General features: G+C 37.1%; 1 protein-coding gene and 1 long non-coding RNA gene across 4 annotated transcripts; one reads left to right on the top strand and one right to left on the bottom strand.

Moving 5' to 3' along the window:
* Positions 1–116,336: 116,336 nt before the first annotated feature.
* On the bottom strand, positions 116,337–497,766 carry EDIL3 (EGF like repeats and discoidin domains 3). 2 transcript variants are annotated; one of them, XM_008539038.2, is made up of 11 exons: positions 497,355–497,766; positions 377,422–377,550; positions 353,964–353,996; positions 319,704–319,832; positions 280,599–280,712; positions 247,118–247,299; positions 217,628–217,783; positions 216,145–216,289; positions 211,729–211,913; positions 138,809–138,964; positions 116,337–119,336 (listed from the first exon to the last, which is right to left on the bottom strand). In XM_008539038.2, the coding sequence occupies exons 1-11, from the start codon at positions 497,419–497,421 to the stop codon at positions 119,187–119,189; spliced, it is 1,446 nt and encodes a 481-aa protein (XP_008537260.1). In that variant the 5' UTR covers positions 497,422–497,766; the 3' UTR covers positions 116,337–119,186. The 2 variants fall into 2 exon arrangements, with proteins under 2 accessions (XP_008537260.1, XP_008537264.1); XM_008539042.2 differs by lacking the exon at positions 353,964–353,996 and having other exon boundaries at positions 497,355–497,523.
* Positions 497,520–501,581, top strand: LOC139075166 (uncharacterized). 2 transcript variants are annotated; one of them, XR_011525301.1, is made up of 3 exons: positions 497,520–497,648; positions 498,892–499,141; positions 500,540–501,581. It is a non-coding gene; the product is annotated as an uncharacterized lncRNA (long non-coding RNA). The 2 variants fall into 2 exon arrangements; XR_011525300.1 differs by lacking the exon at positions 497,520–497,648 and adding an exon at positions 498,599–498,771.
* Positions 501,582–576,716: the final 75,135 nt, after the last annotated feature.

Here is a 576,716-nt window from a genome sequence, read left to right as displayed (position 1 = left end):
AGACTTGGAACCAACCTAAATGCCCAGAAACTGATGACTGGATAAAGAAGATATGGTATATATACACAATGGAACACTACTCAGCCGTAAAAAAGGACCAAATTGTTCCTTTCGCATCAACATGGATGGACCTGGAGGGTATTATGTTAAGCGAAATAAGCCAGACAGAGAAAGACGAACTCTATATGACTCCGCTTATAGGTGGAAGTTAACATATAGACAAGGAGAACTGATCGGTGGTTACCAGGGAAAAGGGGGTGGGGGGGGAGGGCACAAAGGGTGAAGTGGTGTAACCACAGCATTACTAACAATAATGTACAACTGAAATCTCACAAGGTTGTAATCTATCATAATCTTAATTAAAAAAAAAAAAAGGATGCCTTAGAATTTTTCACCCTCCTCTTCCCTTCATCACTGGGATTAGAAGCCGACTGGTCCAGATGTCCTCATATCTGTATGCACACTTTCCTTTTGTCCTTTTTCAGTCTCCTCTACTGGTTCTCACAGTGTCCTCTGTATAAGAATGTCCGTACAGTGTATGCAATATACATGAATGTTTCTTATAGCTTAAGGGCAAGTAAATGGGTTTTCAAAGGAAATTTTTAACAACTTTATTGAGGTAAAAGGAACATGTAATAAACTGCACAGATTTAAAATGCACAATTTGAATAGTTTTGATATATGCATATACCCATGAAACCATCACCACAATCAGGACAGAGAACATATCTATCACATCCAGAAGTTTCCTTGTGGCCTTTGGCAATCTCACCCCGTGTTCATCCTCATTGGCCCTTCCACCCCTAGATGACCACTGACTTGCTTTCTGTACCATAAATTAGTTTGCTTTTTCTAGTGCTTTATATAAATGGAATCATACAGTGTGTGCTCTTTGTTTGGCTTCTTTCATTCAGTATAATTATTTTGAGACGAACATTCGGGTTGTTCCGAGTTTGGGGCTATAGCAAATAAAGCTTCTTTGAACATTCATGTACATGTCTTTGTGTAGACATATGTTTTTATTTATCTTGGGTAAATACCTAGGAGTGGAACGGCTAGATCATATTATACGTTTATATTTAACTTTTTAAGAATCTGCCAAACTGTTTTCCAAAGTGGTTGACCATTATGCATTCCACCAGCAGTGTATGAGAGGGCCAGTTCTTCTGCGTCCTTGTCAACACGTGGTATGGTCAGTCTTTGTAAGTATAGCCATTCTCTGAGATATGTTTCTCATCGTAGTTTTAATTTGCATTTCTCTAATAACTCGCAATGTTTAGCGTCTTTTCATATGCATGTTTGTTATCTATATGTTTTCTTTGGAGAAGTGTGTGTTCAAATATTTTTTTCCATTTTTTAATTGTGTTATTTCTTACCTTACAATTGCATTTTGAGAGTTCTTTATATTTTTTCAATACAAGTCTTTTATCAGAAATACACTTTGCAAATATTTTTCCCCAGTGGCTTGTCTTTTCATACTCTTAGAAAGTCATTTGGATTGCAAAAGTTTTTGATTTTGATAAAGTCTACTTTATCAACTTTTTTCTTTATGGATATACTTTTGGTTTCTAAGAAATTGTTGCCTAACCCGAGGTCATACGGATTTTCTCTTAAATTGTCTTCTAAAAGTTCTGTAGGTTTAGGCTTTATATTTAGTTCTATGATCCATCTTGAGTTAATTTTTATTACAGTGTGAATTAGGGATCAAAGTTCATGCTTTTACATATGCGTATTCAATTGTTTCTGCTACTATTTGTTGAAAACTCTATCCTTTCTCCACCATTGTAACTTTGTTGAAAGTCAATTGTCTCTTCCTTGGCTATTGTAGATAATGCTGCAATAAACATGGGAGTGCAGATATCTCTTTGAGATAATGATTTCGTTTCCTTTGGGTATATGCCCAGGAGTGAGATTGCTGGATCATATGCTAGCTCTGTTTGTAATTTCTTGAGGAGCCTCCATACTGTTTTCCACAGTGGCTGTATCAGTTTATATTCCTAACAAAAGTGAACAGGGTTTCTTTTCCTGCACATTCTTGCCAGCATTTGTTATCTCTTATCTTTTTGATAATAGACATCCTAATAGGTGTAAGGTGATATTTCATTATAGCTTTGGTTTGCATTTTCCTGATAATTCATGATGTTGAGCATATTTTCACGTACCCATTGGCCTTTTGTATTTCTTCTTTGGAAAAATGTCTATTCAAGTCCTTTGCCCATTTTTAATTGGGTTAGCCGTTTTTCTGCTATAGAGTTGTATGAGTTCCTTGTATATTTTGCATATTAACCCCTTATCAGATATATGGCTGGCAAATATTTTCTCACATTAAAATTTGCCTTTTAATTTTGATGATGATTTTCTTTGCTGTGCAGATGCTTTTTAGTTTGATGTTGTCCCACTTGTTTATTTTTGCTCTTGTTGCCTTTGCTTTTGGTCATTGCCAAGACCCATGTCAAGGAGCTTACTCCTTATAAAGAAAATGTGGCATATATAAAGAATAGAATATTTTTCAGCCTTATAAAAAAAGGAGATCCTGCCATTTGGGACAACATGGATGAACCTGGAGGGCATTATATGAAGTGAAATAAGCCAGAGAAAGACAAATACTGCATGGTATCACTTATATGTGTTACATATATACACAGAAATAGAGAGTAGAAAAGTCATTGTCAGGGATTAGGGTGACTATATTTGGTAACCCTGTATTGTATAGTTGAAATTTGCTAAGAAAGTGGAACTTAAATGTTCTCACCAAAAACAAACAAAACAAAACACAAAGGTAAATATGTGAGACAGTGGATGTGTTAATTAACTCCATGGGGGAAATCCTTTCACAATGTACGTGTATATCAAATCATCACATCATATACTCTATATAATCTTACAATTCTATTTGCCAATTATACCTCAAAAAAGCTGAAAAAAAAAGGGGGGGAAATCTGTTGTCCATATATGTGGGTCTATTTCTGGGCTATCTACCCTGTTCCATTGATCTATCTGTGTGCTAAACCATACTGTATTGATCACTGTAGCTTTATAATAACCTTGAAAATAGATAAAGTTAGTCCTCCAACTTTGTTCTCTTTCTCAACATTGTTTGGTTATTCTAAGTCCTTAGCATTTCCATATGAATTTTAGAATCAGGCTGTAAATTTTACAAAAACACCTGCTTGGATTTTGACTAGGATTGACTTCCATCATGGATCAGTTTGGGGAGAATAACATCTTAATAATATTGAGTATTTTTCCACCCCTTGAATGAGATATATCTCTCTCATTTAGGCATCCTCTATCTTCTCTCAGCAATGTTTTGCAGTTTTCAGTGTTTAAACCATTCACATTTTTTGCTATTTTAAATGGTATTATTTTTTAAAATTTCAATATCCAATGTCAACATACAGAAACAAAATTGGTTCTAGAATATCAATCTTACGTCTTGCCACCTGGCTAATCTCATTTATTAATTCTAGTAGCTTTGGGGTAGATTTCATTATATTTTATACATAGAGGGTCATGTTGTCTATGAATAAACAGAGTTAATTCTTTGCTTTGCAATCTGGATGACTTTTATTTATTTTTCTGCCTCATGGCAATGGTTAGAACATATGATACAGTGTTAAACACAGGCGATGAAGGTGAAATTCCTTGCCTTGGCTCTGCTCTTAGGAGGAAAACATTCAGTTTTTCACCATTAAGTGTGATGTTAGTTATAGTTATTTCATAGATACTTTTTATCAGGTTGAGGAAATTCCCTCTATTCTTATGTTGCTGAGAGTTTTTAATCAGGAATGGATGTTTGATTTTGTCAAATGCTTTTTCTGCATTAATTTGGATGTCACATGATTTTTATTATTTAGTATATGAACAATTATGGTGAACTACATTGATAGATTTTTGACTGTTAAATCAACCTTACATTCATAGGATAACTCTACTTTGTCAAGATGTATTTTCATTTTTTTAATGTATTGTTGGATTTGATTTCCTAAGGTTTTGTTTAAATGTTTGCATCTATATTCAAGAGGGATATGCAGCTCTGGTTTTGTTTGTTTGTTTTTGTTTGAGTTTTTATAATATCTTCCGTTTTGGTTTCAGAGTATTGCAATCCTCATAGACTGATTTAAGAAGTGGTGCATTCTCTTCAGTTTTCTCAAAGAGTTAATGTAAAATTGGGACTATTTCTTTCTTACATGTCTGGTAGAATTCACTGGAGAAGATATCTGGGCCTGGAGTTTTCTTTGTACCGAGGTTTTTAACTACAAATTCAGTTTCTTAAATATGATATGGGGTTATTCCCATTATCTGTTTCTTTTCCTCTTGAGTGAGCCTAGGTAGTTTGTATCTCTCAGGGAATTTGTTCATTTCATCTAAGTTGTCATGTTTATTTGCATGAAATTATTGATAATACTGCTTTATTAATTTTTAAATATATGTAAAATCTTTAGCGATAGTCTCTCTTTAACTTCTGATATTGATAATTTTGTCTTTTTTTTTTTTCCCTAGTCAGACTGACGAGAGGTTTATTGATTTTATTGATCCTTTCAAAGAACCAGTGATAGTTTCATTGAAATCTAGTCTGGCTGGTGGGAACAGGCACTATTCCCTGTCTTGTCTGAGTTTCAGGAAGCTCAGAGATCGTTCTGTCCGTGGCTTTCAGTAGTTGCCTTACGGGCATGCACTGATCTAAACTCTCTCAGATATTCAGGAGGGACCTTCTGCAGATCTCCAGTGTTCTTTTCCGTGCAGCTCACTTCTCTCCTGTACTCTGTCTCGAGAACTACACATTCTTGGTTTCTTTAGACTCTCAGCTCCATCTCTTCACCTTGGGGAATCCACCAAGCTCCACCTGGGTTCCCCCTCCCTGTAACGCCATCTGGAAACTCTCGAGACAGTAAGCTAGGCAATCTTAAGGATCACTTCATTGCTTCCCATCCTCAGGGATCACTGTATTTCTTTGCCTGATGTCCAGTTCCTAAAATTCATTGTTTCAAATATGTTGTCTGGTTGTGGAGTTGTCTCAGGCGGGAGAGTAAATCTGATCCCTGTGTCTCCATCTTGGAAGTCCCTCTTCCAAGATGGCAGAAGTCCCTCAAAACTAATTTTGATTACATGACTTTTTACCTCATTAAATTAAATCTGAGAAAGTTAATTGATTTGACTAAGATTGTGCTGCTAGTAAATAAAAACTAGTTGGGACCATCTAGGCCTAGAGCTCTTAACCCAGTCTTTATTCCACGTAACCATCAATCTCCAACAAACTTTAGTTTATATAATTTGCATATGTGTGTTTGGGCACATATGCACAACTATAGCAATTTCTGATACCTGACAACTTAATTTCAAGTAATTCACACATATTCCAGTAAAAAATAGTGAGTGCAAAAATATGATTTTTGCAAGGAAGATCTATTCCTGTCTGCACTCCTACTGTTACTTTAGTGTAAATTTACCATTACCTAGTGTGTTATGGAGCTAACAGATCTAATTTTACAGAGTTTTTCTAACACTAGTCATACAAAGTGGTCAGCTGTCAGCTGTGAGCTATATGTTTATTTTTGCATCAAGTGTATCCTAGAAGGTGAAACCTTATACCCATATACTATGACTTTTAGACAGAGATAATGCTTAAATTAACACATAGGGAGATTTAATTTCATTTACATATTTTAACATTATGGGAAGTTGTATCTGCCAGATTTGTTCACGAAAACTATGTTGCAGATTGATTATTCTAAAAGTAGAATTGGCTTATTTTTGTCTGTTATTGGCAAATACATAATATTAATTGCTTCCATCTGGGAAAAGCCCTTAGTGCTGAATGAAATGGGTCATAGGAGAGTTTCTAACAAGTGCTATATATACTCAAAAAATATTTATTGAATGCATGAGTGAATACTTACATGCTTCTTCAAGTCCCTGACCATACTTTTTATTCTTTCATTTTGCAAATATTCTCTAAGTCCTTCTTAAGTACCAGGCACTGCAGAAGACACAAAGATGAGCAAATTTCAGTTGCTACGCTTAAGCAGCTGATGGTCTAGCATACAGCATATCCAGGAGGCACATCCTGTAGAGTACACGGTGGTGTGTGTAGGGTTAATGCCATAAAAGACTGCAAATAAAGTTCTATAGGGACTGGTCACCTCAAAATGAGAGAGTAGTCACCTCCCCGTGGGAGGAATTGGGAAAATAGACAAAGCATTTGAGATGGATTTGGAAATATGGGTAATGTTTTGATAGGTAGAAATAGGCATCAAGGAAATTCCAAGCAGGGGAATAACATGTACAAAGACACATGGGTCATCAAAATGTTCCGTTTATGGGGTGAGCAGAGAAACTGCAGAAAGAATTGAGGGATAAAGCTGGAGTGTCAGGGGTGGATAGAGTGGCAGTTATATTCTTAGTAGCCATGAAAGCGATCAGGATGAGTTTGTATTTAATGTCGGTTTAGACGGTTGGAAGCCATTCACATATTTTAGTAGGGATTTAGTGTTTCATTGGAGCTGTGTGTATGAATATGAATTGACACTCGAATGTGGGAAAGAAGTGGGTGGTAATAAGAGGTGTAGAAGCCCAGTTAGGGTACAAACAAAGTAATTCTGGGAATAAATGTTTGAAGTACGAGACAAGGAAGATTGTAACGATATTTCAGAGGTAAAAATCTTAATAATTTGGCAACTGGTTAAATATGGGTTATTAAAGTAAAAGAAAAGGAAGGGATTTTGCTGCAGAGAAAGATTTTTGAAAAAGGACTCAATTTGGTTTCAGCTAACGTTTCCAAAGAAGAAAACACAGAATACTGAGCATGAAGATGACGTGTGTGTGGGTACACGGTAATCTGAAGGTAAGCTGTGCCCTGAAGATCTGTACACAGAAATGGAGGCCAGATAAATTAAGCCAACACAACTGGGTACATAAAGTTTTGAAAATACTCCCTTTAGTTTTTCCTTTTCCTTTTTATTTTTTTACACTAATGATTTAGAAGTTCTGAGCTGACATGGCTGATGGAGTAGGCATACTATTAATGGAATCTGGGGATCTAGGCAGTAGGCTAATAAACTAACTACCTGCAATCATATCCTTTGACTCTGAATGCACTTGGACCACCAAAACAAAACGAACAAAAAAACAATATCTTTCTTCTTTTTCTTCTCCAAGGATAAAATTGCATTCAAACTGGCAGGTCAAAGACATGCGAGGGAGTTGCAGATGTTTATAGCAAAACAAGTATAAAAGAGTTTAAAGAATAGGTTATGTGTCCAAAGGCTGCATTTAAGTCTATTCATTGCTAGGTCCAAAGAAAACTATACAAACGCCTAGACCTTTCCTGAATTAACATTGAACTAACAGACTTCTGCTACTGACGCTCAAATACATTTTAATTCCAATAATCACTTTTACTCATCTTTGAAGATTGCATAGGCACAATCCTGTTCTCATGCTTTCTCTGAACCTTCTGTCTTTTAGAAGTGTTCCTGATTTCGATTGCTTCATCCTCTACCCAACCATCATCATTTTCCACCACTTCCAATTATTTTATTACCTTTACTTTTATTTTCAAGAAAATATGGATCTCTTCTTACCAGCACCGTTAATATCCCCACTGAATTTTCATATATCAGAAATGATAGGATTTCTGTTCATGAAGCATGAGAACAGCAAACACACCGTAGACTAGCAAGTACCGTGACAGATAACACTGGGCTGATTGCACACGACTGCTAAAGTCTCTGCTGTCTGTGTGTAGAAATGAAGCAACTTTTACTCTGCCTATAAAAGTCAGTGGGCTGGGAAGTTGGTGAGCACAGTGGATTAGTATATTCTGTGCCTTCAGGCCTCCATCTCCTGAGTGCGTGTTGAAAGGGAGTCTTTCTTTTCCTGCTGGTCAGCCATGACAGTGTCAACCTAAGGAATTCTAACCTTTTCTTTCTCTGCTGAGAGAAGAGGTAGGCTCAATATGATGCCTACTTCATTAATATTGAGCAATATCCGAATTCCTCTATATGAGAACACCACAAGAAACATTCATGGGAGGATTCTGATGAGGGAACTTGTCAGTGAGAAAAATGCACACAGCTCACAGCTCACCAGCCTCTCTTGTGGACTTTTATTTGAGGAGATCTCGGGATGTGGGACTTTTGCCAGGCTCGGGTAGGTGCCATGTGAGGGTAGGGTGGGGACTTTCTTCTCATCTCACCAAGTCTGTGCTGGGACAAACTCCTGCTGTCACAACACTCTTTCTACCCAGGGAAAGAAGCAGGTATCTTAATATTCTCCTTGATTTATATTCCTCTTTGTAAATTCCTTTTATTCTTTCCCCCCACTATTTAAGCTTTACTTTTCTTTAAATTGCACTGGTTTCTGATATGCAAAGGAAGGGAGAGTGTAGAGGGAACTTCTGGGTCTTAAAAGGCATCAATTAGAAATTTAGAAATTAAATGACAACAAAAACAGGCAAATTGTGAGGCTGGAAGTTGAACTCAAAATATATAGGTGAACAGTTTGCATGCAATATAGTATTAATTAATTGTCCTTTGTTCTAGAAAGCAAAATTTTAGCAAGTTACTTTTTGTATTTGGAAAAACGGAAGTTGTGTTTTCCAAACCCAGTATTATTGATGGTTTCAGAGAGTTGGGGGAGACTCAATATTTAACCAGATTTTATATTCCCTATAAATTTAAGTGAAAACTGAAATAATGTCTTTTTTCTAAAAGCTCAGATTTGTTAATATAGAAAATGATGGGGGAGAGAGCCATAGGGAAACCTATGTAAAAATAAAAATCTAGAAATACATGACTCTGTTTCCTAAATCATATATATTGGGTAAATTTTAGGCAATAGATTGCCTATTGAAAATGGCTAACATCTTCAAGCCAAAGAGTTATACGTGGTTGTGGCATTGTTTTATGTGAATGCTTCTATTTTTTTAAAAAAATATTAGTGCTAAGTGACTAGTTAAGTGATTTTGTGGAACTGTCTTGATGTAAAGCTGAGATTCTCAACTGTGGGCAATTTTGACCTCTCCTGCCTCCTGAAGGGGAAAATGTCTAGAAACATTTTTAGTTATAATTTTGGAGTGGGGAGGTTGCTACTGGTATCTTGTGGGTAGAGGCAAGAGAAGCTGGTAAATGTACTACAATGCACAGGACAGCCCCTGACAAAGAATTATCCCACCCTAAATGTTAGTAATACTCTGGTTGAGAAACCCTGATTTAAAATATTCTATCCCATTGCCCTTCTTCATACTCATCAGCTCATGTATTCTGGTATTCTTAATTTGTAGTTCAATAAGTATTATTCAATAATTTTGTTCTACAGTGAGCTCTGTTTAGATCAGATTTTGCAGCAAAAGTACTTTAAAAAAATTTATCCATGCGTGTAAAATTATTGCCTAATACAACACATAAATGTACTTTTTGTTTTATTTCAACTCTACGTTAACAGTTTAATACAGTTTGTGAAAGCTTATCATGCCAGTTATCCATTGAGAACATTCTAAATTGACAACAGAATGCTTCCGCAAACATAGGTTGGAATATCAAGTTAATAATTTTCCTTGCAAGCAAATCTCAAAAATTTACATAAAAAATTCCAAGCTCTGAAACATAACTTTCTTTCAACAACATTTCATCTGCTCTGGCTTTCACAACTGTATAGAATAGGTACTAACATTCTTAAACTTGGACGGAAGGTGAACTTTTTACCCAGTGGTTGCAGAATGACTGCACACACTGTTCCTCCTTTCCAGGCCCTCCTGTTTTACAAAGAGGCCGTTTTGGGTGTATGCGTACCTGGTGGTAGGAGTGCAGCTGGGACCTATGAGTGGATGTGAATAATCTTTCTGTGGGTTGAGTTGCACCCAAGAACAAAGTAAGACCTGAGCCTCAGAATACAGCCTCTGTACTCTTTTTCAAAGGGTTTTATTTATCTTTAGGTTAAATAACATTCTAGAATATGTAAGCAAACTTCCCCGAGGTACATGGTGTAGTAGTCAGAACAGATTGCACAAAAGCAAAGCTTGTATTAGGCATGTCGTGTGCCTGGTGTTCTATGGACGTTCCAGTATCATACGCATTTTGAAAAATTTTACGAGTTCTAGCAATACGCTAATTTTTTGAGGGGCCATAAATGTCATGCATCTGGAGTATAAATGTAAATTCATATCAAACATAGCTGGTCTGTTAAAAGGTCAACAGAATTGCTCCCCACCCCGCCACCTCCTTGGCCTTATGATCAAAGCTCACTGTGTATTGACATTTAAAAAATGAATGTGACAAAAATTTATTTCTTTACTCTCCTCCTGAGTTTCTATTCTACATGGGAAGCTAGTTGTCTGGGAATGCTATCTTTTGATTCATGATACAGCATTCACATTGCAATTGTGTGTTCGTTTTTTTCTATTCAGTCAATAAGGAGATTGAAATATATAACCTCAGAAATATCAGATTCACTATAAAATGCACTCAATCAAGGCTAAACTATTTCATTGTTATTTGTGGAGAAATAAGGCACATACTATCAAATTTCAAAATATCTTTATAAAATTGAAAATATAATGCAGATATTGCTTTTCAGTTCTAGGTCATAGTATTTTTGTAAATCATTTAAGTTATTTTAAGAGCTTTAACAAAATCAAGCCTGATATATTTGCCCAAATAAGCATAGATTAAGTCCCATAGATGATGAGTTTTCTTATTGGCTTCCTTAAAAACAGTAGTTTTAAAATCAAGCTCATTGTCTTTATGGGGTGAGAGAAGAATTGGAGAGAGAAGAAGGTACTGAGGAGATAAGGAGTTATGATAGCAGCAGAAAGTCCATGGTTCCTGTGGTCCAATATTTGTCCTTTTCTTAATGTCAATACGGTTCACGGATCGTCTCCCTTTTTCTTTTGTCCTCTATTGAGTTTAAAACTTTCTGGTTTGACAAAATAACAAACACATATCTGAAATAAACTTTTCTTTATTTATTCCTTCCCTACTTCATTGCAAGTATTTAAATATTCACTGCAAGACACTGTATGAGGCATTGTTGGGGTGGAAGTATCCCCATGGTACTGTGAGCCATGGTACTTTCCAAAGAGAATTGCACACATCTGTAAAACTGGCTCACTATTAGAGAGATGCCAAAAGACACATCTCCCTTAAACTCCCACCTTCACCTGCCCAACTGACGTCCCTTTCTAGCTGGACTTCAAATGTCCATCTTGAGAATCACTATTATTCAGGGTTGCAAGTTAACCTGAGTCAATTTAGCTGTTTAGCAAATGTCAGAAGTTTTTAGAAAGTGTCAGAGAGTTAGTGGTAGGTACTGATTTTCTGCCACCATCTCTATGAACTAATGACCAGATGGTTAGTTATGGTGAAAACAAATCTGAGAGCAAAGACTGCCAACGGTATCTGCATTTATTAGAGCCATCACTAAAACCATCAGAGACTCTGTTCCTGTAGCTTGTGGAAGCAACATCTATATCCTTAAACTCTCTGACTAGTACCATGCATGAAAAGTTCACTTTGAGGAGGATGCAATGTTATTCTTTCTTATTTTTTTAATTATTATTAAGACATAATTAAAATACAATCATAAGTATTAGTTTGTTGAGTTTTGATAATTTTATATACCCGTGTAACTGCTGTTCCAAATAAGATGTAGAACCTTTTCCTTCCTTGCTCCCCCCAAATAATGCGATGGTCCTTTCCAATCAATTCCCCTCCCCAACTACTGTCTGGTTTCTATCCCCATAACTTAGTTTGCCTGCCTTTAGGTTTCCTACGTGCAACAGTGTACTAAAGCCAGTTTGTGGTTGAATCAGGACAGAATCCCTGTGAAGTAAAGAGATGTACTGCTGGATGGGCTAGATCTTTACTCTCCCATCACACAGGGAAGTGTGTCTGTGAAGTCTTTCTAACCAACCACATATCTTAAATATCACTCATTTCATGAATGAAGAACTATTTCTTACACTCATTATGCTACTTAGCAAACCCTCTGGCATACCAACGTGTCAAGCTGCTCTCTTGGGGAGTATATTGAAGTTTCCACACCTCCATCCCACATTCAGAGACAAGGGTTCGATAGAGGAAAAAGTCTCCTGAAGATCTTGCTCTTGCCTTTACCTCCTTTCCTGAATAAATCCCACTCACCCTTAAATTCACAGTTCAATAGCTCCTTGTCCACCATCATAGCAGGGTTTATTGTTTCCTCTATTTCCCATGGTTCTTTGTATGAAACTTTATCACAGCACGTATAAATAGTAAATTTACCAAAGGATCAGCTCTTTCTTGGCATGTAGATTCTCTCTTCAGAGACCATATCGTGGACATCTCTATATTTTCCACATAAATCACTGTATCTTCCAGCACAGAATGCCAAATAAATATTTGTTGCAATGATATATGGATGGATGACGGATGAATAGTTAAAATATTCATATATTATCCAGGGGCTTTTTCAAAGACTAGCTTATCAAGAATTCATGACATTGTCTAGTTGTTGGGAATAGAATTTTTTCATTGGGGGGATTTCAACTACAAATGCTCCATGGATGGGTGGGCCAGAGTGATGCTACCCGATCAGAAAATACACCTCCTTAGAGCACTAAAAAGAGATAGATGGTGAGGAAGTCTATAAAAATAAATTTCTCTTTTTTTTCCTGATTTTACCTGGGGTTTGGTTGCTTCCTTGTCAAGACAATTCTCCTTCTTCCTTTAGTCTTTATATGAGGTTTATCATACTATAGGAGGATATAAAATGTTAGTCATGTCAATGAATCAGCTAGAATTCTTTGCCATCTTTGTAATATTTTATCTCAGAAAGATTGAGAAGACTGGCCTGAAAAGAAAAGATTCCTGGAAAACAGTGATTTGTATACCGTGGCCATCTTCTTCCCAGCCATGACTTTTGCTTTCTGAAATGATAGCAAAAGTCTTCATCTGAATAGGAGGGCTTACGTACTGACATATCTTACTGGGAAAAAACCTCAGTCTAAAGTTTATTCGTTTCATGATGTATCAGAAAACATTAAAAATCTCAATGTCTGTGGCAAGTTATCAATTAATTGACTCTAACTTGGCATAATCAAAATTAATTTTTTCTTAATTTCACTTGTAGGATATGTGCTACTCTGTGACTAGAGAGTAAATTTTTTGTTGCCTAATGGATTCTTAGCACTAATTAGGGTTAAGCAATTATAGTTCCGTGAGCTAAAGAAGAATGCTCCTGAGAAAATTAGCACACTAGTTAGGGTTTTAAATATGAAAAGGAGAAATGCCTTTATCCAAAGAAAACAGCTCTTTCACCTCTCCTTCCTACTCAGGCAAACACTCCATTTCAAGACACGCCCCCCTTCTCTGTATCGTCTTTCAATCTCATGACTCCCTCCTTCTGCCCTGGTCTCATTTGAGATATTTCAACCCAGAAGCCAGAATGATTCTATTAAACTGCAAATCAAATCATGTCACTCCTTTGCTGAAAATCTCCTTGTGACTTTCCATCTCACTAGCCCTGAAGTCTATCACTCTCACTATAGCAATAAAGGGATATAATGATACACAATGATATAGTGATAGCCTCTCACCGGCACTGTCACTAGATCCAAGGCTGCCAGAAACCTGACTTACTCTGGAACAAGCGACTGTATCTTCCAAGTCTCTTCACCATATAAACATCCTTGAGAAAATAGCCCAGAACAAAGGCAGTCAGCTCCCCTGATCACAAGATACAGGAAATGTGAGATGCAGGGAGAATTGTTTCTCAACAACTCTGTCTTTTGTGTGTCTTGTTTCTCATCTGTCTCCACCATCACATTTTAAACTCCGTGAAATAGGGATGTTTATCCTCCCTGTCCTCCACTTGTGTATCTCCAGGACCTGGAAGATACTTATCATATACTTAACATTCACTCGTTGACCAAATGAATGAGTGGCTAGTCCTTCTTCACTGGAAATTACAAAGAAAGCTGGCTGACAGAATTATCATCAGTTCAATGATGTGGACATAAGGCAGGCTTCTGCTCCAACTAAAGATATTTGACTACCAATTCTATCTCCCATTGCTTAGAACACCGTCAGGCTCATGGTTGGAACTTGATAATTATTTGCTAAATATTATATGATTGTATATTATATATATATTTTATATATATAAAATATTTATATATAATATATAAAACATTTATATATTTATATAATTATAAAATATTTATATACATTATATATACATTGTATATCATATGATTTACTATAAGGAATTGGCTCATGTGATTATGGAGGCTGAGAAGACCATGATCTACTGTCAGCAAGCTGGAGTCTCAGGAGAGCTGATGATGTAAGTTCTAGCGCAAGTGCAAGGGCCTAAGAACCAGGAGAGCTTGTTAGTGTGAGTTCCAGTCTGAGTCCGAATCTGACGGCAGGAGAAGACCCATGTCGCAGCTCAAAGACAGTCAGACAGAGAAAAGAATTCTTTCTTATTCAGCCTTCTATTCTATTCAAGTCTTCAATGGACTGGGTGAGGCCCAGCACACTGGGGAGGGCAATCTGTATTCAGGTTGCTTAGAGCAGAAAGTGAGGGGCAAAGGTCAGGAGATTGGGTACTTTGTAAGATCATAAGTGTGGGTAGGAAGTAATCAGGGTGAAAAGAGACTGGGCTGGGAGCAAGGAAAATGGCTTGGGTCCCCACCTGGTCTGAGAGCTATGGAGGCCTACTGTGGTGCCTATGCAAATTTCTGCATTCTTGCTTTCTGCTAACCAGGGGAGGGTCCTGAGAGGAAGGAGACTTCCTCTCTCCATTTGTTCTTAACTCTCTGTGAGGGATGTTAGATTTGAGCCCCATCTCTCCAGGGGGCTATGGCTTTCTTGGTAACATCAAGAGCCTCAAACTGGAATGGGGAAGGGGGACAAGGGTCACTCTGTCAGGTGAGGGTGGAAAACAAATCAGCCCATGGGTATAATTAGGACTCCTCTGTTAAGTACTTGGTCCTAAATATGTCACACAAAAGAACATAACTGGAAATGTAATAAAGTTTTATGCTTAGAAATTAAAACCCTGTTTGAAAAAAAAAATCTCATATAGTCCAGAAATACCCTCACAGACACACCAAGAAATGATGTTTAACCAAGTATCTGCTATGAGACCCAAAATAGACAAGTTCTGGTAAGTTAGGAGTGAAAGAAGAGAGATTGTCTCCAGAAAATTGGAGCACTGTGGAGTGTATATCCAGCTGCATCTGAAGAAAAATGGGCCAAGACAATAGAGACCACCCCAGGCCTGGGCAAGTTGACACATAAAATTAACCATAGCAATTGCTATAGTCCCCACCATACTTAACAGATAATAGTAAGTAAATCACACTGTTCTATGGATCTGGTGTGTTTAGACCATTGTGTTCAGGGTCATCTTTCCATACCCAAAAATCAGGTGATCACAGGTGACAGAGGGTTAGGCCTCCATAGTGGATCATGGCTGTTAATGGTGATATGAACAAGCTCATGCTAAACTAACTAAAAATAAAGAATTCAGAAATATATGAGAGACAAAACAATTATCTTTAAAGGGTAGGAAGGATGCCATAAAGATGATCTTGATGTGTTTGATTGCCCATGGAGTTGACATAGAGACAGAAATGGAAGCATTGTACACTGAAAAACAAAGTCTCCTTGGTTTGTTTTTATTAGCTGTCTAAAACATTGGAAAGTTTCTGAGGTAATGGGATGCAAAACAGGAAAGTTCTGGTAAGTTGGGAGTGAAAGAAGGGAGATTGTCCCCACAGAATTGGAGCACTGTGAAGCGTGTAGCTAACTGAGTCTGGAGAAGAATGGACAAAGATGATAGAGACCACTTGGGTGGCTCATAACACAGCTTAGGCAGAAGCCAGATGTCTTCTCTATGTATTCACGTACAAACCCATGAAATGTGCTTTCTTTCTAACCCCTGTTCTTTTTATGTAAAAGCGAAACTTTTAACTCTCCAGATATCTCAATCACGGAACTGAATCTTACTTTCCTTGGACTTATAAACATTAAATATCATGTTCAAGATTCTTTTTAAATAGTTCTTTTGAAGAAGGTGCTTTTCAATATATGATTCTTTTTTCCCCATATAATCAAGTACTACCAAAAACTAAGTCAAAGTGAATCTTTAAGTAAACAAGTTATTTGACCTGTTTGATTTTTTAAATTAAAGTGTTCGGCAGATATACTTATAGCTCCATATGTACAATGCATTTTTTTTTTAAATAACTTAATAAATTGCAATCATTATCCAGGTTTCTTCCAATAAAAAGTTTTCAAAACAGTTTGTTCTGTTGCGTTTTCATTATGAAAGAATCAGAATTTCACATGTTGAAAATTACTCAAGGTTATTTTTCTTTCGGAAAAAAATGGCTTTGACTCATCAAAATCTCACAAGACTTCAATTCATTCAAAGCTTTAGCTTCCCTTTTGGTAACATATTCATTACTTCCTGAGAGTGGCCAATCTCCTAGGTAGAAATGACTAGATTTCTAGAAATGGTACCTCAGTGAGTCATCATTTTGGCCTGAAAATCCCATTTCCAGGGGTACAAAATCATGAATAGTGGCACACCCATTGTGAGACATATGTTAGCAGAACTGAGGCACTAACATGCTAAAAAAAAAATGTTTCCAAAAGTTTTTGGATGCAAAACAGAGAAAGTAAGCTAAGTTGGGAGTCATTCAGTGGGTGTGGTCATGTACTGTTTTGTGGGAAAGGATTAAGCGACTACAAACCAGCAGCGCGTTGTGGGGTGTTTTTCTACAGAGGAATGATCTAGGCGTGGAGGTCAGGCCAGAGTTCAGGACTAGTTACTAGGGATCAGTACTGAAAATCCCCAGGGCCAAGTGGCAGGGATTAGAATTGTGAATGGGTAGTCATAACTGGAACCAGGTGAAGGAAATAAGTCAGATAGGGACTCAGGAAAAATACGACATTCTGATTAAATCTGGCTAATACAGACTTGCTGGCTAAGTTTACTTAAAAAAAGTGGCTTCATTATGGTCCTCATAAAATTCAAATAATACTTGTGTGTATACATTTGAAAATCACAGGGAAAATTGACATCTTTGCAACATTCAAGGCTTTGTATCCATGAATAGATATCCATTTATTCAAGTCTCTTTTTATGTTCTTCAACAAAGTCGTATTTCTCCAAAAGTCTTTCCATCATTTTTTTAGTTCTGTTCCTGGCTTCGTGGTGATTTTTGTTGTTGCCATTGTTTTCTATAATGGACAGGAATTTTTTTCTATTATGTTTTCCACTTGATTATTATTGGTGTGTAGGAACCTTAATAGTTTTGATGTTGACCGTATATCCTGCACCCTGTGAAATCTCCTACCAGTGAAAATTCCATGATGATCACATAGGTAGCCAATACATATAATTTTGTTTCTTCATTTCCAATGTATTGCCTTTAGCTAAGACTTATACTCCAATAGAGGAATTATCCACATTTGTCTTCTAAATTTGTTTTTTTTGAACCCTAAGTGTTGGATTTTATGAAATACTTTTTTTCTGCATCTATTGTTATGATCATGTAGTTTTCCCTGTCGTCTGTTCATTAGTGTCATACCTGTTTTCCAGTATTAGACTCTTCTTGTATTCCTAGGATAGACAGAATTAGGTCATAATGTATTACTTTATTTTTCTATTTATTTTTTTTTGAGGAAGATTAGCCCTGAGCTAACTGCTGCCAATCATCCTCTTTTTGCTGAGGAAGATTGGCCCTGAGCTAAGATCCATGCCCATCTCCCTCTACTTTATATGTGGGACACCTACCACTGCATGGCGTGCCAAGTGGTGCCATGTCCGCACCCAGGATCCAAAGTGGCGAACCCAGGGCCACCAAAGCAGAACGTGCGCACCTAACCACTGCGCCACCGGGCTGGCCCCGTGATGATGTATTACTTTATATGCAACTTTACTCATTTAAATAATATATTATTTAAAGTTTTTGGCATCTATATTTATGGCAGATTGGTTCCTAAATATGATTTGGTTTTAAAATGTGCTTATAGCTGTAAGTGTGCCTTTTTCCATTCATAATAAAGTTTGTGTTTTATTTATTATGTTGATTAGTTCTATTTCTCCTCTACTTTTTTTTTTCCAGCAAGTCAGGTTTTGATTTCATTGGCCATTCCTTTTGTTTCTTTGTTTTCTTTTACTTTTCCTAATTTCCTGGGTTAAATGCCCAATTTATTTAGCTTTTTAAAAAAACCCACTTAGTTTTCAAGTACATTCCTTTTCAAATAAATGAATTTAGATTTGTATATTTTGATTCTTAGAACACCACCAACTCAATCCTGTAAATTTTGCTCTGTGGTAGTTTCAGTGTCATTCCCTTCTAAGCCTTTCATAATTTTCATCGTAGATTCCTCGTTACCGTTTGAGCAACTTAGTAGTGAATTTTAGTGTGTTTTAGTATTTAATGGTTTAGTGTGTTTGTGTACGTGTGGGTTTTTGTACATGTTTAACTCTTTTCTATCTAATTTGCTTGCATTGTGGGTAGAAAATAAAGTCTGTATGATATTAGTTATTTGAGATATTTTGAGACATCCTCTGTTCTATAGTTTCTAGCTCTGGCTTTTGGTTTTTTGTTTTTTTTATTGAGTTCATAATAGTTTACAACATTGTGAAATTTCAGGTGTACGTTATTACTTGTCTGTCACCATATTGGTGCTCCTCGTCACTCCCTGTGCTTTTCTCCCAGCCCCCTTCCCCTGGTAACCACTGAACTGTTCTCTTTGTCTATGTGTTTATTTATCTTCCACATATGACTGAAATCATCTGGTGTTTGTCTTTCTCTGTCTGGCTTATTTTGCTTAACATAATACCCTCCATGTCCATCCATGCTGTTCTGAAGGGGACAGTTTTGTCTTTTTTTATGGCTGAGTAGTATTCCACTGTGTACGTATTCCACATCTTCTTTATCCAATCATCGGTCAATGGGCACTTGGGTTGCTTCCATGTCTTGGCTGTTGTGAATAATGCTGCAGTGAACATAGGGCTGCATAAGTCACTCTGAATTGTTGATTTCATGTTCTTTGGATAGATACCCAGTAGTGGGATAGCTGGGTCATACAGTATTTCTGTTGTTAGTTTTTGAGAAACCTCCACACTGTTTTCCATAGTGGCTGCACCTGCTTGCGTTCCCCCCAGCAGTGTATGAGAGTTCCCTCTTCTCCACAACCTCTTCTGGCTTGTAGTTTTAAGTTTGTTTCTACTTAGCGTCACAGTGCAGAAGAAGGTCTTATAATTATGGCTTAAAGCTTCTTCCCTGCGGTGATGCTGGAAGACACAGAAAATCTGGAGACTAATCCCACAGGTCTCTTGATTTAATACTCGGTCCTGGCTGTATCTGTGTTCATTGCCTTCCTGAGTCTGCTGCTCGTTGGAAACAGTAACCCTAGGAAATGGTAGGGAGTAATTTTTTGTTGTTATTTTTAGGTCTGTTTCATGAGAGGGGAACTCCTTTCCTGTCTGCAGCTTTACGCAGCGGTCCCTGACTCACCTGGACCAGCTCCCCACTCCCTGCTCAGAGGAGCTGACCTCTTGGCCACTACTGCCTGCACTTGGACACAGAGCTCAGGTGACCAATGGCTTTGAAACTCACTCAGTGTCTTGAGTTTCTTTTCTGTTTCTGATTCAAGAGAAGTTTTATTTTCCTTTTGGTCCTTTTATGCCATTTTGGTTTTTCCTTATATTTTATTCTTATGTGTCTAGATCAGAGGGAGTGAGTCAAAGCATAAACTTCTGGCACTCAATTGACAAGTGCTTTTATCTTTAAAACATTTGGATCATTTTTGTGTATGATATGTGGTGAGTATCGAACTCCTGTTTTTGTTTTCTCTCTCTTTCATCGAAATGGAATAAAAGTATCTCATTTATTCAGTGATAAATGATAGTTCAGTCCATCTTGCGGAATGTAAAATATCACAAATTGGTGGCCTCTGATTGAAATTGCTTTGGAGCTCATAGAGCTTTGTTTTTAACGTTTGGAATCGAAGGAATTTTGAAAAGGGCACAGTCTTGACAGTTGGATACAGTCCACCACCTTCCCCATTGTCCTACAAGCCGCTCCACTTATTTGTGTAACTTGCCAGGCCCTAAAAGCATCTGAGTGTTCAAATTCTTACGTAAATGCAAGTCCTGTAGTTCCAAGCTCATGGATGTCATTATTTTTGACTCATTAGTAGGAGGGCTTTTGAAAAATTTACTTCACAAAATACTTTTTCCTCCCAATTTTGCTTGCATATAGCATAACTGCCCTCAGGTTGCAAATGGAGTATCTGCAGAGGAGAGGGCTGATGGCTGGTCTGAATTCGGCAGTCAATATTCGGAGCAGTAAGTGATCTTTTAAAGATCACTCAATCTCACTTGGCCTTAACTCCGTCATCAGTTAAAATGAGAAACAATGGATGATCTGAACTTTGAGATTCATGTAGGGACACGACTGTGCCTGTATCCTAGATAGAATAAATAAAATAATATTAGTAAATGACACTTGGGAGAACCTACCATCTGTTGCGTAACTGAGTTTGATGCTATGTCTAATCCTGTTAATTTAAAATTCTTAAAAAACCGTTAGTGAGTTGGAAGACAGGGTGAAGAACATATTAATTACATGGGCAAATGATGTTATTTAAGGAGATGTGACAAATACGAGGGAGAAGAGAAATGAAAGGTGTGGTTTATTACACATGCATGGCCGAGGGAGAGTAAGGGACTTGCTGACTGATACGCACACGGTGTTTGTTGTTCTAGCAAGAATTCTTCTTAATGAGCCAGATTCGCCCATTGTTTCAATTGTTCCCTTAATTCTTCCAGGTGGCTGGAGTGCCATGCCCTGGAGCACCAAAACTGCCTTTGATGCAACCCTGATGTCCCAAATGTTATACTTCTCAAAGAGTAGTTTAGGCAGTTGAGAAGATCTGACTCAATTTCATGTTCAGTTTTAGGTATCAGGGGCTTTTGCCTGATAACTTGTTTTCTCCCTGGAGGGTAATATTAATTCCAATAGAAACACTGAAGCGGTAACACACTTAGCATTATTTATCTCTGCATTAGGTACACTAAGGACCTATTTAGCTGGTGGGAGCTTCAGAAGCATCCTTTTCACTTTCTAAAGAAATCAAGTTTTATTCTCAATCCTTTGCATTTTTAGCAAGCCTCTCTGTAGCCTTAATGAGCTATTCACCTTCTCAAAGGAACACTAAGTATTAATAACAAAATATCCATATTACCCAAAGGGACCAACGTTTTGTCTACTTCTAGCCTTCCTAATTTTTCAGATTCGCTGATGGTGGCATCATTTTGGTTACTTATTCTTTCACATTTTTTGTAGTTGTTGCTGCTACTGTTCTTGAACATCGAGGCAATTTCATAACTTGGACGTGAATACGTTTTCCAGTGCCCTGAAATGTTGATTTCAGTACATATACTCATAGTTGCCGTGGCTCAGGTTTAAGACTAATATATCATAATGTTACCAAATATTTGCCCTTCACGTTTCTTTCTTTTCTTCAGGTTTTGTTTTGTTGTGAGTTTGACTAACAAAAGCTGAAGTTACCCCTTGGGACTCTGCCTAATCTTCCTTTCCTTTTTCTTCCCCGAAAAGACAAGAAGACAGCTTCTTTTCATTTTGAAGTTTTTACAGCTACTCACTGTATAGGGGAACCGAGAGGAAACATCAAGGATAACAAATTAAAGCAATTTAAATAGATTTTCACACATTTTATCTGGATTCTTCTCTTCCAGCATAGAAGAGAGCAGATCTTTTGCATTTCTCCTTTCTTACTTTTATTCTTGAGAGTGGCTATCACATAACATCTTTTTTTCCATTTTCATACATTCAACCAATATTTAGTTTACACACCAGTTCTGCTCTTTTATCTATCTTATTCTTCAGAATACAAGTAAAGCATACTCATTGTATATACTGTACATATTCCTGAATTATATATCCTGGAAGTACAAAAAAAAGATTCAAATCAAAAACAATAAAATCTCACCCATATTTGTACTATTCTGGGGCACCTACTGCACCATTTTGAATACTTATCTACTGTCTTCGACAGATCTTTGGCATACATACAATGTTCATAATGCTTTTGATCAAATTTGCTATTACCTTTGGAGAACAGTGACAATTGTCCACTAGGGCATGTCTACTACTATGAATTTTAAACACTTGAATTTCATTTAAAAAGCAAAATGATCCATTGCACCATTATTTGCTGGGAAAGCTCAACCAAGGCCAATGTCGTCAGGATCAGGCTTCTGAGAACTCGAAGCTTTTATAGAGAAGATGCCGCCAACCGCTTTTGCCTATAGATGGGCAGTCAGGGATGACTGCATGTGGACGTTGGAATGTCCCTGCCTTTTCCAGTGAGGCAAACATCTGAGAGAAAAATAACCACTTGACGGACAATGAAAATTAATGAAATAGCAGTTCGTTTCTTTGGTGTCAAATAGTGCATTTAATGGCCATTATGAACAGCCATATAGTTTACAATTCTACAAATGATCTAACGTAATCAAGTAGTCTCTGGGAAAAATAAACTTAATTTGATTAATCTCGTGATTTCTCTCCTAAATATGTCAAGACTCAGTTGCTGGCATCCTGTTACGCCCAAAATACATTTCACTTTGCCAATATTTGGATCAAGTACAGAGTTTCATGAATTAAATTTTCTTTACCTTCTGCCTCAAATTATGTTTCATATGATTAAGAATCTTAGCTTTACTCTGTCAACAAAATGTCTACCCGAATTCTCCTGTGTGCACAGTGCTGGATGAGATCAGAGGACCAAATAGAAAACAGTGGGCCAGACCTGGCTCAGTGTTATCTTCTTCTAGGTCTGAATTAAAAAAAAAATTTAAATCAGTTGCCAACACTTAAAAATTGGTAGAGTGCATATAAAGATATGGATTCCTTGCTTTTCTTTATGAATTAAGATATCAGGCAATCCTGGGGCTGTATTCAAGGATAGCAGCAATTGGCCTGGACTGGGGCGTGCGACTCCTTTAAATGTGGGGCAGACAGCCTCACTTGCCACTATTCTCACCATTTCTGGGTCTTCCACATCCAGCTGCTTTGACCCATTGACCCCGTCTGCATTCACATCTGTGACTTCTGGCTCCCCCTTACCATTTAAGCTCTTCATATGTTGATCCTCTAACCACGTCACTCAACCAATTATTTTTCTTACACTTTTTCTACATCTAGAATATTTTCTTTTGTTGTTGCCGTTCACTTCAACAGGTCCTTTCTCTGTCTGTTTTCATAGTCACCTCTTGTCATATTTTTATATTCCAGGTAAACCATTTGCCATTTTCTGAAGTTTCACATGGTCTGACGCCTCGCAGAATTTCTTCAGCCTATGTTGTTTCCTCTCCTCAAAATGCCCTTGTTCTTCTCATCCTCCCTGGATGTCACTTAGTCATCTTCCAAGAATCAGTACCAGTGCTACATCTTCCTGACACATCGTGCCTTCTAGCAGGTAGCTAAGACTGCCATTTGTCTGCCACTGAAACCTTGGATACAGTTCTATTAAGACATGTATCCCATTTACAACCCTAGAGTGCATTTGTTGACTTGTTTATCTATAGCCCTGGAGTTTCTTCACCTCCTGACTTGTACCTGGAGGACAAGGACCGTGTGTCATGCAGACTCAATGTGTTCTCACTCAACAACATGCTCAGCACACAGATGGAGCTGAATAAACTCTGACTGAATAAATGAATAAGATGTAAAATATGTGCTTAAAGATAGAGCCCACTTTGTAGCTCTCTAATTGTTTCATTAAATTGTGCTTTATTTGACAAGTTTAAACTAACAGTTCTAACATTTGATGGCACAAGGCTTCTCCCATCCTCTTCTCTTCTCTTCCTCTTTCTTTTCTTCCCCCACCCTTACAGGCTGTATGTGCGCACACACACACACACACACACACACACACACACTCTCTGCCACCACCACTACCACTACTATAATCACATAGGAGAGTAATAATACTCAGTAAATGTCGACTAATTTGGAAAGTTCCAGTAGCACAGAAATATAGATTTAGAATTTCCGATATAAATATCAGAATTATTATATGCCACTGAGTCTTATATAATTTATTAAATTTTATTTTTTTAATTGCTCTAAAAGAAAATAATAAAAAGAAGAATAATTTCAAGTAGAGATAAAATTAAAAGCACAGGAAATTCTAAAGGCGCAAAAGACTTTCCTGCTCACTATGGATCATGTAGATGTGGCTGCTTTCAGAAAAGAGGTTAGGAACTTTTAGATAAGCTGTAAAGGAGGTGACTACAGAAAATTTCTTCATGATTACAGAATCACGTCTCCTTGCAAACACGGACCATGAATACCCTCATGTGGGTGCCTACTGCAGAGTTTGTCTTTATGGGACTTTGCACAGCTGACAGCTAATGCAGGCGTTTAAATGTAAAATCTGACACTGATGTTTTCCCCCCAATGAAACTTCGATTCATAAATTATATGAATATGGGTAGCACTATTCATTTATGAAATAATGCAGCTATCACTTAGTAATGCAATTCAAAACATTTTTCTCTTTATTTAGCCATTTCCAACCCCATTATGTGTGACTATGAAAAGAATAAAAATTGATTAGACAAGGAGTGAAAAGTGGGCAAAAGCGTTTTCCGGCATGTTGCCCGCCTCGTGGCAAAATGCTGGAACCGTAGCATTTTATTTCCTATTGAGGAGATGTTTCTTGCTTAGGTGGCCTGTTTCTGATTAAAAGCATCTTTGTAATATTGCATTCACTTCCATAAAAAGAAAAATATGCCCTGTGCCAGGAAAGAGTTTAGTACTAACTGCAAAAAAAGATGTTGCTGCGGCGAGACAGGATATTCCTGGTTCCAAAGCCCGTAGGATGGCGGGTTTTGAAATTTAGCAAATCGTGTCTCTTAGCTTCTAATTTCTCTATTTTGGGTCAATGATAAAAATGGAAATAATATGACCATTACGGGCAGTTAAGATAACAGTAATAGCTATAATTTTTTGAGCACTCTCCAAGTGCTATTTTCTTTCAATATATTATCTGTAATTGTTAAACAATCTAGAAATGTGGAATTATTGTCCTGTTTTACAGACATGGACTCCGAGACTCAGCCCGGGTACGAAAGGTGAGCAGAGAGTGCTGAAGCCCAGACGGCTGCTGTCAGCTCCTTCGTCTTGTTCTCCCACCTACAGAACCCAGGATCTGCAGTGCCTCTGTGAAAGGATGGGAGGTTCCCACTGACTTTTCCCCTTAACGTGGTTCATGGGTCTGTGTGACGGGGGCACTCTTTGCTTGCTTTCATAAGCTGTTTAGACTTCTAATAAAAGTGTTTTGCTGTTTAGGATTTTCCTTTTGAATTCTGGGTACCTGATCTGGATGCAGATCTGCTCTGTCTATTTCAGGAGGGGCAGGGAGAACGCACATCTGTCTCTCTGGTGGCACTTTTGGGAGTGTCATCCTGGCAGGTCATCCATCTCGGTGAGCTCAGGACACAGCCGCTGGTGGACTCATTCATAGATGCTGACTGAGAAGCAGCTCACGTTAGAGTCTGATGAAGAACAGCTCGTCCAAAGACGAGGGAAATATTTCACACGTACTTTACCGATATGTAGTGTTAGGTATGGGGACCTTGCATTTGGAGCAGGAGGCTGCTAGTTTCTCAGGTGATCTTATCAAGCGAGCGGGTGCAGATTGAGGAAGACATCTCAGGTGGGCTGTGGATTATACAGCCAGACGGCCTCAGCTCCCCAAGGACTGTTCCAAAGTCATATACATTCTTTAATCATTAATTTCAAATTTTGCCTAACATTTTTATAGGCATAAGGCTTTTCTGCAAGGGAGAAAAAAATCCGTATTAATGAAGAGGAAAGTGTAAATTTGGACATTATTCATTTTGCAGGAAAATATAATCTTATGCTTATGAAAAGAAAAGAGTAAATGCTAAGATAATATTTATGTTCAAAATATATTCACAAAGTGTTTTCACAGTTCATTTATTGGAACTAAGTTATATCATTATTTCCCTCTTACTAAGGTCAGATGCCCTGTTAGTGGCAGACAGAGCCCTATAGACTAACTCTATCTATCTTCTATTTTAAATATAACGTGAAGCTTATTGCACAAGACTGCTTTCCTTTTCCTCTTTTATTTCCTTCTTGAATCCTCTATGAGCTTGATTTTGTATTTTTAGTCAGCTGGACTCTTTACCAGTCTTATACAGGAAAAGGTGTTGGGTTGGAATCTCAGGCTGCAGATTCAATAGTTGGGAGGAATGGAAAGGATTCAAGAACCCATAGTCAACACCAGAAAAGCTTTATGTTAAGTATAGACAAGAAGATCATAAAATAATGGGTATAATTAGAAAACGTTTCTTTCTTTCAAAGCCCCATCCCCAGCCTGATGCTTCTAACCACAGGACAATTTTGGAAGCAACTGCTGTGGATACAATACAGAAGGGCAGAGCAAAAAGATCCACATCTCCTTGCATTCATATATAGTCATTAGATCAACGTATTCTTCCTTCTGTTTTGCATAATCTGAAAGGGGTACTTTTGAAGTTATTAACAAGCCCAGATGGTTCGCTCTGATCAGTCTGACCTCTTCACAGGCCATGACTAGACCATGTTTATTCCACCTCTGGGAGGGTCATTCTGTTGCAGTCTCTTCGTCTGTCCTCATTCCTGCCTTTCACGGTCCAGCATATGACCTCTCTCAAGAAGTTGTCTCTGGGGATCCCAGTCTTTTCTTGCCTCAGAAAAAGTGTAGCTCTTAATTACACATTGTTTAGTCCTCTGCAATATTGCTCTTTGGTGTTGTGACCCTCCACAACTAGATTGTGGGCCCCCTGAAGATAGGGAACCTGTCGTCTGCATCCCTTGGCACAAGGCAGACCTTGAGCTCTAGCGGGAACTCATTGATTGAGAGCCTGCTTTCTGCTACTTTATTTTTATTATTTAATTGAGTGAGACTCTGCAGGGCATAAACTATGCCCTTGAAACCAAGCCACCTTTGGGAGCTATATTAACTTAAGGCTCATGGGCCCTATTTATCTACTATTGCAATATACTGAGTTCGCTGTGCTATCAGTCACACAATCTGACAGTTCTTTTAAAAATACAATGCTTCTTCTGCATCTTTCAGCTTTGCTCCTTCTCTGATGACCTTTTGGAAGCAGTGGAGTGGGACTAGGGGAAGAGGAGTACTTGTCATGCTCTGTCAACTTGTAGAACCTGAAGTAAAGAACTCAAGGAGAACAAAAATTCCTTTTGTCATTTAAAAAAAAAAAAAATCGAGGGGGCTGGCCCCGTGGCTGAGTGGTTAAGTTCGTGCGCTCCGCTGCAGGCGGCCCAGTGTTTCGTTGGTTCGAATCCTGGGCGCGGACATGGCACCGCTCATCAAACCACGCTGAGGCAGCGTCCCACATGCCACAACTAGAAGGACCCACAACGAAGAATATACAACTATGTACTGGCGGGCTTTGGGGAGAAAAAGGAAAAAAATTTTAAAAATCTTAAAAAAAAAAAAATCGAGTAATACCCTTCCTACAAGTACAGAGAAGCATAGTATTTCTATTCACTCTTAGAATTATAGACATGGAATGAGAAGGGAGTGCTTCCCTTAGGGTGGCATTTGTCAAGGTAGACCTGGGATTATATTCCGGTTTTCTTTTTTCATTTAGAGGCTGTCTGGTTCCAGTGTGTCTGAGATGGCATGGATGAGTGTTTGGGGGCTAAGCCCCACGGGAGATCTCAGCCAACGTACATTTCTAATAAAGTTTTCTAAATAGAGCTCCCCTGGCTGTCAGGTGTTCTGGGAGCTCTGAGTTAGGAGGATGGATCTAATGGTGATGAGCTTGAAGTGAGAGCAGGAGGCACAAATTAATCCCAGGAGAGAACCATTGCCTAAATAGTCAACCTAAAGAGGAATAAAAATTTTAAATATATCCAGGTTAGTGTTGAAATGTCCATTGTTTGAAGGGTGTCTGAGCAGAGCAATAACATATCAAACCTCTCCTGTGTAAGGAATACAGAAAGCTGGGTCCAGCCCAGGAGAAAGAGACTGCTAGGAACTTTATTAAGAAACTAGGATAGTGGCCTCTTGGAGTGGACTAGGCCAGACCCGATCTTTGTCCTAGCAGAAATTTTGAGTAAGAACCTAAGGCTTGGGGAAAAGATTATTAGGTAGATCAGACAGACACGAAGGTGTCTGAGGTCAGATGCGCTCACAAGAACTCTGAAAGCTCAGTGTATCCTGAAGCTGTTGGGACATTTGGCAGACCGGATTCCTGACATTCCCAGTTTGGGTGCGGTGGCTCTCAAGCTGCTACCAGACCTCACTCTAACTGCCTCAGGGTCCTACACTCAGCACACCTTTATTACTGGCCTTGGAGCAGCACAAGTATTGATGCAAATTCTTATAAAGACTCCTGAGAAGTCAGGTTGGTTTTTGACTTTAACTTGAAATGGCATTAGGGTGTTGGGCCAAAGCTAGTCTTTGGGTCTGCCCTAGAGTGAACCCAAACCCTCAGTCTCTGAATTACTCTGATGGGGCTCTGGCTTTCAAGACCACAAGGGCCCTCTCTGGGCGAGAGCGGACTCCAGGATTAGCCTCAAGCAAAATGTATTTCTTTGGAATCCATCAAGCATGGAAATAGCCTTTCCCTGGTCGGCAGCCTGTGTGTGTGGTACAGCATTGCTCAACACAGCACATTCTTCTTAAGGTATGACTTCAGAGGGAAGGCGGGGCTAAGCGTGGAGGGCTGAGGGTAGAGGTTTCTCAGAAATGTCTGTTTCACAAAGCTGCTATTTTTCTCAGTTGAACAACTTTGAGCCCATTGCTTTCATTTTCCTCAAATATCTATCAGGGCTTTGTAACTTACGAGCAAACAACTGAAACAGAAAGCCATTTTTAAAGTTAATTTTATATTTGGTAAGGGATTAGAAACTGTGCTCTGCTCACACATGAGCTATAGCCTGCAGCACAGAAACCATGCTCCCTCTTCCACCACACGGCAGTGACGGTCACTTAGAAGGGGATTAAGGACAAGAAAAAGAAGGAAAGGGCAGTTTCTATTTGTAGGAAATTCTCCATGTCCCCTCTCAGAATCTCAATTATTTCTCTCTTATTTTCTTTTCCATGTGTGTCATGGCCCTCAGACTTGTTGGAAACACTGAATTCTACATCCTCATTAGCAGCCGTGGATCATGGTGCCACTCACTGACATTTTACTGCAGTGTCCTGAGCTGCCCAGTCACCTCATGCTAAATTTAGGTTGGAATAAATAGAGCATTTTAGTTGCAGTGCTACTAGAAAGCAGCCGGGAGAGGGATAAGTGGATCTATGGCTTTTGCATTGCTGTGAAGGTGAATTTTAAGAGTGATTGTTATTATTTTTTAACTAAACAAATAGAGACACTGATCTTTTCCTGAGCAATTCTGAATAAACTAAATGTATATCCAGATATAGTTTCGAAACCAAAAGTCCCAAGTTGAAACAATTGTCAGCCTCTTAGCCTCATTAGAACCCTTGACTGTTCCATTTCACACTGATGTTTTCTCTAACAATTCCTGTGAATGCATCTTGCCTCCCCAACAAACACCTTGAGGCGAAGGACAAATATTCGTCTTCCTCAGACTTTCGTAACACCCTCCACAGACTTGGGCACACAGTGAAGCCATCAAGAAATATTTGCTGAAGGGATTGCCCTTCATAAGAAATTGATGTTATAAAATCAAGACTTACTTAAAAAAATGTTTTTTGAAAATATGCACAAAATATAAAAGCTGTCCTAGAACATAAACTTAAAAGGTAAGGTTGCTCTTAGCTCTGTCTCTCACTAGTCTAGTCACTCAGTTTCCCTTCTCAGAGGCAAACGGAGGCTTCCTGTGTAACTTTCCAAAATACTACCTTCATTTGCACACACACATGTAAAGGAAGGTGTATGTATATATTGTGGGGGACTGGAATTGGCCACCCCAACATATGTCTCTTTGGCATGAAGATTATTTGGGGCTGGTTACTTTTAATAAACTGTAGACAGGAAAGCAACTCTGAAAAGTAGAATTTACCCTTTGTGAAGAGACATTTACGTTGTAAGGGAAATCTCCATCTATAAAGGTGTCGCCCTCTCTGTACCAGGAAGAAAGGGGCATGACCTTATCTCTAGAAACTCTTAATCAATGCCAAAGGCAAGGACTTAAATCTGCATCTTGTTTACTGTACTTGTGTGGTAATCTCCCATGATCGACTCCCCATCCACCCCCGACATCCTCTTTTGTCTTTAGCTGAAGACGATATTTAAGGTGGTGGCTTCAGCCATTTTGATGAGTTGCTCAGCTTGCCTGGGCCTCTCCCATGTATACATCTTATAAAGCTTTGTTTAACTTTCTCCTGTTATTCTGTCTCATGTGAATTTAATTCATTCTCCGGCCAGAAGAACCCACAGTGGGTAGAAGAAATGTCTTCCTCCCCTACAGTATCAAAGTATGTACACTGTCCTGAACTTGATTTTTTTATCTAATAATATATCCTGGAAATTTTTCTATCAACACATCAGAAGCTAATGCATTCTTTTTAAAAGCTGCAGAGGATATATTCTATGGATGTACATTTTTCAAAAGATTTTACTATTATAAATTATATAGCAAGCACATCTTTGTTTATATGTCATCTTATAAATGGGTAAGTATAGCTAAAGGGTAAATACCTAGAAATAGAATTGCTGTGTAAAGGCATTAACAAATTGCTCTCCACCAACTTTCTCTCCAACCAACTTACAATGCATATGGTGACTATTTCCTTGACATGCCCTGCGATACCCAAGTGAACAAAGTGACATTATTAATGGAGAACACTTACATAGCACTTAGTGTGCACTAGGTGCTGGTCTATGTGCTTTACATATATTATCTCCAATAAGACTCCCAACAACCTTGTGAGGGAGGGACTTCCGTCCTCTCCAATTTACAGATGAGATAAGACATTTTGCCTTGGGTCACTCACCTAATAAATAGCCGATGACGTCTGAGCCTAGGCTGTCTGGCTCCAGGTGTCAGTTCTTGCAAGCATAACCCTAAACTGTGCTAACCATGGCACCTTTTCTTAAATATTCTGTATGAGATATAAGAAGATCTTCTCAAGAAATAAATGTTCAACTGTTGAATTAGGAGGATTGCATCTTACTCAACTACTGTACCCTCCTTGTTTCAGTCATCCTCAACAGCCTGAGTCTCTCGCCCTCATTCCTTGAAAGTATTAGCTCCTGGTTCACTAGCACATTCTCTAACCTCACTCTGGTCATAATTTGGTGGACTATCAATGTTCATGTTGATGAACCTTGCATTGCCCTGGCCTATCAATTCTTCAATCTCCTCTCTCTCAAAGACTTTACCCTCCACCCTTCCTGAGCTCTCTCTTGCTATCATAACCAAGATCCAGATCATGTCCCCATCAATAACTGCTTCTCCTTTATAATGTCAGTTTCGAGTATCCTACCTTCAGACTAATAGTTCCTATTTCCCCACTCAGTCCCTCTAATACCCCACTGCAACAGCTCTTTGATCCTACTGGGGTCTACATGCCATTGATCCTATCCTTTTTCTACTATCCATCCCCATATTGGTGCTCTCACTTTTCCCTTACACAATAGCTTAGGTTTCACAGTCCATCGCTACCATCAATCTTACCTAGATTACTGCATAGCCTCCTGACAAGTCTTTTGCGCCCTTGCTGCCTTTCAATGTATTCTCAAAGCAGCGGGTGACTCTCTTAAAATGTACGTCAGATTAAGACACTTGTCAGTTTAAAACCCTCCAGTGTCTTCATATTTCACTTAGGAAAAAGGCAAAGTATTTTAAATGGTTTATGAGGCCCTATGAAACCTCTCTGACTATTCCATACCACTCTCCCTCTGCCTTAAGCCACGTGTTCACACCGTGAAGTCTTCATATTTGCCTTGTGCTTTTGCCTGGAACATTTTTCCTCCAGATAGTCTCATGGCTCCCTCCCTCGCTTCCATGATCCCAAGAAAAATAGTGTTGCAAGTATGAGAATTTCAGCCACAAAAATCAAACGTACAAATGCTAGCTTTATTCCTTTTTACTACTGAGCTCACCATAGTGTATTTCCCTTCATTAACTGAGCTTTTAATCAAACTTTAGTCATTTATCATTAAAATCCAGTGTTAAATTTGAATCTCTCACATTCTTTCTCATGCACTTCTCCTCATAAATAATATAAATTCCTTGTTTTGGAGATGGGAGGTTTATTTAAGAAATCTGACTTAGGAATGGGGATACATTTGTTCCAGAGCAGGAGGCTCTGTCGAGACTGATTTTTGCTTGAAATGTGTACTTCCTACTCAATTTTTTGCAGCTTTGTTTGTAATAACAAAGAGCTGGAAACAGCTTCAATATCCATAAATGGAAGATAGTGCTTGGCACATTTATACAATGAAATGCTACATAGCCATTAAAAAGTAATGAAATATATCTGAAAATGCTGATATGGACAGATCATCAAACTAAATGAGAAAGAAATATAAGTGAGAAAAAGATATAGAACAGTGTACACAGTGTGCTTCCTATATGTTTTCTCTACATATAGGTGAATAATAGAGTTCTAGTTAGTATGACGTAAATAAATAAAAATATTAAGTATACGTGAGAAACCACTAAAATAGTTTACTTTGGGAAAAGTGATGCTAAGGAGACTTTTAGTTTTCATCCTACTTCTTTTTTTATAGTTTCATTTTTAAAACCAAGCAGACATTTTTAATTTTTGTATTTAAATTTTGTTCTATTAAATTGTTGAAACTAGTCATCTAGCAGAAACTTATTTGTTGACCATTCAGTGAACAACAATTCACTCATTCTTAGACTCTTACTGGGAGTGTAGCATGCTGCCAGGTGCTGGGGAGGCCATAAAAGAAACAATCATTGACCCAAAGACACTTTGTTTATTTATTTATTTTTTTTTTTTAAAGATTGGACCTGAGCTAACAACTGTGGCGAATCTTCTTCTTTTCTTTTCCCTGCTATTTCTCCCCAAATCCCCCCATTGCATAGTTATATATTTTAGTTGTGGGTTCTTCTAGTTGTGGTATGTGGGATGCTGCCTCAGTGTGGCCTGATGAGCAGTGCTATGTCCATGCCCAAGATCCAAACCAGCGAAACCCTGAGCCACCTAAGCAGAGCACGAGAACTTACCCACTTGGCCAAGGGGCCAGTCCCACAATGACACTTTAAATATGACAGAGGAAATAAGATTCACAGAAACCATGAGAGAAAAGCATAAAATGCATATAATTCAGGCTAATGTCTGTGAAGAGGACGATAGATAGTATATGAATTGAGACAAGGAGAGGACAAGTTGCCAGGTATCATCAGGTAAAGAAGATATAATTGGAATTTGGTGTTGAAAAAATGTAAGGAATTGATTAGAGGAAAGAAATGGAGAAGATGATTCAGGAAATAGTAAGATGCATCAGGCAGCTTTAGGGAGGCTGCAGGTAGCAAACCAGCAAGGACAAAATGTTTTAGGAAGGTGGATTGGCATCAGTGTGAGGATTGATAGAAATGGGAAGAGACTGGGGAGGAAATAAGTTTGGAGACTAACATAGAAATCAAAGCCTGAGTACTTCGGTCTAAAGTGGAAGAATAAAATTTAGATGGAGGGAAAAGGATGAATCCAAAATGTGCTGGAAAAGAAAAAGCACTCATATAGAGCCTGAATGAATGTTAGCACTGCAAAATTATTTTCACAAAATAAATGTTTCAGAAAAAGTTTCTATTTTTCTTACTCTGGGCACATATCAATATAATAATATGTCTATTCAATTTAAGAGGTGAAGAATAGAAAAATAGTTTTATAAAAGGTCTGTCAATATTATTACTGATGGAAGATAGACACAAGTAACTATAAATCTGTTTAGTAAAATCAAATATAAATTCAAAACTCAAAAGAGCAGATAAAAATGTACTGAGAATAATCTGAATGCGAAGTTTAGATATAACAGAAAATATTGAGAAGCCAGGCAGATGGAATGGGAAAAACAAAAATACACTGCTAAGTCATCGTCTCTAGAGGGCGGGGAACGGTTTTATGGGACTCTTCATATAAGTTTCAACCTTGACTCGAAACACTGGGAAACAGTGTTGTCTTCCTGCAACTTCCCCTCGACTGACTCAACCCTTCAGGATGATGTTAACAGAAATGAATACAATCCAAGGTCTAGACTGATTAGGTTGCCCTGAACCCCTACACAGAGCACCAGAAGACTGACCATCTGCTTTTGCTCAGAGAACTTTTCTTAGTAAATAGGGGTTCCTTTTAAGCAGCAATGCGACAGTAACTAGATGAGGCAACTTTGATGTGAAACTACATAATTTATTACTTAACATCTACTCCGACCTGGGTCAGAAAGAGTAGCAATAAATAAGCAATAAGCACAAGGTCTCCCTTATACTTCTTTTTACAAGTCTCACATTCTTCCCCTTCATTGACACCCTTCTTGGTCTCCACAAAAAATCCTTTCCAAAGTTTTGCCAGATTCTCCTCCAATGTGAGACTCTCCAGGCCACACGTGGCCCCACCCCTAATTACTGTTCACTTCGTCTGCACATGATTTTTCTTATTATAACTTATTTTCATAAGATAGAATCCTATTGTCATGTCAATACAATGAAGCGTTGACCCGAACACATAATGTTTCCTGATCTGATTTCTAATATGCGCTCCCCTACTCTTCTGTCATAGGCTGAATAAGGGCCTCTCAAAAATGTCTACTCCCTAGATTAGTGTGTAATCTCTGGAATTCGTAAATATGTTATGTTACATAGCAAAGGGACTGTCCAGATGTGAAGTTTGGATCTTGAGATGGGAATATTATCCTTTTGAGCCTAATGTAACCAAATGAGCCTTTAAAAGAAGAGACTCTCTTCGAAGGAAGGGAAGGAGGAAGGAGGAAGGAAGGAAAGAAGCTAGTTGGCTGTTTTCTATTATTTAAGCGATATTTTAGAAAGATTAACTTGGACACTTCATGAAAAGTTGACTAAATTAGTGAAAGACTGGACTTAGATTGCTTAGGTGTTATTGTAATAGTGCAGAGAAAACAAGACAAAAAAATACAAGAGGAGAACCTTTCCCAGCTGGAGTCAATCAGAGAAATGCAGTGTGAGAAGGATTCAACCTACCATTACTGACCAAAGATGGAGGAAGGGGACTATGAGCCATCTAGAAGCTGACAGCTATCAAGGAAACAGAGCCTCAGTCCTACAACCATAAAGCACTGAATTCTACCAACTGTCTGAATAAGCAAGGAAGAAGATTCTTTCCCAGGGCCTCCAGAAAGGAACATAGCACTGCCATCACCTTGATTTCAGCCTTGTGAGTCTCTAAACAGAAACCGGTGCCCACTGGACTTCTGACCTACAGAAAATGGGAAATTATAGACTTTTGCTGTGTTAAGTTACTCAGTTTCTGGTAATTTTTTGTGGCAGCAGTAGAAAACTAACATACCTTCGTTCTATGGTTAAGAGGATGCAAGTTATTCCATGGGTTCTACTTTGCTCTGTTCTTATTATTTTTTCCTTTCCCCCTCAGTGTCTAGCTGATAAGCATAATTCTGCTTCATTTCATAATCTAACTCCTTCAATTGCTTCTGGCAAACTCTGATGGTTTTCCAAGTTTACTATACCACAGATTCTCTTTCTGATCAATGCGTTCCACTCAACATAGAAATTAAATAATTTTTAAATGTAAAAAACCAAACAGGAGTAGAATTTAAAATAGGATACGTATGATTTAAAACAAGAGAAAATAAATATAAAACAAACAAAAGAACCCATATGGCAGAAATGAGAAAATAAAGAAAACATCAAGACAGCATTACAAAAGAGATAGAAATCACTTAACAAGCGGAAGTAAGATGAAATATTTTCATAATAATAATAAATATAAATGGGAAATTAGACTGCAAAACAAAATCCAAAAGACATACTTAAAACAAAGAAACACAAAAGGATTAAGTATTAAGCATATATAATACATCCAAGTTATAAGAAGGCATTGGTTACAATAGTAACATCAGACATTGAATTAAAACAAAAAGCACAAAATAGGATAAAGTTTTCTTTTTATATTGTTAAGCTATATAATTTATGCGAAAGATTTAAGTGGTATGAATCATCTATTGAATAAAATTTTATTGAACTATATAAAGCAAAGAATGTAAATGTAAGGAGGAATTGAAAGAAAAAAATTTGAAGAATGTAAACTATCGTGTAGTATTTGAAAAAAAAGTAAAATATAAATAATGATGCATATGCTCTGAACTAAAGAATAAGATTTCTTTACATATGTTCAAACACAGGCCTTATAACAAAAATGCAGCTTCTTTACCAGCGCCCATTAATCAGAATGCCGATACATTTCTGAAAAGAGACACTTTATGGGTCCTATGCCCTATGCAAACTGCTTTAATTAGTATTAGAAACTTGCAACTGTAGATTAATGCTAAAAGTCTAATTGTTTAGGAATTTTAGAATAATTTCTTTAGTATTTATTGGTTCAAAGTAGAAGCAGCATTACAATATAGAATATTTAGATATCGACAGCCATAAGGAAGCTACATTGAATCTGGCCAAGGGAATACTCAGAGGAAAACTCATAGATTAATAAACGTGTAGGATTAAACAGAAGAATAGAAAATGGTAGGACTGATAAGAACCATAAAATAAGCAAATGAGAAAGATGGATAGATACGTATCCTTTTCTAGGGAAATATAAAGTACCAAAATTAATTGAAAGAAGTTATGACTAAATCACAATAAACGAAATCAATTCTTAACTGTCAAAAATTACCCTTATGAAAGGTCTCTTGACCTCTTCTAAAAAGCAGATTGTTTCTATTATTACCATAATGCCTTTCTAAAAAGAGGACAGGAGACATGTCTATTTTGGTGCAGAAGATGGTTTCCACCCATGGTTAGTTCTAGTCAGTCCTGAGCAGACTGTTCTGAGAGAAATACGTTCCCCCAAAATGCACACTATCCCACCATAGGAGAAATGTTTTCCTTTAAAAGCTCAGCCACCCCTAAAAGGTGTGAACCATTAAGGCCCTTACACTTAGATGAGTTTGTCAAGTTGCTTTGCTCCACAACAAGAGAAATGAGTCAAAACGGACCATTGATGTGGTTTTGGGAACAGGTCCTTGAAGTGGCTTTCACTCCTCCCGTGTTTCAGTTCTGCCCCTCATTCCTTCTCCTTGGATCACTTACCAAAGAATCTACCTACCCCAAAGGTTTTGTTGTAGGTGCTGCTTTCTGGAGGACCTGAGTTAAACCTGAGAGAAAGACGGTGACTTCCTAAAAGGAAAGACGAGCTTGTGTTGTACTTATGGTCTAGCTTTTTCTATGGATGCTAGAAATCACCAAAAAGTAAAAATTTAAGGAGCTAAAATTATACCATGTAGAATCCTACCTACATTGGGTGGAGTAAGTCATAGGATGGGAGGAATATTCTTCACTTATTTTACTTCTTTTGCTTTCACTGGTTACTCATTATGTATGGAGACTAACACAAGAACCCCTTTTTACATCCATAAATAAACGTTTCCCTGTGAGAAAACACTCCCCTCCAATTTTTAAAAATAAATCATGTCTGATGCTGTCAATGTGCATGAGTCGCACTAGTCTTAAAATATATATAATTTTTTGAAAGCCTTAATTTTAGAATAAAAGATTTAAAAAACAAATTTCAGGAAAGTCAGAAATACAATGGCAGAATCTTTGCATAAAACCCTTTGGCGTTCTTTCAAAAATTTTAAAATTTATCATTCAACAAGAGAAAGTCTGTGTTAACACCCTCTGTGCTTTCAGAGAAATTAACACTTCAGCAGATGTCAACAGTGCTTTTTTTTTAAGTGACGACCTTGCTCAAATTCAAGCTTTAGAGCAAATTTTCTAAATGCACATCCGTATAACATTTATGGACTCTAGTAAAGACCTATTGTTGGAAATGTTTAAATTACCCAGTTTGGGGGAAAAAAGAAAAAGCAAAAATTAAAAGCAAGGGAATGAAATTGATGAATGCCTGTGGTTGACATTATTATTCACTGTTTTTTTCACTCCTCAGAGCTTTCTTTGCTGCATGCTGTAAATGCATATTTCTATTTTATAATGCACGTGCTGTTGCACCATGGGTGACAAAAAGGAGTTTTCCTGTTGGCTGCTAACTGCCCATCTTCTTGACAGCGCTGGAAATGAACAGGAATGCAGACCTGAGACAGGTTATCAATCCTGCAGAGCGTAATCTGCTCAGAATTGAGGGTCTCCATTGCTCTGAGATTGGTCTGGATCTGCACAATTATAAGATCAATCCTGAGAGAAAAGATCCAGAAGCTGGGGGAGAAAGAATAAGCTGGAGACAAATTCAGACAGTCAGAGACAGTGGCATGCTCTGACCTTGAACGGTATTTTAAATAAGTGCTTCATTCTTCCTTCCTTTGAATGGAAATAGACATTGTAAGTGTACAGCATAAATGTTTAAGTCTCCATTTTGGCTATGGGGGAAAAGCATAAGAAGTCTAATTAGATTTTACACACAGCTCTACCCTTTTGAGTTTCCCTCCTTGAGTCAAGGGAATTATATATGAACACTAATTGTCTAGGGGTTAGAGTATCTGTTATTAATCACCAAAGAGTCCAGAAGTACAACGTATTTTAGGAACCACACTCTTAATTTTCCTTTGAGTTGGGCAAGAGCAAACCAATGGCACAAATTAAAATTCCCCACAAGGGAAACAATATCCAAGAACCAAATTATTTTCTTTGATCCCAAAAATAATCAGATCTCCAGCTGGTCAGATTCCATTATGGATTTCCCTCCTAACACAAAAGCTGTGGAGAAGGTGTTGAACATTCCCTAGGATGAAGGCAAGGTTACCTGCAGTCTGCTGCACACACAGGGCAGCACATGCATGCCGCATCTCCCCTAGATGCCAGATTGCACTCTACGGGAAGGAGCTGATGGTACTTTTTAAAACCCCTACAATCTGCAATGTATGGAACTTCTTTTTTCTTACTGTTTTATATTTACAGACCAAAAATCTAAATAGCCTGGCAGTTTTCTAATTAATCTGATTATTTTAGGCAGCCAGATTAAATAATTCAGTTCCCAGGCGGAATATGATTGACCTGAATGACCTGGTTTGGTGGTTTGCAATTATCCAGTTGACACATAATTGCCAAATCTCCGCTTCGCAGCAGTTTCACAACGTTTGGAACAACTGCTTTAAGCATCAGTCCCATGAGACAGAAGCTGGTTTTCGCTGCTAATGAGTTCAGTTACATGCGTGTGGCCTGCTCCCCACCTCCTTTACTGCCCCAAATTCGGATTCGGTTACAGAAGTAGATGAAAGACAGTGGGATTGTTAGAGAATTCGGGTTAGGTGGTATTTTGAAGGGTTATCCAAGGCCATGCCTTCATAGTGAAGGAGGAACAGGAATATCTCAGGAATTAAGGAAAACTGTTAATTTCCACTTTCTCCTCCGCCTCACTGGGGACTTGAGCTAAAGCAGCCCGCAGATGAATGTGACATCGGCAATCACTGAGAGCAAGCTCTTGGTAGGGCCCACTCCGATGGGGTCTAACGTTTCTCAGGAATTCTTTTAGAGCTGTCACTTGCAGAGTCCTGGGAGACAGCAAGGCTGCCCAAGAGCCCCACCTCCCTGGCATGTTCTAGTTGGCAGGACTGCCAACCAGAGTGGCCCTGAGCCCAGGCTGAGTGGCCAGAGCCGCCCCAGCTTGGCTGTGGAGACAGGCAGAGTCTGCAAGTCAGCAAACCCTGGTTCCAGGCATTTTTGGTCATGCAGATTCAATTTCTATTTCAAAAATATCCCTACAGCAAGCGATGAGCAGTGCATAAGAGATCTTCTGTGTAGTTTCCCCCCGCTTTCTATATTATCCACATCTAAATAGGAGGTATTTTTTTCCATAGGCTTAGTTTCAAGTAGAGCACACAACAGGGAAGCAAAGTTGTGACACAAAATTGTTGTGGAACATAATAGGAGGAATCAAGTCACAAGGTGAGCTTTGACCTCAAGAATTTTCCTTTTTGCCGCCCTTGGTCCTGCAAACCACCCAGGTACATAGCACGGAAAGAGGCATGTTTACAAAGACGAAGTTTGTCACTCTAACTTAAACATCAAAAACGAATGTCCAGTCCTAAGTAATTTGAATCTCCTACCAAGGTAAAAAACCTTTTAATATCTTTATCTAAAATATAACAGAAGATATGCCTACAAATGTATAAGTATAACATGAAAAGCAGTATGAAAAATAGTGAAACAAGACAGAAAAAAGAAATCGTCTTAAATTGCAGCCAAACAAATATGTTGCATATCAGAAACTTTCTCACTGGAATGTTTCATTGAGGAAAAACAATGCTATTTGGTTGTCAGAAGATATTTTAGGTAAGATTTTTGTCAATATTGATTTACTTTAAAATTTTCAGAATGGCTGTTTACATAGAAGCAGAGGTGAGAACGAAATGGTCTTTAGGGGCCCTTCGTAAATCTATGATTGTACAGTCTCTGTCTTGATATTCTGCGTGCCTTGTGTAGCTAGGAGACTAGAACACCAAAGGGCACACTAGTCTCTTACTATTCTTTATTCACTCTCTAATGATAAGAAAGGCCTCTTGGACCCATTCAGGAGGGCTCAGTAGAAAAGACTTCAGTTCAGAGTGATACCAAGAATCAGCAGTTATGGCCACACTGTAGTGTCCTGCTTTGGATTTCGCTATAATTATCTTTTTTCTTTCTTCCCATCCTGCCTCCCCCATCCAGTCTTATAGCAACTTCTCAACCCCATTGTAGTTAGGATAGATGTTCTTGACAGGACTTTGAATTTCAGTATCTTGAAAGGATTCTTGAATTGGTAAACACGGCTAAGAGGAATGTCATTTGGTGCAGGACAGGAGGGACTTCCAAGTAGGTGAAGGTGTCAGAAGGCCAACAGTGCCTTTAAGATGCCCATTATAAAAGCACTGAGAGAGGGAACCCTATAGTAAACAGCACTTAAATGAAAGGCTGTTGTCGAGATGACCTAAATGGTCCCAGACACAGTCCCGTTTCCGATTGGAAGAACTATCTCTTCTGTCTGGTCCCCAAATAGGCCCTATCCCTGGTGTCAGATTGCTGGTTCTCTCTGGAATGTCAAGGACTACCTAATTTTCCACTTCTTTTTACCTGTCTCTGTGTTTTCCGCACACCTCTGGAATGTGGGTCAACATGACATCAATTACACACACTTGTAGAGACTCAGCAGCCTCCTCAACTTCATTTTCGTCTTACATTTTCTTGATGATTACGGCACAAGACAAAGAAAACAAAAGTTTGGGAAAACTCGGCTTGAAGGGTGTTGAGGACAGATATGCTGGGAACTAATATTAGATACAGAACAAGACTCTATTATTTAATGTTCAATCTAAAATATGCCAGAATACTCCTCAAACCACAGGAACTCATTTTCATTGGATTGTTATTTTATCAAAATCAGACGAAATGAGACTGTCAGAAAGGCTGAATCCTCCTACTAATTGTGTGTGCCATCTGCACTGTGATCCTTAGCAATGGGCTGTTATCATTCAGCATAAGGCCATGTGAAGTGCCCAGTGTCTCCTTAGTCTATGAATATTTTTTAAAGATATGCTTTCCATTTTGGCTGCGAAATAAATAAGCAAACAAAAATTACATAAAAACATAATCGAAAACAAGCAAAAGTAGTTACAGGAGCCTCCCTGAATTGTCATAGGTCTTCGTGTTTTAAACTCTGGTGTTCCAGAAGATCCCATTTGCTATTTTAGAACCAGATGGGCTCTCACAGGTGCAGTTCCAAGTGCTGGTATGATTGCTTATATAGGTAAGTGTTCGCAGTGTGAACTGGGCCCGAGCTACAACCCTATAAGCCTACTTGCCCCTGGGGATGGAGGTGAGGTGTTTTTACCAACATTTGAATTGTGTGTAACTGTCCTCTCCAAGTTGCTCCCCAGGGCCTGCTCCAGGCAAAGATGTGGAGCAAATGCAACGTGCTTTTGGTGCTCCTAGCTTGCTCATTTTTATTCTTCCCCAATCATCAGCATTCACTCCCCTCGGCTGCTTAACCCTGTCAAAATTCACTCTCAGGAAGAGAGCTCCTTGAAATCTTTTAAGTCTTAGTATGAAATTCTATGTGTCACCTCTCCCAGGGTGATTCATGCGTTAATTTCTAATGTTAATTATAGAATGAAATGCTCTGTCCCTTCTGAGGTATCCCATGCATCATTGGGCAGGTTAGGAGATTCTGGAGGGACACCAAAGAAAGCCCTCTCAGCACTCTAGAACACACCTTGAGTTCACACACACACACACACACACACACACACACACAGACTAAGGTGAAAGATGACATTAACCTGTATCACCTCTCCAGCAGGTGTTAGGGGGCATGGTAACAATCATTTGTATGTTTCTCACTAAATTCTGTACTGCAAGTAAGTAGGACTCAAGAGAGAGGTCAAGTTTTTTCACCAAGGTCACCCAGTTATTCAATATCAGATCCAGGATAAAAAGCTTGGCCAACACCATTCTTTTTTCTCTATATGTTCTAATTATTTTTGTTGATTTGAGTCTATACTGAAAGTGTTAATGGGGTATCTTCTGGGGTCACATCCACGTAAAAATATGGGAGAAACCAAGCGGGAACACTTAAATGTAAAATCCTCTCAGAAATCCCAGAGGGAAGCCAGACTGATTTGAATGTCTGAAGTCTTCATTCATTTTTTTCCCCATTTCTGAAAAGAAGCCTCATTCATCATCTTGGTGTCATGTCTTGCTTTGGTTAACGGATGGTGTTACTTTTTGATTACTGACTGATCTCTCATAACTTCTATCCTGTGAGGCATGAAACATTTCACATCACAAAACATGGTGTTCTCACTATAGAGTAGCTAAATGTTTCCCTGGAAATGTTCCACAAGGTCTGGATGCTTTGTTTTCACATTTTCCCTTTTATTGATTTAATTATTAGTATCAACATTTTGTCATAAAACTGTTTTCTTGAAGATCATAGGCGAAACTACCCAAGTGTCCTTTCACGATGCTTCTGCCTTCTCGACTCCCTATGGAAATGAATGTCCCAAACTTGGATGGACTTACAGGCACTCAGCACAGGGAAAAAGCCCATGATGTTGATACTCCTCACTGACATTCCTTCTTCATTGACTACTCTTTAACTACCTATGTGCACGGCAACAAGGAAAGACCATAAACATAATTTCAGACCTTAATTATTACTGTATTAAGCAAGAAGTACTGTAAAATAATAGTTGACTTTCATTAGCAAGGCAAGTCATGCAATTTGAAAATTATCAGTCCTCATTTATGTAGCAAGTATTAGTGACGTCCTATTGCATATGCCAGACACTATTCTTGAGCCAGGGAAACAGGGGTAAGCAAAAGATGTGTCTCTGCTCTCCTACAGATTATTCGGGGAGACAAGTATTAGTTAGATGAGAATGCAAAAGAGTGGATGATTACATATAAAGATGTGTGCTGTAAAACAAAGGAGGGAGGGAGGGAGGAAGGAAGGAAAGAAGGAAGAAACGAAGGAAGGAAGGTAGAAAGGAAGGAAGGAAGGAAGGAGGGGAGAAGGGAGGAAGGAAGGAGGAAAGGAAGGAAGAACTTTCTGTGGGAGCTTCTAACAAAGGAACCTGGCCTAGAATGAGAATTTGAGGAAGGAAAAGCTTCCAGAGAAAGGGATCTCACTGAGATCTTAAGGATGATTAAGAGCGCTATAGACAGAATGGCAAGATCAGGGGCCTGGCATTTGGAAAAAGAATGAAGAATTTAGAAATTGAGAGAAGGCAGTGAGAGAGCAGTGATTGATGAGACTAGGGAGATAAGCTAGGACCGGGCCAGGTGGAGATTCAAGCAGTGTTGAGGACGTTGTTCTTCACTTTAAGAGCAATGGGAAGCTACTGCAGGGGTTTAAGCATGAGGTAACATGATTGATTAGCTTTGCATTTTGACAAGATTTCTTTCTGCTCCTGGCAGAGTTTGGTCTTGGTGAAAGGGAGCTCAGTTATCAATTTTGTTCTCTAATGTCCAATTATTGTTAAGATTTGATGGGAGAGAAAAATGAGGAATATGCTTTATAATGCTTTTAGGGAATTTATCTATCTCTGCTTGTTCTTTCCTTTCCTCCTTCCTTTCTTCCTTTCTTCCTTCCTTCCTTCCTTCCCTCCTTCCTTCCTTTCTTTCTCTCTCTCTCTTTCTTTCTTTCTTTCTTTCTTTCTTCTTTCTTTCTTTCTTTCAGTTGATAACTCTCAAACCTGGCTTATTCAAATAACAAAAAGCTACTTGGACAAGGCATTCACTAAAAAGATGTATAGAAAACTTTGAATTCCCAGAATGTGAAGAAAGAGTGATAAATAATAACCAGTGGCCAAATACAGATTTATAAGCTAGAAGCAAATTTCTTTCTCAAATGAATCAAATGTTGTACAGGGAAGACATGATATACTTCCTTGTTTACAGAGATATTCTAATCATCTGTGGAATTTTCTCCTAAGAAGTGCAGATGTTTTAGAGAAGCATGGGATTAAAAGGAGCCTCTTTATCCAGACAGAAGTACACCAAAACATTTTGGACAAATGTTTATAATATTTCTCTTAGAGCTAAAAAGAGGCTTATATTTGCTAGATTGATTCATTCATTTATTAAGCACATTTTCATGGATTTCAACTCTGTGTCAGGGACTGATTCTAGAGATATAGCAGAAAACTAAAGAGAAAGTTTCTGTTTTTAAGAGGCTTATCTTTTGAGTGGAGTAAATAATAAAGAGATAATCAAGGAAATATATAATATGTTAGATAGCGCAATCAAAGAGGGATAGGATTTGAAGACTTTGATTGGGGTCTTGTATATATTTATTCATAAATCATAAGTAATTTATAAATACATAATTTATAAATGAAATTCGCTTATCAAATCTCCACCAGTCAGGTTTTCTCTCAATGTACATACACGTATGTATGTATGTATACATATACATGTACGTGTGCACGTGTATATTGAGCGAAAACCTCATTGACGAGCTGGCACTTGAGCAGGTTAAAATGTTGACACCCTAAATCAGAGAAAATCCAAGAAAGCCCTTTCAAAATTTTCTCCCCACCTAGTGGGGAAAGACACACAGAGTCACTTTAATTGTTGATCTTTCTTTTTTTGAACATCGTGCTGAAACGTTGTTTTCTTGGTATTTGATATTGGGACGTGACACCAGTGCTAACTCACCTCCAACTGCCACCCTCTTCTGCTTTATTCTTAATTGCTTGTGGCTAATCCACTTCTGGCTCTGCCTGGAGCGCCTGCTATTTGATGATTATGGATGCTATGAATAGCATGTTTGGGAAAAGATGCACTTCATTTGCAACATAGTTTAATTATCAAAGAACTTTTTAAACTAATGTTTTCTTGCTAATTCCTTTCTCAAACTTGGTTTCTCTCTTTTCTTTAGCAGATGTGTTTTCATTACACACCCATTTGGCAATTTTGAGACAAGTTCACAACAGAACTCATTTTCTAAACAAATCTGCACAAATATGCAAACTGTGAACTTGACATTCAGCTTTACAGCTGCAACAACCAAAGGATAAATAGTTTTGCTAAGAATTACAATCATGAGATTGAAGATTAAAATCCATTTTCAGGGCAATATCATCAAACACTATTACCTGTCTCAATATCCAGAAACAAAATGATACCATATTTATTTGTAATAGCAGTGATTTCAAACTATTTATTTAAGAATGTACGTCTTCAATAGTATGAAAATGTCATGTCAAATCTAAGCACATTTTAAAAATTGCTTTCATGTAAATACTTTGAAGTTGCAAGTCTGTCATTGGCTATAATGTCCTATAGAATTATTTTAAAATGGATTAAATTATTCAACGTACACATATCGGTTTGTGTTACAAGGTATGCCTGCTCTGTTAATAAATGAATGTAGCGTTAAAAGTGACGTGAGTGAAATACTAGTCTGAAGTTATTCCATACAGGGTATCAGAATAAGGGAGCAAAAGTACAAAATAAGGATGTGGCAAGACACACCCTCAACTGACATTTAAGTCGTCGGACTGAATGTTCTTGAGTATAAACAAGTACTCAAGAAGCGCTGATGTCACTGGGTACCCAATTCTCCTTTCAGACTCTTAAGGTTCAGAAACACATGCACATAGATAGGCCACCTTCAGGCTTGCCTAAATTTCAATAATGTTTGATATATTAGGCAATATATTCAGGAAAATCAATAAAGTTGACATCTCACTGTGGCGGTGATGTTTATTTATCATATGAAATTAAACTCTTTCATTTTAAAAGGAGTATATAAAAGTTTTAGATTTTTACTGATTCATTTTTTGGACCAGCATAGAACTATCTAAGGGGCAGTTTGAGAACCTATATAAAATTATGGATGTGATTTAAATACTTTTTTTTGTTTTGTAGTATTCCAGGTAGCATGATATAGAAAGTTTGATTCAAAAACAGTTGTTAAACATGGTGTGATTCATGACTGAAACAAATTAAATTCCCTGAAGGATTTATGAAAGATAAATTATGAAAGATAATTCCCACATACAAAGATAATTCACACAAACAATTTTTTCCCCTGTCCTTTTATAACCTACATCAGAGTACAAGGTAAGGTCACGTTGCAAATATTATTGTTATCCAGAGATTAAGGATGTAGGAAGGAGGTATTGAATTTAGTTCCCGAGTTATATTTAAGATTAAGTAGATGTTTGACTCTTGGAAAGTCACTTTCCTTCCTCATTCATAGGGTCCATAATAATGTTATAACTTGCCCTTAAATGTCTATGGAATAGCAATTAGTGATTAATTACTAGGATTTCCAAATTTTTAAATGGTTAACTACAGGATATAGTAAATGCTAATTTAGCCCTTGGTCATGTTTTTCTTTCATATTAATTTCCATTATAGTTTAATTCTCTCTAAGCTGAAATGAATCACACACTTGGGTGTGACATCGCGTCCGAAAAAAAGGTATCAAAATAAAACAGCACACACGCACAACTAGTTAAATGTAATGGAGAAAAATCTAAAGCAGTAACAATTCAGGACACTCTTGTAAGTTAACCTGTGTCGACGTGGTCATGTACCTTTAAGTTCCTTTGGGTGGATAATATTGCTGCTCAACCAAATTCTGCCCTGCCTGTATGCATTAAACCTTAACCAACACTCATCAGCAAACTGGCACTTCAGTTCGTGCAATCTCTTCTTTAAGCTCTTGCCCTTTTGGGATTCATACAAATCACCAATTTGTATGAATTTTCACTCACGTCAAACCCAAGAGTCTAGAGGCAGAATTCTCTTACTTTCTGGTTGCTTTAGGCAACCAGAAATCATTTGAATTCAAATGGTTAGATTGGTAATGATAAGATGTGTCTAAGAAATATCTTAGCCAATTTATGAATATATTGAATACCTTTAATTAACCAATTAAAACCTATTTCTAACATTCATGGTGGCAATTGAAAAGCCACTACTTTCACCTATTAAAACCCACTTCTAACCTTTAAATATACTAATTAGCAAATACTTGGCTGCTGATGGAGAAATGGGTAACAAAAGCGCTTTGAACTGTCTCTAGAGTGGGCTTCAGGACTAGAATGCCGTGGACCAATTCGCCCTAAGATTATAACCTAGCCCAAGGAATGCACATATAACATTATACAATTTAACAACATCAAAAAATTTTAGAATCTGATGAATTAGTCTCTGTCCAACTTACTATCCATCAAGATATTACTCTCATCAACTGTATGTCCTGAGATGTACTTTAATGCAAAATAAATGAGTGCTAATTATAATGCCTTCCACTGGGAATGATTTTAGTGGCTTTTGTCTTGCCTTTTCCCATTTCTTTTGTGTCACTTTTACAGTGTGCCACATATTTATTAACATACCCACAATGGTGAACTCAGGCTTGGATATATGGATTCCTTTGGCCAATGAAATGTGAGTGGAAATGGTGTGCAGCACTTCTGAGCAGCAACTTTAAGAGGCAGTACGTAGTTGACTATTCTTTTTCTCTCTACTATAAAATTGCTTTTGCAACATCAGTGCAAATGTCAACACGATAAAAAAACAAAACAAAACATTGTAGCATTGTTAAAGAAATAGCTTTTACCTCTCAGATACTCTGAAATGGTCTTGGGGACTGAGGGTTCCACAAATCACACTTTGAGAACTACTGTTCTAGACCAATAGTTCTTACATGTTTTTTCTGTTTTTAGAGTAATGGATTCCTTTCAGAATTTGGACAAAAAACAAACTATAGTGACAATAAGAATAACTGCCATCTATTTAGAGCATCTAATGTTGCAAGTATATGCTAAGTATCTTAGACACATTATCTTATACAACCTGTACTGGAAAACAGTGAGAGATAGATTATTGTACCCACTTTATAAATGAGGAAATTGATGAACCTGAAAGGTTAAGCAGTTTTCCAAGATCACCTAACTCGTAATTTGTGGAGCTGAGGATAGAACCCTAGCGTTTCTGATATAAAAGTCTAACTACTCTTAACCACGAGGTTAATTCATTTTTCAATAGAAATACATATTTGAATATATATTCAAGGTGATTCAGGGACCCTGAAGAGTCAATTTATATAGAGAATTATTGTTCTGGAATCTAGATCGCTCATGAATATCCCAGAGAAGACTTCTGTGGATGATGTCTGTGGAGCAACCTCATTTACACTTTTTCCTATAGAAAACTCCAATTTTTGTCTTATCCATTAATTCCTATTTCTGCATCATTTTCTACTCTGAAAATTTAGTCTCCCATCCAGTAGGGGTTTTCTTTTAAAATTTTAGAGGAAAACATTGACAATATCCTTTTTTAAAGCCTGATACATTTTTGAAACTGGTGGAATTTTGGTGGTTCCATTTTATACACATGCTCACTTGAGACCCTCATATCACTCTCGATTAATCAGGCATAACTTCCTGTTGCAGAAGTCTGTTATTTGCTTTCAGATGCTAAGCCTATGGGAACAGGAACTTGTTTCATCCCTATATTGTCTCCTTCATGACATCATTGGTGCTACTCCTGATAAGCAAGACCTGGCAATGAGGGGGTGTCCCCCACCAGGGACTGATAACCTAACAAAGTCTATTCATTTCCTAGTCGAGTTGATTCTTCCCTCTCAGATAACAAGGTCTTGGAATCTGTGGGAACTCTGCTCCAAGAGTGGTAACCAGGAGTCTAGCAAATCACTGACATCTAGGCTAAGGGAGTTTGGCTGGCCACTAGACGTAGCATATGCTAGCTGTGTGAATGCTGCAGTTTCCTCAGAGCGCAGAAGGACCTGGTGGCTGGCTTTGCAGGGCTACCATTCACACCCTCTCCTGGACTTGAACTTTCAAAAGAGAAGTATATATTGCTACTGAAAACACGTCACCCAAGCCTCTTACATGTTACAAGCATTCATACTTCCATTTAACAAACGGTTCCCAGGTACTTATTGCAGGCACAGTGTTAGGAGGTGGGAAACAGCAGTAAACAGGACAGTAGGTTCCTGCCCTTGGAAAGCTTGATGTCTATGGAAGAAGTCAAATAGTAAATATATAATTATACACGTGGTTTTTGTCTACAGGCAAACATTTTAGCGGGGTTCTTCCTAGCCTTGCTTGTTTAAAGGAAAAAATTATCTCAGCAAAGAGGAAAGTCTTCCTTTTGAGTCAGAACCTATTAAAACCACCTTTCTGGTCTCATCCCAGGCCTCTGCTGTGGGCTGCCAAGCTGCAGCCACACAAGACCTCTTCCTGGACATTCCACACTCTCCTTTGCTTGGAATGACTTTGCCCCATTCTCTTCCAGGAAAACCACTCATTCTTCCAGTCCCAGTTCAGCTGTTACCTTCTTTGACTTTCCAGACAGAGGACACTATTGTGTTCCCCCGAGCACTGAGGAAGCCAGAAGGCCCAAGGCTTCCTTACCAAGGAGTTAAAATTCAGAATACTTGGGTTTGAAGGCCAGCTCTGCGACATCTAGTCTGATATTGGATTAGTTAAATAAACTCTCCAAGCTTCAATTTCCTCAACTAAATTCCAGAATAGGTTGACTGTACACATTTGTGAAATAACCTGGCACATAGTAAGTACTCAGAGTTTATTAGCTAATAATATATTCATGATTGCATTCATTCTTCAATAGCGTAATTTGTTGCGTATCTGCAAACTTGTTATATATCAGTTTTCTTAGTGAGTCGGTGAATGAACACTTAAAAAGCTAGCTTAGAGCATTTCTCACCTCTGCTTAAACGCCCAGCACAGCTTCCCTCTCACTCAGAGCAAAAATGAAAGTCATTACAACGACCTATAAAAAGGCTGTAGGTAATCTGTCTCCTTTTACCCCTCTGTCCTCGCCTCCTGCTATTTTTGCTCTGTCTTCTCTTCTCCAGCCACACAGGCTTCCATGTTGCTCTTACCCTCAGGAGCCTTCAGTCTCCTGTCTCTGGCTCTTCGCACTCTCTCCCTGTCCCTGGAATGATCCTCTCTCAGACGTCTTCCTAGATTCCTCTTTTACCTCCCTCACCATCTTTTCAGGGAAGAACAACCTGCCCTAGTCGTGTACAATGGCTCCTGACATCGCTCCTTAGCCCATTTTCTTGTTTTATTTTTCTTTATAGCACTTACTATTGCTGTGCATCTTGTTTCTTGTCTATTCCTGCTCCTAGAATATACCTTATGGGGTATTGTGTTTCTTTCATTCACGACCAAAATCCTGAGGACTTAGAACAGCCCTGGGATCTAGTAGGTGCTCAATAAATACTGATGAAAGAAAAAAGAAATGGGTTTCCTCCCTACCCCTGAGTCCCTCTATAGTTTCATTTATAGGAGAGATTTGGTAAATACTAATTTAGCTTAAGCAAACAGATTGCCGTAGGTGAACTGAAGTAACAGGTTCCCTAATCAGTTTTTAGCTTTAAAAGTGACTAGGAAAGATGATTTCCCGTGTGAACAAGTCTTTCTACTCAATAGAACTGTGGATTTTCACTGCTCATCTCAGAATCATTTCAGAAACCCTATATGAAGGTGTTTATTATTTAATGCCTTCCCTCCCATAGCACTCTGCGGCTAGAAAGTGTAGAAAAGGTTATTTATTTGACATTCAGCTGTGTTTTTTCCTGAGTCTGGAAGCCTGAAAGAAGGTAGAACTCATCTTTGCAGTTGTGAAATTTTTATTCTGGCTTCCAAATCACAAGAATTTTTCATCAAGAGATTTAGAGCGCCCATGACCAGTTTTCACTCCAAGAAGCACAGTTGTATTTACAGGGCTTAAAACAAATAATTAATTCTGGTGCAGTATCAGATTGCAGCCAGCATTTGTAGGAGATGGCTTTGCCACCACTCCACTGCTATGACCATGCAAGAATTAAACCTACAGCCAGGTTGCTGTTTCATTCTTTCTCATTTGCGCAATATTTTTAAATATAAATTAAGTAACACTACTTATAAAAATATTCAGTCTCTTAATTGTATTCTTTTGGAATATATTCTTCAGTCTTAAAAACATCAATTTGTATCTTAAATATATTACTGAACATCTTTTGCTCAGAATACTGTTGATGTGCATATACACTGTACAGAGCTCCGAAAATACAAATACACTACTAGAAAAGATGAATGAGCACAGGTGGAGTAGAAGACTTCCGTGATAGCAGGGGAAGTGGATAAGCAGAATGTTAGTGATGCTTGGAACACAGTTACTCCAGAAATACATGTTATGGGTCTCTAATAATTAACTATTAAAGTGGCCACAGAGACTAGTGGTAAGGGAACTTTTGAAGAAACCAGGTTAATTTGCTATTATATTTTGTTAGTCTTATGAATTTTCGTTTGATCACTGAAAAAGAAAACTTCAGTTACTGATTCAATAGTGTAACACCAAATGTAAAACAAATTACTAAGTATAAGGTGTAAGTGTGTAGGTGGAGAATTGCAAAATTTAAATGACTGTTATATCAAAGGAAGAGGCAAGAAGATAGAAATGAGCCTCTGTTTGGTTTCGGGAATTTGTAGATGTGAGTGTTCTGTACCCCCTCGCAAGTCTCTCTGGTGCCCTCTCCTCTCCACTGACCTTTCAGTGGCAGAAATGGCTCGTGACTTTCTGAGGAGCAGGCTCTCCAGCCAAGGTCTGACTGCTCAGCCTGAAAGTGAACCTTGGGGATGATGTATGAAGGCTGAGGTTAGTTCTGTGGGATCAGAACTAGTTTAGCATGTCAAGAAAGATTATATATGTATCTTGTGCATGACAGCTTAGTTTTGTTTATCTGGTTCATTCTGTGGTTATTGTCGTTAGTGTTACGTAATTGCACTCGAGGAATTGTATAAAGGACTTTGTTTCATATTAAAAACCAGAAAGTAGCAATTATGAACTGACATGTATATTTTATTTTTTCATCATAATTTTGTCATCACTTGGAGACAAGAAAATATATTCCAGGGAAAATGGTCATCCACTTGACTAGCATGGAACTCCGTTCCAGTTACTCTGTCTGGGTCTCAGTTTCCTCACTTGTAAATGGAAAATGTTAAGGTGATTGTGAAGACTAGAAGATTTCATGAATGTCAAACACTTAGAACTATGCCCGGCTTATAGTATGTGTTCAATGAACATTGGCCATTTTATTGTTGGAGTGATTGTGATTTTGTGTCCAATGAGCTTGCTCTACAATTCGGTGTCACAGGTAATGACACTGAGACTGGGCAAAAGCTGCAAGTGGGTGATTTTTTGGAGATGAAATAACGTCACTGTCACTGCTACTCCACCCACATCCGGTTCTCTAACTTTATCTCTGGTCACTACTGTCACATTTTAGTGAGCACATAGGATCTAGGGCACACTTCATTATTCATTGGAAGAACTTCAGATATTTCCTATAGGTAGGTGGTTCTCAGACTTCAGGATGCATCATGATCACCAAGAATACTTGTTAAACACTGATTGTTGAGCTGTATCCCCAAAGTTTCTGATTCATTGGTCTAGGGTGACATCCAAGAACCTGCCTTTCCTAACAAGTCCCCAGGAGGTGTGGATACTGTTGGTGCATGCACCGCACTTTGAGATCAAAGTAAAATGAGGCATTTGCTTAGGTGCCTTATAATTCCTTTAGCATTTCCCCTCAATCTGTGTGTTTATCTTTACTTGTTTACATCTGAGAGCTCTTGGTTTTAGGTTTCAGATGGGAAACTGGTGAAGGCCAGGTCCTAGAAGAAAAGCATTGCAAGGGAACCAATGACAGAGAGAAGACTACAAAAGACAACAGAAATTTTGGCAAAATGGCATTCTTTACACTTTTAATATTGCATTTTAGAAACCGTGTTAAATTTACTTTCCATTTTATAGCTGCTTTGAAAATCTTACGGAGATTTCCTCTTATATCTCTCTTGTGGGTTACATGGCCAGCACTTCCAGCCCTGTGGAACAGTCAAAATATTAGGAATAAAAACAATTCACTCTGAGTATTTCCTTCCAAAAAGCGTAAGGAACATTTTGCTTTATTAATCTCCTTTCTCCTGCTTTCGTAGAATTTGAGAATCCCACATTGCCTAACAAGTCAGATTTGGAATATAATGTGATATAGCATATATGAAACCCAATATGTGAATGGCAATTCTGTTTTTAATAGCTATTTTCTAAGCTACTTTGGCATATAAGAACATTATTAAGAGGAATGGCAACATCTCAGTTCTAAGAGTACATTTTTTTTTTTTTAATTTGACACTGGATGAGTACTTAGGCTGAATATTACAATCTCAAGATGAGTCATGGTGCTCTTATTTTTTGAAAATTAAAAAAACCCTCCGATTGCAGAAATGCAATAACTTTGGGCCACTTGAAATGAGCAATTGATGGGTGAAAGAAAGGTCTATTCAGTTAATCATAGGCAATATCTAGAGACTGTCTCTTCTTCCAAGTAATTTGTTATTTTGCAGTCTTTCAAGAAGTGGCCATTAACACAAACTCCAAACAAAGCCCTTTCAAGTCCTAGGATGAATTCACTCATTTAATATTATAGACCTGCCTAATAAGGTTAGGGACAGTTTCCATCACACCTGTAACTAAATTTGACCTTGTGTTGGAAATGCTTCACCTTGTTGGGTATATGCATTTAAAAAACACTCATTTTAATTTGAAATATATAATTTATTATATTTAACCCAACTTAAATACATAGTGACTCAGGAGATACTCTCCCAACTACCTCAATCAGGAGGCCATTTGTAAGACATCCAAAGACAAGTGACCACAGGCACGAAGCCTGGGAAAGGGTTTTGAAATAGCAGCCAAAGAAAACTGTATCTTGTTAAATGGGCATGTTATTTAGAAACAAAGTTGCCCTTTTGAGAAGTGTACTTTTGGAATGTCTCCAACTTTGGGGTGACATTAAGCAAAATAAGAGTTAAAATGGAGTCCTTCAACCTTGTTCTCTAGTGATTTTGGAAGTTAAGCATCAGGCTCCCCGCCGGAGGTGCCATTTTAGGACGGGGACAGGGAAGCAGCTGAAAGGAATGAAAAGCACTTTTCTAAGACAGGATGTGTCTATGTGCCTGCTCTCCACAGCTGCGTCCTCAAAGAGAATAAATGAGGGCATATTCACTGATTAATCAACCAAGAGGGATCACACACACAGAAAAGGGCTCCAATCAAGTCACTCGGATGTTTTGGTCTGTAGGCGCAATCACTCATTGCCTGGATATGTGCCTGCGATTCTTTGAGATGGCCCTGGGCCTCTCTTGTGAGTCCAGTCTGACTAGCAAGAGCCAGCTCCCCAAATCCTCTCTACAGCTAGAGCCTGAGATCTTGATATGCTCAGCTATCTCTTACTGAATTTCCCAGAAAGAAAGTGGCAACCAGATTTTAAGTGGCTGGAAATGAAGTGGTGGAATATCCCATCTCTTTCAGAAGAGTCTTAGTTACTTAGTTTGGTTTGTCTCTGGTTTTTGTTTTTATGTTGCATGTAGTTTTCGTTTCTACAGGAGATACGTTGAGGATTCCACGTGTAAGGAATGTCAGTGAGACAGTGCAAGTCAGCTTTCAGCTGGGTAGGAGCCTGAGAGAAGAGCTATTTCCAGTTTGGAGTGAGTTATAAGACGAAGCTGTGCTGTGGGATCTAGATAGCAATTCTTCACAGCCAGACTTTGTTATTTAAAGACAAACTCGGAGATGCTTTGATTTTCTATACTGGACGGGCCCTGGATTCAGTCTCTGATCTCCCTGTTTGTTTTCTCTAACAGGAAATGAATTGGGAGAGGGGCAATAACCTGCAGAGGTTACTCAGTAGTAGATGCAAGATGAGTTCCCAAGGGTTTTGGTTCTTCGGTTTGAAGTGAATTTCCAGATCATTCATATTCAAATATAAGAACCAAAACACATTCTGAAGTGAAAGATAAAGGACTTCCCTGCAGAACATTTAGTTGTTTTGTCTTATTATTAAGAATAGTCATCTTAATTATTTGCAATGTATATTTTAAAAAAGGGAGAGAGAATAACTAACACAAATGCATATCTATCCTGCAGGTTTAACAGAGAAGTAACAATACTTCAGGAAGAATTTTAAAAGAAATTTAGAATCCGTTAGCTATACTCTGAATTTTGTATCATGGTTAGGCAGGTTGCGGGAGGGTGAGTTTGGTCGGGGACTGAGAAGAGATGAGACTGTTATGAAAAGCCTCTTTCCTTTTTGCATGTATTTGCTTCCCTTAGCTCCCTATGAAACAAGCAAAGAGTTCGCCATTGATGATTAAGTAGCTAGGAACTAAAGCTTTTTTTTCCTTTTTGCAATTACTGATTATAGCTTTTAGCTGTTTAACCCACCTATTGTTAACAGAGCTGCTTAGGCAATATGCTGTCTGGCTCCCACTAGGCTCCTACAGATAACATCTCCCTGGAGCCTGGGTCACCATGGTCATGGGTATGTGAGCTGTTTTTCAGGAATTAGAACTCCTTTTCCACTTCAGGCCAGTTGAGACCAGCAACTCATCAACTGGGCCCACGCAGATGTCCGATAGGTGACCTTTTGACATCAAGAGGCTAAAAACTCCACCCTCAGATCATGCTAATACCGCCATTTTGTGAACATGGGTCCTATGAAGAGGGATGCAGTCTGACTATGCTTGCACAGATCATCGGTGACCTCACCTCTCCTCACCTCCAGTAATCTGTCTCCACAGTTTAGACCACCTTGCCCCCTATCCCATAAATATCCCTGAGTCCCTATTTTCCCGGAAGCAAATTTGAGGCTCATGCTCTCACTTCCTCACATGGCTGCCTTGTGAGTAAACTCTCTCTCTGCTGCAATCTCTTCTCAGCGTTTGGCTTTCTGGGCAGTGGGGAAAAATGAACCTGATTCTGTTACACCTAAACGTGATAAAAGAGCTCTTAAATCCTCTAAGCCATATGGGCAAGTGTGGGAGGTGGGGTTGAGTCTCTATCCTTTGGACACGCTGAGTAAGCCTCCACAGAGGCACATGCATTTTGCTGAGACTTACAGAGACCCTTCCTGGGAGAAAGCCAGCCCCCAAAATTAAATTGCAAGATGACAATAAACATAGAGATGTTAAAAAACTTTAAAAAGAGGCACTGTGTGCCTAACAGAAAAGACGGGAGAGATTCTGCCTTCACAGATTCTAATGCAGCAGGTAGCTTTTCCTAAACAGATTTTTGACACCATGGAGCAGAGTTTTAATGTTCATAAATATGGCTTGCTTTAGATGTTTCTAGAACTTTACCTTCTTGGCAATCACAATTTTTCTTCAAGAATGTAATCTTTAGAATTTGAGAAATTACTGTATATTGAACCCAGGTTTACGGTTGCCTCAAAAGAAAGCACAACAGGATGACACACAAATCAGCCCCCAGGCTATTCCTGTCAATAGAGAGGCCAAAGGGCGCTCAATAGATCAATAGAGGGCTGTAGGGGCCAAATGGTTGTCACTGGCAAGTCAGCACTGTTTCATTCCACTTCTTTACCCTCCTTCTCCTTTGCTGTCAGCCAGATTTACTTTGCAACGATAGGCTTTTTGAGACTTTTTTAGGATGGCATTGCCGGTGGTAAAGGTTGGGGCCAAGAAGTAAGAATGTTAGGTAGTTTTGGAAGGAAGCACAAACGCTCGGGCGTGGCAGAGCGGGACTATCAGGAAGAAGAGAAATGGTCAGGCTGGGCCAGGGCTGACTCTCAGAAAGCACCACTCAACTCAGCAAGTGGATATTGTGGCAAACTCTGAATTTGGGGAGAAAAGAGTGTCTTCATGAATTCTCATTTTTTATGCATCTCCATGGTCAAGACTTTAGTAGTAATAACTTCTGGCCTATTAAAAAATTAAAGTAGATATTTCTTTTGTTTAAAAATAAATATATGTTCGTGGTAAAACACTGTTACATTTTAAAGTGTTTTTTCCTGTCTGTCAGTCCCATGAACACATTTTCAGAGCTACACCTAGTGGGGAGTGATGGCAGAGGCCACACACAGTTCAGGCTACCGGGGATCCATTGTCCGTGGAGAATTGAAGAGCAATAATAAAACTTTTAGTGGACCTGCTTCTTGTTAACATCATTTGCCCACAATTCTAAACAATGTCAGCAATAAAATAGTCCTCCTCTCCAAAGATGGCCACTCCCATCGTCTTGTCCTTGGTTTGTTGTCAGTGCCCTCGAGTTGATTCTGACTCCTAGCCACCCTGTGTACAGCGGAGCAGAACCGTGCCTGATCTTATTGCACCATCCTCTCTCCTTCAGGTGCTACATCAGACAATGCTCTGCTGCTAGTCGCAGGGTTTCATAGCCAGGTCCTTTTTTCTAGTCTGTCTTACTCTGGAAGCTCTTCTGAAACCTGTCCACCATGGGTGACCCGCTGGTGTTTGAAATATGATGGTATAGCCTTCAGCATCACAGCAACAGCAGCCACTAGAGTATGACAACTGATAGATGGGTTGCGTGATTCTGATATCAAACCTGAAGTGAGTTTGCTTACTGGTTGCACAGCAAGCCAATCTCTGACACTGCGTGTAGTGGAAGGAAGTAAGAATTTTATTATTGCACAGTGCTGAGCAAGGAGAGAGGACAGCTAATGCTGAAATCCCAAACTCCCCGAAAAGTTAAAAGGAAGGGTTTTTATTTGGGGTTTTAGGTAGGGGAGGGGGAGCATATGGCCTTGCTGGTTGGAGCTTTCCCACCAGCCTGTCTTTGGCCTTGAGATGACTTGCAGAGAGGAGGGAGCTCATGACGTTGCTGGTCAGCATCTTTCCCACCAGCCTATATCTCTTTGCAGGGAGGAGATAATGAATCCAGGTGCTTGTCACTGGCAGTGTCTGTCTCCATGGATGATAGTGGATTCTGGAGCCAGGAAACCAGGTAGTAAGCAGGGAATGAGGGTTTTGGTTTTTAACCCCTTATATGCTGGGTTTAATGTAGGGAAACTGACATCAGAGTTGGTATCAGTTCCCTGCAGGGAAAAGAAACCAGGGGCCACGGCACTGAAAATGCCAATCATAACCACTAGACTACCACTTGCCCTTGGTACACTGCTCTATTTTTGCTTTGACAAAATTGGATCATTCTGTACATATCTTCTTAATGTAAATTGAATCTTGAACATTTTCTTTTATCATTAATCAATATCTTTCTATACTATAAATTTTATATTTACCTATCATGTCATCATTTATTTATACAATCCCTTGTTTTTAGTCAGTTTAGACTGTTTCTAATTTTTCTTTTATATCTAATTACTTGTATTTATTTAAAAGTGGAACCATTGAGTCAAACAGGATGGAAAAATTTTAAGACTTTTAATACTTAGAAAATTTCACACTAGACCGTTATTACTGTTGACAACCTCAGCAGCAGAACAGCCGTTCCCAACAGCCGTGCCGGCACTGGGATCCATCTTAAAGCAAAATAACACAAAACATAAAAAAATGACTTGGTCAATTTGATAGACTAGCTCTTGTATTCAATTGTTGTTGTAATTTACATTACTTTGACTAGTTGTGGGGCTGATCATTTTGGTGTGTTTGTTATTTTTAATTCTGCTTTTATAGTCAGACTCTTAATATCCCTTATTGATCTCCTCTTTTTAACTGAACTGTGTGTGTGTGTATATACATATTCATAAAAATCTTTGTATGTTAAGAGCATTACCTTCTGTTTGTTATATATGTTGCAGATATTTCTATGTAGTTTATCATTTGGCTATTGATTTTGCTTCTGAAACTTTGGGTTAGCCAGAAACTTTTAAATTTAATACTATTCTATCCTATCTTTAATATTTTCCAAAATCAACAATGGGATTATATTCACTTATTTTCTTCTAGCATTTTTCTTCTTTAAATTTAATGTTACACTCTATTAGGAATATATTTTGGAGTATAAAATAGTGAATCAGTTAAGATACTTTATTGAATAATCATTCCATCCTTTCTCTTCCAATATGAAATGACATTTTTAATATAAATATAATATATATAATTTTTATACACAATTGGATCTGAGGACTTTGTTTTATATTCTGTACTTTCTTTTAATTATTTTTCTTCAATAATATATTTCTATGTCAAGCACAGTATATTTCCCTCAATAATATTTAAAAATTTTTTTTGATTTTTTCGTCCTTTATTTTTTAAGTTATGCTGGAAAATCATGCCTACAAATTAAAAAAAAAATTCTGTTAGGATTTGTATTGGAATTATACTAGTTTCTCATTTTAGTCCATTATAATTTTGTGACACTGAATTACTTCTATTTTTTTAATTTACTGAGATTTTCTCTATAAATATTTCATGAATACTTAAAAGAATATGGTTTTCTTTTGTCGAATTGTTATTGTTAGTTCTCTTCTCCAAATTTCTGCATTTTCCTCTGTTTTCCTCACCGTTTCTTAGTTTATTATCAGCAATCACTTTCACGTTGGCTGTTTTGATCCCTATCCATCTCTTTGTGAGTTGGTACACGTTATCACATAATTTTTCTATTTTTAAAAAAGCCGGAGAGATCTATAAGAGATATATTGGCCTTCCCCATAATTGTGTTTTGTAAATTTCTTGCATTTCTGACAGTTTAAGTCCATTTATGTTGATATTTTATTAAGTGACATATAAAAGGTCAATGATTGTTGCATATTTATCGAGAACTTCTTTCTCCTTTAATATTTTCCCTGAATTCATTTCTTTTGTAAGCTATTTACTCTCACTGTTTTCTTTTCGTTTACATTTTATTGATGTCTTTGCTTGCTCTTTTATTCTGAATCTTCTACCTAATTTTATTTTAGATACATCTTACACAGATAGCATTTTTAATAATAGAGGAAAATAGTTTAATTTAAAACCTGACCAGACTGAAACAGCATCTGTCTTGAGGAACTGAGGGAGGGTGTGGGAATAGGCCATGGCTTAATTGATATTTGGGGGGAAGTAAAATCTGCAGTTCCCTTGCATTTACAAAGGCTTACAGAGGAGGGAGAGGAAAGTGGCATTTCAAAGCCCATTTTTCTGGATTGCTAAAAGGTGAGACCCAGAGTAGAAGGTTTTGAAGAGTGATATTAATAAGTCTTTGGAAAAGCAAAGGCAGGATAGAAGACTATTTGTGGTTCAAAAGCTAGATAAACTCTCTGCTTAATAGAGGGAGGGTTATTGAGGTTTTTGCAAGCACAATGGTGAGGGCTTGGAAATCGGAGAGGCCTGGAGATATGCAGGGAGTCTTGAGGACGAAAGAAGGACACACAGTAGGGTGATATGGCCCCTTTGGTCCCAAAGCTTTAGCGATGTGTGCAACCCACATCACTGTGTGTCTAGGGAGCTGGGGTTAGGGAAACCCAAGAGAGGGGCAGGAGTAAGAGCTGGAGAGGTAGGAGGTCAGATGAAGGGACATTTAGAGTTCAGAAATGAAAAGACCTGAGTCCAGTAATAACTTAGGAATACACCATCCCGGAGCATTGATGCTCCTGTACATTGTGAGATAATACAATGAGCATCTGTTTGTTTTGATCTTGTAGGAGAAAATGATCTCACCTGACATCTGGATCGCACGTTTGGAATTTCTGTTTAACCTAGCTTGGCAATCTTTGTCTTTTAACAGGAAGCATAATCTACTTATATTAATTACCATATCTGATATATTTGGGCTTATTACCATCACCTCATTTTATGTCCTTTTAATTCTTATTTGTTATTCCATCTTCTTCTTTCAGTCGTACTTATTGGATCTATTTTCTTTTTTTTTTTTCTTTTAAAGATTTTATTTTTTCCTTTTCCTCCCCAAAGCCCCCCGGGACATAGTTGTGTATTCTTCGTTGTGGGTTCTTCTAGTTGTGGCATGTGGGACGCCGCCCCAGCGTGGTCTGATGAGCAGTGCCATGTCCGCGCCCAGAATTCGAACTAACGAAACACTGGGCCGCCTGCAGCGGAGCGCGCGAACTTAACCACTCGGCCACGGGGCCAGCCCCTGGATCTATTTTCTTGAATACGAAGTGTGGTTTTCTTGCTTCCGTGATTTGGAAAGTTATCTGTGATATTTTTTTTACTAGTGGTTATACTTGAGATTTTCAAAATATTTGAATATATTATTTTTCTTTAATATTCAAATGAAAAGTGAAGCAGTAGTTAGAAATATGTTAGATGAAAACTTAGCCTTTATGTTCCATCTCCTCTCCTCTGCCACTTCTCAGTTTGTTTTTATTAACAATTACTTTCCATTCTTGCTCTGTTTTGTGCATCCCTTTGTGAGTTGGAGAACAACATCAAATCGCTTTCAGAAAGGGTATGTGGGTGGATTTTTTTTTGACCTCTTGAAAGACTGAAAACATTTTTCTATAGCTTTTTTCACAGAAGCATAATCAAGGATGGATAAATAAATCTCGGGTTAAATTTTTTGTTGGTGTTTACTTTTTAAAACCTCATAAATATTGCTTGATTGTCTTCTGGCATTAGTGTTGGGAAGGAGATCTCTAAATCTAATTTGAAGTTTGTTTTCTTGTATGTTATCTGCTTTCCTACGTGGTAGCTAAATGTCTCCCACACACTATTTTGTGAAATGTAAGAGTCATAACTAGTATATACTACAATATTGTCTCTTTTCATTATTTACATGTTATATTTGCCAAATCCCCTTGATAAAGATTTAGGTCTTTATTCAACTTAAATATTTTTAAAGAATTTTATTTGTTATTATTTTGTGATTTCATTTTTTTGTTTTTAAGATTGGCACCTGAGCTAACATCTGTTGCTAATCTTCTTTTTTTCTTTTCTGTTTCTTCTCCCTAAGGCCCCCCCAGTACATAGATGTATATTCTAGTTGCAGGTCCTTCTAGTTGTGCTGTGTTGGATGCTGCCTCAGCATGGCCTAATAAGCAGTGCCAGGTCCCCACCTAGGACGCAAAAGGGCAAAACCCTGGGCCCCCCAAGTGGAGCATGCGAACTTAACCACTTGGCCACGGGACCACCCTCCTATTTTGTGATTTCTTAAAAATGGCTTTCCTTTTTCCTGGGCTGGCTGTTATAGGTTGGATTCTCTGACTCTTTCCTCCACATCTAACATATTTCATTACATTATTTTCATCTCTTTCTACCTGAATTCTGGGTTGATTTCTAGAGTTTATCTTCTCATACACTACAATAACTACGCAGAATGCAATCTGCTGTTCACTCTCATATCAAGGCTCAGAGTGCAGGTAATTAGGAGGCGCAATATCTGTAGAGACTTTAAAAACAGTAACAAAGCCAACAAAGTAAGCTTGCTTTTTGTTATCACCAAATATGCTAACAAGTAAAATAATGCTGGCTTCGGGTACAGATCGTGTCTCCAGTCCTGGTAGGACTACATATTTCTGCATGAAAACACTGATTATAAAAATGAACAAACAGACCTGTAGTTATGCCTTGCTATGTGATCACTGGAGTTTTTATTTGTGTTTAAAGCCATGAAAAAGGGTATGAAATGCAGGTGCAATATTTTTGATTGGTAAGTGCAAATTTTAATTCATATTTTGTTGTATTTAAATACTATTTTAAAAATGAAATCTATTGTTTTTTTGTTTGTTTGTTTGTTTTCCCCAAATCCTCACAGTATATTTTCGTTGTGAGTCCTTCTATTTGTGGCATATGCGACGCCGCCTCAGCGTGGCCTGACCAGTGGTGCCATGTCCCCATCAAGGACCCGAACCAGCGAAACCCTGGGACTGCCAAGCAGAGTGCTCAAACTTAACCTTTCGGCCACAGGGCCAGGCCCTGAAATCTATTCTTTTAAATGGTAATTTTTTTAAAGCTAAAAAACAAATCGGTAAAATAGTGATTATTACTGATTACTATATGATTGTTATTTTTGTCATCTATAGGAAGATTTAAAAAGTGATCTGCTGTGATTATCAAATATGCTAGTCATGACCCTGTCAACCACCACGATAGCTTTTTGTAGCAGCTCACCCCATGAGGAAATTTCATCAATTAGGTTTCATGTTTGGGACAACAATCTGTTCTTCAAGGAAGTCCCCATTTACTGATATTTCTTCCTTCTGGCTACCTGCTCTGTGATAAAAAGCATGCTAACATTGACGTTCTGCTTGGTGCGAACTTCTGGTCTACCCTGACCTCCTTTTTCTCTTTGCACCCTAATCCCTTGCAAATGGAGCTTGTGGGATATTTTAAAGTTCTCCCACTCTTATTTCCTAGACAAACTGAATTTTTGCATGTCTCTATGCCTGTTTTAGTCCAGTCCTGTCTGTGCTCCATCTTGAAGAAATTCATCAAAGCTTCTGATTTTTGATGACACCCTTTCTAGTTTCTAGATGGATAGAAGTTTTCCTCTATTTTATTTTTTTATTTCCGTAGACATCCATGAGGGTGGTGGGGAGACATCTATGCTCATGTCATTATCTCTCCCCAAAGATTCTGTTTCTTATTGACTCAAATCCCCCAAACTCCGACTCTAATTAAATGCATTTTTGGAAGAGGTGTTAATATGCAAGAAATATGTGTATGTCTGTGTGTGTGTGCACGTGCATGTGCAAGTGTGTGCAATGATTTTCGTGTGTGTGGATTAATTTTAAAGACTTGCAGCTGTTGGAAGGAAGCTCCTGAGTAATCCTATAATTACAGTGTACTGAATAGTTTAATGAATCCATGCAGTTTTATTTTTCTTTCTTTTAAAGGAATTCATGTAAAAGTCTGAATAAGGGTACTCATGACAAATTCTTCACTTAGAATTTTTAAAGTTTGTACATGCTTGCATTCATATGAGAGGAGGCCTCGAAAAACACTTTGAGCAGTTCAGGAAATATGGCTTTTATGACCCCAAAGAGAACACCCACAGCAGCTTATGGAGGCAGTAAAATAGGTTAGGAATTATTGTTTCGAAGCTGAAAGCTCAGAATCAGTTTAGGGAACTGTAGTGTGCTTAGGACTTTAAAACTCTTCATTTCTTCTTGTATATTTCAGAGCTGATGTTTTTCTGCTCTTAGATTTATCCAGTGTAATGTGCTTTTGATAAAACTGACTCTACAGAATGTGACTGAATCCCTGGCTTATGAGGGCATGCTAGCAAGTTCATGATGTTGGCGGCAAGCACAGCAAGGATGTAAAACTCCTGGAAAACATCACAGGGATTTAAACAATTCAGTACTGAGCTGGAAACCTGGGATTAATAGGTAGAATCCTGTTACTGAGATAGTGAGATAGTATAATTTGCCAAGATTAATAGCTGATTTACTTGAAAATTAATATTTATGATGTTTAAGAGGTAAGTTCATAAAGAAGGGAGAAGGAAGGCTATTTCATAATGGCAAAGTTTTTAATGAGAATAGTAGCCAAGGGGACAGAAACAAATCATTTGTGTGGGTGGGGGAAAAGAACACATTTCAAATTCTGGCTCGCTCTGGGGTCTCTCTGGCTCACCTTCTGAGAGTAAGTCTCATTCTACCCCGCCCCCTTGTATGCATATCCTATGATCCATCTCCAGTGAAGGATGGGTCATTTCCTGAACACACTTTTCTTTTCACAGCGCTGTTCCTTTGTAGATGCTAATGCCTCTGCTTGGATGCCTTTCCCATTCTTGCTTGCCTAAAAGATCCTCCTCAAACATCAAGGCTCCGTTCACATGTCCCCTCTTCTGCAAAATTTTCTCACCAACTATAAGTCAACAGTGGAAGCTGCTACAGTCCCTGTGCCCACAACATGCCATCACCTTCACGAAGCCCAGCATTTTGTTTCCACTAGCACCCACCATGGTGTTGGTAATGTTTGTCTTCTTCCTGCCTCTCGCCACTGGACTGCAAGCTACTTGAGGACTGAACCATGTCCTATTCCTCTTTGCATTTCCAGTATCTTAATTAGTGCCGGCTCTTTAGTAGAAGCTCAAATATGTTGAATGAAGGAGTGAAGAAAACATTCCTATAATGTTAGATTTACCTCTATAACATAGACTTAAATTAACTTGTCTGAGAAAGATGCACATATAACTGCATTTATTCAACTCAGAAAGGAAGAAACTTTAAGAGTGCCACACTTCCTTCGGGAGATGGTCTTTCTAGAACACTGGAAGGTTAGAGATACTGCTATTATTCAAGGCCACCTGAGCACTTGACAATGTTGTCCCCTTGTAGGTGAGAAAGTCCCAATTTATGCTAAATTTGTATCAGGAACAAGGATATTGGTAAACAGTCCCTTCAAAAGAAGTATGTAAATCATTGGTGTAAGATTTTCTGGATCAGTGAAGAAAGACTGGGTGTGAAAGGGCACTGTCATATCACATATTTTGCTCCCTTCTTACCACTTACAAGTGCTTCATAAATTAAGAATTCATGGCAGGCGTGCATGCATGATCTTTCTCTGCCATCTGTGATCCACCTGCAATGCTGTAAATTATTTATACTGCATTGCATTGATCACTCTCATCAGCACTGTACTTATCAAAGATTGTTTATACAATGGGGAATGTCTTTGGTTTCATAGAAAAATTTGTCAGGTCCCCAGTTAAGCATTAACAGAAATGAACTTACTGTGCACTTAATGTGTATTTGTAAATAAGCATCCACTTTTAGGGTCTTCACAAACATGTCTAGGGGTTAAGATGATACTCTGAGTCAAAATAACATAGTTAACTCATGACCTAACTGATCTTACCTGCACGTGATCTCGTCCTCTTCATGCTTTTGCCCTTCCTTCTTTGTATGCTAGCTCCTATTTCTAAAATTGGTAGCAATTTAAATGGCATATTTCAGAATCTGCCTCTGCCTTGGAAAACTGTATCTATAGTAGCTGGTTCTAGAGAATTATACCAGAGCTTCTCAACCATCATGCTAAGGCACCTTTGTGTGGCTAGAATGCCAGTGTTATGCTGGGATGCTGATTTCTTCAATCCCCACCGTGGTCAGAAGAAAGCCCCAACGTGGTATCTCTGGCCACAAGCAGCCTCATACTTTTATTCCAGTCTACTGTTCAAATGTGATCATTTTTTGTATGCGTCATGAAGTGAATAAATTTGGGAAGCACTGAATTATCACAAGTTGGTATAAAAATGCCTGAGGTGTACCTGCAGGAGAACTGAGGACCCTGAGAGGGCCATAGCATAGCGGCCGAGAGCCTGGACTTGCTGTGCTGCGGCAGTGTGAATCCCTAGTCTGTTCTTTACTAGTTGTACAGCTTTAGACAAATTACTTAGCTTCTCTGTGCCTCACTTTTCTGCCCTGCAAAGTGGAGGTAATAATAGAACCAAGCCTGTAGGATTGAGAAGGTAAATTGATATGGCCAGAGTGCTTAGAAGATGCCTGATACACAGTAAAGGCAATGAAAAGTGTTTACCATGATGATTTATTTTCTCGGTGAGGAATAACTTCAATTATCACATGATTGATAAGAAAATTCGTCTCTGGCACTTAGTATGCTGTCATTAAGATGCATTCATCTCTAATACACCACAAGCAAGTATAATATGTTTATAGTTACTCAAATAAAATCTTTTGCTCTAAGGACTTCCCTTAAAAGTCTCGTTGTCTCATTGACATCACTCTGCAGTCAGATATGGCTTATTCTTGATGGGTTTTATAAAAGTTCAAATAATTTTTTCTTGGACCAGACTTAGTGACTTAACAACTAGATAAATGGTAAGGAGAAAAAAAACAAAAAACTTGGGAATTGCACTAGTCGGTTAGCCAGATAATTCAGCTCACCAGAGTGTTTCCCTAGAGAAAATCTGGGGAACAAACAGACACTGGAAACACCCTCATTCCTATAAGGGTAGTGAGGTTGTTGGACCAGGGCATCCGCTTGGGAAAAGAACATGGAAGTGGATTCGAGAGCTTCAGTACGTCTAGCAGGTGGACCTGAGAATAGACACTGCTCTACTTAAAAAGCCAGTACATGCGCCTGGCATCTGATTTTTTTTCTCATCTAACCATTCTCCAACACCAACCAACTTTTCGTAGGACTCGTCTTTGATAGATCCGTACAAGGTAGAGGTCCCACCTGGATCTGAATTTGCGATTCAGTTGGCTCAAACTATACCTAAAAATGGGTAAAACGTGATGACTGTAAGATTCTTTTTGTAACAATAGGTGGCACACGTGTAAATTTTTTTTGATTTGTGGCTAAAGCTGACAAAGATTTAATATTTCAATAGCATCTTTATTAGTCGTGTCCAAAGAATTGCTGTACATATAAGATGGTACAGTTCAGGGACCTTTCCACATATGCTATTATGTTTGAGGAATACTAACAAAGATGTTTTTCATTCCGTACTATCAACTCAATGCTTCAGTTCATTTCAATCCAACACACATCTGATAACTGTTCCCTCCCTGAAAATTAAGTCTACCCGCTAACTAACATGGCGATCAAGCCATAAATTAATCATGCAGTTTATTCACCCCGCTGCTGCCTTCATTCCCCTGTAGCAACTTGGATGCCTTGGAGAGTAAGTTGACTATGGAAGTGCACAAAATGGCATCTTAATGACCTGAGAGAGCTAATACACTTCTGTAAGTGCCTAGCTAAATATCACAGAGTGACTTGGACGCTGGGGAAAGCTGGGCTCATTATTCCACTCTGCTGAGCTAAATCATTTGGGTTCTCTTTATTTGCTGTTGGCCTTTCTCTTTTCCTTGCTCTGCTCATGCATAAAGGATATTGATTTAAATAAAAGATACTGTAAACATGCACTTTGTTAGGGAAATCTGACTATGTAAGTATAATTTCAAAGGTCAGAGTTCTAGCAATGCTTGATTTACATTAATTTGTGCTTGAGAAAAATGCCTACTTGACTAAATTAAAAAAAAAAGCAAAGAATGTGATTCACATATTGCTCTGTGCTCTTCTGTCATGTTCCTCCAGAGCTGATCAAAGAGGAAAATCATATTTACCAGAAAATCTCATACTCGAGATCATCCAATGTAGTACAATAGATTAAACCTCCGGGGAAAATATACAGCCTGAATTTAAGTCTGAAAGAATTTGGCCCTCCATCCTAAAATGTTTTGCCACAGTGAAATAAATAGTTGTTATTTTTAAAAATTATTCTACCACTGTATCTAGGACAACACATTCTTTTAAGTCCATAAAGAAATTTTAATGGTATATCCTTACTGGCATGGAAAAATTGACAATTAAAAAAACGGATGATTATATGCTCCTATGCACTGCAAAAGTGGGAAATAATTTAACTCTTTTGCCTACTCCAGTATAAAATCTGTCTTTAAATGCCCTGATTTTTGCACATAAAGTCACTTTTCAGTACTGATTTGCTTATATTAAAAAATACTTCTATTAATAATGTTAATAAATATCTTAGAGTGCTATTCCTCCTATTTATTTTCAAAATCATTTACCATTTTGTTACTTCATTCTGTAGAGTCAAAAGATAAAAATGAATTAAAACTTTTTAAATTAATGACCAAATGCAATTGACAATAGTGTCTTAAGCACAAAATCCCTTAATTATGTGGTATCATGTATTTCTTTTTAAACTTGGGCTTTTTTGCCAAACAGATTTGGTTTCCATTCCCAGATTTACCTCTTACGGTCTGAGTTGTGAAATGAAGGTAATAATTACTACTTTTTAAATTGTTGAGAAAATCCCTGGCAATAAAAGTGACTATTTTGTGATCACTTTATTGTGTTCATTCTTCCTGCAATGTGTTAAGGACCATATTGTTTCATTTCATCCTTATGACAAAACTTTATGGTAGGTAGTAAGATTGTTATATGTATAGATGAAAAATTAAAGTTAAGAGAAGTTATGTAATATTTAAGATCACATACCTATCAAATTGCAGAAACAGGATTAGAATTTTGTCAGTCTGATTCACAAAAAAAGAAGAAAAAAACAGCCTAGCCACTACATTGTATTGTTTCTAACTACAACTAATATTTTTAAAGGGCATAGAATATTGCCTAGAATTTTATAGGAGCTCAATAATTGGTTGATATAATTAAATATCATCATTACTTCGATATTAAACAAAAAACATCCAAATGATCAGAATTCAAAATTAATACTGGAATTAATGAGTTTTTACTTGTCTTGGTAGATGAAATTCTAGACCTACCATTGACTTAGTTTGTTGTTACATCAAGTATCTTTGGTGGCATGTGTTTTTCTGTGCTTGAAATCTGACTTTAAGCCCAATACTTCCCTTCCCTGTCAAATACTCTGGAATAATAAATACTTGGACAATTTATAATCTTTCAATAGTCAGATGCTAACACAGAGTACAGAACCAATTCTGTTTCTGTTTTAGGTATATGCGGGTCATTTACTGTTCTATGCCCGTAAGATGTCTTTAGGCTTCTTGTGCCTAGTTCATGAAATGTTTCATTCATTTGAATTATTCCCCAAACCCCAATTTACATCTCTACACTCTGCTGCTTCTTTTTTCATTGACTCCATATTCTTTTCCACCATAAAACTCTTATAGTATAGAACATACATAATATAATTATGTCTCTGTACATATTAGTTTACTATTTGCCTCTGTCTCCATGTGTTGCTAAAAGTCTCAATAACATTTCCCACCGGGAGGATCCTCGAGCCCAGATCATAGAAAATGTTTCTTGCATATTCTTAATTATTATTTGGGTATTTGTAGCAATTTTGTTTCAAGGCAATCATAGTCCTTTGCTGTCTCATGGTCATTTTTTCTCTATGAATGCCCAGAGTATTGCACACAGCTATAGAATCAGGAGGTTTTGTAAACTGAAGGTGTCCTTGGTGTTTTCCAGTGAATGAAGGCAATTCTGTCCTAGGGATAGTCCTGATCGTTCTTGTAAGAGTGAAATCAATAGTTGTTGCTAGTTCTGGTACTCCTTAAATTATTGTATCTTGAATGTTTTTGCAATAGAGGGCTGGGAACAAAAATCAAGACTATTTGTTTAATCTCTGTGATGATATTATTCTGTCAGTACCTACTACACACCAAAAATTCATGCGTTAAAAAACACACATGCCTAAGAATCATAACTGGATAAAAAATATATATATATGCATGTACATATATATCAATTTCCTATTATATATATGTGTATATACATACACGTACATTATTTATCTATCATGTGCATTTATATGTGTTACAATCACATAAGTTCTAGAAGAATTATAATGTATTACTATGTACATTATATATGATAGAATTTATGTTGTGTTATATATATTACATATGTATATACTTCAGTTGAATAGTTCCTTTTATTTAAAAGAAGTAGATAATTAACTATATTTCTATGGGGCTTCAATATACAGCTAATAGGTCTAGTTTTATATTTCCTCTGTGTATTTGTGTATGTGGGCATCTGTGGAGTCAATTTATTCAGTGCAACAAAACCTTGTTATAAAGAGCTTTGCTATACCATCTTTTCAATTATATCAATTCAACAGAATATATTTTGAGTGTTCATTATGATGCTAAGGAGTTCTCTCTCATTTTAAAAGCGAGAACCTGAAAAATGGATTCGTGTCCCTCAATATCACATATATTTCTTCATTACTTACATTGAGCATTTGCTTAACTTTATCATTACCTCCATTTTTCAAGTATTACAAAGGCCCAGTCAAACAGAATCACTAAACTCTAGAGTTGCAGTAAATCCAATAGGTCATTAAGTCCAGATTTTTCATTTTATATAGTTTTTTAAAATGAGTTTTGTGTGTATATATATTTTTTCATAAATAAAAGAATTAAAACGAAATGCTTGACACCAAAGTGCTGGAATTTTTTTTTTTTTTTTGGTGAGGGAGATTGGCTCTGAGCTAACATCTGTTGCCAATCTTCCTCTTTTTGCTTGAGGAAAATTGTTCCTGAGCTAACATCTGTGCCAATCTGCCTCTATTTCGTATGTGGGACACTGCCACAGCATGGCTCGATGAGCGGTGTGTAGGTTGGCGCTCGGGATCTGAACTCACAAACCCTGGGCTGCCGAAGTGGAGTGTGTGACTTCAACCACTATGCTACCGGGCTGGCCCCTGGAATTTTTTTAACTTTAAGAAGTAACATTTTAATGAGAAAGGAAAAATTATCCATTACTTGGTTTTCAATTTCCTCTTTAAAATTTTATAACAGCAGCACTTTCTGGGAAAGCATCTCCTAAAATGGCCTGAGGTAACCTCTATGGTATAATGGTTTATAAATACATTTTGCTTAGTTCAGTGGTAATTAGTGACACATGAGTGAAGAACCATATTTTAAGTTCATGGGTACTGAGCTTAGTGAATGATGTTTTGCTTTGTAAGAGTCTACTGGGGGCTATTATGAATAATAATGAGGAAAGAAAATATATTTGCTTCTATAGTGAAGGCCCCAGGGCAGCAAGGCCTTGAGAACCCTCGGAGTCTGGGTTCTACTGTCTGAGTGACATCCCAGACTCCCCTCCCCAGCGGAGCAAAGCTGCAATCAGCATGTGGCTGCAAGGATCATTACCTTTTTGACACCACTTTCATTGCTTCTTTCATCCTAAATTTCTCTGAGAATGAGTTTTATTCATTCTATACAATACATCTAGTTTTGACACTTTTTATCAGTAATTACAAAAGAATCAGTAGACTGGAATTTGGAGCAATTCAGATATTGTCTAACTCAACTGTGACTCTTGCTTTTATGGAGCTTCCCTATGAAATCCGACAAGCAGACTTTCCTGCTTTGTGCAGTAAGGACCAGAGAAGAGAACCTGCTCAAAATCCCCTCATTAGGGGCAACCTTTGGACACCCTTTCTCAACCAACACTATTCCCATCTTTTTCTATTACCTTTTTCTGCCTTATGTTCTTTCTAGCACACATCACTGCCTGACACTATAATATTTAACTATTAATCCCCTCTCTGTCTCTCCAGTGGAATGTAAGCTCTATGAGAATAGGATTCTGTCTATTTTATTCACCTTTGTATCTTTAGTACTAGAACATTGTCTGGCATGTTTTTATTGGATGAATGAAGGATAGGGTTATAAGAACTTTGAAGCTACTTATACATAGTCACCTTATGGGTTGACAGTTCCGGGGCAGTAGATTACAGCCTTTATCTCACACTAATTGAATTCTGACTATGTGCTAGGCATTAGGATATGTGAAGGTGAATAAGATAGAAGCCCTGCCCACAGAGAATTTACGAGGTCATAGAACATTATATTAATCTGATTTTCTGGGGATGCGTTTTAAGACTGCATAATTAGAAGGGTTTCCTTTACCTACAGAGTAAGAGGCTGAATTTGAATGTTATGAAAGATACCCACTGCAATCCCAGAATAGAATTGAAGCCATTGTTTGTATCATCCATTAATTAATGCAAACAGGTTAGCAGGAGGTGGTAATTTATTAATGCAACAGCACTTACAATAACCTGTTTTTGTTAAAAATATTGACTGAACCTACTATATACTAGGTCTATCTATGTCTATGTCTATCATCTATATTCACAAAGAACCCAGAAGAGGCACAGGAGGAGATCAGATTTGTGGGAGGCAGACGCTAAGGACTGAGACAAGTCTAGATGGAGCACAGGGTTTTGTCAGGAGCCCCGGTCTTACCAAAGAGGAGGACCTGCGGTAAGCAGGGGAGATCATGAGAGGCCAGGACACCTGCTAGGCAGGGATTAAAGGGAAAAGAAAATCAGACATGGAAGTGGAGGATTGCCAAAGAATAATGTTCACGATTTGGAACTTTCTGTAGAACTTTAAGGTACATTCAGATATTAGAAGTCAGCTAGGTCAATCCCTCATCTTGGAGATGAGAAAAATGAGGCCTAGAGAAATGTTTGGTGACTTGCTTATGGTCCGTTGCTGGAAGTGTTGAGTATTTGACAATTATGGTTTTATGACCATTCAACATCCATTTTTTTCTTTTGATGGTAAGCGCTGACTTTGGTTTACAGATCTGCCTTCCTCTTATCTCTGGCTCTTGTGGCATAGTGAGCACCATTCTCAGACTCCAGGGTTGGAGTCTGAGACCTCAGTCTAACTCAACCAGAAAAGCCATCTCCCTGGACACATGAGTGGTCTCAGCATGACTCAAGCTATGTGACCCAAGTGACACATTGCTATGCCTGGTCTTTTCCCAGTCCCAGGAAGACGTGTTCTCTATTTCTAGCTTGACTCAAACTTGAGAGGATGAGAGACTGAAGCTGCTTCCGCCATCTTGCTACCCCCAGTTAGAGGCTGTCAGTGACTGGAGCCAAGGCAGAGTACTTGCAGCCCAGGGGAGGGAAGACTCAGGGCCTGGTGTCATTCTTGGAACCTCTGCATCAAGCAGTACCTGGAACGCGACAGAGCCTTCGAGATTTCTCAGTTTCCTGAGTCCTTGAGCTTCTTTTTTCCCTTTCTTTCATTCTTTTCTTTTTGTTTTTGCTTATACACGCTTGGACTGAAGGTTGGGTTTGTTTGTTTTTGCAATGCAAATGTCCTAACTGATACACTGTGGATTTCCATCTCAGTTATTACCTGTTTGGTGTTTAGATGTGTTTCTTGTACCTTGACATAAGGACAGTCACATAGATGAATGTGTCTGTTTGGTACGATTTGGTAAAACTAGTTTTAAGTTCTAAGGGTAAGGCCATGAAAAGATTAGTATATTATAGAGGTTAATAGCATCAAGTTTGGAGTAGAAAACTGGAGCTCAAGTCCCCTTTCTAATTCTAGCATCTTCAGTAATTTCTTAAAGCTCTCTTCTTTCAAGCTCTTTCAGAAACAAAATGTAGATAATAGTTACACTTGTCTCGTAGGATCATCGTGAGGATTAAGTGAGATTCTATGCCTCTACCACCTACCAGAGCCCAGCACAAGGTAAACAGTCAGAGGTGTGTCATGGTGATTAATGTTATGGTGTGTTTACAGGTGCTTAGCACAGGCCCAGCATAGAATCAGCGTTAACTAAATGGTAGGTAAAAATAGATTGTTTTAATTTGGGACCAGAAACATTTGACCTATTCTTTCCTTTAAAGATTTTATTTTTAAAGGCTTATTCTGATCCTTTCTCAATTTTGTAACCTTGATTTAGGCAATGGTTTTTTTTAGGCTCTCATTTCTTTATATTGTTCTCAAAAGACCCTTTTGAGATTTTATTTCCATACTTGATTTCCTTCTGCATGGCCAAGCTATTTGATGGACAACGTGACTGCTAATAAAACATGCTCAGAGAACCTGTATCTATCCATCTATTTTTATTTTTCATTTGTTCTTATACAATCTCTAAAGATGCTTCTTATAAGCTTCATTTTCTGAGATCCCAATCATATTTTGGCCTAATAAATGCCATTTTATGTTTCTGAAATATGTGTTAGAATAGGTAGAAAAATAGATCTTTCATGTCTTTCCAATTTTATTATCTTCACAACAGTAAAACTCTTTTTCACTGATTGAACAATTCTGTATACATATATATATTTTGTATTTCAAGTTTATCCTCATTTTTGGCAATTACGCTATTCAGCAGATGGAATTTTCCGATTATATATTAACTATCTCTCATCACTTTGCGTTAGCATGTACCAGAAGCACAGTTTTAAGAATGGACCACCTGCTGAGGAAAATGGGATAACCCAGGCAGTAAGAATTTAATAAGAATAGTAACCTGGAACTCTCCTTGCATTCTCCTTACTGGGTGGTTAATGAGAATCTGTGCACATAAGGTAATTCTAAGGCAAGATTTTCCAGTTACTTTTCTTTTGTTCTATATAATGAAAATTTTTGTGTGTGGCTGGTGCTTTTGAATATTCCAACAAAACTCCAATAGTGTAGAATCATTTTGAAGAAAAAAATATTATTTATATTTCTTTGAACAGAACAGTTTCTACTGTACTTTAGGGTCTGAGCTCCTGGGACCTTAAACAAAGCCTACAACTGACTTGAAATATACGAATATTTTTTTAGAGGATGGAAAAACCAATGGACCTGGCAGTACTTCAAACAGCCAGTGTCCTCTTTGGGCCACTTAGGTAAACGTCCATTAAATGTTTTTGTCAATGCTACATAAAAATATAATATCTTAGGATAGAAAATTTCTCTAAGTCAATGTGACCCATTAGATTGAATGATAGATTTTTATGAGCTTAGTGCAATCTAGTTTGGGAATAAAGATGATGACACCCACAGTTGTATAGATTTATCCTGTAGTAAATTTCTCATTAGCATGAATCGAGTGTCTGAGAGAGGAAAGTATATTTAAATAGTCTGGTTTCTTCCCAGAGCATCGACTTATTTCTCTTGCCTTGTTTCTAGGTCCTACTATAAAATGGAGCAAGTTTATCAGTTGGGTTCTTAGCTGCAGAAGATAAAATCCATTTGAGCTGGTTTGAACTTAAGGGATTATTATGACTCCCATAGTCATTGATAGACCTGATGAAACAGACACTGGGAATTTTCAGGAGTAATTTCCCAAACTGTGCAGCAGGGCTGGACTGCAAAGGGAGCAGATGGCTCTTCAAAAACCCATTGAGTCAAGAAGCTACTGCCGCAACTGTCAACTCCAGCTTCATATAACCTCTGACCCTATCTGTACCAGAAAATCATTTGCCATACAACCTGTCCCTCTCCTCCCATGAAACTCAGCTTAGACTCAGAGTCTCATAGGATTACATCTGATTGAAAGAGTCTAGATTGACTGGAATCTTAGCTGCAAAGGAATCTGGGGAATCTAGCCGTTAGCCTTTAAGCCACTGCAGACAGGAAAACAGGCTAGAAGAGTGTTGGAATGATTGCTGAATGAGCCAGCCACAGTAGCTGTCATGTGGGATCTGAAGGGGAAGATGTTTTAATAATTTAAGAATCTGATGTATGACATCCCAAGGAGCAGACAATTCAGATTAAATTCCCGGAAAATTTGATTGTAAATATCTGATGATTTAGCAGGGGTGCATCGAGGGAACTGAGAGATGGGAAAGAGCAGGAGATTAACAGAAGTCAGGGTCCGAGACAGACAGATGTATGTTGGCGAGATCTTCTTTAGATTCTTCAGTCTCGCTACACGCCTGTCATGCTTTCTTCATGGACAGTTGCTTACATAAAACATCTCCTTGCCTTGTCTCTTTATCTTGCTCATTCAGCCTCTTAGCAGAGGACAGAAAACACTTATGTCCCTGGACAAGACAGAAAGCTTTTGTCTGTGAGTGAGGAATAAATGGTTTTCTCTGTGACCCTTTCGTTTCCTATATGACTAACATCAAAAGCACCATTCAATACACTGACATCCTCCCACCACTACCACTACCTAAGAGGAGGGTCAAGCTTGTTCCTTCCCAGAGGTGTGCACTTCAAGCACCTAGAGCTTCCCCTGCGGAGCTTTGTGCTACTGCCAGCACTGTCTGTTTGGGGAACATTCAAACACTGGTGGGACTTGGCATCCGTACAACTACCGGGACGGGAGTCTGAGACTTGAGCAAGCATCTTATGGCCCCACATCAAACTCTCAATTCCCCAGCCCTGCTGAATTAGCTGCTGCTTTTCTCTCCTCAAGTGGCAGCATCTGGACAGTCTTCAGGATGAGGAGCATCTGTTCCCATCCTTGAATTTTCAGTATCTCCCTAAAACTCAGACCTGAAACCTAGTGCTTAGGCAAGCCAATAAGCAAGCTGTACATTTGAGAGGCAAATGGGAGTGTGAGTACCCCCTTGCTGAGCGGTTTTGTAACGTCACTTCTAGTCACGATGCACGCAGGGCGCATCGTCTTGGCTCCCTAAGGTTGGCTCTCTGCAGGCAGGGCTGCATTTTGAAAGGCCTGAGTTCTTTTACAACTTCCTTTGGATGTTCTTTTGATTCTAATTATCTTCAAGTATGAGAAACCGAGATATTATGAGTGAGGGTGGAAAAGCCACCCACTTCCTTCTCTTAACACACACAATTATTGGGAGAGATTTTTTATGCTTCCTTCGAGTGTTTGGAACAAACATTTTCAAAGAATTACCTAGGGGTACTTCCAGAATGGTACTTCTGTGCGTTTTTGTTTCTCTTAAAAAGCAACAAACAGGAAACCTATGTCACTTGTTATCTCAAAAATTCTTAACTGTTCTGTGATTTTGAAATAAGATACCAGGCATTAACCAAGGTCTACAAAATTGGCTGCTCCCTCCCCCACTCAGATCCCTTTGTCCTTTCGAACAATTCAGTGCAGTTGGCTGGGTGAGTCAATCCTGTTAATGTCTGCTATTTGGTAGAAAGTAAATGGTCATTTGAGTCTAGTAAAGGACAATAGTTATCTTCTAATAGGGACTGGCGATATTAAATGTTGGATTTAATTGCTGGAAGTATCAACTGTTGGTCAATTGGATAAGTACTTTTCCAAGTGAAAAGAAATTTCAGACTGTTAGAAATGTTTTTTTTCAGACTCATAGTCCTTAAGATTAATAAAATTTGAATTCAATAAATGTATTTCCACATGAATGTAATGCTGAAACCGTTTGCTAGCACTTGACTACTATAATCTAATGGCATTTGTAACAAATATGCATTCATTAAAATGTTTTGCAACAATAATTTTTTTTGTCTATCAATGTTAAATAAATTTTCTTTGAAATAGCCTTTGTAGAGGAGGTTTGGAGGTTTCCTTTACTGAGGTAGGATGCCATCAAGGTAGGAGGAAACCTACAGATTTTGAAATTTTGAATCCTGTTCGCTTGTTATTTGGGCAAATTTGGGTAAACATTCTGCATTGTTTTCTCATAGGTAATCTGTGGATAATTATCCTGAAATTAAAAATTTATTGGGGGGCCAGCCCAGTGGTGTAGTGGTTAAGTTCACCTGTTCTGCTTTGGGGGCCCAGTGTTTGCTGGTTGAGATCCCGGGTACAGACATATGCACTGCTTGTCAAGCCATGCTGTGGCGGGCATCCCACATATAAAGTAGAGGGGGATGGGCATGGATGTTAGCTCAGGGCCACTCTTCTTCAGGAAAAAGAGGAGGATTGGTGGAAGATGTTAGCTCAGGGTTAATCTTCCTCAAAATAAATAAATAAATAAGTAAGTAAATAAATAAATAAATAAAAATTTATTAGAGGATTAAGCACAGTCATTGATTTCCTCAAAAACAATTTATTGGGCACCTACTCTGTTCCAGGCACTAAACTTCTGTTCTGAAACAAGATTCGTTACTGCCATTATGAAACTGTAATCTGGAGGATGAAAAAGCTCTTTGGAAATATGAAGGATGCTAAACAAATACCTGTAGTTACTACTAAAACATGTAAAGATGGAGTAATTATCTATTTTATCTCTGAGATAAAATATTCAATGCTCTAATCTTAGTCTTAGAAATACCTAAAGGAGAAACTTTTCAATATGTCAGTTTAGAAGTATGTTCTCTCCAAGAGAATCTCTACCTTTCAGAGACTCTCTCACAAAAAACTATAATAGCATCTTTCTAATCCCAACTCTGTCACGTGACATAAGCAAAGCCTTTATTATTTCACTAATAACTAATTCCAACAAGGCAACTCACTAGTTTTGCTATAGATAGCCTGATTCAGCTTTTGTAGTGCCTGAAACATACAATTTTGGGGGTCTCTCTAAGAAAATGAATCCAATATCAAAAATACAAAATTAGGTTTAAATGGAATATAGATTTAGAATGAAATAATAAATCAAATTACAAATATAAAAAAAGCCATTAAATACCACAAACATCACAAAATTCAAAAATGATGACTTATTAACTAATTTACTCCAAAATTAAGGGTTTTTCCTCCTACAATTTTGGCTGCCTACTCCTTGATTACCTCTCCATATGACAATAATTTTCGAGTATCACTTCCTATAGAGATGATAGAATTCAGTCTTTTGTCAAACATGGTTAATTAAAAAATGCTTTTATTAATTTAGAAATGTTTCTTGCAGTGTCATAGCTCTCTATTGATAACGTCATACATATTTCTAGGATTTCTGTTAAATTTGGGACAACATCTATCAAGTGACCTTGATGTGTGATTTACACAGTTTGGAAGAACTTCCTCTGGTCCAGTCCATTTCAAATCCCCTTTCTCTTCTACTACTGGTACCTCCCGGGCATTAGAATAAAAGTCCGTATCCTGATCCAACCTCTGACCGTGCACCTGCGTGTCACGGAGCCAGGTAAACTGGCATAACTAGGGGTAAAACTGTATCTGAAATCCATCCCTACTCTGCATAGCCAGCAATAACTTAGCCATACGTGGAAATGACAGGAACCACATGATGTATCTCATTAAACCCAAACTAAACATATCTTCAACTCAATCTCTCCTTAACTTTACCTCCTCAAATTCCCATGACCTGTCCCACAGGAAGAGAAGTGAAGCAAAGTTGGAGTAAGAGTAGAAAGAGATAAACAATTATGTATAAGTATCTTATGTTTTTAAATATTAAAAAACAACAAGTGACCATGTGGTCACACTGCTAGAACTCCTCTGAGAACTGTGGAAGGGGCCTTTGCAATTCAAAAGGGCTTGGGATTAGGCTTCATTATTTCATGGTAAAGTTGCCTTTGTGCCTAGCATAGATCTTGCCTTACAGATCAGAATAATTATTGGATGGGAGTTATCCTTGCAATACTGTCAAATGGTAATGTTTAATGTGAAAGTGTCATATGGTTCCATTTCTCTGAATAAGGCCTTTATCTAATTCAAATATTGTCTTTATCAGCTGCTAATTTGTTTTTAGCCATTGGATCTTAATTAATTCATGAAGTTAACCAGCAAATGTCGCCTATATGAGGTAGTGTGCTAAGCCCTGCAGACGATGAGAGATGTAGAGGACTGCCTCCTTCCCTTCAGGTGTTGTGAGCAGGTTTTCAATAGAAAGTACAGAAGTAGTAAACGGATATTCTTATTCCTTTCAATTCCAACTTTTATCTGATATTTTACAAAATAATGGAGAAAAATCTCTGCTTTCTCAAATGTCTCAGTATTTTTCTTTCTCAAAACCACAGCGGTACATTTCTAATATTCTCTAACACTCTCTAACATTCTCTACTTTTAAGTGGATATGCTACTTCCTTCTACCAGTGTGCAGATTCCAGAGGCTGACTCTCTCTGCTCCATGTAGCTTTATAATTAAATGTTTATGGCTATGTCCCCTGGCAGAGACTGATGAAGGACAAAAGTCTTTGAACATTGTCAATGATATTGAAATTTTGTCTCATTACTCGATACAGAGACTATCAAAGCACCTCATTTCCTGGTGATGTTTTTCTCTAGCATTCTCCCCGTGGCGAAGACATTTCCTTTCATATTCGTTTCAGATATGATGCTGATCATTCTGTGTCTCCTCACATGTGAGTTGGTGAAACAGAAGTGCAGATTGATAAAGCACTGATAATTCCTATCAAGTGTCACTATATTTCATTTCTGAGAACCCATTCCTGTGGAGGGGCTATTTTGATTTTGTTAATTTAGTGATTTGTGTGGAATGGTATCATGTTACGTGTGTGGCATAGGTTTTCTTTTTCTTAAAGAAGAGCATTTCAGTTAAGAATTACACTATTGGCCTGAGGAACTAACAGTGTAAGAACGGAAGGAATCCCTCTGCATTAAGAGAGTCAGAGGCCTTGGATGCACCTGGGAGGAACCAGAGGCATTGGGCATGATTATCCTCTAATTAATCAAGATAGATTAAAAACAGTATTTTGTGTTGTGCATCAGAACAATTTTCCTAGTTACCCATTCCAGGTTTTAGCAATGCTCACTCTCAAGCGGTTGTTTTATTTATAATAAAATGGCCCACGAGTGAGTTTTGGAAAGGAATACAGGTGGCTCATAATGAGAGCTCTCCAAAGGGTACCATGAATTAAAGCAATGGTATTGAGGCTTGGAGTTTTGAAAACCTCCAATAGCTAACAGGAGAAATGGAGTAAAGGACCCAACTTTGCAAAGGATCCCTATTAAGACCCTGGAAACTCACAAATTTGTAAACACTCATTGAGCTCCTCTAATATCAAGTGCAACTATACCTCCATTTTTAGAAATGACTTCTTCATCATTCAGATCTCTTTGCTACCCTTTGGTGAAATATTTTATTTTTTACACATTAATTTTTTTCACTCAACATACTTTTTCATTATCGCTAATAATATTCAAGATAACACAGTAAAGATCCAGAGACAAGCAAAGATCCACAGTCTGTAACTTTAAAGAACTCAGTCTAGGAGAAGATAGACATGAGACATGAGAATATGTGTAAGACTGTTGTGGTGCAATTATGCCCATGCAGAGTGAAGCATATCAAAAGGTATCACTAAATAAAGGAGAAATGCATGAGTTTGACCCACCATTACCATGCCGGACTTTCTTTTGTAGCTCAGATTGGCCCTGAGCTAACATCTGTTGCCAATCTTCCTCCTTTTTTTTCTTCTCTCCAAAGCCCCAGTACATAGTTGTAAGTCATTCTAGTTCTTCTATGTGGGATGCCTCCATAGCATGGCTTGATGAGTGGTGCGCAGGTCCACACCCAGGATCTGAACCAGCAAACCCTGGGCCACCAAACTGGAACACGTGAACTTAACCACTGGGCCACAGGGCCAGCCCCTCATGCTGGCATTTTAAAACAGCTTTTCACATTAGGAAGTGGAACACCTAACCTCCCAGGGAAGTATGTTCCATTACATTACATCTCTGAAGCCTAGAACACGCCAATCCAGTAAATGGATCCTGAACAAGAAGGCTCATGAAAATGGTTCCTTCCAGAAAAAGTTGCTTTCAAAGTCAGATTTGTTTGACTTCTACTAATTGACTTATAGGAAGTAAATTCTTGGTAGTGTTATAATGGATGGTTAATCTTTTTTTCCATTTATTAACACTTCAGAAATTTTGAGATTTAGTCTCAAAGTACTTATTTGTGCAAGCAAGAACAATTAATGATTCAAAACATAATGTTTGGAATCCATTAAAAATTGTAGTCTGGTCAGGAGGTGATGAGTGGCAGCAGAAACTTCAAGAATGTTCTGAGGCATTTTGAATGAGAGTGGACCAGACTTGAGAATTGTATATAGGGTAGTATTTCTCACTCTTTTTACATCATAAAACCCTTGAGAATTTGATGGAAGCGTAAATCCTTTCCAAAAAAAATGTATACACACACACACAGAGTTTTAGGGGTTTCATTAAACTTGTAAACGGAGCCTCCATCCGTTTTTTTGGACCCTTTCCTTATCTTGGACTTTATTGCTAGTGCTTCTTTTATCAAGAATCCACATGCCACACGATTGCTGTTGGAATACAAGGAACACTTATTGCTAACTTGCTAAATATTTCTGAGATTCCTGAAGCTTTGGGATTTAGTCTTAAAAAAAATCAACTCCTATGTTTCCAATGCCAATGTCTTCCCATGGCCTGGTCAAGGCTTGCCTTGACTATCTGAATAGCCTCTTAGCTGTTTAATCTGTCACTCTTCCTGCATCTCCCACTCCTCTGTCACACTGGCTGCCAGTGTGATTGATCTAAAACATGTGTCTTGTGATCAAAAACCTCCATTGGCTCGTCAAATCCAGATGTTCAAGCCCTGTATCATGGATTCAAATATCGTCATCATCTTGCCCCTAGACATCTTTCCAGCCTCATGTCCCCCAGTTCCATCTCTTGCATCCTTATCAGATGCTCAATTATTACACTCCTTTATGGCAGAACCTGAACACAGCATCATGGTTTATTTCCATTCTTTGCCCTTTTGCTTGGAATCTACTGCCAGCTCTTACTCTCCTTGTGAATCATTTCTCATTCTAGAAAATTCAATGCAGAGGTCAATTCCAGTGGAAAACCCTCCCAGACAGCACTAATTACTTTCCCTCTGATTTACAGTATCTTGAACAGAATTCTACTGATGCTTTTATCATAAGATATTTAAATCTTATTGTTTACTTATTCAAATCACCAACTAGATACAGGATTTCTTGTGAGTGGGAATTTTTCTGTCTTTATAGTCCAGCACCATAGCCAGCACAATATGCAAGTTAGCAAAGTCATTCTTTTGGAACTTTAAAAAAAATCCGTCTTATTTTTGGGGGCAGGCCACATGCCTTAGTGGTTGCATTCGCACGCTCTGCTTTGGTAGCCCAACGTTTTGCTGGTTGGGATCCTGGGCGCGGAACTGGAGCTGCTTGTGGGGCCATGCTGGGGTGGTGTCCCACGTGCCACAACTAGAAGGACCCACAACTAAAAATATACAACTATGTACCAGAGGGCTTTAGGGAGAAGAAGAAAAAAAATAAAATCTTAAAAAAAAAAATCCATCTTATTTTTAATAACTATTTTATCTGCAGAAAAAAGGATTATTAGTATTTTAATTAGTTGTCTATTAGGGCATTAAAGTGGTAATATAGCAGAAGTCTTTTAAAATCATTCAAAAGGCATTGATATGAGTGCTTAGAAGGGAAGATCGGGGATGGAAGTAGTGGTCCAGTCAGCCCCAAAATACGAGCTGAAAGAGTAGGAAAAGCATATAACATACAGATGAGCACCTTGGTGCAACACACTGAGAAATACTTCTAACTATCACGTGGAGGCTGGCCCCAGACTCCTAAGAGCAATTTAAAGTGCAGGAAGTTGGGGAATGAACGTGGTGAATTTTATCTCAAAGAATGGTAGACTTGACCTACTGGAGCTGGCAAATATTTCAAACTAAACTTTGACATATTTTGTAATTCAGTTCCTCTAAGTAGTAACTATCTACGTATAGAATTAGATGAGCATTATTATTCTAATTTTAAAGACTATCCTTTGTTTTATATGTATTATTTATTTATTCAGCCTGTATCATTTAGTTCGAGGTATTTGTTTTTTCTTTGAAATGTAGCAGTTACTTTAAAAAAACTTTCCACTGATAAAAATATCATTCTTGATATTACCGAATAAATCACTTTATAATGCTATAATTATATGACAGATACCATTTTCTTTTGTAGTTAATTGCACCTTTATTTTGACCTCTTCATATTTCCTTGGGATATTTTTCTTTATGCACTGGTATTTTAAGGATAACAATATACCAGCTTATTAAAATTTTTAAGTACAAATCAGAAAACAACCCAAGCAGAAGAAGAAATGTTTACTGAATTGTTAGTCAGGCACTTGTTTCTATTTTCTTTTTAACATTAATCTTGTTACTTTCTCTCAATATATATGTTAATCATTTGATTCAACAACTGCCTAAATATATCACTAAATATAGAAGTTGAATCGACACTCTCTAAAATTTGAGTTAGCTATACCTGGTGTTTTTAGTTTGGAAACAAGGTTAGTAACAACAACAAAAAATGGTTATGGGGGCCGGCCTGGGGGCGCAGCACTTACGTGCTCACGTTACGCTTCTTGGCGGCCCGGGGTTCGCTGGTTCGGATCCCGGGTGTGGACATGGCACCACTTGGGAAGCCATGCTGTGGTAGGCGTCCCACATATAAAGTAGAGGAAGATGGGCATGGATGTTAGCTCAGGGCCAGCCTTCCTCAGCAAAAAGAGAAGGATTGGCAGCAGTTAGCTCAGGGCTAATATTCCTCAAAAAAAAAAAAAACAAAACATGGTTATGGAATAAATATGGGGAAAGCGGAAGAATAAGACTTGTGGAGGTTCTATCCACTAAGAGAGCAGGTTAATCTTTGGAATCGGGCATCAAAATGCAGAGCTGAATTTCTTCACATACATGGTAGCTTGGGTGATTTAGACAAATACTAAAAGATCATGGTGCCAAAATATAACATAAACAACATTCCTGAGAAATTTAAAGTCCACATAAAAAGGGAATTTGTGTTGTTAAATTTAATTGGCTGAGAACAGAAGATTATGGATTAAAACTAGAAATATTATTCAGGAAGAATGTGGAAAGACAATGCCCGAAGTAAAAAGAAAAGAAAAATCAAGTTGGATGATAAAAGAAACACTAAACACTGTTAAGGACAGGTGAGAAACAAAAGTAAAAGTTGACAAAAGTAGGGTTAGAATCCTGAACACACTTTTTCAGCAACTTCACGTAGAGATAAAGAGAACCACTATAATGGCCAATGCAAAGAAGTGGAAGAGAACCACAGAAAGGAAGAATAGGAGGTCTCTTCCAGAAGATTCAAGAAATCAAAGGGAAAAGATAAGAAACCTGGATCAGGAATGCTGAACAATCAGGAGGTAAGCACACTATCTTATCAAAAGAAAATAAGAGAAGGTTGAAAGAGTACCCTGAAGATATCTACAGAAGAGACAAAAGGGTGACAGGTTTCTTTGAGGAGGATTCCTATGAGGAAACACCCTTAATTCTAGAAAGTGTAATGAGAGCTGCCCTGAAAGTACTGGGAATAAATAAGTCACCTGGAGTAGATGGAATATCGATAGAATGATTTCAAGCCATAAAGACCTAATCTGTCAAAATTCGAACTACACAAAACTACACAACTTTAGCATAGGTAACGAAGACATTGAATTTGTTAAAGATTTCATTTACCTTGGTTCAGTCATCAGTTTATTTATTTATTTATTTACTTTTTTGAGGAAGATTAGCCTTGAGCTAACTACTGCCAGTCCTCCTCTTTTTTGCTGAGGAAGCCTGGCCCTAAGCTAACATCATGCCCATCTTCCTCTACTTTATACGTGGGATGCCTACCACAGCATGGCGTGCCAAGCGGTGCCGTGTCCACACCCGGAATCCGAACCGGTGAACCCAGGGCCGCCGAGAAGTGGAACGTGTGAACTTAACCGCTGCACCACCTGGCCGGCCCTCGGTCATCAGTTTAAACGGAGACTGCAGCCAAGAAATCAAGAGAGACTGAGACTCAAAAGCTCAGCAATAAAGAATTAGGAAAGATCATCAAGTGTAAGGAAGTGTCATTACAGACCAAGGCCAAGATTACCCACACTCTCTTAGTCCCAATTACTATGTAGGGTGCGAAAGCTGGACAGGGAAGAAGGCCTTCAGGAAAAAAATCGGTTCATTTGAAATATAGTGTCAGAGAAGAGCTTCACAGATACCCTGGACTGCCAGACAGAGGAACAAGTGGGTCCCAGAGCAAATCAAGCTTGAACTATTGCTGGTGGCGAAAATGATAAAACTGAGGCTGTCCGACTTCGGGCACATCATGAGAAGGCAGGATTCTTTGGAAAAGACAGTAATGCTGGGGAAATGTAGGAGGCAGCAGGAAAAGAGGAAGACCAAATATACGGTGGATTGATTCCATAAAGGAAGCCATAGGCTAAGTTGACCGGAGCAGAGCAGAGCTGTTGAGGACAAGACGTTGTGGACTTAGTCATTCGTAGGGTCACCTGGAGTCAGAGCAGACTTTATGGCATGTAACAACAATGAGTATACGGATGCATGTATATAGGAATGGGTATATATATGTGTGTATGTATATGTGTGATTATATATGTAATTTTACATGTATAAATAATATTGATATATTTATAAATATATTGTTTATACATAATATATAACATACAGAATTATTTTATATAATAAATAATACATATTAATATTATCAGTCTATTACATATATTTTATATATTTTATGTGTATATAATATAAATATAACAATAAAATATATATGAATGTTTTTTATTATTTTATATATATTTATATAAAGTAAATAAATTTCCAGGAAGATAATCAGTGGAGTCATTAAACTTTATGCAAGTGGAAGTATTTTTAAAAATTTAAAGAAATCAAAGCATGCATTTATGTCTTTAAATGATGCAGTTGAACTGCAGTTATTTGGTTTATCAGTTTAAGTAATCCTTACTGAGCCCTTACTGTAAAATGAGGGCCGTCAAAGCACAAAGCTTTCTCCCACCTTCTTCCCACCACTCCACCTCCTGCTTTTTGTTAGTGATTTAAATTATTTCTGCATTCCAAAATTCGTATTGTTATGCTTTGATTTGCCCTTGGAAATATAGCCCAAATCAAAAGGTATTTTACTTCATGTGAGTGTTTTTCTCATGTTATAAAATATTTTCTTCCACAGCAGAAGAAAAAATCTATTGCGTATAGCTAGAACAAGTAATTCATGAAACAAAATAAATGCAAATAATCACTTCATAATAACAGGGCATTAAGCACAGCAACAGCTTTTTAAAAAGCCAGGTTCATAGAGGCCCCGGAAGCATCCGTTGCTGACCTATAAAGTATTTATCTACTCCGAGAATGGCAGCAGGTCCTTTGTCCTCTGAGGGTGGGTTGTCAACCATTATATCTTTGAATCGATACCATTTTGAAGGCGTCACCAAGTTAATTTGTCCTTTTAGTGCCTTCTCTATATAGATTGACAGTGAGGCTGAATGTAAGAGTGTAAATCTGTGTTTCTTAAGATGAAATAGTTTGTAGGGAATTCTAGGTTACTCTAATTACTATCATTCTAACTTAAATTTAGTGGCAGGTTACCTTTTGATTCAGAGTCTGATGGTCCAAAGGGATTTGAAAAATGAAGCAAGCTTCCAATCCAACGTTCACATCACAGAGGGTTGAACTGACAGTCACTTGGGCAGAAGCAGGGGCAAGGTTTCAGGGAAACTGACAGAAATACTACATCTTAATTTCCATTTTCCAATTATGATTGTCATGCTGATTAATCATAGGCCTTGTTGTAAGCATCTCAAGATTTAAGGACAGGTGAAAATACAATAATGCCTTTGATCAAAAATTGTGTGTTAACAGTTGTAAACGGAATTGATCCTCTTGGACTGTCCCTTGTCACACAGGAAGAAGGCTCCTGCTTGATCCTCTTAAGCCCTGTTTTGCTGGAGCATCTGCTTCCATTGGCTCTGACAGGAGCACTTTCCTAGGGGAGTCCCACTCTCCCCTCTTCCCTTCTAATTATTCAGGATGCTTCTCTCCTTCTTTTAGCTACCTGCATCAGAGCAAAGCTGTGTTCAGTGATTTCTCCAGAGATGAAGCTCAGCGAGCAGCTCACCACAGACAACACAGATGTGACAAGAAGTCATCCAAGAATTGAAACTGTAGACAAGGAAAAACATATACCCAAGCAGCTTAAGCAAAGAGGTTATCCATGTAAATATCTTTCCTGGTACTTCAAAGATCTTCCAGAAAAGACTGCTTTTATTATCTTGTTCAAGTGGGCGCTTAATCTATGATTCTTGATAATGCTAATGATGATTGTTGTAGCTGTGAGTCTTTAAAAGGAAACAAAACGTAATAATGATAGCTATCTAGCTGCTGAATTGGTGGCCTTGCTAATTTCTTAGCTGGTTCTTCGGTATTCCTTACCGTTAGCTGCACATGGAATAACCTGGGGAGGTTTAAAATATTGATGCCTGGATCCCAACATCAGAGATTTCTAATTTACATGAACTAGTGTAGATCCTGGGCCTTGGGACTTTTTAAACCTCCCAGGTGCTATGTACATGCAGCTGAGGTTGAAAATCATTGTCTAAATTGTATTAACTGGCATAGACTGAGGGCTTATTTGTTCTGGCCCTGTGCTAAATGCATTGCATAAGGCATCTTGTTTGCTCAGCAAAACAACGCTTTCAAGTTGCAATTGGTGCCTTCATTTTACAGATGAGGACACTAAACTGAGACAGGCTAAGTGAATTTCTCAGTCACGTGGCTGGGGAGTGGTAGAGAAAGGATTCGAACCAGGTCTGTCCACAATCCTACATTGTTGACCATTCTCATTGGCAGAAGTTTTGAGGTCAACGTAGAACAAATGGTTGATTACATACATGTTAAGTACGTTGTGAGGAAGTTCCCTCACTGGGCAGGAAATTGAACTGGCCCATGTTCTCCAACTTTTCTTAATGAGGAGAATTTTCTGGGGTTTCCAAGCCTCTTTCACAGAAACTGATTCAGCCGTTCTGGGTTGAGGGTCTAACAATTCTGTTGTGCTTGTTGTTGGTAGCAAATTCTTTGATTGATTCTTATTTTAGGGAAGTTGGGGAAGCACGGTGATCTATTCTCCAAATCCTTCTAAGGAAAAGCCAGAGAAATGATGGTTCTGAATCCTGATGAAAACAGGTGACAGAGATGACCTTTGCACTATATACTTCTAAGTTACAGGCTCTGCGAGTTACCCTGACGCCAGTGTTCGGAGGCTGCTCTTAGTATAACCATCCTGGCAGAGTTGGGGCTCATGCCTTCTACATGCTGCTGCTGATCAACATTTAAGCCCCTTCCACTCCTCTCAAGAGTTGACTGTGTTCATCTCTGCCCACCCCTCCTCTGCTTTCAGTAACATCACGTTGGTAGCTTGAAATTGGTGATCATGAGTTTTAAAAAATTTTTAAATAAACTTTTATTTTAGATGTACAGAAAAGTTACAAAGATAAAAGAGGGATTTCTCGTATACCCCCGGGTGGGAGTTTTTACACCACAGAAATCAACAGAGGCTGAAGTCAGGACTCTCCCCTGTTCCCCACTCCGCACCCTCCAGCCCATTTTTCAACATTTAGCAGCACACCACTGCCCAAGCACCCAAAACTGCTTACTCAGGGAGTTAACACTTCTGACTGGAAAAGACAAAATTTCACTTGAGATGTTTTTCAATGTATTGAGGACTTTTGGTAAGATTCTCACTTTAAAAAATATTCAAATTAGGAGATATGTACTCAAAGTCTGAAAGATAGAAGGCAATGCTACTTCTTCCCGATAAATTGTAAGTGATAGTGAACATAATGGAAAAAAAGGAAATGATGTCTGCGTTTTGCATCTGGCACATCTATAGAGGGGTACTAGGTAAAGTCGATCTGAAAAGTTCTATGGAAGGTCTTCCAGCTCAACTTAAGCCTCTAGGTACTAACATATTATGATGCATTTATTTTTTATGAAGTGCGTTCATGAATACAAGTTTTACTGCAACCCATGATGGAAATTTGCTACATATTTATTTTATTATAGTGTAATATTTCTAAATTTCTACCTCGGAGATTTTATGACATAATCAAATATTTTAAGGGCTTTAGAAAGGGTTTCTATTTAGAAAACAAAAATGCCTACCCATCATAAAAGCCATGGTACTTGTGAATTTACCTAAATCCAACTCCTCAGTCAAAGGCCGGGCCATTTCTCACTTACTCCGAAACAACATTTCCTTCCTACTCGAGTTAAGAATGATCCTTCCTCCTTCTAATTTATTGCTACTTCCCTTCCCAGACTATTCATCTCACACTTACAACACCAGGAGACTTGTATTTGCTAGGCTGGCTTTTAGGTTTATTAAGAGAGCTCCTGTTTTGCTATGAATCTCTTGCTTTGAGATTCATCTTATCACTTTTTTTTATTCCTCTTACACAGACTTCTTAGAATCTCGAATTCCATATTAATCTTACAGTTTGAAGCGATTTTAAATCTTCTTTCCACCACCTATTTGGTGATATCTTCTCAAAAAGCCTGCTTCTTGGACCTGTATAGTCGTTGAGTGAGAGTTGACATCGTGGATGTGTGCCCTGTGCTGCTACACAGGACTCCACGCTAAGGAGGACCTCACACTTGGTTTAATGCTCTGCTGTTGTATCTTGAAATTCTTAATAATTTTTGAACAATGGACCTGAATTTTATTTGGCAATGGGTCTGTAAAATTTCTAGCCAGTCCTGCATGCAGTTGTTGATCACTTGAGGACATGGACTGCATCTTTCCTTTCCTTCTAATAATCTATCGCCTAGCATGTAATTAGTACTCATCAAATATTTTCTGATTGTGTGGAAAAGATTCCCTGCCAATTGTTGCTGATCCCATGAAGGAAGATGAGAGTCTAGAGGTGTGCCCGGTCTCTTTGAATATGGAATGTTTTCACAGTGGTAATGGCTTTTATTGTGTAATTAAATGGTTGACGTTAGCCATAGAAAAGGAGACTTTTTGGGTAACTAGACATACTACATTATTTTACAAGATAACTAACATTAAAGACAATTTCTTATAACACTAAAAATTAATGTTTTAGGCTTGTGCATAATGTTGGTAATAATAATTTACATTAAAAATACAATAACAACATCAGGAAAAATCCAACTGAGATTTCTTGTCTCATTTTCATTTAAGCCTGAAGGTATTAAAAACACCAGTTGGCAAATGTAGGTTTTGAATAATCAATCAGCAAAGCTTGAACCGTTCCTCAATGTTTCATGAAAACTGAAAAGAAAAGAAAGGAAAAGAAAAAGATTTTTACCAGAGACTCAAACTGAGCTTGCGCTGCTCAGCGGGAAGCCTTCATCAGTGCATCATTATGCTATGTTATTTTCCTTCATTAGGTGAATGAACAACGTTGAAGAATAAAATAATGAGCAAAAGAGTGGTTTTAGGTCTGTATCTTTGAAAAATCAATGAAAGATCCATCAGCCATTTAAAAGCTAACAGACTCATAAAATTGGAGCTTTTGATCATTGTATTTTAATATTTGCATGTAGACGTGGTGAGTATGCATGATGTAAGAGAGAATTGCTCTCTGCTCTTTAAGTTTCTACCTCAAATACTGGGATATGGTCTAAGCAGTTTTACTTGTACACATATTAATAAAACATTTCATTTTTATAATTGTGAGTTGCATAATTAAATGGAAGGAAATACTTAATCATCTAGTAACATTGTTGCAACAGTGTATTGACTTCTTAATGTGAGTAATAATATTCTTTTATGTTTAGAGAATGAATAAACTAAAATCTTTGATATCTCCTGATTTAATTTAGTTTGCCCTGAAATCACGTAGTTGAAGGGAACAGCGTCGCGTTATATGTTGAAGATGGAAGCTCTCTATACAAATAGTAAACACTGTAGGGACAAATAAGGCGTTGCATTAGCAATGATTACTCTAATGTTGAAAAGTTGCCCTTTCTGACCGAGCAGATAGTTTTCTATTCAAAACCCAGGTTACCAAATAGTGGGTCAAATTCTCCCTTTGTCCATTTTTATCTATTGAAGTTCCATGCTGAGAAATATTACAGGGTAAGTCTTCAACAGTAAACAACGCAGTGATTTCTTCCCAGGTGTGTACTTTGCCTAAAAAGAAGCCATTTATTTGGCACTGAAAAATGTGAGATTTTCAAGAGTTAGATTGGATGCATTGTTCCTGTTGTTAAGTGAATTGAAAGAGGCAATACTCTGAATTTTTAAAAGTTAAGGAAAAATTATAAGCTAATTTTTGGTTTAAACACTTATCATATGGAAATGTATAAAACGTACTGAAAAATAGTAACTTTAGAAATAAGTTAGTTTAGTGCCGGCCCCGTGGCCGAGTGTTTAAGTTCGCGTGCTCCGCTACGGCGGCCCAGGGTTTCTCTGGTTCGGATCCTGGGCGCGGACATGGCACCACTCATCAGGCCATGTTGAGGCGGCATCCTTCGTGCTACAACTGGAAGGACCCACAACTGAAATATACAACTATATACTGGAGGGATTTGGGGAGAAAAAGCAGAAAGAAAAAAAAAAAAGAAGAAGATTGGCAACAGTTGTTAGCTCAGGTGCTAATCTTTAAAAAAAAAAAAAGAAAGAATTTAGTTTAAAGCTTCCCAAAGAAACGTCACATTCTGGTTTCAATAATTATGATTCGTATATACATCAATTTCTTTGGTAGGCTGTAACTCCTACTGGGCAGGAGTAACGTCTGTGCGTTTTTCTGCATGTATTTGTTAAACGTACATTTTGTGAAAGGAATTGTTAAATTATTATAGATGTGATGAAAGCTGTGATAACCTGGTGAAGTAATTGAATAGATCAGCAAAGAGAAAAATCAAAACTCTTGGCAATGTGTGAAGAAAATACGAACAGAAATATAGAAATGTTTATTTGGGCCTTCTATGGACGTATTATTATATGAAATACATTAAATGAAACTTTGTTGCATTTTGCTAAGAAATTTTCTTTTCTTTCTTGAGAATACTCAGACGAATTCTCCTGAGCTAGGAACCTGAGACACTAGCTGATTCCCCAGACCACGCCTAAGCTATATGTCAAGCACACTTCCCCATTGTCATACATCTGCAATTTAAATCCTCTGAATATTTTTTCTGGAGGTCCATAGAATGCTTAATTTCAAATTGTGTCTGTAACATCTGCATTTAATTTCCAGAAGTCACACCTAAACTTAGGCTCAGAGGTAGTAGGTTGGCTTCTTGCGTGCTGATGTGGGAATCTTGCTGAGTCTCCAGGAAAGCTGAGACATGCTGAGGAAGTGGGGGGAGGCTGCAGTCCTGGCCATGCAGGCACTGGGGCAGGCTGCTCTTTCTGGCAGGCTCAGGGGTGAGCTGCTCCACCCTGCAGAGCAAGAAAGGACGAAACCTGAAGGCCAGATTTTTGGGAATGTTATTTGAAATTTGAAAACAGACTTCTCATGAAATGTAACATTTTCTCATTAAACTAATGACTGGGGAACAGCTGTTGACTTTCGCTCAGTGAGCTTTGGGGCTTTCTCTTACTGCATTTTTCATCGTGTACAAGTCTTAGTGTAAGGATAACGTCTTGGGCTTGCGGTGAGGTGACCTGGATTCAATTCCCTTTCCTGTACTCAGAGGCTACGTGATCTCCATCGAGCATTGACCCTGTCACACTTCATTGCCACTTATGAAATAGGGAAAGTAATAAGGTGTCTTCCAGAGATTCTGTAACTTTTGTTTTAGCTAGTCTATTGAAAGGAAAGCAGATCCACCACTTTTATTAGATAATTTCTTCTCTTTTTCTTCTAATTGATTCGCTTTCTATCACAAGACGTGTACACACACACACACACACACCTTTTTGTGGCTAAATGGAAAATATTTGTGGCTAACCCTCTAGGCAAAGGTACCTCAGTGATTAAGACCATCTAAGATGGCTTTGTGTAAGTCTTCATGCAAATTTTTTTCAATCACAGTGAGTTTATTTAATTTTGCGTTCATATTCCCTACTCCGTATTTATAGGATATACCACACACTGCTCTTTGGCTAAATCTTAGTTTACGGATTATTTTTGCTCACATCAGAGGGTCCTCTAGTTTACTTTGGTTCATAAAAGTGTGCATTTAGTTTGTAGGGGATATTTTTAAAATGTGTCCCTTCAGAATTAAATTTACTCTCAGAGAAAGGTAGCGTGTCAATAGATCCTTTTCCTGTGGTTACACAATGATGTTCTTTTATGAAAAAATTAGACTATTCAATGCAAACGATTTAATGATTTTAAACTGCATGCATCCATTTCTGTTCATGATAAGACTGTGTATGAAAGAACCTGGATACTCCATAGTTTTTATTTATTTTATTTATTAAACCCAATTTGCATTCAGAATGGTGTGGTGAGTTGGAGAAACTCCTCAGAATCCGTATTTTTACAGAAGGTGGATGGAAGGTCTTTGAGCTACCTGGTTATTGGATTTGAAGTCAAGTCTCCTGACTAGACTGTGCTGTTTCTACTTAAAAGAGCTCAGTAGACTCTATTATTCCAAATGCTTGGTTTTTTCCTGTTGTGCATAACTGACCTTATTCCATGTACTTGGAACTCATAAAGTTTAGTGCAGTGTTGAGATAGTAAGTACACCTAGCAAACTATGTAACTTGCAAGTTGAGAAACAAACCTGGAGTAAAACCAAACTACCATGAAAAAATGGAATCTATTATCAAAAACCAGGATGTGGCAATGTGCCGATGCTCAGGGAGGTCACTGGTCTTACCATGTTCCCTGCCATCCTGAAGAAGCTACTTTGATAAAATGGTGAAATGAACTTTTGGAGACTCAGTTACAACCCCAGCTAGGTGGCAATACTTTGCAGGGCTGGGTAAAAGTTCTCCAGAAAGCTATATATGCTCTGAGTCAGCATCCAATATCTGGTGCTGTTTTTCCCATGGCCAGGATTTATGTGTCTGGGCATCAAGGGATGGAAATGGGAGTGGCACCCCATTTTTGCATCTTGTTCCTCTAATTTTATGCTCTGCTGGCCTATAGGTCTTAATTCCAAGGGAGGAATTCCTCCATGAGGAGACACAACAATGATTCTATTGAATTGAAATTTAAGACTGGCACCTGGTCCCCTAGGGCTCCTCGTTTCTTTGAATCAACAAAGAAAGGAGTCATTATGCTGGCTGGGGTGATTGATCCTGACCACCAAGGGGAATTTGGATTACTATTCCACAATGGAGGTAAGGAAGAATATATCTGGAATACAGGAGATCCCTCAGGGTGTCTCTTAGAGTTACTGTGCTCTGTGGTTAAAGTCAATGGAACACTAAACAACCCAATTTAAGCAGGATTACCAATGGCTCAGACCCTTCAGGAATAAAAGTTTGAGTTACCTCACCAGGTGAAGAATCACAACCAGCGAGGTGCTTGCTGAGGCAAAAGGAATACAGATTGGGCAGTGGAAGAAGTTGGTTAAATATACCAATTATGATCACATGACCAGTTACAGAAGTGAGGACTGTAATTGTCATGAGGATTTCTTCCTTATTTTCTTGTGAATAGCAAGTATGTTTTTCTTCTCTTTCTTATCTCCTTATCATGTAGCAAGATGTATTTGCTTTATATCATAGCCTTTAAGTATTGTTAACATTACATCATAGTATTTAAGTTGCGGGACATCAAAGAGAAGAGTAAGCATTACCCAAGGACTTCACCTCCTCTTCTGGGGAAATGTTAGTGTGTCTCTGGTTGTGTGCAGATAAATGTCTCATGTTAGGCGAAAGTAAGACCATGTTATTGTCTTTATTTGGAGATTAAGTGTGGTTTCAGGAAATGTGTTTAGGTGCCAAGTTGACAAGGGGTGGGCTTGTGGTGGTTAATTTTATGTGTCAACCTGGCTCGGCCATAGTACCAAGATATTTGGTCAAACATTTTTCTAGACATTTCTGTGAAGGTACTTTTTAGACAAGAATAATACTTAAGTCAGGGGATTTTGAGCAAAGCAGATTACCCTTCATAATGTGAGTGAGCCTCATTCAATCAGTTGAATGTCTTAACAGAAAAAAACTGACTTCCCTGGAAAAAGAGAGAATTCTTCCAGAAGCTTGAAGTTGAACTGCAACATCAACTCTTCCTTGGGCCTCCAGCCTAACTAACCTGCAGATTTTAGACTTGCCAAGTCCCTACAATTATATGAGCCAATTCCTTAAAATGAATCTCTCTCTCTCTTTATATATGTGTGTGTATATATATATGTACACAAATCCTGTTGGTTCTGTTTCTCTGGAGGACTCTGACTAGTATAGGCAAGCTTTTGAAACAGCTTATAGACCAATAGTAGCAATATGCTGTCCTCAGTAACATAATGGAATTCACTGGAATTAAGCTCAATGAAGGCAGGAGTCTCTTGATCACTGCTCTCTCCAGTACTTGAAACATTGCCCAGAAAGAGCAGGCAGTCAAAATACTGAATTAATGAATGAGAAGCATGCAGAGGATAACCATTTGATAAATGAAAAGCTATTACAAAATTTATGAAGAGATTAATCAAACCTGTTAAATACTCAAAGGCTGGATTTGATGACCACTGATGGTCATTGATAGAGGAATGGTCAAGGAGGAGCGGTAGAGACAGAGGCCAGTTTAACATCGATTTAAGACTCGGTTGAGAAATAAATGTAAGTGTAAATAACCCTTCAAAGAATTTGCTAGTAAAAGTTCTCTCTCTGTGTCTCTCTGTCTCTGATTCACACACACACATATACACATATGTGTACACACAGAAAATAACAGGTGGGGCATAGCAAATTTTCTTAAGGTTTCAGGGAATTCAGTAAAGAGAGAAAAGACTGAAGGGAAGAAGCAGGATTCACATTTGTTGGGAATAATATTTAATAGGAAGCGCTTTAAAAGTCAAGTTTACTCACCAGCTAGTTATTTGACCTGTGGCACATTCCTTTACCTTTCTGAGCCTCTAGCTGTTCAACCACAGAATAGATACCTCATAGGGTTGTCAGTGTCGCAATCCAATGTACACATCAGGGTAGATGCGGAGAGGGCTGATGGCCACTCTGAGTTTATTATAACCAGTGTTTCAATATATACATAGCTTACATCTGTTAAACATACACAGGTGTTCTGGACAATGTAATTAGCAAATGCCAAGAATTCTTAGTGATTTGAGAAGGGGTCCTCCCTCGGCCTCTGTTTTGATATTATCATGTTATTGCTGTGATCGTATATTTTATCTCAGAGCATGCAAGCCCTCCTAGGCAACGGCCCCTCCTGCTCCTGATATCGTGTCCCCATTTGTGCCCCTGGGCGGCTGGTGCCTGGCTTTGGTTGCTTCTCTCCGGAGGTCTTACCCGTCATTGGCTAACCGGCCTTCTCACCTCCGGGTCACAGTTTGTTGGCAAGCCTTTTCCAGTGATTATTAACCCTTCCTGCGTCAGGGGCGGCCACAAGGTTTGGAGTTGGAGTTAAAAATGTAGAGGAGTTCTCAGAATATTTTTCAGTAACTGGCATGTGTAGTAGGTTTAAAACTTGGCCATCTATTCTTTGACACTTCTTGAGATGTTCCACCCACTTGAATCTGGAGTCATTATAACCGCTTCGAGCAACAGAGTTTGTCAAAACTGATGATATGTGACTTTTGACATGAGGTCAAATAATGCCTTGCAGCTTCTGCCTTGTGCTGTGGAAACACGGAAGCAGCATGTGAGAAATCCAACTACCCCGAAGCCACCCACCAGGCTGGAGAAGGCCATGTGTAGGCACTCCAGCTAACAGCCCCGGCTGAGCCCAGCCTTCCAGCTGGTCCAGTCAAGGCCCCTGCACGCGAGTGAGGAAGCTGTCTTGGGAGGATATTCTCCAGCTCCAGCTTTTTAAATGACGTCTACATCATGAAGCAGAGACGGTTCTCACTTGCTGGCCTTTATTCAAATTACTTATCTACCAAATACATGGTTGTGATAAAATAGTTATTATTTTACAGCACTAGGTTTGGGGTAGTTACTATTATAAACCACCCCAAACCTAGTAAATAGCAATAGTAACTGGAAAGCAGGAGTGCGGGGGTTGCTAAGATGTCCAGTAGGGTAATAAGCACATTTACGCCAGCAATCACATGTTATCCTCACAACAGAACTATAACGAACGCATTGTCATCATTCCCATTAATCATATAGGGAAGTCAAGGCACAGATACGATAAGAATTCTCTTTCTGATGTCACAGAATTAATAAATGTAGACTTAGTATTGAAACCCATGTCTTTTCACTTTACAATACCAAGAAGTTTAGGAGCAGGAGAGAGGACAAATAGAGAAAAGGAGTGATAACCAGAGAGGGAGAGATTGGGAGGGGAGCGGTCTATAGATCTAGAGCAGAGGGGGAGGGGCTGGTCTTGGCCAAGAGCACTGCTGCTTCTGAGACTAAAGTGGAGGGAAGCTGTCATGACGGGGCTCAGATGGAGCTGGGAGAGGGTGGCAGGGAGCTGTAACTACCTCAATTTCCTCTGTTCTGAGGGAGGAGCCTTTGAAGGGAGCCTTTGATGCGGCTGAGGGACTGAGGAAAGTGGCAGTGGTTTAAATTTAGACTGCCACTGTGGGCCATAGGAAGGGGACCTGGCCAAGAAGAGGCCAAAAGTTTCCTGAACAGCATTGCGTTAGGAGTCCATAAGGAAAGGGAGATGAAGACCTTGTCAAGGCAGCAGTCTGCGAGGCACTGTGTCTTCCCCCTGGGGTGGCATCAATCCAGACACACGCCTTGGGATTGGTTGAAGGTTGGATATTTGCAGGATCAGTGTGCTGGAAGAATGTGCTGAAATAGAGGGAAAGCGTAATTTATTTAATCATACAGCAAATACTACTTCTACCTACCTTGTGCCAGGCACTCAATAAGTATTTGTGTGGGGAGTCAAGGATGCTGGTGAAGTAAGGTCTAGATTAGTGAAGAATGAACCCCCTCAGTCTAGGGAATGAAGGTCTGAATGAGAACAAAGGGCAATTGTAGAAGAGTGAGGAAGTGGGAAACCCTGACAAGTGGGAGACTGTGGTGAGAGAGTGGGATCTTAAAGTTTAAAATATCAAAAAATAATATATCTTGTTAGTGACAAGGTCTTGAAAATGGAGGAGCTATCTTTAATGAAATGAAGGAGATGGTAAGCCTAAGGAATTCTAGGAACAGTGAGGCTGGACATATTTGCCAATTCCTTCTGGACTTCAATTTGCCTGACATAAAGATAAGGTGACTGCTATGGTGTGAAGATTTGTGTCCCCTCAAAATTTGTATGTTGAAATCCTAACCCATAATGTGATGGCATTAGGAGGCAGGGCCTTTGGGAGGTGATTAGACCATGAGAGTGGAGCCCTCATGAACGGATTCATGCCCTTATAAGAAGAGACCCCAGGGAGCTCACTTCCCCTCTCTCTGCTCTCTGCCACATGAGGACACAATGAGAGACATCCATCTACAATGTCTGGGGAGGAAGAGACACCAGACATCACGTCTGCCAGCACCTTCAACTTGGACTTACCAGCCTCCAGAACTGTGAGAAATAAACGTTTGTTGTTTAAGGTACCCAGCCCATGGTATCTTTGTTACAGCAGCCTTAGCTGACTGAGACAGTGACTTTTCAGGTAGGCCTGTAAGGATGAGCAAGATGCTTCCAGATTAAAAAAGTGAGGAAGGGTATTATAGTCACAGTCACAGGGAACAGCTTCAATGGAGGCTCAGATATATGAAAATCCTTTGAACCAAAGTAGCCCAGTCGTTGCCTTAGAAATAGTGGCAGCAAGAACTGTTCACATGGAGATGAGAGAGGTTGAGCTCTGTCCTCGGTACAAGTCCTCTCCGAGTGACAGCTTCTCAGTATTTTTAATTAGATGTTTGAATGAGATCAATGTCTATTTAGAACATCAAGATAATTTACTTAATTATGAATGTAAGCACATTGGTTATAAAAATATCCACTGAGAGTTTGAAAAGTTGTGGGAAAGCATGTAGCACTTTTAATAAACCTATGTTCTAAATTTTCGTTTTCATGCACACATGGAGAAGGAAAGAACTCTTGACGTGTAGCCAAATAGTATTAGCAGTGACACATGAACGTACGTGCTTAATTTAGATCTGGAGAATCATCAGACAGCTGGACAAAGGTTCTGCTTTTCCCTCTGTACACTAAAGAACACGAACAAATGGCTTTATGAGTTCATAATTCACAGTGTGTTGTATCAGTCAGTCTGAAGAATAAAAATGTTGGGAACAGTTCGACTGGAATCACTCGCTCTGCAGAGGGCAGTGGCCCACAGGCGATGGCGCGTGAAGATCCTGCTGCTGCTGGCCACCTCTGTGCGACACTCTCCTCGAGACAGCAGTCCCGTGTGCTGCTTTGGGCTCAGGAGGGCACTGTGCTACTGAGCAAAGAGGGACAGCCACTGGGTTCACAGTGATGGGAAGAGCAGAAGTTAACATCGGATCACAGAAGAGGGTTGCCTGAAGAGGCTGTTCCCAGGCTGCTCCGTGGAGCACTTTAGTCAAGTAGGCAGAAGGCTCACCCTGGGCGATGCTCGCCTCAGTACTGGCTCTGTGGCTGCCGCGTCTTTCTGGGGTACAGCCTACAACAGTGGCTTCTTCTTCACTGTTTCTACAGCCATGGCTTTGATTCAGCTCCTCAGCCCATGTCTAGGCTGCTTCATACTCCTAACTTCCCTCCAGACACTCTATCTACTTTTTAAAAGTCTGTTTCTCAAACATAGCTATGATAATTTCGTTCCTTTGTAAGCTGTAGATCACTATTTAGCTGAAGAACATATTTGTCTGCTTCCCTTGTAGCTATGTGTGGCCCTGTGACTAGATTTTGTACAAAGGGATATGCAAAGACTGATGGGTGCAAGTTCTGGCTTATGGGCTTGAAAAGGAAAGAATTATGTCCTCTTCTGCCCCTTTCCCTGCTGACTGAAGTGAGATGTGACAGTAGGGGCTGGAGCAACCATTTTAGGCTACTTGTTTAAGATGGCAGAGCAACAAGATAGAGCAGGTCTGGGACTCCAACAGCATGATGCTGTCCTAGCAGCTCTGCATTGCTTATTCTCAGATCTGTATGTGAGAAAGGAATAAACTTTCATGTTGCTTAAAACACTATTATTTTGGTCTTTATGTGGCAGTAAAATCTATATTCTGAGGCACTTTGTTTAATAGTCTTCATTGGCTCCATGGTGCCTTTACATATGCTGTTCCTGCTTCTCCCCATTTAACGAAAAGTTTCCCACTCACCCTTCAAGGTCTAAGGGTCTCCCTCTAATGTCACCATCTCTGTACTGCTTTTCTGCACTTCTTGCAACAATTTTCTCCGGCATACTTAATTTCTTCTTCCTCAGGGCTTGCGGAGTACTCTGTGGGTGTATCACATTTCCTTGTAATTTCTTACCTTACAATTGGTGTTTGTCTCTTGGGATTATTCCATTTCATCTCATTGGCCAGAGGAAGACTACGCGGTGGCCCTCCACCCTTAGTCTAGCCACAGGCAAAGTGAACAGTGGACTATCAGGATGGACGCGTAACTGAGGCATCTGTTTTTCTTGAGGAGTAGAATCCTGAATGAAATTGAGGTTCTGTTAGCAAAGAGGAGTGCAATGAAGGTTTGGAGGTACTTTACGGTCTTTTCAACTAAAATGCCTTTGATGGCAGGGGGACCAGGAAATCAAGCAGCATAAGGCAGATGCCTTTGGTGACTGGATTCAAGCTGGAAAAACAGTCCCAGACAGGCTGCAGTCGTTACTGTGTATTTCTAGAACTTTGAAAGATAAGGAGGAAATCTGCAGAGCAGCCCCACAGGGATAGGAAGGAACTGGGCCATGGCAGTCGCTGTGAACAGGCATGTCTTGTCTCACTGGATGTGGGAAGCCCTCCTGCATATCTGACATCGACAGCTGCCCTTTGACACTGCTGTTCCTTGCATCTCTGACTCCACCAGGCCCACTCGCTGCTGAGCGCAAGAAGTCACAGCCCATGCATTTGGCTTAATCTGCTTTATCCCATGCACAGCCTTAAACAAAGAATTGCTTAATCTCCTCAGTCTTCAACATTTACAAATGAAGAATCTATATGTCTTAGCATTTTAAATTTCCATTGAAAAACACTCCTCTGCTCCAAGGTGTAACTCAAACATCCAAGCCATATCAGAAGGGTTTATGGATAAGACTGATGAATTCTAGTTACATGAAAGCAAGAGATACTGGGAAAACAGTGTGCATATTTAAAGTTACAAGCTGGTTTTGAAAATAAACTTTGAAGTGAAAACCAATGATACAATTTTTGATTTTTCTTTTTTTGGTGTCTTAATAAGCTTGGCAGAACACAGAAAGCAGAATATTTAAAGCATGAATGGGAGATTGATTCATCACATAAACTCACTGGTTGAGAGCATGAGTTCTGAGGTCAGAGCGCGTAGAGTGATGGCCTGGTTCCATTCTGCAATAGCAGGATGCTTAAACCCACTGTGCCTTAGTTTCCTTGTGTGTGACATGGAGATAACATTACTGTCATCTCATCGGCCGCTCATAGAATTAAATGAGATAATATACGAGATCTTCCTTTAGTGCTGGCACACCATAAGTGCAATAAATATTAGGGCTCTCCATTACTATTTTATGTAGCATTCATTTGTCAATTAACACTCCTTTTCCTTGACCTCTTACACAGCCCAAGACAATGGACCGTTTCAAAAATCGTATCATATTACCAGGATTGGTGACCTTATAAAAAGATAATGTCAAGAATTCAATATCTTCTTTTGTGGCATGCTAGGATCTGAATTAGGAGAATATAAACTGCTATCTAATGACTCTGGATTGGATTTAGAAGAAGAAAGAGGTTCTATTACGTGGGTTCTTGTGAAAGTGGGGATCGGACTGGCATGGGGTGGAATTTTGTAGGTAGATTTTGATAGGTGGCAGTGGATAAAATCCTAAATGTGGTGGAGGAGAAGGGCTCTTCAAATTAACCCACACAGCATTTTGGGCACATTTCTTTATGTTGGCCACCCCTGAGACAGTGCAAGGGTTTGAAGTGGATTTATGCCCAAATTCTTCATGGCATAATTTAAAAGATTTTAAGCAAAATATGCTGCTACAATGAACACACACTTTATGCTTTATGAATGGTCTGTTTATTGCTGTGGTTCCGCACAACTAGAGCAAACTGGTTGTAACCAGTCAAATTCATGCAGAGTCACGAGGCTGTGCTTTAAATCTATCCCTCACTTCTGAACCACTTGCAACTACATTAATGAGGAGATATTGAAATGAAATATACTGGGTTGTGCACCTTTTGAACGACTCCGTGTGTGTCACTATTTAACATGGAGCGTGAAGGAATCAATGCATTCTTCCAGCCTGGGCGGGTCTGACTGCAGGAAATAGCAGCTCAATCTTTGAAGCAAAGACTTTTCCTCTGCCTCTCAGAGTAAATAGCCCGAGAGAGAGCGTCCTCACTCCAAGGAAGTCTAGATAAGAGTGTGATAGGAAGGGAGAGGGCTGACTGTTGCATCTGCCAGAATGGCACCTGAAGGAAGCAGCTGGCTCCTGCTGAGTGATAAGGTGGAGGTTACTGAGGCAGAGATAAAAAGCTCTCATGGTCAAAATACATTACAAACCGAAAGATCCCCAACAGTTTTTAACAGTGCACCTCAAGCCTTTCTTGGAACAAAATGACAGTCTGTTCTGGTTTTTGTGAGGTGATGTAAGAAGTACCCTTCACTAAGTGGCACAAGTGTAGAACACTCACACACATACACGTGCACTCACGCACCCCCGAGGAACCGCTTTCACTAGCTGTGGGTGGCTGTCTCCTTCCCCAGTGGAACACTTTAAGAGAAGAAATCATTGCAAAGGATCAGAATGGACAAGATACAAGATTTCATTGCCGGTAACGGGAACTTTTATTGCTCCAGATGCAGGCGGTGGCGGTGCTGATGCTGGTGGTGACGCTGAACGTCAGTCAGCGAGCTCCAGGAACACACCCCTGGTTGTAAAGGGCCCTGGACAACCACACCAACTCCATACCGCGGTCAGTGCCTCTCAGGCATTTTAAACTCTTACCTGCTTTTGACACATGAGACACATGCACTTCTCAGGTACAGCTTCTTCACCTGGGGGTATTTCCCGCCCCCTCACAGTTCCCTTCACCCCACCGCAATGGGGCCTCCACAGTGAAGATTTTATGAGGCTTTATTTTCCATGGTTTCTAGTCCCTCCAAAATTAGCTTCCCCTACCCGCAAAATTCAAAATCATGTTATCACTGCGACCGAACTCTTTTCATACTGAGGAACGCTCCCTTATAGCCCACTGGTGGGGTTACCATCCTAACCCCTCTCCCCACCCCCATGTATTTTTAAAAATTTTTTAAGACTTATACACTTATTGACACAATTTGCCAAGATAAAGCACTGGAATCATGAGTGAAATGACTAGCCTTCCTAAAAGAGACTTGACAAAACCTGTGCTGTAGGAAGGGGTGTTACAGGGTGACACTCATTACTTCCATCTTTTAAAGAACAGACAGACCTTCTCTCTCTTGCTAGATTCTTTCAGATGCCATTTTAATCTCTCTATGTTTTTCCATTCTTCCAAGCAACAATCCATAGTGTAGTAAGATTTCCTGAAAAAGAGCCTGTACTTTGTTTTTCTTTTTAGTGCTGTGGAGTTGACTCCAGTCGCTTCTGACGCCTGGTGACCCTGTGTCCAGCAGGGCGTAACCCTGCCCAGCCTTTTTGCTCCATCCTCTCACCTTCCAGTGCTCTATCAGACAACGTTCCACTGCTACTCACAGGGTTTCATGGCCAATTTTTTTCAGAAATGTGTGGTCATGTCCTTCTTCCTAGGCTGCCTTAGTCTGAGAAGCTCTGCTGAAACCTGTCTACTTGGGTGACCCTGCTGGTATTTGAGATATGGTGGCAGAGTTTTCAGCATCACAGCATCAGCAATCACCACAGTATGACAACCAGCAGATGGCTGGTGTGGCTCCCTAACCAGAAACAAACCCGGGCCACTGTGGTGAGAGCGCTGAATCTTAACCACAAGATCACCAGGACAAGCGCGATTTGTTTACCCATGGCCGATTCAGATCTGTCTTAATGAGCAAGGCCATCAGGGGGAGCTCTTTGAGTGAGCTTCTGTGGGATCTAGGAGGAAGACAAGTAGAGGGCAGCAGATTGGCAGGACTAATAGTCACTGCATGCAGGGGCAGCGGTAGGCTGCTGGGTAGGCAAAGACGTGGCCCAGTACAAATAAGGAAATGGTCAAAGTTTAAAAGGAGCTAGGCATGAGGCAATGCTTGATGGATGGGGAGGTGATTTTTGAGTGCAGCATGGTGGGCACTCCTGTTATCTCCAAGGCACAGATTTTAGGAATCTAGACCTGGAAGTATGGATGAGAAGGGCCCTAGCACAAGACTATAGCAGCAGGCGTGCAGTCAACAGCAAGTGGTGGTCTACTGAAGGAGTAAGTAAGGGAGGTGAGCAAGAAACAAAGCATATTTTCTTGGGCCCCATACAGAGATTGTTGGGGCAGAGTCTTGGAGCAGCTAATGTAGATGACCAGATCATTAGTTTTCAGAATGATGGAGGAAATGGCAGATGCCACAAGATGGAATAAAAGGAAAAAAGTATAGATGAATTTTTCCACAGACCTCTTTGAGCCAGAAAGGAGGGATTTGACGAGACCAGAAGTTCCAGGGATTTTGCTCACAGTGGGTAAGTCCAATTTGCTGTTCTGACGTCATATTAAAATTCTATCATCCAAGGTGACTTGGGAAACAGTGTGTTAATGTTTTGTTTGTACACACACCTATCAAAGAGTGTCTACATGCCCCGTCACAAAGACAAGATATTTAGAACTTCAGATATGATAACTTTCCATTTCCAATATGTCCAAATCATGATTTCATCCCCACCGACACCATGTTTCTCTTGGTAAAATAACAGCTTGAAAGAGCAAGAGAGAAATACAAGGTGTAGCTTTTTTCTCCCTCAGACTCCTGGGAGAGACTTTTGCCATAAATGCCGCATTTGCCTGTAGCGGCACTGGAGCAACTCTGTCTACAGTCTCCCACAAAGACGGTTTCTGGAGAACCTTTCTGTGAGGCTAAGTGGTAGCCTTCTGCACCGCAGAGTGACTGACAGGCACGTCAGTGATGGCTCTGACCTGAAGTTCAGGTTGGCACAGCTCTGGTGCTGTGAACCTTAGGCGAATGCCACCACAGAGCACACTCCCGCAGCTCCATGAATGGCTCCTTGAAAGTGTGGCTGCTGCCCCTGGAACAAGCTGGATAAAGGAGTTCTGTGTGCAACAGGCTTTTCCAGACCTGTGGCCTGAAGTAAAAGCTGCATGCAACTTTTTTTTTGATATGTTAAACTTTAGATTTGTATTTTGACACCTTTATTGGGAACAATAGGACAGTTGGGGCCCATGAATGACTCCTTTCAAAACATGTTTTCTAAACTGAAAAACATAGTCAATTAGGAGACTTATGGTTTTAGATGAGTTAAACCTTTACAAGCATTATTTGATTTTTCAGCCTAACCAGCTATTTCTGAATTTACAAATGAAAAAATTTCAGGATCAAAAATGAGTCCAGGAGGAAGGAGAAGATGAGAAATGGAGAGAGAAACAGAGAGAGAGAGACAGAGAGATAAGCAACAGGGAAAGAAACAGCACAAGAAGAAGAAATTTATAGAAACATTTTAAAGGTCAAAGTGTTTTTTCTTCTTTTAGTTTATCTTCATTTATTTATCAATTCCCACTGCATTAAGTTGTAACTATAAAAATGACGATCATTTGTTTCAGTAGACATGAATAATTTCTCATATCTTTTTCCTGCAGAACATAATACTAAGAATTATATATATTTTGAATTACTCAATCTCACATGTAGTTACCAAAAATAGAATTACTGTCAATTTCATTTAAAATCTTCAAATAAAGAAACAAAAGTAAATACTGTGTCATAATTCACTGTGCTTTAATTTAATACAATTCCATGACTGCGAGGGCTTTGTCTGTCTGCCGGTTTCTCAGCCCTTCATCTTCCTGACGGGAAGCTGAAGCTCAGAGCGTGTAATATGCTTTTGTTTATGCGTGTGGCTAAGTGAGACATGAATTATTAAGGGATGCCCCCCTTCCCCACCGACCTTCATATCTTTGATCATGGTCTCCTCTCAGTTTTTAAATTTCAAGTTGGAGCAGAAGGGCCATAGGTTAGGTGTCACCCAGAAACATTTTGAGGAGAGCCCCTGCTGAATGAGTTACTTCCCCTCCACCTGACACGGCCGGGACTCTGAGAGCCTGGGGCGGGAAGGAGTAGAGGAGGGAAGAATGGCCTGTCTGCACTGGTGCAGAGTCTGCACAGACCCCATCTTCCTCTGGGTGGTGCAGAGGAATGCCATCAAGAGCAGATGGCACCTGCGACCCACTTGTGATCCGGGAGTTGGCGGCTCACAGCTAAGCTTACGTCGACAGTCTTGGGTGCCTAGAGTGGAGGTGGCTGAGTCAGGGTGCAGAGAGGTTCTGAGGACAGCTCCGTGTCTTCCTCCCTAAGGAGAATCTCAGGAGGCGCTGTATCCATTTGTTTGTCCATTCATTCATTCATTCATTCAAGAAAAGGCCACTGACATGGATAGCAGCAGACGCCACTGACATCTCTGGTGGATAGGATGATTCTATGTATCCCACCAGATGACGGATAAAATAGAGACGTGGGTGCCCCATCCTACCACCTCCATGGCCTTCTATGTGCCCTGAAGCTTCAAATCAACCAAGGTTGAAAACCTGGCTGGGGAAAATCAGTGAATTTGAGGAGAAATTAGTAAATTCATGAAATAACTTAGAAATCACTGAAGTAACTGGGTTTTCTTGGAAATGACTAAATTACTTTTTTTGGATGTGGGCATTAGATGAAATATAAAGATAGTAACATGTTTGTACACCCAAGTTTGTGGTCTGTGACGAGTATGCCTCCCACAGTGACAAAAACAAAAATCACCTCAAAAAACTGAAACTTACTGAGCACGTATAGTGTATCTACATGGTTCCAGGGGGAAACTTTCCAAAGGAGAGACTCCTAGTCAGCTGCCCAAAGAGGAATGGAATGTGAACTCAGGGATGTCTGGTTCCCAAACTTGAGATTTCTTTTTTAGAGAGTGGGGAACCCTAGGCTCATTAACTGATGATACTAATTATTTGTGTTAGTCACACATGGATGACTTGAGTACATCAATCTAAAGAAGGTATATCCACCAAATGGAAGAATGTGGTACTTTCTTTTGCGTCAACCTGTAGAATCCTGTAGGACGTCTGGTGCAGGCCCCAGGGACAGTGTGGGAGTCTTAGGTTTGCAAGTAGAGTTTCCAATTTTGAAACACCTAACTTAGAATATGTTAATAATATTAAAGTTTATATATTTCTGCTCTTTGAATAAGGTCTGTGTTTGAGTGTGTGAATAACTGTTTCTTTGGAAACAAAATAGGTAGCAGAGGTAAGACTATGACTCTCAAATGGATTACTATTTTTATTAAAAGTTAACTCATAATACTGAAACCTCTCCACTGGAATCAATCCATTCTAATAAATGTTCTCTAAACCAAAGTAAATTTCAGCTGAGCCGCAGTTATTGTTTCAGGGCTTGATTTTGTGATAGGGACCAATTACATTTTTATTTAGGCAGCGTTACATAAATTCTGACAACACCAAAGGATATTCCAACATAAAGAAACATGATTTATAGAGGGAAACCATTGCTTTTATTTTCGTATGATTGTGAGGAGTAAATTTACTCCAACTAGAAGCTAACTTAAGAGAAATGTGTTTTTAATATTTTAAGAATCTCTTTAGAATATAAATCAGTGACTCTCATTCCCCATTAATTTATGGGAGTGTTCTAATGAGAGTTTTGAATGAAACTTTCAATGGAATTGCTTATCAATTCAAATTTGCCAAAACACGACGCTGCTTTTCAATACATGTTCTTTTTGGTAATACGTAATATAGACCATAAACTATAAAATAAATGTATAAATATTTGGTTTTATTTACATTCTTGAATAAATTTTTGATTAAAATATTCCAATAAACATGCTTTGAAGGAAAAAGTAACTCAAATATTTTGTAGATGGCATAAAAAGGTAAATCTAGGAAGACAATATTTCACCAGCTACAAATACTTTCTTCAAGAAGAGTCAGTGATGGAGGTCTTAGGCACTTAGACAAAGATGTCAATGCCATAAAGAGCTTTTTCTTATGATGGGGGGCAAATTGCGTCGGAGCCTTTTCTTCCCTCACATCCACCACATTATTAGCAAGCCCTCTGAGTTCAGGTTGAATGTCAACTTGGTTATGTGGGTCCCCAAGTCTGAGCCACACTGAGGAGCCACTTAATAGAAACTTATTGAATGAATAGTGAAGATTCTAGAATTTCTTTTTCTTTTTCTGTCCAATGTATGACTCACCTGATACACCCTTACTATAACTAGCCTAGCCATTTTTAAAGGCAGGAATAAGAGGTGGTAAACGAAGACCTCATACTCATTTTAGGTGCAGCTTGTGATCCACAGCATAATCAGCAGAGGGGGAGGAGGAAGTCTGAAAAAACTTTTGATTTTTATGCTTCTGGTTTTCCTACGGTAGGAAATTTTCAGAATATGCTAAATGCATTGCAAAACTCTAAAAATATTGATAATAGGGCACATGTGTATGATGTCAGATGGAATTAGTCTTTGGGTAGTGAACATGATGTAGTCTATACAGAAATCGAAATATAATGATGCACACCTGAAATCTAAATAATGTTATTAACCAAAGTTACCTAAATAAATAAATAAACAAATATATATATAGATAGATAGATAGTTTCCTATACTGGAAGGTTGCCTTTAATAAAAACAGTAGACAGGCACTGGAACTAATCAAGCCTCTGTTCCCAGCACATAAGATGTTAATTAGTAAAAAAGACCTCTACTTGGAATAGGATATACACAAAGGTATTTCCTGTGGACAGAACTTTCTCAAGATTTTAGCTTGCCAAATGGAAAAGAGGCTGGATTTCAACATGTACTCAAACTCCTTGGCCTGTCTGCTTTGCCTATGCACAATCTGCTTGACCATACACAGATGCCCTGGCCATAAATTTTATCCTGGATATTTTCATGGGTCCTTTTGTTTTGCCTTTAGTGGACACTAAACAAATTTCTTAGATGAGAGAGTGCCTGCAGCAAGGTTTCAAATCGTTACTTACTGTGAAAATGGTTTCAAAAAAGGAAATAGGAATACACATATAACAATGTGCTTATGAAAGAAGAGAATTGGCCCAAACCAAGACCTAGAATAATTTAAAGAGCAGAAATACATTAGAGATAATCAGGTAGTCATATTAACTGCAGATTGAACATCCTTCAAGCTTATAGGTGCTGCTGTAAAATAAACCCACTAAAGGATAAACAAGATAAGGATCATAAATGATTTTTTCAGTACATTCAACGTGCCTTATCCAGTTTGACGCCTTACATTTTCAGGAGATTTTTAAAATATTGAGTATATTAAAAAAAATTAAAGAGGGACAAAAGTGCAAGGATATTTTCTTTTTCCTGGAAAGGACCAGAACAGAGTAATTGTAAAAAGACCATAACTGCCAGTTTTCTGATTTGAGTGAAATATATGGATTCAGCTTTAGCAAGGATATAAGTCAAATATAGGGGTAAGATTCATTGGCCATTAGAATTGTTAAAGACTTACTTAGCTTATACTATGCTTTCTTGAAAATATTTAGACATTAGATAAATACAACCTAGGGAATTAAACATTTAAACAAATGCTTCCTAGAGTTGTGGTCCCTTAATTTTAATTGTCAAAGATTTTTTCAGCTTATACTAGTTCACTGCTGAATAATTGGCAGAGGATTGACTATTTAAATCAAGTTATAGAAATTTAATTTACTGATTATGTGAGGTTGCACGGGGTTATTTGTCATTGGTTAAGCTCCTAATTCTACTAATTGAAAAGTCACCAGGGAATGAAAAAGATAATGCCATCTATTTATTGTTAAGAAGTTGGTTCCTTTAATTGTTTTAGCAACCACACTTTATTTTCTAAGACATTATTCTCTACTCAGCTTCTCTTATAGTCAAGAGTTAACTCTTAAATATTGGGAACTAGAACTCAAAAAAGGGCAATTTTGTGTGTATATATGTGTCTGTATTATTCGGAATTCTTTTTTAAAATTGGAAACTTGGTTTCTCTTATCTGTTAAGCACTATTTTCAAATTTTTCTTAAATATAACTATTTTTCAAAAAATTAATGCCATTAGATATCTCACAGTGGTCATTAGTTGTTTATCATTGTAGATCTTTTCTCCTATAGTCATGCGATAATCAAGACTTCACCCATTGATCAACTATTTCAAATATATGAAGTTAGGTAATACTGTGTATTAAATTATTTAGGGCAATCTGAGAAATTACAGAATAAACAATGACTGCTTGGCTGGAGGCAAATCTTTCCTGTTGTTAATGTACTAGTATGTCCTGAAAGACATTTTCAGTACCTTTTGACTTAAAAGAAGGAAAAGAGTATTGAGCTGGGTGCGAGATGTCCTAAAATCTGGCTACCAATCCAAGCCCTGCAAGCTGGGCGAATCTCCTAACCTCTTCCAGCTTCCCCTTCTCTTACAAAGAGGACATGTGGATGCATTCTTTCTAGGGTTGTCATGATTAGTAAACTGGATGTTTCCAGCGTCATGAATATTCAATTGGACAGTTTGGGTGTCATTTCAGATGTCCCCTCCCCCAGGATGCCTTCTCTGACCTACTTCATTTACTGGTGTAGTGCTTCTGTTAAATGTTCTCTTTGCACATTGAGTGTATTTTTATCATAGCACCAGTCATAATTCTTCGCTTTACACTTCCACCCCTAGACTGCGAGCTCCTGAAAGTCCATCTTTTTATCTCTGTATCTCTAGAACCTTGCATAGTACCTACATTTTGCTCAAATAATGATTAATCTGAATATTTTCTTAACATTAATACAGTGATTTTTACAGTGTTATTTCTAAAAGAATTTAGCTTTTATTTCTATCTCCAGTGAAAGTGAAAACATTTCAATATTTCCCAGGACCTGAATTACAGTCTAATGCTACAATTCGGAGGCATAAATATTTGTGATATTAGGTTTAGGTGGGAAAATTCTCGAGCAAGGAATTAGTAGTATGAGTTTCTGGAAGGTAGGCTTAAAAGGTTAGAATGAGGGTGTGGGAGGAATCACATTATGGATTTTTAAACCAGAAGTGACTGTAGAAAAATCCATTAAAACAAAAGCATCAAAGTTTATTCAAACGAAAAAGCAGACAAACAAAACAAAGCATGTATCTGCATTACATTTCACCCCAAATGGCAGGTTCCCCCCAGGCAGCCTCTGCTCCTGCTACAAATCTGCCTTCAGGCTGTACTTGGGGGCACCTTCCCTAGCAGAAGAAGCCATGAAATGGAATCAGGAAAAATTTATTTTATTAGACTATTTTATGGGGAGAAGAGCAAAGGGCTTTTCTTCCACATAGAAAAAATTCACACAGTTCTCTGTGTAGTATCTTTATTTGTTTTTCTAAAAAGCCTCTCGGGTCTCCTGCGCCACACCCCTTCTCTGTCCCCACCAAGCCTGTAAAAGCCTCCTATTGACAGGATCCAAGCGATTCTGGCTCTCAGTTCTCACTGACCACTCGGCAGACCAGGCAGCCAGCAGACAGCACCCTTTAGAAAGCAGTTTGGTGACCATGTTGCAGTGGTTTTCAAACTTGTATGGTTGTGTCTCAGAGTAAGAAAAATAACTTACACTGTGATGGAGAACACACATATATACACAGGAATATAAATGAGATAAAAATGCTTTATGAAAGAATTTTACAAGGACTCATTCCTTCACTCCCCTCCTCTCCTCTTCTAGTGTATTTAATAAATAATAATAATAAAAAGTACTAGTCCTAATCCACCAATTTGTCTCCACTGGAAGCTTGAAAAACGTTTTATTACTGAGGCTCTTGGAGTCTCAGTCCACATCTCAAGCAGCTTATCACTGTATTTACACCAGTAAAAACAGATTCCTTTTAGGGATGTGTCTTAGTCCATTCAGGCTGCTAGAAAAAGTTACAAACTGGGTAACTCATAAACAACAGGAATTTATTGCCCACCTTTCTGGAGGCTGAGAAATCCAAGATCAAGGTACCAGCATGGTCACCCTCTGACAAGGGCCCGTTTCTTGTTTCACAGCTAGTGCCCTCTGGCTGTGTCCTCACATGGTGGAAGGGGCTAGGGAGCTCTGTGGCGTCTCTTTTGTAAAAGCACTAATCCCCTTCATGAAGGCTCCACCCTCATGACCTAAGCACCTTTCAAAAGCCTCACCTACTACCACCATCACCTTTTGGAGGTTAGGATTTCAACATGTGAATTTCAGGGGGACACAAATATTCAGACCACAGCAGAATGCTCCTGCTGTTAAAACACACAAACACACTTCTCCATATTATTACCTAAGAAATTGAGAACTGAGTAAGGTAAACTGTTGGAGTTGATTATTTAGTGTTTCCTTCATGATGCACCATTTTTAACCTCTGTTCAATTCCTCTTTCCTAGGTCCAGGTGGAAGACGGCATTGGCATTGGCCTTGACAAGTGCTGTACTGATCATGTCTGCCAGAGCCACTGGCCTGCTATAGTTCTCTTCCTGAAAGACAAGGCCTTCTTCCAATTTTTTTTCTTCAAATTTCTGCTATATAATTACTAAAAGCCGGGAAAATTACAAAATATGTGTAAATCCACATGTAAGTTGTCATTTAAGCACTTCTTGCTGAAAACATTCTTTCTCTGTCACATGCACGCAGTCTACTCCCAGTTATGTCCCCATTCATTCTCCCTGGTGTTTTGGCTTGATGTTATAGAAGTTATCACAAAGCTGTTTCCATACCGGCTGGGGGGATGCATTGTTTGAATGCACCATAAGTCTCATTGCCACTACTTCTTTTCCAGGTGCCAGCAGGTTGAGCTTATGTTGCAATTCATCATCATTATTAATGTACTTATATGTGGGCAGATGAAGGGCACTAAGGGGATTTTACTTAAATATGGAAGAGTGTGGTTTATGCCTTTGAGGACATTAAAATAAAATTAAATCAGAGGCAGTCACCATATGCAATGCTTAATCAAGTAATGTGGTGACCATTTGTTGATGCCACTATACCATATTTCCACAGCATTAGTGTTTTCAAATGACTCAATCAACTCCTGCCAAGATATGCAAAAACAACTAAATGAGGAGCCTTTTCCAAAAATGTTTTACTATTTCTGCTACCAAATTCATCTAATAAAAATAACTCTTTGAGCAAGTGCCACTTGCCTACTGTGGAAAACACTATTTGGTGGCAATGTTGAAACATGCAATATGAATTATAGCCACTTCCTGCAACAGAATCAAGGAATTCTATTTGCTCTTTCAAAATCAATAGAAAAATTGCTACTCCCACGAGGCATTCTTTCTTTGTAAAGACAAATGACAATGCATTCTGTTTCAGGGTAGTTCAGATATTTCTCAACTGGCAAAGCAGTTTAATCCTCCATTTTGCCTGCTCAGGTAAAAGAACTCTTTTGCATTTCAAAGGACAGAGGCAATATTTTTCACAAATCAATAACACACTAACTCGATTGTGGCTATTGTTTTAAGCTAGCTTTTGGGAAGAGAGAGAGAAAACACTGCATTTCTGACAGTACAAAATTAATATTTCTTTAACAAAATCTTTACTTAAAGTTGTGTATTCAAAGCTGAAGTGCTAGATGTTGTAAAATTTTAGGTTATAGGGAGAGAATATTTTCCACTCAGAAAGTTATTCTTGATAAGTTTTTTAAAACAAATTTCAACATGGTCAGATTTTCCTCCTTAGAATTCTAAATGTTTCTATTATTTTTACATCTTGAATCAGTAATTTTAAAAGCCTCATGGTTGAAAATTTTCTGTTGAATATTTATTCTGCTATCACAATGAAGTTTTACTGTGTATAGATGCTATCATGATTCTTTATTGGTCTTATTGAAAAAATGTGTGTATAATCATTTTTATTTAATAAAAGCACATCTGTATGTTTGGGTGTGTGCAAAAGATTAGGTAAGCAATGGCACCCCATTGATTCATTCACATTAAGTGTAGGCAAATAGGAACATGTATGAATACATAAACATATGTAACAGCTTAGTACTGAGAACTATCAGAGATTCATTGAGGCTCACCTGAGGAGGCAACATTTAATATTTTAAGTTTTCTTCCTAAATTTTTGTAATCTAAGAAAACATCTAAAAAGTGGGAAGTACGCAGACTTAATATTCTACAAGTGACTACGAGAGGGTTAGAAACAGGGTGTGTGAAGAAGCCAAGTGTTACCATTTTCTTGAAGCAATAGCTGAAGTTACATGGATAAACACGTTATTAGTGTCAGTGTTATTAGTTGCTACTGACCAGATCTTTTCATTATACTCCTGAGAATCACGTACTTAGAAAACAATAGAAATCATAGCAGTAGCATCTGATTAACAATGGCCAGATCACTCCTGGAACACAAGACTTTAAATATGCATGAGGCAAAAAAGACGACTTTGGATTATTAGCATTCCAATAAAATTTCCACAGCTAAAAGGAGCAGGAGAAATGCACACATTTTAACAATTTTGGAAAGGTCCATTTAGCTGATATCAATGTATATTTGGAGGATATTGTAATTTCTACTTTTTTCTGTATTTGATTAATTGTCCCATACAAAGAAAAAGTAAACCAAGCATGTAGTGAAGAGTAGCGGACATCCATATTCAGACAATATGTGTATTCTTACAAATGTGTTTAGTTACAACCGCTTCAATAATATCCTAGATTTTCAAAAGTTTTATTTTAAGTTTGAAGACTAGACAAGGTCATACTGATTTTACAACATCCTACATGATTTAAGTATATATACAAAGAAAATAAACCCCAACATTGGAATATTACACAGCTTGAAAGTTTGCAAAGGTTATTTGTGTCTTAGTCATTTCTGTACTGACCGACTCATCAAACGCCAGCAGTGAATATTTTATTTCATAATTTGTTGACTAGCAAAGATACAATCATTAGTACCCCAAGTCTTCAAAATCCACGCCAATCCTTATGAAGCCATTCAGAAAGAGAAAGTCAACCCTAAAATTAGAATTAGTGATTGGGATAAATGCTTTTAGTAGAATATAGATAAAATGGAAATGTTTAAAATTTTAATTTCATAGATTATAAAATTATCATATGATACTTTCTCCATACAGTGAAGACAAAGTGATTATTCTGTGTATTCTGCTTATGTGATTTTAGTTGTTTTAGTGTGAATTTAAATAAAATAAATTTGCTTCACTTTGATGTCATTGATACAAGTGACACAAAAGCTACATACTACTTCACAAGAATTATTAGCATTTCCACATGTGGGAATCTCTTTATTGTCATGAATTTTGGGCATCATGGGACAAATAAATATCATGCCATGTTGGTGAAGAACATACAGAGCAGAGAGAAAATGCACAAGCAAGAGAAAGCCATTCAATGTATTTCCAGAAAGTAACAAATATAATTTTAACAAACCCCATTTGAAAATATTTGTTTAAAAAACTATCAATAGAATAAAATTCAAAATATAATAAGAAGCCATTAGTAATTTTGAGAAAGGAACTCATTACAAAGCATTACTCATAATTTTTAAAGCATACTCTGTGAAGAATGAAGAACCATGCATAATCTGCAAAGGAAAATATCCAGCAATTTGGTGGGACAGGAAATCTTTAAAAAAATGAGGGCCAATGGCTAGACAGTAAGTGTGTGTATATTTTTGGACCTAAGTGATTATTTGTAACATGACTTTAAAATTTAGTGAATTGAAAATATTTAAATTCCTAATTTTAAAGTTATCTAAAAAAGGCAATATTGAGGACACAGCAATTTTGTTTGTGAAGGTGCTGAAAAATGATCATCACTTCAGATGCTCCAAATCGACAATTTCATAATAAGAACTTGAAGTAGAAAGCAAGTAGGCATAGGACAAATATGTGGCCAGCCAGTCCTAATTTTGCTCTTTTTAAAAATGCCGTTATGATTGACTTTCTCTTTAAATTCTTCACTATGGTTGAAGCCCCCTCCATATATACATCATTGAGGAATGCTGTTAACACATGGACAGACAGGACAATAACAGTTAGGTGGTTTTCGTTATGCAGCACAAATAATAAAGGAAAAAACTTCGCAGTGTTGCACAGGACCAAACATTTCGTACACATACCATACTGTCTTTTCCAGGACCCATAATTTAAAACTCCAATAATTCTATGTCTAAGCCTTATAAACTAAATACTTGTAAAGCTCATAAATTAGATGTTGAGGACTTTTATGGAGGCAGTATGAGCTTTAATTTGAGAGCCATGTCAATGAAACCGCCATTATCAATAACAAATTGTTATGATAATTGCTTATTTTTTCAGGACCTTTGAAGCAAAAAAAATAGAAATCAATTTTCATCTTGAAAATGGTTTACTACTTTGTCATTAGTAAGTACTTTTCTTCTCACAAATAACTACACATTGTGCTTTCCTGGGAAACCACCACCAGTTTCAAATGTCAATAAAATTCCAGTTTCACAGGAAATGCAGAGATGAACAGAAAAATAATGAGTATGCTTGGCCAAGCTATGCAGTGTTATCTTAATATTTGTTTGCTAAAAATTTTTTTAAAATAGACAAAGAAAGACTTCATTATTCTATTATTTTAAAGTAAAGATAAGGCTGTGTCAATACCAACAAAATGAAGATTTAGATTTCAGTGTAAAGGGACATAACAAAATTTTGTTGTTAATTTGCAAAATGGTAGCATTGGGTTCTTTATTAAGGAAGTATTTGGAAATTACATAGTTACAGAGTCCTTCAAAATAGAATTGCAGATTAAGTCTACTGATATTAAACATGATCAACCTACTGATATTCAATCATGTTCCATATATATGAACAAGCGTGATAGTTCTTTTAGGCAAATAAAAGGAGAAAACTTAATTGGAAAAAATATGGACTGATTCAGGAAATATACACTATGAAGGCTATAGAATAGAGCCAAAAGGAAAAACAAATCACACAGTCTCTGATTAGAAATAATGAAGCTAAAAGGAGAATCATAACATCAGTTAGTACTGCATGTTACAGGTTCTTCTTCAAAATTCTGTTATAAACACTGACAGGTCTGGTAGACACGGGGAAACAACGAGGATAATGTAGAGTCATGACAGAAGGAAAAAAAACCCCTTATTGCTAACATTGCAGTATGTCTTTTATAAGAATTAGCTGAGTACTGATTATAAAGGCTCTATCAACTCGTGCTTTTATTTGATAACTATGAGATTTTTTTTATCCTTGCTAACAAAAGAACGCTGCTTTTCTTTCCCGAATACATTTCAACCAGTGTGAATAATTCAGAAAACAATGAGAAAAGTAATTCACAGTTAATGTGATGTTACTTAAGAAATTTAAACAATAAAAATCAAATTAAACGATTGTAAAGGCAGGCTTAGACCTCCTTAAAAAGACAGTGGCCTACCATAATTTGAGCACTTTTTCATGAAAAACTCTATTCAGTTTCCTACAGATTTTGCACAGTTCATTCCATGGAGATACTTTTAGGAAAATAGAGAGGAAGGTTGTGGGGCATGGGGTCTCCTCACTCCTCCTCTTTGCAGCCCAGCAGCTCCGACCGCAGCGTGATCCTCCCATACCAGGACCAGGGGAGGATTCTGATGTGCCGTGCATAGATGGGAGGGTCGATGACGTTTTTTCTGTGGGTGTCATTGTCAAAATTGCCCTGGAAAACCTAGTAAGAAAAGCAAAGAATATCAATCATATAGCCTTCTTTATCTTGGGAATTATTTTTATTATTTTCCTGTTTGGAGCATTTTCCCCAAATATGAGATTTGATAACTATTCATTTCATCTTTTTCAAAATATAGTGCAGCTTCTTTTTAATGACCATTTTAAAATTAAATTGCCAATTAATGCTTAACTTAGAGTTGAATAAGATCAAAATTGGTTGTCTAAGGCAGATCTATCATCTTTTTCTGCCTATCAGGGTTTTTTTTTTAATGCAACAGATATGTATTTTTTGCTTCTATCATAAATTGATGTTGGTTAGGCAGCTTGCTGAAGGAGTTCTCTTCCAAGGGGTGACTCAGAGATCCAGGCAACTTGCAAATTACAGCCATCCTCTCAAACATGTGGCCTCCACATTCACAAGGGGCAAGGGGAGAGAGAGCTGTTAGATTGTGCAGGATGTTCTAAAGAACAAGGTATGGAAGCAGCTTACATCATTTCTAGATACATCTCATTGACCTTAACTAATTATATGATCCCAGCCAAACTGCAAAGGAGGCTGGGAAATGGGGAGGAGCACGTGAAAGTTCGAAGAGCATGAGTCTCCACCACAGTGTCTTTTCCTCACTTCTCACACAGAGAACAAAATTAACCCCTCCCTAAGAGAGACAACCCAATCAATATTGTTTTTGAACTACAGTTTTTTTGTTTTGTTTGTTTTCAGCTTCTCTGTGTAGTAATTCTTGGATCCATACAATAGTGCTGTGATCACTGTGACTGATAATGCCCTGACATGTTGGCGTTGTATGACTGTTCTCCATTCTTCTTTTGTTTCAAAGCTTTTTTGAGTTTTCTATGGCCACGTTTATCCCAAGAGATCTTTATAATAACTTTGAGAAGGGGCTGCTTCGGAAAAATCAAAACACTGGGATCCTGATAGAAACGGCATTAAATTATATATTATTTTAGGAGAAATTCATGTATTTATAGTATTTAGTCTTGAAGATTTTATCGTTATTTAGTCTATAGATTCTGAACATTTATTATTCAAGTCATTTCTAACTTATATTTGCATTTTTGTTTTAGCTCAACTAGGATAATGAAAGTCTCTTCAAGGTTTTCCTTTTTAACTTTATGAGGCATCTTATAACCGGAAGATAATTTTCTTTCTTGCTTGAGATCAAAACATGACTATACGGCCAAAGGGAGACCTGAAAATAAAACTCCCCCCAGGGGAAAAAAAAGAAACTCTATCATCACATGACAGAATATTTAACCCACATCTTTGAACATTCTGAAATTAAAAGGAAAGTTTTAAAAATAGTCTTCCAGAATAAGTTGGTTCAGTCTCACATGACCACAAAAGGTCCCCTGGAAAGAGAAAATAATGAAGATATTCTCCTCTAAAGCATTAGACAGCATGGCACTGATTAACAGAAACAACAGACACGTTGGGATAAACATGGAAAGATTAGGTGTGGTTGAGGGCAAATGCAAAATGCCATTCCCATCTGGCGGGGAAATAATTTTCAATTTGACACAAAATATATCTCAAAGGCTATTTTTGAATAAATATTTGCTAAACAAGAGAATACTTAACTGTGTGCCAAGTCTAGAATTCATCATTCTGTCGTATCTGAATCCATGTTCGTTTAATAGGAATTTTCTCCTCAGCAATGCTCTGGCTTGCATTAACCAAGCAGGAACTAATTCTGGATTGAAATGTGTCACCAAATAAGAGTGTCTCTGTTAGCAAAAGCCCACGTGTGTAGGACATACCACGCAAACACTCACCAAAAATCTTTAGAAGATCGTCATTGCAACAACAGAAATAGAGTACATTCTATGGTTTCCTGACATTCTCTCTCACATGATGTTGGATTCAAATGCTTAACGGAGATGTGGTGTTATGATTTAATACAGAGTCTAAAGTCCAATTTCATAGCCCTGCTAGAGAACTTAATGTATATCTTTGAAATATTAGAGTTTAAATTCATTAACTTTCACCTAGATCTATAACAGTCCAAAGATCTATAATAGTGTACAATATAGCGTCATCCCACTTCTTGAGATGGAAATACAGGAAGAAACACTTTTCTTTTAGGTCGCTGGTCTTCAGCACAAATTTCCATAAGACACTATCAACCCAGGAAGCAGTAGTTGAATTATTAGTTATACTTACCTTTTTGTAATGGACATTACATTTAGAGAAACTACATCAGCTCTGAAACTGCACACAACTGTGACATTTCTGATTGAATGTGTGAAAGTCATAGATATTTGAATGCTCATAAGTTTCATAAAACAGGATAATTTAAAAAACAAAAATTTCCACAGGAAAACAACCACATCTACAGTGGAATCACCCAAACCATGATCTAAAGGCACTGAAAATACACTATTATTTTTGGAGATCTCTCAGTAATGACACAGCAGAGAACACAAAGCACACACTTGCAAATTCTAACATGGCATCTTGTACTTGCTGTGCAAACATGTGGCCCATGTGCTGTTTTCTCGTCTCCAGCACTAGGAAGACCTTGCTTAAAAATGCTATTTCAATGTTTTACCTGGCAAAGGAATGCAAACTCAATATTTTTCATTAGCTTTGCAAAGTGTGTAAAAATTCCAGAAAAGTGCTGTCACACACACACTTTAGAGACATGAGCACCTCGATTGAAATCAAAGTCTGAAGAGATTGATGAAGAACCTTCGCCTCACATAGAGGGGGAAATGTTATATATGAGAAGGAGAGTTTGCTTTGGAAGTTTTTAGAAAGAGTATGCACGTTTCAGTTTCAGGAGCGGGCTCAGCTAATTAGCTGCTGACAAGTTTGCTGATGTACTCAAACACAATAATACTTAGGGATCTCTCAGGCTTTTCCCAACATATGGGGCCTCAAGAAAAAGGCACTCAAGGAACTTTGGAGAGGCTTCCACAATTACAACCTAGGAGAAGATAAGAGAGAGAAAAATGCAGCTGCCTCAATGCGGCTGAGATCTTGGATTTTGTTTGCTAAGGTCAACTCTCCTGTGATACTAGTTAAAATTCAAATCAGATTCGACTGAGGCTTCAAGTCTCAACACAGAAAGACTATCAGATAAAATAAAGCAATTAAGTGTTGCTTCCAGCATTCTTCATTAGAGACGGTGGTCTATTCGGGCGGGAGTAGACGTCATCAATAGGAGGCTGCTAAGGATCATGGAGGAAGGCAAGACTGTCCTCCAAGACAGAGAGCTGGGGCAAATCTCAGCTTCTCCTAGCAGTCACGTACTAAGACTGCCTTTCAAAAATACCAAGAAATTCTTTAGGGATTTCTTGCACATACTATTTATTTAGCAAGTCTTCTGGTTTGTGAAGATGTATTTCTTTTTAGCTGTCCTAAACTTAACACATTAAAAGTTCTAGAGAGATTCTCATTGTTCTAACCTTTAGGAATTTATGTTCATATCATGCAAACAGCAGGCGGTTTTAAGCATTTCTATATAGCCTCCCTGAGCTCTTCAAGGCTCAAGAGTCGGTATTTTAGCAAGGTCTCAGGTGACCATCACTCCATCCCTGTGACTTTTGGTTGTCCCCTTCTAGAAGGATAAAGATAAAAATCCATCCGTCTCCTTAGGGCAGCATGTGTGTGGGGGGTGTGGGGTGCAAAAGCTAAGAATTCTTTACTGAGTGCTTATAAAGTAGTTAGGAAATTGTCTTTTTCATCTCTGTTCCCTGAGAAGCCCTGTTTTTATCTAAGTCTATCCGTACAATGGAAGAATCTGAGACTTGGAAGAAAAGACATAGATCTGTGGGCACATTCTTCCTTCTCTAACATTTCTGGCATGGAACTTTCAGCCTAATCACGACAAGCTACGATACGGTAAAGCAGGTCTGTATTTAGACACCTTGAATGTCTGCCTTATTATTAGGCTGAAATATGACTCTAACTTCCATCTATTGATCCTAATGCTTGATTCTCAACGAGCATAGAAGTCTAGAAATTGAAGGAAAAACTCTTTTTGACATATTTAACAATAACTAACATAAACCTTTCAAACTCAAACTCAGTGTTTTATTTATTTATTTATTTATTTGAGGAAGATTAGCCCTGAGCTAACTACTGCCAGTCCTGCTCTTTTTAGCCCTGAGCTAACATCCGTGCCCATCTTCCTCTACTTTATACGCAGGACGCCTACCTCAGCATGGCATGCCAAGCGGTGCCATGTCCACACCCTGGATCCCAACCTACGAACCCTGGGCCTCTGAGAAGTGGAACGTGTGAACTTAACTGCTGCGCCACAGGGCCGGCCCCTCGAATTCAGTGTTTTAGGCTAAACATTCATGGTTCCTTAAAAAATTCTTCATGTAAGATGATTTTCAAATTGATCATCTTGATTGCACTCCATTGAATATCCTCTGGTTTAGCTGTGACGCTATTAAAGTGCAGTATTTCCTTGGACATAGTTGTACTTCTATAGCTATACTTCTATTAATGCAGTTTAAGATTTAAAACTATTATATTACATTTGGGGTCATGGTTGATTGACTTATGATCAAATAAACTCAACCTTTTCATAAAATTTCTCTTAAGCCAGAATATTCCCATTTCCCTGTAAAATGGATTTATAGAGGATGTAGAAATTTACATTTATCCCAATTTCATTTCATTTTATTGAATTCATGACATTTTAAAAATTGCAATTCCTAGTTAAAATTATGATCTATTTAAAAAATAGTGGAATTTTCATGGACATTAGGATGTAAGTATCTATTTCACGAAGTTACCATTTATATATTATGTGAGTGTAAAATCCTATTTTTGTGGGTGACATAAAGGACCTATACTTACTAGTTTTTGGTTCAGCATCATAAAACTCGTTTTTATATACTTAGTATCAACATTATTTGAAGCTTTTTCAACTGTCAAAATTTCAGAGTTACAACTTGAATCAATGCTTTAAGTGATTTAAAGTCTTATGAAAATATTCACAGAATTAGTATGCACAAATGACTTTAAATATAATACTTATTCATTTGAATAGTGTTTATAAAAAAGATTTCAGTAGGGGGCCAGCCCATTTCCCAGTGGTTAGAGTTCTGCATATTCCGTTTTGGTGGCCAGGGGTTCACAGGTTCGGATCCTAGGTGCAGACTTGCTCCACTCATCAGCCATGCTGTGGAGGCGTTCCACATGCAAAGTAGAGGAAGATTGGCACAGATGTTAGCTCATGGCTAACCTTCCTCAAGCCAAAAAAGAAGAAGACTGGCAAAGGATGTTAGCTCAGGGCGAATCTTCTTCACACACACACACAAAAGACTTCAGTTGTTTCTGATTCTACGACAAGATTATCAATATGTTTTAGGTTAATCTGCAATTTAATTTGTATTTTACTTTGCCATATATTAGAGCATTCCAAAAATTAAAACTTCCCATCAAAAAAGTAAAGTAAAAATGATTGCGTTAAATGTATAGAAAATTGTTTCCTTAAAAATTTTTACTTAGTGGTATAAATCTACATCCATTAAAAAACATCTTAGTGGATGTTTTGCATGTGTGAAACTTCTGTTAGTGATTGGATATAAAAAGTTTGAAACCGAAGTGTGATTCTTTTAGCTGTCATAGACTCTAGCTGTTATTCACTGAATTCAATTTTCCAGGAAAACGTACCTGCGTCTTGAAACCATTTCATGATCGAATGACTGGCATATCATTTTTGATGGTTTTTCTCTACAATCAATTCCACTAAACCAATGAAACTCTGTAACAATATTAGTCTAAATAGAAGCACATTCTTTCAGACATAATAAGGAAACAAGAAACCAGTTTCCAAGTAAATTCCAGTATTCTAGAAAATGTTCCATGGAAAATAGTGTCTACCAAGAATCACATTCTAAGAGGTACACCCCCAAAAAACCAAAAGAAACAAAAAACCAAGGCCTTTGTTGGAGAGAGTAGATTGTGGTAACAAGAGTCTACATTGACCATCAGTCTACAGAAGAATGAATCGGGGGATGAGGACACCCCAACAAATGCTGCAGCAAAACCCTCATTGGCAGAAGGAACTGCCACAGTGTCTTCCAACCCAAAGTATCTTGAGTAGAACTACCGCCCTTCAAAGGTGCAGATGAAGTAAGGCCCTAGGCAGCCGAAACAATGAGTCAGCAGAGTCCTGTAGAGTTCAGGATGTGTCCAATTTAGTATAGTCATAGTGTTTGCAGACACATGTCATTCCAGTGAAAAGTGTACAGTTCATACAACTTTGTGTAATATGAGCATGCAGTAACAGATTAACCTTCCCTGGAGGGAGGTCTGATCTTTGCCCTTAGCTCCTGGGAAATAATACCCGTTTTTGGGAAAGTGCTGCATGATAAGAGTGTCTTTGTTTACATGGGGGCCTTGGGCCACACAGAGAGTCTATGCTAACAATGCGATTTATGTGGGGGCTTTGGGCCAGCTTGACTACTGGATGGGCTGGAGACTAAAGTCAGCCATGTAGGCGGTCAACCACGTCTGTGTGACCATGCTTCAATAAAAACTCGGAACATCAAGGCTGAGAAGAGCTTCCCTGGTTGGCAGTACTTCGTGCATACTGTCACACATCATTGCTGAGAGAGGTTAGCACTGTCCACGACTCCCTTGAGAGAGAAGCACTCAAAGCTCTTGCCTGGAACTCTCTTGGACTCCACTCCATATGCCTGTTCTCTTGGTTGATTTTTATCTGAATCCTTTCACTCTCATAAACCGTAACTGTGACTATAACAGTTTCACATGAGTTCTGAGTCCCTCCTGAGGTGGTTTCAGAAACCTCTGAACGTGCAATTGGTGTCGGAAGTAAGGGTGGATTTGGGAATCCCACCCAAACTTTGCAGCAAGTAATTGACACTGAAGAGTTATAGGCTTCACGGGGGACTTTTTGATATTTGTAAAACTGATTAGTCTGAAAAGGGACCTTAATTTTCTGAAAAGAGATTGTGTACGAAACTTCCTCAGCATCATGTGCCAGGCCTGTGACCGATATTCAGACTTCAAAATTAATTGTGAACTTATTCTTTTCGTAAATCCTGACACGACAACCTATTGAAACTTACTTATTGTGGCCCTACACTTTCTAAATCCCCGACTCTTAGGTTCTACTCTCTCTATTTTACTTACTCTTCTTATTTTTATTTTCTGGATGACATTATTTTCATAGACATAAACTTAATAAATAAATCAAACTAGTGTTATTTGTTTTGTTTCATATTTCAGTAACAAAACAATTCAACCTCTTTATTCTTCTATATTTATTTCATATCATTTCTGCAAAGGCTTACACATTCTTTGGGGAATGTTACTTTGGACATCTACTGGGGATTAATTTGAAATCCCCAGAGAAACTAGTCAGGTTTTCCAAAAGCTGTAGAGCATGAGGACATATATAAATAATTCTGCAGCATATTTCATATCAGATACCAATTTTTCTCTGTGTTCCTTTCAAAATGTTGTTTTGCTCCATAGGCCCTTTTAAAAATCTGGACCCTGGTTACTTCAGAGATTTCTCTGCTTCCCAAGCTCCCTCAATGAAATTATATGAGGCTTTCAAACTGCCTAGCCCAAGATTTTACTTCAAAGGTCCAATTATAGAACATTTTTGTTTGATGGGAGATGTGAAAAGAAAAACATGAGGACAAGTTCCGTGTCTTTCTTCCACCAGCTCACGAATCATTTTAAACCATCAAAATGAATATATGGATTCTTGAAGAAAATTATTTCCACTCCCATTGTTGCTCTCAGGAGATTTCTGTGGCTCTGAAGTTTGCTCATTTTTGTAATTATGTAGAAAAAATAGGTCTTTGGCTTCAGGGAATGCTACGTTTCACTGAACTGATTTGGCTTTGCTTCCTGCTCCTAGTATATATAAATCTCTGATTATATCCCAAGAAATTTTTTGCTAAACCACAAATTTGAGGCTCCCTTCGCATTCTTGCAGAGCTATTTGTACTTTATTGTTCTTTCTGTTACACATTATTTTTCAAAATGCACCAATGGGAGATTCTATTGATAATTGGCCAAAAAGTTGCAAATATGTTGTCTTTTTTTCCTACTCTGGCAATAAAGGGCCATTTATTGGTTTTCAAATTGTCATACATTCTCCTTCATTTTCCTATAATTGATGTGAAAGCTGGTTGGCTGATATTTAATCCTTGTTTGGGAAAGAGAGCTGTGATCTCTTTCTAAAATTCACTCTTTCTTGGTACTCTGTGGGTCAGGCGTGTTGGAAAAAAGGAGGAAATGGCACATCTTTGGGAATATTTTTAAGAACTTTTAACTTCTGGCCTCTCATAAGATGGCTCAACTGACTCAAAGAGGATGAGGTTAAGGGATCCAACTCTCCCCAGTAACATCCACCTCTCTATTCCTGGCAAGCTGGCATAGGTTCTATCTCTGATTCCCGAGTCCACTGTAAGAGAGACAAATTAAGCTGCGGAACTGCTAAGATCCAACTCAGCGAGCTGAGAGGGGAAAGAGACTGGCGTCAGAGTAGCCCTCTCTGTTCCTTCTGTGGTTTTCTTGTATAACCTCTGCACCAAGTAGCTGGAGATCTGGCAGTTTCACAGAAAGAGCCCGAAGAACCGCACTGAAAAATTCATATGACTTTTGTTATGAGGTCTTGGCCCTGGAAAAAGACCCATCGAAAAAATCAAAGCAAAATATTCTAACTCTGTCAACTATGATCTTCCTTCTCCCAAACTTGCTGACATTTAGGATGCTGAGTCTAAAACTCAGTACGTGGGACACACTATCATGTTAAACTTCTTTTATGATGAAAGTCTCTTGAAGTAACAAGAATATCCTAGGAAATATATCACACGGGGGATTGCCTATAAAGATTTATGAAACATAAAATATGCCATTCTAAACCGTGGCTATATTTTTAAACTATCTGCTTTCTAGCACTAAGATTTTGACTGCCATAAGAAATACTCCTACAGAGAAAACACAACTCGAAAATTATCTGCTTTTCAAAGATATCTCCAGGAGATATTACGAGGAGTAGTTAGAGAATAAGGCTATCTAATTTTTTCTTATTAGTCCAACATCAGAAATGTAGAAATGCCTTTCCTCTTTTCTATAAAAGTACAGAGCAGTATGCCTCTCTTTTGAAGCCCAATGCTCATTTCTCAGAATTTCCTAAATCACACCAGGCATTTTGCATTTTATCAGAACCATCGGTAGTCTGACTCTCCTCCTTCATTGCAGATATCTTAAATGATGTGGCAGCAGAGAAACTGGTATCTGATAATTCCCGCCTCACATTAGGAACCTTTTCTTCACTCCATGTCCCTTTGAAGAGTTTCACCTTGTCTTGGTCAAAAATGACCTAGTACAGAGCTCTATGTAAGAGCACAGTAGTGATTTGAGCATTCGGCCATGCATCTTCTAAGCCAGACTGGTGCTGAGGAGAAAAGAGTGTCAGGGAGTGGGAGAAGATAATCCTGGAGGGAGGTGGCACAGTGGAATCTCCAAGCTGAAACAGGGTGTGTGGGTGTGTGCGCGTGTGCGTGTTTGCTTAGGCACAGAAGGAAGGCATTCTCCTTTATTGTCTCTCCTTCTGTGTATTCCCAGGAGACCATCTGGGCCAGCTGGAAGATCTGGGAGATCTTTAATAGAGACAAGGTTGCAAGATAGAAGATTTGGGATATACTAAAAAGTTATTCACTGTTTATCTGAAATTCAAATTTAACATGGTGTCCTTCAGTTTTTATTTGCTAAATCTGGCAACCCTAAATGAAGAGCGCAGGGAATCCTGGCCCTGAGCTGAGCAGTTGTGAACTCTGCTTTGGTCTGAGCTGAACCCTGGGTCTTATGGCCTCAATGAGTTAAGGGTATACTGATCATTAAAATATATTTGATATCAAGAGGGAAAAGTCAACTTTGCTCTTACTTATAGTTATTGGTGAACTACCAAAAAGAAGGAAAGAAATGAAAGTGCAATTCTGCTATGTAAAGTAACATTATTTCCACTCACTTGTGAGGAATGCCGTTTTTTAGTTATTATTAACTATTTAACATTTCATTTATCTGTATAAAGTTAATTATGTTTCTAGCGTTATAGGAAAGCAGGAAATTACATTTCTGTGATCCATCTTCTGGGGTTTGGTCATCTGTTGACAACTTCAAAAACCCAAGAGGAATGCCCCTTCATGCAGGTATAATCAGCGGATTCATCTTTTATTTTTTAAAGCCATCTTTTAATGAGTTTTGTGTCTCAGATTACGCCAGAAGCTTTACGATGATGAGAAATGTGCTGCCTCTTTAATAAGGGCCTGAAGCGGGTTAGTGCAGATGTGCATCACAAGGGCGCTCCATACATGTTGATACCTTTCCTCTGAGACCCAACACGAGGGACTACACGATAAGCACTGTCAAATGGGGCACTGTATAGGGTGTGGCATCTTCAGAAGTCCTTTTGTAGTTTCCCATAAACAAGGAACTGGAACAGTATCTTTTATTCTTTTTCAGATTTAAACCATGCAAAAGCAGAACAAAACTGGAATATTAATTAAGTCATTTTGAAAGTATCAAAGTAGAGACTTTGAACTGCTCAACATATTGCCGCTGACGGTGTGACGGTGCATAGCAAAAATGACAAGGTACCATGGACAACTGATGTTCTTGAGGATTTTTTTACCTTCAAAATATACTATATCAAATAGTCAAAATATTAGTTGTTTGGTAATTACTTAGCAATGAAATGGGTTCGTATCTTTTGCTATATTGTAACCAATGGTCAATGCACAGTTCCAACAACCAAAACAATGACATGGTTTCTGTCATACTCAGGCTGATTAAATACCCGTTTTCAGAGGAGGAATGATAACTATTAGATTCACATTAAATAGGACTCTGTCATTTTTCTAGCAAAAATACTAAAAATTTTTTCTCAGCTGAGCTCTCTTGCTTTTATCAGGTTCATCACTGCCTTTTAATGAATAACAAGATACCTGAATTTTTAACACCCATCTCCACCATTCAATATATATATTTTTAACTTTTGTCAAAACTTTAGTAAATTCACATTTGACAGTTTGCCTCCCCCTGCAAATCAACATTTTTTATGTGTTAACATTTTTAGTTAATGCATAGGGTCATAGTTGAGCTAACACTTGAGGGCTCCTCAAGAGTAGTAACACAAGCATGATCTAAATAGGAGATTGAGTACTTGTTTTCCACGGACGAATACTGTCATTATACCATTGTGTCTAATATGGAAGCCAAACATAAACATGAGATATTCAGAATTTTCTGTGCAGAAATTTTTATTAATTTCTGATGAGTGATAATGGATTAGGAAGACAAAAATTAGGAAATTTTAAGTTTTCCAACATTTGAGCATGCAATAATAAAAACTTTTATTTTTTATTTATGAACAATTTTATTTGAATAACACTGTTATGTAACACATTCCTTGTGTTTTTCACACATCTTTTTTTCATCCATGCAGCAACATCTGTTAACCAGAAAAACTACATGGTTTTAAATTTTAAGGTAGTTTATCAAATTTTCTGAAAATACAGAAGTTCTGAGTTTTGGGGGCATAGATAATTAACACAAAGAACAAACACATATTCATTCCTTTTTATTGCATTTCTCTGCATTGTTGTCTCCTTTCTCCATAAACTTCTATCTTATTGAGAATAATGTTTCATAGCATCTGTGCTGGAATGTTACCTGTCACCAAAGAGGAGTCACAGCACAGGGATGTTTTTCATCCTCCTTGCCCCCAACCCACCCCCAAACTGGTGAGTTTTATGGATTTTGTGCCAGATGTTTACTTGTTTTTTTCTGCTACCTGATCATGTGTCCTCAGACAAGCCCTCTGCTTCTGTTTTTTGTTTCAAATGAAGAAGATTAAAAAATCCAAATGCCATCTAAGAGAGGTAAAGGCTTCATTGGCCAAAATTAACTGTATGTTTTACATTGCTAGTCTTTATCTTTAATATGGTAGCATGTGAAATATCATACAAAGAATTTTGTCTGCAACTTCAAAATCAAGAAGAAAGACAGCTAGCTTTCTATTGCCATCTCCAAATAAACCGAATGACCTTACAATTAGTGAGCCCCTTAAGATCGAGTTTCTGATTCTTCCTGTGGCTCGTCTGTCACTCTAGCTTGTCTTTCCTTTCTAGCACGTAGCTAGTTACTGGATTCTACAATTGTAATTAAGTTACTAACCCTCTCCCTGCTCACCTCCATCCCATCAGCCCCATTTCCTCTTCCTCCCTTCCTTTCCAGTTCGTAAACCCTTCTTCACCCTAGGTCCAGGAGCAAACACGGTTGGGTAGGCAGAATACCTGGAGCTCCTGTGAAACATGGAAATGGAGATACAGTCCTCCTTGTAGCTGATCCAGTCCTGCCTATTTGCCTCTGGACTAGCAACCAGTCTCTGCCTTGTTTCTGATCCCAAGCCCCCACTTCACAACTGGTTCTGACAAGTGAGTGCCATCACGTTGTTTTCCGTGCACCTTAAGAACAGCTATCACACTACTCACTGGTGACAATCTACTGTTTTCTGAATTTAAATTTGTTCAAAGTGGTTGTCCTTTCCCAATCCAGTAGGCAGATCTAGCTCTGCAAACAACTTTCACTTTGATATATCAATTCCTCTATACGGGGATATCTCCTAGAGATGTGGCCTTATTGGTCAGAGGCCTTAGGAAAATTTACAAGGGTCCCATTCTATTTTTGGCGGGATAATGAATTATAAAAGCTACACAAGGAATTATAGGATTTCCTTAAATTTTGTAGTTGGTATATATACATTATGGACAAACTGAACTTCTTTATTCATGTTTTCACTAAAGACTTTGTCTCTGCACATTACCAACCTTCATTCAGTCTTGATGAACATGTTAGCTCCTTAAACTGCACTGCTTTTTCTGTTAATCCCTTAATCCATCAGTTTTTATTGCATTAAAAGTAGAATCATGACGTTAACGATTATCTTCCTCAATCCACTCCTGGGCAGTGCTATTTAACATAATTTAAAATTAAAAAGAGTGAGTTCATCATTGAACTTTACATTCTGCCACAATAGAAACATTCTTAGGTGGTGTCCTAAGTTCGAAAATCCAGTGTCACCCACATTTATGTGAACATAGGCAATTTTGTATTCTGCACACCAACCATATTCTCGTCACGTCCCATAATATTGAATTATGACAAGGAAGAAAGCAGATAAAATTCTAAATAACAGTTGATACCAGATGGTGTTTATTTAAATAACACTGTCCTTATTTTCAGACAACGCTGAAACTACATCTTTGTCTCCTGAACTTAGTTTCAATTAAGTCACTCATCAAATACCTAAGTAAATATACTACTGTGACTACATACGACTCTCTAGTATGTAGGGGCACAACTCACTTGCTATTTTTTAATTTAAGCTTTTTGTGTAAAGTCAGTTCATCCTTGGAAATTGCTTTCAGAAAAGCAGCTTCTTTTCTTTCCCTCTCTGCTTGATTTGAAAACAGTCACAGGTCTCTGAGTGGTTGAGACTAATGGTCTCCATGCAAGATTCTGGAGAATTTGTCCTTGATCCTGCTGCTCAGAAACATGTGGCTGCTCCACCTTGAAAGCCTCCTTGACCCCCTTTGGCTTCCCCCCTGCCAGCAATCCTCCCCGCTGACTGCCACTGAGAAGTCTATTTATTTACCTTCTAAGGGATTCCTCAGGTTCTAAGTTTCTGACCCAGATCAAATTTCAAAAGAACAGCATGGCTACTCACTCCTGGACTGACGTCTCTTTTAGTCTGCTTCACTGATGAGCTGGACTTTCGAGGCTTTAAATATTCAAGTTTAATTTCAGCTACTTGAGAGTGCCAGCAACAGCAGGCAGGACAGGATGCCCTGTGGCATCTGTAATACTGTTGAAGTAGAATAGATCTTCCAGCACAGATTATGGAGGCTTTGTTGTGAGAATTGTTATGTTGCTGATTCTCTTTTTCACACTGATGTTGAGAGAACAAAAACAGGACAGAAGGACCAGAAACTCTTTTTTTCTCTTTTGGAGAGTCATGGACTTTTATAAATAGACCTAATCTGGCTGCTCCTTCTTTCCTACAGTTGTTTTATCAGATAATACACTGGGCAGGTTATATTTTGACTCTTCAAAAGAAGCTGACTGAATCACTTTTCCACTTTCCCTGAATTCCTCATCAGACTGGGAGTTTTTTGAGCCACTGTCATAGTCAGAATTTTTCTCCCATACATCTGGCACAGAATTGACAATAACGCCCTACTGAACACGTGATGGAAGGAACGTTAGCATTACATTCTTCTCCACACTTTCACACCTCATCTGTGTTCCTAACTATTTAAATCTATTATTTAAATTTAGAATTTGTTTAAAGCGAATACATGTTTACTTTCTGATGTTCATAAGAGAACTGGCAAACTTATTAAAATCTAAACTTACTTTTAGAGACTGATTCATCCTGCCTTCCACTGACAAATTAGAGGCCAACCTAATTTTTCCTAAAGAATTAAAATAAGTTCCATTCCCCCTAGAAAAACATAAAATGATGATTTGTTTCAAAAATTTTATTTTGGTTTTGGTGTCAATAAGAGTCATCTTTTCTACACTTGCTTATCATTCAAATTAGCTGGAGCCTATGTAAACATTTAGATTTCCAGCTCATCCCCAGCTGGAGGCAGGGCCCAGGAATCTGTTTTTCTTACCAAGCTCCCCTCATTGGTGTCATGTTCAGACAATTTTAGTAACTGATGAATTAGAGAGTTCACCAAGATGTTACAGGATAGTTCTTGGCAAGTAGGTGGCATGCATCCTTAAGGACCAACAAATCTTACTGGAAACAGGATTTTGGATTTTCTTTTACAGAAATCCAGAGTTAAGTTGCAATTTTTTTTCATGTATGCTTTTAAAAAACCTGGGTAATTTCAGGGAGGGAGACAAAATAGAATATTACCAGCTTATTTTTTTCCCAAAGAAGAAAGCTCCCCATGGTGTGGATTCAGGTTTATTTAAACACGACATTATGACTAGTATATTGGATGGGAAAATCCATTTTCATTTCTAATTTTTCCATATAAGTATTCTTCCTGAAATTTATTATTGTTTTACTTTGGCTTATAACCTTAAAAATTAAATACTGAGAGTGTCTGTCAAATGTTGCAATTTTCCCGTTAACTGCAGTAAAAAACAGCTCCAAGAGTATAAAACAAATGTCACTTTCATGAGAGCAAAGGAACATTTGACTTTCAAATGAAAAAAGTATCTGAATCCATGTTGTAGAGAAACATAAAAGTTAGTTACATGTTAGAAAATATTGTAGACTAGAAAGAGAAAAATAAAAATGTGGGGACTGTAATGAGACAGTATCATCACATGCTCAATTATGAAAGATTTAATGTGTAATTTTGTCAAAAACTAAAATGCTAACGTAAATTATAAGTCTTACGAGAGCTCTGGGAGGGCAGTGAGACATTGGCATCTCAGTGAAGAGAACAAGGCACCTGTTTTTCTTCAGTTGACTTTTGGTGTGCACATACACACACATGCATATCCATATACATTCATACATATATTTAGACACTCCTATGTACATATATAATTTTCCTTGGCATTGCTTTCCTGAGGCTTAGTCAGTTACGACTAATAAAAACCAGAAAGGGCATTCATACATTTTTAGAATTTCATTTACACCATTGATACCACTTACAACCCATAAAATCGTTATTATTTTGAGATTGTTTTTCTGAAGTAATCTTGTTTCCAGATCTACATCAGACTTCCACACCCACACTCCCAAAATCTACTAGAGCAAGTGGTCAATAAAAACACAAAGGCACAAGAAAAAGAATTAGAAAACCTTGTTTGTAAATATTCCCTTTTGAAATGTGTGTGTATAAAACTTTTCACAGGCATATTTTGCCCTGAAACATTCAATTCATTTATTATATGTGTTTGGATGAAAGCTTGTAGTTGAATTTGTACTTGTAAATATTGCAGAGCTTTTTCCCTTATGGAAAGCAACCATGGAAAACAAGATGCAAATAATATTAAGAATCAGTAGGAGATGGCTTATTTAACCCCAGAAAAATTAATTGCTAAGTTGTTCAGGGCCTCTCTAAAGAAGGGCACATCTATAAAGAATATTTGAAATTACAGGTAAAATATCTAATATAATAGCCACAATAACAATAAAGCACAATAATTATTTGGATATATATACACAAAAATATATATTTTGATTGGCATATATTGATATATATATATAAAAAGTCTACATTTCAAAGAACTTATGCAATGCATTTCCTCATGTATTTGATAAAATTCCCTTCTCTGTAGGATTAGCAATGTTTATGTCCTGCAGTTCCTTCTTTACATAAAGTATTTCTTTATTATCATAGTAATTGCTGCATTCTTATGTACAGTTTATTGGTATTAGTTATTTCCTTCAGTAATAAATAGTGAATTTATCTAAGGCTTTTCTTCATTACACTGAATTAGTTATAATATTATAAATAAACTGGCTAAATTTAATTTTAAAATACCAGTTTCATTATCTGAGTTTAGCCAATTGCCATGTTTATAATATTAAAATGGTTTAATTTTTCAGAAATTTTTACATTGGATAGATGACACTGTGACTTACTGCCTCATTTGAGAATTCTGGCTTTCATCCTTTCCACCGAACATGTAAATTTGCTCTCAGAATTTTCCAACTTGTCTATGGGAAGCCTATTTCTTTACGATACGGCTTACTTTGAGAACTTCAGAATCATGTGTTATAACAAACGTGGCTCCTAAGTACACGGATTTACAGCTATAATATATTTTGCTTGTCCTTATGAGGTAAGTTTTTGGGGCTTTACATCATTTGAAGGTAGTCTTGATAAGTTTAAAAGGTATATTACAAATTCTCAAGCAATCACTAAAATAATCTTAAAAAAGTTATAGCAAATAGGTCAACAAAGGAAACAAAATAGAATCATTAAAAAATTCAATTGATCCAATGGAAGGCAGAAAAACAAAAAAATGAAAGAAAAGATGTGACAAATAGGAAATAAGTAGCAAAATGATAGATTAAAACCCAGTTACATCAATACTGATACCAAATATAAATGGTCTAAATGATCCAGTTAAAAAGCAGACAAAAAAAAAAAAAAAGATGGAATAAAAAGCAGAGACAGTCAGGAGTACTCTAACCTAAAAAATAGGTTAAAACTAAAATTATGGAAAAACCATATACCAGTATAGCACTAACCAAAAGAAAGCTGGAGTACCTCTATTAATATAGCAAAGAGGATTCCAGAGCAAAAACTATTACCAGGGATAATGAAGGTCATTTTCTAATGATAAAGCAGTCATTTGATCAAGAGGACATTACACTCCTAATTGTTCACCCAGCTTTTAACAGAACTTCAAAATATATCAAGCAAACACCAATATAACTGTAAGGAGAAATAGAGAAATCCACAATCAAGTTGGAGATTTCCACATTGCTCTTTGTGATTGATAGTACAAGCCGATAGAAAATCAGTAAAGATATAGAAAACCTGAACAACACTATCAAGTAACTTGGGCAACTTGACACAAAAATTGTACATACATTTCAGACTGAGATAATGAAATAAAATGCATTAATATGCAAATATACAGTCTACTAATTAAGGGAAACAATTTTTAAAATTATTCAACTATAATCACTAAATCACATGCTTAATGTAAATGGAAACAAAGAAGTAATTCACCAGTACAATGGTTTAACCATATTTTTCTTTACACGTCTTCCCTATATTAACCTATATAAGAATTTCACTATTATAGATGTGCTTCTTAGTGAATATTATACATGGATAACAGATGAAAATACCTAGCTATCTTAAAATTAATTTTATGAGCTGTATAATTTACGAAGTTTAAAAGACATCTTATAGAACATATTTACATTAAGGTGAAAGGAGCTGAAATAGTTATTTGCAATAAATTATGGCAGATATTTGTCCACAGCTCAAAAAAATTTTAAGACAATTTAAAAAAATATCCAATATTCATTCAATCTAAGATGCCATTTATTATAAAACATGTTATTAGTTTATGTTCTTCTAGAAAATAACGTGCTGCCAATTAAATTGTGACATTTTAAGATAGACCGATTTCTAAGACGTTACAATGTAAAGTGTGTGTGTGTTCTGAGATGCTAAATGAACATATCCTGAGATGCTAAATGGGTGTATTCTGGGATGTTAAAGGTTAATGGGTATAGTTTTTATAATCTAAACCTAGAAACATGTTTCTCCTAAAATAAATTGTGTGTGAACTGAGTTCAGACTGTTGACTCCCTGAAATAGCTATTCCAGGCTTAGCATTTCTGGGAAAATTTGTAAATTCTCTGCCTTGAATACTTGAAGAAAGAAAGAGATTCCCAGCTCTCTATTGGTTAATAATACAATAACAGTAAGGGAATAAAAGGGCAACATAAAATGGAAAAAACCTTTATTAACTCAGAAATACTTAACATGTATGAAAGAGTATTATATTTTCCCCCAAATCCTTGAACTAAGAGATTTTGTTTCTACTGATGTATTCAGAAAGCTAGAGTTCTTTGCACAAAGACTCTAAGCAATGAATTAATTTCCATTTCATTAGTCCAACTCAGGTCATATTTTAACATCTCATCCAATTAGTTATTGATATTGTCCCTGAGCATTTCCATTCTCCAGGGTCCCACAGAAATTCAGAGCAGTAGAGACTATGAAAAGATGTTCAAAATGGTAAGAATTTTTAGAAAAACAATTAGAAATTATCTGGTATAGAATTGTATGGTGCATTAATATATATCTATTATTGTAATATTAAAATTGATTATCCAGGCCAAAAAAAATTAAACAAATCTATGAATTAATGCACAATCAAGGAAACTGAGCAGAGAAACAGCCCATATTTTAATTTTGACAAACTATTATAATAGTCAAAATTTTCCATTTTTAAAATTTCTAATTGTCAAAACAATCCAGGAAATATAAAATGCTCAAAAATCTTTCAGTTAACCTTTGAAATATTTTTTTCCAAAAAAACATTTTTTTCAATACTAGTCATGCATTTTAATAATAAAAACAATAGCAGCATGTGTTTAAACAATAACCGTTTACATGAACTTTATGATAAATTCTTCAAGCTTCTTTTATTAGGTTATATATTAGGTTTATAAAATATAAGCTGAACCTTACTTAGTCGGATCTTAGGTAATCGATACTATGGAAAATGTTATCTGTAATGCAATTTGTTTTTCTATAGGTTGCACTGTTACGTTGTCTGACTATAAGCTCCTTTACAGGACTAGTCTTTAAAGCTTTTTATTTAACATACATTTTCCAGTGTATGTAGCCATTATTTTCAGTACAGATGTCTAAGCAGTTCATTCAGTCAGACTTGGATACAGTTTGATCCTCCATTTCTGCGTTATAAATCACTGGATGACTTACCTTGTCTTTTCTTTGCTTTTCATCCTGGTATACAGTCCAGTGTTCTCCATCATCGCTGTAAGCGAGTTTATAGGAGCCCACAAACTGGACATGACCAAAATCTTTAGCTCCTTGTGTAATGATGCCGGTCACTTTGGTAGGGACCAGAAGATCCACCTAAAAAAAAGGGAAAGATATAATTTAAAAGCCACAATAGAGTCCATTATAAATTTACAAGTCTCTTGAATTTAGGAGATTAAGAAACATGTATGCTAAAGCCAAAAGCCTGTCGATTACCTGTATTTTGGAAGTGATGACTGAGTCTATGATTGGCTTGTAATTTTGATTGTGCCACTGGGTAAACTTAGTTTAAAAGTTGAACAAGCTTTTTGACCATGTTCTCGTAAAACAGTAGTTATTTCAGTGGACCAATCAATTTTCTATTAAACTGGTTCATCCAGCTGTGCAGTTTTGTGTAACTGAGATAGTGCAGAGCTGTCCAGGCTGACCTTCTTGAGACTGATCATTATTCTCCCAAGAGCTTGTGCTTATAATTCAATTTTCTGACTTTACTGGTTGATTCAATAAGAATAAACATGAAATTGTAGCTGTGTACACATCAAGAATAGTATTAGAACAAGAATAGTATTAGACGTTTCATAATTAAACATTAAAGAAAAAGTCAACCCTGTTTCCATGAATTTGAATCAGTTCAGTAACATGTAACTGAGTAATAGTAATCATTGTCTAGTGAAAATCCTCTTTCAGAAAACTAAAATCCTAAAAACGATGTGGAGGAAGTAAAATATTATTCAAAAGTGAAGGAGGATTAAAATATGCACCTGTGACTTGTGGGATCTGTGCTCATGATGTGTTTTTTCCTGTGAAATATATATTTAAAGAGCATAAGACCTGTGGTGATTTAGTAAGCATTCAATTCACCAAAATGTAATCGAAATGCAAAACATGGGGGATTTTCACCAAAGAATACATAACATTCAATAGTTTAGTATTCTTTCTTTTTGTTCTCTAGTTCATGCATCTTTTCTTACATCTTATGATGCTAATTTAAAAAAATTATAGGAAAATTTGTTTTCCCTGTGAACAATTCTTATAAGACTTTTACCTTTTGTTTTATTATTCCTCCTGGATCTACAGCTTCCTTCTCCTCCTACAATAGCCATCTACTTCCTCCTACTTCCTATGACTAAGTGCCCTGCTACGTCCTTGATCTTATCATCTTTAACTGTCAGGACCCCATGTATGACCTTGGTGGCTTTCAACCACTATGTTCTTTTGTTTCTATTTCAGGTTCTCCATCCTGTGAGATGTACGTAGCCACAAATAGACAGTTATAGGTCAGATACAGGCCACGAATGAGAAGCGAGAAGTAGGAAGAGTGTATTGAATGGACCACATTTAGCGACACAGATGATCATCAATAAAGATATGAAAAAAGTTTCCAATGTTTCACAGCCTAGGAATATTTCTTAAGAAATTCACACAGGCTTTTTGCCCACTCTTTGGAACATTCTTTAATTAAAGTCACTAGGCTTAAATTGGACAATGGATTAAGACAGAAAACCACCTTTAACACTTGAGTAAAACATTTTTGAAAGTTTATCAAAAACTACAAAATACTTTTGCTTTTGCTATTTTCCAAACATGTATTATATCATCTAAAGTATCTTGTGTGTCCAGCAGCAATGACGGGTGACCAAATTATGATATCCTGGCAAGGAAACAGTTGCATAGCTCACCCTATGCTAAACGCTGTCTTGCATATCCTCATTTAATCCTCTCAACAGCCTGTGTCGTAGGGTATCATCTCCACTTTAGAGTGAGGGAACAGATGCCTAACAGAACATGATGTGTGATCCAAAGAGAAATGAAGAGTAGAGAAAGGATCTCAGATGCCAATCCACGTCATTCTGATCCACAGTTCCACCACGCATATGGATTCTCACTCAATGACTTCTTCCCATTCTCTGAGACGATTTCAGAAATTTCTGAAGAATCTCAAAGGTTTTTCACCACACACATCAAACTTACAGCAACTCAAAGACTCAAACAAACAAAAACAATCCTGGCTTTACAATACTAGGAGAGCCCTGTCTTCTGACATAAATTTCCTCTCTGTTCTTCAGCTGTCTGGGCTGAAAAACATGGATTGCTGTTGTTGCTTTAAATCCAAATCTAATTGCGTAGTGACATCTAGGCATAGACGCTGGTTTTCAAAGTGTTCTTAATGTTACTAACACTCAATAAACAGAAGAAAAAAAAACTTGCAGTACTCTGAGTCACTGTGTTGCTGTAAAGGCTGTAAATGCACAGGGACTCAAACTGTCACCAAGAACATGAACACCTCCAGGGCTGGATTCTCCAGTCCCTAAATTTCTGTAAGTCCTTAGCTAAGATGATGCAATGAGGAGTCTTATAGCATCTCTTTCTTGTGCTATTTCTTAAAGTCAGTTGGGTTTCCTGCTGGGTGGAGATGTTTTCTCCTTAAATTGTGTGTCTTGGCTCTTTCTAACAGATATATTTTTCTCCCACTCTAACTGCTCCCCTTCTCCAGCTTTTTTTTTTTTTTGATCTAGAATGTTTTTCTTTTTTGTTCCAGTTAAGTCAATTTCTCGACTTAAATAGTCAGCAATCTGTTTCAAGCTGGATTTTGTCCTAAAATTTGCTACATTAATCTTAGAATACCAGGCCTAAGCAAACCTCCTTTCAGTATAAAAATAATCAGCATCCCCACACTTAGTGTGGACTTGCTGCAAGAGGGCATGTGCAGATCTCACTCTGAGACCCACACACAGACGTGCCACCCTCATGTTCAGCAGGCAAGAGCATCCCAGAGATCTCAGAGGTTCCTCTCTCTGAACCTATGCTGACTCCTGGCCTAGGACTGCTCTGCCCACTTGTAGATCTTCTGAGTTAAAGCCGTATTGCAAACATGCTGGACTGAATGCCTTCTGCTGTTTTAGACCCTCACCTCCCGAGGTTTGGCTCAAATAGAGCAGGTTATTTAGGGCACCGAGCTGGCGCATGGACAGACTTTTGGCTGACTACACTGTACTTCATGTCTGGATCTGTATTAAATGTGCCTTACTTGTAACGGTCCCTCAAAAAACATCTTGCTGGACTGAGCTGGAACTATTTCCTAAATATGTTGTATGGACAAGAACCAACACATGGCTAAGGATGCCACAATGTATCATAGCAGAAAGTGCTAGCTGCCTTTCTCTTGTTTGTCTACATGGGACAACATTACTGGTCAAGGAAATATGGCGTCACAGGGGTACCGACCAATTTTTACTGGAGAAGGCAACTAGTTAAAAATCCTCTCTGATCTTCAGGAATGCGATGGTGAGAGACAATCCCTTCAGGTGGAGCTGGATGGTTTGGGTTTCCAAACTGGCTCTGCCTTTACTAGCTGTATGCCTTGGGCAAGCTACTTTATGCCTCTATATCACAAGTTTCTCATCTGAAAACTGAGGATAATAGTCCTCGAAGGATTTTATGAGGATTAGATGAGTGTGTAAAACAATATGTAAAATATAGTAAGGGGTATATAAGACTTTGATAAGAATAAAACAATAAATAAATATGGGAGGAGAATCTAATACCAGTCTCAGAACACTTTATTAGAAGCAGAAATACAGAAATAGGAAAACAGGGTGGCAAGATTGTCCTAGAAGGAAATTGTAAGTCTCAGTATATTTTGGTCACCTTACCAGGATGTGTGCAAAGATAGCCATTTCATCTTTACTTAAAGTAGAGAAAATTTGAAGCAACTGAAATTTCCATTTATGGGTAAAATGGTTAACTAAAAATAACGTAATTAATTTTATGAAATGTTGTGCATCCCCATTTAAATATTAAGATTATATTACAATAGAGAAATGGTTCTAAAATAATATCAAAAGAGAAAATTAGATTCCAAATTATAGTGAGTGATTTATTTCCCTTTAATTATAAGAGTGAAAAAAGAGGGATATATAGAGAGAGGCTTAAATCAAATATAAGAAAAAAGTATTGCATGACGATTATGTAGGAATATAACTTTTAAAATTAATAATAAAGTAAATAATAAATAAATAATAATAAAATATCCTGTAATGTTTTAGTGAAGCAGAAATAATTTTAAAGTGTCTAACTTATAAAAATAGGGTAGAAAAGCTTAAGAGCATTTGTTTGAGACAAGTCAAGATAAACTACATTTCAGACATCTGCATAACACCCTGACAGATGGCTCTCTGGAAGGAGACAGGGCAGACTAGGAAAGTCAGCTGATTATCATGGAGATGTTCTTCAAGGGGTGAGGAAAATGGAAAGCGCTACAGATAAATAAGTGTGCAAGCAAAGTGAACAAAAAGATCAAAGAGATTCATCACAGAAATATGCCACTCAGCTGCATCTAAAATACTCTAGTTTTTGCCTTATACTGTATCAGTTATTTTGGATTACGTATTTTACAACTTCATGGAGCGTTGTAAAATTAGCTCATTAAACAGAAATAACTTTGAAGCTAACATAATATAGTACTTAAAAATTAAATTATAGGCAAAATATTTAGACAGTATTTTGGTTCCAATAAAGAATCTTTTACCTTAACATTCCATGAAACAATTGTATATAATCCTGTCTACAAAGGCACATAATTCATTGTACTTGGCATTTGAACAATATTGCTGGTTATCGGATGCTGGATATACTTTTAGTTCATATTTTCAGGGCAGCTAGTTCATGTGATCAACTTATTATGAAACGTTATCTAGCCTCTGTGTCTGATATGATCTAGTAGCTCTAGGTTATAGGTTGACAACTCTTAAAATCCTGTAGAGGCCTGATAATACGCTCTTTATTCAGCATCATTATTGCATGCCTCCCTTTACTAAAGAAGTTTTAATTTTCAATAATATTTAAAAACTTTTAATATAGTAACTGCTTCTTCAAGAACTAATTTCAAAACTATGAATACTAATACAAAAATAATACCATAAAATAACTTTTGAAAGGATAGAGGGAATTTGCTGTTTTGTTGCTGTTTTATAGTCTGCCTTTTACTTGTAAAACCAGGTATAACACGTATATGGTGCCATAAACAAGCTTTCTAAGCCCAGGTGCTCATTCCAGAGTGTGTTTTGTAGGACACCTAGCATAACATAGACATTCCAAATACCCGGGCATTATCTACCCCCGATTCAAAATTGAGATAATTCCATACTTAACAATTACCTGCAATTGTAACACAAATAATACCATATGTCACCCTGAACTGCACCCCATGATTGCTGTCAGCTCATGACTATTAACTTTTTAAAAGAGTTTATTTAGAATTGTGCAAGTAGTTCAAGCGCATATTTTATTTAATTTTTTTGGTGAGAAAGATTCTCGCTGAGCTAACATCTATGCCACTCTTCCTCTATTTTGTATGCGGGATGTCATCTCAGCACGGCTTGATGAGTGGTGCGTAGGTCTATGCCCAGGACCCAAACCTGTGAATCCTGGGCCACCAAAGCGGAGCATACGAACTTAATCACTGTGCTGCTGGGCCAGTCCCTCCACTGCACATTTTAACTGAGGATGGGAGATAGCATGGTAATGATGAACATTTTTTATTTAATATTTTTATTTCAATCATCTTTCTCATTATAAAAGTAATCCATGTTGTGAAGAAAAATTGAGAAATACAGAGAAGAAAGATGAAAAGAATAACTCTGTCTCACCATCAGATATAATCAGTCCTTTTTATCCTCCCTAAAAGTGGCTTTTTTAGACAAATTTGTTGTACTTGGCATTTGAACAATATTATTGGTTACCAAGTGTTGGTTGCACTTGTAGTCCATATTCGCAGGTCAATTAGTTTATTCTTCTTTTACTTAATATTTCACTAGTAATTCTCTATGTGAATAAACTATTTTTAAGAATTTTTGTCCTAAGAAGCCATTTTAAGGATTTACCACAATCATTTATTTACTATAAAACATATACTCCTCCCTGTACCCTAATTTTTTCTATTAAAATTAATGCTCTCACTTTGTAGTGTACACATATGTTGAATTATGATGTACATCTGAAACGTATATAATATTATACACCAATTACACTTCAATTAACAATTAATTAATTATATTAATACTGTCATAAAATCCCAGTCCTTTCATTTAGTACATATCTCATTTAGTTAGGATAAGTTCATAGAATTAAGGTTATTTGGTCAAAGGATATGGAAAATATATTTATTTTCTAAACATAAAGGTAATAAATACTCGTGAAAATTTCAGATGGTGCAAAGAGATGTAAGGAATGCAGCTAAAATAACTTATAATTCTATTATCCAGAGTTAATTCTTGTTGACCTCTTGATATTCATATTTGCAAACATTTCCTATAAGCTCACAGTATACAGGTGGTTTTGCAATTTGCATTTTTTCTATTACTGTGGATATTTTTACATATAAATTATAATAGTAATTTGTAATGGCTATGTAATATTCTCTATTATGGACACAAGAATAAACACGAAAATTATTTAATCAGTCTCCTATCAGTATTTTTAAAATTTGTTTCTAATTCTTTTGCGTCACTAAAAATCTAGAACAAACTTCCATGTATATCTATCTTTGCTCATCGGTGCCACTGCTCCTTCCAGGCATGAAGGCTCTGCTGTTTGAAATGTGATATACGTTGCTTCACTTGTCTCCAGAAAGATTATAAACTTCCATCTGCAGTGTATAATTTTTTTCTACAAACTCACCAATCCTGTTTCATAAAATTTTACATTTTTGACAATTTGAAAAATGGCATTTTCCACATTTAATCTACATAAATGGTAATAAGAGGCAATGAATTTACATTCTCCTGATTGTTCAGTCTCACTAATAATATATACATATAGACTCTTTGATATCCTTCATCTATTACCTATTGGATTAGAGATTTTCTTGTTGGTTTTTAAGAATTATTTATATTGCATCAATACCGGCTTCCGTTACATTTGTTAACGTTTTTCCTAATTTGCTATGTCATTTACTTTTATATTTGACACACAAGTTTTAAATTTTCCTATACCCAAATCTATCAATCACTGTCTTTATGATTGCATATTTTGTATGCTTAAAAGGACCTTCAGCTTAATTAGCTCAGTTAAAAACTATTTACATATTCTCCTATAATTTCCTCTGAGTTTTCCTTCTTCCTTCTTTCCTTTCTCCCTCCCTCCCTCTTTTCTTCCTTCTTCCTCATCTAAACCATCTTGGCTTTATGTGTATAGTTGATGTGACATAGGGTTCATACTTTATTTTTATAAGAATGTAATTTTCTCCACACTTTTTGTTGAATAATCCAGTTCCTTTTTTTTTCTCCCTACCTGGCTGATAATTATAAGGTTTGCTCTTTATTCTTGAAATTAATATCACTAATCATCATTGTCATCATCATCATCATCCTAGTAAGGATATGTCTCGGTGAAAGTCTCCTTTACTGTTTTTGGATAGAATAAAGTGGGTCCATTCAAGCTGTAGACTCATTTCTGGGAGAGGGAGGTGTGCTCAAAAGGTTTTCTTCTCTTATATTTAAAAATATTGCTTCCGCTTCTTTTATTGTCTCCCTTTAGAAGGTCAGTTATCGAAAGACTTGGTCTTCTGATTTTTCCTATTTATAATATTTCCTCACTTATTTCCATTTTTTATTATTCTCCTTTGCATTCTCAGAGTTTCTCCATTTTGTCCTCAATAATATGGATTTTATTTTGGTAATGTAATTTACATGCTAAATTTTTAAATTTCCTTGAAATACAACATTATTTAAGATACCTCCCTCATCATCGCAGCATTTATCTCATCCTCTCTATTATTTTTGGAGAAAATACCTTTGTATACATTCTAGTAACCTACTATTTCTGTAGAAAACTTTCCACTTTTATAATTTTTCTTCATACCTTTAGAATAATTTCTATTCTTTTGTTGTTACACATATTTAAAAATAAACCCCACGTTATTTTGTCTTCTTTTCCTTTCCTTGAACAGAGAGAGAACAGTCTTGGTGTTTGCCAGCACGCTGGCCATAGGGCTCCCCTTTAGCTAACACGCAGCCAACATGTGTTCTATTCCACTTTGCCAGGTGTGTATTACAGGACAAATGAGTGTGACGGGACTTTGAGAGGGGCAGCACTGGCCACAGCACGCAGTTTCTGGGGTAGTAAAGTGACTGTGGGCTCTCTAGTCCGCAGTCAGGCTCTGGGTCCTGGCTACTGCTGTTCTGATTCAGACGTTGGAATGCCCACACTATAGGTACCGGGGACTCTGCCCAGAGCCTGGAAAGCTCCCGACTGGCATGTACTTGTATGCATACTTCATGGATGATGGAAAGGGGATCAGAAGCTGCAGAGTCACAATTCAGAAGTCGAATGAGTCAGAGTGATGTCAGTGACTTCCTCATAAGCTCAGTAAAGGAAACTTTAAAAAAGGTCTGCTTTCTGAGGTCCAAAGGAACCCTCCAAATGTAGTTCTGGAAAACATTTGAGAAAATTCAGCCAGCCTTCATTAAAACTCCATGTGTAAAAACAGTTCTAAATCAAAGTCTATCTATCAAGATTTTCTCATTAAATATCAAAGAAGTTGGAAAGATAAAAGCAATGAAAGCTATAAACACATTCCGAGTTAATAAAACAATATAAAGACTGAATTTAGTGCCCTTGTATTGATTTGCTTCAATCACGATACATAAAGAGAAAATAACCTGATTTTCTGTTCTTTTTTAATGAGCAGATCTTTGTAATATTCTGTATGAATTTTATTTTCTCAATTTTTTTGAAAAACTACACTCAGTTATAGTTACAAGTAACTAAAATTGACATCAAGTTAACAGGTAAGCTCTTATCCAATTTCTCCAAATCCTACGTCAGAAAGAACAAAATGTATTTGAAGAAAAATATAAAACTTAGAAAATTCTTACGGAAAAGAGTCATACTTTTCTTGTTGGGTTATTCAAAGCGACTTTCTGCTGAGTTCATCAAACATAAGATCACCCTGGGAGAGTAGAATTAAATCTTTTTTATTTACCTTTCAAATCTGATTTTGATTAGGCTGAGAATTTTGAATTACTCCCTGAATAAAAGTTCAGGGCGGTGCCCATTGAATTAGTCTGTAATTGATAGGATCATTAATAATTGGTTAATAGAGACTTAACACAAGTCTTTGATCAAAGAGCATGATGCTCCAATAAACATTATTCAGATACTTTAATTACAGTAATGCTAAAGCCCAAATGAAGTAGAAAACAAAGAAAATTACCAGTAAATGATTTGCATGTAATTTAGAAAACAATAACAGAGTTTTTAAGCAGGAACTGAAATACTTTGTCATCTAGTGCTTTTTGGTAGCACAGTGACAGGAGAGCATGGGTAAAAATTGTGCCAGCATTTTTATAAAGCTAAAGATTCATTGAACAGGCCGTCAAACTTGTATGCACTTCAGTAGCCAGAATTTGGTTGATTCTTCACCTGAAAATGCTATTTGAATATATGTCTTTGACAACTACTTTACTGAAAGTAATTTTATCAATGGCATTTGTATTCTGTATAACCATTATATATTTTACACACTGACATTTACAAACACAAAACATCTCTATACAAATATGTGTCAATGTGTATATTTACATAAATCTTCTTGTTCTGTGACAAATAAATAAAAATCATGAGAGCTCTGAAAACAAAACATCCACAGAGTAAAGTATACTGCAACGGCAAGTCACATTGCATATCTTAAATATTAAGAGGCCCTTGAAAGGTAGAAAAGTTGACAGAATACACAACGTATTTTTATGCACCGTGCTTACTGGAGGAGGTATGCATTTTATGTTGATAGAAAACTTTGCCATTCCCACAACTGGTAAATCATCCGTAGAGTCCTGTACTTCTTTCTGTTTCCTCAGGCCATGTGAGCCTTAATTCTAGATTTTTCAGTCTTAATTGGATATGTGCTCATCGTATGGTGACTGAGTTTTAGGCTAAGGCAATAATGTGAAGAAACCTAAATGTAACTTCTTTCCCCTTGTCCTTACAAAAGGAAGTGGAAAGGGCCGTGGCCTCTCGGGAATCAGGCATGAGGTAAATGCTTCCAACTGCTTTGGGAAAATGTACCATCAATGTCAACAGTTGAAAAATAGCCCAGGTCAGCACGCTGCTCTGAAGCAAACAGAGGGGAAAAGAGAGGGAGATGGCTCAGCAGGAAGAGAAATGCCTTCAGATTACAGGGTTAAGCACCACTGACACAGAAAGAGGTTGCCCTAAAGGGCAACTTTTTAGAAAAAATCTTTTGTACAAAGGAGAGTATACGTATAGTATGCATAAAAAGGATACAAATTATTTCCATTCAAACGCATGGTCAGTGACACTGTCAGCATTTTATTTGTGCGAGAAGGACAAGCCTGGCTCCAGTGGGATATGGCAGGGCTATCAAGTTCATCAGGGTTCCAGTGACCACAAATCATGATTATTGTCATGGAAAGTCTCATTAAAAGCCATGTTTATAGAGTTCCTCATTGAATACCCATAACATCAACATGTTTTATTTATTTATATTAATTTATTTATGGTATAAATATTTTATCTATATTATGCCGCTGTTATGGATGCTAATTTCCATTTGTTTTGTTCCCAAGTGGAAATAAAGAGCAGCTGTTGTATACTTGAAACTCCAATCTCATCAAGCTTCTTTAGGTCCCAATATATGGTTCCCATTTATTCTCTTTAATATAGTGTCCAAGATCTCTTGAGCGTCCAAGGTCCGCTATTGAGTGGCAGAATATAAAACTTGGTGCTAGATAAAAATATCTGAATACTATCTAATGAACATATTAAGTCCCACAGAACAATATGGCCTGGATATATCTATAAGGAAGTCCCAAATAGGTATATGCCTTACGGTTACAATGTCATAGCTTGAATATAGGGCATATAACTTTCATAAAATATGTTCTTCACTGCACGTGAACCGTAAGATGCTCACAACTCTCCTTCTCTTGAGAAGTGGCACTATATTTAAGGGACTCTTGTATATATGTTTGACTCAGAACAAGGGCTCATTTCTTTGTGCAATCAGCTCCAAACAATCTCATATTTTTAAAACCACATTCTTTAACTCTAAAACTATTCATGCACAATATTTTCTATTCCTGTAAAATAGCTCATAAACCACAGTATTAAATTAGGTATAGAATTAATAAATCACTTGGAACAAACTCATTATATTAAATTTATTTACTTTTTTGCATATGTATTCAAGATTTTGAAAACTCAGCTGTAGCTCACTTCATTGTAGGTCACTTATAGTTTTAAATGAAGAATTTATTTCATGAGACACCCTCAGCGGCTGAACATCTTTGCAATAACTGTCTGATATTCCACCTGAGACTTCAGGCACTAAGCTGCTGACTTCTAAAAATAATTTGCAAAAAAAAAAAAAAAAAAAATCAGAAGTGAAATAAACAGAAAATAGAGGCATAACTCTTTTTTAGTTGATATAAGCACTTCAGAATCCTGAAATCCTAAAATACTTTAATGAAATTCAAACACTGATTTAAAGAAAAGAAGAATCATGCAGAAATTATTATATAGAATGACACTAAAAGTAAAATTTCAGAAAATTACTTACAATGGAACCAGTCAGCAAGGAAGTGTAAAAACACAAACAAAAATAAAAAAATCTGTGCATCCTTATAACCCAAGTCACAAGATCTGTCTCTTGATCTTGTGGCTTGCTGTACCTAAAGAGCTTATTTTGACAGGTCTTCGCCATCATAGAGAAATCATATATTTCAAGAAATCCTGAAGTATCTATTAGTTTAGGAATCAGAATATAAGCTTTGACATCTCTATGTTAAAAAGAATCACGATAGGCTCAACACAAATGACTTTTCACCCTCTCCCTACGGGGAGAGAGAGGGGCACTTGGGTCAGAGGCCACACATACAATTTACCTTTTTAATACTTTGTTTTCTGAAAAAATGTGGTCTTGTAAAGCATTGCCTTTGATTCTTTTGTAGGTAACATTTCGTTTAAAAAGTAACAGCAGTGGCATAAACTGTCATGGAGAAATTGTGCTTTAGGAACCAGAAATATCACTGTTGGGGATATTGAAAGATAAAACGTGAAGAATAATTTTGAAATAACATATTGTTTTTGAACACCTTCAGGTCACAACAACTAATGTGGTTGTATTTTCAAGATGGAAACAATAATTAAAAATAATCCAACAACGAAAATGCAGACATTAAAAGAACATGTTTAACATTTCCGCACTGAAAATGTTTTTCTTTTAGATTCTAAATATTTATTTAATTTTTTCATTTTTAAAAAATTTTTATTGCCGTAACGTTGGTTTATAGCACTATATAAATTTCAAGTGTGCATCATTATATTTCGATTTCTGTGTAGATGACATCATGTTTACCACACAAAGACTAATTAATATAGCTTTTTTTGTAGACATATTTTATTAGATTAAGGACTTTCTCTTCTATTATTTACTTGCTGCAGAATTTTAAAACCATGAAAATCACGAATTTGAATTTTATCAAATTTTATGTCTGTTTATACTGAGATGATCAGGCATAATGAGCAGAACAAGTGGCCACAAAACCAACACCTGACCAACCTGAGACTGTAACATTGACAATACCTATGTGCACATCTTCCACTGTCTTCTTGCTTCCCCCAATCATGGTTACCCAGTGCTACATTTTTCATTATTTTCTTGCTTAGTTTTATTACATACGAATGGACCCTAGATAATATTTAGTTTTAAGTTATTTTTAAAATTTATAAAATGTATTATATAGTAATCTTCTGGGATTTGCTTTTTTCACTCAATATTATATTACTAAGATTCATCTATATGTATGTTCATAGTTATAAAGTGTATTTATTTTGACTGCTGTGTAATATTCCATTGTGCCTGTAAGTCAAAACATTTACCCATTCTACTGTCATGAGTATTTGATTATTTCCTGTTTTTGGCTTCTAAAATCAATGCTTGAAACTTCTTGTACTTACCTCCTGGTATACATACTCAATTTTTTTTTTTGTGATTATGTACCTAGGAGTGGAATTTTTCGGTTGTAGAGTATATGAAGGTGCAATTTTACAAGATAAGGCCAATTTACCAATTTACACTCCTACCAATATGATATATACATTCTTCATCTTTAATTTCTTATCTTGGTGGTTAACATTAGTATATACACATTTTTAAGTCTGAATATTTTGTGCCTTCCTGGGATACATTCTTGCTTATTAGTAAGTCTATTTAGACGTTGATGGATTTCATTTGCTAATAGTCTATTGAAGACTCTTGCTTTTCTGTTCATAAGTGAGATTCTAAGTCATTATCTTTTCTTAGACTTTGGCCAAGTTTGGGTACCAGGCAACCATGGTTTCATAAAAGAATTTCAGAAGTACTCCCCTCTTTGCTTTCTGTGCAATACTGTAACACAGAGGGTATAGGTTTTTTAAAAGCTGTAAAATCTGACTCGAAGTCTTTAATGGTGGGAAGTCTGTTCAGGGTCAGTTTCTTTTCTCTCTCTCTCTGTTTTTTGTCTGTGATCTTTCCTGACCATACAGATTTCTATTTTTCTCTGAGTAAATACATTTTGGTAATATATCTTTTACTATAAAAATATGTAAATATATATATGATTATACATATAAACATATATATATAAAGTAAATATGGGACAATGTTAATTTTTTTAAATTTGGGTATTACATTGTTCTCCGTACATGACTAAAATATTTCATAATTTAGAAAGTGCAGTATATTTGAACCTCTGGGGAAGGACTTAAATAATCTTTGTATTTGTTTTTGTTTCTTAAGAAGTACATGGGGGTGAGGGAGATGGTAGAGTTTTTAAGATATCTGTCTAATTTTTCTAGTCATACTGATACTATGCATTTAGTTTTACAATATAATCCATAAACGCATTAAATCTTAGAATGAAAAGTAACATAATTAGGCAACTTCTGAATGTTTTTAAAGAAATTCTGCTTGCCCATAATATTATACCTCTAAGCCTAACAAAAGCTAGTGTATCTAAGTGTTTAAAATCAAAGCTTTTTATTTTATTTTTTGGCATTTCACAGACTTCTTTTTATTACTGCAGCCGTACCACTAACACTGAGCCATTCATTTTAAAGAAAGACTTTGCCATCTGTTAGTTGAATTTATTTCGTCTAACCTATTTTTATATTTCTATGTTTTTGCTGCCTTTGGCATAAAATAACTATGGTAAAATCATGTAAATATGAAATAACAATGGAATCAGCAATATTTCATAAATGATATTACAAAATTAGGTTTTCCTTAACTACAGACAGACAGGTACAGAAACTAATTAAGCTATCTTCCATAAATTTTATCATTTTCTTATTACAAATTTTACAAAAACTAAAATCTAACCCATACACTCTAAAGAAATTTTTGAAAACCATGCATAACAGTAACAAAACTCAATGAAAGTAATTAAAAAGTATTTATTGCCTTCTCAACAGGTTCTGCCATCCCCTCAGACCCTTTCTTATATTGCCTGATGCCTAGTACAGAGCTGGACACACAGCAAATTTTATTGTTTTTATTTTTTCATTACTGAACAAGAGAAAAATTAACATGCCAATTAATACATCAAAATTAACACATCTATATTTGATATTTATCCAAAACTTCCTTTCCAACTCTTATTCTGTGTTCTCTTTAGCATCTCTCTCCACCACAGTAATCACCATGTGTTTGCAGGAATCTGTTTATGTATGTCCATCCTCGGCTAGATTTTGAGCTCCTTGAGAGCTCTAACCATGGTTTAGTCACCTTTGTATCTTCCAAGTTTATCACAAGGTCTGCATATATTAGGCATCCAGGAACATGCTTGCCAGATAGTCAGACAGATTAGATGGAAAGAGATTGGGTCAGGAATGCAGGTTATGGTCTGTTTTTAAAATGCATGAGGGCCAACTCTTCTTCACTGATAAGTGGCATGGGAAAATGGCATTAAATATCTAAAGAAATGTTTGAGTGGAGAAAAAGATTTTCCTGAGCGGTTTTAAGGTGGAGTTTTAGGAATTTCGTGTTTACATACTCCATGGCTCTGTGAATTTGGCAGCATTGCGCAGTATAAACTTTGGTAGGAAAAGATGAAAGTTAGTGAGAATGCCTTTAATGCTTTGTCAGTAGTGAGGCAGAAAGAGGTAAAGATCCTCAGATTCAAAGAGCAGCAATAAGGATGGAAAGCCCAGGGAGAATCTGACAGGTGAAAGGACAGGGCTTTTCTTCTGCACACTGTTTACTCAATTTAATTGGAGCTTCAATCAAGATAAAGAACGCCGAACTAACAGCAGAGGATAGCCCTCAGGAATGAGAGTGGGTTAACACATCTTGGTCACAAATCGGTAGATAAGAAGCTGGGGACAAGTAGAGGAACCTAGCAGAATATCAAATCCAATGTCACTTTGCCAACTAAGTTTCAGAATCAGGAGACTACGGGAAGCAGCATGTCTGGACGCTCATCCTCAGGCTGGAAAGGTGGACTGTGGAAATCTAAACTCATCACTGGCTGAAGAGGAACAGCAGCCATAGGAGCAAGCAAAGAGGCTAAGTCAGGCCGGTTGGTCTTGGAAGACAGGATGTTAAGGTTGGCTCATGGCACTTCAGGGAGCCAAGAGTGACAAAAGACCTGAGAACTACTGCAGAGAGTTGCAGATATCAGAGAAGTCCAGCAAGAAATTCTATTTAGGAAGTTGAGTGAAAAAGAGAGTGTCAAATGGGGACTGCAAAGGGTTTTGGAGATGTCTGGCAGAACACAACAGGTAAAGTTCCAAGCACAGAGACACTGTATCATGGAACAGAGCCGTGGGCTTAAGGCTATGTTCCCTCGGGTTGGAGTCTCTTCTCAGGGAATATGGATGAGGCTAAATTTGGGGAGGGATGGGATATCATGCAGGGAATTGACTGGGAGACCAAAGATGCTGTGGTCCAAAGCTGCATATGGCAACAGAGAGGAACCCCAGCAGTTCTAACAAAGCCTGACCCAGAGTTCCTATGACAGGGCTTTATACGTCCACTGTCTTGGCATAAGATTAACTCCAAAGTTTGGGACTCCTGGGAATGAACCTGCAACTATGGACTAGGTGCCCCCAATTGTAGGGGCTGGCAGTCCACAGAAGTAAGAGGCCAGGGAGGTCCTTATGCTGATGAATTCCATCCAGATCACTGAAGAGCTGAGGGTCCTGAAAAGTGCTGCACTCGATGTCATCCGCTCCTCCACCTGTCCCTGGGATAAAATGCAACCATTCATAGCCAGACAGCTTCTGCCTATGACAGATTAGATACGATGATGCAAGGAGAGGTTGAAGGAGGGCTTACCTGCATAGGTAATACATTATAGCACTGAGCAAAGATCTCTCTTTCTCTCTCTCTCTCACACACACACAACAAGCATAGTATAGTTTCCACAACTTTAAAATTCCCTTGATTTGCTCCTCAAACACTCCCTTGATTGCCTCTCCTTCTACCCCAGACTAAGTAAAGGGAATAACACAGAAGAATGGAGACAGCTCTTTCCACTTGATGTCTGTAGTCTGCTTTTTGTGCTAATTGTATGCTATATTCCCTTGCATGCTGATAACTCCAGAAAAAAAATAATCATAAATAAATAAAATTAAAATCTCTCATAATCAATAGAGGGCACTATACCAGTTCTCTGTTGTGGCATAATAATTTCTATAGTTTAACCAGACTCGCCATGGCATACCTGCTAGGGAAAACTTAAGGATTTTTTTTTGGTTGAACAAAATATTCGTTAAAGATCCTCATTTTTTTCTCCACTCTCTGTTGTGAATATGAAGTGTGGGTTTTTAGTGACAGGATTTAATTGAATTTAATTGTAGTGTCTGCATGTTGGTACACTGCCCAGAAAGCTTTGGGAAATGGATGATGCTTGTATACCAAAGTAATAAATAAGAGCCATCCACCGTCTGCTCTAAAATTTCTTGCTTATTCTTGTTCCTGAAATAAATTTTTGGTTAAAAGAGGAAAAAACCCTACATTTTTAAAGCAGGTAAATCGGCCTTATTTTATGTCTGCCTCAACTCTCTCCATTGTCTTATGGATTTTACCTGTCTAGTGCTAGGTAAAATTATTTTTAAATTTATTACTTTAAAGTTCAGTAAGTTAATTCATACAGTTTCGAATCTGCTTTTCATAGCTCTATGAATAGATTTGTATTGTTATTTTAAGTACTAAGATCTGACTTGTTTTTCGTCACCTTAATGTTGGAATTGATGCATTTTTTAATTTTTAGGGTCAACTAAGGTTTACAGTGAAGCACAAAATTTCATACTAAAAAGTATAAGGTTGCAATGCAGAACCTGAAAATAAAACCTGGAAACAAGATTAATTCTTACTGAGAAACACGAAGGAGAGTCTAAGCGCTGCTTTAAAAATGAGCATGTCAGTGTTCAGCCCCACTTCTTCTGATTTAACAAATAAAAAAAGTATAATTAGCAAACCTCTTCAACAATAAAAAGTGAAACAAGGACTTGTATAAAAGAGCTCAGTCATCAAGTGCTCCCCAATACTTGCAAAAATTTTTATATTTTTAAATATTGGTAAAATTCCAAATAATCAAGACATAGTTTATGTAAAAAAGTTTCTTCCATCAGGTGCTTTATGATGCAGAACTAAAACTAGATGATGTGGATTTAAATTCTGAACCTGGTGTACATTAGCTTGGTCACCTTATGTAAGTTAATTAACCTTCCTGAACCTGGCTTGTAAAATGAGAGGTGGAGTTTAGGTTTTTGAGGTTTCTTTCCATTTAAAATCCCTGTGATTCCCTATGCTACATGTCAATCAACAGTAACCGCCCCTGTTGTTTCTTTTTCTACTCTATTTATCCAAACATCAATCCAATATTTATTGAGTGCCTGCTGCATCCTGGGCTCCCAAGTTACTAAAATCCTCTTGTGGGGCTCTCGTGTCGTGAGACAAGCAGACCTGTGCACACAGATGACAGCACAGAGGCGTGGGCGTCTTGAGGCCCAGAAGCAAAGTCCTGCAGGGTGTGGAGAAGCCAGCAGAGCCCAGGAGAGGCCGAATGTTGAAGGACTGGTAGGAGTTGGACAGTGAAGAAAGAAGCGAAGGGCATTCCAGACCAGGAGAAGAGCACCTGCAAAGGGACAGGATCTCGAAAGAGCTTTCTGTGCCTGGAGAAGGAGAATAATTTCCTTGTGGCTGAAACACAGGGCAGAACTGGAGGAGACAGATGCTGGAATGAAACTTTGAACTAACTTGCGAAGGTCTTTTCTTAGTCACTAGCCATAGTTAGTAATCGAAGAAATTTACAGTCTGACGAATTTAGATGTTAACTTAAATGTACCATTTTAAAAGTAAAGGTAACTAGGTTTTCACCCTGTATTCCACTTGAACAAATCCTTTAACCTCTCTGGATTTTAGGCTCTTTGTAAAATGCAATCATTAGACCTGCCTAGGCTTATTCTTCAATACTATGTTTCTTTTTTTCAATCTTCTTAATGTTTATCTCTAAATTTAGGCATTCCCTAGCTATCAATTTTCATATTGACCACCCAATTCGCAAATGGCTTGGTTTCTTCTTGTTTTATTCTCCAATAACATGAAATCACACACACACAGTTTGTGAGCCCAGTGGCACTTCAGTAACATTTCATGCCTTTAAAAAAAGTAGCATATATTAATACAGCATGACATAAATTTAAATCTTTTGACTTAACCAGACTACCAAATAATATTCTATCTTCAATTTCTGGTGACATTAGTATGACGACGTTTTAATGTTTACTATTTGTCAAAACATGTAGCCAATTTTTCACTGAGGGAGAAACACCTCCTTTTAGGGGTGCTAGGAAAACGCAGTAGCTAAAAATCAATTTTCCATTTCTGAAAAGTGCAGATCCTTTGTGTATCTGCAGCTTTTATTTCAAAGTGTTCGCTTCTTACGGCTTAATCTTTTCAACGGTCACTGCGGCTTTGCCTCATTATCCATCTATCTGCCCAGTCGATGCAGGCTCATCGCTGCGTCCAAACCTCTGCATTTTTGTTATAGTCTCTGAGGAGGAATAATTACAAACTCCACAAAGAACCGAAAAAGGATACTGTAACAAATTCTTTTTCATATTTCTTTGGGTTAAAAAAATTTACTTTACATCTGTGAAAATAATTTGTTTTATAGGAGTCAGCCCGGTGGCGTGGTGGTGAAGTTCACATGCTCCACTTTGGCGGCCTGGGGTTTGGGGGTTCCATCCCAGCACGGACCTATATATTGCTCATCAAGCCATGCTGTGGCGGCATCCCACATACAAAAAATAGAGGTTGATTGGCACAGATGTTAGCTCAGGGACAATCTTCCTCAAGCAAAAAGAGGAAGATTGGCCACAGATGTTAGCTCAGGGCCCATCTTCTTTACCAAAAATAAATAAATAAATTGCTTTACAGATGAGCATATAAATTCCCTGATATTTATACATCATAGGGTTTACCATATATATTTAGTAACTATATATCATATAGATATAATTTAAGAAAAATCTCAAATAACATTTGTTATAATATAAACCATTGTCTATTGGAGATCAAACTGCAACACAGCGAATGTGTCCAGAACTCTCTTAGATACGATATGGTCTACTGACTACACAAGATACACTTGTCTGCAACTTGCTTTTTCCCACTGAAAATGATCCTCCTTGTTTAGATAGTACCATTTCAAATCCACACTAAAATTGATCACAAAGGTATCTTCGTAAGTTCATTGCCTTATTTGAGGAGAAAAGTAACTTGACAGCCTGAAGGCAGCCAAAATCAACACATTTGTGTGTTGACATTTCAAGAGATTTTTGTGCTTATAGACTGCTCCATTAAATGATGCATAATTACCAAATCTACTGACACAGAAGAGAACTAATCATATTTTTCTGACTCAGGCAACTTACTTCTTTTTTAAAGGAGAATCAAATTCAGTCAGTTTTATATATATTAGATTTAAATATGTTTTCCCTTGATATTTTCAATTCAAACTGTGCTCCCACAAGAGCAAGAGGAAAACAGCCCTTCTTTAGTGTTTCCCTCTAGATCTGAGGTCTGTCCTGTTTTGTTCAGAGCTCATCTGTTCTAGCCAGGGAGTGCGTGGAAGAGCTCTCTGCACAGCTGGCAGCCTGGAGTCAGGGGGACCTCGGTCATTGTTTGCCTGTGTATCCCCGGCAAATTATGTAGCCTTTCTGAGACTGTTTCCTCTCCTAGAAAGTAGAATTCATAGCAACTGTCCTTGACCTCCTTCTGTAATTGTTCTCAGGACCAAATGAGATATGAAAACATTTTTACAAAGGTAAAATGCTATAGCAAGAAATATTTTTAAATAATTTTCTTTTATATTTAGACAAAAACGTGTCTGTTCCTAAAGAGCAATATAAGTCGCATTTCCTAGAAACAAATGACACCAATTTAAAATCCAACGTAAAGATGTAATAAAGAGCAATAGCAGCTATAAAATGGCCACCAAGGATGACAATTTTCAATTCTAGACCAAGAGCAGGCTTCACTACTTGCAGAATTGGTCAGCTTTTCGGGTTGAGCATCCTCTGAGAGGGAGTATTTTTAAGTCGTTGGAAGGTGAATGATTTTAAAGAAAAACAAAATCAAATATTAAGGCTTTTGCTCACCAATTGATTTAGGGTTACAAAGTAAACTTCAGATTGCTTACTTTCGTTTCCATGTGGTTCAGGATAATTGAACAAATCCCTAGCAGTGGAGTAATGGTTCTTCCTTAGGTACTTAAACTCTAGGAACAGAGCTTGTGGGGAAATATAATTCCTTTTATGTTTTAACAAATGCTAAGCAGAGAGAAGCAGCACCTCCTCCCCATCTGCTCTTCCAGATACAAGAAAAGATCAGTCCCATTAGGTAAAGATCTGCAATCTCACTGACTTCCTTTTTGGTCCACAACGCCCCCCTCCCCATGTGCTAGGGTTGCCTCTGTTCCCACTGTCTAAATATGAGGCCTTGCTAACAGCTCTGCAGAATGGAGATGGTTCCTAGATAAAGGAGATACACTGGCCAGAAGACTGTTGTGATTTTTTTCCCCTACTGATGCTGTCTTGAAATATCTTTGGGGAAAGGGAGATGGAGTGTCACTGATGGTTCTTTCGGGTCTTTATAGAATGTGCTTCAGGATCAGTCCTTTGAGTGCAAGGGGACAAAGGACACAGGAGGATATAGGATGGCTAAAGAGATGAACGGATTTTGTAAGAAGTATTTGACTAAAGTATGGACCTTAAGTGTGGCAGAAGGACTTTAGGTGGCCCCCAGGATTTCAGCCTATCTGATGCCCACACTGTTGTATCGTCCCCTCCACTTGTGCAGGCAGGACCTGTGATGCTTCTAATCAACGGAATACGGCAAAGATATTGGGATGTCAGTTCTTTGATCACATTTCATTATATAAGACTCTGTCTTAGTGGACTGCACCTAACCTTTCTTCTAGCTGGCTTGATAAATTCAGGGACCGTGTTGAGAAATCTACATGGCAGGAAACTGTGGGTGAACTCTAGAAGGAGAACATGGCCTCTAGCAACTAAGGGTGTTCTCTAGGACCTGAGGGCAGCTTCCAGCTGACAGTCAGCAGAACAGCTGGGCCCTCATACAGCAAGGAAATGAATTCTGACAACAATCTGAATTGGCTTGGGAGCAGATACTTCCCCAGTCAAGCTTCTAGATGAGAATACAGCCTAGCTGAGAACTCGACTGCATTCTTCTGAGACCCTGAGCAAAAGAGCACCTAAACCATACCTGGGCTCCTGACCCACAGAATCAGTGATATAATAAATATGCATTGTTTTAGTTTGCAGGAATTTATTATGCAGCAATGGAAAACGAATATACCAGATAACAAGAGGAGGTCATGAATCTAACTTGGTGAAATGATTAGAAGTCAAGTAATGGAGAAAAGGATGGTGGAAATAGGGTAAGTGAAGGGCACAGGGCAGCACGGGGAATGGATAGCATAAGAGTGTTCTGTATTATTTACAAAGAGTAAAGACCTGCATTTGTGAATGGAATGTAAAGCATTGCCATACAGCATACCTTTAGAATGCAAAGTCATTTCAACTTACCCTGTATTTTTCAGATTCTGAAGCTTTTCTTCCTATTAAACATTTATGTTGCTTGCTTTTTAGGTGTTACCCCTGCATTGCATATTTCATTTTCACGGCTTTGTGTAGGATCCCTATAGCAACCAGTCTACTCCTACTTCTTTTCCCTATCTAGTTGAACTGCAAGAAACTGTTTTTCATAAAAACATAAACAGTAAGATTTGACATTGTAAATGTCTCCTTTATTAAAGGTAAGAGTACGATGAAGTAGTTAAGTCTTTTTTTAATTAGAAAAAGCTAAATGTACTTTCTGGTAACCAATCACTCCATCTTACTGTATCTGCCTCATCGATTCACCATCTGCTTCCAAATTTCATCCAACAACATGTTTTTCTTCTTTGATCACACCTCTTATTTTCTCACTCTTATTTAAATTCACATGAACCTTATGAAAGTTAACACGTTCTTCCTCTCAACACCGCACGCATGATCATAGTCTCTAGGCCATTCATTGCTGATTAATCTTGTCCATGAGTTAGGCAGCACAGGGAAGATGGTATCTGGATAACTTGATGTTTATGGATCTAGGGGGTGAGGGGGGAAATGGGATTGGATATAACTGCACCCAGCATTATAAACAGCATCTCTTTGATTGTGTTAGGATGCTGACATACACTGTGACTCTGCCACCCTTATCACAGGCAGAATGTGGGTTTTCCTCACTGCTCTCTTTGCCCCTGCTGTCTTGGTGGAAGGCGCCTATCTCCCCAGAGTTCCCTATGTCAGAATGTGCGTGTATTTACTTCCTCTGCTTCAGCGAACCTATTTGTCATCCACATTTGGCAAGTATGTGGATTCAGATAATTTCCATTTTATGCTCTGCAATCTATTAGTCAGCCTTGGATGTTTCACACAGCTTAGCAGGTGCAACACATAGGGATTCAGTGATGCAAGAATGATGGTAGATAACAAGAGCTTTGTCACAATGCTACTTTTCTAGATGGCAATTCTCAGCATGGACGTATAAAAGCACCTAAAGGTAGACTTTGTGTAACTCAAAGCCAGTTCATAACGGCAAAGAATTGAAAGGATATGCTAACTGTTGTCAGAAGTCCACTTACGAATTATTTATATAAAAGATCCACATTTATTCCATAGACACCAGTGAAGCAAAATACTGATTTGGCCATTATCAAGTTGATTTAGACAATATGCTCCATGAACCTTCATAACTAAGACTAAATGCACTCAATTTTCAAAACTATCTTCATAATAAATGGTCTTACAGTAACCATTTCAGTGAAAGATTCTACACATTGCCATCTAGACACTGGTTTAAAAAGTAGCAAGGAAGAGATGGAAGCAAGTATATAAATAGCTGAAAAGGAAATTTTACAAGCAATGAAGACTTAAAATATGCTTATATTCAAATTAGTTAGTTAAGTTCATAGCCAGTTCCAGTTTTAAGTTACCTTATCAATGAAGACACTGTGATATATGCACAGATTTCAGTTTTTTCACTATTTAATTATTTTAAACAAAGTACATACATCATGATCAAGTGGGTTTCATTCCAGGGATGCAGGGATGGTTCAACATCTGCAAATCTATCAATGTGATATACCACATTAACAAAATGAAGAATAAAAATCACATGATCATCTCAATAGATGCAGAGAAGGCATTCGACAAGATACAGCATCCATTTATGATAAAAACTCTAAATAAAATGGGTACAGAAGGAAAATACCTCAACATAATAAAGGCCATATATGACAAACCCACAGCAAATATCATTCTCAATGGTGAAAAACTGAAAGCTATCCCTCTAAGAAGAGGAAACAGACAAGGATGCCCACTATCACCACTCTTATTTAACATAGTATTGGAAGTCCCAGCCAGAGCAATCAGGCAAGAAAAAGAAATAAAAGGGATCCACATTAGAAAATAAGAAGTGAAACTGTCACTCTTTGCAGACTACATGATTTTATATCTAGAAAACCCTAAAGAATCCACTAAAAAACTTTTAGAAACAATAAAGGAACACTGTCAAGTCACAGGATACAAAATCAATGTATAAAAATCGGTTTCATTTCTATACACCAACAACGAAGCAGCAGAAAGAGAAATTAAGAATACAATCCCATTTACAATTGCAACAAAAAGAATAAAAAACCTAGGAATAAACTTAACTAAAGAGGTGAAAGATCTGTACACTGAAAACTATAAAACATTGTTGAAAGAAATCAAAGAAGACACAAAGAAATGGAAAGATATTCCATGGTATTGGATTGGCAGAATTAACATCGTTAAAATGTCCATACTTCCTAAAGCCATCTATAGATTCAATGCAATCCCTATCACCGTTCCAACAACACTTTTCACAGAAATAGAACAAAGAATCCTAAAATTTATATGAAACAACAAAAGACCCCAAATAGCCGAAGGATTCCTGAGAAAAAAGAACAAAGCTGGAGGTATCACACTCCCTGATTTCAAAATATACTACAAAGCCATAGTAACCAAAACAGCATGGTACTGGCACAAAAACAGACATACAGATCAATGGAACAGAATCGAGAGCCCAGAAATAAACCCACACATTTATGGACAGCTAATATTCGACAAGGGAGCCAGGAGCAAACGATGGAGAAAGGAGAGTCTCTTCAAAAAATGGTGTTGGGAAAACTGGACAGCCACATGCAAAAGAATGAAAGTAGACCATTACCTTACACCATGCACAAAAATCAACTCAAAATGGATTAAAGACTTGAAGGTAAGACCCCAAGCCATGAAACTTCTAGAAGAAAACATAGGCAGTATGCTCTTTGACATGGGTCTTAGCAGCATATTTTCAAGTACCATGTCTGACTGGGCAAGGGAAACAAAAGAAAAAATGTACAAATGGGACTACATCAAACTAAAAAGCTTCTGCAAAGCAAAGGAAACCATCAACAAAACGAAAAGACAACCTAACAATTTGGAGAAGGTATTTGCAAACCATATATCAGATAAGGGGTTAATATCCAAAATATTCAAAGAACTCATAGAGCTCAACAACAAAAAAACTGACAACCCAATTAAAAATTGGGCAAAAGATCTGAATAGAGATTTCTCCAAAGAAGATATATGGATGGCCAACAGGCATATGAAAAGATGCTCAACATCATTAACTATCAGGGAAATGCAAATCAAAACTACAATGAGGTATTACCTCACTCCACTCTGGTCAGAATGGCTGTAATTAACAAGACAGGAAACAACAAATGTTGGAGAGGATGTGGAGAGAAAGGAACCCTTGTACACTGCTGGTGGGAGTGCAAACTGGTGCAGCCACTATGGAAAGCAGTATGGAGCTTCCTCAGAAAATTAAGAATAGATCTACCATATGATCCAGCTATCCCACTGCTGGGGATTTATCCAAAGATCTTGAAAATGCAAAGGCATAAAGATATATGCACCCCTATGTTCACTGCAGCATTATTCACAATAGCCAAGACTTGGAAGCAACCTAGGTGACCATCAAGGGACGAACTGATAAAGAAGATGTGGTATTTATACACAATGGAACACTACTCAGCCATAAGAAATGCTGAAATCTGGCCATTTGTGACAACATGGATGGTCCTTGAGGGTATTATGCTGAGTGAAATTAGTCAGAGGGAGAAAGTCAAATATCATATGATCTCACTCACAAGTAGAAGATAAAAACGACAACGAACAAACACATAGCATTGGAGACTGGGTTGGTGGTTACCATAAGCGAAGCAGGGGCGGGGGGGAGGGCAAAAGGGGTGATTAGGCTCACATGTGAGGGGATGGACTATAATTAGTTTTTGGGTGTCGAACATGAGGTAATCTACACAGAATTCGAAATATGTTATGATGTACATCTGAAAGCTATATAATGTTATAATCCATTGTTAGTGCAATTGAAAAATAAATAACAAAATACAGCCTGGAGAAATGAAAGATGTTTTGCATGAATCTATTCATTTTTAATGTTATAAAAATATTATTGTTGACTAATAATTATCATATACTACATTCTGAAAGTTGTGACTACAGAGGTATTTTTAAAATGAGATATTTTAGTTAATTAGTTAAAGATTATTTACATTAGTTTTCTCTTCTGGATCGGGAATGTACAAATTTGGCTCAGATTCAGCGCCTACCCAAATCAACTACTGCTGAAGAATCTGTAGAAGCACGAGGTGCTGTTTTGAAAGATTCAATTCACCTAAATAAGAGGAAATCTTAAAACAGTCACTAATATGAAATGTTAGAATGAATGGTTTCAGGGAGGAAGGACTGAAAGATCCCAAGTGGTAGTAAACTGCACTTTAAGTAAAACCTTAACTATTGTAAGGCAGTATTTCTTGACTTTATAAAAGGCATGCCTCTCTTTGTTGAACATAAAGATTTCACACCTTTCTTAACGTCATTTGAAATTTTAAATAGTTTCCATGAATCAAATTAAATCAAAGTGATGTCACAAAATGATGTTTCATTTATAAACCACACACATTCCCCTCCATCCTGCACTAAACTACGAAACCCTAGGGGGCACTACTTTTTCCCATCTGCACGCCTGCCCTTTCATTCTGTAAATGACATTCTTTAATCACCGAAAGGGATGATTGGAGAGAATCTTCAGAGAACAGCTACTGAATCTCCCAATCTAACTGCCGCAAGACCTTCTTCTTACGTTCTAAGTCAGTGGTATTCAGGCATGCCAAATTTTAAATAACTCCAACGGAAAACAAGTGTCCTCGACAAACAAAATGAGAAATGATTTCTTTGCACATAGTTTAGGTCACACCCTATTTTAACAAACATAATCTTCATAATCTTCCATGGAACCTGACTGTGTAAAACGGTGAAAGTTGGGCTACTCAGACTGACTGGGGAGGGGGCAAGGCTGCCCCTACTCATTTGCTGAGTCTTCCCCTCTGCTCTCTAGCACCCACTTTGCATCTAAGACCTCCAAGGCAATCCTGGGGTTCTGAGAAATATAATTAGAAGGCCACTAGTTTTAAATATTTCTGACACATTCTATTATTGCTCATATTATACTCGTTCTGATTCAATTCTTGGCCACTCTTCTCCCTAAAGTCATCCATAACTACGGGCAGTTCCCTTAAGGGAAATGTGGGAATAGTGTATTATAACATGGTTACTTTAAATTAGGACATAGTTGGAAACCTTGCAAATTATTTATATATCTCCATCGTTTTTGTATTTTAAATATTTTATGCTTCCTTTATGGTGCAAATAGTTCTCAGATCATCTCACAAAGCTAGAGGTTTTAAACTTAATTTATAAGATACTTTCAGATAACCATATTCTTTTTTAATAACTATATACCTGCTATCCTTATGTTATCGGTAGACTAAGTTAAATAGAAGAGATTTGGATTACTTTATCAAGTTACTTTTTGGATGAGTATTTGAAACTAAACTTACAGAAAGCCACAGAACGATTTCACAAGGCCTTTTTCCATTTCCATTTCAATTATTCTACCATTTCAGGATATTGTGTAAAGGTTTTTATTTAGCAAAAAAGTATCTTACTTAAAAAGTTCCATTTTTTTAATACTCAGGCAACAAAAGCTGCACTAAAAGCACCCATTTAATAACTTTTTTTTTGTATACTGGCTGGTGGAAAGAAAGATGTGAATAAAAGTCTTAAATTTGGAGTTTGGTAATTGTTATAGATTCTCTTTTTGGCTGGCATTTTATGAGAAAGAAACACTATTTACCAACACCATATTGCTCAGTTCTTTCCAAATTACTTCTTGCCTGGAGAAAAAATCTGGATCTACTGGATGTATTTCCACCTAAATTATGTGCAGTGAAAAACATTTCTCACTTTATTTTTCAAGGATACTTGTTTCCCATTGGAATTACTTAAAATGTGGCCAAATTAGAAAATATGATTAAGTGGAAAAGTCTTTATTCTACAATTCTTAACTCCTTACTTATGTCCTTTCTTTGTTTCCTCATACCTTATATGTATTTCTCTAGACTGTTGGTAGGTGACAGATACTGTGTCTTTCATTGCAGGAGCAATTGGTATGAAATACCCACACACACACAGTTTGGTTTGCCTTTTCTCTTTCTTTATGATAGTAGTTTTGCTTATAATACCTGTTGATTATTAATACAAGACAAAATGACAAAATGAGTGTTTAAGAATTCAGTGACACTTTTAAATGTATTTTTATTTAATTCCTAACAGCAGTACCTATATACAGGTTTTTTTTTTTATCCTGGGGACAGCACTGAGCACCCTAGTAAATGCTCCAGCCCTCCTCTCTGCTCCCCTGCTTCCTAATATGAGGGGGTTTGAAGGCCTCTGGTTAGGAATTACTACATTTGTACATAAACACACGTTTCAGGGGGAAGGGAGAAGGAGGTAAGGAAAGGCGTTTATTCCATGAATGTTACTTTCTATAATGTCCTTGTACCAGCATCCGGCATGCAACTCAGGAACCATTTATAGAAATAACCAAAGTTATTCCTACATCAGTCTAAAGAGTAGAATTATCTGGCAATAATCGCTAAAACTGCTGAGCTGTTACATGCTAAAAATGAATGTCGAATCTAGGAAGCTGAAACTTAATCCATTTTCATATACTCTTAAAATTTTTAATAAAATCCAAACTGTAAGACTTACCATATAATCACTGTAGGGATTAAAAATATCATAATCTTTCCTGATGAGTCATTTTGATGGTCAGTGAAATTTGTATGCTATCTGTGATCTTACTTAGTGGATATGTCTCAATTTCTGCTTTATTACATTCCATTACCATGTTTTATTCATCTGCCTATTTCTCTCCTGCTCAAAATTTCCAACTGAGAACCGAAAATACTTTAACTTTTATGAAGGCTCATTCTCCCTCCTACCCAGTAAGCAAGGCTATGAGTCTGATTATGTGCTCGACAGACATATTTTTATTCATAATGAGCTAAGACAATGTGTACCTTAAATTTACTTGGTTTCCATAATTGATCAGTTAGGAAGCATAAAGTATAGCCACTATGCTCATATTTCCCCTTGACCTGTTTATGAGTAATCTTAAGTTTCTTTCATTTCAGTAGTCAGATTTAATGATCCCTGGTAAATCTGACAATAATTTGAGATGAATAATCTAGATGAAAAGAGAGCAAGGTGTTTCTGATTAACTTTAGTTGTTCCTATAAGCATGTCAGCCAACATATTATGTAAGTGTCATTGGACAAGTGCGAAACCTTTCTAATAATATTGGATGCAGAATGATTAAATAGTAAAATCTCACACTACAGTATTGAACAAGAATTTTCATGGTGCCTTTATTTCTGGATAATTATAGCTGTGTTTTCCACTTTGGTATTCAAGAAGAAAGACTCTACTCTGACTAAAAAGAAATCTAAGTACCTCTCCTCTCATCTCAATGTGTGGAAGAATATAGAACATCAGAGAGAACATGGCTGCCAAAGCAGCAGAAAATGCTGATGGTGCCAGAAAGCGCACTCGCCATAGAAAATGTGAGTGTTCTCCAACTGAGAGCTGGCATTGCAGGTGGGGAAGGCTTATTTGTTCTTTGAGCAAGAAGCAGACATAGCAGCAATAATGGCAAGGAGAAATATCAGTATGGGACACATTTTAGAGGATCCAGAGTGTTCTGGTTATACTGTGATGTATGATGATGCTGTCACTCCATTGGACCAAGGCTACATTATAACAAACAGTCAATAACAACACAGATTCATGAGTGGCATGATGTAGGGAAATGCTCCACATGGTACAATAAAAGTAGCTTTACAACCTTGAAAGGTCAGGCAAGTCTTCCAAGAATGATGATCATCTGAAGTGAGTTCTAGAACCTTCCTAGTCAAAGTGTAGATCACATATCATAGCACTGGATGATCTAGAAGCAATTGTTAGAAATACAGAATCTTGTGTCCCAGCCCAGACCCACTGAAAACAAATCTGTATTTTAACCAGATCACCAAGTAATTCATATGCACATTAAAGTTTGAGAAGCACTGTTCTGGAAGTCAACTTGTAAGTAGCCAAGTGGACAGGCAGGAAGACAGCCTTGTAGGCAGAGGGAAAACCCCTGGGAAAGGGCTGGAGGTGGGGAGAACTTATCCTGTACTGGAAGCTGTAGGTACATATTGGTTAGAATGGCCAGAAGACAGCTTAAGGGGAGAGGTCACTGGAAATGAGGCAGGGGAAGTATGCAGAGGTTGGATAATGATAGATAGATAATACTATACAAAGGAGTTGAAGTTTCTACAAGGTAATGATCAAGAAGATCAGTTTTGCATTCTAACAGATCCCTCTAGCTGCTATATGGAGAAATTATTAGAGGAGAGCAAATATTGAAGCAGGGAGACCACGCAGGAGCCTACTGCAGTAGTTCCAGGGAACAAGGATGATGACTTAAACTAGACAGTGGCAATGAGGGTGGAAATAAGTGCACAAATACAAGGAATAGTAATGCGAAAGTGTGAAAAGACTTGGTGATTAATTAAATACAGGAGACTGAGAGGGTGTGGGTAAGGGAGAAGGAGAAATCACAGACGCTCCCAGATTTCTGGCTTGGGCATTTGGGTAGTTGGTAGGACAAATCCCTGAAGATAAGGATTGAATTGGATAGAAAAGGTAAGCACTTCACTGAACACGCTGAGTTTGAAATATCTGTAGGACATCAAGTGATGGCATCTAATTGTAGTCGGACATATTGGTCTAGAGCTGTAAATCTGGGAGTAGTCAACGTGGAGTTAACAAAGGATGAAGAGTGTCTTATGTTACCCAGTGAGAGCACGTAATTCGAATGGAAAAGAAAGCAGAAGAAGGAGAATTGGAAAACAGGAAGAATAGCCCGAAAGAATTAACCAAAAAATTAGAAGAAAAAGAGCATATTATTTCCACAGTAAGAAGAAACTTTCTAACAGTGTCGAATATAAAATTCTTATTGCTGATGTGACCTTGGTGAAAGTAGTTTCAAAGAAGTGATGGGGCAGAAGAGTGAGGAGGAGGTGAGATGGATGTGAAAAAAAGTGAAGATAATGAATAGTTATTTGACTATGAATGGAAGGGAAGACAGGGGATATCTTAAAGGAGTCCCACATTTAGAAGCTGTTTCAGGGTTGGTTAAATAGAGATATCTGAACTTGATGGGCCCACCCAGCCTGTTTATTTGTTTTGTTTCACTTAAAATTTTTTCCCAAAATGGGAAAAATAAAGACAGCCACTGTCTTTACAAAAGTCTGTGAAATTAGACTCATTTCTATTTGAGTTTGTTTATATTATACAAATATCCTAAGTGGGAAATTATGGAAGTGATAATCATTAACCTAATGACCATTTTGCTGTAGGACCAAGAACAGATGGAGCCAATGAGATCTGCCGACACGCTTTCCAAACTTGGAATATCCAGACTGCAATATAATGAGATGACATTTTCACTCCCTAAAACTTATTAAACCCTTGTTTTGAATAAGAAACAGCTGTAACACATGGAAGTCACCATTTATCAGTGATATGATCATCTATAGAAATAATTTGAGCATACTAACATTATTGTCAGACAATTAAGCAAAATTCCAGGTAGACTGATGTTTAATTTAAGGAGGCTAACATTTGAATTAAGAACTTGTGAGATTAATGACATTGAGAAATGTCAAGAGTAAAGAACACCGTCACGAATAGGTTGCTAAACAAACATCAAAGTGAGCCTTTGGAAAAGTGTAAGGCTTCATAAAGGAGAAATAGATGGTGAACTGGAAGGTCTCCAGGAATTGCTGAAAACTGACTGTAATCAGACAGCTGAAGTATTATGGGGTGGTGGGAAGGAAGAACTTTCCACTGACTGGGCAGGACGGTCATCAGATACCACATGCAGTCCCCTCCCTTCACCAAATTGTCCCAGCCCCTGGCCCAGAGGGCAGACCACTAGCACCAGTTGAGGCACAAGTTCTTTGCTAAGTTCTTTATTTCATAGGCAATAATTCATTAGGACAGGCACAACTACCTCTATTCAACAAAGGTGGAAACTGAGCTTAGTGAGGTTAAGCAGCTCGTGCAAGTCACACAGTAGCAGGTGGCCTTGCTGGGATTCAAAGCAGAGCCTGGCAGATGCTGAGGCTCACCCTTATAACAGCAAGGCACTCGCCTCCCAGGAACTCATTATGTACTTACTTTTCAGATTCATAGTTTTGTTTGAAATTTAACGTTTAATGTCCAAGCTTTTCGTTTCTTCTTCTCTCTTAGTACTCGAGTATGTCTTTCTAAGAAATGTTTGTAAATATTCTTAATCAGCAGTCTGGTGACTTTATAACAATCATTTTTCTACTCATATGGTCTCATTCTTTGTAACAGTTTGCTTGTACTTTCCACGCACATGCTGTCAGGTTGCGAGTTTTCCCCAGCTTTGCATTCTTTGCTGCACTACATTCCCCCTCCTTCAAAATTATTATTAATTCTTCCAGATTACCTTTTCAGTACAGGTTCTGCTGCCTCCAAATTTTTAATGTTTCGTTGTAGTTGATTTTATAAAAGTAAGGTACAGCTTCTTTTATATTCTTGTCTTTTTTCACAGGTGTTGTTTAATGTTAATAATGCTGTGAACTGTTCTATGCTTCGCAGTTTACAAAGCACAGGCATTATCTCAATTAATTCTTTTTCCTATATACGATATCCCTCATTGTACTGCCAATTCTATCATGCTTTTCATGAAGTGGATAAACCTGGGACCTGCTAGCAATGGGGGCTTTACAAATAGCTGTCTAATGGGCAGTTCACACATATGTTCCATCACATTCTCTCTGGTAGGAGGGAATTTCAGATCGGTGTGAAACCCGGGGCGGCTGAGGGGTGCTTCTGGGCAGCAGACCTGGACTTCATCCAGTCAAAAGTAAATGCATCTCAGTGAGCAGGTAGCATACAGCAAGAGTGTCCAGAACAGGGGAAGGGGCTGTATCTGTGATAGGATACAGCCAGCCCCCCCAAAATGGCTCCAAACTACATCTCCTTATGGGACGTGTCATCATACTGCAGTGAAAATTTTGGGGCCCTGGAAGAGTCAGACCTCTGACTGTAACATGCTGTGTTACCCGCTCCTTTATGTGACATATCCTTTAGTTTCATAGCCTTTGGCACTAATGGCATTTCACATCAGTTGTGTCTTTATATTTCTTCAGTCAGCTATATCACCGTCCTCTACAAACCCACAGAATCTCGAACCTGCTCTTCCCTAATCTTCCCTACCTCAGTCATCAGCCAAAAACCTAGAAATCATACTCGGCTTCTCTTGCCCTCATACCCCACATTCATTCTATCCAATGTTGTAGGTACACTTCCAAAATTTAAACTGACTCTGTCCACTTCTCCTTATCTCCATTGCTGTCATCCAGGTTCAAATCCTTTCTCATTTCTCACCTGAATATCGTCCTGTTCTCTTAGATGATCCTAACTGGTCTCAGTGCTTCTCCTCTTGCCCTTCCATAGCCAACTCTCTTCATAACTACCAATGCAATCTTTTAAAAACGTGGACAGTTCAGGTTACTTACTCCTTGTTTAAAATCTCCAATGACTTCTCATCCCACGCAAAGTGGGTAAGCTCGTATGGTCTGGCTCTGTGCCCTCTCCAACCTCAACTACAGTGCATCTCTGATGCTCACAGTGCTCTGGCCACAGTGGACTTCTTCTTTTTTCTCTAATACACCAGTTTACTCCTGCCTTAGGGTCTTGGCTTTGTCTTTCCTCCAAAGAACTTTCTTTGCATGGCTTGCTTCCTCACTTCACTTAAATATCTATTCTAACTTCAAGTCTTTAGAGAGGTGGCCCCTCTGACTATCTTATCTAAAATAGCAACCCCATTTCCATGCACATACACGTGTACACACATGCACTCACTCAGTTTTATCAATTTTGCCCTGTTTGGGGTTTACTTTATGGTACTTTTTACTACCAGGCACTACCATTAATTTAAATTATTTGTTGATTGGCTTTCTCTCCACTAGAGTATAAGTTCCTTGAGGGCAGTGATGTGGTCCTTCTTAGTCTTTCCTCTATTCCCAGTGCTTAGCATGATGCCCAGCTCATGGAATGTGCTCAGTCAATGTTGGTTGAATAAACTGTTATTCTTCATATCCATCTTTTCAGGAAAGATTTGAAAAAGGAGGGCCTGACAGGGAGGACTCCCTGAGAGTCAGCATGATCAACAGAGGAAAGAGGATGTGGTTTGGAGTTAGACAGACTTGGACTTGGACCGGCTGGAAAGCAAGTCTGCCCTTAACTAGCTAACTGTGTGGTCTTAGGCAAGTTACTGGGTCTCTAGACCTGGGTTGTTGTTTTTGCTCTTTTGGCTTGTTAATAGCAATGAAGATACCTATTTTTAATAGTTTTTGTAAAGATCAAAGATAACTTCTATAGAAATCATAGCATTCTGCCTACCACCACAATCGGTTAATTTCTACAGGACTGTCATCAGTCAGGGGGCAGTCTGAAGGTGAGGACATTGACCTCATTCTGAGTTCAAGTGACAAATATCATTTCAATAAAGCAGTCTGGATTTAAACATATGGTATTTGGAATAATGTCTGCTTAATATTCACTGTACCAAGGCTTTGTTAAACCTCACATTTAAAAAAATTACACAGATGTTAAGCAGCGTGAACCAGTTTCCCATTGGATTGAAAACATTCCATTGTAACTGCAAACACAGTTTCTCAATTTGCTATTCTCCATGGTTTAAGGCATATTTTAAAATTATAATTACTTTATCCTAAACTATTGAAAGGGCTGATAAAATAATCAAAGAAATTCCAAATCCTTCCAGATATGATTTAATCTTATTTTTTCCTGACTGAAGAAGCCAAACTTATTACCCTACAAATAGCTTTCAATCTACATAACTCTTACTGAATATATAAAATCTATTAGGTACATTTCCATTTATATGAAGATTTTACTGTGTTCAGATAAAATGTGCACTTTCAATCTTACTAGAGTTTCTTCCTAATTAAAGAACATATGGCTGGCAGATTTAGAGAATTAAAAATGTTTCAAATTGATTTACAAATATAATTTTTAAATAATAAGAAAACCTTTCCATGCTTTTGGGGAAGAATTTTTAACCTACATACTTATTTTATTTCTAGGAACAGAAACTTAAAAAGCACATTTTTCATTTTTAAATAATCTCATACACAAGTATAATATACATTAAGGGACTTCAAAATTAAATTTCAAACCTTTACTCTAGAAACAATAATGGTATTGTTCATTACGAAAGTGCCATTCTATCAGGAAACCTCAGTCAAAGTAAGAAGCATGGTTTGTGATTTAGAGCAGGGTGATTAAGAGCTGGAATGGCTGATAGTTTAGTCTTTTTAAAGAATTCTTTAATTATGAAGACTGAAACTATTTGAAATTTAGCAAAAGGCTTCAGAAATATTATGCTGCCAAGCATAGAGATTCTTTCTTTGTGGGCGGGGATTCTTAATTATATTAAATGAAGAAATGTTGAAGAATGTGAGATAAACACATCATCCACTTGTTCATTCATTCATTCTCTCATTCATTTAACTCATGGTTATTGAGTGCCAGCCATGTGGTAAGCACAGTTCTGAAGACTGGGAAACAGCAATGAAGAAAGAAGAAACCATATGTATGAGCAGATGCTCCTCCTCACCTTTAAAATGTGTTCAACCCCAAGTAGAATGATGCAAGATATACAAATACATCTCTCAGAACACAAAATATTTTGCATCTCTAACCTGTTTTCCAGGGAATAACTCTTAGGTAGAATTAACAAAATACCCAAGTGTTCAGTCAATCAATTAATTTGGTTAAAAAATTGGCCAATTCAATTATATTACATCACATAGATTGAATTGCAGATAAATTGAAAGCTTTTTTTTTTGTTTCTCTGTTTTGTTTTTAATGGGACATGGTATATCTTAGAATTAGCCGCACATACTTCTACTGTGTTTGACTCTCCAATCTTCAAAATCTGGAGCCCTAAAAATTGGACCAACTCTATTAACCTTCTATGTATGATAATATTTTATGTGGTTCAAAATAATCTTGACTCCATTATGCTCGGCCGGATTTTCAATGTGCTATTTTCACTACTCTTCCGAGAGCGAGGAACCGCCCTATCAGTTGTCTAGCGCTGTTAAGTCACTTTGAAAAAGTCTTGATCACAATTGTGACTAAAAATTACAGACTCTCTAATGCAGTGTAACGTGAAATGAGATGCTGCTTTAACAGGAATCCAGGATAAAAGAAAACGAAAGAATAACTGACTAAGGAAATTGCTTTTCTATGTCTGTGGGTCAGTGGGCTGTGGGTCCTGGCTACCTAAAGAACAGATAAGGAGCTCTGGATAACCAAATAATACCAGAAAATGATGCCTCCTGCATTTTGGCTTTAATAAGATCTGCAGCTAAAAACAGAAGGAGGTTGGACAGAGCACACAGGGATCTCCGTTTTAAAGCAGTTTTGTAGACTTGCTTCTCTTGGTGATTACAAAATACACTGTTCTTTTATAGATGAATAAACCAGGACACTTCGATGAGCTGAGCAGTGAATTTAGTATGTGGTACACTTGAGACCTAGCAGGGTTTAGCTAGTGACTCCTTCGTAAACATGGCTGTCTGAGAAGTGGAAAACACTATTTGTGAGGGAAGCAACACGGGCTCTGAAGGGCAATATCTAAGTTGAAGAAAAAGGCAGCTATATGACAATAATACAATGGCACGTTAGAGCTGGATAAATGGTACAAGTCATCTACTCTGTTGGGGGGATGAGAAAGATTATTACATAATAGGTGGCAAAGGTCTGATGCAAACGCTTGACTCTGGTTCTTAGGCCAATATTGCAGGCACAGATCCGTACCTTCATTCTAGAATTTATTCATAACTTTCTTTTCTAAGTATAGCTCTACCATTTTCTTTCAAAGACTGCAAATAAGAACTTGGTTGGTATCAACTAAATAAAGATATTTGATTCTTAAAATGGAAATTGAAAAAAAGAAAAAGAATAAGATGATTTTTATACCAAAAATACACATTTTCCCAACAAAACTCTCAGTATTGTAAGAAGAAAAAGCCAATAAGAATGTATATTATCAATTTACAGTGACAAATGTCGCAAGAGTACATGGGTAGGAACATGGCTGTCTGGTAGTGAAATAGAGTGAGGAAAATAAGGTTTTCATCAGCACTAAAAACTCACCGAATTTCAATCGAAAAATGAACGAGGCTGAGAAGCTTTAAGAAGTGAAAAGATTCATATGAATAGCAGAAGCTCTCTTGAGAAGTAAATGTTAAAATTGTGGCAATAGCCCTGAGAGTTTCCATTTAGAATTACAGCTTTTCTAAAGAACTGCATTTCTTCTATACCTTTGTCATCTCGTAAATCTGTTTATTACCATGTGTGTTACAGTTTGTAGAGCAAATCTGCTCTAAATGGTGTGTGATGAGATTTCTAGCCAAGGAGAATGTTTAAGGCAAAGTTCAGCGCAAGTTTAGCTTGTCTTCATGTATATCAAAACCCTGGTTAGCTCTAATAAAGCTCATCTCATTTCTTTCTCTTCTTCTGAAGCCTAATCTGATCCTCGCATTGTAAAATGTGTGGAAATTAATATTCTGAATTTATATTCCCTATTGTATTCCATATTGAACAGGTGCTGTAATTTATCTAGTTCAACAAATATTAATTGAGTGTAAAGGCTTTGTATTAAGAGATACAAGAGATCACAGATGATTTAAAAATCATAAGATTGTTAGAGCTGAAAACGTTTTAGATTATTTCTCCAATTTTCCTATTTAAAAAAATAAAGAAACTAAGAACCTACCTAGGATTTTTATTCTTGTTGGTAAGGCTATGATTGACCCAGAGGTCCCTTGAATTGTGATCTACTTTGCTTTATATTAGACCTCAGTAGCCCAGAATCCCTGAACTTCTCAAATTTACTATTTTGTCAGTAGGATAAATATACCTTTTATTACTTAGATTAAACAAAGGTAGAAATATAAAATGCTATGGGGGCTCAAAATATTATGCTGGGAACAAATAAAACAAAACAAATCAACAAGAAAAGCCTTGTGGACTTTATTACGGTATAGGTGTGGTGCCTGTAGTTTCTGTTATCTGGACACTTGTAATCCATTTGCTGTAAAATTATTTGTTCCACTTGGATGGCTATAGTTCTTGCTGAAGGACACCCAGGTGCTGCTAGAGAAACCAAAGTATGAGTCAAATGGGTGGTGGTTGTAGAGAGAAACACTAGGAGTCTTGATCCTATGTCAAACACTTCTCATATGTAGAAAGCAAGATTGAATCCTCTCAAGGATCCTGTTGAGGAGCTAACAGATAGCGTCTTTAAAAATTTATAAACCAACAGATGAGGAAACCTTACCTCAATGAGATTAATTTGGCTACCTAGAGTGAAAACTCTTGTGGAAGACTGTGAATTTATACCAAGACCTTTCTGTTCAAAAGTCTATATCCTTCCTCAATAAAACTGTGGGGAGAAAGTCTCTGCCCTTTCCACAATGTCATCTTGTCATTCAAGTGTGGTTAAAGCTATTCAAATACCTTCTTTACATGGAAACAAGCTGTGTGTGAGCCCTGTAGAAATTCAGCTTCCACATAGGTTGGTTATCTGCGGGCAGTGTGGGAAGGACCCAGGAAGGGCACTGGATGCGAGCCCTGCAAGACCCAGGCTTGAATCTTTCCTCTGTTACTTAGTAGCTCTGTAACCTTTGACCCGGTCCTTAACCAGCATGAGTCTCGGTTTTCTCCTGTAGAAAATGGTAAGGACGACAATATCTGCCCAGCATCTTTCACAGAGTTTTTATGAGGATCAATGCAGAAAGTGCTCAATAAATCTTCTCTCTATTGATGTTCTTACTCTCATATTTGCCCTCACACTCAACCTAGTTCTTGACACCTACTGTCAAGATTTACAGCATTCTTTTTGTAAATCTACATTGCTGTACAAATATAAGGTATTATATTATGTGCCAGGCTACTATGCAGGGCTCTGCTACTGCTGAACCTGTCTTTCCATTTTTCATTCAGTCTGGTCCATAGAAAGGTTCAGTGAGAGTTATTATTATTGTTTTTATTCGCTTTAAAGACAGTTTCACTTTATAAATGTGTAAACAACACTCTGCGACTTTATGAGGATCACGATATCCTGAGTTTTTTTTAATGAATTTGGAACCATTTTTCATAAGCAGCTATATTTATTCTTGTGAAACTGTGTGAGGATCAAGATCTTTTTTAAATTCAGGGTTTATCTTAACAGTTTAGGAATAGAAACACATTGTGGCATACCAGTGCAAATTTTAAGTTTGTAAAAAAATAAATGTGTAACACACGTGAGGTCTTCATTCATTAGACAGGAAATATATAGTGAACTCTGACTTGGAAAAAATGACAGCATGTACCCATTGGGTAATATGACATGAATTACAAATGGTACAACGTGAATTCTTATTATTGTTTTCTTGTCAATGCTCAGTTATTCTGTCATCTGTTAGTATTGATCACAAACTGTGTCACTTCCAAAAAAAGGTTCTATATAAATCCAGAGGAACAAATAACCCATTCCCAAAGCGGGCTTGTTTTATTCCACTCTGAGTCATCACAGATGTCACTTTTCTTTGACCGTCATTTGAAACATGGTCCATGGGAGGAAAAATCGTTGACTTACTAGTGCATATATTGGTCCTACTCTTCCCTGTCCAACTAAATCCTTTGTCCTCTCTGAAGTCTGGCTACTCAAGTCCATAGACATCTCTTTGTTTGGGGAGTGCTTGTGGCTTGGTTGTCTAAAGTAGGCAGGAGGCAATTAGCATATAGTAACTCACACTGTTTTGCATCTTTCTAAGTCTAAATTCTGAGTCTGCATCTAGATGTGAGACTCTTACGTCTGACAGTCTCTGCAACCTTTACCTCCACACAGTATCTGCTTTATTAGGCAGCCATACAAATCCTTGATGAGACTCATGAAAAACTGATAAGAAACCCTCCTGATACTTTAACTCTTCTTTCCCCAAGTTGACTAATTCCCTTCATGACAGGAGACATGTTTGGTTCCTCTAATCTCTCTGGGTATAACATACATGTAGGCCGGAGGGGTATGAAGAAAATGATCAATCAATCTCTCCACAGCAGTCCTGACCCTCACATTTGCTCTCCTCCTCAATCTTGTCCTACTCTCAAGAATCATAAAGTGCCATCAGCACCTGGCTCCCCTCACTCCTGGTGATGTCCTCTGTGTTCAGCTGAAGTAACTCGGATGTTCACAAATTTCCCTATTCAAAGAACTGGTGAGATCCGGGGAGGCTAGCCTTTCTCCAGCGGTGTTAGAAAGCTATTAATTCTGGAATTACAAAATATCAAATCCCCAAAAGACAAAGGAAAACCCTGACCCTAGGGCTGGTTGTAATACACATTGCAAAGACTCTCATTCCTTTCTTGAAATGTAAAAGAGGGAAATAACACAGGGAGCCTAACATACCTTTCTTGGGCTTGTAAGTAATTACACATTGAAGGATCTGTTTTCATCCTGTTTCCTAGCAGCGTAAATTTGAACGAGAAGCCCAAACTGGGCTAATCATGCTGGTTCTAGCTGAACCCTTGGTTTCTCTCCTGAGTCCTTGGAACTTGTGTTCTAATTTAATTCTTGCTTTCTGGTAAGACTGTCCTGGGAGGTCCTGGGGCTGCCCACAGAATGCTGGTCTTGCAAAAGTGCGCAGCAACCAAAGACGTCCTTGGCCAAATCAGTGTGGGGAACACTGCAATTAACGGCCTGACCTGAAGATTCGTAGTGAGTACCAGTGCCTTAAAATGTAGATATAAGTTTGTGCAAAAAAAATGCTTTCCTTTTATAATCTCATGTATTTCCTCCAATATTAGCCTTCTAAAGAGAACACTTGGCAAAAGGCTGTTTTAGTACATACAATATACCTTTTACTGTGATGCATATAGAGAGGCATTTCTTAGATGCTTAAAACAGATTTTACCCTCATGTGAGCCTTACACTCAGCTACTAACCGCTTTAATAATTTAGGGGCCTTGGATGGATTAGGAATGACTCAAATTTATATTCGCCCAAAGGAAATATGGATTAAGAAGATTGCTTTCCTCTGGGCCATTTCTCCAGAGATAGTTGCCTGAATTAAGGAATAAAATGTCAGGTCAAACTCATTTCTTATTACAATCTAGCAATCGAAATGGCAGCTCTTGAGAAAAGTCCAGAGAGGGTTACATTTACAAGGGAACAGGTTTATTGACTACTTAAAATCAATCCTTCTTCACATCTCTGCAACTTTTGGTGGAATAATTTTTACCCAGTCAAAGTGGTCATTCTCTTTTAAAGAAATTTTGGCCCTCAATATGGCTAACTTTGCAACGGGATCTAACTACTTGGTTACACACACAAACACACACAGACACACCTCCCCCCCCACCATGTAATGATATCTGTCCGAGTGATTGATCTATCTATATAACTAGCTGCTTCTCTCAGCAAGAACAGTCATATTTGATGAGAGAGGTCTAAAAATGTACATAAATCATTTTCCCCTCCAGAACACAGTTATATTAGAGAAACATCTAATTCTCCTGTTCATTTCCTTACTAAAAGAAAAGTCTACATAAGTACACCACTAAACAGCCTCACAAACACAGACATGTAAATGACAACAATTTCTATTTTTAGATAGAATAAAGAAAAAAATTACTTGCATTTTTAAAAAGAATTAAAAGTCAAGGAGAAAAAAATTTGACTAGCAAAGAAATGCATTAAGACTAAAGATAAAAATAAGAAAATAAAATAAGAGAATTTTTTAAATGAGCTTAAGAAATGACTGACAAGTTCTTTATATTCTAAGACATAGTAAATTGTGAAAATCATTTATGCTGTTTATATCATGTGGCAATGTATGGAGTAGAACATTAAGTACTTTTTGCAAATATTTAAGCTTATTTTAATCATATATGAATTTAAGAACAAATAGATACTGGACAGCACAAATTTAGTCTAAACACTGGTAACATATTATAAAATCTTGTTCTTTGGAATAGTAATTGCAAAATTGCACAAAAAAGTTTAAGTATAGCCTCTTTGCCTGCATATTGCCCCACACACGCTTAATGTAAATGCAAAAAACGTGTTTGGTTTCTTAGATTATATTCAGATTTGAAGCTGAAGAGATCTCTTCTTTACAAGAAACAGTTGGGTGTCAGGGCTCCTATTAACCTGTCTCATTAGGCCTTTCTTCTTTATTGGATACCGTGGGCCCAATTACTAAGGACAGAGCAAAATGACAAATTATCCCATTATCCACCAAAAAAAAAAACCCTAAAAACTTATTTCAATATTTAAATCACTTGCAAGATTACAGTTCAAATGACACAATAGCACTGCTCAGTTTAAACTTACATCTTTCTGTAAAGCTGAAAAGCAGATTAAATTTGAATAATTAATTTTAATGTTTTCATTTATATGTGGTGCATTAAAATTTTACTTGCTCTGAGCCATTAATGATGGACTATACCCCAATTTCCAGGATTTAGAGATTATTTCTGCACAGATTAGCCTTGGTTTTTATACCAGGCAAACCTCCTCAGAGGAAACGCAAAATTTCTAACTATACGTCACTCCTAATTGGCCTGACTCAGACGTGCTATAACTAAGCAGACTCTTCCTGGTATACTGTTTGCAAAGATATTGTAGCTATTTTACAGAAAATATCCTTTGTTAATTAATTTTCAATCACTTTTTAAGTACAATACAGTCCTTTGACATTACTCTTAATAGCCTACTTAAAATCAAACATTATTTAGCCTAGCCAAGAAAAATGGTTTAGTAAACTTTCCTTAGCATCAGTGTTTGATTTGCTTTTTCCTTCTGTCTTGTGATACCTCAAGTTTTCAATCATCTATTCATTCATTTAATGACCATGTGCCGAGCATCTACTGTATATAAGATCCTGGGCCAGGTACTTTTTATGATATAGATGTTTAAGTTCAGAACCTGGTCCCCTTGTATTTGACTCTGTTGCAAGGGTGACATGGTATCAGGCAGCATGGTAAAACCTGGAGTAGGAAGAAAAGAGCCTGAACAGGGAGTCAGAATCTCTGGGTTTTGATCATGAATCTACTGCCTTCTATTTGTGTGATACTTTGAGCTCTAAGTAGCAGAAAACCTCAATCCATAATAGCTTAAATATTTAGTAAAATTTATTATTTCACATAACATGAATTCTTAGAACAGGCTAGCTCCAGAGTTGGTTAATTAAGGGGCTCATTAGTATCCCCAAAGGCACAAGTTCTTCTCATTTTTTTTTTCACTCCGCCATCTTCAGAATACTGATTTTATTCCTTCAACTAACTTCCTTGAATATCCCAAGATGGCAGCCACAATTACATGCCACATTATATGCCAACACAACAACATTCAACATTCAGTATTCAGCATAGCCACATTTAACTAAAGAGGAGTTGTCCTTTCCTTTGTAGCTATACACAAAAGTCTGGGCTTTTGCCACCATGAGTTTATGATGTGTTCCTTGTATCCTTTGCCTCTTCACTCAAAAAGAGTTACTCAGATTTTCTCAAAGGAATTGAGACTGAGTAGTGGCTCATTAATTTTGACTAGTTGCCTGATGATGACATAAATTAGCTTACATGAGAAATCCTACTTCCTTGCTACTCAAAATGTGGTCCCTGAACCAGTAACAGTGGCATCACTTGAGAGGTGGTTAGAAATGCAGAATATCTGGCCTCATTTCAAGATGTACTGACTCAGAATCTGCATTTTTAACAAGATGCCCAAGTGATTCATACCCACACTGAATTCTGCGAGACATTACTCTTGCAGAATATAAAATTTCTGTTTTGATCCCCCAGATGTTTTGAATCCAGATATTTCATCAGAATTATGCTAACATCGATGCTGTCATAAGAAAGCATTTTCTGAGGCAAATTGCATTGAACCAATTTAATTCTTTAATCAATTTTCTTTTCAGAGAAAATCTGCTTCCTTCTTCCTTTTTTATTTTTTTCAAATTATTTTATTATGTCAATTCTTCTCTAAGTAAATTTTAAAACAAATATTCAATTCATCCATCTTTTCTTTTTCATATACAATCATAGTATTTAACCTGTGGCCACTATGCCTTTTGGGGGGCAGGGGTAGGGGAACATTTCTACTAAGTCCAATTTTCCTGGCTTACATTTATCAGTTCCAACTTTTGTCACAAACATTTGATTATTCCATTAACATTTAGTGAATACAAATTTTACTATCATTGGTTTTAACCATAGCCGAATTTATTTTTATTTGATTATTTCCAACTGTAATTGCCATTATGAATTAGAAAAATCCACTCCAAATACTTAGCTTCAAACCAATTAAACAGCTACAGCTATCCTGATGTGCTATCTATTCAGGTATTAAATGAAGAAAAAAAGGCTTTAACATATAGGTTCAAAATGGCTGATGTAACAACATCTTGCTTTAGCTGAGTATCCTTTGAGCTCAAGCTAGATCAGTTTATGTTCGTACAAGATAAAGACATTGTCAGAGAGAAGAGCAAGTGTTGGTTATTATAAGAATATCTATAAATAAAGATTCTGCTGACTATAATCTAAAAAATAAGGTCTATGCCTCATTCCTGTTTATTCTCCTGGCAGAATGTGTGGTACATCTCAAGTGTTCAAAACATTTGTTGAATTAGAGAGAGAAAGAGTAAACTTACTGATCCTCAAACACATGCTATAAGAATTTGGAGTAGGGAAACTTGCTCCTATCTGGGTAATAAGAGAAGTTTTCATGCAGTAGTTGGTATTCCTTCTGGAGGGTACAGCATAGTCCAAATATAGAGATGGAAATGCCCAGAGCTTTTTCTAGGATGCTGTCCATTTTGATTAAGTGTAAAATGCTTATGAGCTAGCACTGGAATGCAAATTTAGAAAGGTAGGAAGACTTTGAATGGGAGTCAGCATTCTGATCAGCGAGAAAACCTGGTCGTCAAGTGTATTTTAGGTAGTGGGCAGTGGGATGAGGAGAGGAAGTAGTAAAAAACTGGCAATAGTGACATTAGCGCATAGGATACTGCAGGGGTAATAGAGCCGGAACCAGGAAAACAGAAATGGGAGTGCAATAAAAGGGATAGATGCCGAAGATGCTTTGTAGCAAAGGCATCTCCCGCCCTTGATCCTCCTCTCTTTTCATGCTGTACGTTCTCCTGGAGGAGAATGCACCCTCTCTGAAGTTATTTGGTCTTAACTTTCAAATTCCAGTTTGCTGTCTCCTGAACTGCAGAATTTAATCACTCCTGGGCATTCTTCTACAATGTTTTATATGCACCTCAGTATCCCAAGAATAATCCTCCACGTTTTTCCCAAATTAAGATTTCCTTTCTTGGTGACTACATCATGAAATGTAAAAATCAGCCTTACATACTACTGGTCATGCAGGGCTACCAGTTTTATCTCTTAATTCACCCTCCATTTTTCTTCCTGCCTATTCCTACTGACTGCTGCCATCAGGGGATTATTATCTTCCATGTACCTTTACAGTGTTTTCCAACTGGTCTTCCTATTCAGTGTCTTCATCCTCCATGTCCATCCTTCACATGGTACCAAGTAATCATTCTGGTGTGCAAATGTAACTGGATCACTCCTCAACTTAAAATCTATCCATGTTTCCTAAATCTTGCCTTTGGGAAATGTAGTGAGTTATAATGGAAAGGGCAATATGATTTAGAATCAGACAAGTAGATTTGAATTTTGATTCTACTATTTATTAGTCATGTGGTCTTGAGCAAATTATTTATCTAGCCCTCAGTTTAAAAAAACCTTCCTTAAGAGACTATTCCGAAAATTAAGTTGAATTATATATATAAAGCACTTAGCACAGTACCCAATAGGCACTGAATAAATACATATTACTTAAAAGTACTACCATTGAAAGTACAATTTTATAAATATTATGGGCAAAAACAGGATTGGCTATTTCCTTAGCCTAACATGGTTAAATAAATACCATCAATATCTTAACGAGGAGGCTATGAAGTTAGTTTTAGGATCCATGTTAATTGTTTAGGAAAACATAATTCAATTTAACTGTGGAATTAACTATTTTCAATGAATCTTGGCTCATATCATAATAAAGTCATACATAAAGAAACCCTCTTCAGTATGTTGGCTTTTAGTCTCTGAACTAAGTGCAGCCAGATAATGTGTGCTGAAAACATCCTGGTGTTCCACGTAAGGACCTTAGGTTGGTTTCCTGCTTTTGGATTAGTGCCCAAATAAGTACCATTTCTTTCTGAGCATGCCACATGATAACTGATGGGGAGAGAAGCAGCAAGATAGTGTGGCCACCACTGGAAAGAGAGAGAATTAGGAGTGATGGAGAAGTTAAGAATGTGAAGGGAGTGAGATTTACCTTTTGATGGTAGGAGGAGAAGCAATATAGGATTATGATTTGAATTATTTTTTTTCTAGGAGAGACCTAGCCTTTTTGTAGACAATGAGTAGGAAGAAGTGAGAGACTCCACCTGCAGTGCTGAATCATATAACTGAAGCATCAGATGAGGTAGGAGGGCATGTAATCAGACCATTCCATGTTGGTATGTGATAAAGGACCCTTGATTAAAGAAGAATGCTTGATAAAGGTAAGACTCAATAAGGTTAAGTCTTGATAAAAAAAAGAAGAGTCCTCTTCTATTGAAATAGGAAGAAAGAAGAAGATTCTCACAACTGAGATAAATTTACTGCCATGAGTGACTTCCAACCTTGTCTGCACATTAGCGTTTATAAAATGACAAATACCAGGGCACTGTTCCGAGATTCTGATCTAACACATCTGGACAGGGATTGCAGATGGGGAGTTTTTAAAGCCCCCAGGTAATTTTAATATGTGGCTAGGGCTGAGGGTCATAGAGTTGATTTGAAGTAGAGGAAATAAAATGGAAGATAAATGACGTTAGGAGAGATCATCTTGATTTCAGTAGCTATGAAGAAAGTACAATCTTTTGCAGGATGAGGGAAGTGTTTACGGGATGGTGGCAGAGGAATTGTTGAAGGTTGTGTAAAAGGCTTCCATTTCTTATCATACTGCTTCTGTCTACATCAGGATGTGGTAAGCAATACTTAAAGACATCAAGAACATACCTTACAAGGACGTGGAGCTTCACGGAGCCGTCCATGAAGCTAAGAGATGGACAGCAACCATCTATCTGTTGCTTAATTCCCAAGGTGATGTTTAGTGGAAGCAAGGAAGAAGAGATGGCACAGGGAATATAGTGTGGCTTAATGGCATATTTTCCCGTCCACTTTACAGGAAAAAACAAAAGAAAAGAATAACTAAACAAACAAAAAACCCGGGGCACTGTAAAGAATGTATATGTATGTGGATTATACTTTTGGTATGTGTTATAAACTTATCTTTTTATTCAAAAACTTGTAATTCTGCTACATAAAACATCTAATATAAGAGAGCGAGATTAGGTAAATATGATACATGAAAATATACAAAATCAGTGGATAATTTATTGGAAAATCTTTTAACTTTAAAAAATATTTCCAAAGGTTCCCAATCCTATACACAAACATATATGTAATATTGCTTATGTATGATTTTAGATTTGAGTAACATCCACGTGTATTGAAGTTCTAAACATAGATTCATATATTTATATTTCATGAAAAATAATAGAAATAAAAGCATAGAAACAAAAAGCTACTTTAATTCTTTTACCAAAAGACAGTATTCAGCTTTCCTAAGACTGAGGTGATCTTTATCACATGAATTTCTTTGAGAACGGCTTTGATATCCTGCAGTTAGTTGGAACGGGAAAAAAAAATGTTAAAATTTTATGCTGGAGTGTACTAACGCCACGCAGTCACTTCTTCCATCTCCTTCCTGTAAGGAAGGTAACATACTCCAACAGTGTGATGATCCTGAAGGAGCAGCCATGAGCAGACATCCCCAATGCCGGGCCGCAGTGGTTGCAGTCTGTCTACAAACTCCGAGGGCAGCGGCGCCCTCATGGGGCACTCTACCCATCTCACTCCATCCTGATTAGGAGATGGATGGAGCACTGTGTTCAGTTCTGGGGACCACATTTTAAAAGAGCTATTAGAAAAAACTGTACTGAGAGAAAGACAAGTGAGTTTGCTAGAGGTGCATATTCTATTCACAATGTAAAGGTTTGAAAGTGGCTAGAAACTCAGGGAAACTTTTTTTTTTTGGAGGAAGATTGGCCCTGAGCTAACATCTGTGCCCACCTTCCTCCGTTTTATATGTGAGACGCCTGCCACAGCATGGCTTGACAAGCGGCGTGTAGGTCCGCACTCAGGATCCAAACCCTTGAACCCCAGGCCACCAAAGTAGAACATGCGAACTTAATTGCTGTGCCACTGGGTCGGCCCCAGGGAAGCTTTTTTTAAGAAAGGGCAATTTAATAATTTGACTAATCTAGCAATGGATGGAGTTTCCTGGAACTGGAATTACCTGGGTACAGACTCAATGATCATACATCTCTAATGGCTATGTTGAAAGGATTCTAACACCAGGTCTGAATCAGCACATCTGACTTTTGATCTGGATGACCTGAAGTCAATTTCTAAAGCTATAATGCAATTATTAGGAAAATAGATAAATGAAGGGGACAATAAGTTAATGGTATAAAGGTGTTAGTGTTTTTCTTTTTTGTTTGTTCAACTATTTTTTAAATCTTATGCGTGACATACTTTATAATTACACAAATATTTGCATATCTAAAAGTAAGTAATATTTTTTCAAAAATTAATTACATATCAGAAAGTTCACGAAAAGACAACTGAACAATTGGGAGAAGATATTTGCAAACCATATATCAGAAAAGGGGTTAACATCCAAAATATACAAAGAACTCATCAACAAAAAAACCAACAACCCAATTAAAAAATGGGCAAAAGATCTGAACAGAGATTTCTCCAAAGAAGATCTATGGATGGCCAACAGGCATATGAAAAGATGCTCAACATCATTAGCTATCAGGGAAATGCAAATCAAAACTACAATGAGGTATTACCTCACTCCACTCTGGTCAGAATGGCTGTAATTAACAAGACAGGAAACAACAAATGTTGGAGAGGATGTGGAGAGATGGGAATCCTTGTACACTGCTGGTGGGAGTGCAAACTGGTGCAGCTACTATGGAAAGCAGTATGGAGTATCCTCAGAAAATTAAGAATAGATCTACCACATGATCCAGCTATTCCAGTGCTGGGTATTTATCCAAAGAATTTGATAACGCAAAGGCATAAAGATAGCTGCACCCCTATGTTCATTGCAGCATTATACACAATAGCCAAGACTTGGAAGCAACCTAGGTGACCATCAAGGGACGAATGGATAAAGAAGATGTGGTATTTATACACAATGGAATACTACTCAGCCATAAGAAATGATGAAATCTGGCTATTTGTGACAACATGGATATACCTTGAGGATGTTATGCTGAGTGAAATTAGTCAGAGGGAGAAAGTCAAATACCGTATGATCTCACTCATAAGTAGAAGATAAGAACAATGACAAACAAACACATAGCAACAGAGAATGGACTGGTGGTTACCATGGGGGAAAGGGGTGGAGGGCAAAAGGGGTGATTAGGCTCACATGTGAAGGAATGGACTATAATTAGTTTTTGGGTGGTGAACATGATGCAATCTACACAGAATTCAAAATATATTATGATGTATATCCGAAAGCTATGTAATGTTATTATCCAGTTACTGCAATTAAAAAATAAATAAATTAAATAAAAAGAAAGTTCAAACCATGTATCTATAATTTTACTATTTTTTTACTTTCAATCTTGTAACTTCTACTTCATAAGCATTAAAAATGAGGTTAAATGGCTTTCCTTAAGGAACAGATGCATCAGGAGTTGTTCTAAAAATATCTACTAAGCAAAGCAATTTTCCAAGGTATAGCTGGGATATGGCAGATAGCACAAGAGCATGCATATTGAATTTTTCTTTATTCTTAGGTCTGTACTTATATATTCATATTATAGAAGGGTTTAAAGGATGTTAACTTAAACATATATCTTGAAGTCCCAGACAGATTATGTTGCGATGCTGTGGACTTTCAGATTCTGGGGTTTGGTTTCCCCAAGAACTAGGCAACATTTTCTGTCCTCTTCTGGTTATATACGTAAAGGAAAACTTGGATATTAATTCTGATTTCTGTAGTAGCAGAATCATAGGGGACCTACCCTCTGAGGTGCAGCCAGGGCCCCCCAGCCAGGGCAGCCTGCACCTCCCCATTGTGCCTTTCTTGAGTTTCTACACAAACCCAACCATGCTCCCTTTCTCCCATGTCTCGTCATTTCAATAAACTCCTGTTGCAGATTGCCTAGATGTGCTAATTGTACTAGTTTGCTAGCACTGCCATAACACGGTACCACAGACTAGCTGGCTTGAACAACAGCAATTTATTTTCTCACAGTCCTGGAATCCAGAAGTCTGAGATCAAGGTGTCAGCCGATGGCCGACTTTTCCCTGTGTCTTCACATGGTCTTCCCTCTGTGTGTGTCTGCGTCTAACTCCTCTTCTTATCACCAGTCACATTTCCTCGTATGACCTCATATATTTGCATATGACCTCATTTCACTTTAATTACCTCTTTAAAAACCCTATCTCCAAATACAGTCACATTCTAAGATACTGGAGGTTAGGACATCAACATATGAATTTTGGGAGGACACAGTTTGCCCGTAATGGTAATTTAAAAAGGTAGTAATATACTAAGATGATTTCTTTAATATGAAATACTTGTTTGACAAATTTTTCAAGATTTGATTGGATGTTTTTGTATTATGGAATTTTGCTAAATGAAAGAAGAAAATTTGGATAATATTTTTTTTTTTAATTAGACAATCTACCTTTTCTTTAAAAAGATTTTTTTTCCTTTTTCTCCCCAAAGCTCCCCAGTACATAGTTGTATATTCTAGTTGTAGGTCCTTCTAGTTGTGGCATGTAGGATGCCACCTGAGCATGGCCCGATGAGTGGTGCCACGTCCTTGCCCAGGACTCAAACCGGCGAAACCCTGGGCCACAAAAGCAGAATGTGCAAACTTAACCACTCAGCCACAGGGCCAGCCCCTTGGATAATAATTTTTACTTTAGCAAACTGCATTTTCAAGCAAATGTCTGGATACTATTTCGGAGTTGTGATTTAGCTGATAATTCCACCCATTCACTATTTACTACCAGACATACTCTAACTAAAGACGATACAAAGCCTTTTTAAGAACTTACAATATTACAGAGGAATTTCAGTTATAATTACAGATTTGCTGGTTTTATTAGCACAAAACCTCATTGAAGTTTGTTAACATGCCTCATGAACCATAATAGAGAGAAATGCAAAGTACTATTTGAAAAGCATGCTTGTTCTTTACATATGGAGAAAGCAGTTGTCTTTTTCTTATGAAAGAACTTCTCAGAAAAGAATTCATGTAAGATTGCTAAATGCCTTTCCTATTTAATTAAAAACAAAGTTTTATCTGAGATAGATTAAACACAACTGCTGTTTAATTAAACCAAAAACCTTTAAGAGGATCACTCCAATAAGATCAATTAACATTCTGCTCCATATTGAACATAATTAGAAAGGCAATTCTTGTAATCCACTGGCATAACCTTTAAAATACACTTGGCCTTTACAACATATTTATATTACATTTCCTTAAAAAGTCAAATAAACAGAAAAAATACATACTAAATTTAATGTTAGTACCCATGTTAAAAGTAAAATTCTTCATAAAATAGAACAAATAAATCTTATTTGACAACTGGTACTTCTGATTCACTTGAGAATTCTACAGGAAAATTATGTTCCATAGGTGAAAAAGGGGAATTAAACTTTAGATTAAGGAACTGGAATATTGAGCAAATGTAAGATGAGTTTGAGCCTACACATTCCTTCTTAAAAACTGAAGAGTTTGTCAGAGTTTTTGAAATATCTACTTTAAATTTCTGTCACACAGCTTAGATAGACAGCAAAATCTTATTGATGCCAATAATAATTTGAAAAGACAGTTTGTAATTTCATATCGAATGGCCAAGAAAATTTCAAGAAACAGAAAAAAGTATATTCAAGTGGCCTTTGACCACTGCTGCCTTGTGATATAGAGATGATTAATGGGATTTTTTAAAACATGCTTCACACTTTAAGAAATGTACATGATACTGATACAGTTTGGTTTCTCCCATTAAAAGTAAAATACTGTGAAATGTTCCCTAAGACAACTGGGTGAGTGGTTGAGAAGATGCTCCAGTGTAACAGTCAACCACGCTCAGGTGGGCTCATGACCCTCCAGAGGGGTCTGGCCTTGGGCACGATCACCGGTCAAAGCCAGGCCACCGGTAGGACACAGTAAAGCTTCAGGACCCTCAGGTGTGAACTGCTCCTTGGTGCAAAGGTCATGTTTTCAGGTCTTGTAGAGCATCAGCCCCAGCAGGCGTCCCCTTCAAGGAGTTGCCAGGAGTTTGCCCTCAGGCTCTTTGACATCATTTGCTTCTCTGATCCACTAGGCCAGCATAGGAGGCTTCTCTGGAGGCATGGCTCCCAACTCCTTTCTTGCATTACTATCTGCGTGTGCAACGTTTTACCCTTGCTATTTTGGTGATTAATTTCAAGTTGATGATTTCCTCACCAAAAAACAAAAATTGGATTTCAAAAACCCAATCACTTGATCAACAAGAATTAGTAACTTGTTTTTTTCATTTTTTCCCAACTTTCTCAAAAATTTTTTTCTTCTGTCTTACTTCAAAATTTAACTAAAGCAACCTATAAGATACATATAATTCAAAAACATGAAAATATTAACATGTAACACCTAAGAAAATAAGGTTTGGAAAAAATTCAAAGAATCTGGTGTGTCTGGAGTTCTGGTACACCTCCTGCGAGTGCCCAGTTAACTAAAGACAGTTGTGCTCTCTGAGAGATAGCTTGACTTACTGATCTGGACTCTGAGTTGTACTGAGAATACGTTTTAACATGCTAGTCAGACAAAAAGCGTCTGTTCTCCTAACCCCGTAGCTATCTTTCTGACAGAAGAACAAAGGCTCCCTTTCTCTCTGCTTGGTCCTATCTAGAGGGGAAGCTCTTCGGGGAGGGAAAAGGGGCATTGACTGGCTTGTAGCCACTCTCAACCCAGCAGAATGCAGGGTGAAATTCTGAACCCACTGGAAAGACCCCAGGCTGTACTGCTGGACACAAAGCTGTGTGAAGCTACCGCATATAATTAGAAGAGCAGAAATTTGCTAGATAGTTAAAAAGGCTTCAGTATTTAAATTTACTCATTTTAAAAGAGTAATTTGTTATGTATTTTCAAATAGTTTAATCAATTTTACTAAAATTAGAAGAGCTGCACATCACAGGTGCATAATTACACTTGCCATTAAATACAAACACAGATGCACGCAACAAAATTAGGTGCCATCATTTCATTGAGAAAAGAATGGCGCTTGTTTCTCATTTCTCATTTTTGATTCCAAAAAACTTAGACTAAGCTTTGATTTTTCTCAAGACAAAAGGGCATGTTGTCACAGTTTGTGAAAACTTTTCCACATTTTCATGGGAATTCGTGATCAGGTAATGGAGAGAAACTTTATCAGACCACAGCCTGGGCCTCCTTCATGGAATCATAATAACCATCACCACGTCATAATCAACTCTACATGGCAGACACTGCCAAGAGCAAATGTGCCTTCAGCCCATCTAGAATGGCCCTCGCTATAATTCTGCCTACTGTATCCATGTGGGGAAAGAGGCAAGGCTGAGCATCCATTTATTACCTCTGTGCCAGGCAGTAAGGTAACAACTTTCATGGATGGCCTCTCACGTCAGCTTCACGCTAATCCCTTGGGGTAAAGTTGGCCTCATTTGAAGACGAGGAGCCCTGGGGAGGTGAATTCACTTGCTCTGCTAACAAGGACACTAAGAAGCAGAGCTAGAATTCGAACCATGGTATTGGAATCTCTTCTGGTATTTCACCTCCTTACCAGTCAATAAATCCCCAAAACACAAAGCCTGCTCTAGCCTCAGCCAGACTGGCCACATCACTGATATCAAGCGCACCGCTGAAGTCCTGTAGGCCTAAGTAAGGGACCCTCTCAGTATTGACTTTTGGAAGACAGATGTGATGGTGATTTATTCTTTGCTTTTCTGTGACATTGATTTTTATTATAGACTTTAAGAGCATACTGATGTTTCTTAAATTGGGCTTATGAAATTAGAATGGATTTCTCAAACTAATACGACTCTAGGAATGATTAAACTGAATCCCACATCAGAATTCTCACTAATATTAGCTCTAGGTAAAACTACTTCATTTGAGCATTGAATAAGGAAAGCTTTTTATTCTAGACTTGATGCGACTTAAGGGGCAATGGGGAGCAAAGTTCACCCTTGTGTTGATATAATGACTAAACCTCAGCACAGATCCTGCTGATTCATTCAGCTTTCGAGTGCTAGGATCATAATCTCATTCCCCTTCATTCCAGCTCTCGTTATAGAAACTTTTCAGTTTTAATATTAAATTACATGTTTTAAACTTTTCTTAGCTAGAGGATTAAGAAATAAAACAGATTTTTTTAAATGATGGTGATTCCTTAAAATTTCATTTAACTCATAATAAATATTTATGCAAATATTTCTTGAAATGGGGTCATTCATTGGTACAATTATTCCATAAACATCCTAAATTTCATTTTACTATTATTCTATCATCTCATTTAAAATTATATGCAGAGAGTAAATTGGGCAATGTACCTAAAGTTTCATTCAAACTGTTAGGAACTGAACTTCTTTCAGTTTCTCAGATATGCCATGCTTTCTTCTGTCTTCAGGACTCCACATATTGTTCCTTCTGGAACATTCTTTTTACCCCATATCTTTACTCCTACTTGCAGGCACAACTAAGTCCTCCTATATTCTAGTCCTCTTCTCAAATATTGCTTTCTCAGGATGTCTTCCCTGATCCTCAGATCAGCCCAGATCCTTACTTTATGTTCTAATAAAATCTTCTATGTTCCTAGAATATTCATTTTTTTTTCTTTTATTTCTTGTTTACAGCTCTGTCTTTATGAGCTATAAACTTCTTAAGGGCAGGAACCTTATCTTTCTTCTTCACCTCTGCCTCCCCAGAGTCTGGACCCAGAATTCATTCAATAAATATCTGCTGAACCAGTGGGTGATACTGAGTAATGTTGCAAAAATATACAAATTTTGGTAAGAAATTTCATAGGACAGCATGATAAAAATTATTGAAATGGGAACCAGTGATGACTCTTTGTGCCATTCCCTCCTGAGTAACCTGAACTGAAACTTCTGGATGAAACAGTTAAGCACCCAGGAGACCTGTCTCTCCCAGGGACGGAGAGTGGGAGCCCAGCACGCGGCTCTTGGGGCAGGTGTGTGGAGATTCAGCACAGTCGAACCTGCGCTTCTCACCGGAAGGATCCCGCCAGGTTCTGTGTGGATAAGCTGGGATCTTAAGGCACAGCCACAGGCACCCTTTCCCTCTCGGGATCCCAGGTGAGTATCCATAAGAACGACAGGCATGTTTATTTCCATCTGTGTGCTGATACTCCATCTGCTTTAAAAATTAGGAAACTGGGTTCCAGAAAAGGCAGGTCATCTGCCCAGGGGCTTACTATAAGTTAGTGACACAGCCAAACAAAAACTCGACTTCTTGGTACTTTTGAACACTAACCCTTCCAGACATCTAATTTTAAGGCATTTCTTTAGAGCCCATACCTTACCGCCCAGGTCGACAAATCTTAGGCACAGAGGGATTTTTAAGGAGTCCTGCATTCCGCATTGACATGCAGTGATTCCAAAAGCCACTAAGGACTTGATGGACCCTGCTACAATGCAATTCCAAAATTCGAAAAGCGCAGTTCTGTGAGAGAAGTTTTCTGAGTTAGAGCTGCTTGAGAGCCAGCAGTTTCTTTGTTCCTTTTAAACTGCATCCTTTTCTTTCTGATACTTAGTCTCTGCTTGTTAGTAAAAGATCCATGGCTTTGACAGAGAAAGTGACAGGCTTAGCCAAACTTAGAAGACCCTGCTTTCCCCACCTCCCCTAGCTGAACCCCGTCTCATTCAAAAATAGATCACATCTGCGGGGCTGGCCTGGTGGCATAGTGATTAAGTTCATGCAGTCTGCTTCCGTGGCCTGGGGTTTGCAGGATCGGATCCCAGGCGTGGACCTACACACTGTTCATCAGGCCCTGCTGTGGCGGCATCCCACATACACAATAAAGGAAGATTTGCACAGGTGTTAGCTCAGTGACAATCTTCCTCAAGCAAAAAGAGGAAGATTGGCAATAGATGCTAGCTTAGGGCAACCTTCCTCATCAAAAAAACGAAAAAAATATAGACCAAATCCTCCTTGACAAAGGAGGTATCTATGCTGCTCCTCTTCCCATTCATTAGGTCACCTCAGGTTTGCAGTGTATCATTGGTAGGCTGTGTCCCAAATAAGAGGGCAAAACAGGGCTGAAAAGCTTCCTGGGCTCTGCTCACCAAGTGCCCTGGCATCACCACTGCGCTCAGAGGAAGGGGTACTTTTGCACACATGCATCCCGTGGGCATGCAGTGGCCCAAGCTCACTCTTGTTTTGGGGCTGTGATGCTCCCTTTTGCTTCCCACAGGGCTCCTGCTGTGTCCCCCCGTGTCAGCTCCCAGGGTCAGGCCAGCTCCGCTAAGCTTCTGTATCACTCTTGAGGCTGGAACCAGCTCTGCCTCTAGGACCACGGTCCTGCAGCTGAAGTCCTGCTTGGGAGACATCTCTCCTGATGCACATTTCTCTCTTGTTACCCAGATTACAAAATGGCCACCGACGGTGTTCTAATCACTGTGCCCATTCTTTGCTAGTAGCTGGGTTATTGTGTGTGTGTGTGTGCATATTTATCATCATTCACCATTATTTGCCTGGTCTTTAAGTTTTATCATTCTTTGCTTTCCTCTTCACCTGAACTTGCTTAGCATTTTTTCTAGAGCTGAGCAAGCCTCTGCAACAACCCCCAGTCCCCAGGACCCAGCCTCAGCTTTCAGCCACTTGGCACCTCTCTCTCTGCCCTATGTTTTGAAATAGGACAGATGACAGAAGCAAATTACAAATTAAAGAGCTTTGTTTTCTCGAAGTCAAATCTCGAGACTGGTCTAGTGCTGGGGGAATCTCTCTTCCTTGAAGTTCTTATTTTAAAATCAACTAAAATAAAAGTGTCTTTGGTCATCTTGAGCAAACTAAATGAACTCGTGGGCCTACAAGTATCAAATGACAATTTTGGATCAGAAAGGTAAGAGGGAGTGGTGGGTTGTGGTGAGTGAGAGGGTATATGACCCACTTAAGCCATTCCAATTAAAAATTGAAAAAGCACCCAGTGCCATCTTATAAAAGCTAGGCTGTTTGAATCCAGCCCACCGCTATTGGTCTGCAACTTCTGTTGGAACGTTCTTTGCAAAACTAGCTAATTTTGTGCAATCGTTATCTTTAAAACTATAAAATGTTTGCTTTCTCACTCAGTTCCTGTCAATTCCACTTCATTGACAAATATCTCCTTTTCGCAAGGTCCAGAGTAGCATTGCTATAATAATCTCCATCAGCATTCTTCTTATCACTAACTATTTAATGAGGGTTTACTATGAATAAGGTATTTTGCTGACTATTCACACCTGCATTATATAATGGAAAACTTAGCACAACCTTATAAAATGGTAAGTATTATTATTCCTATTTTGTATGTTCCCTACCCTCTGGCTTTAAGGCATTTAAAGAACTTGCTGGTTGACTTCTTTTTGGCCTCGAGAGACTGCTGTATCTGTCAGATGAATCTACATGACAGTGACATCATGTTCCTGTGCTTTGTTTTGTAATGTAAAACAGGACTCACTATCTGTTTTTTCCATTTCCAAAACCTTCCACTCAAAAGAGAAGCATCACTTTAGCTCCCATTCATTGGCCAAGGCAAGACCCATGGTAAAGATTGAAATCAGTTGGTGAGGTTTATCTACTTTCATAAAGGAAAACTGCAAGGAGTAGCATCAGTGAATCTTTTGGACAATAATATAATTCTCTACATTTGATTCTTTCAATAGGAGTTATGTGTCATATGATCATGGGTTAGATTCTATACTTGGTAGTCTAAAATTTTGTAATTAAACCCCCCTGTAAAAAACAAACTCTGTAATTTAACATATTGAGATACAGATGTGTTACATTCTTGCCTCATTAATATCATAATATCATCACAGGTATGGGGCTCTTATGACTGAAACTTGAAGGTCTTGGATAGACCTGTCTTCTAATTAGCATTAATTGGCCAGTTTAATGTTATTGCTCAATTCCCCATTTTCTTTGTGATTCTATATGTATCGGGTAAAGTGGTAGAAAAATAATAAATCTGATTTATTTGACTTTTACTAGAAAATAACTGTTCCTTCTAATTTATTTTGGACACATTAAAAGTAGGTAAACCTTTCAAAATTATAAAGGAAATAGTAAGAAGTAAGATATATTTCCCTAATATGTTTCTCATTTATTTGACCCATTAAAAAACCCACCTTGGAAATGAATATATTTATGCTTCATATAAACAGATTTTAGTATATTAAAAAAATACTGAAAGAATAAAACTCCCTAAAGAGATTCTATACTTTCTATATTTAAACCTGATTATCATTTTAACTCAAGACATTATTTATAGATAGACTTTTTCAAGTGCTGTATTTTTCAGTTGCATTTTTTTCCCAAGACCTGAATAATAAGCAGAATAATGTCATTCTATCACTGTGTTCTCATAGACCTCTAGGAACAAACAAACAAACAAAAACAACCCCCAAACAATCAGTGGACAGAGTTCTCTAAAACTTCAAGTCTTTTACACCATGAATTTTTCTTAAATATTTGGCATTCTCCAATTCCTGTTGGTTACTATGGCCCCACAGATGGTAAAAACGTTGTCCATTAATATGAATAGTGAGCTCAAGAAACAGCAGTGTGTTGGGATTCACTTCTCCACCTCATGCCCTTGGAGTAACTCTCCTCATGTGGCAGGTTGGGGTCAGCCTGTCTCCCAATTTCATACCTGAGGGCAGAGTGGTGGCTCCAAGAAGGTGGTTGGGAGTTTTCAGTTTCTCCTTCAGCTCTCCACAAAGCTTCTCTAAATAGTCACTTTGTCACAAATGATGGTGTTCTTGCTCTACAAGTGTAGCTTAAAGGAATGTCTCCTAACTCTGCTTCCACCTTCCCAGTAACAATTCCAACAAGATGCCTCCCTTAAACCCACTTTACAAGGAAGTTCTAGACTCCTCCCTGAAGAACTCAGCTGAGGTGAGGCAGTGCGTGACTATCTTGGGGTTCCCATTGCAAGTACCCAGTTAGAATGGGGTAGTTCCCCAAAGAGAGTGCTTTCCAGAAGAAGGAAAGTTGGACTGATAAAACAGTGAACAATCTCACAACGGGTGGTGGAGGTAGGGTTCTCCAGCATTTTTCAGATAGTTAAGTAGAACTATTAAGGAAAAATCCAGGACTCTAGGCAATTTTTGGAATATATGAAATAATGTCATTTGAAGCTAAGGACACAAAGCAGCCTGTGTTTCCTTGTTTACCATGTCTTTTGATTAAATACAATACAGACACAGGATTTAGGGTCAAAATTAGCTCCAGTGTCGCTAATCTCTAGAGTTTCTATTTCAGTGCTGAAGAAGATTCATGGAAGAGCTCACATGGGGCACTTACCCCATTCCAGGCACCTTGCAGAATATGTGTGATCACATTCAGTCTTCCAACAGCCCTTTGGAGTGGGCATTAATTCCATTTCCCAGATGAAGAAACTGATGCTCAGGAGGAAAATACCATTCCCAATGTCACATAGCTAGTAGGTAAGGGGATCGAGGTTTGCATACAGGTCCTAAAGACCGTGTGTCTCTTTTTATAATATGAAATCACTGAGTCAAAGAACTTTGAGGATCTTAAATGCCATCTAGTAATAATTTCTACAACTGTAGACACAATATCCCAAATGTCATTAAGAGTCACTCATGGGCATTCCTTGCAACTTCAATCAATTCCTATGATGGAAAATATTATACTGAGTTCCTGTATATTGAGAGAGACTGTCTTCCAGAGTGTATCACTTGGCTCTGTATATGGATACCAAAGAGTTCATCTTATCCTCAACAATATACTATATAAGTGGATTATTAGAATAAACAATAATAGAATAGCCAGAACAAAGAATAGCTTCTTTTTCCCAGAAAAAAAAGATTAATTTTATTGAAGTGCAGGTCAATTTAAGCATATTTGCATGGGAGTAAAAAATTGTTGACTTTCCAATATCTATTCTTCTGGAATACAGGCACATTGCAAAACAATTACAGATGAGCAATCTACTGAAATCATTATCCGTTGACTAAATTATCTCTATATCAGCAACATAACATAGTTCAATTGGAGATAGTGGGAAATAAAGTAAATGAGATGGAGAGAAAACAGGGTTGCTGGATTTAACTAAATAAAATACAGGATGCTCAGTTAAATTTGAATTTCAGAAAAATAACATTTTTTTGTGTTAAGTATGTCTCCTGCAATATTTGGGGCACCCTTATACTAAAAAGATATTTATCATTTATCTGAAATTCTTAACAAAGCATTCTGTACTTTTATCTGGCAAACATAAATGAAAGAAAATGCTGTATATAGTTTCACTGGTTACTGGGTTATTCTGATTAATAAAACAATAGTAACTAAAATTTTTATAGTAATTATTTTTTAAGCCCTCTACTAACATTAATTCATTTAGTCCTTAACACGACACTATAAGATAGATACTATTGTTTCTATTTAGAACATGAGAATATTGAGACAACAACAGATGGAGTTGCTAGTCCAAAGTGACCCAACTGGTTAGTGGCAGAGAAAGAGTTTGAACCCAGACAGTTTTGCTATAGAGTCCACGATCCTAACAGTTATGAAATACTATTTCTTATCAAGTATATAAGTTAATTTAAAATTACTCTGTAAACTGCATATACATTGACAATTTTTGAAAATATTATTCAACAGACTTTCAACACGCATCAAGCACCTACTTTAAATAAGTCCTCTTCAAGACTAAACTTAATACTCCATCTTCACTGAACATATTTACTTTTTTCAAACAGTACTTCAGAAATTGGTGGTGTCTCATGGTCATTGTTAGGAATACCTGTTATTGTGCTACACACACCAAAGGACTAATTAACAAAAATCCTTGATGATTTAAATTCCATAATTCCATATACTGCAGCTTTATGCTATATATACATAGATATCTATGGTTCACAGCCAGAGAATACTGGAGAGGCAGAACCCAATGAAGACCTTCTTTCTTGGATTTGGGATCTGGTTTCATGTGTGCATCTTTGATATAACTTATTTCCTATAGAGTTAGAAGAAACTAAAGATTGCTGTTGGACTCACTCATTTAATAAAAGTCAGATCAATACAAGCCTGAATATCTTATTCTGCATACTGGTACCAAGACATTTCTTTAACTTGAAGTAGCCTGATACTCTACTCCTAAGCTACAATTAGATTCCTACTCAGATCATTTTCAATTCCACTTAGCTAAGCAAGTCCCGTTAAAATCATTGCCTCTAACTGAATATTTTTGTCAGTCAGGCCATAAATTACCAATTCCTCTCCTCTCAAACGTCACCTTGTGTAAGAATCCCAGGATGTATATCCAAAAAATGCACATCTCTATGCCCAATGCAGACTTAATAACATCAGAATCTCTGAGGACAGGATTTGGGATCAGCATTTTCAGCCAGCCCATGTCAGCCAGTCGATCTTCATGCAAAAGGTGCCCAAACCACACTTGGAGAAAATGACCTTGACAGCAAGCAACACGCGAGAAGGTATAAGCAGCTGATGGTGTACTTTTTCCCATTGAGGGCTTTAAAGCTGCTTCATTTTTAGAAGTTTCTCTATTTCCCACTTCAGAGCTTTGAGGCAGCTGTAGAAACACATCCATACATATATAGATATATAGTTACATTCTAAAGCAGTCTTAGATCCATTATCTCATAGATACAGCTCCTCCCACATCATCAGGCATATGCCTAACAGAACAGATGGGTCCTGTGGTAGTCATGAAGAGCCATCAAATCCTATAATTTAGGGGATTAAAACTCCACAGAGCTTCTCAGGAAAGAAATAAAGGCTCAAATAGGTGGTAGGATGTCAGGAGAGGGGACAAAGGTGAGTCACAGTTGAACTGGAATGATAGTTATTCAATTACCTCTGCTTTTATTTTATTCATTTGCTTCAAGCCATCTTAATCATATTTGGTTTTGCCAATTATGTTGCATATCAAATGGTAATAATAACCATGTACAATTCCGCAACGGTAATTGATACAATTTTGAATACAATCTCTACATTTTTATTCTATTTTTTATTTGAAAAGCACAGAATAAGACATTATATAAATAGATACTAATTAATAATGACTATAGGTAAATATTTCTTGGTTTTTCTCTTTCTCCTCTTGGGTAAAATGGATGAAATACTTTTTATCCCTTTTTAGCAGCATAAAGAAAATAGCGCAAATGGGCACATGAATCTATTCCACTGAATATATATGCGCACACATACCGATGCCTCCTTTAAAGTTTTCTCTATCAAAAGTCCCTGAGCACATAGAAGAGAAAGTGTACAGGACAAGAGAAATCATATTATTCAAAGAGATTGTAGTCTGACTTCTTAAATATGTTCCCGCAAGGAACATATCTGTAAAATAATGATGCTTTCACCGTTCTGAGTTCCCGTTGCTCAAAAGCGGTAAATGCTACAAATATCTATTGCTGATGTTTAGTGTCCTATTTTACTCTAAAACAGTGAATATCCTAATATGAATTCTACATCAAAATATAATGCATGTCAGCTACAAAAGTCTCTCTCATTAGAACAAAGAGAGAGAACCCCACACTGTGAACAGACAGAACGCAAAGACAAGGTGTACAAACATTTGCAGGAGGACAGACTTCACAGTTTATATTTTTAAAGGTAAATTTCAAGGATGATCCTCTGTCATTTTAAGCAAGAGGGAAACAGATTTTAAAGAAAATTATCAAATGCACATTTCACAAATAAAAGAGAAATTTTTTACCACTTGAGTAACAAGTAAATATTTGTGTACTGTTGTAAACTTCTCTAGGTAAGCCCTTTAGCTCACAGGAACTGTTTAACAGGCAAAACTGTTCACATGTCACTTTCCTTGGTTAGGGTGGTCCATGTATAGAGCCCATTTTATTCACGACCTGGGCTGACTATTCTCCAGGTACATTTGGACCAACTTTAGCTTATGTGAAACATTCTTTTTCAAGATGAAATGGAAACAATGCTTTGAATCCATTTAGGCGATTTTAAATGCTTGGCTTGTGCAAATATGGACATAGAATTGATGAAATTGTTTGTGATATTGAGTATGTCTCTCACAAAAATGGAAGAACGCAGTGAATTGGAAAACCATATTTCCAAATACACATACTTTGCATATATTTTGCTATACTGAAAAAATCATGAAAAAAATTGATGAAAAGGTTGCTAAGGTTAGACTTCATTCTACATGATGTCAGATGTAAATAGTCATGAACAAAATGGCACTCAACGGAAACTGGATTTTTGGGTTTTCTGTCATTTAGAAGATTAAGTCATATAACCCTTGTAAATTGTTTTTTCACCTTTTGAGATGGAATACTTTATACAAATAATTATATATACCCAGATTATTAAAGGATACAGTGAAAATTATTAGAAAAGCCCTTTGAAAACAACAAAGTGCTACAGAAATGCAACTTAGGTAGTACAGATAGTACAGAATACTCTATAGCGGTTCCTGGGGATGTTAAGGAAGTTATTTGTAAAAAGTACTCTGTGATCAAATAAGTTGCAAAATCGCCAGATAAAACAAATCTCTTTTCAATAGGATTCTTAGGAATCTTATGTTAATATGCACCTGAATCAGTAAAAACAGAGAAGAGGATATAGACTTTAGTTAACATATTTTAGCACAGAATCTTTTTTTTTCTTTTTGAATCTTATGACAGCAGTGTCTTTCAGGGTACATTTTGGGAAATGCTAATAAAATTTGTCATTTGATGAGAAAGAAAACATAATTTGTTTTAGTACTGCATTTTTAGGATGAAAGAGTGATAATGTTATCCTAATATCAGTTCATAAGCAGGCTGCAGAAGAAAGGGCCTTTTGGAAACTCTGAGTCTGTATTCAGGAGAACTGAATTCTGGTCGTAGGACTATCTGAAGGAGACTCGGGAGAAACGGGAATTATGAGTGCCGGGACCAGGAACTGGAGAGCTAAGACTGAAGTCAGCTACAGCAGCAAGCTGGACCCAAGTATACTGAGAAGCCAGCAGTCAAGGGGGCGGCTGGAGGTCCTTGAGGGCCAGGGCCAGGCTGAAACCTCCACAGAGATGAAAGGGGGCTGACGATGAATAGGGAGTTACCCTTCAGAGGATGGGCTGGAGCAGGAACGCACAGCCAAAGCGTAGATAAACCAAAGGAAAAGGACCCAGGAAAGCTCAGGTGAGAAGAAGCCAGGAGAGGAGGGCAGTCAGACACATCAGGACTCCAAGGAAGAGGAGGGCAGGTCAGGGGGAGGGAGCAGCATCTGGATCTCTTGACAGACCCCAGGCAAGGAGCCTAAGTGATGAGTTAAGTCAAACTGGTTGGCCTCGACGCTGAGGCCACACCCTGCCCTAGCCAAGGAAACTGATATCTATTTTTCTCTGAAATATACATTAAGTCCAGAAGGTGATAAATTGGGAGCCATAGGCAGACATGTCCTTAGGCACATCTTAAAGGATCTCAGAGAACATTCTAACCAAAGGTGAGTACAGAAACATGCATGCTAGGTGGCCCTACATTTCCAGGAGACATGCTAGGCCAGGGACCTTCAACAGCAGCACAAAACAAAGACACCAGAGTTTTAAAAGTCACTTCACTGAGGCATGTTTTCCCCAGAAATGCTAATTTAATAGTGACAGAGAAAATGAATGCAATATTTGCTATACATTTATTTTATGTTGACATTAGCTAGCAAACAAATACTTCATAAATGAGAGAGACTCTAATCGTGAACATAAAGGAAAATCGAATGACCTACTCATCAGAGCATCACTGGCTTTGAAGAAAAATGCAAAGGTTTCCAGGATCAACCAAAGTAACTGGACCAGGTGAGCTGAACTATAACCAAGAGTGTCGGACAGAGCAGCGTCCTCTAAAACGTGATGTACGCACAACAGACATGCCATCAAGTTGTAGGAAGAAAAAATTAGTTGTCGGAAGAAAAGATCCTATTTCCCATTGGCTTTATCTTAAACCCCAAAGTAAGAATTACATTTTTCTAAACGTTTTGTGTGTGTGTGTATTCAATGTTTTGTAACACTGTGAGGGGTATACAACTTCTACAATGCGGAACCACAGATTTAAAGGGCAAGCAAATCCACAGAAGTATGAGGAGCTCTCCTTCAAGACAACGTAAGTGGCCAGAGCAATGCTGGTCAGCACTGGGCACTGAAAGGGCCTTCTAATGCAACAAACGTCGCCTGAAAAAAGGAGTCACCTCACTCACTAAATGGTCTGTAAAATATTGTGCTGAAAATCGTCACACGAGCTTCCTGGTGCCTGGTGAGGAAGTCCCCTTCCACTGTTGACTGGCCATGCAATCTTTAGCACCCCTCTCAGCCTCTCTGTGGCCTCATTAGAAAACAGACATAACTTAGACACTGAAAGGGCTGCTTTAGAGACAAAACGAGATCACCGATAAAAGTTGATTCCCATTTTACTTGAGAGCCTTTACAAATTCCCATTTATTTGAAATAGTATTCCCAAATTCTAAATCATCCTCGTTGGCATATTTTCAGCTCATATTTTTAGAGGAGAACAGTTGCCATTCTTAGAACTGTATTTTGTTAATACAAAGATAACTAATGTGTCACAAATTAAAACTCATTTGCACTCAAAGGAATCAGAAGTCATTTAATTCTCATTTTCATAAAAACATGAATGGGCCTGCTGTGCACATACAATTCTATATACATATAAAATTCACATATACGTCCTGCTGTTCAGTTTTCAATGTTTTAAATACTGCTTCTAAGCAGAAGCATCCAACTTCTTACATTTCTGTTTATTGCTTTCAGAACGCTGACGTACAATGAGGGCGTCAGTAACCATACATGCAGGCAGACACACTGCTGAATATTTCTTTCCTTGCACCTGGCATTGTGTTTTATTATAACAGGTGTCTCAAAAATATTTATCTGAAATTTAAAAATCATGAAGCCATTCAAAACAACCTCTGAAGCACAAGGTCTCCATGCAGCTTTTACGCACCAAAGAGCCTTGCCTTTCGAAAACTGCACCCTGCACTTAATCTAATCTACTTCTTCCTACAGCCACCAGCAGTGACTGCTTTGTGTATTTTTCATGATTTGGTCTATGTAAATGCTACTGTATTAGTCCTTATAATGGCTTAATATGTCTCATTGCTTTATCCTAGGGAATTCTTTTTTTAAAGCCATCTACAGAGAGACATAACACACTAACCCAAAGAAATGACTCAAACTCAGAACAGGTAGAAAGGTAGGGGCAATATTTTGGATGTTAAGCAGATTTCCTATGCATAATATACAAGTTAACTTTTTTAAAGGTTAATTTTAAGGTTAGATGGTGATATCTGTAACACTAATTACATTATGTGATGTCTTTCTGTTAACTTCACCAGAAATTAGCTGGTGGTCATGATAATTTTCTAATTGCTTTGGGTTTGGCCAGTCATCATTTAGACACTAGAATCTTAGTGGTGTGAGAGTTTTTAAAAGGGGAAGGTTGCTGGGGAGGTTATCTTTTTTGTAATATCTACATTTTAGACGAAAAAGAGAAAAAAAACCCCTGATATTGATATGATTTGTCAGTGCTCAAAAGCAGATTTTTGGACTTCAAGTTATGCACTCAGGACAAGACACTGTGCTGGCTGCACTCTCCTTCACCCTCTAAGAACTTTCTGTATAAACACCCTACTCAACTTTATTTAGCTCATTAGAAGTATTTTCTAATTAGATAGTGAGGATTCCCTTTGATATAACAAAATTATAAAAAATTTAAAGATGACCTATAGTCCAAGTAAAGCATGGACATCCTTTGATTCATTTCATACACACTAAAATATATTCAAGCTATGAAAGATGGAAGCTGTTTCACAATTATACATAAATTAGGTTTCATTGGTTGATCTGGTTTAGATCTGCCTTATAACTGTACCCTTCGCGCAGGCTCACTATTTACTATATATGAAATTTTGGAATAGTGACTTGGAAATCATAATATTCCTTCATATTGCCAAATGTTTTCCAGTGGCGTGGAGGTCCCTTGATCCTTGAAAACCTTTCCTTTAGCTCTTCTGTAAATAAACTGTCCAGAGCTCAAGAGAAGCTAATGGCTTTAAAGAAGATATGAATTTTATGGCTAGAATATTCCCTTTTAAAAGTCCAAAATGAACTAAATTAAATAGGGCTTATTTAATTTGAAAACTTGAATTCAATTGCTTTCTTACATATTTCAACAAAATTATTATTGAAATGAAGCCATGTAGGGTCAGCTGAAATTTTGACAAAGGTCAAAACTAAAATGTGCAGTCTAACAATTCTATTAATTCTATTAATTTGGTTGAAATGCTATGCAGACTACCTACCTCAAGTTAGCAAATGTCTCATGAAATAGATGGAAAGGTCATTTCCTAGGTGACACTGTGACCTTTTCCTGCCTGTTAGTCATTTATATTATGCCACCCTTTAAGAAATCTGAAAAACTTTTTAGTAGATTGAGTAATGGCTAGTGAATTATCCATATTCTATAGTTACCACCAATAAGGCAATGAATACATACATACACGGTGTATTCACTATAGGAGAATTTATAATTCTTGTTTAAAAAAAGTTTTTAATCAATCCAAGTTAATTCTTAGAGTGCTCCTTGTTTAGTTGCACTTACTATATCAAAATATTTCTTCACAATTTATAAGATTATCATAATGCTCCTACCTGCGATAGAATGTCATTAAACACCTCAATTTCAGGCTAAATTTTAATCAGTTTGTATAATTCAAGCATAAATAAAAAGGGAATTTACTCAGCCTGTTGAAAAGCCACTGAAAATGGACATAAAATCATATAACCAGTCTCTAAGAATATGATTTCCGTGGAGAACATTGCCAAATTATAGAATGTTCATTTTAAGTTATTAATAACATTATTACTACTTCCAGGTAAAAATCTGAAAAACCTGATGCTACCTAAATAAAAATTTTAAATTTTTGTTTGCCAATGTCAATTTATGTAATTTATCAACACTGCTAAAAGTTTGCAACTGATCTAATAACATACGACTTTATATTTCGTAGTTTTATTAGAAATTCCCTTTTGGAAGAAGCAAAGATGTATGCATATTTTCATTCTTGGTCATAATTGGTGGTGTCAGATTATGTGCTCCTGAGGTTACACAGGCCACCAAAAGTAGAAAGAAGAAGGGAGCTACACCTTGCTGGGTACCTACCCTGTGCCTCCTCTGTTCTGTCATTTGTTTTATTTAATCCACCAAAGTTTCTGGTTCCTTTGTTTAGAAACTAACCACAGAAGATAATAGTCTGATTCTGAGATCTCAGCGAGTCAAACATCACTTTATTTTTATAACAGGGATTAGAATCTAGTCCAACCATCTGTTAGGAACGTCCAACTATGAGTCAGGCATGATTTGGCTTATGGTCTTTCAATCTAGGTGTAGGTAAGAGTTTTTTGAAAGGCAGAAACTGAAATTTAACCTTTGGAGGCTTTTAGAAAACCCACTGGTAGGGCTTCTTGCTCAAACTTCTAGAGAACATCAAACACATCAAAGTGATGAGCAACATTGTTTCAGAGGTCTGAGAAATTCCTCTCATTTAAGATTGTCTGTGGACTTAACACCTTTTTTGCCATGTCCATATGGGAATGACATAACAATTTCAGGATGAACAGTAGCTCAAGGAATCTCATCAGTCACGTAAGATCATATCTGAAAAATAACACGAGAACATTTGCTTGGGAAGTTTCTGAGATTTTGATCTTAGAGAAGAGTCTGGAAGAAATATTAGGGTAATAATAAGAATAAAATGTTAAAGTGATACTTTAATACATAAGAATTCCTTAATAGAATACATAAGAATTCTTTAAAATACAACATAATTAGGTAAAAGGACTTTTTCTGGGTTTTATTTACAAAAATTTTATTTCTAGATATCAGGATTTCCTAATCAGGTTTTACAAAAACCTATTAAACTGAAGCAAAAGTTTCATTATTAAAGGCTTACATGTATAGTTGATATATAAAAGAAATTTCTTAAAAAATCAATTAGCAGGAGATTGCTAAGGAAGGAAGGGAATTTAAATGATAGTTTCTCTTCTGAAGAGCTATTTCTCAGAGTTGATACATTTAGTTAAAAACACAACTAAAATTTACAAATTCAGAAGCCTCAAATAAGGATAAAAGTGGACTCTATCAGCAATTCAAAAGCAAAATCACCCTATATATTACATAAAAATGTTTATCTTATTTTCAGCAAAGATACTAACTGGAATAACAATGTGCAGTTGGACAGATTATGTTCTCTTGAGGAGAAAACACTAAAAATAACCACAATTCTGGAGCATTTTCTTGCATGATGTCAAAAAGAAAAAATAGATGTAAGTAAAAATGTCAATTTACCTTGCCTTGGAGATTCTGAATATGTTTTGACACAACAAAAAATAGACATACAATGGAAGAACCGGTCCTTGAAATGACAGAAGATCTGTCACTAACAGAATGAATCAATTTCAGCATGCAAGTGACTTTAAGAAAACAGTTGAAAAGCCATCTTAAAAAAAGGGATGGGTGGAGATTTGCATTGAAATCTACACGCTGATTCATGTAAAAAAATATTTGTTTCATTTTTGTCTTTCTAAAGATATATTTGCCATTGGCAATCCCTTCATGTGGATATTTCTAGAGTCTACCAGCCTGCGTTGCTTACAGGGTGTAAAATATTTGTCTTATTCCACATGGCATCATGACTTACAAACAGTATTAGCTAAACCCAGTTCATCTGACATATGACTGGAATATTTCCAATTTAAAACATATTGTACAGCAAGAAAGAACAAGTTTAACTTTATCATTCAAGTCTAACTTTGTCCATGGTTTCTTTAAATTAAGAACTTGACAACTTCATAAAGGCTATGTATTATAAGAATTTCGTTTCTGTATTACAAAGGCCAGATCTTTAATATGAGATTTTAGATTCTTTTCCAAATATTATTTTAAAATTTGAGGATATCAGTAGTTGGCCTCTTAAATTGGGGACCAAAATTACATGCTGTATAGGCCCAAATCAATTACTTGAATTATACTTTGAACTATTTATTCATCCATTCATTCAACAACTATTGAATGCCTCCCATGTGTCAGGTGGTGTGACAGGTATTTAGTTAGGTACTGGACAACAAGTTGAGAAAGTCAGAAAGACAGGGTCTCACCCCTCCTGAAGCAAACAATCTAGCATGAAAACACAATTTCCAGTACGGTGTGAGAATGCTACCATGACAGAATTACAGACAACACAGTTGTATACAGGAGGGAACTGAAGCCAGATTTGGCATGAGATGGAGCTGACGGCAATGCCTTCACAGGGGAAAGTGCATCTAAACTGTAGCCGAAGGATTTAATCAACAGAAGACTGGGGATGCTGTGGGCAGAGGTGCTCTTTCCATTCTTTTCCTCTAGGAAGAGGACAGTTATAAAGGAATGGGAAGAGAGAGGGTGTTTGATTTGAGAAAATGAAGCAAATTTAGAAGAGTGCAGTAAAAGATGAAATGGGGCCAAATCATGACAAGACTTTCAAGCTATATTGAGGAATCTGCACTTTATTCTGAGGCTGGTAGGGAGCAACTGAAGGGTTTACAAAAGGGAGTAAAAGAATCATACTTGCATTTTAGAAAAAAAAATCACACTGGTTACAAATTTGGGACAAAGATTTTTAGAGAGTGAGGCCAGAAACAGGAGGGCCCATTAGGAGATTTCTGCAAAAGCCCACGTGAAAGATGGTGGAAGTTTGGATCATGGAAGTGGCAGTGGGATGGTGAGAAATGAAATGATTTTAGAGTAGCTGAATCTTTCTTCAGTAGTTGAAATAACCAATACTTAATTAGTTAATGTGAGTGTGTGGATTGGTGAAAGTCAGGTTGGCAGGAAGCTAACACACGGAGGAAGGGTGGCCAGAGGATGGATGAAAACAAAGAAAGTATGGTGTCATGCAAACCAAATAAAAGGAATGGTTTATGGAAGAGGTACTATCTTAAAAGCATGAATAGATTGTTGCTCGCTCATGTATCATGGCTATTTATCACACTATGTGATGCTTCATAGGTGCATCACAAATTAATGTTTGTTGAATGATTTAATTTAGTAAGTACTGCTCATACAAGACTTGAACATCAGGCTGGGTTCAGGGATGATAAGTATATTTTTTATTTATATTACTTATATATATATATAACCTACCTTCAAAAAGCTCTAAGAATAGTAAAAGGAGAAAGACATACAAATTATCCACAATGTGTGGTAGCTAATGAAACAGCCCAATAAAGCGCCAGATTAATAAAGATCCAGATAGAATTTCAGGAGAAAGTCAAGAAAAAAATGCATATTTCTATCTTCCAAAATAGGGAAAATTAAGGCCAAGTGAAGAACAAACCAAGAAGAGACTAATGGAGATTTCCGGTAACTGGTGAGAACCATTCAAGATGGGGCAACATGGTTTGATGAGGGGTGGCATTTGCCATTTCAAGTGATTTCATGATTTCCAGAAATGCAATGAGTTACCAAAGTTTTGAAAGTCTTGGCTATAGCATAAAAATCACTAAGAGTAGAACTCATCTCTTTCAAATAAAATGACCTCATTATGGAATTAAACTGTCTTACTTTTCTTTGCCACAGAAGACATTAACAAATTTGTGCCTACTTAAAAGTACTCCACAAATAAGTGCATTTTGAGAAGATTGTTGTAAAACGCACTGACTGTGACCTTTCTTCATTTGCAAATAATAAACGGACTCTGAAGTATCTATGCTTTCCTTCCATAAGCAAGCTCACATATGAGAATGTAATCAAATTGCTCCATTGCTTAGCAACCACAGATAAGGAGCTAATAAGGCAAGAGTCATGATTCTATGGGAAAAATCTGCAGGTCAGTGGCATGATTTCCAGGCTGTTTGAAGTCCAGCTGTGACACTTTCAAACCGATACTGACACGAGGCATTAGAATAGATGAGAGGTAAAATGCAAATGTCCTTATAATCGATGGAATTGACCTATACATAGTGTGATCTGGTACAATCTACTGCACAAATCTGACAGTTCCATCTATAAATCAACATCAGAGTAAAAATAGCACACGAACATAGCTTCCTATGGAATTTTTGTTTTACCAATTTAGTTAAGCCAAAGAGGAAGGCGCATTTGAATTAGCACTTAACCAACAGGAAATCTTCTAAGGAAGAGGAGCAGTGGGTGGTGAAACAGTTTTTGAAAATATTACCTGTAACCATTGTGACTGGTCATTGTGGCCGGAGGTCCAGGCATTCACTTTGCCCTGCTTGTCCAGCCGAGCTTTCCTTGGCTCCCAAGTGAACATGTCCATGTTGAGAGTTCTGAAGATGCTGGAGGCAGTAATCTGATAGTCTTGTATATGTCCTGACTTCATCCCCAGAGGCTCAGAACAGCCTGAAAGAAAATGAGAAGAGCTCCATGAGAAAAATAATTTATCACCCTGAAAGTTTTCTGTGTTCATTTTGGATAGGCAAGAGAAGATTAAGCATAATGCTATTCATTCCCCCAAAGACAGAGCGTCTAAATTCAAAAAAAGGCTATAATCAGAAATAAATCTGAAACAAAATCGAAAAACAAGATAGCCAATTCAGGCTGTTCTGTCTCAATATATTTTGGAAAAATTGAAAACAAGACAGACAATTCAAACTACTTTTCTGTGATAGATTATTTTGCAAAATGAAAACAATGCTGAAATGCTCTCTCCTGTCTCATTACTGATAGCCTCATGACTGTTCTCTGGTTTTCAACGGTTTCACTGTGTCTTTAAAAATGGAACATTTTCTCACAAAGTACATTTGTTTTTCTTTTATTTGCTTCCATAATACAGCAAATGAAAATTCTCTCAGTACAAAGTCATTTTCACAAACTGCTCCAATGGTGTATTCTAAACTGGACAGCGTTTTCTTTTCTAAGAAACGTCTGTTCATCTTTACCACTGATTCTTATAGCACCAACGTGGCTCCTTCTAGAAGGCAGGAAGCTAATAGTTACTCAATGTATACCATGTGCCAGGCATTGTGCAAGTGTGGAATTTAAACCAAAAGATGACAGAAGAAAATAATCTAATTCCAGCAAAGCCCATTACTGGACAAGTCTTTTTATAAATTTTTATATTTTGATCATACTCAATAACCTCTAGTATTAGATATTTTTGGAAGAGTCTCAGATCTGCCACATATATTTTCAGGTTTGACATGGTGTAAAATTTGGGTTTGTCTGTCATTGTAAGACCGTGTGTGTGTGTGCGTACATACAGACATGATTTTCCAATCTTGAACTGCAACTGTGACAAAATTCCATTCACAAAACTTGTAATAGGAAGCACGATTCTATTATCATATTATCCAGTGGCTGAGTTTTCCATATGTAAAATTGTTACATTTTGGCCAAGAAACACACAAGGTAAGTTTAATCATTAAGAAAGCCAAGATAAAAGAGGAGATTTCCCCAATCACTGCCAGCTCCTCATACTCTACTGGTCCCTCACTTACTGTATGACTTGTACTCATTATTTAACCAGTTTGTGCCTCAATTTTCTCATCTGTAAAATAATGATAATAATAGAAACTACCTCAAAGAATGTTCTAAGAAATTGGTTAATAAATCTAAAGTATTTAGAGACAGTGCTGACATATAGCTAGCCTTCAGTAAATGTTAGTTATTTTTCTTATTTCTGTAAAGCTCATTCCAACAGAAAACAATATTAAGTCCCCAAATCAACATATCAGTGAGTACTGAATAATACCCTATGACCGGTTGCAGTTTCTAAAACTAGGCCGTTCTAAGGCCAACCTCTAAGAGAGGTGGTTTAGAACTCTTCATTGATAAATAATTCTTAACTACTATTAATTGTTTTCTGTCCCAGTTCATCTACATTACTTCTTCCTTCTTGAGGTTCCTCCATGTCTGCTTTCACCTCCACCTTCTAGGAAATGCCTATTCTATGCAAACATGACAAAAATTGACATGGAGGGTTAGCCAATTGTGTGGCTTAGCACAAGTCTTGTTGGGTTTCAGGGGTAGGAGACTTATACCCTATGTCCCTTATACCCTATACCCTACGAAAAAAATAGCTCTAAATCTTAAATATAAATTCTGGAGGAGAAAAATCTCATGACAAATCTCAAACATTCTAGGAAGTTCTAAAGTCTTAATGGCATACCATATATCTCCAAGCTGTTCTAAGGTAACGTGCATTGCTTGCATTATAGATTTCTGACTTGTTCTTCTATTACTACCACCACCACCCCCACCACCCGACCCTGCTACTGGAGTCTTTGTAAAACTTTGCTTGGCTTGCTGAAGAGATACAAAGGAAAAGGAACGGCAGTTGTTTTTTTCCTTTTGTTCTATAGTGTAGTATTGAAGTATTGGATAGAAAAGGGATGCCTTTCCATTGCCATTTCTGCATAGTCATAGAATTCTTTCCATACCCATTCTGTTGTCTAGTATTTAGCCCAGAAGAAGTGCTGCATAATGCATTCAAAGAATGAATGAACGACTATTCCCCCTCTAATTACATTTGTGATCCATTTCATTCTAAACATTTTAAATCATATCTCTTTGAAAGAATTTAGGGGATTTTCTTTTAAAGTGTCTGGGAAAAGACTAACTGCTGATCTTCTGGGCAGGCTGTGAGATCCTGTAACAGTTTATTTAATACACTAAGGCAGCCTTGGGCTTTACAGTGTTGCACTGGATTGTGGGAAATAGTTTGGTACATTATATTACTGTTTATTTCCAAGTGTTATAGCTAACCTCTGCCAATTTGCCTCTCCACAAATTCCCCTTCTCAACCATATGATTTCATAGGTATAAATTAATTCTTTTACCAGCATGGATAGCACATGAACAAAATGAAGTATTAACAACGAAATTGTTTATTTCTATAGTGAGGTGCCCTAGCTTTTAAAAGCATCCATTGAGAGATATTATTCTCTGCATACAAGTTCAAAATCATTTTGTGGGGTTGGGAGATGGGATGCAGCTTCTTTTTGAGAACATAAAATCTGTAAAGTGTCAGGTGTAAGCTCTTGTCAAGCTTGAAAGTAAAATATATTCATACCTTAGGAGTGTAACTGTAGGAGAGGCTGACCCTCATGAATCAAAAGATTGAAAAACTGGGGAAGGTGATGTTAAGCAACTAAAAACCACAGGGCTTGCAGCAAACCTCATCATATTGTGGTTTCCTCTTGATTGCTTTATGATGAATGACTTAAGGATGACACTGGCCTGTGGTGATATAGTGACATGCAATATAAACACCCTACAGCAATAATTCTGCTGAGATTTACTGGTAGTCAATAAGCCTGTTCAAATTATCAAAATAAGGAAAACATCCCTGTTAGGATAATTAATGGCACTAAAATTGTATGCGGGTTGCTTCATAAAAGATACTCATAAATAATATGAAAATATGATTTCTAAAATAGATTCATGCATGTGGCCAAATGTATCCAATTCCTTTAAATATAATGGGTTCATTTAAAGTTTGTTTGTTTTCTGATAGTAACTTCTATTTGCTTAAAAATCATCCCCTTTCTCGGCCATGACAAATAAACCTAAGAATGGAAACAGATAGAAAGTATGCATTTTAACCTATACACAACCTCTTGCAAGAATAAAAAGCTCTCAGCTGTCTCTATGCAGGCATGAGTCCTCCTATTTTTAACTAAATGGTATTATTGTAAATTTGATAAAAGTCTTTCGTACTCGGAAGTTATGCTAAAAACTAGGGCACACATGAATTTTTAGTCTTCTTCAAAACACAGTTGTTTGAACAAAATAATTTCAGGCCACAGTGGCAACAGTAGTTTGTAACTGTTGATGCTAGAATTATAAGAACAACCACTGAAAATAAAACACAGGGAAACATCTAGACAAGATTTTCTGCTTAGTTCAGAAACTAGCTATATTGAAACGGGACCACGGTGAATTCCACACCTTAAGTCTTCATCTTTCTATCTAGGACTGATGCTCCTGGGAGACAGGAATTATTTAACTCTGAGTCCTTTGACGGATTATCTTTGAGCTGGATAGCCATTGTTTGTACAATCAGCAAACTGGTAGATAAGAATGATCCAAGAATGAATTTATAGTAGCCATCTTGGTATTGAACGAAGTATCGTCTCTTTGGGAGGAATGATAAATTTACATGTTTCATAAAAGCTAAACAAAAATCAAACCCAAAACCAAGTTCTTACTTTTCTATACCATATAGCCTAAATGGAACTGCAATTTATGAGGTCAGGCAGATTCCAGTTTTTACTGAACTTTTGTCACAAAACATAAATCACAGTTACTACCAAAAACACCGCGACATTTAAATTTGACAAAAGTTTCCAGTGAGAATGTGTTGTACTTTCTCTGACCACTTAAAGAAATATATTGCCCCTTCTATATTAATTCTATTCTGTAGCATGTTTTAGAACTGTTTTATCCCTAGACACACACACACACGCATGCACACACGCACACTGTTTCTCACTGAACCATGCCTTAGACATTTTGTAGAAGAAATGAATGTCTACAAGGCTTGGAAAATTGCAAGTTGGTAGCAGACTACATACAAATGTTCTCTTTTTTTCTTTAAAGAAAATACAGACATAGATAATATGAGACTCACCCGATAGTTCACATCCAAGAAGTTCCATTCTCAACGTGCAATGTCTTCGGCAAACTTGGGGATAGAGTCTTACATACTGAGCTTTTATGGGGGGTGTGAAAGAGTTAGCATAAGGTGTGTTGTTATCAACATTTCCATGGAACACCTGTGTAAAGAGATAATGTAGAGTTTAAGATAATTAATTGCAACAGCTTCTTTACCTATTTTCATACATTGACCCTATATCCTACCCAACATAATCTTTCAAAGATTGGATTAAATAATTTGGGGATCTGGAGCATTTAGGAAGCACCTTGCCAACAGCATGGAATAGAAAATCTATAGATAAAATCCTAAGTAAAGCTATAAACCACTGTGGCCTTTGGTATAACGTATACTCTACTATGAGGATCTTGTCAATTTTATGACCAATAATTCAGAGCTAGGGGAGTGCTTCTCTTTTTCTTTGAGAAATGGGCACCTTAAACTTTTCAATTTAAGTTAGGTTTGTCCATTTTGCTACTTAGCATCCACAAGGTTTTGTTTTTTGGGTTTTTTCCTTCAGGAACCAGTCTTCACTCATGCTTCCTGATCGCTCAGTCTCTCTCATGCTACGACCAGATTTATGATGCTTTAGGGTTGGATTCCTCAAGATTACCTCCTTACCAGTCAGTCTCAGATCAGTGCATAAGAGACTCATAATTTTTCATATATATCTCCAGTGAAAAACTATGTTTCTCTCTAAAAATTAAGTGATAAAATGTGTTATTTTTAATTCCTTCAAACTTCATTCTGATTTTACCTCATATAACCGGGCAATCAGAAAACTTTATTTAAATTCATTTAAGAAGGCAATTTAAAAAAAATATTTAATAAAATTTATTAGAGTCCAGCCTACTGATTTGGTTTTAAATGGGATGAACAAAAGTCTGATATTTTTTAAATTAAAAATATGGGGGAAAATTAATAAAAAATTGAGACTATCATATGAAAAGGCAAAGGAGATGCTGAACATTATATCCATTTCCTCTAAAATATTTTATTCTGCTAAATAACAAAATTGTCTTCCAGTATGAAGTATATAAAGATACACATTTTTTACAACATTTCATACTTTTCTTTAAAAATAATAATTTTTCCTTTAAAAATAAAAGCTTTGATCCATAATTATTTGATTAAGGAGACAGCTAATATGTTAAAGCAATAAAACGAACTTCAAAGCTGACTATTGTTAAAATAAACTTAATTGCTATGCACAGGACTATGCTAATCTTGTGACGAAGTGTTTACAGGACCATCAATTAAAATCTGAGAAAGTCTTAAATAGTGGCCATTATACATTTATAACTTGGAAAAACTCCTTACCCCCTTCACCCTATTATTCTAATTTAAAAAAATCATAAATTCATTTTCAACAACTTAAGGCTTCTGCTGTAGTCACTTGCTAATCAATGATTATTAATAGGATTTTACTTTTAAATTAAACATGTTAAGTCAGTCTTACCACATCTTTAATGGTGCTTTTCCCTTTGTACATTGCCCAGGTCTTTCCATCACTGCTGTAGGCAATTTTGTAGGATTTTATATACTCTGGGCTTCCAATCCTCTTGGCTCCTTGGGTAATCACACCAGTAACTCTCATTTTTCTTTGTAAATTTATCTGAGGAGACAAGGCATAACCAATGGTAAATTTATTGCTTTCAGGATGACAACATAGACAGCATCAATTTCAGGAATGGAACATTTTTGTTTTATTAGTATAGATTTAAAATAATACAAATAGCTGAGAATTTTCTGTACTTTTTTCAGATGAATATTAAATATATATCAAGTTTAGCTTCAAAATCTTTCTCTACTAGAATACTTATTTTTAAATAAAGCAATATTTGTGAACAAAATTTGAAAAGGACAGGGTGCCCAAACATTTAAGAATAGAAAACATTTGGTTGGCTATGATATGGAGGTATGACTTAGTAAATTGACAAATGGTAATATAACCTTGCCAAAATAACCTCAGTGATGTCACTGTTAAACCCTACCATCCACATAATTGTTAATGTGTCTCAATTGCTTTAGGCTTCAATAAATTTCCATTTAAAATGAAAATCTCCCTGAGATCTTTGAGTACTAGGAAGAACAAGAGCAAGTAAAGGCCCCAATGATGACAAATACCAAAAGCAAACACAAATATCTTCAGTTTCTGGGTCTCCATACTGTAGTCTCCGCTATGGGTCAGGGAGAGGTTTTCACCAAATAATTGCTCTTCTCTTCATGTCAGCATATGGAGACTTTCTAACTGGTATTTTCTCCTCATTCCAAATCACCCTACAATAGTTTATTCCAAGAGTAATAGTTATTTAACAAAATTTTCAATATTCTTCTCATATTTAAACAGAGAGCGCCTTTTGACCCTTAAAATACAATAATGAAATGCTACAATGTAAGAAAAACATTTTCATCATATATAGCAAACATTAATAATTGTTCCATTCACTTTAAAATGTCTTTATGATGCCTATAAAATCTTAAATTAGCAGAAAGGTATTATTTCAATGTTCTTGACAAATTGCTGTGAAGTTCCCTCTGTACCAATCACAAATCAGAAAAATTTAAATGTCTGATATCATAATATTAAGTTATAATTCAGAGACCGTTTTGCAGAGAAAACCAGAAAATCTTCCACTTCCTGTAAGTGATTAGGGTTTTTTACTCTATGCTGAGACTCTGAGAGATAGAGAACATTTGAAAAGGCGGAGGATGTGCATGAAGAAATCAGCTCCCCCATAATCAGTTTCATACATATATATTCATGTCACATACTCAAGAGTTAAAAATCCAAACGAAGAAAGCAATGCTTAAAGTTTTCCCACCCCAGACAAACACCGAGACTTATTAAAAGGTCTACAATATTTTATTTCCTTGGATTTATAGATTTTAAATGTGTTAATGTGTATGAGCAATCCTGAATCCTGCATGGAGTCAGCACCCTTTTAGCTTTTGGAAGTTTACTAATGTGGCAAGCAAGGTCGCCTTCCTTTTGATTCCTAGTTTCCCCAAGTCTCGTCCTCCCTCTTTGAAAGTCATGAGGTTCCCCCACAAATGGTTCTCACAGGCAATTCTTGATGTTACTCATGTGTAAAGAAAACCTGGAATTTTGGTGAGTTAAAGAACTGGGGTGGAGGGGCCAGCCAGTGGCATAGTGGTTAAGTTCACGGGCTTTGCTCCGGCGACCTGGGGTTCGCAGGCTTGGCTCCCTGGCACAGACTTACACACCACTCATCAAGTCATGCTGTGATGCTGTCCCACACACAACATGGAGGAAGACTGCTACAGCTGTTAGCTCAGTGACAATCTGTGAAGAGTCTAAACATTCCTAATAGATACAACATAACCAGGGGACACTTGGAATCAGGTTTCCTCCCACTTTGGAAACCAAATTCCACACTTGATACTGCAGAACATTCCTTTTTCAATGATCTTTTCCCTTGTTTCAATGATCTTGTTTACCCCTCTTGTAAGAGGTCAAATTATCTCTGCTGTAGTTTTGGCTCATGAGCTATAGACTAATTTTCCAGAGCTTAAATTGTAGAACTAACACCAAAAAATAAAAATTTGAATGTGTTTCTCTCTAAGTCATTAGAAATGATGCTTGAAAAGATTCCTATTTGCTCTAACATCTACAAGTTCAGAATGTATACCTTAGGGAGCTGGAATTCCAGACAGTAAAGCAGCACCCAGCTTGGGCTGTGTCTCCATTTAGCAGGTATTTGTAATTAAACATCAGTGCTGTTTTCATTAAATAAAAAAGAAAAACCAAAAAGTGATTTATGGGTTAAAGGTTCTGGGGTTATTAACAGTTACTAGGTATTAGACTTTTTGAGTTCTCATGTGTCTGGCACTATTAAGCTTGGATATTAAGGAATTCAACATAAAAGGGCTAAGATTTCACGTCATGGTCGCACTCAAAGTCAATACCAGGAATCTATATTGCTGTTAGAAACAAACTAAGACTTGGAAGAAGGTTACAGGATGATTTTAGAAACAGTTTCACACAAAACTTGCTGCAAATAATCCCCTTTCATCCCATTCTAACATTATTTTATGATCTCTTTGTAAAATAACATTGGCTAAAAGATGATCTGTCTTTTATTCTGTTTATTCTGCCTGTACGAACCATCCCAGACACTATGTTAAATGCATACTGGGGATTCCATCAGAAATTCCAAAATTACTCCCTGAGCTTGATGGATGTTTGGATACGCAATAAAATATTTTCACTCATTTATCTGATTTCAGAAAAATTATTGTTCCACTGAGTGGTAGGTACACTGTACAGTCTTAAAAAACGAAACTACATTGTAAGGTATTTTGAGTGAACTGTGTCCCCTGCATGAATATAAATATTCAGAAACATAGTCTGGCTGCAGAATGCCTAGAACCCAGGCTAAGGCCAAGCGGAAGGCAGACGAGGACCCACTGTGTCAGCCCTGGCTCTCGTCACTTCCCACCCATATAAGCCTCGACAATTTGTCTAAACTCTCTGAAATTTAATTCCCCTCTTTGTAAATGGGATTTTAATAGAATTATCACATGAAGATTATATGATACAGTAGATGTAAAAATTTAATAACACCTGCTGCCTAGAAAGCTCTTTAAACATTTGTGTTTTGGGTTGATTTTCAGTCCTTGTTGTTTTTAGCTAAAAGGAGCATTCCTTTTCTGTTTGCTGAACTTAACCACTTAAGCTGAGGGAATTTGGATTTGGAGAGGTGTACTGTATTTACAAGAGCTGATAATCATAATAACCAAACAAAAAGAAATTTACAAACAACTTTCAAAGCTATGTACTAATAAGACACTTAGGGCTAATATGTTTAAGTGTGTGTGTGTAAATCTAACCATTAGCTTCAACATGGGAGAAGAGGGAAAATTAATGGTTCCTGACAAGACAGCAACTACCATGGGCTATTGGACCTCTCCCCCGAATCCAGCCCTGGAGATGCTCCAGGTCAGAACGTTGCTGAGTAGGCGCTGAGGTTTATCCAACTCTAACACAAAAAACCATGGGAAACCCCCTTAGGAACAAAGGAGCTTTTGAGATGCCAGTGTGTTTGTGTGTCTGGGATGTGTGGAGGGGAACTCCAAGGGCTGATGATGGGAGACAGGCTTGGGAAGAGCTTTCTAGATATGCCATGTCTCATTCTCATTTTGCTTGTCTGGTTCCTTCCTGATTCACCCAGTCCCAGCCCACTGCCAGTGGGGGGCAGCAGTGAAATGCGGGCCAGGCTGGAAGGAGGAGCCTGCAGTCACTAACAGGCCTGAGTGTTTCCCCCTCTGCACTCTTCATCTCTCATCTGCACTAAGGAAGTAAAACAGAGGAATGGAAGTCTGCTAAATGCAGCGTCTGGGGCTGGGGAGGTCTTTTCCAGGAAAGGAAACATTAGGGTTGAGCAGAGATTATAACTCTGTCATGAGGCACCCTCTTTGCACCAACTCGATCCACCTGGAGTAGCAGAAGCTAGGATGCGGGTTTCCTCTTTCCATCCAGGGATATCACTAGCCAAGAAATTAATCACAAACTCTCTGAGAATGCAAGCACTGTAATCAAAAGAAGAAAAAACCCCACAACTAATACTAGAAAAAACTAATCTAATAGAATTGACAGGTTGAGACTTCAACATTAAAAAAAAAAAAATCCCAAAAAAGATAAAAAAGTGTTTGAAACAGAAGGCAGGAACAAATATATGAATACGAATCAATTGGAAATATCGAGGAGTGTAAAGTTAAGCTAAATAAATTTCCCCGTGGAGTGATTTCAAGCAGAGACACAGCTGAAGATAAACGAGTGAGGAAGCAAGACAAGTTATAAAACCTTTTCCAGAAGGCAACGGGATCAGATATAGAGACTGCCCATATTGGCAGATGATGTAACAATTTACTTTGAAAAATTAAGAGAAGCAACAAATAATAAAAAGCAGTTGAAAAGTTCTGCAAGTTTGCTTAATATAAGATCAACATATAATTAATCTAGTTCAGCATTTATCAATGGAAAATGTCATATAAATAATTAAAATAGCATGACACTGGCACATATAAAGGCAGACAGATCAATAAAACAGAATAGAAAATCAATAAATAGATCCCACTATGTAAGGAAATTTTGCATATGAAATAAGTGATATTTAAATCAGTGGAGAAAAGAGAGACTATTCAATAACTTGGCTGGGACAATTTGGTAGACACATCAAATAAATAAATTTAGATCAATATCTGTCATTTACCCCAGAGTAAATTCCAGGTAAATTAAACACTTAAATGAAAAAAGAAAGAAAGAAAGAAAGAAGCCACAAAAGGACCAGAGGAAAATATAGAATTAAAAATAGCCTTAGAGATGAAAATGATTACCTAATCATGGCGCTAGTTTTAAAAATGTTATCATATTGGGGCTGGCCTGGTTGTGTAATGGTTAAGTTCGCATGCTCTGCTTCAGCAGCCCGGAGTTCGCAGGTTCGGATCCTGGGTGTGGACCTACATACACACTGCTCATCAAGCCATACTGTGGTGGCATCCCATATACAAAGTAGAGGAAGATTGGCATGGATGTTAGCTCTGGGAGAGTCTTCCTCAAGCAAAAAGAGGAAGATTGGCAACAGATGTCAGCTCAGGGCCAATCTTCCTCACACACATACACACACACAAAATGTTATCATATTAAAGTAGACATTTTTTTAAGATAAAAAGCAAAATAAAGTCAAATGCAAATGAAAAATTGGGATTAATATTTTCCAAATTATATTAAAGCAAATAATTGATTAATCAAAAAAATTAGGAGATCTTATATATTAGGTAAAACCCAAACACTCCAACAGAAAAAAAAATGGGCAAAGGATTTTGTTAGTTGACATCAAAGGAAACACATGGATCTTAAATGCATGAAAAGATAGTCTATCTTACAGATGATACAAATTAAATCTACCTCAAGATACTATAGTTCACCTTTCACATCAGCAAAAAGTACAAAAATTGATTATTAGCCGAAGTGTAAAGAAATAGGCAAGCTTGTACATTCCTGATAGGAGTATAAATGACACAGTCTTTTATGAAGGAAAATTTAGTGATGTGAGACAAAACGACAAGTGCACACTTTCTTACACTCAGCAATTTCATTCTAGGAGTGTAGCCTATAAGAATAATCACACGTAGCCAATGTATGTCGGTAAAAAGTGGTTCCCTGCAGTGCCATATAGCAGAACATGATTTCAAACAATTTAAAATGTCTCTCGATAGGGGTCAAAGTCATTTCATTATGGAAAAGTCCAGAAAATGGAACACTATTCAGTTGTAAAACAAAACAAGAATGAAGGAGGGCTGAAGAAGGAGAGGGAGAGAGAGAGAAACAGAAAGGGAGGGGCCAGCCCAGTGGTGTAGTGGTTACATTCACATGCTCTGCTTCAGCAGCCTGGGGTTTGCGGGTTTGAATCCTGGGCCCAGACCTACACATTGCTCATCAAACTATGCTGTGATGGCATCCCACATACAAAAAACAGAAGAGGATTGGCACAGATCTTAACTCAAGGACAATCTTCCTCAAGCGAAAAAAAAGAGGAGAAGAGGAGGATTGGCAACAGATGTTAGCACAAGGCCAATCTTCTTTACCAAAAAAATTAAAGAATAAGAAGAAATGGAGAGAGAGATCTTAGCATAAGATTTAAGAAATTACTGCTTGTCAAGTTTTGATGTGGTATCAAAGAAGAATATCTACAATTATCTGGAAATTATGTGAAAAGAGCTCTAAGACTTCAGCAACAGAACAGTATGTATTGCATACTCCTGTTTATATTACTGTAAAGGGCAAATAATAGACACATATTTTTTCTTGTACATGATTATAATGTCTCTGAAAGCAAAATCAAAAAACTAGCTAACAGTGGCTTCTCCATCAGGAGGTAAACAGCTTGGGGAGAGAACTAAGAAGTAGAATTCTGAGAGGACAGGGCCTTATTTGGTACACTAGTTCTCAAATTTTTGGTCTCAAGACTGCTTTACTCTTAAAAATTATTGAAGGCCCCAAAGAGCAAATACACTCACCTTGTGGGTTATATCTGTACATCAATGCTTATTGTATTAGAAATTAAAACTGACAAATTTTAGAAATATTTGTTAATTGATTTTAAAATAACAATAATAAACTAATTACATTTGAACATAAACACTGTATTTTTATTAAAATAATTATATTGTCCAAAACCAAAAATTTACAGAGGAGAGGTTATTTTATATTTTTGCAAATCTCTTTAATATCTGGTTTAAGAGAAAACAAGTAGGTTCTCATATCTGCTTCTACATTCAATCCATTGAAAAACATTTTTTGACTGAAGTATATGAAAAAAACCCAGCTTCACACGGACATGTCATTGAAAAAGGAAGGAGTATTTTGTGTATGTGTGAGGAAGATTGGCCGGGAGCTAACATGTGTTGCCAATCTTCCTCTTTTTGCTTGCAGCAGATGGTCCCTGAGCTAACATTCGTGCCCATCTTCCTCTGCTTTGTATATGGGACGCTGCCACAGCATGGCTTGATGAGCAGTGTGTAGGTCCACACCTGGGATCTGAACCCACGAACCCTAGGCCACCAAAGTGGAGCCTGTGAACTTAGCCACTATGCCACCAGGCCAGCCCCTGAAAGGAGTATTTTAATAACCTTTCCAGATAAGTGCATATATTCTTCTTTCCTACCACCCCAAAACTTGACCAGCAATAACGTCTTAAATTTTAGTTGCAGCTTTGAATCTGAAATCTACCAGTAAACTTTAAATATTTGTTATGTTAAAACCCATTCATTTATCACGCACTTTGAATGGATCTTTTTTGATGCATGGTCTTGTAACATCACACACTGGTCATTTGGCAAACACAGGCTCACTGAGCTATGCAGATTCTTTAAAGAATGGTATACCTTGTTATACACTATCAAAAAGTCACATTCATTAACGTTACCACCAATTTCATTAGAAAAACCTTTGTCAGTACTGGAAGCTGTCAAGCTCACATTGGTAGTTACATTTTTGCCAAAATTCTAATTTTCACTTGAAATTTCTAATTTTATCACTAGTAAGAAACACTGTCAGCTGTTTTCCCTAATGGAGCAGTATTACTTTGTTCCTGTTCAAGAACATGTCTGCCAAATATCCAGGGATAAATAGTCGTGGTCAGTCAGTTGTTCTTTGAACTAAACACGATGCTCAGAAAAGGAGGGAGTAGGTCAGCTTGCAACTCACACAACCTCCCCTGTGCTTTTCCTTGAGATACGCCTCGTACTTCAGGACTCAGCAGGAATGCTTTACGTGTAATTGTTATTTCATCACGCAGAATACTACAGACATAGCAAGGATTGGCATTTGATAAAGTTGATGATCACCATTGCTTCATCAAAGGTATTCTTAAATGGGCTGGATTTTCTTTTCTTTTCTTTTTTTCACTTCAACATGTGCATGATGGAGATGAATACAATGAGTACTAGTACGGTTTGGTGGTACTGTCTTGATTTGTGCGAAGGCACCAGCTGTTTGACACACCATTGTTTTGTGGCTTCACTGTAAATGTTAATACAGTGAAAATGGCAAAGAAAGTCTTCGAATTACTGTGGAAACAGTGTTGACCTATGAGCCTTCTGAATGGGTCTTTGGGAGCCCTGCTTCCACAAGCGATACGTGAACTGTGCATTCAGTTGAGAACTACTGATCTGAAATATATGAAGGGTTTTCACAAACACACACACCCACATTCATACACACACCCCCCAAAGAGATGAAGAAATCAATAGAAAACGGAGCAAAGGACATTAAGAGGCAATTCAGAAAAAAGGAAATAACAATAGCTAAACTTAATAGATGCAATTAAATAGATACAAATTAAATAAAAAGATAGCAATTTACAGCCAACGGAATGGCAAAACAAAAATCTAAGATAATATCAAGGATTGGTGATACCAAGTATTCCTCTGCCGATGGTGGGGATAAAAGTTGGCATAGTTACTTCAATCTGTTAGTTGTTAGTAAAATTATGCAACCTATTTCTGGCTATTTTCCCTCCCCAAATTTTTGCATAAGCGTTCAATGATATAGGCACACATATAGTTATTGTAGAATATTTTTATGTCAGCAAAGAAGAGCAGTTTAAGTGAATATCCCTGGAGGAACAGAAGTTTAAAATATAAAATGTGTAAGTGTGTACATGCATATGCGTGTGTGCACGCTCTTGCACACACACACAGACATACTTTCTAAGAGTCAGAAGTGATGAACTGGATTTATACATGGCTATCTAGAAAATATAAGAATGTTTGAAAAAGAAAGAACCAAATGAAATATATACGATTCCACTTATGCAAATTTAAAAACACACGTATACAACATAACATCACGCACTTTCCAATAAGCCGCTTGTGTAAATCAACACAGGGAAGGTGAAATGAAAGGTTACATATCAATTCTCCTAGGTTGGGTTTCTTTAAGGAAAAAGGAATGGGAAGGAAGGTGGGGAATGAGTAACAATGTCATGAAATAAAGATGTTCATCCTCAAATCGGTGCTGGCAAATGATATCCTAAGCCGGGGAAGGGATCATTGGCTCCTCCCATTTACTCCTCTATCCTCAAGAAAAGCAACTTAAGTGTGGCCATCTGATGTATTAGAACTGTTATATACAAAAGTATTTTCTCAGACTCATTCCCTAGTAGAAAATACAGTGCATCACCATTTCAAACATATTTATTATATAATAACGTACTTAAAATTGCTTATGGTTGTAATTAGGCAAAAACCAGTGTTAAATAAGCAATTAGCTTTAAGAGTAGGATTTATGAATGGCTAATTGTTTTTCTCTACCTCAAACTTTTTACCAAAAGTTGTGATGCTTAAGTAGTGCATTCACGTGTAGGTCTGACTGCTAGCTGGTATCTCTACATGAGAATAATCCAAACATAAAATGCAAACAAACACAGTTTGCAAAAAGGAACCGCTTTGTTATTTTATTTAATTGAAAAAGAAGCATTCCGTTTTTTAAATATTGTAATACTTGGGAAGTAGAAGAGAAGGAATTCTTTTTGAAGAAACTCTAGGAAGCATTTGCCAAATAAAGATTGTTTAAAGATAAACTGATTAAAAATTTTAAGAGTTTATTTGAGCAAAAATTCATTTGAGTGGGGCAGCACCAAACCAAAGTGCTTAGGAGCAGTCCACCAACAGGAGCCAGGAGGGAGACTTTTAGAGAGAGGAGGTGGCAGCAAAGCAAGGGAGATATCTGATTGGCTGTAGGCTAAGTGGCCGCATTATTTGGGAAAGCCTAGTTCGCTGTCGGTGGTTGGTTGTGCTTAGGTTTCAATTTCCTAACCTTGATGCATTTATAGGCTTAGGTTTCTGTTTGCTGATGTCGGCTGGTAAGGCATTAAAGTCAGCTCAGTCTAATGGTCTTCTTGTTTAATTACTATAACAAGTTCAACTAGCAAAGAAAATAAATGCCTGATTCATAACTCAGTCATAGGAAAATCATGTTAAAATCAAACACTTCATGGTCATTGACTTCATGATTACTGAAGCACACACACAAGCAGTACTTCATGAGTTGCCATATAAAAAAAATGCAGATTTAAAGATTAGATAGCATATTACATTAAAGTACTATATAAATATACAGTACTTAATAATGATACTCTATAGCAATCATTTTGTGTACCAATGTTTACACAATTTGCACAAAACACAGGCAGTTTGTTTAAACTGACTACTAAGTGCTAATGTATAGAGATTTTAAAAGTGCAAATTTTTCTCTTTTAATGATGAGGGTATGGTTTATCATACAAATAATAAAAGTATCAGGTAAAAGATCAAGTAATAAAAGAATCTGCTAGACTGGATGAGACTGATGCATATTCCATCATTAGAATTGCTAAAAATGTAACATGAGGACTTTGGTATTACTGTATATTAGATATGCACATATTCACACTTTAAAAGAAAAGCATATCTCTTAAGGAAAGAACCACCAAACTGTAGTAAGCACCTTTCAATTTCAGGAAATGAGTATTTCGCGTGACTATAACAGTTGTCCTTCCATTGAATTAACAACATTATTTTTGTATGATCATTATAAAGAAAATGTGTAATTGGAGAAAATTAGAGTAAACTAAAAATTATAAATTGTCATTATTCATGACACTTTCACCTTAACAGAGATTTCATTTTATGTACTAACATTCTACTTCTGGTAGTGACGAAAAAAAAAAACATGCATTCAATTAGCTGTTTTCCCTAACATGAAGAGTCTGGAAGTATGTGAGTATAGATATTTATTTGAAATTTCCAGATAATGAGTTTGCACTGATAGTATTTAAAGTTTTAAATTTGAAAATGAGATTTTTTTTTTTTTTCTATCCACAATATTGTTCATAGCGAAGCTCATTTAAGTATGCCTTCCCAGGTCACAGTAAAGACAATCTTCCTAGGAGGGCCTTTGGTTGGGTGCTGGCAATACAGATCAGCCCCAGACAAAAATAATAGGTAATTATCCCTTTTGTGTGATATGAGAAATAACTTGAGCCTCCGGCAGTTCTAAGTATCCAGTCTGTAAAGACATCACTTGAGTTAAAAGAAGATAGGAACATTATCACCAAAAGCTTCTAGTTAAAAATTACAGGGAATTGGAACTCCCTGTTCTTTCACATTATCCTATTAATATAAAGTATTTTATGGAATGCATCTTTATCATCCTCTCTGGAGGCCTGGTGATGGGAAGCCTCATGAACGTGCCTAGGGAGGAAGGCCTTTGAGGTGTTTCAGGATGAAAGGACTAACTCAGGCCAGCAGGGCTTAGCTCATAGTTCCGGTATGACAGGTCCTTGTTGCTATGATAGAACTTGTCTTAAGCAATCTCCATAGCACCAACAACCTGATCCACTGATACTCTTCGTTCCTACTGTTAAACAGTCGCTGCTCCACACATCCCGGCGCTTTGGGCTGTTCTGTCAGGCTCACTCTCCTTGTTCTTGCCAGTTGAGCTGCACACTAACCACGAGTCTGTTGTGTTTGTTCCTCAATCTGTTTTTTCAAGCTGTGCTTGTTATTTTAATGATGTAATTTAATGAAGCATAATTGCTAAAATGTGACTGGAAAAGGAGAGGGGGTTTTTGCCTATTAAAACATGAATAAGCTTTGAAAAACTCTGAAAAGGCAAATTAGTGAAAACGATTGATAATATTGGGGAAAATAGTTAATATCTAGGATTCTATGCTTGGATAACTTCACTAGTATGTTTAAGCAAAGAAATGAAAAAATCAATAATGCTTTATGAGTTCGGTTCATCCAAGAGATATGAAACAGAATTTAAATGCTTTTTTCTTTTAATCTGTTTTTACTAACTAGCAAATGCTTAGTTCTGAAGCTCCAGATAAGAGGGCTTCTGAACTGCCCCCCACTGTTCTGAATGCTGGTCAGCCTTTAACATGTGTTCAGTTAACTTAACTGTCTTCTTTGAAAAAAGATAGGAAAAGAACACATATGAATAAACTAGAATCTCTTTATGACTCTCTGCACCTGGTAAAACTTCCAATCAAAGTGAAACACCTCATTCACTAAACAGCAGGTGACAGAAGCAATTCAGCATCCAGGGTGCAATCTGGATATTGCTCCAAGAGTCCTGGCCTGGCACAACGGTTTCGTCTGAATTTCTACCTGCTTCTGAAGAGTTTTCACTATATTATACTCATCTCCCCTCTCTCGGTACTTGCCGTGGTTTGAGTTTCTTGACATGCTCCAACATTCACAGTTTCACATTCAGGAGCAAACTGAACTGTGGCTGTTTTGTTTAAAGACTTTACCCTGTATATTCAGTTAGGTGGAATAGTATATGTTAAGGTAATCTAGAACCTTCACAAGTGAGGTTTTATGGTCTGAGGTATAGATTTTAATTCATACACTCTGAATTTTAGGTTTTTCTTATCTTTTTCCTGGTTACTTCATATGGCTAGAGCAAGAATTAAAGGAGTCATTATTTGTAAAAAGCCCAGCAATCTGAATAGATTCAATAAGAAGATGGAAGGAAGAAGGAAGGGAAGGAAGAAAGGAAAGAAGGACGAAAAGAAGGAAGGAAGGAGAAAAAGAGAGAAACCGTGAAGAACAGATAGGAGAAGAAACAAGAAGAAAAAGAGAAAACGATGTCAGTACATGAGTAGAAACACTAACCTAATAAAAATACGTTAGAAATAAGGAAAAATAAGGTCACTTTGCTAATATTTTTCAAAGAAGCCTAAGGTGCTTCCAAAACGAAAAAAAAGTCCATGATGCACAAGCACAGAGGCAGTGGGTGTGCTACAAAGGGCAGAGGGACCAGGGAGGCTGGGGGCCAGAGGCTCGGCTTTCTCAAATTCCTGTGGGTGGCCATGTCCACAAGCAATAGCTCTTACGCAGATGTGAAGTGGGCAATAGAAAGACAAAAATCAAAAGAATCATCACAAACGTGTTCTACAAAAAACAGAGAGAGAAATAAACACGGTTGAAAAGTTTTAAGGAGTTTATCAATTACAAATTCTTTTAAAGACAGCTCTTAGGAGAGGAACATTACTTCTAATAGCTGGCCCTGGCCCAGGAACGAGGAGGAGGAATTTCACTTCAGGGTCCTCATGAATGCCCTCCTCTGCTTCGACCATCTCACTGAGTGGACTTCAAAGTGGATGTGATGAGGACCGTGCTGAGTGCATCAGAAAAGAAAGATCAAAAAAGGATGTCCAATTACTTTAAGTATAGTCTTAGGTAAAATGGAGAATTCCTTGATGCTCATATCCCCTTCCAGGACAGTAAGGTGAGCAGGTAGAGAAGAACGCATCATCCCCATGTGCTCTCTAATTTTTTTTTTAATTCAGTGTGTCATTTGTAGCATGCATATAACAACAACGTAAACAGAACAGTTGCTATGAGAACATCTATACTTTTCCATTTGTGAAGATACTATTGATGGTGGCAGCAAGTGCCCTGAAATTTTAAATGCTGACATGGGATCAATTAAACATCAAGATAGAAACAAACATCACAAAATAAAAATGTAGAAGGTACTTCTGGGAAGCAGAATACTGTGATACTCTTCATTTTTATGTACTGAAAAAAAGGAAGACTGCAAAGCAAACATATGCTCTAGCGTAAAGGGTGGCAAATTTTCTAGGATATTATTTTCTAGCATTGTGCCATACGAATGAATTAACCAGAAAGAGAAATAAGAAGGCTGAATAGAAGGAGTAGAAATGTCTGCGACACAGATGCAGTAGCTATTACCAAGCAATAACTTAGCTTTCTATATTCTTTGTGTTTCTCTGACTTTATTTTAATCTAAATAAGTATGATCTTACATCTGTGTTTCAAAACTAGAAATAAATAAATATATTTTAGAACTTAAAGTGCATTGTCACATTGGAATATATCAGCGTATGCTCTGAACAATAACAAAATGATCTTATATTTCACAGCTTTTTTTGAAAACTTAATTTCATGATTCAAAAATTTTATGTAAATAGACACACTAAATAGTGCTTGGTTATTTCTCCCTATTACAAAATTGTTATTCTATACCTAAAGATAGCTGCTAGGAATATTATTAACTGGGCGAACCAGATTATCTAATTTCAGACAAACTGAAACTAGGTTTTTAATATCACTCCAAAATTGGACACACACTGGCAATATTCCATAGTCTCTTCAAAAGCCACCTGATACGAAAGATTCATTGCAATCTATAATGAAATCTCTCTAGCAGAAGCAAGTTATATCTTTTAATCCTTCCACCTGCTCATACATTTCTATACTAAGGATTAATTTGTAATTTGCATTTTAGTTCTATGGGAATTAAAGGTACTTCACTTAAGTATCTAATTATTTTTGAATAAAACATGGAAAGTAAAATGCTGTAAGCTGTTTGAACATTTTTTTTTAAGATTTTATTTTTTCCTTTTTCTCCCAAAGCCCCCCGGTACATAGTTGTGTATTTTTAGTTGTGGGTCCTTCTAGTTGTGGCATGTGGGATGCTGCCTCAGCATGGCCTGATGAGCGGCACCATGTCCAGGCCCAGGATTTGAACTGGCGAAATCCTGGGCCACCAAAGCGGAGTGCGCGAACTTAACCACTCGGCCACGGGGCCGGCCCCTGTTTTAACATTTTGAATACCTTTGTGAGCAAATAAATCCTGAAATCTGAACTCACAGTTTTGTACAACAAACCAACATCCAGGTCTGGACTTGTGGAGTTTGGGACCTCTTATTCTCAGGTGTCAGGGAGAATGGTGGTGCTACAAGAACACTGTGAAGATGAGAAAGGAAGAGAAGTAAAGCCTGGAACTGGGAGTCCTGTACTGTGTCTTTAGGGTGGGCAGACTGGCCCCTCCTTTCTAGGTGCTGCTCAGTGCTAGGGACCAAAAAGACCCCAAATCTCCTGCTTCCACCAAGAGATATCAGAAGTTCTGTTTCTTTACGGTGAGAGTAGATCACTGTACTTAATTAAGAGCAAGATGTTTGTCTTCTGAGAACCTAGGCTGGTAACCAGGTTGTGCTATGTACTTCCTACCATGGCCTTGTGCAAGTTTCTTAACTTTGCAAACCAGAATTTCTCCATCCGTACATCGATAATGAGATGCTATCGAATGCATAGGGTTGTCTGAGTATCAAAGATGATGCTGTCCCTTAGGTGCCTAGCATCTTTAAGCATTCAATGATTGTTTGCTATCTGACCATTCTTTCCAGGAAGAGGAAAATTAAATCTCTCATTTACAAATGTAGAAAAACAACATAAAGAACAAAACGCTTCTTTAATTCACAGTGATCTGGCAGGTCAGCCTCTATTTTGTTAATTAACATTTACTTTTCAAAAGGCTTTTCTACACATGATACACTATTCCATTTGTTCTTTATAGTAACCCTAAGAAATGAATTGGGCAATTCTGGTCTTCCGTATGAGCCAAGAGGGAAAGATGATGGGGGAATTTTAGTCATCTCTGCTCCCGTAGAAGTAAGGAGGAGACAAAGTGAAGAGCAAAACCAATCAGAGAAAAATTTCTACTCCTCACACAGTACTCTTGTCCAACATCAACTCCTTAATAAAGTTGAATAATATTTTTACATGTTTTCAGAGAAACACAGTTTCACCACTATCAAAAAATGCTATATAACAAAAACTTAAACTATTTGAAATTCATGAGGAAGAAAATAGAATATACCTCATTATTTAAAAATGATGATTTTGCTGAACAGATCTTGGCAATTAGGAAATCTTTAAAGAAATATACCAACTGTATCATTTGTAAAGTTTTCTTTCTACTTCCCCTAACTAAATACTATAATACAGTTTTATCTAACATTTATAAACCTTGAAGAATAAATTTTTTTTAAATGGAAGAATATCATTCCTTTATTTTTATAATTTTGTTAGAGTGCGGACCTAGATTTAGAAAACAAGCTGTTTTTAATGATCAAAAGCTACTGCATACTTATCACTGACCGGATTTATTCATACAAAAATTTACATTATAACTCCAATTTTACAGTTAATTTTATGGAAAGTGAATGAAACTATGTATATGTTTTATATATTTACATTTAAAAATTATGGACCCATAATTCTAAGATTCATATGATTTTTAAAAGTGACATAAAATTTCTGATAACAAAATACTATAATCATGTTAGTAGGACATTCAAAATTAGGCAAACTAACTTGATTTTTTTTTTTGGTAGTTTGAATTATAGATTTTCTCAATTCTTAGATCTCTTCTCTGTTTTCAAACCTTCAGTGGTTTCCACCTCCTACCAAATTAAAACATGAACATTTTCACTCTGGTATGTGCTAATTTTGACAAAGTCATCACAACTTATTTTTCCAGCTATATTTCTGTTTGTTATGTGTGCATTTATGCCTATATAATCATCAAATGAATTTAATTTGTCCAATATTTGTTGCATGTCTATAACATACAAACATGATGATGTAAAGACAGAAAAGATCTTTGTTGGAGCCGGCCCAGTGGCGCAGTGGTTAAGTTCACTCGTTCCACTTCTTGGTGGCCTAGGGTTCACCGGTTCGGATCCCGGGTGTGGACATGGCACTGCTTGGCAAAAGCCATGCTGTGGTAGGCATCCCAGTATAAAGTAGACGAAGATGGGCATGGATGTTAGCTCAGGGCCAGTCTTCCTCAGCAAAAAGAGGAGGATTGGCAGTAGTTAGCTCAGGGCCAGTCTTCCTCACAAAAATAAAAAAAGAAAAGATCTTTGCAGTTACACGTAATCTAAAGAGGAAAAGACACAAACAACTATTTGCAATACGAAGCAGAATGTTTTAAATGATAAATAAAGGGGCAAATGCCTTCTCATGGACATAAAGAGAAAATATCTCCTAATACTGACGGAAACAGGAAACCAAGGCCAAGAAAAGTCAAGTGGCCTGCCCAAGGTCACGCGCCAGGATTGAATGGTCATCCCAGACCCAGAGGAGAGCAAGAGCTATAGCCCAGGAGGGGGAGCACACGCTATGCTTGGGCATTATGCGGCTCTGGTGAAGCTGGACAAAAGGCAATTCTTCCTTTGCCTGGTCTGTCCACCAGAAAGGCCCCTTCCACCTATTGCAGCAATCTGAAAACTTATCCGCCCTTTACATCTCATTTTAAATGGCTTCCTTTGCTCTTACATGCAACACAAAAATTATTATTATGGCACTAATACATTCTGCCTTGGATCTAATACTGAACGTGCTATTTACAGACTCATATTAGGGATGATTTGGTTCAGCTGTGAGTGACAAAAAACCAAATTAACAGTGGCTTATATAAGAAAGAACTTGCTTTCTCCCTTGTGTAAATGTGTGACAAGGCAGCAGGGGTCCATATATCAGGGTTCTGGGCCCTTCTATCTTGTTGGCAGTGTATGTAACCCTGATCTCATGGTCCAAGATGGCAGCATGTGAGTTCCCGACAGCAGGATGGAGGAAAGGAAGAAGAGGGGAGAAGGGGGCATGTGGGGGCTGTCTCTTTAGGAGGGTTCCCAGAAATCACCATGTGACACTTTTCCTTATCTGCCTTTGGCATTTGTGAGTCACACCTAGTGGAATGAGAGGTTGGGATATATAGTCTAAAAGACTCTTATTTTTATATAGAATATACAGAATCTTGTACAGAAAAAGTCTATATCTGAGGTAAAACAAGCTTAACTAATAACCCTCTTGCTATGGAAACAGGTGAAAAGGATGTAGGGGCACAGTTAAAAGTCTTGGCTAGAACTCTCAATAAATACTTGTTGAATGAAGGAGAATGTACATTTATTAATCACTTGCTGTATGTGACTAAACATCCATCATATAATCCCCACAACAACCTTAAGAGCCAGTCTATTTTTGTTGCCACTTTATATGTAAAGAAGGTGGGTTTGGAGTGGTTAAGTAACTGTTCAAAGTGCTAGTGGCCAGTTGAATCGAGAAACATTGATCTCGAACACGGTATTACTTCACCATGGAATACAACTGCTTATGCAAATGTCTTGTACTCATATTAGATTTATAGGTAATGTGGCTTATTTACCTTCACACTATTAATTCATTTAATAAATATTTATTGAGCAAATAAAAAGTGTTCTAAGTCTTGAGGCTACCAAAAGAATCACGATAGCATATCTGTCTTATTTCTTAAAGGTATAGTCATTGGGACTGGTGAGAATACGAAGTGAGCCAACAGACAGTGCCTCTACCCTCATGCAGCTTACGTAATAAAATAATCTCCTATCTAGTCTTTAATCATAAGCTGTGACAAGTGCTACGCAAGAAAAGAACAAAAAGCAATAAGAACATATATTAGGAGAAGCACATCCGATCTGGGGTAAGGGCTGCAGTTAGAGAAGGCTTCCTTGAGGTGAAGAGTTCAATTGTTTGTGGAATTAAATCAAATAGCTTTTTTCCCTCTCAAATGTTCACACAATGAATTAGAAATTTCCACATAAGATAATTTAAAATGTTTTATCTACTTAAATAAGCTCCATATAGGCATGGGAAACTTGTCTGTCCCAAACAGCTCTCTGTAAGCAGTAGCTGCTCAATAAATACTAGTCCACCTATGGCAGATTTGAAAACATTAAAAAAAATATCAGATAATGTGTTCTTTCAATGTTCATGTACGTCTTTCCAAATCTGGGTTAACGCTCCTAAGAAAAGAAAAGCTAAGATTCATAGGCAATATTAAAATGCCTTATTTGTTTTTTGGTCCTGCAAGATAATCACATTTCAGTGTAAGAGCTTCTTGAAAGCTGCCATTCTGTGAAAATACTGGATTGGGGGGCTGGCCCCGTGGCCGAGTGGTTAAGTTCGCGCGCTTCGCTGCAGGCGGCCCAGTGTTTCGTTAGTTCGAATCCTGGGCGCGGACATGGCACTGCTCATCAGACCACGCTGAGGCAGCGTCCCACATGCCACAACTAGAAGAACCCACAACGAAGAATACACAACTATGTACCGGGGGGCCTTGGGGAGAAAATGGAAAAAATAAAATCTTTAAAAAAAAAAAAAAAAAAAAATACTGGATTAGGTTGGGCTCCTGCTAGGAAAACCAAGATAGAAAAATTCACATTTACTTCTGAAATTCAGCATTCTGGCTCTTAATAGCACTAATGATAGTAATAAACTAAGGAGACCTGGCTTTAACACAGTTTTTGTTTAAATCTGAGAAATGAAAATATAGCCTACGTATTATGAACTCAAAGAAAAAAATACTTCAAAGCTATTGAAGCATTGAATATATAATAGATGCAAGAAATTTGAGAGCCCATTTGTGGAAAAAAAGGAGACCATTATTACTTTTTCAAGAACCAAAATCACAACAAAATAAAACAATCTATACTAAGTACGCCAGTGTTAGGCTGAAACAGCTACTATTTTAATTAAATATATCAATTCTGAGGAAAACAGCAGCAGCCGCAGCAATAACAACATTAAAAACAAATACATGGAGAAAATATAGCCAACCTACAGTACAAAACCAAAATGTCCTGGAAAAGGAGTTAATGTAGAATGGTACACTTATTCAGAAGCTCCAAGTTCAGTTCTTTTCTTCCTAAGGGTCCTGCACAATGATGCTTTCAGGTAAGCCTGTTGTCTTATAGACTGTTTTGATGGAAATGGAAATGGAAGAAAAATTTTCACCACTATGGGAAGATATTCTGTTTTAGAGTTCCCGTTTGTCCCCTCAAATATCTATTTCAACTCTAAGTGGGCACCACCTAACATCCATTCCACTAGGTGTGGCCATGTGACTCACAAATGACAAATGGCAATAAGGAAAAGTGTCACATGGCAGTGGTGCCCACTTGATCCACTTCCACTCTCTGTACAGAGCAGCAAACTCACTCTTTCAACTTCCTGCTGGACGCTGTTATTAGGATTTTCTCCAAGGAAATCAAACATTATGACCCAAAATACGTTCATCATTTTCCAAGCAGATCAACTGCTTTTCCTGATGTCTATATTTCTGTCACTGCTACTAAAATCATGCTCAAATTCCAAACCGTGGAATTTAATTTTCCTTATTTTTTTGCTCCCTCCCCTTCCCTAACACACAATTCAATCAGTGGTCAACACTGCACCCTGAAGCCCTCTTATAAATTTATTTTTGAGGAAGATTAGCCCTGAGCTAACATCTACCGCCAATCCTCCTCTTTTTGCTGAGGAAGACTGGCCCTGAGCTAACATCCATGCTCATCTTCCTCTATTTTATATGTGGGATGCCTGCCACAGCATGGCTTGACAAGCGGTGCGTGGGTCTGCACCCGGGATCTGAACCAGGGAACCCCAGGCTGCCAAAGTGAAACATGAGAACTTCGCCACTGCACCACCGGGTTGGCCCCAAGCCCTCTTACAATTTTGTCTTTTATTTTGATTTCAACAGCAGCCTGTCAAATCCAGGTCCTCCTCTGGGCAGGTTGCTATAAAAGCCCCCTTGCTGGTGTGCCAGCTCCTCGGCTGGTCTCTGCATGAAGCACAATGTTTATTCAGTGAAACTTCACTGAATGTCTCCAAAGCTCTCAGCATGGTGTTGGGTACTCATGATGCAAACCACTGACAGGTCCTCTTCGGGAACTCTAGTTCTGAGAGTGTCAATGCCTTGCTGAAAACCCTTCAATAACCATCAACTGCCACCTTCATTTGGCACTGACGTATTTTCACATTCTGGTGTCTCCTTACCTTTGTAGATTTTTGTCCTCCTGTTCCTCCTACTTATACCCAACTTTTCACTCTCGTAAGACCAGTCCCTGATGTTCCTTGAGCTCCTCTGTCTCCTTTGTTAATTGTATCCCCTCTGTCTAGAATCACTTCCTTAATGTCATCTTCAAAAATGGTGACTATGCTAAATTCATATTTAATAATTAAAATGTAAATGGCTTTTTGATGTTTTCATCATATTCCAGAAAGTAAATATTTCTTCCTTGAAGACTCCTAAGATCCACCTGGACACTGAACCATAGAACACTGAAAAGCCTGGTCTTATGGGATGTGGATATTTTTACAATCCTTTTACTGTTTAATTATGACTTAATTATTGAAGGCCTCTTGTCACAGGAAAAAAAGCTTTGAAAACAATTAAGCGTTCCTATTTCCAGGGCTTGGAGGAATGACAGTTCCACTTAAGGCAGACACTGACACAAGCAGGTTAACAACAAAATATCACCTAAGCAGCTCAAGCAGTTAGGTCTTGGAATTGTGACGTCTTGATGTCATCCATCACTTGAAAATGTTTCACACTGATGTCTCATTTTACTGTCTCAATACACTGTTCTCTAACATCTTAACTCATTTAATTAAGTTGCTTCTAATAGTGAAAGGGGCACATCCAAGATGAAGTATGGCTCTCTCCCTCGACTGTGAGCTCCATCAGTGTAGCGATTACTAGTTTTTTCTCAGGATCACCAACATCAAAATTCACCTGAAGTGTCTGCTCATTATGTAGTCCCCTGGGTCCCAACTCTGACCTACTAATTGAGAAACCCTAAGGGTGAGGACCATATTTAAAAAGCTCTCCAGGTAATTTTTACATAGTTGAAGTCTGAGAACCACTGCCCTAGGCTAGACGTGAACTGCTTGCTTTGAGCAAATATAAATTTACAGAATATAATAGTTACTTTTTATCAATTCTTAAGAAAATCCAAACTCCTCTATACTTACCACCAGTGCCCATCCTACCTCCCAAAAGAGTAAAAGAGAACTTCCAAGAGCTGCCAAAGAAAGGATGGTACAGAGGTTACGAATGGTTTAGCGCTGGCCTCTCAAACAAGCTGCTGTGTGCAAATGCCAACTGCGAAACTCACTAGTTTAGTGCATTTGGACAACTTATCTCTCGGTGCCTCGATCTCTCTCTCTGAATAGTGGGGATAAGAACAATATCAAACACGGGGAAATATGGAGTCAATACACGTAAAGCAGTGGAAGCAGCACATGGTGCTCGCAGTTAGATAATTTTAAAGCTAGTACATAACACTAGAGATAATGAGACTCACTTGGAACCTAAGTAGAGGAGAATCTAGTAACCTTTTCTGCCCTTAAGTCTAACTACATTCAGTTAGTTTTAAACAACAAGGACAAATTCCCCCAAATTGAAATGGTCTCAAATTAATTACTGTTTTGGGAAAGTAAAGCTTTCAGAATCAGGCCAGGTGGCTTGGTATTTGGTCCCATTTTCAACACAAGGTTTTCAGTGAGGCATTGGGGCAGAAGAATTCGTTCGGTGTCTACAGTGGAAATAAGGGATTCCTTCAGCCCAGTTCAAATCGTAATCCCAGTAGTTCCCAGAAGATAAACGTGAGGAGACAATCAAACTTTTAATTCCGACGCTCACTTCTCTCCCTGCTTCTCTGTGTTTCTCACCCGGGAGACTCAGGGCAGGCTGCCAGGAGACGCTCTCTGCCCTGCAGGAGGCGCTGCTGCACTCCTGTTGGGATGAATTATTGGCTGGAGGCAGTAGCCCACTAATTCATAGGCAGCATTTCCCATAGGCGGATCTCATGGCTGGTTTAACTTCAACTTGGTTGAAACTGGAGTCACATTCATGGAGGAATACTGAGGAGTGCATTTACCAATACTGGAGAAAAGTCACAATAAGAAATTCCAGAAAACAATAGGAACCCCGAGTGCTATCTCCTTTAGTACTAAGTGTCGGAAACTGGGACATGGCCCAACTGCTGCCTAGATGGTCAGGTGAAGAGATATGAAGAGGGAACCAGAGTAAGTTTGCGATGAATGTGGTCAAGGTAGATTGTAAAACCAGAAATTCTAACGTTTGAATAGTTTATTTTTTTCTATGACAATAGTGAGTTGCTATTTTCAATCAATTCGGATGATCTCTATTTCACTCTACCAATGGCATAACCTAAAAAGCATATTCGTGAGACAGTGGGAACTAAATGAATCACAAGGCATTTAAAATCTCAATCTTTGGGGGTCGGCTGGTGGCACAGTGGTTAAGTTTGTGCACTGCGTTTCAGCGGCCCGGGGTTCCCAGGCCTGGATCCTGGGTGCAGACCTAGCACAGCTCATCAAGCCATGCTGTGGGAGGTGTCCCACATATAAAGTAGAGGAAGATGGGCTCGGATGTTAGCTCAGGGCCAATCTTCCTCAGCAAAAAGAAGAGGATTGGCAGCAGATGTTAGATCAGGGGTAATCTTCCTCAAATAAATAAATTAAATTAAATTAAATTAAATCTCAACCTTGGAAATACAGAAATTAAGCTGGAAATGTTTTCCTCACGGCCAAAATGTATAGCCAGTGTAATGACAAAGTCTTTTATATAAGGGTGGTGGTTTACTGAATTATCTACTAAGAGTTTAGCAGATACTAAAAATTGCGTTAAAGTGGTTCCCTATAACTCTTTACATTTTATATTTTATAAATAATAGTAATAAGGTGTAGTGTGTATGTTTTTGACATTTCTGTAAGGATAAAAATGACAAATTGCATAAGTTAAAGAGATACTAATATTTTAAAAATTTATTTCTAGAGTAAATTAATCTTAGAGAGAAGATATGATCACTTTAACAACAGCGCTGTCTAAGGTTTCAAACTCTGGTGGTCTGATTATGATAACAAATTTACGAAAATGGGCGAGAAGCTAAAACAAACATTTAATTTTTAATATTTCAGGAACAAAAGATAAACGGGACAAGAGAAGATGAAAATTTTGGTGTTTGGTACTTACGGTTTAATTAACAGACTTCCTGGCAATACCTTACAAATACTACCCACGCCCATCTAATCCTGCTTATAAAAGTGGTTTGCAGTGATTACGGAAGAAAGCATGGGCCACTGGGATTTAAAAGTTTGATTCTTCTACTGCTCAGATGGGTGAGGCATTCTCTGCATTGTTTATGGCACCAATGGGATCATGCTTAGATGGCATGATTCAAACATAAGCATATGACAGCTGAACATAGAGAATGGACTGAGTTGTTTGAGCATTCTCAGTACCACTCAGTGTGGTACAATTACCACTTGAAAATAAAAGTTCTTTCTCTCCCATCTATTTTGTTCAACAGTCTCTATTCTTCTATCAATCAATTAGCTGCATATACCCAGCATAGTTTTTAAATTCAATGTGCTATGGAAATAGTCTTAAGTCAGATGTAATTCCTACTCTCCAGTGGCTTTACAGTATAGGAGAAAGGTAAGCGGTAACCATACAAGTATGTTAGTTGATCTGATATAAATATAGAGTTGGCAGAGTGGGAGCAAAGGACAGTGCAGTCACTTCTTGCTTTAGAGATGAAAAGCAGGAATTCCAGGAATCACTTTATAAAAGAGGGAATAGGGGAGCTGAATCTAAAGAAGACGGTAGAAGGTCCACAGACTATGTGCCTAAGGACAGCAGCAGAAAACAGCCAGAGGCAGTTGAGGAGCAGCAAGAAATGCAGGTCAATGAGGCCCAATGAGGGGCTGAAAGTCGGAGAGGAAGCATCTTAGAGGAAAGAGAAGAGATTCCAGATGCAACTTCTATGTTAGCAAACAATTGCTCTACGGTTAATCACATATTCCATCGCATACGGAAACTGGAGTTAAGATCCAAAACACATCCTTTAAAGCTAATAAGCAAGCAATACTCACTCATATTAGTATAAATGTGGTAAATGCCCAAATAATTAGAGACTAAATACATTATTTTTCAGTACAAGTGCATCAGGTCATTGTTGCTTAATGCTAGATGCATTTTTGTTTTTTAAAATCAAAAATAGCATTTTTTAACATATACAACTAGGTATGAAAGCTCACTTCTAGTAAACAACTTAAAGGAGAACAGTAACTTTCTACCCAGGATTGCTGTTTAAAAAAATAAAAAGATCATTAGAAGTATTATATTAGTGTCCAGATGTAAATAACCTTAGAGAAGAGGCTAGTTTGGATGGCAGTATATCTGGGAAAGTAGCTTTTTTCAGGAAAAACAGGCTAAAACATTTTCTAGTTAAATGAAGAACTAGTAAAGATGGATTAGATTCTACATAATTCAGGTTCTGTAACTAGAAAACAACCAGAACATGAAATATATATATATACTTCTTGAATTCCGTGTTTATAAAAGTGATTTTTGTGTCTCAAGGAGTTCTGGGTACCTATAAGTATCAAAAAGGTTTTTACACACATTGTATATAGACTTTTGAAATGAAATAGATGATTACTCTATTTTTTGCAGGATCTTCAATCCCAGTGTTCACAAAGTTTAAAAAAAAAAAACCCATCACGTATGGAATTTGTACTCCAGAAACGTGAATTTGTAACAACTTGTGCTCACATATATCTCTTTTGGGCCCATGTTTTCTACACCAGCTATTATTTTATTTAAAAAGCAAAAGTAAGATGGTCTTGCTTTTGGGTATCTTAAATTTTCTAACAAAGAAGAATCTAATAGCCATTTAGGAACATTAACTGTTGAAATACTTAAAACTGTATGACTAACGAATAATGCTTACTTATGAATGCTGCTAAAGCTGGGATGCACCTCTGACAAGGATATGGAACAAGTTCTGCCTCCTTCCAGGTTAGAGGCTTTTTGTGGGTCACATATTTTCCACTATCCTTCCTCATTTTTCTTCCTGTTCTTTTCTCTCCTTCCACTCATGCAATGATCCAACAATAAAGTGCCCAGATCATCAAGCAAAAGTGTCTTTAAATTTTATTTTTTAATGTATCTCAGGCAGTATACATCCAGGCTTCATCAGGCAAGAAGATGTGTTTCTACAGCACAGTCTGAGGATGACCAGCCCCAGGTCTGTGGGGCATTCCAGAAGTTTCTACTTTTATGCAGTGACCCATAGGATTCCTGTGCACATTAAAGTTTGAGAAATAACTATCTCTTCCCCTCCACAAACGCTGTGGCATATAGAAAAGTAACATATTAAGATCATCTTCAGATTTTCTAAAAGGGTAATGAATTATTGAAAGAAAAAGATCAAAATCTCTTTTTCTCAGTGATAAAATACTAGTACTGAAACAATTACTGGTAAATTAACTTTCAGAGGAAAATTATGGCTCTGCCTTAGTATACCCATCAAATAGATCAGCATGTAATAATATAGCTACGTCATACACAGTGTAATGGGAATTTCTCTCCTCTCATAGTCTATAAATATTATGCTAAATTAGTTTTTGGTTTAACAAAAGTTCTACTAAAAATAGGCTATTTGAATGTAATAAAATATGATTCAAATGAAATGGTTAGCAGATGATGTAAGACCAGTCAGCACATGTTATACTGTTACATTTACCCTATTTATTTTTCTATATCCTAGATTCAGAGCATCCTGAAGGCAAGCGCTGTGTATTTTTAGCGCCTCGTAGAGTGCAGACTACAGGGCAGACATTCATTTAGTAAATGTTTGTTGAGTAGATGAATAAATGAATGACTGGAAATCCAGTGTACACGCATTCTAGAAAGAATACATATAAAGAAAATCAACTCAGAAATTTTTTAAAAAGTGAAAATTTTACTATATGTAGCTATAAAAGAAAAATAACAGAAATAGAAAAATAATTATCCTCTAAAATAAACAACAAATAATCATTCTGATGGAACTTAGTCAGTAAGCAAAGTTCCCAGAGCGTTTAAATAAGCTTTTACATTTGTATACGAAATCACCCAAGACAGATCTCCATAACTGTCAGTTGTTTTTTCTAACACAGAAGTCAGAGAGAGAAATTGATATTCCAGGATGCCAATGAACCAGTCAGTGCTTAAGGCGGTCATTATTTATTAGTTGGAAAAAAATCCAAGTGAGAAAATAAAGGTCAGAAAACCTTGAAAAAAGAAAAAAAGATTTTTGTTTAACTGTATTTACTGCACTAACCCTTTAATTCAAAGCCAATTATGGACATCATGGTGCTATCAATAATTGCATGCTGAGTGTGTAAATTTAAAATGGCAATTTCAATTTTCATTTCATCAAGACGAGGAAGAAAATGAAATTGAATACTAATTAGGGCATGTGTGTCAGACACCTGAAAGATTAGGGGAATTCTGTGCTCATTATAAGTGAGTTTAAGCAAAGTACTCAAAGTTTCATTTGAAGGACTGAATATAAATAAAAGAATTAAGCGAGAAGGGAAATTACTAATGCTCAAACAGAAAATTTGGTACATGGTTAAACTTCCCAGAGCCTCTTAGATATGAGTTTCCTTCAAGAAAGAGAGAAATATTTTCTTTTCAGAACAATAACAATGTCGTTAATGAACACAATAACATAATATATACTCTGAACACAATCATAAAATATTTATTGAATAACAGTGAGGAGTTTTCAGTCTTCCTCCCATTATACGCAAGATTTCTTCATCTAATATAAACCCTTTTTATTTTTACTGGTTTTCTTTGAGTTCATTGTCGCCTTCACAGTAAAAGCAAAATAACAATAATGATAAGAATAATAATAGTAATAGACTGTCTCTAAAAGTATAAGAAGTATTTAATTACTCTCCTCAAGTTGATAAAGTTATATTTAATCTAAATTGCTCTAAGAGTCAACCACTGAGGGTATTTCCACTTACAATCACTGGGGTCAAGAAAACTTAAAGTTCATTCATACTTGGAAAGGCAGGATGATGCACAGTGTTTAGTAGACAATAAACTGGGTCAAAGTAAAGTGAAAAATCAGGACATGAAATATTAATAAGGTGTTTCTCAGAGACAACATGGCAGAAATCTGCTATTTATAGTTTATTGAAACATGACAATCACTGAAGCTCACAGACATCATTGGCCAAACAGAGACCCTGAGGCGAACTTGTGACATCACCTCTCAATTGTTCTGCAATTTCTACTATCAGTCATAATTTCTAAAGTTTTATCACGACCTCAATCCCATAAATGCATTTCATAACAGTCGACTGAAAAATGGTGTCTGGAATGAGTTTTAGCAAATAGAAAACAAGCATTTTAAACCTTAATTGGAATGTCATTAGTCTATGATCAAAACTGTACAGATGTGCCAATTCCATTATCTGGAATTCTAATTGCACATGTGGCTATAGATTAGAAAAATCAGGTGTAATTTAAGAAGCAATTTCTGCAAATGCATACAAATATAAATTCACAAAACAAAACAGGAATATCAAGAAACCACATGGAGCCGCATAGATAAAAGAAATGTATACAGGATATGTAAAAATTCATACACAACTTGAACACAGAAAATACCTGAAGGAGATTTGGGCCCTGTTTCTAAAGTATGGAAGTCATACTACTTGACCATAAATCAATTTCCCTTCCTATTAACTGCCTGTAAAGCAGCCCCTATACACTGCACCTAATAATGTCACATCATGGATTGCTATCTTGAAAATTACCTCTGATTCAAAATATGTAGTAAGCAGATAAAACAGATCAGCTACCTAAACAAATCGACATTCTGTAAATAGCTCCCTGTTCCGATGGAATAAGGCTAAAACTTTTTAGTATGTGTGACTCCTAAGGTACACTAAACTCACGCACTAAACGTGAACACATTCCCCCAGCAACCGATACACGAGTCAAGATTTTCTATATGTTGTTTCCCAGGTTCCCACCTACATCAGATCATGCTGTTCCCTTAGCGCCTAGGCTCTATTGAAAATCATCTTCCCAGGCACATCTCAAAGGCTATCTTCCCCAGGAGGCTTTCTCATGATAATTAATTACTTCTTCCTCTGACCCACTGTATATTGGAATCCCCTCCTCTCTAGCACACATTAATGACTTGTTAGATGTTATTAACAACCCTCACCCCCCAGCAGAGGTATAATCCTTCACAGAAACCATGGTTTGATCACCTTTTCTGCCCTCCTAATATGTAGATTACTGTCTCATTTCAGCTAAGTGCTCAAAAAGTGTTGAACTGGATAAAATATAAGGTCTGGGATAACTACCATCCATCCCATTTTTGGGAAATCACTTTATATCTCAGTATGCATTGCTTTTTCCTGTTTTAAAAAATAGCTAGCTGACGATAATAAAAAAGAGGGTATGAATTGAAACACCCTCAGCTTTTGAAGGAGGGGACTGAAGACATTTGAGGCATTATCATAATCCATTGTATATTTTGTATTTGCACATGTGGAACCACCTCTGAGACAGAGAAGGAAAAGATGCAATTTTTGTTTTCTTGAAGTATCAAAATCTTGCTGCTACATGTTAACATAGTGCTAATGAACACATGGCAGATGTAAAAACCTCCCTGTTTGATATGCAGCTTAAAATAGCGATACTTATAACCCGAGAATTTTAACATTTTTAACTGTTTTAACACACTTCCCAATGGAATTGCACATTTCCCACAGTTTCAGGGTTCACAGTCAATTCGGACTCAACTAAATCCTCCTTTCCTCTGTGACCATGAAGAAAAGTCACATTGAGTTCTCACTGTCTTCTTTCTGAAATGACTCTTGTCATTACTTGGCAGTAACCTTGTCCCATCCCATCTGTTACCTGAATCCATGGCCATCTGTCATTTTCTGCAGCTGTCCAGGCGTTTATAAGCCCCTTCTTATTAAGACGTGCATAGTAGGGATACCATTTCTGGAGCCCAAAAAGAGCTCGGTGGGTGGAGGAAGCTGTGATTTGCTGATTTGATATGATTCCACCTTCAATTCCCAACGGGCCCGAGCATTCTGGGAACAAATCAGGACAAAAATGTGAATATATTAGAAGTAATCCATATCAAAATGTGGCTGTTAGATTTGGTAGCAGATATTTTTTAAATGATTTTAATTTGCACCATCAAGCCGTTTAAGCCCCATCTACTTTACAGCTTTGTTACTGGTCACTACACGAAGCAGATAATTCTTGTTCTTCATGCCACTCTCTTCTTCCTTTGCTTTGAGTCTGACCCCTGAACAGACTCTCCCTACTTACATTACGATTCTGCATTATACACTATTATCCTTTGGCTGTTGATCACGTCAACAAAAGTCTAATGCCCTTAAAAGGCTGCCTTTATATTTTATATTCCAAGAGATTAACATGCCTCATAAATCTTAAGTCCTCAATAAATATCTATGGATGCATTATTTCTTGACTAGCCTACATCTGAATTTTGCATCAAAATCATTTTCATACTGACTTAGCATTTCTCACTATTACAAATTTTTTAGCTTAAACTTTTATAACCACTGTCAGTTATGCTTCCACAAAAAGGGCAATGCATAAATTAGTCAACATTTAAAAATATTATAACAACTTGTGATACGTTGTAAGCAATAGAAAATATGTAGACAGATTATTTTTATAAAGTAAGCAGATAAACTCTCTGACATTACACACAACAATATTATACCTCTCAGGAAAGCAAGATATTAAAATATTTACATTTCTAATATTCTAAATTCAAAACTCGCAATGCTATATATAAGGATTCTGCACTTACATTTTAAGTTTCTTCTATTATTTTTCTTTAAATTTGCAACTTGGAAATTTAAGAAAAATTCCGCCCCCAAATTTTAAATACTAAGTTTAAAGCATAATATACTCAAATGATGTATTCTCAGACACTGAGTGTGTTTAGATTTTAAAATTAGAAATAAAGGTAAATCTACCTAAAAATTATATATACTTATAGTACATATAATATATATTTGAATTTATTAATTATTTCATAAGATTTCACCAGAAAGCACATTAATTTTACATTCAGTTAAAAAAATTCAGAATAATATTATGAAATAATGAAAAGTAATACCTAGTTTTCTTAATTTCATTAACATTTCATACAGTACACTCAACTTTTTGCCAGATGAGATTTGTATCATAAAGACAATCTTATTATAAAATATACTACAATAATTTACCAGAATTTCTGAAAATATGAAAGGAACACACCGACATTATTAAATGACAGTGTTTATAAGTCAATTTGATCAGTGGTTACCACCAAGCATATTTTAGATTTTAATATTTGAAGTCCAACATTTGTCAGTAATGTAACGTTTACACTCAGATTGAGGTTGAAAATAAGAAAGAATTCTGTAGCTGGATTATAATACTCTGAAATGTTACAAAGATGTTTCTCAGTGATGACCATTCTTCATTAAGCATAAACATGTTTCTTTTTTCTATTCCTTGCTCAGATAAAAAGCTCTAAACACATTATTTATTAACATTTCTCCAATGACTGTAAAATCTTCACCTACTTTTTGCTAAAGAGATGGAAATATATGGATAAGCAATCATCTTAATCAGATTTTATTAGTAAAAATGACATTAATACAGCAAAAATTGCATCTTTCTGATTGACAAATCATTCACCTGATAAGTTAAATTTAGATAGTAAGATCTTTTCCAAAACATGTAATTAGAGTTGTTTAGCACTTCATGAAGATGCACAATATCACTTTGAAGTCATTAAATTAAGAAGCCATTAATTTTTAAAAGTGCAGTATTAGGAGCCACAGACAATAATCTGATTTCCACATTCCAAAAAAATGAACATGGAAAGCTCACATGTTGAGTCTTCGGATTCTTGCTTTGCTTTGCATTTTGAACCTCAAGATCTGTACAGACTTCATGAAAGCACTAAGAAACTTTCATGATGACACTTTGATTTTAAGCAACTGCAGGAGGCTGGCTTTTTAAGAATACTGCCATCAAAAGAGTCTCAAGGATCCTTGTCCTTGATTTGTGCGGTGTTTGGATGGGAAGATGCTGCAGGCAGGGAGGCCTTTTATTGCAGGCCAGTCAGTAGAACGGCAGAGCTGGAGAGCCAGCTTTGATTAATTAAACTGCATGACAGCCTTAGAAGAAGTCTACACAATTTAGTTGTGTACTTATGCCGAATTGGACATGCTCAACAAATTTGTAACGATTTCAAAAGAGATGAGACCTCAAACCACACTATTCAGTATGTCTACTTCATCAATACTCTTAACCTACAAACGTCCCCTTTTTAGCTAACATATCAGCAAACACATTGGCTGTGAACTGCTGCATTATTGTATAAGCTAGATATCAACGAGCGATTTTTAAAATATATTTCTCTAGCCTTCCTTACTCTGCCATAATGCTCCCAATCTTTGTCATGCCCTCACTAGTCATTCGTTTGAACTTAACAGAACATAATTCAAAAATGTATCTTGACATGTGATATTTATATAGGGCTTTACAGTTTACAAAGTATTTTCTTATGAGCTATCTCATTGCTGTGATGTCAAAAGTATTAATATTTCTTTCTCAGTCCTCAATTCCACATTTTTCTAAATAAACTTTTACAAGATTCGCTTACATACCGTACACTGCCAATCAGTAAAGCCCACCAGAGGAAACATGACTGTGGTGATGGGGGGAGGAGGTTCTTGAATGAAGCGTGTCCGTGAGGTATCGATTTACTTCCTTATGGTTAGTGGTCCTCAATTTTTCTCCTTTTAAAAATTGGGGTTATGATGACAGCTAACTCAGCAGCTGTGAGGTAATAAAAAGTAAAACCACTTTGCCTTTATACCTATAAATTGTTAAAAAAATAATGCTCTTGGTTCTGTAGTCACTTGCCATGTTTCTCTTTAGAGCTGGGTGATCCTGTGTCCTTTACACTGTTGCATCCTTAGATGTTCACAGTGGCTTGTACATACGCAGAGCTCAATACATAGGTGCTAAATATTAGGATTGGAGGCTTTTTTCCCCCTAAACTGTAAACTAATAAGTAACTCCAAGTCTTAGACTTTATCTCACACTGGAAAGTTGTCACAAGAACAGCTTTTCTTCACCCATCATTTGGACCACAATCAAATGGATATCATCATAATAAAGGGTTCAAAGTACAATCTCCTTTGTCCGTGCTGTCCACTTCCCCAATGTCTCATTAAATTCAACAGTTATAAAAACTAACAAAGCCGCAATTCAGAATGCAAATGATTATACACCTAAGATTAAGTGATCTTAATCAGTAAACAATAAGATGCTGAAAAAGAAAGATAATATAAAGATACATAGTGCTATCACTATCAGTAAATGAGGGAAGGCTATGAAATAAGACTTGATGAAAAACTTAATATTAGATGAGCATTCCGAAGTTTGAAAAGTGCATCCATATATGTTTTCTCACATACTCAAAGTAATATTTCAAGGAAAAAAGATTATCATGCCTATTTCATAAATAAGGAAACTTTGAGGAGGGAAGTTGACTCATAAAAGGTAAGTCTGGAATTTAAGCCAAATGATCTGCTTCACAAACAGAAAATAATGTCAACTGATCCAGTGAAGACTTCAATAATTCTTCAAAGGCTGATTGTGGATCTTTTTCTTCTGCTGTTATTTTATATGGGACGTGTACTTACACATACTAGGGAAGAGGCTGGGAGAATTAACATGAAGGAAACATGTAGAATATCACTAGAGGCATTCCGGATACGACAGAGCTTTCACAGATCAGGACACATTAAAACAGTAGGCGACAGTCTATGGCAGTGAATCACAGAAGTAAATACTGAGGTATTATGGTGGTCTGTGTCCCTTGACAGGTGTTGAAGAATTAACCTGCTATCATTATCGGACTATATACTGTTTATCTAATACAGATGGGCTAACACGGTCCCGACTAATTTAGTGACCTCTATTATGTGCCCATCTATCCATCCTTCATTCATTTAACTCAGTTTTGAAAAACACATTTTTATTAAATACTATATATCAGGTGTTTTTCTAGGCAGTGGAGACACAGGGATGAACAAAGCAAAAAAGGTCTCTCAGCTCTCAGAGTTCGTATTCTAGTGAGAAGACAAACTATAAATAGACAATAAATAGACAAGGAAAAACCATAAAATAGTAAGTGAAGAAAAAAAGAAGGGTGAACCAGGTGAGGGTGTGTCAGGTGACTCGAGATGTCCTGAGAGGTGACACTAAATCCGATCTCTGAGTGAGAAGCAGGAGTTGGCTAGTGTGCTAGGTTTACTGTACTGGTTCCCTCAAGGAGCTTTCTGTCCAGTGGGAGAAACACACACAGAGATAAACACACTTTAATATAACATGGCAGGTGCTGTGATGGTGGATGCGCAGGATTCAATGGGAGAATGGAAGAGAGAATCGTAGCCCAGCCGGGGGTTTAGGGAAGGATTTCCTGGAAAAGAGTGGGAGCCAGCATAGTGAAGAAGGGAGGGAGGGCAGGTGCAGCGACAGGAAACAGCCTGGTATGATGGTACAAGTAGAGGCAGCTCGGTGTTACTAAACCAAGGTGGGGTGGGGGGAGGGGGAGATGGTCAAGGACGGGTGGAGAAGTAGAGAGATCCTAGATTATTTTGCTGAAGAGCTTACTGAGAGGCCTTGATTCTGCCAGCGATAGGGGGTTTTTGAAGAATTCCAACAATGGTCACATTTTCATTTAATATAGGTCATTTCTGCTATACCATGCAGGGCAGATTTAAGAGGAGACAAAACTATGGCCAAATAGCCAGCTCCTACAATTGTCTAGGTGAAAATGATGCAGGTCTAAAAGAAAGATGGAAGAGAGGAAGAGTTCAAATCATATGTAGAGGGTAAAACTGGACAAAGCAGTAATAATTAGATGTAGGGTGGAGGAGAGAAATGGAATATCTTCAAATGTGACACACAGCATAGACAGCACTGCCTTTTTTTTTTTTTAAAGATTTTTTATTTTTTTCCTTTTTCTCCCCAAAGCCCCCCCAGGAGATAGTTGTATATTTTTTGTTGTGGGTCCTTCTAGTTGTGGCATGTGGGACGCTGCCTCAGCGTGGTTTGATGAGCAGTGCCATGTCCGCGCCCAGGATTCGAACCAACGAAACACTGGGCCGCCTGCAGTGGAGTGCGCGAACTTAACCACTCGGCCACGGGGCCAGACCCCCTTTTTTTTTTTTTTTTAAAGATTTTTTATTTTTTTCCTTAGACAGCACTGCCTTTAATCGGGATTGGCCAGGTCTCACAAAGCACACCGTTGAATCTAATTCTTCCCTTAAAATTTTATCAAAAATGATTCTCGCTGCTGGACTGAACTTGGGAGGACCTGCTTTTGTCCCAGCTGCTACTGCCATGCCAAACCCAGTGGGCCACATTCACATCAACCAGGCTACAGGGGCAGGATTGAAAGCGAAAATCTGCTTCTATGGTTAAGCCATACCCAGAACTTCCCTGCCCCACAGCTCATCCATGTGTATTATGTGTGTCCATCTGTTGTCCCAGGAAACAGGGAGCCCCTTTGCAGGCAGGGAGTATATCCCTCATAGTATTGAGCAGAAGCCTCGGTCTTAGAAGACACTTAATACATTCCTGTAGAGGGAATTAAATTTTTAAAATAAATACGAAAGGTAAATAAACACTAAGACTTACAGCTAACATTTGATTTGTGTAACTCAGTTTTAAATTAAAAAATCATTTCACCTACTCTCTCGAGAGTACACAGATACAAAGGCTTGTAGAAATTGTTTATGTGCTGAGTGAAGAGAGAGAACACTTCTTTAGCAATGAAGAAAATGGACTGACAGTCAAGTGCGTTACTTCTCTTTCAACTAGTTGCCACACAGCAACCAGGCATTTCTGAAGTTGTCCCCCGTTACCCTTAGCGTGGGCCCAGTGGCAATTTGATCAATGCCTAATACGGCAGGAAAATGTGCTAGTCTGCATTTCCTGACTGTTAAATCTGTGTTTATGTATCTTTGGTATCGTGCTTGCTCTTGTCGGGTTTTACAATAACCCCAAATTAAGGAGTCCAATCAACATGGGTTACCAGAGGTTTTTAGGCATCAGTTACATAGTCATTAAAATAACTGCTTTGCCTGAATTGTTTGAGTGGCCTGGAAATGCCTTTTAATCTGAGGCCCTGCTGTTCAGACTCCTGAGCAAGTGAGTGATATCACCTGGCAGGCTGAGCAAGAGCAGCTGGGCAGCTGGGGCCAAGCCTCATGTGCCCTCCCCAGAGAGACTTCTCCGCCTTTGCCAAGTCCACACAAATAAAACAGCTTCAAGGCTAAGTCCTTCTCACTCGGCAAACTCATTCTCTGGAGTGTGGCAAAGCAGGGCATCTGCATTTTATTGATCTTGCAGCTGACAAGTAAGCAGCGCCTCAAGATGCCTCCCATCTTGTTCCTGAGTGTGCTGATTAAGCTTTTCAAATAAGTGAGATGCATGGCTGAATCTGTAACAGGAATGTACTGCTTTCATTTGCTCTATCTCCATATCCAGACATCTCCAGAATGAAAGGATTTCAAATTAAAGCCATGTAGGAAACAAATCTCCTTTAAACATCTCCGGTCCTCTCTTTCTCTGAGCATCTCATCTCTTTACAGGAGTCTGAGTCCTCTGCTGTGCTTAGCATATCACGATAATCGTGCTAAACACGAGCCCTGGCAGATGGATTACTGATCCCCTCCAACACTGCAGAAATTAATGCCGATTCAAGCATAAACTTCCCTCGGTGCCACTTGGACCGCGACCTTTCCTTTATTCTTAGCATTTGTTTTATTTTAAAGTAGTCTTGAGACCAGGCTTTAAGTTGGTAAGGGAGAGATCAAGGCCACTCTTCCTCACACTGTGGCCCAGGGGTTCAAAGGAGCCTGGAAGATTTCTTTTTCTTGTGAGTCTCACCACCTAAGCCCCCATTCATTTGCTGGTTTCTCTCAGGCTGTCATTTTTCTGACACTGGGGACTGTTGTCAGAGGAAAGAGGACAGAGATGGAATGAAGACAGAATGTGTAAGAAAGGCTGATCTCACGGACACAGTTTGGATGCCCGGGTCTGGCTGTAGGAGACGGGGAGATGGCGAGGAGCTCCCTGGACAGTGTGGGAATGTGAAGGTGGACGTGCACAGCACAGCCTCCCCTCCACTGACGCATTCACAAATTCCCACGGAGCACCCCCCAGGTGTCAGCCTCCCGTCATGGCACTGGGAGGGATCACCTTAAAAAGACCTAGAGTGAAAATCCCATTTGGTGACTGCTTCCTTGTGTCAGAGCATAAACTTCACAGATGGCCACGGTCCCCTTGCTTAGGGAAACCAGTAATTGCAAAACCACCAAAATAGGTTTCATAAATTAGGTAAACTTATTTGGATTGCACATAAAATGCATGGGTATCTTAGACAAAAGGCTATTTCTTTGTATCACATGATCTGTTTAGCCTAGATAAATACTAGATAAATTTCTTCAGAATCTTGAAGACAGATTCTGTGATATATGGCCACTAAAGAATTTTTCCCACTCTATTAGGAACTGTATTCTACTATTTTCCATATTGGAAAGCTCAGAGGCAGTGACGAGGAACAACTATTTGCGACTATTTTTTTCTCTTACATAATAAATTTCTTAAAGGTAGAAACCATGCCTTTTGCATTATTTATGTTTCCAAAGCATTTAGCACAGTGCCTTACAAATCGGCAGTTTTCAATATTGTGGGTTAAAGTAAATTAAAGCAAATCAACGCTTTTTTGGAATTACTCCTCTTGTTTTCTTTTTTTTTTTTTTTATTTATTTATTTTTTTTTTATTTTTTTTTAAAGATTTTTTTTATTTTTTCCTTTTTCTCCCCAAAGCCCCCCGGTACATAGTTGTGTATTCTTCGTTGTGAGTTCCTCTAGTTGTGGCATGTGGGACGCTGCCTCAGCGTGGTCCGACGAGCAGCGCCATGTCTGCGCCCAGGATTCGAACCGACGAAACACTGGGCCGCCTGCAGCGGAGCGCACGAACCTAACCACTCGGCCACGGGGCCAGCCCCACTCCTCTTGTTTTCTTGAAATCGAATTACTCTTCTGAATGTAGATATTATCACTCCAAGGATTCAACATGCTGGGTGAGTATTAAAATCAGAAATACTTTCTTGTTATGCTGGAATGATTGCAATACATAAGAATTAGCTCTTGGAGGTAGGTGAAATACCATGTTTGGAATGAAAATCAGCATTCATAAAGTTACAAATTTAATTATCAGCCATCTAGCTGTTTTCTTGTAAAATGTGGATAATGTGCTCTTTATGGTGTGTTATCTCAAGTCAATTATAATATATTATCAGTTTAAATTAATTTCTTTGAATTCAGGAAAAAGTTAAACGCATGAATAAGCTAAATTATAATAGGAAATTGTCCAATATTTCCCAAAGCTAACTTTTTAGTATATTGATGCAGAATGACTGTGTTATTTAAATAGTAGAGCCTATGGACTCTAGTATTCAAAGGCCAAAATTCTTATTGAGATAATTCACAAAAATCAAGAAAATCTAATAAGATTATCATTGTATCACAGTAAACGGCATTACTATAGGACAGCAGAAGAGTGCATTTTAGTTTGCTTAAGACACATTCTTTCGAAACAGAAAAGCATATGGGCTTTCAAGTGTTGAATGCACTTTTGCAGCCAGGCAAGATTTCAGTTAACTTGTACTCAGGCTTCCACTTCAACCGCACAATTCATCTTCTACCAACTATGAAGATAACAACATGATTTGATGAAACATTTGTCTGTAGAGTCAAAAGCCTGCAATTCAAAACCTGCAGATGTATACCTATTCTCTCCTTCTGACAAAACATATCTGCACAAGAAAAAGCTAAAAAGGAATATAATGCCAAGATAAATGCTAAAGGTGGGATTCAGTTGCTTCAAGAAACATGAATTGAAAAACAAAAGTAAATATTCAAACACTGCTCTGCAGAAGACGTATTTCCACACTTATAAGTTATTTACATCCTTTAAGTGTTTTTGGGTAAAGGCCTATCAGGATAAGTACCACAAGACATTGTTTCTGATGTTTTGTTATAAAGCAATATTAATGGCATGCCAAACTCTGATTTTTATTTGAGAGATAAATTATAGTCACAAATCCAATTATCAGCTTTCTAGCCAATTTTCTATTTGTGTTCAATGTGGTTATTCTTTTCTTCATACTGGATGTTATCTCAGGTCAAGTATGAAATCTCAGTGTTCCAGAGGTCAAAAGAAATACAAGAGATGAAACAGGAAGCCATTGCAGATGGCAAAGCATGGCATAATGAGCCCTCTCTAATGATAGAATATTTTAGAAAGTAGGTAGAACAAAGGATAGAGAGCAAAATGGAACTGTGTAGTAGAGTTGGAATTGTGCAGTAGAAAATCTGTTTATTTGAATTCTAGAAATGTCTACATTATGCATTCACTCCTAAAAATATAAAGAAATGTTTGTCATATAGAAAATAAATAGGTAATGCCCATGGATGAGAGAGGTATCGGGGAAGGGAAGTGAAAGTTCTTGCAAATAATTTTTGAAGTCTGCCCTGTAAGTCAGAACCTCAGCCCTGCTATTTTTCCTCCTTTCAAATTAAAAGTAAAATTCTTTTGCCAATGTCTCAAGTATAGAGTTGAGACAGAAGATGAATTCTTCATAATAATGTTTTTACTAATCAAACATTTCTAGAGAAGAAAGTATTGCAAAGGCTTTGCATATAGTATTTGCTAGGGCTTTGACAGTTCTGAAAGGGAAAATTCAACACAGAATTTTAAACAAAACAAATGTAAAGCTACTAAATAAAGGATGCTTTATATATTTTATATGAACATTCCAGGAGAATTTAATAGAATAACAATTTTATTACAAACCTCTGGAAGCTAAGCCAGCTTTTCATACATTATCACTTATTCAAGGAGATTCATACTAAATTTGTTTCATAATGTAAGGAATATGGGTCAGCCTATTAAAATAGAAAATTTAACTCTTGCTTCTTTTCAAATTTATTATATGTAATAATAAATGAAGTCCTCATAATATGTGGTATCCAGGTTAAATGTTCATTTTTGTTGGGCAATATTTGTAGAAAAACAACTTCTAAAGTTTGTATCAGTTACCTAATAATGCATACGTATATTCCAGAGAAGTAAAGGTATTTAAAAATCTTAAATCTGGTTTCAATGTTCAGCTGCTGAAATGAGTATAGAATATTAGCTATTTTCAACAAAATATCCATAATGGGATAAATTACTATTTTCTGGTATGTTTGAACAGAATACGTTATTGTTATGTAGTTCAACTTAATAATGAAATAAATAAATATGCTTCTTATAAAATTATGTTAAAAATATACTATGGAAAACAATATGGAGGTTTTTCAGAAAGCTAAAAATAGAAATATCACATGAATTGAGCTATTCCACTACTGGATATTTATCCAAAGAATATGAAATCAGCAATTCAAAAAGATTTATGCACCCCTATGTTCATCACAGTATTATTCACAATAGCCAAGACATGGAGGCAACCCAAGTGCCCATTAATTGGTGAATGGATAAAGATGTGTGTGGTATATAAGATGAAATTGTGCCATTTGCAGTAACATGGCTGGATCTTAAAGGCATTATGCTAAGCAAAAGAGATAGACAAACACCATATGATTTCACTCACATGGAAAATAAACAAACTCCAGATAAGGAGAACAGATTAGTGGTTACCAGAGGAAAAGGGGCCAGGGGGAGGGTGAAAGGGGTAAAGGGGCACATGAGTATAGTGATGGATAAAAACTAGACTATTGGTGGTGAGCATGATGCAATCTATGCAGAAACTGAAATATAATAAGGTACACATGAAATTTACACAATGTTAAAAGTCAATATGACCTCAGTAAAAAAACATATATATATATATATATATGACAACTACAAAGTTTTAAACTACAAATAATCCTAAGATTGCCCATTAGAAAGTTGTAACTTTTGAAAAAGTAGTCAAAACTAGAATTCCATGATTTCCTGAAGCTTTAACTAGAAAAGAACTTTGTGATTCTATCATATTGGAATTATGTAGAAGACTAGGTTCTCCAGAAGCTTCCATCAGACCAGCTTACTCATGTTGGATAGCTCACCACTCTAGTGGTATGTTTACAGGATTACCCAGGAATCAGGTAAGGGCCATCAAATGACAAACATAAAATAAAAGCATAGTCATTAGCCAAAATGGAGATGGAAGAACGACTATCATTTCTAAAAATCCCTGTACAAATGAGGAGGGTGGTGACTTGCCGTTCTTAGGAATCCTTCAGTCTAACCAAATACTTCAAAGAATAGTAAAATTAGGGGCTGGCCCCGTGGCCGAGTGGTTAAGTTCGCGCGCTCCGCTGCAGGCGGCCCAGTGTTTCGTTGGTTCGAATCCTGGGTGCGGACATGGCACTGCTCATCAAACCAGGCTGAGGCAGCGTCCCACACGCCACAACTAGAACGACCCACAACGAAGAATATACAACTATGTACTGGGGGCTTTGGGGAGAAAAAGGGGAAAAAAAAATAAAATCTTTAAAAAAAAAAGTAAAATTAGTTATTTTGTAACTTAGTCATTAAGGTACAGCAGGATATAGTTACTATTTTTAATATATAGGAATGATAAGTTGCACAAAAATAAATAGAGGGAAACAGGGATATAAATTTTACCTTACATTAGTAAGAAAATATTTCATTAGTCAAACATTTTTCTTCAGTTACCCAAATCTTCTTTAACTGCAGAAAAAAAAATGACTCTATGATCTACAAATTGCTCAGGCAGGGGCTTATGACAATATGTCCTTGGTGCCTTAGATTTTCAAAAGTTACCTACTCAGCTAAAACAAAATGGCAAAGATAAAAAGAAAACGGAAATACCCATTCTGTATTAATAAATTTAAAGGTCCATAATTTCATAAGATTGTACAATTTACAAATGTAGGTAATTTATTTGGGAAATAATTAAGGTAATAATTAAGAGTACAATATTGGTGACTTTTGAGTCTTAGTAAATTTTCTGTTCTGTCAGTCCATCAAAACGGTTTTCATTGCAATTTTGATTAAGGGCATGAAAGAAACACAGTTCCAAACATCTCTATTTTTTTTGGATACCAATATACAGCAAAGTATGGAAACTGTGAGTTAATCATCCATATTACAGGGAAAGTAACACACACCTTAGGTTTGTTCCCTTGGTTAGAAATAATATATGGTAAGCACATAGTAAACCATATGACAATTAATATTCCCTTAGTGAATGGTAACTTTTATGTTGTTATTGTTTTTATTGTTTTATTGCTATAAAGCAAAACGTAGAGCTAAAAGTCATGGATGGGAGAGATTGACTTCCACTGTGACCATCTGGAGACCCAAGGTTTAAACGTGTTGCCGGTTCAGCCAAGTTTCACATGCGTTCAGTTCTTATGCAGGAAGTAAAAGAGGAATAGAACCTCTACTCCCATTTCCCAGGCAAAATGCTCTTTAATAAAAATTAAAATACATACACAACCACAATTATTAATCATGAACAGTTACTGAAAAAGATTCAAAATGTCATGTCACTTGGCATCTCCTTAATACCATATTCATCATCAGATATTTGTGTCACCAAAGCATTCAAATTGTCAGATAAATCTCTGCCTGGGGGAAATACAAACTATAGCTTTTCGTAATGAAGGGAAACTAAATGATCCCCCACAGTATATTGCCAGACTCACTGGAAATAAAAATAACTAACTAAATAATCTCTTTTTAAAATAGGTCTGTGTCTGGCAGGCGCTTTCCTTCATTGTGGTAGAAAATGGGAATCTCCTATGGAAAAGTTTCATATTAACACTTTGATAAACCAGATTACAACTCTGAAAGCGCCTTGATAATCAAGTTTTTTTCCCAATTTAATATCCAAGTAATCCTATCTTTAGGTTAGATGGAGATGAAGTTTTAGCTGGCGGCAATTTTGTCACAGTAATCAAAGAAATCTCATTTCCTCAAGTCCATAACTGAGAGTGAGGTAACAAGCCATTTCCCCCCAAATTGAATAATACCCGGTCCCCGTATCTTCAGCATAACCATTTCTGTTTCATCATGACTTATTTTTCCAATCAATGTAAGAAGAATGTTAATATTCATTGTTTCAGATTTCCAAGGACATAAAGGGGATGTCTTGGAAGAAAAATCATGAAATGCCCCTTAGCACCAAGCTGACTCTTTTCCTGATCAGATTTTGAGATATAAGAAAACTGTGCACGAATACTGGTTTCTTATGAAGTGTCATATAAAGAAAGTAAAATGAAAAGACAGTTTCAGAACAAGAGAAATGTATGATAAATTCGGGAAATGTGCACCTTTGCACAAGGTTTGTCAAAAGCACAGGATAAAAAATTTCAGATAGTTCAATGAAACATTCTGGTTTATTTGTTCCATATAAAGAAGTGCAGTGACGTTTAGCTACAGGAATCAATATGGCGACAAATATGCACTTAAAATCTCTGAAGAGCTGAGTGATTATCTCTTCTTCGTTTTGAATCTCCCTTTTCATCAAGTTATCAACCTCAGTGGTGCCTAATGGTTGGCTCTCTACTGGTTCAAGAGGGGATGGAAGGAAGCTTGGTAAAACATCACTGCTTTAAATATCTCGTCTTTATTATAATGGTTGTTAATGTGACACTTGGAGTTTAGGGTTCTGTCTTTTTACTCAGATCACATAGATGTCACTGGGATGACAATCATCTAAGAAAAGATATTTTTTTCTTTGTCATTACTAATTACTTCTCCATGACTAAAAATTCCACTTTTACCAATAACTAATAACAGAAATTCTTGACTCCTCTCTATTGGTTTTGTTCTTGGATATTTCCAAATGCATCCTGACTGGGAGACAGAAATTTGTTTTAGAAAACAAAGATAATTTAACCACATGAAACAAAAGGAAAATTTCTTTACGTATGCTTTGTGCCATAAAGAAAAGTTATGAACGTGACTCTTTGAGGTTTAATTGCACTCTCTGAAAGCTGTTAAGGGTTAAATATATTAAACTCTAAGTTAAAAAATACGAAAGGATATATCAGTAGAAAAAAAAATAATAGTAAACAACTGTGCTCCCAAAAGGTCTGTAATTTCAGTAGAAAGATTGCCACTGAGTTCCCACTCAATATGTACCAACAAGTGGCAGAGAGAGCAGAGACGCGCTACTACAATCTCATGGGTAAATCAAGCTGTCTTCACAATTTAGATTGTGCTAGAATCTATAGTAGATGTTATATTAAAGAGGTAGAGTTACTCCAGTCATTACACTCTGTATATGTGCTGAGAAACCCTTATGTATCCAGGTCCACCCGTCCAACTTCCTTATTTCATTACTGTCTGTCTATATGGTTGCAGAAGTGAGAACTTAAAATATTGACATGTGTTTCAGAAGTGTCTGTCTGGGAAACACTTCAAAACAACACAGGTTAATATTTTGAAATCAAGCTGCAAATAAATGTTATTAGTTATATTAGCTATTAAATTCTGTGGCTAATTTCACTGCTTAAATCATTTCCGCATTCCTCCTTTCTTCTCTAATCCAGCCACACTGGCATAGCGCAGGATCTCATTGCCTGTCCTGCCTCCTGCTTGACTGAATCCTCCTCATTGATCTTATACACTGACTTCAGAATAAACTTTCTGAAAATCTGACCATTTCACTTTTCTGATCATATTTTCTTTCAATGGATGCACATTGCTCAAAAAATAAAGGCCATCCTCTTTGCTACTTGACATTTATCTTAGACTGAATTTTACTTGGATGGCACTGTATGAAATACTTTTGCAGCTCATGTCTCTGTCATTGTATTCCTTGTCCTACTCTTCCCTCCAGCTGAATCAACTGTGCCAATCCTGGGGTCCAAAAAGACTCTGAGAATACTTGTATCACAGATAGTACTTGGCATTTAAACATACTTTTTTGTGCATTTATGATTTATACATCTCTCTTCCACATTAGACTGGAAGTTCTTCCAGGATAAGGGCTGTATCCGGGTCCTGTCTTGTGTATTTTCTGCACCTTCCATAGTGCCTGGTAGCAACAGGTGCTCAAAAACATATTTGATTAATTCAGGAAGCTCATCAGAACTGAGAATACCCTTCCTACAGTGTTTCCCAACCTGCAATGCACACAGGTGCGGCATTCTACCCATTACTACCTCATGCTCACTTCACCTGCTTATTGCTTCTAATGTCCTCTCTCCAGCAACTATGAGAAGTGACATTTAAGCATGCTGATTCCCTCTAGGTGAACACTCCATACTTCTTCTCTGTTCCAGTTACAGAGGTATAGATCTTTCCTCTCACAGACGTTCCTGAAGAATAATAATGAAGCCTGCACATATTTATTGCAGAGAAAAATATGTCAGGCATTTCGGCCTCAAAATAACCTCATTCCCAATTTTAGCTGAGGCAACTGAGGCTCAGAGAGGTCAGGTAACGCCCCTATAGTCACAGAGCCAGGATTTTGCCCTAGGTGTATGTATTGCCAAAGAGTCATGATGAACATTGTGATAGAGTGAGGTACTTGGCCATCACGTTTATAAAGATATAGTGACACAGCTCACTTGTGGTCTTCATCGTTGTTGTATGTGCTATGGCATGTGGACTGAAGGCTCAACACAGTTATTCATTCAACATTTACAAATACTTGTTGAACTTTTTCTTGGTGCAAGGCAGACACATAGCATTTTATACTTTAGACTTTTAAGGTTTAAGATGATTATACAACTGGAGTAGCTTAGTAGAAACTGGTTAAAGTTAGCCTCACTCTATGACTGAAGATCCACAGCAAAGGGCCACAGTGAACTGTCTACCTCCACGATTTCTACAGTTTCGTTATTCTTCTCTATCTCGCTGATCATTTTCTCTCTACAATATAAGAGCTGCTTGCATATTTTCACTTATAAGAAAGCCAATTATGGCACAGGACATTCTTCTCTGTTTAACAAAATGCCTCGGGACAAATTGCGTAAGCAATTGTTTTCAATGTCAACATCTTCAAACATGAAATTAGCATCTGGGTAAGTGTCACATTAGATGAATTTAGGATACAAAGACAAAAGTTTCTGTATAATTTTCAAAAATTTGGGGCCAGCTCCATGGAGCAGTGGTTAAGTTCGCACGTTCCGCGTCAGCAGCCTGGGGTTCACTGGTTTGGACCCCGGGTGTGGACCTACGCATCCCTTATCAAGCCATGCTGTGGTAGGTGTGTCACATATAAAGTAGGGCATGGATGTTAGCTCAGGGCCAGTCTTCCTCAGTAAAAAGAGAAGGATTAGTGGCAAATGTTAGCTCAGGGCTAATCTTGCTCAAAAAGTAAAAAAATTGTATCATTACTTTATCAGGAACTTTGTGTCCTAACCCAGGATTGTTTTTGTAGTTGCTGTTAATTTTTGTTTCCAATATCTTTGCATTTTAGATGTAGAATAATCCTTAGAACAAATACGCAAACACCAATTAACCATGCCTGCGCACATAAACTTGGATTTGCCCCAAAGTATTTCTCTTTTCTAACACCTTCACTTAAATGTAGATCCAAGATTCATTATCTGTGCTAACAAGTTAAAAACTACACATGAGGAAAATAAATCAACTGACTGTATTTAATCCACACACCTTGAAATCACTTTAATTCAGTTTTAAGCCCTATTTCTCATAAGCACGACTAATTAATAACATGAATTATTAACTGAAATATGATTTTTGCAGGTTTTAACTCCTATCAATACTCTCTGATAAAGATAGAATACTTAAAAAAAATTCATTTCAACCAGTAATAAAAGCAGCCTTATAGACAATTTACCTGGCTGACCAGCTCCTGGAATTTCAAAAACTGTATGTACTATTGTATTCTTGGGACTGGAGACGCTGTGACTAGAATGTCAAACAGTCATTCCTTTTTACTTATATGCTGTTAAAAAGTGTAAGATCAACCCTATAAAATTTTCTATGTTTTTTACTTTTTTAAATTCAGTTTAAATTTGGATTAAGTGTATCTAGTGGTCTGTTCATTATGTTTAAATAAGTGATAATCTGCTTTCCATTTTTATGTTAATCAAAATAGAAGGTGGCATCTCTCTGTCTTTCCCTCAAGAATTTTTACTAAACTCAAAGAAATCCTAGCCACTCAACTGCCCAGGCTTGTCAAATGTTCAATTTACCCATACAGATATTTTAGGTGTTACAGAGATGAGACAAGGAAATACACTGAAGAAACAACGTGTATTCTTGAAAAACTTTAGATCTGAAATTGGATTTTCCAACTAGACACACAGAAGACACACTCTAGAAAGAATAAAGGAACAATAAATAAATGCTCTGAGCATAGCCTTTGGTAGCATGGTATACATGTGGTGGGTTTAAACAGACTCCATTTCAGAAGGAAAAGAAATTAAAACATTAATTTTGTGTTTTCCAAGTGTTCTTTTCCAGATATATGTTACTTTTGTAATCAGAAAAAATATTTAAGAAAACATTAAAGGGTCATTCAAAACAAGGAAAATGTCAACAGTTTTCCAGGTAGACTATTGGAGATGCTGTCTTCTGTTCATCTGTTGCTAAGCGGCATAGAGATACTCACTAGGAACTACTCCATAGATAATGTGCCCAGAAAAAGATAATTGAACTATTTTCTAATTAAGGTGTGTGTGTGTGTGTGTGTATGTATGTGAGAAAGAGAGACAGAGAGAGACGGGGAGAGAGAGAGAGAGAGAGAGAGAGAGAAATGCTGTATAATGATCTTACCAGTTGTGAATTATTCTAAACACATCTCCACATTTGGGTTGGGTAATCTGTGGGCAAAAACCCTGGCATCTACAGACGTGGCCTGACATAAATAATGGTAAAGTATTCCTGTTCACCAAGGGAAATGCAAATAGACAACCTGAATTCATGCATCATTTGCTTTAATATAAATCCATATTTTTATGCTATGGATTTAAAAATCATTACTCGGAGGGCTTAGCTTGTACATAAATGCCTTCTGGCAGTATATATTTTTTTTAATGTTCATGTTGCCTTAATTTCTGTGTTGTTGTTAATTTAATAGAATTCAGTGAGACAAAGATCTCATCATTGTGTACTATGGTGTACCATTATCTTACGTACCACTAACATACCAATGATTTTAAGATGGATCCCAATTTCAGAGTTGTTAACATGTTTAAATAAAAAAGCCTATATTTCAGAATTGAGGAACTGTATACATTTCTGTTACTTTTCTCTAAAGGGGGATCTTTTTAGTTTGTTTTTTAACAACTCCTTATTCTTATCTTCCCAGTATTACCAAATGCACCACAATTAGGCAATCCCACAATTGGTTCAGTTAAACCAGAACTACAAAATTCCTTCTTCCATGCCATTAGAAACAAAACCTGAGAGCTTATTGCAAGACTGAAAGAATGAAATATTTTTTTTTCTGTTATATTGGCTTTTTGTCTGTTATACTGTCCATTTCATTGGGTATAATTTTTTTTTTTTTTGAGGACGATTAGCCCTGAGCTAACATCTGTCACCAATCCTCCTCTTTTTGTTGAAGAAGACTGGCCCTGAGTTAACATCATTGGATACAATTTTATATATCACTTTGTAATATTTTCATGTTAGCAATGCCATTACACCCAGTACATTAAAAAATTGTTTTATTTTTCATGAAGAGAACCCAGAAGAATGCAGTTAACAGCTCTGTGGGGATTTCTGTGGCATTCTGCATAATGAATGAACTCACCTAAGCTCTATGATACAATCCACCTGACTACTCAAAAGGTTAAATGTGCATAAAAAGCTGGTATTTTGCTATGCAAGGAAGAAGGGTTGAGATACACTAAATGAATTATTTTCCTTCTCAGCTACAATTATAAGCTGATTACTCTTTTTGTGTTATAAGTAACCTTTTCATGTACGATCCATTGCACTATCTGTTATGCATTAAAAGAAGCCACTTCCAGTAAAAATATTGTTATAATTGAGGAATATTAAATAAATTGAAATTCATCATTCATGCAAAGAAGGAAAGAGTAAAACGTAGGGAAAAGCAAAAATTCTATGAGACGCAATGTGACGTGGAAACAGGAATAAAGAGAGAATGAGAAAGCTTTCGGAAGCTCAAGCAGTACACAAAACTTCTACAGTCTGGCTCACATGTAACCTTGAACACAGCCCTCTTAACGAGGGACCCTGAGTGGGTCTGTTTGTTCTGTAATCAAAAAAGCTAGAACAAAGTACACCAGCACAGGATTTCAAATGTCTTAATATCAATGACCATGTATTATACATATATGTATATATATATATTTTTTTTTGAGGAAGATTAGCCTTGAGCTAACATCTGCCACCAATCCTCCTCTTTTTGCTGAGGAAGACTGGCCCTGAGCTAACATCCGTGCCTATCTTCCCCTACTTTGTAGGTGGGACGCCTGCCACAGCATGGCTTCACAAGCAGTGCGAACATCTGCACCTGGGATCCAAATCGGCGAACCCCAGGCCACTGAAGAGGAATGTGTGAACTTAACCGCTGTGCACCAGGTTGGCCCCACACATATTATATATTTTGATAGTGTCTCAGCATCTAGCATAATGCTATTGTCACAGACATATTCCAAAAAAATTGAGGTTTTTTTAGATGACCAGTCCTTTTCTCTTCTTTATTCCAGTCTGACACTCACAGATCTGTGCAAACTTATCCTCCTTAAAGAAAGAAGGTCAAGTAAATGACATCATCATAGAAGTCTGGGAAGGTATGCTGCTTAAAATTCTATAGGTAGGGCCAGCCCTGGTGGCCTAGTGGTTAAGTTCAGCATGTTCTGCTTCGGTGGCCCAGGTTCGGTTCCTGGGCACGGACCTGCACCACTAGTTGGTGGCCATCTGTCATGGTGGCTCACAGACAAAAAGAGGAAGATTGGCAACAAATGTTAGCTCAGGGAGCTCTTCCTCAGCAAAAAAAATAAAAAGATAAAATTAATAAATAAAAGAACTATAGGTACAAGAATATTCTGACATAAGGAAAGAACTAAATTCAAAAATAGACTTAATTGTGTGTTTAGTGACAATACCTTGATGCTTTGAAACTGAGGTGAACAACAGACAGAAAATATCACTAAGTTAAGAGACTGGCAGTTTTTTTTTCCAGGTAATGAGTAATCCTTATTTGTACACGATGCTACGATTCGGGATGACTGGCACTTTTTGGTTAACTTGTACACCAGCTGCATCCTTCTACAGCAGCTGTGTATATGGCATTGGTAATCCAACGAACTAAATTGATCATAAACTTTTACATAGACAATCATTGGTTTTAAGGAAATTGAAAAGGTCTCGGCAAAAGGCAGACTGAATGTGCTCAACTTTGCGCAGCAGCTCTTTTTCCGTGTCTTTTGAAAACTGGTCGGGGTGTGTAGGGTAGTTAACTTAGACTACCTCACCTCTCTGGGGTATGAACTTTCTAAACCTGCGCTGTCGGTAAGAAGCAGGAATGGGTTTAATGAAACTCAACCCTGCCGGTAAAACCTCTGTAAACACAATGACAAACATGTGGCTTAACAGTATCATCTTTACTTATATGATTTTATACATGGAGCTAGAGAACAAAACTCAGCAGAAAGGCCAGGAATAGACATTCAATGAAAATGGCTCATTAATAGCTTTTATTTCCAAAAGCTTCACCTATATTACACAGAGGGAAAGAATACCTTCTGAAACGGATAACCCATTAACTCAGGGTTCTAAATCTTTTCTTTGCTCTGGACCCTTTGATCAGTCTGGTGAAGTCTAGAGGCCCTCTCAGAATAAGGCTTTTACTGCATAAAACAAAACACATAGAAACAACATAATTATCAAAATATTTTAAAATGTGTGATACAGTAATATATGTGCTTCTCTATTAACACATTAAATAACAGAGGTAGTGGCAGGTCTACTATGGTCTCATATTAGTGAAAAATGTAAATATTTTCAGATATGTGCAAGTATAATGTATGAAAATATCTGGGATTTCCATTAGTGACAAAATCTTTGGTACTGCCAATACTATGATTCATTGTTGCCTACATTTGTAATTGAGGGGAAATCTAAATTTCAGGTAGCCATTAGTAAAAATAAACATCTGATTTTTGTTTTCTCATGAAAGGGCATAGACCCCTGAATTCCACCCATCCATCCTTCGAGGGTCCTGTACCATAAGTTAAAAACTCTGCATGGATGCTTAAAAGGGCTGAGAATGTCCTTCCATTAATCCCTGTTGGAAGGTGCTCATGTTCCATTAAACTGAAAACGATTAGCAATGGTAGAATCTAGGAATAATTTGAATGGGAAAGAAAATGGCACTATTAAGTTACTGCCAAGCAGATATGAGGCAATATTTATATACCAAATAGTCATTTTATAGATGTTTAAAAAATTGTGTCTGCCCGAGTGTGTCAGAGAAAATATAAACTGAATTTTATTTTGAACAAACCGCCACAAATATCCTTGGATTTCTTGGAGCTAAGAGTTGCATTTTCTATTTCTTGGTGTTTCCTAGTTAGATAATAGTGCTGGGTATTTATAGGCTTCCTTATATAACTATAGTTCTATACATTTTTCTTGCCAGAATAGTTTATTTTCTGTCCCTGCTCCTGTTTTCCTTGAATTTTCGTATTGGATTTACTGACTTTGCTCTGGCTCTACCTCTTTTTATAGAACTATATTCCTCAAGTTCAATTTATTTTTTAGTTGGATACTTTATGTGTCCACTCCCTTTAGAGCTCTAAAAAGAATGTGTATTATTGACCAGATAAAGCTATTAAGGTAACTATTATGAAATTTATTTGTAGGTCCTTGGCCACCCTAATGGCTCTTTGGGGTTTAAGATAATGCTCAAAGCAGAGAGCCCTTAACCTGGGAAGAGTGGTCTGAGGCTCTTATTTCCCGCTCAGCACCAGCTCAATCCGGAATAGCCGCTACCTGGCATTCTCTTCTACCCACCACAATTATTTAAGGCCCGATCGTTGTTTGAGGCTCTGAATTAATCTTTTCTTAGGTATCTATTTCCTTGACCAGCTCCTGTTTTGGAAACATTCTTTTCCTTGCCCTCTCTAAGTCTTCATTCTCGTTCTATTTCTCCGATTAGTCTTTTATTTTATTTTTTTCTACTTTTACCTGCCTTAAATTCTATCTTTAGCAATCTTTCAATCTTATACTCTTTACTCCTTTTACTCTCTCTCAGCACTAACGTTGAATCTTACCACTTCACCATTCTCATCTGACCCTTGAATCTGAATCTTTATTACAATGTTTCCCTGAGCTACCATCTGTCTTTCAATAGCTGGCTGCACTACCTTACCAGGATGCCAATTGCACCTACAATATGCCCACACAGGAAAGAAGTCTGTTGTGCCCCTATCCTTCAGCTGAAGAAGATTGCTTTGAAGCTGAAATTCAAAACATGTAAGTGGCTCTTTGTCTTACCTGCTGCTGGAAACCATCACTTCAAAGCCTGCTGATTTGGTTGAAAACCACAACTAGGGGCATGCCAGTTGTTGGTGTCACTGCCCAACTTAGCTCCTTGGTTGCCAGTAAAATTTTATTGCAACTATTTGAAATCCTTTGGATTTCAGGAAATCATGGAAAATCGTGCACATTCGGTAAAAAGATCAGAAACCATTTATATTCTTTCTTTTCTCCTATTTGAGAAAAGCATTTATCTCTGCTGTTCAGTGGATGTGATAAAAGCAAAAACCACTGTGACTTGTGCCTGTAATTTCTCCATTAGGAAATAACCATTTCAGCCTCACTTTGATATTCAGACTCAAAATTTCACTTAAGCACTCAAAAATGCCATGTTAACATGTGTAGAGGATAATAACCTGCCCACAAATTACATTTTAACCATGTCCAACTTTCGAACCCTAGGATGACTTCTTTTCTAGAAGTTTCCTTATAGAGAGATTTGTGTTTTCCTATATTGTACATACTTTATTTGGGTTTTTCCCCCCTTTTTTTTTTTTTTTTTACAAGAGTGAGAAGTGGAGTGATGGTTGAAAAGATTGATATTTTCAATCTGAGAAAAATACAATATTTTTCAATCACACACTACAGTTCCAAATTTTATGAGGATTAAATCAAGTTATACTGTTCCCAAACTCTCCTCATCTCTGTGTATGTCATCTTTCTTTGTCTTTGAAATAGGAAATAGTAGAGTGAGTTTTAGCCTGGAGAATAAATGCAAGACTAAATTTTAAGCCCTGGGCATATTCAGTTTAGCACATAATGGGAATGTTGACCTAACGGTAAAATCATGACAGTCTTCCTGGCTGTTTCAGCGATTATTGCAATCAAATACAAAACTGTCAGGTAATGAGAATCTGATTCAATTTGTTACAGGTATTTAGCAAGTCCTAGGGGTCTATTTGAGCGTTTTGCAGATATATTTTTTTGTCTTTCCTGTATTACATCATCACTTTAAAGTACAGCAGGTGAACTTCTAAGGTGTGAGAAGTCTGTACAAAACTGTTGGGCAATATTTGGAAAAATATACCCAGAGGCATCTGATTGAAGATGGAAATTCTGCGTCAGACACAGAAAGTCCAATTCGGTTTTGTCATTGAGTCAATTTTTTGTGTTTATTGTTGCAAAGACTTCATCCTACAGTAACATTGGAATCATTTCTTTCCTTGAGGACTATTGATATACTTGCACAGCATTCTAGTTTTTTTAACTTATTGTCATGTCTTTAAAAAGAATGTGAGAAATTAGGTTAAAATAATTATTCATACTCAAGTATTTATAGTTATGGTTATTTCCACTTGTATCGCTATAAATTTAGGTGTAGTTTTGAATATTACATATTTTGGATTTAACATTATACAATTAATCCTGAATATTAAACTTTCATCAACTCACAGTAAATGTCTTTATTTTTTCTATATTCACAAAGGGGGCAGCCTGAGGTAAACTGTCCTCTTGTCCTAATGGAGTTCTGGATTAATTACTATTTTATTATGTCAAGGAAAGTAAATTAATCTTAAATTATCTTAGGCAATGGTTTCAAAGAAAAAAATCATTGCTAAACCCATTCAAATTTCTAAAACACAGCAGATATTTTTTATCTGGAATAAAATTAGGATTCTAGTTAATGATTATTTTTCTTTGCTTGTCTTTGATTTCTTGCTACATTTACAAACGTTAAAGTCTATTATAGTATTTTAAAAATCCCTTGTGGTTGCACAAAAAGATAGTTTATAAGACAGATTATTTGAGGGGCCTGCCCTGTGGTCAAGTGGTTAAGTTCGAGCTCTCCACTATGGAGGCCCAGGGTTTCTCTGGTTCGGATCCTGGGCGTGGACATGGCACCACTCATCAGGCCACGCTGAGGCGGTGTCCCACGTACTACAACTAGAAAGATCCACAACTAAAATATACAACTATATACCGGGGGGATTTGGAGAGAGACGGCAGAGAGAAAAGAAAAAGAGAAGATCCACAACAGTTGTTAGCTCAGGTGCCAATCTTTAAAAAAAAAAAAAAGACAGATTATTTGATAGCAAACAAATAAATATTGTTTGCTATCAACCGGCCTTGACCTGACATTATCAAGGCCTAACAGGTAAGTGATCATCCTAAAAACCTCATCTCATAATGATTACACAGAAATCGGAACTTAACCACTAAACATGAAGATTCTTAAGAACAAAGGTCTGCTTATCCTAGAGAATATCATCCTTCTTGTAAAATTCTCACCTCCACCACCCTCCTCCTGTTTGGTACCTACAATACATTCTTTTGGTCTCAGTTCAAATGTCACTTCCTTGAACTCTCAAAACAGAACAGGCGTCTCTGCCATGGCTCCCTCTTCTTTGCATTCATGGCGTTCATTATGTTTTATAATTACACATATAATTCTTGTTTTTCTCTCCCACTAATCTATATACTCCGTGAGAGCAGAAACTGAATTTAATTACCATTTTTGCCCCAGCTCTAGAGAGTGGCTACTGTTTGATGCAATTTTGTGAATAAATTAATTCATTCATATATGTTCTAAAAACCCTGTACACAGTTATCTTAAGAAAAATTCAATAAATATTTGTGGCTAGTTTATTTGATCACATAATTGAATACATTCACTAATTTATAATACTGGACTTATGCAATTTTCTTATCAAATTTTTGTGTGCATTAATTTTCATTTTCACTTCCCTATAAATACCTCTTATTTTTAAAAATCTCTATATTAGACTCTATTTACATTTTGCTTTTGATCTATGTCCTATCTGGATAAGGTAGAGTAGAAATTTAATGTTACATAAAACTATAATCTTTGATGATCTATATTGGGTAAGAAAATACTGGAATTATTTGTTTCACTGTTAGTTTCTATTCACCATTTACTAAAATTCTTGACCAAATAACAGTGACAGCTTACAATAATTGCAGTCATAAAAACACTGGTAAAAAAATAAAATTAGGTATCTGTGGTTCAGAAGTATGTCACGATGTCATATTTTTCAAAAAAGGCAATTCTTATCTACTATAACGGCTTTGGTTGGAGTAATAATATTTATTAAAAGTTATATTAATGCCACAGGATATCATAAACTTATGTACTTGTAAAATATTGTATACAAGACACCATAGCTGACCACTACACAAGCTGTTCTCAAGCCCATAGAGTCAGTTACTAAAGACAGGCAAATTGTTTGAGTATATAATACAATTTAAAGTTGCAGAAAACTATAACAAAAGAAAAGGTGGGATACACTGGGGTTGTCTTTTCAAATATCTCAAAGATCCTTGTGTCTATCTATTTATGCAATTATCTGATTATTTACATTTAGTGACCTAGTTTTTTTACCAGGTACTTTACATATGCTATTAATTTTAATCTTCCCATCAACATAAACCAAATGGTATTATTAATTCCATTCACAGTTGAGGAATCTGAGGCTCAGAAAGGACAACTAACTTGTTCAGACATATAGTTACAAAGAGAAAAAGCCAGAGTTGAGATCCCATTTCTGTCTGAATGAAAGCCTGTGCTCTTTCCTCTTACTCTGCCACCACTCACCCAGGCCACTCCTCCAGTGCAAGTGTAATAAACAGTGTTCCTTTCATCCGACAAGGGGCAGGATCAGTCACGCTGAGGACTGTAGGCTCTGTGGCTGCAGTGCCCAGGGTGGGTTCAGGCCAGGCTCTGCCGTTTACTAGCCATGTAAACCCACGCAAATCATTTAATTGCTCAGTAGCTCAGCTGTCTGTAAAATGGAGCTAGTGATAAATGGAACCCACTACAAAGAGCACTAAGAGGATTAAATAATATTTAAGTACTTAGGACAGGGCTTGGCACATGGTAAGTTAAAAGTCTAAATTAAAATCAACATTATCACATGACAATTAGTTGGTGACAAAATTTAAAATTAGTTGAGTGTTTGCAGTTATTTATGAACTTGTCTTTACAAAAGCAATAATTAAGTGTTGAGCAGATAAAAATACATATTGCATCATTTAGTCATCTATAAAATGTTTTAGCAATTTCACTGCATAAGATTGTAGGTATAAAAATGTACTTGGCAGCATATGCTGATGTCAAAAGAAAGAATTCATATGTACATTTATGTAGCACATATTGTATATGCTTGTGTATTTGTACATAGTAACTCATTTGTAATGAAGGCTTAAAGAGTTATAGCTGCTCAAGAAATGAAGATAAGGAAATATTAATTTAAAGTTTTTAAAATATATTCACATGTATCATTATATTTTGTTCTTACTACTTTATAGAAATCTTAAAGTATAGGGCTATAGGGCTATATGATTATCGAGATTATTTTATTAACTTTTAAAGAACTAGATCACTTTGATGTTTAGAAACGTCACTTTATCCTCACTTGAAGATTTTAGTTTCCATTTTTAATACAACCTTCTGAAATCATCCAAGTCAATACTTTTTGGCATAATAGTTTGAGGATGTTGCTTTGTAAGAGATCCCTTGGCAACTATTTTAATTTCCAGAAATAGTGTCAGTGATGGAAGCGAATTCAGTGCCGTTCCTGAAATTGAATCATGTCCCATTTAAACACCGAGGAGGGAGATGTATATGGCTACTGTGGGCCACATAATCCAATAAACGAAAACTATCCTAGTTATTTTTAGATTAGTTAACTGAAGCACGCTCATTTCCCATCGCTTCTACATTAGTTTAAACATCATATCCTGTCAAACATACATGGCAAAGCATATCTGTTCTTATGAGAATAGGTTTCTCATTTCAGTTCATCATCATTTTCCTTTCAAGCCGTGTATGAAAATGGATGAACACTTGAGCTTCTATCATTTAAAAGCAACAGGGGAACATAAATTAGGACTTTAATTACAAGAATTGCTGTAACTGTAATAAATAGTACGGGAACATGCAAATGATTTTCACATATCAATCAAATGTAATTTCAGTTAAACTTTAACATAACCAAATTCAAATCCCCTGTAATAAATAAACGGAAAATAAAACTAAAATAATAACAGATCTGCTAAACTAAATGATAAGTTGTGTGAACCATATCTGGAAATTTAAGTGAAATTGTTTAAATCAGAAGTATTATTGCTTTAACCCATATATAAATATAATTAGAAAATAATTAATGGAAAAATTGCAGGTAGAATTTTTGACAAGTATTAAAAAATTTGTTATTAACATTTGAAAAATTACACTTATTGAAAATGTTTAATAGGTGATTGATTTGCATAATAATACTTATTATCACATAATTGGGCTACATGTCATAACAGATAGGGTTAGATATAAATTCATTCCTTATAAAGTAAAAGTGCTTAATAGCTATATTAATTAAAGACATACATTATGATAAAGAATTCACATAGATTTTAAAATAATATTAAAGTAGCATCTCAACAAAAACTTCTTGCTTTTAATTGTTTAACTGCAAATGAATAAATATATTTAGTTTTTAAAAAATATACTATATCATTAATATTAAAAATATTTCATTTAGTTATACTGACAAAGGTAATCTTAAGAAATTCCTTAAAATTGGAGGTATGGTAAAAATGAGGGAAAGGCAGAGAAAGGTTAAGATCTAAGAAGAACAAATCTTTTGATGAGAAGTAGACAGATATCAAGATCTATCTAGACCACAAAAAAAGTTATCTCCAAATTTACCACTTTTATATTTTTGGGGCTCATTAGTGGTAGTAACTGGTCAGATCACAGCATTCATAGATGTCTATTTATTATTTGAAATGGATAATAAAAAAATAAGTGACCCAAAGATAAATTATCAAAATGTCCACATGCCGAAGTGGCCTAAAAAGAAACAGCGTCCCTGTTTACCTTCTTATTTTAAAACCATTTGCATAACCCCATTGCAAAACAGAGTTATAAAAGATTTTACCAAGTCAAAGGAAAGCGATTCCACTTGCAATACCATTTACTGCGTACCAACTAATATCCCAGATTACACTTTATTCTATTGGCAAAAGCAGCTTTAGAATATTGCTTAAAAATGCAAAGTCTGGTGAAAAACAGCTCGATGGTAGTTGAGGACACTGAGAAATCAAATATCATCCCTGTACTTAAGGAACTCAGAGTGCTGGGTTCATTCATTCCTTCAGCAAATATTTATTGAGCATTTACTGTTTGCTAGCCCTGTTCTGGCAAGTGTGATTATAACAGCAAAATCCCCCCCTCATGAAGGATACACTCCATTGGAAGAACAGTCAATAGACAATACATAAAAGTAAAACTATATGTTAGTGATTAATGCTAAGGAGAAAAACTATAGCAGAGAAGGGGGTGAATGTGTGTTTCAGGTGTCGAGAAAGGGAAGTAGAGAGGCCTTGTCACTGAGAAGACGCCTTTCACGCAAGGACCAGTGTGGCTGAAGCAGTGCATAAGGAAGTGGGAGTCTTGGGAGATGAAGTCGGAGAGGTGAGTAAATAGGGCAGAGGTGCAGGCAGGCCCTGTGGCCTCAGGAAATAGAAGCCACTGGAAGATTCTGAGCTGCGTGGCGACACATTCTGACTTTTGTGTTCCCAGCCTCCCTCTGGGAGTTGAGTTGAGAACAGATTGTGGAAGGAGCACATGTGGAAGGAGGGAAGGGATTTTCTTCAGTAAAACTGTCTAGTGGGAACTGTCATATCTTTGAAAAACTCATTTTGTCACCTCCCTTGCTTTATAATTATCTCCCTGTGATAAGGACAAATTCCTCCTGGAGAGTTGGGGGGGTGCAGGGGGGAGCTTCCTGGGAGCCTCCTGGTTGGCATAGAGCCTGGATGAACAGCTCTCACCCCTTCCCTTCTCTTCCTTTTTCTTTTCCGTATTCTTTAGAGGGCTTGCTGTTAGCCTCTCCTCCTCTTTAGCATTTCATCTGTTTCTGTTTATCTATAGTTCCATTTGTTTCTGCCATTCCTCTTCCAATTTGCACTTCCAAAATGAGAGCGAGCAGCGATATAAGGTGAGAGGCGGAGGCGGAGGCGGAGGCAGACGCAGGATCAGTCCAGTCATTTCCCTCACGTAAGTAGCACTCTCATTAAGTGGTCATTGGAAATATAATTATTTTTTCCAGATCATTTTTGTACTATATTCCTATCTTTATAAATTCAAAATACACAGAAGGATAAAGATGAAGACCCAACTCAACTATAATAAGATAAATATTAAACTACTTCCTTTGAGGGAAGGTTCTGTTCATGTTCTTGCTGTTGTGTTTTTTTTCTTTCTGTTGTTATGTTTAATTTTATTGACTAGAAACGTATAATAAATTAAGGATAGGAAATATTTGCCTTTCATGTTTATTGTACTTGTTTCCCTAGTTTATTGCTTGTGCTTATACTTTATTATTTCTGTTCAGTTTTTTAAAATCAATTCTATTCCTTTGCCATATCTTTTATTATTATTATTTTGGGGAGCATTGAGAATGGTTTCATTTTAAAACATACCAGAACTTAATTAACCCAGCAGTAGAAATAAGAAAGAAATGGAACTAGCAAAGCGAATATGAGTGCGAGAGACCAAGATTAGACTGAAGACGGTTTGGATTTGAACACACGGACAACAGGATTTCAGTGCGGGTGTCCCCTGACCCACCTAGCAGCTAGTCTCCATCATTTCCCTTCTCTCTCCCTCCCAAAATACCTGCCAAAACAAATGGCTTCTCTGCCATTATTGCAGGTATAAGCCGACCCAGTGGTGCCTCTGTGGGACATGATGCAAAGCTCAGAAGGAAGTATATCAACCTTACTTCAGAGTGGAAGCCAGCACATTGGGTATAATCTATGTAACGTCAGCTCCCCAAATCCTAACCTCAGTCGATTTAGAGCTGGCACCACCTGTATCCTGCAGGTGCTTCTCTGTGTCCTGGGGTGAGTGAATGCTCCAAGTTCTCAATGTGTGGTCCTAAGTCATCACTGTGGCAGAATGCACTTTCTTACTGTGGATTTTCTAAAAATTCTAAGAAGCCAAAGAAAACAGCAGAACCATGTCCCCAGAAACCTAGACAATAGGGAGAATAAAGATCCTTAATTTGTTACAAACTCTTACAAATCAATACAATAAAAACAAATACCCCAGTAGGAAAATCTTTTAGAATCTACCCTTAGTGACTCTTTCTGATCTCTTTGTCAGGGCACAGAGATGAACAGAGAAAATGGTAGAATGTCAGAAGATATGATGACTTAAGGCAGGCACCTCATTACCACATTCATGTTCAAAGAGAAGTCTGAGTTTAAATATAAACATTATACAAATATAAAACCAAGTCAAAGAAAAACAAAGAATTTCATTAAACACAATAGCAAAAACTAATTGGAAGACAGACACAAACTGGTGGCAACTAAGTTCAAAGCGTATTTCAATATGTCCTTCCAAAATCAATCAGGTTTCTCTCTTTTCAAGAGTATTTTTGGATGTGGTGCCCTCAGCAAAATCTCTGCTGAAAGGATGAACAGGCTTCAGTCATTGATTTCAACATCTAGCTCACAACCAGGTATCCTTTCATTTTCAACATGTAGGCAACCAACTGGCTGTCGGGTTGCTCCTTGATCAGCACATGGAGGCAAGGGCATATTTGTAACTCCACGCTCTAGGTCTCTTCTCCCAGGATGTCTACAACCTCAGACACCACTTCTTCTTAAGTTTATTCAGAGAGTTAAGGCTTGACCACCTCAGAGCTGACACTCAACCCTAGGCAGGGTTCTCATGACATATCCCCTATGTAGTTCTCCTTTTAGGAAAACAGAAAAGTCCCAACCACCTATTGCTCCCCCAGGTAGGCCTCCGATGGATCAAAAGTGGCCTTACCATGCCTGGACATGCTCTTATTCGGCCATTGTTTTAAGCTCTGACAAAGTTTCTGTCCTGCCTGGAAAGTCTTTTACTCTGGCACCAGATCTCTGTTTTTGCTGCATGAAAATCAAATAGTCACTGACAGTTTTTTGTTCTTCATCATATTAATCAAGTGTTCATTTATAGACACCTTGGGGATGCTTTTTAGTAGAACTTCCAGTGCTGACTAGGTAGCCATCTTCAAGTCCCATGAACCAAAGAAAAGAAGGATGTAAGAGCTGTGCCTGAGTGGGCCAAGGACCAGTTGAATCTGACTTTGAGTTAACTTAGTGGGTGCTCAGTTCAATGCTTTACAGGAAGGTGGCTAGGCTGGGTCACTGGGTGGCTATTGGTCTCTTTGGCCATATGATCAATCTTCTTACTCAGACTGTCCTTTCCTTCTACTCATCCATGCCCAAAGATTCCCTCCTCAACTCACACTCGATGCCCTTCTCCCATTATTTATTTATTTTTATATTTTTTTGTGAGGAAGATTGACCCTGAACTAACAAACGTCTGTGCCAGTCTTCCTCTATTTTATGTGGGACACCAGCACAGCATGGCCAGACGAATGGTGCTAGGTCCACACCCAGGATCGCAACCTGTGAACCCTGGGCTGCCAAAGAGGAGTGTGCAAACTTAACCACTGTGCAACTGGGCCAACCCTTCCAATTATTTTTAAGCTTGGAAAATTTTTCCCCAATCCAAGTTATTTTTTTGTTATTCAGAATTTCATTATTGTAATGAAGTTTTTCAGGATGAAGATAATGAGCATCCCTGGATCATCATTTTGTTTATATACATAACCCAAAGAAATTCTTCAATGAGTTTTCTTGTTTTATTTTATAAATTACCATTGTCAAGGGGAGGGAAGAGAGGAGAAGTGAGAAATAAAATTGTTACTCTGGGCTAAAGAGGAAGGAGTGTGTGTGGGAGTGTGTGTGTTTGTGTGCATGTGTGTATGTGTGTAAGAGAGAGAGGAGGTGTAGTGTGCTTTCATGTTTATCCTGTTGAACTCTAAATCAAGATATCTCTTTGGACAGAGGAAAATACACTGAACTGGGAATCACAAGCCCTGATTCCAGATTCCCTCTAGTCCTGCTTCTGTCACTGACTGTGAGAGTTTGGGCAAACTACACTGTCTATGTGTCTCAGTTTCTGCTTCTGAGTTCTCATCTGCATCTGCCTTCTGAATTTGCATAACGTTGTGATGCTCTAATAACGTAATACACATCAAAGCAGTAGCAGTACAAAGTTTCTGTAAGTGCCCAACAATTATTAAGCTATATCATTATTGTACTCACCAGCATGTATTGGTGCCCAATTCTGGTCTCATCCCATTCACTGTAATCCTGCTATTACCTTTTCCTTGTTTTATGTTTGTTTGTTTGGGGGAAGGAAGGGTGTTTTGTGCTTCTTTGTAAACACTTCAGGCAAGTTATTGTCCTATCGTTTGATCCATCAGCTCAAGATACTACTGTCTTGGGCTTCCAGGAAGACAAATGGTTGGTGTGTAACATTCTTACTAATTGTGCAGGCCAGCTCAACATGAATCCTCATTTTTCTCTACCTTGTATTTGTGATGGAGCCTATCTGGTTAGAGCACCCCGAATTTATTGTGTGAAGCAGAGTAACCACTCTGGTGGAAATTTAGGTCATATGCATACTCAAAAGCCAAAAGGGGATTCATAGAAGAGGCTCTTGGGCCTCTGAGGAACTGTTGTCCTCCTTTAAGACCACAAGGTGACCTCTCTATGCCTATCAAGCACTAAGTGAGACCTATCCTGCAGAATATATGCACATTAATAAAAATAAATATGAAATCCGCCATTTCAATAGATTATGAACTCTGGACTTATATTTATTTCAACCTAAATTCCACAAGAAATAGAGACTATGCAAATAAAAGTTAATTTATAAATATGAATACTTACTGTATTGACAATTTCTTCCCATGAATTCACCTGGGCACTCACAGGAATAGTTAGCAACAAGGTCTGTACATATTCCACCATTTTTGCAAGGCTCAGCTTCACATTCATTTATATCTGAGGAGAACAGAAAGATCAGAGGAAGAGAATTATTGGTGAAAAAATGATTAGTTACTGGTAGATTTTAGGCATTTCAAATAAAACAAAGTCTAACTAATCCTATTACATTGTGTGTGCGTGTGTGCGTGTGTGTGTGTATTTCTCGAGTCAACAATACAAATACCACATAAAATCTCCAATTTATTAACAATTAAATTAAATCAAGTTCAAATGGAACTAAAAATACAAATGAAAGAGCAACAGAACTAAACCACGCTCCAATCCTGAAAATAAATATGAATAGTTTGGGGAAATATTCAGTGTATCCTTAGAATTAAATCAAACAAATTAACCCTGATAGAGAGATGAATTAGTATCACTTACAAGACCTAGAAGCCTCCCCTGCAGCAACAACTATCAATTACACTGTCTCATTTCATCTTAATTCATTAACATTCTAACTGACAGAGGTGTTTTAGTTTCTAAATAGTTCGCCTTTGATGAATGCGATGAGGAGCAAATTAGAGTTAATAGCTAAAGCTCGTTACATGCAAAGTATAATAAATGTAAATGATGATCACTTCCTAATCTCATTCAAGGCCTTCTAAAGTTAGGATGACTAAAGGGACTTACCGTTGATATACCACTATTACACCTGATGCAAAATCACATGAAACAAAAAACACTCAGCAAATTATACTAATTTCCATGCTAATTTTGGACAACAGACACAATGAATACGATTTTGAATGAAAAAAGAAATAATGACTAATTCAGTGAAATATCAACCAGTGATATTTAGAGATCATTAGCTCCTAGTGTAGCCACGTGCTGGGTTCTGTGGGAGCTAGGAGAGGAGTTGGAGGACACACAGTCCCTATTGCTTTCTCTTCCCATCATCCACTCCAAATGAACTCGCTCTCTGCTCTTATTCCCACAACTCCTTCGTACAGACCTAAATCGTGTTACTTAGGAATTGTCTGTTTACATGCCTTTCACACCTTTACCTAGCCAAACTGTGAGCTTGACAAACTCAGCACCTGACCTGCACTGTTCTTTATCCCCGCACAAATGCCAAACTCTACCTGGAAGACCACTAGTGCCCACCTGTGCACTCTTGTACATTAGAAAGACCTAGTGGGGGCCAGCCCGGTGGCATACTGATTAAGTTCATATGGTCCGCTTTGACAGCCCATGGTTGGCTGGTTCGGATCTTGGGCGCGGACCTACACACTGCTCATCAAGCTATGCTGTGGACGCATCCCACACACAAAATAGAGGAAGATTGGCACAGACGTTAGCTCAGGCCCACTCTTCTTTAAGCAAAAAAGGGAAGATTGGCTACAGATGTTACTCAGGGCCAATCTTCCTCACACACACACACAAAAAGGCCTAGTAAAGCCATACATGGGAAGGACTTAAGAAATGAATAAAGGCAGGCAAGACAAAGATAGGATTTCACGCTAATAGGTACAACACATATTTTAATTCTCAGGTAAGAGGCTCCAAGCATTTGCTTTTTTAAATATTGAACTATAGCATGAGTAAAATCAAACCCAGCTCTTGCTGCATTGAAATGTGAATAGAAGGAAATTTTCATAGTCAACAATGTGAGAACAATCAAGAGTTACTGTACATATTATTAAGGATATGCAGGCACTGTTGTTCTTTGCTTCCTTATTTCTTCCAAATCTTTATACAATAAATAGTACTTAACATATGTGAATGCCAACCTAATCAAGATAAATCATCCTTTGACCCTTCCAGCTATTTGTTCATCAGGCCAGATCTACATCATCAACAAAGGAAGTTATAATTAAGGACATCTGATTCTAAAAAAACAATAGTTACACATTTACCCAGAGGTTAACATAGAATGAACTGTAATTGCACTTGCTGAAGTGAAAATGCTTTATGTCCATACTCAATTTGTGATAGAGAATGACATTTTATTGTTTGCGCATTTTTCGATTTTTTTTCAACTCAAAAAACTACCTTAAACCTAAATTCATAAAGATACAAAGGTTACGTTAAATAAGTTATGTACTTTAATATAGTAGCAAAATAAGTAAAACATTTCTGCATATGTACATATCTAGGAACATGCAGGCTCAGACCACAGATGTAAATTATACAGATGCGTGTAGATATTAATTTAATGCGGGAGGTCTTTCAGCAGAGAAGACTGTTTGCCCTGCGATTAACTCTGCAAGCAATCTAAATGGAAACAGACCTCAATTTGAATAAATCACGTTTAATTAAAGACTAGATATAAATGTTCACAGAATATAATGTAATGAAATGAAAATTAAACATCTTTGTAATAAATCAGATACTCGTCTCTGTCATAAATCAAGACATTATCATTTCCAGAAAAAAATCCTCATCTATTCCAAATATACTGGAATATCCTAGATTCTTTTATAACGAAGAAAAATTTGACATAGCAGTCCCCATATAAACTAGGAATTTCCATATTTTTTCATATTTATAGTTCACATATAATAATAGTAGCTATCGTGTTTTGAGGTTTTCACTTCTATGACTGCTTCATTAAAACTGTTTTAAAAAGATAGCCTCATTCAAAATTGAATTTCATAATCAAGACAACCAGCTGAGTCCTGAGTCTTCACTCTGAAGACATAAAACTTTGAAAACCCACCAGCTAGTCTGACTGAGGCACAGTGACAAGAGCTGAACAAGGATTTCCAGATGGAAACTCATGATACACATTTTCAGGTGTGTGAGAAAGAAGAAAAAGGCAAGATAAAGGAAAAAAGGAGAGGGAGAAATGAAAGACAGTTGGTCATAAGAGCATGCATTTCTTTGAATCAAACAAGGATTTCCAGGTCCTTGGCTCTGTTGTAACTAATTACACAGGTTCATTTATATTATATGCATAATTACATTCTTCATCTCTGCCATTTTGTTGCACTTAGCCTTTTTTTTTTTTTTTAAAGATTTTATTTTTCCCTTTTTCTCCCCAAAGCCCCCCGGTACATAGTTGTGTATTCTTCGTTGTGGGTCCTTCTAGTTGTGGCATGTGGGACGCTGCCTCAGCATGGTCTGATGAGCAGTGCCATGTCCGCGCCCAGGATTCGAACTAACGAAACACTGGGCCGTCTGCAGCGGAGCGCGCGAACTTAACCACTCGGCCGCGGGGCCAGCCCCTGCACTTAGCCTATTTTATGCAGATTTGTAAAGGTATGTTGGTAGTCTATCCTCTTTGGCTTGGGTATTTGCTAATAGAAATAATGTCAACCCATGCACACTGGAGATTTCAGTGTAAGAAGCCTTCTCCAGTAATTGACAAACACATATACTCATTAAGATCACTCTGAGGCCTCCTGATCTTATATACATCTACATGCTGAGAAGTGCTCAGTCACTCCTAGTCTTCTTTTTCTCTGGATCTTTGGCAGACCCATCATTGTATAGTCCCAAAACCCATGAAACTGACTTTGGAGTGGTAGATTGTCAAAGAGTTTTTGAAAATTGGAATTAGATTTGCTAGCTCCTTATTTGTGCCTTCAAAAAACAACAGCTTCTCTGGGCACAGTTTTTTTTTGCCACAGAAATCATATTTCTTCTTTTTAGATAATTATATTTAAATATTCAGAAGTGCCATTCTTCATTATAGAGTCCACCAGCTGGCCAGAGATGAAATGGAGATTTCTGGAGTCTAATTCCCTGGGGCCTCCCCTGGAGACTGTTAAAATTAATCAATGAACTAAATAACGAATTAATAAATTAGTTTTCAAACTGGCTCACATTTGCAATCTGCAGAGTAGGAATGACAGCAAGTTGCAATCCCGTGCCATGAGTGTCCCAATTCATCCTTGAGTTTCCCCAGAACTCAGCAGGCAGATGCCATCTTGCCCGAGTAGTTCAGCTACATTTACTTTGCCAACCTGGCTTAGAATATTTTGAATCCTGACTACCATTTAGACCAGGACATCCAATCCTTGTTGGGACAGAAATTCATTTAACTTCCTCTTGAGTGGAGACAAAAACAACTTAATTCAATCATGAAATTATCTTCTTTTCATCCCCAAGTACATCCGGGCTCCATGAGCATCAGGAAGGAACAAGTGGTTCTTAGGCTGAGGACCCTTGTTTTCGTGTATTAAAAGGACACCATGATAACGGGTTTTTTTTCTTTAAAAAGACATAATTTCTTGACTTCCTTATTCCCTTCCCTTGGGCTGTCTTTCCTCCCGCAATATTGTTATTGACTGTTAATTAGCTGGCAAGAGCTTATCTTCAAGAGCATGCTATTTTTGATCCTTAACAACCCATCTTCCCTGGGCTCCCCATTAGCTGTTAAATAGTCTCCAGACCTCCTGTGAGAGATTGCCTTTTAAAATTTGACCTTTTATTTTTTTCCTTACCTAAAGTCTATGGCTTTTTAATTTCTCTTTTAAGGCTGAATAAATTATGATGAATTTCGAGGAATTCTATCCTCTCACTCAGATACTGAATTTAATTGTGTCATAATCAGAATTATCTACAGGATTTCCCAGTCATTTCTGGGACCAGCATATTTTTAATTTTGCGTACTTGAACTCCCTTGATCTGGCCTTCTGCTATATCATTAGTAATTCATTTTAAAATAGCAAATTAAAATCAGCATTCTTCAATCAGAACATCTTATACACAAACCTTTCATAATAATTTATTTATAACCTTCATCTGTCAAGAACAATAGCATAAAAACAGAAACCCAAATTCAAGAGGTATTTATCCATCACCACTTACTAACAAAGATCCTACTCTGTCCATCTGTATCCTGGCATCCTAACGTTTATTTTGAGATCTCAATTTAGATACAGAAACCTTTGCTACTAGTATCCAGGTAGAGCCCAGTTCTCCAGGATGTTTCCATATAAAATTATTCCAATAAGGCTTTATTTGCCTTAATTAGACATTTGGGCAGTAAGATAAGATAGCTATTCCAAGGGACTTATAAAAATCAAAACCAGGGGCATAGAAGAAGCATTGGGAGGGAGGGAGTAATCAAGAGGATATTGTAACTAAAATATCTGAGGCACTGAAAAACTTCATAAGTAAAAGCTACATGAAAAACATACAGGAGAAGCCAAAAAGAATTGGTATCTTGGGGGAAAATTTTCACCAAAGAGCAAACCATCTCAAAGGACACTACCTCAGGGGCATGCAGCACTCACATAACTCGCCCTGCACTAAATATTTGTTGATTGGTAAGAAAGAACTGGGAATATTAGACACCTGGGGAGTCATCAACTGTACTCTAAGTGAGTCCCTCGACTGGGGTAGGTGTACCAGCCTACTTCTACAGGGGTTCTAGTAAGGAAAATGGAGTTAGAACAATGATCCTTTTAAAAGTTAGAATTTTTAAAACATGCCAATGCAGAGTCCCCATACCATAGATTCTGATTTACATGGATTTAGGTAGAAGGAAGGCAGTAATATTGTTTATATAGGAGTCCAGGTGAGTCTAAGGGTGACCAGGGTTGACAAACACCATAGAACCTCTGCATATGAAGTCCATCCGGCCATCCAGCCATCCACCCTTAGTTCTATCCTAGGTGCTAAGAATGCAAAGATTAATATGTCACAGTCCCTTACTTTTCTCAAGGCTACAATACAGTAGATAAACAGGGAAATAAATAGTCAGTTACTCTGCAGAGTAACAATGCTCTAATAGGAGAATGAATGCACTTTCTCAAAGAAATTTCAAATATCAATAACTAAGTCAATCTAGCAACTAGAGAATGTTGAGTTTTTGAGGAGGAGTCTAGTTGACCAGGGAAAATGCTTCTGAGTTATCCAGAGTTATGACTAATTACTCTGTAAAGTTAATTTGCCAAATTAATATGCATCTAATAATTCTACAGATCTGACTCCTCATTGTCCCATAGTTCTTTGTTCCAAATATGAAAGTCGTATATTTCCTGGTTTCCTACTTTTACTATGATATGTTATCACATACATTTTTGCATATTCATAATGCTTTATCCAAAATTAACCACCCTATTCTGTCAGCTGCATGTTAAATTTATTTCACTTGCAGCTCTCTCTAGTTTTAGTGGTCAATACTGATGATCAACTATTTTGGATTTTTTCTACAGTGATTGGGATTGACACGGGAAGCACTGTTACGATTCATATGGTCACCTTTACCCACTCATTCATTCATTAAAACTTTGATGAGCACCTTCTATGAATCAGGGTCTAAAATACATGATTGGACACATCGGGGAATAGAGATAGCTCCTGTTCTAAGAGATCTCATCTTCTATCATTCTACTCAGGGGAAAGATAATCATTATAAAATATAGTGAAATGTGTGCCATATACCATTATGTACAAAATGTACTGTGATCATAGAAGAGGCAGTGGCTTTGCCTAGAGGAGATGTGGAAGATTACTTAAAGAAAGTAACATGTGGTTGGTGCTTAAAGGATTAGCAGGAATTTTTTAGATGTGTTAAAGTGAGAAGGAACGTTAACGAACACAAAGTTTTCAGAGAGAACCGAGCACTTTTAAGCATGTGGGTATGCACAGGGACTACGTGTGTGGAACTCCTAGGGATGTTGGTTGGAACTACTAGGCAGCCCGGGACCAGATTTTTACAGCCTTGCAAATCAAGTCGAGGAGTTTGAACTTTAGTCCTTGAATACTGAGGAGTTAATAGAGAATTCAAGAAGTGTGGAAGGGGGCATGAGATTGAAAAGATCTGTGTTTAAGAGAGGTCATTCATATACTCTAGAATTTCATTAGGGGTAACATTCTGGAAAAAATAATTCAAAAAGTCAGAAGGGAAATTTATGTTGGGTCCATATTACTCAAACCACATGACATGATGACTAGAGCCATGTATCTTTAAACATTTAGCTTGGTTTGAACTGCATACAGACCTCCTAATATTTAGGTTTGCCAGATATAGCAAATAAAAATACAAGACATCCATGCAATATTTTGCTCATACTTATACCAAAAAAATAGTTCATCTAAAATTCAAATTTGCCTGGGCATCCCGTATTTTATTGGGGAATCCTACTTGAAGTTTCAACTAGAATGTAATTTCTCCCTATTTTACTTCTGTTCTTTTATATAAGCACTTTAATTTTCAGCATATGGTCATGCTTTCCACTTTACATTTTCAGCAGACCCCAAGGAAAGCTACCTACAGTAGAAAGTCATTATTGACAAGAGAGTCTTCTTCAGGCTTTTGCTCCAACAAAATTCACTGCTTGCATTCTGCAAAGTGGTTCATAATCTTTAGAGTTTACCTCTATGGAAGCTTCAGTAATACAAGCATAGACAAACAGCACTTCAGGATGACAGCTGATGGACAACAATTAGCACATCCACCCACTTGCAGATTACTTACTATGTGCCAACCACGGTTTTAAGCATTTTATATATAACATCACACCCTCTGACCTAGTTACCATTATCATAAGTGTTATACAGATGACGGAATTGAGACATTGAAAATTCAAGCAACTTGCCCAGAGTCACATAGGTGGTAAAGCTGAGATGAAAATCCAGATGACTTATCTCAAGAATCTACGCTATTCACCAGTCCACTTTACCACCACCAGGAAATGTTAGTACCCCTCTTCACCGCCACTTCATCCTCGTCTTCAAGGTACCAGTCTGTGTGCTGAGGACAGATATGGGATAATACATGGTCCTTGATCTCAAAATGTTTATAATGTCCCAGTAATATTAACATTACTGATCTAGGTCAGACTCCTGTCCCGAAATCCTAGTTTTGAATACCTTTATCTCCCAATCCTTTTACTCCTCTTAGCAATTTTTCTCAAAATCTTAAGTGGTTTGGGTATAATGGACATCTGTTCTAATTTTGTTCCTGAAATCCACAACTGCTTGTCATTTAGAAATGGATTTCTTTGAGTTTTACATTCTTTTATATGCCTTTTAACATGACATTCAGATGAAAGGAACATATTTGTTTTTCTTTCTTTCCTTGTAGAGGGCATGGATATAGTTTATAGTTGTACAATTGAAATTTTTCTATTTCAGGGCTGACCATCCACATTATTTTAAAATCTTCAATTGAAGGTTACCATACCTACAGAAAAGCACGCAAAACAGTAAGGCTAAATGAATTATTGGTAAAAGACAACCTGCGTCACAACCACCAAGGTCAAGCACAAGAACACTGCCAGCACTCCAAAAGCCTACACATGCCCCTTCCATTCACCACATCCCTTCCACCCTCACAAAGGAAGCCGATTTCCTGCTTACTATGGCAATCACAGCCTCGCTCTTTGTATGGTTTATAGTTTTGTTACTTAAATATGCATTCCTAAACATATCATCTATTCTTGCCTATATTTGAACTTTGTAGTAAGAAAAAATATGAAATCATTCAGGATATGCCCTGCAGTCTGTGGTTTCATGCACAATGTTGTCGCAGGTGCCTGCAGTGAGTTCATTTTCATTGCTTCATGGCATTTCACTGTACGGTGTACCACAAGGCATTTTCCTTTTGTGTCGGTAGTGGCTAATTTACACTGCTGCTGGAAATAAAAGCATCAATGAGCATGCTGGTACATGCCTCTTGATGCACAAGTACATTGAATTTTTTGTCGGTATACCTAGGAGGGAAATGGTTGAGTCATTTATATACCTTAGCAGATAAAGCCAAACTGGTTTGTAAAGTGGTTGCCCCAATTTGTACTCCTATCAGCAATTTAATTCATAATATTTTTGAAGATACGAACCGCAGGAAACTTGCAGAGAACCACTTACTTCACTTGATATGCAAGTTATAAGTGGAAGGGCTTAACACCAATATGTCTTTGTGAGATATATTTTTACCAAGAGATGCTTTTAAAGGAATAAATTAAAACTTTCAATTCACCGGGTTAAATTATTTTTCTCTTCAATCGCCACGACTTTTTTTTTTAACAAAACACAGGCAGTAACTTATACTAAAAATGAGGAAGCATTGAAAGCATGTAAGCAAAGCCACATTTAATAGGCACTGATACACAGTTAAATTTTGTATATACAGAAAAATAATTTCACTTAACTTTAGAATTAACTTCTTAAAAATAACTCTATAAATCAACTCTCACCTATAGAAACATATAGACTCAGATAATAAAATAAGAATAACCCTTGTTCCTACATTTCAGTATCTCTGAAATTTTTTTATAGGCATAACTAAAAACGATGTCTAAAAATGATGAATTCTATTATACTTCTAAAGCTACTGTGAGGATTAAATGAGGTAATTTATGGAAAACAAATCTTGTAAACTTTAAGGACAGTAAAAAGAATTATTCATGTTATTATAATATGGGTTATATTCAGATGTATTCATTTTATTCCATAGAATGTTTCTTGGTTGTGTCACTGATAAAAAGGCAGGTAAATTTTTAATGCGACTTTCGGTACACAGATACTTCTGCTTTTGGGGTTATCGTCAGAGTAAATAAGTGGGTAGGATTTTCATAAATATCCCACAGAAGAGAAGCCCTGCCTTGGAGAGGCATGAAAGACAGGATTTATCCCCGTATTTGCAAAGCCCATGGAAATTTTGATGCATTGAATGGGATAATTCAACAGGCACTCTTAATACATTTATTTCTAAAATGGTTACATGTACTATTTTTTTAACCTAGTACATCAGCTCTCCATTCATTTTGCCTGAGAGATCACTGAGTTCTATAGCTAACAGACATACATATGGCTGGTAAATGTAGAGACCACTCCTTTCTAAATTCTTGGGCATTTCAGTTCCCATCAAGGTGAAAGAGCTGGGTGGCTAAACTTCCCTCCATTCCAGAATCTCATCCACATAATTACAGGAGGTTTCCTGGATTCCTAGGAGAGCAGGAGGCAACAGGACATCTGCCAGACTCAAGGCCACCATGGAAGAATCTGCTTCAAGCAACCAACTCACTACCCAGTGCCAAAAATCTGCTGCCTACAGGCCATTCTTTTTATATTTTATTTCTTCTCCTATTTTTAAATATGCCAAATAGGTGTATTTTCTTCATTAAAAGTGATAACATTGGGATTCAAGAGAACTTCTGCTTCTGCCCAAGACATAGTAACAAGGACCAAATTTATCCTCCTGCCTAAAACAACCAAAAAAGTAAAACAGACAAAACACATGAGACAACAGTTTTTAAGACACCAGGCATGAGGAAAGAAAGGATAATAATAAACCAGGTGGGTTGTACAATTGCCCAGGTTTTCCCCCTTAAGAGGGATCCAGGCCATGGCGTAGAGAGGAAGAACCCTGGTGGAGCTAGGCCAACTCCCTGAATTAAAGAGACGGAGCTGAGCATCTGGAGAGCTCAGGAGGAGAGAGTTTGCAGGACAAAGTGCCTAAGAGGAGAGGGCTACACTGAGGCAGCCCACAGGGATCTGCAGAGCATGTCCTGAACACTGGAATCTCCCCTCAGGTATTCAGCAGAGCCTGGATCAGCTCACACAAGTGAGGAAACTACTGAGGAAAGAATCATCTGAATGGACTACAGGGAGCAATACTTGGTGATCACACTGGGCCAGGAAAACAGCCAGTTCCTTCCAGTTAGACTGGAAAATAAACTAATTCATGGGGCATCCAGCAGAGGACTCAGAAGGGCCTTGCCTCAATAGTGGGGAATGAATTGGTCCTGGACTCAGCACCTTATTGGTCCTGCCTAACAAATCTTAGCAGCAAGACCCAGAAGGATCAAACTATTTCCAAGTAACTTAACTGTGTAGGAGAACTAAGCTCAAGAAGATGTATAGGACTACAGAGTATCCAGCACTCAACAAGGTAAAATTCCTGTCTGGAATCCAGTTGAGATTAATAGACATGTGAAAAAGCAAGAAACAAACCAGATTTTAGAAATAGCAGACAAAGATATTAAAACAGTTATTATGACTGTATTCTATATATTGAAAATGTTAAGTAGAGACATGGAAAATATAGAAAGAGACCCAAATTGAACTTCTAGAGATGAAAATTACAACATGTGAGATGAAAAATATACAAGAAGGAAATAAAGCAAACCAGACATTGCAGAAGAAAAGATTAGTGAATCTTTAAGGTATAATAGAAATTGTACATAATAAAATACAGACAGAAGAAAAAAGTGGACATCTGGGAGTTGTGGGACACACACATAGATAGCCTAAAACAGATGTGATTGGAGTCCCCGAAAAGGAGAGGCAGGAGAAAATTTGAACAGATAACGGCCAAAAATTTTCCAAATATGATGACAACTATACCCACAGATGCAGGCAACTCACCAATCCCAAGCAGCAGAAACATGAAGAAAACTAGACAAAGGCACATCATGATTACAAAAGATGTAAAAGCAATTCTGTAGATAAATGTAGTCTTTTCAATAAATGATGCTGGAACAACTGAATATCTATAAGCAAAAAAAAAAAAAAAAAAGAACCCAGGTCCTTATGTCATACCATATAAAAAAAGTAACTTAAAATGGATTGTAGACCTTAAAGTAAAACTTAAATCTATAAAAAAAATTAATTACAGGGGAAAAGCTTTTGGGTTCAGTTTAGGCAAAGATTTTCTTAGATACAACATTAAAAGCATGATGCACTAAAATTGATAAACTGTACTTTATGGGAATTATAAACTTCTGTTCTTCAAAACCAATTCTAAGAGAATGAGAAATCAAGCCATAGATTGGGAGACTATATATGCAAAACAAATATCTGATAAAGCATTTATATCCAGAATATATAAAGAATTCTCAAAATTCAATAAGAAGAAAACAAATGACAAAAAATAATGGGCAAAAGATTTTAATAAACGCTTCAGAAAAGAATATATATATATTATATATGAATGGCAAATAAACATATTAAAAGATGCTTGACATCATTTGTCAATAGAAAAGAGGAAATTAAAACCAAAAAAATTATTACTACACAACTATTATAATGGCTAAAATTAAAAAGATGGATCACACCAAGTGTTGATGAGGATGTGGCAGAACCGAGCTCTCATACACCTTCTGGTCAGAATGTAAAATAATACAATCAGTTTGGAAAATAGTTTGACAGTTTCTCAAATACTTAAACATCGATCTACCATATGATCCAGCCATTCCGCTTCTAGGTCTTTACCCAAGAGCAATCAAAGCTTATTTCCATACAAAGATGTGTATAAATCTTCATAGCAACTTTATTTGTAATAGCCCCAAACTAGAAACAACCCAAATGTCCAAGAATAAATGAATGGCTACACAAATTATAGTATATCTATACAAGGGAGTATTACTCAGCAAGAGAAAAGAATATTGATACAAGCAACAGCGTGAAGGGATCTCAAAGTAATTATGTCAGATGAAAGAAAGCAGAAAAAAGAGTATATATTTTCTGATTCTATTTATATAAATTTCTAGCAATGCAGACAAAACTGTGAAGACAGAAGCAGACCAGCAGTTGTCTGGGATGAAGTTGGAGGGACAGATGGGAGGCATTATAACAAGATAGAAAGAAACTTCTGAGGGTGATAGAAATGTTCAGGAGCTTGATTAAGATGATGGTTTCATAGATGCATGCATATGTCCAAATGTATCACACTGTACATTTTAAATATGTGTATTTTATTGTATGGCAATTACACGTCAATGAAGACGTTGAAGAAAGTGATCAAGTCATAGTTCCTTTTATAACCCACTTATTATCAGCTGTGAACTTAGCCCTTCATACACACATACACACACACGCACATACACACATACACATCCATGCACACACAATGCATCACAATAACAGGCCCACAAAATTAATGAGGGATATCAGCTTTCTCAAATTCACATCAGAGAGGGATTTTTAGAATATACTTATGCCTCAAAGTGAGAACCATACAACCCAAATGAAATGAGCAGACCTTACTGGAAAGACTGAGTAGTTTCATAAAACATATTAATAGAAAGAGCTGTATTCACAAAAATTACAAAAATACTAATTCTTTCATGGTAGTTCACCTCCTGCTTCACAAGTTATTTTCATCACTCAGGAAAGACTTTGCAGGAAGCCTTAAATGAAGATGAATGAAAAAAAAAAGGTGATATAACTGCAAGATTTCCTATCGCTCATATATTTTTAGTTTCAGATTGGGTTTGTTTCTGATGCTGTTGACTATAAGAAATCTAAAGATTATTAAACTATAATTGGGGCTACCCATACCTTCCCTAATAGTTCTTATTTCCCAGAAATTTTTCTGAGCTCAGTTCATACGGTATATTGATGTGTATGTTTCCTGTACTCTTAGGATCTTTTCATATAGAAATCACGAAATAATTTTCTCTGGTTTTCTTGGCTCCTGTATGAGAGGTATAACTTTAAACACACACACATATACTTAAAAATAGAATTTTATTATTAATTTCTTTTAATATACACCTAGATGGAAATCTCAATTCCATTAATTACTTACCATGTAATTTCACATGGTAAAAAATTTCACATGTTTCAGGGCAACAATTTCCATCATCTCCAATGAACCTGATTAAAGTAATTGGCTATTTCCATAACAAGCACTTTAACAAATGGTCTTATTCTGTCAGGGAGGCCAGGGCCTGACTAGAAGCTGCATTGCTGTGTTACACTATTATGCGTAAATGCAGAAAAGAAGTTTAGTTCCTTTTAATAAAATCCAATGACTTGTGAATTGGACTAAACAGCAGTAAAGAGCAGTATTAGTGTAACCCCATCTACTTAATTTAGTTGTTTAATTTGGCCCTGAGTGTAATAATTGGAGTTTATGCAGCAACTTACTTCCCTACACTTAGTAAATCTCCTTGTCCCATGTTTCAGAGGATCAAGGAAGGCTTATGCAGTCTCAATTAAATGGATTGCAGAGTTGTCTTCAGAAGTGATATTCATATTTTCCCAAAGTAGAATCCATTCACAAAGTACTGCAATATTTAAAATATTTTAGTTAAGTCATGCAGACGTAGAGAATGACCAAGATCTCTTGACGAACCTATTTTACTGAATGTACAAATATATTTTTGAAATCTGTAGAGCTCTTTATAGGTACTACGACTAACCCATACTAAACTCATATGTTAAAGAAATACAGAAGTTATTATAACTGTGCATAGTTAAATACGATGGACACCTTATTTTGAATCTACCTGCCATATACATATATATATATAATGTATGTTATATGTATAATATATATATAATTTTGTGGGTGTACAATTATTTAGTCCATGGCTTTTATTTTATTCTATTCATTATCAATAGACAACTCATTATACAAATGAGAAAATGATTTCCAAAAACTCCCTCCTTTTATTATATATGCCCTTCTGAATTTTGTTAGTTATATAATTATTTTTATTCTTCTACTGATTACTTTTACAAACTTAACCAATCTATTTAAACCTACTGTTTGTTCATAAGCTTTAGATCTTAAAGCTGTACATTACCCTCAGGTCTCTTTCCAGCCTCTATAGTCTCACCATTTTTTTCACTATTAGAATTTTATTTATGTTTTTTCAACACATCCTGTTCTATTTTGGTAAGAGTGTCAGTCAATGAAAGCTAGAGTTAGTCTGAGTAACAATCACGACCCTCCATGGCACACAATACTCATGTATTTATTTCTCCAGCGTCTGAGTGCCAGTGAGGGGTGCCGGTGTCACGAGATCGCAGGTGGGCTCCACTGAGGAGCTCTGCTTTAAGCTAAAGATCCAGCTGTGCTTGGCTCCTTTCTGAGGTTTGGGCTCAAGTCTGCTCCCCGTGTGACCATTCCGGGGTCCAAGCTGAGGGTGCAGCCGCTATCTTTTGCACCTCTGCTGTGTGACAACAGGAGCTCAAAAGACAAAGTGAAACATACAAGACCTCTGAAGGCCTAGGCCCAGAAGTGGCTCGCAGTCATTGCACTTCATTCAAGTGGCCAAACCAAGTCACATCTCCAAACCCAAAGTCGAGGAGTGGGAGAAATATATTCCTCCTTTACAGGAAGATCCAAAGTCACATATGACAAAGGGTGACGATTTATAGGGGGATGAAGAATTGGGGCAATAATGCCACCTGTATATTAATTCTCTAATTGTCTTGTGTATAATTGATTGCAAAAATTGGAAAATGAACACTATTTGCAATACTACAATTATATAAATATGATTCACTGTAAAACAAAGTAGAAAAATGTTATTGTGCTTCACCAAAAGTGCGCCACACTATGGAGGCTGTTCTAACATCTGGTACATGTCATCTAACATGAACTAACGTGATTTCTGTCCACTTGTTTCTCTGTACCAGCTGTTATGTCATCTAACATGTCAATTGTTTAAAATTACGTCACATTTAGATACTTCACGTTTACAGAGGTTTTTTTTTCTCTTTCTCTCTTAATTTTTCCCATAATATTTGTTTTTCCTAGTGAGACAGGTATAAACTTACTCACCATATGATCACAACCTTTCCATATTTTGACTGAAATTTATTCCATGCTTCTGGAAGACATTTTTGTGGAGCCCTCTGATTTCTTGTTCTAGGTTGGGCTGATTGCTTTCCAGGCCCGCTGCAGGCTACATTCTGGGACTTTTTATCCTTGCTTCTCTGGGCTTATTCTATTGTTTCTTGGAGCCTCTTTCTTTTTCATAGTCTCTTTTCATCTGCCATAGAACATCCTCATGTAATTTTCATGAAAGGAGTAAGAAAAACATTATTTTGAGCCTTTGTCTTAAAAACTGTCCCCACGCTTGAATAAAATTTGGCCTGTAAGAGAAGTCTAAGTTCAAATCCATGTATCCCCAGAAATGTAAATTACATTCATTTCTTTATTGACTTCTAAAATATACAGTTCCTGTCTCAAAAGTTTGAAGCCAATATAATTTTTTGCTTCTTTGGGGTTTACATGTTATCTCTCTTGGAGGTTTTGGGATTTTTTCTATATCTAGATTTCATTAGAATTTGTCTGGATATATCTTACTTTGTGTTCATTTGTAATTACGTATTAATTTATTTCAATATGAAGACTTATTTCTTATTGCCTCCAATTTCCCTATTTTCCCTGGAACTACAAAATTTGTCCTCTGTTGAATTTCTTAAATTGATTCTCCACGTTTGCTAAACATATATCTCATGTTTTCCATTTCTTTATATTTTGATCTAAATTTTGGAAGATTTCTCTGACTTCATTCTTCCATTGCATTAAAACAATTCTTCCAATCACATTATTCACATCCATGAACTTTTTCAGCGATATATTCAAGTTTGAATATATGAATATCATATTTTCTTTAGGTTTCTAATTAAGATGTTTTAAAAAGATCACTGTGTTCCAAGAATCATACTTGCTTCCTCTTGTATCTGTTATTCTATGTGTTCATTTCGGATCTTCTGTTTTGTGTGGTTGACTTCAACTGACTAATGATCCTTGATTATCTATTTACATGGATGAAAAACTAGATTGATTAATATGCTTAACTAGCGTAGCTTCTTCAGTCTCTTTCTAAGTTTATTTTCACCAACAGTCTTTTCTCCTGTGTGGAAGAACTTCGACGACAAACTCTAAGTATGCAGAGCACAGGGAGCAGGAGGCCACCTCCATGTTGCAAAATAAGAGGGGTTTTATTCAGCAATGCCTACTTCCACATTAGGACTTAAGCTCTCCCCAAGGAAACTCTTAAAGTTCTTAGGCAGCAGTCTTTCACTTTTAGCCTTGGAAATCATGTTTTGTTTGTAGGGGACAGAGAAAGGAAGAGCTGGGCTACTGGGGTCGCTGTTCCAAAGAGAGTTCTTAATGAACTAACGTGATTTCTGTCCACTTGTTTCTCTGTACCAGCTGACTCCTAGCTCAGACTCTTTCTCTAGGAGAAGAACAGCCCTACCTCCACTTCAGACCTTTCCAGGTCGGGGATGTAGGCTTTTGGTCCCTTTCTCTAGCAACATTATTCCCTCCCATATTCTTTCATCTAGAAATGTCAAAAATCATTAGGGTGCTAATAGTCCCTTCTCACTATTTTTATACAATTGAAACCATTATTTTTTTTCTGTATTTTATTTAATCTGCACTGACACTTCAATGAAATTTAAGGATTTGAGAATAAAGGTATGGCAAGTATGTATGTTCAATTTGCCATCTTGAAAGGCTAAATTTAAACACACACACACGCACACATATATATGTATGTATATATATTTAGGTGAAATAAAATATACTAAAATATATAAAACAATATATATATATAAGTTACATGGAAGCATGGAAACAAGAACGAGATAATCCATTAGGGCATCCTCTTTCTAAACAATTTAACTAAAATGTTCACTATTTACTCCAAGGTTGTTAATGAAGAAACTTTTTAAGCACTTGGAAACTAACCTGCTACCACAGTCCCTTGACTTAAAGATGGCCGTCTGGGGAGGATGGCAGCCCCACACAAAAAATCATTTCTTCTGACTGCTCAGTAAAGTTACAGGAGAGCATACTCTCTGGGAGAGCAATAAACTCAGTCCCAGAGATTGTTTAGGAAAGCTTTAGGAGAAGTTATTCTTTTTTCAATCTAGCATCCATTAGATAAAATCTTTCTCCAACATGCATTCATTGGAGACACGAGACCAGAGTACCATCAGCTCAAGTCACTGAGATAGAAGTTAAACACCATTGGGCTTCCTCCTTCTCCAGTGTCATCCTTATTAAATTTTTTATGCCAGAAATGAATCATGATCCAGAATTTTTCCTTTACGTCTCCTTACAAGCAGAAAGAGTAGATCGTTAATAAAGCTCTAAATATATTTCTTTTACTATTCAATTCTATTACAAAACCGAAGAGCACTTGGCAAGAATCCCTATGTAACCCTTGGTTCTTTCTTTAAAATGAAGTGGAGCATTTACTCACATCATTGATTTTGAAACAGTCTTATGTATGATCCAGATGTGAAATAAGCTGCCCAGTAAATAACATTCAAACTACTGTGAAGAAAGTGGTTGGGTGTTGTGGGGGGTGAGATACCCAAACCATTTCCATTAAAAACACACACAGTTTCTGGTATTATTAACTCAAACTTAATTTCCTTGAATGTTCATAATCTGCATATTCAACGTAATATTAAAAATTACAAAGTCTGTCTCTATCTTTTCCCAGAATCAATTTCTTGGGCCCTTTCCATTCTGCCCATATAATATAACTCAATGTTTCTGACAGTGGCAGAGCTGCCAATCGATGTGATTTTTGCAAGGATGCCCATGGAGAGAATGATATAGAAGAAGGTGATGAGTATTTTTAATTCTTCTGAATTCTTGTTGGCAAATTTGCTCTTCCCTTGTAATTACTTGTTATAGAGATGTGTTATGAATAAAAAACAGTAGCATATAGAAAGCTAAATGCATGAGTTACTAAGTGCAAGAATATTTGGAAAAGGTAATTAAAACAAAACAATACTTCAGCCTTAGAATATTGCATATTTTGGTGACAAATAAAAGTGGACGTTTCTGAAATTTTCTAGACCATCATTGCTAGAATATGTTAGTGAACAAAGAAGTGTGGCTATAATGAAGCAGCATGCTGCATATAATTAAAGCATTAAAATAGTATACAGACAAAACTGTTAGGCACAACAAGCTTCATTATATCTGAAGAAAGTTAAAAAAGGACACATTTGTAAAACCAGATGTTACAGTAAGTAGAAGTAAGAATAAATTGAAATCTGATTGCTTTATATATCTATCAATTATATTGGGCAGAGTCAGGTAACATTTTGGCATTCTCACTTCTCTACTTTCATCCAGCAATTCACAAAAATTGGTAACCTTAAGGGTTTCACCAATTTATTTCTTAACTCTGAAAGTGAACACTGCTCTGATATTTTAAAGAATAGTATCTGTACTGAAGAAAATTAAAGTCAATACTGGGAAAATAATTTATCCAATTCCCACTAGCAAAACACACAAAAATTCAGCTGCATTCATACATATCTAAATATGTCAAGTTTTACTCAGAGACATGCTCTGAATTATGCTACAAAATAGAAAACCTGGGAGAGAAAAGAGCATTCAGAACATCAACATTAGAAATACATCGATTACTAAAACATAATTTTAAAGTACTTCCAGCATACACAAGATACATTTTAGTACTGCCTTATTATAAAGGAAGCTTTGCATCTATTTGCTGTTTATTCCTCAATTACATGGCAAAATTGGGTAGTTAAAAATAGAATACCAAAATATAAAAATATTTAGTTTTACGTCTTAAAACCCTTCATCCTAAAATGTGTAGAAAAACTGTTATTTTGAAACAAAAAGCATTTGTGATATTCTCCATTTCTGTAACAGAGTGTTTACCTTACTTTTTGAAACATTCAGGTGCAGGAAGTCAATTCTGTCATTCCATGCTTTTGCATTTCAATTTCATTCTCAGCATATAGAGTATTGATCTAATAATTATGCTCTACTCCCCAAATATCTTACAGCCATTTTATGTCCCCCAAACTCATTTATTACAAAACCCATAAAACTATCCCCTGTGATGCATATAACAAAGGAACAAACAGAACAATAAAGAGAAACAATGTACATTTTTATTATATTTTAATGGTATCCCCGTTGCCTGTACAGGCACAACCAAGTGGAAACATATGAGCCACAGGCATCTCCAGAGATCCACTTTCTGCCACTCTGCAGTATGAATTAATGCGTAGAAACTTCCATTAACAGAAAAAGTTAAAAGGCAACTAGTTATCCACTATAAATTTCTCCTAGGGCTGCATAAATCCTTCTAAGTGAGGTTTTATATTGTTTCAATAATCATAAGTAGGCTACAAATTTGTAGGTAGAAAATGGTGTCTTTTGGCTTAGCTAGAAGCCGAGGAAATGGGTTAACATAAACATAATAAGACGTCCATTTCTTGGTTACTCTTATAAGTCCAAGCTTACATGAGCTCATATCATGTACGTAAATTGTTTTTCTTTTAAAAAACTTAAATACTCTCTAGTCCTTTCTAACCACGGTCTCAACACTCTTGGTCATATATCTCCATCAGTAAAATTTTAACTATCATACACACTTCCAATAAATATAGTTATGTGTTTGTAAGTTACACAGAAGTATTACTAAATGAATACATTACGTGCACTATGAAAAGAACATGGGAAATATAAATTTTAAAAAGAATGAGAAAAATTGCAATAAACATTTTTAAAGCATCTTCCTAATTGTGATGGCTTCATATTACCATTAATATCTCAAAACATGGCATTCACTCTGACTGAGTTCATCAAAAATAATGGCGGAAGTAAAACTATATTAAACATCATGTTGATAATTTCAATTTGGGGAGCCGATCTCCTGTTAGGAAGGATGAGTTTGACACTGCTTTATCTCATGTTTCATGCTTAGCTCATAACAGGAGAGGAAATGTTAGCTGCCTTTTTCTTCTCTTTTTGTATTATTGGTAATTTCTCCAATCTGACGTCTCTCCGCAGATTTCTTTTTAGGTCACTTGTTGATGTGGTGGTGGTTAGTTAAATTAAAAATAGATAAGATAAGCAGCCACACTGTGCTGAACTGTGCTGCTTTGTAGAACTCTTACTCTCCCCTCAGAACCTCTGCACTGGCGTCCTTTCTGCCAGACACACTCAGTGAGGTGCCTCTGTCAATCCATGCAGCAAATACTAACACAATTAATGTATGTGATTGTTAACAACAAGTAAACATAAAAGTCAGTTCTCTTATTTTCTTCGCACCTGTCCAAGGATTGCCTCTTACGCTCTTGCAGGGAATCTATGCCTGGATGTGGAAACAGCTACACTGTAAGCAAAGGGTCTGGGAAGATGGATCTGGGACTTAAGATGTGTCCTGTTAGTTTTTAAGCATAAAACTATGCTCACATCTATGACTCCTAGAGAATAACTAATGGTTAATAGAATTAGATTTTTTAATTTCAATCCCTTCAAATCTAATGAAGTATTCCCAACTTAAGGAAGAAAAAAAATTTCTTAGGCTAGCTTCAGGACAACTGCCTTTTTAAAAACTGAGTTTGGTGTTACTAATCGTGCACTAAAGCCTATACATCTTGGACAGATGCTAAGACCACAGGGTGACTATAAGAGAATGATTCACCGACACCGAAAAATGAACACTGGGTTCTTCATTAACCGGTTTCCCAGTATATTAGATTTAAAACAAAAACATCTTTTACCTAATACTAAATATTTATTTCTACCTATTATTGAATCAAATCTTCCATAGTTTTCCTGGTTACTTTTAGGTGATAAAAAATATCCTTAGCTTACTTTCAGTTAATAAACGATTAGTCATTTATATTTTACATACTAAAATAAGTCCAGTCTTGTACCATCTAAAAATCCATAATTGTATCCAATTTGGACATTTCTTGCCCAACTAAGGCCTACCTTAGGCTGGGAAAATTGCAGTGAGGAAGGAGCAGACCCTTTCTTAACATTTGCAGGGTCTGGGCAAAAGGGTAGCTCCCTTACATGTCTAAATATTTAAAAGCTATAAATAAGGTTGATAAATTGTGAAATAAATATATATGTATATTCTCCTATGTTTCTAACAATGTGTAAGACTAGGTTTGAACTGAGATCTCCCAGAGACCTCAGAGTTCCATAAAACAAAGTGAGGACCTGGAGGCAAGGGCTTTTAATGCCCCTCTCAATGGATACCCCAGTCCAAACACCCAAGCTTTGCCTCCTATCCAGAAAATAGCTACCCCATGGCCTGTTGCTGAGCTGAGGGGTGAGCACACAAGTGACACAGTCCATCCTTGGCAAGGCAGATATGGACAAGAGGACCACATAAGTCCTGGAAGTATGTTGGGTGCCACTTGGACGGAGTATTCTGGGATCCTGAGTATCTTGAACATGATCTAGAAGGATGGATCTGTCTCCAGGTGGGCATGCTCCTTTGTGTTCACTGACTCCTTACCCCATGGAGAGGGGTGATGCCAGAGGAAGGCCAGAGCAGTATGAGAGGCACAGGGCAAGGGACCCTCCTGGCAGTGTCCAAGGAAATAACTGGGAAGAGAATTAGGGTCCTGTTCTTCTCTCTCATTCCAACTCATCCTCTATTCTCTACCTGTATTTTGACCTCTCCACTATCAGAGTAAATGAGATGAACGTCTCCTTGGATGGTCGGGTTGTAATATGGCATTGGTGACCCCTGGTTATGGCAGATATACAATTGTGGGCTCATTCTCTTATGGGGTGATTTTGTGGATTCTTTGGAGATACTCATCACTAGGAATTTCCTGCCTCTGGTGGCCTTCTCTGATGAGTCACTATGCTCCAGCCCCTGGTTCCCTGTGAACCACCACGCTGGTGGGTCAGGGAGCTTCTCCAGGTTTTCCTCTTGGGTTCCATCCCTCCTCAGACACCAAGCTGCTTGGTTTTGGGTCACATCTGATCCACAGCAAATCCACATGCATTCTTTCCCTGCCATATTCTAGAAGTGCAGCCCATTCTTCAAACAATTCCTTGTCCTTGCTCCATATCGGGTGAGGACAGTGTCAGTCACAGCCTCCTGTCTTTGGACATCCCAGGTAGGTGTTAAATTAGTTTGTATGTAATTGAATATAAGAAGTCATTACAAATAATAGCAGGAAAAGTTCAGCGTTTCATTTCTTTCTGATTTCCCAAGGTCTCTTTTTCCTTTCTCAGTAATAATGTACTTAACATCAATCATGTTTTTTAAAGGTAAATACTTTGGGGGAAAAAGATAGTCTGCTTTCAAAATCCACCAAGGCTCTTGAGTTTTGTACTTGAGAAAGCTTTCGAAATAAAAGTTGGGCTAGAAATCTGAACCTCAAAGAGAGACTATACTTTCAAATGACAAAACCAAATCATGTCCAAAGTCACTGAAAAACAGAAAATGACCAGGAGGTTCATTTTAAATACACTCTCAGAACCATTTGAGAATGGCAGGCCATAAACTACAGCAGAAAGATAGCTGGCAATAAATATTTTTCTTCAATTCAATTGCTCTGAAGAGGAAAGAAAAAAGACTATGTTCCCAGATAAAAATGTCATTTACACTCTTACAAGAGTATGCTCAAAGAGAAATGGAAATAAATTGTATTTCCTATGAATTTAAAATATCAATTAAAAAAATAGAGCCCATCAAGAGCTAAATTACCCCAAGAAAGTAAAGCAATTTCATGTCTGTTTAGTTTTTGATATATAAGACTATCAACACAAAATATACTAAACACTTTGGATAACTTTATAAATTAAAAAAGCAATTAATAGTCCAGGAACTTCTCTAAGCTGACTTAAAAGACTGACCAGGGTATTTAGAGATAACAATCAACCATCCTGAGTCAGTCCATCTATATAAGTTAGGGTAATGTTGGTAGCAATATATTAACATGGACACTGTGTCATCTTTTATAGAGAGAACAATGCACACGGCTAGTTTTATCAAAAAAAAAAAACCACACGTGTAGACTTGCAGATATACAGAAAACTTGATCCTAAATGAAGAGACGTTAAATGATTCTGAAAAATGCTAGCCATATTGTCACCAAAATACCTTATCAACTTCTAAGTGGATTCCATTGCTTACTCTACTCAAACACGGTGAATCATTTATAAAGAGCTCCTTAGGAATTTGGAGTAATTGCCCTGCGACTAAAAAGGCTGACTTGGACCTCTGGAGCTGGCCATAAGGGATTTATCTTTACTGCTGTATATGGCATGCTGTGCTGTTCTCATTATATGCACAGAGCCAATTGGGAAGAATCTGGAATAATTATTTATTTTTAATATATACCCTGCTTTTTCCACAAAGCAGTTAAAACAGCTTGCAGTAAAATCCCTACATATTAAGATAGTTAAAAATAAAAATAGATATCAAAAGCCATATAGCAGAGTGAGAGTAATAGGAACTTAGGAAAGAGTACTTACTGGATTTGAACATTAAGTTTGTTGATGCCAGCCAAGCAAAACAGCTTTTATAGTTCTTGGTATCAGATAACAGGAAGCATCTTTACACTTGCAAAAGAGAAACATGTGCTTCCCTGAATTTATATAAAATGTATAAATAATGCACTGATAATAGATCCTCACATTCATTCATTCAACAAATATTTATTGCACACCTACTATGTGACAGGCACCTTGCTAGATATAAGGGATAGATTGGTATGTAAAACAGACACAACTGTCCCAAATAAGGGCAAGTGACCCCAGCGGGTCTAGTGCAAGAAGCAAGACAATTGCAATTGTCTCCATTGCAATTCACTACGATTTTCTCTAGGTTTCTATTTGGTAGTCAAACAATAAGCAAGTGTTTCTGAGCTCTTACTAGCCATTCATTTATCAAATATATTTTGAGCACCTACTATGTGCCAGGCACAATTCTACATTATGATCCGGAATCGAGGATGACTTAAGTGGAAATTGTCTTTAAGTTACCTGGGGTGATGAGAAATACACAAATAAATACAAAACAAGGTAGAAAGAAAGAAGAAATAAGTGCCATGCAAGGCAGGAAGTAGGGGGCTTTCTTGCTTAAGGAAGGAGCGAGAATCACGGAAGTGCTCCTGGAAGGTGTGGGCCTGGTATCACATGTGAGTGATAAGGGGAAGCCCAATAGCAAAGGCAGCACAATGATCAGTCCAGGGACTGGAGGAAGAATAGCAAGTGGCCAACTTGGGCAAAGCATCTGGTATGTAAAGGGGACTATGGCAATAAAGTAGAGAAGTTAGTCAGGGCCAGATTTTGGCAAGAGATGAGGCTCAGTTTAGGAGCTGGTGCTGCTAACTGTGCCTCTCACCTTGCAAAGGCTAGCAAAGGAAACATACAGCTAAACTCTTGCCCTCAAGGACTTTTTGACCTAACACATGCATGGCAAGGCAAATGCAGGACCCTTGCATTTAATTATTCTCATGTACCTTTCTTCTACCAGATGATGTTTTGAGCTCTATAAAGAAAGTAATTATACAACTGCCACAGTTCTGGAAGGGTACCTCTTCAGAGCCATCTGATCTGTGACAGAACCACCTTCTACCTTGTTTACCTTTTACCTGTCACTACGGGCTCTCAGAACCCATTTCTCCCACAAGGGTAACTCTCATGCTGCATCCCTTTCTGACTGGTGCTGGCTCCTGCCTTACAATGCTACTCTTGAAGGTTTCACAGCTGAGGCTGCGAGAATGTAGCTCACAAAAGATTTCAGTTCAGTCTGAAGAGATGCAGCATTAAAGCACACACCACTGGGAAAAGGTCACATACAATGGACTGAGCTGGTAAGAAGGTACAAGAAGAAAAGCGACTCTGAGAAAAACAGCGTGCTGACTGTAAACCACAAATAACGGCACAGAGTCTAGGAGCAAAAGTGGCAAAGGGCTCTCTGGATAATCTGGATGGACAGCATTGCTCATCATTCTTTCATCTCTCAGACAAAGGACGTCACCACTGGCAGGGCAACATGAACACAATCACTATTTCTGGGGAGAATTGTAAGTGCTGAATCAATGCTTGTAAACAGGTGTGTGTGGGTGGACGTTCCTCCTTGTACATATTTGCATTAAAATGTGTATTTGCAAATGCAAAGGATCCCTGAATTAATCTTCAGCTCACTCCACCCTTGCCTCCTACTTATTTATCATTCATTTGACAATAACTTCCTCACCTTCCCATGTCTCTGCCTCCCTTTATTTTCCATCTGCCCTCTCTCCTTCGCCTAAGGATTAAACTCTCCATCCAAGCTTTTGACGTCACTCCCACTCCCATCTCTTCCAGACAATTGAGTTAAACAACATTAAACAAGTTCTTTAAAACTATCTAACACTCCTTTATTGATCTTATTGACAATCAATACATTGGCAATCTATTGGCAATCTCCAAAAGGAGGAAAAAATACAGCGTTGCCAAACTTATTTGGCCATAGAACTCTTGTTAGATGAAGCACTATATTTCTCCACACGAATTTCCTAAGCTATTGAAAGCATACACTGTTTCTTATAGCTTTTTTTGTCTTCCACAGGGCCCAACAACATGGAAGACAGGGCATTAGTAAATGATACATTTGTGGGTTGATGGCTCAAAAGACTAATGGTTCCGTTATTCACTTGTTTATTTAACAAATATTGATTGACTACTACTATGAATTTTTTTAGGCATAGAGAATAGAGCAAAAAGGAAACAAACCAAGTCTTTGCTCTTAGGAGGCTTACTTTTTGGAGGAGAGAAAAATAATAAAAAATAAATATATAATATGTCAAGCGGTGAAGAGTGCTAAGAATAAACAAAGGAGAGTAAGGGGGATGGAGAGTAAGGAAATGGTGGAGGAAGGTTTTACAGAATGACATTTTATTCAGGATAGTTGGAGAAAGGCACTCTGGAGAACTGCCACTTGTGCAAACATCTCATGTGAAAAAGAAAGGGAGCAAGCCTTGTGCTTATCTAGGAAAGAGAGGCCAGGTGAGTGAACACATGTGCAAGAGCCCCACACTGGAAGTGGTTTGGCATGTTTGACGCAGCAACGAGAACAGTGTGTCCAAAGCTAAATCAGCACACAGAGCGAGGCAGGGGATAAGGTCAGAGATGGGCAGAAACAGAACCCGTCATGCTCTTTCAGTCCCTCTGCTCCACGTGAACTGGGAAACCATGAAGGGTTTTTTACACAGATATAACCTAATATGAGTTGTGTTTTAAGAGGATCACCCCGGCTACTGTTTTGAAAATAGACTAGGGACAAGTGTAGAGACAGTGTGATCATTTAGGGTATGTCACAGTGGATAATGGTGCCTGAGGGAAGACGTGGAGTGGTAAGAAGTGATCAAATCTGGACACAGGTCTTACTTAAGTAACACAGAGAATACAGGAGACAGCGAGTATGGATAACTCTTCTCAGGAGTTTTATTGGAAAGCAGACAAGTGGAACAATGGCATTAATGTGTTTTTGTTCTCTATCTCTCTCTCCTCCTCTCTGCCTCCCTCTCACCCCAGCTGCTGAGAAGGTGTACATCCTCAAGTACAAGACTTTCTCTTTTAAATCAAGTTATCTAGTGTTCCCACTCTCTCTGCTGCAAAATTAGCTCAGATAAAGTCAGTATTTATTTTAGTTTTATTTTAGTTCCAATTTCTTCTATCATGATTAAAGAAAAAGCATTTTTGAAAACCAATCACAGAAATAATAATGATAGTTTATGAATGTTCAGAACTTCTCATTGTATATAACCCCTTCATGTGTATTAAATTGCTGGGCATCATCAACCTGGACCTAAAAGTAGGCAAAGGGCCCAGTTTCTTCTCCTTTACACATGAGGACACCAAGGCTTGGTATAACCATTAGTTCAAGTTGATATGACTTGTTAATAGCATAGAAAGAATTGAAGTTTGAGTCTCTTCTACATTTAAGTTCTCAACCCTCTTAATAATCATGGCTTCATTATTCAAATAAACTACACTCATTTTATTTAGTAAGAGTCAGAAGCAACTCCTTTACTTACCACTAAAAAAACCTTTTTCATATGATTCTGGAAGAATGCTCATTTAGAAATGTTCTAGTTTAAGATGTATCTCATAAAAAGATTAAAACCTCCTGAATATCCAAGGATAATTTATTTCCAAAGGACATATTGCCTTCAATTTATCTAACTTATAGGCTATGGCATGATTGCAAAATCAATTAGGAATCTTGAGAGCAAAATCAATCAAGTTACATTCTAAAGGCTGTTGTTAGTAAATATCCGCTCAATGCAACTGTGATTTCCAGATTTCCCATTAAAATGTAAATGATGCCCTCTTTTTCAAAATCATTATTGTATCTTAGTATGTGATTATATTAGTCTTGATTTACATATCACTGCTGTTATAACGTTTTCTTTAAAATATACTGTATTATACTATTGTGACTAAGCTGAAGTGAAAGATAAAGTGACACAATATGTCTAAAGGCAACCAATTTTGAGTCTTTAAAAATATCAAAATTTGAAAATTCAAAATCTTACATTCCATCATATATATTTAAGGCATTGATAATATATATATACACATACATATGTATGTATATATATTTTTTCTTTAAAATTATAGATTCCATCCTAATGCTGCTACTAAAAGCTAGAAACAAATGTCAATAATGAAGCATACTGGAAACTATACCAATATATTGTACTGCCCAAGTCTATGGCAAAAAGTTAAGCAAAAAGAATAATAATTATCGTGCTCCTGAAATTCACTAACAAAAAACAAGTATTTATGACTCCAGCATAATCCACTTAAAACGATTTTCCAAATGTGAACATTGTTCACCTCCTCCCAAGTCCTCATGACCACCTCAGTCCAAGCTACCATCATCTCCCAGCTGGCCTCAGGGGTCCACTCTTGCCCCCAACAGAGCCTATTCTTCACCAGCCGCCAGAGTCATTCTCCAAAAAGAAGTTAATGTGCTCCTCCGCTCTCTACCCTCCAAAAGTGCCCTTCCACAAGTCAGTAAAATACAAAGTTCTCTCTATAGCTTATAAAGCTCTACATGATCCATCCCTGGACTGCCACTCAGGCTTCCTCTCTGAACCCCCTCCTCATCATTCACCATGCTCCAAGCACACATCCCTCTTGCAGCTCTAGCACTGGCTACTTCCTCTGGTCTTCTGTGCTGGCCCCCTGACTTCATCCACAGTTCCGCTCAAATGTCACTTGGTGGGAGAAAACTCATCTAGCCATACTCTAAAATACCGCTCAAACATCTCTGCTCCTTAGTCCCTATCTTTATGATACATATTATAAGTTGATATTGTATACTACTACTATACTACTGTATATTATAAATTCCCATGCTATCTTTTCTTTTTTAAAGGTTGGCACCTGAGCTAACATCTGTCATCTGTTGCCAATCTTTTTTTTCCCTTCTCTTCCAAGCCCCCCAGTACATAGTAGTATATTCTAGTTGTAGGAACTTCTAGCTGTGTTATGTGGGACGCCACCTCAGCACGGCTTGATCAGCAGTGCTAGGTCCATGCCCAAGACCAGAACCAGTGAAACCAAGGGCCAACAAAATGGAGGACATGAACTTAACTACTCGGCCAAAGGGCCAGCCCCTATCTTTTAAAATTTTTTTGAGGAGGATAAGCCCTGAGCTAACATCCACCACCAATCCTCCTCTTTTTGCTGAGGAAGATTTGCCCTGAGCTAACATCTGTGCCCATCTTCTCCTATTTTATATGTGGGATGCCTCTACAGCATGGCTTGATAAGGGGCGCTTAGGTCTGCGCCAGGATCCCAACCAGTGAACCCCAGGCCACCGAAGCAGAGAGAGCAAACTTAACTGCTAGGCCACCAGGCTTGCCCCTATTTTATCTTTTTTAATTGAAATTTTTATTAAGATAATTGGAGATTTACATGTATTTGTAAAAAATAATGCAAAGAAATCCCATGTATAATTTGCGCAGTTACCCTCAATGGTTAACATTCTGCAAAACTGTAATATAAAAGCACAACTAAAATATTGACATTGCTATAATACATTAATCTTATTCAGATTTCTCCACTTTTACTTACACTCATTTATGTGTATGTAAGTAATTCTATATGATTTTATCACATCTGTAGGTTTGTGTATCTGTCATCCTGGGCAATATACTGAACAGTTCCAAGCCCACAGGATGTCTCATGTTGTCCTTTTATAACCATCCTCACCTCCCTCTGCCTCCTCCCTAATGCTTGGAAATCTGCCCTCCATTTATCAAATTTTGTCATTTCAAAAATATTATATAATTGGAATCATCCTGTACGTATCCTCCTGGCATTGGGCCTTTTTCACTCAGCTTAACTTCCTAGAGATTCATCTAAGTTGTATTTATCAACAGTTCCTTCCTTTCCATTGCTGAGCAGTAAGGTTCCGTGGAATGTATGTACCACTATTTGTTTAACCATTCACCTGTTGGAGGACATCTGGGCCAATTCTAGTTTTTGCCTCTTAGCAATAAAGTTTCTATGAACACCGACATACAGACTTTTGTGTAAACTTAAGTTTTTATTTCTCTGGGATAAACACCCGAAAGTGTAATTGCTGAGCCCTATGGTAAACGCATGCCATATTTTTCTTATCCTTTTCTCCCTTAGAATGGAAGTCTTATGACACCACGGACTTGGATATTTCGCTTCAGTGCTGTATCCCAATGTCCAGAACAGGGCTTGGCACGGAGTAGGGAGTAAACATATATCTGTTGGGTGAGTAGGCTTCAGAGCCTTGTGGAGATGCATTCCTAAATGCACAGATGCTATTGCTTTTATAACTGATTCAGGCAAAATGAGTCTGCAAAAAGGCTCCCCGGGAAGATGGTAGAGATGAGAAAAAGAGAGGTGTGGCTATGGCGCCTGTCCCCAAACCTGCCTGAAGAGTCAATATAGGCCCTGAATGAAAAGGCAGTTAAGCATGGAAACAACCTAAGTGTCCATCAATGGATGAATGGATAAAGAAAATGTGCTATACATTTACAATGGAATATTTCTCAGCCATAAGAAATAATGAAATGCTGCCTGTTAGAAAATATGTGTTGGTCTCTGACCCTGGTTCCTGGCACAGAGTTCCTGAAACACTTGTAATTTCCTAAGTGATAAGAGCACTAGGAGCACCTTTGGTCTAATATTTGGTCTTTGACCTCAGTTCCTGACACCCTTGTTATTTCCTGGGTGACAGGAGTGTCTTTTGTTCTAATGAGGCAACTCTGGGTGGCCTCCTGGATAGATCCTGGATGAGGGCTGGTCACCAGAAAGACCAAGTCATGGCTAGAAACTTGGAATTTTCAGCCCTGCCTCCCATTCTCTTGAGAAGAAAGAAGAGCTGAAAATGGAGTTAGTGATGGATCATGCCTACAGGATGAGGCCTCCATAAAAATCTCAATAGTATGGGGTTCAGAGAGTTTCCAGGTTGGTGAACACATCCACACTGGGAAGGTGATGCACCCCAATTCCATAGGAACACAAGCTCCTGCGCTCGGGATCTTCCCAGACCTCACCCTGTGTACCTCTTCGTCTGGCCGTTCATCTGTATCTTTTATCACATCCTTTAATAAACTGGTAACCATAAATGTCTCCCTGAGTTTTGTGAGTTGCTCTAGCAAAATAATGGAATCTGCAGAGGAGGTGGTGAGAATCTCCTATTTGTAACCAAATCGAACAGAAGCTGTGGGTAGCCTGGGAACCCACTACTTTTGATTGGCATCTGAGGTGGGGTGGGGGCAGTCTTGTGGGACTGAGCCCTTAACCTGTGGGAACTCACACTATCTCTAGGTAGACAGTCAGAATTGAGTTAAATTGTAGAACATCCAGCCGGTGTCTTGGAGAATTTCTTGGTGTGGGGAAAACCTCCACTCATCTGGTGACCAGAAATGTCAGAAGCGAAGTATGAGTTGTGAAGGAGACAGACAGGAGAGAAAAACTGTAGGTTTTTAAATATACTGCCATTCATGACAACATGGATGGACCTTTAGGACAGTATGCTAAGTGAAATAAGTCGGATAGAGAAAAACAAATATAATACAAACTCACTTATATATGAAATCTAAAACAACAACAACAACAAAAACAAACACAGATACAGAGAACAGTTGGTGGTTGCCAGAGGCAGGTGGTGGGAGGGAGACAAAATCGATGAACAGGGTCAAAAGGTTCAAACTTCCAGTTATAAGATAAATAAGTCCTGGGGATGTTATGTAGAGCATGGTGACTACAAATTTAATAATACTGTATTATATATTTGAAAATTGCTAAGAGAGCAGATCTTAAAGGTTCTCATCACGAGAAAAGAAAATTTATGTTGTACACCTGAAACTATATAAGGTTATATATCACTTAGATCTCAATAAATAAAAAAAATAAAGAAAGAAAGAGAAGTTGGGACAGGAAGGCTGAGTAAACTGTGTTCATAAAGGCACATGTGAGGCTCTGGGAAAAGTCACATGGCCTTCCAGCTCCAAGGAACACAGGAGGACCCAAAGTCATTAAAATGGCTCAACTTGCCCTGATAGTTGCTCAGACCATGTGCAGTTTCATTTGCCTGGGTGGCCACCAGCAGAGGAAAGCATAGCCAGCCCCTTAGCAGTAACAGGAACAAAGGAATGTTTGTTATTTAAAGTAGCAATTTTCAAATATTTTGAGTATATCTGAGTATTTCATTGCAAAAGTCACAAACTGTGTCTATATTTGACTGTGTCTCTGTGTAAATATCCATTACATATATCTGCAGGACAGTGCTCTCTCTGAGCACTAGATGCAAAGGATGAAAGCAAGAAAATAAAAATGCCTTGGAACTCTGACTACTGCAGATAGATTAAGGGATAACATATTTTAAGAATAGTAAGCTAATATCTTCCTCTGGCCTGATTCTTTCAATCAGTTAAGGGTTCTTGCTGTAAGATGATTTCCATTATATTAAGCAAAGGTTGAATGACAATATTCAATAAGGCTGCATGATTATACCTTTTGTATGGAATTATATTTGTGTATTCTAAGCTTGGTTTCTCTGAGTATTTCTTTGCTCAGTTTCTTGAAAGCATAGTGATTCCTCATAGCATGGCTCTAGATCATTGATTCCCAGCCTTGGCTGCACACTGGAATCATCTGGGGAGGTTTTATAACTCCTAATGCCTAGACCATACCCAAGACCAATTAAATCAGACTCTCTGGGGGAAAAGCCAGGCATCAGTATTTTTCATAGGTCCCCAGGTGATTCTAATGTGCAGCCAAGGCTGGGAACTAGTGTTCTAGAATCATCTGTGTCAGTTTCACTAGGGTACTTGTTGATAGTCAGACCTGGGTCCAAAATTAAATCTATTAAATTGGAATCTCTAGGGATGAGCAAGAGGAATCTGAATATTTATCTGTACTCTCAGATGATTTATATGAACACTAAGTTTGACGACCTTTGGCTTACAGTGTTAAGGTAGCTAACGTTGACCTGCAAAGTCATCAGTGAACAGGAAATTATGAAATCTCAATCCACAGTCAGAAGACCTTGCGAGGTTGCAGACAACTGTATTTTGGACATTTCTTCAAAGGTCTTTATTTAGCCAGTGTAGTTATATAGTTTGCAGGTGTCAGTAATAACTCCAGGTAAAGTTTCCATACAGTTTTGAAGTAAATACTTTATTATGACAAATTGATACTCTAGTGGGAAAGCTAAAATAAAGATGCCATCTAGCTAAAATTAGAAAGAGTTATTTAAAAAAATAATAATTACCTGTTAGAATTAAGGATGCTAAGAGAGGAACTCTTATAGAAAAGCATAAATCTCCAAATTGGGTTTCTCTCTGCCCAACCACTCAAATTTTTTGTTCTAAAAAATTATAATTAAGATGTTTTTAAAGGAAGGGAAAAATTAGAGACCAAGAGGAATCCCCATTATATTTAAAAATATTAATTCATCAGGCATATTTAATCATTTAAAATATGTAAAGTATGTTCTGAAACCTCTCATCTGATCCTAACAAATGTCCTATCTAAGGAAACAGGACAAAGCATTATTAATCCCAAATTTTACAGACCTGTTATTTCTAGCACATAACACAGTGTGAAGTTCTAAGTGTTTGTTGGATTGAATTGAACTGAATTGAATTATCAGATGAGAAAGCCGAAGCATAGAACCATTACAGGCTAACTGACCCTTCATCAGTTGAGCAAGAGAAAACTGCATCAAACACCCAGGTCTAATCCAGAATTCTTCTCCTAACAGCATGCTTCTCCAAGCATAATTTGGAAATTAAAGGTCATTCTTTACACCAGTAGTCCTCAAGCTTGGTGTGCCTAAACACCATATGAATGCTTTTAACTATATCAGGGGTGCTGACTAAAGATTCTGATTCAGTAGGACTGAGGTGGGATGAGATTCTGTATCTTTAACAAGCACCACGTACCAGAGAAAACACCTAATTGCCAATTACGTAATTTATACAATTAACAGTGATTGTCAAAACAGCAAATATCATTGGCTAACTCAGAGAAAAGTGGAATATGTAAGTTATAAAAGTAAAATGACTCAGTCCTTATCAATAAATATTTGTTGAATGTATGAATCCATTAATCAATAGCACAATAAGACTAAATTGGTTTACAATAGTTAGCATAAAGAAAGTTCTAGATTCTGTGTTTTTCTGCCCAACTTTCTCAGTGGAAGAAGGGACTAGAGAGCATATTATCTTGAGCTAACCTGATAACATGGGCCACTTTTTTAAACCAGTCCTCTTCTTTCAGGGCTTGGTGGGCACCTAGATCAGCTCTCCTTCCTCAAAGAATAGGAACCAAGACAATTTGTTCTTAAAAGCAACCAAAGGCTGTGGAGCTGTGCACAGCTAGGGAAGAATGCATAGAATGCCTTCAGTGGTAAGACGAGCAAAGAGTTCTGGGAGAGAAGAAATAGCCCTTCCCTAAGGCATTAGATTTGTTACTAGGCAACAAATAAAATACGATTACTTCTAGCTACACAAAAATGCAGCTCCCAGCAGAAAACTGCTTAAAAATGCTTTTCAAAAGTCTCACCTCTAGACAATTTTGGTGTTCAATTCATCTTATAATTTACATCTTATAATTTACACACACGCACACACATATACCCTTATGGGAATATATATATATGCGTGTGTGTATATATATTTCACATTATTGTACAGCATTTTAAGGACATGCATAATTTGGTAATTCTATACAACAACCAATACTAATCATTATTAGTCTTATAAAGTTATAACCTCATGCTATTTTCATTATGAAAGAGCATAGGTACTAGCTAAAATCGAAAACACTGCCAATATCAAGTGCTCACGAGGATATGTAACAATAGGAACTCTCATTCATGGCTGGTAAGTATGCAAAATGTTACAGCCACTGTGGGAGGGAATTTGGCAGTTTCTTACAAAACTGAACGTACTCTTGTCAAGATCCAGCAATTGCTCTCCTAGGTATTTACTCAAATAAGTTGAAAACGTATATCCACACAAAAACCTGCACATGAATGTTTATAGTAGCTTTATTCATAATAGCCAAAAATGGAGCAACCAAGAGGTTCTTCAATAGATGAATGCATAAACAAACTGTGGGAAATCCATAAAATGGAATATTACTCAACAGTTATAAAAAAAGAGCTATCAAGTTACAAAAAGATTTGGAGGAACCTTAAATGTATATTGCAAAGTAAAAGAAATTAGTCTGAAAAGTCTACATACTATATGATTCCAGCTACATACTGGAGGATTCCAACTACACGACATTCTGGAAAAGGCAAAATTATAGAGACAGTAGAAAAATCAGTGGTTGCCAGGGTTTGAGGGAGGGAGAAAGGGATAAATAGGCAGAACACAGAAGATATTTAGATCAGTGAAACTATTCGGTCTGAGGCTGTGATAGAAGCATGATATTATGCATTTTTCAAAAGCCACAGAACTTTTCAATGCAAATAGTGAACCCTAATATAAACTATGACCATTAGTTAATAATGATGTGTTAATACTGGTTCATCAATTATACAAATATACCATATTAGTGAAAGATGTTAATAATAGGGGAAACTATGCAGGAGGGGGAATATATGGGAACTCTCTGTACTCTATGCCTAATTCTTCTGTAAACCTAAAACTGTTCTACAAACTAAGATCTAGGAATTAAAAGAAGCATATTTAGGGGCTGGCTCAGTGGCTTAGTGGTTACGTTCATGTGCTTCACTTTGGCGGCCTGGGGTTCGCAGGCCGGGATCTGGGTACAGACCTAGCACCGCTCATCAAGCCATGCTGTGGCAGCATCCCACATAAAATAGAGGAAGATTGGCACAGATGTTAGCTCAGGGCCAATCTTCCTACAAAAGAAAAAGCAGAAGTAGGTAATATTTAATGCTGACACTGGAAACATTTTTTTTCTAATTCGTAACATATTCACAAACATTTAACATTTAGTTGTTAAACTAAACCTATTAACTACGTATGCCACTCTGTATCATGTAATTTAGAATTAACTATTTAGCTATATTCCAAAGGATATTTTATTCACGTTCTGTCAAATAGAACTAAATTAATAATCCCACCCATATGAATGTCTGAAGAATTTTTTTTCCATTCCTTTCCCAAGGGAAATGTTCATATTATATTGGTATATGTCTCATTTTCCTTGATTTTCAATATAGTCATGATTTGCAAAATCTATAATAAATATTCTGTCCATATTGTGTGTTGTTACATAACTGAATCCAGAAGTTGCTACCTTAATCTATGAGATGGTTACTTTTAGCTACTGAAAGCCTTGTGCAGCATTTCTCAAACTTCAATATGTGTAGGAGTCAACCGGGGATTATTCTAAAATTCAGATTCTGATTTAGCTGGTTTGAGGTGGTGCCTCATGATCTGCATTTCTAACAAGCTTCCAGGTGATGCTGCTGCATGAACACACTTAGAGTAGCAAGGTTCTAGAGCAAATTTGGGCCATAAAACTATTACCACTGGGAAAAATAAACCCAAACACCCAGCTGTTCTTACAAGGGGTTAAATAGCTGCTTGTTTGTTTCTCCTACCTGGAAAAGTTCTCAGGGCTCCCAGCACTTCTAAATCTACTTTCATGTATATAATCCTTTTCAATTTCATCTATAAAGAGGAAGGCTTGATAACCTTTGCTTACTAGCAAGCTACCCATTTAATACTCTCCTAGCTCGAATGAACCAAAGATCATCTATTTTTAATTCAATTCCTCCATTTACATGTCTTCAATCACAGAAAGGTCAAGTGACTGGCCCAAGGTCGTTTATCCAACAACTGTAAAGGTCAGGTCTCAAATCCAGGTCTCTGGTTCCAAACGCAGGCCTTTCCCCTCCATTCCCTGTTGCTTCTAATAATGATGCACTTCAGGGAATAGAGGCCAGTTTGTTCAGACCACAAAATCCCAGTTTTAAAGGGACTCTCTCAGCCTTGGGCTTCCCACTGCAATTCCTAGCACAGATTTAAGGTCTTGCGGGGGATCGGATACCAGAAAGGACAAGGTTTCTTTGCATTTCAAAATAAGCCTTGAAATTCAACACGATTATGTGGATTAAAGAGCTGATTTGAATATGGTATAAGGTATGAGAGAAAAGACTTAGATGTTTCCCTGTAAAGAATGGGAACAAAAATGATTTGTTCTATTTCTCCAAACTTGATGGTTCTCTTGAAAGAATTCACAGACAACTGTGTGTGTGGGAGTGAGAAGCAGGTGGACGCTTCCCCAGTACCACCCGTCCACAGCAACCTCACTTCTATTGGGACAAAGAAATGATGACTTGATGTCTTCAATGGGACTTCTAGGCTGTTAAAGATAACTGAAACTAAGCTTTTCTTCACAAGATGAAGGCCCAGAAATGTGAAAAGAATGTTGTGCCATTGTCCAGACATTATTAGTTAGAACTTAGATTTAGAGTTTCTCAGCCTCTGGTTTAAGGACCAGCCGCCATTTCACCCTGACATCAGCAGTTGGCTGGGTGGGAGAGTAATAAATATGAGATATTTAAGTGACATTAGGGTCTACACAAGCCTTCTAAATACTGTGCTTCTAAGGATTTCTAACAGTAAGAATCTGCATCGCACTCTTTCATCCTCTCCCTCCTGGAGCCCCACAGCATAGAAAAGATAAGGTTAGGATGACCTGACCTTGGGTGCCATCCCTGCCTCTGAACATTGGACACCATCCCATTATGAAAATTCTGTTCTCATTTCAAAGGGGGATCCCTCTGCAAATGTGTGCACTGTACGCAGGAGGCTCTTAATTGAGGGGCTCAGGTGGGGCGGCCAGACTTTCTCCCTCTGGGCACTGCTCTGACACCACATCACAAAATTTGTAAATAAGTAAGGTCAGTACTCTTCTCTTCATAGGATTAAGTTACTGTCAAGGCAGCTAAGATTCTGGGCTCCCATCTTTCTCTTTCTGGGGATGTTTTGAGGTGTTCACGGGGCAGGCTGAACTGTGATGCTACAATAAAGGAGAATCAGCCTTGTCAACTCAGGACCCAGCCTGAGAAAAATCAGTAGCCTTTCAGTGCGTTGTTGGTGATCTGAGCTCTTAGAGACAACTACAAGCAGTTTAAGTGCCTCAGGGCTATAACAGGCTTCTACAGAAATTTCACAAACTCCTGGCCATGGAAGTCTCCAGAAAGAAATGCCCCCAAAGTCTCAGAGCTAGGAGGCACCCTAAATTTTTTGCTGGTGGTTGGAAATTTGGCTCTGGGTGACACAACCAGACTTGCCTTACTCATTCCTAACACCATGGTCTTAATCATCACTCCAGCCTTCAGAGCTCATATATTCCTGACTCATCCTACAAGTGCTGTTCCCCTGTTCCCCTCCCTCTGATGAATATCTAGTCCCTCCTTCAAGACTCAGCTCTCACATGGCAGCCTCTCTAAAAGCCTTCCTTCCCTGACAGCTCATAGTCCACCTTGGCCTCCAGTCTTGCTGAACCCTATAGCAGTTAAGGGCCCACACCACCCCTTTGGCATTTATGTTGAGTCAAATCTCTAAGAAAAAATCATCACAAGTGGACATATTTTGTTTAACTTCATAGGATAAATAAGAATGGGAATAAAAGAGAGAAGTTTAGATAATACAGTTATTGAACTTTTTCACCCTAAAAATGCCAACATGTAAGAAGGAGGAAACTGACTCATAGACAGGGCAAGGCGGGCAGTTTCCTTTTCTGTTCTGGGTATCATCCCTGAACATAATCAACAGAATAATACCTGGGAAGTTTCAAGAATGTAGCTGCAGGACAAGCATGAAAGAAAGAGACAGACGTCAGTTTATCATAAAAAGCCATACTTTGGTTGATTTGGCTGAACAATCATGAAAAGTGCTAACAGAAGACGACTAGCCCCCCATGCCACTGGGAGGGTTGAAACACAGTCTGGCGGTCCTCAGTGGGGGACGTGGTGTATTCAGCGGGAGAGAAGCAGCGTTAGCCAACTGTCAGGGCTCTTTGCTGCCTGAAGATTCTATCATTCTACTACAAACAACAATGATAATGACTTGTACACTTTGCAATCAATAATAATAAAAGCACAATGTCTGTGGATAACTTACTGTGCTGACAGTGGACCCCCTTAAATCCTCGGGGACATTTACACACATAGCCTATGAATGTGTCCCCTCGGTATGCTTCACTTCTTTCACAGGTTCCTCCATTATGGCATGGATTAGGAGTGCAGGGACCTGAAAGACAGAAAAAATATTGCTGCATGATGCATATGCTTTAAAGTAGACATTAGGTCAATGTTTTGCAATTAATTTTATAGAAAAAAGTGTTCTGGGTATTAGTGGTCCAGGAAATGTAGTAGTTGTGTGGACTCTGGAGACCACTGGCCTGGCTTTGAATCCCGGTTTCACCACTTTTGGGCCATGTGGCCTTGGAGGATTTCTTTAACCTCTCTGTGCCTCAGTCTTACCTTCTCTTAAGGGTCAATACTAATAGAATCAACCTCAAAGGGTGATGATACAGATGAAAAGAACTCATAAAATATAAATATAAAATACCCAGAACAGTGTCTGCTATACACTAAGCACTCAAAAAATATTAGCGCTAAGTAAAATATTGCTATTTCGTTTGCAAATTGTAAAATATCTTTTGTATGTTTAAAAAGGAATGCTGAACAGCAATTTCTGGAGTTATAAACACTGAAGAGCTTTTGTTCCCCGCTGGTGAAAGTAGCATAAACTTGCCAATGACTATAACCACATAGGCCAAGTGAAGTGGAGAGCTGGCTGCAACACTTGTATAGACTATTTGTGAGTTTTTGGTGGGACATGTTTCTGGAGAATCACAAGGTTTGCCAATCTATGAGAAGTAGCTCACCAAAAGTTGCAAATACAAAGATGAGGGACTCATAGTCGTTTTTAAGCTTTGAGAAAGTAACTTCAGCAGAGTGACTGGGACCTGGGAGGGCCAAAAGAAGTGTGGCACTTGACCCCCTTGGAGAGAACCAGTGGCTAGCACTGATGGGGTGTAGAGCTGGGCCAGTCCTGCCTGACTCGGGATTCCTCTAATTCACATTCTTTACTATGGGGTGTCCCTTTGGTATGACTGAGACTTTCTCAAATGGCATGGCAGTCTGAGGCTTTTTCTATGCAATCTTCCTTCTTTCCTCCCTTCAGAGGTGACAGGCTTGTGCTACAGTCTGAGAGCTCACCCTACCTACTCTTGCTCCCTCTCTCCTTGTCCATCACAGACATCTCCCCAATAAATCTTCTGCACCTCTAATTCTGTCTTATAGTTGGCATCTTGGAGGATGCTAACTGATTCAGGGCAAAATCCAGACTATGGGTTGTGAAGAAGGGAAGAGACCAGTTGAAGGAAGAAAAAGCTCTCCCTGGGAGATGAAGAAAGATCAATGAAAAAATATAGTATTCTCTAATTTTGTTTGTTTTTTTTTTAAATTGGAGAGACTAGAACATATTTATAAGTGAAAGAAAAGTCACTGAAGAGATAGTTAAGATGTACATACTAGAAAAGGAACGCAAGAGTTATTAAACTAAGTATCTGACTATGTAGGAAGATGTGAATGCCAGAGTCTTGGAGGAAGATTAGCCAAGAAAAAGAGCAAGTGGTTTCAGCAAAGACTAAAGGGAAGACAAAGGCTTGGCCCCAAGAATAGTGATAACTTGAGGCAACTGGTTGGAGCTCCAACAGGCAAGGCTATTAGAAGGGTGCAATAGTGAATAGGCTGCTCAGGCATAGTCAAAGCCATATAAGGATTTATGGAAAGAAAAGGAAATTCACTATTGTCACTTTGAGCAGTGCGATAGAATGTCAACAACAGGAAGTACTTAGGGGTTGGGCAATATTGTCTTGCTTTGAAGCAAGACTTTATCATTCTATTCTTTCCTCCAGCAGCTGCCTTTGACACTCAGTTTCTTCCAGTTTAAAATTTTGTGAAATTCAACGGTTGTAGAACCTAATAAGGATATGCATGAAAAAGGAAACAATGTGGCAATTCTACAGCGTCTGGATCTTCACTTGTTGATAGGGCTGACTTTGAGGAAGGGAAAATAAATCAATGTATCTGCGATTTTTCTCCAGATAGCTCCATACCAATTAAAAACAATGCATCTATATCTTTGTGCTCTGCAGTACTCGTCAATTACACTAACCAACACCTGCCCTTGAGGTGGTACGTTGCCATTGTGTGAGACAGGAAGAAGATGAAATACCAATGATCAGTTTTGTGGCAATGTGAATCATTTCCTCCCATCACTAAGAGATGCACACCATGCTCCAGAACCTCTCTCTCTTCTCCTTTCTCAGTTTCTACTTCTTCTTTCCTCTCAAACTAATTAACATTTGATGGTGCCTTATAATTTACAAACTTTTTTCACAGAAATAATCTCATTTATTCCTCACAGCAACTGGATGAGGTAGCTGTCATTACCATTCTTGTTTAGATTTTTTAAAAACTGAAAGTCAGAAAGATTAGATAATATTTCTCAAAGGAACATTTATGAGTGATGCATTTAGGTCTCAAACTAAGAATGTGTGATTCTAAAGTCTAAACTCCACAGAGAATCAACTAATTGAGAAGGGGAGAATGAAATAAAAGTGATGTTAGAGTTTTGACTCATCAGTTCATTTCAAAATAATAAAAAACATGACAGATTTTATTAACTGATAACTGATAGCCATGTGCATAACTGCAAAGGAAAAAATAAACACAAATAAATATAGTCAAAAAACTATAAAATTTTAAACAAATAAGGAGTCTTGGAGATCACCTAATCCAGTCTTTTAATTTCACAGTTGAGGAAAGAAAGCTTAATAAGAACTCAGTGATTGCTCCAAAAAACCCACTTAATATGAGGAAAATTGAGTTTAAGGAATTGTATCTAGGAAGAAAAATTATTAAAACCAAAAATGATTAAGCTATTCCTGCCCCTTCAAGAGAGTGATGTAATTTCTATCAGAAAGCACACAAATCTTTTCCTTGTCCCCTTCCCCATATGGAGTTGGGTGAAGGAAGGATTAAAAAAAAAAAAAAAGACTGAAATAGCAAGGCATTTGCCAGGTCTCGGGAGCAGTTAAAGCCGTGATTCTGAGGAGGGTGGTCGATGGAAGTCACTTTGAAGAACGAGGGGCGGATACGAGCCTGGAATGGATGACTGTTTTCACTCAAGCCAAAGACATCTTTGGAAAAGCAGAACTTGGCTAGAAGCTGAGGATGAGTTAGTGACTCTGCATAATAAAGGAAAGAACTTAGGAATGGATGGGAGAAACCCTGACAGGAGACCCCAAAAGCAAAGCTGGAAGTAGACTTCAGGCAGAGAAGGGGGTCACGCAGTGTGCTGTGAGGCTGTAATATGTGAAGAAAGGTAGCTAGGAAGAAATTGTGATGTCTGGAATTCAGGTTGAAGTTGTTTGCACAGCTGCGATGTGAACTGTCTCTGCTGGAGGATCCAGATCTGCACTCAGGTCTGCTGGACACAGACCTGTGTGTGGTGTTTGGGGAAATCCGGGGAAAGGGCTGTGCTAATCATGAGGCTCATCCTGGCAGGAGGCAAGAAGTGTTGCAACACGTAATGCCCAAAGGATTCAAGAATCCACTGGGTACAGGAACCCGAAGACAGAGTTGACAGAAGTATTGAAAGTCCTAGACACTCTGGGTATTTCCTGAGGATGTAGGTGAAGCCTGTCCAGCTATCTTGGTGCAGCTTCTGGGATTCCCAAAAGATGTGAGTTGGAGGGTTGGAGTTCATTTTATTAACACCCCAACGGACATCATGACCTCAGCTGACATGGGGGTTTCAGAAAAAGATTACCTGTTACAGAAGCTGAGGCTGCTGTGATTTTTCCTCCTCCAAGAAACTCCTTTAAAAGGTGAGGCTGAGGTAAAGCAAATGGGGGCAGGATTTCACCTTTCTCAAGGGCCTTACATGCTAAGCAACATGAGTATACATAGTATTCTGTATAAGGCTCCGTAAGAATATGTCTGTTTTAGAGGCAAGAAAACAGGTTTGCTCAGAGAGGTCAAGTAATGTCCAACGGGAAAGGCCAAGATTTTAACACACTCTGCCTGACTACAAATCTACGCCTTTCCATTAAGCCACACTTCCTGCCATGTTGAAGATCACATTAATACGTGATTCTCAACAGATGCAAACAGAATCAACATGAATTCACTCAGCACATTCCTACAAATAATACAGGGCTCCAAAGCCTTCCTAAATGGAAATATTTCAGAGTACTTTCAGCAAATGGGGCAGGGTGTATTAGATATTATGAATGTAGACAGGCTCTGCTATGCTAACAGTACTCCATTTCAGCTATGTTTGAAATCCACTGTCAAACATGACTATTTCCTCAATATTATTGTGTAATAATATACTTTGTTTGCATATACTGTTGCTTGTACTGTGAAGATAAGAAAGAAACTGACCCCACTCAATATACAGGTTCTTGTTTTTTTTTGTCCCTAATAATTATACCATGAGACTAATGCTATATGCCTTGTACATACTCTTTGAGAGTATTCCTGACAGAGTGTTGATCAGTCACATGTCGCTTTTCCCCACTAGACCATGAGTTCTCTGTGGGAAGAGTCATGGTTAGCACACAGTAGGTGTTTGATACATTTTGAATAAACAAGGATATGGTAGTTAATGAGTGACAGCCATTACATCTTTTGCCTAAACCCCATTCAAGTTTAGGTTTATAAGACAGCAATATCTTTTGGCTTTTCACTCGGTAATTAATTAGGATACTTTCTCCAGGTTTTCTATACCTTTCAAAGTTCAAATTCTTTAAATTTATAATTAGCTTCCAATATTTTCTGTTTCTAATATGGTTTAAGCTTCAAGAGTATTACATCTTCAATGGTATTAAAACTGTCAACAACAAATCATTAGAATGTACACTTTTTGCATAACATTACATGTGCCTTAATTCTTTGGCAAATATATAATAAAAGCAGTAAGATTGTATAATCTCATTAATAGTGTTTTGGTCTCCTAATTTAACAGTTCCTGTGTAAATAAAGACATTCACTTAAAGCATTAGCAAGATAAAATAATCAGAATATAAGTTAGTACATAAAGGAAGAAAGTATAATACATGTAGCCTAAGGTCTCAACTCACAAATCTGCTTGGTAGACAAAAGTTTTTGGGTTTGATGTTAAATAGCAAAAATTAAAATATTTATCGACAGTTTCCAGGTTTCTTTCTCCAAGTGATAAGTGGGCTAATCATATGCGAATCAGAGATCCTAGGAAACTCCTGTTTGTTTTTGTGTTTTCCCTCCATCCAATAATCTTCTTTATTTTGATACCGAAAGTAAGTATTGTTTTAAGGTCTTGACACACTGATAAATAATGAGCATCACCTATAGCATATATTGTTGCTTATACTGTGAGGAAAAGAAAGACACTGACCCTGACCTTGCTGGACACAGAGGTTTTGTTTTGTTTTTTCTAATTTCAGGTTAAATAATATTTGTTCATTAGGTACCTATTACGTGCTGAGCACTTTGCTAGTAATTTGTGATAAATGCTTTGAATGGAATTAAAATTGTCAGCAGCTGGAAGAGTAAGCACACAGCACAAGAAAATACTTAGTTATCCAGTTTATGCGCCTCATTTTTTTAAGGTAATTTTAATAGGTACCCTTTTACTGCAAATATACCATGCTCAGTATTAATATACTTTTTTGTTTATGTAATGGTATCTGCAAATTTAATTCTATAAGTTCATTAACAACATCATGTTAACTAACGTTTGTAATATGACCATGTTCTTAACTTTTGCTGCCTAAACTTTGGTATATTTAGGGTATGTCACATCTTTCCTGTAACATGCAATTTACATATATATAATTTACTATGCATTTACATATATTAAAAATATATACATATAAACTAGTTTATATACATATATATAAATCTTATACATAGCTTTGAACACAATTTAATAGCACAGCAAAATTTGCAAACAATGAGTATTTCTCCACCATTTAGAGAAAAAAAGAAAAAGAAAAAGAAGACAGACAAGAGCAATCTCAGTCCCTTTCCCCTTCAAAAGTCTGCATCTTTAATATTCACAGGTATACAAAGAAGGATACAGAGTGGTGATTACTAGCTTCAGCTCTGATTAGTATTCATAAAAGTCCAAACTATCTGATTAGACAACAACACTTGATAATATCACTCTTAATATGAAAGTATAAGCAGACTTTCAAGATACAAGAGGCTTCAGGGAGTTTTAAAATTGATAATGCTGGAATACTTTTGTAGGTAATCTTTAAGTAGCTCCCAACACAATGGGGACAGCATACGATCGATATTAATGAAGAACTGAATTCACCAGCATGCTTTCCAGGCGTTTTTATGCAAGCTCATATAAGTATGTCAACAAGATTAATTGCTCACAAAAGCATTAGATTCATACGGTTTGCTACTTTTCTGCATCTGCCTCCTCACAATTCCAAGGGTAGAGTTGAAGGCATTTCTGTATGTGTAAGATGGTTAGCTTTTCACACATTTAGAGACTATGTTCCAAATCGTGAATTCCTTATACTGTCTAAGCAGATAATTAGGAAGTAAATAGGTTACCACTTTCCTGTGAAAATGTGTACATAGACTTGGTCAATTTTACAAATTATGCCCCCAAAACATTGGCAGTTAGATATTAACAGTGAGTGTACATTTTAGGTTAGGTAATAGGGAAATGCCAATAAGGCAAGTGCAAAAGCATAGTTTCACACGTTGTTCTAGCAGTACAATGAAATAGGAACAGTTATGACCCAAAAGTTCACTCCAAACTCTGGTCTGAAAAACACCTTAAAATTCTCTTAGTATAGTGTGGCTTTTACATGTAATACGGTTTGAACATTTTGGCAGTTGCCGTTTTGAGCCATTGCCACTCTATTTTAAAACTAGTTGAAAAAGAAGGAATTATTCAGGGAACGTTCACACGATTGAAGATTTCAAACCATTTTTACACTACTTGTTTCTGCTCCTCCCCTTCCTACTTATCGCTACTCTTCCTTCTCACTTTTAAACATAAAGTGCAAATTCAGCCATTTGAGGAGAAAAATTGTCTATGGGTATTTTGTACACATACGAGAGGTAAACTATAAGTAAATCTAAACCATTCCATTTTGGGGGATAATCAACAAATTAAACAAATTGTTCTTTCAAGGTATAAATATTTGAATAGATTATGAAACTTGAAATCTGGAGCTAAACAGAGATTTTTTTTTAATTCCTACTGATAAACTCTCTCCCGAAGAATTAACACGGGACTCTCTTTATATACAATTGTCTATAGGAAGGCGCTGAGATGCTTGGTGGCTAGAGAGGTGTTTTGGAGTCCCCTTATTAGTTTTCCAGGGCTGCTGTAACAAATTAACACAAACTTGGTGGCTTTGAACAACAGGAATTTATTCTCTCACGGTTCCGTAGGCTTCGACTCTGAAATCAAGGTGTTGGCAGTGCCACACTCCCTCTGAAGGCTCCAGAGAAAAATGCTTCCTTGTTTCTCCCAGCTTCTGGTGGCTCCTGGCATCCTTGGTTTGTAGCAGCATAACTCCAATGTCTGCCTCCATCCTCACATGCCTTCTTCCCTGTGTTTCTCTGAGTTCTCTCTTCTTACAAAGACAGCAGTCATTGGATTTAGGGCCCACCCTAACTCCAGGATGATTTCATCCCAAGATCCTTAACTATTTATATCCGCAAAGCCCCTGTGATGGGGTGAATTGTGTTCCCCCAAAACTCATGTTAAGGCCCTAACCTCCAGGACCTCAGAATGCAACTGTATTTGGAGATAGGGCTTTTAAAGAGGTAAGTAAGGTTGAATGAGGCCATATAGCTGGGCTCTAATCCAATATAATTTCCCTTATAAGAAGAGGAAATTTGAACACATAAAAGAGACGCCAGTGATGTGCACACAGAGAAGAAAGGCCATGTGAGGACAGCAAGAAGGTGGCCATGTACAGCCCAAGGAGAGAGGCCTCAGGAGAAGCCAAACTTGCCAACACCTAGATCTTGCTCTTCAAGCTTCCAGAACCATGAGGAAAGAAATTTCTGTTGTTTCAGTCATCCAGGCCGTGGTATTTTGTTATGGCAGCCCTAGCAAACCAATATAGATCCTATTTCCAAACAAGGTCACATTCTGAGGCTCCTGGTAGACATGAATTTTGGACAGGCATTATTCAAACCACAGTATTCCCCAAGCAGTTGTTTTCTTAGAGCAATAGAGTTGATTAAGGAAACCAGAGCCCTCATTTATTGTGAGAGTTGGCTGGTGAAGCACTCATATTAATCAACGATAAACACCCTAGTTAAAGCTAAGTTTGGCTCTCATCACAGAGAGTAGTAGACAAATTCTGAGGGTTCAAGAAAGAGATCAAGAGAGCAGTTTAAATTGGGAGCAGTGCCTAGGAGAAGTGCAGAAATGAATTCTTAGGTGGCATCAAGGAGGATCTGGCAAGATAGAAGGAAGTATCAAAGAAAGAAGGAAGATTTCTTGGGGTTGATCCTTATCCGCTTCAAATTTTGGTTTAGCATTGGGCTTGACAATGGCAATATGTTTTTCATGTAGTCAGCCAGCATTCTGAGAAAGTTTTTATATGTATTATTTCTATAAACATTCAGCCATGCTACATCTTTTGGAGCATTTAGTCCATTTATAGTTAAAGTAATTATTGTTAGGTATGTACTTATTGCCATTTTGTTACTTGTTTTCTAGATGTTGTTGTAGTTTCTTCTTCTCTTGCTCTCTTCCCTTGTGCTTTGATGGCTTTCTTTAGTGCTCTGTTTGGATTCTTTTCTTTTTATTCTTTTTGTATTTATTATCAGTTTTTGGTTTGTGGTGACCATGTGGTTCATATATAAGAACCTATGTTATATATAACAAGCTATGTCATATATAACAACTTATGTTGTTATATAGCAGTCTATATTAAGTTGATGATCCCTTAAGTTCAAACACATTCTAAAAGCCCTACATTTTTACATACCCCTCCCCACGTTTTATGTCTTTGACATCATATTTTTACCTCTTTTAATTTTGTATATCCCTTATGTAATCATTTTTGTCACAGTAGTTGATGTGTCCTCTTTTCCCAATAAATATCTCATTAAGCATTATCAACACTTTAAAAAGATAACAAAATATAGCCAAAGGAATTATCATTTTACAAAGTGATAGCTATTGCTTTAGCTACATGTTATTATGGAACACAATCTCACATTCTCTCCCCAGTCCACTCGTCTTGCACGCTGCTGCCAGAACAAGCCTCTGAACCACCACTTGCATAACAGAAATTCTCAGCTCAGAATGTTTTATTACCAAAGAGAACTCTGTCTCATTATTCTGTAGTCACCATGCATACACATTTCTTTTAATCCTCCAAAACATGCTGTCTCTTTTAGGGCATCTTTTAGCTAACCAATAATATTTGCTGACTTCTTGATTGTGTGATGTTTTTGATAACAGAACAATATGCAGTGAACTCAAGACAGAAGACAATGGTGCCCCTTGGTTTACTTTCTAAGATAAAGGAAACCAAATCTGACATTTTATGCCTGTGAACACTAAAGATAGTATATAGAGGCCTTCTCTAAATTAATGAATGCTGCACTAAATTAAGTAATTACTATTGTTGAAGTTAGCAATATAAGGTCCAAGTGCACCTTGAAATCTTGGGTCAATGGGATACGTACTCCCAAAAATCTAAGAGAAACATCAACATCAAAAGTGTAAATCACCATGATAATCAAGGTCACATTTTTATTTTTTCACGTGGCCACTAGAAAAAGAATAATGATTTCCCTGTGAAAATCCTGTGAAACCTCAGAATCCATAAATGCAATCTAAGCTAACTGATAAAACTGACATTCAATAATTTTTTGATCAACCTAAGAAAAAAAAATCTCTTTCTGTTTCTAGTAATTGTAGAAAACCAGCTCAAGTTACTTCTATGAAATTATAACAATTCCTCTCTAGTTCCTAAAAAAGCCCTCTTTAATCAGGGAGCTGTTTTCAAACAGAACTCTGCAAATGGCTTGTTTGAGAAGTGCATCTGTCAGAACTCACATCCCACGCTTTGCAAAACACAATTCAAGCTTAAGAAGATGCATCAGCATGTGGTGCAAAGTGGTAAGATATCATTCAAATTTGCCATTAGCTACCATGGTTTGTTTACTCTTCTACACGTCAATAGGACAGGGTATGGATTAAAGACCGAGCAGAGACCAATGTTCTCTACGTGTATTATTATAAGCAAAGAGCTGAGCTCAAGTTTCAGAAGCATCAGGCAATCACACTGTTTCACACAGTATCTCTAAGCAGCTACAAAGCCTCCATGTTCCTCATCAATCTCTCTCTGACAGCTCTTCACCTTTTCCAGGCTCCTCCTGAACTTGCTGCCTGTACTGCATAGTTAGCAGCTCACTGTACGCTGCTTCCTTCTCTAATTATTTCATGAGTCTCTTTTGTCTCCCTGATGAGATTATAAACTCATGTACAGGAACCCCTACTCCTTATATTTTTTGTACTCCCATAGACCCTGACAAAGTGCTAGATACTTTAACAATGCTCACTCCCTACTGTTGTGAAGCTATTAAGAAAACATAAATCTATGATGATTGACTGAAAATGTTATTAATTTTAGGAATACCAGCATACAGTCCAAATGACTAATCATAGTCTATAACAAAAAGTGAAAGTTTAAAGACTGGATGCATTTTCATCTGTAGCCGTTTCTCACCCACACTTAGCAGGTTTCAACAACCGAATTTTAAGCATAGGGCCAAGTCCAATTTTCTTTCTTGAACTCTGTGGCAATTTGTAAAATATCAGATTGTGAATAATCTTATAATTACAAATAGGTGTTAAAAATAGGTGCACTCTTTCCATGAAACTGTAGGTCTTTCTCTTGAAATCTACAATAGTGGTTTTGATTTTGAAGGCAGTGACAGAAGGTGGGGGAAAGGAGTTCTATTTTTACTTTTGGACTCTGCCCTCTGTGACTGCCATCTTGATCATGGCCACAAGCTCCCTGTAGGAGATGTTCCAGCTGCTCTCAGATGGGAAGGGTGCAGACCCAGACTTCACATCTGAGAACACTGGAAGCACAGCTGGACAGGCGAGTCACTGTTTGGATTGCCTCCTCAGGTCTTGCATGTGGCTGCTTTGTGGCAGACTTGAGAACGCATAAAACAAAGCAGGGATGGATTCTGGCCAGCTGGCCATCTGTTCCCTCACCCACTGTGATAATTTGGTCTTGTAGAATTTTGTTAAGTGAGCGTTAAGTAATGACCATGTCAAACAGAGTACATAATGAATGCTTCTTAATCACTGGATGAAAGCTTAGGGGATGCTTGCCCAAACACAGCAAAGGTCACCAACACAAACTGAGACTTAGATGCAAACAGCAATAATTAACTTCTTTTCAATTTTCATTTTCAATCGTATTGAATCTATTGTCAAATAGAAGATGGGGGTCTCATAAGGAAGCTGGGTAATATCACCAGTTTCTACTATCCCATTATGCTCGTACCAATTTATATCGGAAAACTAAGGAAGAATTTTTTTATACTTACTAAGTTAATTTATGTAAGAAGTTATCTTTTACTTTTTTGTTTGCTTGTTTGGTTGTTGTTGTTTTCTTTTGTGGTCACAGTAGCTTATAACATAGTGAGATTTCAGTTGTACATTATTGTTTGTCATACACCATATAAGTATGCCCCTTCACCCCTTGTGCCCACCCTCCACCCCCCTTCCCTCGGTAACCACTAATTTATTCTCTTTGTCCCTAAGTTTGTTTATATAAGGAAGAATTTTAAAACTAAGAAAATATGTGAGGGGCTTCACCATCTCAATCTGAATTGAAAGCACTTATGGTTATAGCCATTAATATCAAGCTTTTCCAAATAATTCTCCAGAATAACACCAAGTGGTCACTGACTGGTCAAAATACTTTGTCTTGTTTTTTTAAAGATCAGTTGAAGTGTCCTATTCTGAGAAATCAGTTTTTGCCATATAAACACTTAATAAGGGCAAAATCATAAAACATTTTAATCCCCTGAATGCATACATAATGATGTACCTGATAAACTGTACTACTGGGACAGTATCCTACATGGAATTATTAAGTCCATAAATTTGGACTAATCTTGTACAGTCAGTTACCTCTACTGTTCACAAAAATGAACCAAAATGCTTCACCTGGGTAAGTTACCATCCTGTCACCTAAAGAAGATAATTTCTCTTCCTAGAACTCAGCTCCTATGGCTTCCGAGCTCAGAAAGCCTTTATTCACCCCACTCTCTTCCAAACCTCCCTTTCCTTTTAAGACTATCCCAAGTTTAATATCCTCCATTAACTCTTCCCTATCATTTATTCTTATTCTCTTCAACAATTTTTTTATTACTCTGTTACAGTCATTGTTTCATTCATTCATTCAATTATCCATTCATTCACATAATCATTTGGTTCATCTTTAAAGTTCCTTTTGTGTTCCAGACAAAGTGCTAAGTAGTGGGGTTATAACAGTGAGCAAAACGGATACTCTTTCTGCTGTCATGTAACTTCAGTCAAGTGGAAGGACTGACACCAACCAAATAATCACATAAAAAAGTAATTATTTAATGAGTCATGAAGGAAAGATATATTGTATCCTAAGACCCTATTAATAGGAGGTTTCCTGAGGAAGTGACACATAAGCTAGGAGCTAAAACAATCTAAGAGATAAAGCCAAGAAGGAGATGAGTTTTCCAGTCCTGGGTATATGGAAGGAGAAGCAGAGCAAGAAAAGGGTCTTCAAGAAGGCCAGCATAGCAGGAGTAGACAAGCAACGACAGAGATATACAGGGACCAGATAAGACAGGCTGTCAAAGGCCATGTGCAAAAAAAAAAAAGACTTTATGGGATACATTGACACATTTAAGCAATAGGCCAATAGAACTGATATTCCAATTTTAAAGATAGTTGTATGCACTCTATGGACAATCCTTTGGAAAGGATCAGCATAGATGAAGGTAGAGTTGTCACTCTATTCCAGGTAAAGCATGATAGGAAGCCTGGATTAGAGTTGCGGGCTGTTAGATAGGGAGAGAAATAGACAGATTTGCGAGAGAAGGGTCAAGAATGCCTACTGCGTTCCTAGATTTCACATCTCAGTGGATGAATTTTGGTACCATTCCTTAAGACAGAAATACTGGAAGAAGGTGCAGATTGGAAGCGAAGATCATGAGTCAGTTTTTGGATCTGTTATTCAAGAGGAGGTACGAAGAAGGCAGAAGAGAGTGTGGCCTGGACATATAAATGCTAGTGTCCTGGGTATAGGTGGAAATTAATGGGTATGGATGTAGTCACCTATAGAAATCCCAGAGATAATATGGAGAATCCAGGACCAAGACTCAAGAAATGCCATCATTTAATGGACAGATAGGAAATGCAATGGTCCAGAGAAAGCACCAGCCAGAAAGGTAGGAAAAAAATTATCAGGAGAGTTAAATGGTTGTGGTAATTAACATATTGTTTTGCATGATTAATGAACTGTTTAACATGTATGTATTTTATCATTCTGAATAGATTTTAAGGTCCCAGAAACACAAGATTTCTGTTTTATATTTCTTTCATAACCCACTCTGTGTTTTATATACCTGCTAGCACACAACAAATACTTGCCAGATGGATGAGAAGTGTTCACAGCTTCACGGATTGAATATACTGGCAACGTATGTTAGGGAGATGTTCTCCTTTAAGTGACATTATTTTATACCAAAGGGCATTCTGGTTGGTTTTTTGGTTGTCTAGGGAGTCACATTCATATAGCTAAAGGAAAAGCCAAGTTGAAGAAACAGCCAATGCTTTTTGCTTATAAAAGAAGGCTTATTCGACCTATAGGAGTAACAAATTTTTCAGCAATCTCAATTCCTTTATAATCCAGAAAGGAAAATGAAAAACATAGAGAATGGAAAGGGTGATATGAAAATGCAAAAAAGAAAGACAGAAAAAGTACATTTTGATAAAATACACATGGCTTCAGTTTTACCTAAAGTCTTTTGGCTGACGTTGTTTTTCCAAGATCTGTCTCTCTGGTGCCGCTCTCAACGTTGTACCATCATTTCATTAACCTTAGATGTCCTTTTGTTTGACTACACACCTAAAACTGGTAAGATTATTCTACTAGAGAACTCAGTTTAAACTGCTTTCCCATCAGGAAGAGAAAACATCTACCAAGATCTGCCCATAGGGATAAGCAATGCGTGGGTGAAAAAAATGAAAAGCCATTTAAAAATAATGACATCACACTTTACATAAAGTACTTGTCTGCACGTAGGCATGAAAATGTAGCAGGCAGTTAAATATTTGAGAACTCTGGAAATCCACTTAAAAATGTGTATAACAATTTATTATCATTGCAAACCCAATTAAAAATGTTGAGCTATTAAACACAATTCACTTTCTAACTCATGAGAGAAAGTACTAAATGTATGCAGCACAGATTTGCATTACTATAAAAATCTTTATTTCTACTTTTCCAGCATTATGCATTTAAATTTGTAAATTCCATGTTACATTAATCACATGAATATAGATGGGTAATTTTTAGAGGGAGCTACGGTAATCACTGTATTCCCTGTAAAAGAAATCATTCCTGCTGACAATTTTGTGGTGAATTTTGTTGAAAACTGGCTATAGCTCATAAAACGGCAAGGATTCCTTCACAAAAGTTGTTAGACATTTAAGCCCTCTTTTGCTTGATCAAAAAAAATAAAATTAAATATTACAGTTTACTATCACTGTCTCTGGACTTTGATGCTGTACTTAATACTATATAGACTATGGTCATATAGTCATTAAATGAAGCAGCAATAATCCAGGTTTGACTGCACTGTGATTTAATATTTATAGTATTGTCATGATCCAAATAAAGTATGCTGATTAAAATGACCAAGATGTCACCATCTGGATGGACAAAAAAGCTGAGATTCACATCTTCAGTACAAAACACCCCAGGTTATCTCTGCCTGCTACCCTTTCTTATTTCCAACACAATTTCTGTTAGGTGAAATATATAGTACCGAGAAATTATACACAGCAGAGAAGGCTTTCATCACTAAATACCTTAAATAATTAATCAGAGAAGTTGTTGCCAACACGCTATTTAAATATACTAGGTCTGAAATTTAAATATAGTAGGTCATTCTTTAAGATCAGTGTATCAAGTATAAACAATTTTCAGAGTAACCAATAATTTACTAGAAGTGACAGAATGTGTGGCTGCCACTTGGTCAATATAACGCAGCTTTTAGTGTGATTTTTCCTGCAAAAAGCCTTTTAAAATAATGTATGAGCCTAATTAAAGTAGGTCACAAACAATGAAGTAAAAAGATTTATGATTGTTTATTTGGTGCTAAAATGAATCAGTTGTAAACGTATAGACTTAGCAATTTCCAAAGAAGCGGCTAAATGATGCCTTATACCATTTTATAAGACACTATGGTACTCTGATAGGCAAGATAGGTTGAATTCTAATGGAAGATTGGCAAGCAGCAAAATGTCTCTAATTTGGGTATTCAAGGATAATAACCATATTGCTGAGGATTAAATATCTTCTGGATGTGGGCTGAGCCTCACCCCCATAACTGGAGTAGGAATTTTATTATACTTGCTTTAATATTTTTCTGGATAAGATAATTTCAACCACGCTTTATGTCATAGAACTTAAGGACTCCAAATTTTCTCTGACCTATGTGCCAGAAGGGAACCTGAAATCTTGAGGAGAATCTTTTCACAGGAGGTACCTTAGTCTACCTCTGGGATAAAAAGTGATTTTTTTTTTTTTTGATTCAGACACTTGTGCTCACCAGGCCTTTTAATTTTCTTAAGAGATGTCATTTCTGCCTCTGCCTCTGCTGCTCCTTGAAGCACAGTGTATAGAAGCTTTTACCCTGCACCTGACTCATTAGGAAACAATACTACCTCCACCTTCAAAATGCTGAGTGGCTATAAAGCCGAGAAACATGTATGAATACTCACAGTAAGTGATTTATCGACATTACCTGGCAGAACAATAAAATCATTTGGGTCCAGAAGGCCCCTGTTTCTGTAATGCACATGCCGGCCAGGCTTCCACTTCAGGAAATTTGCACTGGCTGTTCCCTCTACCTAAGAAGCTCATCTGCTAACTCTCTCACCTCTATCAGGTACTGATGGATGTATTTCTTACTCAAAATTGCAAACCACACCCTCAGCCCCAATATTCCTATTTCTCCCTTACCGTGATCTGTTTTCTCAATAGCATTTACCACTTTTTAATATACCATAATAATTTATTTATGTTTTGTTTATTGTCGGGGAGACCCCGCTAGAATGTAAGCTCTGTGAGGACACGAAAATTTGTTTTGTTCACTGATACATCCCAAGTGCCTGGTGATGATGTCCTCGGTATGTCTGTGTTGAGAGACTACGACTCTGCATTTAAATGGCTAAGTTTTCCAAGTTTTGTCGAAGAACAGAACATTAAAGTTACTAAACACTGATCAAAAGCTGGATTTCCCCCTGCATCATGTCAGAACAGCAGTTATCCATGTACATGGGATCATTCTGACAAAGACACAGTGCCTTTATAGGATTATATTTTGCTGTTATCCCACTGACCTACATAAAAAGACTTTAAAAAGAACGCCCTGCTGTATTTACTGTAAGGGGTTATGTTATCCACGATTTAAGGAGCAACACCTCTGAACTTGGATAGTTTTGTTTTTCATGAGCAATAAGTTTAGTTTATTCTTGTGGACAATTTGAACTGACATCATTCAGTCTTCAGAAACTCGTTAAGCAGCTGCTATGTGCCAGCACTGGCTATAGGGAACACATATGCCAATGAAGATTAGAGACCAGTAAATTGAAAACTTTAATAATGAAATAAGTGCTAATGCATGGCAAGTACAGAGAGTTCTGGGTGAAAGTAGGAGGAATACCCAATCCAATATTGAAGACTCAGGTATGACATCCTGGAATAATTAACACCCAAAGCTGAGGTATATAGGATGAACAGAAGTTGGCTGAGCAGGCAGGCAGGTTATAGCCCTCCGGGCGGGGGGTGGGGGGGGGGCAGGGCTAGATCATGTATGAGTATTTAAAGTCAAGTAAAGCACGGCTAATTTGTAGGACTGAAGCAAATGCAATATAGTCATAAAGAGAAGTGCAAGAGAGGAACTGATAGGAGAGAAAGTCAGAAAGATTAGCAAAGCCTGATTATGACAAGCCTCACAAGCCAGATTAGGGATTTAGACTTCATCTCGAGGGTAATGAGAAGTTACTTAATTGTTTTAAGCAAAGAATGACTGATCAGATGCACATAAACTGGACGTGCAGGATTAGCTACTCAGTGGAGTTACTGAGGGAAGGTTTCTACTTCCTCTACAGAGTATATGTCTGTCTCAATAGTAGAAAGGACGATGGGAGGTAGAGCGATAGGAAAGGAAGCAGAAGCATTTTAAACAGCAACTGGTGGGCCGCAGGAGACATCTGAGGGGGCAATCAGAGGATTTGTCGGTGGTGTTGATGTTTAGGGGTTGAAGACTAGGAAACCGTAATGGCACCAGTCTGTGCACGGTGTGGTATTTCTTCTACTGTACTTAGCAGAGAAGGATGATGATACTATTAATTCAAGATTAGAAGTTTTCTACTTGTATGCAGCTGGGAAATGGCAAGGCAAAGACAATGAAAATGTGTGCAAGAGAGAGGTTTTGCTGATGGACCTTGTGGTCTTGATCGGCAAAGGGAGGGAGGTCAGGGTTCAACGAGCTGAAAGAGAAAGGTGGAGAGACACAGGTATTGCAGGTCTGAGATCAAAGAACAGGGGTAGTTTAAGAAACTGAATGAGATCTGGATATAAAAGAAAAGTAGTACTGTAGTGAAGTCATATAATAAATGCATATATACATTTTGGATACATAGTTATAAAATGTTAGAGAAAGATTAACAATATACTGAGCCATTCTTCTTGACATGATTAGAATGATCAGTAAAGTAGAGTAAAGAAGAATTAGCAAGAAAGTAACATGCTATATAACACTATGTCATTCAAGGTTACTGAAGTCTTGTTTGTCTGCACCTAAAATCATCTGATAACAACCAGTAGTAATTATCACACTTTGGGAAACATTGTGTTAACACAAAGGAAGTGTCTGGGAAGACGTTAGTATACCATGGAATTTGTGTGCCACGGAATGAGGGGTCTTCGATTTCAAGAAAAACGTGAGCAGCAGAAATTGGATCTGACCAGAGCGAGCAGCTGTATGACAGCATGGACTAAAGAAGATCACCAGCCAGAAAGGCTTCCAGTTTTACTAGTCACGAAAGATGATTTCTAAGATGGAATGAGACTGCCTGCCTATAAGATTTTCGGAATAATTAATTTTCAACAGTGTCCTGCTTGATGGGGAGACTCAGACCTCTGTAAAGAGCAAACTGCAACTTGACTTGATTCTGAAGGAATCTTCTGAAGGAGTCTTGGTAATGATGAGTTAGATGGTCCGGTGTGTTCCTCTTATCACACCTCAGCTCAGTCGAGAGCTCCATTAGCTTCAGCATATGGAGGAAAGCAGGGACCCTGGAAATTTATCCTGTGCCAACTACAAAGTGAACAAGGGCTGCTGGCTGAGCTGAGGGCAACTAAAGCACTAGCGTCTCACGGCTGAGGAAAACAAGCCTTTCCCAAATTGATAGATGGGGGGAATTCTGACAGTATACTGTAGAACGCCCCCAGAAGCCTGGAAGATTAGGGAAACCCAGGTGACTGCAATCAGGATTATATCCAGGGATCAATTTTCTTGAATGAGTTTATTTAGAATATGAATTACAAATGTTGTAGGATTTATATATGACTTTAAAGATGCCTCTGTGAAATCACTTTGAAAAAAGGCAGAGGAGTAATTAATCAATCTATCTAATAAGTTCAAACTTTCTCAGGGATTAATCATGACTCTATGTAAAGATCTTCAGCGTACATAAGCAAAAAGCATATTTGTTTTCAATAAACCAAACTGGACATAAAAATTAATTAACATTTATGAGTAATTGAAGTAAATATAACATGCTTTCTCCTCAGTTCTAAACAAAAAACCATCACAAGTTTCAAAACAGGAATCATAAGATACATAAAGAATTGCTATACCATCTTAAATTATTACATATTTTAATTGATGAAATTTGATGAGATTTCAAGTTTAGAAGTAGGAGTATATTTTTATATGACATCCCAATTATTAAACTTGTTATACAGTTTTGTGATGTGTTATCCTTGTCTTAACAAAACTGAAGTGATTAGTCATATAATTATTCTCATGGAACTGAAACTCGTTTTAGAAGAGACAAAAAATTCTTAAGTCCAAATTAGGCCAATGTTAACTGCAGACAGGCATTATGAATTGTGTAGACACTGACAGTAAGAAAACAACTCCTTTGGAAAGTATTAGCATAATAGGAAAGAAATTGGAAAGATTGTCTTATATAGAGAAAGACAAAACGATAAATCTTCAAGTTCATATGATTTCCACTAAAATTCACCCTCACAGGAAAGCCTAAGAAAATTGTTTATCAAGCAAAAGGCACTCAGGCAGGAAGCAGGGTAAAGTTGGATGTTTTATAGCATTTTAATAGGATGTATTTGTTTGGGTAATGAAAAAATTTAATTTCTTGTATCTTAAATCTCAAAGACACAATCCGGGATATGAATACTAATTCTCAAATATATACCACTTGAGTCTTGCAGAGAAAACAGTTAACAACTGGCAGTTGTTTAAACAGTTAAACAACAAAACATAAATAAGTTAAACTTTATCTACGAATGTTTTTAGCAGGATGTCTCCAGTTTAAGATTGCTCATGGTAAACAAATCTACAATCTATGGATTTATAAGGCATAGCTCCGTGGCAAATATCATATAAGCTCTACAACTACATGAAGATGGCTTATTACCTAAAGATCACCCACACACACACACACACACACAGATGTGGTAACACATGTACCATATTTAGAGACCTCATCTGTTTTTCTGGGTCAGAGAGCATGTGTCCAGTGCAGGAAAGAAGGACCTGGGGAGCTTCCCTCAATGTCCTAAAACTCTCCTTGCTTTGTCTGTGCTCTTGACTGCTTCGATCCTTGAAATCACTAGGTAGCTTTGATGTTGGGTGAGATCTCTGATTTGTGTAAGGCTGATTTGACAGTCCAATCTTTTGAATTAGCTCTCCTCTACTTAGTCAACATTTCTAAAAATGCTGTACAGACTAAAATGAGACACTTGAAATAATCCAAATGCCCACAATTTGAGGAACGATTAAGCAATCTTCAATATAACATAGCTATGAAATAGAATAGAATATTGCCAATTAAATTAAAAATATGAAAACAATTTAGTTATATGCTAAAAATCTATGCAGAATTCTATTAAATGCAAAAAGAACACAGTTTATGTTACAATTAAGTAAAATGTGGTATACATACAATGATAGTTACTGAAATAGGTAAATAGATTTTTTTAAATAGCAAGGTTATGATGGAGAAGGAAGTGGAAGGTCAATGTGTGTAAAGAAACCAGTGAACAAGTCCTTATAATTGTCAGATTATAGTCATTCAGGCTTCACAGACACTCCAGTTCTCCCCGTAGACACACGGTAGAATTGCACTTCTCCATCCCTTTTCAGGTTACTAGTGGCCATGTGAGTTTTTTTTTTGCCAATAATGTGAGAAGATGTAAAGTGCACAATTTCTGACAGTTTTAAGAACTAATGAGTGGTTCACCATGTTAACTTCACATTGTTTTGATGACTGCAGAAGCAACTGTTGAGACGTAACCTCTGTTAACCTGGGTCCCTGAGTGTCTACAACGAAGAGAGCTTCCCCTATGGACCCACACTGGACACGTGTGTTAAGCCACTGAGATCTTGAGGTGGCTTTTTCCGAGTTCATCCTGACTGACCGAGCAAGAAAAGGGTAATGGGAGCCTGATGCCTTCACTGGGTAACATTTAGTAAACTATAAAGAGCTAAGCAAAGTTTGTGCAAACACAGATTTTTTAGTCCTGCAGGATGTCGGTTGGGAGTACATAGTGGAGAATGGACTTAACAGTCTTTCAGTGTAAGAACCAAATGATTGTAGGAGGTAATGGCGAAGAAGAGTGTAGCATTAAAGGCAATTTGTGTATTTCATGCCTGAAAGAGAAACTAGTAATGCCATTGAGAGAGGGAATGCATGAGGGAATAGGGGAAAAAAGTTAAAAAATATTCATTTTTGTACATAGGCCATTAGATGTGTCTAGCTGATGTTTGAAAATGGAAATCTGCAATTCAGGAGAGAGGCCAGGGCTATAGAGAAGAGGGAGAAGAGAAAGCAGCCTCACGTGCACTATGAGCTGGTTACTCCCCGCCATCTTTTACACGCACTATTTCCAATAATAATTACAATTCCACCATTTCTCTGAGAGAACTGAGTCACTACGAGGCTTAGCTACCCAGATTTGGGAGTACTATCCACAAAGGAACTACTAGAAGCCTGGGAGAGATTACAGAAAAGAAGGAGATAGTAAAGATTTTATTCAAGAGGCAGGCAAAGGAAGCAGGACGCTAAATAGGAACAGACATTTTCAGAGCCAATCGAGAATACAGTGAGGTCAAGGGAGAAATGTCAAGAAGCATGAGAGTGTTCTTCACATTAAATGCTGCAGAGAAAACTAACTAGAGTCATCATCTTCACTCTACTGAATTTTGCCTCAAATGGTAAACCTGTGAGAGGCAAAGGTTGAAAAGTACTCAGCTTTTAATATATTAATATTCTGCAGATCATTAAGTGGAACAAATCCCAAAGATGGGGTGGTTCATGAGCATTACACCTCATGTTTGCCTAAATTAAAATCTAGGGAATTAAGTAAATACTACCACTAGGAATATTTTTTATTTCTTCCGATAAAAAATCCCTAGCAAAGATGACCCAACAGATGTTGAATAAACCCCTTAACAGACCTAAATCATATAGGTAAATTAATTCCGCAAATTGCTCTCAAAAGGAATTTGAATCTCAGGGCTGATGTTGGTGTGCCAACAGCATATGTTCCTGTGGGTCACGATGCTTAATGAGATGCATGGGAACCTCTGAATTAGATGAATATTCAGAGTGATCTTTAGGGAAATCCTGAATTAGAATGCACTCCAATAATTTAATTGAAAGGTCACATAGGTGAGAGATTATTATGAAATCTATGACACAATGGAAGCGTTGTCCTCTCACAAGTGAGCCCCGCTAAGAACTTTGCGTCAAGGGCTCACGCATTTGATTTTTTCGCATTGTTGAAGGGCCCCACAGCTTTGACTTACCTGCTTGTGCCACAGGGATTTCCACTTTCGTTGCTTTGTACTTTTATTACTTTTATTCTAAAATAGCTAGTGAAAGCAGAACATCAAAGTCAATTTTACCTTAGTGAAGAATGTTTATAGTATTTATTGGACACAGTGAACAAACCTAATAATCAATATTACAAAACTTATTTAAAATACTTCATTATAAAGTTATTAGTTGTCCAAGCAAAAACTACACATTTAAATAACGCTGTTAGTCAAATTCACTTTCATATCCCTCAGAGAGTAATGTCCATGGTATATCACTTGAAACTAACAATATGGAATGTAACCAATTGTAAAATTAAAATATTTTGAACGTTGTCTATCCTCATTATATTTGGTACATAAATTATTCCTTTATTTTCATCAAAATGCAGGTAAAAATAAAACTGAATTTTTGTAATCAAGACAACATATTTTTATAACCAAGTTCCTTTTTTTTGATGCTCAGCCCACTCTTATTAAAAAATTCTTCCCAGGGGCCAGCCCAGTGGCATAACGGTTAAGTTCACATACTCTACTTTGGTGGCCCGGGGTTTGCTGGTTTGGATTCTAGTCGCAGATCTATGCACTGTCTATCAAACCATGTTATTGCAGGCGTCCTATATATAACATATATAGAGGAGGATGAGTACAAATGTTAGCTCAGGGCCAATCTTCCTCAGCAAAAAAGAGGAGGATTAGTGGTGGATTTTAGCTCAGGGCTAATCTTCCTCAAAAAAAATAAATTCTTCCCTTTACTTCAATTCTGTTTTAAAAATTTGCATGCATGTCTATTAAATGCCTAGTTTTAGTTATTATCCAATTATTTTCTATCTCTGGGTCTACATGCAATCTGTCCTTTCCTTGTCTGCTTCAGTTCCAATTAACTTGGAAATTCAGCAGGCCCCTTATGACTGCTGAATGTCATTATCTTTCAAAGAGTCTTCTGCTCTTCTTTGAAATAACATATTAGTGATCTCAAAATAGTTCTTAAAATTCTCTCTTTTCTATTGTGACCATTTATGAGCATAAGTTAACTGGCTGAAGGCGGACTATCAAAAAATGGCTGCATGACCTAAAAGAGAAATGTTACTTTTGTATAATTTTTAAATGCAATGTGTCTTATAAGTAGCCTTGATAATTAAAATAGTAAATTTCTACATAGTCGTGTATATAGGTTGTACCTATCTGTGTCCCACTTTTTCCAGGAAGGATTTTAGATAGCCCTAAAATATGTGAAATAAGCTACAAATATTCAAATAACCAACAAAAATAAGGACAAGCAATCATCCACCAAGGGGCAAGAAAAACAGTAAAGTCTGTGTCGTTGCAAAAGACTGCATCTCTTTCACAGAGGTAATATGAAAAGTTTAACAGCCATAATATTTAAAATCTTACAAAGGAGCTGTGTCCACTTGAAGAACAGGTCTTTAATGACAGATGGTGAACAGTAAGGCTATTCTCAACTTCTATCAATCATGGGGTAGAGAAGCTGGCAGTGCTGTAACGCTCTGCAACAGAAATACACATATTTATTGAGTATCTAGTTCCCTGGTAAATAAAGTGGAAGAAATTCTGTTAAAATGTTTTCTTGACACATTTTTCACAGCAATCTACTGGCCTTTTCTGCTCTATCCCTCAAGTTACTCAACATGATGATTTCCCAGGGGTCATTTCCACATCACAGTGAGACCCTCGGCTCCTGTTACCTGAATCTGGAAAGAGCTTACACTCGTGTCTAAGTACATTCTAATTCACCCTCTATCGTCATACCTTTCAAAGCACATTTTCTAGGTGTAAAAAATATATTGGCTTACCAACAAGATTTATATGTCAAAATTATCATGAAAATAAAATTGAAAATAGTAATAGATTACAAGAAGCTGTATTCATTACAGTAAGGTTGAGCTTTGGCTCCCAAATTACTAAAATGATTTTGAACAAATGACTGTTCTCAGGTACCACAGCGAATATTTGTTTTCTATTCAAAAGAAATCACTCATATTGATCTGATTTTTTTGCCAATAAATGATAAAATTGAAATGGAAATAAGATAAGCTTTAATTTTATGTTTTCTAATTCTATATTACTCTAAGCTGACTGGATAAAATAAATTGTTTTTAGCTTTTTATAATCTGGGGCTCTGCTTTTTTCACACTTGTACAAATAAATGAATCTAGGATTAAAGTTGGAGAACCTGTAAAATATCAAGTAATTATAAAATTATATCAAAATATTTAAGATGAAATTTGTGAATATCACTTTTATTCTTTAAAATGAAAAGGAGCTATCTTATAAAGTGGTTAAAATGTGTTTGTCTCTGATTTTTCCTCTCTCCAGATGTTTATAATACATACATAAGTTTAAAATAACATATATATTATTATAGTTGCTCTTTAATTTTTACCCAAAACTCGTTTCTTAGAAGATACAGAGTTTCCGCTGAAATTGAGGTTAGCTCCATCTTTATTAAATTATATTGGCTGAGGCTTTGAAAATATTTGTAGGCTTTATGCAGGTGACCTGTGCAGCTTTATTGAGTAAACTATGTTTTCATCATTATATTTTTATGATCATTTTTTTAAACCAGGAAGAGAAAAATATCAGAGGTTCAAGAATAATATTCTACCCATTCTGGTTAATCTTTCATTATACATTAACATGTCCTTTTACTTAAAAATTCCAGGTCCAGAAAATGACAATCGAATTCATTGTATACTTATTTACCACATTTACTTTAGCTGTTGTAGTAGGTTGAGTGGTGTCCCCTCAAAAGATATGTCCACGACCAAATCTTTGGAATCTCTGATGTCACCTTATTTGAAAAAAGACTCTTTGTGGCTATAATTAAGTTAAGGATGGTGAGACGAGAGCATCCTAGATTACCCAATTGGGTCTTAAATCCAATGACATGTCCTTTTAAGAGACAGAAGGATAGAAGCCACAAACAGAAGAGGAAAAAATTATGACAATATGGAGGCAGAGATTGGCCTAGCTTGCTTATGTGAAATGTGGCCACAGCCAAGGAAGCCAAGGGATGCTGATGGCCACCATGAAGTGGAAGAGGCGAGGGAGGATTCGCCCCTAGAGCACCCTGTGGGTGCACAGCCCTCAAGATACCTTGATTTCAGACTTTTGCCCTCCAGAACTGTGAGAGAATAACAGAACTGTGTGTTTTTCTAAGACACCAAGGTAATGGTAATTTGTTATGGGAACTTTGGGAAACTAATATAGGCGTAGATAGTAAAAGTGATTGGGGGTGATATAAATCAAGAAATTTGACTGACATAACTATAATTTGCACAGATCCTAGAGGATACGGTACCTGCACACAGTAGTATAATATAGTTTACTTATTTTGTATATTTGGAAAGCACTGTGTTCATCTGATTTCTCTCTTTTTAATTTTGCTTTAGGATCCCAAGGAGTGATAATACATTCAATGATATTTACCTGTTGACCATGAAACAAGTATTGGTCCCTCACTCTGTCTTCAGCATTGCTGGAAATGCAATAAAAGGATCAGTCACGGTCAAGAGTGAGTCCCCAGTCCAGGTGGAGAAACAACTGCAGTGCACATCCAGGACATAATAAAAGAACTCAAGTCCTTTTAAGGATAGAAACTATTGCCTCCTCAACCTCTATTCTAGCTCTTCTTTCCTACTTACAGAAACATGATTTATTTGAAAGGCAGTAAGGAAGATCCTGTCATTTCACAGAGAATGGCCCCTTTCTCAGATCATGTTAATCTCAGTTACCTGCCACAGAGAACATTCCTAAAAGATACACAAGTTGGGATTTGGGAAAAGAGAAATCCACATGAGTTGATGGGAGAGATGTAGGACCTGAGATGAGTGTGAAAAGATGGATAGGTTTTGGAGACATGAAAGGGAAAGAAAAGCACGCTGTAGACAGACAAACGTGAATTAAAGCTTTGAGTTAAGAATGAGCACACCATATACGCCTTGGAACAGAGGACAGTTCTGCCTCCTAGGGAGAAGAAACATGGGTGCGGTGGGTCATAAAAACCAGGCACAGGATTCATGGGGTGAAATGAAAGAATGCCTTAAGTGATCAGTTTTTACTGATTCCCTCACTTCCAGGAGAAGAATAAAATTAGTGTGAATCAATAGTGTTGTCTCTCAACCTCCCACCACTCATCCAAGTGTCAAGGAGCACGGAGTAATTGGATGATAGAAACAAAGGAGACTGAAAAAGAATCAGTCTGAAAACTTAAGTTACTTAAAAACATGTTCATCTCCCTCTTCTATAGCGCTATGAATTCTCAGAAATCTTGAAATTGAGACAACTTGCTTGAGCATTCTGCTTGAAGAACAACAGACAAACGATTGGCAGAACCCAACATGGATCAGAATTTTCAGTGGCTTCTTCGTGATCTTATAAATAAAACTTAATGTGTTTAGATAGCTAAAATTCTGGGGAAAAAAAAAGTCTCTATCTATTCTCTTTCTAATCATTCTTATTTTAGTTTTGTTTATATTAGTAGCTTAGCACTTGCATAATTCCTCCCCACACAGTTTTAAACATTTAGTTACAGGATGAAATAGTTTCACTGGGCCTCAGTCTCAGACAGACATCATTAGTCTTTCGAAAAACATCTAAAGCCTTGGCACAAACCTTTGGCTGATATGTACAGTGGTTTTTATTTTGTTTTGATTTTTAAGAACTAGATTCTTGACTCTTTGTCAAGAGTCTCCAGTAAGCTTTCAAAACAACCAACAATTTTGTAACATATTATTTAAATTAGGTAAGAAATACTGGATATTTTCTCATTTAGATTTATGTCTAGAGAAGCAGAAAATTAGCTGCAAAATATGGAACATATCTCTAAATTTTGGTGAATTCTGGCTGTTGCGATCTGCTTTGGATAAATATCTTTTTAAAAAAAAGGTGTATCCCAAGAATATGATATCCAGGTACATTTTATTTTCTTTCTAAATGTATTACTCAAAGACTTAAAAATCTACCACCCATGCAACTTTGAAAGTAAAACCTCTTGAAAATGTGTATGTGCTTAAGGAGACATGGATTGATAACAAAGTAATAAGGAGGAAGTTATCATACAAAAAAAAAATACAAGCCCTTCCTTATTCCACTTGGAGTGCAAACTCAGGAAGCCTGGTGGCCTGCAGGCAGGCCGGAGCCCTGAGGGTAGCACTGGGCGCTGCCCCCTCCCCGTCCCCCGCCCACCCTACCCACGTCAACCTCTAGACTGTGGTGGTTGCCTGGTTTGAGCTTCTTAAAATCACTGCTGAGGTTTCCATCCAGTAATTACTAACTATGGCTAAATTATTGACACTGTTAGGACACCACACTAAAAGAATTACCAAGCAAAACATATTTGAATTTACCTCAACAAAAGCAGAAAAACAAAGATCAATGTAATGGCCTTTTTCTCTGCCAAGGGATTTAAGTAATTTTAAAGCATCCTTAAGATTCCTATCAAAGTAGTGTTATCCTTTTACATATTTATCTCTTAAACTGGGAAATACATCTACCATTAACTTTCTCTTTATATCATCATGCAAGGAAGAGCTGTGTATGTTCTTGGGTTAATGATGCTTTAAAATCAGCATAAAATCAGTATGAGTTAATTTATTCATTAATTCAATCATGCAACAAATATTTACTAAGCATCTACCATGTACCAAACACTCATTTCAGCAGCTGGGGATTCAGTAGTAAATAAAATGGACCAACAAAGTTCTAGCCCTCGGATTGTTAATATTCAGCCCAGATAGACAATAAAAAACACTATATAGAGAGAGTATGCAGACAGGTGCTAACATTAAAAAACAAAGCAGCACAGGGGACCATGACAAGGTGCAGAAGGTGTGATCTCTTTAGAGACAAAAAGAGGCCTTTCTGGGAAGGCATCTTTGGGTCAAGACATGAAGGATGTGATGGAGCAGTCATGCACATACCTGGAGGCTCTCCGTGATGGTCAAATTTTATGTGTCAACTTGGCTGGGCTGTAGAGCCCAGTGCTTGGTCAGAATACTAGTCTGGATGTTTCTGGGAAGGTATTTGGTAAGTGTGACTAACATCTACAATTAGTTGACTTTATGTAAAGCCAATTACCCTCCATAATGTGGGTGGGCCTCATCCTATCAGCTGAAGGCCTTAAGAGCAAAACTGAGGTTTCCATGAGAAGAAAGAACTTTGCCTCAGACAGTAATGTAGAAATCCTGCTTGTGTTTACAGCTGCCTGGCCCGCCCTACAAATTCTGGATTTGCTAGCCTCCACAACCTTGTAAGTCAATTCCTTAAAATAATTATCTATTTGACATATTTAAATATATACATATACTCTTTTGGTTCTGCTTTTCTGGAGAACTTTGACTTATATGCTCTTATTTTCCATTTATATATCTTTATTATTTTTTAAAAATGTTGATGCTTTTTCAGTATTTGATCTTAACATTAAGTTGGGTGTCATTTTTGGTTTTCCTCCTACCATTCTAAAGGTCACCACCACAGAATCTACACTATTAATGAAATAATATCAAGAAATTTCTACAAATATTAAATCAAAATTTTATTTACACTTCTGGAGTTATTTTTAAACATTATGAGGGAGGTGAGTTTCAAAAACTTAAATTTGTAATGTTGTAGCAACACATACAAAGATTAAGTCACTTACTTTTTCCAAGCTTAAAAATCTGACTAAATTTGTATGGCCATTTTATAAAGTTTTAAACATAAAATTATTGCATTTTGACTATAAGTTCATGATAAAACATTTTTTTCTCTAATAAGATAATAGCCTGAGGTAATTTAACTAATGACATTACTTAATGCTCTTAGGAATTTTCTGGACAATGCAATTTAACATGACTGTCACTTTTTGAAACGTGAAAGAGGACTATTACAGTCAGCAGCGCCTAAGAAACAGGGCTGAGTAAATTTAGTAATTTCTGCAGAAACAGATCATTAAAGCAAAAAGGAAAGACCAGTGCATATACACAGTTTTGACAAGCATGAAAAACATGTTAAAGCACATGAGAAAAAAATAAAGGACGTGGTGAAGCTGAGATTCCAAAAGTCATAATGTATAACACGGCAAATGCAAACATCGACTTTAGTATTACTGAGATGTGCACCATGTTTATTTTTTCCAAATCAGGTCTCTAGGAATTTGTATACAATAATATGAAGAACATACCAGAGTGTAGGAGAAAAACTAAGAAGATACTCAAAAGTGGCAAAGAGGTGTTATGAGGATCGCTTCCTGTTGGCTTTACTGATCATGGACCTCGTGTGCATTTCTCCTCTCCTCTCCCTAAGGAGTTCCTGAATTCTTGTTCATCTATCTGCCCCTCAGCCACACAGCTCATGATCTGTGAGAAAGTGAAAATCAACCTCATCACCAGGGTACAGCCTTGATTGGCTGGCTATTTTAGGGCTGGCAGAAGGGATCTAAGTCTAATTAGAGTGGGTCTCCAGACTCTGGCTTTGAAGGCAGGGGCACAAATGTTGTTTCCTTATCCTCTGGACATGGATCAAGATGCATATAACCAGAGTAGCCGTTGGCAGACATATCACCACCACAAGGGAAACCAGTTTGAAGATGAAGAAAAATTTAATACCACAGAAGACAGAGCAGAAAGATTGGGGAAAGAAAAACAAAAACCAGATTTTTAGGGACATCATTGAGCTCCTCCTTGTCAATTCTGTGAGCCAATAAAATATGTTTTTATTTAAGCAACATTAAATTGACTTTTCTGTTACAACTGAAAGAATCATGTCACAATACATAATAACTGTTTTGTAAAGGCCATGGTAACAGTATTCTTATAATCAGTTTATGAAGCATTTCCCTATGATGGCATCTAAATAAAAATTATACAAAAATTGGATCTGTGCAGCATGGGAGAAGCAGCCATTGACATAACTTTATTAGAGTACTATTTTATAAAATTTAATCTTAACATAATGTGATCACTTTTCAAAAGTTGAGAACTGATCTGATTTCAAAGTTGTAGACTGATTTGTATTTCACACACACACACTCAGATACTTTCTTAATATTTGCAAATCTTTGTTTTTGAAGGCATGTTTATTAAACCAAAGTCTGATGAATATAGTAACACAGTTCTGAGACTATAAGGGAATAATTGATGTTGCAAACTCATAAACAGATTCTGAAGGAAATTTCAAAAGAAGGTTTCCAAAAATTATTTGAGCAATAGCGACATAATTGGATTGCACATACCAATTCTAAAGGAAACTCATTTGGAGGTACAGTATCTATTATGGCCACTGGAAAAATACGAATCTCATTAGTTTGTAATTAGATCTTGGGATATAACCTAGTTTGAAGGAATCTTTTGTATAGTTCATGGATGTGTTTTTCTACTCGATGAAATAAGATGTTTAAATACCTAAACATAAGATTCAACTAAGATAAATAAAAAGAAGCTTCAGGAGTTACAGAAACAAGGTGAAACTGCCCTAGTAACTCAGACGCAACAAACCATGTCCCTTTAGGCTGAACATTCGGAGATGGAAACGATTAACAAGTGGCTGCTCCATATTTAATAAGGGGCTGTCCCCCCACGAGGAGAAATGCAGATGTGATGTGCCATGCAGCTCCTCTACTAATCTACACAAAAAGCACTTTGTAAGCACTTGCTTTTTGCACGGCAATTTAGAGGTTCAAATAAGAGAAATCAGGCATATTTGAAAAAATAACTAAAGGCAGAATACAGTGTAAAAATATTCTAAACAGAATTATATGGGAACAGAATAGAAAGATCTAATGATGGCGGTCATAATAATTCTAAATATAAGACAAATCAAATATGCTCTATTATAAAGAGAAAAGCCCATATTATTTTGTAGCATTATAACACAAGAAGAACGCTATCTAATATCTCACTAATTTTCTCAGACTTATATTGTCTATCTTCCTTATTTTTTCATACTGTATGCTATCCGAGAAAGAAAACCTATTATTTTGTTTAAAAATAGTTCTGAACAATGAGAATTTGTCTTGATTATTGAATTATAATTAATCTAATTCTGTGTACCTATGGGGTAAAAACAACTTAGATTTGTTATATAATATCCATATTTGCAAGCATGTAATAAATATTATCATTCAATACTAATATCCACTAGGAACCTATATGTTTAGATAAATCATGTACACATTTGTTTTAAAAATAATTTTTAATTCATAATTCATATATTAGCAACTACTAATCAGGAATCTGTGACTATTTGGCAGCAAAAAACACCCACATTTACTTTATTATTTCTTCCACTATTGAATAGGTGTAGAAGATGTCCTACTAGAAAAATTAAAATTATTTAACTTAAAGAAGTTAAAGTATGGATTTGAAAGAATCTCTAATTATTCTGTGAATCTGAAGGAAGAATATGAATATGATAAAGATACCATGCAGGGACATATGAAAGTTTAACAGGTACAATTTGGGTGGCAACAAGAGTTTCATTTCATTGATATAAACGCAATGGAGAAATAACAGGAAAAAAAGATAAGTTAAAGAAGGACCACAAAATGAGTCTGAGCTTAGAAAAGATCATTCTAGATAAATTCTGTTGATGGGAGGTGATGAGAGTAAAAACAGGTAATAATCATATACTAAATAAATGTATTATGATTAACAGGTTTAAATAAAAACTATATTTTAAGAAATATTAATGAAAAAGATACATAAACAGAATAATAAATATTCAATTAAGAAAAATAATTGTTGAAAAAACTGGAGGAAAGAGGTACCAAAAAGAACTAAAAAAAATCATAATCCATTTTCCACAACCAAGTCTTTACAAATCTCATATTTTGTTAAAAGTTTTGACAATCTATACAATGCACAATAATACTCTTTTTATTATAAACTTTGATAAAATTAAAAGGAAAACATTTGGCTCCCATTGGTAGTTTTTATATAAAAGGAGTGTCTGCTTTACTAAACGACAAATGTTCTCAATGTTAGTATAATCTGTACGTGAAATTATTTAGTTAAAATATTCCTTAAGAATACATTTGTTCTATTCTAAAAGTCTGTCCTAAAATCACAACAAAAACATCTGATCATATCTGCAAACAGAACTATTTTTAAAATAGAATTTAAACTCTATGATGTTTGGATCATTCTAGAGTAAAATAAATATTTGGAGAAAAAATGTTCAGTTGCATTTACCAAAAGACTTTCTTACCAAGCAAAGGAATCATTAAAATAGCTTTAGAATAAGAAAATTACACCAACAATAGTTATATTGTACTTAAAGGCAGTTTACATTAGGTTAAAATTAATCTTTATCATACAAAAAAAATAATTCTTTTCCAATGGCACCAAAATTCCTTGGTAGGCCATATAGCAGTGTGGGGTATAAGAGTATGGCAGGAACGAGATTAGGCTAGAAAAGCACAGGTGCTCCCAAGATTGATACTCACGGGAAGAGAAAATTGAATTAAGGTTGAGAGCCACAGATAGAGTCTTTGGACAACCCTGTAAACACTAAAGCCTCAAGTCAGGGCCAAAAGAAGTTAGAAACTAGGCAAAGGAGACTCAAAGCAACAACATTAAGAGTTTGTATGAGTTTGCTACTGAGTCAAGTGATTAGGTTGCTCCTAAAAGTAGGCTACCCAATACTGACTAGAGTGGGAGAAAAGGAGTGGGAGTTCTTATCATCCAAATCAAGTTATAAACTATTGATATTATGAAAATGAAACGTTGATTGAGAGTTTATCTAATTCTGTGATTCTCTTACCAAGGAAGTTATAATTACAGTGAGTATCATACAATATGGCATCCTTGGAGTTTACCAAAGATATTTGGAAGATGTCTATGTCATTTTCTTCCACTGAATTTTTGATCTTTTGAACTTAACTCTTATAGGTAAAAATCCCTGCCCAGTTTCGGAGGGAGGTAGAAATCAAGAAGTCTTCTACCACTTGAACTGTTAGGTCTATGAACTGAACTGACTCTACCTTACACTTGCATTCCAATAACTGGACTAGGTCCCCCTCTTCCTATAAAATCATGCCCCATTTCGTCCATTAGTTTCAATAACCATTTATTTCCTGCTCCTCTCTTTCAGGCCTAACTCCCTTCTTCAATTACTTGCCGGAGAAGGAATCTATCTAGTTGGTTGAGGTCTGGTCAACAGTGCTACATCTCAGGGCTTGACCCCTTTTTCCTGATGCTGCTGGTCTGCTAGCCTGAGCCTTTTGTTAATTGCAAATCCAATCAGCTGTGCTGCCCATTTTATCATTAGAAATGCACCTGGTTGTTCACCTCCTGGCATTTCTCTCTGAGCCATCCTACAGTCCTAGAACCACATAGAAAACACCAGGCCTTCTCTATATCTGCAGTCTTCATAGCACTTAGCTCAGGCCTGTGCTCGATAAATGCTGATTAGGTGAATGAGGAACAGAGCCATGATGAGAGGCTTCAGTATCATTAAGGTATAACAGTAAAAATTATTTTTTAAAATAAAGTGAGTCAGTGAGGCAAGAACATAATTTTTATCCTTAAACGAAAATGAATATCATGTTCAATGCTGATTATATGTTTGATAATGCAGTGTTCTATCATGGAAGATCATATTTCTGAAAGTACATTTTATCATTTTCCTGTTTTTCATTCTCCTCATTTTATTATTTTTTGGCATTTTTCTCAATGTCTTGATTTTCCAATTTTCCTTATTCTTTAATGTTGATGTGATATTTTGTTATGTTTTCCTCTGCACCAGTTCATATTCAACTCTTTTCTCTTTTTATTCAAAACTCTTAACCAACACTGTTGAGTCTGGAACAGAATAATGGGCCCAAGAAACAAAAAAGTAAATAAATAAAATTGTGCCAGTTTTCTGGTTGAAACCTGAAAAAAATACACTTCTAAAGGCTGAGTCTTCATTATTCAGGGCATGAAATAAAATAGGAATCATCTTTACAGCATAGAAACTTTACCTGCTGTAGTCGGTGGCTCTTCTTCATCTGACGCTGTGATAAGAGGAAAAGAGGTGATGTGGGGACAGAGGGAGGGTGGGGGAGGGGGAGGGAGAGAGAGAGAGAGAGAGAGAGAGAGAGAGAGAGAGAGAGAGAGAGATGTTGAGATTGAATGTAAATATATTTCACATTTCCAAACAATGACTACAAGTTCCTGACTTGTAATTTTATCGACAGCTTAGAAAGCTGTCATTAGATAATTAGATAATCATATATTTAATGGGTATTTACAGTAAATTAAAACTTACTCTTTTAATTTAAAATATGCATTAGAAAAAAACCATTCAGTTCTCTGAATTTGATTGTCCTTTCCTTTTGCAAACAAGATTGACTTTATTTAGTTTGAGTGTAAATTATAATTATTATAAATAATATTGTTTAAAAATACAAATTGTATATAACCTATAAATACCCCACTTTCCCACTTTGTGGGAATTTTCTATTGGCAAAGAGGAATTAAAAAGCATTGTTGGTAGTCACAAATTTTGTTCCATGAGGTAGAAGTTATAAATATGATAGGGGTTATTAAACCTTAGAAAGGCTCAGAGTCACTTTGGGTGTCAAACACGAAGATTCTAGCTTCTTCTCTCTCTCTGTCACACACAAACACACTCACTCATGTGTACCACACACTTTAAGATTCAGCAGTAGTGATTATTATTATATTAAAAATTACTATATTATTATAAAAGGAAAGGCCACAATATGAAACAACCTTATGCTAAAGCAGTGGTTCAAAACTCTGAATCTGTATTAGAATGACACACTTTGGGCCCCACCTCAACTGATTAAGTCAGAATCTCTCTCAATGGTACCAACTTGCAGCCAGGATTGGGACATTACCAGGTAACATCAGTACAAGGTAATGAGAACGGTAACTCATTAAACCGTGAGTCATTTTAAAAGGGAGGGATTTTTGAGAGCAGGAAGCCTCTGAGCCTAACAATCTACTCCTGTGTGTCCGTGGGGAAGGGAGCATGGTGGGTTACAAGAGTGAGAAAAAGAGTTTCTCTGAGGTAACGTCCCGGTTTTGCCTAGAGTCCACCTCTTCACCTTTATCCCAACAGACACACTCTGTGAGGAGGTATTTCTGCTCTGGGCACAAGCGCAGCTTACCCAGAATATTACCACTGAATTATACGACATGAGCCAGTACTATTTCATTCGATTCATGAAGTTTTAAAATAAAAACTTACTCAGCTGAATTGCTTATAAAGGAGCTTTGTCCCCAGGTAATTCGTTAATCAAGGGACCACTGTGTAACCAGGGAGGGTCTTCTCTCTTTTCCGTTAAGGTGACATCTGCACAGAGTACACGTTAGACAAGCTTACTTTGTGTCCTGACTATTTCCCTCTCAACGTTTGGCTTGTCTCCTTGGCACATATAAAGAAACAGAGAGAGCAAGCACAGTTGGGATGAGTGGTGTGGAGAACATAAATATTTAAAAAGCTGTTTGCTGCTTTATCATGACCAAAATATATCATAACATGTTCAAAGAGGAAAACTCTCAGTAGCTTCCGGGAATTCCCTTTTAGGAAAACACCATAGGGGCTTGCAGAAGAGCTCACTTAGGTTGTTATTAATGAAAGTCTAGAGGTTCAAAAGGGAACAACAACCTTCCACTTACGGCTGGTCACTTTATGTGTGTGACCTCAATTTATAAAGCAACCAATGAGATGAAAATTCCTCTCATTTGATAGATGGAGGTACAGAGGTTCAGAGTGACAGAGCCATTTGTCTAGGGTCAATCTGAATTTGAGTTTAAAATCAACCTCTTTCCATTATGCCTTACTGTCTCACAAAGTGCTGATTCAGTATCCACTTAGCGAGAAAGAGAAAAAGGGAGAAAGGGTCATGGAACGAGGACTGGCTAGACCTCTGACAATGTTAGTCTTAGCATAACGGGGAAAAAAAACTGGATTTAGGGGCTGGGAGAGAAATCCCTTTAAGAATCAAGTTCTCCCTTGGAAACTTCTTCAAGTCTCTTACAAACCAGGATAGACACAGGTAGGTGAGAGTCTGACTATGTGGTTAAATAAAACATCCTAAGCAAGTGAAGCCTAAGGAAGAAAGATTAGACATGCTGAGATTTTATTCCTCCATTACACATGGATAAGCAAGAAATTTTAGGAAAAAACTAGCAAGCACAGAAGTAAACACAATTCCAAATTTACAAGAATGAGAGCAATCAGAATGACATAAAACCAATGCCTCTGGGGCAAGCAGTGCACTAACCTACACTTGAGCCTGTAATACCTGAAAGCATCTTCGTAACGAGTTAGTAATATTAGAGTCAACAGGAACACAAATCTGCATACAATTCTATTTCTATGCAACATCTCCATAGTGGTTGTTCCTCATAATGTATAGATGTTACTAACCAATATTCACACTGTTAAAATATACACACACACACTCAGAAAGGCACATACACAAGGGATAGTAATACTGTTAATTCACTGTTTTCAGTTATCTCTGGAAAAGACAGCTAACTGCATCACCAAACAAAGCATCATCAACTATTAGTGTCTGGCAGCTGAGCCCGAGAAGTACAATGAAGCCTTGAAGTGAGTATTCGCAGCCTATTTAGTGACATTTAAGTGAAATAAGTATCACAGAAGATAATGTCATGCTACTCAAATGATTCATCACTCTTCCTCTTCTTAGAATTTACAAAACCAGGAAATCAAAGTATATATAAAAGTCTGTGTCACATGCAAGTTACTCTAATTAAAACACATGCACCAAGCAAAATGAAAATAAACTACCAAGTAACTCTGTATTGCTCTGCCTGGTCAAAATGTAGAAGGATGTACTGAAATTGTGGCAATGGTAGGAAAACAGACAATAAAAATATATATCTGATACACAGAATTTAACTAAGTGTGGTCCTCTCATTGCCCATAACAAAATCACTGTGGATGTTTGTTAAAATGTTCCAGATCTACTGAATTTGGATTTTGGATGTTAGCCCAGTTTTCTGCATTTTTAAAAAGCTCGGCAGTTGACAGTTATGAACACTAAATGCTAAGAATTAGGACTCTACTCATTAAAGTTTGTTACAGCAAGAAAGAGCCGTGGGTCCAGCTGCTGGAACTGCCACCGCAGGAGATGAGCAGGGTTCTAGGAAGCCACTGGCCAGCGTACTGGGGTTGCTTCCCCAGCTTTCAATGCTCTTTCTCTTGTAATATCTTCAGGTTTACTTGGATATCTACATCAACAAATCCTCTAAATCCCTCCAATTTAGGGAGGAAGTCTGTACCTCAGAACTAAGTAAATCTTTTCCCTTTTCCTGGTCACAGTATTGGTCCAGGCAGGCATATGACCCATCCGGGACAACCATGTACAAGGACAGGTTTGCATGTGTTTGGGTGAAAAGAGGCTCTTGGAAAGGGAACTTCCTCATTCTTCCTGACAAAGTGTCTGGAAATAACCATCCCTCTCTCTGTCTTTTAGATGTGAACAAGGAAGTCTGTGGCCCCAGAAGTTAGTTGGCAGACATCCTGCAACCATGATAGTAGCCAGCTTTAGAAAGAAGCCAGTCCTGCGCAAAGGCAGAGTGGAGAAACAGAAAAAAATTAGATTATTGAGATATTGTTAAGAATCATATCCAGACCGACCTCTGGACTGCTGGTTCTGAGGAAAAATACTTCCACTTTATTGTTTATCTAGTTTGAGTTGAGCTTTCCCTTATTTGCAACTAAATGGCATTCTGCTACAACCCTGACCAGTTTTGTTGTTCCCATTTAACATATATTAGAATGCATAAGGAATTCACTATCTCTCAGGCAGGCGAGACCAGAAGTACATACCGCCCAGGGCTGGGCTTTCAGAGGACAGCTGGGCTTTCAGCGCTTAAGTTTCCCATGCAGCTCACCACCATGTTTTGCTACATTAAACCTATTCCTCTGCTTTGAAGTTGGTCACTGCTTTTCAGGACAGTCCGGCAGTGTACATGTTCATGAACTGGGTTGGTGCTTGAGAAGAGGAGGCATCCTTCAGACTTCCCTTTCTTTCCCTCTTTTCTCCCTCCCTCCCATTCTCCTTTTTTCCACAGGAACACTGGCAAGTACAATAACTACCCAAACCCAAAGGGCTGTGTACTACCCTGATATGCATATGACATTGAACCACACATACTTGTTCATCGCACAGGCTCTAGTCTCTCTATATGGTCTCAACAATACTTGTATCTCCTGTTTTTGTTTGTCTTATCCTCAGGTGTTTTCAGTAAATTTTCAGAACTTAGAAATTCAATCCATTCAAAAGCAATTCTATACCCAACGTGGCTCACCGTCAAATAGGAAAAGCTCACTATGAAATATATAAAATACATTCCTTAGCATATTGCAATCTACTTTACATATGGATGTTACTCAATTCATACTGACTTATGGATCATTTTGTTTGCTATATTAGATATCTAGTTAATTATGCACCAAATATGCTTTGCAAGTGTAGAGTTATCCATGTAATTCAGTATTTCCATAAGCAATTAAATAAGAAATATGTATTTTTGTACTCTGACAGTATTTTAGAATATTTTTATTCAACTGCAGTGATGTAAAAATAACAATGATGATGTTTATGAATGACGATATTCATGCCTGCCCAGATGTTAAATGCTATAAATGTGTGTGTCTGCGACTGCCAAGGCAAAGAAGAGCAAATGTCATTTCAAGTTTGTGAACTCAGTCATTTAAGTAGGTTGTGGAGTTGCCTCTAGAAGTATGCAGAGAAGTATTTAGAGAGAGATTTTGATTTATGTAGTTGTTCGATTGTTCGTTTGTTGGTCCTTGGCCAATGGTCCAATGTGGACATGCCTTAGGACTCAAAAGTTCCTATTACCAACTTCTTCCTTGGGAAAGTATAAAGAGGAGTGTTAGTCTCTCCTGGCCAAAGACTTCAGACAGCATACCATGGGCTCAATTCTACACTCTCAGAACTGCAGAGTATTTGGTTCACAGTGAGGAGCGGCAGAATTGTACTTGCACAGAAAATGTTCGGAGAGTTACAAAGTCTTCTCTTTTCTATCAGTCTTTTACATGCATTTTGATTCCTGTGCTAGATTTGGAGGATGATATCTACATGAGTATGGTTAATAATATATAATACATAAAATATAATTATGTACACATGTAAATAGTACATAAGTATATACTTATTTGCATGTTTATTAGTCTCTCCCGTTAGACGAGGAGTTTCATGAGGGCAGGGCTGCACCTTTTTTGCTCGCCGCTAAGTTTTTAGAATTGTGCCTCCAGCACTGAAGGGCTCAATAAATGTTTGTCAAAAGAAAGACAGAAAACACGGATAGATATTTAATACAGTCCTCTCTGTTACTCTATAAAATTCAGCTGCCTCATTATGCTATATTACCAGATTTACCAAAGAGAAAACCTACATTTTCATATATGTTTTAGTTAAATAAATCCATGTACAATTAAATATGTAATAATTTATATAACTATATGTAGCCACATAAATCAGATTATCTTTCTTGGAGCAAGAGAGAAAAAGAATAATGGTTGAAAGGACAATGGTAGCTCTCATAACCATCTGATCATCTCATGAAAAAATAAATCTGTGATTTTAAACTAACTCAAAAATCATCAAACTACAGTTTGTTAGTTAAATAGCTTCATTAAAACATACCCACAAAGTGCACTTTCTATGTTTAGTAGTGATATAGTTCACATGGGTTTTATAAGCTACTTATACAGTGAATCATGTTAACACAATTATCAGTGCATTTGTGATTTTCTCATTTTAGAAAGAGGTGCAAATGGGGAAAATAATAAAGAATGAATGGAAGCTTTGGTTTCACTTTCTGCCACTGAGTAAAAGAAAACAAATACATATTTTATAAAACTAAGCCGGAGTATTGGGAAGCTGGGAAGTAATATGACTCAATTAGCCTACATTCATATCCAAACTAATATTCAAGAGACTTTGGGGACGTAATTGGGACACATTTTCCTATTTAAAGGCAGCACTAAAGATTTTCAAGCTAGGTGATTTGACATTACAAAGGGTTTAGAACTCAGTATTTCATGTATCTATTCAATTGCCCTCAAATATCCTTTGTTTAATCAGTGTGTCCTTCCTCCTGATCCAAATTCATTCCATCCTGTGGACTGAATTCAAGTCTCACCACTCTTAGTTCTTCAGTATTTACTTCAATCTCCAGATTTATGTATTTATTCCCTTCCAACTCCCACTGGCTTTTAAACGATAACTTAAAGCCAGTTCTAAAAGCAAATGGCAATAATACTTTCCAGTCTTGTTCCCAAACTGGACATTACCCACTCTTCTTCCTGCCAAGGCAGTGCCTAACTTTTAGTTTTGTATAGTGCACATGATTGGTGCTAATTAAGTATTTTTAGAAAGCTATCCAATTTTACAGATGAGAAAATAAAGTCTAGCAAGTGAATTTAATGGCTGTTTTTACATTATTGTGAGCCATACAAAGCGAGGACTGGAAATTAAACCTCAGATAGCCTTAGAAAATTCATGGACAAATAGAAGGGAGAAACTTGTGAGGGATAAAGCAGACCAGAAGTTAATATAAATGATTGCTCAGATTTGTCAATTTTCAGTAAAAGTAATTCATAATCGTTTTGAAAATTTAATACAGGAGAGGGAGAATAATTGTACAGTGAGAATGCTGCTTAAAGTGAGTAGGAAGCAATGAAGCTGAGGTTACCTGTTCACCATATGTGAGTTTCATTTGGTCATAGCACCCATATTATTCTGTTTCACAGAATATGATAGAAGGATGCTGACACCATCAGGATTATGTTGTACGGATTTCTGCTTTACTTATGTGTGGGAGACCATGGACTTCCACCTCAGTTCATTTCCATAAGTCTGGATAAATGAGCTAATCTGAAAAGCAAATCTGTTAAAACCAAAAGAACACAAAACTAAAAAGTAATGGATAGATCCAGCCATATTGGCACAAATCTCAGTGACACCATCCACTTAAGGAAACCACAGAATCATCACATATAAAATGTTAATACCAGAAGAGATTTTGTGATTAAGGGTGTTGGCAAAATGTCCATTGTTACAACGGGTTAAGGTTTGCATTGCGAAATAGAAGTATATTTGTTTAATCATCTAAATTACCAACTAAAAACTCACCTCAAACTGAATTTTAAAGTAAAACTATTTAAACATCAGACTATATATACATATATAGTATATATTAATAATTATATATTCATTTATAATATAATAAAGAGGATTCTACAATAGATGCTGTTTTATAACCTTCTTTTTTCACAAATATATTGTATATATTTTTCTATGTCAATATAATAGTAAATATGGACAGTATTGAATAATTTTCTATTTTATGGATATATCATGGTTTAGTTCAGTATCAAATGATATTTGGATGGATTCAGGAGTTCTCGCATATAGATATTTCAATGAATGATCAGACTCCATTTGAATAGTGGGAGAAACATGAAACAAAAAAAAAATGACTAGATAGCTTCATTAAGTAAATAGGAGCGCATAATCCTAAACACAATACAAAATATTCACTTTTTATAAATAAGGCTACTAAATGAACCTCTTTTCTATGCCATCAGCCTATCTTTAGTAATGTGCTTCTTAACTATATTGGACAATCTATATTTGTGCTTTCTTCTTGTGAAAGTTACTCTCTTGTAATAGCTACCGTTAGTGGAGGTCAAGTAAAACTTCCAAAGTCCCAAGTCCACGTAGCACAAGACACAGAGACAAAGAGATGGCTGAGTCCTGTGCTCAGGTAGATGCAGCCTTAGAATGATGAACACATTTCCCTGCTCGTCACCCTCTACCCGACTGGGGACGTTTAGGGTTGAATACTGAATATTCTGTACTTTCTAGGATATAAATAATATAAAAGCTCAGTGTTTTTAAAAAATAAATCGTGACTAATTGAAGACAGAAATTTACTTTATTACAAAATCTTAGCTTATAATTAGTGTGTGTGTGCGTGTGTGTGTATACAAGCCAGTATTTAGTATGTTACAGTTATTTCCAACATGACATTTTTACAACTTTAAAATTTGCGAAGTCTTTTAGTAAAATATCATTCTTTTTTTATTGCTTGTATTCCAAAGAGGAACTTACAAATTTTATGATGGCTTTGAAATGATGCATTCCCAAAATATAGACCCACACATTTGGCTTAATTAAAATATCTTTTGAAACTCAAAAGATGAAGGGAAAAAAACAGTGGGCACGTCTGATGGAAGAGAGCTGAGATATTTCTGGAGGATCTGTCTGTTTCTCTTTGGTCAAGGGGAGTTATTTTTTTCATGTAGTTTGAACTCATCCCAAGGACGTAACTATAAGAGAGAAAGCACAGCTTCTGCCTGCCTACATAGAACTCAGCTAATCTAATGTGCCACTGACTTATTCAGCAGTGAGTTAATGACTGCTATAGAGGATTTTTTTTCCTGTCTGTTAAAATAGAAGCTAAAATTAAATGCTTTTTTTTTTTTCAGAATTAGGACTTTCTTTAAAAGAAAATAGTCAGTGTATCCACATTCAGGTGTTAATCAAATGACATTGACAATGTAATTTCCTTATCTGCAAAACTTGTCACCCTAGGCTAAAATTTTTCCTTAATTGGAATGTCTTTAAAGAATTCAGCTGATAAAAAAGTGGACAGGTCTAACTTGAAGACAATGAAATGGAATAAAGGTGCAGGGCTATTCAGGGAGCGTCCAAGCCTCCTTCTTACTATCTTGGAGTTTATTTCCAAGGCGGGAATGCACATTATTAACTTCTACTCTTTAAACCTTCAAGAAACAGTCTAGGAAACAGCCTGTTCAGAAAACAGGATGTAAGCAACTGTTGAAAATAAAAATTTAAATGCAAACCAAACTTAAAGGTCACTTAGTCCAACCTGCCAACCAAATATCAAAATATTGCTTCAAAATATCTAGTGGCAGGGCACTCATAATCTCACAAAGGAACATGTCACATCTCTCTCCTAGAGCCAGCCTGTGGAAAACAATGGAATAATGGAGCTCCTTCTTTGACATACCAGCCATTCAAATCTTTGAAGACAGCTATCATACCCCCCATAGTTCTCTTCTTAACTGAGATAAACATCTCTCCTTAATTTCACAGATCATGGCCTACATCCTGGTCATCATTTTTGTTAGCCTCCTCTTGATAAATTCAAATTGGTCAAGTTCTTTTAAAATGCAGCAACAAGAATGAGATCTTACAGAGACAAGAATTAGATCTCCAGATGAGATATAACTAGTGCAAAGTACAATGATGTTATGAACTGCCTTTTTTAGGCTGCTGAATTACAACTAATAATCCAACTTTGTATTAGCTACTAAAAGTAAAGAACTAATTTCCTTTCCCTCCCTCCTCCAGCGCCACCTATGGACCAATTCCTAGAGCACGGGGGACTACTTATCTCCTTCAGTCTGAGGGCAAGTTTGGGCAGGAAAACGAAGGGTGGGGAAGACACCCAAGGAGGAGGTTATGCTTGGCGTGGGGGTCAAGAGAGAATATGACCGGCTTGCCAGCAATGTTAAAAGTACCTTAGTAATGGAAAAATTGCAAAATTTTGAAACCAAGCAAAGGATCAAAGGTATTCTTCCAACGTTTCATCTTCTCCTAGCGAAGAATCTAGTTTGCTTGTTATTTCATATGTAGTTGATTAAAGTCCACAGATGAAAAACCAAACGTATGTCTTCATCAAAACAGTTTCCTTGGTGTCGAGGACTAGGTGTCTATGCAGGTGAATATAAATATTTTGTGGCTTCTCATGGGATTTTCCACCTGTAAACTGACATTTCTAGTCATGGAGGCGCCCCCTGGAAACTGTCTTTCAACCTTTACAGTTCTTTCTTCTAGCAATTAATTTCTGGTTAGAAATTCTATGTTAGAAATTAGCACTAATTTCAGTCAATAAGCCACACTTAACCTTTTCCAAATCAACTACCTATTAGAGCAAGTCTTATTGAAAACAACCACAATAATTAATGAATTGAAAAATACATTTATCTTGGAGGTAGAATAAAAATGTAAGAGAAAAAAATCGTACAATTTAATCCTCAAAAGAAAAGCCTGAGGTAGCACTTAAAAATTACCTCAAATATTCAGTTCAGCTAAGAGTTTTGTGTTGTTTTGTTTTTATAATTTTGTATGCTTCAATAATGTATCATCAAAAGAGGTTATAGAATCATGTTCCTGGGATAAATTTGTTAAAAACATTGAAAACTATATTATGGGAGTACATCAAGGGGAGGACTAGGGGCCCTATACAATACAGGTCCAAACCACCTTCCTGGTCTGGCTCCCAATCATCCCTATAAACTCTAAATAATCTGGGCAACCACTAATGTTAATTCTTCCAGAAGGTTCTCAAGTTTCTCATCTTTGTGCGTTTTTTATCATCCAGTATTTTGCTTAAAATGTTTTCAGCCAATAACTTTGCTATTGAACTACACTTTCTTCCCAGCCCATCTCAAACACCATCTCAGCCACCAAATCCAATCCCCAGGATTGGAAGTGGCCTTTTCTCCTCTTGGTAGCTATAGCTCTTTGTTCTTCTCTTATGACGTTATTTCCTGTGTAACGACTATTGATGTGTGTGTTTTATAATCCTTTCCCAAATGTAAGAATCTCAAGGTAGGTCCTTTATCTTGGGGTCATATACAAAGGCAACATTAGCCTCTGGGGGTCAGGAATAGCTTTCCAGAGATGCTCCATAATATTCTTTAAATGGAAGATCTTAGTGTTCTCTTCTACTCTGTGATTCTATCTTTATGCAAAGCCACAAAGGCCTTATTGTTGATCTATCACAACTAAGAACCTAATATTAATATGTTGTCATAAATTCCAACTTGGCATTTATTATGCCTTTGCAAGATTCCCATTTTGCAATCTTATAAAGAAAAATCAATTCATAAGTTATTTGCTGTAAGCATAAGAAAAGCTATACTCCAGAAAGGCTGACTCCTAATTATGCAGGCATTACTTACATTACTCATAATTTTCAAATAATAAAACACAGGGTTCTCTTTTTCCCATACCAAGTGAGGTGATCTTTCAAATTATATGTTGAAGGAAAGAAATTTTTGAAAAATTAAAAGCTGACAGCTAAACTGCCCCCAGTTTGCATATTCAAGCACAAGCAGAAAAAATCCTAACATAAAAATAATAGGTCAGGATTTATTGGACATTTCAATAATATTATTAATGACTGAAATGATGGAAGAATATTCAAGGACTTAGAAGCTTGATTTCTGCACGTAGCTTTTTAATTGTCTATAAGGTTTAAATGTTTATATTTACTTATTTTATAACTCCTATATAGCTCTTATTATAATCCAGGCACGGTTCTAAGAGCCTTACATATATTAATTCATTTAATTTGAACAAAACCCCTTTGAGGTTGGTACTGTTGTTACCCTGATTTCACAGATGAGAAACAAAGGCATCAAGAAGTAAATAATTTGCCCAAAGTAACAGAGCTAGTAAATAGAAGAGCCAGGATTTGAATTCAGTCTGGCTGAGTTCTTAACCACAACATCATGATGCAATCATTTAGAGAATGCGTTCCTACCGAATTCCAAGAGAGCATGGTCAGCATGTGACGAGCGCTGGAATCAAAGATATTGCTACTATTATTATATCTCCAGGTTCTCTCATTGTTTCAAAGTATCCATCCCCACATGTATAACAGGCACAGTTTAACTTGAACACAAACAGTGGACTGTGGAAAAGCATGGGACAAAATTTCAGGTTCATCTGTCCTGCCACTGAGCAGGCATCTATGACCTTGGTTCAGTCATTACATTCATCACAGGATCATTTTCCCATTCAACTTTGAGACTGGTATTAGCTCAACTGTTTGTTTCAAGGTTATTACAAGAATAATACATATATCAGCATTTCAGAGAATAGAGTACTCTAAAAATACCAGACACGGTTACAGGGAAAGGGGTGAGGAAAAAACGTCCTTGGCATCATGGGATTGGTAAATTGCAGAAAAAAGCCATCTGCCCTCTCCTTTCAATGTTCATTACATGACGGCCTGCTAATAGCATGTCTAGTTGTGAGGTGAGACTTACTACTGATATTTTGGGTCAGGAAATCATTGTGGAGAATAACATAGCTTGACCTACATAGTCGAATAATTAATAAAAGCTGACTTTAGAGGCCAGAGGCTGTTCCGTGATACACGCCATTTATCCATTGCCTGAAGAGCCAAAAGAATTGACTGAAAGACAGCAGACTTGACACACACAACATCTGTCTCGTTGGAAATATTTGGCAGTTACTGTAGAGATGAGTTCTGTGGCCAACTGCTCTCCGTGATTTAGATGAAGCACTTGGGGTCTGATTTCTGAATTAAAATCTTACCAGATAAAGACATTGTGGGCATTTCTCAACAGGCTATGCAAAGAGGAGACTAATTCTTATCTGAAATTTGCTATATTTTCCAAGGATTAGTACTTAAGAAAACTGCTTATCTGGTTCTATCTTTTGCTGAGGAATTGACATTTTGTCCTTCCTAGCTTACTTTCCAAATTTTGATTAAAAGAAAGATAATAATAAATATTGATTGTTGTCCATTTTAAATCGTAGTTTGGTGAATTTTATACTCTCAAAGGGAAAAATTAAATACATTTTGAAAAGGATTCTGCCCAAATTCTCTCTCCTTATATGACTCATTTAAAAATTATGTTGCCATCGCACTTGAAGTACTGTGAATTACAGAATTAGCCTTCACATAAATACTTTGATATATGTTGAACAATAAATTGTCTTCAAGCACAAAGTTACCTTGAGGTGTCACCCAGGTTTCCTATGGCTTCAGGGACCGTGGCCAAATAAACCTTCACATACAATGACATCTACTTGAAGCTCCTTGAGAAAAGAGTCATGCTTTCTACTGCATTTTAGTAACCCTTATTCTTTACTTTAATAATTCCTCATAAAAAACAGCATGTAGGTGCCAATAAGGTTTCCTGATTAATTAATCTAATTTACCAATATTAAATGCTATAAGAGTTTCTAATAGTTCTAAGAAATAAATTTCAATCTATCAAAATACTTATTTTCATCTCTTTCTCTTCCTTCTATTCTCTGTGTAACTAATGGTAAAAGGAAAGATGAGAGCAAATGCTCTGTCCTTCATCCAGTGGCCTTTCACTTTCCATCCACAGGATACTAATCATTTTCCCACTTCCTACCTTTATCTAACCTTCTTAGGCTTTCTTTCTCTAGTTATCCTAAGTCAGCTGCATACTTCAGATGTTCCACAGCCATTATTTAAGGTTTCCTTGATAAAATGCCTACTCTTTCTCTCATTGGCCTGAATTTTAGAGAATAGCCTTTTTCTCATAATTTTTATCAACCAAACTGGACTTTATATAGATGCCTCTTTACAGTTTGTCCTTTTTAAATGATTTTTTTGCCTTATACAATAATCAAGTGAAAATAAAAGAGGATGTAGTCTTCACATGTTATTTAAAAAGTACATTTGATGGGCTAACAATCTCTTCTTCGCTCTTCAAGTATATTTTTCTCCTCCTATTATAAAAATCAAATAACCCCAAATCTGCATTACTCTGATTAAGTAGATCTAAACCCATTAAGCTTTCTTTTCATTATAAATCCACCATGACAAACCGTTTAGCCTTTCCTATACAATCTTTCTGATATTAAAGGTTCTCAAATAACTCTTCATCCAACAACTTACTTTTAAGAATTTAGTCTAAGGAGACAGTGAGGAATGTACACAAAATTTGGTTAAAAGAGTGTTTATCAAAATGCTTATAAGAGAGGAGATTTGCATGCAACTTAAATGTCCAAAAATAGAGGCTGGTTGAATAAAATGATGGTAAATGACAGAATGTTAGCCTGATGTTTTAAATAATGTCAGGAAAGAATTTTTAATGAAATGGAAACATTAATTTTATATCCTAAGTGGAAAAAAAGTGATATCAAAAAATATGAACTATGTACTGCAGAAATTTTACACACACGTATGTATACACATAAACACACATGTGCACAATTTTATATGAGGCATCAACTTAACTTGCTATCACTCTTTATGTGATTATATACAGCTATAGATACATATATAAAGAGACCTATAGATAGAGGTAAATGATAGAAAAAAGAATGAAAGTATATATAACCTAAGATTATGATAATTTTATTTACTTCTTTTACTTTATATTTCCCAAATTTTCTTCATTATTTTTGTAAGGAAGAAAATCAATAAATTCTATGTAAAATATATATTCTTAAATATAGCTGGCTATTCCCAAGACAAAAGCAGTGTGTACACTGTTAGCTTTTCTTCCTATTATGGCATTCAACAGCTCAACCTAAAGATAACTATTTTATTTTCTTGTTTCTATTGTAATCACAGCAGAAACAGTTTGCTGATTCTCCAGCAACATATGAACTTTCATAAAATGATAGAATTTTAATACTTCATCACGTTTGCTTAAAAATAATGTTATTTTTTAAAGACTTGCTCTGTTTGGGATACATGGATTGATGTGTAATTAATTCAATTAAAACGAAACAAATGATAGGTATAATTGTTAGAATCAAGAAATAGATTCGTGTGGAAAATCAACGAAGAAGATAAAACCAAGTAAAAGTATGGAAGATTTTAAAGAAAGTTGGACATGTTTTAACTATTTTATAAGTCCTTTGTGAGTCTCTTGTAGATCTCTTTTCCATGAAAGTGCTCAACTTGGAAAAGAAAATTTTTCCAGAGATTAATGCTAAATTTTCCCCTTAGCCTATCACTTTAAAATAGTAATTTTCATTTTCATAAATGTGTAGAATTGTACCTTTTGGCAGTGCTACAACTGACCTCATGCCACTCCATTTGGAATCCAAGTAAAAGGACAATTTAAAGCTATTTTCCATTTTAACCTTTCTAATTTTTCAATATATTTTCCTAAAGTGAGCAGAAAATACTTTTTTCTTTCTTTAAGAGAATTTTTACTTCTTTCCTCCCTTATAAAAAAGAGGATTTGATAAAAATCACTATTTATAGAATTTTTGTATTCATAGTCGGTAACATAAAAATCAGTATCTACAGATATCTACAAGTTTATCAACTTTGTGCATTACCAACAAAAACTCTTAAAAAAACAAAAAAAGAGAAAAGCAACTAACTGACATCTCATGGTAGACTGAAAACCAGCCACACATTCTTCTTCTTGCATCCTCACCTTTGCAATACGAAGTGGCAGATCCTTCCATCAAAAGTGGTCTTGACTAGTCTGACACAGCTGAGACTTGAAAAATGCTTGTCACTGGGCTGGATCTTTCTTACTGCTCCTGAGACCTTTCCACTACCACTGTGTAAGGACACCTGATACAGCAGAGACAAGCCGTCCCAACTGAGCCATCCTCCACTACCCAGTACCAGTCAACCAGAACACCAACTTAACTTTCTCATAGAATTGTGAGATAAATTATTGTTTTTTAAATCCACTAAATCTGTGACGATTTCTTAAGCAGTAAAAGCTTAATGACACACATCCACTATCATTGCATTCACAAAAGTATTTCTCCTCAATCATTGGGAAGGATATACACTTAGAAAAAAATACAATGGTTAAAATGGTATACATCAACTTTTCAAAAAATGTGTTACATTGTCTTTTCTTACAAATAAAAGCTTTATCACAACTTGGCTCCAATCTTTCTTCTGGGCAAGAAAGGATTTCTGTACTTGATATTTTATGACATTCTTTGATATTCTCTATTTTTCTCTTAATATCTAATTGTTAGGGCATGGAATTGCAAGCTAATAAATTCTAATCATTGTAATTGACAACGAAGTAGAAATGTTTTTAAATTAATAAGCTAATAGTTTATAAACTATGTTATAGAAATGTTTACATATATAAAAGAAAATTACTTTTTTATAATACATACAAAATAAATGGCAAAAAAATTTCCCTAAAATTGTTGTCTGTTATCTTAACTGTACAATTCTATTTGTTTGTATGAATACATATTTAATCTTTCTTATTATCAGAAAAATAAGTAAATATAATTCTGAAAATAAATTCCTTTGACTCTAGTTGACTGGGAAATTTCCTACCAATCATCTATGGCTGGCAGCTTTTCAGAAACTATTTTAATCATGCAGAATAGCTCTCATTATGATCATTTCTAGAAATATGGATTCAATCATGAGCTATCCTTCCTTAGACCAAGAAGATATCTCAAGGGGAGAAAAAAACTGACAACTGCTCATAATTTCATCTACTTTGTGAACAATTTAACTGAAATTTACCAAATCTCTCATTTGGTAATCAAAGTTCAGAAATCTAAAAATAGCCTCACTCTACCCAAGAGATCTACTTAATGCTTGTCAACATTCTGATATTCCATGGCCACTAAAAAGAAGTCTATTAGACAGAGTCAGTCTCTGTTACACTACTTGATATTCTGACACTGAATTCTCATCCTCTAAAAGACAAACATGAACATGACTATTCATGGGGTGAGAGGTACAACGTAACTTTTAAAAAAATTTGTATGAAAGTCTTTATGTTTCTGGGATAAATGTAACCAATTTCTCAGAATGAAATGGAAGCAGGAAAGATTATGAGATTATAAATGAAATTGATGAGATTTGCAGGCCACAAATTTAAAAGAATCCAAATTCACCTTAGGAAAGGGATACCAGTTACCAAAAAGAAATTGGTTTGGATGGAATATAGCGAAGAGGACAGGAGAGGATAGAAGGTAAATATTTATTATTTTTTCTAAATAAGAAAATCTGATCAGAAGCCAATGCAATTACAGAGAGGATAAAGAGGGAGAACCATAAATGAAATGATGTATGGACTCTGTTACTCTGTGCTGAACTACTCTCAATAACACAGGGTCTTGAAATTTTTTAACAAAAGTGATGATGGATTTTATATTACTACCACATTCCAATGTTTATGTTGTTTTCAGACTGATAGTTTCAATAGGTTAAATGTATGCTAAGTATTATTGAAATTTCTCTATGAGTCATCTAACATAGTTTATTTCTAGTAAAACAAAAGCTTAGCTTTTATGTCATATTTCTGAATCATAATGACATTACAATTCCATCTTAAAAACCTCCCTGAGGGGCCAGCCCAGTCGCGCAGCAGTTAAGTGCACACATTCGACTTCAGCAGCCCGGGGTTCACTGGTTCGGATCCCAGGTGTGTACATGGCACCACATGGCAAGCCATGCTGTGGTAGGCATCCCACATATAAAGAAGAGGAAGATGGGCACAGATGTTAGCTCAGGGCCAGTCTTCCTCAGCAAAAAGAGGAGGATTGGCAGCAGTTAGCTCAGGGCTAATCTTCCCAAAAAAAAAAAAAAACCTCCCTTAGCCTCAATTCCCCTTTCAGTTACTGTCCTCTCTCCCCATCCCTATACAATGAAGTTATTTCAATTCCACTTTTTGTTCAAACACCAACTTCTCAGTCTTTCCTACTAGTCTTATCCAAAAATATACCTCCTACTATTCTACCTCAAACTGAGCTTTAGTTTTCTTTATAGAACTTACCATGATAAGCATGGGGTTTATTGTCTAATTTCCCATTTGACTAGAAGATTCATGAAGGCTAAGACTATTTTTTTATTGGTTATATCCTCAGGGCTAGGAAGTGTGTGGTAAACAGTATACACTCAATAAATATTTGATGGATGGAAGAGTAAATAAGTGCATAAACTGATTAATGTTTGTTATAGCCATTTTTTAAATTAAAGATTTTATTTTTAGAGCAATTTTAGGTTCACAGCAAAATAGAAAAGGGAATAGAGATTTCCCATATAGTCCTGACCCTACACATACGTAGCCTCCACCATTATGAACATCCCCCACCAATGTGGTACACTCGTTATAATTGATGAGCCTGCACTGGTATGTCATAATCATCTAAAGTCCATAGTTTGCATTAGGGTTCATTCTTGGTGGTGTATATTGCATAGGGTTGGACAAATGTACAATGGCTTGTATGCCTCATTATAACATCATACAGAGTATTTTCAGTTCCCTAAAATCCTCTGTGCTCTGCCAATTGTGTTTGTAATTTCAAACTTCACTTATTCGTTACTGGTAAATAGGAAAACTATTGACTTCTGTATGTTAACTTTGCATTCTACAACTCTTCTGTAATGTCATTTGTGAAAAGAAACTTATATTTCTTCCTTCCCAATCTGTAAATCTTTTATTTCCTTTTCTTGTCTTATTGCAGTAGCTAGTATTTCCAGTGCAATGTTGAAAAGTAGTAGTGAGAAAGAGTACCTTTGTCTTGTTTCTGATCTAAATGGGAAAGCTTTGAGTTTCTCACCATTAAGAATGTTTTCAGCTCTAGATTTTTTAAAGATACTCTTTGTCAAATTGAGGAACTTCCCTTGTATTCCTAGCCACTTTTAAAAATATTCCTGTAATTCTTCCAAGTGCTACAACCACTTTCTCCACAACTCCAGTGAAACTGATCTTGATGAGATCACAGGTAAGACACGTATAAATGTTTATCTTGCTCAGCTTCACAGTATCTGACATTGCCGGTCACCCATTTCTTGAAATACTGTCTAACCTTAACTTTTGGGGTGCGACACTTTCCTGGTTTCTGTTATATCTCCCTGGCCACTCCTTCTCAGATTCCTCTAGAGATTTAACTTTCTCCACCTATTGCTTAATTATTGATGAACCTCTTATTGGTTTCCATTTCTTGGTCCTCTCTTCTTTTCAGAAGTTATTCTGCTTCTGGGCAAATTCATACACTCCCTGAGCATCAACAACCATCTGTAGAATTATGACTTACAATCTATGCCTGATTTCTTAACTAATGTCTAGCAAATTCCTCAAATTCAACATGTGATGTACTCAACTCATTTCCTACCTCCAAATCCAGTGTATCCTTAATTTACGCTATTTCAGAAAATGGTACCCAGTTGCTTAGGCCATAACCTGAAGATGCTTCTTCTTTACTTCTCCCTTTCTCCAAGCCCCTTTTACTCAATAACCTCAAAAGTCACCAATAATTATCTATCGTATCTTTTAAATATTTATTAACTCTCTCCTCTCCATTCCCTTTGTTACTACGTGAACCCAGACCAAGATCATCATGTCTGACCTGGTCCTCTGAGTAGCCTTCAAATTGTCCCCTTATCTCACTCTGTTCTAATTTTTGTTCCATACTGCAGTGGCAGTGATCTTCTCAAAGTACAAATCCTCTCCATTGCTCTTAGTGTAAAGTCCAAATTCCTTAAAACAGCATAGAAGACTGCAGAATCAGCCACCGTCCGCATCTTCAGACTCATTCTTGGCCATCATGTCTCTCTTTTGTAAGCTCTAGTCACAGTGAGTTTCCTCCAGCTCGTGGAATTACTACTTTTCTTATCTCCTGGCTTTTTAAAAAGCTATTTATTCTGTCTAGAATACGTCCAGCTTTCTGCCCGCTAGATTGAAATTATTTTTTGGAATTATGTCAAGATGTTATTTTTTCAGGTAGGCATGCATTCCCTGACACCTAGTTTAAGACAAAACATCTGCTTTATATTCTTATGGCTCCATATGCTTCTCCTGTCACAACATCCATCATATTTACCTATTTATTTATCTGCTTTCCTTGTTCCACAGCAATTTCTATAGATTTGTTTACCTTTGAATTCCACCATTTAGATAACTATTACTTAGTAAGAGCTCACGAAACATTTGTTTAGCAATAAATGAAAACTAATTTTAAGTCAATCATTTATTTTGTTCTCTTTTAGTTGTAAAAGTTCATATTTGTCATTAGTTTACTGAATTACTCTGTTAGCATACAGAAGAGAATTATGTATGCCATGAAACTTGAACAATTTAATAATTCTTAGAATTTCTATACACGAAGTCTAGAATACTCACTGGTAATAGAAATTTCTATATGAAATAAATGTGTCACCATTTGGCTCCAAATTACACAGTGCCATCCAGGAATGTGAGCAGGTAATTGGGAAGCAGTTTGGGGTTTATGTACACGGTGGTCTGTCTACAAGTTCCCTGGAGAGGGAGGCAGCAAGTGGGCACATCTGTGCAAACACTAATTAATCTGGCTGATGTCCTCAAGTCTGAGGATGTAAAGTAAGGGTTTTTCTTTCTTTCTTTTGCTGAGAGAGATGTGTTCCTATTGCCTTTTGCAGATATCAGAAGTGAGTCTTAACAACTCAAAGAGACTGAGAACACTGAGGTGTGTAGTTACATCTGTATAAGGGGAATGTGTGGGGGACAACAAGACAGAGAGACAGAAAGAGACAGAGAGAGGTAAAAGATGGATACTGGAGTACACACAGATCAAGAATTAAGTCCAAAGAAAAGCAGTGTTATCTAGTGAATGAAGTTCACAAATCTGAGCGAGTCAATTTCTCCAAGCTTCCCCGCACAATATAGGAATGTAAGTGCCATGAGAATTGATTGCAAATGTGACAAAGTGTTTTGTGCTTATCTGACACTAGATGCTTTGGGAGGGAAGAATAAAAGTAGAAAATTGGATGAGGATCTCTTGAACTAAGCAGCATCAAGAAGTTGAATCAGGGCTACTACAAAGTAATGAGGTTTGAGGTAAAGTCATTAAGCAATTTTTATCTCTAAGAATAGCATGTATCGGAAATTCTCCTTTCCAGACGTACTACAACGAAGAGAGTATATGTTTGATTGTAGATTGAACAGAGTAAAAATTATTTAAAAAATTGGGGTCAAACACAACTTTTTCTAGGCGAATATAAATAAATTATTTCCTTTCCTTTGCAAATTAAAAATAAGGAGATTTAGAACTTCATATAATCACAAAATCTGTATGGTTTGAAGTTTAGAAGAAACCTTCGACACATCTCCATCTCTGGGGGGATTAATGTGTAAGCAAAAATAGTGCATGGTGACAGCTCAAATCTTGTGTCTTTTAAGATATTACATTAAAATACCTAGAGTTTTTTGGAGGATTATTTTTGTGTGTGAGTGTATAAAATTCTAGCATATCCTATGCTTTCTGCATTACCACTACCCAACAGCAGGGAAACAACAGCAACAAAATGTCCCAGCAAAGTAACAGACTTTTTAAACTGAAAAGTCAAGATGCTCTTTAATGATCTAATATTTCATATATTTAGTCCCCATAATTAGTTTTAAAAATATGAAAAAACCTGAGGTAGACTAGAAAATAAAAGCATTGCTACTAAATGTTTTTATTCAAAAAATATTCAGTATTTCCTTATCTATAAGCAAAGATGGAGTTTAGAAAGAGGCAGGAGAAGGGCAAGTAAGGTCATGTGTCTGTCCTAAAGAGATATCCAACCTCAAAATTGTATTTCATCTTCCCTATTTTTTCACCTTTTAAAAAAATTATTTCACAATATAGCAAAGATATATTTAAGAAATTGGACATTTTAAACTTTTAGGAGACTTTTCTATTATTTTAATGTTATAAAGCCAATATATTATATTAGAATTGGTATAACTCATAGGCAATGCTAAATGATAAAGCAAATATGAACAGAACATATTTCTTCCGAGAACTCCTAAACATGCCTCATGCAAGAACAAGGTTGCTTAAAACATACAAAAACACACAGCTTAAGGTAATATAGAATAACTATCCCATTTCTGAATATCAGAAGTGCTTCAATAGTATTTAATAATGAACCTGAATAAAACTGAATTCTATAAGCATTTGATTCTCCAGTCTCATTGATCTACGTGGAATACGGCAGTGTGTTTAGTTTTTAAAGTTTTGCTGCCCATAATATCACTCTTCTGATAAAATATGAATGCTGAATTCATATTTAAAAATATGGCCCAAAGTATTCAAGTATTAACTTAAAAGTTCTATGAAGATACTGGTTTCCTAATTATTTAAATACATTTGCCTATGATTCCAGATGTGGCTCTTAGAAAGTAGCAACTGAAACATTATATACTACAAATCTAAGGCACTGCCAATTTAGGGTTAGTGGGCTTAAAATAGAATACTAAATTTTTATTCTACTCCTACATTCCTGTTAGGAGTATTTATGACTATAATTTTCTGCAGACAGATAGACTTTCCTGAGGATACGATTCTCACATTAAACTTTGAAACCCACTGTACATATTTGCAGCCTGGGTCAAAGTGGTTACAGCAGTTTTATTTCTATGGCGCCGTCTCAAACCCCTAGAACTGCCACGAGTTAATAAAAGCCTGAAAAGAGAATTATCTCTGAAATGAATTAAATGAACAACGTACATTTCAGCAATAATATAACTTTTTCAGATATAATACATTTATTCTAATGTAATATATAAAATACAAGAAAAACACATTTAAAAAGTAAAGCATACTAAAATCCAATAACTAGTGGTGAAAAATGGCATTGGTTCTATTTAAAAATGGTTTTATTTAATAATCCTTTCATTCGTTCAACAGTTGTAGGTTTCCTACTCTGCATAAGGTACTAGGCTAGGTGCATTAGATACGATGATGAGTGACTCAAACTGGGCCCTCACTATAGATACTATTACTTTCTTCTTCAAAACTCTTTTTCAAAACCCAGCCAAATCTCTGAGTTTTCCAAGGTTTATGCTGGTTGGCAGAACTTTAATCCGAAACATGTGGCAGAGATACAGGCCACTTTCTATTCTTCTTGGTGCTGATATACAAAAAGTGGAATTGTTAAAAACTTAATCATGGTTCTACCTTTGGTTAGAGAGAAAATCTCTATATAAGTTTACATAGTGCTAAATTATTTAAAGGACAGCTATGTCCTTAATGAGGACCTATTTGGAAATTAAGGAAGTTACCCTGAATCCCTAACTGCATATGTCAATGAGGTACTTCACAGATGAAAAAGCATTTTGAAATATGACCACTGACTAATCAAAATTTGCAAGGCAAAGTTTTTGTAAAGACTTTGAAGAATAATGCAGCTGAAATATTGTCTTCTTTCATATATTTATATTCTTAGACAAGTAACAGAACAGCTACAAAATACCGATGGATACTCTCAATGGCTAAAATAAATTCTATTTTATTTAGAGTGACTACTTAATTTGAATAAATTAAATTCGAAATTATTTTCCAGTGGGAATAAAATTTTAAATGTGTATTAATATTAGAGAGAGAAAAATTTATTACAGTCAAGTGGTATCTGTACTCCTTTAAAGTATAGTGTTAATCACCAAAACATAATTTTAAATTATTTATTTGAGAACACCCCTAATAAAAATATAATTTGGTTATAAAATAGAAATGATGAGATTGAAATTCCTAGAGAGCAATAAATGAATCAGCAACATACAGCAATCTTATCCAGAATACCTTTAATGCCCCACACCAAATTGGTCAGTCACTCATGAAAACAAAAAGAACCATTGAAATGCTTAAATCTTGCACTTACCAACCTCCACAATACTAGAACAGTTGGAGTCTGTGAAGCCACCTGGACACTCACAGGAAAAGGAACCTTCAGCCACTCCAGGCAAACAGACACCTCCATTTTCACATGGATTAGGATCACAAATATCACCTGAGGAATAAAGGAACAGATACTGACTTTTTTGTTTGGTCTCAGGCGCAGGAATGTACTATTTCACATGCCCCACAGATCTTCCCTTGGCAAAGTCACCACACTATTTCGATTTACACATAAGGTATGCAAGATCCATTTGAAACCATGTGCTTTTAAGAGAGAGAGTACATAGCATGGTAAAAATTAAACTTTATAATTCAAACATTGCATACTGAAAGCTATTAACTCAGTTTGGGGTTCCTTCATCACATGTAAATGAAATATTGTCTAATTTGTTACAGAGGATTAGCCTGAATATCTGTGGTAAATTGGTTTATCAATTATTCCAATAAATAACCTTTATATAACCAAACACTTTGCTTTGTAAGTTTGCAATTCTTCTTACTAAAGGAATGGGGTTTACTTCTGGATCCCTAGAATCTGGGCTTGTCTATGTGACTTGCTTTGGCCAATAGGATGTTAGCAGGCTTGAAACCAGCAGAGGCTTGAAAAAGTACTTGAATATTTCTACATCCTCTTCCGGAACCATGCCATGGCTGTGAGGAAAAATTCAGGCTATCTTGCTTGAGAGAAACGTGGAAGGATAAGAGAGAAACTGCTACAGAGAAATAAGTTGTGCCATGACAAAGACCTAAAATACCGTGGCCATGGCTTTGCTACTGAGTGGTAGATGGAATCGGAAAAAACACTGAGAAAAAGGCTACCCATGTTATGTAGAGAGAAGCAATTGGTAAAGCTGTCTGTCACCCGAAGAACGTGGGTGATAGAAAATGTACCTAGTGAACTTTAGCAAATGAGTAATGAGATTTCCAGGTAGAATGTTAGTGTCAGTTGGCTGTTAACAGCTGCATTTGGTGAGGTACCATAAGAAAGAGAGGTGCTAAATAAAGAACTGATCAGTTTGAAAGTAAAGAAAAGGAATATAGAGGGACCAGGACTTGTGATAGGAAATAAAACTGTTTCTCAACTCCAGCCTTTCAAACCAGTGAAAATCAAATCCAGAGCTTTGTCAGAAAGACGTGGCCTCAACATTAATGTCAAAACAAGGATGTGGCTATAAGACACTTTGTGAAAACATTTCAAATAATTCAGATGCAGCCTGACTCTCTCAGCTAAAAAAAGGGGCTTCTAAAAATCTGAAGGGTATTATTCGTGAGCAGCCTGACATATCCAAAGTAGCCCTGATTAAGTCTGGAGAGAAAAGCAGGCTTCAGACAGCATCATGGGTGTGGCTTTACTGCACAGAGAGGGTGTGAATCTGACTCATAAGAGGCCACACAGTTCTGAGGGGAGCTTTCAGGTGAAAGTGCTACCTCCTGGATTAACAGAGAATGAGGCTTTCCAAAATCTAAAAAAAATTTGGGCCCCAGTTTCCTATACTTTGTATTTCTTAGGAACTTTACTTCCTTATAGGTATTATTATATAGGATTAATATTATATAGAAATAATAATTATTACCAGAACTTATTTCATCTCTTTCCTAGATTAACCGCTTTAAAATTTTAGAAAAGTGAAAATGGAGGTTAAGATTTTTGTCAAATTTAAAAAGTAAATCATTAGATATAATAAGATGATAAAAATACTACATTAGCACTGCAGTAGACATTAGAAAAGAGAATTATGAAATAATGAATAAATGAATGAATGAATATGTTTTGGGAATACCATAGAATTTGGTAGATATGTCAGATCAGGGAAGATTAAATAGTTACATCATAATTTATAAGACAAGGAGCCAATGAATGTTTTCAATATATATTTTAAAGTTTTGACATGGTCAGATCTATATTTTAAGAAGACTCTCCTGGCAGCATCCTATAGAGTGCATTTGAATGAGGAGGGTGACTGGGGATGACTGGTAAAGATATTTCAACAAACTTTCTATCTCTTTATCTATCTAGCTAGCCACCCACTCAGCCATCTCTCCATTTATCCATCCATTTCTCCATCCATCCTTCTACTGCTTGAGTACCTATTTTATAGCAGGCACTGAGGTAAGTGCTGGACATACAGAACTAAAGACAGTCTTTACCATCAAGAAGTACAGAGCCCTACTATAGGAGATTAAAAAAGCAGGAACAATTACACCATGTAGTAATAAGAGCTGTGATTAGTATATATGATCCAAATTGCAGGATCAACAGAGACTTCTAAAAGGATTTAGTGCTATCAGGTGATGCAGAAGAGGAAGGGGTACATGCTCAAGCTTCCAGGCAAAGGGAATAACATACGCAAAGGAAAAAGATCATGGCTCCTTCCTAGAGCTTTGAGTAGGTCACTACAATTAAAGCATAAATGTGTATGAGGAATAGAGACAAATGAGCTAAGAAAAGTAGCATGGTCATATAAATAAAGGCCTTATATGCTGGGCCACATATTTTGAAGTTTCTCTTTAAGCATTGGAGAAACCACAAAAGGACATTGCTCACAGGAAAGTATATGCCCACATTTGTGTTTAGGAATGATGACTCGGGCAGCATTGTATTGGATCAAATGGAGGAGTCAAGGCTGAAGGCAAAAGGACTAAGCATCAATCTTTTGAAGCAGTCTCAGCAAAAAATGATGAGGATTTTCTTAACACTCCTTAGAGGTGGCTATGGCATGGAAAGCAATGGAGGCACCATTTCATCCCAATCCAGTTAACAAATACTAAATAATGCAACAGGAAATGAAAGTCCCCCAAATCACTACCACTCCTCCCCCAGATGCTTAATCTAGAAGCAAAGGCATTACTGTTGAGAGTTTAGAAAGAGTCAATGAGCAGTTTAGAAGTGAGATCATGCCTCTCTGCCTTTGGTGTGAGCAAAGCAGCACAGCTTCACACAGTCAGACTAACAACCTTGTCATCTACTCATTCCAAACATTGCATGAAGATGAGTATTAACACTCAAACATATGAGTTGTCAGTTATAATTCTGAGTATCGTCAATACTACAAAAAGAGGACGTCTACATTCTCCAGACCAGAATCTGTTGTTGCAGCAATGTCAACAGATCAAGGCCTGTTGTAGATTGACTTATTTACAGTGACAGAAGCAATGTCTACAGGAGAAAGGCAAGGCACGAGCAGTATCCTACAGGTTCTCAAGCATGCAGGCTACATTTATATATTTATCCAAAATTGAGAACCTCTCATTCTGATCTTTTTCACTTCTACAGCCAAGTTCCTGCATAGTTTATTAACTGATGTGAGCTTACTGTCCTGACATGCCCAGGGCCACATGAGGCCAGAACGTCTGGTCCCTTTGATTATTTCATCATTATGGGGAGTTTTTGGTGTCCTGAGAAACCTTTCTTGGCACTTGTGCTGCCCCTTCTAGATGATAATACTTAATCTAACCGGTTTTCTACAGGTGTGTATGCCAGGCACATGATGCTTCTGTGGTCCAGGACAATCCGTTCCTCTCTCCTTATGTCTTGTGGTTGTCAGCTGCTGTTTAGCTCATACGTTTTTTTCTCTCTTGTCCGTGTACTTTTTGTTCTTCTTTTCTGCTGATGTCTACTTATTTCTAATACATTATGTACTTGTGAAAATTCATCTTTTACTTTATCCCCATTATTGATATTTACTTAGTGTCGTTCTGAAAGGGAGAAAAGAGGTAATAGATTTGACCAAAATGTTCAAGGTAGAATCGAGATGACATTGTGACCAAACTGATGTAGAGGGTGAAAGATAGCAAGAAATCTGGGTTGATTTCTAGAGCTCCTGCCTGTATGACTGAAGGGCCATCTTTCATGAGGAATATAATGGATTTAGTTTTAAAGAAATTATGTGTTCAAGAAGTCTGTGGGACATCCAAAATAAAAACATCCCATACTCTATTGAATCAGCAGATATGGAGTTGGAGAGGTTTTGCAATAGCATACGTTAAGTGTGAATGAGAAAACTATATCCCAGTGAGAGTCTTTAAAGGGATGGCAGAGGAGAGGAACTGAGGGGAAGGGAGCAGAGAGGAAATAAGAAGAGAGGAGAGGTCCTTGGACATACCAACGGATAAGTACGGAAAAAGAGGAAGAATCTTCAAAAGAGAAAAAGAAGGAAATTTAGGTTAGGCCTCTTCCACTCTAGTATAAATATTCAATTTATTCAACTAAGGTCTAATATATCAAGGTCTGCCTGAGAGTAATAAAGGTTCCCACATGTACCTCTGTTAGATGGACAACGTCTAAAACAAGAAAACAAGGTTTTGGCCTTGGATAAAGTAGAGGGTCGACAACAGAAGCCCGTCAAACATAATTAGGGTTATTATAGGCTGTGCTTTAAGTCCATTCCACACATCTAATTATTATTATTTTTTTTCCTGCTTTTTCTCCCCAAATCCCCCCAGTACATAGTTGTATATTCTTAGTTGTGGGTCCCTCTAGTTGTGGCATGTGGGACCCCGCCTCAACATGGCCTGACGAGCGGTGTCACATCCACGCTCAGGATCCGAACCAGCAAAACCCTGGGCCACTGAAGCAGAGCGCGCAAACTTAACCACTCAGCTATGGGGCCGGCCCCCACACACCTAATTATTAATAGCATCCTTGTGATGGGTTTTCCATGAAGTAAACGCTATGACAAAGTTAGGAGTGTAATACTTCTATTGGGAAGTAATGCCTGTGGAAGATAAAATGAGAAGGAAGCAGAAATGGGCAGAAAAAGCCTTGATCTTGTGATGCAGATCTGACACCGGTGAAAAGAAACGGCAGGGAGAGAAGAACAGGATTGAGCAGGAGAGTCTAAAATGCAGACTTGACAAAGTGTCAGCCACTCCACCTGGAAGCTCCGAAGTGAAGCTTACTCTTTAGAGGAATCCCCCAAGAGCAGAAATGACCAGACACTAGTGCCCTTACCATATTCAGTCATTGGCTGGAGGTGGCCCAGACAGAGTGAGGCTCTAAAGTTTAAGGGGGATCCTGAAAGTGCTGCAGAAGGACGCCCAAAGCTTACTGCCTTCCTTGCAGCTAAACAGCTTGTTGTTTCCTGAAGGGAGATTGGGACCCTGCACCTCCATGCATGCCACAATCCCCTTTCACATTCTCAAAACCGTCCTGATTTAGATAGGTTACATAGTTACCTTGGTCAAAACCATCAGATGTTAGCCTACTATTTTCTCTACACACCCACTATTTCAGTGGGTGGTACAGATGTGGGCTGACACCTCGAGTGGAAACAAACTTTCTCTGCCTGGAATTTCAAGTCCAATTAAAATGCACTGTAGGGACTTCTGACTCCCTGTCATTCCAATTAATCTAAGAAAGCATCAGTTCAGATAAGAATCCTGATTAAAATGCAATAGACTCCTGGACTTCAAATCAGTGTTTTTGTCTGGTTGTTTATTTGGTTCTCAGTGGATGTGTTGGTAGGGTCTTTTAAAACTAAGATGGCAACCAGTACAAGAAGGCAGGCTCAATAAAGGAAAATAGGACAGTAGATGATTTCATGGTTCTTTATTCCACTGTCAGCAAGCTCCCAAAATATACCTCTGCATATAGTAATCTGTGTGCAATGTTACACCTTGATGCTTCTTGGCTGGCTGGCCTCACCTGCTTTAGATCAGGACAGATGTGTTTAATTTGAATCTAACTATGTTTTATGATTCCATCTGCAGTTTATGGCAGACTCAGGCGAATTAAGCTGATGCCGATTTGCCTTTTGGCAATAGAGTGAAGCAATTATTTTTCCCAGAGGCAAGAAATCATTGCAGCTAAATTTAACTTCCTGTTTGTCTGCTCTTCCCCCCACAGTCTCCAGGGTTCTGCTTGGACTGGGACCCTCCTGTCTGTGTTCCTTGTCCACTTCATTCTTCCCGCCCCCTCACCACCTGTTGCCGGTCACCTCCTGTTCAAGGTGATTCGGGGACTGTCTTATTTCACTTCATTATCAGTTTTCAATCCATGATTTTTTAACCTAGAGAGCAGAGTATATAAGAATCTAAAATATCATGTAGCACTGCAAAAGACAATGCACTAAAAAAGCCCAAAATATCAAAAACTAAAAATCTAAAATCTGTACCTTTATGATTGTGGTTGTGTTTTGTTTCTATGAGCTCAGTATATAACTATGCAACTTCTAATGCCAGGTAAAGGAGAAAATTCTATGTTGGCACTAATCTTGGAATCAGTGGACAGAACAGCTAATGTCTCTCAGCAATATTTAAAGTCTCAGATGGTTTATGCATCCACTTCTCTTTATATGTTAGCACCTATCTGCAGTTCACAGTTCAGAGAATCACAGATCCATTCCTCATGTATTGCTACTCCTGGAACCACATTAGACGCTGGAAATATAGCCTAGACGAAGGCACATAAGGTTCCCACACTCTTAGAGTTCATATTACAGTGGAGGGGACGCATAACAAAAACTTACAAATAAATAAGCAAGGTATTGCCCACAGTAATCAAAACCATGGGAGTCGGGGGAGAAAAGGAGAACAGAGTGATGAAAAGGCAGTAAATAGAACTGGTTACTTAAAATAGTCAAAAAGGCTTCTCTGAGGAGGCGCCACTTGAACTGAAACCTGAAGGATGAGGGTGAGCCAGTCACGTTAAAACCTAAGGAAGAGCATTCTAAGCCAAAGTACAGCAAGTGTGTGCCCTAGTGACAAGCAAGACAGCGATGAAATCAAGGAATGGAAAGGAGGCCAGTGTATCTGGTACATAGTCATAAAATGTCACTAATTGGTTTTTGCAGCAACACAATCTTAGTAGGAATCTATTTATAATTTAAAGCCCCCATTCTATCCTCTATCCTCATGTTAATCAAGGGCATTTCTGCTAAGCCTTAATATGCATCAAACATCTGCTGAAAACATATTATTGTATTTACATGTTAATGTACTTATATATTTATATATTGATCTTCTTACATATTAATATATTCACATAGTGCTGCTAATGTATTCATGTATTTACATAGTAATGTAAATATATTAATAATTGATTTGGATGAGTGCATCCCTCTCCATTTTCTCTGCTTTTTCAGCAGTGCTAGAAGCCACCTAGACTATGTCTGTGCTCTCAGCCCTGCCATCTCTCCATTTCTGCAAAAAAATTTGTATACAGCTGTAAAATTGAAAAGAAAAATGTGTGGGAGCAGCCCTGTGGCTAAGCGGTTAAGTTCACACACTCCACTTTGGCGGCCCAGGGTTTCACTGGTTTGGATCCTGGGCGCAGACCTAGCACAGCTCATCAAGCCATACTGAGGTGGCGTCCCACATAGCAGAGACAGAAGAACCTACAACTAGAATATACAAGTATGTACTGGGGGGCTTAAGGAGAAAAAGAAAAGGAAAAGAAAAAAAAACCCCAAAATGTGGTAACATATCCCTCAAGCATGTTACTTCAATAACACAAGATATAATTTAATTTCTTCAATACCTCTGCAAACTGGATGTGAGGATATTATAATACATAGGAAAATATGTGGGAAAACAGAACACAGAGACTGTTTAAATTCATATTCCAGAACCACGACAATGCACGTCTGTCCGTTATAAACTCATCGTTAGTTTACTGCTCTCCCATTGAACTTGGCAGCTATGCTTCTATAGTTTCATTGAAAAACTGAAAGAAAATAAAAGCTTTGTCTTCAATTGCACAAGTTAGAATTTGAACCGACCTGTAAACAGAGTACTTGGCAAAATGAGCCAATTCCAGTACACAAGTGAGCAATAACTCTAGTTAAAATGAGATAAAGTTCATGAGAATTTGCATACTCAACCTGGTAAAACTCACAGGAAATGTTAGCACCCTTATGACTTACTGCCAGTGAAATATGCAGAGCAAAATAAATGTCACTTTGTGAATCAACAATAGGCCTCTCAATTTACTTGGGTGCCTCTTGAGAGAACATTTCTGTTGAATATTGAGACTTCATTTGTACGGTCTAATGAGTGTGATGCATAGATTTTGATCTTAAAGCTTTCCTTCACAAACTAAAGCTTATGAATGTGGCTAGTTTAAATTTTAACAAAACAGTTAAAAAGGCTTGATCTGATTGTTAGCTTCCTATGTGCTTTAAAAATAAATTCCAGTTTATATTTCAGACCATCCTGCTATTAGGAGGAATAGAGAAGGAAATAAGGAAAATGCTGATAAGAATAAGTTTATTTGCATTGATACGATCTACCATTTTACTGGAAAATCACTGAACCATCCAGTGTAATAAAAGATCATCCAATTCTACACCTTGATCATCATAGGGTCCCAAAATGACCATATTTAGCCACGGAAGACACAAAGCTAAAAAATGAACAAAGAAACTTCCCAGACTTACTCAGAACCACACTAAAGCTAATCTAAAGCAGGATGTCTCTCAGCTGTTAACGTGGTTTATCCCACTATTTCTGAAGACATTTTTCTTTTTAGATAACTTTATAATTGCTAAAGGAATACTGCACTGAAGAGAGAAGAAAATCAGCATCAATTGCTGAGTGTTGACTATTCGAATTTTACCTTGTTTCACACACAGCTTCAATCAAGGCTGAATGCATGAAAAGATAAAAATATTTTGGGCTCTATACTTTGAAAGAATCTTTTGGCATATTTTGTATTTTAAAACACTCTAGAGAGTTACTTAAAATAACAAAATCTAGAGTTTTTAGAATTGAAAGGGACATTAGAGATGATCTAGCCCAGTGGTCCTCAAACTTTGCTGTATATTAGAGTCATGGGGGAGCTTTTCAAATTCCTGATGCCCAGTGCAATTAAATCAGAATCACTGGGGATGGGACCCAGCTCTCCACATTTTTTTTAAGCTCATCCAAAGAATTCAATGTATTAAAGAAGAAGGAAAATGAATAGGAGAAAGTGAGGAAGGAAAGAAAGGACGGAAGAAGGAAGGAAGGAAAGATGAAAGGTTCCTGCTGTCGGCTGAGAGGATGGCAAATGAGGAAAGATATGTATTTGACCATCTTTCTTTGTTAATACACTATGCGTTAGGAAAGAATCATTTGCAGGAAGCTAGAACTGGCAAACTGAAAATAAAGGCACACGGTATGTTAGGGAGACTAGAATAGATACTACTTAATCTGACATATATTGAATTCCTACCAAATAATGAACTGAAATTTTATAAATTACCAGAAAATTCAACCATACAGAAAAATTCTCAAGTACTTTTTGACTATATTATTTCTATCTATGAAGAATATCCATCTAGTCATTCAGTTAATATTTACTGAAGCCCATCTATTAAAAGTGATCACTGCTGTACATACTGTGGGGCCCCTGATGGACAATTACCTGTTTCCTAGAGTCTAATGAAAGACACCAATATGTTGACAGGTAGCTACCACTGCATGTTAAGTCTATGAGAAAGGAAACGCCTGGCGCCAAGGGCACACAAGAGGGGGCACCAAACTCAGAACTGTGAGTTACGAAGCCTTCCCAAAGCCAGTGATCTCCAGTTTGAGTCCACAGGATTCGTGGAAGCCAGCCAAGCAATGAGGCAGGAGGCAGAGGGGAAAGCACGTGCAAACGCAGGGAGCAGAGCTGGAGCATGTGTTTAAGAAACAGGACGAAACTCACTTTAGCTGGAGAGAAGAAAGTCAACAGAAAGGCAAGAGGTAAGATTGAAGAGTAGGCACTGGCCAGTATATGCAGTGTCTTTAAGACACTCATAAGGAGTCCTGAGCATAAAGAACAACCATTAAGGATGCTAAGCAAGAAGGTGATATGAATTGGACTTCAGATAACTCACCTCGGCTGCAGTGGGGAGAATGGATTACAAGGAGGCAAAATCTAAGGGTGACAGACCAGTTAGGAAGCAGCAAAAGTTATTTTGTCACAAGAGATTGCAGGCTTGGATTAAAATACTAATAATGGAAATAGAAGTGGATTCCAAAAGATATATTGAGAAACAAAATTGTCAGATCTAATGCGATGGTTGAAAGGAAAGAAAAGAACTAAGAATGAAACGCACATCATATCAAAATTCAACAAAAAGCTCTGCCTTTCATTTTGATAGAAAACACACTTTAAAGAGCAAGTTTGGGGATGGTGGTGAAGCGAGGTGATGAATTCGTTTTGGAAATGTTCAGACTGAAGTGCCTATAGACATCCACCACTCAGTGGGAAGTTTGTTTTATGGATTTGAACCTGGGGAGAAAGAATCAGGCTGGAGATAGAGAAATTAGCAGAGCTGATTTTTTAAATCATGGGCATGTAAATAAATTCTGAAAAGAATGGAAATGTGGTCTAGAGCAGACACATGTTTCTCACTATAAACTCTCTAAAGTTTGGAATCATTTCAACTTACTCACCAAATTCTGCCCTGTGCCAAAGACCAGTGCCCGATATATAGTCAGTTTTATCCAAATAGAATGTTATGCAAATAAAAACGAGTGGGAGACAGGGCTTGCAAATATATTTAAAATGGCAGAAACTTGACAGTGTTTTGGTACTGATGGGAAGCAGCTACTAACAAGAAGCAGTCAGAGATACAGCCGAGAAGGAATACTGAGAAGGGGAGGGGCTGTGAAAAAAATCTGATGGATGGGCCTCAGAGTACACGTGGAAGAATTCACCTTTGGAGGGAAGAGGGAGACCCATGTAATAGAAGGTTTGGGCCCGGATGCCTGTATGTTCATAGATCCTGTTACACAGATGAAGGGAGTTCCCATCTGGTATTTTCTCTGTGTGGGAGGCTGCTGAAAATCGGATGGGATCAGAGGCTTGACAAAAATGGAAGATAACATGCACCTGCGCTAAACAGGTTACTGCCTGGAAAAACGGAGAAAAAAGATTAAGGGAAAGCACTGAGGGCTCAATTGAGTTCGGAGACAAGAATTGATAGTGGCAACATGTACTCAACCATGTATCTGGTTGGAGGTCAACAGCTGGGGCGCATGCGGGAAGTAGAGGACCAGGTCCAGGTTTTTGGTTTTGCCAGATAGGTGTGGCAAGGGTCAAAGGAACACAGCAGTGACAACTGACTGCTTCTGATTTTTTGGAAAATGCAGAAGATAACTGACTGAATTTTATGCTCTAAGATTATATATTTTTATAATTATGCAAAAATTATAAACCCAGTGAAAGCTTCTTTCAGAGAATATTGCAGTTGACAGCAAAGGACAAACTAAAAGATAGAATTTGCCTGCTATATATAGATAACTCAGTTCGTCATGATGCTAACAGTGCATCAATCCTTGTCAAGAACATAAACTCACACGGACTGTATAAAACAATCAGGTGATATGAAAAAGATGAAATTCAGAACCATATCCAATTGGGGAAGCTTCACATTGTCTTCTTACTTAGATCTTAGATTGTCAGTTCTGCCTTTTCTAAATGCAAAACTGCTCGGCCACGATATAAAAATCACCACCAAGGAAAAATGAGTGGAAAACAAGCCTGCTAACTTGCTCACTTATTAAGCATGGTGATGCAAAGGAAAAAAAAAGCAGAATATTTTCTTAATCATTGGATAACACATATTATCAATTTTTCAGGCAGAAAGTATATGTCATGTTAAAATTGCAAAATAAATTTGCAAAGTCTAATTTTGTGTTTTATTTAGAATCTTATTTTTAAAAAGTCATAATTTAAGACAGCAGTGGAATGACAGTTTCAAATGACAGCATGTAAAAGCTGAAGGAGTATCTTTTACTAAGTGCAGCCCCAACTGTTTACTGCCAGATGTTTAAAGTATCAATCATCTCATCACAAAATATGTTTATAAACTGCGTCACTGAACCTGACTATACATATTCATCCATTTGGTGGTTGAAGAAAAAAAAGAATCATGAAACTGAAAACTAGTCCTCTTTCAACAAAAAGAACCAATAGAGACATCTATCTAATTTATGGAATGTAAGTCATATTTTAAAAGTGAGATTTCTATCTTGATTAAATTTTGTAAAAAGTAATGATTTCATATTCACCTTTTACAGCAATATTTTCACATGAAAGTGACACTTTATAATAACACTTTAAGTAGCTGCTGAATGCTCTAATTCCAGGTAATCTCTAAAATTTCAGAATTTAAATCTTTTTGTCCACAGCCAAAACAGACTTAGAGAGCAGAAACATAAACTACTTGGATGGGCCACTCTCTGTAGGCATGCTTATTGATAAACTTGAGAACATATTAGCTCTCTAATTCTTTGAACAAACATGGAATCTGTTATTCAGATGGAAGGGCTCCATGGCCAATGTGTTTTCCTAATGCAAGGAAGTTCCTGACAGGAAAGACAGCTGAGCAATTAACTCAGTGGAAGTCAGAAATTATGGGTGTCCTTGCCATCTTCTTCATTTTCAACAGGTATCAGGATAGTGCTGTCAGCACTCCAGTTTGCATCTTTATAGGGAACAACCTGATTGCAAGGAGTGAAGCAAAGTGCACTTCCTTCAGGGGTTCTAGACACCTTAATGGAACTCCATTTACAATAGTAGTGCTTTTACACTAAAAAGACCAGGAAAATACTTAGGCAGTGGGACTATGTTACCCCTCTGGCCTACCAACTAGAAATATGTCTTGCTAAAAGGAAGCCGTTAAGCATAGAAATGGACAACACTTTGATAACTTCAACACATTGAAAAACCCATTGCCTCTATTCTATCAATAGTCTTGATTCCACACGGGGTCACACACTGTGAGGCCTTACCTGGTAATCAATCTCTGTATGCCTCCTGTCCTCAATTTTGTGATATGTGATACCCACCAGCTCCTTCCTGGTCCCTGAAGCAGCCCTGGTCTGAAAGGGGAGGGTCTTATGCAGCTCTAGCCCAGCACTCAGAACTCAGCATCAGTTTATCTCCACTATTAGTGAGGCTCTGACCTTATTTGTCTTTCTCTTTTCTCATTGGTTGAATTACTGCCTATGCAATTTTGTTACTGACTCTCAAATGAGGTGCTATGGGTACAGTTTAGAATAATCTGGGCTATAGGGCTTCAAACTACTTAAACCCCCTGGGAAACTCCCTGTCCCAAGTCCCACATAGCTTCTTTTTGACAAATTGTCTTGATGACATAGCTATCCATGGGCCTGAAATCATGCAACCTGTTCCTGAAAAAAAATTTCTGATATAAATTACCTGTTTTCTCAAATTTCCAAATTTCATATGCCCTTGGATTCTTCTATTCCATCACTTAGCTGATGTTAGAACATTTCCTTGTTTTATATTAACATTAGTCAACATATTTTGTGCCTTAACTACCTGCCAAACGTAAAACTAAGCGTTTTGAGTATTATCTCACTTAATTCTCATAATATTCCTATGAGAAACTTTGCTGATATTATTAATAAGCCTCATTTCACATATGAAAAATCTGAAATTTATTAAAACTGCAGGATTTACCTAGAGGCCTACAGTATCAATGGTGAAGTGATTCACACATACGCAGCATGGCTTAGAAATAAGCAACTGCGTATGTGGGGATGGTTTCCCTCGGCCCTATTCTCCTTCTCCTTTTCTCTTCACCTCTTCAAGTTCTTCACTTTCTTCAAGTTCATTTTATTCTTTAACAAGTGGCCAATTATTTAGTAGTGTTGTGTGTTGCCTACCTTCTCATCCTATGGATAACTTTGGCTTCTTGGGTGAATCCTCCCATCACTTGCATACCTGATCCTCTTTTTACTTTAAGGGGAACAATTCTGGGTCCAGTCTGAAGTTAATATGGCTATGTCCCTTAGTATGAACTTTCTCCTCCTAGTGCAGGCAAGGCTTACTATCACTGAAAAGCAATGGCAAGCATTTGATATCAGGTCAGATAGTGGAATAGAACACTTTGCCAAAATATGCTATGTTGATATATTAATTCCTTAATGATATAGTCATTCCTTATTATATAAATTATTAATTAGATAAGTCTGTAGGGCCTGAGTCTTATAAAAGAAATTCATCAACAATTACCAATCTTACTTGGAAAATTATGTGGATCAACAGCATATGAATCATTATTTGAGTCAGGGATAACAAATCCTAGAATAAGATCTGGTTCATAGTAGGTTCAATATATACCTAGGGAAAGAGTCTCATACATATAATGGAATGAACTTATGTTTATGCTCTCCTAGCAAAAGAAATACAATGATGACAAGCAATCACATGAAAATAATGAAACACTTGCAATAGAGATATGGCTTTTGGAAGCTTGAGTAACACATCTCAGCCATAATTTAACTAGAAAGAGTTCATTGTCCCTCCTATTGAATGGCAGATGTAGATTAACAAATCACTAAAATAGAGCTATTAGCAGAAGTAATGAAGGACTTCTGGACTGTTCGGCTTATGATTGCTTTCTTTTCAGTTGTGAAGGATCCTTTAAGCAACAGAGTCCGTTATGCATTTTCTCTGTGTAAACACCAATGCTTTCTGAATCCATGTTATGTTTACAAAGATAAGATTATAGCCAATTAACATATGATAGTAAAATGATTCATCATTGAGAATTTAAGTATAAGAGCACACAGATTCAAAATAATGCAGTTAATGTTTCAGACATTGATGTCACTGTCATTCTAATGATGCAGTCTATATACACAAAGATGCTCTGAACATAAAGTTTCTCCCTCAGGTTTTAAGACAATAATGATGATACCTCTGCTTTATTGTGGATCTACTATGATCCAAGTACTTTTATTGTTAGAAAAAACTAAGACGATTGCCTATATTCACAGCATTTGAATGCTGGCAGTATAATTCAGGAGTCTGAGCTATTAATCACCACCTTCTACTGTCCCATTTTAAAATTCAACATTTTGTCTAATTCTAAAAATAGTATGTATGTGTTGGGAAAATTGGATAGCCACATGCAAAAGAATGAAACTTGACCCCTATCTTACACCATACACAAAAATCAACTCAAGATGGATTAAAGATTTGAACTTAAGACCTAAAATCATGAAACTCCTAGAAGAAAACATAGGGGATAAGCTCCTTGATATCAATCTTGGCAACGATTTTCTGGACTTGACACCAAAAGCAAAGGCAACAAGAGCAAAAATAAACATGTGGGACTACATCAAACTGAAGAGCTTCGCACAGCATAGCAAACAATCAACAAAATGAAAAGGCAACCTACAGAATGGGAGAAATGTTTGAAAGTCATGTATCTGATAAGGGGCTAATATCCTAAATATATTTTAGAAATCATATAACTCAATGGCAAACAAACACTCAGATTTAAAATGGGCTAAATAGACATTTTTCCAAAGAAGATATACAAATGGCCAACAGGTACATGAAAAGGTGTTCAGCATCACTAATAATCAGGAAAATGCAAATCAAAACCACAAGGAGATAACACCTTACACCCTTTAGAATGGCTGTTATCAAAGACAAGAGATAAGCATTGGCAAGGATGTGGTGAAAAGAGATCCCTAATGCACTGTTGGTGGGAATGTAAATTGGTGCATTTGCTATGAAAAATCCTATGGAGTTTCCCGAAAAAATTAAAAATAGAACTACAATATGATTCAGCAATCCCACTTTTGGGTATATAGCCAAAGGAAATGAAAACAGGATCTCAAAGAGATCTCTGCACTCGCATATTCACTGTAGCATTATTCGCAATAGCCAAGATATGGAGACAACCTAAGTGTTTGTCAATGGATAAAAGAATAAAAAAGATGTGATATATAGAGAGAGAAAGAGAGAGAATATTATTCAGTCATGAGAAAGAAGAATATCCTGCCATTTGTGACTACATCGATGTAGCTTGAAGGCATTATGCTAAGTGTAATAAGTCAGATAGAGACAAACAAATACTGTATGATATCGCTTATATGTGGAATCTAAAAAAGCCAAATGCATAGAAACAGATAGTAGACTGGTGGTTACCAGGAGCTGAGGGATGGGGAAAATAGGAAGATGATGGTCAAAGACTACAAACTTTCAGCTATAAGACGGGTAAGTTCTGTGTATCTAATGTACATCATAGTGATTATAGTTAATACTACTGTATTGCATACTTGAACGTTGCTAGGAGAGTGGATCTTAAGTGTTCTTACACCAAAATGTTCTCACCATGTGTGAGGTGATGCAGGTGTTAGCTAAAGCTATGGTGGTCATCATTTTGTAATATATAAGTGTATCAAATCAACATATTGTACACCTTAAACTTGCACAATGTTATCTGTCAGTTTTATCTCAATAAAGCTGAAAAAAAATAAAAAATAGTGTATGTTTATTGCAAACAGCTTAGATAATACAGTAATAGAGAAAGCAGGAAGCACAAGTTCTCTATAATCCCGTCCCTAAACTATAATCATTACTAATTTAAGTTACATCCCACAAAACTTTTCTCTGTTTACCTCTACTCATTTTAATCACATACTTTGTGTGTGTGTGTGTGAGGAAGATTGGCCCTGAGCTAACATCTCTTGCTAATCTTTCTCTTTTTGCTTGAGGAAGATAGTCCCTGAGCTAACATCTGTGGTAATCTTCCTCTACTTTATATGTGGGGCATCGCCACAGCATGGTTTGATGAGTGGTATGTAGGTCTGTGCCCAGCATCTGAACCCATGAACCCCAGGCCGCCGAAGCAGAGGGCAGGAACTTGACCACTATGCCATCAGGCTGTCCCCTAATCAAGTATTTTTTAACTATAAAAGAAATAAAGGTATATCTTTTCTTAAAAAGTGATAAGAAGTTATTAGATAGATTTTAAATATCCCCCCTTCCCTGCTTTTCATTCTTGAACCCTAGAAGTAGCCACTGCTGGCTCTTTTTTTGTATCCTTTCTGAAATTTATAAGTACTTTCTTTTATGTTTGTTTTACAAAAAATTAACAGAAATGGCACGTTTTCCATACCTTGTTTGTTTTGCTTTACAATGTTTCAGAGATTGTCAGAACAAAGACAGTTCGTTCTGATTAGCAAATATATGGTCTCCAAACATATGAGTATGCCGTAATTTACATGCAGTTCCTTACTACTGCACATTTAGGAGGTCTCCAATTTTTCCTGTTACAAACAATTATGAATCAATTATTCCTGTACAAACGTCTTTGAGAACTTTTATTTCTACTAGCAATATAACCTTAGAAGAGGGCATATGCTTCAAAAAATTTTATTAATACTACCTAATAGCCTTCCAGAAATATTATCCCAATTTAGAATACCGCTAGTAGTATATCACACTTCTTTACAGTTGGTGGCATTGGGCCAGGACTGTTTCCAAATTAATTTACATTATTGTAAGCAATATGTACATATGATTCCTGTTCCTCCTTAATAGGAGCAGTTTACAACGTTGGTTCCAAAAAATAACACTGAATTCTTGTCACCTGGGAAGAAAGAATAAAGGACGATCTGCTTAACTGCGTAACTAATCAAAGAGATACAAATTTGGAGGCTCTTAAAGCTTTAACTGCCTTCTGAATGTGGGCCGCAAAGTTAGTATGATTGTTACCGGCAATTTTCCCAGCCCTAGGGTTAGGAAACTCAGGAGACATATCAGTAGACACCGAACAGCCTCCAGAGGACCTGCCTGCCATTCTTTCCCCTTCTCCCAGACTTGAGCTTGGAATTACTCTTTAGAGATCATTCGAATTTGTAAGCATGGGGTCAATGCTGCTGGATCTTGTCAAAATCCTTTGTTAAATGAAAAAATAAGACAGACTCTATGATCTCTCTCTAGCAGTAGAGAAAGGGGGAGAAAGATCTAGAAAGATAAATGCAAAGAGATCAACAGTGGCTATCTCTAGATAGGGAGGTAATGGGAACTTTTAAATATTCTTCATTGTGTTTATCTTTATTTTGTAATGTTTTCTAGAATTATATGCACTGCTTTTTTGTAATAAGAAAAAACTTAATTAAAAATCTCACAACATTTAAAAATCCAATTAGCAGCTAGGTAGAAGCAGAAATGCAAACTACTAAGGTTGAATTGAAAGAAACAGAGGTTAGTGAGCATTATGACGGGCCATGAATGTTTAATGTTTACTGAATGCAGGGAATACTAACAACGTAATCTTTAGGAACCCAGCCTGTTCTCGTCAGAGACACATCACAGGTGTGAACTCTCAAGGCTCATTGTAGCTGTTAAACTCTGGAACCTGAGGACAGACAGATATCTGTCAGGAAATACGCTGATGTGGTTTGTGGTATTCCTTGTCAACTTATAACATCTCTTTGCTAAAATTAATGCATAATTCAATTCTAATTTATTTTTTTATTTTGATTGACATGTATCCTGAGAGGGTAACCTTTCTGTGTTTTATTTAATTGTATGTAATTTTTAAAATTAATAATGATACTATCACCAACAACTATAAAAGCCAACTATTAAGTACTCCTTATATACCAAGCATTGTTCTAAGCACTTTATAAACATTATCTCATATAAACTTCACAGTAACTGTATGACATGGATGCTACTATTATCAGTATTTTGGTGATTAAAAAAAAGTTATTAAAAAGCGAGGTTAAATAAATCACTCAAAATTCCACATCTAACAAGCAATGTCATCTATATTCAACCCGGTACAGTCTGATTTCTTATTCTCTGACCTAGAACCTGGCAGAGGAATAAAGTGATATCCATGAAGCAGGCAGAAATGAAAATATCATAGAAACATAAGTAATGGTCTGCATCCCTTACACAGCCCAATCCTGAAAAAGAAGTCTTAGTCATTTGTCCATGCCCTGATTCATTCAAGAATAATTTACTGTGCTTCTACAGATTCAAGACAGAGAGTTAATTAGCATGAGAGTTAAACTACAAACTTATGACACAGTCCTGGTCTGCCTAATTTATTCTTCACATTTTATCTAGACAACTTAAAATTCAGCTTTTCTGGATCTTTCTAAAAGAACAGAAATAGACAAAATTGACTCTATTTGAAAATATCACATTATTAATATAAACTTTAATGTGGAATTACAATGCCCCTTTAACTGTCACTTAAAATAAAAAAGAGATTTAGTTTGTTACAGAAAGAAAACTAATGTTGATATTCAGAGGATCCCTCATGAATGATTTATGTCCCTTTGATTTTTCCAGTGAAGTCACTAGTCAGTGATATGTTGTACACTTGTAAGCTACCAAGATTTCGTTTACCTCTGGAAAAATTATCTATTTTACGTTCATTTCGAAACCCTTATCAGGTTTTCCACTTTGATTAATAAAATTATGTCTCATGCTTTTTAAAGTAATTACTTAATTACTAAATCAGCCATATCCTAATACTCTGGGGAATAGAATTCAATTTTAGTAACTTTATTGGCATGATAAAATCTAGAAGCATTTCCAGGGTCAATATAGAAACTCTTCCGGCAGAGTGACGTCACCCACAGCAGTGGAGGGAATTACACACCACACCCTCAACTGAGGAATGATTCAGATTCCAATACTCCAATACTCCGCTACTATTATTTTCTCAGGAGATTCCCTTGGAGCTTTTCTTCTTCTTAATTCAAATTTTTTTAATTTAATTTTGTTCTTTAACAACAACAACAAAGATAAAGAAAGAAAATCTGGAACTACCTGCATTTCATACTGTGTAACGGCATGGAATTAAAAGCTCAGGAAGCATCCAAGCCTGGGGTAATGAACACACTTCACGGGGTGGCCAGTGGCTCTACCTCTGTTTCTCTACTGCTCTCTTGGCTTTGCTTGTCTCGAGAATGTGGTCAGGTATCAGAAGGATTTCTCATATAGTACCAAAAGGACCAAAGCCATAATAGGATTTGAAACCACACACTGTGACATCCAGAAAAAGAGAGAGAGTCTCTGATAAGCACTCTTCACTAAGAGCAAGGGAATTCTTCTCCACAGGACTTGGAATTTTCCCCATTACTTACTACTCCTAAGTGGACATGTACAATGAGCATTTCTGATCTAATTCCTACCTTTAGGAGAATGCCTTGTGCTGATGGCCTTAAGCCTGAGCTCCTGAGTCAATCATTCAGCCAAAGAGGAGGGGTCTTCTTTTAGAACAATCAGACCCACTTGTGGGACATGCAGAACAACAGGCATCTGCTAATGACAAACCTAGCCAGAGTCCTGGGTTCAAATCTAGCGTTCCTGTATACTCGGGCAAGTCACTTAACCTCTATATGCTTCTGTTTCCATGCATAGAAAATGGGGATAACAATGGTACCTACCTGACAAGGCTGTGGTGAGAATGAAATGAGTTAACATTCATAAAATGTTGAGAAAAATATCTAGCACCTAATAAGTAGTACTTAGGTGTTAAATAAATAGACCCATCAACTCTATTTGAATAGCGAGAGACACCATATTGCCATAGTGCCCTGAAAGTGCTCAACCCCACATTTCTTGTTTTACGCTTGCCTATTGATTCAAACTCCCAGCCTCGCCTTTCTTTACTTTCTCTTTTTACTTCATCAAGGTTTCTACGGCGGTCCTCACACGCAGCGGCTTCCCATGGTACAGTCCCATGGCGCTGCCCCCTTTCACGCCTCTAAGCAGTTCTACACACCCCTCTGCTTCTAGGTCCAGGGCTTTATAACATGGGAAGGGGTTAGGCCACCACGTTTCATACCTGCGTAAGTATTTCCTGATTATAACTCTACTACTAGTTAATATCCTTCCCAGAGTGTGCAGCTATGCTTTATGGTCAAAATAAGGCCCAGAGCCTGACCACAGGTGGAGACAAACTGACCTATTTTTCCACTCTATTTGGACCATGCCTTTTGTTTTCGATGCACATCTGCTTTTCCTCAGAATGCTATATTTCTGATTTGAAAAGTCCTATTTGAAGTTGAACATCCTAAAATATTTTAGTCTCATTTTTATTCCTCAACATTTAACCTCTCTACATTCACCATTTTCCAATAATATTCTAGCCCAATTTTCACAAATATTGAGAGATGACTTTAGCCCTTGAAAGAACATCTTATGTATTTATTTTAATACGCATTAGAAAAAAATAAAACCAGCATATGAAATGCACTTTATGGATATCATTGATGACTTTAAGTTAAACATGAGATGACTTACAGAAAATAGTGAATAATTTTATATAAAAATCTTGGTAAATAGATATAACAAAAATCCTGGCTACGACTGGATTTGGGGTAACATTATAAACCAAAGGAAATCGACAACAGGAGCAACTACACACACACAAAGAGGAAGACTTTCACAGAACAACAGTTACCAGAGTGGCAATAAGAAAGAACTCTTTGCATTATAGCAATTTAATTCTTTCAGTGTATGCTCACAAATATATATTTTCAATCTCACAAAATAAGACTTGGTATAGAATATATCCAGAAAATTTCAGAGGCAAAGAGGACCCCAATGTAATCCACCTCCTTTGTTCTTGAAATGAGTGAAGAGAGATCTAGAAATGCAACGCCATGCCACCCATCAAGTGGCACCTTTTAGATTGAAATCTTAATTTCCTGGTCCCCTAACCAGTGTTTGTTTACTTTTTTACTGTACCGCACCATCTGCTCCATAGTTATTCTTATTTCAGGGGTGGAAAAGCTGAGCCTCTAATGCTAATGAGTAACTAGAACCCAGTTTCAATGAGTCAAGCCCCATGCTGTGTCTACTCTCTGCCAGGCCACAAGGAGAATATAACAAAAGCCACTTTCCAGCTTACATTCAGTAGAGCTTTCTTTTGGTCAAATGTGCCAAATAATTATCACAAAAGTCTTGCACCAGTTTTCGATTTCCTACTTTAACCACTCATTTAAAATACAGTCTGTTCATTTAGCAGCACAAGAAGGAAATCGGAGGTATCTCCGAAAATAGCTCCACATATTCTTAGCCACCACTCTCAATTATGTATGACTTATAATTTGTTGGTTTCATTTACAAATTGAATTCTCATTGAATGCTTTTTCTCTATTCCCAGTTGAATAGGTTGTAGCGTATGATACCTGTTAGATACTGGAAGAATACTCTGCAAGTTCTTCATTTTTATTCCTAAAGCAATCTGAGGAATTGCAGAGGTGAGCATCTGGAATCCTTGCAGCACTAATAAGTGATTACAGAAGCATCACTATTCACAGACGGTGGGTATGGGAGAATTGCAGCAACTAGGCAAATATATTAACTGAGTCCCTAGGGGGAGCAGTGAGTGATTTTGACAAATGCAGGCTCAAAACCAGAGATCTGATAGGTAAAATGCAAAAGCAAATCGTGAGCATCAACATTTTCCTTGTCAGATAGAACTATTAATACGAGCACAGGGCCTCATTATAGCAAGACTCAACCACTTTTTATTCACTGGATTTATACATTTGCTGCAGGAAGTTTTCCTAGTTTGCTTTTTTCGGGCATGAATATTCCGTAAGTTTTCCCCTTATGTTGATGGGATCTCACTTTCTTACCTCCCTGAGTCTTTTAAAGCCAGCCTCAAGCCATCCACTGTTGTTGTTTTTAAACACCTGTTTGGACCTTTACGGGCGAGTCCTTTGCCATCTCTTCCTACTGCACCTCATCCCTCGTGTTGGATGCTTACTCATATGCCTCCGTGTGGAGAACTTTTGGTTCGCTTCAAGTTATACAGGGAATTCCAAAATAAGAAATACGGTTCTGTCGCTCCAATCCAGTTTTAGAAGACTATAGCGTAAATGTGTGCCTAAATGTACACAGTCAGATGAATTTTAGAAAATATTTGCATTTTCTTGCTTATGAATTTTCAACACAAATTCAAGATGTATTTTCAGAAGTCTCTGCTCTGGCTGTTAATTCTCTCCATTTACTTAATCTCGAACTGTGCTTTAATTGCTTTTCTGTAACTTTTTAATCCTTTCCTTCATAATCTGTCAACATTAATTTATTGGCTTTTTGTTCTGTTTACTTTGCTTGCCAATGTCTTCATTTCCTCCTTGGCATTACTTTGCTGATACACCTTTTGATTTTATGTCCAAGTTAAGTAATATTGATTTTACATAGCACATTTTACCAATAAATAAACTGAATCGAGCACATTTTTAACTTTTTAACATATTATTTATAATAAACACAACTTTGTTATTTTATAACTTTGGTCTATTAGCACCAGTAGTCTACAAAACGCTACCTATTATATAAAGTAATCTACTTTTTTTTTGTTTTGAGGAAGATTAGCCCTTCCACCACCGAACCTCCTCTTTTTGTACTGAGGAAGACTGGCCCTGAGCTAACATCTGCTGCCAATCCTCCTCTTTTTGCTGAGGAAGCCTGGCCCTGAGCTAACATCCGTGCTCATCTTCCTCTATTTTGTATATGAGACACCGCCACAGCATGGCTCGATGAGCAGTGCATAGGTCCATGCCCAGGATCCAAACCTGCGAACCCTAGGCCACCAAAGTGGAGCATGCAAACTTAACCACTACACCACCGGGCTGGCTTTTTTTCTTCAGAAAACATTGAACTAGTAAAAATGAAATTAAAATTGATTGTTTTAATGTAGAAATCAGCTTGAATGCATGAAATCATACCCCTTACTTTGAAAGTTAAATCACATCATAATGTAGTTGTGGACACAATGTATGCCCTTCCTGAAGTACTACCCTCAAAGACTCAGCCTTCTAATGTCTCCACTAGTGTGACTAGAATTCTAATGATACCTATTTGTATGCAGCATATTTTCCCCAAATAACTTAAAGCAGTTATACAGTTGTCTTTTTCTCCCTAATAGCCCATATCAGTCACATAGGCTGGGTTGTTGTCTCGATTTTATAGATAGAAAATTGTATGCAAATAAACATAAAAGGGAATGTCTGAGAATGATCTTAAGGATAAATAAGAGTTTATGAAACAAGAGTACATGGAAGGAGAGAGGATTTCGAGCAACAAGTGCAAAAGAACAGAAGCAAAAGACAATGGGGTGTGCGTCCCTCTCGTGCATTTCACAGCGTATTTCAATCATGCATTGATTTAAATTCATGAATGCACTCGAGCATATGGATTGTGTTTCTAGCATCAACCTTGGCACAAAATGCGGACTCAAAAATTATCTGGACTTCTACAGAATCAGATGGGTAAGATTACTTCCTCAAAGTCACACACTTAATCAGTAATGGCTGAAAACTCTGATTTTCTCACTTCCATTCTTTCAACACAAATCAGCATACTGAGGACTTACCGTGTACCCAATATTATGTCAGATGTAGTGGACAAAGGTGACTGTCTGACATCTCCAGCATCGAGGGAAGGAACCACTAACCTATCTGTTACTTTTCAGATTCTAACTTTATCCAAAAGAGAATTAATTCTTCATGGAATGTAAAAGCATAGTGCGGACTGTCAGCGCATAACGTATTTGCCTTGCTCAAGTGCCTCTGCACAAGTAAATGTCGCTCTGCTAACTCCTCTCCTGGAGGAGCAGGGGTTCCCGTGCTTCTCCTAGTGTTCTTGACATCTCTGACAGGCAGGGGCTTATAATTGTTCCTACCCAGGTTCCCTGCTGCTCTGAAGACCAAGCAAAGGGTGGTATTGCTAATTCAACGCTATAGGCCGTAGGAGCCAGATTAACCTCTTTTCACAGCCCAGCTCTACTACTTTTAGCCTCGTCATCTTAAGAAACCCTCTCTGCCTCAGTTTCTTTTTCATTCTTAAATTAGGAGGCCTAAACTGGATAACAGAATAAATCGTGTAAAGCAACTAGCACAACTCTTGATGCTTAATAGGTATTCATCAGCTAAAATTTCTTTTTCCCGTCTCCTCTTTATGAAAGAAAGATTATTCAAATCTTGCACTAGAATATAGGCAAGTAAGTCCAACTCCCTCCAGTGAGAAGGAATAATTTAAATATCCATGGAGTAATCACATCAAAACTCTATCAATAAAAGAAACCTATAGTCTCCTTAGACAAGTTCCCTCAGGATCTCAGTGACATGCTAAAAATTGTTTTCTTATATTTTCTTTAGGAATCCTGCCACATAGATTAACAGAAAGACTGTAATCTGGGGCTGGCCTGGTGGTGTAACGGTTAAGTTCACATGATCTTCTCCAGCGTCCTGGGGTTTGTGGGTTTAGATCCCAGGCGTGTACATACACACTGCTCATCAAACCATGCTGTGGCAGTGTCCCACATACAAAATAGGGGAAGACTGTCAACAGATGTTAGCTCAGGGACAATCTTCCTTGGGTAAAAAGAGGAAGATTGGCAACAGATGTTAGCTCAGGGCCAATCTTCCTCACCAAAAGAAAAAAAAGACTGTAATCTGCATTCTGCATTCTTTATTTGTATGCAATGATATTTACAGAGATTACTACCATGATGTCCTTCTAAACCTACAATGGCTGATGCTTTACAAACAGATTATGCTACACTGTGAATATCTTAAAACTCGTCCTTTTTTTATTTGTAGTCAAAACTACTATTTGCAGAACACTTTGCTGTTTGTCACACTGCCTCTCTGGTTCTAATTTGGATGGACAGGAGCTTTGCCCTTCCCTATTGCTCTATCTTGTTCTCCTTGTTACTGTGTGACCTGCTGACCAGAGAAATCACAGGGCCGAGGCTTCTTTCAGATATGTCTCCTGCCCTCTCTGCTGACACCTTCTTTTTTCCAGCTCTCATTCCAAAACTATTTGAATACCCTACTGCTGCACATTCTCCCCAGACACCCAGGAGTTCTGCACTAAAATAAGCACTCCTTTATTGCCAGTGGACCGATACACACCAGTACCTAATCCTCAGGGCCTCTTTCCTGCTCTTTTATGTCCCACTGCTCAAGAACTAATGCTGTCCAGTTTTCACAGAAGACTGCAAGTCACACATTTCCATTGCTTCATGGTGCCTGACGCTTTGGCCGCATCGCTTTTCATTCTTCCCACGTGACTTGTATCACTGAAGGTCAATGGTTGAGTGAGGAGAAGGCAAAATGTAATGTTTCTATATCTTCACTCTCTACAAAATGCTTAGCAAAGAACTGTTTCCCTATGGTGTCCAGGACTTGTGTCCCTCTTTGCTCTTCCCTTGCCTTCACCTTTACTGAGCAGTAAGGGGTGCAATTTAGAAACGTAATAGGGAATAACAATAGCAACTCACAATAATCCCACCAGACACAGTGAGAACGTGAATGCCCTAATAGTACGTTGTATGGTGTACGGAGAAATGGAGCTGGGGTCTACAGACCTGTGTCCAAATGCCAGCCACACCAAGTATGAGGTGTATACCCTTGTGCTGAATAATTAATTTCTCTAGAGTTCAGCTTCATCTCCTTGAAATTGAAATCATTAAATAAGATAACGATCATCCAGCAGGCATTCATTCAATGGCGGCTGCCATTTTACCAGTACATCCTAATGGCCCAGTTTCTCTACGGAATTTTCCATTCTGTAAAAGTTTTTCGTACTACTTCTCTGTGTAAGTTGTTCCTGGTAGACTCTATCCTTATGGCTATTAAGTGATGATGTTGTCTTTTCTTCATTTGTGAGCTATTATCTGCAAGTCTATTTTTTCTATCTGTTTTTCACAGCATGACTGTCAGCATTGCATTGTGGTTAAGAATGTGATCCGTGGAATTCTGTTCTCATTACAGACTAGTTTTATGAAATTAGGAAAATCACTTAAAATTTGTGCTTTGGTGATTGTTTCTGTAAAGCAGAAGAATCTAAGGACCTAACTCACAGGGTCCCTCTGAGAGATAAATGAGTTAACATTTCCTAAACCCTTAGATCAGGGGCTGGCACACATAAATGTTCAATAAATGACCACTGGCATCTTTACTAACTTTCCATGATCTGTTTAAGGCATTTAGTACACTTTCTGAAGTACAATATGTTAGTTTTTTCTCATCAGTTTATTCTCATTCAATTCTATTTCTTACCTTTACTGTGATCGACAGAAAGCAAATTTGACTTTCCAGAGTTCTGGTATTTTATGCATAGGCCACCATGTAAATCAGTTTAAAGTGGGAAAACAATTTGAATACAAATGGAGGAGGATGGGATCTATCCTGTCTGACATCACTTCATCCTTAAACACATTATTCATTTGCCTTTTGAACGCACATTCCCCTTTAGTAACGGGCAGTCCACGACAAAGCATTTGAGGTCTCATTTAAATATGACTCTTGTTTTCACTTTATCCTAATGCCACAAACAGCATAAAACACTCAGCAAAATATCTAATCAGTGCTTAAAAATATTAGCTGTTAATATGATGTGTGGGCAACATCTGTGATCACAGCATAGAAATGGCAAATGCACACTTGGTCTTTTTCTGCATGCTCAGTTGTGTGTACACACTCAGTTCCAGCTTGTTCTCTTCTGATTATGACAGCCAGACACGCTCTAATCCTCGCTCTGCTAATTATAAACTGTAACCTCAGGCAGTTCAAGTACTTTTTTGAAATTATGAAGTATTTCAAGAAAAGAGAGAAGTACGGAGATCAATATAATGAACATCCATGTATCTACCGCCTAACTTTGTCAAATTTTAGCATTTTCTTCTGTTTCACTTTTTTTTAAGAAGCAAAGCATTAAAACAGTAGTACGTCTGTGCTCACCCCTCCTTGATTCCATTCCTTTCCCTTGCTCATTCTGCAGAGGAAACCACTAACTTAGTTTTTACATTTATCATTTTAATACATGATTTATACCCTACTACATAAGTATGGATCTATGCAAATCTAGAGTTTTATTTTACTCTCTAAATTTTTCATATAATCAGTATTATATTGAATGTATCCTTCCACATTTTTCTCAAAACTGTGTTTTTGAAATTTATCCATGTTTACCTACAAAACTCCAATTCATACATTTCAATCGCTTTATAGCATTCTATAGTATAAATATGCTATAATTTGTTTACCTGTTCTCCTGCTGATAGATACTTGGGATTTAGGTTTTTCTGTTTTGGTTTTTGTTTGTTTATTTGTTTGTTTTGCTACTACGTTTTAGTATGTTTCTCTTTAGATATTGTGCAAAAATGTCTTTAGGATATATACCTCGAGGTAGAGTTGCTGGGTCAAATGATATGCATTTATTAAACTATTTTCAAGTCACTCTTCAAAGCAGTGGTACCTACTTATATTCCCACCATCAGTGTGTGGGTCTCCACTGCTCCACATTCTTGCCCACACTTAGTGCTGTCAGACTTTTCATTCTCTGCAAATTGACAGGTATAATATCATCCCACCTTATTGTTTTAGTTTTCATTTCTCTGGTTCCTCTTCAGTTTTCTCCTATTTAAATTGAGGAAATTGGCATCTATAGTTAAGTATCCAATATCGACATTCAATGACTGACTCTCCATTATATATTTTTCAGTCTGCTTCACATACTTGTTGAAAGCTAGTACATACTGATTATATTTTATCAACAAATTAGTTTCTGGGATTACCTAATCAAATATCACATAAGAAGGATAAAAGAGTACAAGTAAACTCTTTCTTTCTTCTTTTTTTTTAACAAAGATGTCACTGTGAAAAAAGACTAGCTCGTAAAATTCTGTATTGGGTTGATATGTTCAGTGTGCATTTCTATGAGCAAATAGGGAGGATAAGAAACATATTAAAGAATTGGCTATAATGTCCACAAAGCGAGGCTACGGTTTCGTCAAAATTATGCCATCTCATGTGGATATTTAATAAATGGCTGCTGAGGGTACAATAATTAAAAGATCATGGTGATAATCATTATAATAATTATAAGATCAGTTAACTATTCATGTTTCCGTTCTAAGAGTTAGAAACTGCTGTGATTATGGTTGACTGCTCTCTTCATAAATAAACAATTTTCTTCACCCTAACTCCACTTTTATTCAGTAAGAACAAACTAAGATAATTCAGGTTTTGCTGAGGTATTTTTAAGGACTCCTATTTTTAAAGCTAAGTATGACCCCAGGTTTTCCTTCAAAGGCCATTTTAAACTAAACCTGGTAGCAGCTTAAAATCCTTCAGAGATGCACCACTTACCTTAAAAGAACAATTTCAATTCTTTAGAATTACACACAAATTCCTGCCCATGTTTCTGGCCATATTGAACTACCACCTGCAATTCACAAATCTTTCTCAATCTCTCATCATCACTCAGCAACACGGAGCATTCTCTCTTCAGGAAACATCTTTTACATATATTCCTAATTTTCTTGCTACTTCTCTGGCCATTTTTTTTTTTAAAGACTGGCACCTGAGCTAACGTCTGTTGCCAATCTTCTTTTTTTTGTTTTGTTCCTCTTCTCCCTAAAGCCCCCCAGTACAGAGCTGTATATTCTAGTTGTAGGTCCTTCTGGTTCTGCTATGTGGGATGCCACCTCAGCATGGCCTGATGAACAGGGCTAGGTCTGCATCCAGGATCCGAACTGGCAAAACCCTGAGCCACCAAAGCAGAGTGCACGAACTTAACCACTCAGCCACGGGGCCGGCCCCACTGGCCATTTTTCCTTTGTCATTTTTGCCAATTGGTTATCTCAATTCATATATCTCTATGGCACCACAAGTTTGCTATACTCAAAAATGAACATATGCTCCCTCTGACTATCCCCTAAGACCCGCTTATTCAGTGAAGAGCACACCACTCAGCCAGTTGCACAAGGCAGGACCATGCACAGGAGCTCCTGCCTCTCTCATCCCCAGCATTCAATCTGTGATCACCAAATCGTTCCCATATCCTCCCTCCTAAATCACCTTGGCATCCCCTCCCTTCCCTCCACCTCCACTCCCAACACCATCATCAAACCCTGCACTTCCAACACCCCCTTTGCCAAGAGTCCCCGGCCCAACATTTTCAGTCTTCATCTCTGAACTATAGACTGACCTTCCCAAGCCCAAACCACCTTCCTTGCCCTCCCTCCACATCCTTTTCAGGCGTAGTAACTCCTCCCAGAAACCATGGCTTGTCTCCTAGGGCATTGCTACCATACTCATGCACCTGCTCTGTTTACTGGTCCTTCCCCACTGGGCCACGAAAGCTTTGAGGACAAAGGCCTATCCTTTACCACTTTGAGCACCAGCACCTGGAAGGATGCACAGCGCCATCATCATGTTCAGAAATTATCTCTGTAAGAACTGCTCATCATACATCCAATGAGCTGACATCACTAAGGAAAGTGGTCTCACGGTGATGTGTGTGCTTTTCCTCTTTTGTTGCTTTTGACTAAGAAATGTTTCTGCCTCATATAACAATAAGTTGAACTTCCAAAAGTCTTTAAATAGTTTTGTCCTAACATCGTAATTAAGAGCAATGCAATAAAAACAAAAATCTTGAGGGATTTAGAGCAAAGAGTATAACTGGAGATAGACACCAAGCTTACTGCTGTAACGCTACCTGTTTCCAGCACAACAAAGAAAATGCTGTCCCATTCCTTCCTGAAAGATATATTTTTTGATTTGTAGCTAAGTATCAGTTCCCATCTAGAAGACAACAGAAAAAAAATCTATAAAATCTATTATTTTCAGTGACATTCTGTGTACCAGAGAAAGCTCTGTGATGGGTTGAAATTTCGTTTAACAGACAAACCAAACAACTGTCACAAGAAGTCGATATCTACAGAAATGTTTTGAAAGGCATGCATGAGGGAATCTGTGCTAAACAGCACTATGAGGAGAGGACAGTGAAACTATATATATAAATCTCTGTAAGAGAGAATTCCAACATTTCTGAATAAGCAGGCTCCTTTGTTTTTTTTTTAAAGATTTTATTTTTTTCCTTTTTCTCCCCAAAGCCCCCCGGTACATAGTCGTATGTTCTTCGTTGTGGGTCCCTCTAGTTGTGGCATGTAGGACGCTGCCTCAGCCTGGTTTGATGAGCAGTGCCATGTCCGCGCCCAGGATTTGAACCAACGAAACACTGGGCCGCCTGCAGCGGAGCGCGCGAACTTAACCACTCGGCCACTGGGCCAGCCCCAAGCAGGCTCCTTTATAAAAGTCAAAAAATCGTGAACTCTCACATCATCTGAGTTGCACTTTTAGGGTTCGTTAATTAAGAAAAAGATGAATGGCAAAATGCTACCATTGATTAAGTAACCTAAATTTAAATGTTCTAATCCCAATAGTGCCCACGTAACTTTCAAGAACAATAGTGTGTGTACATGTGTGTGTGTGTATGAGAACTAACATTTATTCAGCCTTCAATTGCTATCTTGCCTACACATACATTTGATAATCTGAAGCTAAATGAGAGATACTGCTATCTCACGTAGAAACAGCAGGGGCCATGTCTTGGCATGTGTCATGTCTGGCATGCTGTCAGGCATACGGTAAGCATGCAATCAATGGCCAGTTGAATGAACCAAATACTGTCTTTACAATATTAAAATATTAATGTTGTTCATATGACCTGAGACAAAAATACATTCATAAAAGGAAACCGTAATGAAAAGATAATCTTATGTTGGACTGAGGCTTCTAAGTTGCTGAAAATAAATTCCAGATGTAGCGACTAAGCTGTTTGGACCCACTTGGTATGCACTGCTGCACTTTCAATGATAGCCTCTGCTTTGGCCGTGGATTTAATGAAGGGAAGTGATGGACTGTGGAAGGCCTCAGATAGAAAGCCTTTACAAGAAAAGTGTCAGGGTGACTGTTCTGTCAGTGGCATGAGGGATCCAGTGGCACTGATTAATTTCAGTGCCAGTACTTTATATGGAAATGGGGAGACACACAGAGCACAAAATTGAAAATATATTATACACAGAGTTCTTTTTACCCGTTTGAACATAATTGCTGGCAGCCAGAATCTCAACCTATATAATTCCATGGGAATTTTTTCCATGGATTTACCTAGGATGGAACTCTTGTTCTGCATCTTTAAATTCTTGCTTGAGCTTTAGGTTTCCTGTGAACTCTATAGTCAGACTGCATAAATAAGCTTGAGCTTTGCTTGGTGTGCCAAGCTCTCTGGAGACTAGCACAGGCAATAGATTGCAGTTTAGGATATTAAAAATATTTTTAATTCTGTGATATCATGTATTTACACAAAAATGCAGGTGTATTTTAGCTTGCTGCATTCCTTCTATTCTATACTTTGAGAGGGAAGGGGTAGTAAGGAGCAATGGTCTGCTCCTGATTTAAAAGAAAAAGACATGGATATCTACATGAAAGGACAGAAGATTTACTAAGGAAAAACTAAATAAATAAAATAATCTTTAAAGTATAAAAAGATGATTCAGCAATAAATCTCACCATACAGGCTGATACGCTGTGCTTAAGGTCTTGTCAAGCCTATATTGAAGGAATTCAGCAGACAGCCTCACTATGGATCCTGACAATCTATTTATTTAGCATCTATTTTTGATGCACTTGTTTGTTTTACTTTGATAATCTTAAACTGGAAGTCCACAACATTATACATTTAGTTGGATTCTTTATATAAGGGACTCTTGATTACCCTTTTTGAGTGGTTTATAAGTTATTAGGTTAAATAGGGCAACAGAATACACGGAATAATGTGGAATCTATTTGTTCTTTCTGAAGATTTCAGATACAATGCTTTCTCTATTCATGTTCTTTCTCCCGCCCTCATAAAACAGAGCCCTGCACTTGAGGGTAGAATCAATTAGGCGGATCCTCAGCTGTTCAGCGCTCGGTGTTCCCTGCAGGGCGGAAGGGTACGTGCCTGCTCGTCCCACGGGGTTTTAGGCTGAACTTCAGAGACTCTGCCCACCCTTTAGCCCACGCACAGTGTCTCAGCCACACCAGTGCAGAAGGCTCCAGAGGACTGTCAGAATCCTACTTCTCGTTTAGGTCACATTTTATTGGTGTTCTTCTGAAAACAAGCCCCTACCTAAGATGACTGTGAGCAATGAATAACCCTGGTAATGAGAGAGGAAGGCAGCCACATAATAGGAAACACGGGCATTTGGCTGGTGGTAATTTACGTAATATTGTTGAATGATGTATGATATGTACATGTTTTGTAAATTGTAGGGTTGTACTGATTTAAGCCTGTGTTTATGAATTTGCCTTATTTCTATAAGGTATACACGGTAACCTACTTTCCAAAGAAAGATGTGCTATTTAATCCTTCAAACAAGAATGAGAACTTAGTTTTGGATGTAATATGATATGCAAGATTATTTTAAAAGGAACACTTCTTATTAAAAATCTAAGATGTTGGTGTTGGACTTCCAAAGGTGTCGGTCTCCTCTGTGGCACCTCTTTAGAGTATCGTTTGCAGAAATGAGTTGAAAAAAAGTGAAGAAAACAACAATACTGCTTTTCAGGTTCTGAATACGCCAGACATTAAATTTGGAGGTCAGATCACTTTAAATATCTGTCAACGTGATTTCCAATACTATTTGGAATTCAGGTTGTTTTTTAATTAATCAATAAAATTTACACAAGCTTAATAAACAGTGGAGATTAAAATGCAAGATTTTCTCTGTCCTAGAAGGACACGCACATAGGCCTGGTTTTTACACAATCATATGGGAAAACGGTGGGAACCCTTTGAAATTAAAAAAAGTGCTTAATGCAACTGTCAATTCTTAGTCCTCAGCTTACATGACCGCTCAGCAGCATTTGACACAGTTGTTTCCTCTGTAACTATTTTCTTCACTTAGCTTCCAATATACCTCTTTCCCCCGGTCTCCCTCCTATTTCTCCGGCCATTTCTCCTTCCCAAACTCTTCCTCTTCCTCCCTAATTCTTGGCTTAATGCTCCGGTGCGCAGTCCTTGGACTTCCTGTCTTTTCTATCTCTACTCTCCCTTTGTGATTTCATCCACTCTCCTGGCTTCAAATACCGCCTATAGAATGATGACTCAGCAATGCTACTCCAGCCTGATATATACCCTTAAGCCCCAGATTTATAATTACAAACTCACTTGGATGACTAATGGGCAGCTCAAATCTAACATATCCGAGTTCCTGATCATCTCCCTCAAACCTACTTTTCCTGCTGCTCTTCTCATCTCAGTTAATGTCAACTTTACCCTTCCATTCCACTCACTCAGGCCAAAAGCCTCAGAGGCATTTGTGACTCATTACTTTCTCTCATACCCACATCCTCTCAGTCAGCAGTTCCTGTTGGCTCTATCTTCAAATTACATCCAGAATTTAGCCACGTCTCACCCCTCCACTGCTTAACTCGAGTTCAGTCCACAATCATCTTCTGCCTGGATTATTGCAATAACCTCCTACCTGGTTTACTTTCACCCTTACCCCTTTCAGTATTTTTTCACATGTCAGCAGGAGTGATTTTGTTAAAACATGTCAGATCATGTTACGCCTCTGCTCAAAATTCTCAGTGTAAGGATGATATTGAAAACTTTAACAGGAGGTGTAATGCAGTTCTGACTGATTGAAACGGATGCCAGCATCAACCTGGCAAGATCAGACCAGTATCTACTAAAATGATTCTCATACCCAATTCCAACATGGTAGGGGGAACAGGTTTCCCCACACCAACAAGCAATTCTTGGATACCACCTGGGTGTCCTATAATTCAACTCAATTCTCACACTATCTGCCTGGAGATAGGGCCCTCGAAGGAGATCAGTCTGCTTGTCAACACCAGTGCTGTCATTCCCTAGCAAAGTGTTCTAGCAACAGGCAACTTATATATTGCCCTGGAACCTGGATGTCAGCTCTTGGTGGCCAAGCCTTCTCTCCCATGAACCAGCTCGTAGAAAAGGCACACCTCTGCTAAATTTGGACTTTCTCTCCTTCATCTCTCCTTGCCTGGAACAATAGTGTGATTAATCTATCATTGGTGTGGGAGTATGTTATTTCTTTATTGGCTTATTAAGTGACATTATCTTGTATGCTATTGGCCTGTGAAGTTATTATAATTCTGGCAGTGAACCTGTGTTAAATTAACTATTGGCAAAGACAATCTCAGTCTCTGAGCATTAATTTGACACCTCCGGAAACAAAACAGCAAGGTGTGGTGAAAGGACAAGGAGCTTCCATGCCTTCTGGGAGCATACCACTCTCCCCCAAATTTCCACATGTTCACCAAGTGGAAGCTCTCTGAACCACAAGCTTTCAGGTTTTTATGGAGGCTTCATTACATAGACATGATTAGTTAAATCATTGGCCATCAATCATTGATTCAACCTCCAGCCTCTCTCCCCTCATTGGAAGTGTGTGTGTGGGGGGGTGACTAAAACTTCCGACCCTCTAATTTAATTACGCGGTTAGTTCCCCAGGCAACCAATCCCATCCTTAGGCTACCTGAGAGTTTTCCAAAAGTCACCTCATTAGCATAACAAAAACATCTTTGTTGCTCTTATCACAGGGAATTCCAAGACTTTTGGGAGCTCTGGACCTGGGAAACAAGACAAACACTAAATACATATTTCTTATTATGATTCATAATATTGTAACCATGGGCCCATTTAAAGTCAGTTCAAACAGACACCATCTCTTATCAACAAAGTGATTAAAGACTGTCTTTCAGAAAACCTCAAAGTCACGTAGCCAGAGCATGCTCAGAAGAAATCTTGACCTGAAATGACCACAGAACCAAAGATTCTCCTCCCCATAGAACCAAAGGACCTGGACATGATGGGAACTTAAAAGTTGGACTCTTCTCAGAAGGGAGGGGTTCCTCAGTCAGGAAGATCCCTGGTTAAAATTCCTTCCCCATGTCATCACAAATGTTTAGAACCTTGTCTTAAATGTTTAAAACCATACACCATAAATGCATGAAGCCCACCAATCAAAAGCTCTCGCTCCAGTGTTTCTCCATGCCAGCCTGTTCTCCCTAAACTCTTAAATTTTGCCCCAAATCCTGAATCAGAGAGACAGATCTGAGGGCACACACATCCTTTCTCCCTGAGGACTGATCTCACAGAATAAAGCTGATTTCTCCCCAAAAGCTGATGCCATAATGAATTGGCTATTTACGCGCATCAGGCAAGAGAATCTCAATTTTGTGTGGTAACAATATCACATCTATCAACTAAATAGCAGTCATACTCCAATGGCTTCCCAGCTTCCTGTCATTTCTCTGACCTCATCTCCCAATCTTCTCTCTATTGTTCAGTTTGCTATAGCCGATAGGCCCCCTTGCTTTTTCTCAAATATTTCAGCCATGCATTTACCTCAGGATCTTTGCATTTAAAATACTTCCCTCTGGAATGCTCCTGTTGCAAGTTAGAGAAGGCCTTGTATCCTCCCCTTATGTAGGTCTTTACCCAGATATTACCTTCTCAGAAAGGCCTGCCCTGACTATTCAACTTAAATTATAAGTCTCCTTGCCCCCAAATCCTGGAACTTCATTCATAATAATTATTACCAGCTACCATACTACAAATTTTACTTAAATGTTTATTTCTCTTTTCTACTATAATAAATCTTCACAAAGGTAGGGTCTTTTTGTTTAGGTTACTGCTATACCCATTACTTAGAACAGAGTCTACATATAATAGGTGTCCTAGAATATTATTAAACTTTAAAATTAAACTTGAACGAATGAATCAATGAATGAAATGTACAGTGTAGAGCCAAGAAAGGCAGATCAAGACTAATGTCTTCTTTACTTGCAAGCTGCTGTCTGTCCCCAGTGAACCAAGGGTCATTTGGTTGTGAATCTAGTGGTATCTTACCTGACTTTCTGTCAGCAACTGACATGGTTGACCACTCTCTGATTCTTAGAACACTTTCTTCTTGATAGCATTTGCTCTTTTTTATCCTTCCATCCCTCTGACTAAACTCGCTAGGTATTCTTTCTGACTTTATTTCTTTACCAGAAACAAATAGGCTTACTGAAGTTATTAATAATAATTTCAGACATCTCCAACTTTTAAGTTAAGAAACTGCTTAAGCACTAAAATGTATTGGGGAAATGAAAACCTTAGTACATGAATTGCATATTCTTCCACAGAAACATCATGACTGCCCATTGTAAGTAATGTCTTTTGAATACCACAGTGCCTAATAATTAAAAACAGACTCTTCCTGCCTTCTGAGTAATATATCATGAAAAATATGTATTAGTGGGCATCTCAGATCCTCCCTCAGGTACAAAGCACTTGTTTTTCTCTAGCTGGGAGTGTTGGCTCCTGAAACCTCAAAGTTAGTTCCTCCCGAGTAAAGGTTCCGGCTAAGGGAGCTGCCTCATGGGAGGTTGCACGCCCTCTCCAGGGGCAGCTCATATCCACTGACTAGTTGACTAGTAGATGCTAGAGTACAAAAGCAGAGCCTGGCTTCAATGCCAGACAACTTGGAAGGGCCATCCCAGCTTCAGAGCTGCCCATGATATTATCTGAGACCTTTTGGACAACCTCATCAAGGTCAACCTCTCCTTCTGCCCCTTCCTGCTTCCTTACTCCCTGCAAGTGTTCTTCCTATAGGCAAATCTCCCCTTCAGAATTTGGTGTCTGGGGAGACCCATCTGGACATACATCATGTCTAATACTTAAGATATTGAATATCTATGCTATTTCAAGTAGTTCAGCATCAATCCTTGAACAGATTGCTTACTGAACGCTTGCTATTTTGGCTTTACTCTGACTGTAATACTTAAGCTAAAATATCCTCCACAATGGAACATTATAACCAGGAGAGCTTGCTCATGTTTTAATCTGCCTGATAACCTAATTTAAAATTTCAATATATGGTACCCCCCAAAAAAAGCAAGGTAATGTCTGCCCAACAGCGAGAATTTGTGATAGAATCATAACAAGTTACGCAGTAGCTGCTTATAGAGTTGAACAGAACTAAAGAGAGAAAAGAGCTCATAGTTTTATATTCAGCTAAGTCAATTGAGTCACTGTTTCTCCTGACTAAATTAGTTTTCATTATCTGCATAAGAATGTCAGCCAAATGATACTGAGATATTTAATTATATTTTAGCTATATTAACACACACTCACACACGTGTACACACACGACTGGTTTGCTCAAACATAGTTAAAGAATACTTGAACAAAAGAATAACCTCACTTTTTAAAAGACAGAGGTTAGACAGATTGAAATTTTTGAAAATCCAGCTATATGCCCTTTCCAAAAGGTAAATTTAAAGCAAAATAATCCTGAAAGATAGCAAATAATATGATGAAATTTACATACCAAAGACATTCTACTTAAAGAAAAGCAATATCAGTATTAAACCAAATTGAATTTTAGACAAAAATCTATATAAGGATTATAAGATAAGTGACAATCAACCAAAAAATTAGAACATTTCTTATCATAGATATATAATAAACATATAGAAAATAATAACTGAAAAACTATATAGCACAAAATGTAGAGAAGTTTAATTACATTTTACAGCCCCCCTCCCATACATAAACACATATACTATTGATATGCCCAGATTCAGTTTAGGAAAAAAAAATAATTTAGAAATAGTACTAGAACTGTACTATCCAATGCAGTAGCACTAGTCACAGTGATAATATAAATTAAAATTAAAGTTAAAAATAAAATGACAACTACAAATTCAGTTCTTTGGTTACAATAGCCAAATTTTAACTGCTCAATTAGCCATGGGGTTATTGAGTGGCTCCCTTATAATACATCAGATATAGAACATTTCCGTCATCACAGAAAGTTCTACTGGACAGTGCTCCTCTAGAATGAAAATCAAACTTAACAGAAAAGAAACAAGGATTGGGAGTAGTCATTTAAGACAGAGTTGCTTTTCACTGTTTCCTGAATTTTTTTTTGGAAAATGAACTAGATTCATGGGTCAATTGTGTAGTTAAAACTTACTCCTAAAAAAGAATGACCATTTCTCATGGAAGAGATAACTTTAATAAATAATTCTATGCACATTAATTTCTTGGATATTTATGTAAGTTTTGACCTACATTATGAGATGTCACAGCTGTAAGAAAACAGACAGACCAGAGCAGTTAAGTTTCTTACTAGAATCTTATTGTTATAAACACAGAACTTGAAACTTTGTATCCTGATACCTACGTGGTATTTTGGGCTGAATTGTGTCCCTCAAAATTCATATATTGAAGTTCTAACCCCAAGTACGTAAGAATGTGACTGTATTTGAAGACAGGGTCTCTAAAAAAGAAAATAAATTGAGGCCAGCTGGGTGGTATAGTGGTTAGGTTCGAGAGCTCTGCTTTGGTGGTCTGGGGTTCACAGCTTTGGATCACAGGTGTGGACCTGTACACTGTCAAGCCAGGCTGTGGCTGCATCCCCTATACAAAGTAGAGCAAGATTGGCACAGATGTTAGCTCAGGGACCATCGTCCTCAAGCAAAAAGAGGAAGAGTGGCAACAGATGCTAGCTCAGGGCCAATTTTCCTCACAAAAAAGAAAAAAAGAAAGAAAAGAAGTTAAAATGAGTCATTAGAGTGGGCCATAATATAATATGGCTGGTGTCCTAATAAGAAGAGGAAATTTGGACACAGAACTGTAGAGGGAACGCCATGCAAAGACACAGGCCTCAGAAGAAACCAAGCCTACTGACACTTGATCTTGGATTCCTAGCCTCCAGAACTGTGAGAAAATAAATTTCTGTTGTTTAAACCACCCAATCTGTGGTACTTTGTTATAGCTTCCCTAACACGCTCATGTATCAGGCTTGACATCTTTCTGTTGTACCATGCTGTCTCTCATATCTGTCTACCCAAAATATCAATGTGCTGATATTATTTAGAGAAAAATAATCCCTCAAAATTATAGCATTCAAAATTTAGAGCTTGTTTTCAGAATAAAACATTAAAAGGCACTCGGAATTTCAGAATCCATCACATGCTGAATAGGATGCAATGTTCTGGAGCCAGGAAAGCATTCGCTCTGTATTAATACTTTTTTGTTTAGTTCTCTCAGCTGTGTGCCGCAGAACGATGCAAGAGCATGGCACAGATTTGCACAACATATTGTCAAGCCACAGCAATGACACAAACTCTCCCAGGCAGAAGAGAGGCTACCGTTTATTGTTAGTGGCTGAAGATAAAAAGATAAAGAATGATGCTACAATTGCATCCTCACTATTTTTAAATATTTCGGAAAATATCCTACCACTCAAATATTTGGCTCTCATACTATATACTCTTAGTGATTTCAGAATGATGAATATATTAGATACTAGAAACTCATGAGTACGTGGACTAAACCAAGGGTTATTGCTAACAACACTATTACAACCATTGTCTTATTGACTTAACAAACAATAACACTTTACAAAGTCAATTAACTTAATTTTTAATCTTCCCACTAACCCCATGAGCTAACACTATTATTACCCAATTTTACAGTTGAGGAACCTGAGGCACGGAAAGGTTGAAGAACTTTCTCAAGCTTGCTGAAGCAGAGCCAGACACTGAACCTAGGTGTGCTGGCTTTAGAGTCTGTGCTCTTAACCCCTGTGCTACAGTTTCATTTGCAAGTGGCTCTGCTGACACTTGTTTTCAAGGTTAGACTTACCCATGTACAGGGAAAAATGAACCATGTCAAGGTCAGTCCACATGTGCCCCAGTTAAACCTTGACATAAAAGTAAAATTTTAAAACTGGCAAATCTAATAGTCTTTAGGGACACATTTTCAGGTTGTAATGTGGTAAAATAATCAAGGAAATGATTCCCAAACAAATGAACATAATATGGCCAGTGCTGAGCAGGAGGACGGAGGGAGGGACTGTGGTTGGAAAGGAGCACCAGACATAATGCATCTGGGCCAGAGATTTTTAGACCAGGTGATGGTTACATGAATTTTCTCTTTTGAATAATGCATTCTGATGTGTATGTTTTTATTTCACTCTTCTGTTTGTATGTAATTTTCACAACAAAATCTTAATATATTTATATAGATGACATACAAATACATTTTGTTTTGGATTTGCTGGAAACAGAACAATATTGTATATTCCATCTGCAGGTGTTTACATGAAGTATGGCAGCATGCCAAATGTAAGTCAAAATTACATACTGCAAAATCAGAGTCCGTTAAAAACTGCATATAACATCACGACCATAAAGTAAGTCATTATCCAGACGGAAATGCTGTGAGAAATTTCAACGAGCCAGATGTACTCCACAACTATTCATAAGAAATAAAATGTTTTGAAATTAATTTAGCATCAGAGTTTAGTCTTCTGGCACATGTACCCATACATACAATATATGTACATAGATACATGTATACCTCACTCAAGTGCTATACCATTTAAAGGGACTTCTATAATTTAAAAAAACCCTGCAAACCAGGACCCATTCATATTATCTGATTACACTTTAAAGAGCCATGTGGACTTTCCAGTTAGGAAACATATTAGCCAGTATTTCTTGGCTAATCTTTATTGAGTGCTTACTAGGCGTCAGGTGCTGTGGCGACACATTAGGTACATTACCCCCTTAAACCCCAGCAGTGAATTAAGCACCATTATCATACTCATTTTACAGAATCCAGAGGTTAATAACCTGCCCAAGTTACAATGCTGGCACATGATAACAGTAGGATCTAGACTGAAGAAGCCCCACTTCCAAGGCATCCCCTCACTACAGAGAAGCAATGGCAAAATTGCAATGCGCCAGCAAATTGAACGCAATGTACATTACAGTGTAAGGTATTTTAATAATTGTACACTTCAATGAAGTGTAAGTTTATCTGGAGCATTCGTCTAGTTCCCATAGATGTTGTACAGGGAATTCAACACAAGAATAGTGGTGAGAAAAGAAAAGGGCAGAAGACTCAATAGTCAAGAGGAAATGGAAAATTTTAGTATTTTTTTCTTCCTATGCCACATATAATAACATAGAGGAAATTAAAGGAAAATATCACATATAAATAACTTTTAAAAATAACAACTCTGTAGGTGTGAATACATAGGTGTGTCTGTTTTAACCTGGATATTTGATTCGTATGTCATTTGCAGGAAGGATGTTACCCCACACTAAAATAATGTTAGACCTCGTTCACGCTCTAAGAACACCACCAAGAATGGAAATCACCTAGAGTAATTCACACAGTGGTATTTATGCATAATGATAAATTTAGCTATTATTACTAAAGCAACAGGAAAGATTTTTATAACAGTGGGGTATTAAAGCGTACCTGTCATAAAGATTAACTCAATGAAGTTGTTAAGACTGACTATTCAACAAAGATTTCACGTGTAAAGTGGAAAGAAGGCAGACCTACTAACTGATCCCAAATTTAATGACTATATTCTGAAAGCTCTAATCAGAGTTCATTGCTTCATTTTGAAAATAGTAATAAGAGTAATAATTAAGGATATGGCTCTTTGATTTAAATATAATACTCTTAAAAGACACAATTACAAAATTTTCCTAAATTACTTATAACACAATAACGCAGACTGATACTCAGTGCCATTGTTTGTTACACAAAAACTTAGCCTGAATTATTCCTCTTTGTTTCTTAACCACTGTACAAACACCACCATATTGTAGTAGAAACATTCTGAATGCCCAAAGGCTACGTCTGCCCGGAACGAACCCTGACTCAGGCTGTCCGCAATCAAATAGACAGGGAACACCTGTTATTTGTGCATCTTTACTTCAGAGGTGGGTTTTACCACTTTCTGCCTGGGCCACGTTTATAGTCAGTTTACCTCGTCTAGTCTGGGTTTCCTCAGTCATAAAATGAGAATAATCACAGTTACCACCCCAATTTGTTATAAGGGTAAATTTATACTACACAAAAAGCAATGAACTTTGTATCTGACACATAGTAGGCAATTTATACCTGCCAGTTACTTTCTTTTTTCCAACTCTAACAAGCATTAGGTAGTTACCAAAAAGATTCTAAACATCTTACTCCTGCCTTGCCCCAGGGCATTCATCTTCCTTCCCAGCTCTCTGCATACTGGAGCTCCAGGCAGTGAAGTTCAGACTAGCTAACTAGGCACTTTATTACTGTTGTATCAATGTTCCCTTTTAGTTAGGTATTTCAGTGATTTTTGTGGATAAAATTTATATTCCAGAATAAGTTTGCTCTATTTTGTATTTCCCAAAGGATCTAGGAGAGCAACACATACTTAATGAATATTTAATACATATTTTGAAATCAAAATGAAATTATATATCTGAAGAGCACAAGGTATTTATTTCTCATTTTGAGAAACTTAGCATGCTTTTAAACTGATAAAACTCATAATGCAAGTTAATTTTTTATGTCATCTAAATTAGACACGAAAGTGAAGTTTTGGGTTGATGTTTTACATCAAGGCGCCTAAAGGAAGCTTGTCACCACCGCGTGATGCTTGCCCTTTCTCACTCATTCAAAAGGAGCAAGTGGCTACGTGACTCGGTGGGAACCACTCTTGCAGAGTTCAGATGTAATCTCTGTATTGTGAAAGCAATGGTCACACCCCTGTCCTCCACTCAAAGTGAACATAACTGACCTCTCCATCCACTAATTCCTCTCTTGTCCTGTTGAGTATTGATTCTCAATCTTTCTGGTTGGGGTGCCAGGGGATTCAGGCCTGTGGCTGTCTCTTCATCCATCTACCACAACCTCTCTAGGCCACCTAGATAGCGTCATTTGCAAGCTACCTACAGATCACTATAACATCTAAATCTTCAGCAAAGAGGGGAAATCATAACCAGTGGATGAAATACTTAACGAATGTCTGGAACCTATGAGCTTGTGCTGAGAAATTAAATACTGACAAGGACAACTTAGTTTAGAATATTCTGTTAACAAGTTCCCGTGGAGCTCGGGAAGATCTGCCTGTGGAGTCAGGCCGTAGATAGAAAGACAGGTGCAGTCCTGGCCGCACATCCTAGGAATCCAAGGTCCAAGGCTGTTGAACTAGAGAGGGTGGTAGACATACATTTTAAAAAAGCATGTAGGCTAACACCAGAAGAAGGAGCTAAAGCAAGTGAAAGTGTCAATGCCAAGAGCAGCAGGACAGGGCTGGGTGGCAGGAGACTGCTGTTTCCTCCATTAGGACTTTTGGCATTATTTTATATATTTAAAAAAATATGCATTATTAATTGACATATATATATATTTTCGTATCTATATGGAAAGCCAGTTAATGCAAATATAATACCCTTTGAAGATGCTGTCTCCTTTGGATTTCCATTCCCTATATACGCCTATAAAAATTTATATTATCATTAAGGCTGGCCCAGTAATTCTAACTCCTTAAATTGATTATTTTTCTACAGCAGAAAATCTTTTTTCTATCTTTTGAATCTATCCTCCACTCTCCTAATATAAATTTAACCTAATTTATATGGAATTGTTTCATTTTTATCACTACAATTATTGTTTTCTGCTGTTCTAAGTAGTGTCAATTGATTATATTTCTTTTTATGTACAAAGTTCAGTTTTTCTCAGCATTAATAATTATCTTTTTTCTTTTCATGTGCTTATTGATCTTTGTATGTATACCTCTATTTCAATTACATCTCAGAATGGATAGGAGGTGAACACATATGATCTGTTAACCATCTTGACCCCAAATCACTTATATTTTTGTTTGTCTATAGAGCAATCATTAGCCAATGAATTTGAAACATTCTTTATATCATAAGATATTGGAAATTTATGTTACCACATAAATATATACATATATGTATTTTTTTAATCTGCCATTTTTGGTCTGAATTTGCCAACATTTCCCAGTGTATTAGTTTTCTATTGTTGCCATAACAAATTACCACTAACTTAGTGGGTCAAAACAACACAAATTTGTTATCTTACGGTTCTATAGGTTAGAACTATGTTCAACATAGTTCTCACTGGATTAAAATCAAGGTGTCAGTAGGCTTGCATTCCCTTCCGGAGGCAAAAAGGAAGAATCTGTTTTGGCGCCTTTTCCAGTTTCAACAGGCTGCTTGCATTTTGTGGCTTTTGGCCCCTTTCCTTTATCTTCAAAGTCAGCAATATTGTACTTCTCTGACCACTATTCTCTAGTCACATCTTCCTCTCTTCTGAACTCAGCCAGGAAACGTTCTCTGATTTTCAGGTCCCATGTGATTAGGTTGGATCCCCCTGGATATTCCAGGAAACTCTCCTCATAGTAAAGTCCTTAACCTTAATCACACCTGCAAAGTGCCAAGGAAAGTAACATGTTCACAGGCCTGTGAATCAGGAAGGATGTATACATCTTCAGGAGGCCATTATCCTACCTACCACACCAGTACTATGGATGCAATCTTATCAATAAAACTCAACAACAATAGATATAATGTATGATCTAAAGAAATTATTATATTTCCTGAGTTAAACGTCAATAATATGTGGTTAACTATGATTATATAGAAAATAAAATGTATATTCTAACAAACAGCATAGAGAGAAATCCATCCTTAAGAAATATTGTTAATTATCAGTAAATGTAAATAATAACGCAATTCCATAATGCACCTATTTACACAGCAGTTTTCTGTGTTATCTCAAGCAAAACCACATACTCAGGTAAATTGTTATACAGCAATTCATACATCCATTCATAAATAAGAAAACAGGCAAAGGTTATGTAAGATACTTATAATCATACAATTATTAGATTGCAATATTTCCGTACCATCAAGAAGCAGTAGAACCTAGACTAGCACTAGAACCCAGGTATGCTGACTCCAAGCCAACCACACATGCCTGCAGGTGTGCACACACACGCACAGACATGCACACACAGATGTCTCATAAAATATTTTAGAAATTTTACAGAATCATATGGAATCAGAAGTAAGAAAAAGTCAAATGAAAACTCATGAAGTAAAATGAATCCAACAGCATGAACTATAAAAAATAGTCACTATGACAGGACAAATTTTAAAGTTGCCAGTCTCAAAATAATCTTGATAAATCAAGTCATATGTCACACACTATACTCTTATGCTCGTAAGCCTTAGTATTCACTTGCTGTAGTGGGCCAAATGCAGAAACAGAACAGTCAGATCCTTCTCTGCTAAAATATGTCAGCCCCCATCTTGTCATATAAATCACAATTATCATTATTTTAACAAAAGCCTGTCATACTTGCAGTAAAGAATGAAACTACCACCATAAATCATTAAGCTGTAGGCTACTGTGACTTATGACTTTGTAAAGCAATCATTAATCAAACAAATTCCACATTTAATAAAATCAACAAGACCAAACTCTTCCTTTTGTGATAATCTTTGCTGATCCTTTCAAGGAGAGTCTCAGAAATTCTTTAGCCCTGATTGGTCCATGGAAGATAAAGACGATACGGAGAATGAGATGAAAAAGAAATGAGAATTTTAAGTGTTTCCTCACCTGGGGTCCAGATGTGTGTGTATTTATGTCATTTTTTTTTCCTGACTAGAGATTCCATACTTTTCATCACATTATCAAAGTAGCGTGAAACACAGGAAGTTAACATCCATCCTATGCCGACTTGAAATAGTTGCAGAGGCCAACATTAAAATAATTTTTTTAATTAGTACAAATATTTTCTCTATAAAGAGTATTGATTGACTATATAGAGAACATATTTGTCTAATATCTTTCACAAAAAATCAGTCTTTTAGTGCCATTAAGTCTGATTGGTAACTTCTTGAGAGCTGTAGTCTTAATCAGAGTCTTCATTTTACCTTTCATCAGTTCCATTTGAATGTCTTACTAGCTTTTCTCTGCAGCTTACATTAGCACATTAATAACTGCACAAGATTTTAAAGAATACTTGAATCTTAAGTACTCTATTTTAAAAGGAACGTTTGTATCCTGTAGAAGGTTCAGTATGGATTTATCCTCTTCATTCCTCAAAAATGTCCATGAAATGTCATTTTTCAAAGTCTTTGCTGTTACATATGTCTATTACACGTCTTCTATTCCAGGCAATATCATGATCTTACCTGCTGGTGATTTTGAGCCCATGAGGACAGCGGTAGAAACTAGTTCAATCAAAGGAGAAGGTGGCCAATCCCCAAAATTTATGGAGACTGAGACTGTTGAGCAGAAACTCAAAGAACATCATTTATTTTCACTTGGGGTAAAAATATGTCCTTCAATGCTTGCTATGTGCTTTGCACTGTGCCATGATACGCTCACAATATAGGTAAGAAGTTCCGAAGTGAGCCACCTCAGAGAGGGAACAGATATCTTCTGTGTGGAGAGTCCCCCGGCCCGCATTCTGGGTCTCATCCCTTGCCATACCTGCCTTCCTTTGATTTCTGCAGTCATTTCCTCCAGCACCTTTAGTTACTCTCCTATCGTGAACTTTTTCTTTTGAGCTTTCATTGATGCCCAGGTCTTTCTTAACTTTAACAATGAAGGACTTTTCTTAAACCGCAGAGTTCATCCGTTTTCTCTGTTAATATCTTCAAAACAGAAGTCTCTATAGAATCCACTTCAATGCCCAATCTCAGGCCCTTTGAGTGAAATGAAATCATTTAATCATCCAGTAATGTACTGTATTCAGTGAATAGGCTAGACATTGTGCTTATTAGAGCTATCTCCATCATAGTTTGTCGTATGAGCCACAGTGTCTCTAAAAGCAAGTAAGAAATACTGATACTTTTCTTCAAAGCAATTCTTTGATCAAATCATGAAGATCTCTTTCAGGACCGTGTGGACTGCTGGACAGGCTGTGCACTGCACAGCTCCAGGGATGTCATTGATAAAGAGGTGAATGGTGCCTAATGCAGTCGTACCATGTGGTGACCCTGGTGTCTTTAGTCTTCTGCTTATGTTCTGTAAATTCACCCTCTGTTTTTCATGGGCCCTTCTTGGACTTGTCTGTGTTGTGTAAGCCATCTCTCCCTCATTATCCACACAATTCTGTTCTCTTACATCCAGCTGAATAACAAAAGACGCCCTCTAGCACTCATCTTTAAGTCATTGGCTTACCCTTTGTGTAACATCGGGGGGACCTGTGCACTTGTGCTCTGTTCAAGTTATGACTTTCCACTTACTCTCTGGTATCCACTCTCTGCTCGCTTTCTCAGCTGTCTCGCCAGAACCCTCCTCACCCATCCCTATTTCTTTTCATGATGTATGACATCTTAGGGATCGCCGCAGTGTATTTGGAATATGCTTTCTTCCACTTCTGTCCTGACTTGACAGTCATCACATCCCACTTGCCTGTAAAACACTAAAAGAACTAGAGAACTGAGAACTACCACCATACCTTCAATCTAACCACACTACTCATGCTAGCCTGCTGTCCTACCCTGCCTTATAGTCAGCCACGAACATGGTGATCACAACTTTTGAAATGCTCCAGGCTCCTCTGTTTTCTCTATTTCTCTATTGCTAATCTGCTAACATTCTGAACTCCATTCATAGATTAGTAGTTTATTGCATTTTGACTTCATTTGTGTTAGTCTGCTCTCCCCAACTAATTTAGTGATTAACATTGATGTGGGCACATAGTAAACAGTTAATATTTTAACAGTTAATATTTTAATATTTTGCTTTTTTGTGTGTGTGTGAGAGGAAATCTGGCCCTGACCTAACACCTGTGCCCATCTTCCTCTATTTTGTACGTGGGACACTGCCACAGCATGGCTTGATCAGTGGTGTGTAGGTCCATCTGCTGGATCTGAACCTGTGAACCCTGGGCCACTGAAGTGGAATGCACAAGCTTAATCACCATGCCGCTGGGGTGGCCCCTATTCTTTACATCTTATTGAATATATTTTTATTCCCACATTTAATAGTTAAATTTTTAATGTTATAATTAAACTATTTTTAATAGTTACAGTTAAATTTTTAACAATAAAGTACATAATGACAGTTTAAAATTCTTTTATTCTTCCAACTCTTAAATCCTACTTTCCTGAAGCCACCGTTTGAACAGGTATGTGCTTGTGTTCACGTGTGTGTGTGTCCATGTGTGTCTGTGTGGGATAATGTGGATCATGCCATATATACTGTTTTGCAACCAGCTTTTCCACTGAACAATATATCCTGGGCATCTTTACATGGCAACCCATACAAAGCTATCACTTTATTTTTAATGGATGCAGAGTAATGTATTCATCAGTGTGGACAAACCATAATTTATTTAAACAATCTGTGACTCTAAATATTTTTAGAAAATCCTACTATAATAGTAAATATATGAAGATACACAGAAGTAAATGTTCTAGGAAACAATATAGCTCATCCTTAATGTTTTCGCCATTAAGTAGTAGGAATGTTTTCTAAAAACTGAATTGGTAATAGAATAGCTGGTTTTAACATAATGCAACAATCCTGACTATATTTTTTGATATGTGTCAATGGACTGACAAGAATGTCAAACTTAGGATTTTCAACCCAAAGTCACCTAGAGTGCACAAAAATTGTGCTAGTTGGAGTATAGAGCGTTCTCAGTGTGTTACAGAACATCTGGGGCATTTCTGTCATTTAACTGACATGCATGACAGACCACAAAATGCTGAATGTCAGCTTGCATTTTGTACTTTCGAACAGGCAGCCTCTATTCCAATCTTCCTGCTTTAGCAGAGTTGACATGAGGATGCCAGAGAAAAGAGTTCTTATGTTATGTATCCTAAATGAGACTTTGAAGCCAAATCTTAGAACATTGTCACAAAGATCATTAAGTGTGCGAGGTGAAACTATGTTTTCAATATCATATTGAGGATCTGATGAATGATACATATTGTCTTAGGATAAGCCTCATTGAAATCCATTAATTAGTTTTATATATTTAGGACTAAACCTTCAAAAAGTTATTTCAATATAAACAAATCTAAGCAGCCAAAAATTACAACCAATAGATGCAATGTAAGGAATCCTAGGGATGACGAAAATTATCACTTTTTAAGATACAAAAATAAAGCCTTCACTTTGTATGTGGTGACACATTTTAGAAATGTGTCAGAAGCAACGATCTCTCTCATTAAAAATAATAAATAAAAATAGCTTTTGTCAATATAATCCACTGATGGAAAAAATTTTTAATGTAACTTATTTAGCTAAAAATAAATGTAAGGCTCTTAGGAGGGCAAACCCGTGCATTGGATAGCGGCTTGGCACATTCTGGATAAACCAACAAAATAGAACAACTTAGCATTTAAGAAGGTGAATAAAATTAAGCAGTAGTACATAAAATCTACCTAGAATGAACAAATCCAGGGCTTAAGCAGTAATTAAATAATCCTGACTTTATCATTCTTTAAAAATAGAAAAAGTGCCTTTAAATGCTATTAACATATTTTTTTAATTCCCATGAGTACATATGTGAACAAATTACATTAACCACCACCTCCCTCTCATAAGGGAAAACTGTTTCTTTGGACCACCTTGCAACTATTTTCTGTGCCTGCCTTGTATATAATCTGTTGTACAAAATTTAGCTCCTACCCGTTGTTGTGTAATTACTCCCAAAGGCTCATGTTAGCTCTGCTGCCCTTGGTCCCAGGAGCCATTTTAGATAGAGGCTCTAAAGCATGAGATAAATGAAACAAGCTCTCTCTAATGCTCTCAGCAGAGTCTGATTTGGCGCTATGTTGTACAATTCCAAGCTGCGAGCTCTACTACTCAACTACTCATTAGGTAAAAAATAACTTCACGATACACTGTGCATATGTTTTCTTTACTTTCAACTCATGTCCCCCAAATTCTCGGACCTGTGATTTTGAGCTCATTTCTTTTCAGATGTATTTAAGGAACAGAATTGCCTTCTTTCTTGTGATGAGGGTTGTCATTTTCTAACTTTCTACTTTTTTCAGACAAAAGCATCAAAGCAAACTCAAGAAATTATCCCAGGAATAGTCATCAGGCGAAGGGGGCGCTTTTCTCCTTGCATTTCCTTCACTGTTGGCAGAGAAGTATTAGAATCTACCGCTGTGTAAAAAGGTCATTGGCTTAGGGTGAGCACTAGCTTAAGATACAGGAGGAAGACGAATCACGACAACAAGCTGCCTGACGATGCATTCGGGATGGTATTCCTTTAAAGTCATAAAGTTTCGTTAATCTTAGAAACAGTAACATACAAACTAATGGTAGTCTAATGCTCATAATATATTTCTAAAATTGGGGCATGCTTTATTAACAACACTATACTGGTAAACATTATTGGAAAAATAATAATAATTTTACTCTTGTCTCTCACCTTCTATGAACTAAATAGAATCTTCCTTGAGATTTGGGATTACGGCAAATGGGTAAATTCTATTCTACAGTCAAATTATCTACAACTCTCTCTTGACCAATACTGTTCAGATGGTATCACAAAAATTCTAGAGCTTAGTGAGTAAGTTAGTCTTAAATCATGAGTCAAGTGTCAAACGCAAATCAATTTTTAGTGAAAGGAATTCTTTCCAGTGCTTCTGTTTTACTTTGTGGTGTCAATGTTGATGGCAAAATTTTTAGAGTTGAAAGGTATGCCCCCTGAATAAGTCATTTTCCTGAGAACATTTCAGCAGCAGCAGCATCTTATGTAGCCTTTTCATGTCATATTTTGCAAACTAAGTTAGTGATTATGTGTGTACACAGGCTCCAAACCCCAGCTTCACTACTCACCAGCCATAGGATCTCAGACAATCCATTTTACGTCTCTGTGCCTTAGTTTCCCTATCTGCAAAATGAGAGTAATAATAGTACCAGCTCAGAGGCGCTTTAGGAAAAATACATAAGATGATTCACATGCAGCGCTTTCTACAATACTTGGCACATTTATTGTGTAGTATTTGTACAATACTAGTGAGTACTCAACAGGAGTTAATTCTTATTCATATATTCTTCCAGTAAGCATCAACGAAATGTCTATCTCTTGTGTATTAGATGCTAGAGATAGAAAAGACACAAATGACATGATCATAACAGATATATAATCTAGTTAGGGAGGTACAATTAAAGAACAAAAAGAAATACAAGGACACATTTAAAAACCGTAAGATAATAAACCATTCCAAAGTGAGTGATAGGAGAGAAGGAGGGTTAGTCAAAGACAGCTTCATGGAATAAGTGAATCCAGTTTGTGTCAAGGTAAATGACGTCTGCAGATTAACGGAAAATCGGGAAGGATGTTCTAGGCAGAGAGACCAGTAATAAAAGCACAGAGAAGAAAATTAACAATATGATATGGGTAAGGTCGATTCTGAAGTAATTCAGTTAAGCAAAAATAAAGAGAACCCCCAAAAGCAGAGAGGTCATTTGTAGGAAGGCTATATAAGGAAGGCTATATAAAAAGAGGTGTTTAGACTAGCTTTATCCATTTATACACATGAGCAATAAAAAAAATCACTATCGGTTCTTGAAGAGGAAAATAACTTGTCAAAAATTACATTTTAGAAAGGTTATGCCAGCAGCTGTAGGCTGCACACGCTGGGCTGAGGCAACACTGGAAGTACAGAGGTAGCAGTTGAAGCTTTGAGAGCAAATGAACTCTCCCTGAGGGCATTATTAGAGGGAAAAAGGCAGAGGGCAAGGCCGAACTTGATGGAAGTCCACAATTTGCTGGAGCCTGTACAGAGAGAGAGAGAAAACATACGAGGAGAAATGAGAAGGTGCAGTATATGAAACAGTCTGGTCTCTAGTGCAGAGCAGTGAAGAGTTGGAGGAGAATATGAATTAGGAAGGGGAAAAAGAGAAATTTGGGTTTGAAAGGAGTGACTAGGGTAGAAAGCCAAACCAGAAAGATAGCTTGATGCCAGCACTTTGTAGGATTCTCGCATTATCCTTTTCCCCACCAAAAGATTTGAAACAGACATGATTAGATCTAGATTTTAGAACAATAATTTTGGCCAACTATGTAAAGGAAATCCTGGAGGGCAGAGGAGGTTGAAGGCAGGGAGATGATTTAGGGGTCCCCAAGAATACTCAACATGCGAGGAGTGGACATAGGAGTGAAGAGGAGAGGAATTTAAGAGACAATTGGGATGCAGAATCCATATGACCTAGCGGTCTCCTAGCTTTCTGGCATGTATTACCAATAAATGGTCCAGTTTGGGAAGACAGGAGAGATTACAAAGTACGTTTTGGAAATGCTGAGTGTGAAGGGCCTGTAGGATGGCCGGTAGGCAGGTACGAACACGTATCTTGAATTTAGAAGAAAGCAGCACTGGCCATTGGCATATGGGACTGTAAAGATTAGGGTGACTCACACATATGAATATTCCTCATGTTTCTGGTGCTAGCTCCCCAAATGAAGTCTTCTAATCATCTGCAGAGCAGTCTAAACTAGTGACACCTTAATTGCAATTGGTTTTTATATGATAGGTACCAACCCTCTATTGTATTTTACATTAATTTAATTTCATTGAGAAAAATTACTTCCCTGGCCACATATAAAGGTAAATTTAGTACTCTTTTTTGGCTGGCAATTTTTAGAAATGTTGAAAAAAGATAAAAAGTAAATTAATTTAGGATTCAAATTTCATAAAACCAAAATAGTTGATATTCTATTAGGATTAACATTCGTAATATTAGATAAGACCAAAAGCATATAGTTTAAAGATAATATCATTTGTATAAAGAGATCAATCTATTGGTTTCATATATATATGATAGACATTTTAAAAAATTAAGTTGATAGTTCTTTTTCTAGTGGTAGACCATATTTTCAAGTGAAGATTCCTTAGGAGATTCAATACAACCTTTTTATGATGCAAGTGGGGAGAATCCTATCATCAATCACTCAGTTGCTTAATTTTGGACCCCCGAGAATTCTTTAACAATCAGTTATGTAGGCTGAGTGATTTTTACAGGACATGCAAAAGGAGATATTATATTCATATTTTTGTCAAATAAATTTCATTTCATAGTTTACATCAAGATATAGGACTTACTATAACCTGTCCACGTTTCCTTTCACGAGCTATGTGGCTGTTGACACATACCGAGAACACAATTCTTACCTCAGCTCAAATTCAGGTGGCACGATTGTGTCGAAGATTAGTATCTCTAACAGATTTTCCCCATTTACCCTCTCCTGTCTATATATATGAAGGCTTTACTTTTTAAAAAATTGTTGCTGGTTTGTTTCTTTAGCCAACAATTTTGTACTTATATGGTAGTGGTCAATATTTTTCCTCACTCCCTTAAGCCCACATTGTCACTCCATGCTATCATTGCGTCCCCTCAATGGCAGAGACATCTTGCAAATGTGAAATAGGAAACTTTTGTTGAGAGAGAAAGACTTTCATGAAAAACGAATAACTGAATTCTGTCGCTGAGACCACACACTTTAAAACAAAACTCTAAACTCATTCCCTTGACAAATAATTAAACCTAGAAATCTAGACATTCTTCTAGAAAACACTTCTTAACTCAGAGCATCACTTAATAAATAGTTACTGTTGTGCAGGATGCTAATGATGATGATGAGGTCATATTAGAAATCTTCAGAGTAATGGTGGTGAGTAACGTACCCAAAGTAAGTAAGAGAGAAAACAAGTAATTATTGTGGGGAGACTACATTACAATGCGAAGTTTCAGGCCCTGATGTCATTACGTAAAAACCATGTATTCTAAGAATAGTAAGCTCCTCTTCCTTTATGTTAAGACTGTAATTTTCAATTATTTAAAGAATTTACAGAAAAAAATTAATTCTATTGCACCCCAGAAGACAGGTAAGTGTTGAAAACTTAATTAGTTATCTAAGCACTAAGATGAACGACAGCCATCTGAGGTGCTAATTCTCAATCTTCTGAAGTCACAATTAATTTTTCTTTATGCTCATACAAATATTTGCTGTGTCCAAAAGTCTTGCCCACTAAGGGCCTCTGTCCTTGTAGGTCTAAACTTAAAAAACAGCTGCACATACACACATCTGTGCATACATACACCGAATACGCTTTGATGGAGCTATAACTTACACACAGTAAGGTGCACCAATCACAGGCGAGCAGCACCATGCTTATGCAGGTACGCTCCCTTATAACCTGCCACACAAAAGTATAGCCATTTGTCACACTCCAGCATGCTCCCTTGTGCTGTTACTCAGGCAACAATCATCTCTCAAAGGTAACTACTCCTTTGACCATCATCATCAAAGATGAGTTTTGTCTGCCCCTGGATCTCACATAAACAGAATGCGTTCTTTTGAGTCTAGTTCCTTTCACAAAACATTACCCCTGTGAGATTCATCCATATTGTTGCATGAAGTAGTTTTTCTTCAACACCGTATTCCCGGGATGAATATACCAGTTTATTTATCCTTTCCAAATGTTGGTGAACAGTTGGGTTTTACCCAGTTTTCTTCATTCATAAATGATGCCCCTATAAATATTCTTTTACAGGCTATGTAGTTTGAATTGTGTGGTCTTAGGTTATGTTTAGTTCGTTAGTTAAACATATAGTAGCTTCAGGAGATAATGGGAAACAGCTTCCCAGAGGTAGCACCAATGTGCCCTCCCACCATTCAACGTACAATACTTTCTACTGAACACTTTAACCCTCTTGATAGGATGGATATCTTCTTGTTATTACGTTGCCCTTTTTGTCATCTGTGCAAAATAATCCATCAAAGTTCTCTTCTTTTAAGGTAAAGCACCTCTTTCCTCAATAAACAGATGATGTAAATATAAACAGCAATTTTAGCACATAGGATGAGGAGAAGAAAATCCTGCAACATTTAAAGTATTTAAAGAATTTAAAGTAATTATCAAATATAATATTGGAATATCTTGAATAAACATATTTTGAAAGAAAATTATAATTTTAATAAGTCTCAGAAATGTTTTGAGTGGCATTCTGCTCCTGCCATAAAATTATGTGAATTAAAGGTCTGGTTTTTATGACAGAGCCCACAAGATTGAAGATATATGCATACATTTAAAAGCACAACTAAAATTAAATAAGGGAAGATTAGGATTTCTTGTGACTAAATGAAATACAGCAAATATCAAATAGGTATGTTGGCACTGCCAGTCAGGTTAAAAGAGGTTACATACCAATTTAGATTCAAACGGACACTGCAGCTCCACGTTATATTAAGAGGAAAAAATAACTTAAACCATTCTATCATTACAGATGCAGAGAGTTAGTTTCATATATATGTAAATATTGTTCCTTTAACTTTTTATAAAGACTATTGATTTAACAATATTTCAATACAGTAATAAAAGAGATCGCGGCTTTGCTAAGAATCTGGGTCGCACACCACAAAATTAGGCCTACTTCTAAAGTAAAGGGAAGGAGCAAGCCTGCAAGCATGGGAAATGTGGATAGAATCCTGTAGCTATCACGTACTAGTACCATTAACCTCAAGCAAGTGAAGTGTAGCAGAATGTGCCATCAGAAAATATGACCATTGGAGTTCAGGACATGCCACCCCAAAATATACCACTTTGGTATATTAATTATTCTGAGCTATAGGCACTTCAAAAACAGCAAATGCAGGGAGGGGCTTTCTCTGAACTTCCCTTATCTGCCTAAAGACACATCCTCCACAAAGAACTCAATTGTCATAAATCCCGTCCCCTGGAGTTTCATCAACCAGGGAGGATTGACCCTTATCACAGAAGAGGAGACTAGAAGTCGATACCACACTCAGACACACTGTCACAAGCTATCACACCTCCCATCTATTCTTCTGAGGGCCTATTCGTCTTTCCTAAGAACCATTTTCTCCCCGAAGAGACTGACATCCCCTCTTTCCCTATTAAGATGATATTTAAGCCTGAATTCTATGCCACTTCTTTGAGTTACCCTGGTTCCTCTAGTATACATGAGGTATATACATTAGTAAACTTCTGTTTTTCTCTTGTTAACCTGTCTTTTATTATGGGGATCTCAGCCAAGAACTAAGAAGGGTAAAGGGAAAATTATTTTTTCTCCCCTACACTAGTCATTTCACCTTTCTGACATTCCATTACCTTTTTTCTACAATGTATGCAATATCTACCTAGAAGGTTATTTTGAGCATTAAGTAGATGGTGATTTCCAAGAGACAGGTAGACTTCCTGGTATATTTCAGCGGTTCTCAAATTATACATCAGTCATCTGGAAAGCTTTTAAAAATCCCAATGCCTAGGCCACACTTCAGACTAATTAAATCAGAATCTCTGGGGATAGGACCTAGGCACCAGTAATTTTTAAGCCGCTAGGTGATTCCAAATTTGTAACCAAACTGTAAATACTTAGAAAAGATCCATATACTAAAGATATAGAAAACATAGGGCAGGCATCATTTAGTGGGGTTGGTAGTTGAGAAAGAAATGGAAGACCAGAATAGGAACCAGAATGGAATCTGCATTAGGACAAAGCAATTTGAGATGCACAGATTATGGGGAAGCGGGCAGGGCAGTGACTCCAAGGACAAATCTCTGCCATCATAGCTGACTGGCTCTGCTAGGTCTTTAGAGTGTCAGAAACATCTGCTTTATCTTCATGCCCAATTTGCTTTCCTCTTTTTCCTTTTTAATTTAGGGTTTGACTTTCATATAATAAATGAATGCAAAGGAAAGTCTACTTTAGGCTGTGGTGACTCTTTTATTAATCAGATGTACAGAAGTATAAGTTGAAAGGTTTCTCAGATTTCATAAATTTCCCCATGCTAAAATTATTAGACCAATTTACCTTTGCGGGAAAGAACATCAATCTTCCTTGCAGAAGAACACTTTGAAGATAAAATGTCAACATTTAATCTTTTCCACTGTATCTCTCCTATTCTATGGTGTGAACTATTTAAAATATATAAAATACAATTTTTCTATAATGTCCCAAATAAGACATTATAGAATATAAATTTTTGAAAAGTCTGCAAGACAATAAACTTTAAAATTCACTGCTAATTTAATGAATATGCATGCTTACTCAATTCTCTAAATGAATAAGTCTCCGGAATCAAAGAAATCTCAATTATTATGCTAACCTCATTATTTCAAGTGGTTCAAACTTAATTTACAATATAAATATCTTTTGAATTTTATTCTTTTTATGGTGGTTGTAGAAACTGGATAATGAAGAGCATGATATGATGTTACCAAATGTTTACAATACATGAATGTTTTTCTATTGCAATTTTTCATTTTATTTACCTCTGCTTTACCAGAATTTATGGCTATCACTACAAAGATAAAAGGTGAACAGATCTATTTCCAGTGAATTTGATCATCTAATACCAATGATTCAACTAAAATACTCATTATGTTTCTCAATGATTGAGATAATCGCCTGGACTCTGCACTTGCTGCTTAGCTTACGTATAAACAATCTGGAATTTCCCATGTGAGCTGCCTTAAAATTCCTGTAACTGTGAAAGTTTTATAAGCCGTCGGTTTAGAACTGCAGCGATCCAGAGAAATTATGCTGCTCATTCAACTCCAATTCTTCACACTAAGAAACTGAGATTTTGCTAATTTAAATCATAACCAATTAGATGCAGAGCTGAGATTGGCACCTAGGTCTCATGATAACAAAGTCCAGAGTTTTCCATTGGTTTATTTTCTGTTATACCGTGATACTTCCTTTCATACTAGAATCTTAAAAAAAACATAAAACACTTTGCTGATTTCAACGTGTCTGTGATATAAACTATATCAAGCAGCAAAAGAAATTTAATGTAACTTACACTTCTGAGAAAGTTGCTCGTACATCCTTTTCTTGGAATTGAATCTCCTTTTAAGTTCAGTAAATAAAGTGTACTGATTGAATTATTCTAATAATTCTTTTTTTAAAAACTACTTTGCTGGGGCTGGCCCTGTGGCAGAGTGGTTAAGTTCGCGCGCTTCGCTGCAGGCGGCCCAGTGTTTCGTTGGTTCGAATCCTGGGCGCGGACATGGTACTGCTCATCAGACCACGCTGAGGCAGCGTCCCACATGCCACAACTAGAAGGACCCACAACGAAGAATATACAACTATGTACAGGGGTGCTTTGGGGAGAAAAAGGAAAAAAAAATAAAACTTTTGAAAAGAAAAATACTTTGCTATCTGAAATGCATTACTTAAAAACGTGGAGCAGCAGCACTGACATCACTACAGGCTTGTGAGAAAGGTAGACACTCAGGCCCCACCCTCTAGCCAACTAATCAGCATCTGCATTTTACCCAGAGCCCTGGGAACTTATATGTCCATTGAAAGGTACAGCAGCCAGTTCTGGCCCCACCCCGGAAAAGAGACAGTAAATACAATCTAGTCAGCAGCAGGGATTTTGAGGAACCAGAAGTGGAAGTTGAGACCTGTAGACTTTATGAAGATCCATCCCATGGTTACTCGGAGGCTGAATTAGAATCCAGGCATTCTAAGTCTCTCATGACTATATTATTGGCTAAGTCCTATGCAACATTGCCTGCCTTTGAGCAGACCCAGCCCTCCTTCCTGATGGGAGAAGCAATCTAGGCCTCAGATTGCTACAAATACTTGGATTCGTATAGACATGCAGCTGCACCATTTCTCATGAGTGTGAGGTCTGCCGAAATTTTTGGTGGAAAATCCTTATCAAGTTAAGATGGGAATTCCCGTCTATTGTACTTTGTTGAGAACTTTTGTCACAAATGATTACTGAATGTTACTGAACTATTTTCTGCAACTATTCAGATGATTTTTTTTCTTTTTAACATATTAGTATGGTGAACAGGTTTCAAAAGTTTGAGCAAGATTATATTCATGGGATAAATTCCCTTTGGTTATGATGTATAATCTTTTTTCCCACACTGTTTTAATTTTTGCTAAAATTTTGGTTAGTATTTTTGCATTTATCTTTATGAATGAGATTGACCTGTAATTTTTTCTTCTCCAACTGTTCTTGTCAGGTTTGGAGATCATAAGTATAAAGCCTCACAAAATAAGATGAAAAAACTATCCATTTACTTTAATTATTTTTAACAGTTTGAGAACTATTCAGATTTTCTATTTCTCTTTCAGTGGATTTTGGCACAAGTACTTTTACATGTGCCAAAATGTTCTACATGAACAAATTCCTAGAAAAATACAAGTTCATTTTATTTTTCTAATTATCTTTTTATTCTCTGAGGATTCTGCAATTATGTCCATATCTCTCCTCCTAATACTGTTTATTAGTGCCTTGCCTCTTTTAGCTCAATGAATCTCGAAAGAGGTTTTAACACTTCATCTTGGGAATTTCAAAGAACTAACTATTGACCTTTTTGATCCTATTACATAGGATCAAACGTGTGCTCTTATTATTATCTTCTTAATTCTAGTTTCCTTGGATTTATTCTTTTTTTTAAAGCTAACTTCTTAACTATAATGCCTACATCATTTTAACTTTTTTCTTCTTTCCTAATATTTCTAGTTTCTTCTTTCCTGATAACTCTAATGGCTACCCATTTCTCTAATTATTTCTTTAATGCATCCCCCAAGACGACATGTAATATTTTGATTATTCATTTCAAAGTATTTTATAATTTCCACTATTACTTCTTTGACTCATGAGGTTTTTTTAGATGTGTTTTAGAAAATTTCCAAAGATATGGAGTTTTGTAGCTATCTCATATTATTGATTTTTAGCTAAAGTTATATTTGAGAATACAATCTCATAACACTGATTCTCTGAAATATGTTGAAACTTCCTTAATAACCTAGAATGCTGACAATTTTGGATAATGGTTTGTGTATTCTTGGAAATTACATGCATTCTCCATTTGTTGGTGGCAGGGCTCCATATGCGTCCTTAGATCAAGTTTACGTTTATATATTTGCTATATATTTACTCTTTTTTTATCTGCTTCTTTTGTCAATTACTGGAATATGAAGTTTAAAATCAGCCTTGACAGTTAATTTGTTCATTTACACTTGTTTAATTTTGGCTTTATGTATTTTGAACTATTCTTAGTTGATCCAAGATCAGAACTGATATATGCTACCAGAGCTTTAACATTTATCAATATGTGATAACCCTCTTGATCTCTAATCATGTTTGTTTCCTTTAAATCTCTTTTGTCTAATTAAAAAGTCTTCATTTTGATATTTTGCCTACTATATATTTTTTCTCTTCCTTTACTTTGAACATTTTTGTATCTTTCTATTTTGGAGGGATTCTCTGTAAAAATTTTGCTTTATTTCATTTGACAATCTTTGTCATTGAACTAGAGGGTCCATTCACACTGACTGAGATCACCCACATGCTTGGACTCAATTCCACCTCTTAGCTTGTGCTTTCTATGTGTCCTGCTTTTGCTGAGGAGCATTTTTCTTCTCCTTCTTGCTGACCAAAATTCTTCCCACACTCACCCTCATTCCAGTCATTGCCTCATTTAGGATATCGATTTCTTTCTAATTCTTCCCTCTTAGTTGTTACTATTTAGGTGTTGCTTTAGGTTAGTTGAATAAAAATTTGAAAATCCCTATTTTACCCAGTGTGTTGGGTTACTCTGTATCTTTTTCCTTTTCCAGAATAATAGAATGATCTTTAAATCTTTACCCATGATCATCCACTTCTAGACTTAAATGCAATTGCTTTCCAGGGCTTTGCTTGTAACTTGATTTTTATAACCTGAAAGAGCTGCATATTTTTGTTAAGATTTTCTACAATCAACATTTGATTAGATTTCCTCCAGATTTACCTTTTTATTTGCTCACCGTTCCCTTGCGCAGACCTCTCTAGCATGATTATGTTCCTTCTTCTGGAAATGCATAGTTTAGAAGTTCCTCTGGGGTCTATCTGTTGGTGTTGAACTATCTCAGTTTCAGTTTTATGAAAACATCTTTATTTTGCCGTCGTTTTTGAATGTTAAGTTTACAGGATATAATTCTAGGTTCCAAGTATTCTTAGCTTTGAGGAAATATGATTCAAAATCTTCTGTCTTCAATTGTTGCCATTAAAAGTTAGAATTCCATCTAATTTTTATTCCTCTGTTGGTCTGTATTTTCTCTCTGGCTGCCTGTAAGATCTGTCTCGAGCATTTTGTAGATTCACTATAGTGTATTTAAATGTGAATTTTTCTTATCTTTCTTTTTTCTTTTGTTTCCTGTGCATCTCAAATCTTTCATAATTTCTAGAAAGTATTTTGGCTGCGTTTACCTTCAATATTGTTTCTTCACCATTTTCTATATTTTCTCCTTCTGAAAGTTCAATTATATATATGTTGGAAGTTACTTATTCTTCATTCTTAACTTCTCTTTTAATTTTTTTATCTCATTTTCTGTCTGTTGTGCAATCTAGATAATTCTTTAGATGTATCTTCCTATACCCCAAATGTTTTTTAATGTGTTTGTTCTTCAGTTTTTTAGTTTAATGAATCCATTTATTGAAAAGAATTTCAATGATTATGTTTTTCATTTCCATAAGTTCAACTTAGTTCTGTTTCAAATATAACTGACTAATTTTTTTTGAAGAAGAAGATTAGCCCTGAGCTAACTGCTGCCAATCCTCCTCTTTTTGCTGAGGAAGACTGGCCCTGAGCTATCATCCATGCCCATCTTCCTCTACTTTATATGTGGGATGTCTACCACAGCATGGCGTACATACCAAGTGGTGCCATGTCCGCACCGGGGATCCGAACCAGCGAACCCCAGGCAGCTGAAGCAGAACATGCGCACATAACTGCTGCGCCACCAGGCTGGCCCTAACTGGCTAATTTTTATAGTCACTTGTGCCTTTGTCATTCTTCCAGCTCCATCTTTTTCAGTCTGTTTGCTTGCTTAAAGAGATTAAAGTAAATATATTTATTTTATATTCTGTAGATAATAATTTTATTATGTATAGTCTGTACAAATTTGATTCTGCATTTTTTAAACTTTTTTCATAGTAGCTTATTTCTCTAAATATTTAGTGTTATTTTGTTTGTTTTTTAGTTCATGTTCTTTAGAGCTTTTCCTCTGAGAACACAGAGTTGTGTATTTCATATTTTTTTCCTACAGAGAGGTTTTCCACTTACTTCAGTTACATACTTCGGACCCCAACTTCCCAAGACTTTAGGTTTGGATCTTTTGCAGCCATAGGGTTAGCATGAATGGCAGTCCCACCCAATGCCTTATGAAGGAGGGCCCATGACTAGGAATTCTCAGAGAGACCCTTTATTTTTATTATTTTACCTCTTTCCTCTGACTTGCAAGATGAAGAAAGCTGAGTTTGTTTCTACTTCTCCTTTTGAGGGTCTAGCCCAAATTCGTCTCAGTTTTATATGGCGATGGTGTGTGGTGGTCTTGCCAGCACACAGGGACACTCTGAGAATGCTTGGCGGTAGTCTGTATATATTTGCTACATGAATGAATGAATGAATGCTGCTCAAAGGGAATTTATTTCCGATATTAAATTTACCACTCAATAACATTTATTAATGTTAGAAGTACCACTTCCTTTTGCTTCATTAGCGTGAGAAAGGAGCTCACATTGAACAATATTTTTTAAAAAGGATGGGTAAGATGGAAAATTTTCAGAACCATGATTGTAGAAGCATGCCATGTACAACTAAACATTTCAGCCTTTCTCAGTAATCCTCTCCTATAGAACTAGTGATTCTATATATAGAACTTGTTTCTTAAAGCTGTGTCTTAAGATGGAACCAATCCAAGTATATAAGACTTTGTGAACATTAATACCATGGTGATATTGGCTATACAGAAAACCCTTCCCACCACTACCGCCCACCTCTCCTCCATCTCTATGCTGCGACCTTCTCTAGAAAGATGTGCTTACTACCGTAACAGAATGAGCTTTGACACCCTCAGGGGAATAAACCTCTGCATGTCCACACTGAGTGGTGTAATTCATCTAATCAATGCTTCAGGTGCCTTTTGATCTCTGAAATCTGAATCAAATACTTCTGAAATGGAAAGATGGTTCCTATGCGCTGAGGGTCTCTTCACGTATATTATAAATGGCTCTACAAAAATACAAAGTGCACCCCACTCTCTCCTTACCATGTCTCTGCTTCAGTGCAGAAAATGGAAAATTTCTTCAGCTCAAATAACACCAGAATTTAACTGAGGTACAATGCCTCAGCTCATTCCCTCAGTAAAAGAAGTGCAGTACCCTGAATGAAGAAAAATTCAAGTAACTGCCAGGAGCTCACATTATCTTTCACTGTATCTGTGAGATTATTTCGGTTGGGAAAAGGAGAAGAGGCAGATACTTGTAAAGTTTCTTACAAATACTTGAAATTTTCCTCAGGGAATTTTCAACGTCGCTGTCTGTTTGACCCTTCAGAGAGACATCATATTCTAACAGAACTGCAGTCCTTTGCCACAGAACCCTCAGTCGTACCAGGGCTGAAAAGCAGTCAGCACCAACCTCTCTCACTCATGAAACTTCACCTTCTGCATACTAAAGGATTTTATGCTAAGTGCCCCTATTCTGTACATTTCCTTCTTACAAATGGAAGAGTATATCTACTTCATGAACAGGAAAATGGCTATTCAGTTTCTTCTTTTTTTCCCCTGAATAACAGGAGAGAGAAAGGCATGAAAAGGAAAATGATCATTGTTTTTTTCTCTCCCCTGGCACCTACTTCGTTGGAAAACTTAAATGCCATATCTACTAGCTGAATGTTGCCAACATCCCATACCACAAGGAAGGCAGGAAAAGTGAAGAAAAAGTTGGGCGATTTCCATTAAATGTGTACTGATGTTTTTCAGTAATACTAAGATTTCTCCTGAATATTCAAGATAAGCACTTTAACCCTATTTTCTAATTGTGTAAATGTAAAATACCTGTTCTTTCAATACCTGACTATGAAGAATACATCTGTTCCTGCTACCCAGTGCTTGCTATGAAAGGCCCCCAGAGTTGCATAGCTCATCTGACTGCATTGCATGACGTTGTGCCACACTACCCATTTCCGCAATTTTCTTGGAGGTTAGCATTCCTATTATCCCACCCTGTCGTGTATACCGCTCGTCTCTGTTTCTCCATTTGATACTGTGTTGCTACCTCAAAATTACTAAATTATTATTGGTAGAATTTTGCTTTTTCATTCTACTGCATAAATTATTTTGCAATTACTTCCAATAATAGCCCCTTATCACCATTTTTATAATAATGGTAAAGATAACTTTCAAAATAATAAATACAATGATAAACATAACAATTAGCATTTTTCAAAGCATTTTCACATACCCTATTCACAACAACATTGTCAGAAAAGAGAGGTCATATTATCTCCTTTGCACAAGAGAAAAAACAGAGACTCAGAATTGTTAGGTGACCTGTCCAAAAATCACACAAATTGTAATGTTTTCACATGTTACTTTTAGATTTTTAGGAGAAATTCCTTTTCAGAAAGTGCAAAATTAGCATTAGATTGATTTCCAAATATCAAATTAAAATATCTAAATACCTAGATATCTAATTACCTAAAGTTGTTTGTTAGAAAGTGAGTACATAATTTTCCAGAGACATATATTAAAGATGATCATTAGTTCCAATAGTAACCTGCAAACAACAAATTCATCCCAAATAAATGAGAAATCCAAGTACGATAAGCTGAGAGACTTAGATTCCCAGAAAAACTACCAGTTTCTCCTGAAGTAACTGGCTGCTTTTTCCTTTCAGGGCAAAGAGAAAAGGTTTAGTTCTAAAACTGGTCTGTAATGCTTGGAACTCAGAATGCAGAAGAGCACATCCTGCTTTCGTTCAGCTGACAGCAAACAAGCAAGAGTGAGGCAGGCAGATAGGTAGAGGCAGGTTGCCGTGCACGCCACAAGGAATTGCCAAAAACGCTTCCTGAGGGCTACAACTTGTCCCATTTATGTTTAAGGACTCAAATAATTTATACAATAAAGTCTTAGGATGGTTACTTTCAACATTTAAACTAGTGCAGTCTATTTTTTCAATGCACATTTTCTTTTCCTTAAAGTCAAAAAACTCTTTATGAAAACAAAAATGGAATGAAGTTAGTTCATGCAATTGTTATGATAGAAACAGTATAAGTATAGCTCTCAAATTTAAACTCAACATCCGATTTTTAAAAATAAATTAAGAATAGGTATTCTATATAGTTACGTCCATTCCCAGCAGGAAAAACTGAAAAGATCAAATATTTAAAATACTATCCTTATTAGTAGAATGATTATTCACCTTCAGCTATCTTCCTTAATCTATCTTTAATAAGAAGAGTCAATAAAAATATCATCTAGATGAAATTCCAGACTTATAAAACATTCAGTCAACATTTACAATAGAAAGATCAGTTATCAATAAAATTCCCTAGTTCTTCTTGTTTTATTTATAACCCGGCCTCTCAGTTCTGCTTAGCACTAAGGAGGCTCCTGCCGGGCTGCACACATGCTGTGGTCAACCCTGCCCTCCCTGGGTAGAGAGCTGCCTTCAGCTGAAAGCAATAAAGAGCATGGTTGGTTCTATGCTCCCAGAGTATGGTTAGGCAATGAAAAATGATAGATGAGGAAGGGGTTGGCATGCCAGCCCTTACAGCAACATCTCTGTTGTTTTATTTCATTTTGTTTCCTCCCGGATATTTATCTTCAAAAAATTGTTTATAAGAACAGTTACATAAATGCTTCTTTGTGTAGTGTTTTTTTCTTTAAGCGTAAGACCCACCTGGGTACAGTGGCTATTCATTTATTTTTTTTTAACCTCTCCTGCACATATTCACAACTGGAACAATGGATTCTCAGTCAATGCTTGACGAAAAAAGAAGTAAACTTATTATACAAGCCCCAAGAATTACTGAATTATTCACCTCTAGAGTTAGGGGCAAATTGGCAAATATGTTATGAGGCTCAATACATCTGCCCATTAGAAAACTCACTGACAGCCTCTGCAGCCGATCTGTGGGAGAGGCAATCTAGTATCAGCTCATTCTAGGAAAATAAAGCGAATAGAGTATTGCAATGGTTGACTTCCTAACTCAGGTTAGAGCTGAAAGCCGTTACAAAGACTTCAAGAGAAATCCTTGATTATAGAATTTTAGCTTTCAGGGCAAGGTTGCATGAGCTCAAGTGGCTGTTCTCCTTACTGGACTTAACAGGACCCCTCTCCTTTCATGCACATAAAGACATGCCAGGATCTCAATAGCAGAGACATAAGGTTCTGCGAAAGGAGGGTCCAGGGCAAGTGTCGCTGTGTTACTATTATTGGTGTTGGTCATTGATTCAGTCACAAATTTTTTGGCAGAGGTATAGCTTCACTAAGTAACTCCACAGTACCTCAAAAAGCGATCGCAAACACAAAGAGCTTCTTATGGTAAAGAGCATCTTGCAAAACCCCATCAGCATAGTGGAGAATGGGGGCAAAACCTGACAGTCTACATCCTTCTCATTGCATTGAGGAGAGGGATAGTCAGGCTATTTTAAATGTGTCTACATATGCATACAAAGATGATATAGGTAGGTGGGTGACAGATAGATAGATAGACAGATAGATGGACAGACAGACATAGACCTAGAGCTGGACGTAAACATAGATATAGATGAATGAAAAGAAGAAGAGTGAAGGAGTACAGAGGGAAAGGAGGACGGCCAAAAAGAAAACAGGAAATGTGCCGAAATTGAAAAAAAAAAAATATATATATACACTTACAAAAGGAGGACATAAAGTTATACTAAAGCTCAGGGCAAACTTTACTATAAAGTTCTGCTGACATACGATTATGTAGTTTGGTACTTCTTCTTACTTCGGGTTGTGAATTAGTAAATTACGATCAATTTCTTATATTTAAGTTGCAAACAATATGGCTGATCACCAAGATTTGGAGCTATAATAAGAAATTAACAGCATCTAAAGGTATACATTTTACTTTCTTAAACACCATAATTTATCCCCACTTTAAAATTAACGTAATTTGTCTTTTGAATTTGGGATTGAGAGGAGTTCAGTTTTTGACAGAGGAGAAAATTAAGAATAAAAACTGATTTGAATGAAAAATTAATCAAGATTTCAAATAAGAAATACATGCATTAACACATTCTACTTGTTTAATTTCAAAAGAACAAGCTAATAAAGTACCCAGATAGATACGATAAGAGAAGATCTGTGCAATACACTTTAACCCTCATCCTTTTATAAACCAATCATGAGATAAATACATATTTTAGTCAGACACTAACTACTATTTCTATAGGGACTTTTGAGGATAAATTATTATATGCATTCAGAAACTATTAACATTCAATAGTGAAATAATTGCAAACATTAGACACCACTAAATAATATATCACTTGCATGCAAATTGAAATTTATATATAATAAATTAGATAATAAAAAGAAAATGCATAGCTTCCTAGGGAGGAACAAAAGGGAGGTTTTTATGGATATAAAATTAACATTTCACTGAGAAAGATTTGAGAAAAATAGTGCTGAGAAACGGAAATATTCACAATAAAGTGATTAATTATGATTTCCTTAACAAACAACAAACTGACAGAAATGTCAAAAGCACAATCTTAATGGAGCAGTTACTTCATACTGAAAGATAAATTTGTGTCAAAAAATAAATAAATAATTGGAGACTGCAGATTTCTTTAGAGCATAAAATTCTCTCATGCTAAAACTTTGTTTTTCTTTTTTTTTGTTTTTAATCTTTGAACCATATGCTCTTCATTAATCAATAGGACCACAAGACCTCAAGTTAAATGAATAATGAGGAACAATATTAATATCCCTAAATACTATACCAATATATTCTATTTCCTACTAGAACATACTTAATAGGAAAAGATATTGACACAAATTTCTCCCTTAAAAAATAATCAACAGAAATCAATAACTTCTTAGATTCAGAGTTCATATCAGGAAGAATTTCTGAATTCTGCCTGATGGAAGATAAAGAAACCAAAGATACCAAGGATGTAACCTTTTAGATGTTTGGGGAAATGGAGCAACAACCACGACTTACAAAGTGCAGTAATTGTACAATATGTTTCTCCCTGCCCAGAAGAACAGAAGTAGGTATCAGTAGACACTGAATTCCTTTCATCCTGAATCTTTTCATGTAAGAGTGATGCCCTTGTGCAGACCTATGTGGGATGAATGAAATATTTTATCCTTCAAATATCTCAACAAAAAAAAAGAGGGAAGATTTTTCTTACTGTACAAGAAACCAAGTTCTACTAACTTGTTCATTTTAAACTCAATCCAAGCATCCCCATTCAGAATTTGTGGCCAATGTGACCTGATTCATCCTGCCTTTTCAGTCTTAGCTTTTAATTTCCTTCCTGCCCTTTCAGAGATACATTCTATTGATCAATTTGGCAGATATTATTGAATGCGTTTTATGTGCTGGGCAAAAATGGCGAAAACAAACCTGGTTCCTGCATTCATTGAGCTTAAAGTTTCTTCATCACGAAATCCTATTATTTTTGTTTTTTCTTAAAGATTGGCACCTGAGTTAACTGTTGCCAATCTTTTTCTTTTTTCTTCTTCTTCTCCCCAGACCCCCAGTACCTAATTGTATATTCTAGTTGTGAGTGCCTCTGGTTGTGCTATATGGGACACTGCCTCAGTGTGGCCTGATGAGCAGTGCTGGGTCCACACCCAGGATCCGAACCAGTGAATCAGTGGACTGCTGAAGTGGAGCATGTGAACTCAACCACTCGGCCACAGGGCTGGCCTGGAAATCCCATTATTTTTTAATGACACTCTTAAAAGTTTTAAAAATTTATTTTAGTTTTTTAAAAATTTTTCTTTTGCCTCGAATATCATCCTCTACATGGCTTCCTAAAAGCACCTCTTCTTTTGAATCCTCCCTCAATAGGCACCCTTGTTATTGTTGTTTTTTTAACATTCTGCCTAACCACTGCTGAACATTTGGTTCACATGACTTTTTGTGCAATAAAATTTTAAATTTGGCTCTGAAGACTCCTAAATCCTTTCCAGCTCTATTCTCCCGGTCAGAGAACATAAAATAACTGGGAGACAAGATAAATAAGAATTTTATATAAAATAATTCTTATTACTTTTCATTGTAATTCTCACTCATGTTTCTCTCAGTTATACCAAAATTGAGGAGAGGTCTTATAATTTCCTAGTGAATGGAGTCCACAATTGGTCCTTCCTACTTGCAAATACCAGCAGGATATTAGTGCCAAGGTGGCCAGGGTAAGGGGCTGTGACTGAGAGAGGCCCTGTAGGCAAAGAGCGTCTTGAGGAAAAGTCCATTTCATAATCACAGTCTGGCTCTTAGCAGTTACTGATTCTATAAGCACAAAGCCGTTCACCACTCAGAGCCTCAGTGTAAAAGGCCTTTCCACACAATAAGCATCCTTCTAGCCTAACAAAATCCGGTAATCTTCTCATTCACTGACATGTGGTTTTCCAACTTAGGATAGTGGTTAGCGGTTTGGGCTCACCATGAAGATCTGAATCTTGTTTTTCCACTTACTACATGGTTTGGAACAAGATGGTTTATCTTCTCTGAACCTCAGCTTCTTCTTCAGACACATGGGAATAATAATGCTATCTACCTTGGAGAGATGCTGTGAGGATTAATGAGAAGATGCATGTAAATACCTAACTCGTAAGTAAGCCCCTTAGCATTGTGACATGACTCATTTCCAGTGACTTTAGTGGGAGGTAATTTGTTTGGGGACATTTTTCCTCCAGAATCCGTTAAAATGGACATTTTCAGATACATTTATAGAGCAAATAGTAACTATCTTGCAGTACACAAACTATCTAGCATGTGCAAACTCACTTCATTGCAGGAATAGTAATGGCAACGGGCACCCAGATGTTGAACAGCCCGTCAGTCATAACTGGTTGACCCACAGTAAGATTTATATTTAAATAGTAGCAGTAAATGATTGACACTTCATGAGCAAAATGGATTAATTTTAAAAATAAATTAGTTGGGTTATTGGTTAGTATATTAAAAAGCTGAACCTACGAGAAAAATCCTCCTGAGTGGGAGAAAGCAGAACAGGAGTGAGGCTGGGGAATCGAGTTACGTTTTACAAAAAGTCCTAATAGTTGAAGGCGGAGAAAGAACACTGATCTTATCTGCCTCATAGGACCTGAAGCTACTTATGCCTGAGTGAACCATCCACTCAGCCCGGCCATCCAGGCAATAGGACTCCTTCCAGATCAATGCTGCTGAGTCCTGTGATGAATCCTAACCCTGGGCTCAGGGGTGCTGTTACTCTCAGAGAGGCTAGCTGCCTCAAATTTTCTTTCCTCCGAGGTACCAGCTAAGGTCTGGCATCTTTAAAGTGCTGCTACAGGGACGGACGTCCTAATGGTGTGGTTCCTTGCGCCAGTTTACCTTACACACATTCTCTCATTATCTTCTTTCACGTTATCATTCATGCCCAGGGTGCACGAGCTTGATCTTTTGTCCTCCTTACTGGCAGAACAGTGTATTCCAGAGCAAACTAAGAGTACAATTTACAGTTTTCTTATTCCATTTTGTTAATTACTATGCAATTCTAGTCAGAAACCAGATATTATTAAAAAAAGAATCCTATTTTCTTTGTAATTCCAAATTTAATAACAGTATGTCACTAAGCCCTTTAAAAGAAGTTTTCATTACTGCTCTTAGTGATACAGTGACCACTTCTATTACTCCCCATCACTTCTTAAGTCACTTGGTTTGTGAATTTTTACCTTCCTCTGGCACAGCCACCACATATTCAAAGTGTTTAGTCTCAATTGCTTGTCCACTCTATGTCTCTTTGTTTGCATTAAACATTTTTTAAACATCACAAGGTTTCCCCTTTGCTTTCCCTGGTAAGGCTTTGCAGCCATGCCATCTTTTCAGTTCGTCCCTTCTTTCCAGATTTTCTCCTCATTCCTTCTCCTGGCCTCTTGCCACTGGACTCTCCTTTCTTCTTTTCATTCTGCTTTTACCAACATTATTACATCCTCCATCTTACCCAGGTTATTTCTCCCTTTATTGTATGTGACCTACTTGTCTTGGAAAGCCAGCTGTGACCTTGCCACTGAAGGTGTTAAGTGGTGCCAGTCACTAGAAAACATTTATGGAACAACTATTTTGAGTCATGCCTTAAATGGAACTTTTTGAAGATATATTAAAAAAACAAAAAACTATGGCCCCATCCTCTAACTCAAAGTATGCCCAATCAAATGGAGACAACTTGTAAGTAAATAATTACAATAGAAGTAGCATTGTGATAAACAAGAAAGGGGCATATGCCTTGGGAAGGAAGTGGAAGAAAATGGAGTGGGGTTAGGGAATATTTGAACTGACTCTTGATATACAAATAAAAACTGAATGAATGGGTAAGAAATCATGGGAACTGGGAATGCAGCATTTGAGATAGTGACACGAGCATGTTCAAAGGCACACAAGTGTTAAAAAATCCATGTGTTCAGGTCTATGTGTAGTTGAAGAACAGCAGGGGGGAAGATGAGACTGGAAATGCAGATTCGGATCAGATGATGCAAAGCCTCGCATGTGGTACTTCCGACTGAGACTTCTTCCTGGGTACCACGGTCTGTCACCAAAGGACGTCTGGCAGAGGGGATGTCTGCAGTGTAAAGGTAATTATTGGGACAGTGTGGAGAATGGATTAGAGGAGGCTGAAACATGATTCAGAATTAATAGGCAGTAATTACAATCACCCAGGGAAGGAATAATGAGAGTCTGGACCAAGGCAGTGAGAGTAGTGATAGAAAAAAGGTAAAATATAAATGATTTTTAAAGAAAGGACATCAATAAGGGTAAGTAACTATGACTGGGAGTGGAGAGAGGGTGAGGAAGGCAGTTCATAAAGAATCCTTGGATTCAGACTTGGTCCCCAGGATGGATGGTGGCATCTTTAATTTAGATATATTTAATCAATAATCCAGTTGAGAGAATGCTAAATATCACTATAAAAATAACAACGTTCTGAACCAGCCCTGATGGCCTAGTGCTTAAAGTTCGGTGCTCTCACCACTTCGGCAGACCAGTCTCCTTTCCCAGTCGCAGAACCACACCGCCAATCTGTCAGCTGCCATGCTGTGGCAGCAGCTCGGTTCACGTAGAAGAACTAGAAGGACTTACAACTAGGATATCTAACATGCAGTGGGGCTTTGGGGAGAAAAAAGAAATTAACAATGTTCCATAACTTTATTTCTCTTACATAATGCAAATATACTTCCAAAACAAGATGCTAAGGACATATTTCCCCTGTTCTCCCTTGCAATGAGATCTTATCTTACAACCCTAAAGAAAGTCTTTGAATTTTAAGAGACTTGCTCAGTGTCACTTACCTAGTAAGTAGCAGAGCTGGAAATCCAACCTACCTCTTTCCTAGGCAGGCATAGTTTCTTTAATCATAGGGACTCCATACAGTTGCACAGGTTGGTCGTTGCACAAGGGTGCCAAGACTAGTGACTAAGTGGGGACTGAATTCCAGCCTATGTTCTATCAGCTTAGCCTGGCACACTGACCGAAACCTGCATATAAAACTTTGAAGAGGTGCCTTTTCCTAATTCAGAAAAGTCCTTCTGATATCCAAGCTGTGCACCCTCAGAGCTTTGTCTTCTTAGAGGGGTGAATTGTTCAAATTTTTACAAAGGTACCAAAACCACCTATGTTCTTGAGGTAGCCCTCTTTGGCCAGCGTATCTTAAGAACTTTCTCTATCTGGGTGCACATTGATTTGCTTTAACAAACAGTAAAGGAAAACTATCTCAAAGCTGGAAGCAAGAAAGAAGGGGGTGGGAGTAACTCTGGATTTATATATGAGTTGGAAATTTCTTGCACTCAATTTCAAAGGGTAGCGACATCCCCAAATTAGAGAACATAAGCAACTAATAATAAAAACTGTGGTTTTTCTAGTGTGACTAAAATTATTTACAAATATAAATTAAAATATATATAAGATATATATATCATATATCACATATAGCATATGATACATATACATATATATAGCTCCTTCCAGACACAATTGTTCTGAAACTAGAGCAAACAAAACCCACACCGAGGGCACGGCTCTAGAGCATACACGTAGAATATGATTCAGATACAACCAAGAGTAAAAAGGCTTTTTCTGGCAACATATAGATTTTATTTTATATTGCCTACAAATTTATGACTACATCACTATATTCAGGCTGACCTTGAATATTTTCCCCAACTATTTTTGGTCATGGTAAACAATGAATTATAGTACGAAAAGTGATTTCTTATATAATAAAGCAAATATTTCATTTTTACCATAGAACTATAATCTTCAATTCCATACTGAATAAGAAATCATAATCATATGCAACACTATGCAAAAGCTATGATGTTGCCCTTTATTGTACTATAATAAAATAGGCCATTAGTCATCAACTTTACAAGAACGCACATTTTCTTTTCTTTCTGCAACATGCTTCTATGCCTCTCTGAAGTTTCATAACTATTAAATACTGATCTACATGCTTGGATATATACATATAATGGTCAAAGAAGTGGATACTGAAGTGTATTTAGAAAGCTAACTCTAGATTTATGTTAATTAAGATTCTTCATATTTTCTTTCCTAATAGTACTATTCAGGATAGAATCTCCATAACCAACCACCACTGGAAGTTATACCAATTCTGGGGAGGACAAGAAGGACCAAAGAGACTATTCCTTAAGAAGCCTATTTCTGACTGAGCGTGGCTGAGCTTTGGCCAACAGAATACAAGCAACTACGATGTAAGCAGAATTTTTAACATGTGCTTATGTGGTTTGGTTGGCTTCTTGCACTCCTGTTATTTGCCATGAGAAGTCCTTCCCATGAATATATGAACACATGAACTAAATATGGATTCGAGCTGTAGCCTGTGGTCAAGCCCAGACACCCTATAGCAAAAAGAGGAGCCACCCAGCCAGGCAGAGTTTAGATCGAACACTAGCCGATCTTCAGATGTGTGAGCAAAATACTAATATTTCTTGTTTTAAGCTGCTGAATTTGTCAGTGTTTGTTATGCAGCATGAGTTTGGCAATAGCTGACTGATACAGCAGCCATATAACCTTGAGCAACATATTTAATTTCTCTGGATCTCACTTTCCTCATTTGTACAAAAGAAAAATGGTTGGCACATGATGATAACACCTAAGTTCAATGGTTGTTGTGAAAATCAAACACAATAAAATATGTAAAATCACTAGCATGGTGCCTCCAACATCTTAGTATCTTACTTCACATCAGCAGCTTAACAGGCAGGTTGGCCCTGGCTCTGCTCCATGTTGACACTACTGAAGTACCAATTTTACCCCTTTGTCAAAAGAAGTCTCATGACAGAACCCAGCATCATTAGGGTAGGGAAATAAAAACGCCTCTCACTTTCCTGCACTGTAAGGTCACATGACAGGGGGGAGTGAAGAGTTGAGGACAATAATCCAATCCCCCAAAACCTTTCTCTAGGAAAAGAGATTACTGCATCTTTTCCAAGATTAAGGCAGCTCCCCAGGTCTGGCTGCATGGGCACATGAGCTATGAAGTCACACAGGGCCCAACGCTCCAAGTGCCCCACACCTGGCTTAATGTTCTTCTACTGCCATCTTAAAAGTCTTAATCATTTTTATCTTTTTTTTCTGCTTTTTCTCCCAAAATCCCCCCAGTATATAGTTGTATATTTTTAGTTGTGGTCCTTCTAGTTGTGCCATGTGGGACGCCGCCTCAACATGGCCTGATGAGCAGCGCCATGTCTGTGTCCAGCATCCGAACCCTGGGCCGCTGAAGTGGAGCGCATGATCTTAACCACTAGGCCACAGGACCGGCCCCTTAAAAGTCTTAATCATTTTTGACAAGGAGTCCCAGATTTCCATTTTGCACAGGGCCCTGCAATTACGTAGCTGGACCTGCAGCTTTCACCTCTGCTTCCCCTCCCTTTTCTCCCTCACTCTCCTGTGTGCTAGGAGCTGCAGGAGGTGCTGGGGAGACAGTAAAAATGAGTGACATGGACCCATACTGTACAAGAGACAATTTACCAATGTACTATCATAGTTAAAAGCAAAAACTCTTGAACTTTGCTGTCTGGAATTAAATCTCATTCTGCCATTCTTCACATGTGTGTGACATTGGGACATTTACTTAACTTCCCTGTGTTCCAGTTCACTGTTTGTATAACAGGGATAATGTAATGATAGCCTCTACTTCACAGGGCTGCTGTGAGTGTTGAATGAGTTACTACATATAGAACAGAGCTTGACACACAGTAAGCATTATATTAATTATACTGGTATTAGCATCATCGTAATTATTTTATGTTTTCAGGGAATACACTACCTTTTATCTCCTTTAACTTCTTCTCACGCACTCTATTATCATCCTGTATTTGTTATATTTAATCTTCCTCTTAACTGAGTGCCTTCCCTCTGCCTACAGGCTGGCTCAAATTTAAGAAGGTTGTATAACGATATTTTTCTATCTACTTACATGGTTGATGTATTCCCTGAAATAGATTGTTTTAAAATATTAAGAATGACTTTTCTTAAACTTTTGTGACACTGTATTTATTGCTTTTAACTACTTTTAGAAAAATCCTACATGTTAATGTCTCATATACATGTTATTTAATCTTAACTCTAGCATGAACCTAGAATGCTCAGTAAAGTATATTTTAAAGACCCTTGCAGTTAGAGTGACTTCTAACTCTGATGTTACAAGATAAAACTAAGGATTTGGGAAAGATAAGAAATGAGGGGCAGGCTAGGCTAGAATTTTTTTTAAGTTTTAATCTTTTAAAACATACGTAATGATTGAATTCCACTTTTGTTCTAATTTTTTAACAATAATGATTTCAGTTTCTGTAAGTATAGAGGAAAATTTTTTAAAGACATTAAAAAGAAAAACATATTTTGGTATGGATGAATAAACACATCTTTACTAATAGCTGATTTTCTGAAGGATATAAATATAACATTTCATAACATTCTAGACTACTGATGGATTTTTTGTTGCTTTGCTTTTATTTCCTTCTACTTGCTGTTCAGATATCATATCATAGGTTCTGCTACTGCCTATGAAGAAATAAAACCTACTCCTGATCCCCAAGTAAATTACGAACAACGCGTTTTGCTAAATTTATAATCTCATGGCCTTTTAAATGCAAATTAAGGGTTTACATTAACAATAATTTAAAAACTCAGTGGATGAGAGCACTGCCTCTGGAATTAGGCAACTCTGCCACTTATAAGCTCTGCCCGCTTTGAAAGTTACTTAGCCTGGCAGTAACTGAGTTCCCTTATCTCTAAAATGGGGACAATAAGAGTCCTTTTCTTACTTGAATCATGTGAGGCTTAACGGAGTTGGTGCATGTGAAGTAATTAGAACAAAGCCTGGCAATTTGAATTAGAAGATACTATTATTACTCCTATGGAATTTCAAAAAGGGAACATTATTATTTATATTTATAACAGAACTCTATTACTCCAAGTAAAATGCATGTCTCTGGCTTTCTGATTCATCTAGAATGAAAATCCCTACAGTATTTCAACTTTAATGGCAAGCCCATTGTGAATCTAACATTCGGAAAACCTATGCTTGGTCATACCTCACACCGGCACATGTCGTCCAATTCTTACGTAAGTACAAAAACCTTTCCAGTCTTTCCTTGCCAGTCAGATAGAGATCAAATAGTCTAGAGGGGAGGATTTGGCCCCTGCACTATTCTCCAACTTTCAAGGTTCTCTACTGCTCTAGTCTGTTCCCCAACCTCACAAATTTTCTCTCAGTTTCCCAAAGGCACCTTATTTCCTCCTGCCATAGGGCTTTGCCTGGTGTGCCCCTCAATTCCCCATCCAAACTCTTCCCCTGCCACCACTGTAACACCCCAGTTAAGGGAACTACTCCATTCTTCACGGCTCGACTCAAAGGTCAACTCAAGGAAGACTCCTTGAAGGCTGTCCTCATCGCCGCCCCGACGCGGGTGCCTGAGGGTTACCGTCAATGTTCAATAAGAACACCGTTACTCTCCGACCTTGTTCCCAACGCAGACACACACGAAAAGAAGCTAACCCACACATCATCATAAGCTGGTTAATTTGCTGCTTTCTTGTTCAACCTGAGGGGTGACTCAAGGGTCACAAGGACTTATGAGTTTCTTTTGCAGAAGAAAAAGAGCGCCTTTAAGGAAGTTATGACCATCAGATAACCAGCCCCCAGCTGCTGCTGAAGCCCAGAAGTCCAATTGCCCAATGGCTTCTCTGGAGTGAAGGAAACACGGCCTCCCCTTGTTTCTCCAAAACTCCTCCTCCCAAGCCCCTTAGCTCTATAAAGACTCCCTGCTTTCTTCATTTGTTTGGGTGGATTTGAGAGAACCTATTGTCCCGCCTTCTTGTTTTGGCCATTTCAAATAAAGCTTTCTCCATCTCCAAGCACCAGTGTCTCAGTGATTGGCTAATTGTGCATGGGGCACACGAACTTGAGGTTAAGTGGCTTGGTACCACCCCCACACAGTACTCTGTTCTCAAAGCACTGAAGGGGAGGGGAGTTTGCCACCCCAAAACATGGCTTTTTGACATAAGGATTATATGGGACTGAAAACTTTTGAGACACGGCAGACAAAAGAGAAGCTCTGAAAACTAAGTATTAGTTACCCTTTTGTGAGGGAAATTTACATTTACAGAAGAGAAACCTCCTTTTGTAAGGGCATCTCCCTCTCTATATCTGGAAAAGAAGAATGACTAAATCTCTAGAAACTCTTACCAATGGAGAAGGCAGAGACTTAAATCTGCATCACAACCATACCCTTGTTTCCTGTGCTCTCTCTCTGCTAACCTCCCCTAACTGGGCTTCCCCTCCTTACCAACATCTTTTGTCTTTAGCTGATGATGGTATTTAAGGTGGTGGCTTGGGCCATTTCAGAGAGGAACTCAGTTTTCCAGGGTATCTCCCATGTATATAGGGGCTATACATGTTATTCAACTTCTGTTTGTTTTTCTCCTGTTAATCTGTTTTTTATTATAAGGGGGAATCTCAGCCAAGAACCTAGAAAGGTAAAGGAAAAAATAATTTTTCCTCCCCTACAGCCCATTACATTTCCTTTTCAGTTTACATTCATTGCCTGATCAATGTTTAAGTCCCCTGACAGATCCATCAGGCTTGGTAGCAGAACACATCTTTTTGCTAAAATAGACTCCCACAAATATTTATGGAATTACACACATTTGTCTTTTATTTTCCATGCAGCTCAATATTTTACCCATACTATGCACTCAACATGTTTCAACAATCATTGAATGAACTCCTACTGTGTGCAATATTCTAGACTGGGGATAAAGCAGTCAACAAAGGATACATAAATCCTTGTATTGATGGGCTTTATATTCCAGTTGACCAGACAGCTGTGTCTGAGTATAAAAAAGAATTTATAATAATTAAAATAGAACTAAGCTTCACAGAAACCAAGGGAAAGACAAAAATTTCCTCAGATTAGCAGAAAAGACAAGTGTTCCTAATATTTCTATAAGGGTTTGTTACAGATTTCTGTACAGTTTTGCAAAGTAAGTCTGAACTGCTTCTATTGTCATGTTATTATACGGGTCAGAAGTGTCACACAATCAACTCAAATCCTTTTGAGACTAGACCCTAAAAACAAATTTGATGACCAGAGCAACTAAGATAACTTGAAGTGGAGTCAGTGGGGAAAATCCATCCTGTTTCAACTAATTATTTCTTAAAACCCTTTTATCTTTCTAATGGGTGAAAGAGTTTTGAAAATGTCCTTCTTTTTGCTGCTGGCAAACAGGCACATTTCTGATGAAAAACTCAACTGAGCATCTAAGTGTAACACCCCTTCCGTGCATTCAAATGCCCCACTGTCGTGATGAGGAGTGCAAATATTATAGCTTATTTTGAAACAGCCCTTTTCCCTAGAAGCCCTAAATGCATTAAACGCATCATCAGTGCATGCTTTTTTTCCTGATACCATCCGTGAGTATTTAATAAAAGTAGGAGTCTTGCTCCCCATTTTTAAATAAGGGAGATCACTATGTGCCCTCTTTTGGCCCTGAAGGGTGAATTGATTTCTTTCCTTTGAAAGGAACTTTATCAATAGAATTTATAGACCACTATTACTCAGTTTCCTGGAACTAAGTGAGCATTTTTTTCATCTATTCTTTGAACACAGAACAGCAAGCTAATCTTTGTAGGATGAATTATCTATCCTTCATGATTGTTTGTTAGTATTGCATTTCAGTTTGAAGTTTGAATATTGACTTAGAATCATACTGTTTACCAGAATGTTATTCCTCGTTTTTCACTGTTTCCTCCTTATTTCAGAGACTTTCAAACTTCCAGAGTTGAGAGCAAACTTAGAAATCATCTATTCATTCATTTCTAACCAAGCTATCTTTCAAATTTTGAGAGTACTTTTTATAATGAAAGAGTACTTTCTTTGAACTTTTCACCTGTTAAGTAGCCATGAGTTCTTTTTTTTTCTTTTTTCCAATTATTTTATTGAGGTCATAATGGTTTATAACATTATGTAATTTCAGGTGTCCATTATTATTTATCAGTTTCTGTACAGACTGCACCATGCTCACACCAATAGTCTAATTTTTATCTACCACCATACATATGTGCCCATTTCCCCTTTTGCCCACCCTCCCACCTCCTTTCCCTCTGGTAACCACTAATCTGTTCTCTTTATCCATGTGTTTGTTTATTTTCCACATACAAGTGAAATCATGCAGTGTTTGTCTTTCTCTGTCTGGCTTATTTCACTTAACATCACACCCTCCAGCTCCATCCATGTTGTTGCAAATGGGACGATTTTGTCTTTTTTATGGCTGAGCAGTATTCCATTGTATATATACCACATCTTCTTTATCCATTCACCTTTTGATGGGCACTCAGGTTGCTTCCACATCTTGGCTATTGTCAATAATGCTGCAATGAGCATAGGGGTGCATAAGTCTCTTTGAATTGTTGATTTCAAGTTCTTTGGATAAATACCCAGTAGTGGGATAGCTGGATCCTATGGTATTTCCATTTTTAATTTTTTGAGGAATCTCCATACTGTTTTCCACAGTGGCTGCACCAGTTTGCATTCCCATCAGCAGTGTATAAGGGTTCCCTTTTCTCCAAATCATCTCCAACATTTATTTTTTTGTCTTGTTAATTATAAGGTGTAAGGTGTGTAAGGTGGTATCTCATTGTAGTTTTGATTTTCATTTCCTTAATAATTAGTGATGTTGAACATCTTTTCATGTGCCTGTTTGTCACCTGTATATCTTCTTTGGAAAAATGTCTGTTCATATACTCTGCCTGTTTTTTGATTGGGTTGTTGGTTTTTTTGTTATTTAGTTGTATGAGTTCTTTATATATTTTGGAGATTAACCCATTGTCAGATATATGATTTGCAAATATTTTCTCCCAGTTGGTGGGATCTTTTTGTCTTGTACCTGGTTTCCTTTGCCTTGCAGAAGCTTTTTAGTCTGATGTAATCATATTTATCTTTTCTTTTCTTTCCCTTGCCCGAATAGACCTGGTATTAGAAAAGATGCTGCTAAGACCAATGTAAAATAGTGCACTGCTTATATTTTCCTCTAGTAGTTTTATAGTTTCAAGTCCTACGTTCAAGTCTTTAATCCAGGGGCTGGCCCCATGGCTGAGTGGTTAAGCACGCGCACTCCGCTTTGGTGGCCCAGGGTTTCGCCAGTTCGGATCCAGGCCCGTTCATGGCACCTCTCGTTATGCCACGTTGAGGCGGCATCCCACATACCACAACTAGAAGGACCCACAACTAAAATATACAAATATGTACTTGGGGAATTTGGGGAGAAAAAGCAGAAGAAAAAAAAAGATTGGCAACAGTTGTTAGCTCAGGTGCCAATCTTTAGAGTCTTTAATCCATTTTGAGTTAATTTTCATGTAAAGTATAAGATAATTGTCTACTTTCACTCTTTTGCATGTGACTGTCCAGTTTTCCCAGCACCATTTATTGAAGAGACTTTCCTTTCTCCTTTTTATGTTCTTGGCTTCTTTGTTGAAAGTCAGCTATCCATAGATGTGGGGTTTTATTTCTGGGCTTTCAATTCTGTTCCATTGATCTGTGTGTCTGTTTTTGTGCCAGTACCATACTGTTTTGATTACTACAGCTTTGTAGTATATTTTGGAGTCAGGGATTATGCTTCCAGCTTTGTTCCTTTTTCTCAGGATTATTTTGGTTATTTGGGGTCTTTCATTGTTCCATATAAATTTTAGGATTCTTTGTTGTCTTTCTGTGAAGAATGTCATTGGGATTCTGATTGGAGTTGCATTGAATCTGTAGATTGCTTTAGGTAATATGGACATTTTGACCATGTTTATTCTTCCAATCCAAGAGCATGGAATATCTTTCCTTCTCTTTATGTCTTCTTCGATTTCTTTCAGTAATGTCTCATAGTTTTCCATGTATAGGTCTTTCAACTCCTTGGTTAAATTTACTCCTAGATATTTTATTCTTTTTGACGCAATTGTAAACGGTATTGTATTCCTGACTTCTCTTTCTGTTAGTTCGTTATTAGTGTATAGAAATGCAACTGATTTTTGTAAGCTGATTTTGTACCCTGCAACTTTGCTGTAATTGTTGACTATTTCCAACAGTTTTCTGGTGAATTCTTTAGGATTTTCTATATATAGAATCATGTCATCCACAAACAGCAAGAGTTTCACTTCCTCTTTTCCAATTTAGATACCTTTTATTTCTTTTTCTTGCTTAATTGCCCTGGCCCAAACCTCCAGTACTATGTTGAATAGGAGTCATGAGAGTGGGCACTCCTGTCTTCTTCCTGTTCTCAGAGGGATGGCTTTCAGTTTTTCCCCATTAAGTATGATGTTGGCTGTGGGTTTGACATATATAAGCAGCCAGGAGCTCTTTTTAACACACCTTCCCCATTCAAAAACCTTACGGTTCTAAAGCAGGGTGCTGATAAAGCTTGTCAAGTCAGGACTGCAATCCTTCTCTTAATTCCCTGTCCAAATTCCTTTCTCCTTTCTCATAAGTTACTTAAAATCTTCATGACACCTCAACATACTTTGCTACATTTGCAAACTCGAACTAGTGGTTAATGTATATCTTGAAATTTTCAATGGCTAAAATGCCAGGAACAACCAAACATTTGCCTGCCTTCTATTTCCTTTCGATGGAAATTGAAAGAGGCATTGAGAAGTCATTTCAATTTGGCAGAGTTACAGTTTGAGATGTGCACTGTCTTTGCCTGCTAATACTTTTTTTTAAGTAGGAAACTATCATCTGATGAAATTCAGCACTTGGAAATTGCTTTTTTTTTCTTTTATTTAACACTCTGCTGAGTTCTCAGTACATTTAAAGTTAAAATACATATATATATATATGTGCTTCGCATAACTCCCATTCTTGGCCATGTTCCTGAACTGCTATAACAATGGGTCAGGTCTTTAAGTCCTTCTAATCTGAAGTAAAAATAGTTTCTTGACAGTCTTGTTATGCTGTTAATCAAGTGTTGGATTTTTTTTAAGAAGATAAATAAAATTGTCTAGCTTACCTATTTTCAGATGGGCCGGCTCATCTGTACTGGGGCAGCAAGTATATTCGGATTTACTTTAATTTTTAGAAAAATGTGAGAAGTAACAAGTGATATAATATTTCCATAGGAACTTGCTCCTACTTTAGGACTTTAGAAAGCCAACCCAAACCAAACAGCCATTAAGGTATATTCCACAGACACCGCATGAGTAGCTGTAAATTTATGTCTACTTGCATGTCCAGGGTAGACAGAGAATTGAGACTGCTCTCTGTGGACTTCAGTTTCACTTTAACTCTTATTCTCTGGCAGGATCCTTTGGTTTAGAATAGAGGCTGGGAAAGCAAGAGGGGCGTCTTCTCCCTTATGGTGTTGTGTAGTGGTTTGATGTGGTTTCAAATCCACCCATTTTTTACTTAAGCGAAGTTGTTTTAATCCACTTGTTTATGGCAAAAACCAAAAAAAAAGTTGTTTTTTAGGAGTAAAGTTGTTTTGATATAAGAATGAAGCAAGTTGTGTCAGGATGTCCTCATCTCCTCTGCCGTCATTAACAAGCACTCAGTGACTCAGCTACTCAGGAGGCTACTGCGGGCCTAGTGACAAGAACATATAGAGAAGCAACTATGGTAAGGGAACTTTCAGACTATAAATACTGAGAGTTTGTGAGAATTATTCAAGAGTTTTCATCCGGGCAAGACCACTCTGCTGACCTAAATAACTCTCTGAAGACCCCTGGGGCACTAGCTCCCGCCCTAGCCAGGCACTCCTGGGCAGAAGGGCTGAAAGTCTTGCAGTGGACTTGAGAAGGAGATGAGCTTGTCCATCAACACCTGTACCATAGGTCCCTGGCAACACACTCTAGCAACAGGGGACTTGTACTTTGGGCTGGCAGTTTGGATATCAGCCCTCAGTTGGCCAAAGCATCTCTCCTGAGAACAAACTCCTAAAAAACATACACTTCAAAATAAATTGGAACTTTCTTTCTTTCATCTCCTCTTGCCTGGAACAATAGTGTGATTAATCTACCATTGATTTAGGGTATGTTGTTTCTTTATTGGCTTTTTAAGAGATATCATCCTGTATGCTATTGGCTGAGGAAATTCCCGCAGTGAACCTGTGTTAAATAAACGACTGGCAAAGACAGCTTCAGTCTCCGAGCATAATTTTGCTCCCCTAAAAACAAAACATATGAGAAAGGCTTTAGGGGTGGTCACTCTGCAGCCAAGACTCAGGAAGAGGTTCAGACTGAGATCTCACCAGGATTCTCACATGAAACTGTTGTATCTTTAATATTTGGAAAAGGAGAACAATATACTTCAGAGAAATGCTCCTCCAATAAAATAATTCTGTTAAAAATCTGTAGCCCATCTACCTCTGAAATCTGCTACGTGTGCTGGCTGAGGCTCTGTAACTGGAGAAGAGGAGATACCATTTGGAAAAAAGGTGACCTAGTGCAGATCCAGAGTGAGGAAAAATTCAAAATGCGTACAGAACCTGGGCCAGTCAACTTTTAGTGGGGAGATTCATTTTTATATATTTTGTTACAGTTGGTACGCTGTGGATATTCTTCTTCAAAGGTTTCACTATTATAAACAAATAAATCACAAGTATTTGAAAACTTTGACCTGTATGACAGTGTAATGTCCTACACCTGCACTGTCCAATCGTAGCCACCAGCTATATGTGGCTACTGAGCATCTGAAATGCGGCTAGTGTGACTGAAGAGCTATGTTTTTACTTTTTTGATAATTTTATGAATTTTAATTTAAATAAAAATCTAATAAGTAGCTATTAGAAAAATTTTAAACATGTTAGATACAACTTGAGTATGTGATTCTCCTTTTTCAAATGTAAATTTCATGAAATCTAATTCCAGATAAACTATCTCTGATAAAAATTTAGCATCTAGATAGAGATGTACTATTAATGTAAAATACATAATAGATTACAAATACTTAGGATAAAACATAGAGTGTAATATACGTCTTTAATAATTTTATACTAAGCGTTTAAACGAGAATATTGTTGACATGTTGGTTTAAATAAAATATATTGTTTTCTCAGCTTTATTGAAGTATAATTGACAAAATTGTAAAATATTCTAGGTGTACAACATGGTGATTTGATACATTTGAAAGGATTCCCTTCTCTCCATCGAGATAATTAATACATCTATCATCTCACATATTTACCATTTGTTTTGTTTTGGTGAGAACATTTCAGTTCTACTCTTAGTAAATTTCAATTATACAATACAGTGTTATCAACCATAGTCACCAGTGAAATATATTATTCAGATTAATTTAACCTATTTCTTTTTACATTTTTCACCGTAGCTACTAGAAATTTTTAAATTACACATATGGTTTACATTACATTTCTATTAAATAGAGCTGCCTTGGACAATAATAAATTATTTACTATGTCAAAAGCAAGGGCTCTCGGTTTAAACATTTCATATTGCTTCAAAATTATAATACCATTTTCAACCGATCAGTCATATCACTTACACTTAAAGCCATTCTAAAAACTCTTGCAATTACTTGAGAAGCATTTTAAAACGATTCTGTATTTTTGCATAAACAGTTGAATGACCAAGTTGCTATTCTCTCATCTTTTCCTGTGGCTCATTTTCTTGGCCCACACAGATAAAATTCTACAGGCTCTACAGTATCAATCCATTTTGTACCATCTCCCATTTCACCACAGAGGAAATACCTAACCACTCAAACCCTTTTATGAGTAAATGATTGGGTAGCACACACCGCTAAGTCTCTCGCCATAGAAAGTTAGAACCCTACTGATTAGAGACATATGAAACACATATTCTCCCAAGGAAATGTCATCTGAGTTCACCTACTTACAAAAAGAAAGAAGAATTACTCGAATATTCTTTTCAAAGTATCTATTTGTCTTGCAGGAGTTTTTAGCAGGAAAAGACAAACAGCAATAGTAAAAAATAAGATAAAGCCAGGTACTCTTCTAATCCAAAAGCCTTCAGCAGGTTCAGTTGAAGAGCTGAGTGAAAGTAAGAGAGCTACGGCTCTCCAATTACAACATTGCCAAACGCTGACTTTGAGTTATTGCGTAACAAAATATCTACAATCTGAGCATCTCTTACAGGTGGCCCACTTTACAGAACGATCATAACATTATTAATTGCTCCCTAATTAGGAGGAACTCAGGGTGGAACAGAAAGAGATAATGTGTTTATGTTCCATTTTTAATTTATGTGGATAGATGAACAGAGGCCAGAAAAAAAATGTATCTTTATGCTTTGTGGTAATTTATATACATAATTAACCAAGCACTTTGCAAAACTTTCAAAAGATGAAATGTAGTCAAATTCAAGTACAAAGAAAAAGATAAATTTTAAGGCAATAAAGGATGGTTCGAAACATCTATAAATAGGTACAGACTGAATAACCTAAAACGTATGGGAACATCTCACTCAGCAGAGCCCTCTGCAACCACAGCAATGTTTCCTAAACTGCGTACTGAAGCAGACGATTCAAGAAAATTGCCTACTGGAACAGGTTCAAAAAGCACAATGTCTGTTTTGTTGTTGTTTTAAAAACTGATGCTTTAAAATTTTTATTTACCCTATCAAGTGCACCCATTTAATTCTATTAATTTTTTCTTAAATCTTTATTTCAGGGTCACCAAACTCTTTCTATAAAAGCCAGGTAATGAATATTTTAGGTTTGAAGATCATACTGTCTCTGTTGATATTACTCAACCCTGCTGTTATAGTGCAAAACCAGCCAGAGACACTACATCAACCAATGGGCTTGGTTGTGTTCCAACAAAACTTTCTTTACAAAAACAGTTGACTGACCCTTGTTCTGTGTCCTTGAACTACTGATTTTGCCAATTGAATTTTGATATCCTGGTATTTTCGTGAATATTCTCATCAAGCAGATGAGTGTGGTGGACATTTTTGCTTTTGCCTGCCTGACTTTCACTCCTTGTCTTCTGTTCATAGCTCCCTGATGTTCCTTGGGAATCCATCTCTCCACTAGTCTCCATGTTTTACGTGGCTGTTCAGGTAACTCAAGGATGATGAGATGAAGCAAGCAGGACATTAGAGCAGTGATACTTTTTGTAGCACTTTTGTGAAACCCTTCAGAGACAAAGCTCATTTCCTTTCTACTAGGCTTGAAACTAATAAGATTTATGTCTAGAGCCACTGATAACCATCATGCTTCTGTTTGGAGAAAGCCCTTCTGAGAATGAAATCAACACAGAACCAAGGGATGAAGTGAGACTGTGACCTGATGGCATTATTTCAACTCCTGGATCCAGCTGTCTCTGAAGCCAGAAATATTTCTATTATGGAAGACAATGCATTTCCTTCTTGGTTTGAACTAGTTTGTTTGTTTTCTGTCTTTGGCATGCAAAAAGCACTAACAAAAATACATTGAGAAATTACTATAATATCTTAAGGCTTCTAAGTCCTAGCCTGAGACTTAAGCTGCACAGATGAGCCTGGGCTTTTTCATTTACATGTATGAAGAAGGCCAGAGATTGTAACATGGTGCCCCTTAGTCCACATGTTCTGTCCTAGGCAGCACTACTTACCTGAGTGGAAGGAAAATAGTAAAACTGTAAATCCATTCAGATCTCAACAAATACAAAGCTCTATTTTTATCTATTTTCTTATTGGAAACGTTACTCATCTCACACTGCTCTCAATAATTTACAAATCTTGTATCATAAAGCAGTTGGCAAAAACTGAATATGTATAAGAGGAAAGAAATGTTATTCTCCATTTGGGAATGGCTAATTGACATTTCCAGTAATGTTTGCCTTTAATTTTATTTCAATGCATTGTGCCTACGTCATTAATTATAGTAACTGAAAGCAAATGCAGGTGACTTTTCTATTGATCTTCTCTACCTTAATATACATAACCATATTTTGACTTTTTTCCTATAATCTCAGATACAATCTATTAGCTTCTAAAGACAGGGTTAGATAAAGATTAACTTTGGAGAAAAATTCTAGTCACATTAAGGTCTAAAATCTAATAGGAGTGATCATTGAATTTGATTTCACACACTGTACTAGCCTATCTTACAATCATTTTTATATTCACCTTCTCGCCCCATATTAAACTGCTGTTTTCTTGAAGGCAGATATGTGTCTCACTAGTTTTAGCCCTTGCATGGCTACCATAGTTTCTTCCATGTAGAAAAGAGTCAATATCTACTTAGTTGAATTACTTTTCTTTATAAGATGCGTTCAGATTGTTTGCCCACATCTATATTATAAAGGTATATCATGGAAGGCAGGCACTACCATTTTGAATGAATGAGATAAAGACCCTCCTCATCTCCTGCCACTACGCTGTTGTCTTCTTCGGGTTCCCCAGAGATAGACCCTGCTAATGGGTGCAAGCTCAGGTACAGGAAGCAATGGTGAAGGAGGCAGGGAAATGATTCATGGAAGGAAAGACAGCCAGTAAAGAGTGATCACTAAGCTACTGCAGAGGGTTACTTGGGATTAATTCCATAGGGGAAAACTCTGGAAAAGATGGAAACATACTTCAGAGATTTATAGCACTTGGAGTCTGGGAGCCGGGGTGTTTATACACCAACTCCCCACTGTCATTGCTTGAGGGTTGATCCATATGTTTGTTAATTCCTGTCTTTTCCACTCTACCTGTTCTGGAAAAATGTTTTAGGAACAGAAATGCTATGGCAGCTGGACATCATCCCAAGCATCCCAAAATGCAGGGCCTGAGGAATGGGGCTGGGGAACTGACGGTGTCTGCTATACCCATCTTTATCTCCCTCCCACTTTTCCTGTGCAATATTCTAAAAAATACCTATTTTATCAAAGTTCCTTATTCAAAAAGCCTTTAATGATTTTCTTTCTTTGGTTTTGCCAAATCTAATATCTCTCACCTGATTTTCCTTTTGTTATATTCCTCTGTGGCAAAAAAAAAAAAAAACAAAAAATAAAACAAAAGCTATCCACACAAAAAATAACTGTGAATGTGAGATGTATGGCTGGTTGGATTAAAGATGCATAAATTGAAACATATTACTGATTTTCCAATGTGTTAAGTTTTTCCCTTTGGCCCTGGCACCCGGAAAACTCATCAACACACAGAAGGTCCTCGATGTCTATTAAAGGTATGAGTATTCTAATGTTTTCAAAGTATTTAAAGTACCACCCCAACTCTTACAAAATTCATTTTTCTTAATTCATAATTTATATTTTTAGCTAGTGTTTGGTAATGTTACACTTGAAACTCTTTCATATTTCATTAAGAAAAATCATATTTCATTACCTCTTAGATTATGTAAATTAAAACATTTTATTCAATCCTTATTTTAACAAATAAAAATAATATGATTCCTACTTATATGTCACAGCCCTGTCCATAATCCTAATAATTCTTGTACCTTATACCTCAAAACTTCATCAAAATATAGCTCCTTTTTCTCTTCTCTGTACTACATAATATACCAGCCTTTTTAAGAGCTGAATAATATTCTTGTTAACTTCTATGGCCAAATTTAGAAATATGTTCTGCTACTGTAATTTATAAAGAATAACAGCTTGCTTTCCCAAGCATGGGTCTCGAGGCAACAGTGCACCAGATATTTCTGCAGTCTTGTGGTGTGGAAAATTCCTGGTCCAGAGAAATCTAGTTAGCGACAGCCCTTCCACTTGTGTTCCCTGGTCCTGCTCGACCTGAGGCAGCGTGTTCTTCTTCCTAGAGCTACAGGTTAGGGAGGGTGGTCATGAACTGATCTAGTTAGCAGATCAACCAGCTCACCCTCTTATCCTAAAAGGTAACTAACAGTAGTAATGCACTTAACCATCAGCTGACTCAAAAAGCACACAATTCATTATTGAAGAAAAGAACTAATGTTTTGTGACTTACATTTTTAAATATATTTTTGATAATAAGCATACTTCAGCATCGTTTTGAAAAATAAAAACGAGCAAACTTTTATAAAGCAAAATTAAATTTTAAAGAAATCATTTTCACACGTTTCCGGTCATTTTTCTGTGAATATACATAAAACAGAATAATACTGAACATTATGTTGTTAAATGAACTCTTTTTCTCTCTTATACACCATCAACACCCTTCCATGTCAATAAATACAGCTCACATCCTTTAAATGACTGCATATTATCTTATAGCATGGATACACCATTCATTTAAATTCTAACTTTCAATTTTTACATTAAATGCAATATCACAGGTTTTTATGTGTACATATATCTTAGCAAATGCTTTTGATTAACTTAAAAAATATATGTGTAATCTACTGTATGCCAGGCACTGTTCCAAAAACCCTAGCAATATTAACTGATTTCATCCTCATAATAGCCCCATGAGGTACATATTATTCTTGCTTCAATTTTACAGATGAGGAAACTGAGGCACAGAGAGACTATGTACATAATTTAATGTCACATAGGTAATAAGTAGAAGATCCTGGTGTCTAACTCAGGCAGCCTAGCTCTAGGATTCGTGTTCAAATCCTGCTGTAGTAAGGGTTACTCACTGTAGTACATTATCTTAGTGTACTTATCTCTCAATATTATGTGATTAGTGATTAATGGTTATTTCTCTCTCAATAGTATGCCTCATCTTTAATTATTATATTAAATTCCTTAAACTCTTATGTCTATTGTCAATTTTCCCACCAGAAAATTTGAACCTATTTACACTCTCTCCAGCAATCCATGACCAGAATAACATTAAATATTATTAAACTTTTAATTTTACCTTACTGACGAAGTAAGGCTATTCATACATTTTAATTTCTACTTATTTACTTATTAGTGAAGTTGAATATTCTTGATACATCTCTTAGTCGCTTTAGACGGATGGCCTGTTGAGGTAAATGAGCATCTATACTTTGGTTTTTCATTCACTTAAAAGATTTAGGACAATTGTATGTATATTTATACTTCTCAAACTTGTATATACTTAAACCATAAGCCAACCATTTATCTGACAATACACAAGAGATTAACAAAACACAGTCTTGAAATAACATTACTTAAATCATAGTATGATGTTATGAAGCTTTTTAAATAATAGTGAGCCAGAATTGTCTTTAAAGGGCAACCATACAACGTTATCTTTTAAATTTACAAACAAAAGTACTCCGTGGGCAAATGTTCCACTTCTGATTTGAATACTCATCCTGTTCTCTCTTATTCTAGCCAGCACCATTCAACAGAAATATAAAGCAAGCTACATAGGCAATTTTAAATTTTCTGGTAGCCACATTAAAAAGAGGAAAGACATAAGTAAAATTAATTTTAATAAAAATATTTCTTTAACGATCACTTAACTATCATTAAAGGATCATTTAATTATCATTTAAACATGTAATCAATATAAAAGTTAACGAGATATTTTACAGGTTTTTTGTACTAAGTCTGTTTCACTGAGCGAGTTTCACACACAGCACATATCAATTGGGACTAGCCACATTTCAAATAATCAACGGCCATGTTTGACCAAACCATACTGTATTGGACAGCACAGCAAGAGCATCTCTCCCACTTTTACCCTTGAAACCAGCTTTTTGGGGTATTAAAAACATGTTCACAGATCAGCAAGGACAGGTAGTTCTGGGAAACTGTATGCTCTTATTAGTGCTTTTTGCATATTTTTATCCATTTTGACTCTTCTCAGGATTGTTGAGACAATAAATTGCAGCATCATTCTTATTTTGCAATATTATCTGATCTCAAATCTATCTACATTCTTTGGCGTTAGTATTTTAAGACCTTTCGTTGACAAACGCTATGTTCTGGCCCTACAGAGGTGGCTAATCAGCCGTGTGAGCTTGAGCAACCCAAGCTGGTGCTGTCATCTCTGTAGACAATATATAGTGCAGCCATCAATGAATTAGGCTTTCAGTCCTAAAGTCCTGTCAGGGCTCATACCATCTTTTGCTGATCATGAGCCGGGTGACCCTGACAAAGTCACTGAAGCTCTCATTTCCCCCATCTATCAAATGGAGATAATACTTACCTAACAGGGGTATGATTAGGAGTAAAGTACACATTATTTACTCCATATTGAACACTCACTTACATTTAACACTTAACAATTATTAAATGTAAATTTCCTAGTGTACAAAATGAGGATGGGTTTGAACCAGAATACTCTCCAAGATTCCTTCCAATTAAAATATTCAATCATTCCATGAAATTTAGAAAACCATAACATATGGATGATAGAGGGTAAATCTAAAGAGAATTCACCCCCTTACCTCCCACCATAGAGGAGAGTAGGTGGGTTTTGTTTCCCCGATAGCTGTACGGACAGGATGGGTAGACGGCAGGACTAGGAGTCTCTGCATCAGGCCTACTTGGGTAGAGTACTTCTTAGAGGCAGTCGAGTCGGGGGGGATAGCCAACATATTAACTGGTAAGTCATGGCTACCAACCAATCAGAACAGTTGTTGCAACTAATCAAAAGGAAAGGCAGCTCCCTATGCAGCCACACTGGTATCTCCCAGCGAGAATGGGCCCTAGAGGGAGGCAGGTGGCAGGGAAGAGCTGGAGCTCTGAAGACTTTTTTAACGTGCCATCTTGGGTAAGTAACTTCGACTCATCAAGCTGCAGCTTTTACATCAATAAAATGAGGTATATTTACAACAGCTCTCTTATCTGAGATAAATAATTCCAGGATAAAGGAGTTTTAAATAAATCTACTTAGCACCTAAACTATCTTAACATTATAGTAAAAAATAAGTTTGGCTGAGACTTATGTTGAACTGAAGATAACGAAAGTAAGTTTATTTCATCTTACACTTACCAAAATTAAGTTATAATTGCTCTAGTGCTCAAAAGAAGAATAGTCAAGAAATGATCAGAGGGGAGGGGATGTGGGGTTGTTTTCCCCCCAAAATTGTATGATAATATATTTTAAACTTCACTGATGACTCTAACAGCACAACCATAAAGAGGGTCATTTTGAAAAACAATTTTGTAGGTAATCATCAGTTATCCCAAAGACTTCTCTTAATTCTATTTGTATCATTTCCATTTGAAGCGCTGTTGCTGTGGGTTAGTACCGTATTTATTTTGTATTTTTCACTATTTCCTATATCTGATAACTAGATAATACACAATCAACAATACACGAGTTCACGTTGTTGTATTAATCAGAGAGTGTTGTTAAAGTATTAGTAGTTTTATTAGTCACCTCTTCACTAGTCACTATTTTCTTCTCATAAAAATGTTTGCTTCCCTGCAAATCTTTATAACTCCGGGCATGTGTGTAATAAATACTTGTGTAATAAGGACCTTGTAGATGGATCACTTGTGACTCTAGTGAGGGCCAAATGAAATAACGTCTACTACTGGAGCATAGTAGGTGCACAATAAAAGTCAAGTCTGGTCTAGTCTTCCATGTGACCTCACTGGGCAGGAAAGGCAGGTGCCAATCTTTGAATAGGAAGAGTGCACAGTGACACTGGGGAGTAAGTCATGCTGGGGCCTTTCCCCTTGCCCTTCCCCTGGTGACAATGCTTGGAGAGCAAGAAGGGAGGGAAGTATGTCTCTAACTGCCAGTGACTTAGCGAGACATAATTCTAAAATGTCCAGCCAATCCATGATAGCTAAAGAACTATCACATAGAAAGGGAATTTTTAAAAATAAAACTAATTTTATATTTTCCGAGGCTTACATGTGTTACAATTCCCCAAATATGTATAACTGAAATGCATTCAAGACATAATTTAGTGTAGAATTTCATTTTATATTTTATATAACTTTTACATCTTAAACAATTTTCTTCATTTCCTTGTGAGAATTTTTATATCATTGTACTACCTATAGATTCATATTTGCCTCATATTTTTTAAACACTTCATTAAAAATCACCTATCAAATTCTGTTAAAATGATACTCTGGATATATAGATCTCTGTATGAAAAAAATGCTTCAAAATCTGAGCAGATGGCCCATTTATTTCTAGCAATATTAAACATAACAGTATTTTAGTACTGTGAAATTATATAGACAACTTTTAAGGATAATTTTTAACAAAGTTATACAAGTGTTAGAAAGTAGAACTTCACATCAAAATTAAGAAAAAGAATCAAACTCTTGGGAGAAAATTGTAATCCAGTTCACTACCACAATTAAATCTTTAAATGAATTGATAAACATTTTTAAACTCATTGTTCTCTAGATTAGTTTTAATTCAGATGAATTCACTCTATGAATGTTTTAAAAATCTTAAGCAATCTCATAAAAAAATATGTGAAACTAACCCTATTCCCAGGATTCAGAAGGTCAAAGCAAGAATAGTGATAAGGATGGAATGGCTGGGATTACATGCGTGGGAGAGATGCTCGTGCACCAGTGCATTAGTTGCCTCTTGCTGCTATAACAAGTTACCACAAATTTAATGGCTTAAGACAACATCGGTTTATCATCTTACAGTCTGGGAAACAGAAACATGAATGGACCTCACTGGACCTAATTCAAGGTGTCAGCAGGATGGCATTCCTTTCCAGAGGTTCTAGGGGAGAATCTGTTATCTTGCCTTTTTCTGCTGCTAAAGGCAACCTGCATTCCTTGACTTGTGTGGCCCTCTCCCATCTTCAAAGCCAGCAGTGGCCAGTTGAGTCTTCTGCACAGTGATCGCTCTGCCTCTGCCTCGGTCATCACATCTCCTTCACTGAATGTCCTTCCTCCTCCTCTCACTTTAGGGATCCTTGGAATTATACTGGGCCCACCGGATAACCCACGATAATCTCCCCATCTCAAGATCCTTACTCACATCTGCAAAATTCTTTTTCATAGGCTCAAGGGGTTAGGACTTGGATGTCTTTGGGGGACCACTTGGGGGACCATTATTCTGCCTACCACATCAGATAAATCCAGTGCTGCCATTTCCTCTCACACATAATCTTAGATCTAACGGTCATACACATTTTCTTCTAATGCTCAGTGTATCAATGACTCAGGGATTGATTCTTCAAATATCATTTATTTGGCTTTTTGGGGCCTTCAAAGAACAATCTTTCTGATGTCTGTTCCCACTTTTAGATGTGCCCCACGCCCCCGCCCCCACCATCCCAGGACTCTCATTAGGTTCTTATCGTTCTGTGGATAAAATCACTAGGAACACTGGCAGGGTGTTCACCCCTTTCTTTCTCTCCAGGGCTGCTGGTAGCCACAAAGAAGCAAGACTGACAAAGAAAACCGAGACTAACCACCAGTATCCTCCGCGCAGCCAAGGAACATTCTGCATAAGTAACAATTAGGTCTGGAATACCCTGGAATCTCACAATGTTGGGGCTTAGAGGACATTTCCAATGAATGCATCACAAATGCAGATCACATTCTGGAAATACACCTCGTCTTCTCTAACTACTTTACACATCCTCTCACCTCCTTAGACCCTAAATAAGGCAGTTTTCTCTAATATATGTAAGCCATAGGTCCACAAAAAAGCATGGTTCATAATTGTGAATATCTACAACAGCGTGATGTGAACAGATGACACAGAAGTGGCTCTGAAAGAGCAAAAAGTTTTCTCTCAAAATTGCTTTCACATATTGTGCTATAATATATTGAAGAACCTGAATGGTGGTAGTTTTGGTCATTTGAGGCTATATGCAAGTTTTAGAAGAAGAGAAATCTCTCTCAGTATCAATCCTGGTAGACTAGGTAAAGATGAAGCTGAGCAAACAGTTTTGGATAGAAGTTAACTGTGGCACGAAAAAGATGGTACTCATTTTTATCCTATGGCTTTACAGGCAACTCCAAAAGGAGTTTAAGATACCATTTAAACAATCGTGGCATCATTTGGAAAAAGGCGTAAACCTCCCTGGGTGATTACTCTGAAGGAGAACACTCATGTGCGTATGGGAATTGGCGTTTGTTTATTAAAAATAGCTATTTTAATGTTATTGCTGTCTTGCCCCATACAGATTAGCATTTACATCTTATAGCTGTGGTTTCAGTCTAAGATGACTTAAATATGAAGAACAAAATTTTTTAAATCAACTATTTGATTGATTAAAACATTATCAGGCTTGTGTGCCTTTATAGTATGACCATAAAAGGTGCAAGGCAGGTGTACCCAACACAGCAAGAATCTGAATAAATGTCCTCTCTTGTGCCCAATTTTTGCCTCAAATTTGTCAGATAAGCATTTAATTAGATAAATGATTTATTATAATACATTGCTAATCATTAAACGTAAAAGCACAAATTGTATTACTAAAATATGCAATTTTATTTCTGAAATAAATAACAAACCCAAGAGTTAAATTCCAACATTATGGTCCTCTAGTTATACAGCTCATGCATGCTGAGCTTGCAATTTTAAACAGATTAGGAATGCCCTAAGAACTTGGAAATTTGAAAAATAAAATTGCTGGCTGGTGGTTAAATTATCAAATCCCAACAGATAGAGAAGATTTACTTTTCCAGACAGCAAGAGTTGACTTGGAACTGAGGGAATGAATTATCATATCCGAAGAAAGACTATGTCAGTCAGAAGTGCTCTGGAGGATGAACAGGATATGAGAGGAGAGGTTATTCAGGAGCTCGAGCACCCAAACCTGAGACGTAGATGTGAACGTCGGCATTGCCCACCAAGCACTGACCACTGGCCAGGAGAATGGGGGCTTAAGTACAGATGGTGGGACAGGTGTGCCCCTGTTGTGGTAAGATCACTTCAGCCTCTAACCCTGAAACATTCAAGCTGTTCAACCAACTCCTCTCTGCTAATTCCATGATAAGGAGAGAATGACCTACCAGAAGTCTCATGTGTCTTTTTACATCTTCAGTGATTATAATTACCACTATGGAATTAAAAATTGATATTCTGATACAATACTTTTCTAAATTATACATCCCTGGGAGTTCACACCCAAGAGATGAATCTGTTCTCAGTGCACTGACCAAACCATGTTTTGAGGACTAAAGGACTAAACGGTTACTACCATCTGAGCACGAACGGCTACCAAGTGGGAGCAGCTCAAGGCCAATCAATCGGAGGAGTGGCAGATTCCCAAGGCAGCAGTTAACTTAAGGGGAAAATGATACAAACTGAGAGAAATTAAGGGAAAGCAAGAGGAGAGTTAATAGAGGGAAAGGGCGAGATACTCTGAGGTCAAAGAACAGGTGTTCCGAGGGTAACTGAGTAAGTCAGAATCTAATTGCTTTCAAACAGTTTGGAGCTTACAGAAACATGTGAGAAAGTATAGGAACAGCTATTGGTACAACATTCCCTGAATTGAATTAATTCAGTCAGAACCCAGCTAATTTACTTAAAGACTGAAGTTTGGCAAATTAAAGGCCAAGGTGTTTCAAGCCTGGGAATAAATTCACTGCCCCCAAAAACATCTCTTAATATAAAGTGAGTAGATAAATTGAATGCCCCTAATCAGTCGTTTCCTATTAGATTAGTAAAGAAGGAATAAGTAATACCATCACTTGCGTAGGTTACAACCTCTAGAATGGTAATTATCTAAACGAGAACCTCAGTAAACACTGAAAGGAAAAGAGACACAGGCATATTTCAGAGTAGAACTTGGTACAGATCTGAGAAATCTTATCACATATTGGCATGGCAAAAAGTGGTTCTTTGGAAGATTTTTTATTTCATTCACTGTAATTATATGTGGTATATCTAAATCATGGGAGGAGACAGTGAATATAAATATACTGCTAATAATGGTCTCTCAAGCAAGAAGAATGCAATCCATTTTCCAATAATGCAATGTAGTGTTTAATTATCTTATAAACAAAAATAATTTACTTGGGGAGCAGCTTACAGTTACAGAGCAAGATTCTTCTAGAAATATTTTTTTCCTAAAATGTTCTAGGCACCATATTAACATACTAAATATTTTTGAATGTGTTGGGAAGGTGCCAGCAATGAGTAGCTCAAAAGTACATATCTTGCCTCTCAGTATACCTTTGGTCCATTTTCCTACGTCAATTCTGCAAAACAAGTAGTAACAGAAAAGATAGACAATTGATGGCTTTTGCGTAACGTGTTTAAAAGAGAATCTCATTAGTTTGGACTGGTTCAGGTATGAACCAAAAGAGATTCAGTCAAAACAAAAGCTTTTTGGTAGTAACCCCTTTCTGCGATAAGGTCATCACCCCACACACATGCACACACACACACACGCATGCGCATGCACACACACATTCTTTAAGCTTCTAAAGTAGGGTGAAGACTGTACAATGTCTCCCTGCCTTGTGAGCCTGACTACTCTGTAAAAAGCTAGGAATAACTGTAACTACCAATATCTTTATAGATAGAAGAGGTGCTTATCTACGCAAGGTGGCTAAACTGTGATGTTTATTTCTAGCAGAACAAAGTGATCATAGGTATTCTAAACTTCCCTGATTCCATTAACTACTTTCCAATGTTTCAAAGCTTTGTTATTTCAGCTTTTAATAGGTCTGATGCTATGAATCTCAGTTTATTTTTCTGGAAACTTGCATATTTGTACATTTATTTTAGCTTAAAAAACTTCATTATTTGAAATGTTAACATTTCTAACAGCATTGTCATGTTATACAAAATATTAATAAAATGGTTTTCTGGGAATTCAATTTGTCTATCAAGTACATCCCACATGCAAAGTGCTTTTGTAAGCACTGTGAAGCACACTAAGGTGCTGAACACTCTCCACTCTGTTTTAAATAAGGTAAAGTATGAGTAATGAGATAATCAATGTGAAACGTTTTATATTTTATAAAACCTTACAAAAATAAAAGGAATTGGTACTTATTGCTGAAGATGGATCTATACAGATTTATAAATGAACAGATATAAGATCTTAATCGATTGGGAGATATAATATTGTTAAGTGGCCGTTCCCTTCAAAGCAATCTATAAATTTAATGCAATCTTAATCAAAATCCCAGCAGTCTTTTTTGAAGAATTGACAAGTTAATTTCAAAATTTATATGAAAATACAAAATATATAGAATAGAATAAGTTTAGAAGAAATACATTACTTTTACTATAAAGCTAAAGTAACCAAGACACCCTGGAATTGGTGTAATGATAGAGAAATGGATCAAAGACACAGAATAGATACAACCATGGCACCAAATCAATTCAATGGAGAAAGAGTCTTTCCAGCAAATGGTGCTGAAATAAAGGTATTCCCATATGGAAAAAACAAACCTCAACCAGTGCCTCAAGATACAGACAAAAATTAATTTGAGGAGGATCATAAACCCAAATATAAAAACCAGAAATATACGATTTCTAAAGGAAAAAATAAGACAATATATTGGTGAACATTGGGCTAGGCAAATACTTCTTAGGACATCGAAAGTACTTACTCTGAAAAAACATATCGATACAATGCGCTTCATCAAAATTAGAAACTTCTACAACATAAAACACCATTGAGACTGAATATCAAGCCACAGATTAAGAAAAATATTTGCAATAAATATCTGGCAAAGTACTGAAATCCAGGACATACAGAACCCTAAAAATCAACTTTAAAATACCCAAACAACACAAAAAAAGTAATATGTGCAAAAGATTGGACACTTCACAAAAGAAGATACATGAATGATCAATAAACTCATGATAATGTCCAAGTTCTTCTGTCACTAGGAAATCCAAATTAAAAAGACAGTGAGATATCATTTCATATCAACTAAAATAGCTACATTCAAAAGACTAATAGTGACAAATTTTGGTGATCATATGGAACAACTTCACCCCTCATAAAACAGTTGTTGGAAGAGCAAAATTATCACTTTGGAGATCTGTTGAGGGGTTTTTCAAGTCAACATATATCTACCTATGACTCAAAAATTCCATTCCTAAGTATTTACCCAGAAGAAAGGAAATCACATGTCTATTTGGGGGGGGGGAGAACTTCTATAAGAGTTCTCAGGTTATCCTTATTCACAATAGCCAAAAAACAGAAAAACCCAATAGCCCATCAACTAGAGAACAGATAAACAAATTGTGGTATATTTATATGAGATACTACTATTCAGAAATAAAAAGGAATACACTCATGATATATGCAATAACAAGTATAAATACCAAACCCCATTATGTTGAGTGAATGATGCCATACAAAAATACATATACACACACAGTCATAACAATGGTATGAAGTCCAAAAGTAGACAAAATTAATCTATGGTGATAGAAATCAAAAAAGAGATGTTGGAGAGAGGAAGGGAGAGGATGGGATTTGACTAACAGTAGCATGGAAGAATTTTCTAGGATCATAGAAATCTTCTATATCTTGTTTTAGGGAGTCATTAGATGGGTACATACAGTTTTGAAACCTCAGTGAACTAAACATTTAAGATTATGTGGGTTTTTCTGCATATCAATAATGCCTCTAAAAATTTTATACAACCATTTTGTCACTGCAGATACATCAGAGAGTTTCATGAACCAAAGAACCAACATTGACCATCCCAACATAATAGTCTAATAACCTAAATTGGAAGTTATAAACATTCTGGTTACACAAGAGTTTTCTGTATGTTGTCTCACAGCTGCAGTCTGATAAGAAAACCTACAGTATCAAAGTCATACAGGTACACAACAAAATGAACTTAACGTACAACATATATAAACCAACTTCCCAAATGAGTACCAATGCCAAAGGAACCAAGCTTTAATTATAAACAAGCATTGACTGGTTTCTGGAAATGGTTTCCATTTCAATTTCTGGATTCTCAGCTTTAAAAGCACATAACAAGAATATCTTTTTGCTTTACTACACACCTTTGCTATTACTCCAACAAAAGAAACAGCAGTGTTTAAGCTCCTGGAGTACAACCAAATTATTCATCAATTCATTTTGCTTTAATTTCCTTTAGCAGGAGTCAGGGAACTATTGAACCATCTGAATAAGCTCTAAATTGTTAAATTGTATTTTCCTCATAGTCAGTGTCTTCCTACAATTTCTTAAATCAAAACAAAAATGGTTGAGGTAAGCTACACTGCATAAGTATGATTTCGTTCTATGCTATGGAGTGACAGTTTACATTTCTGATGATTTACATTGCCAAAAGAGCTAAATATTATGTTTTTATAATGCAGATACATATTAAAATGCATACTTTCAGATTGATACACCAACATAAATAAGCCCAATGAAGTCATCACTGAAGTTTGTATGCTCCAGGTGCCTGGGCTCAGATGTTAGCCTTTACTCACAAAGAATCCTGGAAGAGTTTTTCATGCTTCTTCTTATCCCAAAGTCAATTGACTTAATTTATAACGTATTCCCAATTAAAGTTAAATCAGCAACCTGAAACCTCCCACCCTAGATTGGTTTCCCATGAAGCTGTTATCAGTAACAACGTTTTAAATATTTCAAGGTACTCTTGAATTAGGGGGAATACAAGCAAAATAAATAATCCCTTTAGAAATAATCAAGAAATGTTATTTCAGATTGATCTATGCTACTTCCCAAAGAACATACAGAAATTATTTTTAGCAGCAATTTTGCTTACATTTTTGTTTTCTTATTTGTAAAATTGACTTCAAATACGTTTTATTTTTAAAACAATCACCATATGAATTCTATTACTGACTAACGAGATCATTTAAATAAGGTTTTTATTCTTCGAATTTATTTAAATACTTTCCTTTTAACGAAGTATTAGAAATTTATGTACATATAAGTGTTTACAGTTACCAAGGGGAAAATCTCAATAATGTGATTGCATTTTACTGTTGGAATTTTAGCTAATTCTTCTCTTGAGAGGTATCATCAAGACATTGCTAGTTCGAAAATAAGTTATGGTCCATACATAATTTTGAAATTGAGTTTTTTGGAAACAAAATAAAGCATGTTTCTCTAGAAACGATTCTATAGGACTAGCTAAAATATTTTAAATATTGTCATTGCTACTATATTTAAAGAAATTTGTATTAATATCATTTTTGTGGATTGGCATTGGGACGAGAAGAAGTTGAAGTTTGGGGCTGTGAGAATCCAGCAGAAGAGAAGACCCTGATTCCTTTAGAGGTGGTAATTTTGTCAGGAGGGTGAAAGAATGACACTTAACTTCTCAACTTTCTACATTTGCATGAACAAAAAAGAATTTTCTAAGCTGGCCACTCTAGATCTCAACACTAGGGGTGAAAAGGGGCAGGTGGAATCATGTACTTTTGGGGACATCAGATAAGAATATGTCCATGTCCACATGTAAGAGCTGTCCATAGTCTGATCATGACCAGTTAAGTTCTCACAAGGTAGTGACTACCTACATATCAGATTTGTCATCTTTTCTTAGTGTGTTTATGTGCCTTTTCCAAACAATTGTAACCAAGAGTTGTCATGGTATCTGGATGTGTTCAGTAAAACACACTGAGACAAATAAAGGGAATATTATATAAAAAATTGGGAATCATCATGACTTTCAATACTAACTGATTCTGTAAAGGTATAGAACAAAGCAAGAATTTGAAGCTGCCACCAAAACAGATGATTTATGTGACAGTTTTCTGGTTCCAAAATGATTCCCTGTATATTGCTTCATTTTTGTTTTGATCATTACAATAAGCCCAAAAGACAAAAAAGGAAACTAAGGTTCAGAAACTGGAGATTCCTCTAAGTCACCAGGCAAGTACTTGGCAAAGCCAGGATTAAGTCTTTTGATACTTAAACTAGTCCACATAGCTACTATAGATGAAGAGTTATACAAATTTGTATCTACATGAGAGTGTGTGTATAAAGAATGATAGGATTCTGGCCCCATAATTGTCACCCCTTGGTGTTATGCTCATTAAATATGTTGTGTTATATGACAAAAGGGATCTGGTAGACGTAATTAAGATTGTTAATCAGCTGACCTTAAGATAGAGAGATAACCCTGGAATCTGCACATTATAATTGTTGCTTTCTGGAGACACTCATATAATACTCAAAAGAATGTTTTAACTTATGACTTGATTTGGAAATAATACATACATAATGTATTTTCTTGATAAATCTCCACAGTTTTAACCATGTAAATCTCATGTGGAATGCTGCTTGCTTTGGCAAGTACCTGATTTTAGTCACATACGCTGTTACTTTGGAAATAGGTACAAATTGGCCTAGCAGTTTTCTACCCTGAATCATTACTGTCTATTTCTTAATACATCTGAACCACCATTCATTCTGCAGGAAATAATATAGTTCCATACTTATCCTTAAAACACCTATATGATGTACATGCATGAGTATCTATATCTTGTATTTAACCTAAACACCTTCTCTTAATGGAAAGTTGTTTTTTTTTTTTTTTTTCTGAAGCAGGGGACAGTAGTAAAAGTCAATTCTTTAAAATGTAAACAGAATTCTTTTCTTTTAAAACCTTTAGCCCAACATGAACTTAATTTTTATCCATTTTTGAGATAAGATATTTAAATACATTTGAACTGCTGAAAGGCAAGAAATAGTAAAGAGTTTTCTGAATATTAAGTACTGACCACAGACACCCCAGTCATGAATAAGTAGATTACAAAAAACTTTCATGCTGTCAACTGCCTTATGTACAATATTTACAACTGATATCTCGAAAGCAAAATGTGAAATAAAAATAACCTAAAATATTTTAAAAGTTTCTGTTACAGGTTATAAATCAGGACACAACACACATTCAGAGAGAGTACATGCAACTAGGTGGGAAGAATATAAAGAAAGCAAAGACCTCCTGGTGAGTTAGGAGTCATTGAAGGGTATTCTATCACAGACAATACTAGACTGTTTATGTCCCCGCAAATCCGTCTGTTGAAACCTAATCCCTAATGTGATGGATTTGGAGGTGGGACCTCTGGGAGGTGATTAGGTCATAAATGAGATTAGTGTCCTTATAAAAGAAGCCTCAGAGAACACTCTTGCCCTGTCAACCATGTGAGGACACAGCCAAAGGACAGCCACCTATGACCTAGGAAGCAGGTTCTCACCAGACACTGAATCTGCCAGTACATGGATGTTGGACTTCGCAGCCTCCAGTACTGTGATAAGCAAATTTCTGTTTTTTATAATCCACCCAGTCTATAGTATTTCTGTTATAGCAGCTCTAACGGACTAAGACAGTCAAACATTCACCCAAATACAATAATGTAAAGCTAGAAATATAACCAAAATATGTTTAACATAAATCCAAGGATTGCTAAGCTTTGGTGATTGGCCAGTTTGTCAGATGGATCCAGGTTCCCATCCTCTCCTTGTACCATTCTCGTTTAGAATGTATCCCAGGGTAACTGCCCCTTTACCATAATAGCCACAACCACAATTAAGAGAATAATAATACCTAATGTTTATTGAGAGTTTATATTGTGCCAGGACAGGTAAGCACGTTACCTGGATTATATCTTTTAATCATTACAATGGCCCTATTAGATTGCTACTGTTTTATCCACCCTCCACAAGTGAGGAAACAGGCTAGGTATGTACACTGCGGAAGGCCACAGAGCTAGTGAATATTTCATCCAGCCTCCAACTCCCAATCTATCTGATTCCATTCTCTTAGCAACACATTACATAAACATACGTGCAAGTTATCCCTCAGTTAAAAGACTGAAGTCTTCTTGAGAAATATCGCACCAAAAAGTAAAATAATTAAATAAGAAAAATAATTCATCGGTATTCAATTCATTTACCAATTATTTGTTTATCACAATGTGTGCCAGGGACTGTGCTAGGGCCCTGGAGATACGACACCGTCATCATCATCATCATATTCACCATGGGCCACAGACACTGTTTTAAGCACTTAACCTGTATTAAATCCTCACAAGAACCCTAGGAGCCAGACCCTATTATCATTCCCGTTTTATTGTATTTTTTTCATTTTTTGCATAGGAAGATTCACCCTAAGCTAACATCTGTTGCCAATCTTCCTCCTTTTTTTCTTCTTCCCCCCTCCCCCAACCCCCAACAAAACCCCAGTACATGACTGCGTATAGTTCTAGGTTCTTCCGGTTCTATGTGAGCCGCCGCCACATGCTACTGACAGACAAGCGGTGGAGTTCCGCACCCAGAGAACGGAACCTGGGCCTCCAAAGTGGAGCGTGCAGAACTTTAACCACCAGGCCATCAAGGCTGGCTCATATGGTCCCCATTTTATAGATGAGAAAACCAAAGTTAGTCATCTGTTGAAGTTAAAAGCCCTGACTCATGAGCCTGGGAACTTTACCTTGTCGTATGTTTTCTTTTTCACTTCGTAGCTATCACATTGTATATAGATTTCTGTAATATGTTTTGTTTTGTATAAATATGTACCTCTTCACAAACACTTTAATGTTATATATAATTTACGCTAATCAATTAGAAAATATTCTTAAAGTGTACTACTGTATCAGAATGATACATTATCAAAAATGGAAAAGGAATAACAAGCAAGTTCTCGATTAATTAGGGAAGACCCTAGAAATAGTATTCACAAAAGTACCCAATGAAAGATCAGACTGCTCAGCAGGTGAGTTATTTCACAACTTCAAGAAACAGAAAACTTTTATAGTATTTAAAGTGACCCAGGGAAAAGAAGTTTCCAATTAATTCTACAAACGTAGCATTTCCCCAGTACCAAGCTTGATAACGATAGCTCAAAATATGTATGAAAATAGATGCAAACATCCCAACTAAAATATTAGCAAGCTATTTTCAGATACATTTCTAAATAGTTGTACACAATGGCACAAACATATTACAAAGTTAGAATAATTAAAACCATGTTTTGCCATCATGCTAATAGAGAAGCAGCCCAGTAAGTCAGTCTCTGAACTGACGCAAATTTCATAGAATTTAGGATATGACATGCTTCCTTTTCTAACAGTTGTTGTAAGTTGTGTTGAGACACATAGCTAACCATTTGTTGGGAAAAACAAAGAGTAACTCTTATGCACTTAAATATGATGCCAAAAGCAGAAACCATAAAGAAAAATGTGGATATATTTTACAAAAAAAATTTTAATTTTTCCATAACACATATAATAAATACAATATAAAGACAAAGAAACTTGAGGTAACACACTTGCAACATACACCTCACTTCCGTAATGTTTCTCAATGGTGAGGTTTGACCTGAGCACCCTACACAGAAATGAAACCCACTCCTGAAATGTCTACCCCTTCCTTTTAACCTACTCAACAATCTCCTTTGTTTATTCTCTGTTTCCTTCATTAGCATGTAAGCTCTATGTGAGCAAGGTTTTCATCTGTTTTATTCCTTATTTTAATTCCAACACTCAGAACAATTCTTAGCATCTATTTCTGCCCAATAAAATGTTGTTGAATAAATAAACTATAAAACTATGTGGTATAGGGGGCTGGCCCAGTCGCCTAGTGGTTAAGTTCATGTGCTCTGCGTTGGTGGCCCAGGGTTTCGCCAGTTTGGATCCTGGGCGGGGACATGGCACCGCTCATCGAGCCACGCTGAGGCGGCGTCCCACATGCCACAAGCAGAGGCACTCACAACTAGAATATACAACTATGTACTAGGGGGCTTTGGGGAGAAGAAGAAGAAGGAAAAAAAGAAAAAGAAGATTGGCAACAGTTAGCTCAGGTGCCAATCTTAGGAAAAAAACCAAAACTGTGGCACAATCTAGTTTACGATTAAAAATATTACTTCGAGACATCTATTTATTGAAACAAGTCTCTAACTATAGACACCAAAACGTCAACATTGCAACTTTTCCTCGATGAGTGTAAACTTACAGGTATAAAAATAATTAAAAGTTTAAAACAAGAATGAGGAATTAACTCCCTCTCAAAAAAGAAATTGTGAAAGGTTCTTTCTCATCACATAAGAAAGGAGCGAAGCATTAGATTTTACAATTTTTTACTCTACACAATCCTTTGCCATTGTATACCATTTTTAGGAAGACTCGTTTTCAGTGCTTTCAGACTAGGAGTAGAAATCACACAATTACTGGGGTCACAAGCATACAAATTGTTTTAGAACCACTGAGGCATTTAAGAAAGGTAGAAGTTTAGTTGCCCCAAAGAGAATAAACAGCAGTTGGTAGTGACATAAAGATTGTCATTACACAAACACCTCTAAACAGAGCTGTTTCAGAGGCTCTTGGCTCCTGGGCAGACACAGCTCCCAGGTGCTGTCTTCTCCCCTCTGCCAAGTACGTCTGGCTTCAGCTAGTGTGACTGCGTGCTGGGAGGAGGGAAAGAAGTTAAGCCTGGAGGGAAGATATTGCTGGCGGAGCTTATGGGAGTGATGGCCAGGGCCCTGGGGCAATTAGCAGATCAAAGCACTCCCTGTAGTTCCATCAACAAAGAAAAACACCACCAAGGGATTTGATTTTGTTGTGCATACTTTTATTGTCAACCCCTGATAATAAAATGACAGCCTAAAGCTTACTGTCTATCTTCTATATATAATTACAACTATTTTATTGCAATTTGATAATTTAAGGTAAAACCCGGATCTTGCTTTTGAACTCTTTATACGTTAGACAGCTATGGAAACAAGTAAGTGATTTATGTAGTCAGCTCTTAGAGTTTGCCACTACCAAAGTATTTATTGCTTTCTAAAAGTGTATCTCTTGTGCCATAAATCACACGTCAATGCATCAGTGGTTCAAGCAGATAAGAATTTATTAAATGAGTTAATGGGTCTATCAAAGGAACCCATTTTTTTTTTAACCAGAGAAAGATTTATACACCAGCAGAGTTGTTTTGCATTCATGTTTTTCACTCATTCATCCCATTCACAAATTCAATCAACATATATTAATTGAGTGCCTACTATCTGTAAGGCACCAGGTTTGCAGCTGGATACACACATTAGGGAACAAAACAGATGCTCTTCTTGTCCACATGGAGCTTACAATACATTGGAAACAAGATTTAAAATAAACAGGCTAACAAGTGATTATATATGTATGATTTTCAAGAAATGCTGTAATTTTTAAAAAGGATATCATAGTAGAGAATAACGACAGAGGCATGTGGTGTGTATATGTGTGTCTGTTGGAGCATCAGATACTTGCAAAAGATGATCAGAGAGATTCTCTGGGCTTGTGCAGTTTAAGCTGAAGAATGAGCTTGGAGCAGAAAATGGCAACAGAAGGAGATAGCTAGAAATAAATACAGAAACAGAAAAAACATAGAAATAGAGAAAGATGCTAGCTTAAAGAAGATAATGAATACTTTAAAGACCCCAAAAGAAATAAATACGCACAAAAACACCAAGGATAGAAGTTTGTGCATCGTATTATTATTTAGCAGATATGTACATGATATTAAAATAGCAATAAGTAGTCTAATAATATAACTTGCAGGAAATTAGGTTATTCTGAGACTCTGTGGACAGAGAATATACCTTATAATGGGAACAATCATTATACTAAATACAGAATGAAAAAAATAAAGTAAAATTCCAGTGAAGGCAAATGCAAAACAAAATTATGAAAAAAATATAATAACATAGGTAAGCATTATTTAGAAAAAGGTGATCTGATAGAAAAAAATAACTAGCAAAAAAATACATTAAAAATTAAGAATGTCTTAGCAAAATTAAAAAGTACAGACTAATGTGTGTGGCATTATTTTAGAGAAGCACATCCCTGGAATTCTCTGTTGAGTTGGCAAGCCTGTTGAATAAATATGTAGGCTACTTGGACAGATTCCAAATGAAACAACTAAAATGATGAAAGCAATGGCTTACAAGGACGGATTAAAGGAAAAAATATGTACGACTTTAGCATGTCAGAAACTAAAGAAGAAACATTATGGCTTACAAATATTTGAAACGTAAATTTGAGGAAAAAGAATTCTTTGTGTTCAAGCTTGCACAATTAGGAGTATGTTGAAAAGGAAAAAGCAATATTCCCCCAGTAATAATGTCATTTTCCAGTAAGAACCATTCAGACAAATGATCCAAAGATGGGCAAGGACTAAGGCCACCAGGCAGACATATCAGACATTCCCAGTAACCTAAACTATGCAGACCTCAAACTACACAGAGGCCCATCTGAACAGGGCAAAGTAGGTCAGGGCACAGCTGCAGAAATCTTCCTATCCTCCAGCTGTGCTTCAAATTTAGAAAAGTTTCTTCCTTGTATTTGGGGCTTTTCTCTGTTAATTGCGCTATAGTGTAAAGAGTCTTGGACTTGAGTCTACAAGACCTAGTTTTGAGTGCTGATCACTTAGTCTGTTCTCAGTCTATGTCCTCCTCTTTTAGTGGGGATAATAATAACCCCGGGATGTTAAAAGGTTTAAAGGAGCTAGCACATGACAACATATTTTATTGTGCTTAAAAGCATTGCTCTTAGTGAGATATATCAATTATTATAATGAGCTCAATGCATCAACAGCTGTAGGATGAGGACTGTCAAAGAGAACAATGCCTGGGATCAGGCTGTTATATCGTCTTCCTGCTCTAGAGGAAATCATCTTTCCTCTGAGTCACTGTTTACCTTGCAGCCCTCTTCATTGGATACTGTTTTATCTCCCAGGGCTTCTAGATTTGAGATGTGGCACGAGTCCCTCTTGCTCCTCAATGCGAACATTCTCTCTCCTTCCTCTCAAACAAAACAAAACAAAAAACCCATCCAGTTTTAATTCCACATCACAGATCTCTATTCCCCAATATTATTCCCATATTATAATTATCTCCTGATCTCTGTATCCTAGCCCCTCATTCCTTGAAAATTTCTGTTCCTGGTTCACTGCCATTCTCTGCAACATTTCTCCTGGTATAATTTTTTGGAATTTCATTAACTATACAGATGATTTTTCCAAAACCTGGCCATTCATACCTTAACTCTTTTCTTCCAAAGATCTTGCATTCTACCTTCCCTCAACCATAATTCCTACAGTCACACTCCCAAATTTACAATTATCAATAACTGTACTTATGGTATAATTACTGCTATGCCCCCATAAACCTTACTCCTCTCCCCATCACTTTCCATTTTTCTTGTTCATTCCCTTTAGGAATCCCCCTCAATCTTTCAGCTCCACCAGGATTTCCAATGGATCCTACTTCCTGCTGACAGCACTCCAGTTTTCTTAGTGCCAGAAATGGGACAGGGACTTTGGAAACTGCCTTCATTTGGGATTTAACGAAGCAAAAATGGTGAAGGCATCTGGGCTGAGAAATTCATAAATGGCTGAATACCTCTTGAAACAGATAACCACAGAGACCAGGTTGGGAAAGAAGAGTGATAAGAGGACTGAAAATTAGTGCAGTGACAAGAGTGGATTCAGTGGGAATGAAAGGTGAGGAGAGGTAGAAATTCATAAAATTCTGGTAAGAGATGGAAAGTCTAAGAAATTTAAAGTACTGGTAGCTGAGCAAACCATGTGATGAGAAAGTCTGATGAATAGTATTGCCAGTAGCTACCTAGAAACGGAGATGGGAATCATTAGTGTTGAGAACTGCCAGGAAGTTTAATACCAGAATGTGAAAAGGGTCACAAGCTCATGCGTTAAAGTTTTTAAGGAGACAAATATTAGAGAAGAAACAAGGTTCTGAAGCCACTGGGGAAGTTCAGGATGTCATGATGGCTAGTAATGGGCTCCAAAGAGGAAGGAGATGTTATAAACTGATGGCCAGAAAGTGTTAAGGTTGGACTGACAAGCAGTTTGGAATAGTTTTCAAAAAAGCAAGCAGTATACCAACTCTTTCGTTTCATCTCATGAGTCCACGAACTGAGAAAAAAGCACAACTATAATTACCTCAAGCAAAGTGCTATACCAGCAAAGAGTAAAAAGTAAGTTGGAATCAGAAATGTAGAGTTAAGTGCAAACTCTGTCACTGGCTGCTTGAATTCAGGTCACCTGAAGTTTTTGCATCTCAGGTTCCTTATCCGTTAAATGAGATTAACAATGCCTTCTCTGTTTATGTTCCCTTGAATAGAGATGAGAAATGCCTATGAAATTTTACCTATTGTTTTATTATTATTAGTTTAGGGGAGTAAATATAATAAAGCATGTGGAGGTCCATTTCAACTATTAAATATTATACAGATGTACAGAAGATTTATTAAGGCAATCTCATATTGGATGGCATAATTTTCATTATTTTGTAAAATATTTAAAGTTAATCCAATTCCAGCTTTAAAAAATAAAATACATTTTGGTGAAATGCTAAATCAGAAAATGTAATTTTCTAGCTGTTGTGGTTTGAGACCATTTGGTGCTTTTGTTTGGCTAAAATTTCTTAATGGGTTTATATAATAATAAAATCAAATGAGGATGGGATGTAAGGCAAATTAAATACTTCATTAAACTAGCAGAAATAAAAAACTTGCTAACCTTTAAAATCAATTTATCCCAGATTATGTATCTGAAAATTACAGAGAAAGCATGGTCTTACACCTTGTATTGAATAATAATGGAACAATGTAGAGGAGTGTTGGAATGCTATAAAACCAAAAGAAATTATAAACATCATATTGAAATAAAATCAAATGGCAAAGTTTCAAAGAAAATGTGTTTCGAACCACTTCTCAAGTGCTCCTCTCCTTTTTCCCATCTTCACTATTCTTACTAGTGATGCACTACTCTGAAAGACACATTAACTCTTTCTGACCAAATAGAACAGACTCCATCCTTGATTTCTGAATGTGAAAAGAAACGAGGTACGACACTTTACCAACTTAAACTTGAAAACTTAAAAAATATTATCCCAAGAGAATAAATATAATTTATCCCTTCCAAAATATCTACCAGTTAAATAGTAATTAGATATGAAGTACGTGTGTTTTCCAAATAAGAAAATCATTTAACAAAGTATCTCCACAGTTGTCGTTCAGTGAAACATAGCAAGGCTTAGCAGTTAAGAGAGCAGGCTCTAGACGTAAACTGGATTCTAAGCCTAACAAGCTACTTAGTAGTTGTGTGATCTTGGGTAATTATTGAACCTCTGTATCTCTGTTTCATCATTCATATACAAATAATAATAGTACCTGCTTCATAGAATTTTTGTGAGAATCAAAGATGAAACCTAGAACTATGTGACATATAGCATCAACTCAATCAATACTAGACTTAGTAACAGTATTTAAGAAAGATATCAGAATGAACTCCCCTCATTAACTTGTCCAGCAAGATGCTTAAACTGACATGGTGGCAGTCTCCAGGTAAAGAGATGAAAGGAAAAAACAAATCGATGCCTGAAAAATTATTGTTTCTAGATCAAAATTAAAGTTAGTGGGAAATGTCAGAACCTTGTATCTAACAAAGGAATTCACCACTTAGAGGTAGCTTTTCTTTTAATTGAAGATGCATAACAACCATAGAAAGCATTTTGCATCATTCCTGTACATTAATATTATACTTTTAATGATGCTCTTGAGGGAGCATTGAGAAGTATTTTCAAAGTAGGCTCATTCTACAACACAGATTGTAAAAAATGGTTATATAAGAAAATGAGAGGGGCTGGCCCCGTGGCCAAGTGGTTAAGTTTGTGCGCTCTGCTTCAGCGGCCCAGGGTTTTGCTGGTTCAGGTCTTGGGCACGGACATGGCACAGCACGTCAGGCCACATTGAGGCGGCGTCCCACGTGCCACAACTAGAAGGACCCACAACTAAGATATACAACTATGTATTGGGGGGATTTGGGGAGAAAAGAGCAGAAAACAAAAAGGAAGTTTGCAACAGTTGTTAGCTCGGGTGCAATCTTTACAAAAAAAGAAAAGAAAGTGAGAAACAAAACTTTTAAAGCTCTTGAAACTACTTTTCACTTATTTTTTTATATATAAAAAGCATACTGCTATCTAAAATGTGTGGGTATTTCTTAAGGAACATGGACGTGGCGCGGGGGGAGGGTAGCTCCATTCATTTCAATATATATTGAGTGTCTGTTTTGGGTTTTGTGGTTGTTTAGTTGTGTGGTTTGTTTCGTTTATCACTGTTCTAAGCCCTGGCTTTGTAGGAAGCACAGACTATGAAACAAGAACTTGACACGTAAGTATTAAAGCATTTTGAATGGAAATTTGCTTTTTGTTTGTCCAAAGACATTTCCAAAAAGTTAGTGTTTACAATGTAAAAGTTAAACTATATAAAGAAAAAAGATGATAAACAGGAAAAATAATGTGGATAAAATAAGAGTTCAATCAACATTTGGAGAGGAAAATGTGAGGGAGAAGGGCATCAAAGACGACAGCACAAATCGAAGACTCATGCCTATAGGTGGGAGACTCCTCTATACTACCAGCAAGGAATCATCAACTTATTGCAAATAAAAATATTCTCCAGTTCCCACTTGACTCTTCTAGTCTTTTCTGCTCAAGAGTCATGAGCCCATTTTACCTTGGCTGTCTTCATATAATCTCCAGTATCAGTAAAACATAAATGGTCATCCTGACCTCAGTACAAGAAGAGACTGAAGAGGATTATTTTTGCATTCCAAAAATAAACAACTTTATCAAATACCAAGCACAAAGCTGAAAGAATGCCTGGTGGCCTGACTCCATTTAAAGATTACCTTCACATCAAGTACAATATCAAAGAACAAGAGATTAAAACCTTGGCTTTCCCATTTACAGACTGTTATACTACATTATTTTTAAAAGAGATCAATCAGTTTGACACAGACTTGTCGTAAAAAACAGAAAAAGTAAAGATAGAGGGTCAATCCTCTTTCTCCATAGTAACAATCACATTCAAAAGCGCTTTAGTACTTGAAAAGCCTTCACTTAAATTCTGGTACTTAAATCCTCCATTCTACTTCATGCACTATTAAATCTTCTGCTGAACAAATCCTACCCAGTTACTTTCACGATAATAATGCATATTTTAAAACAAAATCGCAGCACATTTTCTTCTAAAACATAATCAAACAATTGCAGGACATCTTATCTGCATTCTGAAGTCTACTTCTTTTCTACGAAATTGAGTCCTGTGTTTTTTAATACCTTCATTCATTACTTGAGGAGGAAAAAAATCAATAAAAAATATGTGATAACATTTTCTCTGGAATGGTGGGAAAATAAAGTTTCCAAACAAGCGAATTCTTCAGATATCTGTCTCTTTCACCATGAAGAAGGTTCTCAAGCTTCAACATTCTTGACAAACTCTCTTCAGTGATGCACACATTTCACTGCCTTTGTATCCCCAAAAGTTCAACATATCACAGATAGTCTATGCCTAGGATGCAAGATTAATAGTGGCATCAATTATTATAATATTCTCTCACACTTAGCCCCCCCCCCAAAGTCCCCAGTTTTTAAAACTGTGAACCATCATTGCTTTTGCATATACTTTTCAGTCTCCTCTTTGTCTAATGACTGCCATGTTTTGTTGCTCTGACTAAGCCTGACCTATTACTTCATGTGCCTTTCATGTTCTGGATGCAGTTTATAGAGAGCCCAGGAACTTAAAAACCAAGAGAAACAGACTTTTCTGTAAGATCTCAGGCCTAAATGTAATATCTGTTTTAGGTGGTCAGGAGTGTTTGATGTTTTCTCCTAGGTTCTCAGCCATGTGCTACCGCCAAAGCAGGAGACTTCTCTGCAAGTAGGGTGGATAGAAATTATTGCCCACTTGACAGTTTTAGGCAGGACACTGTGATCAAATCAAGGTGTAAAATCCTGAGTTGCTTCATAATTCAGATCCTAATTTCTTTCTGTTTCTGTTTTAAATCTCAGGATTTAATAGTAGAGGCTTTACATTTTCATCTTCTTTTTTTTTCCTTACAAGAAAATAAATTGCAAATCCACAGTGTTTTGGAGATTTGCAATTTTTAATAAAGATAACAGAATTTTACAGTGGACGCTTTGCCCTACTTGCTATCCAGCAAGGAAATGCTGGGAGTTTGGGAGAAGGGGAGAAAGATGGAGAGGGAGAGAAGGAGAGAATTTTTATTTTAGGAGGACTCTGACACAGAAAGGATGCCACTGGAGACAGGCAGTTTGGCATGATGTCAGTGACTGTATAAAAACAGAGAGAGCTTGAAGAAATGGTATAATGGTGAATCTGTAGCACAGTTTTCAGGGTTGTATTAGTAGATGCTAGAACTAATTTACAAGGAAAGGTTACCCATTAAGGACCAATTAGAAACAAATAAACGATGTTAAGTCACTGACAGCTATTAATACACAATAGGCACAAATATAAAGATTAATAACTGGCTGAAATGGGTAATGACAAAACTTTATGTAGCATGTCATTTAGTCTCTTTTGACCACGTGACTTATGTTATTTAGAAACTTGCAAGCTCCAGGAAACATACACTTTATCATTGAGATAGGAAAAGATAAGTAGTCATCTCTTACCAGTACTGTAAATGTGTATAAATATGCAGTTGAATAAATATATATCCATGTAAATCAATATAATGCACTTGCTATTGATCAAACTTACAATGGGTATAGAGAGTAAGCTTTAAAGTATGCCAAACATTTCAGTAATAATTGTTTACTGCAAGCATCTCATAGCTCTATGTGCATTTCCTTGGAGGGTATTCAGAAGACCCCTGAGAAATGATGGTTCAACTTAGACCTGCACTTTTTTTCTGCGGTAGTCACAGCAACCCTGTTTCCAAGTTAAAATCCTGTGGTTCAATCAGTAGGTCCTTACAACTCACTCTCCCTCTCTTTCTCAGGGGAGCATGGAAAATGAACTGATAACATCAGTTTCATACAGAGTAGAAAGTCACTTTGTGTGGATTTGCAGATTAGCATTTCCTAGTTTACTTCTTTTATTTTTTCCATCTTTCCTTTAAAAGATCTACATTGATTATCCTGACACCTGCTGGCAAGGGCACAGTTGATTTCAGTCTACTTTTCTCCTCGATAACTCCCTCAAATCAAAGACTTTTTAGAGGTATTTTCAGTGACAATTAAGTGATAATTCATTCAATGTAAGTATTTATGTTACTTAATTTCTAGCATTATCACACAATCAGGAGAAAAAATTCAATACTTACTGAACTTCACACGGGCAACCATTTGACTCATTGTATATAAATGCATGTTTGCTTTTATTAACCGAAAGATATTATAATCACTTAATGGGCTACGATCTAAAAAACAAAACCAAAAACATGCTAGGCATCTTCCTTAAAAAACAAATAAGAACTGAAAATAGGAACGGCTTAGCTTTGGTTTTCTACTATTTTTTTCAGAACAATGTCAGTTTTCAAACTACTGAGAGAACAAACTCAACTATATAAAGAGTAATTTGATTAGCTATGATGGAGCCATATCATTAATCACATATTTGCAAATTTGGCTGTTTGTTTCTCAGTACCTACTCCCTTCAGCTTTACTTCAGCTTGAACTGAGTTCTGAAGGCTGCACCATTTCTTGTTTCTTGTTTTGGCAAGGGTATAAAGAACCTACTGCACCATAAATCATCCTCAAAGCTATCGCACCTGCAAGAGTGTTCAGTAAACAACAAATATCAGAATTACTTTCTTGGGCTTTGGGAAACTTGAATCAGGCAGGTTTTTAAAAATGTATGCAAATAATAACATATACAGTCCATCCCATTATTCAAAACGCTTCGAAAGATGAAAAGTTTTAAAAACAAGATATCTAATTAAAAATATTACTTTCATTAATATCAGTGAAATTAAGTCTGGACTACTAATTTAGACTTTTAAAACTGTCAAACATATTTGGTAATGGTTTTAAGTAATCAAGCGATTTTATTTTGGTCACATATATTTTATCCCTTTACTTTATATTGCATAATTTTGTGAGAAGGAAAAACCATATGTCTCTAGCGATAAAAATAAACTTTACTGAAATATTTATTAAAAATACCCTAGATCCTGAATACATGTTTTATATGAACAATGATCTTAAGATAGTTGAGAAAAATACAAGAAAGTTTTAATTTAGAGAAGAGTTCAGAAGCGAAGTACACCTGCTTGAGTTTGAAGATCGTTGTAACTTCAAGACCACAGAAGGAAGAATAGACCATTTGAATATTTTTAACCACTAATTTTTATTACAAATGTTTTCCCCAAACCATATAAGTTTAAAACAACATACATTTCAATTCTAAGAAAAGATGTCAAGAATAATCAGAAAAACTTTTTCGGGACCAGAAGGAAAAAAAAGTGTGCTGTATCATGACAGTGATGTCATTGCCAAGATTTTACATTACTGTCAAACTGCCACAGCTGGATACTTTATCTTCCCTTAACTATTATTTTAATTCAATATTTCAAAATTAGTTTTTAAATATTTCACCTGGAATCTGAAATTAGCAGTTATTTTTAAAGTATAAAGTTAATGGTCATGAAAATTCAGGAATGAAGCCACTAATGTGTAATACTTTTTAAAAAATACAAAAACTTGTTATTTCAGCATAAATATTACTGTGTTAATCCTAGAAGCATAGTGTTATTACCTGGAGTGATTGTTCAGATACTAATTTATTCTCACATAGAATCAACTAAAAATCACCATTGATTTAAAAAAAGGCAAATGCCAATGATTCATAGTATTTAGGACATGTCTAGACATTTTTAGACAGTGCCATTTGCTTAAAGACTTCGGGCACAAAAGGCAGGCACAGGGACAGATTGCATAAGATGTCACGTGCTTGCTGCAACTGTATGCATGTTATTAGATTTTAGAGCAACCCATAAAGATGAATAATTTAAGAGTTAATAAAATATTCAATCTGACTGATCCATGGGTTTAATTTTAAAATAAAAACGACTAATGAAAGGAATTACATGTCTTATCAAATCCCAAGCATTAATGCCCGTAAATTGCAACCCACACAGGGAAACGCCAATTTCTAAAAGACATACATTAGATAAACGATGTCTGGGGAGGGGGCTTGCAAGAGAAATTCTCAGCTTTAACACTGGCTTCAATAAGTTTGCTCAAAGTTGAATTGTTTGGAGCTGTCACGCAAGCTGCACTCTGGCTTCTGCAGGGCTGAGGGAGAATCAATTAGAAAGGCGCAAGTTTAACAGAAAGAGCTCACGGAAAATGATCCGTTTCTTTCTAAAGCCCTCTTTCCATCTCCCCACAGCCTGGCTGAAAAAGAAGAGAACTCTATTAAGAATATGCAGTACACGGCTTCCGAAGCATTGTCTAGGAGCCAGAATGCAGAGCCCCGGGGACATCGCCACGGTTGGTTTGTCTGGCGGAGTAAGCGGTGCCCTAGATGTGGATATCTTTAGGCGGCAGGGCTCCCGGCTGCAGCGAGCAGGGACTCACCGCGCCCCAGGGCTCCTGCAACCTGACCGAGCGAGGCTAGCGCGGCCACACACGCTAGACAACCCACCTCCTCCTCCACCCCCGCCGCCCTCCACCTCCGCGGGGACAGAGGGTAGCGGCGGCGGCATGGCGTAGGTGCGTGTGAGTGGGTGGGTGTGTGTGTGTTTTCGCGTTTGGGGTGGGAACAGAGGCGGGGAAGGGAGGAGGAGAGGGGAGCGCCTGCAATTCTCCCCTTCCCCTTTCTGCTAAGGGATCAAAGTGCAGAAGGAATCCAGACGGGAAAGAAGAGAAAGGAAAAATATCGGTGGTGGGAACACTGTCTTTCTCATATCGCTGGGGGACCCGACCGAGCCACTACAGAGCCATTATCATTCCTTAACCTTCAGTGGAGTGGCCGCCTCTGCCTGATAACTGGAAGGGCACTTTGTATATGCTGGCGAGGCACACACCTACACACAAGCCTACATGCGGGGGAAAAAACTCATTCTTGGGCGGGGGGTGGGGGGGGGAGACCGAGGAAAGGTGCAGCCATGGATCGCTACTGGCAGGGCAGCGAGGTTATCTGGCCAGGAACACCCAGCTTTTTGGGCAAACAGTAGCCCGAGAGTCACCCACAAATTGCCTGTGAACAAATAGTCGGATGCGTGCATGGATGGATGGTGTCGAATACTCATGCAGTGTCTAATCTCAAATGGATTCGAGTCGACGCATTTTTAAAATCCAACTACCCATTTTTAGAGGCACAGCATTTTAAACCCTGTAGTGCACTCAGCTCTCCACTTGAAGCAGCCTGCTGAGGGTTTGTTACCCGCGGGCCCCTCAGAAAGGGCCGCCTGCATCCGTGAGCGCAGAAGGGGCTCAGGTCCCCCTCGCGCGGCCTCCTCAGAGTCCCTGTCGCTCCCCTTGCCCTTTCCTGGAGCCAACTTCAGCCCCGACCCGCGCAGAGACGCAGCCACAACCAGGCCTTGCATTGACGAGCCATCCCTGCAAAGGACCTGGAAGTCATTTATACAACTCAGCAGGAAACTCGTCGAAGTCTGTATTTTTTTTTTTTTTTTTTTTTTACAGACTGGTTTATTTCATGCAAGTCATGGAAAGCACGACCAGACCAGGTCCTACAACTTTTCCGCTCTCGGGCGGGGCGCGAGGGCTGCCTCGCACCGCACCATTCTCTATTACCGAGAGTTCGGCTGGTATCCGTGGGGAGAGCTGAGCAAAGCTCTGGGACCCTGGGGTTAGAGGAAAGGCGGGTTCGGGGCTTTTTCTGTAATAGATGCTGCGCGCCCTGGATGGGGAGGCGGAAGAAAGCCAAACTGACTTGTCAGCCCCGTTTCCACCTGGACCAGTACTCCCAACGCCGGGTTCGGATGCGCAAACCGCTCACCCCGGGCCCAGCGCCGGAGCACCGCACCGCGGGGGCGTAGGGCCCGGTGGCTCTTCAGCCTCTTCCCCTTTCAACTAGATGACGCCCCGAGCAAGCTCGCTTCCCCCACTCGGGTCGCCAAGAAAGCCCCGCCTGGTGCCAGCAGCCCGCAACGCCGGCACTGCCCAGGGATGGTTCGGGGGGCGACTCGGTGGCCGAGTGAGCCACGGAATCTCTGGTTCCCAAGAGCTCCGTTCCCTCCCTTCTCCCCTCCGTCCACGTCTCTCCTCGATCCCACCTCGGTATCCCGCACCCTCTTCCCGGCTCAGCCCCGCGCACTCCGCTCTGACTTTGAGAGCACTTTTCCAGGGCACCCAAGGCGCGTCGCCTCCTCCGGGCCGCCCACGGCTCCTGCCACCCCCGGAGCACCCGGGGGACCGCCTCCGGCCCCCTGCGCGACGTTTCCCACGGGACTCCCCGCCTGTCCCGCACCCAGTGGCCCGGCCCCACCGCCTCACCTTTGCAGAACTGGGGGACACAGAGAGTGAGCCCGAGCAAGAGCCAAGCGGCCACCGAACGCTTCATGATCCCGTTCCCGGACGTGACCCCGCTGGTCCGGGGTCGTAGCGGAGGGCAGTGTCGCCGAGATGGCACCGCAGGGCAGCGGCAGACCCCGCCCCTGACGGAGAATTCACGAAGATGTCTTCTTCCCGCAGCGCTTCCTTAAACAAATTCTTGGAGAGGGCGAGGAAGAGTGGCGACCCGGGAGAGGGATCTTTCTTCCCCTTTCGCCTGCTCTCGGGCGCCAGGAGGTGAGCAAGCCTGGGGAGGCGCAGGCTGGCTCAGCCTCGGCGGCGGCTGGGTCCCGGCAGGGGAGCGGCGGGCTGGGCGGGGCGGGGCGCGGGCTCCCGCGGCGGCTCCGGGTCCCCCGAGCGGCGGCCGGGCGGCCGGTGCGCTGGGCTCGCGCGGCTCTGGCAGCCGCGGCTGCGGGGCTCCCGACTTGGAGAACAATGCGGCGGAGCCGGCGGGGAGCGAGCCGCGGCCCGAGCGCACTGTGTACAAACAGAGGCGGCGTGCGTGCGAGCCCGAGTCTAGCAGGCGTTCTCCCCCGGCGCCCGCCCGCCCCGCGCCCTCCCTCCTCCTGCCTCCTCCTCCCTCCCCCGTCTCCCGCTCTGTCTCCCCCTCCTTTCTCTCTCTTTCTCTTTCTCTCTCTCTCTCTGTCTCTCTCTCTCTCTCTCTCTCTCTCTGAGGTGGCTCCTTCTGCTGGAAGAGAAAAGGGAGACAAGTGCAGCCACACCCTGGCACCTGCCACCGCCTCTGAAGTCTCTACATTGCCTGTGCCGTCTCCACACCCGCCAGAGACTCGAGGGTTAAGGAAAGCACCCTCGGTGTCTGAGATGCTCTTGGTGTCCAGCATTGACTTTATCATTAAGCACATTAAGGATTCCCCTGAAGTTCCGTTCTCAGGATAGCCAGGAAAGGAAGTTAAGAGATTTTGAAAAGTGGCTCTTGGGACACGAAGCTGCGTGAGAGACAGCACCCTGCAAAGTGAATTGTCCCGGGTTCTCGGGAAATGCAACCTAGTCAGCAGCCGGACTCTAATCAGCTAAGACGGGGCTGCTCTGCTGCTCTCTCTGCACTTTAGTCGGCTCCAGGGCTGGGGAGAGAGGGTTGGGTCTCACCTGTTCACACAGGCAAAAAGGTGAAGACATAGGGTCAACAAGTCGGAGACATGTCCCCTTAAGCAGGACATCTGTTTCAGGTGAGAAATAGCGAGGCGAGTTTGGGGAACTTGCAAGAAAATAGAAGGCAAGGACAGATTCTTGAAGCATCACTAAGGAAGATCAGATTTCCCTGCTACCCACCAAAAGCGATATCCATAGACTGTTTTTTGCAGTGATGGTGGTTAAACCAAAGTACAGCCCATGGCTCAAGGTAGTGCTTTTGCCTCTGTTTTCCGGTCAGAATGATTGCTCAGTGTACATGGATTTAATTCCGGCAGCTGCAGGTACCAAAATGAAACACAGTTTTGTTTTGTTTTTCTTCTTCTTCTAGAGAGGTAGGGAGAGAGACAGAAACACAGACACAGAAAAATGGAAGGCAATATTCTTGAAGGCGAGGATTTGAAAGGAGAAGGTACTAGGAACGGAGTGACAGAGGACAATTGGCCATGCAATTTCATCTCCTTTTGCCTCCTCCAGTCCTTTAAACTTCAATTTCTACCTTCCTTTTGGAATCTGAAGTGAGATCAAGGATGCAAGGCTGAGAGAAAAGTAACACTGCATACTGCCATCCAGGAGTTAAGGTATTGTACCACAGGCAAACACAAAGCAACAGCCACAACAAAAACAGATCTCATGTTTGGTGGGAGGGCAAAAGAACATTTTTCTAAAACGACTTTTCTAAGGGAAAGAGGGAGAATCATTTCTTTACTGTCTATTTTCATGTTTAAAGCCACAGATGTCAGAATAAGTCACCATTGTCCAGAGCTGCAGCAAAGTTTTAAACAATCAAATTCCAACTTTCTAGCACATCATTACTTAATTTTGAAACTACAGTTTCAGTCAGGCTGACGCATGTCCGTCATAAAGTACCTCTTTAACTGTTTGAAATGAGATGTTTAATATTAATGTATCATACCTTAAAAGATATGATTTCTAAAGGATAGTACTAAATCTCGAAAATGTAAAATCAGTCACCAGTGTCCCTGAGATGAAATATTAAAGAAAATAAGTGTGCCAAGAGTTTTATTTTCCTATTTTATTCGTTGTTTACTTCCACTTTTCTGATAATATATGACTTTAATAAGCATGTTAGGAAGCTAAATTTTTTGGCAACAGTATATGTTACTAAAATTTTGTCATTTTTTAAATTAAAAAAAAAAAACTCCAGGAGAGCATAAAACTACATTAAAATGAATATTCTATGCCCAAATAGCTGGAGCTGTGACTGTAAACGTCATTCTGAATTACCTGGTAGACAACTTGCAAAATACCTTGCCAGTTTAAAACCTCCACTTCCTCAAGTTCCATTTCAAATCAAATTTGATACATAGTCTTAGATCCATAGCTCCGGGTGCATACATAATTACCCCTTCTTTTTTCCTGCTCAATTGATAATGATCATGTAGGATAAGCCTTTCATTTTGAAAATTCCAAGCGCTTCACCTCATTTACATGTATAGGACGCATTTTGCTCCAACTAAATACATATGCAGCCTCTTCAGAAGTGGAATATAAGAAATGTTAAAAGACCACAAGAAATAGATTTATTTAAAAAAAGAAGTAAAAGGACAAAATTCTGTTATGAATCTTTTACCTCACATATAGTGTTGAGACCTTTGCTAATCACTTGTGATCCTGCCTACAGCTTTATAGCTCCTCCAGATACTGGCCTAACCTGCCCAAAACGAATGTGTATGTCACTCAAACTCGGCACTCCCCAAAATGTTTTCTGCAGGCTTACTTTCCGCAAGATGCTAATAGGTTTCTGGAGAGAAAAAAAAGTCCCATGGTCAGATAATTCTGGGAAACATCTCATATTAAAGCAGCCTCTTGAAGATGCATGGTCAGTGTTAGCATGCTAAAACTTTGAAAGGTCCTGTGGTTAAGAAAGTTTTCCAAAAGTGTTTAATCCAGCACTTGCACTTTTCTTTTTTCCCTGTGACAAGCTTTCCCTCAGAACACGTGTTAACATTTTGTAGATTATTACTACAAGGAAAACGACTTGGGAAATAAAACGGTGCCTGAAAATTAGGCAGAATGAAGAATCAGCAAAACAAACAAAAAGGGAACTGTGGAAAGTTTACTCGTTTTCAAGATTTTTTGTTATTGGCTCGAAGTTTGGATTCTGGATGAGGACTTATCCGAATTGGAATACTGTCTCTACCACTGTAACTCTTTTTACATAGGCAAGTTAGTGAATCGCCAAGCCTCAGTATTCTCATCTGTAAAATGGCATTAGAAAGAGTACCAAATTAAGAGGGGCAGATTATTGCAGTGCACTAAAGGACCTAGCCCAGTAGTGGGTACGTGGTGATGATGATGATGATGATAATGATGGATAAGAAGACAATAATCACATACGAAATTCCAAAAGAATTTTCCTTAATAGCCGATTATTTTTGTTCCCCACTCCCCACCTCCATTAACTTATCTGGAAACTTTTTAACTCATCTTTTAATTTGTCAAGCAACAAATAACACTAAATGCAGTATTTCTTATTATTTCTATAATTATTGAGTGATATTTATAAATAAACTAGATATAGGAAGAGTCTTAGCTTATTTGATCGAATTACACTCAGTACCACTATTAATTTTTTTATCATTTTGCATTTAAGAACTTTGTTTTGCATTTCAAAAACTTTATTTTCTTTAATATCCAAAGTGCCCCTGGATTAAAATTTGGGTCTCAATTTTTTGAGATCCAAAGCAGAAAACCCAGCCAAGCCCACCTGGACTTCTGACCTACAGAGCTGTAAGCTGATGAATTGGTGTTAAAACTGGTGAATTTGTGGGGCTGGCCTCGTGGTCCAGTGGTTAAGTTCGCGCGCTCCGCTGCAGGCGGCCCAGTGTTTCGTTGGATCGAATCCTGGGCGTGGACATGGCACAGCTCATCAAACCACGCTGAGGCAGCGTCCCACATACCACAACTAGAAGGGCCCACAACGAAGAATATACAACTATGTACCGGAGGGGCTTTGGGGAGAAAAAGGAAAAAATAAAATCTTTAAAAAAAAAAAAACTGCTAAATTTGTGGTCACTTGTTAAGCAGCAAGAGAAACTATCAGAAGGAATAAGGCTCAGATTGCTCAGGTAAATTGCCCATGGTCTCAAGTGTTGAAGCCAGGAAGTGAACCGAAGCAGCCTGATTTCAGGGCCCTTGGCGCTCTACTGGCTAGCATCGTGGAGGTGCACTGTTTGCTGAGCATTAATGCATATTCACATACGTTGCTTCCCTAAATCATCCCAACAAACTTCATGAGGTGATTGTTATTACTATTTTTTCCATTTAACAGTTGAGGAAACCAAGGATCAAAACATTTGCCCAAGATTAAGGCATCAATGAGGGATGGAGCCAGGAGGCATGATCTGAGCCCTGGTTTGATTCCAGGAGTGATTTTCATAACCATTATGTTGTAGCGTCTATTTAGACAGTGGTCTAACTTACTTTATTTGTTTATATTTTCAATTTAAGTAGCTATAACTGTAACTGTCATTCTTTTAGTACTGTCTGCATTCTCTCTGACCCTCTTGATTTATCATTTTAGAGTATTCTTTGCTTGAATGTAGAGTTCCAAGCACATTTTAAAATTCTCTAAAATATTTGCATAACTCACAAGACTTTTTTTCATTGCTCTCCATAAACACTAAGCTAATTCTTTCCTCCAATCCTCTGTTTGTGCTGTTTTCCCATCTGAAATGACCCCTTAGAAATTCTACCAGCTGAATGCCTCTCTCCATAAGACCTCCCCAAGTTACTCCCGCGCCACAGAACATGATTGCTTAGAATTAACACTTCTTATTTTTCTCTAGTTGTTTCATCAGTGTTAGCTCTATCTTTCCAAATAATTGTAAATGGTTCTTGCCATGAAGATACCTGCATGTCTTAGACATAACTGAATCTAGTGTTTCAAATATCTTCAGTCTTCTACTGAGAACACTAAGGAAAATTCATTTTTAAGACTGCATGTTTTATACCAAATTCCTAGTTCCTGATATTTCCCTGTTTGATTCTCTGATGGATGCTGTTTCCAGAAAATCTGCAAGGTCATTAGGCAAGAGTGTGCCTTTGACTTCAGAGTCTGACCCTGGTAACAGAAATTTCCGGTGCCTCTTATTCTTTCCCTCTAATTTGCTGCTCAACCCATCTCAGTGACTTAGTGTTTAGCTCCCTAAAATGTTTTTTAATAATTAATACGTGCACACAATAAAAGTTCAAAGGCACAAGTGTGTGTATAGGGAAATAAAAGTTTCCCTCTTAATGACATTCTCTCCTTACACAGGGTTGCCTCCCCAGGGCCAACTGCTAGTAGCTAGTAGCTAGTAGCTATTGCTGTGTATCCTTCTAAAGACATGTATACACACACACAGGCATATATATACACACATATGTGTGTGTATATATATGTGTATACATACATGCTTTTCAGAAAAATTACTAAATTATACAAACATTATGCATCTTGCTTTTATCACAAAAAATATGCATTTTTGAAATTGTATCAAGAACCGCCCAGTATTTGTGTACTGTAAATCCCTCTTGATAGACATTTAAGTTGCTTCTGATCTTTTGCTATTGCAGGCAATGTTGCAATGAATACCCATTTTGCACTCATGTGTAAGATAAACTCATTAGAATAGATTGCTTGAAGTAGTATTGTTGGTTGAGGGTATGTGCATTTAAAATTGTGGTAGATATTGCCATATTGCCATTAATAAAAGATGTATGAATTCATCCTTTCACCTACAATGCATGAGAGAGCTCATCTCCCTACATCCTGGCCAATACAATGTGTTGGCAATTTTGGGTCTTGTCAGTCTCGTAGGTGAAAAATGGTATCACATGGTTTTGAATATCTTTTGCTGAGTGGGTTTTAGCAACTGTTCACATATTTAAAAAAATAATTTATTTTCTTTTATGTTACCTGACATTTCATGTCTTTTGCTCTTTCTTCTACTGGATTGCTGACCTTTTCCTTGATTGGTAGAAGTTCTGTATATATTAAAGAAATTAGCCCATTGTGTGCCGTATTTATGTCAAAAAGTTTATATAGCTAGTTTACAGCTATTTTCTTTGATTTTACTGTGCTAAAATGTTTTATATTTGAAGTCTTGAAATTATCCATCTTTGCTTTATGATTTCTAAGTTTTATTTTTTGCTAAGATAGGCTCTTATTATTCTGAGTTTATAAACATATATTTTCTTATAGTACTTTTATGGGTATTATGCTTTCACGTGTGTATTTACAATTCTTATCCAACTGAAATTTATTTTCATGTAAAGGGGTAATATAGATCTTATTTGTTTGCCAGAAAACTACCAGCTATATAAAAATCATTTATTGAATAAACCCATGTCTTCTTTACTGATATGGCATGCCAACTCAGGCACTGAGTCACTATATATTTGCTTCTACTGATTGCTTTTGTAGACCATTCCATTGGTTATCTATTCATGTGCCAGTACCACACTCTTATTGTTGTATTGTTATATTGTTTTATTGTTATTTAAGAATGTTTTAAATAAATGCTGGGTAAAATATTCTCATCTGTTTATTTTTCAAAAATATTCCCTAATTTTGTACCTTTATTTTTCCCCATGCCGGCTTTACAATGAGCTTGTCTAGTTGAAATGGCAGAATAAACATATTTATAATATTAGTATTCCTATCCATATATCCAAGTTGTCTTTTATGTTCCTCTTTTTAGGTTTCTACTTGGGTATTTTATCTTTTCATGTGCCTGTCTAAATGCAGTTTTTTTCCCTTATATTTTGTAACTGATTGTTTATGTTTATAAGGGAGCTATTTGAGTGCGTGTGTGTGTGTGTGTCTATGTGTGTGTTCTAATGTTATACCCAGTCACTTTATCAAAGTCTTTTGCTGTTTATATTAGTTTTCAGTTGACTCTTTTGGGTTTTCTAAATATACAATTATGTCATCTGAAAATAATATTAGTTTTATCTCCTTTTTTCAGATTGTCATACCTACTTCTTTTCCCCATCAAATTGTTATAATTGCTGCCAAACAAATGCTAAATAAATGGACACACTTATATTGTTCTTGACTCTAATGTGACCACTCCAGGGACCTTTTTTGGACACAGCACACGTCTTCCGGTCTTCTGGGTCCAGTGGAGGTGTCACAGTAATTCTCTATATACCAGTGTTTGCTCGAAAAATAACTTTAAGGAGTGAAGACATTGCTGTCAATGTAGAAAGGAAATAATTGTTCATGAATGTACAGGAAAGGATAAAAGAAAAAATAACGTTTTCTTTAGCAGGAAAGAAAGAGAGGCTTGTGAAGATTCGGCAGGATTGGCTGCTGTAAACTTTGAGATTGCATTTGACAGAAAAGTGGAACTCGGTGTCTTCTGATTGAAAACAAAATGATAAAAACTTCTTTCATGCTCACCTATAGCTATTTAAATATATGGTTAACTGGGGGAAAGAAAGATACTATAACAAGTCCAAAGGACAATCTTGGACTGTTTCCCCTTTTATCTAGTTTTCATTGGCTTTCCCTCTCTTTTTCTCTATTTATAGCAAGGCTGAAAATTGAGTCAGAGATGTATTTATTTAAAATATGCAAGATTTCTGGTTCCGTACATCAAGCATAGTAATTGGACCAAAGCTAAATGAAACTTAGAGAAAAATGTTTCTGTTCTCCATAAACAAATGGCAAGGATTATGAATACATAAAATCTTCTTTGATTTTCCTTATTCCAAAATGGGCTGCACCTTAAAGAGAAAACTGTCCATAAAAAATTGCTTGTTTTCACAAGCACTGTGCCATTAAAAAAACTTGAAAATGCAAGTCAAATATATTTTAATATATGGTGTTTTGTCAAATGCAATTTAAAATAGGGTTTGTTTCTTCCGTTATGGAGAGAAGAACATTTAATTTCATGTGTTTAATATTGACATTGATTCTCTTACTTCTGTGTGTAGATAAAATTCTCCTAGCACGTTTTCCCTAACATGCATAGTAATTTTAAGCATTCCACTAAAAATACAATCTCATGGGCCGGCCCAGCGGCCAGCAGCTAAGTTCATGCAATCCGCTTCAGAGGCCCGGGGTTTGTTGGTTTGGATCCTGGGTGTGGACCTACCCACCACTTATCAAGTCATTCTGTGGCAGGCGTCCCACATATAAAATAGAGGGCTACTCTTCCTCAAAAAAAGTAAAATAAAATAAAAAATAAAATCTCACGCATATCTCATATCACAGTTGTAATTTGTCTTAAATTGTTACTGTATTAACATAATATAAAATATTTGATTAAATGTTTTAAACCTGTACATTTCCCATACAAACTGATATGAAGCCATAACACCTGCATTAAAATTGGGAGGATGAGAGAAATATTACCGTTCTATGAAGCAAATTATAATGTCTTACTCTTACGCTTTTGAGAGTGACCAAAACAAAATCAAGAATTTAAACCAAGAGATTTTTTGAATAAGATTTTGAAAACACAATGACAGCCTGCCTTTCTTGTTTTATTTGGTGATCCCAGGGACTTTAATTCAGAGGAAAGCTTTTATTTTCAAGAACAAAATTATAAAGCATATATAAAAGAAACTGTGAAGTCAAATTGCACCATTGCCTTAGTAAATCCTTAGAGAATTCGAAGATTTCGAGTTTGATTCCAGAAAACTTTGTTCCTAAGCATATTTAGGAATGCAACTTGATTTGTAATGCAATTTGTAATCTGAAATATAACGAAATGGACATTTTGAACTGAAAAGTTGCAGCTTATATAGTAAAAACCCATTGTAGTGTAGGCCTTTACTCATTCAATCATCAACAAATAAAACTGAAAAAAATTTAAATTTTCTATTTAGAAAATTAAAACAATTAATTTTCTATTAACTGAATCATTATTTACCATTTTATCCTAAGGAATACATTCCTGAAAGTTTTCTGTAAAATAATGGAGTGGAAAAAAAGTTACAAGAATTTGCAAGAAGAGATTATAAATCAATCTAAAATCAGGTTGTTTTTAAAATGATGAATTTAGAGGGTTCCTGAGACTGTCAAATCGGAGATGAGTAAATTAAAAGTGCATCCAAATGGAAGATAGATGTGCTTGCCAAAAAGTTTTAAAGTTGCATTTGTCTACTTTTTGAAATAAAATTAACAGTGAACTATATTGATATGTGAGCTATTTTCTAGTGTTCCCGTTTATGGGTAGGAGACATCATCGCAGTGTGTGGGGTGAGGGGTGGAAATGTTTCTGGTGTTGCCTATGATGCTCTGACTCAGCGTCAGCTGAGAACACCCCCACCCTGCTATTATTTTAACATTTTCCTTTCCTCTATTAAATAATGTGTCACTCTGAGCTATGGCTCAAGCTGGTGACTCAGTTCTGTCCAAGACTCCGCCTGGGAACCTTGAGCAATCACTGACAACGCCAGGAGGTCTTCCCCTTAGAAGAGCCTCGGTTTTGATAACTTAAGTGCATAGACAACCCGTCCACAACTTGTAGCCAGTTTACTTTCAATAAAGGGGATTTCTAAGCCCTTTACCTTTTATATTTTTTAACCACAACGAAAATTTTTAATTGTTTTATCTGCTTTATATTCTACTGTACTTATATTTTTATTATTATATTTCTTTTAGCTTTTTTAATATTTAATTTTTATTTTTTTCATGTGTGGAAGAATCATCCTCTGAATTCTCTGAATAGCATATATTCCTAACAAGAGAGATGGAAAATCTTTTTGCTTCTACTCGTTCTGCAAAGTCTCTTTTAATGCCATAAAGCAGATCTCCTTTTTTAGTCCCAGGTGGCACCTTTGCCCTAAAAGACAGTCTCGTGGAGGAAGTGGATAGCATGGAGCTTAAATCACAGCTCCTGGCAGTCACTGGGACTGCTGGCCGAGGATTTCCCCCCACAGGAGTAATAAGCACCAAGTCACAGACAGCTCAGGGTAATGACTAGAGTATTGTTGCTTTCTAATCTCCCAGATCAGGCAGTCCTTAATAAATGGATCAAGGAATTAAAGAGAACTTTCTGCCAGTGACCAAGCCTTTTATTCCGCCCATAGTATGGGGTGAAAAGGCAATTGGAAATCATCGTAATTCCTTTCATGGCATTTACTAGTGCACCGGCTGGCACTTCCAAATCAAATCTGCGTAACTCTCAATGGTGTGAACTCCTGGTGGCGTTCTAGCCTGACCCCAAAGCCAGAGGAGTGCACTGTGAGCAGCCTAAACATAGGCTGGCCCATCTCTGCCTCCTGCAGGAATCGCCCAAGTACCCGAAGCTGAGAAAGAAGATATATTATACCTCTGTAGAAATCTCTAAGAAGAATAGCGAATCTGTCCCTAAGTCTATTTAAACAATTTTGTGGTGAAGAGGTCTAACAGTGGAAGTTGATTTCTAGGTTAATATCTGTCTCTTCTTTAAAAATAGGCAAAGTAGAAAAGGAAGGTGGGGTTGGTGGGGGAGAATGCATCAATGTCTTCCCAGGAAAGACAGTGAGAAGTATTCCTTTCTAAATTTAACGATATCCTGATGGCTCATTGCTGATACCCAGGCAACTGGAGCTCGGGGTACACACTGGAAGCAGAGAGGTTGGCAAGCTAGGGAGGAGGGATGGCATGATCCTAGAAGGGCTGGAATTGGAACACTCGGCAGAAGTTAGGAAGCCAAACACCTGGATAGCATATTACAGGAAGCAGAGGCCTCAGTCTGCATGGCTCTCCAGCAAACGATGAGAGAACTTAAAAAAATCAGAAGTGGGTATTGTGTGCTCTTCACTTGCATTCTGAAATTTCAAGATTTTATGAATTATTTATTTTGTGCTTGTTAAACTTCATTCTATAGAATAAATCTCTATTAGGAATTCTTGCAAGCAGGAGTGTTGGTTGTCTAGTGTAATTTGTTTTCCTAACCTTTACTTCATCATCAATATATCAAGAAAAGTTAGGTACTCTTGAAAAAAACGGTCAAATGTACTATGGATATCTCTCTTAGGATGAACAGGAGCTGTTTTTGCACTGATGAGCTACCTCAAAAAATCAGACCACCATAAGGAGTCTAAATATTATATCCTATTTTCCTTTTTTGGAATATCACCTAATAACATTTTTATCAATTAAATTGTTCTGACCTGTTTGTTAGTCTATCTGCAGAGTTAAATTCACAATAAGCATTACAAACACCTCTGTCACTTTGTATTAATTTCATCCTCACTTACTCTGAGGTCTGTTTAAGTTTTCTCAGGCAGTTTGTGTTGATTCTCACCCTCAGTTAATCTCCTACTCACAATGAAATCTAATCTTGGGACATTCAATAATTCATTTACTCTTTCACGCATTTCAAAAAATATTAATTTATCATATGCTATGTTGCGGATATTATACTAAGTAGTTTCTTTTAAACGATTGAATTTAAGGCCTGGGAAGTGCTAAGATATTTTCTTTACTAGTGTTACTGTGAAGCCCAGATAGTCCAGTAACTTCTTAGTCTTAACTAAATTCACCAGAATACACCCCACATTCTCTACATATACACCTGTAACACTGGTCTGCCAAGAGTACACATCCACTTGAACTCAGCAGATATTGGAATCCGTTTTGCTCTAGACACCATGGACAACACAGTTTCATAAGGAAGTCAGAGCCCAGGTCAGTCCTGATAAATATTCTCTGTGAACATCTGTCTAGGAATCTGTTATTTAAGATGAAAATTCACACTAAATGACTACTGTGCTGAGGCAAGGCATGTACAAGAGTGAAGTGGACCTAAGAGAATACAATAAGGGTGGTGGCAAATTGGAAAATGCCTGCCCAATCTAAGGGCACAGCAGCTATGCAACTACAGTGATTTGTTGCCTTGTGGGATTATGGCACCAGCATGGCCAGACCCCAATTTTTCAAAACCTGAAATTTAATATGAAATTTCCCAATTTTTAACATGCAGGTGTAGCTCAACATTTCTGCAAACCAAATAAAGTAGCATGCTTTTAGTGACTTGATACTTTTTGAAAAGAAAGATCTTCCGTTTGAATAATTGACTAAAATAAATTAAAAATTTATCAACAAGCTAATTAGCTTTACCATCAAACCACGTAAAATAGAAAACTTTAAGTTAATATTTTAATCTAATTTTAGATAAATAAAAACATTTAAACAAAAATAGTCAAAGAAGTTAGACACAAATTTCCCTACTTACATAAAACTTTTACAAAAAACTTCTGTACAGCAAAAAACATAAAAATAATTAAAAAGTAAATATCAAAACAAGAATACTTCCCAGTGATGATTGATTCTCCTATACCAATAGTAGGAATGTTAATTGCTTCCACGTTTTAAGAAGTAATTCGACCATATAGATGAGAAATCTTAAAAATAAATATAAGCTTTGATCTAGTAAAATAATTTCTAAGAATTTGTCCTAGAAGTTCATTTAATATAGTTTTGTATATGATTATAATTTAGTCACATGAGTGATTTTTCTAGAATATTTATTAGAGTATAATATGTATCACATTATTTATTATATCAAATATTCAAAACAAGTTAAATGTCCAGCATTAACTAAAAGTTAAGTAATCTTAACCAATGCAATGAAAATAGCTTTATACTGTTCATAACATGATGGTTTTAATTAATTTTCAAGATGTTAAGGTAAATGCTTATGTTTAATCTAGATATTTTTTAAATACTAGAAAAGAATTTACCCATAATCCACCACCACTTCTCAATCACTGCTAACATTTAGAAATGCCTTTCCAGAATGTATCCAAAGTGCATATGAACAGAGTATATGAATATGTACATATTACATCTCTCCCTCCTACCCCTCTTTCTATCTTCATCCTCTTCCCTCTGTCTCTCTCATTATACAGTAAATAATGTAGCATAGATATATTTATGGTTCATTACATATTTAAATGTAATTTTTAAATGGTTATATAACATTCGTTATATGACAAATACAACAATCATCCAATCCTTTATTGCTTGGGTTTTAGATTGCCTGCAGTTTCTTTTGTTGATTATCTTGCTAGTATAGACAATGCTGTGACAGGCTGGTAAAGTATATCTTTATAAACTCCAGCAATCATTTCTGTAGGAAAGAATGATTCTTAGCTGAGAGGCTGCTGGATGAAAAGCACGCTTATTTGAAATTCTAACAGATACTCCTTATATCGTCTATAAAGTTTGTACCTAATCTTTCACCAGTGGTATACCAGAGTCCCCATTTTCCCTGAAAATACTAGGTATTAGCAGACTTTTTGAGTTATGCAAATTTGACAGTCCAAAAAACCCTCATTATTTTAATTTGTTTTACCCTGACTACTAGAGAGGCTAAACATCTCCATTTGTTTTTTACCCCTAACTTTCATCTTACGTGAATTACCTATTTATATTCTATGCCCATTTCTTCTTGTGAGATTTATTTTTTTCACACGATTTCATAGAAATTTTAATTTAATATACTGGAGATACAACATTTTCTTAAATATTTCTCAACAGTCTCTCATTTTTTGTTTTAACTTTATTGAATAGGAGTTTTAATTATTTTATGTAGTTTTATGTATTTTATGTAGTTTATCAGCCTTTCATTTATGTTTAATATTATACCATTGTGGGCATATAATTAAGTGAAAAAATTCAGACTATTGAATTTTACTCCTGATGCTTGTGTATGTATTATATACATTTTATATCTATTTAAATATACTATATTCATACATATATAAATTTAGATTATCAAATATGTATATATTAAAAGGAAATAATATAATTATACATATACGCTTTCTTTTGCATACAGGCAGTATTTAAAGCCATTGAAAGAGCTGATATTATTTTTATGTTTAGAAGAAACATGGAAAAATACTTTCTGCTTTAGAAGTAAATTGACAGTTGTCCAGACTTCATCACTTTGTCAGATGCCCTTACACCTTTCCAACCCTAACAAATCTTCCGGAAGCCTCTTACCTCCCATAGAAGATTGACAATGCCTGTTTATCTGAAAAATACTGTTACTCTTAGCTACCCTCTTCAGCTGTGCATTTTAGCACTTAATACTTCCTTTGTACATGCGATGAGAAAGGAACGAAGAAGGCCAAGAGTACTATGCCATTATTTTCAGTCATTTTTTTCTCTTGCTTGCACTGAGGGGAGAGTGCCAAGAGTAGATCCAGATTTTGTAGGATCTGAGGCTCATATGATGTAGCTGGCCCTGTTTACAAAAGCTAATAGAAAGCTATAAATGAAAAAATTAGGCGCATAAGTGAATATTCATTTAGAGTGACCAAGGTTATTTTTAAATCTTAAAAACCTGAGATATATCTCAAAGTTCCAAACATCACAAAATAAAATATTCTGATTTATTAATAGCCTGGCACATGTTTTGTATTCTGTCACTTCTTTTGGATGTAAACGTTTTGATCACTTTTTAATTTAAGAACAATTTTTAAATATGAATTTCTATAGAAAGAAAAGAAAAATAATGTGATTTTTCTCTAGTATGCTTAATGAAACAATTTAAATTAATAATTTAGTTAAGTTTCTTTATATGTCACATGTCCTAGTCAGAATGTCATAAACTTTTAGAATTGGTATTGAAGTTCATAAGACTCTATTAGCTTTCTTTTACAAACAAGGTGAAGATTTCAAGGAACCTTCCACAGACTGGATCTCTGGATCTGTATATGTTAAATCGTGTTTCTCTTCCACTACCCACAGACACTCGGTGCTGGTTACCTCCATACGGTCTAGATCTATATCTTGCTGTCGCCGCCTTGGGTTCGTCAGGCCAGTAAGTAGGGGTAATATTCATGGAGTCATTGCTATGCTACAACAGTGAGCAGTTACTCACCGCAGGTAAAAGTGACTGCAAACCATGCAAATATGTGCCACTAAACCCCAAATAAATGTATCCTCAACTCAACCTTGTCATAATCATATCCCCCATATTCCCATGGCCCCTCCAATGCCACCCCTCATAAAGAAAGACGCTGACAAAGGGAGAGTTGGACTGGAAAGAGACAGTGGTTAAAAAGCTTCCTTTTTCCAATTTTTCGAAGCAAATGACTATATGAACATATTGCCAGGTCCTCCCAGGGAAGGAGCTGGTGCAAATGAGAGTCCCTGAAACGTAAGCTTCACTAGCATCAAGGTAAGTCTATCTCTGCTGAGAACTGTGATCGACCTGTAAAATTGCTGCGTCCTTCCCCAGAACAATTCAGTCAATCGCTCAGTAATTTGTGGAATAACCCATATTTTCTGTTATTGTTTTGGAAAGGAAAGATAAAATAAGGGATAAACTGAACTTCTAGAACTTCTAGAACTTCTGGTGAGCATCGTATAAACCAACCCAACTGCTTAACAGAGGTAAACAATTGCAAATCTTACCAAAGAGAGATGGAAACTTTACCCTGTTATTCATCACAGTTTTGTTTCTAATAGTTAATAAATGTTAACAGGCTAATTATATGTAAATGATTGATTGATTAATTAAATAATAGTGCTTCCAGCAGTGGGATACATGCGACCCTTAATATCGCATTATAGAAAAATATTCATTATTACAGAAAAATAATCATGATTCAGTGACTAAAAAAGCAATTTTCAAAATTATATACAGTATGATGCAATTTTTATAAAAATATGTTTGTAGTTACATAGAAACATTTTGGAATATTTTCAGTAAAGTGTTAGCAAAGGTTTTCTCTAAGGCATGTCATTATGGATATTTTGAAATCTAATTAAAAAATATTTTAATTAAAAAATTTTAAATATTACACATATTGCTTTTTGAAACATGTTGTAAAATTATAAAACTATTTTTATTTAAAAAGCAATAAAATAAAGATACTCAGTATGTAAGCCACACAATAATTTGAAGGTTTCTTGCAATGGGAATCCATGTTGGTTCACATAAACCTCGTGTTATTCAGGGCTTGTTTCCATACTGTTTTTATTTGACTCCAGCATCAGTCACACAGCATTTCTGTATGTCTGGATAAGTCCATGGGTTTCCTACTTGTTTTGAGCTAAATCTTGATGAAGCAGATGATAATTTGAGGTTTGCCTGCTATGTTGTGAAAATCTCTCTGTGCTTGTAATAAAGGCTTCATCTCTTACTCTACCTAAACTGTGTGTCAAGAGTGGATAAATGAAACTTTTTAAACACAGAATAAAATATTTATTAACTAATTACTTATATGAATTACAAATTATATATAGGATTATAAAATGTGTTATATGATAAAATAACTATTTATATGTCACCCACTTACTTATTTTAATGTGAAGAATGCTTCAAGGCTGCCAGTAAAATTTGTTTTTTCTATTTTCAAAGGTAAGCAAAACTAATACACTTTGAAATTAAAAGACAAGTGAACAAAATAACATATCCCAAATAGAATTGGGCTAGTATAATTCCCTGATTGTATAATAGTTTGTGTTGTGTGTGATTGTTTGGCAACACGATGTTCCTAATCTTTGAGATATTGTAACCAATGTGGCCTGCAGAGTTTTACAGTTCAATTTATCTTATCTTTAATATGGATTTGTGGGTTCTTAGGGCTTTCACCTATCCTATGAAAAGGCTCTCTTTTGCTGCTTCTCTGTATCATTCAATTCTCATTTCCAATCCATCAGTACATTTTCTTATTTCTGTTTTGTTAAAGGCAAGGCTGTGAGGAACAGACAAAGAAATTTAAGAATCACAACCTGCCCTTTCAAAACTCCTGGTCTGTGTGCGGGTGGAGGAGCCATAACATTGAAAGACAATTCAGAGAATTTACAAATACATAGTTCAACAATCAATACTGAGGATTTTGTTGTCATTTTGTTGTTTGTTTGTTATGTGTTTTCACCAAGAGTAAAGTGTAACTGTTTTAGAGTCCAGAGATGAGAGAGGAAATAGGGCACTAAGTAATATAATATACGTGTTTATAATATGGCTGGAGGTGCAGACTGTATGCAGAACGAAACAAGAAGGAAACACCAAATTCTGGAAGACTCAGAAATGAATCGATTACTGAAAATCTTAGGTGAAGACTGCGTTATTGAAGCTTCAAAAGTTTATTTGAACTGATATTAGTTAGCATTGGTGTCTTTAACTTGCAGATAATCAAAAACTCAACCCAAACGGGAATTTCGTGCTTATGAGATTAAAATCCAGGGGTCTATTGCAACTCAGGCATGGCTGGATTCAGGGGATCAAAGATTGTTATAAGCACTGACTTTTCCCCATCTCTTGGTTTTGCCTGCCACTGTGTTGGCTCCAGTTGAATAAGCATGCCCCGTGTGGTGGAAAGATGGCTACAGAAGTTTCAGCCTCGTATCACCCCAGATTGCAGTACATTCAAATAACATCTCTTCTCTCATGAATTTGAGCAAAATTCCAATCCTCATGGTCAATGCCCCAAATCAAGGAGCATGTCCATCCCTGAACCAATTTCTATTGGAGGGAAAATGACATGTACCACGTGGTTGAGGCCTGGGTCACATACACATCCCTGAAATAGGCGAAGGAACTAGCTCCCCCAAAACACAGGGACTGCAAGTGGGGTGGGTAACTCCCCACAGGGAAAATAAAAGAAGATGGAATGGTGTTTAGAGGATCCATAAACAGTAGGCTTCCCTTTCATGGGGCAAGATACGTATCAGTTGGGGAATTGTGGGTCTTAGTCTTTGGTAATGTTCTAATTCATATAGCTGCCTGTTTTGTGTGAACATATGGAAAAAAGTTAGCAAGGTGGTCAAAGTATCTAGATGTCATTTAGAGAAGAGGATTTCATTCTTAGGAAGAGTATTGGGAAATAAGCACAAATGTAAAATGATAAAAAATCTGTGGGGAAATTTAACAGTAAATATCAAAACTTCAAAAACTGCTTCACCATTTCACCTAAAAAATTCATGTCTTGAAATTTATCTCAAGGGAAAAATTGATCAAGAACAGATGGATATATACATGTTTATTGCACATTGTTAACAACATAAAGGAGGGAAACCATTAAGTGATAAATAATAAAGAATTGAATAAATTTTGTCATATCCATATAGTCAAATATTTTGGAGGTATTATCATTTGTAGTTGTTCATGTGAAATATTGCAAAAAATAAATCAGGTTAAAAAAGGCATATGAAATATCATTATATTTATGTATGTAAATACTTAGAGAAAGTTTGGAAGTATATACACCAAGAGATTAAAAAGTTGCTTATATCTATATTACTGGGTTGAGGGCAATTTTTATTTTTGCTTAGCTGTGTTTTCTATTTTGTAAAATAAAAAAATTTATAATTTTAAAATAAATAATAGGAAGAGCAACTGGAAAATTTCCTCACTTTTTATTTCCATGGTAAAAGACAATTTTAATGACCAGAAAAAAATGGTGCTAGAACAGTTTGAGTAATTTAGCTTTGTTTATTTAAAAATATAAGAGGAATATGGCATTTCAGTGCCAAAAAGAAAAATGATTTGGCCTATGTGTGTGTGTTAGTTGTGTATTTGTTTACACATATATGCGGACGACCCTCCATTTTTATTTTCAGACTTTGTGTTATATATTGTTCATTTTAAGCAAATATCAACCTTTTTCCCCAAATAACCAAATCACTGAATTACATAAAATGTATTAAATGGGCACTGCCATTTTGCCACAGAAATTTAACTGTATAGCTGAACCAAAGGACCTTGTAATTTCCAAACAAGAAGAGGATTACCAGCATCAAAAGACCTTCAGGCACACATCGCTCATTTTGAAATCTATCGCTTGATATCAGCCTAAAGAGACTTTGAAATCTTTCTTACAGGTTTATTAGTGCCAATGTCTTGCAGAGTAAAACCTATCGTGGTTCCAAATGTTTGTAATAAACTGACGTAAAAAATAAATACAGCTATCACAATCCAGATAACTCTTGTTTTAAATGGAAAATATAACTTAAAGATGTGTTTATAACTTAGAGAATCATAGAACTTCAAATCTGGAATAAGTCTTAGAGAACATCCAGTTTAAACTTTGCATTTTATAAATACAAGAAATTATATGCCGTGATGCAAAATGACTCATCCAAAGTGCTACAGCTCATTGAGGGAAAATTCGAGCCCGGGTCACCTGACTCGCAGTCATTTGCTTTTGCTGTTATGTTACGCTGCTAAAGCAACCACAAATTAGCTCAGTGATCACTGGATTTTCCTCAGTGTGGCTCTGGAAAAACAGTGAGCTGGCTTGTGGTGTCAAGGAAAGGGTGTAGACTTTGAGTCAACAAGCTGATCTTTCTCACAGTTTATTAACTATGTAACCTTGGGCATGTTCTCTGAGACTCGCTTTCCTCATCTGTTAAATGGGATGGATAATGTCTACATAAAAGTGTTGTGGGGCTTCTAAGTTTTGGAGGTAATATGAATGAAGAGCCTAGTATATACTAGGCTTTGATCAGAATGTCCTATTGATTTTCTTCCAGTCTTACCATGCTATCTTGCTCAGGATTAAAATCGATGAATCTTGCACATTCTTAGGAATACAGATAGAGTGGTTACCTTCAGTATTCTAATTTAGATAAACTTTTAAGAAATTTTGTCCAAGATTCAAGATTCTGATTCTCAATTCTGTTTAGTGTATCTAGTCATCTCCTTTATTTTATTTAAGAGAATCTGATTTTTTATTACAATGGGAAGAGAAATTTTATTGGGCAATAGAAGAAAAGATATGACAAAGGAATTCCACCAACAATATTGTTTTGTTTTTTTTTTTTAAGACTTTATTTTTTTCCTTTTTCTCCCCAAAGCCCCCCGGTACATAGTTGTATATTCTTCGTTGTGGGTCCTTCTAGTTGTGGCATGTGGGATGCTGCCTCAGCGTGGTCTGATGAGCAGTGCCGTGTCCGCGCCCAGGATTCGAACCAACGAAACACTGGGCCGCCTGCAGCGGAGCGCGCGAACTTAACCACTTGGCCACGGGGCCAGCCCCCCAACAATGGTTTTGTCTGAATTTCCAAGGGGTATATCTGATCTTTTTCACTCTAGAAGTTGTGCTTATGTGAGCATTTCATTCATTAGTTTTCATAAGCATTTGAAGCTTAATTTCTTATTTTTAATTAATTCCAGATGGTTTACCTAAAATGTATATTTTACTGTCATTTAAAAATACACAAAAAATAATAATCTTTTCCCTTCAGAGGCGATCTTTTTTTAATTAATATCTCAGATTATCTACTGATAAACTATTCCTTGAGAAGAAGCTATTTTAAGATGTCCTCTTGAGCAGAAGTTTAGCATATAACTGTGATAATATCTCTCAGACTCTAACCATCACTTCAGGGGTAAATATATCCCATTAGAATCAAGGAAACGGGCCAAAATCTCAGAGGGATCTTAAAAGTATGATGCCCAAAACAAAGAGCATACCCAGCAGTTTGGGGAACAGTAATAAGCTTCCTCATCAGGGTTTGCAAAAATCATCAGAATAACTACTGGTACCAAGACTATCCTTTCCACATGAAAAAAGAAGCAGCACTTGATAAGATGGAGAGAGCTGTGGGCTCTGCTGTGGATAAATCATTCTAGGAAGTGCTTAGATGGGAAATACTGAAAAGAAGTTACCAGGAAACAGATTTCAACCCTGTAAGAGGAAGAACATTTCAACATTTGGAGCTGCCCAAAGCTGCCAAGGAGATGGTGAGTTCTTCGTCATATGACTCTTCATGAAAGGATTGATATATTTAAACATGACCCATTAGTTCCTTAAAATATGAGAAATCCCCTTATTCAGATTATACCAAGGCAAACATGACACGGTATAGGTTTTGAAAATGCTACTTAGATGAGAAGCTGGAAATCTTTTTTATTATGGGATTAAAAGTAATTTCCAACATTAAAATATAAAGCTGCTTAACTTTTATTTTAAAAATCAACTATTGATTTAGGATTTGAAAGTAATGAAATCGTTTTATGTTTACCTGTGCAATGATCTTTAAAATTGTGATCCTTGCAGGCCTTTATCCAGATATTGCGTTAAAATTAAAATAACATTTATCTCCTAAAATTGAATCAATTAGAGCAATTATAAGACTTTAATTAATTTCTTAGGTCATTCTACTGCAGTGGCAACGCCAATGTTAAATCAAATTCAAGTCTCTATGTATATCTGCCTGAGGTAAGCACATATATGCATGCATACAAATGCATTTTGAGGTTGGGTTATTGAATAAATAGGAGAAATTCTACATAGATATAACTGGATTCTGAGAAGGGATATATAATGAATCAGAATTGCAATGCATGCTAATTTAATGAGTTGTATTCTTTCTAGGGAAAGTCTATCTGTCCACAAAAATAGTAGTTTACTGCAATAGTAAATGCAACAACAGGTAAATTAATACTTCGTATACGCCCTTTGTTAAAATCATGGCATATATTGCTTATAGGAGATATTTCTCACCACTTCTGTTCAACATAATATTGGCAGTCCTAGCCAGAGCAATAAAGTAAAAACAAAGAAATGAAAGACATCCAAATAAGAAAGGAAGAGGTAACATTGTCTCTGTATGCAGATGACGTGATCTTTCATATGGAAAATCCTAGAGAGCCCACCTACAAACTAATAGAACTAATAAATGAATTCAGTCCAGTTGCAGGATACAGAAAGCAGTTGTTTCTGTACACAAACAATGAAACATTGAACAAGAAATAAAGAACAGAGACGGAGGCGTCACACTTCTGGATTTCAAATATGTTACAAAGCTATCGTAGTCTAGTGGTATGTTACTGGCATAAAATCTTAACAGGAAAAGCTTTCAACGTTTCCTCACTGAGTATGATGTTAGCTGTGGTTTTGTCATATATGACCTTTGTTATGTTGAGGTACATTTCTTCTATACCCAATTTGTTGATAGTTTTTATCATGAAAGGATATTGTATTTTTATTAAATGTTTTTTCTGCATCTTTTGAGAGAATCATATAGTTTTATCTTTCATTCTATCAATGTGGTATATTGCTTTTATCGATTTTCATATGTTGAACAAACCTTGCAACCTAGGGATAAACCCCACTTGATCATGGTGCATGATCCTTTTAATATGCTGTTGAATTTGGTTTTTCAAAATTTCTAAATTTTTAACCATCAGGGATATTGACCTATAGTTTTCTTTTCTTTAGTGTCTTTGTTTTGCTTTGTTATCAAGGTAATGCTGGCCTTGTAAAATGAATTTGAGAGTGTTCCCTCCTGTTTAATTGTTTTGAAGAGCTTAAGGATTACTGGTAATTTTTTAAATGTTTGGTTGAATTCACCAGGAAAATCACCTGTTCCTGGAGTTTTCTTTCTTGAGAAATTTTGGTTACTGCTTAAATCTTCTTACTCATTATTGGTCTGTTCAGATTTTCTATTTTTCCATGATTAGTCTTGGTAAGATGTATATTTCTGGGAATTTATCCATTTCTCCTAGGTTGTCCAATTTGTTGGTGTATAATTATTCATAGAGGTCTCTAATGATCCTTTGAATTTCTGTGGTATCAGTTGTAGTGGCTCCTCTTTCATTTCTGATTTTATTTGACTCCTCTCTCTTTGTTTTCTTAGTTGTCTAGCTAAAGATTTATTAATTTTGTTTATCTTTTCAAAAAACTAACTCAGTTTCATTGATCTTTTATATCGTTTGCTGATCTCTATTTCATTTACTTCTGCTCTGATCCTTGTTATTTCCTTCCTTCTGCTAACTTTGGACTTAGTTTGCCCTTCTTTTTCTAGTTCTTTGAGGCTTAGTTAGGTTGTTTATTTGAAATCTTTCTTTTGTCTTAATATAAGCACTTATTTTTTGCTATAAACTTCCCTCTTAGAACTGTTTTTGCTGCATCCCCTAGGTTTTGACATGTTGTGTTTCCATTTTTGTTTGTTTCAATATAATTTTTGGTTTTCCTTTTTATTTCTTCTTTGCCCCATTGGTTATTCAGGAGTGAGACACTCAATTTCCATATATTTGTGAATTTGTCAGTTTTCCTCTTGTTACTGATTTCCGCTTTCATACCTTTGTGGTCAGAAAATATACCTGATATGATCTCAGTCTTCTCAAATTTGCTGAGAGTGTTTTGTGACCTAACATATGATCTATCCTGAAGAATATTCCATGGGAGCTTGAGGAGAATGTGTATACTGGTGTCATTGGATGGAAAGTTCTGTTTATGTCTGTTAGATCCATTTGGACTTAAGTATAGTTGAAGTCCAACTTCTTATTGATTTTCCATCTGGATGATCTATCCATTGTTGAAACTACGGTATTGAAGCCCCCTACTGTTACTATATTGTTGTCTTTTCTCCCTTCAGATCTGTTAGTATTTGCCTAATATATTTTGGTGCTCTGAAATTGGTTGCATATATATTTACAATTATTTCCTCTTTATGAATTAACACCTTTATTATTATATAATGACGTTCTTTGTCTCTTGTTACACCTGTTGAGCTAATGGCTATTTTTTAATATAAATATAGCTACCTCTATTCTTGTTTCTTTTCCATTTTCACGGAATATCCTTTTCCATTCCTTCACCTTGAGCCTATATGTATCCTTAAAGCTGAATCAAGTCTCTTGTTGGAAGCATATAGTTGGGGTCTCGTTTTTTTATCCATTCAGCCACTCCATGACTTTTGATTGGAGAATTTAGCCCTCTTACGTTTAAGGTAATTATTGATAGTTAAGGACTTTCTATTGCCATCTTGTCAATTGTTTAATGACTGTTTTGTACTTCCTCTGTTCCTTTCTTCCTCTCTTGATGCCTTCCTTTGTGAATTGATGATTTTCTGACATGGTATGTTTTTATTTCCTTCTCTTTATCTTTTTGTGTATTTACTGTATGTTTTTGCTTTTGTGATTACCATAAGGCTTATATAAAAATCTCATAGATATAACAGTTTATTTTATGCTGATAACAACTTTAATTGCATACAATTTTACTTCCTGACTTTAATGTTTTTGATGTCTCAATCTACCTCTTTTTGTATTGTGCATTCATTAACAAATTATTGTAGTTATAAATATTTTTAATACTATTGTCGTTTAACCTTATACTGGAGTTAAATGGTTAATACACCACCATTTTCCAGTAATAGAATAGTCTCAATATGACTATATATTTAGCTTTATCAGTGTGTTGTATATTTTAATTATATTTTCATGTTACTAATTAGCTTCTTTCATTTTAGCTTGAAGAAGTCCTTTCAGTGTTTCTTGTAAGACAAGTCTAATGGTGATAAACTCCCTCAGGTTTTGCTTGTCTAGGAAAGTCTTTATTTCTCCTTCATTTCTGAAGGACAGTTTGGCCAGATAATATATTCTTGAGTGGCAGTTTTTCCTTTGAGCATTTGAATACATCATCCCACTCTTTTCTGACCTATATGGTTCTGCTGAGAAATCTTCTGATAGCCTGACGGGGGGCTCTCTTGTATGTGACAAGCTTCTTTTCTCTTCTTGCTGTTAATATTTTCTTTTTGTCTTTGATTTTTGACAGTTTTATTATAAAGTGTCTTGAAGAAAATCTTTTTGAGTTGAATTTGTTTGGGGGCCTATGAGCTTCAAGAGTTTGGATGTCCAAATCTCTCCCCAGATTTGAGAAATTTTTAGTCATTATTCCCTTAAATAAACATTGTACCTTGTTCTCTCTCCCTTCAGCTTATGAGACTCCAATAATTTGCATATTGCTTCTTTTTATGGTACCCATAGTTCATGTAGGCTTTCTTTGCTCTTTTTCATTCTTTCTTCCTTGTTCTCCTGTGACTAGATAATTTCAAAGATGTTGTCTTCTAATCACAAAATCTTTCTTCTGCTTGGTCCATTCTGATGTTGATGCTATTTCATTTTTTAATGTCATTCACTGCATTCTTCAGCTCCAGAATTTCTGTTTAGTTCTTTTTTATAATTTCTGTATTAAATTTCTTTTTATTTGTGTATTTTTTCCTAATTTCATTGAATTGTCTTTTTTTGTTTTTTTATAGCTCATTGACCTTCCTAAAACAGCTATTTTGAATTCTTTATCTAGCAAATTGCAGATCTCCATGTTTTGTGTTGATTACTGAAAAATTGTTGTGTGCCTTTGGTGACATCACATTTACTTGATTTTTCATATTCTTTGAAATCTTGTGTTTCTGTCTTTGCATTTGAATTACAGGCATACCTCATTTCATTGTGATTCACTTTATTGCACTTCACAGATATTGTGTTTTTTATAAGTCCCTCCGCCAGTGAAAAGGTTAGAACTGGCTGAAGGCTCAGATGATAGTTAGCACTTTTTAGCAAAAAAGTATTTTTAAATTAAGGTATGTACATTGTTCTTTAAGACATAATGCTATTTCACACATAACAGACTATAGTATAGTATGAACATAACTTTTATATATGCTGGGAAACCAAACAACTCATGTGACTTGCTTTATTGCAATATTCACCTTATTGCAGTGGTCTGGAACTGAACCCACAACATCTCCCGGGTATGCCTGTAGTAGTCACCTCCTCCAGTTTTTATTGACTGACTTCAGGAGAAGAATGTCAGTCTGTCATCCCTGTTGGGGATTCTGAGGATTTCTCGGACCTATAGATATGCCTGCTCTACACATCTTGCTCCCTTGTGCAGAATTCTTAAGAACGTATGCCTTCTCTCAATTCTGCCAAGTCAGCCCAGATGCTGACAGCTTCCCTTTTGCTTTCTCAAGGGCAATGCTGAAGCTCAAGTTTGTGGTCTCTCCCAGGCCCACAGATTTGGACTGGCTTTCTGCCTATGCTCACTATCCATCTGAAAAAAGTCACTCTCCCTGTCTCAGGAACACACACAGACAGCCAACCACAGGATGGTGGAGTATGTGGGTCAGGTGAGTGGAGCACTGGGGGTGCTTGTGGGCTACTTGTGGTCATCGGCAGGCCAGGCATCCCCAGTGGCTCATGGGTGGGTCTCCCAATGGAGTCTGTGACTGTATTTAGTAGGATTGGTGTCCCCTTGAAACATTCTGTTCCAAGACCTGGCTGCTATTCTCCTAGCAGCTCAATGATCCCCAGTCAGGCAGCTCACAACTCAGTACTCTGGATGGGGCCAAAGAGAAATGGGCCTCTTTGGTAGCATCCTGCACAGCTGGGAAAGTCAGGTGTTCACTCACACACTGTCACTTTCCCCCGTGAAAGAAATTATGGGCTGAGAAGGGCTCTCTTGGCACTGAGCTGTGCTGCTTTGGGGGAGGGATGATGTGGGTAAAGTCAATCCATTCCTCTTATCCTCTCCAGTGTGTCCAATCTCAGATTTTTTTGTTCTAATGGTGTGCTGGAACTTCTGTGCTGGACTCCTGGATTTCAACAAAAGGCTTTCTCATCTATGGGTGATTGTCTAAATCATTGTTCTCCAGAGGTTCCAAACCATGGCCAAGAGGGACTAGAGCCATTTCATGGGCCACGTCAGGGTCCACTGCTGAGACAGAGGCCTGTAAGCCTGCTACCCAATGAATAGATGGGCAAGATTCCTGCTTGGTCCCTTAGTGAATGGTGCTGGTGACAGAACCAAAGTCAAAGGAGTCTGTAGCCAAGTCTTCAGGGCTATGGAACTGTTTCCACATCTACAGCTGGACCCACGGTCAGTTAGTCAACCACCTGGGTATGGGCTTCTCTTCTTTGACAGCACTGGGGATTTATAATCTCCTTCTCGCATCTCAAAAGTTCTACAAAGGCATTTTTGTCCATGGATGGATGCAAAATTGTTGTTCTTGAGGAGGAATATGAGTGAAGGATGTCTCATTTGGCCATCTTGCTGACATACTCCTATGACTTTATTTTATGTTGACTTTTTCCAAAAGATCATTTGCTGAGTATCAGTATTTTAACTGATACATATCCTCTCTGTCACTGACAAATAAAATTTTCAGTTTGAAATGTGCACATTAAATCTGTAGTATAGCTTGTTCCAAGTGTATATTCAAATCTTATGAAATTATGGCTTTTAATGTTTACAAAGTTTACTCCCACATCTATAATTATTTGATTATTCCATGTTGTAATAGAAAGTTTTAATGATATTTTCCAATGAATAACATTCTCCTGGGTTGATGTTCCTTTGTAATGTGACATTGTTGGTACACTAATCATGAAGTGGAATCTATTTCTTTACCTTCTTGTATGTAAGATGGTCTTGATTCTTTCTAAAGTCAATAGAATGTGCCAGATGTAATGCTGTGTGAGTTCTGGAGCCTAGGCCGTAAGATGCTTTGGAGCTTTTGCTCTCTCCATCTTGAAACCATGAGATCACTAGGTTGGGAAGAAGTGTAGTCAAACCTACTTGAAGATGAGAGACTAAGTGGAGGAAAACCTAAGTACCCAGCTAATAGGTGGCCCCAACATCCAGACATGTTGTTGAAGCCATTTGGACCATTCAGCCCAGCCACCCTTAAGCTGAATGCAGTCACATGAGTGAGCTCAGGCAAAGCCAGCAGAGGAACTGCCCAATCAATTCATAGAATTGTGAGAAGTAGTACATTGTTTTTGTCTCAAGCTGCTAAGATGGGGGGTGGTTTATTACATAGCAATAGATAACTGGTACATTTCCTCAGCCCTACTATATCATATAATAGGACACAAGAAGTTATAGTAGTTGAAAATCAATCCAAAATTTATTGATTTTTACAACACTATAAACATGTAACTCTAGTTGGATGCACAATAACAAAAGTGAAAGGAAGCTATCCATTAGCCAAATGGAATGTGAATAGTTTTATTGCTTGTAGAAGGTATACATTTAGTCAGCATTTTTGAATGAATGAAACATGCAGAATGAGGTATACCATTATCTCAGACAATTGTGTGGAATATCTGCAAAGGAAGAGTAAAGTGAACAGTGAAGGTAATTATCCTGTTAAGGAAGATATTTTGAAGGTAAATATCCTGTTAAAGAAGATATTTTGAAGCTTCCTCAATTTGGGAAACAGAATAGGCTTAGAATGACTCAAGGTTTCAATCATCATGTATTTCGTTAATTGTCTGATTCTTTGACAGCTGGAATACAACTGCCTATGTGAAGACAGAGGAGTCTATATTGATAGAATTTATAACTCCCATTTTTGAACATTCTAGGTCCTTTATGATTTTATTAAGCAAATGTTGATTCCTACTTATATTTGTTTCCTATGTATCATAGAAACCTATTAATATTTCATCAATATTTTCTAGGTACATTGACTCTTACAATTTAAATGTTCTCTAAAGTAAATGTTCTCTTCTTATGGATATTAACAGAACATGATAGAATGACTTTCATTTTCAATTTTCCAAACATTTTGAAGGCTGCTCCATGGAGGCACCGTTTAGACTCTGACTCTCTCTAAGGCCTGCATGCAATCTCATTTATCACTGGCTTCCTGGGGCTAATGCTTTGCAGTTCTGTGGCAGAGCGCGGTTATTTAATGAATGTTGGCCTGTTGAATGAATGATCAGAAGATAATGGCTAAATCTAAATATTTGTAATCCAGATTTCTTGGGTAACTGTACGATTCTGAACTCAAGTGATCGGCCTCTTCCTTATGTCTTTCCCATAACTTAACAAGGAAAATACTGACGTGAAGCGTTTGCGCAGGCAAAGTGAAATACATTGACTGATTGGCTTTGAATAAAAGCCAGTGAGGGCAAAATTATTTTCAAAACATATGCACTGATTTTGTTTATCAAAATTGTGACATACAAATATGTTATTGGAAGGGAGTCAGACTAGAAAATGGAAGAAAAGCACTTCTAAATTATAACACTTATACCAGAGAAGAAAAATCTCTGCGAAAAGTCTGGAATAGATTAAAGGAAAACCAAACATCCTTCTCCACTGCAGCAGTTCCCATGACCATCTCTGTCTCGTGATTGCTGGGCTGTTCTTCCTCCGTTGCATGGTTCTTACATGTAGCTTCTTTTTCTCCAGGAGCAGAGAACACAGGAGCATTCTGAATACAAAGAGAAACTTTCTAGGGTCCATTATCTTCCCTGTCCTTTGACTTTGAAAATGATTTCCCCTCTGGATAGGTTTAAAAATTCTTTTTTTCAGAACTTATTGATTCGCAAAAGCACTTTGTGGTTTATTTGTAGAAAATGCACTTAGTGCTAATAGCATACTTATTCCTTGCCCCTAATGTTACAGAAACAGATCATTTTTCCAGAAATAAAGGACAGAAATGTTTCTATTTTGGAATAGACTATCTTTTTGCTTCCATGTGTTTATATTTGGTTTGAGACCTACCTAACAACTTTTAAGATTTGTTATTTAAAATAAATTAGTCTACAAAATTAACAACCTAAATTAAGTAAACGAAAAGAACAATAGTCATTCTAATGAACATGACTAAGTATAATTCACAATTCTAACAAAATATATGAAGATTATCTTCAGACGTCTGGACGTAAGCTAACTAAATATGCATTCAAAATATCCTCAATGTTGTACAAACTTTATCTTTTTAGACTATTCCCAAATATAATATAAAATTATATAGCAGTGAAACATTAGAGATGAGTGAGTTATGGTATTACACGTTTAATTTTGCTATTTGTGAGACGTAGTATTTTTATATAAGAAATCTCTGAGTTGGGTATTCAAATACATGAAACAAGCAAAGGAATTTTGAACTGTCATTTTCTGCAATAATATTTTCCAAGGTTCTTCAGTGTGGCATTATAACTGATCACACAGTATATACTCCTTAACCAAAACGAGTAAAAAAGAAATCCAGAAGTACAATTACAGCCCTTGCTTCCCCTTCCTTTCTTGGGTAATTCCATTTTAAAGCAATTGGGTGGACAAAGTAAGGTTGGCTTTCATGTGGAGGGGAAGGCTGGCGGGGGGGTCTGAGCCCAATCTAGGTACAAAGGGCGCAGGAGCAGGCTCAGGGACACAAGCTATACTGAAATGTTTCAGAAAGAGGAAAAGTTCTTTGCCCTGTACTTGCAACTCTTCTGTAAGTTTGAGATGGCTTTTAAAAAATAATGCCAAGAAATGTAATTCCAGAAGTTTGTATTTCCTTAATGACAATAAAATAAAAATCAATCAAATTTCAAAGTTTCCAATAATTATCTAAATTGTAGATTGTATAACCCCCATGAAATTTCTCATCAAAGTAGTTTCTTTTTTTTTTTCCAAAGAAGCCTGACTACATTTCCACATCCTTGTTTAAACCATTCTTTATCCTGGACTTTTATGTATCATTAAGCAATAAGATAGGTAAACAACTCAATGAACACTGACTGACTGAAAATTATAAACTATTAACTTTCAACTGATAATGAAATCAGGTAACACAACTCAGAAACCCAGTTATGTCACAATCTTTTGGAAAAAAATCTAATCACAACCTTAAGCTTAGAAATCTATTCCTTTTAGACAATCTTATTTTCTCCGTTACTTTGTATTTTATATGTAGAAATAAAACTGTTAGAATGATTAAGGACTCAAGAAGTGGGTTAAACTAGACCATTGTAGTATGAGTTGATTGTCTTCAATAAAATGAACTACTACAGAAATAAGCATTTAGCATGGATAATCTTGTCTTGAAGTAATATAGGGATACAAGCATGAGACTTCTATCTAAGCATTTATTTGAGCAAATCCCAGTAAACACAGCTCTATAGTCTTTCTAAAAATAGAGCAATTTCTCTGAAGTCTGGCCACTTACCATCCTTTTGTTATGAACCTATTTACGGATATTACCATATTTATCAATAAGAGTTAAAATAGTTTTTTGTACGTGGTGAATGGTAGGAAGCTTAATAAACTCATTTGAAAATGTATTTTTAGCTTTATCATTTGTTTAAATATTTGTAACAGAGTAAAAACAGATGAATTAAAGTTTGTGCTAAGCATGTAATACACTCTGGATTCGAATAGCATTCACGTATGTGGAGCAGTGGTGTGGAGAGCTTTTAGGTATTTGCTTCCATTTTCTGTAATTTCTTGCCTAGAAAGTGGGGTAAATTTGATTATTTTTTAGCACATATTCAATGCCTCTTCTTCACACTGTCACGGGAGAGTATGTTTTTTCTACCCTTAAGATGTTGGGTGGGCTGTGAGACTTTCTTTGGCCCAGGGGGTGTTTGTGGACGTGATGCACGTGAAAGTGTGAAACCTGTTCTGAGATTGGGCCTGCTTTCCTGTGCCTCCGCCTTCTGCCATGAGATCGTGCCTCAGATAGTCGCCGGCCCAGGAAAGAGGAGGGTCTTGAAAAGCAGGTGGGGATAAGCCTGTCCTGTCTTTAGAGGGAGTAATAAAATGAACGTTCTTTATCAAGTAAGTAGAACAGTGCAGAAGGATCAAAGGGAGAAAGAGAAAAATCTGCAATGGCAAGGAGAGCAAAGAAACATTTAAGAAATGAAGATCATAGATAAATATGAATTTGAGTTTGGCCATATCCTCCCATAACCAGTAAACTACATTCCTATAGGTTGAGTCTTTCCGTGTGAGGATACCCAGAAGGTATCCTTACTAGTAAGGGTTTAATGAGATCGTGGTTAAGATATTCTCTGAGTCAAATGAAAACCTCAGCACGCCTGGATAGTTCTATAACTATTGACTTAAAAGCAGGGAAGGTGCAGATAAACAATATAACAGTGCCCTTAATTTAACAGGCTGCTAACAATTCACTTTAAAATTTTATCCAGTTTGTACATTATTGTAAAAAAAGTGAAATTCTCATTAAAATTTTCATTTTATCTGTTTTAAATTTTCATACTGGACTACTTGACTCTGTGAAAGTTATATGTATTTCTAAAAACTCAATAGGCAAATAATTGAGCTTTAGTCTGCATATGGATGTCAAATTACTGCTGTCGAGGGAGGGATATATGCAAAGGATGACTTATTTGGCCTCTTGCTGAAGTCACCGTGCTAAATGCTTTTTACAACTTGACATTATTGGCCCAGAAAAGTTCATATTGATATATCAGAATAAATATTGTGACGTCATCTAATTAGTTTTATTCCAAGCAGTTGTAGAAAAACACTATTCTATTATATATTGTAATACATTATAACATCAAAGTATAAAAAATTATATTGAAACATCTTTCCATTTCTTTATATATCTTACGGTGAGTCTTAACAATGTTAATGCTGACTTACTTGTTCATATAATCTGTATAATTATTCTAACCTTCCACTTCAATTTTCTATTAAAAATTTAATTAAACTGCAAGTGGAAGGGGATACATATTGACACCAAATGGTAAAAATATTCTTTGAAAACTTTATTTTGATATCATCCCCCAAACTCAAACGATTATGTATGATATTAAAATTTAATACAAATATTGCATTATTCCATTATTAAATTACCACTTGAATCTGAGGGGGACATTAATTTGATATATAGAGTTTCTTTGCAATGTTTTTATTTTCACCGCTTATTGAGATGTGTATATTATATTTCAACAAACATAAATAATCTTTATAATGTAGTTTAACTCCTCAAATTTTCATGTCTCTACTCTGCTTGTAGGCTTTTCTCTAACTTTTTAAGATTTTTCCGTTTATCATTCATTTCGTTTTTTGGTAAAAATTCAAATACATTCCATTTTGCTGCTGTAGAAGACTGACAGAGATTAAGAAATAAAAATTATCTTATTAATTAAATTAAATGCACAAATACATCATTCAATTTTAATTTTTTATTGATTTTGTGATGGCTTTAAATTAAAGCTATTAATTCATTCATCAAATAGTTATTGACTGCCGTGTATATATCAGACATTGTCTTAGGCAGTAGAACAAAACGGTGAGGAAAAAGATGTAACGCTTTTGCTTTTATGGAACTTAAAACTTAGGTAGGGACAAATAATCACCCTAAAAACTACACAAACGAATGAAAAATTGTGCCTTGTGTTGAGTGCCATATAGGACAGGTACATGAGAATATGAGAACCCCTTGACTTAATTAGGAAAGTCATGGAAGTCTCCCACCAGGTGATGAGCGAGCGACATCTAGAGAAAAAGTAGGTGTTACTAAGTCACAAGAAGAGAGGATGTAGTACGAGCATAGGAAACCATATGTGAAGTGGTCCCAGGAAGAAGAAATTGCAGGGATATACATTGTGGGAGGGACAAATAGCTACTACTTTTGTGTGCATGTGTCTAAAGCCAATGAGGATAACGTCTTCAACTGAAAAAAAGGGCACTCGTTTTGGTGATAATTTCAGGTTATAATTTGGTGCTATCCTAGAGTAGTGAGCTATAGCTGGAACCTTTCTAAAAAGTCAGCATTACACAGCAAGGCTATTATCTCAAATCACAAGACTGCTTGGCTCATTCCTCTGAGAGAGTTCTCTGATCCTGGCTGTGTATGACAAAGAGAATCTTTGAAGTTTATTGTGGTGTATCAGTTGTTTATTGCTAAGACAATGCTATGTAACAGACTACCCCCAATATTCAGTGGCTTAGAATAGCTACACAGTAAGTGTGGCTCACAAATATGCTTCTTCTGGCCTCAACCAGGCGTACTGGTGGGTCCTTGGTCAGCATAATATCTGCTAGAAGGCTCTTGTGATTTTTTTTTTTTTGAGGAAGATTAGCCCTGAACTAACTGCTGCCAATCCCCGCTTTTCGCTGAGGAAGACTGGCCCTGAGCTAACACCTGTGCCCATCATCCTCTACTTTATATGTGGGACGCCTGCCACAGCATGGTGTGCCAAGCCACACCGTGTCCGCACCCGGGATCCAAACTGGGGAACCCCGGGCACCAAAGTGGAACGTGCACACTTAACCACTGCGCCACCAGGCCTGCCCCAGCTCTTGTGATCTTGACTGGGTTCTTTTACGTGTCTGTCAGCGAGTGTGGAGTAGTCTCAGCTGGAACAACTCGGGTGATTCGGCTCTGCACCAGTTGCCTTATCTTCCAGCAGGCTTGGCAGGGAGGAAAGAGGAAGTGAGAATGCCTCCACTTTCTGCAAATTTGCTACTTTCCCATTGGCCAAAGCAAGTTCCATGGCCGGGACCAGAGTCAGTGTGGAGGCCACTAACAAAAGGCTGGTGTGAAAAGAGGGGTGAAAAATTGGGGCCGTTAATTCAAGCAATCAACTACAGGTGGCATCTGGAACAGCAGCTGTGGTATCAGCAAAATAAGAACGCTCTGCATTTGGAGAGTTTTCTAAATGCTTCAGAGAACGAAACAAAGAAACCCAAGGCCAGTGTGGCTGGAGTGCAGAAAGCCAAGGCAAGCCAGATGGGAGCTGCAGCTAGAGAGGTTGACTAGGGAGGGCCATATTTCCAAATGAGTGAATGTATAAAATGAACAATAAACTTTCCCATTAGGAATAACTAAGTGACAAATTTACAGAGAAACCAAAATTAGTTTCTTTGGGATGTAATTTTCCAAGAGCAACATTGAAAATTAAGTAATAATTTTAGTGAAACAAAAATTATAAGAAGCTTATTCTAATACTTATGAACACTAAAATTCTACAATGTAACATATATTTAAATACACTTTTCTGATTCTTTGATTTTTTTTTAAATGGAAAATAAATTCCCTATGCACTTCACTGAAAATGTTGATTTGCATTTTTGCTTAAGAGGATTCAATTGTATCTGTTTTACATTTTTATGTTTCAGAAAAAATAAGACTTTTACATGGTTTATTCATCTTTTAATTTTCCTAAAGTCTGCATTATCACACAATTTAATATTTCTTTTGATTTGTAACCTTTACAATGTTTATTTTAGCCTGATTTCAAGAAATTTTTAAAGTATAATATACCTGCAGAAAAGTGCACAAAACATATGTGGACAGCTCACTTCTCAAACTGACATAACTGCGTAAAGAACGCCTAAATCGAGAAATGGAATATGACCAGCACCTCAGACACCAACTCACCACGCTCTTCCCAGGACTACCTCTCCCTCCCTGAAGACAACCTCTATCCTGATTTCAGCCGCCATGAACTACTTTTGCTTTTGAACTTTATACAAGTAGAATTATATAGTCTGATTTATCTTGGTCAACTTGGCGTTTGTGAGCTTAATTCATGCTGCATGTAGCAGTATTATGTTGATCTGAATTGCTGGACAGTATCCTACACGTGGATGCAGTACAATTTATGTATTCTATTGTTGAGGAACATTGGTTATTTCTAGATTTGTGGCTATGATAAAATGGTACGTAACTGATAATCTTGACATACCTTTCAGTATATATATGTGCACATTTCAAATGGTTGTACGCCTGTGACTATATACTTAGGAGTACTGGGTTTATGCCTACCAGAATATACCTAAGAGAATTGGGGGATATACCTAGGATACACACCTAGGAGTATTGGGAAAGTACAAGAATGTTATATTCACCTTGAGTAGATGATGTCAAATAGTTTTCTGGAGGGTTTGTGCTTATTTTCACTTCCTCCAGCAATTATGAGGTTTTTAGTCCTCCAGAAACTCTCAAACACCACTACTGTCAGTCTTTACATTAGCTGTAATGAATTTTATCCATTCTGATACAGAGGTAGTTGAATGTAATTGTGGTTTTACTTTGTAATTCCCTGTCAAATGAACAGGCTAAGCATCTTTAATTTGTTTTTTGGCCATTTGGATATGTTCTCTTTTTTTTTGTGAGAAAGATTGGCCCTGAGCTAATATCCGTTAGCCAATCTTCCTCTAATTTTGTATGTGGGATGCTTCCACAGCATGGCTTGATAAGTGATGTGTAGATCCATGCCCAGGATCCAAACCTACAAATCCCAGGCCACCGAAGCAGAGCATACAAACATAACCACTACGCCACTGGGCTGGCCCCTGGATATCTTCTTTTTTGAAGCATGCCTTTAGGTCATCTTTTGTTTTTAGATTGCCCATTTTCTACTGACTACTTTTCTTTTCTATTGTTTGTCTTTTTGTTAGTGATTTATAGGAGTTTTTAAAAAATGCATTCTGCATATTAGTCCTTCATTGGGTATTTTTATTATGAATATCTCTTCCCAGTGTGTGGTTGCATTTTCATTCTCTTACTGAAGTCTTTTGATGAACAGGAAGTTCTCAATTTTAATTAAGTCCAATTTCTCAATCTGTTACGTTTAGTACTAATTGTGTCCTATTTAAAATAATTGGAGAGAAAGATATTTTTCTTATTATATCATAATTTTTAAAACAATCAATGAAAACTTAAAATAGAAGTTATAGCCCTTATGGTTAAATTATAATAAATGGAAATGTTGATTCATCCAAGCCTATTTCATAGTGAATCTGCACAATTCAGTTCATTTAAAAATATATACTGATAACAGCTATTTTCTAAATACTTGAGAGAATAAAAGATGAATAATACATGGTCTCTTCCCAAGCATGTTATCTAGATGATGATATAGATGTAAACATATTATAGAACATATATACAAATATAAAAACATATTAACAGTTGTAAACCATTAAAAGCATAAAGATAAAGGGATACAATGAGATCAGACAACGAAGAATAACCCTGATAACTTTGGTAGCAAAATTTTTACATCAATTATTCAGAACTGCTGCTAAAATTGTCAGTCATTCTATATTAGCCAAACAGATGACCTCAGTCTTTATTTTTTTCTTTTTGGCTCTCTTGTGAGGACTGCACAGTCATAATCCTTTTTTCAGTTTTCGGGAGGAAATTATCACATCCATTAAACTTCTAATCCATGAGCTTGTTTTCCCAATTTCTAAAAATATCAAACATTTAGTCCATGTTTGTATAGAAATTAGAAATTATCTTTGAGCAGCTGCATTTTTCTCCCACATCTTTCAAATTTGTTTTAGGTAATTTAAAATTAACAGATGCTTTTATTTCTCAGCATCTCAGCGAAGGAAAGGAGAATAACTGGAAGTTTTGTAGTTGCCATTTCTCTTGACCGTAGCAATTATAAGACCGTATCCTGATATAAAAGGAACTATTTAAAACTATCTTTATTTCAGAATTTGTTATTTTTATTCATATATATTGACTTCTTTTCTGTTTTCCGAGGATGAATAAAACCTTATTTCCACAAAAAATGAAAGAGTATCAGAAAAGACAGGGCTGCAGTGGGTTCTTTCCCTTAGAGGTAAGTAGAAAAAAGGGAGATGAATCTACATGGGCAAGAGACCGCTGCTGGGGAAATAATAATCTACATGTGCCAGGCATTATTGCAGACATGTATTTCATTTAATTTACAATGTGATTCTTTCAAACAGGTATTATAATGTCTAATTTTTAGCTCACATGCTTGTCCTGACCCAGAAGGCAGCTTTTTATCCACATGAGAACCTGACATAGTTTTATTGTCATACTTTGGGAGCTTCCATGTGTCTTTCATTGCAAAGGCCTTTATCTTCTTCCATGCTATTGAAGATGGATTGTTCTTATATTGTTTCTTAGTAGTTCCAATTCTTGTAAATGACTAAAATTTGGGCCTAATTCTTTCCCTATTACCATAATAGTTGCCTTCAGACTGCACCCTATAGTGATATCAATGCCAACACCAATGCCAATACCAACACCAGAACAACACCAGCATCAGCACCAACATGAGTACATCTATCAACACCAACACTGGCACCAATGCCGACATCGGTACTAGTACAGACATCAACACCAGCGCCAATGCCAATATCAATACCTACACAACACCAATACCAATCTGAGCACTAACACCACTATAAACATGGATACCAATGCCAACAACAGTATCAAAACAATTATAATCCCAATGTCTCTATTTTATTTCATGTCAAGGGCAACACTAGGGTGTTCTATCTGCATTAAATTTTCACAATGAATATATATAATGCAATTAGTAGTAGTATCTGTATTTTAAGATGAGGAAACTGAGCCTCAAAGAGGCCAAGTAACTCCTCCATGTTTTAGAGTTTAGCAAAGTGGCAGAGTCAGAACTAGTTAAGTCTGCCTGATTGTAACGAGTATAATACTCTGTAGTCGATTTCATACTAGTTCTGAATCTTTCAAGAACAGTGTGTTCTCCACTTTCCCCTATGCAGGCTTTCTTAAAAAATTACTGATTGGTCTTTTACCGATACGTGTAAGTGTTCATCTAGTCCCTCATTGAGGTTTTAGTGGGCCTCAGCTCTTCAGCCATAGTTGAAGAATTTATTAAAATATTTTGAAGACACACTTTTACACTTAGATTTTTAGCACTGAGACTTAGGGTCATAAGTGCCTTTTTTCTAACCTGCCAACACATCTAGCTATGAGTCTGGGACCCTCCCATTCGCCATGATTTCCAATCGCCACAGTGATGCAAGCATCGCACTGTTCCATTATTGGCAAACTTTTGTCCACGTTGTTCAGAACAGTAAATAGAATTGGTTTCGCCTCCCAATTCATCTCACGCATTCTAGGTTTTTAAGTGTTCAAAATCCCTTCTTTGAGAGAAATGTTCAGGTATTCTTGTTGCTCCCCATTACCAACTAGTTCTCTGAAGCCAATAGATCATGTTAATGGTATATAGACTCATTTCCTTCATTTATGTTCTGTTAATCTTTTGTAACATAACAAAGGAGGAAAAACTTAGGATTTCCAGAAGCACAGACAAATACACATTGATAAGATCAAATCAAGGTAGGAAGCTCAGGCTTTGCTTATTTCAAAGCAATCTCAAATGGTCGTTTCCTCCAGTGTGGTCAGCTCCCATTATGGTCTCTGCTTCCAATGTCTAATTAATCATCTTATTTTTCTGTCTCTACTTCCAACTGACAATTGAGAGTAGTCCATTTTTTCAGTTATTTCCCAACTTTAAGAAACTAACTCATTAATTAACTAATAGAAACTTTCTGGGTTTGCTCTCCTTTCTGATTGGTGTCCTATTTCTCTCTTTGCTTTTACAGTACAACTCTTTCACAGAGCTGTTTATTCTATCTCCACTTTATTTTTTGGTAAGTAAAATTGGCCCTGAGCTAACATCCCTTGCCAATCTCCCTCTTCTTGCTTGAGTGAGGTTGTTGCTGAGATAACATCTGTGCCAGTCTTCCTCTATCCTGCGTGTGGGACACTGCCCCAGCATGGCTCGATGAGCAGTGTGTAGGTCTGCACCCGGGATCCAAACCTGTGAACCCTGGGCCACCAAAGTAGAGTGTATGAACTTAACCTCTATCCTACCAGCAGGCTCCCTATCTCCACTTTTTAAATAACTCCCATTCACTGCTCATATTTCTCAATCACGATATGACTCCACATTCCAAATACCCTACTTTACTCTCTTTTTTTTCTGATAGTACTTCTCATTTGTAATCTACTAGATAATCTACTCATTTTCATACTTATTACTTAATATCTGTCTCCCCTCATTAGATGTGAGTTTTACAGAGGCATATTCTCCCTCCCACCCCACAGATATTTTAATCCCAAGTATCTAGAATAGTGATTGGCACAAATTGGTACTCAATCAATATTTGATGAGTGAGTGACTAGCCCAGTAGCTCATCTGTTTCCTTCTATTCATGAAAATGTTTCAAAATCACACTTGATCATGTGTTGCTATTTAATCTATCTTTCTCTTCTCAAATCCTTTTAATGTATTTAAATATCAATAAAAATATTACATTCTCTGGTGGTGATTACAAGTGAAATATGGAGTCCAAGATGGAAGAGTTTGTTTAGAATGTGATAGTTGATAGGGATTCTCCCACAGTGGTAGAAACTGTGATTGGCAGGATTAAGAGCAAGAGTGATGAGTGGGTTCTACAGAGGGACGGCACTTTGGGTATCGGAAATAGCATGAGTAAATGTCGAGAAGTGAGAAACGTGGAGGAGCGGAAATGAGTGTGGCATTCATGAAGGTAGCAAGGAGAGAGGATTGGAGGGCAAATGTTAGACATAGTAGAGATAACATGAGCCAGCTGGGGAGGAGTAGACTACGGAGAGCTGTGGGGTCTGACCAAAACACTGATTTCAGAACAAAAAAGAAATGAGCAAATAAGCTCTTGATCAGTGAAGTGGAATGATAAAAGACATGTTTGATAAAGATTAAGCATTAACATCACTTGCTGTTTGCAACTAGAGATGTGTGGCATACTAATGGAAAGTACAATTAATAAATAATTTTTAGCAGAGGCTGCATGCCAGGTTCTATCTTGAGTGCTTTACATATTTTATTTAATTTAACAAAAAGTAGTAATGCAATAGAATGATGGGTTTTGTGCAAAGTACATTAGCCTCCCACTCTTACAAGTAAAATTAAGACTCATTTCATAATGTACTACATTTGTAGATATAGTATCTTGACTTCTTACATATATTTCAGTGTGTATGAAATTTCTCCAATTATACTGATAACTATACTAAATTATACCTTTTTAAAAAAATATCAACCATATTACCTGCTAAAGTGCCCTATATTTGAAGGCACTTAATAGGTGTTTCCTGCATAAATCATTGAGTTTACATTATGAGTGTATATATTTGTATGTATGCACATACAGGTATATAAACAGAATGAAGAAATATATCTATTCCAATGTCTTAAATTTTTAAAAGGTGTCAACAGTAGAAAGTTGTAAGATTGAGTTGGTAAAGATGAGCCAATTTTTATGTAATAGTCTACATGTTCATTTAAGACAGTTAATAGATGCTTAATTGCATTATATTATTATGTAACAGTACTTTTTGCATAAGAAGAATTCAACAATGACAGTGACAAAAGAGGGAAGAGTTACTTGTATCAAGTGATCGTTAAGGTGATTGACCCTCTGCTTCCAATCATTTTCTACATTCTTCTAAAATATTTGGAAGAAATGGTTTTTCTTAGTCATATCAGCTGAATGTTCCCCTATAATTTTTGGGCATTTTTCTAAGAAAAATAACTGTGGCGTCTGTTAGGATTTGTATTCAGAAAATTGGTACATAATTTTCTCTATGTCTTCTAAGACCAGTACAAGGGATGTGGGTTAGATATAAAGAAAACGTCCCTGGCAGTGTGAGCTGGTCAACATTGGATTAAGCTGTAACAAGAGAAGGTTAGAGGACTTCAAAATGAGATGAATCATTATCTTAATAAGATAGCATAAAAGCTCATAAGAAATGTCATTCAAGATCAGAGTAGTGTCTATGCAGCTGCTACAACATAGCTTTCTAGAATGTAGTAGTTTCCTTCCCTGATATTCCCCTTAAATAAAGGTAACTCAAGTAGTCTTAGTTTCACTTAATATAGTCCTTGAGGAGTGAATTTAGTCTACCTTAAACATATTCATCTCTTTATCCAGTACAACCTCTTTTGGAATATCAGAGAAGAATTTTCCTTATTCTTTTTCTACCCATGCTGTTCAGTCTTTGTGGGAAGGCCCACTATTAATTAGTTAATGCTCTCATTCATTCGTCTGATACATATAACTTAAAATATCATTAATTAGAGTTTACAACATAGAAGAAACTGAGTTAGGCACTGTCTGAACTCAGTATCAATGGCACATTTTAAATCTTATGTCTATATTTATCAGTTAGAAATTGCACTCAGTCATGAGAACAGAGACTCACAAACTAGTAGCTTAACAAGACAGGAAATTGATTTTCAAAAGAATATACAAAAATACACTGTGGCATCTGGCAATGGGCACTCCAGACAGGCACAGGAGGTCCATGGTATCATCAGGATTCAGGATTCTTCCATTCTTCCACTTAGCCTTCTGTAGGATATACATATTGTCTCATGGTCATAAGAGAGCAGCTGAAGCTCCACCCTTCACATTTGTGTTCCAAGACAGAGGAATGGAAAAGGCAAAGGGCAAAAATCTTCTGCCAGACATCAACCTCCTTTCAAAGAATCTTTGCCTTCAGCCTACCCAACAAATGTGGCCAGAACGTAATCACATGGCCACCGATACCACTGCAAAGTGGATGGAAATGTCATTGCTAACCTGGAAATACTTTCTCCCCAAACAAATCAGAGTCCTGTTAGTAAGGAAGCAAACAAGAGTGGATATTAGATAAGCAATGAAAGGTCCGGACCACATCCTCGACACATGCACCCCATGTTCATTGCACTGGACTTTTTCACCATTCTCACACTAATTATCTATTTCCATACTTCTGATTGTTCTTTGTTATTCCCTCTGACTAAAATGTGCCCTACTAGTTGAAATCTCAACTGTTTTTAAAGACACATCTCAGGTAGCACCATCTCTATGAAACCTTTTTCATCTTCTTCTTCAAAATTCTTTATTCTCTCTTCTGGTCTCCTAAAGATTTTCTTCTTTTCATACTGTGTTTATGCAGAGCAATTTGAATTATAATAGTTTTACACATTGCATCCCTCCAGGGTATTTTTAACTCTTAGAGATCAGGTATTTGTTCTATTTTTTTGTGTCACATGTCAGTGTCTCGTATATAATATTAATCAATATATTTTATGAATTAAACATATAGACCTCACTTTAAATAAGGTTACAATTTAGTAAGGGAGACAAACTGCTTTCATAAGAAACATAATAAAGGAAGAAATTGGGAATGGTCTGACAGAGGTCCATAGAAAGTGCAGTGGAAGTTATTTCTGTGGGTTCCATTAAAAGTTGGCACTGAACATATATGTTGCCTATTTCCTTGATCATTTTGGACTTACATTTGTCATTGATACAGCAGTTCCTGACTTCAGATCTGTTTCCTCAACTATTCTCTTTCTCCACATTTTCTTCAACCTGCTTCAGTTTATAACCTCTCCTTTGTTTATAAATATATATTATGCTCTCTTACGGTAAAATAAGAAATCCTTTCTCTCTTGATCTTAATTTGGTCTTTAGCCACATGCTTTTTTTTTAAACTTATGTTTACTAACTCTTCTGTTATTTTCTGTTTGCCTTCCAGATCTAGTCTTCATCCTTCTCCACTATGAATATATTACATCAGCGGGTTCCCAAGGCTTCAGGTGTCCCTTAGGTCTGACCAAGAGGAAACTATAGGAAAAAGGGAGAACTAAGGTGGAGTATTCATTCTTCCAACTCCCTACCTGAGAGGTCAGTTTATGCTGACATCCCCTGACTGAAAGTCACTGCTCCCTTCAAGAGAGTCTGGGTTCCTGTGACTTTTCTATTCTCTTTTTCCTTAGGGCTTAGGAGTGGTGACAGTTTAGCTGTGGTTCCCCCCAAACCTTCTCCCACCATTGTAATTATTCCATTTATAAATAAACTCTTTTAAATCCTGATGGGAACTCCTCTATCCATTTTCTCACCATATATTCCTTCCTTAACTCTTTGCAATCTGGATTACCTTCTTTTCTCTCCTTTTTAGGAAAGTCATTTATTGCTACTTGACAATGAGGACAGATAGACTTCTAAAGATCGTCTAATCCACTCACTCTTCCCTTTAGAGACACGGTGCTCATTAGGAGAAAGTCTGTGAGAGGAGGTGGACGGACGCCTTGGGCCAGGTCGTGCCTCTGCGACACAAGATCCATAGCAGATTAAGACTATTTATTATTTACCACAGGAAAGCAAGGCAACATGGTTAAGTGATTTGAAACAATTTAAAGCTTTTCACACTAATTGGTGTGAATTGGACACCAAACATTTTTGTATATTCTATGAGAGCATATTCTTTAAAAATTAGCACTTGGCTATACCATAGATTACCTAGGTGAATCAATGGAGACATTAGTGACTTTATTAAAAAATATATCATTCAATCTTAGTACTATGAAGTAATATTTACCCTAGAGTCCTGACAAGATTCAAAATTATAGGTAAATTATATACATACAGTACCTGAAAAATGTAAAATAGTTAAATATCTTAGATACTACATAAATGAGTTTCATTGGTTTTAACGCTATTAAAGTTTTAAATTTCATTGAGTTTTCTTATTTAAATAACATAACACACTAATTACCAAAATTAAAAATATAAAACATCAACTTCGGATTAATTTTATGACATATTATTTGATGGTATGGATATTATCACTAAATTAACTACATAATTTAAATTTGAAGACATTTAGCCAAATTATTCTTCATCTCTAATTGGGCTTTTGGAATAACAGTAAGAATAATATAAAAGTAAATTAGAATCTTCAGCTGACTCTGTTTTTACTGCATATATATGGTGAATTGAAAACATTAGTAGGAGATAAGATAAAGACTAATTAAATTTTTAAAATCCTCATAGTTTGAGACTAATTGACAACAGTTTGCCTTTAACTATTTTGACCTGGTCTCATTTCTTTTGCTCACTCCTTTGAGAACCACATGAGGAAAATATCTTGGGAATAAAACCTGGAAAGTTTTACACCAAATGTTAATAGTGGTTAGCTTTGGGCGATAGAATTTCAGATGGTTTTATTATTTTTCCTTTTGATCATTTGTATTTCTAATTTTTATCTACAATGAATATATATTCCTTGTAAATTAAAAAAGAAATAATCCAAAACCCAAAATGCTAATTTTGAGAATATTTTATCACAATCACATGTATATGCAAACAATTCAGAACTAGACCTGAGCTGTCTCTTCCTATTAGAGTCAACATTTCCATTTCACTGATTCTGGAATATACTTGAACTCAACTTGATTCAATTTAGAACACACTGTTGAGTACCTATCATGTGCTCTACGTCCCCTGCTAAGCCCCGAACAAGGATGAGGAGATTCAGACTCTACCTTGAAGGCAGCCACGAAGATATCACGAATTGTGGTACAAAGTCAGAGGGAAATGAACTCTACTCTGGGGGTGTAACAACTAAAGTACAGAAGAGGCTATTATTACTTTTTTACTTTCTGGAGTTGAAGGATTCTTAACAAGATAGCTGTATTATTTGGAATCTTTAAGGATGAGTAAAATCTTAGCATATAAAAGAATAGAACAGCATAAAAAGGATGTGAGGATCTTTAATTTGATGAAAAGGATATTCAAGTGACAGTACAGTTTAGTGCCTTTCAAATATGAAAATGATTGTTAGGTGGAAGAGGACGTAGATGCATCTATGTTGCTTCTGCCAGCAGGACTAGGGCATATCTTTGTTTTTATCACTCATTGATATGTTTATGACATATCAATGCTTTGATAAGATACAAAACATGAATACAATATTGTTAATGAAGGAAATATGAGCCAATTTGTGAATATCACTTTTTGACTTGGTTTCCAGGAATTCATTTTGCCTTCAAAATGGAAGATGCTTTTACATATACATATAAATCAAACCAAGCTGCCTGGGTTTAATATGTTTTTTGAGAATGTGCATCTTTGCTCTTAGTTTTATGTGCAAAGAAACATGCTGTCAATTGTCTGTAACATTATGGACTGTAAATGGATGAAGAAAACAGGAAAATTGGAAATTGTTATTGAGTAAAATCTACTGAACAATTTATGTCAATAAATGTAAAGACAGTCTCACAAATTGTTCTTTTTCTGCTCCTTTCATCAATGAACTTAATAGAGAATGAAATCAGAGCCAGAAACTGTCAAGTGTAGAGATGAGACACTTTACTACAGTGAGAATTAACTACAAAAGTTTAATCTTGTGTTATGATGCTCATAAACAGATAAAAGTTGAGAGACTATAAAATATCTTTAAGGCCTGAGTTATGGACCCAAGTTTGAATTCAGGAATCTGGGTAAGTTTTGTGATTTGTGCGCTTCCATTTGTGCCTCTTAAATCTGAAAAAAAACAGAGTCTAGAGGAAGTAAGAAGAATCCACAAAATAACATGAACTAATAGCAAACAATTATGCTCTGTCCATTTTACTAGGGTATTTTTGGATCATAGTTTAAGAGATTTGCAAAATATGAAAGTTGATCTTCAATTAATCAGAAAATTCAAATGCTGCATTCTATTGGAATTCAACATGCTCCGATTCCCGTAGGAACAATGTGCTTAGTTTAAATGGAACTTACTCAGTATGCTTTTTTTAATTTGTCTATGGCCAAAAGATTTCACTGTCCATAATGTAGGAAATATAAAATGAAATAATGTAGTTATACGAGAAGGGAGTGCTTCCTTCTAAATCAATTATAAATAAACATGATTATTGAACTTGAGTATGCTGATGTTATTGGAGTAACTATGATTAAATATCTGAATATTCAGACATGTTTTTATTCCATAAATTTTGGCAAAGAAATACCATATGTTGGTACTGTCCTAGGTGCTAAAAAGATGAGACAAAGAATAGAAGAGTAGATATTGAAGGCTAGTGCCACAGTTGTAGAGGGCATCAGAGATTAGATTGAATTCACTTAATAATTATTTATGGACTGCTGTATGCCCTCCATAAATTTCTGGATACCAGGGACACAGTAAAAAACAATAAAAGAAACAGAACAAACTACCTTCATAAAACTTATTGCTGAGAGAAGAGTCAGAGGGCATTGCATGTAAAGAACTAAATTTGATGGTGAGAAGATAAAAAATGTCTCTTCTGACCACTTCCACTTTCTCAGCGAAACAGGAATAAAGATAAGCAGTTGAGAGTTTGGTAGGAGAAGACTGTTAGTTTGAGGACAGAGAGGAGAGTGTGAAGTCCTCATCTAGGAGAGGGTAGTAGGATTGACGGGAAGCACTAAAGGCCTATTTAAGGTTTGTGATCACAAATTGCCTTTGAGTATGCTTGCATGAATTTCTCCAAGCAGATGTGGGATACAAAGTTAGATTAAGCCATAGTTGGGATTTCCTCAGCAAATATAATGGAGAGAGAGAAAGAAAAGTGCAGAGCGTCTATGCACAGGAGGAATGATAATGACTGGTGTGGAATCTAAGTCAGAGAAAGAGGGGGTTGAGGAAAAGATGTGGTGGAAGGAGAATGAAAAGATGGTAGAGTCAATAAATTGGAGGTTTCCATGGAGTCAAAGGATTATTGGAATGAAGATACTAGAGAGAGTGGACTGAATATATATAAATGAGTTGGATGCTTAAAATTGAAAGTATAGAGGGAGTGAAATTATTAGTAAAAGGTTCCAGAGCCTGATCATGGGAATAAGCTGACTGAGGAAAAGAGAAGAACAAGATGACTGGAAATGGGGAAGACAAAGTAACCCCAAATCAGGATTTTGCAAAGATCAGTTACAGAGAGATTGCAATAATCAGAAAATATTTGCATTGATCCTAAGCTATACTTTGAGAGAATTGACAAAATGTAAATCTTTAATATTCAAATAATTTTGCTTATTCTTTTTCCTTAAAATTAAAGCACATAAAACCATTCTAACATACTAGGCATTCAAATGTATTAATAGATGCATATATATATATATATATATATATATATATATATATATATATATATATATATATGTCTGCATCTCAAATAATGCTAGGAGATCTTTTTCTTGAGCCAATATCAGCATGGGAACACATAAAGGGAAAATAATTCTGGCTCTGAAAACCGTGAAGACTATAGTAAGTAACTCTTTCATCCAGATTTTCTTGAAGAATATTACATAGAAGACAGTATAGCACACACCTCTCATCAAAATTTCTTAAAACCTCTGTTAATTACTTTTTGTCCATTCAATTTTTCCTGGTTTCTTTTCCCATCTATGCTGGTTCACTTCTCCTTTTTTATTGCCTGACACCCTTTGCTGTCTGGTCACTCTGATGAAGCTGTAAGGCAATGTGGGGCCCCTGGTGTTTCTGCCATTTGATCTTCCCCTGTTATGTAGTGCAGATCATACATTTGTTTAAAAAGCATGAGAGAAAAAAAGTTATAAGTACTTATACTTTCATATATTTAGTTCCTGTCCATGTGTTTATGTACATAAATATTTATTCGTATGTGTCAATGGATGAGAGAGAATTTATTCAAAGACATGAGATGTAGTGACTTACCTCAATTGTCGAGAATCAGAATTGTGGGGGAGGGAAGCTTTATTAAATGAGAGATCTTCACTGGTTACATATTCAGGTAAGTCTGGGAACAAGACTGTAAATAAATGAATGAGGAATCGAGTTTGACATTTGCATGATGAAATATGAAGCATATTTTCAATAATTTCAGTGATCCCTTAAATATCATTCAGAAATGTTAGCTGACCTAAATTTCCATTTGGCTAATGACTTTCTTTGCAAAGCATATGACAGGCTGTCACTGCCATAACTCTAGTAATACATCAATAAATTCCACCTTTTCCGAGTTTTTGTATATTTATACCTAAAGCAATGGAAAAAAATCCATGGGTAGAATAGAAATTGACACAATCTCTCATAGAATCAAGAGAGAATATTAATGTTTAAAACATTCAGGTATTTGAATATAATGCAAAACATAGGGCTGTGTACGTCTGTTAAATAAAGAACATTTAACTGCATCCTAGGATAAAAATCCTCATTTATCATTTTTGGGTATAAACAAAATAACCTTCAGAAGTCTACAACAAAGTTTTTTAATAAAAAGTACTTGCAAAGCTGAGAGGATTTCAGTAGGCAAGGCATTATTTTTTTCCTAAACAAGGTTAAATCTCTAGTAAATAATGCTAATATGTTTCTCCTATACCTGCTTAGCTTTCTCAGCAAGAAATGACAAACAGGAAATAGGTAGGGAGGATAAAAAAATCTTGAAGCACATATTTCAATTTTTAACTCCTATGCTATGAATTGAAATTCTTATTAATTTATATAATTGAATAGTTATGAGCTCATAAATTAGGTGTTCTGATCATTGAATGACATGAGGTCATTTTAAATTGATCTTTTACATGGTTTGGCATTTGCATGGAAAATCAGTGCTGAATAAGTAGGGGTCTGTTGCTGTAAGCAGAGATAATTTGAAGGAAAGAAAAATCAGCAACACGAGGGAGCTCACACCAAAAAGGGAAGATACTTGGCAGGTGCATACTGCGGTACCCAGAAGTGCAAAAGGAAGCTGAGTCTCCCTGGAGCACAGCATTAGCAGTTGCCATTCATTCACATCCTCCCTCTCTCTGTTATGCACACCTCTGCAGTCCTATGTCAGGCCAAATGGTCTCTCCTCTCTGCTTACCATTATACACCTGCTTCTTCTCTTCCTAGACCAAATCCTTTAGCTTTACTTACAATTGGCCCACATATGGCTGCCCTACTGGAGACTTTTACACAGCCTCTTGTTCAAAGGCCCAACCAAGTCAAACTAGATACTTTGAGTTGCAAATTCAGCAACTTGCATCAGGTGAGCACCCCAGAACCAATGAATTGTGACATGGAGAGAGGGAAACAGACGGTGTACTGAAGTGTTTCATTTTTAACAATTCAGTTTGACTAGTGTATCAACAAAATTAAAACTTTGTTGCTTTGGAAGTGTCTGTATTAGTTTTCTACTATTGCTGTAACAAATTACAACAAATGTGGCTTAAAACAAATTTATCTTACAGCTCTGTAGGTCAGGAGTCTGACGTGGGTCTCACTGGACTAAAATTAAGATGTTGGCAGGGTTGTGATCCTTTATGGAGGCACCAGGGGAGAATCCATTTTCTTGCCTTTTCCAGTTTCTAAAGACTGACCACAAACTGTCTAAGTGTCCCTTCCATCTTCAAAGCTAGCACTGGCAGGTTGACTCCTTTCACATCAAAACACTTCAGTCTCTGCTTCTGTCCTCACATCTCCCTCTTATCTTCTTCCACTTTTAAAGACTTTTGTGATTACATTGAGCTCACCCAGATAATCTAGGAAAATCTCTCTATTTAAGGTCAGTTGATTAGTAACTTTAATTCCATTGGCAAAATTAATTCCCCTTTGCTATACAACCAAATATATTAACAGGTTCTGGGGATGAGGATGAAAATCTTTGTGGGGGGGGACCTATTATTCTGCCTCAAAGGAGATGATTCTTGAAATGGTTGTACAGATGGAGAGGAGCTTATCACGGAATGGGGGAGTTGTCGGGAAGACGGTTTCTTTGGTTTCTGCCACACTTGCCATTCTGGCTCGTCTTCTAGCCTTCTGAATTTTCGCTATCATTTTCACTAGGCTCACATCCTTCTACTGTACCTCCTAAAGATAGATATTTCTCAAGACTCAACTTTAGGTCATTTATTAAGCTACATCTTTCAGAAACTTTACCTACCTTCAGAGGATCCTCCTAAACTATTATCCAGTCATCAAAGCCTATTTATGTTACTTCTCATTACTAACAATGTTTTTTTAACCCTCCGAATCTGATTCTCTCCAGGTATTTGTGGGAAAAATTAATGTCTCCACTTGTAGATGTGGAAAAACAGAGATAATTGCTTTGGTGACTTGGCATAAACCAAAGCAACAAGACAGTGACATAGCTGAGAACAGAGTTTAGTTCTTGAACTTTCAATTCATGTTTCTTACAATGCATAACTCAACAACAAGGAAGGAAATCCCATATGAATTAAACATTCTTCTTTGAATCAAAATAAGTTTTTTTCCCCAACATCAACACCTTCACCACAGGATATTCTGTGAACTGAAAAGAAAGGCTCTGTGCTGAAGCTGTGTCACGCTAACACTTCAGCTGGCATATTAACTTCTTGTTGGAGAGCTATTTAACTTGAATAGAACCTGAGCGGTTACGATGGCAAGAAGATTTTGTGTAACCCTCATTTTTCTATTAAGAAAAGCTCTACCACTTTTAAGGTCTGAAAAGACAAGACCTCTGCCGTTAAAAAAAAAATCAGCTATCTGGAAGAGATATTCACAAGCAGTTAACAAATATTGCATTGGCTTTTACACATTACAAGGCCACAAAAGAGGAGTGGTGAGGAGATGGGAGAAGTGATGGACTGTATGAGTTGAAAATAATATTGACTATTAAATGAATGAGTGATTAGACTTAAAATATATGTAAAAACTTTTACATGTCAAAGCTTATCTTGGAAAGAGTTTAAGTTTCAATAAAGAAAATAAGATTGCTACATAAGTCAGACAGAGAAAGACAAATACTCTATGATTTCACTCATATATGGAAGAGTAACACACGGATAAGGAGACAGGTTAGTGGTTACCAGAAGAGAAGGGGTGGGAGGAAGGCAAAAGAGATAAAGGGCACATGTGTATGATGATGGATGGAAACTAGACCATTGGTGGTGAACATGATGCAATCTATACAGAAACTGAAATATAATAACTTACACCTGAAATTTACACAATGTTATAAGCCAACATGACCTCAATAATTAAAAAAAATGAATATAAGATTAAAAGAAAATGACCAATATTTTAGCTACAACTCAATATGGTAATTTTCTTTCTTGTAAGGATGACTAAATTTGCAATACTTTTAAACTATGCAACTCATTTCTAACCTGCTGTTGATTCTTTTTTTTTTAAGATTTTATTTTTTCCTTTTTCTTCCCAAAGCCCCCCGGTACATAGTTGTATATTCTTAGTTGTGGGTCCTTCCAGTTGTGGCATGTGGGATGCCACCTCAGTGTGGCTGGCTGAGCAGCTCCATGTCTGCGCCCAGGATCCGAACCGACAAAATACTGGGCCACCTGCAGTGGAGCACAAGAACTTACCCACTCGGCCACGGGGCAGGCCCCCCTGCTGTTGATTTGAAAGGACCCTATCAATGTACCATTGAGAAGAGGTGAGGGTCTTTGCTTTCATGTTGAAAGGACCTACAGTAGTTTTTAAGGGTTGCATTTTAGTGCACAGAATAGCATGTTCGTATATGTAAGTAGATACGCTTGCAACACATTTTTGGAATATATTTCCTTCACCACCTGACCACATTTTACATGAGTTATGATAATTCCTGGGATCCTTTTTGGCATTTCTACAGATGGCTAAGGTCTGGTTGAATTATGAAGATTAAGTTGAATTATTCACATTTTCTGTTAACATGGATAAACATTCTGAAATTGATATACTCATTTGAACTCTACCGTTCATTCATAACAATGTATTGAATGCCTATTCTAGTCACCACACTAAATTTCAGAGAGCTGAAAACACATAAGATGCTGTGGGGTAGAAAACATATACACAAATAATTAGTAAATAATGGAAAACTCAGTGATAGACATATATAACCTGAATCTTAAAAACAAAAGAAAAACTTGTAGGAATTATCCAGGTGAAAAGTGGACTAAGAGCATTCTCATCACAGGGAACTTCATTTGAAAAGCCACGAAGACAGAAAACAACACAATGTAGATGGAGAACGATAAGCAACTCAGTGTAGTTAGATCATGAAGTTCCAACAGAGAAGAGTGAAGATATGTCTGGAGAGATGGAAAGGGTCCAGGTCAAGGTGAGTTAGTTTTGGCATGCAAAGTGGTTTGAACTTCATTCTATAGAAAATAAGGAGCCATTTAAGGGTTTTAAGAGGTGTTTTTCTTTTTTAAATAGGATACGTTAGCAGTAGTGTGGAGACCAGATTTGAGAACATAAGATTAGAAGCAGGGAGAGTGGATCCTTAAGAGAATGTTGAAGTAGTCCAGGAGAGGGATGTTTTGAACCTAAATAAGGACAGTGATCGTAGTGATAAAGAGGTGGGACAAGACTAAAGAAATATTTAGGAGACAAAACTGCCAAGACTAGGGGCAATCGCCAATACTAACTGGCCGTGGGACGAGAGAGACAGAGGAATCAAGAACGACTCTTCTTGAGTCTTTCATTTGAGTGACTGGATAGGTGGTGTGGCATCAACTTGATTAGAGAACAAGGAAGATGACATGGAAGGGGAGGAGGAAGAGGATGAGAGAGATGAGGACAGGGAGAAGCAGGATTTTACTGTTCATTGCACTTGTGGGCAAACTGGCTTGTTTCACATAAGCGGATCCTGAATGATAATAGTGACGTCAGAAGGTGTTCGTTATCTTTGAAGAATTTTAAGATAGAAGGTGTATCCTCAGCTACATTAGCATATTTATTATTTTGATTTTCACTTTGAAATACTACAGCGTTTTACTAGAATTTCTTCTTTTTTCAAATATTCTTTGTATTATGAAAATAGGTTAAGCTTTTCAACTTATAGAGAAAAGTAATAGTGCATCAGGCTGATTTTTGAGGCATTCCATCATTCTGTCCCAGGGTTAACCTTTAAGATGTAATTTAAAAAGTTTCAGGAAATTCATCAGGCATCTCCAGATTTATTAACGAGTTAAGGATTTATCAGCCTTAATTCATTTAATCCATGGAATTGTGGCTGAAATAAATAGATAGCTCAAGCAGTGCATCTGGTTTGTGTTTACTCTGAGATTAGTTTATGCTTCTTAGATTTGATCATTACCTCATCACTAAGATAAGTTGGTAAAACCCAAACCAAATAAAACCAAAGAAAAAAATCTTCTATGGGGACAGTCTGGTGGCGTAGTGGTTAAGTTTGCATGCTCCACATCTGCAGCCCAGGGTTCACGAGTTTGGATGCTGAGTGTGGACCTACACACTGCTCATTACGCCATGTTGTGGCAATGCCCCACGTACAAAATAGAGGAAGATTGGCACAGATGTTAGCTCAGGGACAATCTTCCTCACGAAAAAAACAATCATCTAACCAAAAATGTTACCTCGTAATGTAACAACCTCCATTTCATCTCCAAGTAGCAATAACTTCATGATGTGTTAGACTATGAAAAGGATTTCAAAGCCTGACTATATGGAAATAGGATAGATCTATGTTCTAGTAACTGACCCTGGAGCCATGTACACTGTTGTGCATTTTTCCTTTGTTAAAATAAATTTTAAAAGGCTAGAACTATTACATCACATAACGTTAGAAAGATCTGATGACACAAAATTTCCAACAACACTAAAATAAAATACCTCTAGATTTCTCAGGTTCTGTGCCTTCAAACACTAAACATTTCTTCATACGCATTTATAACAGTATACCCTGTAGAATTATACTGCAGTGCAAATGTTAGGAAGTCATTTATACCATGATTTGTTATGTATATGATGCCAATGATTTATCTTTGTTAAGATATAGTTTATTTTAACTAAAGGGAATTATCTATAGGGCTGGCACAAGGTGGCCCATAGGAACAAAGGCTTTTTAAACTTCCAGATTATGGCTTTTAATTCTTCCTAAATTATTATGACTACAATGTACTAGGTGATACCCACGTGACCTGGAAGAGTAGGTGTACTTCCCTAAGCACTTGAGAGTACTACACTTGACAATGGGGAAAACCCAACATTTTATGCTTAATCAATTACAAAAAGGGGTACTCTGTATATTTGTTGATTATTTTGCTAAATATTCCTAGAATAATACTTAGATCTCAAAGGAATGAGTGCTATCCAATGGAAATCATTAAACAGCTTAACCTAAAAGAACTTAAACATCCAATTTGTAGTTAGAGATGTGGTCCACCTGTACAGGGGCACCTCGTCAAGACAGTTCAGGGAAAGGCAAGGGTGGTTTGCTTAACTTCTCGGTATTCTCCAGGTTAGGCAGGTGGGTCACAAGTATCAGACTGATATCTGAATTTTGGTCTACACACAGATATGATTATTTCCACCTTCTTTGTAAGGTACGTCACAATTATTATTGTTTTTTTGCCAGACTTTATTTTGTAGCAAGTGTCTTTGTAATAATTATCCTCAACATTATTTTTTTTCTGAGCTGGTTTTAACATGTCACTCCACAACTGTTTGAGAGCAACTGAACTAAGACATTTTCCCCAGGGAATGGAAAATAATAATTTTAATACTACCATGAGAAAACATAACGATTCATGGCGCCAAGGAGCGAGTTCAGCCTCCCTGGAAACCCGCCACAAGAGTGAAGTTGATTTGAATGAGTATCTTATGGGAAAATCTGGCAGAATCACTCTGAAGCATTTTTAACACGAGAAATAACATAGACTTGTTAATTTCCTAGTCACCAAAGGGCCACATTAAAAAGATTTGCTAGAGTTGAGGGATTTTTTTCAAGGTTATGATATAGCTCATCAAACATCAAAACATGAGATGCACAAGACTCTGAAAAAAATTTAGTAACTTTCATTTTTACATTCAGTAGTGGGTCCCTGGAAAGTAACTGCATGTCCTTGACACTGTACTATGGTTAGTTTCTGCTGCTCTAGGCATTTTGCTGAACACTGTTTTTACCTTTATGGGCATGCAGTCATAAACAGTGCCGGGAAATGGAGAAATAAGTACACGGACTTCTTTGGCCTTGTTTACGGTAAGAATTCAGAATATGTGAAACTTATGATTAGAATGAATGCTTACTGCTTTCTCTGTGTTTAAATAATTGAGTGTGGTTGTTTTAAAAATTAGAGTGGAGTAAATTTGGAGCAAAAATACTTTTTGGTTTATGACTGATGTTTGATTTTGCTAGAAACTAAATTACTGGAATTGAAATATAGTGGGTTATGGGATTCCAGCTTATTATTTCTTTTTAGAAGTATATCTCCATTTTAATAAGAAAATTAATGCAATTGAGTCTTGGAATTTTAACACCTTTAAAGTAAAAAATGTATTATGACTCATAATCTAGCATTTTATATATGAATCTTCAGTAATTGCTTAGTATACACAAATACACAGTGAAAGGACAAGCTCCTTGAATTTCTTGTGATTCGGTATTAGGAGACAATATAAAATATGAAAACATATCTCATCAAATTCAAATTGTAATATATCTGTATTATTAGAAAAGAATAGATATTTTTTGCCATATGCATCCCATGGCCACACCTTGATTTTAATAGAGATACAGATAGTCCCAGATGGCGTCTGGAAGTTCACGCTAAATAAAATGTTGACAAAAACCTATATTTGGCTATTCAAATCTTTTCTGAGCCAGATATCCATAAATTGAGATGAATGGCTTATGTTAAATAGGATTGTTAATGCCTCAAAGGGCTATCCTCTACATCTCTTGCATCTGTCACATAGTAGGATCCCTATAAACATTTACCAAATGAATGGATGAATTCACATACAAGTTTCCTGAAGAATTTACAGTTTATAACTCTGGTGTACATTATCTCATTACCTGTGCAAAGTGCTCTGGAGCACTATGCATTTGATCTAAAACCAGAATTTGAAAGTTCCTTTACATAATACATTTGGTCATTTTTTGGATCTGTAATTTAGACAACATAAAATTTTACAAAGCTTAATGGTATGCTATATCTTTGCCATGTACAGCTAGCCAGAGGTTTTCACAGCCATGCTGGGTTCCCCACATATACATCAGGAGATCTTAATTTATGTTAATGACTCATTTCCCCAAAGATGGGCATAATTTTCTATCAACCAAAATAATTCCTAAATAGGTGAATTTCTCTTTACGTAACATAGTAGTGAAAAACGTACTCTTAGATGAGTTTAGGGTTTCTAAGACTCATATCCCTGATAATGAGAAATCCTCAAAACAAAGTGAAATTTATTAAAAATCATACATGATAAAAACTGAAGTATTATCATGCATGATTTGTGTTTATCAGTATTTTAGTAAGAGAGTATATTACATTTAGTGTTTTGACCACTTCATTAAATTCCTCATCGGGTTTTGTTTCTCATAAAACATAGTTATTGTAACTAATATATTGAAATGCAGCCATTTAAGTTGAGGACAATAGATTACACAATCTTTAACAAAATTGTAAATAACAGTAACACGGACTTTAGAGAGAAAATTAAGAAAGTGTTGACCTGAAACTGTATGTCAAGATGAGAGTAAATCAACCTTCTTAGCCTTAGTTTCATTACTTGCCAAGAAAGAGTGTTAGAAAAGATACTTTTAATGTCTATTTATACTCTAAATATCCCTTACATATAATACTTTTATTATTATTACCATTATCATTATTTCTGTTGTCATTATGATTATTTTTTACTAAAAGCTTTAAGAATGTAAAGGCCCTAACAGAAGGCATAACTTTGTCACTCCTCTGGCCTGATGGATCTCTCATCTTCTAGGAAGAAATCCAGTGACTGTGGATGATGACTTTTGGTTATGATAAATTTTATTTTCACTGAGTCATGATACAGCAAAAAAAAAAAAATGTACAGTGAATGAAAAGTATATGACAATGTATTTCCCACAACATAATATTTTTACTATATATTAGACTTTTTCTTTACCAATTTAAAAATTCATTATTTATATTTTAACCTAACATCTTCATAAATATGATTTAACTTATGAATTACATTGCAAAGATTTGAAAATCATGACAAAATGTAAGTGATTAATTCCAGATTGTTCAAGAATGTGAACAAGTTGTGAAGCCTTGAGTAATGTAACTGAGATGGACAGATGCCAACTGAGAATATGCTTTTTCATTATTTCATCATCCATTAGGGGTTTTTCCTAAAATATTTTCAGCAAATTAAATGTTTTCCATTAACATTAAACCTAGCTAGATAATGTTATCCTTCACAGAAATGCCAGATTTAAGTCAAGAATAAAATGTCTTTCCATATCCAGTAACTTTGTCTGTTAACCTAGCACTTTATTACACTGGCATAAGATCAGTATTGCCATTTATTTCTCCCTTATCAGCACCTCAGGGTGCTCTAAAGAATTGTTGTTTCAGGGTATTTCAGTAAAAGAAAGCTTGAGGCATGTGTGCTTTAAAATTTTATTTTGGGAAATTTCCTTTTGACACATTTATGTCTTTATAACATACTTATCAAACTTAATTTTTAACTTAATTTTTCATAGTGGGGCCAGGAGATATACATTTACTGTGCTATAAGTTGGTATCTAGCGGTATGTGCTGCATGTTAAAATCTGCCATGCTACTAAAACAAAAAAGTTAAGTTAGAACATTATGGGCTGGTAAATAATTCTGTTTTTTTCCTAAAAATTTTGTACATTTAAAAACAATTTGCATACCCTTGAAGGAACTTAGAATGAAAGTTGTATTAGGTTTTCTATAATGAGTGATCCAATGGTTCTCAAACATTTTAGCAGAAAATTTCTTTTACAGATTTTAATCAAGCCTGTAGCGTAGAGGTGGAACATAATTTTCATAGCATTGTCTTTTATGTGTGTGTGCTCGAGAAAACAACCTGCCAGTTACTAAATGCAAGACTGGGTAATTCAGAGCCCAAGACTCAGATTCTTCCTTGTAAAATGATGCAAATAATAGCTTACGTCGTGGAGCAACTGTGAAGATGAAATGAGACAATGCATGTGTAGCCGTCAGCATAGCCTTTACCACTCAGGAAGGAATAGCACTAATTACGGATGAACTTGGTGCGTAGCTCAGGCGAAGCACAGGTTGGAGCAACTGAAGTCCTGCCCTCTTTGCTTTACCCCTGTTTCCTTCTGGGCACCATGAATGCTTCAGAAGATGAATTTCAAATACTCTCTCCTCATTATTCCCACATTAAATTGAGGTTTTAGTCTATGATCCAGAAAACAATGCTTAGATAAATGATAAGTCTTTTCTTTATTGTATGCTAGATTCTTCTCAACTGTCTCATTGAGACATAGCATCAGGATCATTTGCTGATTACAGGGCCCCACATATTAGAGCAGCTCTAGGGTTACAGTATGATTAGGAGCTAACACTCAAAATGACTCCTGCCTCACACATAATGGCTGATAGTGGTGGGAATTATTTTAACTCTAATTCCTAATAAATACTAAGAGAGGGGTGACATTTGCTATTGACTGGACTTTATGGAGCATCAGAAAGTCCAGGATCATTTGCTGCCATTTTGCAATCTTAAGGAGGTATCCCAAGTGTCATGAGAGCAAGAAAGGAACATAGGTTTGGGATAAGTAATAACTCTCTGTTCCTTGTTGTCTAAAAAGATTCCTCTTATTATCTCACAAGACTAACAACCAGAATGATTTCCAGGGTTAAGAGGCTCATAAATTAAATCACAGAGAAAGTTTTATGCGCCAACATGGACATTACACTAGGCAAATGCAAAATATTGTGCCTAGCATAATGGACGAAGTTGGAGGTCAGCGATTTAGGCTGCAGTTTGCCAGGAAGTCCTTCTGAATACAGCTTGACTCCCTCATGCATCCGTGGTCAACAGGTCAGCAAGGAAGCTCTGCTTCTGGGGTGACAGAAGCAACTGAGTCATGTGCTTCTCATCTTCCACAAAGGCTGGTCTGGACTTAATCACATCTTTTCCAAAAGCAACATGTGTTAAACCCATCCCAGGACCCCTGAAAATCTCATCCATTTATGGCACCAGGCTCAAAGCCCTGGAATTTGCAATCTACGTCAGTTCTACATGCACCTATTTGGATATAGCTCCTATTGCTCCAGAGACCTATGAAAGATGAGATATCTCTCCTAGAGGCCAACACATAACTGAGAGGTGGGAACAGAAAACCTACATAAGCACTCCTATTTCCGGGGTGGGTGGAGAATATTGTAGTCACTGGTCCATGATAATTCAGAAAGTCAGTGAGACAAATGTTACCACGCCTACCTATTCTAGGAACAGGGATTGTTTTTTGATCAGGGCCTGGTTCTTCTCCCTGGAAATCGCTCCCCTAGTCCTTTGTTTTCCACAGCTTTCAGCTCCAACTTTTGCTGTCCTCTCCCTTCCACTCTCCTTGGCTACTTCTGAAGATGGCATTGAAAAACATATCTTTTGAGGATTTGTCCTAGTTTAGTTCCTGCTTAAAGAAAGATAGGGACCTAGAGGTCTTTTCCCTTTTGGAATTACCTCAGGCCCCTTTCATCCAGGCAGGCAGTGCTTTTGTCAGTATAATTCTCTTAAAAATGTATGGTTTACAATGAATTTTGTTGTATGAATTCTATTCACCAATGCACACCCATAATTCTCTCCATTTTGATTAGGCATGTCAGGTTGCTGTGGAAGACCCTTAAGACTCTTATAAAACCCTTTTTTCTAGTTGAGAGGGTCTGATAGACACTATCTGAATTTTTCTTTAGTTTTAAGAAAGGGTCTTACAGTCAAACCCTTGATCTAGTCATTGTCCCAGATTTTGTTTATTTTGACAATCTTTTAACAGTTGGAGAAATTAGATATGAAAAAAAGTTTTATTTTCCAACCTGGCTTCTGGCAAGCTGGGCAGCATTGTTTCTGGGGTTTGGCTAGCTGTTGACTGGGGCAAGGGGGGCAACTGGCTATGAGTATCTCATTCTCTAGCCGGCCAACTCTGGTCTTATTCACATGGCATCACCATTCTAGAAGGGAATGGAAAGGAGCAAGACCTCAGAACTGGTACACCATCACTTTCACCACATTCTGATAACCAGCTCAGATTCAAGGGGAAATAGACTCTGTCTTATGAAAGGATTAAAGAATGGTGGACATTTTTGCAAACTGCCATAGGAATGATAACGTGAATTGTTGGTTGGACTTCATGTAGCCTCGGGGAACCTAGGACTTACTGCTACAATTTTGTGTTCTTTATGAGCATCCCATATGCCATGAGAACTAGAAATAAACAATAGTTAGACAGAGGAAAGTCTGTTCCCTACTATCTGTTAAGATTTCTCTCCATTATCTCATTTAATCTAAAAACCAGCATTGTTTCCTTGCAGCAAGGAATACAGGGCAGAATTTATATCCTGGGCATTAGAAATGACAAACGCAAAACATCATACACAACATAATAGCTAACGATAGACCCTCTGAAGACACTAATCACTTTTAGATTACTGGAATCAAAGAGAAGTTTTCAGAGAGGAAAAATAAACGGTCTCCAATGAGAGATTATAATCTGAATGGCTTCAGGTTTTTCAATCACCACAGTGGAAACTAGAAAATAATGGAGCAATGTCTTCAAGACTTTGAAGAGAAATATTCACAACCTAGAAATCCACACTCATAAAACTACCAATCAAATAAGAGTGATGAAGTTCTTTAAAGTAGGAGCTTTAAAGATGTGCTTCTCACATACACTCTCTTAGGAAATTATCCACAGACATGATGCACAAAGGAGAGAGAAAGATGAAAGAAAGAAAAAGAGAGAGAGACAGAGGAGAAGGAAGACAGGAAGGAAGGAAGGAAGAACAAAGGCAGGCCAGAAGGCATTATACCCTGGAACAGAAGATCCCACACTGAAGAGAGAGGAAGGAAACCCCTGGATGATGGAGAAGGCACATCCCAGGATCACTGCTGCGTACCAGATGTATAAAGGTAAACTAGTTCAAAGTGGAGCAGGTTAAATAATTTGTAGACAAATAAAGTGAAGGACACATTAACCATCAACCTAATGAAAGTCAATGGAATTATCGCTCATATGAGTGATGATGTATATGTTAAATTGAACCACAAGACAGTAAACAGGCATGTTCCAAACCTGATGGTTACACTAAGTCTTAGTGTCTTCCTATTAACATCTGTGCAAGAGGCTTCTGTAGTCTCAAGGCTACAACGCATCAGAGAACACAAATTTGTGAAATAAAAGGAATTACCCTCTATATTCATGCATGCTTGTAAATGTCGAGAATTATCTCTGGAGGGACACTTAGGAATCAGAGACTGGCTGCTTCTGGACAGGGAGACTGCACAGTTGGATATTAGACAGAAACTTAATTACCACTGTTGACTCCTTTCTTTCATTGAATTTTATACCACATGCATATATTTCCTACTCAAAAAGACAATAGAACAAATATATTCTCTAAGACAAAAATAACTGAAGAAGTTAATTATATCTTGATATAGAACGGTCTTCAAGAAACAATTTTAAAAGATAAGAGCAAGCTGCAGAACATTATGTATAGTTAGCCACTATTTTGTTAAGAAAAACACACTCTCACATACACATACAGAAATACGCATTAAGACAGATACGCATACCTATATGCACTATACATATATGTACATATACACATATGAGCATGCATGTGTGTTTCTTCTTCCTATAAGATCTTCTAAATAATTTTTAAAACACTGCTAAGATTTGTTACATCTGAGGAAGAAAATGGGTACATGTGGACTGAAGATGAAAGCAGTACACTTTTCTATAGAAACCTTTCATACCCTTGTTTTCGTACCATACGTCTACACTACTAAGTCAAAAGTTAATAAGATATAAAAGTAAACAACTTTCACTAAAATGGACAAAATTACATCAAATTGTGACTGTCTTGGGAAATTGAGGTTGTCACCTGAGTACTGCTCTGCAGTTTGTCCTGTCACTTAACTTTAGTCAAATGACATGGCCACTGTATGGGCCTCGATTCTCTCATCTGAGGTTCAAAAATATTTTATCTCATAACATTTATAATTCATGTTTATTATAATTTATATTAAAATACGACAACTTTGCATAGTTTTCTGTTCCATGCAACACAACTTTTGGTTTTGTTTGGCTGGTAGATAAACCAGACAGCACCCAGAATAGTGCCTGACATTGACTGGGTACTGAATAGAGGTTTGTAGAGGGAATGACTGAATGGAAATGGTCTCAATTATTATTGGAACAATTTGCAAGGAGTCTGACATTTTAGGCAGAGTATAATGCTGGTTAAGCAAGCTGTTAATATGCAATTGTGCTCTCATTGGAGCTGCAACATACATCAAAGTGCTTACCCTGTTTGAACAGCCTGGAATTAAGCTTCTCATTCAGACAGAAACTGGTATTTGTATGTCTTGTCTCCTCTCCTTCAGTGGTGGCAGAAATACTTATTTAGTCCAGAACTTATTTATGATTAGATGCTAGACATCAGTAGTCCAATTAGCATTCTTATCTCCAGAGAATGAGGGACAAGTTGCTCCCTGTTGTTAGAGGTTACAACCCGAAACTTTTGAATTCTGTAGAGAAAACCTACATGAATTTGTCAAAAGAAAATCTAACTTGTTTGTTAGAGATGGAAATCATTTTCTTATATATTTATAATAGCTGTCTGTTTCTAATTCAGTCTGAAAATATATCCCCACCAGAATTTGATGTGTGGAGGTTTGAGTAATATGAGAAATTATTTTTAACTGGTTAACGAGTAAAAAATATATTGCAAGAAATATATCAAAAAACTAATTAAATGTTCATCTGGTCTATGACTGCTTTTCTGTGGGTGACATTTGTGATGATAATTAATTTTCATTTCATAGGACACAATTTTGCAAAAAGTTCTGAAAGTTACACTCAAAACTTATGGTTTGAGAGAGAAATAACTTAAAATTGAACAATATTATTAATTCTATGGTTGGAAAAATTTTGTCTATTTTACCTGCAACCATCTCAGGTTTCCTATATATTTTAGTAGAGAAGAAATCCATATTATAAATTTTCTCAAGCCAACCTTAAAATGGAAGAACTGAAAGTGTATATGAACATTCATTCATTTATTCAACAGCTACTTACACTTGAGTACGGGAACCGTATTCAGTGTTTGGGATTTTAAAATATAGATTATACGTTAATTTTTCTTGAATCCCAATGGCTTCATGTATAGGCACCTAAACGAATAGAAGCAACAGTTTAAACTTTTTTTTAAATCATGCAAATCTAAACTGCACATCCCAGATAGCTAAAGCAAACCTTGCTCAGGGGAAAAGCTCTTGAGTGACACACTAGTGCATTATTCCTACCTAGATTGATGAAATTTGAATCTACCCCCAAATCCACCATTTTACAGAAGGTCTTTCATTAAATTCTTTATTCAATACATATTTCTTGAATCTCTACTGTGCGCTAAGAACTGCTCTAGGCGTTGCAGCTACAGCAGTTAACAAAACAGACACAAGTCGCCATCTTCATATAATCTAGTTGGCACAGAACCAGTCAAAGAATCCCTGGCTGAGGCAGCTTGCACATTGCCTGGCACTAAGGGGAGGATGAATGAATGATCAAGGTGCTTTGCCAACGTGGGCTATCAGTAAGCAGGAGATTCTGATTAAACCATTGATATGATTATTAAACCAATTTCTTCCCAGTTCACACATTTACTGCATCATTCATTCCGCAACTCTCTAAAGGGATGACTCCTTTAAATCACTATAGCTAAAGCAATATTTCCCTGATAATTAGTGAACATATTTTGAACATCTTTTCATGTGCCTGTTGGCCATCTGTATATCTTCTTTGGAAAAATGTCTGTCTATATCCTCTGCCCAGTTTTTGACTGGGTTATTAGTTTTTGTTGTTGTTAAGTTGTATGAGTTCTTTATACATTTTGGATATTAACCCCTTATTGCATATATGATTTGCAAATGTCTTCTCCCAGTTGATGGGTTGTCTTTTCATTTTGTTGATGGTTTCCTTTGCCGGGCAGAAGTTTTTCAGTCTGAGGTAGTCCCATTTGTTTATTTTCTATTCTATTTCCCTTGCCTGAGGAGACATGATGTTCAGAAAGATACTGCTAAGGCTGATGTCAAAGAGTGTACTGCCTATGTTTTCTTCTAGTTTTACGGTGTCAGGTCTTACATTCAAGTCCGTTTGAGTTAATGTTCATGTAAGGTGTAAGATACTGGTCTACTTTCATTCTTTTGCATGTGGCTGTCCAGTTTTCCCAAGACCACTTATTAAAGAGACTTTCTTTTCTTCATTGTACGTTCTTGGCTCCTTTGTCGAAAATTAGCTGTCCATAGATGTGCGGTTTATTTCTGAGCTCTCAATTCTATTCCATTGATGTGTGTGTCTGTTTTTCTGCCAGTACCATGTTGTTTAGATTACTATAACTTTGTATTATATTTGCAAATCAGGGAGTGTGTTACCTCCAGCTTTGTTCTTTTTTCTCAAGATTGCTTTGGTTATTTGGGATCTTTTGTTATTCCATATCAATTTTAGGATTCTTTGTTCTTTTTTTGTGAAAAATGTCATTGGGATTCTGCTTGAGATTGCATTGAATCTGTAAATTGCTTTAGATAGTAGGAACTTTTTAGCTATGTTTGTTCTTCCACTCCAAGAGCATGGAATATCTTTCTATCTCTCTATGTCTTCTTCAATTTCTTTCAATAATGTCTTATAGTATTCAGTGTACAGGTTTTTCACTTCCATAGTTAAATTTATTCCTAGGTATTTTATTCTTTTCGTTGCCATTATAAATGGGATCGTATTCTTGATTTCTCTTTCTGCTATGGAAATGCAAATCAAAACTACAATGAGCTATCACCTTACTCCTACCAGAGTCACTATTTTTAAAACTGATGAGAAATAACAAGTGTTGGAGAGGACATGGAGAAAATGGAACCCTCCTACACTGCTAGTGGGAATGTAAATTGGTGCAGCCACTATGGAAAACAGTATGGAGATTATTCAAAAAATTAAAAATAGAAATACCATATGATACAGCTATCCCACTTCTGGGAATTTATCCAAAGAACATGAAAACACTAATTTGAAAAGATATGTGCACCCCTGTGTTCATTGCAGCATTATTCACAATAGCAAAGTCTTAGAAGCAATCTAAGTGCCCACCAACTGATGCATGGATAAAGAAGATGTGGTATATCTATACAGAGAAATACTACTCTGCCATAAAAAAGACAAAATCATGCCATTTGCAACAACATGGATAGACCTTGAGGGTATTATGCTAAGCAAAATAAGTCAGACAGAGAAAGACATTTACCATATGACTTCACTCGTATGTGGAAGATAAACAAACACATGGATACAGAGAAGAGATTGGTGGTTACCAGAGGGGAAGAGAGCTGGGGGAGGGTGAAAAGAGCAAAGGGCCACATGTGTATGGTGACTGACAGAAACTAGACTTTTGATGGTGAACACGATACAGTCCGTACAGAAGTTGAAACACAGTGATGTACACTTTTTTTTTCTAAACACTGGCACATGAGCTAACAACTGTTGCCAATCTTTCTTTTTTGTTTTTTATTCTTCTCCCCAAAGCGCCCCAGTACATAGTTGTATATTCTAGTTGTAGGTCCTTCTGGTTGTGCTATGTGTGACACCACCTCAGCGTGCCCTGATGAGCGGTCCCATGTCCGTGCCCAGGATCCGAACTGTCGAAACCCTGGACCAAAGAAGTGGAGCTCACAAACTCAACCGCTCGGCCATGGGGTCGGCCCCTGATGTACACATGAAATTTACATAATGTTACAAACCAATGTGATCTCAATAAAAAAATAAAGTAGTACTGCTTATCCCTATGACTCATCCCCTGCCTTGCCCCAAGCAGGTCCCTTTTTAATTTCAAGCCCTTGTTTATTTCCTTCCTAAAACTTTTCACAATCTATACCCTTTTTACTTGTCTTAAACTCCTGATTAACATCCATCTCCCCCACAAAAAGACAAACTCTGTGAAGGCAAGGTCCTTATCTGTCTTGTTCATTGTTGCCAAGCATAGTTCCTGGCGTATTAAAGAACCTCAGTAAACAATGAATGAAGCAAGCTGTGAAACATTTAAGAGAGGTACAGAGTAGAGGGTGAAGAAGCCTGTAGATAGTGAGTGGAGAACTCAGCTGACATACAGAGAATATGTGAGTCAGGTTAATGCTAATAAATTTGAAAGGGAGTTTATAATCTCTTGCTCTTAGCAGAAAAATATTTTGAACTCTGAATGTTGTTCCTGCATAAAACATAAGCTATTATTTACCCTATCAATTTCGGTGAGCTTCTGCCTGCCCTCTTGCTCCATATGTATCTCTATAATAATCTTTTCTCTTTAGCTAGGCTGGATCTGTCTCCCTCTGAGTCAAATAATGTAACCAATCTACTGGAAATACTTATTTGCTTCATAGTTGCTCCCTTAGAGACTCATGCCGCAAAATCTGTGATATAGGATAACTGAAAAATCCTCTCCTCAGAGAACTGACATATTTTTCTTAACAGTATAAACCCAGAAAGAAATGAAATTATTCTAGTTATGTGAAAAGACTTACTCTAGTCTAGTAGTTCAAAGTCAATTCAGACCATGCTGATTATCTTGAGGGTGATCTGGAGACATCAGAATACTTCCTGATGGCATTTTATATCACAATCGTAAAACCACAATATCCAAGTTGGGTTCCAGCCATCAGCAAGAGGAAGCAATTTGATAAAATAGGAAAAGCTTTTTGGCTACCCTGAGCTCAATTGAGTTATTCTCATCTGATAGCCAGTTCCAGTTACAAGGCCTAATTCTAAGGAATTTGGAGGTTTATTATTTTAGAGATTACTTATCTTCTCAGTAGCCACACAGTGGCTGAAGATTGCTCCATTTTTATATTTAGAAACTAGAAATAGAATATTTTACCAAGCACTCTACATTCTAATGGAACTTCTTAGCATTGACCGTACAAAGGGCTGAACATTCCACTCAAAAAATATTGAAGGTATTTTTGGATTCAGATAAACTTTAGGGAAATTTGCCATGATATTATTTCTTATGGACGTTTGGTGGATTTATGAGACCTGTGACTTGCATATAATTTCAGAGGTTAATTTTTACAAGCAAGTAGTGTACATAAATAAGGTTGCATTACTCATTTCGAAGACTTACAAACCTTTCATAAGTAATTGAAAAGACTGTTTTTGATTGAACAGGGTTATCTCTGGAGACCTGGTGCCATGAGAAAATCAATGGTCGGCAAATTGGTAGACACGTTGATTCCAGTTAGGGGCAGATATGCCAGCTGTAACTGGGTGAAATGAGACTTCTTTCTCAAATATGGGCTTGGGAGGCACGTCTTCTTCTGGTAGGAAAAGAAGCAATGTCCTTATCATTTCTCACACAAGTACAACAAACGACTTACATTGGTCTTCTCTGATGTCACTATAGATGCCTCTTACCTATCGCAGGCCAGTTTTTTTTCACTTGGGTTCTGGATCCAATCCACTCTTGCCTTCTTAAAAACATTGCTTTTGCAAAAATATTATCCTCTATGAATGTCTCCTTTCAAAACTCCTATCTTTAGAGAATTAACTTATCTTGTATCTTAACAGAATTAAACCAGTCAGACTCGGAATTATTCTACAGATGTAAAAAACTTATCTTACAAGTATCAGCATATAAATAACCAGCAGTATCTTCTATTCTAAAAACAAACAAAACCTCCCTTGGCCCAGTGGTGTATATAATGTACATGTTAGCAAATATTGAACAGTTTTCCAGGGGACTGGTGGGGAGGAGGCTGGCTTGTAGCATTTTCCGAAGTCTATGGTATAAATACTCTCACCCTGGCTGATTTCAAGTTATCAGTGACAGTCGTGCGTCACCTTATGACATTTTGGTCAAGGATGGATCACGTATACGACGATGTTCCCGTAGCATTAGTACCATATAGCCTAGGTGTGTAGTATGCTATACCACCTAGGTTTGTGTAAGTCCACTCATCATGTTCGCACAATGATGAAATTACCTAATGATGCATTTCTCAGAATGAATTGCCATTGTTACGCAACGCATGACTGTGATGTCATTGAATGTGGAGTTGGGAAGAAATGCATGGTAGTACACCATTATAAGTAGCCCTTCCACCATACAGACATAGTAGATGTAAATAACCTGAAGGGCATATGTCATGGAATGAATAGTTGTGTCTCCCACCCCCTCCACCCCAAATTCCTAAGTTGAAGTCCTAACCCTCAATGTGATGGTGTTAGGAGGTGAGGTCTTTAGGAGGTAATTAGCTTCAGATGTGATCATGAGGGTGGGATCTGCATGAGATTAGTGTCCTTATGTAAAGAGGAAGAAAGACAGAGCTCTCTCTGCGTTGTGAGGACACAGTCAGAAGGCAAGCGAGGAAGAGGGCTCACGCCAGGCACCAAATTTGCCTGTACCTCGAGTTTGGACTTCCTAGCCTCCAGAACTATGAAAAGTACATATCTATTTTGTTTGTTTCACCTCATTATTATTGGAAAAGATAGTTTGTATGATTTCAGTCTCTTTAAATTCATTAAGACTGTTTTATGGACTAACATATGGTTTATCCTGGAGAATGTTCCACATATACTTGAGAAATATATGTATTCTGCTGTTGTCATCTATTCTTTTTTTCCTGTTTTCATTGAGATATAATTCACATATAACATCATATTAGTTTCAGGTATATAACATAATGATTTGATATATGTATGTATTGTGAACTAATCACCACAATAAGTCTAGATGACAACCATCACCACAAATAGAGCAAATCAGTAAATGAGTTAATGAATGAATGAATGAATGAATTTTGTGTTTTATGTGGAAGGGCAGAACTGGGCTCTAACTATCAGGAGTAGCGTAAGAGCACACTACCCAGATAGCGCGTTACCACGCGGGGGACTCTGGTGATGCTGCTTTCTGCATCTCTGAGAAGGAGTTTGAAGAATGCTTTTCCTTTGCGACAGTGCAGGTTACTGAGGGAACGATTGCCCGTCTGTAACAGAGTGTGTCCTAATGGAGAAATGGATGCCAAGCCGAGCGCTAAGGATTGTTTTCCTTCACTATTGTTCACCTTTCCCAGATGCACAAAGGAGAATCAGAGGAAGTAAAATTGGATTTAATCATGAGGGCAGAGAAGAATGTTCATGGTCCAGTTAAGTGATAAAATACACTATAATGTATGAGTTCAATGTCTTGTTTTTTAAGTAGAAGGTTTCAGAACTACGCTGATCCTAGAGCCACGCTTCCAAACCCCACTCTTTCACCCGCTACAGCAAACCTGGGCAGCTGCACGGAACACTAAGTCAGCCAAGAGTATATCCCCTCGTCACGGTGCCTTGTACAGAATAAATGACCCCAAAACAATGTGTTCATTGTCTCCAAATAGCTTACAAGGGAGAGAATCCATCAGCACATGTGTTACCCTAAACAAACCACCCATGTTCATCCAGGATCAGCACCTTCTCCACCCCCAAGAGGTCTGAACCAGGGCAGGGTTACGGATGGAGTGGAGAGGGGCGGCAGGAGCATGTAAAACATTTTTTAAAAAGCCCTTAAGTTTATGTTTGATAAAATATGATTGATCACTTTGCTGACAGATAGGAAAAAACGCCTATGAATCGCAGTTTTCAGTCTGCGGGTGCGTGACTGTGGCTACACGCATGTTTCTTCAAGATTTTTATGGAAACACTAAGAAGTGAGGAAGAATTCATAAGAAGAATATGCTGCGATAGCCTTGGCAACCGAACTACGTTCCTGCTAAATAGATGGAAGGCTCGACAGAGAAAACACGAGTAGGATAGAAGGCACACTGCAGAATTCGGGGGAACATCAGTGACAGCGTCAAGAAGTCATTAGCCTATTATGATTATCCAAAGGCAGTTGACTCATTTTGGGACAGGTTATGCATTCAGAAAATTAAAGAAAAAGGGTTTGACCATTCTAAGGAAAGCTATGACACACAAAAAAATGAAACGGAAAATTTCAGATGTTTGATAGAATATCAGTAAATAAGGTAACAAAATACAAACGTTACTATTCAAGGGAAAGTACTCCACAGCAGATAGGGACCCCAGAGTCCCACTGGAGATGCAACCGCGATGCAGTGGACCCTTCTGAAGAGAATACTGACATCCTGCTCCCCAGGAGCTCAGGGTGTGCATGCTGTGCAGGCCCTCAGGGCCTGGAGGTAGAAGTTTCTGAAACATTGATGAGGTATTAAGTGCAGCAATTAGAGTGATGAAAAGGTTTTGACACCAGAGCAGCCTTACTTCACACCAGGTTTTGACATCCTCTGTCTCAGAAAAGAATCAGCAATTAGAAACTGCTATCTTAGAGAACTGTGAGAATGCTTTCACGAACTGAGAAGAAGGAGCTAGAAGGAGGTCAGTCCAAGACTGAGTTGTAAGCAAGTACTGTGACATATGGTGAGAAAAGCTGGAGTATGGTCAATATTGATAATCTTTACTTTCTACACAGACTTTACTAAATATTATTAATGCTGTAGATTTTGCTATTGTTGTAGTTTAAGTAAACCTGTCTCGAATCAGGATTCAGTTCATCACGATTTGTTATAAGAATTCTTAAAGAGTTATACCATTTTTTGGATAAGAACTCATTCCTTTTAGTGTAAATTTTTTCACCCCAAAACATATCAAATAAATATGCGGCAAAAATTAATAATTCAACTTATGCTTTCAGGCAAAAACAGTATGTACCAATTAACTTTATACTACTTTTATAATTAGAATATATCATGCGGAACAAAATTTATGTTGTGCCCCATATTTGGATGAACCCAAAACAGCTTGCTTTGTACACTTACACTAAGGCAGAGTAATTAAGAGATAGTAATTTCTATTTCTTCCACATGTTTTGAAGTGCTCTTTTGCTTTTATTTTGCCATAGAGTTTTTTTTTTTTCTGTGCCACAACTCTGTTTTAAATGTAGTTTGAAAGTATGGTAATCAGGAGCCCCAGCTGGTTAAAAAAAATGCACAGAAAGAGCACTGCATCTTCTAAGGAATGGTTCCCTACTTCCACTTTATCACCTAGAATACATCTTATCTTTCTCCTGGACTGAGTACATGTAATAGCCACATTTTCTAGTTTTTGCCTTTGGTGCTTGGACATCTCGGGACCTTGTTGACCATGAAGGGATTGCTCCTCCCAAGGTTAGTCAACTGATGGAGATAGTAAAGCACACCTTCCGCATGCAAATCAACCCAGAGCCCAAACCCCCAACCACCCCCTTTATGGGGCTTTCACATTCAGGACCACCGCCCCTCTGCCCAAATTACCCCAGGGCTGGGTACCAGAGAACTAGGGACATCTTTATGCCCCAGAGCCCACCGATATTATTTAAACTGGCTAATCCTAAATGTGCTTATTTACCCTGCCTTGCTCGTTGTCCCCCATGGAAACAACAGTGAAGGCTCTTGCCTACATTCTTGCCTTGCTTCCTCTATCTCCTGACTGATGCTGGTGCTTCCCTGGGCGGTCCCCAAGGTGTGTGGTGTCCCCTCTTCTTGGGAATTGAGAACACACTATTCTCAACAGCAGTTGTCTCCTGTTCTGTTGGTGTCACTATACTTGAATAATAATAAAGCCTACATTTTAAAACAGTACAAGACACCTTACTCATGCTATTTTTTTGGAGACATTACTTGTTTATGTTTAAATTATTGTTGATTATGTATAGAAATGCATCTTCATTGTTTAATTGATGGTGTGAAGATATTTGGGTGTCTCAAATTGGGTTTGAGAACATCACAATATTTCTCATTAAAATTAAAATTTTTTTTCCAACTTAAGGACTTTTTCTACTAAAGAGGCATGGTCTTCAGGAACAAATTAAAGTCATCAAGCAAAAGACAGGTGTGCCTACCTTTTGGTATATTAAAAAGAGTCTTATTTATTCATTTGATAGATACACAGATCCAGATATAGATGTAGAAAATACTTAGTGTCAGGAACAGTTGTAGGCATGGTCTAACATGGTAGAAATGCTGTTTATAACAGGACATTGGATTCCAAATATTATCCCAGAAACAAAGAAATGAAATAAAAACAGTGGGATATGGTAAGTACCTAACATTTTAGTCTCAGTGCTGAAGTGAGAATTTATTTTTTCACTTTTATAAAGTAGGCTCTTTGACTATATGTGGAACTTCCAGAAACTGTGGGCCTCAGAATCCTAGAGAAGCTTGTGACCTCTCTGGCAGGACCTTTAATTCAGTGATGTTAGAGAAGCAGTCAGCATTACCTGAGGGCAGACTGACTTGGGATAATGCAAAACCAAATGAAGGTACCAGAATTTTAGGCAGAAAAAGCTAACATGCAAAATTTCAAATAATATTAGCGCTAGTAAACAATCACTGGAGAAAATAGTTACATAGCTTTAAGTTCTGATGTATTTGGAAAAAGCTTTGAAAAAGGAAAGAGCTTAGAGTCTCCCCGCTGTTTCAAAATTTGAACAAATTGATCTTCGGCAAACAGCAGTTTCCTCTCCAACTCGTTTTGCTGCTTTTGAAATATTTATGCAGATAAAAACATAAGAAATATTTCCATATGAAGTTAGTAACAGGACTGGTCATTTTCCCTTTACAATCATATATTGACTGCAAGTCATTCAATTTTCTCAGCTTTAAGAAAATGACAGTATCCATACCATGGCTAGGAGCACAGTCAGTCTCCAAATAGTGTAAATTTGATCAATGAATGTCTTGACTATACATTTGAACTACAGTAATCATATTAAAGACATAGCATATCCAACATTGGAGTGGTCACATTTTATTGCAGTAGAAAGAATATGGGCTTTGGAGCAGATTTGCCTCTATTCAAATCTAAGTGCTGCCACTTAGAGTTAAGGCAATTCTTTTTTATTTAATTCTGAGAAAAACCCAGTGGGATAAGACCCTTATTATCTTCATTTTACAGCCGAGAAAAGTTAAGACAAAAAAAGAGAGACTCAAATAAAATTAGCAATGAAAGAGGAGACATTACAACTGATACCAGAGAAATACAAAGGAGAAACTATGAACAGATATACTCCAACAAATTGGAAAATCTAGAAAAAAGGATAAATTCCTAAAAGCATACAACCTAGCAAGATTGAATCATGAAGAAATAGAAAGTCTGAAGCAACCAATTATTAGTAAGGAGATTGAATCAGTAATCAAAAACCTCCCAACAAAGTCCAGGACCAGATGGCTTCACTGATTAATTCTACCAAAGATTTAAAGAAGAATTAATAACAATTCTTCTCAAACTCTTCCAAGAAATAGAAGAGAAGGGAATAGTCACAAACTCATTTTGTGAGTCCGGTATTACCCTGATACTGAAACAAGACAAAGACATTACAAGAAAAGAAAATCAAAGGCCAATATTCCTGATGAACATAGATGCAAAAACCCTCAACAAAATATTAACAAACTGCATTTGACAATGCGTTAAAAAGGTCGTACACCACCATCAAGTGGAACTTATCCCAGGGGTGCAAGGATGGTTCAATATATTAAAATCAATCAATGTGATACACCACATTAACCAAATGAAGGATGAAAACCATACCATAATCTCAATAGATGAAGAAAAAGCAAAATTTGGCAAAATTTAACATCCATTCAGGAGGAAAACTCTCAACAAACACGGCATAGAGGGAACATACTTCAACAGAATAAAGGCCATATAGGACAAGCCCACAGCTAACTTCATGCTCAATGGTGAAAAGCTGAGAGCTTTTCCTCTAAGATTAGGAACAAGACAAGGATGCCCATTCTTGCCACTTTTATTCAGCATAGTACTGGAAGTCCAAGCCAGTGCAATTAGCCAAGAAAAAGAAATAAAAGATGTCCGTATCATAAAGAAAGAAGTAATGCAGTCTCTGTTTGCGGATGACATGATATTATAAATAGAAAACCCTAAAGACTCCACCAAAAAACTGTTGGAACTAATAAACAAATTCAGTAAAATTGAAGGATACAAAAAATCAATATAAAAAATTCAGTTGCTTTCTATACACTAATAATAAACTATTAGAAAGAAAACTAACAAAACAATCCATGTACAATTGCATTAAAAAAGAATAAAATGCCTGGGCATAAATTTAACCAAGGAGATAAAAGATATGTACACTGAAAACAGTATTATTGATGAAAGAAATTGAAAAAGACACAAGTAAATGAAAAAATATTCCATGCTCATGTATTGACAGAATTAATACCATTAAAATGTCCATGCTACTCAAAACAATCTACAGATTTCAATGCAATTCTTATCAAAATTCCAATGGCATTTTTCATAGAAATAGAACAAACAACTCTAAAATTTGTATGGAATGAGAAAAGACCTTGAATAGCCAAAGCAATCTTGAGAAAGAAGAACAAATCTAGTGGTATCACACTTCTTGAAACTATATTACACAGCTATAGTAATGAAAACAATATAGTATTGACATGAACACAAACATATAGATCAATGGAACAGAAAAGAGAGACCAGAAATAAACCCCATATATATATGATCAATTAATTTATGATAAAAGAGCCAAGGATATACAATGGAGAAAGGCTAGTGCCTTCAATTAACAGTGTTGGGAAAACTGCACAGCCACATGGAAAAGAATGAAACTGGTCCACTATCTTATACCATACACGAAAATCAACTAAAGATGGGTTAAAGACTTGAATGTAATACCTGAAACCATAAACTTCCTAGAAGAAAACATAGGGGGGGGGGGTAAGCTCCTTGACATTGGTCTTGGAAATGATATTTTGGATTTGACACCAAAAGCAAAGGTAACAAAAGCAAAATAAACAAGTGGGACTCCATCAAGCTAAAAAGCTTCAGCACAGCAAAGGAAACCACCAACAAAATGAAAAGGGGACCAATGGAATGGGAGAAAATATTTACAAATCATCTGATAAAGGGTTAATATCCAAAATATATGAAAAACTCTTACAACTCAATAGATAAGAACCAAACAAACTGACTTAAAAAAAAATGGGCAGAGGAACTGAATAGGCATCTTTACAAAGAAAACATTTAAATGGCCAAAAAGTACACAACAAGATACTCAGCATCACTAATCATCAGGGAAATCAAGTCGAAGCCACAAAGAGGTGTCACCTCAGACCTGTTAGAGTGGCTATTATCAAAAGGACAAGAAATATCAAGTGTTGGCATGGATGTGGAGAAAGGGGATCCCTTGTGTACTGTTGGCGGGAATGTAAATTGGTGCAGCCACTAAGGAAAACATTAGAGAGGTTCCTCAAAAAATTAAAAATAGAACTTCATATGATCCAACAGTTTCATTTTTGGGTATTTACCTGAAATCACTATCCTGAAAAGATTATTTGCATCTTCCTGTTAATTGCAACATTATTTACAATAGCCAATACATGGAAACAACTTAAGTGTCCATTCACACACACACACACACATACACAAACACACTTATTAGAATATTATTCAGCCATAAAAAGGAAGGAAATCCTGACATTGTGACAACATGGTTTTTGAAGGCATTATGATAAGTGAAATAAGTCAGACAGAGAAAGACAAATACTGTCTGCTCTCACTTATATGTGGAATCTAAAAAACCCAGACTCATAGATACAGAGAACAAATCAACAGTTGCCAGAGTTGGTAGGCACGGTGTGGGTAAAATGAGTAAAGGAGGTCAAAAGATACAAGCTTCCAATTACAAGATAAATAAGTCCTGAAGATGTAATATACAGCATGGTGACTATAATTAACAATACTGTACTGTATATTTGAAAGTTGCTAAGAGAGTAGATCTTAAAAGTTCTTATCACAAAGAAAAAGAATTTTAACTATGTGAGGTGATGGTTGTTAACTAAACTTATTGTGGTAACCATTTTGCACTATATGTATCTATCAAATCGTTATGTTGTACTCCTCAAACTAGTACAATGTTATATGTCAATTCTATCTCAATAAAACCTGAGGGTGGGAGGGAGCTAAGACACCTATTTCTGAAAATTGGCCTGAATTCTATATTGTATACTAGAACTTCATGAATGTACTTTTGAATTACAAAATATTTAACTATGTAAATTAGGGATGATATTTATCTTGAAGATATAACACACCTATTAGTTGGCATTTAAGAAATGGTATGATTTCATTACTGTTGAGAAATTGGTTATTCTTTAAATTCATGATAATGGTTTTCCTTCCTTCCTTCTTTTCTTCTTTCTTTTCCTTCTTACTTGCTTTTCAGTCTTTCTTCTTTCCTCTCTCCCTCCATTTCCCATCCTTCCCTCCCTTCCTTCCTTTCTCTATCCTTCCCTCTCTCCCTCTTTTGCTCCCTCGTTTTCTCCCTCTCTCTCTCTCTCTCCTTCTATCCCTCTCTGGCTAGACAGTCTTCCGATTAACTGTTCCTTTCGGGCTATACACTGTTCTTGCCCATAAAGATCCCGTGGTGAACAAGACAGATATATTCTCTGTCCTAATGGAGCTCACAGGCTTTTGGTGGGGAATGGAGGTAAGCGTTAGAAAGTAATTAAAATACAGTTGGCCAATTATTAAAATAGAGGAAGGTGTTTAGTAACTTCCAACAGAGGACCTGACCTAGACTAGTGTTCAGAAAAGACTTTTCTTCAGTCAAAATCATTTAACACATAGAGACGCATCATATGCAACTAAATTAATTCTATTGATTCTGTCTGAGATTAAATTTTTATATTAGATAATTTAACTTAACTTTGAAATAGCCATTTCTGCAGATCATTAGACTTAAACAGGGTTATTTTAAAGATATATTCAAATTTTTGATTTTTATGAAAATTAAGACTTTTTAAAAAACAACACTAACTGCACTTTTCAGGAAGTATGATTATTTTATATTCATTTTCCCCCTCCAGAAATGCACTTAAAATATCATTGAGGAAATAATATTCAATTTACAAAATCCGACTTTTACAAAAGGAATCCTTTTAGAAATATACTCTGTTGCGTAATTCAAAAATACTTTAGTTGGCTTGGAATGTCAAAAATCATCCTACATAAAATAATCCTCATTATGTTATTGAGTGAGTCACAGATACTATCATGATTGGAAAAACTGAAGGACAAGTGATTTTTCTCAGCACAGCAACTCAGTCATATTCTCATCATATACTTAGACTATCATCTCTATGTAATTAGTCCCAGGGGCATTTGAATTGGTTGGCCCAGTTGAAATGGAATTGTTTGAAATGAATGTATTTGAAGATATTATGTTTCATAGTTTGAGGAATTTGGAAATGAAAGAAACCTCAAGTTCTATCTCTTAGAAGAAAATCAGGACGTGACTTGAACCTCCTGGAGAGAGAACCAAGATATATTATTGGCTTCCTACCACCAATTTTATGGTAATTTTTTTTTAAATTTTTAAAGTATTTCTAGTTTTTGCTTTGCAGCTTGATTGGGAGTTGACAGAATTTCAATATTTAATTTTACTGTTTGAACTAGGGAAGGGTAAACAGTGTTGAAGGTGAAAAGAATGGCTGTTTAACAGCAATACAGGGAGTGTGAAAGTTCATCTGTGACTATTTTCTTCTTACACTAAAGCAAAGAGCATACAAATGAATTTTTATGGTTTAGTAGCAGAGAAAATAGCTGTATCTAGGCCTATTGGTTTTCTATTGCTGTGTAACAAATGACCACGAACTTACTGGTTAAAATCAACACAAATGTGTCATCTTACAGTTTCCATGGGTTAGGTGTCTGAGCACAGGCTGTCTGGGCTTTCTGTTCACTGTCTCACCAGGCTGAAATCTAGTTGTTAGCTGGGGCTGTGATTTCATCTAAAGCTTAGGGCTCTCTTCCAAGCTCAATGGCTGTTGCCAGAATTGAGTTCCCTGAAACTGTAGGACTGAGGCCCTCAGCTCCCAGAGGCCACCCACTGTTCCTAATCTTGTACCCTCCCCACAACTTGGCAGTTTACTTCTTCAAGACCAACAGGACAAGGACTCTGCTGTTTTGAATCTTTTCTGTCTCTGACCTCTAGTGCTTATTTTAGTGGACTCTGTGATTAGGTGAGGACCACCAGGATAATCTCCCTTTTGATTAACTTGAAGTCAACTGTTTAAGGACCTTTGTTACATCTGCAAAATCCCTTCACCTTTTCCATATAACCTTTTCATGGAACTGATATCCCATCCTATTCACTAGCCAACCAACACTTAAGGGGAGTGGATTATGCAGGGCATGCACAGCAGGGAGCAAAAACCAGGAGGCTGGTAGAGCATTCTGCCCACCACAAGATGCTCTCCCAGGATTATTGCAACCTGGATCACTTTCAACTTATATAGAAAGAATACCACCAGGAGAGAATGATAAAATTTCACATCAAATTACACAGCAAATGACAGGTCTTCAAAAAATTAATACAAAAAGAGATAACATTTTTAGTAAGCACTATAACTACAGAAATATAAATGAAATCAACCCATCTTTATTTAATTACAAGTGGTTCAGGGGCTGGCCCTATGGCATAGTGATTGAGTTCTGTGCACACTGCTTCAGCAGCCCACATTTGCAGGTTTGGATCCCAGGTGTGGACCTACGCCACTCATCAGCCATGTGGTGGTGGTGACCCACATGTAAAGCAGAGGAAGATTAGTATAGATGCTGGTTCATGACTAATTTTCCTCAAGCAAAAAGAAGGAAGATCGGCAACAGGTGTTAGCTCAGATCTTCCTCCTCAGCAAAAAAAAAAAAAAAAAAAAAAGGTTCAAAGCATTGAAACATTATGCATTTTACATTTTTGGAATAAAAATAAAATATAAAATATAAACAATATTATACACAACATACAACTTCCTAGCTTCTTATTCATTAAAGACCTAATAACAAGCAAACTATAAAAAAATTTAGCCTTATCTTAAATATATCTAATAGTAATTTTAGAAGAAAGATATTCCCAGCATCTATTCTATTCATTTGCTTTTACTTAACTTATTTATGTTTTAGGAATGACTCCTAATGTCCCCTAGGGAGTCAAATGCAGAAAGGCTGGCAGTAAGAAATTCTTTTTGTGCTATACCAGATCAACAAGTACTATTTTGTGGAAGGTCCCCCACAGGCCCCTGACCCCTTTGATGGTATTTATTGAAATGCATATGAATTTATTGAC

Source organism: Equus przewalskii, chromosome 13 (assembly GCF_037783145.1).
Source record: "Equus przewalskii isolate Varuska chromosome 13, EquPr2, whole genome shotgun sequence".
NCBI classification, from domain to species: domain Eukaryota; kingdom Metazoa; phylum Chordata; class Mammalia; order Perissodactyla; family Equidae; genus Equus; species Equus przewalskii.
The sequence above is the reverse complement of the archived record's forward strand: the minus strand, read 5'-3'. Positions and strand labels throughout refer to the sequence as shown.

What these genes read in the sequence shown, in the direction of transcription:
- EDIL3 (XM_008539038.2), bottom strand. Translation starts at nt 497,421, where the DNA reads ATGAAGCGTTCGGTGGCCGCTTGGCTCTTGCTCGGGCTCACTCTCTGT. An exon ending in GGGAAGAAATTGTCAATACA is followed by an intron (nt 247,300 to 280,598) that starts GTAAGTATTCAT and finishes ATTTGTTCCCAG; the next exon opens with AATGCTCGGGCCCGTTGGGA. An exon ending in TCTTGGATGTGAACTATCGG is followed by an intron (nt 211,914 to 216,144) that starts GTGAGTCTCATA and finishes ATTTTCTTTCAG; the next exon opens with GCTGTTCTGAGCCTCTGGGG.